We start from the raw sequence: 475539 nt of genomic DNA, 5'->3' as shown, positions 1-475539 counted from the left end.
TGAACTGTTTGATTTGAAGAAACTTTTATCGGTGTCTGGGGTGTTTTCTTCAACTTTAATGACATGCCTTGGGCCTTGTACACAATCCTTTCCCTCTATACGAAAATCCATATCAGGGTTTGCAGAGAATCTATAGGACTTGGTCCTGGAACTGAACAGGACCCCTGGTCTAAAAGGTGTACCCTGAAAAAGGGCTAAATTTGAGAAATATTATAAAATGACATTATTTTATGCAAATCATTTGTGTAATGTATCATTTTTAATTATTTTAATATAACATTTGTAGGATTTGGTGCTTCCTGGCTGTGAAAATGCACATTTTGAGCTTCTAAGTATAAGTAACTGTGTTAGTCTGAAGTAGCAAAAATGACAAAGAGGTTGGTGGAATCTTATATACTAATATTTATTTGGGTTTAAACTTTCAAAGACGAGAGATACAAACATAGGCATGATTCACTGAGCTTTTTTCTTGTAAACACAGAATGTGGGGGGGAAGGCTTATTAAAACAGTAATTTGTATGTTTGCTGCTAGAGACATTTTCCTATTTGGTCTGTAGATGGCAGGAAAAACTCCAGGGAAACCAGCTCTAGCTACAAAATATATGGTACTCTGCCACCAGGCCAGAAACATAATATGATCAGAGACAAAACAGAATAACAGCAGAACTTTGGAATGGTCCTTTTAATTTACTTTGTAATTATATTATTCCCCCCAATATTCAGCCTATGGCAGTCAATGGTTTTAAAGTCACTGACTGATGAGATGCATCTAACCTGGATATTCAGTGCCTGTGCACTGGCATTGAATAGTTAGCCATGGTCCTGGAAATTATTCAGTGCTGGCACTCATACAGCTAACTGGGCAAAGTTAATACTGCCTTTTGTGCAGTCCAACGAGCCTGGTTAGCTATGTGGGCATTGGCAGCTCCTCCATGACTCCACCTAAGTGCCTTCCCTGCCTGAGTGCCCTGCTAGAAAATTACCCTCTCATTGCATTACTTGGTCCACACGTGTCAGTCATGTTTTCTGAGTTTCAATAACTCATTTTTGGCATGGACAGCAACCTGGGAAGAGAGGAGATTGCCTTTGAAGCATTTAGTTATTGTATCTCTTATTTTTCTAATGACTGTGAACATCATTTCCTTAGAGCAGGAGTTTTCCACCCAGTCCTCGGGACACACGTAGCCAGTCGAGTTTTCAGGATACCCGCAATGAATATGCATGAGATACATTTGCATACGGTGGAGGTAGGACATGCAAATCTATCTCATGCATATTCATTGTGGGTATCCTGAAAGCCTGACTAGCTAGGGACTGGGTTGAGAACCCCTGCCTTAGAGTAATAGTCATAAAACTACCTTATTATTTGATGTCACCCTTTCTTCTTTGCAAATACACTACAAATAACTGCGGGAATACATAGGAAAAATAAAAGTCTACAGAAAACTGAGGGGCCCTTTTACTAAGCCACGTAAGCGTCTACACGTGCCCAACATGCACCAAAGTGGAGTTACCGCGTGGCTCTTGCGGTCATTTCATTTCTGGCACGTCCGAAAAATAATTTTTATTTTTGGGCATGCGCCAAGTGGCATTTCACTCGCGTAGGTCATTACCACCCAGCTACCGCCCCAGAAGCTGCCATCTTAGGTGAGTGCCTAGCTTGCCTAATGATTAAACTGGCCCCAAATGTGCCCTGTTTCGACCATCATGTTTGATCTGTGGTCTCCTGCAGCCCCAGTCCATACAACCTACACCAGGGCATCCTACTGTTTCTCATTGGTTAATACCTCCCCTCTTTTACCAGTGGTATCATTCATTCACATGCAAAATGTCTGGTACCACACTGTGCACACTGAGCAATGTTTGAAACTAAAGAAGGATCTCAATGTCAACAAAATTAAGCTGTGGTTGTTGAGAACAAGTCTAAAACATAATAAAACAGTCCATCTACAGCTTAGTTGCTGGCTCTGCTTATTCAATACAATTTGGACTAGGAGGAGGGAGAAACCTCTTGAAATATTTATACCAGTCCCATAAACTCCAAACCTTCTGATCTATGTAGCCTTTCATCACCTTTGCTAGCATTACAGGTCACATTGGGGTCAATATTCAAAGTAATTTAAATGACCAAACATGGCTCCTGGCTGTTTTAATCACTTGTCCAGGGCAAACCAGTACATTCAGCAGCGCTTAACTGCTTAGGGCCACTGAAAATGCCCGGTTAGAAACATAAGAGTAGCCATACCGGGTCAGACCAATGGTCCGTCTAGCCCAGTATCCTATTTTCCAAACAGTGGCCAAGCCAGGTCACAAGTACCTGGTGTGTAGCCAGGCCTTGCGGTGGGAGGGGGCCAGAGCCTGATGTAGGGGGGGAGGGTGGACTTGCGCCGCAGTAACCCAGTAGTAATCGGGCATCACTGTGTGCTGACTAGTTACTGCCAGGCTAGTGCGGGAGCCCTTATCGCCACCTCAGTGGATGGCGGTAAAGGCTCCCCACCGCATGGCCACGTGGTAAGAGTTCTCTCACTGTGTGGCCATTTTTTTTTGGGGGGGGGGGAGACTTTTACTGGCTGAAGAAAAAAAGGGCCCCCCGTTGCTACCACAGGGCCCTTTTTCCTGCAGCTTAGTAAAAGGACCCCAGAGTTTTCAAATTGTCTTTCTGCCTTGACAAAGGGTGCAACATACATTGAAAAATAAGTATTTTACAAACAAACCAACTATGATAAACATATTACTGTACACCGCCTTCAGTGAATTCCTTCAAAAATGTGGTAAATAAATCCTAATAAATAAAAATAAATATTTACCAGAGACATAGAGGCATATTTTCAAAGCACTTTGGGAGGCTAAGTTCCATAGGTTTCTATGGAACTTTGGGAGGCTAAGTGCTTTGAAAATGAGCTTGGTAGTCTATTATGATAAACATATTTTCTCCTTTACTTGTCACATGTGTCTGGAAGACAGTTGGGTGTGTTTTAATCGCCTGCTGTGCTATTGTGAATTTGGGCCAAATGTACTAATGCCCAATTTTGTGTCTATGGGAAAATGTTCTGTGCATCTGGGTCCATGTGTTGCCATTTCTTTATATGTCTTTTATAAATATCAGATGTGTACATCTTGTCCACATTCACTAGGCTGTGCTTCATGCTTTTATGTAAGTGCCAAAATGTCTCAATATGTCAGTTACAGCCTGGTCTAAGAGGACAATTCTCTGAGGTATATACAGTATACAGCAGTTAGAATAACCAACCAACACCAAATTTCCCAACAGGGTTGATCCACTTTGGGTTTTATCACATTGCATGCAAAGCCTTGTAGTTCTAATTCCCCAAATTGCATTCCCTAAGTCTAACAAAAAAAACCCAAAACTACAAGACCCTGCATGCAGGGGAATAAAACTCGGAGTGTATCTGGCAAATCTGGAGCAAGTTGGCAACTCTACCTACTTCTGTTTTATGTTGCATCTTTTGTTGTAGGAACCTTTGGGCTGAAAAAGAAAAGTAGACAATACATTATTGATTGATTGACAACCAGGAATCAGTTTATAACAGGTAGCATAAGCCCTTCTCCCTGTACTTTATAGCTTCTGGTCACCTTCATTTTCATATATTTTGCTTCAAACAAAATTTGTTTTTCCAGAATCAGAGTGATGGGACAATATGATTCCCAAACTACTCAAACAATTCTACAATCATGAACCTCAAGTATTCAAGGGTGGATGAAAACTAGGTGAAAAATAGTGGAGAAAAAAAAAGACCTCAGTGAATACCGGATACACCTCTTTTTCAAGGACAAGTCTTTTAGATTTATTTATTTATTTATTGCATTTGTATCCCACATTTTCCCACCTCTTTGCGGGCTCAGTGTGGCTTACAATAGGATATGAATAATGGAAATACATTTGTTATAACTTGGTTATGGGTTACATTGTACAAGTTATGTGAAACCATCGAAGTATCGTTAAGAATATAACAATGGGACATCAACATTGAAACGTTGGAAAGAGACAATGGGAAGCTTAAAGGGCAGTATTAAGACACAAAGACATATGGTGTACATATTCATGTGAGTAAAGGTATGAGTGATGTGGAATTACGGGGGATGAGGGTTAGAAGTGGATGTATGATGCATTGATGATCAGTGAGTGTGGACTCTATGTGTTTTGGCTCTTGCCATAAATTGTTTCAAACATGGGTCTTCAGTAATTTGCGGAAGGAGGCTTGTTCGTAAATCGTTCTTAAGTTGCGCGGCAGTGTATTCCAAAGCTGTGTGCTTGTGTGAGAAAAGGTTGACGCGTGTAGCGTCTTGTATTTCACGCCCTTGCAATTAGGGAAGTGGAGGTTGAGGTATGTTCTGGATGATCTTTTAGCATTTCTGGGTGGTAGGTCTATCAACTCGGACATATAGGCAGGGGCTTCACCATGAATGATCTTGTGGACTAGTGTGCATACCTTGAAAGTGACGCGTTCCTTAAGTGGAAGCCAGTGTAGTTTCTTTAGTAGTGGTGTTGCCCTTTCATATTTTGGTTTTCCGAAGATGAGTCTGGCTGCTGTGTTCTGGGCTGTTTGAAGTTTCCTCAGTATTTGTTCTTTGCAGCCTGCGTATAGTGAGTTGCAGTAATCCAGATGGCTGAGGACGAGGGATTGCACTAGGTTGCGGAAGACGAATCTTGGGAAGAATGGTTTTATCCTTTTCAATTTCCACATGCAGTGGAACATCTTCTTAGTTGTGTTATTTGCGTGAGTTTCGAGTGTTAAGTGGCGGTCGATAGTGACTCCAAGAATTTTTAGCGTTTCTGAGATTGGAAGATTTAGGTTTGGTGTGTTTATCGCGTTGAATTCATTTGTGTTGTATTGGGAGGTGAGTATGAGGCATTGAGTTTTTTCTGCATTTAGTTTCAGACGAAATGTATCTGCCCACGTGTTCATGATGTATAGACTTTGATTGATTTCGTTGAAGATTTCTTTGATGTCTTGTTTGAAAGGGATGTATATCGTCACATCATCGGCTTATATATATGGGTTGAGGTTATGGTTTGATAGGAGTTTTGCTAGAGGGATCATCATAAGGTTGAAGATAGTTGGTGAAAGAGGTGATCCTTGTGGAACTCCACATTCAGGTGTCCATGCCTTGGACGTGGTTGAATTTGATGTGACTTGATATGAACGCAGGGTTAGGAAACCCTGGAACCAGTTCAGGACATTTCCTCCAATGCCAAAGTATTCCAGTATGTGTAGTAGGATTCCGTGGTCGACCATGTCGAAGGCGCTTGACATGTCAAATTGTAGGAGGAGTATATTGTTGCCAGTTGCTATTATTTGTTTAAATTTAGTCATAAGGGTGACTAATACTGTTTCAGTGCTATGGTTCGATCGGAATCCTGATTGGGCATCATGCAGTATTGAATGTTTGTTTAGATAGTTTGTGAGTTGTTTGGTTACCATCCCTTCGAGGGGACCTCCTTAATCATCAGTCTTTGAAAAAAAACTCCACTTAAATTACTTTCATTTTCATTGTGCCATCACACCCTTGCAAACACTCATGGGGGCAGACACGTTGCTCTATGCAATATCACAAAATTTTCACTACTCATCTTGGATGGTGGCCTTCTTCTCTTTTTAACTCCTGACAGGGAAGCCTTGTTTCGCCACAATCTGGCTGCAACAGGGGAAATTGTTCAAACTTAACACCTCCAAGAAAATTAACTTGCCAGCATCCAGAGGACAGAATGCTGGCAAGTTAATTTTCTTGGAGGTGTTAAGTTTGAACAATTTCCCCTGTCGCAGCTAGATTGTGGCGAAACAGGGCTTCCCTGTCAGGAGGTTGGGAGGCGGGGATAGTGCGGGGCAGACTTATACGGTCTGTGCCAGAGCCAGTGGTGGGAGGCGGGACTGGAGGTTGGGAGGCAGGGATAGCGCTGGGCAGACTTATACAGTCTGTGCCAGAGCTGGTGGTGGGAGGCGGGGATAGTGCTGAGCAGACTTATACGATCTGTGCCAAAGCCGGTGGTTGGGAGGCGGGGCTGGTGGTTGGGAGGCGGGCTAGTGCTGGGCAGACTTATACAGCCTGTGCCAGAGCTGGTGGTGGGAGGCGGGACTGGTAGTTGGGAGGCGGGGATAGTGCTGGGCAGACTTATACAGTCTGTGCCAGAGCCGGTGGTTGGGAGGCGGGGCTGGTGGTTGGGAGGCGGGGCTAGTGCTGGGCAGACTTATACGGTCTGCCCTGAAGAGCACAGGTACAAATCAAAGTAGGGTATACACAAAAGTAGCACACATGAGTTGTCTTGTTGGGCAGACTGGATGGACCGTGCAGGTCTTTTTCTGCCGTCATCTACTATGTTACTATGTAAAAAGAGAAGAAGGCCACCATCCAAGATGAGTAGTGAAAATTTTGTGATATTGCATATAGCAACGTGTTTGCCCCCATGAGTGTTTGAAAGGGTGTGATGGCACAATGAAGATGAAAGTAATTTAAGTGGAGTTTTTTTTCCAAAGACTGATGATTAAGGAGGTCCCCTCTCTATCTAAAAGACGTGTCCTTGAAAAAGAGGTGTGTCCAGTATTCACTGAGGTCTTTTTTTTCTCCACTATTTTTCACCTAGTTTTCATCCACCCTTGAACACTCGAGGTTCATGATTGTAGAATTTTTTGAGTAGTTTGGTTATTGGATTCTACATATTCCAACATTGTATAGTGATACAATATGATTCCCCCCTTCCCCCAAATTTGTTTTTACATTTTAATTTGAGGGAGTTTTATTGTTTTGACTTGTAAAAGCATGAAAATGCTTCCAGTCTTTTAGCCAGAGCCACTAACATGCGCTACCTCATTACCGCACCTCAGTGCCAGAAACGTGTCATTTTGTTGCAGGTCAAATCCAAGAAAACAGGAGGAGCTTGCATGGAGAATCAAAGCAAAACAGCAAAGGATCCGACACTGTCCATGTTTCGGCGCAAAAGAACAAAGAAACAGCCAACCGATCAGCAAGCAACACCTTGTGACAGGAACAAGGTGTTGCTTGCTGATCGGTTGGCTGTTTCTTTGTTCTCTCTGTGGATTAACTTGTTTTTATAACCACACTAGTAAAAAAGGCCCGTTTCTGACACAAATGAAACGGGCGCTAGCAAGGTTTTCCTCGGAGTGTGTATGTTTGGGAGAGTGTATGTGAGAGTGAGTGTTTGAGAGTCGGAGTGAAAGTGTGATTGTGTGAGAGAGAGCGTGAGTCTGGGTGTGAGTGTGTTTGTGAGAGAGTGTGTGTGTGAGAATGAGAGTGTGTGCAAGTGTGTATGTGAGACACAGTGTGAGTGAGAGTGTGTGTGTGTGGGCGAGAGAGAGAGTGTGTGTGAGACACAGATTCTCTGTTTCAGTGAGTGTATGAGACCAAGCGAGTGTGTGAGTGACTGTGTGGCACATAGAGAGTGAATGTGATACAGTGTGAGACAGAGTGTGTGAGAGTGAGAAAGACATTGTATATGAGAGAGAGAGTGTGAGCCGTGCCCTCCCAATCCATGGCCATCTGTCCCCTGCCCCCTCCATTCATCCTTTTCCAGCAATTTCCCTCTGTCCGTGAGCCCTGCCCTCCTAATCCATGGCCATCCATGTTTGTCTGTCACCTGCCCCCTCCATTCATCCCTATCCAGCATTTCCCCTCTCTGCTTGAGGCCTGCCCTGCAATCCATATCCATCCATGCCCATCTGTCCCCTCCATTCATCCCTATGCAGCAATTCCCCTCTCCCTGAGTCCTGCCCTTCCAATCCATGCCCATCCATGCTCCTCTGTCACCTGGCCCCTCCATTTTTCCCTATCCAGCATTTCCCCTCTCTGCCTGAGGCCTGCCCTGCAATCCATATCCATCCATTGCCCATCTGTCCCCTCCATTCATCCCTATGCAGCAATTCCCCTCTCCCTGAGTCCTGCCCTTCCAATCCATGCCCATCCATGCTCCTCTGTCAACTGGCCCCTCCATTTTTCCCTATCCAGCATTTCCCCTCTCTGCCTGAGGCCTGCTCTGCAATCCATATCCATCCATGCCCATCTGTCCCCTCCATTCATCCCTATCCAGCAATTCCCCTCTCCCTGAGTCCTGCCCTTCCAATCCATGCCCATCCATGCTCCTCTGTCACCTGGCCCCTCCATTTTTCCCTATCCAGCATTTCCCCTCTCTGCCTGAGGCCTGCTCTGTAATCCATATCCATCCATGCCCATCTGTCCCCTCCATTCATCCCTATCCAGCAATTCCCCTCTCCCTGAGTCCTGCCCTTCCAATCCATGCCCATCCATGCTCATCTGTCACCTGGCCCCTCCATTTTTCCCTATCCAGCATTTCCCCTCTCTGCCTGAGGCCTGCTCTGTAATCCATGCTCCTCTGTCCCCTGCCGCCTCCATTCATCCTTTTCCAGCAAGTCCCCTCTCGCCCTTCCATGACCCCCCCCCCCCTCGCATCCATGCTACGCTCTCTCCCATGTCCCAGCCTGGCCCGCCCTCTTCTTCCCCCCCCCCTTCGCATCCATGCCCCCCCCTTCGCATCCATGCCTCGCATCCATGCCCCCCCCTCGCATCCATGCCCCCCCACCCCTTCGCATCCATGCTTCCTTTTTTTTTTTTTAATTCTTTTTAACTTTACCTCCGTGGCGGTTCGTGCAGCGAAGCGTCAGGGAAGGAGGCGGCGCTCCCGACGTCTAGCTTTCCCTTCGCTGTGTTCCGCCTTGTTTTGAAGGCGGAACACAGCGAAGGGAAGGCTAGACGTCGGGAGCGCCGCCTCCTTCCCTGACATTTCGCTTCCGGATTTGTTTGTTTTGTCGCGAGGGCGGGGCAGAGACGGCTGGCTGGCTTGAAGGCTTCACACCACGAATCCCCGAACCCTTCAGCCTCAGCCTGGGAGTGACGTCAGATGGCTTCAAGGCTTCAAGGCTTCAGGCTTCAGGCTTCAAGGCTTCAGACTTCCGGCTTCAAGCTTCCGGCTTCACAGAACGTTCACGGTGCGTTTTATTATATTAGATGTATACATAAAGGATTTATTCAAGCCAATCAGCTTCTTCTCAGAGAAAGTTGTTTGTGACCCCTGAGGCAGGCACTTTGGCTCGAAACACGGACCGTGTCGGGTCCTTGATATGAATATTCTGAATAAACTGTTTCTTGATATTATCTCCCTATTGGTTTGCACATTTGTCGGCCTCTACTTTTTATTTTGTTGCAGGTCCCATTTTATGCAATGCGTCCTAGTTACTAAAAACACACCTTAAGCAGCATCAGTAGTAGTTGCATGTTAGTAACTCTAGATATTGATTACCTATTTTGACTTCCAAAAGATAAAGGGGTAAATATTCCCCCAGCAGTGGTGAGTGGTTTTTATGGATATTCTGAAAACCTGACTGGATGGGTGTGCACCAAGGACTGGGATGAGAATCACTGTTCTAGAGCAGAGGTTCTCAACCCAGTCCTTGGGACACACCAAGCCAGTCAGGTTTTCAGGATAGCCACAATGAATATACATGAGATATATTTGCATACAATGGAGGCAATGCGTTTAAATGTGTTCATGCATATTTATTGTGGATATCCTGAAAATCTGACTAGCTGGATGTATCCCAAGGACTGGGTTGAGAACCCCTTTTCTACATCAGTAGGTCTAAGGTAGTGATTCCTAAACCTGTCCTGGGGGAATCCCAGCCAGTCAGGTTTTCAGGATATCCACAATGAATACTCATGAGATTGATTTGCATACTCTGCCTCTTTGGTATGTAAATATATCTCATGAGTATTCATTGTGGATATCCTGAAAACCTGACTGGCTGAGGTTCTTCCAGGACAGGTTTAGGAATTGCTGGTTTAAGGTTTAACCTCCATTGTGTGAGTGAGGGTGTATATGTATATCTACCAAAAGATAGAGATATATTCATATATATAGATATAGATGTGTCTCAAGTATTCATTAAGGAGAATCCTAAACACTAGTCTTCCTGACAGGGCTACCCCCACCAATGAGCACCTGTGTTTCTCACACATGGCCTCACTTTTTAGCCCCTTGGGTTTATGCAAATAAAGTCCTGCAGTGAGTTTCTACACATGGCCATGCATCCTTATCACGCCTCCCTGCTGGCCTAGGGAACACTTCTACCTCCAGGGCAGATTTGAGAACAGTACCTTAGAGTCTAGCACTAGGATGCCCAAACCCTGTCCTGGTGAATTTTCTGGATATTCAGAATAAAATGCATGAGATAAGTTTGCATGCATTAGAGGCTGGCTATATGCTAATTTATCTCTGCATGTCCTAAAACCTGGTTGGCTATAGGGCCACCAGGAAAGGTCTGGGGAGTCCTGATTTAGAATTATTAAATTACTAGCACTAAACCATATATATCTGTGATTCAGCCTTCAGGAATTTGCTTTCTTAATTTGTGTTTAGCATTAGTAACAAAACATTTAAGACCATACTTGAACCTGCCTGTTACATTCATCTCTAGTTCTGCAAAACAATGATCATGGGAATCACATTTTAGTCACATATACATTGTTCAAATTTTGATACCTCCAGGCAGAGAGACTATGGATAAACATCACAAAAGCCCAATGTTATCAGTTATCATTATTTGTTACATTTGTATCCCACATTTTCCCACCTTTTGCAGGCTCAATGTGGCTTACATATAACCGTTAACGGCATTACCAATTACAGTCTGAAAAAAGCTAATACAAAGCAAGTGCTACAGTGGAATGGAAAAAAAAAAAAAAAGAAACCATGGGGGATGACCAATCAAATGCCAACTCAAGGGTAACATTTAAAAGAAATTAAAAAAAAAAAGAAAACACAAATGTGCAATAAAGCTAAAATGTTCTTTCTTATTGACAATCAACTTGTTGAATTCAGTAGACTTGATGCAGTCCTGCGTGTCGACGCAGAAGGGAACTGCCTCAGGAGTCACAAGTAATTTGGTCTAGTTAATAATACAAGGATGTAAGTTTATGCAAGGACATCGACCAATACGTCCAAACAAAAAGAACAATTGTAGCAATGTAGAGAAATGTCTGTCTTCAAAACAATTTCAATCCTCTTCTGCTCTGCCACATGGGTGGCACTCCCTGCTAAGGCCACTCTTTTTCCTGGTACTTCAGTCCTGCTTGCCACACCCTTGGGGTTTCTCTACATTGCTGCCTTACAGACCAATTTCTGTGCACCAATGATGCTGCAATTGTTCTTTTTGTTTGGACCTATTGGTTGATGTCCTTGCATTGATTTACATCCTTGTATTATTAACTAGACCAAATTACTTGTGACTCCTGAGGCAGTTCCCTTCTGCGCCGAAACGCAGGACTGCATCAAGTCTACTGAATTCAACAAGAGTCTGTTGCGTTTAACAAGTTGATTGTCAATAAGAAAGAACATTTTAGCTTTATTGCACATTTTTGTATCTGTGTTTTTACACATTTTTTTTTTTTTAATAAATAAGTTACTCTTGAGTTGGAATTCGATTGGTCGTCCCCCAAGTTTTCTTTCTTTTTTTTCTCCCCTGTTGTTTTGCTTAGAGATTCCTTCTTCTTTTCGTATGTTACAGTGGAATGGAATAATCAAGTCAGGCACCATACTGGTACTGAGTGAGTTTTAACTGGGCAGTTCATGCTTCCTCACCTACAGCCCCAGTCACAGTGTGAGTAAGGCTCAATTAAGTATGAATTCTACTACCCAGTTCCTCATTGTATAGGAATGTGAAATCCTAAATAAACTTTTGCCAGGATAACAGTTCTTTCTTTGTAACTTATCAAAGAAAGCACATAGTCCATTAATTAAAATTAGTTATTAAATAATAAGTCAACTGAAAGTGAGCAAATTATTGACTATGCAGTACATAGCCTTGGACAGGTGACTTTTATTAACAGTTCCCAAGAGGATTAATAAAAATGAATGAATTACATTTGATGTGGGGGAGGGAGGCCAGAGCAGAAACGTTTGGGAAGCTTGCCAGGTGCCCTTGGCCTGGATTGGCCGCTGTCGTGGACAGGATGCTGGGCTCCATGGACCCTTGGTCTTTTCCCAGTGTGGCATTACTTATGTACTTAACTATTTTTTTTTATTATTATTATTTAAGCAGTCACACATTTGCATCCCCCATTATAATATAAATACATTTTAAAACACATCAAAACTGGGCTCCATGCAGTTCTGATAGCTGAAGAAATCCAACAGAGGAAACAGAGTGTTAGAAGCACTGCTGGATTCCTCTTTCAGACTGGAGGGCAATGAACAGGGGGTGGGAGAAGAACAGACAGATCTCTGGGAGGGTAGCAGTGAGTCTGCTTCCTCCAGCCCCTTCTCTTCTTTCTGCCAGCAGCTGATTTACCAGGACAAAAGTATGCCTTAGGAGTCACTCAATTAACACATCTGTGAGGGCCCCAGGCATGTGCCTAGTTTGCCTATGCCTTAATCCTGCCCTAGAAGGGACTGCTGTTTTCCTGCTGCTCCTTTGGGATTCCAGTTCATCTGTAAATGATATTGGGAATGATTGCTATGAGCCTTTATTCACAAGAAACTGGGGATTTTCCCTCTATTTTCCAGAGCTGCCAAGTTACTCAGTTCCAGAAGGGAGACATTTTGGCCAGTCCTGGTTTAAAATTTACATACTAAAGCAGTTTGGTAGTTGTAATCCCCGATTCTACCCATTCAAATCCAAGGAGGTTTGATAACAGGAGATGGTATGAGCCTATCTGGCCCATTATGTCAGCTGAAGCCAGTAGGCAGAGTTTGTCACCCTATCAGTTTAACTGTTTTGAGTCGACCTAGATGGTGGCGGATGCATTGGGAAGAATTAAAACCTCCTTGGGTGGAGTGGGTGGAGACCTGCTTCATCATGCCATCTCCTGTTATCAAATCTCCATGTTGACGTCAGTGCTGCAGGTCCCATGATGCATCAGGATGAAGTTGACAGAAATCCAGAACTGGCCTAAAACCTCCCTCCAGGAACTGGTAATTTGGGAGCTCTACTATTTTCTGTCTCTTCCCAACTTGATTTAATCCAGTGGTTTTTAACCCGGTCCTCAGGGACCACCTGGTCAGTCAGCAGAAGCGTAGCTAGGTGGGGCACCAGGGGAGCGACTGCTGCTCCCCCAAACAGACTTTCAACGGCACTGGTGCCTATTTTTCAGGTGGTCCATCGCACCTACACAGTGTGCATACATGCCTACGTAGTCTGCTCTCCTCTCGCCCTGGCATCACAACCTGGCTACACTTCTGCCAGTCAGGTTTTCAGGATATTCACAATGAATGTGCTTGAGAGATTTGCATGCACTGTCTTCTTAGTATGTAAGTCTCTCTCATGCACATTGTGGATATCCTGAAAACCCAACTGGCCAGGCAAACTGAGGACTATGTACTGGGGCTTCTTCTAGAACTGTACAACAGGGATGCCAAACTGCAAATCCTGGAGCTCCTCAAACCAGTTTGGTTTTCTGGCTATCTAATCTTTAATGAATATGCATGATCTATATGCATACAGTGATGGCAATATATACAATCATATCTCATGCATATTCATTATATAGGTAGGAAATTGTGGAGGCAGACAAGGTCAAAGTGGAAGGAATATAAAAAATATTTATTGAGGTAGATTACAATGCTGCCCAACATGACTGTTTCTCACCCTGTTTGGGCTGCTTCAGGGGCTTAACTTATACTGTACAATACTACAAAAACATGTCTCAGCCATTAATGACAATGTTTAAAATGCCTTTTTTACAGCTGTGATAAAAATGGCCTTAGCTCGCAGGAGACTCGTGTATGGGCATGCTAAGGCCAATTCTTACTGTAGTTTAGTAAAAGGAACCCTATATATTCCATTTGTCAGGGCTGCGTCTGGGGCAGATGGTACCCTGGGCAGGGTTGCCAATGATGTTGATGGAATTTCCCTTCTCCTCATGCTGAATACTGAACATGTAGGGCAATCACCCAGCACACCCACTTGGCACACATTTTGGATAAACAGGAAGGTGTGGGTAATGAGGGAGGGGCATGTGATGCTCCTTATCGGGGGCCGGCATTAAGTGTGGCACCCAAGGGTTCCCATGCCACAGGGGGCCCAGGACTTCCTCAAACTGAAGGGTGTAGGGGGGGGGGGACCTTGGGGCGAGCTCCCCACCTTCTACCCTGGGTCCCTGAATGTCTTCTACCAGCCCTGCTCCCTTTTTTTTTAGCAAGTGTAGAGTTCCCCATGGCACCCCTTGCAGGTGCCCAGGGTGACCATGACCTCACCCTATTCTGCCATTTGTGGTAAACGCTTCCACCCAGCTCCCTCATTTCCCTGGGAGCTGGAGAACATTATCGATTCTGAAACGTTCTTGGATCAGTCACATTTTCAATTGTTTGTTCTGTTTAAATGTGTGGGATGGGAGTGACAGCACTTCAGCTGGTATGTGAAGGAGCCTGCAGTTCACGTCTGGCTAAAGTTGTAATGTCTATTGCAGGTGTTACTTCATGGCCAGTGCCAAGTGAAAATAAGAGAGATTCTCTAGAGCCCTCCCTAAATGTTTGCAGAGGCAGAAACAAAGTTTGTGCATCAGAATTTGTCTGCAAAGGGATGAGGAAAAGTACTTTAGTTCCCAATTAACTTAGCATGGGGAGGGGAGGCAAGGGGGAACTAGCTGAATGGAAGATGTGTACCAGACGCTTATGAAACTATTTAAAACACACACAGGATAGAGAAATATTTCACACTTGCTTGTTTGCCAATGTCCAAACAGGTACCAGAATTTCCATAAGAAGGGTTAGTGCAGCGAAAACGAATTTTGGCAATTTTTAGAATTATTTTTAGGGGGGTGGGGGCTTGGAATAGTCGCCCTTTCCCAATCTGTACTATGAATTGTTCCACGAATGTTTTTGTTGTGGGTACGGGGGGGGGGGGGGGTTGTGGAGGCATTTATCTGCTGTCAAGGAAAAATGTACGTTCTTCAGGGGGAAAACACCTTGACGACTTGAAAGGGAAAGCCCGAAGGGCGGGGGGAGGTGATGGGATGAGCTGGTGACTCTCTGGTCTGCAGAAATGACTAGAGCAGTGCTGACTACCCTGTACCAGAGTCAGGAAGAGACTGGGTGGGTGCAGAGGGGGTTAATTAAGCATTTAATAGCTAAAGCTTTTTTGGAAGGAGCTGGGGGAGGGAGGCGAGTTACCTCCTGCATTCTCCTCCTCTTTTTCGTACGCTTGTATCTGCCTCTCTGGAGTGGGGGCGCTGCAGAACCCACGTGTGTCTTCGTGCGGGAGGCTGGAGTGGAGACGGGCTGCGGCAGCCCCCCTCCATCACAAGAGGAATAAGGATCTTCATGCCAGTGTACCTCCGGAGAAAAATACTGCATTAAACTCCGGGACTGAAAGCAACCTTTTATTTTGTTCTCTTGCCAAGAGTGGGAAGAAACGCCTTTGATGCTAATCAATGGATGCCCGTCTATGGAGTTTCAAAAGTCACTTTTTAATGATTTGTTTCGCTTATGTGCAGCAGGCGAAGGTGAAGCCCCCGGTCACTCAGCTCATCTCATTCAGGAATATTTGTCTTATTTAGTTTGCGTGTGTGCGTGCGCGCCTGCTGTCCTAGTCAAGAAAAGGCGAGGACTGGAGGGCAGCCGGAGACTTCGGCCAGTTAAACTTTCCTGAGTGTTTTTGAGCCACTTGTGCAACAATGGGATTACAAACCTGGGGCATCTCCTTACTGCTCCTGGCGCTGGATGTGTGCTCCCGGGCAAAAGGAGCGAAGCTTCAACCTCATATGTAAGTAGTATTAAAGCAACAAACGCATACTTACGACCGTCCGTTTGTTTTGCATCGGACGCTAAAGTGCTCGCTAAAGGCTCAAGGTAAATGTTGCGCTCTGCTTAAAAGTGTCCCGGCACCTTAACCAATGCCGCCCCCATCCCTGCCTTCTGTCATGGCTCTAGTTTTAGAATGATTGAACTGGACCGGTTCTACCCAGCACCATTGTCTGCTTGTAATTTGAACTGCTGTCAGTGATCCTCGCCTCCCCCCCCCCCCCCCCCCCTTATCCTTCTGTCAAGGGGCAGAGAAGCTGCCCATTCCTTGGAAAGGATGGCTGCAGATTGATAAAAGCAGCATCTTGCTTGTGAATTTAGTGAGAGAGGCGCTGTCACGACGAGGTCAGGTTTACTTGAATTATGAGGGACCTTTCGGCAAATATTTGCGGGGAAGATTAACAAGGCCTCCCCGCCCCCCACACGGATTTTTTTTTCTAACCCACGGTAAAGTGATAATAGCGGCAAATCATTGGGTGAGCGGTTCTCAGGTGGAGCTGAATATAAGTATTTAAACATAATTGTGTTGGCGAGTGAGCCCTACAGGACCACTGTGATCCGTCTGCACTGATCATATTTAATTCCTTACAAACGGCAGTTTTGAAAAGACTGGTGCCCCGGCGGATCCGGAGTTTACCTATTTCCGATTTTCATGCACCTCCTGCTGCTCTCTATTCTTTGTATTATGCACATAGGAGCCAAGTTAAAAAAAAATTATTGGGGGTGCTAAGCCCAGTGGAAATAACCCTTCCCTGGACACATACAAGGAAATTCTCAATATTGGGGGGGGGGGGGGGGGGTGCTCAAGTACCCACAGAGTCTGCTCCTATGATTATGCATGGACATAAGTGGCGATCCTTACTAGCATACCACGGGGCAGCAGCCCCTGCTTAGCACCGCAGCAATGTGGCTGGGTTAACTGATTAGCACAGACATGCTCACTCTCCATCCCCAGACATACCTCTTTAGCTACATAAGTACATAAGTGTTGCCATACTGGGGCAGACCGAAGGTCCATCAAGCCCAGTATTCTGTTTCCAGTAGTGGCCAATCCAGGTCACAAGTACCTGGCAAGATCCCAAAACAGTACAATACACTCTATGCTGCTTATCCCAGAAATAAGCAGTGGATTTTCCCAAGTCCATTTTAATAATGGCTTATGGGCTTTCAGGAAGCTATCCAAACTTTTTTTTAAACCCCGCTAAGCTAACTGCTTTTACCACATTGTCTGGCAACGAATTTCAGAGTTTAATTACATGTTGAGTGAAGAATTATTTTCTCCAATTTGTTTAAAATTTACTACTTTGTAGCTTCATTGCGTGCCCCCCAGTCCTAGAGAGTAAACGAGTGATTCATGTCTTCCCGTTCCACTCCACTCAGTATTTTATATACCTCTATCATGTCTCCCCTCAGCCGTCTTTTCTCCAAGCTGAAGAGCCCAAGCTGTTTCAGCCTTTCCTCATAAGGAAGTCGTCCCATCCCCTTTATCATTTTCGCCGCCCTTCTCTGTACCTTTTCTAATTCCACTATATATTTTTTACGATGCGGTGACCAGAATGATTTTTTAGTGTGTGGGTAGCACGTGCATACGTGCACCTTACTGTGGGACGCCTCAGCACATCCTGTGGTTTGCCATTTTAAGCTGCGGTAAGCACGTGTTAGTGCTTATTGCAGCTGTGTAAAAGGGGGCCCCTAAGTAAATGACATCCTTAGATTGTGAGCCCTTTGGGGGCAGGGAAGAGCTGTACCTGAATGCAACTCGCCTGGAGTTACCAATGAAAAGACATGAGCTAAATCCAAATACATTTTATTTCATGACTAAGTCAAACCAGGCAGACTGGATGAACCAATTGGACTTTCTCTGCTATGATGTACTGTATAGGCTATTTGGATAACACCACTCCTTAATCAAAAGAAAATGCAATAACCGCTGTATTCTACATATGGCGCACTGAGTAGCACGCATTAAATTGTGTACATGGCCAAAGAACCTGTTCAAAGAAACTTATCAAAAGGATCCTCCATAAAGGCTTGACATCAAATCCGTACCAGAATAAGTTAACATTGAACTGTTTTTATTTGGTTACTTTAAGCATATTGTCATTATTGAATGCTATTCATTACCCTTGATCTCAAATACCTGAAATGAATTATATAGCTATTTTCTTTTTATTTATTTTATACTAGTAAAAAAGGGCCGTTTATGAGACCAATGAAACGGGCGCTAGCAAGGTTTTCAGCGGAGTGTGTATGTTTGAGAGAGTGTGTGTGTGAGAGAGAGAGACGGAGTGAATGTGCGCGTGTGGGTGTGTGTGACATAGTTTGAGTCTGTCTGTGTGAGAGTGTGTGTGTGTGAGAAAGAATGAGAGTGTGCAGCAGGGGCCCCCCCCCTGTCAAGGTGTTTTGGAAAAGAAGCAGGAGATCCCAAGGGGTCACGTTGTGACGCGAGGGCGGGGCAGACACACATGGAGAAAAAGCGATCTACACCACGACACATTTAGAATGTTGGGAAACTTGAGGCTTCATTAGATTGTTGGAGGTGCGTTTTATATAGAGAGATTTTCTGTACTTTAAGTGCAATAATATTCTGTACTTCTCATTCCGGAAATGGCGATCGCCATTACAGTATATGGTAAGCCACATTGAGCCTGCAAAGAGGTGGGAAAATGTGGGATACAAATGCGGAAAATAAATAAATAAATGTGTGCTACTCAATTAGTTAACGTGCCTATTAATGTTGATATTTGGCCGATAACGACCATTTATCAACACTAATTGGCAATAATTGGAATTTACGTGAGTGTCTTTTGAGGCATATTCTAAAAAGAGGCGTGTGTAACTTCCAGCATGCACAACCAAAAAGGGGGCGTGGCAATTGAAGGAGTGTGGGTGTATCTGGGAAATCAATCAAATCTTATGCGCGCGGTTATAGAATTTTGGGGAGCGCACCTAGATTTAGGCGCAGGCATTTACATCACTGATGTAAATGGCTTTGCCTAAAATCTAGGCCCAGCCACCTGGCTTATGCGCTATTCTATAAACTGTGTCTGAATGTAGACGTGGCTTATAGAATACCGCTAGGTGTGTAAATCGGGTGCGCCTAAATTTTAGTCGCCGTATATAGAATCTAGTCCTAAATGCTTGCCTTAGTAACGCTGTGATTATAGTTTTTCATATTTTTATTAACACACGTAATATACATTCTTTCAACATCCAAATGATACCTACAATATCAATAACAGAAATGGGACTTGATATACTGCCTTTCTGTGGTATTTTGCAACTACAATCAAAGCAGTTTACATATATACAGGTACTTATTTTGTACCTGGGGCAATGGAGGGTTAAGTGACTTGCCCAGAGTCACAAGGAGCTGCAGTGGAAATTGAACTCAGTTCCCCAGGATCAAAGTCCACTGCACTAACCACTAGGCTACTTCACCACTAGCAGCAGTCCATGTAGAAGCCTGCCCTTGCAGATCAGCAACGCGGCCGCGCAGGCTTCTGTTTCTGTGAGTCTGATGTCCTGCACTAACCACCAGGCTACTCCTCCACTAGCAACATTCCATGTAGAAGCCTGCCCTTGCAGATCAGCAACGCGGCCGCGCAGGCTTCTGTTTCTGTGAGTCTGACATCCTGCACGTTCGTGCAGGATGTCAGACTCACAGAAACAGAAGCCTGCGCGGCCGCGTTGCTGATCTGCAAGGGCAGGTTTCTACATGGAATGTTGCTAGTGGAATAGCAACATTCCATGTAGAATCTTCAAATAGTAGCAACATTCCAGAATCTCAAATAGTAGCAACAGCAACATTCCATGTAGAATTTAGAATCTCAAATAGGGAAAGGGAAATGGGACTTGATATACCACCTTTCTGAGGTTTTTGCAACTACATTCAAAGCGGTTTACATATATACAGGTACTTATTTTGTACCTGGGGCAATGGAGGGTTAAGTGACTTGACCAGAGTCACAAGGAGCTGCAGTGAAAATTGAAATTGAACTCAGTTCCCCAGGATCAGAGTCCGCTGCAGTAACCACTAGGCTACTCCTCCGCTAGCAACATTCCATCTAGAACCTCCAACAGTAGCAACATTCCATGTAGAATCTGAAATAGGGAAAGGGAAATGGGACTTGATATACAGCCTTTCTGTGGTATTTTGCAACTAGTTTCAAAGCGGTTTACATATATACAGGTACTTATTCTGTACCTGAGGTAATGGAGGGTTAAGTGACTTGCCCATAGTCACAAGGAGCTGCAGTGGGAATCAAACCCAGTTCCCCAGGATCAAAGTCCGCTGCACTAACCACTAGACTACTCCTCAAGTCGGATAGAATGTACAGAAAAAAAGAAAAGGAAAAAGGAACAATCATCGTTGCGTTTTTAATTCCCCCCCCCCTCCTATCCCTCCCCCCCCCGTCATATCCCCCCCCCACCACAAATTGACTGACAAACCTCACTCCAAACCCTATCTAATGCTGTGATTATAAATTAGATAACGTACATTTTATTGTGCTTCAGAAAAGTGTTCTTAAACCAGCCACAGCTACAGACTCATCGGACACTCTGTAATTTTGGGATGTTGTCCAACGTGTTCTCTAGGGTTCCTATAACAGCAGCTCCAAAGTAGTCAACAGTGGAAACTAGGTTAGTCTGCTAGCTTTGCAGGCCATCTGTAGGAAAACATGTAATTAATTTGCAAAGCATTAACAGGATTATCTAACAGTAGTGCAAACCGAACATCATAAAGCGGTGAGATGCCAGTTGGACTGAAATCTTTCCTGTGTTATGGAAAAAGGCATTTTGAAAAGACTTTTGCATCCTCCAGTGAACTTTACAGAATAAGAGAGAAAAATATTGTAGTGAAGTGCACATTTCTGAAGATTTTTGACATCTAATTGTTCATCACACTCCTGAAGCAGGCCTTTTGGGCCGGAACACAGGGTTGTGTCGAGTCTTTGATCAACCTAACCGCTCGAGAAATATAAAATGCCCCAATCTATCCACCCTATCAGATTAACCGTTCACTCGTCCTCTAGATTGTTCACTTGTCTTTAGATTGTTCACTTGTCTTTAGATTGTTCTCTTGTCTTTTAGATTGTTCACTTGTCTTTTAGATTGTTCACTTGTCTTTTAGATTGTTCACTTGTCTTTGTTGGATTATTTGTAGTAAATAATTAGCAGATTTTAGTACACACAGCTTCAGCTTTAGAAATGTTAATTTCTTTCTTCATCTCTCTCTCATTCACCCCTGAATAAATCACTGCTGAGTCACTTTAAAGTTGAAGTAACAAAACATCTGTTTACTCACAGTTTGCAGTTAGATTATAATCAGACAGGCTTATATATACATATTACTATACATTTGTATTATCAGCTCCTTCCATGTGCTTAGATGGTAATGGATGCTCACACCACCATAGATCCTCTCAGGTTAGGAGAGATCATGAGCTCCATGTGCTCCATGTGCTGCATCTATCCCCCACAGGAAGTTGCATAGCTGTGTGACCTCTCTAAGTAATTCACATCAGAGGTCACAGAGTAATCACAGAGAAATAATAGGTGACAGGCAATGCATGTAAAATACAATTACATTCCAACAAACCCCTTCTCATGCATAACTGTCATGCAATTATTTATTCATACAAAGTCCAAGCTTTATACGCAGATTCACAAAATGTTCTCTGGGTAACGGTTTGGTCATGATGTCAGCTGTCATCTCACTTGTGTGACAATAGTGTAGACTGATGACCCCTTCTTTTGCCAACTCTCGCACGTTGTGGTATTTCGTTGCGATGTGCTTGGTGCGTGACTGAACCTTGTCATTCTGTGACAGTCGGATGCAGCTCTGATTATCTTCCATTATCTGGATTGGTCTCTGTTCAGCTATTCCAAAATCCAGCAAAAGTTTTTCAATCCACATCAGTTCTCTGCACGCTTCCGATACGGCCACATATTCAGCTTCTGTAGAAGACAAACTCACAATACTTTGTTTATGACTGGCCCATGAAATTTGTACATTTCCATACATAAACACATATCCACTTGTGGATTTATAGTCAGAATGATCCCCTGCCCAATCTGAATCACAGTAACATATTAGTTTTGGATTACTATTGGCTGAAATCTTTAATTTACAATCAATGGTACCCTTTAAATACCTTACCATCCTTTTAACTGCAGTCCAATCTGATTTGGTAGGTGAGCTGACCCTTCTGCTCAAAATTCCTACTGCATTTGCTATATCAGCCCTGTATGTGGTAGCTAGATATAAAAGCTTACCTATGGCTGATCTATATTGGATGTTATCTGGTAAAGGTTCTCTTACTGTTTCATCCTTCAGAAAATCAGTGATCATGGGAGTGCTTACAACTTGGGCATCTTGCATACCTAAACTTTCAATAAGCTCATTTATTTTCTGCTTCTGGCTTAGAAGATAAGAACCATCATTTTGTTTCTCAATTTCTATACCAAGATAGTATGACACATTACCCAGTTCTTTTATCTCAACATTCTGGTTTAAACACTTTACAATGTCCTTGTACTCTTGCTCACTTTTGCTTGCAATGAGCAGATCATCAACAAAAGCTAAAATGTATGCATATTGTCCATTTCTGCACCTAGTGTACAAGCATTTATCTGCTTCACCTTGCTTAAATCCTAAATTTGTCAATATTTCATGCAATTTTTCATTCCAACATTTTGCACTTTGCTTTAATCCATAAAGACCTTTGTTTAATTTACACACTAGCTGTCTTTGTTTTGTATTTATGAAACCTGTTGGTTGTTCCATGTACAAGTCTTCAGTTATATCTCCGTGAAGAAATGCTGTTTTCACATCAATGTGGTTGACTTGCATGCCTTTTGAGACTGCAATGCTCAGAAGTGTTCTGATTGTCGTGTGTTTCACTACAGGTGCAAACACTTCATCAAAATCTTCTCCATATTTTTGAAGATATCCCTTTGCCACTAATCTGGCTTTATACCTTTCCACTTTTCCTTGTGCATTCCTTTTTAACTTGAATACCCATTTGCATCCTATAGCTTTCTTGCCAGGAGGTAATTTTGTAAGAATCCAAGTATTATTTTTATCCAATGCATCAATTTCTTCTTGTGCAGCTTTATGCCATTCAGCAGCTTCTTCTGCTGGCATTTTCTCAATCTCATCCCATGTTAAGGGCTCTTGAGCTTCTGCTGACTTTGTTAGGTAAGACAGTCTTGGGGGTGGAACACCTTTGTTTTCCCTGGATGAGCGTCTGATAACAGGTTGGTCTGACCTTTCCGCATCCTCTAAATCTGAGAGTCCTTCTCCAATTGATTCCCCTTCTCCAACTGTACTGTCTTCTTCAATGATCCTTTCTGTGTCTGCTTCCTCTGCCTGTTCCTCGTTAGATACAGGTGAGTTGCTTTCAGACATCTGCCTTGGTATGGCATTTATATACACTGGCATGTCTATTATGGTTCTAGTTTCATATTCTGGATGATAAGGCTCATCTGGGATAATCCAGCCTTTATCAACCCTTTTGTTTTCATCAAAATATGTAACATGTTTTATGCCAACAATGCCAGTTTTCAGATTCAAAATTCTATATCCTTTGTGTCCTGGAGCATAGCCAACTAAAATGCCTCTTTCTGTTGTGGAATCCAGCTTATGCCTTCTTTGCTTTGGTACATGAGCATATGCTGTACTTCCAAATGTTCTTATGTGTGACAGGTTTGGCTTCCTACCATGCCATGTCTCATGTGGTGTGCGCTCAGCGCCTTTAGTTGGCATTCTGTTTTGTAGGTACACTGCTGTGAGAATGGCTTCCCCCCATAGTCTTTTAGGGAGATTGCTATCTGACAGCATACATCTGGTCATTTCCACAAGTGACCTAAATTTTCTCTCTGCAACAGAATTTTGCTCTGGTGTATAAGCTACTGTTGTGATATGTTGAATGCCTTCTTGTTCTAGAAATGTGCGCATGCTTTGTGAAGTGAACTCACCACCATTGTCGGTCTGAAGAACCTTTGGTTTTCTTTCAAATTTATTGCTCACCATGGCTACGTATTTCTTCAGCATGTCTGTGACTTGACTTTTCTCTTTCAGCAAATAGGCCACACAATATCTAGAGAAATCATCCAAGAATATTAGCACAAATCTGTTATTTCCCAATGATGGGATATTAAACGGTCCACATAAGTCACTGTGTATTAAGTCCAGTACTTTATTACTCCTATTTCCTGTGTATGCAGGAAATGAGGGTCTCACACCTTTTTGAGTAACACAGTCTATGCATTTCTCCATTTTACCAGCATCTGCACTTATCTGAATGCCAGTGGCCAGTTGCTTACTGTAAAGATCCTGGATCACCTTAGAATCACGATGTCCCAGGCGGCGGTGCCAGATTTCCAGACTACATTTTCCATCATTCTTCCTTACTTGCGCCAGATGTGAGGCTTCACCTGAAATGTTCAGCTTATAAACATCATTATGCATAAAAGCTTCAGCATACACTTCATCATTTTTAGAGATTGTGCACTTACTGTTTTCAAAATGAATCACAAATCCCTTCTTATCTAATGTAGATACACTAAGCATATTGCAACTGCTTGGGGAATATACAAGACATCACTTACAGGAATTTCTTTAACTTCATTAGACACTTTGCATTTTAAGAATCCAATACCTTTTGCTTGGATCTTAGCAGTCCCTGCGTTTGCAGTTTTAAGAATACCTTCCTCTGGACACATTTCCTGAAAGAAATCTTTACAATTGGTTAAATGGCATGTGCTCCCTGAATCCAAAATCCAAGTACTTTCATTTGAATTATTATTTACCATAGTCAAAGATTTTTCTGCCATTAGAAAGCCCTTGTGTTTATCTTTGTCCTTCATACATTTCCTGGTTTGAAAATTCTTTAGTTCCATTGGCTTAGGTGAGCTAGAGGGAGTGTTTTGTGTTTCCTTACACCATTTAGATACATGTCCCTCCTTTCCACATGAGTAGCAAATCAGCTTGCCCTTGGGTGGAGTTTTCCCATAGCTCCGCCTTCCTCTGTTCTTTGCCAAGAAATTTGTTTCATTTCTCTCTGACTTGCTTTGAGAACACATCTCCTCAGAATCATTTATTATGCATTCCTGCCTTAGTTTTGATGTTGCCTGTTCAAAAGATTGCCCTTCAATGGCCTCATTTACAGACCTAAAAACATCAAACTTCTTTGATAGTGAGGTAAAAAGAAATGCTCTTTTCAATGCATCACACATGGGAATTCCAGAAAGTTCTAGCTTTTGAAATGAAGACATAAGATGCATAATGTGATCATTACATTTACTTTTATCCCTTAATTTGGTTTCATTCAACTCTGCCAGCCAAATTGGTTGCTGCTTTGCATATGTAGTTGCATACATAGTTCTCAGTTTATATAAAATGTCCTTTGGTGTATCTTTTCCCTCCACTAATATGGCTTGTTTCTCTGAGAGAGCTTCCAAAGCATGCACTTCACATAATAGTTTGCATTGTCCCATTCAGCCATATTTTCAGCTGTTCTGTCTTGGTCTAAGCATATATCTAATCTTTTTGCTCGAAGGAGACATATGAATCTTAATTCCCACTGCCGATAATTAAACTCAGTTAATCTAGGCACCTTGAGAGAATAGAAAAATGGTGAATTTCTTCCCTCAGCCATTTTCTTAGCCTTCTGTCTGCTGTGTGGGGGGAGAGAGAGACAGACTGAATCTTTCCTTTAAAACTTAAGAGAAAAATGTGGCCTTTTTTTCTGCCTGGTAATATTTCTCTTCTTTTTCAATTCCTGGCCCCTGGGCCCATAACCCTTTTGTTGGATTATTTGTAGTAAATAATTAGCAGATTTTAGTACACACAGCTTCAGCTTTAGAAATGTTAATTTCTTTCTTCATCTCTCTCTCATTCACCCCTGAATAAATCACTGCTGAGTCACTTTAAAGTTGAAGTAACAAAACATCTGTTTACTCACAGTTTGCAGTTAGATTATAATCAGACAGGCTTATATATACATATTACTATACATTTGTATTATCAGCTCCTTCCATGTGCTTAGATGGTAATGGATGCTCACACCACCATAGATCCTCTCAGGTTAGGAGAGATCATGAGCTCCATGTGCTCCATGTGCTGCATCTATCCCCCACAGGAAGTTGCATAGCTGTGTGACCTCTCTAAGTAATTCACATCAGAGGTCACAGAGTAATCACAGAGAAATAATAGGTGACAGGCAATGCATGTAAAATACAATTACATTCCAACAGTCTTTAGATTGTTCTCTTGTCTTTTAGATGGTAAGCGCTTTGAGCAGGGACTGTCCTTCTATGTTTAAATTGTACAGCGCTGCGTAACCCTAGTAGCGCTTTAGAAATGTTCGTTAGTAGTAAATCTGTTTAAGCAACTGATTGTCCCTGTAGACTCTGGAGTCCGTGGTCCTATTCTCACTTTTTCCTTCTTCAATAATCGATAAAAGTCATCCATTTTCAAACTTGTGTGTTCAGTACTCATATTTTAAAGCCCACAACCTGGTTGACAAAAAAAACCAAATCTAAATATTGTGCATAACAACTATAAAATATATTCCTTTTTTTTAATTGAATTTTTAATATTTAACAAGAGTACACTTGTCATTAGAAATACAGCCGTATTTTTTAGGTACAACAATAAAGAAGATTCAAAAGATTTATGACTAGTCCTTAATTTCAATCCTTTTAGCATAATAATTTTTGCTTCCTTAGACCACTGTTAGATAGGGGGGGGGGGGGGGGGCGATATGAATTAAAGAAGATTACTAACAAAATTTTTAAATTTTAAAGTAACAAGGTAGCTTATTACTCCCATATGTATTTCTGAATATCATTATTGTTATTTCAGTTGTTTCAAATCTAGAAATGATTTAAGCTGGTCAGGAGAATAAAAAGTGTATTTTGTCTGTCCCAGTTTAGCAATGCATTTGCAAGGGTAGGCAAAAATCAAAAAACAAAAGACCCTCCTGTTTCAAATGTTCTTGATTTCATTGCCAAAAAGGCTTTCCTTCTTTGCTGGGTCAGCTTAGTTACTACTACTACTACTTAGCATTTCTATAGCGTTGCCAGGGTTACGCATCGCTGTACAAGTTTAGACAAGGGGAAGGACAGTCCCTGCTCAAGAGAGCTTACAATCTAAAGGTAATAAGCTATGTAGTCAGTGTATGTATCTGGAATGGGGAAGGTGGTTAGGCGCCAAAAGCAAGGGAGAAGAGATGGGCCTTGAGTAAGGACTTGAAAATGGGCAGGGAGGGCGCACGGCGTATGGGCTCAGGAAGTCTGTTCCAGGCATAAGGTGAGGCGAGGCAGAAGGGGCGGAGTCTGGAGTTAGCGGTGGTGGAGAAGGGTACAGATAGGAGTGATTTGTCCTGAGAGCGGAGGTTACGGGTGGGAACATATGGGGAGAGGAGGGTAGAGAGGTAGTGGGGGGCTGCAGATTGAGTGCACTTGAAGGTCAATAGGAGAAGCTTGAATTGTATACGGTAGTGGATCGGGAGCCAGTGAAGCGACTTGAGGAGAGGGGTGATATGAGAGTATCGGTTCACGCGGTAGATAAGACATGCGGCGGAGTTTTGGACAGATTGAAGGGGGGATAGCTTAGTTACATCAGGATAAATCCACACTTTAGCTCCTCCAAAACAGGTATTAGAATTTTTGAAGTAAAATCTCATAATATTATTTAAGTCTTGTTCAAATACTAAGCAGACAATCAAGGTGGACCTTTCTGTTGTTTCATCTAAAGATTGTTCCAAATTTGTATTTCCTGCACCTTCCATTTTTCCTTCCTCTCCTTTAGGTTTAGAGATGTAATATATTTTTTTTATAGGAGGAATCGCATCAAGGGGTATTTTCAATGCCTCATTTAGGTATCGCTTAAATAATTCAATCGGATTAACCCCAAGGAGTTTAGGGAAGTTCAAAAGGCGTAAGTTCAAACGTCTATTAAAATTTTCAATCTGTTCAATTCTCCTTTGAATATCAGTATTATCTTTAACCACCGTTTGTTTAAATTCTTGTAATTGCTCTACATCCTTCTGTAGGTTTGAAACTTTTTCAGCTATTTCATGCTTAACCGAGTCTACCATTGATTGTTAACTCTTGAAACTTAGCATTAAATGCATTAACTTCACCTGATGTTCGCTGAAGAGTCAAATCCATTTTATTCAGCTTCAGCCAAACCATTTCCAGACTTATCTCCGGCACTTTCTCTGAGGTATCTGCCTCGGGTCTCGGCGTTCTCTGCAGCGGCGCTAGACCTATGCTGGGAGCTACACCCGCAACACTTCCGATAAGGTGCTGGTCTCCCTGTAGAGCCACTGTCGACGCTGGGCACTGAGGTAACAATGATATTGATGGTGGAGAGAGGGATATTTCATCTCCCAGCAGGTTTTCCGCTTCCTCGGATGACCCCGCAGCGGAATCCGTATCCTTCGCAGTCTGGGAGGCAGCGGTGAAGAAATGTTCAAGACTCGGTTGAATTGGAGAGGAAGTCGAGGTAGGCGGGGGTACTAATCTCGTCAACTCCTTACATTTAGAATGTGGCATATTTCAGAAGTATAGATGTTTTCAGCCGAGTTCACAGGAGTGTTTCTCAAACCGTCTGGTTACGCCACCATCTTGTATAAAATATATTCCCATTTAATTTGGAAGAGCATCAGAAGTAAAAATGCTTTGTTGAGGTCATAGGGCTTCTTATGGGAATACATTCAATTTCAAGACCCGACCTTCATAATTTTCTTCAATTGGGTCTTGAAATGGGAAATGCAGGTGAAAAGTAGGGATGAAAAAAGGCAGGGCTGGATTTACAGCTCATGAATCCCTCACCAGTGAGGTGGAGGGGGTTCTGTGTCCAAAACACAGCCATCCTTCTGTCCACCGCACACTGTCCTACTATGGCATCCTGTCCAGTCCATAGAGTACCCTGAGGTTGCATACCCCCTAGGCATGTGTCTACTGTGTCCAAGTGAAAATCCATCACTACATAAAGGTCCACAAACAGGTCAACTAAAAATACCTGTAAATGAATTGGGTTGTTTAACCAAATGTATTCAGAAATATCATAAGTATTCACTGAGGCCTTCCTGCAAAGTAGATAGGTTCTTTCACCTTGAGAATCAGGCTTGTGCATCCCTATTCTCGAATGTGCCCTTCCAAAATCCTTCTGAATGTCTAAAAAGTATTGAATTTTCATTGTATAGAACAAAGCAATTATATATCAATTCCAATATCAACAATACCAATATATCTCCCATAACTCATCTTAATGTATCACAAATTTTGGAGCCAGTTCCATACAATTTCCCCTATCTCCCCTCGCCTCTCCTTGCACGTCAATAGCATTGATCAAAGTTTTAATTGGTAGAATGTCTTATATACATACAGGGGGGAATTCTATAAATAGCACTCAAAATTGAGTGCTGAAAAAAAAAATCGTCACTAAACGCTATTCTTTAAAGGGCACACGCCCTGTATGAATAACTCATAGTGCCCATTCCCATGCTTAATATTGGGCATCAGACTTACGACTGCTGAAACCTGGTATAAATGCTGACACCCAAGTTAGGTGCACTTATCCAGTATTCTGTAACTATGCGCATAACTGTTTTGGAATGCGCTTGACACGCTATGCCCCTCCCATAGCCACACCCCTTTTTGGAAATGCACTATGGGAGTTAGGCACCCTGCTTTATAGAATAGTGCACAGCCAGATGCACACACAAATTTTAATGAGTGCCAATTAACATTGATAATTGGTTGTTGATGGCTAAGAGCTTGTTAACTAATTAATTTGCACACACATCTCAGCAGCACACCAACATTTAAGCACCATGTATAGAATCCTGGGGACAATGTAAAAGGTGGGTTCCTTTCAAAAGGTTTGGATGTCTTTTGAACAATGGTGGTTAGCAGATTGGATGGGGATTGAAATGTTGAAGAATAATCTTACTAGAATGTACAGAATGGTACTGGAGGTTATGTATGCTGGAGTTGTTGAGGAGGTAGGGTGGGGAGAGTTATGGGGATGGGCTGAAAGTTTTAAGGTTTATGGGGAAGGGAGCTCCATCTCGCTCCTTTCATTTGAATAGTTTGGGTTCATCGTTCACTGGATCATAGGTGCCAGCTCTGTGGCTGCTGTGGATGTGTGAACACCCCCAATATTGAGCAGCTGAGGAAAACTTAGGGATTTTGGTAGGGAGTTTTCTGTTTTCTTTCTATAGGTACAAATACTTCTGCAACTGTATGGCTGGGAAACATTGTTTCACCAAAGCTGTTGCCCCAGTTACAGCTTCTGCCTCTGTGCTGACGGAAAATGTGATCCCAGGAGAGGAGCTAGTTCCATGTGCAAAAATGTCTTCAGCTTACATCCCTCATGAAAGAAGTGAAAGAACTGAGAGAGGAGGTGGCAAGGTTGAGAAGCATCCACGAAAATGAGAAATACATCGACGAAATGCTTCATGAAGCATCAAAGATTTCCAGCAATGAGGAACGTGCTGAAAGATGACAACTGGACTCAGATCATGAGACCCTGCAACAGGGGCATATCTGCGTGGGGCCACAGGGGCCTGGGCCCCCGCAGATTTTGCCCCGGACCCCCCTACCGCCGTTAACCCTCCCTCCCTCGCTTACCGCCGTCACCTACCCGAGGTCCGCTTCCTCTGGCTTTTTAAAATATTGCTTCAGCTGGCGGGAGACCCCAACCCCCCACCAGCCCAGCCACGATCTTTAACTTTTTCATCCTCGTCGTGCAGCGCGCTGTGAAAGCTGCATGCATCTTTAGTTCCAGTTGGATGGAGTCTGACGTCGCAGCATGTTGACATTACAACTGGAACTAAAGATGCATGCAGCTTTCAAAACGCGCTGCACGACGAGGATGAAAAAGTTAAAGATCGCGGCTGGGCTGGCGGGGGGTTGGGGGTCCCCCGCCAGCTGAAGCAATATTTTAAAAAGCCGGAGGAAGCGGACCTCGGGGTAGGTGACGGCGGTAGGCGGGGGAGGGAGGGAGTGTTAACGACGGTAGGGGTGGGGGTTGACGGCAGTAGGGGGGGACTATAATGTGCCCCCTCACTCTAGCCCCTGCCCCCCCTACCGCCGAACCTCAGATACGCCCCTGCCCTGCAAGATCGATACCATGATTCCACCTGCCCTCGAACTGAAGAACTGATATGCAGCCCTGGAAGGGGAGGCGGTGAGAGCATTCCAGAGAGAGGAGGAATTGGAGCTCGAAATCCCCAAAGTTGCTAGATCAGTACCACTAAGAGGAGAAAGGTAGTAGTGGTTGGCAATTCTCTTCTGAGGGATACAGCCAAGACATGATGTCCGGGGAGATGTGCTGTCTGCCAGATGCCAAAATTTAAGACAGCTTGCTGAGACTCATCAAGTCTAATGACTATTATCCAGTGCTGCTCATCCATGTTGTCACAAATGATGCTGGTAGGTACCCCTCCAAACATATCAAAAGTGACTTCATGGCTCTGGGATAGAGAGTGAAGCAGACAGGTGCGTAGGTGGTGTTCTCATCGATCCTCCCTCTTGAGGGTAAAAGTCAAGGCAGAGAAGCTCAAATCCTGGAGATGAATATGTGGCTGTGCAGATGGTATTATCAAGAGCATTTTGGCTTCTTCAACCATGAGATAGTGTTGTCAAGAGCATTTTGGCTTATTCGACCATGGGATGCTTTTCCAAGGGCTGCTGAGCAGAGATAGTGTCCATCTATCAAAGAAGGGAAGAGGGTTTGGTTCTTGGGCCGGTTCTTTTTAACATTTTTTAAGTGATATTGCTGAAGGGCTGTCTGTTAAGGTTTCCCTCTTTGCGGATGATACCAAAATCTGCAGTAGCTAGAGAGAAATGGTCTGGAATTTGGCAGCTTATATATAATGCTAAAAAAATGCAGGGTCATGCATTTGGCCGACAAAATCCCAAGGGAACGGTACAGTTTAGGGAGTGAAGAACTCAATGAGGAGCGTTACTTGGGTGTGATCATATGTGATTATCTTAAGGTGGCCAAACAGGTAGAAAAGGCGATGGCAAAAACTAGAAGGATGAAAAAGAGGTGATGATGACCCTGTATGAGACTCTGGTGAGACCTCATTTAGAATATTGTGTACAATTTTGGAGATCACACTTACAAAAAGATATAAACAGGATGGAGTCGGTCCAGAGGGTGGCTACTAGAATTGTCAGTGGTCTTCATTCGATTCCCACTGCAGCTCCTTGTGACTCTGGGCAAGTCACTTAACCCTCCATTGCCCCTGGTACAAAATAAGTACCTGAATATATGTAAACCGCTTTGAATGTAGTTGCAAAAACCTCAGAAAGGCAGTATATCAAGTCCCATTTCCCTTCCCCTATTGGAGATTCTAAATTCTACATGGAATATTGCTGTTGCTACTATTTGAGATTCTGGAATGTTGCTACTATTTGAAGATTGTACATGGAATGTTGCTATTCCACTAGCAGCATTCCATGTAGAAGCCTGCCCTTGCAGATCAGCAATGCGGCCGCACAGGCTTCTGTTTCTGTGAGTCTGACGACCTGCACGTACGTGCAGGACGTCAGACTCACAGAAACAGAAGCCTGCGCGGCCGCTTTGCTGATCTGCAAGGGCAGGCTTCTACATGGAATGTGGCTAGTGGAGGAGTAGCCTAGTGGTTAGTACAGTGGGAACTGAGTTCGATTCCCACTGTAGCTCCTTGTGACTCTGGGCAAGTCACTTAACCCTCCATTGCCCCTGGTACAAAATAAGTACCTGAATATATGTAAACCGCTTTGAATGTAGTTGCAAAAAACCTCAGAAAGGCGGTATATCAAGTCCCATTTCCCTTTCCCTAAAGTGTATGGGGACAGACTTAAAGATCTCAGTATGTATACTTTGGAAGAAAGACAGGAGAGGGGAGATATGATAGAGACATTTAAATACCTATGTGGCATAAATGCACAGGAGGGCGAGTCTCTTTCAATTGAAAGGAAGCTCTGGAATGAGGGGGCATAGGATGAAGGTGAAAGTAACCATGAGGAAATACTTCTTCATGGAAAGGGTGGTGAATGCATGGAATGGCCACTCAGTGGAAGTGGTGGAGGTGAAAACAATATCTGAATTCTAGAGAGCTTAGGAAAAGTACATAGAATCTCTAAGGGAGAGATCGGGAGAGTAGATGACATGGACGGACAAACTGGATAGGCCATATTGTCTTTATCTGCCTAAAGTTTTCCCTGTTTCTGAGTTTCTCCTTTGCCCAAGGAAGGGTGCTTTGTGATGTGTTGAGCACCCCCAATTATTCTGAAAAGTTGGCTCTTACTCACTGGATCCCGATCTGTTTTTCATTTTTCAGTAGCACAAGAAATCAGAAAGAATTAAAAAATCCAATTACAGTAAATAGGGACTTGACCATTGGTTTTCTTGTGGCCCAGCAAAGCACTTCATACAGGAAGCAAAGAAATCTGCTGCTTGCTAGCACTCCTCACACCCGCCTCAGATTAGTTGAGTTAGTCCTCTTAACTTAATCATTTATTCCTTTTCCTTCCTGCTCAGCTCGAGTGCTTTCATTGTGTGCTGTGGGCCTTGCCAAGACCTTTTGGAAAAATACAAAATAATTAAAAAAAAACCACCATCTCAGGCCTGAAGACTCAGAAGCAGATGAAAATCAGTCTTAACTAGAAAAGTTTAATGCATGCATTGTAAAGGAAACACCAGGATAATATCGCAGTAGGAAAGCTAAATATTTTCTTCTTAGGATAATTTGTTTGCACTGTGTGGAACAGGTATGTGCATCCATGTGAGCCTGTGGCTGTCTGCATCAGTGTTGTCCGTGCTCCGTTCCACAAACATAGGATAAATAAAGCCACAGAAAACCTTTCTGGAAAAAAAATTGAGCTGATTTTTATGAGTTCAGAGATTTTGAAGAAACCTGACCTTGGAGACAGCAGCAGAGGGAGAGGGGAGGGAGATTAGTTCTAAACCAGAGAGTCTATTCATTACATGCAATGTAAGCAGCACTTTCCCATGGAATTATTGATAATCCATGTAATCTTCTATAGGGACACCCTTATCTGCAAATCTGGTCAGCCAACTTTCAAATTCTCAGTTTTTGAGGGACATTCGAAGAGGTCAGTTCCAAAACCTGTTATGTCCAAAAAGCTGTTTTCTAGATAAATCAAGTTTTTATTTTGAAGAATTCTATCCAACATAAGAAAAAATTGTCACTGAATATAATATACCTTATGAATAAATGCCTTTTTGTGCAAATTTCACGAATCCTATGGCTATTTCTGGTATGAACGTGTTAAAAAAAATAATAAGGTACTTAACTGTTTTGGAACTTGCCTCTTCATTTGCCGCAATGCAAGACATGTGAATGAAATGCATGGAACTGTAGGAGTAGATATTCAAAGCTAATTAAGCAGCCAGAAATGGCGTTTGGCTGTTTTAAATCTCTTGTCCAAGGCTAGCCAGGTATATTTAGTGGCACTTAACTGGACAGTGCCTGGTTAGCACCTAAGCAGGACCGGTTATTTTCCTGGGACGGAGTCGGCACTTAGCTGGCTATGTTTTCGCTGTCTGCGTGCACCAAGAAATTCAGTGCCAGAACCCAGATATGACCCGGCATTGACTTGCTGGGGATAATGCTGGGGTGGATGGCTGTATATTTACCCTGTACTTTTTTTGTATGCTTGTTTGTTTTCGGGAGAGAGCAGATGTCCATTTTTTTAAAAGTAGGGGCCTGGCCTTCCAAGTGCTGGGGGGAGGGGAAGGGGATGGCCACGCTTTGCTTGTAAGAATGAGTTTGCTGTTGATTTTTTTTTAGTTCAAATCATTGTTATTGAACATTACTTTCTAACTCTTCTTACTCTCTAACCTATCTATATGTTCCATCTTTGCTTTACCCTTCACCAGTGCATTTTTTCTAGCGAAATAGGTGCCGGTACTCAAAATGCCGGGCCACCCTTCAGGGGTGGTGTGATCACTGGGGGGACCCACCCCATAATAGCCAGGCCCCCTGCAACCAGTCACAGAATCTATGACAAGGCAAAATTGTTGTGTAGAACCTGAGCTCTTTCATTAAAACTTGGGGACCATGGGTCAATTTTAGCAGACAATGGAAAAGGTGCCAGTACTCAGTACCCCCAAGTACCCCCTCAAAAAAAGCCCTGCCCTTCACTATCAATTAAAATGTTCTATTACGTATTGTGTTGACATTGTAAGTAGTATACCATGCCATACTTTGTATTGTTATTTGAATATTTTTACTGCTGTAATTGCCTATTACACATGTTTGATTTATTCTTACTGTACACCGCCTTGGGTGAATTCCTTCAAAAAGGTGGTAAATAAATCCTAATACTAAATAAATAAATTTTTGAATTGTAACAGATGAATAACTTCTGTACATAACAAAACAAATAAAGAACAATCCTGTCGTAACAATAAATGAATGGGTGTAGCCGCACACTGTTCTCTCTAATCTTAGCGAGAGTATTCTACCTATGGTCCTGCAGGGGTGGGGGTGGGGTGAGAGGGGAGGAGAGTGCTGTCTCACTATTACATTTTCAATAGTGAGTGATAGGCAAGCTCTGCAGGACTCCAGGGGACCTGCCTGTCCCTAGTGATTGAAAATACAATATTGAAACATCGCCACCTACTGGCAGCAATGCAACTGGAGGACTCCCACTCAGCTTAGAGAGAACAGTGGTGTAGCATCAGTACATTGATAAGTAAATAATTCTGACATTTACACATTGTTACAGAAAAACTTAACAGTATTTTTTAACGGCACGTGGTTCTTTTTCATAGGCATAATGTGTGTGCGGAGCAGGAGTTGGCCATAGTGGGACACCGCCAGCCATGTGTTCAGGCCTTCACGCGCATGGCCAAGGTGTGGAAACAGGGCTGTGAGGGACAGCTGTGGTGCATTGGCTTTGAACGGAGGTATGTACTCATTCATGCCCTGGCTCTTTGACTCGCTTATAAGGAGAAGAGCTTTCAAAGCTCTTTATTCTGGGGGGGGGGGGGGGGGGGGGGGGGGGGGGGGGGTGTTTGATGCAGAAAGCCTCACAGCTGAGCAGTGTGCTGAGTGTATGGCTTCAACTGTGAGGTTAACAAGAAAAAATATTCCACATCAATGTTATAAGTTGAAGAGACACAAATTGAACGTATACAGAGCTGTGCACTAATCAGGGAAAGCCTGCCTGGCACATGTGCACAGAAGTTTTGCAGTACAAGCGCCTTCAGTGTCCAAAAATGGAAGTGACAGCACATTACGGAGTGGAGGAGTGGCCTAGTGGTTAGAGCACCAGTCTTGGCATCCAGGGGTGCATGGTTCAAATCCCACTGCGGCTCCTTAACCCTTCATTTCCTCAGGTACAAAATCAGATTGTGAGCCTTCCAGAGACATGGAAATATCCAGTATACCTGAATGTAACTCACCTTGAGCTACTACAAAAAAAGGTGTGAGCAAAATCCATATTAAATAAATAAACTGTAACCTTGCATCACACTTAAGGCATTTATCTGGATCGTGAAAGGTGAGCCTGTCCCCACAGATGCAAAAACTAGCTGCCAGGTACAAATACCCCCGGTATTATGGGCTAAATTCTAAATATCACGCTTAAAAAATTGGCACTGAAAATTGTATTCTATAAAATCTGCCTAAATTTAGGCGCGGTTTATAGAATGCGCCTAGTGCCCATTCACTTGTCTAAACTTGGTCACAGGCAGTTACATCAAGTAAAATGTGGTGTAGATCAGGGGTGTAGCCAGACTTTGGCGGGAGGGGGGTCCAGAGCCCAAGGTGAGGGGGCACATTTTAGCCCCCGCCAGCACCGCCGACCCCCCTCCGCCATTGCCGACCCCCCACCCCTGTGCCGCCGCCACCAACTTTGATGAACCCATGCCGACGACCCTCTTGACTCCCCCCTCCCGCCACCAACCTGCCGTCGCTGTGGGTTACCTTTGCTGGCAGGGGACCCCAATCCCTGCCAGCTGAGGAGGTCCTCTTCTTCCCGCGAAGGCTTTGTTCTGTTTCTGACGTCCTGCACATTGTACGTGCAGGACGTCAGACTCACAGAAACAGAACGAAGCCTTACAGATCAGCTAGGCTTCGTTCTGTTTCTGGGAGTCTGACGTCCTGCACGTACAACGTGCAGGACATCAGAAACAGAACGAAGCCTTTGTGGGAAGAAGAGGATCTCCTCAGCTGGTGGGGATTGCAGTTCCCCCGCCAGCAAAGGTAGCCCAAGGCAACGGCGGAGGAGGGTTGGCAGCGGGAGAGGGTCGTCGGCAGGGGGTCCAGGGCCAAATCTACGGGGGCCCAGGCCCCACGTTCTACGCCACTGGTGTAGATGCCAGCGCTTAAATTAGGCATGGACCAGGTGTATTCTATAACCACACGCATAGTTTTTTAAAATGTCCACGACTACGCTTAGATAGATGTGCACGTAAATTCTAATTAATGCCAACTAGTGACAATAACTGTTGGCAATTATCGGCACTGATTGGCTTGTTAGCAATTCCAGAATACGACTGGATTTGCTTGCGCAACTTAACTCGCACTGTATAGAATCAGGAGGTATTGTGTTAAGTGCTGAAGTCACCAGATGGTCGACTGCTTCTCAACTCACTCCTGGTGGGGGGGGGGTCACCTTGCAACTCTTCTGTACAGGGTATGCATAATGAATATACACAGAGCTGATGCAGTGCATGCAAATATTTTATGTATAGCTGAAGAGCACACTTATTTTTTGTTACATTTGTACCCCGCGCTTTCCCACTCATGGCAGGCTCAATGCGGCAGGCAATGGAGGGTTATGTGACTTGCCCAGAGTCACAAGGAGCTGCCTATGCCTGAAGTGGGAATCGAACTCAGTTCCTCAGGACCAAAGTCCACCACCCTAACCACTAGGCCACTCCTCCACTGTTGCTACTATTTGAGATTCTACATGGAATGTTGCTATTCCACTAGCAACATTCCATGTAGAAGTCGGCCCTTGCAGATCACCAATGTGCAGGACGTCAGACTCACAGAAACAGAAGCCTGCGCAGCCTTCTACATGGAATGTTGCTAGTGGAATAGCAACATTCCATGTAGAATCTCCAATAGTAGCAACATTCCATGTAGAATCTCCAATAGTATCTATTTTATTTTTGTTACATTTGTACCCCGCGCTTTCCCACTCATGGCAGGCTCAATGCGGCTTACATGGGGCAATGGAGGGTTAAGTGACTTGCCCAGAGTCACAAGGAGCTGCCTGTGCCTGAAGTGGGAATTGAGCTCAGTTCCTCAGGACCAAAGTCCACCACCCTAACCACTAGGCCACTCCTCCACTTACTGATATACTTTTTTTTAATGTTCAGTAAAATCATGTGGGCTAAAAGAAAAAAACAAAACGATGGCTGGCCAGATTTGACCTGTAAGTCGCAGAACATTTCCACATGAGCTACCTGAATATCTCATTCTTTAATCACCAGAGGCCCCTTTTAATGCTTATCCTGTCATGTTATTGCCTACAAATGCCAGAACACGATCTCTGGTTCCCACCATTCATTCAGGGTTCAGTTTTCCTTCTGGTGTCTTAGAAATCGGAGCCCAGAGGTGATGCAGACAATATGTGCCATGTAAGCATTGATGTCTGAGAACGGGCCATGGCCTGCAATTTTGTGAAATGTTAGTCACCCAGCAGGGAGTGAAGTTCAAAAGCCTATCAAGCTGGCATCCTTGGGCTATCAGATTGGTTTTCTTCCTTAGTTGAATTTAGAAGGGTCCATTAGCTGGATGAACTAACTGATGACAGATAATCCACCATCCAGCCATCCTTGTGTTCCTGCTAAGGGTGACGTTGATTATTTATTTATTTGGATTTTGCTCACACCTTTGTCCGTAGTAGTTCAAGGTGAGTTACATTCAGGTACACTCCCAGGAGGGCTCACAATCATTAATAATGATCTCCCATTCTTTCAGTATCCAATCCTGGCCAGCACTGCTCCGAAAGCAGAGGTCTGTGACTCAGTGCAGGTGATAAAGTAGAAACAGTAAATTTTTTTCCCAAGTGAAAACATTTTCAGAAATGTTCTGAAATCATCCTTATGTTTGTTTTAATTTGTTTTATTTGTTTGTTTGGAATTCTAAAGATAATAAGTGGGGAAAGCATGTAGAGCATCGCTCATGGAATTCTTTCTAACCCCGCTGCAAGTAAAAGCATGTGTGTGTGTGTTCTGGGGGAGGGGGGTTGGGGATGCATGTGTACAGGGGTGTTTGTGTGTTGGTATGTGTGTGTGTGCTTTCTGTGTATCGATCAGGAGAGGATATGAGAGTAGAAAGCGGTTTTAAAGGGGCAATTTTGTAATCTCTATTTTACATTGATCGATGTATGATGCTGGAGCCGTTGGAACTGCTTCTCCTACAGAAATGTATCGAGGTGTATTTTGGAAGGGGGTTCAGTTCTCTCCCACCCCCCACCATATGCAGGACCCTTCACTTCTACAGCATAGAAAGGTCCTCTATATCGCCCCCTCCCTTCCTGTGACTAGAGCTGCCTTCCAGTCCTCCCCCTCCTGTCTTCCCATTGGTGGGATCCTACCTACAGTGTCTGCTGCCAGTTACAATGAGGCAGGGCAGACTCACACTGGGGTGAAAGGATGGGATGAAACAGAGAACTGCAAATAAAGGGGAAAGGGAAATGGGACTTGATATACTGCCTTTCTGAGGTTTTTGCAACTACATTCAAAGGAGTTTACATATATTCAGGTACTTATTTTGTACCAGGGGTAAATTTTTTTTTTTTTTACATTTGTACCCCGCACTTTTTCCCACTCATGACAGGCTCAATGCGGCAGGCAATGGAGGGTTAAGTGACTTGCCCAGAGTCACAAGGAGCTGGAGGGTTAAGTAGGGTTACCATATGTCCGGATTTACCCGGACGTCCTCTTTTTGAGGATGCATCCGGGGGGTCTGGAGGGTTTTGGCCGCCCGCCCGTTTGTCCGGATTTCTGGGCGGACGGGCGAGCGAGCGGCACCATGGGTCTCCCCTTCTCTTACTATCTGCCCCGCGCTGCCCTTGGGGGTTTAAATCTTTAATTCACCTCCGTCCCAGCGGCGGCCGCGTCATTTTAAAGTCTACCCTGCCCGTCTCTATTCTTCCCTCCCTTCGTGACATGAGTTCGTTCCGCAGAGTCCCGCCTTCTGACATCGTTTCCTCAATGGAATCCTCAATAGAGAAAACGCTGATGGTTTGCCGGCTTGACAGCGTCCGCTATTCAACTTTTTCTCTATTGAGGATTTCATAGAAGTTCCACAGCCAGGATTACGTTTTTACTCGAGTTAAGTTTTTCCTGCCATAACACAAGAGATACACTTGACCCCTGAGGCAGGCCTTTGTGCCGAAACACGGCTGTGTCGGGTTGATTTTATGCTGTTCATAATAAAGACTTCTTGGCATCCTCTTCGAGTTTACCTCACTTTTTTGTTCACCGTTTATGTTTACATGAGGTTTCTCCTCCTCTTTTTTCCTGTCTGACTCCACATCCCTCTGTGAAATGATATTGTGTTCCATGTAGTCCACTAACAAGATTCTGTACTTTTGCATTCCAGAACCACATATTATACAGTCTACAAGCAGCTCTATAGAATGGAGTATCAGACCATGTACAAGTGCTGTCCTGGCTGGTCTCAGCTCGGCGGCGAAGCTGGCTGTCTACACTGTAAGTCTTGCAATCTTTGAAAAACTCTCCTATTTTGCAAATGTTTCTTCTTTGAATTGTTGGTTGATTTATTTATATTGAGCTGTTCTTTTATTGAGCTTGACAAGAGTCGGTTGCCATCGTAGTCAACTGTAATTGTTTTCTGAAGCAATTCAGCACACATGGGCTTGGTGTACTATGATGCTGTACATACATTTAGGAGTGCTTTGACTTCAGAGGACACTCTCCAATAATGATTGTTTCACAAAGAAAAACAATGTGATAATATGGAAATCTGATAAACACATTGGTTCTGTAGAAAATTGGGTCCTTTACCGGGTGTGATAACTTGTACCACAGTGCTTCTCAACAGTCTCCTGGAGACACACCTAGCCAGTCAGTTTTTGGCATCACCCCAACGAATAAATCAGCAAAATTCAAATTTGAAAATCTTTTCAGTTCCAAAAATAATCAATAATTTATTATCTAAACATACAGGGGTAGATTAAATGGCGCCGAAAACCCCCACTTAAGCATCAAACATATAAACGGCGAGTGACCGTACTCACTCGCAAATGCGCAGTAGAGACCTTCTCTGCCCCGCCCCCACGTCAATACGTGATGACGGGGGGGGCGGAACACAGAGGGTCTGTACTGCGCATTGCTGAGGGAGGGACACTGCCGTCTAACGCTCCCCCCACCCGAGTCGCCGCCGCCACCCACCTTCTACCCGGTCGGGCCCTCGCTCCATTATTGAAACAGCGAGGGTCCGGGAACGCAGCACTGAGCTCTGCTGAGCTGCTGACATTGCCCTTCCTTCTTCTTCTCTGCCTCTGTCCCGCCCTCGACGACGTTACGTCACACGAGGGCGGGACAGGCAGAGAAGAAGAACGAAGGCCGACGTCGGCAGCTCAGCAGAGTTCAGTGCTGCGTTCCCGGACCCTCGCTGTTTCAATAGCGGAGCGAGGGCCCGGCCGGGAGGAAGGTGGGTGGTGATGGCTCGGTGGGGGGGGGGGGCGCGAACTCGGAGGGGGAGGGGCAGCGGCGAACTCGGTGGTGGGGGCGGGCCTTTCAACCCCCCCCCTTCCTATAATAGCCCGTTTTTACGGGCTCAAAGTCTAGTTATTCTATAAGCTGTGCCTAACGTTCAGCACTATTTAGGTGGTGTTAAGGGCTCCCGCATGATAGATGTGCTAATCAATTAGCCCAGTGGTAATGTGCACGTGCTAGTTGATTAGCGCCCATTCTCTGCCCCCACAAAAAATGCACAAAATAATTGCATGCGGTTAGAGTGTACAGATGAGAAAACACAGGTGCGTTAGTGCATCCCACTTAAAGGCTATTTTTGCTGTGTTAGGCGTGCATTAGCGCCTAACGCAGCATAGTGAAAGGGCCCCTTACGTGGTTAAGTGCTGAATATAGGGCACTTAACCACAAAAGTGCCACCTCCGCCTCGGACCACCTCCAAAACACCGGCTTCGTGTTTGGTTGTTAATGCCGATACTCAGCAGCACTATCCGGTTAAGTGCCGCAGATAACCCGGCAGAAGCGATTTAACCAGGCAAGCAGGGCCAGTCTTAGCAAGTGCGGGGCCCTATGCAGACCAATTTGGTGGGGCCCCATCCTAGCCCCGCCTACCCTAGCCCCGCCCCCTCCCTAGCTCCACCCCATTGATAAGATTATTCCATTTTTAGAACATTTTTTTATTTACGAAATTTCAAATAAAGACAAATGAAGCTAAACTTGTACAAAAAAACCCGATTGAAATAATAAGCACAATGCTATCATGAAACCTCCCCTCCCCAGAAATTATTCAGTTCAAGTCCACTACAATTAGTAGCGGGCCCAAGCCGGGGGTGGATGCCGCGCTGGGGGTGGCGGGAGCGGAGTGGCTGAGCCACGGGAATGGGGATCATCTCAGGCGACTAAGGCGAGCAGCGGCGGAGGTCGGAGCGGAGGCACAAGCGAGGCAGAGTTGAGGCGCTGCGCAGGGCCCCCTTAGGCGCGCCATGCGGGGCCCCCTTAGGCGCGGGGCCCTATGCGGTCACCTTGGTCGCCTCTGCAGGCAAGAGCAGACAAGGGGGGTGGGGAGGGGGGGAGAGAAATGTTCTCCTTTTCCTGTCTTTCTCCCTTTGTTTCGGGGATATTTCTGGGAGCTGTTATGATTCTGCTAAACAGGCAGGGGAATGGCTGGAACCCGTTCTGCTAAACAGGCAGGGGAATGGCTGCCAAGATCTACTTAACCTTACCTATCCCTACAGCCTTTGCTTTAGTGTTTGATTCCTGTCAGTTGAAGCCTGCTCCCCGTTCTCTCAGTCTGTGCTGTTGCACACTTTGTGTTTGTTGGAGTTTGCCTACTCTCCTTGTAGCTTGTATGTTCTGTGTTTGCTGGGTGTTCCCAGCGTGAGCTTGATTGTTTCATTCCCCTGCACCTGAGTCTGTTCCCTGATTCACTGGTGCAGTGTTGTCTGTGGTAAGCTTGTCTGTTGTATCGTTCCAGTCTGTTTGTTTAAGTTTCCCTTTCCTCTGTGTAACCCTTTATGTGCTAGGCTTAGTATTTGCCTGCCATTGTCCTGCTTCTGTTTACAGCCTCCCTGTCCTGTATTGCTCCTGTTTGTTTGTTTGTTTTGTTTTCCTTACCTTTGTCTGCTGTGTAAGCCCTGCTTCCTGCAGTTTGGTGTCTCAGAAGCAGTCTTCCCTTTAGCTTGTTTTTTCTCTTTGTTTGCTGAGTCTGTCTCCTGATTATGATGACCATTGCTCCTTATCTGATCTGTATATATTAAGGCAACTTTCTCTGTTAGCTTCCCTTTACCCTTGTGTGTTGTGGAGCCAGCCTTCTGCATTCCTGTGTATGGATTCCCTCTGCCCTTGAGCGCTGTGTGGCACAGCCTTGTGTATTTCTATAGCAGCTTCCATTTACCCTTGTGTGTTGTGGGGCCAGCCTTGTGCATTCTTGTGTATGGATTCCCTTTACCCTCATGCGCTGTGTGGCACAGCCTTGTGTATTCCTATAGGTGGCTTTCCTTACCTTTGAGTGCTGTACAGTACAGCCTAGAGTATTCCTTGGAGGGGTTCTCTTATCCTTGTCTGCCGTGTGGCACAGCCCTGTGTATTCCTATAGCAGCTTCTGTTTCTCGCTCTTTCCCTTGTGTCTCTAGCTATCGCTGTGTGCGTTGCTTGTGCTCCAGTCCCTTGGGGGACTCCTCATTGTTCTTTCTCCCATCCCAGTGTATGACTCGGTTCCTGTTCGGCCGTGAGGCATGCGTGCTTGGACTCTGTATGAGTGGGTTCCTGTTCGGCCGTGAGGCCCGCCTGACTGGGCTATCTCCCTTTTTCTGGCGGTGCTAGTTGTTTGTCCTGTGTGTGTGGGGCTTGGTGGCTGGGGTTGTGTGTAGCGTCTGTTTGGTCTACCCTAGGCTTTGGCCAAGATCCTTCCTAGGCCTCGGTCTGGGCTCAACAGCTCACGAACAGATTAACAGGAGCTCTTTTCCGCATACTTTTTGGAGAGGAGCCCCCATACCGCACACGCCTTGGATGTTTTTTTTGTCTATATATCTTTATTGGTAGTCTCTAGGATCTTTGAGGCACTGCTGGAAAGGATAAGAGCACACCCTTTCGTTTTGTGCCTCAGTAACAGATAATTAATTCTTATTATATTGCTGTTGTTTTTTTTGTGTATGTGTTCAGTTCACTCTTACTTATTATCTCACCTTCTCATTGAAGATAGGAAGGGGTTGGGTGGAGGGTAAGGAGATATGGATTGTTCAAAGTTTGATGACAGATATTATACTGCTGTTAAGATGTGCTTACTTTTTACTTAACCTATGTATGTTTCCAGAAGATGGTTGTATTTGTTATGTGTTGTCATCAGTAAAAATTGTTGTACCTTTAATTGGGCAGGAGCCTCTTCTGCTTGATTAAATCACTTTGAAAATCATTCCTATAGAAAAAAAAATTAAAAGTCCCACACCATTAGACTGCATCAGGGCACATAGGTAAGCTCAAAAAGATTTCACTGGATGCACATAAAAATTCTCCTCATGTAATAAAAACTAATCCTTCCAACAAACTTCTCAGAGAATCTTTTTATTGTCCAGTGGATCTTATGAGCCGTTAATACTGTACGTAAGCAGTTCCCAAACTGTGCACTGTGGCACCTCAGGGTGCCGCAGTAAACTCACAGGGGGGCTGTGGCATATTTTAATACCCCCTTCAACACTGTGGCACCCATGGAATGGCTAGCAGGAATGCCCAAGCCCTGCTTGCTGAAGCGGTCTGCTGCCCAAACCTGAGCTCCTTGCTGCCTGAGGAAGTCAGTGTCGTGCTTTAGCCACTGACGCCATCACTCCCATGCATACTCATAGTAACATAGTAGGTGACGGCAGAAAAAGACCTGTATCGTCCATCCAGTCTGCCCAACAAGATAAACTCATATGTGCTACTTTATATGTATTCCTGACCTTGATTTGTATCTGCCGTTTTCTGGGCACAGACCGTAGAAGTCTGCCCAGCACTAGCCCTGCCTCCCAACCACTAGCCCCGCCTCCTAACTGCCGGTGCTGCCACCCAATCTCTGCTAAGCTTCTGAGGATCCATTTCTTTTGAACAGGATTCCTTTATGTTTATCCAACGCTTTTTTGAATTCCATTACTGTTTTCATCTCCACCACCTCCCGTGGGAGGGATTCCAAGTATCCACCACCCTCTCTGTGAAAAAATACTTCCTGACATTTTTCTTGACATACTTCCTGACATTTCTCGGTTCAATTTGAAATGAGTATGCACAGGGGTGCTGGTGTCAGTGACTGAAGCATGCCACCAACTTCCTCAGGCAGCGTGGAGCTCGAGTCTTGGGCAGTGGACTACCTCAACTGGCAGGGCTGAGCATCCCCGCCAGCAAAGGTAAGACTCTACGCTGCCATTGTCACCATCATCATCATGCCAGGGGTGGGGTGGTGGAAAAGACCTGAGGGGAAATATGTGGCCTAGAGGTGCCACGAAAAAAATGACTTAACCACTAAGGGCACCATGAACTGAGAAAGTTTTGGAACCATGTTTTCAATTTAGCAGGTGGTAATCCTGAAAACCCAGCTGGCTAGGTGTGCCTCCAGGAAAGGCTGAGAAACACCGTATTTTTGGACCAGTATAAAAATTATCCACATGGGATGATGTAAGTGAGTTTACAAGGTCTGAGAGGTCTCGGAGGAAGACCATCTAAATAACAGAGGCGAGGTGACTTCTTAGGTTCACAGCCAACAAGTTTAGACACTTTTTAAATGCTGATTCAATACAAGAGATCACAGTCTGAAAAAAGAACATGCCAGAAAGTGACAAAATAGAAATGATAGAGGACAAAGTTATAAGAGGTTTATTTTTCAAATCAACTAGAGACTTTTGTTTTGGAGAAAACTCCCATGGGCTCCTCCTGCCAGAGGAAACTCTGAGCATATTTTAATAATGTGGCGGTTTCTGGTCATGTCCTTATTTGAACCTGGAGAGGTGAAAACTGTCATAATTTTCAGTGAAGATGGAAGGAATACAGTAATTAAATCCAGGAAGAAAGAAAGCCAGAGTAGTAGTGATAGGGTGAATCGGATTGGTGGAGGGGTAGCATTGTATATTAACGAGAGCCTTGAATCAAATAGATTGAAAATTCTGCAGGAAGCAAAACACTCCTTGGAATCACTGTGGATTGAAATTCCATGTGCAAAGGGGAAAAGGATAGTGATAGGAGTGTACTACCGTCCGCCTGGCCAGGACGAACAGACGGATGCGGAAATGTTAAAGGAAATCAGGGACGCAAACAAACTGGGCAACACAATAATAATGGGGGATTTCAATTACCCGCATATAGACTGGGGTAATGTAACATCTGTACACGCAAGGGACATAAGATTTCTTGATGAAATCAAGGACAGCTTCATGGAACAGCTAGTTCAGGAGCCGACAAGAGAAGGAAAAATACTAGACTTAGTCCTTAGTGGTGCTCATGATCTAGTGCAGGGGGTAACGATACGAGGGCCGCTTGATAACAGTGATCATAATATGATCGGTTTTGATATTGGCATTGAAGGAAGTGAAACTAGGAAATCAAGTACGCTAGCGTTTAACTATAGAAAAGGTGATTACGACAAAATGAGAAAAATGGTGAAAAAAAGACTGAAAGGAGCAGCTCGCAGAGTAAAAAACTTGCATCAGGCGTGGATGCTGTTTAAAAACGCCATCCTGGAGGTTCAGGACAAATATATTCCACGTATTAGAAAAAAGGGAAAAAAAGACTAAACGTCAGCTGGCGTGGCTAAACAGTAAGATAAAGGAAATCATTAGAGCCAAAAAACAATCCTTCAGAAAGTGGAGAAGAGAACCAACTGAAAGTAACAGGATAGATCATAAGGAATGCCAAGCCAAATGCAAAGCGGAGATAAGGAGGGCAAAAAAGGACTTTGAGAAGAAATTAGCGTTGGAAGCAAAAATACATAGTAAAAACTTTTTTAGATACATTAAAAGCAGGAAACCGGCCAAAGAGTCGGTTGGGCCGCTGGACGAAAATGGTGTTAAAGGGGCGATCAAGGAGGACAAAGCCGTAGCGGAGAAATTAAACGAATTCTTTGCTTCGGTCTTCACCGAGGAGGATTTGGGGGGGACACCGGTGCCGGAAAGAATATTTGAAGCGGGGGAATCGGAGAAACTAAACAAATTCTCTGTAACCTTGGAGGATGTAATGGGTCAGTTCAGCAAGCTGAAGAGTAGTAAATCACCGGGACCTGATGGTATTCATCCCAGAGTATTAATAGAACTAAAAAATGAACTTGCGGAGCTACTGTTAGAAATATGCAATCTGTCCCTAAAATCGAGTGTAATACCGGAAGACTGGAGGGTAGCCAATGTTACTCCGATTTTTAAGAAGGGTTCCAGAGGAGATCCGGGAAATTATAGACCGGTGAGTCTGACGTCGGTGCCGGGCAAGATGGTGGAGGCTATTATTAAGAATAAAATTGCAGAGCATATACAAAAACATGGACTGATGAGACAAAGTCAGCACGGATTTAGTGAAGGGAAGTCTTGCCTCACCAATCTAATGCATTTTTTTGAGGGGGTAAGCAAACATGTGGACAATGGGGAGCCGGTTGATATTGTATATCTGGATTTTCAGAAGGCGTTTGACAAAGTGCCGCACGAAAGACTCCTGAAGAAATTGCAGAGTCATGGAATCGGAGGTAGGGTATTATTATGGATTAAGAACTGGTTGAAAGATAGGAAGCAGAGAGTAGGATTGCGTGGCCAGTATTCTCAGTGGAGGAGGGTAGTTAGTGGGGTCCCGCAGGGGTCTGTGCTGGGTCCGTTGCTTTTTAATGTATTTATAAATGACCTAGAGATGGGAATAACTAGTGAGGTAATTAAATTCGCCGATGACACAAAATTATTCAGGGTCGTCAAGTCGCAGGAGGAATGTGAACGATTACAGGAGGACCTTGCGAGACTGGGAGAATGGGCGTGCAAGTGGCAGATGAAGTTCAATGTTGACAAGTGCAAAGTGATGCATGTGGGTAAGAGGAACCCGAATTATAGCTACGTCTTGCAAGGTTCCGCGTTAGGAGTTACGGATCAAGAAAGGGATCTGGGTGTCGTCGTCGATGATACGCTGAAACCTTCTGCTCAGTGTGCTGCTGCGGCTAGGAAAGCGAATAGAATGTTGGGTGTTATTAAGAAGGGTATGGAGTCCAGGTGTGCGGATGTTATAATGCCGTTGTATCGCTCCATGGTGCGACCGCACCTGGAGTATTGTGTTCAGTACTGGTCTCCGTATCTCAAAAAAGATATAGTAGAATTGGAAAAGGTACAGCGAAGGGCGACGAAAATGATAGTGGGGATGGGACGACTTTCCTATGAAGAGAGGCTGAGAAGGCTAGGGCTTTTCAGCTTGGAGAAGAGACGGCTGAGGGGAGATATGATAGAAGTGTATAAAATAATGAGTGGAATGGATCGGGTGGATGTGAAGCGACTGTTCACGCTATCCAAAAATACTAGGACTAGAGGGCATGAGTTGAAGCTACAGTGTGGTAAATTTAAAACGAATCGGAGAAAATTTTTCTTCACCCAACGTGTAATTAGACTCTGGAATTCATTGCCGGAGAACGTGGTATGGGCGGTTAGCTTGACGGAGTTTAAAAAGGGGTTAGATAGATTCCTAAAGGACAAGTCCATAGACCGCTATTAAATGGACTGGAAAAATTCCTCATTTTTAGGTACAACTTGTCTGGAATGTTTTTACGTTTGGGGAGCGTGCCAGGTGCCCTTGACCTGGATTGGCCACTGTCGGTGACAGGATGCTGGGCTAGATGGACCTTTGGTCTTTCCCAGTATGGCACTACTTATGTACAGAGAAGATATTCCTGGCTCAAAATATGTGACGTTTTGGCTGCTGGGGAAGCCTTGGCAGTCAAACATAGGGAAAGTTTATAGCTATACTGATTTGTTATTTACTGCCATGTAATAAGGAATATAGGACTAGATTCTATAAATGTCGCCGAAAAAATCAGCACCGAAAACACTTAGCACTGTTTTTTATTTCAACGTTTTTATTGATGACACTTCGAAATGAATAATCCAATAATACAAATACACCGAAGTTCAAAAAGTAACATGTACTCTTGAAGCACAAAATGATGCAGACCTTCATCGTACTTTTAACATGTTATCCCCCCTCCACCCCTCTATTGACATATTTAATTTATATATGTTTCCCACCTTCCCCCCCCCCTCGATGTTTCAACTTTTTTATTGGTGAATCAACCTTAGAGCTTCCAGTGAATGCAAATTACAAGTATTGAGAACAAATCAAAGCGTCGGAATCTAAACAGACTAATACTTTCATCATCAGCCATGTTTTAATTCCCCCCCCCCTTCCCCTTATCTAAACCCTTGCCTCCCCCTCCCTCCCCCCTCCTGTCACTTAGCGGTGTTTTATAAACAGTACTTTAAAGTTAGGCATGGTTTATAAAATACACTTACCTCCAGATTCTATATATGGCACTTTGAGTCGTGTGCACAAATTTGGATGTGTGTACAATTTGCGCAGGTACCTTAATTGGATAAAGAACCAAACGTAAGTACATAAGTATTACCACACTGGGACGGACCAAAGGTCCATCCAACACAGCATCCTGTTTCCAACAGTGGCCAATCCAGGTCACAAATACCTGGCAAAATCCCCAAAAAGTTCAGTACATTTTATGCTGCTTATCCCAGAAATAAGCAGTGGATTTTCCCCAAGTCAATTTAATAATGGTCTATGGACTTTTCCTTTAGGAAGCCGTCCAGACCTTTTGAAAACCCCGCTAAGCTAACTGCCTTTACCACATTCTCTGGCAACGAATTCCAGAGTTTAATTACACTTTGAGTGAAGAAAAAAGTTTCTCCGATTCGTTTTAAATTTACTACTTTGTAGCTTCATCGCATGCCCCCTAGTCCTAGTATTTTTGGAAAGAGTAAAGTCCACCACCCTAACCACTAGGCCACTCCTCCACTGTTGCTACTATTTGATATTCTACATGGAATGTTGCTATTCCACTTGCAACATTCCATGTAGAAGTCGGCCCTTGCAGATCACCAATGTGGCCGCGCAGGCTTCTGGTTCTGTGAGTCTGACGTCCTGCACGTGCAGGACGTCAGACTCACAGAAACAGAATCCTGTGCAGCCTTCTACATGGAATGTTGCTAGTGGAATAGCGAAGGCAAAAAAGGAGGTAAAAAATCCTCACGACACCGTGAAGATGAAACAAAAAAGTGAGGAGAATGGATGAGGATACCAACTGTTATGCACATGTAATTTTTTAAGTGAATAAATATAAAACAGTTGGTATCCTCATCCATTCTCCTCACTTTTTTGTTTCAGCTAGTGGAATAGCAACATTCCATGTAGAATCTCCAATAGTAGCAACATTCCATGTAGAATCTCCAATAGTATCTATTTTATTTTTGTTACATTTGTACCCTGCGCTTTCCCACTCATGGTAGGCTCAATGCGGCTTACATGGGGCAATGGAGGGTTAAGTGACTTGCCCAGAGTCACAAGGAGCTGCCTGTGCCTGAAGTGGGAATCGAACTCAGTTCCTCAGGACCAAAGTCCACCACCCTAACCACTAGGCCACTCCTCCACTCCATATTTGTTCTGCTGTTTAAGAAAACTATTCTTCCATCAACATGCTAATAAAAAAAAATCATCATTTTCAAGATCTTACCAACCTTATCCTATTTGGCAAAGATTATTAGAAAAAAAATGCAGTGCCATATTCTGGGCAGCCTGATCGGGCCCTTTTGTCGGGGGGGGGGGGGGGGGGGCAGGCCGTTTTGACAGTGGCTGTTATGGCGGGAGCTTTTTTTTTTTTGGATCTTTATTGTCGTGGCTGTTTTGTGTGGGGGCTTTTTTATCGGGGCCATTTTTCGGGGCTATTTTGACTGGGTACCCTGGCTCCGACGGCCATTATGGGGCACTGTCCTGTTTCAGCTGAGCAGGCATAATCTGCAAGCAGGCTGCTACCGAATTAGTTTGTGACACCTCCTTAGTTGAGTGTGAGATTGTTTTGCTGAATGGCTTTTGCTTTCCTTTGCGGCTTCCCTACAGCTTTAAGTGGTCCGAATAACCCCGGGTGCTTAGGGTATCTAATCATAATGGTCCTTGGGTCAGGATGGTCTCCTCCTATCTCCTTTTTGACAGCTTAAGGAGAAGGCTTGGCAGGCCCCTGCCCCCCCCCCCCCCCTTTGCAGGACACAATCAGCTGCGGGTGGGACTCAGATCAAAGAAGAGAAGCTGCACACTTCAAAAGTGTTAAACTGTCACTGAAGCCATGGAAAAGGATGTGCAACATGAGGAGGCAGGAGCCCTGTCAGCAACCTAACACCATGCTCTTCAAATATTTTAGTCCAGTCTGTTTTTTTTTTGGGGGGGGGGGGGGGGGGAAGGTAGGTTTTGTTTTGTGTATGTTTTCCTTGTGTTAAGCAAGGCGCAGTGCCCCGTAGGGTGCACGGAGCCAAAAATAACATGGCGCCGTGCCCCGACGGGCATGCGCTCCGAGGCCAGCCGGGAGCGAGCGAGGCGGGGGAAGGGGCAGGACCCTGACGCTCATGGCTCCCTGCTGGCCATAGGAGGGGCTACCCAAAAAGGGGTTAAAAGCCCCGGAAGAGGGCAGGAACGGCCTCTTCGGAGGTCAGGGCAGCGGACGGCACCCAGCCCGCCCTCCCCCACCCCCCAAAAAAAAAAAAAAAAAAAACCCAAAACCATGATGTACAAATGTTTCTCCGAGGACAAGCAGGCTGCTTGTTCTCACGACTGGGTTGACGTCCGCGGCAGCCCCCACCAACCGGAAGAAGCTTCGCGGGACGGTCGGCACGCAAGGCACGCCCACCGCGCATGCACGGCCGTCTTCCCGCCCGTGCGCGACCGCTCCCGCCAGTTACTTTTTTTCCGCGACTGGAGAGAGTTGTGCCATTGCCTCTCTCTCCGTTCAGCCGCCGGATTTTTCGACCGCGTTTACGCGGATCGTTGCTTTGGATTCCCGTTCGGTTCCTCTTTCTTTTCTTTCTTTGTATTGTTAACAAAAAAAAAAAAAAAAAAAAGATTTTCGCGCGTGTGGAGCACGCGCTCCCCCTTTCCCTCGCTTCCAGCGGGGACGCCTCGTTGCGGCCTAGTGGCCGCTCGGTCGGCTAATTTTTTCGTGGTGTGATTTTAGCCACCATTGCCGACTTTGACTTCGCCGACGCGATTTTTCCGTCGATGTCCTCGAAGGTCCCGAGTGGATTTAAAAAGTGTGGTCGCTGCGGCTGGCCGATCTCGCAGACCGACACCCACGCTTGGTGCCTCCAGTGCCTCGGGCCGGAGCACAATCTCAAGTCGTGCGCGCTGTGTCTCGGTCTCCGGAAACGGACTCAGGTTGCGAGGCAAGTTCTGCGGGACCGTCTTTTTGGAACTTGCGCCGGCCCCTCGACGTCGACCTCGATGGCATCGGTATCGAAGGCCGGGTCTTCGGTACCGGTATCGATGGCAGCGACCCCAGGAGAACAGGTCCCGTCGGCCCGCCGGTCCACCGGTGAGAGTGGGGTTGAGAGGCCGCGTGGGCAGTCGGCCCCGGTCACTCCCTCAGCTCGTGAGCCACGGGACCGAACCCTGTCGGACCCGGTACCTCGAGACCGAGGGGGATCGACCTCCTCCTCCTCCATGCCCTCCGGCGCCGGTGACGTGCACCGGAAAAAAAGATAAGAAGCGCCGTCACCGGGAGCCCTCGGTGCACCCTGAAGAGGAGTCGACGCCGAAGCGTCATCGCAGAGAGGAGAGATCTCCGTCGGTGGTGGAGGTACCGACGCGTCGGGGTTCCGGCACCTCGGTGCCGTCTCCTGGCCCCCAGCAGCTTCTGGCACCGACACCCTTACCGGCCCCACCGCCTTTCCCGGCAGCGGGCCTGGACGAGTGCCTCAGAGCCATCCTTCCGGGGATCCTGGAAGGGCTGATGCGCCAGGCTGTGCCGGCGTCGGGGGTGCTTGCGCCCCCGGCGCCGATGACTGTGGCGCCGGCGAGCTCTAGCCCGGCGCCGGGGCTGTCGACACCGCCGCCGCTTGCGGTGCCGGTCTCGACCGCCACGCAGGTGGAGTCCCCGTCGACGTCGATGGAGGGAGCTCCGTCCCCGCCGGCGCGGGAGTCCACCGCTCGACGACACCGAGACCTCGGTGCCTCGACGTCGAGCCGGGCCCGGTACCGGACTCAGCTACATGAGCTAATGTCCGATACCGAGGATGAGGACTCGTGGGGGGAAGAGGAGGACCCGAGATATTTCTCATTAGAGGAGTCTACGGGCCTTCCCTCGGACCCCACGCCGTCACCGGAGAGGAAGCTCTCACCTCCTGAGAGTCTCTCCTTTGCCTCCTTTGTGCGGGATATGTCTATAAGCATTCCCTTTCCCGTGGTCTCTGTGGAAGAGCCGAGGGCCGAGATGCTCGAGGTCCTCGACTATCCATCACCACCTAGAGAGTCCTCCACGGTACCGCTGCACAATGTCCTGAAGGAGACGCTGCTTCGGAACTGGGTGCGACCACTAACTAACCCCACCATTCCCAAGAAAGCAGAGTCCCAGTACAGGATCCACTCTGACCCAGAGCTCATGCGGCCCCAGTTGCCCCATGACTCAGCGGTCGTGGATTCTGCTCTCAAGAGGGCACGGAGTTCGAGGGATACCGCCTCGGCGCCCCCGGGGCGGGAGTCTCGCACTCTGGACTCATTTGGGAGGAAGGCCTACCAATCCTCCATGCTCGTGACCCGCATCCAATCTTACCTGCTCTATATGAGCATCCACATGCGGACCAATGTGCAACAGCTGGCGGACCTGGTCGATAAGCTCCCGCCGGAGCAGTCCAGGCCATATCAGGAGGTGGTCAGGCAGCTGAAGGCGTGCAGAAAGTTCCTGTCCAGGGGGATTTTTGACACCTGTGACGTGGCATCTCGTGCTGCGGCCCAAGGTATAGTGATGCGCAGGCTCTCATGGCTGCGTGCCTCTGACCTGGACAACCGCACCCAGCAGAGACTGGCTGACGTCCCTTGCCGGGGGGATAATATTTTTGGCGAGAAGGTTGAGCAGATGGTTGACCAACTGCATCAGCGGGAAACCGCTCTCGACAAGCTCTCCCACCGGGCGCCTTCAGCACTCGCCCCCGCGGGCGGGCGTTTTTCCCGGGCTCGGCAGGCTGCACCCTATTCTTTTGCGAAGCGTAGGTACAACCAGCCGGCCCGAAGGCCTCGTCAGGCACAGGGACAGCCCCAGCGCGCTCGTTCCCGTCAACAGCGTGCGCCTAAGCAGCCCCCTGCGCCTCCACAGCAAAAGCCGGGGACGGGCTTTTGACTGGATCCACGGGAACATAGCCGCCCTACAAGTGTCCGTACCGGACGACCTGCCGGTCGGAGGGAGGTTAAAATTCTTTCACCAAAGGTGGCCTCTCATAACCTCCGACCAGTGGGTTCTCCAAATAGTGCGGTGCGGATACGCCCTGAATTTGACCTCCCTGCCTCCAAATTGTCCTCCGGGAGCTCAGTCTTTCAGCTCCCATCACAAGCAGGTACTTGCAGAGGAACTCTCCGCCCTTCTCAGCGCCAATGCGGTCGAGCCCGTACCACCCGGGCAGGAAGGGCAGGGATTCTATTCCAGGTACTTCCTTGTGGAAAAGAAAACAGGGGGGATGCGTCCCATCCTAGACCTGAGAGGCCTGAACAAATTCCTGGTCAAAGAAAAGTTCAGGATGCTTTCCTTGGGCACCCTTCTGCCAATGATTCAGAAAAACGATTGGCTATGTTCCCTGGATTTAAAGGACGCATACACTCACATCCCGATACTGCCAGCTCACAGGCAGTATCTCAGATTCCGCCTGGGCGCACGGCACTTTCAGTATTGTGTGCTGCCCTTTGGGCTCGCCTCTGCCCCACGAGTGTTACAAAGTGCCTCGTGGTGGTAGCGGCCTACCTACGCAAGCTGGGAGTGCACGTGTTCCCATATCTCGACGATTGGCTGGTCAAGAACACCTCGGAGGCAGGAGCCCTCCGGTCCATGCAGTGCACTATTCAACTTCTGGAGCTGCTGGGGTTTGTGATAAATTACCCAAAGTCCCATCTCCAGCCAACTCAGTCTCTGGAATTCATAGGAGCGCTGCTGAATTCCCAGACGGTTCAGGCCTACCTTCCCGAAGCGAGGGCCACCAATCTCTTGGCCCTGGCTTCGCAGACCAGAGCGTCTCAGCAGATCACAGCTCGGCAGATGTTGAGACTTCTGGGTCATATGGCCTCCACAGTTCATGTGACTCCCATGGCTCGTCTTCACATGAGATCTGCTCAATGGACCCTAGCTTCCCAGTGGTTCCAAGCCACCGGGAATCTAGAGGATGTCATCCGCCTCTCCACCAGTTGCCGCACTTCACTGCTCTGGTGGACCATACGGACCAATTTGACCCTGGGACGTCCATTCCAAATTCCGCAGCCCACGAAAGTGCTGACGACGGATGCATCCCGCCTGGGGTGGGGAGCCCATGTCGATGGGCTTCACACCCAGGGTCTGTGGTCCCTCCAGGAAAAGGATCTACAGATCAACCTCCTGGAGCTCCGAGCGATCTGGAACGCACTGAAGGCTTTCAGAGATCGGCTGTCCTGCCAAATTATCCAAATTCGGACAGACAATCAGGTTGCAATGTATTACGTCAACAAGCAGGGGGCACCGGATCTCGCCCCCTGTGTCAGGAAGCCGTCGGTATGTGGCGTTGGGCGTGTCGGTTCGGCATGCTTCTCCAAGCCACGTACCTGGCAGGCGTAAACAACAGTCTGGCCGACAGACTGAGCAGAGTCATGCAACCGCACGAGTGGTCGCTCCATTCCAGAGTGGTACGCAAGATCTTCCGAGAGTGGGGCACCCCCTCGGTGGATCTTTTCGCCTCTCAGACCAACCACAAGCTGCCTCTGTTCTGTTCCAGGCTTCAGACACACGGCAGGCTAGCGTCAGATGCCTTTCTCCTTCATTGGGGGACCGGCCTCCTGTATGCTTATCCTCCCATACCTTTGGTGGGGAAGACCTTACTGAAGCTCAAGCAAGACCGCGGCACCATGATTCTGATAGCGCCCTTTTGGCCCCGTCAGATCTGGTTCCCTCTTCTTCTGGAGTTGTCCTCCGAAGAACCGTGGAGATTGGAGTGTTTTCCGACTCTCATTTCGCAGAACGACGGAGCGTTGCTGCACCCCAACCTTCAATCCCTGGCTCTCACGGCCTGGATGTTGAGGGCGTAGACTTCGCTGCGTTGGGTCTGTCTGAGGGTGTCTCCCGGGTCTTGCTTGCCTCTAGGAAGGATTCCACTAAAAAGAGTTACTTTTTCAAGTGGAGGAGGTTTGTCGTTTGGTGTGAGAGCAAGGCCCTAGAACCTCGTTCTTGCCCTGCACAGAACCTGCTTGAATACCTTCTGCACTTATCAGAGTCTGGCCTCAAGACCAACTCAGTAAGGAATCACCTTAGTGCGATTAGTGCTTACCATTATCGTGTGGAAGGTAAAGCCATCTCTGGAGAGCCTTTAGTCGTTCGATTCATGAGAGGTTTGCTTTTGTCAAAGCCCCCTATCAAGCCTCCTACTGTGTCATGGGATCTCAACGTCGTCCTCACCCAGCTGATGAAACCTCCTTTTGAGCCACTGAATACCTGCCATCTGAAGTACTTGACCTGGAAGGTCATTTTCTTGGTGGCAGTTACTTCAGCTCGTAGGGTCAGTGAGCTTCAAGCCCTGGTAGCTCATGCTCCATATACCAAATTTCATCACAACAGAGTAGTGCTCCGCACCCACCCAAAGTTCCTGCCGAAGGTGGTGTCGGAGTTCCATCTTAACCAGTCAATTGTCTTGCCAACATTCTTCCCCAGGCCGCATACCCGCCCTGCTGAACGTCAGTTGCACACATTGGACTGCAAGAGAGCATTGGCCTTCTACTTGGAGCGGACACAGCCCAACAGACAGTCCGCCCAATTGTTTATTTCTTTCGACCCTAACAGGCTAGGGGTCGCTGTCGGGAAACGCACCATCTCCAATTGGCTAGCAGACTGCATTTCCTTCACTTACGCCCAGGCTGGGCTGACTCTTGAGGGTCATGTCACGGCTCATAGTGTCAGAGCCATGGCAGCGTCGGTGGCCCACTTGAAGTCAGCCACTATTGAAGAGATCTGCAAGGCTGCGACGTGGTCATCTGTCCACACATTCACATCTCATTACTGCCTCCAGCAGGATACCCGACGCGACAGTCGGTTCGGGCAGTCGGTGCTGCAGAATCTGTTTGGGGTGTAAATCCAACTCCACCCTCCAGGACCCGAATTTATTCTGGTCAGGCTGCACTCTCAGTTAGTTGTTCTTCGTAGGTCAATTTCTGTTGTTCCCTCGCCGTTGCGAGGTTCAATTGACCTGGGTTCTTGTTTTGAGTGAGCCTGAGAGCTAGGGATACCCCAGTCGTGAGAACAAGCAGCCTGCTTGTCCTCGGAGAAAGGGTATGATACATACCTGTAGCAGTTGTTCTCCGAGGACAGCAGGCTGATTGTTCTCACCTACCCTCCCTCCTCCCCTTTGGAGTTGTGTGTTTCATCTTTTGCTAGTCATTCAACTGGCGGGAGCGGTCGCGCACGGGCGGGAAGATGGCCGCGCATGCGCGGTGGGCGTGCCCTGCGTGCCGACCGTCCCGCGAAGCTTCTTCCGGTTGGTGGGGGCTGCCGCGGACGTCAACCCAGTCGTGAGAACAATCAGCCTGCTGTCCTCGGAGAACAACTGCTACAGGTATGTATCATACCCTATAAATTGTCGCAGCTTTTGCGGGGTACCCAAGCCGGATGGGGTTAAATAGGCAGCTGGCAGCTGCGATTACGGTACGGCCCCCTTGCTGTGCGGCGGAGGGCTCTCTACAAGCTTAGCCAGTCTTGCTAGTGTGGCGGACTTGGCTTGGGGCTTATTGAGCCAGAGGCTGAAGCGGCTTGGGTCTGCCCAGGGTTAAGATATGGTTGTATTTGAAATAAAGCTGCGGCCCAGTTGTGCCACATAAAGAAATACCATGTGTGAAGTCTTTATTGGGGGTTATAGTGGTAAAGAGAAGAATGGTGGGCCCGAGGGGTCTCGGTTGCCTATGTTATTGGTCTGGCTGGTTCAAAGAGGCCCAGGTGCTCAAAACTCCGACACTGTATGAAACAGTGCCAGAAAATACTGCCACAACAGCGCTGAGGAATTACTTCCTAATGCTCAATGCTAATAGTATGCAAATGATATGCGCGCTATTAACTTTGATCATTAGAAGTAAAGGGGGTGGTTGGAACCTGGCTCATGCACTTAAGAGTTTTGCTTCAGCGCACTCCGAGCATACCAGAGAGGAGGAGGGAAGGAGGAGGAAGAGGTGCCAATCAGGGATGGAAGGAAATGAAACAGACCTGCAGGAGACAAGATGGTATGGCACTGTTTGTGTTTCTTGAGCATCGGGGCATAAAATAGACTGCCTGTCCCAGAACGATTCAGCATTAATTATTTCTATGCGCCTTCAAAAAGACGGTAAATAAATCCTAATAAATAAATAAAGATTTGGTTCAGGCACCTTATGCTGCCTTCCCTATTCCTCCCAGCAGACAGACCTTTCCGCTGACAACCCTAATGCCAGCTCCAAGCTGGCGTAGGGTTTTCAGCAGCAAGAGCACCCTCGTTGGGTGCGCAGTCTGCTGAACATTGGGGTGGAATAGGGAATCAGCTCATCTGCATGCTTGTTGCGCTGTCCTTCGGTGCGCTTGTTATTCCCCATGGTGGGGGCCTCTAAGCATGGTGCCTGAGCAAATGCGGGCGCTAGTCCAGCGCTGATGGCCTCTAGCACCTGCGTTTGCTTCTGAGCATCGGGTCCTAATTTGAATCTCATTACTATGTATTCTGCAGTAACTAATATCAATGTGTGTAACAATAATATAAATACCTTTTATTGCCATTTACATCTTAATTCTATATATAGTGCTCTAAATTGTGTGAAGAGTTTAATTGCTTAATGAGACAATTAGCGCCAATAATTGGGTGCTAACAATCAATTATTGGTGCTAATTGGCAATAATTGGAATTTAACTGCACTGGCTCCCAATCAAAGAAAGTATTGCTTTCAAAATCTGCACACTGGTTCATAAAATTATCTACGGCGAAGCCCCGGGATACATGACAGACCTCATAGACCTACCAACCAGAAACACAACAGGATCAACACAAACATACCTAAATCTCCACTACCCAAGCTGCAAAGGACTCAAATACAAATCAACCTATGCATCCAGCTTTTCCTATATAAGCACATAACTATAGAAGACATTACCAAAAGCTGTGAAAGCAACTTATGATCACCTAAACTTCCAGAAATCATTAAAAACTAACCTGTTCAAAAAGGCATACCCTACCGACCCAACTTAAACGCCTGTACCCTGCAACACAACGAAACCAAAGCTCGTAATGGACATATAATAACTTCCTCTCTACGATTCTCTAATATGTCTGTACACACGAACCTTATTCTACCACAACATTACTGTATTTGTTCATACTGGAATTGGCGAACGCCTTTATGGTACTATGTAAGCCACATTGAGCCTGCAAGTAGGTGGGAAAACGTGGGATACAAATGTAACAAATAAATAAAATAATTGTGCTTCTTTATAGTCTCTATTCTGTAAAGATGTCCATGTAAATATTTATGCACGGATCCAAAAAGGTGTGGGCATGGGAGGGGCATCGTTGGGTCAGGGGCAGTTCTAGGATTTCCACGCAGTGTTACAGAAGAGGATTCAAGCCTAGTCCAAATCCTCATGCCCAAAATTTGGTGCGGATCCCGGCTCTAAAGAGGGGATTCTTTATATGGCGCCTAAAAAAATTGGCGCTGAAATCATTTCTGACTAAGCGTATTCTATAATCGGTACTTAAATTTAGGCGTCGATTATAGAATATGCTTGGTTCATATTTCAGCACCGATATCTGTGCGCATCTATTTACACCAACAAAAACCTGGTGTAAATCTCGGCATGTAGATTTAGGTTCACTGGGCCATATTCTATAACTAGGCATCCAAATTTTAGAATTCCATGAAATGCCCATTTCCCTGCCCATAACCACACCCCTTTTGCCTCTGTGCATTAGAAGATCGGCACACATCGTTACAGAATATGCTTAGCGAGTTGTACGCCTGAATTCTAATCAGTGCCGATTAGTGCTCATTATTGCTTGTTAAGTGCTGTTATCAGTGCTCATTAGCTTGTTCAGCCAATTAAGTTACGCGCGGTATTATAGAATCCGTGCAAATGTCAGTGCCTAAATGTAAGTGCACTATATAGAATCTGGGGGTAAATGCTGTTTTATAAATGGTGCCCAACTTGGAGTGCTGTTTATTGAATTGCGCTTAGCGTGCATTTTTTTGGGTGCCGCTTACAGAATTGAGTCCTTAATGCTAAGTGGCAAATAGCACGCATTATGGCCGTAATGCACCTTAATAAGTACCACCTAAATATAAATTGTAGGATAAAACAAAAGTGAAATGTGATCACGTTTTCTGACATTATAAAATAATCAAACCATAGGATTTAGGTGATTTCAAATTTTATTTATAGTAGACTGTTGGCAACTAAGAGCGAGTTACAATAATCTAGGTTACATACAGCACTTCTAAAGCATGAACTAAAGTTTGCAGGTCAGGGTTATCTAAAAGATGGTGCACAACATACGTTTGCCATAAGGGAAGCAAAATTGAAGAACGGTGGCTATTTGGCCCTCAAAATTCAACTCATAATCAACATGACATCTGAAACAAGAATGCAGTGATAGTGAATGGTCAAGTAGAATGGGAGCTATGTCTGGCTGAACTTGCCCACCAGGAATCCACATAGCTTGGATTTTGACAGGATTTAGTTTTAATCTGTTATCAGTCAGTCACTGAACAACTGCAGTGACAGGAATTCATTTGGGATAGATCAAAGTCTAAAGGATCAATATTTACTACAAGCTGCCTGTCATATGCATAGTAAAAGTCATCAGTGCTATAGGACCAGGCAGCAATAGGATGAAGAAATATATTGAAAAGAAGTGGTGTGAGTATTGAACCTTGAGGAATCTAGGCTAGAAGGCAAGGAGGAGGATGTATTGGTAACAACACAATACGATCGGTCCTACTCAGTGCATGTTTTCTAGCAAAAAAGGTGCCGGTACTCAAATGCCAGGCCACCCTTCAGGGGTGGGGTGATCACTGAGGGACCCACCCCACAATAGCCAGGCCCCCTGCAACCAGTCACAGAATCTATGAAAAGGCAGAATTGGTGTGTAGACCCTGAGCTCCTTTACTATAACTTGGGGACCATGAGTCAATTTTAGCAGACAATGAAAAAGGTGCCGGTACTCAGTACCCCCAAGTACCCCCTCAAAAAAAGCCTACTTGACAAGAATGAAATAAATCATTATAATACCTTTCCACCAATTACGAATTGAGCTAGTCAATGAACCAGTAGTTGATACCAAGGTAAGATCCAAAGATACAAGAATGACATTACTCCTTTGGTCTAGAATACTGAGGGGCTGATGCATAAAACTTACCGTGCATTCAACGTTTGCTTTAAATCAGTTGTAACCAGTCTAAAGCAAACGTTATTTAGCATCTAATGCACAAAGGGGTTTTGCGTCTCTTATATCGTTCATCGTAGCAGCTACCGATAACCCTATGCAAACGTGTTACAACCAGTTCATCAGTATTAAAATGAGCATTCCGTGTGATGCATAAAAAGGAGCACTTTCTTTTAACATGCTAATTTTTCTGTCAGGTCTGGAACTGTCCTTGTGGGTTTCTGGAAACGAGGTGAAATAGTTACTGTAATCGCAGCCATATAGAAAATTGTGTTTCCTTCAATTCCTCCGTGCTGCCCTGGCCCTGTGTGAGAAAATGGCTTCCTGTCTCTTATAAATGAACACATAAGACTTTTCTGAGTGCGTAATAAGTTTTTTTCATCCACAGTCACTGTTTATGAAATCGGTAAGTTCAGCCACAGCTGCCATTTTTAACAGGGACCTTTGTGCATCGACCCCCTAAGTATGTCATCTAGCACAACTGAAAAAATTATCTTTATACTGTGACCTTGGCAAAATCCTGACTGCTTGGGATAAAGAATAAGATCTTGTCAACAAAATCAGTTAGCTGGGAAAAATCGATTTTCTTTGCAATTTTTGACAGAAAAGAAAGGGTTGAGACTGGACGATAACTAAAAACATCATCCAGGTTAGCAGAAAGCTTTTGGGGTACTGGTCAGATAACAGCCTGTTTTCAGACCTCCGGCTGATGTCAATTGTAGAGGAGATGAAAGGAAGTAAATTGGTTAGAAGGCGTCTCACAAATGCAGTGGGTTAAGGATCAAGGACAGACCTGGTATTATGCATAGATTGGATTTCTTTTTCAGATTGGAAGCTAGAGGGCAGATTGGAACAGGTCCAGACAGAAAGGTGCTCGTGAGACTGCAGCACTGAATCCTCATTAGAGGTGGACATTGCTGAACAAGAAGAGTATCACGGCTTGAGTAGTCAGTAGAGAAGGTTTCCTAATGTCATCAATTTTTTTTTCATAAATGCATTTTTTTTCATAAATGCTATAACTTTTTTTTTAGCCTCCTGGGCTTGTAATAGCCTTTCCAACTGAGAAGGATCCTCTTTCCCATGTAATTTCACTTGACACTGTCTAGGGAATCTCATCAAGAAGGTCATATCTAGGGACAAAGCCCTGGGTCTCACTTTTGTGAATTTCCACCTGTCATTGCTACTAATTGGGTTTCTGCCAGGTACTTGTGACCTGGATTGGCCACTGTTGGAAGCAGGATACTGGTCTAAATGGACCATTGGTTTGACCCAGTATGGCTATTTTTATGTTCTTATGTTCTTATTACCAAGTTATGTAGAGGACTAGATGTAGCAGGGGCTGGGCCCAAAGCTACACTAGATGGTTGAGGCGACGAGTGAGGGTTGGGGCTCAGAGATGGGGCCTCTGTACTATCATCGACTTCCAATGACGTAGCTTAAAAGGTCTTATATTTTTCTTCTAGTGATCCATGAGGCCTTGAACCCCTGAGGTCCATATAGGGCATGGACCTTTCATTCTTCCCTTCCTCTTGCCCATAATAAAAAGAGAAAATGAACATAGTATCTTTCCGATGAAATTCTCCAAGGTTTTCAGTCCAAACACTTATGCCCCTTTGGTCATGCCCCCTTTGGATATGTGTCCGTGGGCCACATTCTGTGGAGGTGGTGTGCTTTTGAAGAACTTCGGGACACCCAAAGATGGTGTCAGATTCCCAGAGGGAATCCAGCTGCAGCAAACCACCTCTTTCTCCCCCAAGATTCAGCTCAGCATAAAGCAGCACAGATCTCTCCTCCCAACCTTTTCGTAGTTTATTTATCTTATATAATAATTCTCACTTCCAACGTTCTAATGTGCCTGGGACCGTGGCTTCCTCGGAGGTGGTCTACTAGGCAACTTAGAACGCACTGACATCAGTGACGTCACTGACAGCTGATTCCAAGGCAAGGGGAGGAGTAGGGAAACACGCTCCCTACTCTTCCCCAGCCTGGGAAACAGCTGTCAGTGCGCTGCTCCCTGCCACTTTGGAGCAATTGGCAGGGAGCGGGGCAACACAGAACCCCCCCCCCTTGGCGCATCACACAAGCCCCTGCCCTGCCAAACCGTGAGCCAGGCAGGGGGAGGAGTAGGGAAACACGCGGAGCGGCTTTGGTGATGTGCCGAGGGGGGGGGGGGAGAGGAGGGTCGCTGGACATGGGTGGCTGCAGGGGGGCAGGGGGAGAGGAGGGTCGCTGGACATGGGTGGCTGCAGGGGGGGGCAGGGGAGAGAGGAGGACCACTGCACATGTGTGGCTGCAGGGGGAGAGGAGGATTGGTGGGGAGGGGGTCCTGAGACCAGATGGGTGGCTGCAGGGGGGCAGGGGGAGAGGAGGGTCGCTGGACATGGGTGACTGCAGGGGGGGGCAGGGGAGAGAGGAGGACCACTGCACATGTGTGGCTGCAGGGGGAGAGGAGGATTGGTGGGGAGGGGGTCCTGAGACCAGATGGGTGGCTGCAGGAGGGCAGGGGAGACAGGAGGGACGCTGCAGGGGGGGATTACCTTGCTAGCGCCCGTTTCATTGCCTACCGAAACGGGCCTTTTCTACTAGTTTATTTATAATCTTTCATTTTCCAAGGGTCACTTGCAAACAGTAATACAGAGATGACTGTAGTCTAATAGAATACATAAAAAAGAAAAAGAAGTAAAGGCAAGAATATGTTTTATCCACAGTCAATCGCTTTCTTAGACCAGAAAAAGAAGAAAAAACAGGTGGGGGGGGGGGGGGGGGGGGAGGAAAGCTTTATAAATGAGGAGATCTTTATATAATAACACCAATTTAAGGAAAATGGCCTGGGCCAGTTCACATACTTTTAATCTAATCAGAAATCTTATTCTCTAAACCTCTTGATTATCTGGAATCTTTTACTATCTAAAAAAACTTGAAGCTGATCTGGTTCAAAAAAGACAGATTTTATCCCTAAGAACTTTATCAGGCATTTACATGGATATACTAAAGAAAAGGTTGCCCCCAGATTTTTTTTGTTTCTTCTCTGAGCCAAAAATCTCTTTCTTCTGTCCCGTGTTGATTTCGTGACGTCATGGAAGAGCCAAATCCTCTGTCCACAAAATTTTTTTTAGAGAGTTTTTGAAGTATAATAACTTTTTAGTAGTTTAACAGGGAGTTTAATAGGGAGCTTTGGGTTCTTGGTATCAATGAACTACACACAGAGGGGCATAATCGAACGAAAACGTCTATCTCCATGGGCGTTTATCTCCGAGAACGGGTCCGTGAAGGGGCGGACCGAACCGTATTTTCGAAAAAAAATAGACGTCCATGTTTTATTCGACAATTTGTGAGCTGGGCGTTTTTGTTTGTCAGCGATAATGGAAAATGAAAGCGCCCGGCTCAAAAACGAATAAATCCAAGGCATTGGGTTGTGGGAGGGGCCAGGATTCGTAGTGCACTGGGCCCCCTCACATGCCAGGACACCAACCGGGCACCCTAGGGGGCACTTGTAAGAAAAAAAAAGGTTAAATACCTCCCAAGTCCATAGCTCCCATCCCTTGTGTGTTGAGCCCCCCAAATCCCACTCAAAACCCACTGCCCACAAGTCTACACCATTACTATAGCCCTAAGGGGTGAAGGGGGGCACCTACATGTGGGTACAGTGGGTTTGGGGGGGTTGGACGACTAATAAGCATTAAGCAGCACAATTGTAACAGGTAGGGGGGGGATGGGCCTGGGTCCACCTGCCTGAAGTCCACTGCACCCCCTAACAAACTGCTCCAGGGACCTGCATACTGCTGCCAGGGAGGTGGGTATGACATTTGAGGGTGAAAATAAAAAGTTGTGAAACATCATTTTTTTGTGGTGGGAGGGGGTTAGTGACCACTGGGGGAGTCAGGGGAGGTCATCCCCGATTCCCTCTGGTGGTAATCTGGTCATTTAGGGCACTTTTTGGGGCCTTATTCGTGGAAAAACAGGGTCCAGGAAAAGTGCCCTAAATTCTTGTTAAAAACGCATATTTTTTTTCCATTATCGGCGAAAGGCGCCTATCTCTGATCGGCCGATAACCATGCCCCAGTTCCGCCTTCACCACGCCTTCGACACGCCCCCATCAACTTTGTCCGCATCCGCGACGGAGTGCAGTTGAAAACGTCCAAATTTGGCTTTCGATTATACCGCTTTATTCGTTTTTGTGAGATAAACGTCTATCTCCCGATTTGGGTCACAATATAGGTGTTTTTCTATTTCGATTATAAGCTGGATAGGCATCCAAACCTTTTGAAATTTTTTTCTCATCGAGCCAGTTTACCTCCATAACCAAGTGTCAAAGATGCTATTTTTCCATTGCGTCAAATTTAGTGATACTCTAGATCTCCATAACTTTAATATACATGTCTTTGCCACTGTGAACTGTGTGAGAGTTTGTTTAACTGAGCAGAATGAGAGGCCACAATCATGGTCCCAGCAGCTTTTTAAACCTTGGGTCAAGCTCCAGAGCTTTCTGCTGGAAGTGGTTGTTTTCTTTAATAAGATGTCTTGGCTTGGAAGACCAGAGGGAAGGCTTGAGTTCTGAAGAGGATGATTTGATAACACAAGACTGTTTTGTAGTTGATTGTCTGGGATGATATTCTGGTTCAAAAAGCTGAATATTCACATCTGGAAATAGTTAACTTAGAGATGCACGTGGGGAGTTCCCATCCGGAAAAGACTTCATGATATCTGCTCTAAAACTGCCTCCACCTGAAACTTCTTGTTTATTTTATGCTGTTTTTGTAACCTCTATGAGCTATAAATATGAATGTGGTATCCGGCTGAGTTGGGAGCTTCTTATTAGCTTTCACAGTCAAAGCTACTGGAAGATACTTTGCAAGATGTCAATGTCTTTGGAGTATAAACACTAAAAATTAGATTTTTCAGATTAAAAAAGGAATGCAGAAGGTCTGTTATTTCTTAGCGTCCAGCATCTATAATTCTTCCTTTAACATGTCAGCATTACCCATAAATTAATATGTATATTACTATTAGCCTGGCTTTTCTTTTCATAGCAGTGCATCACTTTCCGACTAGAAAAGCAATTTCCCTGGAGGAATGGACTTCAAACCAGAAAGATCATGTCATAAACAGTAGCTTTTTAGTATAGCATTATTATTTATTCAGTGTTCCAATTTAAAAACAAATGTGTATTCTACCCAATCATATCAATTTATTTTTGCTGTTCTAATTTTATCCATTTACTTACCCGGTTAGCGGACTGAATATTGTCACCAACTGTCTAAATCCTAGTTTCACTCAACTCCCCTCCCAGACCACCCCGGCAGTGCCTGGACAGTTCTGTGCTGATCAGAGGAGATATTTATTTATTTATAGCATTTATATCCCACATTTTCCCACCCATGGGCAGGCTCAATGTGGCTTACATCAGTCTGCAAAAACATACATCAATACAGTAAGCAATCAAAGTCAATGAAGGAAAGAAATTAACGTCTAACAGCAAAGGAGAGGGAAAGGAGAAAGAGTAGTAAAGTTCAATATGTCGTAGCAACTGCAGCAGCTCAGAAGTTAGAGATGCTAGGCGGGTCTGTAGCGTAAGCTTTCCCAAATAATAGGGAGATTTTCTGAAGGCCAAATGATCGTGAATAGATTTTTACAGATTGTGGTAATCCATTCCACTAGTGAGCGCTAACGTAAGGAAAGGTGGATGCATAGGCGGTTTTATACTTAATGCCACAGCAGGCTGGGTAGTGAAGATTCAAGTACGTGCATGACGATCTGGAAGAGTTCCTTGGTGGTAAGCTGATAAGAGCATCCATATATCTATATAATATATCATATCTCTCTATATAAAACGCACCTCCAACGTTCTGAAGCCTCCACAAGTTCCAACATTCCAAATGCATGGTGGTGAAACCCAGAATTCGCCCAGCAGCGTTTGCCCCGCCCAACGTGTTAAACGTCATGACGTCAAGGGCGGACCAATGACAAACAACCAATCACATCGCGAACACGTTATTAAGCGACTGCACGAGACGAATGACGCATCGCGGAACAAAGAAAACCAGCAGCACACAGTTGCTAAGCAACAAGAGCAACGCTACAAGGACCAATCACGCAACAAGGCTACCGAACAAGGGAGCAGAAGGAAGAACACAAACCGGGAACTTCAAAAACAACAAGGAGACGACGAAACTCGCTGGAAGCCGATGTAAATTTGGAAAACCATGCTTAAGATCACGGAATGTGCTTTCCCCAGACAAAACGCCCTACCAAAACAAAAAAAAAACTAATCAACAACGGAAGTAAAAAAAAATCCAACTGCTAAGAAGTAGCATACAACAAAAACAAACAGTGCAGTCAATAATACGTCCTTAGCTTTCACATTGTGGGAAGAAATGCACCATATAGATCTCTGCTCTCCACACAAACAACGGACACGGAGGGCATAGGAAGGAAGAAAAAAATAGCACATACATACTCACCTCACACTCTTACCTGGCTATAATGAGCAAAGACCTGCCACTATCACAGGGACTGCTAGCACCTCTCTCTCTCTCACACACACACACACACGCGCGGGACACAAGGAAATGGAAGACAAGGAAAGAATCGTTGGGTATGGAGGGGGGTGGCAGGGGAGATAAGGCAAGAACTGCCACAAAAGTTTTTGCTGTGCTATGTACATCTAATGCAGACTCTTCATTTGACACTACCCTTTCACACTCTCTTTCACATAGACGCACAGGACACACACGTACACTGTCTGTAAATCACACACACACGCACCCACACACATATACACACTCTCTCACACAGACACACAAACACGCCTAAAATGGTTCAGCTGCCCTATGTACAATTTCACTGCTGACTCTTCATTTACACACTAGCCTTGCACACTGTCTTTCACTCACTCACCACACACACACACACACACACTTTCTCTGTGTCACACACATACAGACACACATACATATACACACTCTCACTCTCTCTAAACCTTGCTAGCGCCCGTTTCATTTGTTTACGAAACGGGCCTTTTTTACTAGTATCATATAATCTAGACTGCCCAATTTGACTGCCCTATTTGACTGACTGTACATTTGTCCTTTAGATTGTAAGCTCCTTTGAGCAGGGACTGTCCTGTGTTAAATTGTACAGCGCTGCGTAACCCTAGTAGCGCTTTAGAAATGTCAAGTAGTAGTAGTAGTAATATATGCTGGAGCTTCCCCATAGAGAATTTATGCACCAGGATGCAAACTTTAAAAGTAATATTCAGTCTGGTTAAACCTTTTGAATATTGGGGCCACTATCCGAACTGTACTCACCCGGCTACAGTCTGAATGTGGCTGGTGCCTGTTAACTGCTGGTTTAATAAGTAGTTTAGGGGCCCTATTACTAAGCCGTGTACTTGCGCCCAATGTGCGCCAAAATGGAGTTACCGCCCGGCTACCGCGTGGCTCTTGCGGTAATTTCATTTTTGGTGCGCGGTCCGAAAAATCATTTTTATTTTCGGACGCGCGCCAGGTGGCATTTGACGTGCGGTTACTGTGTGAGTCGTAACCGCTAGGTCGATGGCTGGCGGTAAGGTCTCAGACGCAAAATGGACACGCAGCAGTTTTGATTTTGCCGCACATCCATTTTCGGCAAAAATGTTTCAAAAGGCCTTTTTTACAGGCGCGCCTGAAAAATGGATTGGCGTGCACTCAAAACCCTGCGCCTACACTATTGCGAGACATTTTTCAGCGCACCTTAGTAAAAGGACCCATGATGTTGTTTTTTTTTTTTCTTTCTTGTATCTGGACTTATAGCTCTATGGGAACGCCCAGTTCGTTTCTTTTTGTAAGTCGCATGGAGCTCTAATGGGACTTTGCAGAATACAAGTGTCTAAATGTATGTACTGTATGTATGAATCTGGGCTTAACCCTGGGAATCTGGGCTTAAAAATTGCTGAGCACCACGGTTTTGTCTATGGCCATTTGTATTTGGAATGAGCCTGGATTCACCTCTTAAGTCTAATGACAATCTATTCGAAAGGAAAGTAGATAAGAAATAGAGCATTGTCTGATGCGTCAGCTGATATCATGGAGTGGATAAACAAAGCAGATGTGAGTGAGGTGACTTCAGTGGTCTCAAGGAAACATGAGGAGTTATGGCAGAAGCCAGTGGATGGCCTGTGTAAAAAGTGCGATGTGCAACAAGATTTTATATTGAATCCTGCAGAAAGTAGAAAGTCCATGATACTCAAATGACAATGGAGTACCAGAAAGTAACTTAGCACCTGCATTCTGAACTGTTTGAAGCTGCTTAGGTGGAGATGCTCAAAACTCTGGTGTTGTACTAAACAGCACCAGAAAAATACCGTCACAACTGTGTGGGGAAGGAACTCCATAATGCTTAATGCTAATGACATGCAAATTTAAGCGTGTTATTAACATTGAGCATTAAGGACCTAGGCCTGGGCAACACACTCAAAAGTTGTTAGTTAAGGACAGCTCTTAAGCGCTTGCCCAGAATGCTGAGGGAAGGAGAAGGAAGAGCTGCCTTGTTGACTCTTTGCCGCTTCCAGGGATTCACATGTGGATAATTTTTTTTCCTTTGCAGAGCAGGGCAGCCACAGGATCTGGGGGTCAGCAGATCAGCACAGCTTGCCTGTCAGTGTCAGGATTTTTTGCACATGGGGGGCCGAGGAGGGCAGCCACAGGATTGGGGGGTCAGCAAGCCAACCACAGCCTGGCCGACAGCGTCAACATCTTTTCCACACAGCTAAACCCACGGCTTCCAGCAACACGGTCTCTCTATTCCCCACAACGACCTTGACACAACCCTAACGCCAGCTCTGAGCTGGCATAGGGTTTGCCACATGAGGAACGCCCTTGTTTGGCGCCCTGCCTCCTGAGCATTGGGGAGGAATGCGGGAGGCCCTCTTATGCATGCTCATTGTACCAGAGCTGGCAAGCTCATTGTTTGAAGCACTCGTCGGCTCTGAGTATTTGGTCGGAGCAAATGAGGGCACTAGTTCAGCGCTAATGGCCTCTAGCACCCACATTTGCTTATGAGCATCGGGGCCTTAAGGTGTGAAGCCCTGACTCCAGCCAAAAGAGAATTGTAGTAATCTATATGATTAAGAAACGGTAGCATAAAATACGGTGAAGATCCTCCTTATTTGATGATTGGTCTAACGGTTCTGAGCTACTTAAAAATGCCGAAAGATGTCCATACAATAGACCTGTTTATCAAGTTCAAGTTCAATTTTATTTCGATATTATTACGAGATGTCTAAGCAGTTAACAATCAATATAATGGGGGAAAACAAACAAAAACATAAAAAAACAAGGAAGCATTAAGACAAAAAGGAAAATATACGAGGGGAAATTACAATTCATAAAATTTACATGAGCAAGGGGGGATGGAGGAGAACAGAAGGAGTTATGCCATCTGCTTATCTGCTTATCAAAAGACAGCTTAGAGTCCAGGCTGTAGCTTTACTCAGATTACATTTTCAAGCCATGTATTTCCAATTAATGTGTGAAACAAAATCTAAAAATCAGGAAAAATTCAGAACACAATGAAAATTAATACATTTTTTTTTGGCTGTGCCTAATGGAACTGGGTAAGGTTAGCACAGGTGTGGGCAACCTGCAGCCCGTCATTGAATTTTATGCAGCCCGTGAGACCGTAGGAAGTATACATCAAAAACGGCCCCACACAAATGTCGTTTACCAGAGTTTTTTTGTCCGTGAAATCGTGAAGGATTCAAGACTTGTGCACCTATCTAGAGGACTCCTCATTCTGAGATACCAAGTATCAAACATATAATGGCGAGTGACCGTACTCACCAGCACATGCGCAGTAGAGGACTTCCCTCTCTGCCCCGCTACCACTCCCCCCACCTGGAGTCACTGCCACCGCCCCCCCTCACCTGGCCCGAGCACTCTCTTTGGTATTGAACTTACATCGCCGACACGCAGCAGGCAGATCAGCTGAGCTCCCGTCGGCGTTCCTTCCCTGCCTGGTCCAGCCCTCGCCGACGTTACGTCACACGATGTGCGGGTCGGGACACAGGCAGAGAAGGAAGGCCGACGGGAGTCTTGCTGACTGCATGCTGTGTTTTGGCGACGTAAGTTCAATAGCGAAGAGAGGGCCCGAGCCAGGTGGAGGGGTGGCTGGCAGCAGCGGCGACTCCAGGGGGAGGGGCGGACCGGTAGCGGCGAGGGGAGGGGGGCCTTGGAAAAAACCACATACTAGCCGTTTTAACGGGCTCAACGGCTAGTTTAAAGCAGAAGGAGTGATTTTGGATTTACACCTTTGTCAGTTGAAGCCCAATGGGACATACATTCAGGAACTGTAGGTATTTCCCCGTCACCAGAGGACTTACAGTCTTAACAGGTCCTTTTACTAAGGTGTGCTAATGGATTTAGAGGAAGATGCACTAAAGTCATCGGTAATTCCCGTTCCCTACCGATTCCATAGCGAATCGGTAGGGAACGGGAATTCACTAAGGAAAGGGAATGCAAATGAGCTACTTGTTGTAGCTCCGTTGCATCACCATTACCTCGGTAGCCAGTCGGAGAATCGGGACGTCCCTTTTGGTTATGCTCCTCTTCTTGGGTCTCTTCAGCCAATCAAAGCGCATCTAACTTGCTGGTGTCAGCTACACGCACTCTGATTGGCTCGAAGAGACCTGGAAGAGGAGCATAATGGAAAGGGACGTTCCCGAACTCCGGATCGACTCGAGTCGCAGGTCCCCGATTCCCTAATCCCTTTCCTCGCTGCTACAGAAGGGAGCAGCGCAGGGAGACAAAACTAAAAAAAAAAAAAAAACGGTGTGAAAGACGTCCCTACAAGCGCAGGCAGAGTACGTCATAAAGCCGCCCTCACATGCGCTCGCTGCTTTTTTTTTCCTTCCTTTTTTAATTTTTTTGGGGCTCTTTTCCTTTCGATTCCCTCACAGGGCCCTAACGAGAGGTGCAGACCTCACGTTAGGGTTTCCACGGTAAGGGAATCGGAAAAAACGGTACTGCAGCTCATTATAATAGCCTTTGGGTAATTTGCATTCCGTTTTCGTTGCCTGCTACCGTGACAGGAAAAATGCCCTTGGTGCATGCCCCGGTAAACTACTTGGTTTTTAAACAGCCTGGAACCAGTTTAAAACGCAAGTTGCGGCTCGTTAGGTTTGTGCATCTGGCTCTTAGTGTGTGGTAACAATTAGCGTTGGTTCGCTTGCTCTCCTATCTGTGACTTGTGAGACCTCCTTTTTGCATGTCCTTGCATGTTGTATCTCTTGTTTGCTCGTTGGAATAAATTAAAAGCGAGCCTCTTTTAATTATACTTTTCTAGTGTTCATGTTCCTTTTTGTAAGTGCACCCTTACCACGAACGTTTCCGTTTATTTGGGGCCCTCCTGGATGTAATAAATGTACTCCGGTAGAAAAACCATTTTAATTAGACCTGGACAAGCAGTTTAAATTCCATGAAATTAATAGTTGCCGGTTTCTGTACTAAATTTAGTCGTCTTCTCAGATCCAAGGTAAGACCTTGCTATTTGTACGTTAACCCAAGATTTTAGATAGGAAAGGTGGATGGATTTTAAGAAGTTACATTTTCATCACCATTCATTCATGTAAGGACAGTGAATTACAGCGGCTACCTTTGATGGGAGGGGGAGGCAGAGAGTGCGGAAGCTGGTTTTCTTGAAAATGGTCTCAGAGCCTATAGTTGTAATTAACAAGTGCCAGTTCAGTGTCTTAATGTGCTGCAGCTTAGACTAGTGCTGCCCTAGTGTGGGCTGGGAAGTTCACCTGTTGGTCAAATTTGGTATCTGAGTTGGACTCAAGGTACCACCTGTTTTTTTTCTGTCTCATATTACCACTAGCCGTTGAGCCCGTGAAAACGGGCTACTTTTGGAATGGGGGGGGGGTCCGAGCCCCCCCCCCCGGAGTCGCCGCCGCCGCCCCTCCACCCGGCCCGAGCAGCACTGTAAACTTACATCAGCAGCAGCAGGCACATCAGCAAAGCTGCCGTGGGGTGGGCTTCCTTCTCTGCCTGTGTCCCGCCCTCGTGTGACGTAACGTCGGCGAGGGCGGGACAAAGGCAGAGAAGGAAGCCCGACGGCAGCTTTGCTGATGTGCCTGCTGCTGCGTGCTGATGTAAGTTTAGAGTGCTGCTCGGGCCGGGTGGAGGGGCGGTAGCAACTCCTGGGGAGGGGGAGCGGTTCCGACGTCTGCAGCATGCCAGTAGAGACTTCCCTCTCTGTCCCGCCCCTGTATTGAAGCGGGGGCGGGGCAGAGAGGGAAGTCTCTACTGCGCATTTGCGAGTGAGTACGGTCACTCGCCGTTTATATGTTTGATGTTGAGCATTGAGGGGACTCTTATGTGCCGAAGGAAGCAACCAATGATAGGTGTAATGGGCACCTTTTCTCTTTGGGCTTGATGTTCTGATGGAGTAAGGTGGATCTAGCATACTTAGCTGGGAACCCGATTCTTTTTCTTGCTAAGAAATGGTGAATGTATTTTCTATAGCTCTACACAGCATTAAAGGAGCAAAATACACGGGCTGCTAACCCAGAGATGGGTAACCTTTATACACAGAGAGCCTCAGGAATGTAAGTACTCTCCCTAGTAGCCACAGACAGAACGTTAACAAATGCACCATGTAATTCACTGCCAACAAAACTCAGTGTGATGACTGATTTGAACATAAATTATTACCAAAATGGTCTGTTAACATACTTCTGTCAAACAAGTCTTGTCCCGTTGTTGAATCCTTCAGCGATTTCACTGACAACAAAACTCTGGTTAAAATGGCGAGTCGCAGGTTGCCCACACCTGTACTAATCTTACCTAGTCCGATTGTGTGTTTTATGGTCGTAGGGACAGAGTGTTCCTAACCTTACCCAGTTCCATTAGGACTCCCATATGCAGTGAAAACAATACATGACCACCTAAACTTCAGGAAATCATTAAAAACCCACCTCTTCAAAAAAGCTTATCCCACCGATCCAACATAAATCCTCACACCCAGCAACACAACATAATCAATGTTCGTACTGGACAATTTACTTTCCTCTTTCCCCTCGACCCCAGGACGCCTGATTCACTTCTACCTCAAATGACCGCAACACAATCTTGTATTTGTTATCAACCGAAATGGCAAACGCCTTTACGGTACTTTGTAAGCCACATTGAGCCTGCAGATAGGTGGGAAAATGTGGGGTATAAATGTAACAAATAAATAAATAGGAACATAAAGGCTGGCCTGGTTTTCAGCTCACACCCCCAAGCAGTGGGATATTTATAGTCCCTGATTTTACCCATTGAAATCGGTGTGGCCAGTGCCATAATGCATCAGGATACTACTACTACTTATCATTTCTATAGCGCTACTAGGTGTACAGCATTGTACACTTGAGTGGAGGAGTGGCCTAGTGGTTAGGGTGGTGGACTTTGGTCCTGGGGAACTGAGTCCGATTCCCACTTCAGGCACAGGCAGCTCCTTGTGACTCTGGGCAAGTCACTTAACCCTCCATTGCCCCATGTAAGCCGCATTGAGCCTGCCATGAGTGGGAAAGCGCGGGGTACAAATGTAACAAAAAATAAAACATGAAGAGACAGTCCTTGCTCGACAGAGCTTACAATCTAATTAGGACAGACAAACAGGACAAATAAGGGAAAAGGACAAAGAGTAGCAAGATTCCGGAATCCCAAGAGTAGCAAGATTCTGTGTGGAATCCCAAAGAGTAGCAAGATTCCGGAATCCCAATGACTACTACTACTTATCATTCTAAAGCGCTACTAGACGTACGCAGCGCTGTACACTTGAACATGAAGGACAGCCCCTGCTCGACAGAGCAGGATAGGGTTGCCAGAAGTGCAGGACTGGCCTAATATGGCCCTACTAGAACTAGGAAGTTGGAGGTAGTTTTCTGCAGGCTTCCTCTTGTGTATGTGCCAGAGCTGTGCATAAAATGGCACTTATAGAATTACCCCCTCGTAATAGTATTTATGCTCTTTTATACAAATGTAAGCCCTGGCTAAAACAAGCACTTTTAAAAATCTGCGCATGCCTCTGAGCTGGCACAAAACTCGACAGGGAAAAAGTTTGTTATATACATATATCATCATTGTAAAATAGAAAATACAGCCGTATATTTTTGGCCCCCATTGCAAGCCCGCCCCCACCATGGCCTCTGAAAACTGCATGGTGTGGATGTCCACGTGCAAATAATGACGTTCTGAAATTTGCCATGCCAATAGAATGTTAGGCATATTAGGAAAGGAATGGAGAACAAACTGAGAATATTATAATATCGTTGTATCACTCCATGTGGCAACCACACCTCAAATATTATGTGCAGTTTTGGGCAGAACATCCAAAGAAGGTATCAGAAAAGGACCAGGTACAGAGAAGGGCAGAATCAGAAAAGACACAGAGCAGGGCGACGCAACCGATATAAAGGGGATGGGACAACTTCCCTACAAGGAAAGGCTAAAGAGGTTTAGGGTTCTTCAGCTTGGGAGAAGAGGTGGCTGAGGGGAAGATTTGATAGAAGTCTATAAAATTACTGAGTGGAGTGGAACATGTGGATCCACTGTTTACTAGGAGGCACGCAACGAAGCTACTAAGTAGTACATTTCAAGCAAATTGGAGAAAATATTTCTTCACTCAGGGGAAAACTATGGCATCCAAAAATGCACTATTCTATAAGCTACACTTAAAGTTAGGCATGGTTTATATAATACCGCTTAAGCGCAGGGGTTGCACATAAATGTAGGCGCCACCATTTGCAACAATAAAACGTGGTGCAATTACCAGGTGTATTGACTCAATTGGGCTCCTAACTCAAAACCACCAACCACGCTCCACCCCAAAATGCCCCATGACCCTTTCGGTTTCTGCACCTCCCCCCCCTTTTTTGGGGGCCACGTGTGAAATTTCGGCGTGGATCCCGTGCCTAAATTTATGCATGTAAATATCAATTATGGCACTAATTGGCTCATTATTCAATTAATTGCACGCACAATCCAGGTCACAAGTACCTGACAGAATCCCAAATAGTAGCAAGATTCCGGACATCCCAGAGAATAGCAACATTCCATGCTACGGATCCCAAGGCAAGCAGTGGCTTCCTCCATATCTATCTCGGTAGCAGACTATGGGACTTTTCCTCCAGAAAATTGTCCAACCTTTTTAAAACTCAGATATGCTAACCACTGTTACCACGTCCTCTAGCGCTTAACTATTCTTTGAGGTGAAAAAATATTTTCTCCTATTCGTTTTTAAAAGTATTTTTAAGTAAGTCTGTATTTATGCAACTAACTTTGGGCGTGAGTGGAGGAGTGGCCTAGTGGTTAGGGTGGTGGACTTTGGTTCCTGGGGAACTGAGTTTGATTCCCACTTCAGGCACAGGCAGCTCCTTGTGACCTCTGGGCAAGATCACTTAACCCTCCATTGCCCCATGTAAGCTGCATTGAGCCTGCCATGAGTGGGAAAGCGCGGGGTACAAATGTAACAAAAATAAATAATGCTAGCTCAATAGCTGGTGTAAACGCTTGCACCTAATGTAGGCGCATAAATGCTAGTATTCTAGTACCCGTACATGTAAGTGCTGAGTAAGCCCTGACCTGCTCAAGTCCCCCACCCCCACCCCCCCATGTCCATATCCCCTAGCAGTTGCCAGTGAGGAATTTTGCACATGCAATTTACAGATTCCTGACTAAGGTCAGTGTCCATACAACTGTTAATTAGTGCCAGTTAGCATTAACTGACACCAATTAGAGTCAATAATTGATTGTTAATGCCAATTGCTAATTATTAAATTAAGTTCCGTGTGCCATTGACAGTATTTAATGACTTATGAATGCAACTGTGCGTGCTAAGCGTAAAATTGGGTACACAACTTTATTGAGTTAGGGTGCTAGAGGATGTAATTAAACTCTGGAATTCGTTGCCAGAGAATGTGGTAAAGGCGGTTAGCTTAGCGGAGTTTTAAAAAAGGTTTGGACGGCTTCCTAAAGGAAAAGTCCATAGACCGTTATTAAACGGACTTGGGGAAAATCCACTGTTTCTGGATAAGCAGTATAGAATGTTTTGTACTTTTTTGGGATCTTGCCAGGTATTGTGACCTGGATTGGCCACTATTGGAAACAGGATGCTGGGCTTGATGGACCTTTGGTCTTTCCCAGTATGGCAATACTTATGTAGTATATAGAAAACTATACCAGATATATTTATTGTCACTACTTTAACCAGATATGTATCTTCACCAGCAGCGTACCGAGGTAGGCGGCTGTGGCTCCACCGGTTCCTGCTCCCTCTGATGGTTACTTCCTGTTCTGGGGCAGAGGGAGCAGGGAAACCGGCGGAGCTGACAGCCATACGGTTGCTCCCAGCACCCCAGGAGGTAAAAGCAGTGCACTCCGAGGGGGGGGGGGGGGGTTATGTTGAGGTGATGTGCTGTGAGTGGGGGAAGGACGCTGCACCTGGGGGAGGCGACGCTGCATCGGGGGGGGGGGGGGGGGGGGGTTTCGCTGTGGCAATCCTCCACAGGTGGCAGCCGCCAAAGAACACCACTGATCTTCGCTTTCCTTAGGGGAAATGAATCAGAAGGCTCAGATGTAGTTATTGCAGAGTACTGCTGCTAAAATGATCTTTCAGAGCAGTAGGTATGATAGGGTTAACCCCTTTGTTGATTGATTTACACTGGTTACCACTGAAAGCCAGCATAATTATAAAGTTTCATGTTTGATTTTTAAATCATTACATGGTTCAACGTCAGTTTATCTATATGATTTACTGCGTCCGTTCTTTTTCTCAGCTAACATTACACTTAAGGACAATAATATTCTTTCTGTTCCAGTACAGCATCTAACATCTAAAAGAAATCATGAATGATCCTACTCTTTTCAAGCTGCTTTTACTGGAATTCTTTACCAATGGATTTAACAGTTAAAACTTCTTATGCTTTATTTCATAAAAATCTTAAAACTTTTTTGTTTAAAGAATATTTACTTGTTCATTCTGTTTAATATTGGTTTTTTTATTATAGATTGGTGTGTTATGTGATTTGCATTGTATATTTGTATTATTATTATGGTATTACATATTTCTGATTCTGTACTTGCCTCGGACCTCTATAGGAGACTAGATTAGATATTCGGGAGTAGGGTATAAAACAAGACAGGGTTGGCCTGACGGTTTTGACTGTGGTGTGGCATTCTTTATTAAAGATGATCACTTAATATATTCCTGTTTGTTTTATACTTTAATCTTCATTAAAGCATGCTATACCAACAAAACTTATAGAGGGTCTTTTACTAAAGATTAGCATGAGTTATCTACAGCGGAGCCCATAGGAATATTATTATTATTATTATTAGCATTTGTATAGCGCTACCAGACGCACGCAGCGCTGAACCCCTGATAACAAAGAGACAGTCCCTGCTCAGAAGAGCTTACAATCTAAATAATACAGACAGACAAGACAGTTACGGGTGAGGGAAGTAATGGGTGAGAAGGAAGGAAGGGACAAGGGAGGGCAATTGAGTAGTGGCTAGGAGCTAAAAAGAAGCAGTGAAAAGGTGGGTTTTCAGGAATAAAATGGACCCTGCTGCAGATAATTGCCCCAGGTACAAATAAGTACCTGTATACAATATGTAAGCTGCATTGAGCCTGCCATGAGTGGGAAAGCGCGGGGTACAAATGTAACAAAATAAAATAGATACTATTGGAGATTCTACATGGAATGTTGCTACTATTGGAGATTCTACATGGAATGTTGCTATTCCACTAGCAACATTCCATGTAGAAGGCTGCGCAGGCTTCTGTTTCTGTGAGTCTGACGTCCTGCACGTACGTGCAGGACGTCAGACTCACAGAAGCAGAAGCCTGCGCGGCCACATTGGTGATCTGCAAGGGCTGAATTCTACATGGAATGTTGCTAGTGGAATAGCAACATTCCATGTAGAATCTCAAATTGTAGCAACAGTGGAGGAGTGGCCTAGTGGTTAGGGTGGTGGACTTTTGTCCTGGGGAACTGAGTTCAATTCCCACTTCAGGCACAGGCAGCTCCTTGTGACTCTGGGCAAGTCACTGAACCCTCCATTGCCCCATGTAAGCCGCATTGAGCCTGCCATGAGTGGGAAAGCGCAGGGTACAAATGTAACAAAAATAAAAGATACTATTGGAGATTCTACATGGAATGTTGCTACTAGGCTGCGCAGGCTTCTGTTTCTGTGAGTCTGACGTCCTGCACGTACGTGCAGGACGTCAGACTCACAGAAGCAGGAGCCTGCGCGGCCACATTGGTGATCTGCAAGGGCTGAATTCTACATGGAATGTTGCTAGTGGAATAGCAACATTCCATGTAGAATCTCAAATTGTAGCAACAGTGGAGGAGTGGCCTAGTGGTTAGGGTGGTGGACTTTTGTCCTGGGGAACTGAGTTCAATTCCCACTTCAGGCACAGGCAGCTCCTTGTGACTCTGGGCAAGTCACTGAACCCTCCATTGCCCCCATGTAAGCCGCATTGAGCCTGCCATGAGTGGGAAAGCGCAGGGTACAAATGTACAAAAATAAATAGATCCTATTGGAGATTCTACATGGAATGTTGCTACTATTGGAGATTCTACATGGACTGTTGCTATTCCACTAGCAACATTCCAGTAGAAGTCTGCGCGGCCACATTGGTGATCTGCAAGGGTCGACTTCCACATAGAATGTTGCTAGTGGAATAGCAACATTCCATGTAGAATCTCAAATAGTAGCAACAGGGTGGTGGACTTTGGTCCTGGGGACTGAAGAATTAGTTGAATTCCCACTTCAGGCACAGGCAGCTCCTTGTGACTCTGGGCAAGTCACTGAACCCTCCATTGCCCCATGTAAGCCGCAGTGAGCCTGCCTTGAGTGGGAAGCGCGGGGTACAAATGTAACAAAATAATAAAACTTGATCTATTATTTAGTAAAGACCCCCATAGATGGGAATAGATCATTCCCGTTTGTTTTTTTTTTCAGAGTACAAAAGGCAAAGGCATGGGTGCACTGATATATTGAGGGAAAGGCGAGTAATCAATGCTGGCAGGAGCTCTGGAGATCCGATTCCAAATGCAAGGCCTTTGCAGCAGAGCTAGCGTAGCAGCTCATGAAGCAGGAAAACCAGCGACAGCAAGTTATTTCCCTGTTTTAAGTTCAAATTGATGCCTGGGGAATTGTGGTTTATCCTTTTCTAGAGGCATTGCCTTTTCACAGCATCAATAACATTTGAAACTGCTGGGGGCCGACTGGGTAAGAGTAGAAAGCATCATTTTGTTGGCCACGAAGGGAAGATGATAAAATCTGCCCATTAACACATGAGGATGGCCACAGCGGAAGTCTAATAATTGTAGGAAGCATTGTGGCCGGGTAATTCTTGAGATTACATTTCAAACTGCATTTATGCCTGTGGGAAAAAATGTGAAGAAATCGCAGAACGCCATCATTTTTTAAACGCAGTTTGTTTATTTCGACATGGCTCCCACTCAAGGAACACATCACTTTTAAAGTATGCACCTTAGTCCACAAAATCATTCACGGTGAAGCCCCTGCATACATGTCTGACTTAATAGACCTGCCACCCAGAAACACTAAAAGATCATCCCGAACTCTCCTCAATCTCCACTTCCCTAAGTGCATAGGCATAAAATACAAAGTACTGCACGCATCAACCTTCTCTTATATGAGCACGCAATTCTGGAATGCACTACACGCAACCTGAAAACGATCTACGAACCAACCGACTTCCGCAAACTATTGAAGACTCATATCTTTGAGAAATCTATGGCAAGGATCAAAACACATGAAGTCCATACACACCAATAGAAGCGCATCAATACACTTTCTTCTGAGTTCTCTTCCCCTATATTTTCACCACACTTAAAACTCACCCACAGATAAAATTGTTACACCCTAATGTTCTCTTGCTATTGTTTATTGTCTTATCAACTCCCTATTGTTACATTCCATTGTTCTATTCCCCATATGATATTTGACTTTGTCTTCCCATAATTCCTCAAAATGTAACCCATAATCGTACTGCAACAAATTGTATTTCCATCATTTACAATGTATTGTAAGCCACACTGAGCCCGCAAATAGGTGGGAAAATGTGGGATACAAATGCAATAAATAAATAAATAAATAAATATCATCACACTGTATGGCACAATATACTAATACTGACATGCAAACAGCATCAAATCAGGAGGACGCAGCACAAACGAATGTAACATTTTAACAACACCGTAGAAAACACCCTCTCATTCCTCAGGTGGATCAAACTCCCCAGCGTATCAGGTGAAGTTCAGGGAAATAAATCATTCATGCTTTCCAAATCACAAGCTAGCTCTGGGTGACAAGAATCTATATGGAACTGAACTCCATCACTTTTAAGAAACTAAATGGACACGGGGGTTCAAAGCCTGATACATGCATAAACGGAGCCAAAAAAAAAAAATAGGCATTTCTCATGTTGTGCCGTAGCGAGGGCAGCTGACACCCGGGGCGGGTCGCCGCTGCGCACCCCCCCTCCGGAGTGCTTACTTACATGGGAAAGTGGCGAGGGACGGGCGGGAGGACCGAACCGCCTGAGTGCATGTCGCTGGGAGCTGCGTTGGCCTCCGCTGGTTCCCTGCTCTCAGAGGAAGCAGGGAACCACTGGAGCCGACACCCCCCCCCCCAGTGGCATGCACCCGGGGCGGACTGTCCCACCGCCCCCCCCTTCCTACGCCACTGGAGCTAACCCCAGATTCTGTATATTGTGCCAAGATTTCTGCGCAGAAATCAAAGCATATTCCGTAAGAATGCATGTAACTTAATTAGTTAATAAGCTAATCAGCGCTGTTAATTGGATGTTAAGCAATTATCAGCACTAATTGGCATTAATTGAGATTTGCGCGCATAACTTGCTAAGTGTATTTCTACCGTGGTGCACCTAAATTCTAAGTCGCATAGTTGAAAAGGGGGCATGGCCATGGGTGGGGCGGGGCTATTTCTACAATCTGTGCACATTATTAGAGAATACACCTGCTCCGTGCCTATTTTAGGCATCGGGATATACACCAAGTAAAGCATGGCCTAATTGGATGTGATTACATTTGGTTGCTTGGAGAGCTGCTCAGCATATTCTATAAACCATGTGGAAATTTAAACCGATTCTATAAAAATTAGGCTTACTATAGAGAATACGCCTAGGCATATTTCTTTTCCACATGGATTTTTTCAGGCGCATATACAGAATTAGCCCTAACTGGACATTGTGCACTGAAAATAACCAGTGAGCCCTGAACAAGCGATTTAAACCAGCCAGAGCTATTTCTGTCTGGTTTAAATCACTTGAATATCACCCTGACTGTGCTTTATTGTTTAATAATGCACATTGCTTATCAATAGGCACAGTAGGGCACACTATTTTTTTTTTTTTTGTTCAAAGGGGTTCAGTGATAACACAGCAAATCAGCATAGAATAATAATTATAGAATGGCGAAAGCATTGTAAAATCAAACTGATCTACTGAGTTCGATTCCCGGCACAGGCAGCTCCTTGTGACTCTGGGCAAGTCCACTTAACCCTCCATTGCCCCATGTAAGCCGCCATTGAGCCTGTCATGAGTGGGAAAGCGCAGGGTACAAATGTAACAAAAATAAAATAGATACTATTGGAGATTCTACATGGAATGTTGCTACTATTGGAGATTCTATATGGAATGTTGCTATTCCAGTAGCAACATTCCATGTAGAAGGTTGCGCAGGCTGCGCAGGCTTCTGTTTCTGTGAGTCTGACGTCGTGCAGGACGTCAGACTCACAGAAGCAGAAGCCTGCGCGGCACATGGGTGATCTGCAAGGGCCGACTTCTACATGAATGTTGCTAGTGGAATAGCAACATTCCATGTAGAATCTCAAATAGTAGCAACAGTGGAGGAGTGGCCTAGTGGTTAGGGTGGTGGACTTTGGTCCTGAGGAACTGAGTTCAATTCCCACTCAGGCACAGGCAGCTCCTTGTGACTCTGGGCAAGTCACTTAACCCTCCATTGCCCGCCGCATTGAGCCTGCCATGAGTGGGAAAGCGCGGGGTAACAAATGTAACAAAAATAAAGACCTATATTACAAAACTAAAGTAAAAAAAACCCACAGAACATAAATTGATAGCATTACCCTTCCCCCCCCCCCCCCCCCCCCAAAAAAAAAAGGAAAACCTAACCCAAATAAAAAAGCCTGTAAATCACATGGGAATTAAACAAAACAAACATTTTTGGTCTCCTCATCTCTAACATAGGCATACAGGATTCCTTCATCCGTTGTCCTGTACTGTATCAGGTAATGACCAGCCATAAAGATGCACCGAACAACTTGATTGGTTAGTGATGGCTGCAGCTTTATTTGCCACATTCAAAATAATAATAATAATAATAACTGAGCAACCCAAGCCTTGCTTCTACCCACCATTTCCGTTCACCAGGTCTGACCCTGCGTCTTCTGCAAGAGTACGACGCTTATGCCATTGCAGATACACAGGCAGCCCTCCTTGCTTGCCAAGGTAAGTTTCTGTTCTGCGTTTTGATTGATCCCTCACCCAGTGAGATGACGCTTTCCAAGCCACACAGCTAGGCACCCTATATGCTTGCTAGGCAGCTGGCTGTCCCACCTGGTGAATGGCGGTTTTGTCTTATTCAACTTGCCATCGTTAACACGTTCTAGTCGTTCAGGCTTGGGTGTTCTGCCAAGCTGTGACAAGATATATGGCAAAATATCAAATAACATGACTTAATGGCTGATGTCAGCACACGAACGGAGCAGACCAGCAAGTGTAGGAGTAGAAAGTTCATTAAGCATAAGCTTGTACTTAATAAACTTCAAACTCCTACACCTACTGGTCTGCTCTGGTGGTGTGCTGATTGCAGATCATTGCCTCTTTGTGCTTCTGCTGCTGTTACAGCACTTCATCAGAGTTAAGAGCGCTTTAGAGGCTGGATGACACAGTAGCCCCATAATGTCCTGTCTAAATACAATCTCATCCCCCATGTGCACTTGACTGATCTAGCTTATCTAATGAGGATTCTATCACTACGCCTACATCATTCAAAGTGAGTGGGAAGGTGGGTTGGGCAGCCTTTATTCCCTCAAGACCCCTCCCCTCCCCTTCCCAGGGCTACAGCCTGCACGTGGAAGCAATGCTGGTGGCTTTTTTTCTGGGCCACTAGCAGGCAGATGATCAAAAGCCCCGCGCTGTTCCAAACAGCGCTCTAAACTAGCGCTGGAACAGCGCGAGGCGCTATTAGACCTATGATCAGAGATAATGCATGCAAATTTAAGCAGCGCAATTATCTCTGATCATGGGGTAGAAGTGCTTGCGGAATTGTGCCCAGCATGCGCTCAGCACAATCCTCTCGCACATGTTTGACAGGTCTGGGACCACCAGGCCCTGACTACCCCTGCCCCGAGCAACGGGGGCTGGAGATCTGGCGGACCTCTGGTCCCCCCGACGCTCCCATCCCCCCAGGTTCAGGGAGGGCTGGCGATCCGGTGGGTTCCCAACCCCCCCAGAAAATGGTCCCTGGTGGTCCAGTGGCCGCCGGTCAAACCTCCCTCCCTCCCACCCTTGACGGGGGGGGGGGGGGCTGGAGGTCCGGCGGACCTCCAGCCCACCCCAACTCCTCCCCCCACAGCGTTCTCTGTAGAATCCCTGGCGGTCCAGCGTAAAAAAGAACCCTCTTCCGGCCACCCCTATCTTTTAGTTGGAGGAGGGAGGTAGCCTGCCTCCCTCCTCTTCCTTGGGTTGACGACACACAAAATGGCGGCGTCCAGCACCGCCCAGTGCATCCTAAGATGCGCTGGGCTGGGCTACAGACCATATAAAGGAGCCCTTAGGGTCTTTAACGTAAGATGAAGTTGAGAGGAAATAGGCTTAGGAAGAATCTAAGAAAATGCTCTTTCATGGAAAGAGTAGTGGATGCATGGAATGGCCTCCCAGTGGAGGTCGTGAAGACAAGGACTGTGTCAAGGGATCTCTTAGGAAAAGGAGGAGTTAGTGGTTACATTGTGTTTCTATGTTTTGGTGTTTCAAGGTGGAATTGCATTCTGTTGCACTAGGGTTTCTCTGGACTGTTGTGAGTGCTTGCACGTAAGCATTATGAGTGTAACTACCTAGTTACACTAGTATTCTACAAAGGAAAGTAGGTGCCTACAGTCCTTTCTAGAATGTGCGCCAATCGGGCCCCTTCTGGGTGCCTATATGTAGTCGTTCTGTTATAGAATTAGCCCCTTGTGTGTGGGTACCCTTTGTGGAGTCAGAGTTGGAGTCGGAAGCAATTTGTATGGAGTTGGAATTGGAGTCTGAGTTGGTAAAAATGGGCCAACTCTGACTCCAGCTTCAAAATAAAAACTTACAACATTATAATATATGGGAAATGTATCATGTATGCTTATCTATCCATCCAGTATTTGCTCTCTTTCTTCTCTCCACTTCCTTCTGGCATGTATTCCCTCTTCTCCCATCCAGTGTGTACCCCCTCTTCTCCCCACTTCCATCCAGTGTTTGTACCCCCCCCCCCCCCCCCCCACAATGATACTGCTGGCTTCCCCAGACTAGCAGCAGCAAAACAAAATGCAGTCATCGTGGGGCTGTACCGTACAAACCTGCGGCTGCCGGCTCTGCTCTGGAACAAGAAGTGACGTCGGAGGGGGGCGGGGACCAGCAGCCACGTTTGTACGGTGTGACCCTGAAATGGCTGTATTTCGTTTTGCCACTGCTGCTACTAGTCTGGGTAAGCAGCAGCAGCGGCAAGGGGTGGCGGCGGGAAGTAGATGGGACAGGTCTTAAGATATGTCACGGCTTCCCTGTGAGTTCACCACGATGCATAGTTTGGGAACCACTGCTATAATTATGTGCTTTGTGTGGTGCATTTTTATGTACCAGTTTACATCTGCCCATGAGCTGTTGCGTGAATTCTAGTTTATGTTAATATTCTTTAATGGTATCTTGGCGCTCAGCTGCAGTTATCAAGTTGGCTTCCGATCAGATACCGCATTCAATTCAAGCTTCTTCTCCTTCTTACCTACAAATGCACTCAGTCTGCTGCCCCTCACTATCTTTCTACCCTCATCTCCCCTTACGTTCCCGCCCGTAACCTCCGTTCACAGGATAAATCCCTCCTCTCAGTACCCTTCTCCACCACCGCCAACTCCAGGCTCCGCTCATTCTGCCTCGCCTCACCCTATGCTTGGAACAACCTTCCTGAACCCTGTATAATTACGCCAAGCTCCCTCCCTGCCCGTCTTCAAGTCTTTGCTTAAAGCCCACCTCTTCAATGCTGCGTTCGGCACCTAACCCTTACCGTTCAGTGAATCCAGACTGGGATAGATGGCTAAGTGGGAGGCCGGTGAGGAGTAAGTTGCAGTAGTCCAGGCGAGAGGTAATGGTACACCAAGTTATAGAATTGCCCCTTTTGTCATCAGTGATATCATGCGTGCATGGTCTGTGTTTGTGATGCTCTTTGCGGTTCCCTATAGCAGTGTTTCCCAAGTCCAGTCCTGGAGTACCCCTTGCCTGTCGGGTTTTCAGGATATCCACAATGAATATGCATGAAAGAGATTTGCATATAATGGAGGTAGTGTATGCAAATCAAGTTCATGCATATTCATTGTGGATATCCTGAAAACCTGACTGGCAAGGGGTACTCCAAGACGGGAAACACTGCCCTATGTAATTGGGCTGACTACTACTACTACTACTTGACATTTCTAGAGCGATACTAGGGTTGCGCTACGCTGTACAGTTTAACAAAAAAGGACAGTCAAGGACAGCTCAAAGGAGCTTACAATCTAAAGGACGAAATGGCAAGTTGGGGCAGTCTAGATTTCTTGAATACAGGTAAAGTTGGTTAGGTGCCAAAGGCAACATTGAAGAGGTGGGCTTTGAGCAAGGATTTGAAGATGGGTAGGGAGGGGGCCTGGCATATGGGCTCAGGGAGTTTATTCCAAGCATGGGGTGGGGTGAGGCGAGGCAGAAAGGGCGGAGCCTGGAGTTGGCGGTGGTGGAGAAGTGTACTGAAAGGAGGGATTTGTCTTGAGAGCGGAGGTTACGGGTAGGAACGTAAGGGGAGATGAGGGTAAAGAGGTAAGGAGGGGCTGCAGATCGAGTGCATTTGTAGGTTAGTAGGAGAAGCTTGAACTGTATGCGGTACCTGATCGGAAGCCAGTGAAGTGATTTGAGGAGAGGGGTGATGTGAGTATATCGGTCCAGTAATTTCCAAAACTTGCCATTTCTAGTGATCACAGCGTACACCTTGGGTACAATGTTATTTTAAAATTTTTGTCTCTTTTTGTGAAGAATTGACACATATTGAATGGAGAACACTGGGTGCCCTCGGGTTTTTTTTTGCTTTTCATCTCTAGCCCATTTTGAAATTTTAAACTGAAGGCAGCCGTTGTTGACAGCCCATGTCTGGTGGAATAGCATTCCTTTGTACGGAATGTATTTTTCTTCTTCAAGCGTTTATTAATTTAATCTTTCTAATCTTTGCTTTCAAGCAGAAAATTGCTTCCTTTTCTGCTTCTTTCCTGCCTGCTTCTAGCTGTGCGGCATATCGCTTTCATTCCAGTGGCTCTGACGGCATGCATTGTTTCTATTCTCTGTGACTTATCCCGTGTATTGGCAAGATATCAAGGCACTGGCACACCGACCACTGCAACAACTCAGGCAAAGCAGACAAGAAGATAGATAAGAGTGAACTCATGTTACACTCTCTTTGTCCCGCTCCTCATCCTGTCCCAAATGTGTACATTATTCATCTTATTTTGTCAGCACGTCTTGACAGTAAATCATTTCTGTAGCTGCAGCATAAGACGGTTTATCATTTGTAATCTTGCTGTCCTTGGGCTCTGATCCCATGAGACCTAAGAAATTAAACAGGGGTCAGGTTGGGTTGGAACTTGAATGAGTGATCCCTCCCCCCTTCAGCAATTACATAATTTGGAAAACTCAACAGAAGGTGCTCTTCTGTTGGAGTTCACATGAAATAATGTCCTCCCCCCCTCCCGCATGGCCCATCCCCAGTACTCACAATGCATCATTAATGCTCCAATATGTCCTACAGGGGTAGATGCTTTCTATGAGTAGGTACTGACCCAGTGGCTTGCTCAGTGGGAGAAGGCACCGTCTCCCCCCCACCCCATGCTTTTGCTGAAATGATGCCACAGCATGGAGTCAGAGGGCACTGCTGAATGTTTTGTGTTGTTTTGCTCTTACCACTGTACCCTCCTCCACACTTGGCCACCGGAACCACTCCACGTTTAAAGTTTGGTGTTACTTGCCTGTACCATCGATTTTTGCTGCCTTTGGCCTATTTTCCAGCCTTGTGGATTCCCCTCTGTAGCTGGGTCATCGGCTGCCGACTGCTTCGGGACATCTGCTAGCCCTTGCCCCTTAATTGAAGTCACTCATAGGCAGGGGGTGAAGAGGAGCAGGGCAGCACCAGAGGGAGAAGTTTGCTGTAGGGATACGGTGTGGGACAGCTTTTCGGGTTATTTTGTTGTTTTATGTCAGATTTTATTGTTGTGTATGTGAAAAGTTGTTATTAATGTTCTATTGTGATCCGCCTAGTATTTAAGTGGAATATAAATTAATAAAATATAAATAAATGAGATCAGGAGGTCCTGTCCTTGTATTTAAACCTGTGGTGGCGAGCGAGTAGCTGTGCAGAGAAGAGAACAAAGTGGTGAGAACCAAACACATTCCTACTACTGGGAAGGCTGAGCCAAAGAGGCAGGTTTTTGGCACCCTCAGCCAGCACCTCATTGGTCATATGCCCTGAGCCAGCCCTGGAGAGTGAGAGAGCCTTCAAACGTGTGTGACACACTCCTAATGAGTGAGAGGACACCTCTGTGGTGGGGATGATACTTTCTTTAGGGGATGGATTTAAGGATGGGGATAGAAATTATGTACAAGGATTGATGGGACAGGATTTGGGGGCACTAAGGGGGCAATCGGATGTTTAGCAGGGGTTAAGGGGGATTAGAGTTTTGCAGTAGGGATCGGTCTTTTGGAAGGATCAGGGGTATGTCTGGGAGATCTGTAGTTTACTGGGGAATCAGATCATGGGGAGAGTGGAGGAGTAGCCTAGTGGTTAGTGCAGCGGGACTTTGATCCTGGGGAACTGAGTTCAATTCCCACTGCAGCTCCTTGTGACTCTGGGCAAGTCACTTAACCCTCCATTGCCCCTGGTACAAAATAAGTACCTGACTATATGTAAACTGCTTTGAATGTGGTTGCAAAAACCTCAGAAAGGTGGTATAGTATATCAAGTCCCATTTTTCCTTTCCCTTTCCTCTGTCAATGTGTGGAATGAACTGAAAAGAAAAATTCTGAAAATCAGGGGGAGAAAAGCCAAACTACCAAACATTTTTTCCCTGTGCTCATCCCTGTTAGCCTTCACTGGTGCCCATTTGTGCTCTGGTTTGTCTCTGGTAGCAGTACTGGCTCTCCAAACTGTGGTTATCAGTTCATAGTTTATACTGAAGACGTGATGCCATTACCAGCTCGTAGTTCTGGTCTAGAGCCAGCACCCTTGGAGTTGATTATCCCTGAGTCTTTCTCTGGTTTCCGCCTATTAACATGTGTAACATTCCTGAAACGAAATGATGCTTATGCTGGAACGTAGAAGCATGAGAATATGAGAGCAGATAAGGCCTGCCCTGACTGCCTAGTTTACTTTCTGGTGTAATGCCATTGACCCTAGTTAAGCTCTGGCCTTCCCGTCACTTGCAGCTTGTGAGACAATGACAGTCTATTCCGATATTTACAGATTGTGTGATACTGGGCTAGAATGATTACTAAAGGGACCATTTTTCTAAACTGTAGTAGGATTTTTACTTACTGCACCTTAATAGCAAAGATTTAAGGCTGACCCCTAGCAGTAGTACCGTGAGACTACTGCCAGGGGTCATGACAGCCATTTTGAAGACTGGCCAAGCAGCAAGTAAAAAGCGCTCCTCGCTGACTCTTCTTGTTAACTAGAGGACAGTGCACAGAGAATGTGGAGAATAGACAGGCCTCTGGAGTTGCCGGTGGTTGTGGTCCACTTCTCACCTTGAACAAATAAACACTCTTTCTTCTGCAATAAACCAACTGTCCATGGCAAAAATGTATTTTGGGAGCCATAGAATTACACATTTGAGAGGGTCCTTCCTAAACTGTTGGACCCTATTCATTTGCCTAGTTGGCTTATTCGTTTATCCTTCTTGGGGACGTTGATGAATTCTGAATCACCAGCCCCTTGTGGGGTGGAGAGGTTTCACCGCTGTGTTGTTGCACATTGCAGGATGTTGCTCTTTCTTGGGCCAATTCTACAGCTGTGCGCTCCGTCCAATAAAAGACTGCTGAACTTAGCGCATGGAGCTTCCGTTTAGTTTCACTTCCCTCTGCAAATATTTAGATATTCACCCAGTCAGTACAAGTCTTTTTTTTTTTCTCCTCACCTCTTGGCACGCCAGTGCATGTATCTTTTTCATTTTTATATTCCTCTGATTCGTGGTTTGCTCATAAGACCACACATTTCTCAGCGTAGTTTTTAAAGCCCTTCTGTTGGTGGAGTCCTTTGTCTGTTACAATTGCAAACAGATGGGAATCCTTGAAATGTTGATCCTAGTTCATATTGATCATAGAACATATGTGCTGAAAATATGTATTTTTGTTTAAAAAAAAACCAAACTAGTGTGTAATTTCTTATAGTGGCTTTACTGTACTGACACAGAATTAAAGATTAATGATGGTAAGAAGAACTTGGAGTTTCTGACAGTAATCCTGGTAGTCGGTTGTGATTCACTTAGATGTTGTTTTCAAAGTGGAGGAGTGGCCTAGTGGTTAGGGTGGTGGACTTTGGTCCTGAGGAACTGAGTTTGATTCCCACTTCAGGCACAGGCAGCTCCTTGTGACTCTGGGCAAGTCACTTAACCCTCCATTGCCCCATGTAAGCCTGCCATGAGTGGGAAAGCGCAGGGTACAAATGTAACAAAAAAAAAACCCCCAAGAGAGAAACTTCACTGGCTCCTACTTAAGGAATGCATTGCGTTCAAGATCTGGACAATTGTACACAAAATCATTCACACAGATGCTATTTACATAATGTAATGTAAATCAGCTCTTACATGCTGAGATGAGTTGGACAGTCTATCATCAATTATTTTATCAGCTTGGTACTAGGAGGTAGAAGATATTGGAGAACAGAGGACATAGGAGAACACTGAAAGAAAGTGTGCTCACAGAATACAGGGAGATGTAATTGTATCTGGGAGACCCGAACTGATGGGAAGCACATAAGCATATAAGCACTGCCACGCTGGGAAAAGACCAAAGGTCCATCAAGCCCAGCACTCTGTACATAAGTACATAAGTAATGCCATACTGGGAAAAGACCAAGGGTCCATCGAGCCCAGCATCTTGTCCACGACAGCGGCCAATCCAGGCCAAGGGCACCTGGCAAGCTTCCCAAACGTACAAACATTCTATACATGTTATTCCTGGGATTTGGGATTTTTCCAAGTCCGTTTAGTAGCGGTTTATGGATTTGTCCTTTAGGAAACCGTCCAACCCCTTTTTAAACTCTGCTAAGCTAACCGCCTTCACCACATTTTCCGGCAATGAATTCCAGAGTTTAATTACACGTTGGGTGAAGAAATATTTTCTCCGATTTGTTTTAAATTTACTACACTGTAGTTTAATCGCATGCTCCCTAGTCCTAGTATTTTTGGTAAGCGTGAACAGACGCTTCACATCCACCTGTTCCACTCCACTCATTATTTTATATACCTCTATCATGTCTCCTCTCACCCGTCTCTTCTCCAAGCTGAATAGCCCTAGCCTCCTTAGTCTTTCTTCATAGGGAAGTCGTCCCATCCCCACTATCATTTTAGTCGCCCTTCGCTGCACCTTTTCCAATTCTACTATATCTTTCTTGAGATGCGGCGACCAGAATTGAACACAATACTCAAGGTGCGGTCGCACCATGGAGCGATACAACGGCATTATAACACCCTCACACCTGTTTTCCATACCTTTCCTAATAATACCCAACATTCTATTCGCTTTCCTAGCCGCAGCAGCACACTGAGCAGAAGGTTTCAGTGTGTTATCGACGATGACACCCAGATCCCTTTCTTGGTCCGTAACTCCTAACGTGGAACCTTGCATGACGTAGCTATAATTCGGGTTCTTTTTCCCACATGCATCACCTTGCACTTGCTCACATTAAACGTCATCTGCCATTTAGCCGCCCAGTCTCCCAGTCTCGTAAGGTCCTCTTGTAATTTTTCACAATCCTGTCGCGAGTTAACGACTTTGAATAACTTTGTGTCATCAGCAAATTTAATTACCTCGCTAGTTACTCCCATCTCTAAATCATTTATAAATATATTAAAAAGCAGTGGTCCTAGCACAGACCCCTGAGGAACCCCACTAACTACCCTTCTCCATTGTGAATACTGCCCATTTAACCCCACTCTCTGTTTCCTATCCTTCAACCAGTTTTTAATCCACAATAGGACATTTCCTCCTATCCCATGACCCTCCAATTTCCTCTGTAGCCTTTCATGAGGTACCTTGTCAAACGCCTTTTGAAAATCCAGATACACAATATCAACAGGTTCCCCTTTGTCCACATGTTTGTTTACTCCTTCAAAGAATTGAAGTAAATTGGTCAGGCAAGATTTCCCCACACAAAAGCCGTGCTGACTCGGTCTCAGTAATCCATGTCCTCGGATGTGCTCTGTAATTTTGTTTTTAATAATAGCCTCTACCATTTTCCCCGGCACCGACGTCAGACTCACCGGTCTATAATTTCCCGGATCTCCCCTGGAGCCTTTTTAAAAAATGGGCGTTACATTGGCCACCCTCCAATCTTCCGGTACCACGCTCGATTTTAAGGATAAGTTGCATATCACTAGCAGTAGCTCCGCAAGCTCATTTTTCAGTTCTATCAGTACTCTAGGATGAATACCATCCAGTCCAGGAGATTTGCTACTCTTTAGTTTGCCGAACTGCCCCATTACGTCCTCCAGGTTTACCGTGAAGTCAGTAAGTTTCTCCAACTCGTCTGCTTGAAATACCATTTCCGACACCGGTATTCCACCCAAATCTTCCTCGGTGAAGACCGAAGCAAAGAATTCATTCAGTCTCTCCGCTACGTCTTTGTCTTCCTTGATCGCCCCTTTACCCCTCAGTCATCCAGCGGCCCAACCGATTCTTTTGCCGGCTTCCTGCTTTTAATATACCGAAAAAAAATTTTTACTATGTTTTTTTTGCCTCTAATGCTATCTTTTTTTTGTAATCCCTCTTGGCCTTCTTTATCTGCGCCTTGCATTTGCTTTGACACTCCTTATGCTGCTTCTTGTTATTTTCAGACGGTTCCTTCTTCCATTTTCTGAAGGCGTTTCTTTTAGCCCTAATAGCTTTCTTCACCTCACTTTTCAACCAGGCCGGCTGTCTTTTGGAGTTCCGTCTTTCTTTTCTAATTCGCGGAATATGTATGGCCTGGGCCTCCAGGATGGTATTTTAAACAGCGTCCATGCCTGTTGTACAGTTTTTACTCTCTCAGTTGCCCCCCTAAGTTTTTTTTTACCGTTCTTCTCATTTTATCATAGTCTCCTTTTTTAAAGTTAAACGCTAACGTATTTGACTTTCTGTGTACAGTTACTTCAAGGTCGATATCAAAACTGATCATATTATGGTCACTGTTATCAAGCGGCCCCAGTACCATAACGTCCCTCACCAGATCATGCGCTCCACTAAGGACCAAGTCTAGAATTTTTCCTTCTCTCGTCGGCTCCTGCACCAGTTGCTCCATAAAGCTGTCCTTGATTTCATCAAGGAATTGTATCTCTGTAGCGTGTCCCGATGTTACATTTACCCAGTCTATATTTGGATAATTGAAGTCACCCATTATTATCACATTGCCCATTTTGTTCGCTTCTCTGATTTCTTTTATCATTTCTGTGTCTACCTGCTCATCCTGGCAAGGCGGACGGTAGTACACTCCTATCACCGTTTTTTTCCCTTTTATACATGGAATTTCAACCCACAATGATTCAAAGGTGTGATTTGTGTCCTGCTGAATTTGTAATCTATCTGAGTCAAGGCTCTCGTTAATATACAATGCTACCCCTCCACCAGTCCGGTCCACCCTATCACTACGATATACTTTGTACCCCGGTATGACAGTGTCCCACTGGTTATCCTCCTTCCACCAGGGCTCAGTAATGCCTATTATATCCAATTTTTCGTTTAGTGCAATATATTCCAACTCTCCCATCTTATTTCTTAGACTCCTAGCATTTGCATATAGACATTTCAGAGTATGTTTGTTGTTCTTATTTGCATGATGCTTAGTACCTGACACTATTGATTGGACATCTTTTGTCTGATCTTTAGTTGTATTTAAGGGCACCTGGTCTACCACGGTCTGTTGTGCAACCTCACTATCCAGAAACCCTATCTTCCCTGTTTGTGAGGTATCTTTGCAAGATACCTTTTCCCGAACCATGCGCTTTTGAGCGACTGTCGGCCTTCCCCCAGTTTCTAGTTTAAAATCTGCTCTATCTGCTTTTTAAACGCTGATGCCAGCAGCCTGGTCCCACCCTGGTTAAGGTGGAACCCATCCTTTCGGAATAGGCTTCCCCTTCCCCAGAATGTTGCCCAGTTCCTAACAAATCTAAAACCCTCCTCCCTGCACCATCGTCTCCAACAGCGGCCAATCCAGGCCCCAAGAACCTGGCAAAACACCCAAAATTTAATAACGATCAATGGACTTTTCCTTTAGAGACAGGTAGCCTAGGAGAAGTAAAAAGGAGCAGCAAGGCCTCAGAACAGAGGGGAAGGTAATTGAGCACCCGCACCCAGGCTGAAAAGTCAGACTGACGGTAAAGAAGAGCCCAGGACTGGTAAAGCTATAAAGCCAAAGGACAGTTTTGGGAGGGGGAATATAGAAGTGAGATGCTGTCTTAGTTATCAAGTCTTGAAATGAGGTAGGGACCTGAATACTGTTACAAATTGTGGAATAAGATCTTAAGGAGCTGTCGGGTTTTTGAGCAGTGACAGAACTACGTTTGTTGTTTGAAGGGTTCTGATTAGAAGGCAAAGGAAGCATTTGCCAGGTGTCGAAAGTGCTTGGGTAGACAGTTTGTGCATTAAAGCTGGCAGATGCTGGAGCAGGTAACTCCAGTGCCATTAGAAACACACCCTTGATTATTGTTTCCAAAGGGCTGCATGTGGGCTGTGATTGTTACCGACCAGGGACTCAATGGAAAATAAACCCCTGATTAGAATAACTTCAAGGCTAATGTCTGTGCCAGAGGATTCCAAATCTGACCTGTGGGGACCTCCAGGACAAGGCGACCAAAACCATAGGAAGTGGAAAGAACACAAATATCCCCACAAAGAGCCACTGGACAAGGCAAGGAGTGGGAACAGAATCAGGCTCTTCAAAACAGACCACAGATGCTGGATATGAATCAAAAGCTTTATTGGAGGATGACTCAACAGGGTACCATGTTTCGGCACATACGGCGCCTTCCTCAGGAGTCTACATAGATAAATAAATAAATGAATGCAAATACAAACAGATAAACGTCTATACCAAAAGGAATAAAAACTGTACATTGTATATAAAAAGCGAACAAAGTAAAAATAAACAAAGTAAATAAAAACAGTGGGACCTCCAGGCAGTTGAATTTTCAGGGTATCTATAATGAATATGCATGAGATAGATTTGCATGCAGTACTTCCACTGCATGCAGTCTCCATCTTGAATATTCTTTGTGGATATCCTGAAAAAACAAGTAGATAGGGATCCCCCAGGACAGGTTTGTGAGCCTCTGTCCAGTGTTATATTTTTATTTTGTTACATTTGTACCCTGCACTTTCCCACTCATGGCAGGCTCAATGCGGCTTACATGGGGCAATGGAGGGTTAAGTGACTTGCCTAGAGTCACAAGGAGCTGCCTGTGCCGGGAATCAAACTCAGTTCCTCAGGACCAAAGTCCACCACCCTAACCATAGGCCACTCCTCCACATATAAAGGCAGACAAGGCAGCTATGTTTTCTGTAGATGTTATTGTAAGTACATTGGCTAAAGCCCAGAGGCTGTAGTTTGGGCCATGAACAGCTTGGTCTAAAGCACGTTATTATTTGTAATTGTACTTTGGATCAAGTTGTGCAGGTGAGCTGTGTGTTAGATGTACAAGCCTATGCTGGACAAGGTAATAAGAGTGTGAATTAAACCTGTAAATAGTACACCGGTGTCCTGCCTCATTGATGATAAAAAAGGGGGTGGGGACTAGTGCTGGATTCCTGTCTCAGAGATCTAGGTTACAGGGGCCAATGCTTGACACATCCATATGAACAAATTCTGAATCACATCCTGCAAGAATTCTGTTTGCGTGTTCTTGAGCGATCTTGTAAGAAAGCTGTTATATATTTTGTTTCTCAAATTTATTTATTTACTGTATTTATATCCTGCCTTGATAACCATAATCACATACATAGTTTTCAACACGTAACAATCGCTAAGCAATTGAATGGTCCTAACCGAAAAAGAGAAGAAGAGTCGATCCAACTAAGTCATGTGGCCAAAAAGGCTTTCACAAACAGATGCGATTTTAGCAGCTGCTTGAATTGTTGGATGTCTTCACATGATCTCAGGTATCCGGGTAAAGCATTCCACAAGGATGGGTCAGCTATAGAGAAAGCCCGCAGTCTTGTCTCTACGTAATTATATGATTTAGCAGAAGGTAAACAGAGCCGATGGGACGTCTCGGATCTTAGTGCTCGTTTCGGTTTATATGATTGCAGGGTATTTCAAATATAGGCTGTAACACTCCAAATACTGTTGTATTTTTTAAAAAATGTTATTTAGATTTTGCTCACACCTTTTCAGTAGTAACTCAAGGTGAGTTATATTTAGGTACTTTAGGTATTTCCCTGACCCTGGAGGGCTCACAGTATAAGTTTGTATTGTGCCTATGGCTGCTTGCTACACATTGGCATTCAGAATCATCCTTGTCCCGCTGTCCCCCACCAGTCTTCTCCAAAGGTTGATGACATCATTGCTTAAACAAGGCACACTATCACTATCAAAGCTATATTTTTCTTCTACAATATAAGTACAATTTATTCAGTCTCGAGTAAAGTTTTGTTCCAGTAACTTCATGCCAGGTATTGTCGTCTTGCATGCAATCCAGATATTTTAACCTGGTACGCCAAACCATGACGTGGTACCCTAGTTGCTCAAGATCATGGTCCTAATTCGCTACGAATCTGAAAAGATCAGCTAAATACCAGTGGTTATGATCATTTTTTGAGATACGGTGCTATCTAATGCCATGCACTATAACCCATAAAATAATGCACACAGCCTTGTAGGATTTGCAGAAGAGTGATAGCCTTTCCAAAGGTTACTGCATCACCTGCTCGATTACGTTAACAGCTGGTAATATTTGCTTCTTAGTTAATGGTAATTTACTGTGAAGATTCACAGGCATTTCACGAACGGTGCCCTAGCAGAGAAGTGTGACACTTAATCCTCAGGAACAAGGATACAACCAAGCATCTAAGCATCTGCATATAATTGCTGTTTGCTTGTTGGCCATTTCTTTGACTTTGCTCTTCTACAAGCAAAGTAGACGACAGATGGAAATAATATGTTTTAATGCTTGAGACGTGACTATAGCAAGGAGTGTTGTGCCTAAGAGAGTTATTAGTGTTAAATTATAGCTACCTGCCTGTCAACCCAAACAGACTTTAAGTAAATGGCCCCAGAGCATGGACAGATTAATCAGTTGGGAGTAGGTGATGGATCTGCTTCAGAGATAGTTGCAATGGCCATGACTAATCGAAGACATGCCTTCCACAGGTGCGTTATAGCAGAACAGACCGCTGTTATGATTTTTTTACCCAACAGAATTTCTTTAACCTTTTCCCAGAATGAACTCATGGAATTTACAGATGAAGTGGATTTATATGCTCAAGACCTTAGCAAACTTCACGGTGTCCCAGGGGGAGCTCTCTGTATCTATGCTTGTCTACAATTTCAAGTTCTATTTTCAAATTACACTTAAGCCAGTAAAATATCTCTGAAATCAACTGCCCTCTTGTTCACAGAGTACAGGAAGTTTATGAAAGATAGTGAGAGTTGCATGCTGTCAACAGCATAATGAGACGGTTACTGTGCCAGCACACCCTGCCTTCTAGATGCTGGGGTCGGCGCCATCTGCATGTCCCCATGGGAGCTGCATCTATGTAAATAAATGACTGCCGAGAAAAAAGCAGAGCAGCTTCACTTCAACCAGTGGTGATGAACCCCAGAAAGTCATGTTTTGGAAGGCCTGCTATCCCTTTATTTGAGCCTGTATAAATAGTGAATGCTGTAATTTCCGTTTTAGCAGCTGTAGAAGTATTCGATTCTAGCTTATGTTACAGATATGGAATGTCTTTATTAAAATTTCTGATGTTAGCCTGTTGCCGGACCAGAGAAGTGGAGTTACAAATTTCTGTTAAATGATATAGGGCAGTTTAACCAGGAATCATCAATCTTAGGCCTACTTGAGAGGCACAATATTGTTTGATGAACAGGGGGGGCCCTAAGATCTCAGTATTCCTAGCTTTGGGCCTTCGTGTATTAAAGTGAATGACTGCTGTTGCATTCATTTGAGGTGAACCTCCTCCTCCCCCTCCCCCTCCCCCACCAGTAAATGAGAACATAAGAGTAGCCATACTTGGTCAGACCAATAGTCCATCTAGCCCGGTATCCTGTTTCCAATAGTGGCCAAGCCAGCATTAATCACAGGATTCTGTGATTTTGGAACCACCTGTTTTATATTAACGTAGTATCTGACGTCAGATAATGCCCTGCATGGTTCACCCAGTCAGCCCAATAAGGCAGCCAGAGTTGTACCTGCCACACTGTGCAGGTTACACTCTATAACGATCAAATATTGACACTGCAAATAGAACAGTCACACAATCATGGAAAAGTGGTTTTTACAATTTTGGTTGTAGCACAGAAACATTCATTGCCAATACCTGATTAAACCAGCAATCCAACAGTGTTGCAACCACTCCACTCCCTTGAAATTTGACCGTCCCTGTGGGGGGGGGGGGGGGGGGGGGGAGCAGTTCAGGACATCCAAAATGTTTGAAAGAAGGATGTCCACGCCTTTGCTATGCCTCCGCTGACACACACACACCTCCCCCCCCCCCCCCTCCCCAGGGACCTGCATACTGCTGCGATGGACCTGAGTATGATATTTGAGGCTGGCAAAAAAAGTTTTTAAAGTTGTTTTTTACAGGGTGGGAGGGGGTTAGTCACCACTGGGGGAGTCAGAGGAGGTCATCCCCGATTCCCTCCGGTCATCTGGTCAGTTCGGGCACCTTTTTGAGGCTTGGTTGTAAGAAAAAATGGACCAAGTAAAGTCGGCCAAGTGCTCGTCAGGGACGCCCTTCTTGTTTCCATTATAGCTCGAGGACTCCCATCTGTTAGGCGCGCCCCAGTCCCTCCTTCGCTACGCCTCTGACACGCCCCCGGGAACTTTGGTCAGCCCCACGACGGGAAGCAGTTGGGGACGCCCAAAATCAGCTTGCGATTATGCCGATTTGGGCGACCCTGAGAGAAGGACGCCCATCTCCCGATTTGTGTCGAAAGATGGGCGCCCTTCTCTTTCGAAAATAAGCCTGTTGGTATCTTTCTTTCAGATGTACGGATTATAGTTTTATCCTATGCAGATGATATCTTCCCATTATGCCCTGTTTTGGAAAAGTTTGAAGATACTTTAACATTGATAAATGACCACATTCTCTTATTGATAAATGGACGACTGAACATTTTCTAAAATGAAATAAGTCCTTTGAGCCTTGTATTTAGGAGCCAACCCCCCCCCCCCCCCCCCCCCCCGAAATAGTGCTTTTGCAGATATTGTGACAGCATTCCCCTTGGACATCTTATCAGCAAGAAGCTGCCAATTGCGATGACTTCAAGAAAGTATATTTAACTAAACATGCCCTCCCGCGGGAGGTGGTGGAGAGGAAAACGGTAACGGAATTCAAACATGCGTGGGATAAACATAAAGGAATCCTGCTCCGAAGGAAGGGATACCCAGAAGCTTAGCCGGTGGTGGGAGGCAGGGCTGGTGGGGATAGTGCTGGGCAGACTTATACGGTCTGTGCCAGAGCCGGTGGTGGGAGGCGGGGCTGGTGGTTGGGAGGTGGGGATAGTGCTGGGCAGACTTATACGGTCTGTGCCAGAGCCGGTGGTGGGAGGCGGGGCTGGTGGTTGGGAGGCGGGGATAGTGCTGGGCAGACTTATACGGTCTGTGCCCTGAAAAAGACAGGTACAAATCAAGATAGTGCTGGGCAGACTTATACGGTCTGTGCCAGAGCCGGTGGTGGGAGGCGGGGCTGGTGGTTGGGAGGCGGTGATAGTGCTGGGCAGACTTATACGGTCTGTGCCAGAGCCGGTGGTGGGAGGCGGGGCGAGTGGTTGGGAGGTGGGGATAGTGCTGGGCAGACTCATACGGTCTGTGCCACAGCCGGTGGTGGGAGGCGGGGCGAGTGGTTGGGAGGCGGGGATAGTGCTGGGCAGACTTATACGGTCTGTGCCCTGAAAAAGACAGGTACAAATCAAGGTAAGGTATACACAAAAAATGGCACATGCGAGTTTATCTTGTTGGGTAGACTGGATGGACTGTGCAGGTCTTTTTGTGCCGTCATCTACTATGTATTTATATGGGTATTTTAAGAAAAAGGTATCTTCTATATGGAGCACCTTAGGATGGATGGAGCAGGAGAGACTGTTGTCTTTTTCTACATCTTGATATATATGAATTTTCAGGCTACAAAAAAAGTCTCTCTTGAAAAAAAATCTTTTCAAGACGAGATCGTAATCTGTGTCCAGTTATAAAGGCAAAATTAAAGTGGATGGAATAGCTTGAAACTCAGTAGAAATCTCTAAAAACATTGTCAGTCTCATGCCTTTAGCCTCAGGAGCTTGCTCTAATGTGTCTGTAACACATGAATCTTATTCGACCATAACATCACTTTGTATTTGTTTCATCATCGGAGTTGACTAACACCTCCACGGTACTATGTGAGCCATATTGAGCCTGCAAATAGGTGGGAAAATGTGGGATACAAATGTAACAAATAAATTAATTAATTAACAAAAAAATCTTATGGTTTTGGAGATTTAGATAAAGGTCCAAGCAAGGAGCTGACACTAGCTTCAGTTGATAACTTAAAGACAGATGATCATTCAAAAGTATTAGGGATTATTTTGGATTCAAAACTGACCTTTGAAAAACAAATGAATGCATTAAGTAAAATGTTTTTCTTTAAACTTAAACTCAGGGCAGTTAGAACTTCACTGCATCTAAACAACTTTAGGATTCTAGGTCAGGCAGCCCTTTTAACCACAATTAGATTACTGTAATTTCTTATGTAGTAAAATTTCAAACTGCAGAGATGACTGCAAGATTGATTTTTAGTGGAGGGTGATTTGATAGCGTTATCCCTTCATGTTAGAATTCGTTGGCTGCTGGTCCAACAACTTATCAAATTTAAAATGGCATATTTAGTCTTTAAAGCACTTCATGGCCAGAATTCAGAGGATCTTGTGAATTTGCTTGAGATTCCTTTTGCTGGATGTAGTTCTTGTACTTTATGTTCTCCGAGGACAAGCAGGCTGCTTGTTCTCACGACTGGGTTGACGTCCACGGCAGCCCCCACCAACCGGAACAAAACTTTGCGGGCAGTCCCGCACGCAGGGCACGCCCACCGCGCATGCGCGGCCGTCTTCCCGCCCGTGCGCGACCGTTCCCGCTCAGTTTTTTCTTTTCCGCGCTGGAGAGAGCCGCGTTCGTCTCTCTCTCTCTGTCAGCCCCGGAAACCGGATCGCGCTTTCGCCGCGAGATTTTCTTCGTTCTGTTTTTCTTTGCTTCTCTGTCTTATTTTGTTAAAAAGAAAAACAAAAACGAGAAGAACTTGTTTTCCCTCGTCTTTTTAGCGGGGGCGTCTCATCACATCATAGGTGTGCTGCTACTGGGTTGGCCTGGCCCCACCCAGGCCCCCCACCCTTGGCTACGCCACTGTGTCACATGCTGGTAAACAATTTAAGCCTCACATGGGAGGACATTTGGTGCCTCTCTTTCAGCTCATTTGGATCTAAAGTGGCCCCGACTCAGAAATCTAGTGAAGACCACTGTCCTAAAAGATTGATGTCAGGAGCTACACCTGCTACCAAGCGCATTTAAGATTTGGTAAATTGAGCAGCACTGCGTTGGATTGAGGCTTAGGGTTAGGTTGCACCTTTAATCCCTCAGTGATTTTTGTGCCCCCAAATGCTAAACTGGCAAAAGAAACCAGACGCCGTGACAGCTTCGGGTTGTTAATAACCAGTTATGTTTCCAAGGTCGCAAAGATAACCGGTTATGTTACAACATAACCATTATGTGCTGGCTTTGGACCCATCAACATTATATACATTTACGTCCATTTCTCCTGTCTTTTAGAACAGCTTCTATGTTGGCAGATCCAGTTCTAAAATACTACAACCTGTCTGTAATGGGGCTGCATATGTCTTTATAAAACTGCGTCTGACTAAATTAAATAGGCACCTACTTGGCTTCCTGACCTATTTTAAGATTGCCTATATTTCTAAGACACGAGCCGTGTTTCGTCGTCAACAACGTTTGCCTCAGGGGTCGATGTACAGTTTTAAATCATGTAAATGACGATGAAATTCAAATCCTCGGAGAAAAATGCAATGTTAAAATAGCTTTGGCTTTTGCACGGCCGACGACGTTCACACAGGAGAGTTCTGACGGCGGCGTCTCTTTTGACAGCCGATGATGCTATTTTAAAATTGCATTTTTCTCTGAGGATTTGAATTTTATCGTCATTTACATAATTTAAAACTGTACATCCACCCCTGAGGCAGGCGTTGTTGACGGCGAAACACGGCCCGTGTCGGGTCATTCATTAATAAAGGACTCCTGTTGTCTTAGTCTTGAAGGCCCAGCTGTGCTTTTTTTGGTTTGTATACTTTTTGTGTATGCTGTTTTTCCCTCTCTGTTTGCTCTCTGTTTCTAAGAGACAGTTTCTACTGAAATGATACTTTGGTGTTACGACTGCAAGGAGCAGAAAGGTGGGGAAGAGGGTATGTCCTAAATCCTACACTATGAATACTGATGTACGTAAGAATGGATTTTTGGTGATCTGCTGTACTATCTCACTTTCAGCTACCTGCAATTATGGCATTTGCTTCAATGGAGGAAACTGCATTGACGGATCATCCCAAGCTTGCCATTGTCCTCCTGGCTTCCAGGGGCCCCGATGCCAGTACGGTGAGTAACCTATCTGAAATGCCAGTCTTTGAGGTAGTTTCCTTCTTAAGGGAAGGAGCATTAGAGCTTCAGGTGGACTCGATCCCAGTGGATACTCCAGTAACAGGAAGGGATCTAGCTAACACAGCTAGAGTCTTGGGAACCTACCTGTAGTACTCAGAAATGATGTAGAGGGAGATTTACCATATATACTCAAATATAAACCTATTCTATAAACTGAGATAACTGTCCCCCCCCTTCAATAAAAGGGAGAAAACTGTTAACTCAAATATAAACTGGGGGGAGGGTGTTTGTGTGTGTGTTTATATTCAAGTATATACAGTGCTTTTTTTGTGCCTGTACGCGCCAGTACGGCGTACCAGCACCTTTTTCCTGAGGTCCGGCTCACTTGCCCGCTCCCTTCCGTTCCTGCTCCCGCGCTCCAAAATCTTTTACCCAAAGTCGTGATTCTCCTTTCTCCCCTGCCCTCCCCTCCCTTCCATGTCCAGCATGTCGCCTCCCTCCCCTGCCCTCCCCTCTCCAAGTTGCGGCGAACTGGAAGTGAAGGCAGCGCAGCGGCAGCAGTGCTCACTGAGGCAGGCACGCAGGCAGGTTTGTCTCCTCTCGTGTTGCTTCCCTCTCAGCGCTTCCCACCTTCGAGGGCGGGACGCACTGAGAGGGAAGTGACGCGAGAGGAGACAAACCTGTCTGCGTGCCTGCCTCAGTGAGCACTGCTGGCCTGCCTTCACTTCCGGTTCGCCGCGACTTGGAGAGGGGAGGGCAGGAGAGGGAGGCGACGTGCTGGACATGGAGGGGAGGGGAGAGAAAATTGCTGGACATGGAGGGGAGGGCAGGGGAGAGAGGAGAATCGCTGGACATGGAGGGGAGGGCAGGGGGGAGAGGAGACATGCTGGACAGGGGAGGGCAGGGGAGAGAGGAGAATTGCTGGACATGGATGAGGGGAGGGTAGAAGATTAATGACTTCCTGAAGCCAGATCCCCGTTGGGTTGCTGTTAAATTTTGAGTTACAGTTACTTGACCATGTGCTTGTGAAGACAGAGCTCACCATCAAACATGGATCTGCCAGGGAGTCCCTACATGTTTGTGACAGATTGGGAATTTAATATTGTAAATTGGCCTGAATACGTCCAGGGTAGGCAAGTCAAGAATACATATGTAAACAAATAGGTGAATATCTTGTTCATATCACAAACTTAAACATAACTGCTTAATTTTATGCTTTTGCGTAATCTCTCAATGAAAATTTCAGCTCTAATTAGAACTGTTTTAAATGTTTCAGAAAATGTGAAAGTTCTTTCATTTCTAGTTGGCGCATTCGTAACGTGACTCTGATCCAATAGATGCATTTCCATTTTGGAGTGGAGGAGTGGCCTAGTGGTTAGGGTGGTGGACCTTGGTCCTGGGGAACTGAGGAACTGAGTTCGATTCCCGGCACAGGCAGCTCCTAGTGGTTAGGGAAAGCGCAGGGTACAAATGTAACAAAAATAAAATAGATACTACTGGAGATTCCACTAGCAACATTCCATGTAGAAGGTTGTGCAGGCTTCTGTTTCTGTGAGTCTGACGTCCTGCACGTATGTGCAGGACGTCAGACTCACAGAAGCAGAAGCCTGCGCGGCCACATTGGTGATCTGCAAGGGCCGACTTCTACATGGAATGTTGCTAGTGGAATAGCAACATTCCATGTAGAATCTCCAATAGTAGCAACAGTGGAGGAGTGGCCTAGTGGTTAGGGTGGTGGACTTTGATCCTGGGGAACTGAGGAACTGAGTTTGATTCCCACTTCAGGCACAGGCAGCTCCTTGTGACTCTGGGCAAGTCACTTAACTCTCCATTGCCCCATGTAAGCCGCATTGAGCCTGCCATGAGTGGGAAAGCGCAGGGTACAAATGTAACAAAAATAAAATAGATACTATTGGAGAGTCTACATGGAATGTTGCTACTATTGGAGATTCTACATGGAATGTTGCTACTAGCAACATTCCATGTAGAATCTCAAATAGTAGCAACAGTGGAGGAGTGGCCTAGTGGTTAGGGTGGTGGACTTTGGTCCTGAGGAACTGAGTTCAATTCCCTGCACAGGCAGCTCCTTGTGACTCTGGGCAAGTCACTTAACCCTCTATTGCCCGCCGCATTGAGCCTGCCATGAGTGGGAAAGCACAGGGTACAAATGTAACAAAAATAAAAAAAAATAAAGCTTGCAGCAGTGGTTTAGATTTTACTACTGTTCTTTTTCAAGAAGTGGGGTTTTTTAAACAACATTTGTGTATTGTCTCAAACACCCTTTTTTTGTATGGGAAAAAATGCTAAATTGGATCGAGGAATTAAAACCGCATTCCTAGCATCGCATTCTTGACTCCAAAGTCACTTTAGCTTCTTTATCATTAAAAAACAGTCATCTTTATCTGCAAAGCTGGAAATTTATTATGTACACGTGTTAACTTCCGTTGGGTTTTGCCTTGGAAATGAGAGGCCTGAGAAGGAAGCACTTGTTATGCCTTGCTGGAAATACCATTATGCTCCATCGCCAGCATCTGACACCACTTCACTAATGACCAGTGCAAGTGGTTTTTAAACCAGGGAAAGAAACTGATGAGAGGTGTAGGGGGCAGGGGTTACGTCCTGTGACCTCCGCACGGTAACCAGTGTACAAAAGCTGTAGTGACCACAGCAGCAGCGTCCACCTTTCAAACGAGGATTGCTTGATTTTTTTTTTTAAACAAGAGTTCCATGCAAGCTTTCACAAGTCAAGTCTTCCAGTAGGAAGGAAATCAGAAAGAAATGATTGGTAAGTTTAGTCTGTTTTGAGATTTGTTAAATGTTGCCATGACACATGCTAATGATATACAAAAGTAAAGGGGGAAAACAACTCCCAAATAGATAATAATGGGAAAATAAATACAGGAGCAATCACAAAGTGGCAATATCCTGAATCACACAAAACAATATCCTATTTTTTTTCTTACTATTTTTTTAGGACAAGAAGGCATTAGATGGTAATAACAGGAGCTATTAGATCTCCTATAGCGCAAAGCTATTCCAGATCCTGCAGCGTCCTTTTTACATAATAACATAGTAAATGACGGCAGATAAAGACCTGAACGGTCCATCCAGTCTGCCCAACAAGACAAACTCATTTTACATGGTATATGATACTTTATACCCGAGTTTGATTTGTCCTTGCCATTCTCAGGGCACAGACCGTAGAAGTCTGCCCAGCACTCTTCTTGTACTAAAATTTCTGAAGATTCTGGAATCCTACAAGATTCCGGAATCCCAAAGAGTTACAAGATTCCGGAATCCCAATTACCAGCAACATTCCATGTAGAACCCCAAAGAGTAACTTAGTAAATGACGGCAGATAAAGACCTGAACGGTCCATCCAGTCTGCCCAACAAGACAAACTCATTTTACATGGTATGTGATACTTTATATGTATACCCGAGTTTGATTTGTCCTTGCCATTCTCAGGGCACAGACCGTAGAAGTCTGCCCAGCACTCTTCTTGTACTAAAATTTCTGAAGATTCTGGAATCCTACAAGATTCCGGAATCCCAAAGAGTTACAAGATTCTGGAATCCCAATTACCAGCAACATTCCATGTAGAACCCCAAAGAGTAACACAGTAACATAGTAAATGACGACAGATAAAGACCTGAACAGTCCATCCAGTCTGCCCAACAAGATAAACTAATTTTACATGGTATGTGATACTTTATATGTATGCCCGAGTTTGATTTGTCCTTGCCTTTCTCAGGGCACAGACCGTAGAAGTCTGCTCAGCACCAGCTTTGCTTCCCAATTACCAGCGCCACCACCCAATCTCCGCTAAGATTCCGTAGATCCATTCCTTCTAAACAGGATTCCTTTGTGTTTATCCCACGCATGTTTGAATTCCATTAACATTTTTATCTCCACCACTTCCCGTGGGAGAGCATTCCATGTATCTACCACCCTTTCCGTGAAAAAAATACTTCCTGACATTACTCCTAAACTTACATATTAAAAGTGATAAATGCAGTTTACAATAATTGACAAAGCAACAATGTTGAATAAGAGAGCGCGCGCGGCTACTTAGGTTCAGCACTCAGTGCTAGCACGCTGGCAGATGACACCCGACACCCCCAGCAGATTGAATGGCATTTCAGTCAGAGACCTGCATCCGGGGGTCATAAAAAAGTAGTCGCTGAAGCAATCAAAAATTCCAGTGAACAAACACCATCTCCACAATTCCAGAAACGGGAATTTTCTATACCTTCTCAACCCGTAGCTCAGAATAGTTTACGAAACAAGGGGCCCTTTTACTAAGCTGTGTAGACGCCTATGCGCGCCCAGTGTGCGTCAGTTTTGAGTTACTGCTCAGCTACCGTGTGGCCCTTGCGGTAATTTTTTTTTTGATGCTCATCCGCTAGGCGCACCGGCAATTATTTTTATTTTCTTGCGCACGGGTGGTAATCGTCATTCTATGCGCGTAGACCATTACCGCCCGGTTATCGCGTGAGTCCTTACCGCTAGGTCAATGGCTGGCGGTAAGGTCTCAGACCCAAAATGGACGCGCAGCAATTTTCAGTTTGCCACACGTCCATTTTCGGCAAAAATTTTAAAAAGGCATTTTTTTTTACAGGTGCGCTGAAAAATGAGTCTGCATGCGCCCAAAACACGCATCTACAAAGCCGCAGGCCATTTTTCAGCGCGCCTTTGTAAAAGGATCCCCACGTCTTTTGGTAATTAACCTAAGTTAAAAATCTACTGAAGGTTCTTCAGTGAACAACCGAGTTTTTCAGGACTTCCAAAATGCCATGTAATTTAGCTCAGAAGGTAATAAATTCTATAAACCTGGAAAAAGTGAGCTAAAAAGTTTTGTTCAAGATGAAACCAATCAAGTAAAAGAGGCGGCAGGGAAAGTATCGGGTGGGGAGAGGGTATGGGAAGGTTCTGTGCAGAGAGAGTTCGTAACCTCTGGCAATCTGAGGCAGGGGTGGGAGAGAATTTGCACTTCTTCTAATTCATGCCAATCTGGGGGAGAGGGAAAGAATATTTGCTTCTTAACATCCCTCCACCCTCTCACAAATCCATGACAATCTGGTGGGGAAAGAGAACATTTGTGTGCACTCCTCCATTAATCCACACCAATTTCAGGCGGCCAGGGCTTTAATGTTGGCAGGTATGGTATTCTTGTTTTGATATGTACCTTATTTTAAATAAAATGTAATTAAACTGAAGCCATGTCCAAGTGTTCAGCTGAATCTTGTGATTTAAGCAAGGCGCAGTGCTCCCACGGGTGCCCGGAGCCGCCTATAATATGGCGCAGTGCCCCGATGGGCATGCGCACCGGGCCAGCGGGGTGCAAGCGAGGCGTGATGGGCACATTCCCGCCGCCCAAAGGGCACCCCACTGAAAAGGGGGAAGAGCTACAAAGGAGTTTAAAAGTCCCTCAGCGGAGCCCGGACAGCCTCTTCAGGCGTCCGGGCACCAGCATACACCCAGCCCCCCTCCCCAGTTTACTGTGAATTGTACCTGTATATATCTTGTCGCAGCTTTGGCGGGGTACCCAAGCCTGAGGGTATAAGCTAGGCAGCTAGGATAGCTGCGCTTACAGTTGAGCTCCCCTGCTGTGTGGCGGGGAGCAATGTTTACGATTGGTCAGTCTTGCTAATGCGGCGGACTCGGTTGGTTAATGAGCCAAAGGCTGAGTTCGGCTTGGGTATACCTAAGGTTTTAAGATGTGTTGTATCTAAATAAAGCTGCGGCCAAGTTGTGCCATATTTAAGAAAATACCATGTGTCGGGTGATTATTATTGTGTCATTACTGTAAATATCAGATAACCTATATGCCCGAGGGGTCTCGGTTGCCTGTATTATGAAAGAGGTGGTTTCAGACAGGATACCTAATTACTGCTTCTTGAGCAAGAATCTGGTGTGCTGGTGACAAGGCCAGGCCTACCATTTCTCACAAATAGCCCTGCTTTTCAGCTTCTACTGACTTACACAAATGAGATCCCACAGTGAGTTTTTGCACATGGGGCTTTCTATCTCTTCATGGCCCTCTCAGACCACCCCTGGCTGGTGACTTTGCAGGCCAGAGGCTGGTCTTCAAATCTGTTTGTTCAAACAGCTTTGTACAAATAAGCACAGGGTCCCACAATCTGATTCTCTTGTAGGTTAGAATTTAAAGTGGTTTAGTCCTAACGCATCCCACTGGGGTACAGGAAACTTCAGGCTTGTTCTTTTGTTGTCGTAGCTCCTGGGGTTGAGGGGAAGCAGGGGAGGTTGTTTTAGTGAACATAAAGCAACATGGTACTGGTAATGAAAAGCAGCAGGGGACACAGATGACAGGATTGAGATTCTATTGGCATAGTTTCGAAGTTTATCACCAGTCCACAGGCAGCCTAGTATTAAACAGGATTTTAGCACATGAAGTTACTTGTTTAACAGTATGCAGGTTAGCAAATACTGTAGACCCTTGTCCCATTGATGGCTTAGGATGCTTTGCAAAGGGACCTGCGTTTGACTCCCAGTTACGGACTTGTTTGCTACCCTTCCCAACTGTCTGAGCTGGGGATGTTGCTGAGTAGGGTTACCATATTTTGTCCTCTCAAAAAGGACACATGCCCTGCCCCCTACCCCGCCCACACCCCACCCCTTTCACATCTTTGCCCCGCCCCCTGTCACATATTCTCCTCCCCCGGGTCACATATTCCCCTTCCTTGCCCCCCTGTCACCTCCCCTCCCCTTCCTTGCTATCTACTGCCCTGGTGGTCTAGTGACCTCTTCGGGGCAGGAAAGAGCCTCCCTCCCTCTGTCTCCGTGGCCTCCGACAGCAAGGAGGACGTGTGCGGGTGCCCCAGCCCTTCGTACGTGGCAGCTGCTGTTTAAAAAGTTTTATCTCCTGCTCGGCCGCCAACACTGAAGTCCAGCAAGTATAGACGCCGCTTCAGGCAGGCTATGGTTTCGCTTCTGTTTCTGCAGTTCCTGTGGTCCCGCCATTCTGCAAACAGGAAATGAGGGCGGGACCAGAGGAACAGCTGAAACAAGCAGCGTCTGTACTTGCTGGACTTCAGTGTTGCCGGACGAGCAGGAGGTAAAACTTTTTAAACAGCAGCTGCCACGTACGAAGGGCTGGGGCACCCGCACACGTCCTACTTGCTGTCGGAGGCCACAGAAACAGAGAGAGGGAGGTGCTGGCTGGCGGAAATGAGAGGCAAGGGGGGGCGCGGACATCGAAGGAGAGGGGGGGGGCTGGATAGAGGGGGGGTCCTGAGACGAGGAGGGGTCCTGAGATGAGGGGGGTCCTGAGATGAGAGAGAGGGGGAGGGGGTACTTCGACGACAGGGGGGGAGGGGGTCCTGAGACAAGGGGGGAGTAGGGGGGGAGTAGGAGGGGGGAAGGGGCCTTGGAACCTTGCTAGCGCCCGTTTCCTTTCTGTTGGAAACGGGCCTCTTTTACTAGTAAAAATATAAAATCACAGTGCAATATAGGCAATAGGATAGAGACATATAAGGAACTTATAGAGGTCAGACCCTCTGCAAGTGAAAGGACAGTTTTTTTTGTTTTTTTTTTTGTTAATAGGATAGAATAAAAAGGGGGTGAAATAGAACAAAGGAGTCAATAGTTTATCAGGAAGATATTAAGAGCAGGACACAGGTAACTTCAGTTACCAATCAAACCAAGTCTGAAAATGCCCAGTGCAGCTCCCAGCTCGCAAGGTAAACTTAGGGTCTACTACCCAGCTCAAAACAAAATTGCCCCTCCTCCAGATCTATGAGTCGCCAGATGCTATGTAACCAAAATTGATTGAATTAAGTCTCTGGCAGTGTTGATTCAACGCACAATTCTAATGAAACCAGACACCAGATTCAAAGTCACCAGATTAAGAGCCAGATGCACTAGGGACTGTCCTTCTATGTTAAATTGTACAGCGCTGCGTAACCCTAGTAGCGCTTTAGAAATGTTAAATAGTAGTAGTAAAGTCGTCGTTAGAGCCGTTCCCTACTGAATTCCATAGCGAATCGGTAGGGAACGGCTATGCATCAAGGAAAGGGAATGCAGGGGGGGGGGGCAGGGGAGACGAGAATTGCTGGGTGGCTGGAGGGGGCAGGGGAGAGAGGACAATCACACACACTCTCTCTCACAGACACACTCGCACCCAGTCTCACTCTCTGTCTGTCACATACACCCACTCGCACGGTGCTGCCAACCACGCAGAGGGGGGGGGGGGAGGCAGGAGGTCCTGAGACCAGAGAGGAGGGGAGGGGAACGCAGAGGGGGGAGGGGGTCCTGAGAGGGGGGAGGGGATCCTACTACTACTATTTAGCATTTCTATAGCACTACAAGGCGTACGCAGCGAAGGGGAGGGGTCCTCATACCAGAGGGGGAGGGGAAGGGGATCCTGAGACCACAGAGAGAGGTATCTCTGTCACACACACTCTCTCTCTCTCACACACACACTCACAGTCAGTGTCTTTCTCTCTCTCACTCTCACACAGTCTCTCACACTATGTCTCACACTGTATCACACTGCTAATCTCTATGTGTCACACAGTCACTCTTACACACTCTCGATCTCACACGCTCTCTCGGTCTCACAGAGAGTGTGTGCATTGCACACATACTCTCTCACACTCTCTCTGTCTCACACACACTCTCTCACACACAGTGTATCTGTGTGAAACACACTCTCTATCTCACACTCACTGTGTCTCACATGTGCACTCGCACATTCCCATTCAAACACACACACTCTCATTCTCACAGACACACTCGCACCCAGACTCACTCTGTCTCTGTCACACACACACACTCGCACATTCACTCTCTCTCTCTCACACACAGTCACTCTCACACACACTCTCTCAAACATACACACTCCCAGGAAAACCTTGCTAGCGCCCATTTCATTTGTGTCAGAAACGGGCCTTATTCACTAGTTTTAATATATTTGCCTGCCAGTTTCTTTGCACTTCAGATCTCCTTTCCTTTGTTCTCCTATATTCTTGTGACTTTCCAGTTCAACTGCTTCCCTGTCCTTACCAGAGTGTTCATGTCTTGGCCGTGGTTTAAACCGACCATTATTGCTTGGAGCATGATACCATCTTTGGACATATATTTTTTCATTTACCAGCTTCAAAGAGATGAATGTCTAGTGAGAGATGAAAGCATGTGGGGGGGGGGGGGGGGGGGGGCTGGCGCTTGTATTTGAGTTTAATTTCCAAAGTTCTACATTGCCTGTCAACATCTTAGAAGTCTGCCTATGTTTCACTTATTGTATGGAAGGTCAAATACCTAGGGATATAATCTGTCAGTGCACGAGAGGAGTCTACCGCTATGATTTATATCCAGGAAGAAAGCAGTATGATTTCTTCCTGTTTTTGTTTTAATTTCCTTAGATCAGTATCTCTGTAGGGTGTTAGGACAAAATTATAAACATTTAGAATCCTTCTGAATTCTCTGACAAAGCTTCTCACCTGGAACCCGGTTTGCCTTCAGGAAATTAGATCTTCCAGTAGTAACTTAGGAGTTTAGTGCCACAGCGTTATCGACACTGTCCCCCAGGTTCTATATATGGCTGCCAAACTTAAGGGGTCTTTTACTAAGGCACGCTCACGTTTTTAGTGTGCGCTAAAATTGGGCACACGCTAAAGGTTAGAGGCGCCCATACGAATGCATCAATGCCAATTGGCATCTCTAACGTTTAGCGTGTGCCCAATTTTAGCGCACACTAAAAACATGAGCTCACCTTAGTAAAAGGGGGCCTTAATTGGCTCCACCCTGAAAATCGTTGGGTAGCCAGTTATATCAGGTGATATAACTGGCTATCTTTCAGCTGCTAATCCCCGGATTCTATTTAGCGTGTCTAGAGTTTTGCACAGTTCCGCGCGTAAATCTAGGAGTATTTAATACCTACAATTGTAGATTAATTGTTTTAACAAGCTGTTAAGCGTTGTTAACAGCTCTTGACAAGCAATAATGAGCACTAATTGGCAAAAATTAGAATTTACGCACTTACATTGCTAAGCATATTCTGTGATGTGCTACGCCTAAATTCTAACATGCATAGGCAAAAAGGTGCGTACTTAATGGGTGTAGAAATGGGCATTTTGTCAGTGTTCTAAAAACGACGTGTGTTCTTATAAAATATGGGCGTAAATCTACATGCAGGGATTTACACCAGCTTTTTGTTGGCGTAAATGGCTGTGCATAGATTCAGTCACATGAACTACGCGTAAGCATATTCTAAAGCATGGCATTTAGAATACACTTAGGCATAGTTGCCTAGCGCACTTTAATTTTAGGCGCCATATATAGAATCGGGCCCTAACCGGCAATATTCAGAGGGGCAAAGCTGGCTATCTGCCACTGAATAACACCTAAGTGCTGTTTAGGAGGTCATTTAGAAACATAGAAACTAGACAGCAGATAAGGGCCAAATTGCCCATCCAGTCTGCCCATCCTCAGTAACTACTAACTCTTCCTTTCCTAAGGGATCCCACATGGCTGTCCCATTCTTTCTTAAATTCTGACACAGTCCTCGTCTCCATGACCTTCACCGGGAGGCCATTCCACGCATCCACTACCCTTTCCTTGAAAGAGTATTTTCGTAAATTTCTCCTAAGCCTATTTCCTCTTAACTTCATTGTATGCCCCCTCATTCCAGAGTGTTCCTTCATTTGCAAAAGGCTCACCTCCTGTTCATTTCATTCTGAATATCAGGGGGAATGAGTTAACAATTAGCAACCTCTGAACAACAGAGCGAAAATCAGATGCCGGAATACAGTGTTTCAAGTGGCTCAAGAAATCTGGTTGAAAGAAGGAGCTTTTAAATGTGTGCTTTAAAAGAGAAATCTGAGTCCAGAGTAATATTTAAACTGATGCACTGTTTGAATTTCTTGCTCACAGAGATCAGTCTTCTGGAGTATAAACTACATCCACTGACATTACTTCTGTTTACACGACATAATAGCTTATTCTCTTTGAAACGATCTGCAGTGTCAAGAAAAATAGACTAAAGATATCTAATTCCTAAATCAATTGAAGTGTGAAATGCAAAGAAAAAACTGTATATCGTCAGCATAAACTCTGTAGTGTACATTAACCCCTGGATTTGATATAGGTCACCTAAATGTGGGCAGCCAACTTTGGGCACCCAGGGCAGCTGTGCGCATAAAGTAATTAGTTAGTGAGATGCCAACAATCAATAACTTACGTTAATTGGCAATAATTTTGAGTTACACACACACATCTGCCCTAGGTACACTTCTATAACATCCACGCCTAAATTTTATAGAGCACAACTCCAAAGGGGCGTGGCTATGGGAGGAGTATGAGCGGAGCAGGGAGTGTTCTCAGAAGTTAGGCACGATGTTATAGAATATTTGGATTTGCCTGTTCAACTGCCATACATTGGGCGCCATTATTTACACCAAGTATTGGCAGGCAGAAATGCTAGCGTCCTAAATTAGGTGCGAAATCTGCGCTGAACTAATATTCTACAAAGGGCACTCTGCGTGGAACTTAAGTACATAAGCATCACCATGCCGGGACAGTCCAAGGGTCCATCGAGCCCAGCACCCTGTCTCCGACAGCGGCCAAAAGAACAATTTGTCCCGCCCATCCCAGAAATAGTGGATTATTTCCACGTCCATTCAATAACATTCTATGGCCTTTTCCTCCAGGAAGCCGTCCAAACCTTTTTTAAAGTCCGCTAAGTCAACTGCCTTAACCACTTTTTCTGGCAACAAATTCCAGAGTCTAACTACGCATTGAGTGAAGAAAAATTTCCTCCGATTCGTTTTAAATTGACCACACTGCAGCTTCATGCACTAACAAATGCACATCCTTAATAGTCAATTCTGAATCCAAAATCAAACCTAAAACCTAATCCAAAGACCATTTGTTTTATTTGAGTTTCAACAAAAGCAGTTTTTACTCTCAACAAACAATTAACAAGCATGTCGGCAGTTGTTCTAAAATCTTTTCATAACCATTACTCAACCCCAAATAGTTCTAAATGCCATCTTCGTATCGAAGACAGTTGAAACTTTCATTCTTTATGAAGCTCATCAATGGTTGGATATAGAAGTTCAACGGTAGGAGGGATAGCAGAGACCCCTGTGAAATCCCACAGTCAAGAATCCAGGGATCAGACAGGCCTAGCTTAAGCAATGATTGATTGATTAGTCAATGGTGCGGTGCCCCATGATTAAATAAAACAGGCCTCACTTTCGTGGTTTTTGGAGTAAGGTCATGTTCTTGCTTTTTTGGACGCTCATGACCTCCTTCCCCCACAGACCTAGCTGGGGTTAGATTAAAGAGAGCAAAAAAGCCAAACAATTTCCGTTTTTCATTTCCTGTGCTGTGTTGTAGCTATTTTGTTTTCTGACAAACAAATGGTTAAAGTTACAAAAGACATTGTTCTGTCCTTATACCCTGCAGCACTTGGCTTACATATTTAATTTCAGAGACTGGTACCCATCATTCTATCTCCCGCAAGTCAATATGTTCATTAAAAACACATTCTCCTAATTTTGGCTATATGGTAGACCATAAAAGCCATCCGTTGTCATAGGGGGCCTCATTTAGTCATTCTGCCAGCTTTTCTCTTTTCCTAAGGCAAGCGTGGCACAGTCAAAACAGATGTTTCCCTATGGATTAATGATGGATGTGTGCCAAAGGGGGTACTCTGTGTGCAAAATCCCAGTTTTGTCTAGTGAAGCAGATTCCCCTTACGCAGTCAGCTGTCATGCATTCATGTTCGTTTTTTTTTTTGCACTATTAACAAAATAGACAGCCTTTGTTTATGAGGAGACCCTTCAACAGTTGGAAATATTTAGCAGTTTGCAACCATAATTTATTGCAGCTTTACAAATAGTGTACTTTTTAGTGGATCTCTTCCCTCCTCCCTCCCTCAAATGCTTTCATTTTCTAGACGTTAAATGAAGAAGAAAATGACTGGTTGATTTTGGCCACAGGAATGCATCTGTAAATTCCACAACCGGCTTCCCTGCGAGGCAGGGGCCTGAAGTCAGAACTCCAAGTCTTAGAGGGGTCAAGGCTCGGAGTTCTGGAGATTAGCTTTTATTTTTCTTTCCTCCAAAACCTTTTCACAGGAACAGCAAGGGACTGAAAGGGGAAAACAATAGTAGCTTGTGTTAAAGGCACGTTCAGCACCAGAGGCCGCATTCGGTCACTTTAATGGAGCTAGTAGGAATCCAGCAGCATATAGGATCAGTTACAGCCAGGGTCAGTTTAACCACTCATGGGGTCCTAAGCAAACTTCTAAGGATGGGCCCACTTTATTTTTTCCAGATTAACCCTGCTCTTTCCTTTACCCTCCTGTCCCTGTTTTTTTTTGTCCTTTATCCCCAATTTCCCACTCTCCCTGTCAATCCGCACTTCCCACTCACCCCTCATATCTCACTCTATCCCATTCCTGCCCCTTCCTTCCTGAGTATCTTTGAACCCCCCCCCCCATCACACCACCCTGCAGTGGCGTAGCAAGGAGGGGCGGTCCGCCCCAGTTGTCAGCTCGGGGGGGGGGGGGGGTGCTCCCTGCCAGCTCCCCCCCCCGGGTGCAGCACGATGACACCCCCCCCCCGACCCAGTGCCTACCCTCCTCCATCCAACCAGCTCCCTACCTTTAAAAAAATATCGGAATCCGAGGAGAGGCACAGCGCCTCGCACCTGCACGTAAAAGAAATGTGGACCGTCTCATCGGGCTTTCTCTCGCTCTATCTGTCCCGCCCTCCGCTGACGCAACTTCCTATTTCCGCAAGGGCAGGACAGACAGAGCGAGAGAAGGTGGTCCACATTTCTTTTACGTGCAGGCGCGAGGCACTGCGCCTCGCCTCGGATTCCGATACTTTTTTTTAAAGGTAGGGAGCTGGTTGCACAGAGGACGGTAGGCACTGGGGGGGGGGGGGGTCATCATGCTGCACCCAGGGAGGGGGGTGCAACGGCGAACTGCCCCACCCTGGGTGGCAGCCCCCCTTGTTACGCCACTGCCACCCTGTACTTGCTCATCTCCCCAACCAAATCCCCATCAGGTCTTTCTTTCACCCAACACTCTGCTGTCCCCAATGTCCCAAGCAAGCCCCGAGTCCCCTGCCAGCAGCCTGTCATGCAGACTTACAGCTGCAGGGGAGGGGGAAGAGGTTAAAAAAACAAACACCTTGTCCCTCTTCATCCTTCAGTCTGCAGCAGCCAGTAAGATGGAGGTTATTTGGAACCATGTTCTCTGTGCTCCACAATGTCCATACATTGCAGCAGAAACAAAGAAGAAGCAACACTGGGCCTTCAGGACTGAGATAATCAGTGTTCTTTTTATTATGAAATTGACCCGACACGGGCCGTGTTTCGGCATACAAACACTTGTCTCAGGGGTCTGACATAAAATAACATATAAATGTATTAGTCATACATAATCATAAATAAAAACATGCCCTCGTCTGATGTAACTTCCGGTTTCCGCGAGGGCGGGACACAGGGAGGGAAGGCCAGAAGAGAGGCGATCTGCGACTGCCGCTTTGAATGAAGGGGGCCCGGAGCCGTGGAGGCAGGCAGGTGAGACCGGGGACTGCAGCGCCGGCGGCCTGACCCTGGCGCCGGGCCCCCCTTGGAGGCCCAGCTTCGGGGAATTTTGCCCCCCCTGCCCCCCCTCTCGTTGCCGCTGCCCGTGGCCACGCCCTTTTTGAGTTACACGCTAGTACAGTTAGGCACCAGATGCACATGCAAATGTTAATGGATGTCAATTAACTTAAATAATTGGTTATTAGCATCCAGCTACTGACGTTAATTAGCTTATTAGCTAATCAATTTGTGTGTGTATCTCTGGATCATGTCCAAATGTTGGCAGACAAATCTAGGGGTTACGAGACAAGAAACAAGAAGTGATCTGCATCTCGGCCTAAACTGTGACTGTGGTAAAGGGTAACCCAAGTGGAAGGCTGCAGCTAGTACTTATCAACTGGAGCGTGTGCATCTAATTAATGTCAGCCTTTCCTCTATGGGCTGAGCGCCGTTTATAGAATACTGCTTAGAGCCCATTTCCGCACCCAAAGTTGGACATCGGTGTTTATGTCTGCTGAAACCAGGTGTAAATGCTGGCGCTCAACTTCAGGCAATGAGACTGCCACTTCCTTGGCTATGCCCCCTTTTGAGTTGCACAATAGGGGATTTAAGCACGTGGGGTTATAGACTAGGGCCGTTTACAGAATAGTACTTTGTTTTAACGAAATCTCAGCACCATTTCTAGAATGCCCTCCTTCGTCTCTAATTTAAGCTAATTTATGCCATGTATATTCATTGTGGTAATCCTGAAAACTTGACTGGTTTGGTGCGCCTCCAGAAGAGAGGGCTGAGATACACAGATTTAAGGAAACAAAAGTGTTCAGAGATTTCCCACAGCTAATTTTACATAACTGAGACCCATTATTTCACTACATTGATTCTACAGAAGGAATGCGTTTAGTAATATTCCCTCTAATTCTCTAAAAGTCGCCAAAAAATTGTGCATGCAAATTTGGTTGCGCACCCTATTTACATGTGCAAGTTAATTGACTAATGAACCAATTAATGCCTATAATTGACTTTTTAACAAATTATTGGCACTAATTAGATTTAATTGGAACTAAAGTTCATAAATTTAGGTATGAGATCCCTGCCTAAATTTTACACAAGTAAAAAAAAGGAGCAGAATGGAGGTGTTCCTAGCATTGACACGCATTGTTATAGAATATCGGGGGTATGCGCCTAATTTAGGTGCGCAGATTTGCACGTTTGGTGCAAATGGCTGCACCTAAAGTTAGAGATGAACTAAATATTAAATTAGAGGATGAGTTACCACTTAGGACAATACCAAAGTAAAAAAGAAAAACTCAGTTAGTAGTAAGCAAACTGTAGAGGAGGGAAGTAGATTAAACGTTGGCCATCGTTTCGCCAATGCTGCGTCAGAACCACCAGTCGATATATCAGAGTCAATTTGAACGGACTGTGATATATCGACTAGTGGTTCTGACGCAGCATTGGCAAAACGAAGGCCAATGTTTAATCTACTTCCCTCCTCTACAGGGTTTGTTTGCTACTAACTGAGTTTTCCTTTTTTACTTTGGTAATGCACCCAAAGTTAGGCATGAGTCCTGGTCATAAAAGCTATTTTATAAACCAAGCCCAACTTTAAGCGTGGCTTAGGGGTCCTTTTACAAAGGCACGCTAAAAATGGCTTGTGATAGTGTAGGCGTGAGTTTCGGGCGTCTGCTGATCCATTTTTTAGAGCGCCTGTAAAAGAAGGCCTTTTTAAAAAATTTTGCCAAAAATGGACATGTGGCAAAATGAAAATTGCCGCGCATCCATTTTGGGTCTGAGACCTTACTGCCAGCCATTGACCTAGTGGTAAAGACTCACGTGGCAAACGGGCAGTAATGACCTACATGCGCCAAATGACACTTGGTGCGTGTCCATTATGTGCACCTAAAAATAAAAAAATATTTTTCAGACATGCGTATCGGATGCGCACCAAAAATGAAATTACTGCAAGAGCCACGTGGTAGTCGAGGGTAACTCCATTTTGGTGTGCGTTGGGTGCGCTTAGACGCATTCGCTGCTTAGTAAAAGGGCCCTTTATAGAATAGCGCTTTTTTCAGCACCAATTCACCCCACTGTTGTCTTTTATTTCCATTTTGTGAGCATACAGTGGTGGAAATAAGTATTTGATCCCTTGCTGATTTTGTAAGTTTGCCCACTGACAAAGACATGAGCAGCCCATAATTGAAGGGTAGGTTATTGGTAACAGTGAGAGATAGCACATCACAAATTAAATCCGGAAAATCACATTGTGGAAAGTATATGAATTTATTTGCATTCTGCAGAGGGAAATAAGTATTTGATCCCCCACCAACCAGTAAGAGATCTGGCCCCTACAGACCAGGTAGATGCTCCAAATCAACTCGTTACCTGCATGACAGACAGCTGTCGGCAATGGTCACCTGTATGAAAGACACCTGTCCACAGACTCAGTGAATCAGTCAGACTCTAACCTCTACAAAATGGCCAAGAGCAAGGAGCTGTCTAAGGATGTCAGGGACAAGATCATACACCTGCACAAGGCTGGAATGGGCTACAAAACCATCAGTAAGACCCTGGGCGAGAAGGAGACAACTGTTGGTGCCATAGTAAGAAAATGGAAGAAGTACAAAATGACTGTCAATCGACAAAGATCTGGGGCTCCACGCAAAATCTCACCTCGTGGGGTATCCTTGATCATGAGGAAGGTTAGAAATCAGCCTACAACTACAAGGGGGGAACTTGTCAATGATCTCAAGGCAGCTGGGACCACTGTCACCACGAAAACCATTGGTAACACATTACGACATAATGGATTGCAATCCTGCAGTGCCCGCAAGGTCCCCCTGCTCCGGAAGGCACATGTGACGGCCCGTCTGAAGTTTGCCAGTGAACACCTGGATGATGCCGAGAGTGATTGGGAGAAGGTGCTGTGGTCAGATGAGACAAAAATTGAGCTCTTTGGCATGAACTCAACTCGCCGTGTTTGGAGGAAGAGAAATGCTGCCTATGACCCAAAGAACACCGTCCCCACTGTCAAGCATGGAGGTGGAAATGTTATGTTTTGGGGGTGTTTCTCTGCTAAGGGCACAGGACTACTTCACCGCATCAATGGGAGAATGGATGGGGCCATGTACCGTACAATTCTGAGTGACAACCTCCTTCCCTCCGCCAGGGCCTTAAAAATGGGTCGTGGCTGGGTCTTCCAGCACGACAATGACCCAAAACATACAGCCAAGGCAACAAAGGAGTGGCTCAGGAAGAAGCACATTAGGGTCATGGAGTGGCCTAGCCAGTCACCAGACCTTAATCCCATTGAAAACTTATGGAGGGAGCTGAAGCTGCGAGTTGCCAAGCGACAGCCCAGAACTCTTAATGATTTAGAGATGATCTGCAAAGAGGAGTGGACCAAAATTCCTCCTGACATGTGTGCAAACCTCATCATCAACTACAGAAGACGTCTGACCGCTGTGCTTGCCAACAAGGGTTTTGCCACCAAGTATTAGGTCTTGTTTGCCAGAGGGATTAAATACTTATTTCCCTCTGCAGAATGCAAATAAATTCATATACTTTCCACAATGTGATTTTCCGGATTTAATTTGTGATGTGCTATCTCTCACTGTTACCAATAACCTACCCTTCAATTATGGGCTGCTCATGTCTTTGTCAGTGGGCAAACTTACAAAATCAGCAAGGGATCAAATACTTATTTCCACCACTGTATGCAACATGAGTGATGATCAAAGAGTGACGGGGCAATTCCATTTATTGCCACCTCAGTCTAGGTGCCCCAATGCTGTGTACTTTTAAGAAGTAGGGCAAAACCTACTAATATTCCGCCAGTGTCGTTAAGCTCATATTAGCCCTCTCCTCAAGTCACTTCACTGGCTTCCTATCCGTTTCCGCATACAGTTCAAACTCCTTTTATTGACCTACAAGTGCATTCACTCTGCAGCTCCTCAGTACCTCTCCACTCTCATCTCTCCCTACATTCCTCCCAGGAAGCTCCGTTCACTGGGTAAATCTCTCTTATCTGCACCATTCTCCTCCAGACTCCGTTCCTTTTATCTTGCTGCACCATATGCCTGGAATAGACTTCCAGAGCCGGTACGTCAAGCTCCATCTCTGGCCGTCTTCAAATCTAAGCTAAAAGCCCACCTTTTTGATGCTGCTTTTAACTCCTAACCCTTAATCACTTGTTCAGAACCCTTATTTTATCATCCTCACTTTTAATATTCCCTTATCTCTTATTTGTCCTGTTTGTCTGTCCTAATTAGATTGTAAGCTCTGTCGAGCAGGGACTGTCTCTTCATGTTTAAGTGTACAGCACAGCGTACGTCTAGTAGCGCTTTAGAAATGATAAGTAGTAGTAATACTTAGCGCTAATTCAATTGTGGTGTCTTGATACCAACATTCCGCTATAGAATACTAATGTAAGGTTGGCATTGGTGTTGTCCATGTTTAGGTGTACCATCTTACACCATGTCAGTGGCAGGTGTAAGTTGGTGCACCTAGGTGGGCAAAGTGACATGCATAACTTATAGTAAACTATGCATATAACTGGGAGACACATACATCCCCACCCATGCTATGTCCAAGTGTATGTGCCCTCACAGTTAGGTGCTATGGCACTTAGGTACTACCCTATAGAATAGTGCCTAATGCACACTAGCGCCTAACTGCCCATTAATGGCACCTTTGATGTGCTTAAGTGGTACATACCTCTAGGCGCCAGTTTATAGAGTCGCCCCGATTGTTTTTGGTACAGGTTAGAAGTTTTTCCACCTTGTTTAAACCTATTAAATGCAAGACAGCACTGCAGCAGACTGGGAGTCTGGGTGGCCAGTCAGGAATGTAAATTATGTTGACTTCTATGAGGAAGGACTGAATGGGGCATATCTTCCTGGTGAACCCTAATCAGGGGTTAAAGAGTTTTTGAGAACTAATTAAATACTAAAAATGATGTCCAGTATTGGAATGGTCCTAAGTATCACTAAATAAATTTTCCTTCTTTGATCCTGTAGTAGTGTCCCAGGAGAAAACAGTTTTTTGCTAATTAGTAGGTAAATAAGGCATTATCTTTTCCATTTTTTTTTCGCTGAGTCAGATGACCCCTGGTCTAATTCTTTTATTATTCTTCGGTCAGTCTTTTAGTGAAACAGAAACATGATTTGTTAATTATATAGGTAACAGCTTTCCTAAAGCTCATGTTTTTAAAGCTGCAAGCTTTTGAGATTCCTAAAGTTGCTTCCTCGGGCGTTAAAGGGATGATCACCACCTAACAACTTTTGTTTGGTTTTCTCGTAACTATTTCCCTTTTTGACAAGCTAATCTGGCACTCCCTTTCCAGTACTAGGTTTCTTCCAACGTGATTGCTGGATCTGAATGTAATAATTGTATTCATTCCTTAAAAAAAAACCCCCAAAACTCCTCAGTAACAGAAACCAAATAAAACCTGGCCTACAGTAGCAGTGTCAAATCACTTTTGATTAGCCTTTAATTAATTGTTTTATTGGGGGTTTTTTGTCATCTATTTAGCATTTCTTCACTGGACCCTATCCTGGTGGTATTTTCAGTCAATAAAAATAAGCTTGCTGTTGAGTATGACCGTTAACTATATGACATTTTTCCCATAACTTCTAGGAAAAAAGTGGCTTAGAAATTACCAGTTAAATTTGGGATTTTCAAATACACATGCAGGAGAGTCCTGGATATTGTAGGGGTGTGTAAAGAAAAACTTTGCTTGATTTTTCTCTCTCTTTGGGCTCTGTTTACCAGCACTAAGCGCGCACTAGCGTTTTTAGCGTGCGCTAATGATTAGCATGCGCTAAACGCTAATGTCACCCACAGAAACATATGGGCAACTCTAGTGTTTAGCATGCGCTAATTTTAGCATGTGCTAAAAATACTAGTGCACCTTAGTAAACAGAGACCTTTATTTTTTTTTTTTTCATTTTTCTTTTTGGCTTGGTTTGTTTCAGTTCATAATGAATTAATTTTACTAGTGTAAAAAAGTTACAACGTAAAAGGAAATAGACCGAAACAAATGTACATTAATAGCAGATCATAAGTACATTCTAGAATGAAAGAAGTGCTAGAAATAACCTTTGTTAATCAAGTGTTTTTAAAGGTAGAAGGAGCTGGTGAAGATAGACGTATAACTGATTCACGCAACCCAGTTGCCATTGTGCTTTAGAAAATAAACCTTTTCAACAAGTCTGGCTGATTATGAAATGGTGCCCTGTTGAGACAAAGCACCTGCTTCCGAAAATAGAGGTGGGTTGAACTATAAAGCGAGGGAACATTAGCTGTTTGTGCCACTCTCTAAAGCTGATTGAAAAGTCCTGTCATTCCTTTAAAGCTAATTGAAAAGGTTTGTCTTTTCTCTCCTCAAGGTTCCCTCACTGTAACATGTCCTTAAGGTTACTTGATTAGCTAATGACCCTTTTCTTCCTACTAATCCTGTAAAACTGGTCACTTGGAAGTGCTTCTGATCTTGGTAGGGGCCAAAGCGGAGGAGGACTTCGTTGCATCAGCAGAAAACCTTAGTTATGAACTACTAGTGAGGTTTATTTTCAAAGTATTTCTGAGGGTACAGCAGTAATTTATATGCGGAAATAGACTTGAGGTATGAGGTAATCTTATGCTCGCACAGCCTGTTCCTATGCAACTTTACCAGAGATGCCAAGTTACCCAGTTCCAGACTGGAGACATTTTGACCGGTTCTGCTTTTGAGCTTACATCACAAAGCAGTGTGGGATTTGTAGTGCCTGATTCTGCCCATTGAAAGCAGTGCTGTAGGTCCCATAATGCACCAGGATAGGCTGGTCAGAAATCCAGGATCGGCCCAAAATCTCCAGCTTGAAGCTGGGTAACTTGGCATCTCTGCTTTCTCCAGACTAGATTGGAGGTATTCCAAAGGTGATTTGGGGGAGGGGGGTTTTGTATTTATGCATATACTTTTGAACACGTGCATGTAAATTAACCCATAAAATTTGTGTGTGATAAACAGGAGGCATATATGTAAACAGAGCTGCAAAGTTACCCATTCATTCCAGGAGAGATACTTTTTGACCGGTTCTGGTTTTAAACTTACATCCCGAAGCAGGGTAGAATTTGTAGTCCATGATTCTACCCACTTTAGTGCTACAGGTCCCATAATGCACCCGATGTTGGTAGAAATCCAGGACCAACCAAAAGGTCTCCCTCTTGGAATGGGTAACTTAGCAGCTCTGTGTAAGTGCATAAATTCTCTGGGCTAATTTTCAAAAATGGAAGTGATCTTCATACTTTTGTTCTGAAAATTTGCCAAAGTGCACCCAGGGAAAACGTCTGTGCACATGTTATATGGCGTGTGAAATATGTGATAAATAAGCCCATGTCCTTGCATCCCCCTTGCCTTCTCACTACAGGATTATCCCCAGGGGTGCTCTAGGGTTGGAACTGAAGGATCAGAGGAGAAACTTGTACTGGCTTCAGGAAGGGGGAGGTTTGTAACAATCAATAGGTTCAGATCAATGAGGTTTGATTGAGAACGGGAGTCGGAATGGTGTCAAAACGTTGAAGCCACTTAGGTTAGTCTATGTTTCCCCTTTCCTGCGCAGCCGTTGTTCTGTGTACACTCAAAACAAAGCGAACCAACCTGAGCTGTTGCATCCATTTTGCTGTTCTTTATTGTTGGTAGCATTTTTATTTAATTAATTTTTTATTTATTTTCAAACATGCCAGCAGCATACAGATGTACACAGAAGAAGTAATAATGGAATAACTTTTCATAGGTAGATTAGTAATCAAACATATAAACGGCGAGTGACCGACTCACTCGCAAATGCGCAGTAGAGACTTCCCTCTCTGTCCCGCCCCCGCGTCAATACGTGATGACAAGGGCGGAACAGAGAGGGAAACTGCGCCGCCGAGGTTGATACCGCTCCCCCCCACCCGCCCACCCGAGGTCGCCGCTACCGTTACCCCCCCCCCCCCCACACACACACACACACCCGGCCCGGGCCCTCTCTCTGCTACTAAACTTACACATCCATTCGCCGGAACGCAGCACGCACATCAGCTGAGCTGCCGTCGGCCTTCCTTCCCTGCCTGTGTCCCGCCCTCGCTGACGTTACGTCACAGGAGGGCGGGACACAGGCAGAGAAGGAAGGGCCGACGGCAGCTCAACTGATGTGCGTGCTGCGTTCCGGCGAATGGATGTGTAAGTTTAGTAGCGGAGAGAGAGAGAGGGCCCGGGCCGGGTGGAGGGATGGCGGTGGCGGCGACTCCAGGGGGGGGGGGGAACGGTAGCGGTGGCGACCTCACGGGGGGGGGGGGGGGGAGGGAGGGAGGGGGAAGGAAGGAAGGAAAACCCCAATACCAGCCCATTTTTACGGGCTCAACGGCTAGTTGTTTTATAAATTGTAATCGTTTACATAAGCACACAACTATGTAACGCATTACCAAGAGCCGTAAAAACAATGTATGACCATCTAAACTTCCGGAAGTCACTAAAAACTAACCTGTTCAAAAAGGCATACCCTACCGATCCAACTTAAATGCCTGAACCCTACAACACAATGAAACCAAATCTCGTAATGGACATAAAATAACTCTTCCTCTCTACCACAAAATCACTTTGTATTTGTTCATACCGGAATTGGTGAATACCTTACGGTACTATCTAAGCCACATTGAGCCTGCAAATAGGTGGGAAAATGTGGGATACAAATGTAACAAATAATAATAATTTGGAGGGGCTGGTTATAGGGACACCTTAGCATGTGTTATATTCATTTAGAGATTTTTTTCTCCTGGTAAAGGGACACTAAAACAGAAATCATGTTATGAGAATCAGCTGTCAAGCGTTCTAGTTTCTATTTATTTATTTACTTATTTATAGCAGTTTTATCTCACATTAAACATGAATTAGGTTAAAACCTGGGAGCATTTAAAATCTTTTTTTTTTCCTGTGCCTAGATAAAAGAGAAAGACGGTTTGTGGGAACTTGCTCCTTCTGTTTTGTGCAATAAAGTGGTGCATTATAAAAATGCACTTAATATTGTTTATTACTACTATTTAAAAGAAAGCTATTAAATAATGAGGGCAGAGCTACCTTCACGCAGAAGTCCAGAGTCAGTCTAAATGTGCCAACATTTTCCATTTCTGTGATATATATTTATTTCTTCTTCAATTCAATCTTCAACAGCATTTTCTCAGTTATTACCCAAATGCGAACACAATTATAATGCTAATTAATAAGTTTTGGATGTTACTGAATTCTATTATTCTGTCTCACTGTATTTCCAGTTTTTGCACAGTATAGTAACCACAAGGATAAAATATAAGAAAACCAATGGACTGCATTAGGGGCTCATAGCCCATTTAGTTATATTTAGACAAATGAGAGATCTGCATGAAAGAAAATATTTTTTATTTTTTTGACTTATGAAATCCACTTCTCCCTGAAAAATGTTCAAAACAGAATAATCCATTTGTACAAAAGAGATGAGGTGAAGATGTGATTCCATATGCCCCAATGAAAGGAGAGTTTAATTTTATTTCCAATTTTTATAACACCAGGCTTCCTAAGGCAGATTACAACAACAGTTAAGATGAACCCATCAGTACACAGGATATCCTCACTGAAATTTGGTCATGTTACTGTATTGTATAGAATAGTGTGGAAAAATGAGCACAAAATACAGCCTTTATTAGTGCTGTTTTCACCAGCTACAATAATTTTTGAAGCTGTTTTAGTGATATTCAGTTTTAATTTCATGATATTTATATCTACTTATGGGAAGCTGTCAAATAAGTAAAAAAAAAACCAAAAACAAAACTTTTGGCCTCTACCTTTTAAAGTACTGCCTATCCAACGGGAACAGCTGTTGACTTTTAACAGGTGGACCATGCATAGGCAGTCCATTATTTCTAAAAGTGTTTTACTATTGCTTTCAGTAGTGTTTGCTTTTGCTTTGAGTGTACTTGTGACTCCGCCTACTGGCTTCAACCTATGTAATGGGTTAGATAGCATCTTACCATCTCCTCCTGTTCTCAATCTAACCTCCTTGGTACACATAGCGGGTAGGGAAAAGAATAAAGGGGGAAGACAATGTCTTATTATGGAAACCAGGACTAGATAATAGGGAAAATACACCCACTTACCTGATAAAGTGGCATAAGTACATAAGTAATGCCATACTGGGAAAAGACCAAGGGTCCATCGAGCCCAGCATCTTGTCCACGACAGCGGCCAATCCAGGCCAAGGGCACCTGGCAAGCTTCCCAAACGTACAAACATTCTATACATGTTATTCCTGGAATTTTGGATTTTTCCAAGTCCGTTTAGTAGCGGTTTATGGACTTGTCCTTTAGGAAACCGTCCAACCCCTTTTTAAACTCTGCTAAGCTAACCGCCTTCACCACATTTTCCGGCAATGAATTCCAGAGTTTAATTGCACGTTGGGTGAAGAAAAATGTTCTCCGATTTGTTTTAAATTTACTACACTGTAGTTTAATCGCATGCCCCCTAGTCCTAGTATTTTTGGAAAGCGTGAACAGACACTTCACATCCACCTGTTCCACTCCACTCATTATTTTATATACCTCTATCATGTCTCCCCTCAGCCGTCTCTTCTCCAAGCTGAATAGCCCTAGCCTCCTTAGTCTTTCTTCATAGGGAAGTCGTCCCATCCCCACTATCATTTTAGTTGCCCTTCGCTGCACCTTTTCCAATTCTACTATATCTTTCTTGAGATGCGGCGACCAGAATTGAACACAATACTCAAGGTGCGGTCGCACCATGGACCGATACAACGGCATTATAACATCCTCACACCTGTTTTCCATACCTTTCCTAATAATACCCAACATTCTATTTGCTTTCCTAGCCGCAGCAGCACACTGAGCAGAAGGTTTCAGTGTGTTATCGACGATGACACCCAGATCTCTTTCTTGGTCCGCATCTGCCTGAGAATCCCATCCAGCAGCCAGGATTGGGAGAAAGGCTGCTGTGATCCTTGGGGGGGGGGGGGGGGGAAGGGGCAGTTGAAGTATAACCTCAGGAAGCAGATAGCTTGCACCTGGGAATGGGAAGGGAAGGAGCAGAGTTGGAGTGCACAGCCTGTCCCCAATCCAGGTGCAGAAAGGCTATGCCAATCAGTCAGGCTACAATGGAGCCCTGAAAGCCATGCCTGAGTTATAAAAAAAAAACACAAAAACCTAACCCTTCCTTAGAGAAGGAAATTGGCAGGAGGAATGAACTGCTAATGTCCAGGGCTGGAGAATCCTGTTTCCTGCTTGTCAGAAGCAGGTCTTGAGTTGAAATTCCTAGGGGGGGGGGGGGGGGGGGAAGGGGTAGGACCCCAAAGGTAAAGGAAGCAAGGGGCGATGGGGGTGTACCTCTTGGAAGGCTTCAGGTCTTTAAGCCCTAGAAGCTAAGAACCAGCGCTAAGGGTAAGCACCTTTGAAACCTTGCCCTGACTGGACTGCTGGTCTAATAAATATAAGGAAGTACCCTGGTTAAGCTGGAACCCCAGTTGGAGAAAAGAAAGGAAGACTCTTGATTAGAAATGTGTTTAATTTTGCAGCTAAGAAGCTTATACTTCATTTGGCTTTGAGACTGGCTGTGTTATTTTTGCCATCTCACTATGAATTTCTGACACTGAAGACTTTGTGTGGAAACACAATAATAATAAAAAAAAAAAAAGGTTAATTGGAAAACCTGGAGTGGCTCATTTTATTTCCATGGACTGAACTCTAGAAAAGATTCCAGTAGTGATTAACAGGAACAGGGGCTCCAGTGCAGTGCTCCTCACTATCGCCATCGCAAAGAATATGAGAAAACAAAGAGAATTTCACTGGGTCAGACCAAAGGTCCATCTAGTGCATCCTGTTTCTAACAAAGGCCAATCCAGTCACAAGTACCTGGCGGGATCCCAAGAAGTAGTAAGACTCCATGCAATTTACCCCCAGGGATAAGCAGTGGCTTTACTCAAGTCAACCTTAATACCGGTTTATGGACTTCCAGGAATTTTTCCATATGCTTTTTAAATCCAGCTACACTAACTGCTTTTACAAAATCCTCCATCAATGAGTTCCAAGGCTTTAACTATTGTTGAGTGAAAAATAGAAATATGCTCTCTGATTTGTTTTAAATCTACTACTTAATAAATTGTTTTCTTAGGTTTCCGTGGCTGGCGTCAGGGTTATTGTGGTTGTCTGGGTCTTGCTGTGTCCGAGTAAGTAGAACTATTTCAGCCATCGTGCTGAGGCTTTCTTCACGTCTTGCCACATCTAAGTAAATGGAACCAAAAATGTTGGTTCCACTTACTCAGACATGGCAAGACCAGGACAACCGCAACAATTGGTAACTTCATGGCATGTTGCCTAGTCTTAAATGTAAGCAACTAATTGGCACTTACTCGTCTTCAGTCACCAGAGGTGATGGAACAAGAGAAGCCTTACGAACATAGAGAGAAATGTCCAAGGGAGTAGGTTAAATGGATGGCTTCCCCCCCCCCCCCCCCCCCCCCAAAACACAGGAAATCAGAAGTCTGTTGCGCGCAGTATTTATTATTATAAAAACACTTTGGTGACTCAACATGGAGCCATGTTTTGGCATAGCTGCCTGTTTCAGGAGTCTGTAAAAGCGTAAAATGTGGTAAAAACAATGTGTGATGAGTAGTTAAAACACATGGAATCTTCAAAAGATCACTGGTGCTGACTGTAGAGATCACAAAAGATGTTGTTCTACCGGGAACACTTTTTGGGAACAACTATCCATTTATCCTCCTTCCTTGATAATCTCAATTTACTTGTCCTCTCCATTCAGGATTTTATAGGTCTCTGTCAGATCTCCACTCAGGTATCCCTTCTCTTTTCCAAAATGAAGAGCACCAACGTCCCTACCTTTTCCATATATGAGGGTGATTCTATCATTTTAATCATGTTGGTTGCCCTTCTCTATACCTTTTCTATATGAAGTACCGCAAGCTGCTGGGAGAGGTCTTGGCTGTCATTCTGCAAGTTCAGCTACAAGGGGCAGGAGAGAGGGGGCTCTGCTCCTGCCCCCATCGACCCTCCTAGGACCATCAAGGAGACAGGTAGGCCCAAGGGGCCTACTTCAGGGGGGGGGGGAGTTTGGGTGGAGAAGAAAGGGATATTGATGCTTACAGGCTGGAGGGGGGATATTTAGGTAGCTAGGAGGGGGTTCGGGAGGGCTTTTAAACTCTAAAATAGTTATGTAGGGGGGAGATGCTAAGCCTGGCAGAGGCAGGGACACACAGGGGAGTTGAATGATGGACATGGGCAGGGAAGAAATGCCAAATGAACCAGGAGACCCTGGCAAAAGAGTTAAGATAAGACAGAGGAAAGTGGAAACCAGAGACATGATTACAAATTAAAAGACTAGACAACAAAGATAGAAATATGAATGTTATTTTCTATTCATTGATAGTAGCCTTAAAGAACTGAATCGAATTGAAAAATTGATTCATATGAGCGAACTGAATCGAAAACATTTTAGCCGAATTGGACAGCACTGCTTTTCGCTGGCCGGTGACTCCTAATGTGGAACCTTGCATCTTGTATCTATAGATTGGGTTCCTTTTTTCTACATGCATTATTTTGCACTTGCTTACATTAAATGTCATCTATTTCCAAGCTTATCTTTACAGAGTTCTGCAAGATGACTGTTCAGATGTTTGACAAAAAAATATTTATGTGCATAGACATGGTCAGTAGGAAAAAGGTGATGAAGCTCCTGTATGAGACTCTGGCAAGACCTCATTTAGAGTATTGTGTACAGTTCTGGAGACCACACCTTCAAAAAGATATAAACAGGATGGAGTCAGTCCAGAGCGCAATTACTAAAATGGTTGGTGGTCTTCGTCATAAAGCGTATGGGCACAGACTTAAAGATCACAATACAGTGGGGGAAATAAGTATTTGATCCCTTGCTGATTTTGTAAGTTTGCCCACTGACAAAGACATGAGCAGCCCATAATTGAAGGGTAGGTTATTGGTAACAGTGAGAGATAGCACATCACAAATTAAATCCGGAAAATCACATTGTGGAAAGTATATGAATGTATTTGCATTCTGCAGAGGGAAATAAGTATTTGATCCCCCACCAACCAGTAAGAGATCTGGCCCCTACAGACCAGGTAGATGCTCCAAATCAACTCGTTACCTGCATGACAGACAGCTGTCGGCAATGGTCACCTGTATGAAAGACACCTGTCCACAGACTCAGTGAATCAGTCAGACTCTAACCTCTACAAAATGGCCAAGAGCAAGGAGCTGTCTAAGGATGTCAGGGACAAGATCATACACCTGCACAAGGCTGGAATGGGCTACAAAACCATCAGTAAGACGCTGGGCGAGAAGGAGACAACTGTTGGTGCCATAGTAAGAAAATGGAAGAAGTACAAAATGACTGTCAATCGACAAAGATCTGGGGCTCCACGCAAAATCTCACCTCTTGGGGTATCCTTGATCATGAGGAAGGTTAGAAATCAGCCTACAACTACAAGGGGGGAACTTGTCAATGATCTCAAGGCAGCTGGGACCACTGTCACCACGAAAACCATTGGTAACACATTACGACATAACGGATTGCAATCCTGCAGTGCCCGCAAGGTCCCCCTGCTCCGGAAGGCACATGTGACGGCCCGTCTGAAGTTTGCCAGTGAACACCTGGATGATGCCGAGAGTGATTGGGAGAAGGTGCTGTGGTCAGATGAGACAAAAATTGAGCTCTTTGGCATGAACTCAACTCGCCGTGTTTGGAGGAAGAGAAATGCTGCCTATGACCCAAAGAACACCGTCCCCACTGTCAAGCATGGAGGTGGAAATGTTATGTTTTGGGGGTGTTTCTCTGCTAAGGGCACAGGACTACTTCACCGCATCAATGGGAGAATGGATGGGGCCATGTACCGTACAATTCTGAGTGACAACCTCCTTCCCTCCGCCAGGGCCTTAAAAATGGGTCGTGGCTGGGTCTTCCAGCACGACAATGACCCAAAACATACAGCCAAGGCAACAAAGGAGTGGCTCAGGAAGAAGCACATTAGGGTCATGGAGTGGCCTAGCCAGTCACCAGACCTTAATCCCATTGAAAACTTATGGAGGGAGCTGAAGCTGCGAGTTGCCAAGCGACAGCCCAGAACTCTTAATGATTTAGAGATGATCTGCAAAGAGGAGTGGACCAAAATTCCTCCTGACATGTGTGCAAACCTCATCATCAACTACAGAAGACGTCTGACCGCTGTGCTTGCCAACAAGGGTTTTGCCACCAAGTATTAGGTCTTGTTTGCCAGAGGGATCAAATACTTATTTCCCTCTGCAGAATGCAAATAAATTCATATACTTTCCACAATGTGATTTTCCGGATTTAATTTGTGATGTGCTATCTCTCACTGTTACCAATAACCTACCCTTCAATTATGGGCTGCTCATGTCTTTGTCAGTGGGCAAACTTACAAAATCAGCAAGGGATCAAATACTTATTTCCACCACTGTATATATACTTCGAAAAAAGTGGGAGAGGGGAGATATGATAGAGATGTTTAAAAACTTACTTGGCATTAATGCACAGGAAGCGAGTTTCTTTCAACTGACTATCAATAGAAATCAAACAAAATAAAACATAGAAAAGAAAATAAGATGATACCTTTTTTATTGGACATAACTTAATACATTTCTTGATTAGCTTTCGAAGGTTGCCCTTCTTCATCAGATCGGAAATAAGCAAATGTGCTAGCTGACAGTGTATATAAGTGAAAACATTCAAGCATTACTATGACAGTCTGACAGGGTGGGAGGATGGGGGTGGGTAGGAGGTATGCATGGGGACATTAAAGCATATCATTGATATTCTAACAGGATGGGTGTGGATAGGTGGGGGGTGGGGTGATCAACAGAGACATACAGCTTTTATGGTTTATAATGGGCTAGGAACCCCAGATCCTTGTTAAGTCCTTTCTGTTGGGTGTTAAAATATTCAATCATTCTGACTTCAAAGGTCTTACGTTCTTGTATGGTTTTAAAGTTACCTTTCAGGATTCTCACTGTGAAGTCACTGGTACAGTGTCCTGGTCCTGTAAAATGCTGACCAACAGGGGTGGGAACCCTACTGGCACCAGTATTGTTCATGTGATGTCTATGTAAATTGAATCTTGTCTTAAGCATTTGACTGGAAGCTCTGGAATAAGGGGGCATAGGATGAAGTTGAAATGGGATAGACTCGGAAGTAACCCGAGGAAATACTTCTTCACAGAAAGGGTGGTGAATTCATGGAACGGCCTCCCGGTGAAGGTGGTGGAGAAAAAAACCCAGTATCTGAATTCAAGAAACTTGGGACAAGTACATAGGAGGAATAGTAGATGGCATGGATGGGCAGACTGGATAGGCCACATGGTCTTTATTTGCCTTCATTTTTCTCTGTTTCTGTGATACAATTTTCTGGCACCTGAAAGCAAACAGCTGCTGTGTACTCATGGGAATGAATAGAGACACTTTTCTGAAAGCTTCCAGAGTAGCCAGTGAATTCCATTCTTTACTAAACCATCATTTTATTCAAAAGTTCATTTCCTAGCCAGGAACTGATGGTACTTCTATTTTAAACTAACCCAAAATCCATATGCTGTGTGGTCACATTGATAGCTTTAATGATAGTGGAAAGAACATCAAGTCACAGCGGATGGCAGTCGATCAGTGCACAATTGTTGTATTTTGCCTTGGCATGTTGTAGTTTTAATATTTTAAGCTCGGCTGGGTACACTGAAGACCAAGCAGCGTTCCTTTTTTAATATTTGGACTTCCGCTTGCTTACTAGGGATAGTCTAGAAACATATTACTTGCTATTCAGAAACAGCTTAATGTTATGAGATGTAGCAGAAGTGCAGCTGTAGAAAGGCATGTGTTTTTTCTTCCCCAGTTAGAGACTGACTGTGGTAAATGGCCTCAGGCAAACATAAAAAATGTGCTGAAGTATCTGAAATAATTTTGGCCAGTGAGTCAGCCACCCACTTTACCCCTTTGTTTGCCCTAGTTATTTTAGTTCTCTCATGCCCAGATGATCGAAAGCCCCGCGTTGTTCCAAACAGTGCTCTAAAAATAGCGCTGGAACAGCGCGGGGCTTTACCGCCCCTATGATCAGAGATAATAGCATGCAAATTTATGCATACTATTATTTCTGATCATAGGGTAAAGTGCAGGAGGATTGTGCCTGAGTTTCTCCATTTTTGAGGTGGCGCTGCTGCAAGAGGGGAGGAAGTGTACTACCTCCCTCCTCCAACAAAGATACGAGGGAGGGCAGAGAAGAGGACCGTTAGACCACCAGGTTTGGGGGGGGGGGGGCTTGATTTGCTGCCCACTGGGCCACCAGAACTTTTTGGGGGGTAATGCTAGGGGGGTTAGGGGGGCTGGAGACCCACCGGATCTCCAGCCCCCCTGAACTTGTGTCGGGGAGGTTGGAGGGACTGGCGGTCGTTGGCTCGGGGTCGGGGGTCCTGCTCCTGCAGGGGGGAGCTGGAATGGGGGGCCTGCTAGCATGCAAATACATGCTGGACAGGGCTCACCATTCCTCCCCAATGGTCTATAAACCCTAACACCAGCTCCGAGCTGGCATAGGATTTGCTGTGGACAGCGTGCCAATGTTTGGCGCGCTGCTCGCTGGTCATTGAGGAGGAATATGTTTAGCATGCATTTGCATGCTACTTACGTTCAGAGCTCACAAGTGTGTTGTTTCACACACTCGGGGGCTCTGGTCAAGGGGAAACACAGGCGCTAGTATGGTGCTAATAGCCTCTAGCGCCTGTGTTTTTTTCTGATCATCGGCCCATGAGTTTCTATCCAGTTGGAAGCAGAGTTCATAAAAAGACTAATTTAAAACAAGTCTTTGCCGGTTACATTGCGATTTAGAGGTTTTTACCATTTTATGGTGTTGATTATTCAGCACCTAAATAGCACCTGTTACTGCAGTGAACAGACCACAGAACCCCTGAAGCAGGTGACTTCCCATCAAAACACAGTCCCTTGTTGGGTCTTTATATACAAGGTGCTTTGCTAATAAAGATTTGGTCATCCATATTTGGCTACTGGAGGTTCTTCGGTCCTACTTTTGTACTTGTTATTGTCCACGTAGGGTTTTCTTTCCCCCCTGTTTTTCTCTTTTCTGGCTATCCATTGTGTGTGCATAATTTAGACAAAAACTTGCAGTTTTTTAAGAATGGCTAGCTGACTGCCATAAACCCATCTAATCCTACTTATATTGAAGATAATTCTATAACAGGTTACTACCTATGTGGAAAGTCCAAAAAATTGCATTTATAAAATAAGCAACCAGAGCCAGCCCCTCTATGCCACATATGCCGACATGCTCAGTTACACTGCTCTGAAAATGGTGTAAACTCTACATGTGTACTTGGGTATTTTATCACATGTACACAAGCATTAAACTTCCGCTCAAATACACCCTCAGGAATCCTTATACACAGTTCCCCAGATTCTATACATGGCGCACAAATTTACATGTGCATAATTGTGTGCTATTCTGAGATAACGCATGCAACTAAATTGGCTAATGAGCCAATTAATGACAATAATTGGGCGCTAACAATTATCGGCATTAATTAGCAACAGTTTGGATTTGCATGCGCATCTTGCTGAGCACTGTTCCATATAAATCCACTGGCAAATCTTTTAGTGCACCACTCAAAATGGGCGTGGCTGCAGGAGGGGCATGGGCAGATCAGGGGCGTTCATTAAAGCTGCACGTAGTACTACTGAACACCAGGGATCCACGCTTAGCTTATAACTAGGATTTACTCCAGGTTTCACTTGATGTAAATCCTCATGCCCAAAGTTTGGCGTGGAAATTGGCTCTCAGCACTATTGTATATAAACAGCGTGCAGCTCAGAGCACCGTTTATTGAATAGCGATCTGCACAAAGATTTTTGGCACTCAAATTTGGACATCATTTACTGAATCTAGTCCAGTGACTGTACAAGTGCATGCACTGCTGTGAAATTGATAAAAGGCTTTTTCTGTACATAAAACCGGCTTTATAAAAGTACCCCCAAGATTACCTTCAATTGTACAGATGTCTTTATTGTGTGTCATCATTTATTTTGCTGAAGTTTTGTGTTTTGATTTAGCCTGATTATTCAAAGCAAGTAATGTGTTTGCCACCAGCTGGCAAAAGCATAAGGTGCTTATATGTATAGCTTCAAAATTTACATGGATATTATTAGGCCATTTAAATCATTAGGTAGCCATATAATGTGTGTATAGAGATTGGGCTAGGAGTGGAGAAAAGATGGAGTTAAAATTATGGGCTCAATATTCAAAAGGGTTTGCTGGGTAGGAGAGGCTCCTGCCTGAATAAACCACAGCGGTCTGGGAGAGGATATTCAGTGAACCTTCAGGAATGGGTTGGCATCACAGAGAGTGACCCAATACATGTTATAAAATATCTTTTAGTAAAGATCCAGTGGGAAAATATCTGATGGTGAGATGCCAAACCGGCTTACTAAAACGCTGTAGAGTATGTAGATCTTGTGTAACGCAGAACACTTTTCCAATGGTGAGGAACCAAACCATTTTGCCACAACACTTTGAAATATGGAGGTCTTGCTTGTCATCGTTGGAAAAAGCTTTCTGTGTTACGCAAGATTTGCATACTCTACAGCATTTTAGTAAGCTGGTTTGGCTTCTCCATCAGAGGGCAAAGAAATCCCTGGCACACTATAAATGCTGTCTCTACAAATATGGTAACAAAGGAGGACGGCTTCTGGTGCAATTGGTGCCTAGAAAAAAGGACCCCCATCATACAGAGTGCGAATGGTAGATTCCTACGTACTGGTCTGGAAAGTGGTGCTAGTTTCCAGGCCCATCTGGAACAGCTTTATGCCACTTAGATGGATAAAGGCTTATGTGGGGAGCAGCATTTGGAGGAGGTGGATCATCCCACTTTATCTCTGGGGGTGCAGGAGTCCCTGGAAACCCCCATTCATTCGGACGAGGTGGTTTGGGCCTTGTGTCAATGTTCGTTGCTCAAGGCGCCAGGGCCTGATGGCTTCAGTACAAAGTTTTTTTTATAGGCTCCTGGGGGATGAGGTAATTGACCCTCTGACTAACATGTTGAACACTGTCCTCAACTCTGACCATCTGCTGGGGGATCTGAACATGGTTCACATTGTGGTTCTGCTAAAACCCGGAAAGAGTTCATTGCTCCCTGATTCCTATAGGCCGATTTCACTTTTGAATGTGGAGACCAAGCTACTGGCAAAGGTCATGGTGAATTGGCAGACGAGAATCTTGTCTTCTTTGATCCAGGACGCACAAGTAGGATTTATTAAAGGTCGCTCTATAGTTAAGAACATTTGAAGAATTCTGGCTTCTTTGGAATATAGGGAGCGAACGGGTCAACATTTCCTATTGGTTAGCTTTGATGCAGAAAAAGCTTTTGATAGGGTTAGGTGGTATTTTCTGTTTTAAGTGGTATGGTTTTGGAGTCTGTTTTATACATGCCATTCATATTTTATACGCTAATCCCAAAGCTAGAGTATTGGTGAAAGCTGTTCAGATAGCTTTCCCTTTCCATATAGCTGTGATTTTGATTTCTAGAGACATTTCCTTTTTCTTTAATTAAGGGGTAAAGTTATTAATGTGGGCTACTGTTAAGGTATGTTATTTTACTATTAACCCCAGTTAGTAGTAACTAGCGGGCTTATTTTTGAAAGGGATCGCCAACAATCTTCTGACACAAATTGGGAGATCACTGGCGATCTCTCAATCCCGGCCAAATCGGTATTATCAAAAGCCGATTTTGGCCGGCCCCAATTGCTTTTTCGTTGCGGCGCCGGCCAACCTTCAAGGGGGCGTGTTGGTAGGGTAGCGAAGGCGGGAAGGGGGACGGAGCGGGGCGGGGTTACGAGATGGCCGGCTTCACCTTATTATGAAAAAAGAACCGCAGGCTCGAACGAGTATTTCGCCGGGCAGACTTGGTCCATGTATTTTTAGGACCAAGTCCCATAAAAGAGCCCCAACTGACCAGATGACCACTGGAGGGAAGCGGGGATCACCTCCCCTTACTCCCCAAGTGGTCACCAACCCCCTCCCACACACACACAAAAAAAATTAAAACATTTTTTACCAACCTGTATGCCAGCCTCTAATGTCATCCCCAGCTCCCTGTACCCACATGTAGGTGCCCCCCTTCACCCCTTAGGGCTATGGTAATGGTGTAGACTTGTGAGCAGTGGGTTTTGAGGGGGATTTGAGGGGCTCAGCACACAAGGGAAGGGTGCTATGCACCTGGAAGCTAATTTTGTTTTTTTTTTAAAGATTTTTTACGTGCCCCCTAGGGTGCCCGGTTGGTGTCCTGGCATGTCAGGGGGGCCAGTGCACTACAAATGCTGGCTCCTCCCACAGCGAAATGCCTTGCATTTTGCCGGGTTTGAGATGGCCGGATCCGGTTTTCGTTATGGCTGAAAATCGGACCCGGCAATCCGCTGGCGATCCTATTCTAAACCCGGCGAGCGATTTGGCCGGTGCCAAACATATTTCGAAAATATGCTTGGCTCCGCCCGCTTATGGCGCCGGCCCTGAAGATGGCCGGCCATCAATTTTGCCGGCGCCGTTCGATTATTCCCCTCTAGGTCTCATTGCATACAATGGGACATGTGCTAAAACAGCACGAGCTAGTGGTAAAATAACACATCTTATTGGTGGCGCACGGTGGCGCACACTGATAACTACACTCCAAAATGATACATTTTTTAAAAAAAGTATATCTCTCTCTGGATGATGCAAATGCCGAACAGAGCACTGTATATGCTGGAAGTTAAATGGGAAACTTCCATGGAGGAGGGTCAGGGAGGGAAAGAGCAAATTGCTATTTATTCATTTTGTTAATATTGCAAAGCAGTTAATTAAATTACAGAGAAACTAAATTACTATTGTTACTATTGTTTTTTCAAGCAGGGTTCAGGCATCCATTAACACTGCAAAGCCAGTTTACATGATGTATTATGAGCACTGAGGGTGGTTCTATTTGCAGGTTAGAATGGATTTGAGTTGGATTTATAAACTCATTAAGACCTTGTAATGTCTGGTCTTCACAGAGAGTCAAAATTATTCTGAAGTTTGCTGGATACTCTAGCAGGGCCAGTGCCAGACATGCAGGGATCCAGGGCAGAAACTATGAAAGCCCCCCCCCCCCCCCCCCCAAGCCTGTCTGCAAGCTATGTCTCCTTCAGATTGAGGGAGGTTGGGGCCCCGGGCAATTGCCACCCCCTAACGCTGGCCCTGTGCTCTTGAAGGGGAGGGTTTTGAAGAGAGCACAATGACCTTCAAAGGATGTTCAAAGTTAAGAGTAATTTGAGAAAGTTTTCTCATTGATGTAGGAGCATAGGATTGAGTCTTTTGATACTCTCACTGAGACCTAGCAATATTGCATTCCGTAGAGTAAACGGTGCAAATGGCTAAAAATGATTCTGTAAGGATACTCTTCTGTTGTCATAACAAAAAAATAACCTGTACATTTCCCATCCTTCTGAATGTGAAAATCGTGGGAAGGAAAACCCCTGTGGCTGATGGATATCCTTTTTGACGCGGATGCTATAATGAGCAGGAAAATTTCTTGTTTCCTGACACTTTCACTGATTTTGTTCATTCCCATCACCCTGCATGGTGCTTTATCCCATATATAAGTGCTCAGCTGGGACTTGAGTTCCAGGCTGTGTTAGCAGCACGGTAGTGCCAGGTGAACTATAATGACCTTCTAGAAAGGTCAGATTCCTGAATCTCTTTATTGTAAACACATGTAACAGTGTGCAGCATACATGGGACCTAAGCTAACTGCTTTCGCCACATTCTCCGGCAACAAATTCCACAGTTTTTAATTACACATTCAATGAAAAAATATTTTTTTCAATTTCTTTTAAATGTATTACTTAGTACCTTAATGGCCCCTAGTCTTTGTATTTTTGGAAAGAGTAAACAAGCGATTCATGTCTACCCGTTCCACTCCATTCAGTATTTTATAGACCTCTATCATATTTCCCCTCAGCCGTCTCTGTCCAATTAAGTGCCATTGAACATCAGCGGATGGCCAACTCAGAAAGCTTTAAGCAGGTAGGACCCTATCATTTGCACTTAAACCACACCGAATACTGATCTTCTGTTATCAAATGTGAGGTGCAATTTGATTTTAACATCCAAAATGGTAACCATAACCTTAATGGTTAAGGAATAATTCTGAAGTCTAGACGCCAAGGTATACTTCAAAGCCCTGTGAGAGAGCCAAACTTGCATATATCCTTGAACCTGTAAGCTAATTTTCAAAGACACATTCCCCACAGAGCTTGCGGGGACCAGTGACATTGGCAAACACTCTTGTATCTGTGAATTTTGCTCCTGTTTTATATCAGGGGCAAAATACATGGGGTAAAGTATGGGCCGAGATTTCCTATTTTCCAAATTGTGTTGCAGTCTGCAGTGGAGTTTTGTATGGTGATTCCTCACTCGTCCAAAGCCCATTGGGTAGTAAGTCAGGAATCAGCCCTTTTTTTGGCTCGCCTCTCATCTTTGGAATCGGCTCCCACCCTCGATCTGTGCAGATGCAAGTTATAAAACATTTAAGGCCCTGTTTACTAAGGCGCATTAGTGTTTTTAATGCATCTACAATTAGTGTAGGTGCCTATAGGGATATTGTAGGTGCGTAGACAGTTAACGCGCGTACATGGTTAACGCGTGTTAAAAACGCTAATGCACCTATAACACAGCTTAGTAAACCGGGCCCTTAAGGTCTGTTAAAAACCCACTTTTTTCAATTGGCTTTTGGAGAATCCGTTGCTTAAATCTGAAAACACCTTCTTAGCAGCATATGGATGTTTGTATAACAGTTTTTATTTTTGTTCTGTGTGCTTGTGAGTTAGTGGTATAAACTTCCCTATTATTTAATGGTGTTCTTTTCTCCCTATGGATTGGATATTGCTTTTATTGTACAGTGCTGTTATCCTAATGGGCTGAACAGTATATCAAATCTTTATAAACATAAAGATTAAATCTCTGCTTATACTTTACGTTCTCAAATGTACCCTCTCTTTGGCAACATGAAACTATCAGGCTTATTTTCGAAACAAAAGGGCGCCCATCTTTCGACACAAATCGGAAGATGGGCGTCTTTCTCACAGGGTCACCCAAATTGGCATAATCGAAAGCCGATTTTGGGCATCCACAACTGCTTTCCGTCGCGGGGATGACCAAAGTTCACGGGGGCGTGTCGGAAGCATAGCGAAGTCGGGACTGGGGTTTGCTTAATACATGGGTGTCCTTGGCCAATAATGGAAAAAAGAAGGGCGTCCCTGACGAACACTTGGACGACTTTACTTGGTCCTATTTTTTTTTTTTTACAACCAAGCCACAAAAATGTGCTCTAAATGACCAGATGACTACTGGAGGGAATCGGGGATGACCTCCCCTTACTCCCCCAGCGGTCACTAACCCCCTCTCACCCTCAAAAAACTTTTTTAAAATATTTTTTCCAGCCTCTATGCCAGCCTCAAATATCATACCAAGCTCCATGCCAGCAGTATGCAGATCCCTGGAGCAGTTCTAGTGGGTACTGCAGTGCACTTCAGGCAGTCGGACCCAGGCTCATCCCCCCCCTACCTGTTACACTTGTGGTGGTAAATGTGAGCCCTCCAAAACTCACTGTACCCACATGTAGGTGCCCCCCTTCATCCCTAAGGGCTATGGTAGTGGTGTACAGTTGTGGGGAGTGGGTTTTGGGGGGGTTGGGGGGCTCAGCACACAAGATAAGGGAGCTATGCACCTGGATGGAGCAGTTTTAGTGGGTACTGCAGTGCACTTCAGGCAGGTGGACCAGGCCCATCCCCCCCCCCCCCCCCACCTGTTACACTTGTGGTGGTAAATGTGAGCCCTCCGAAACCTACCCGAAACCCACTGTACCCACATGTAGGTGCCCCTCTTCATCACTAAGGGCTATGGAAGTGGTGTACAGTTGTGGGGAGTGGGTTTTGGGGGGGGGGTTGAGGGGCTCAGCACCGAAGGTAAGGGAGCTATGCAGCTGGGAAGTCCACTGCAGTGCCCCCTAGGGTGCCCGGTTGGTGTCCTGGCATGTCAGGGGGACCAGTGCACTACGAATGCTGGCTCCTCCCATGACCAAATGGCTTGGATATGGTCGTTTCTGAGATGGGCGTCCTCGGTTTCCATTATTGCCGAAAATCAGGGACGACCATCTCTCAGGATGACCATCTCTAAGGTCGACCTAAATGTTGAGATTTGGCCGTCCCCGACCGTATTATCGAAAAGATGGATGCCCATCTTCTTTCGATAATATGCCCCTTCACGGGGACGTCCTGCAAGGACGTCCGCAGGAAAACTTGGGCGCCCTGTTCGATTATGCCCCTCCACGTGTACTTTTGGCCCTCTCAAAATTATTACTTAATATCTTTGTTATTTGATAAATTGCATTTGATTTTCTTTTAGTTGTTCAGTAATTGTAATTCCCAGTTCTATTCTGGTAAATCTTTTGTAAACCACTCGGGGTCTATAATTGATTAGATAAGATTAAAATTCTATTTGATTCCAGTCTTACCTGAATGCTAAAATGACTGTTCTATGGAGAATATATATATTTTTTTAAATTATATTTGTACCCCGCGCTTTCCCACTCATGGCAGGCTCAATGCGGCTTACATGGGGCAATGGAGGGTTAAGTGACTTGCCCAGAGTCACAAGGAGCTGCCTATGCTGGGAATCGACCTCAGTTCCTCAGTTCCCCAGGACCAAAGTCCATCACCCTAACCACTAGGCCACTCCTCTGTGAACCTTATTGTCCTTCATCAGCACAAAAATGATTTTTGAACGACAGTTTCCAGCTCTGTCTACCTACATCTGGATTCCCTTAGAACAGCAGCTGTTGAAACTCAGTACTCTTTATACCTCACAGGGTTAATGTAAATGGCAATGCTGCAGAGGGAGTTTTCACTGTAAAACTGGTGCAGTTCATTGTCCATTCCTCTGTCCAAAAGCCAGTTTCAGCTCACTACCATAGAAGCCAGCTCTGTGGGTGCTTGAGCACCCCTAATATTGAGCAAACTCTTTGACTGTATCCAGGGAGGGGTAATTTCCATTAAGTTGAACTGTGGCCGGTAGGGGGCCCTATACTCTGCCAGCTGAAGAGTTCCTCTTCCTCGGGAAGCCATCGCTCTTCCAAATGGTAGCCAGCAGCAGTCTCTAGCTGACGCTGATACCAGCCCTTCTGCACATGCTCAGTCTTCATGTTTGTGCAAGCACTGAGCATGCATGGTTTACCGGTGGTGTCGTGGGCTCGAAGCAAGTGCTGCCAGCTGGCTTCCCAAGGAGGAGAAAATAGTCAGCTGACAGGCTTTGAGGATTCCCACCAGCTTCGATAGTTAATATTTTGGGTTGGTGGGCAGAGAGCAGAGGCAGGGAGGGGGTTGCCAGTTATCATAGTAACATAGTAGATAATGGCAGATAAAAACCATCCAGGCTGCCCAACAAGATAAGCTCATTGCATAAGGTATGATGTGATCTTGATTTTGTCCTTGCCATTTTCAGGGAATAGGCAATAGAAGTCTGCCAGGCACTGTCCTAGTTCTAAAACTTCTGAAGTTGTTATCAGAGTCCCTGAAAAGCTCCACTCGAGACCATCCAAATCTGTTCAGCCACGATCAGGGCACAAGCATAGAAGGTCTGTCCAGCATTGGCTTTGCTTCCCAATTACTGGTTTTGTCACCCAATTACCGTTAAGCTTCTTGGAATCCACTCCTTCTAAACAAGATTCTTTTATGTTTATCCCATTAGTGATTTCACCTCCACCACCTCCTGCAGGAGGGCATTCCAAGTATCTACCACCCTCTCAGTGAAAAAATACCTCCTGACATTATTCCTGAGTCAGCCCCCCCCCCCACCCCTTCAACCTCGATTCCTTTTCTTCTAGTTCTACCACCTTCCAGTCTCTGGAAAAGATTTGTTTGGAGATTAATACCTTTCAAATATTTGAACATCTGTATCATATCACTCCTGTTTCTCCTTTCCTCCAGGGTATACATGTCAAGTCCTCAAGTCTCTGCTCATATATTTTGCTACACAAACCCTATATACCACGTTCGTCACTTTTCTTTGAACCGTTTTAAGTCTTTTTACATCCTTAGCAAGATATGGCCTCCAAAACTGAACACAGTGCTCCAAGTGGGGCCTCACCAATGACTTATTCGTGGGCATCAACACCTCCTTTCTTCTACTGGTTATACCCCTCTGTATGCAGTCCAGCATCCTTCTGGCTATGGCCACTGCCGGTTGCATTGTTTCTTCACCTTGCCATCCTCAGACACCAACACCCCAAGGCCCTTCTCCTGAACAAAACTTATCAATCTGTCCCCTTCTATCTGGTACATCTTCTTTGGATTTCTGCATCCCAAGTGCATCACTCTGCACTTCTTTGCATTAAATTTTAAGTGCCAGACACCTGACCATTCTTTCAATGTTTGGAGATCTCTTCTTATTTTTTTTACTCCCTCCGGGGTATCCACTCTATTAGCTATCTTTGTGTCATCCACAAAAAGGCAAACTTTCCTTCTAACCGTTCAGCAATGTCTCTCACAAATATATTAACCAGAATCAGCCCCACAACAACCGACCCCTGAGGCATTCCACTACTTACCTTCCTTTCCTCCGAGCGGATTCCATTTACCACCACCCTCAACCAGTTTCAAATCCAGTTCACCACTTTGGCTCCTAAGTTCAGTCTTCTCAGCTTATTCATGAGTCTTCTGTGAGGGACCCTATCAAAGGCTTTGCTGACATCCAAGTAGGTTACATCTAGCGCATGTCCTTTATCCAGTTCTTTGGTCACCCAGTGAATAGTGCTAATTATTGATTACTGATGCCTCAGCTCATTAATTTGTGTCTGCATCTACCATAGGCACCCAAGTTTGGGTGCCAAACTTAATGTGACTGTGGACATGCTAGTATTCTATTGCGCAATTGCCAATATAAAATTTGTGCTTAGCGTACTTCATCCCAGCATCTAACTGTAGGCGACCTGTAGAGAATTACCCCCATTGGGCATATCTCCAGTCTTTTTGATATAAGACACCGAAAATAATTATGATACATTTTGGGGTTCCATTCTTGCTCATGCTCTAATGTTTGTATGTACTGGGGAAAGGGGGTGGTCAAATGAAGGTCCTAGACCTAGAAGTAGAATTCAAAGCATATGTCCTTTTGGGAAGTTCTGCTTGAATTTCACATGCATTGTAAAGTGAAAGTGAAAACTTGTCTCCTGTCTCGCAGGTTGATGCTCAGAACTAATGCGGGTGCTAGAGGTGATTAGCGCCGTTGTTCAACTGCACACAATGCTCAGAGGGCTTTAGTGCCAGAAACAACCCACCTGCCAAACATTTGCACAGACATTTATTTATTTATTTGTTACATTTGTATCCCACATTTTCCCACCTATTTGCAGGCTCAATGTGGCTTACATAGTACCGGAGAGGCATTCGCCAGTCCGGTAAAGAAACAAATACAGGTGGTATTATGGTTGAGTAAGGAACATATGTTTCAGTTACAATGGGAATCAAGGAGAGGAAAGATTATTTAGTGTCCAGTATAAGCTTTGGTTGTGTTGTGTTGCAGAGTGCAGGCATTTATGTTAGGTCGACGGGGTATGCCTTTTTGAACAGGTAGGTCTTTAATGATTTCCTGAAGCTTAGGTGGTAGTAGGTTGTCTTCACAACTTTTGGCAGTGCATTCCATAATTGTGTGCTTGTATAGGAGAAGCTGGACTCGTAGGTTGTTTTGTATTTAATTTTTTTGCAGTTTGGATAGCGGAGGTTTAGGTATGTTCGAGATGATCTGGTTATGTTTCTGAGTGGTAGGTCTATAAGTTCTGTCATGTATCCTGGGACTTGGCCATAGATAATTTTGTGGACCAGGGTGCAGACTTTGAAGGTAATACATTCTTTGATTGGCAGCCAATGCAGTTTTTCACGGAGGGGCTTGGCACTGTCGAATCACGATTTGCCAAATATTAGTCTGGCTGCTGTATTCTGAGCGGTCTGGAGTTTCTTTGTAAGTTGTTCTTTGCATCCAGCGTAAATTTCGTTGCTATAGTCTGCGTGACTTAGCACCATTGATTGTATTAGGTTACGAAATATTTTCCTCGGGAAGAAAGGTTTTAAGCGTTTAAAGTTTCCACATCGAGTGGAACATTTTCTATGTTGTAGAGTTCACTTGGCTCTCGAGAGTGAGGTTGCAGTCGATTGTCAGGCCGAGTATTTTCAGGCTGTTCGAAATAGGGAGGGTGTGTTCTGGGGTGATTTAGGTTGTTGGTTTGTATGTAGTGGCATACCAAGGGGGGGCGGTCCGCCCCGGGTGCACGCCGCTGGGGGGGTGCCGCAGCGTGTGCCTGTTTGCTCCAAGTTCGCTACGCTCGCTAAATTCTCTCGTTCGCTGCAGCAGTGAACGAGAGAATTTAGTGAGCGTAGCGAACTGGGAGCAGACAGGCGCGCGCTGCGGCACCCCCCCTCCCAGCGGTGTGCACCCGGGGGGGGTCATTTTGCGGGGGGGGGGGGGGGGCGCTGCCCCCGGGGGGGGGGGCGCCGTCGAGGGTAGGAATGCCACTGTTTGTATGTATTGTGTTGAGATGAGAGGATGAGGCAATGTGTTTTTTCAGTATTCAGTTTCAATTGAAAGGAGTTTGCCCATGAATCCATGGTATTCAAGCCGAGTTTAATTTCGTTGTTGATTTAAATGTATGCAAACAGATGTTACAAAGGGTATTATTCCCTCTTATGCTGAGAGAATAGCACAGAAAAGAACGCTGCCCCTAACGCTGGAAACCTACTGCCAGCTCGGAGCTGTACTTGAAGGGTTTTCATTTTAAAATCTACCTCTTTTGCCCGTACAAGCCTCTAAGTGCTGGTACTGAGCCAGGAGGGGCAAAACCTGAAGCCTGTTTGAGCTATAATCAAAATCCTGCTGCCAGGAAAATTCACAGGATCTTTGCAGGGGAGTAAGAAAATTTGAAAGCGCAACGATAATAAAGCGCACGATCTCACAAAGCTCAGCACAGGCTCCCTGCTTCCCAGTTTGACTGGGCATGCACGCAAGAGCTGTGCTTACCACACAGCTCTTGTGCGCATGTGCCAGGCACGTTCCTCCCCCTTTCGCAGTGCGCATATGATTTGCATAACATTAGAGCTGTGCATTGGGGAGCTGATTTACCGTGCTGTTCTGCAGTACTCTTCAGGTGCTGATTGCTGCAACTTGGGAGCGCTGAGAATCAGCCCATCAGAGAGGCTCTGGTTTCAGCTGAGATGGGATACATTTACGGAGATAAAGTTTCACATATGTCAACAATGAGTGCTTCATGGTGAATGGCATCTATCCTATACATTTCACAGCAGTGGGGGTCTTCCCCTCCCAGCTGCATGTTGTATACCCTTTTGATTGTATGCACTTGGAATAGGCTGTCCTGTTCTTCCTGGCAAAATAACAAGACCACATAAGCATCCAGGAAACAGAGAAGCCCAGGAGAATGCATTTTTAGGCAGTATAAAGACAATTTAAGGGTAATTTGCTAATAAGTAACAGCATGTGTTAACTGTTAACAAATGATCACTTTTGAATAACTAATGACAGAACCAATAAAGACCCCTATGCATTTGACTCTCATTTACTTAAGTAATCACACCACTGTGGCCTAGTCTGAGATTATTTATAAGATTGACATAATTGGATTGACTTGCATTTATATATACATTTACATATTTGAGGATAATATGAATGAGTACTTTGAATGTGTGATCATGCTCAAACAGGGTCAAGAAGATCTGACTTGAATAAATATGGAGCAAAGTTTGGATAAACCTTGACCATGCAGTTTTCCTCAAACTGATTTTGTGATCTGCCCCATTTTGAGACTCTCTGATTTAAGAGAAAACATAAAATATTTTTTATTTATTTATTTATTGCATTTGTATCCCACATTTTCCCACCTCTTTGCAGGCTCAATGTGGCTTACAATACATCATGAATAATGGAAATATGTAAGAAAATATACAATTAGTATAACAGAAGGATTTTGGGTAACATAATAATGATGAAACAAGATAGTAGTTTGACAAGCATATTTTGTAAGGCAGTTCTGGATATATGTGTAGGAGTTCATGTTTGTTGATCTTTGTGGTAAGCCTTGTTTGCGGAAGTTGGTTAGTTCATAGTTCGTTTTTAAGTTCCGTGGCAGTGCGTTCCAGATAAAGACCCAATGTCCTATCCAGGCAGCCCATCTACTTCAACTACTGAGCTCTACAAACCCTTCGTCTCCCAGGGCCATCAACAGATCAGGTTTTCAGGATATCTCTAATAAACATGTACGAGGAAGATTTGGTTATAATGGAGGTAGTATGCATATTCATTAAGGGTATCCTGAAAACCTAAATTGTTGGTAGCTTTCAAGAACTGGGAGAGCCACATTCTTCTCAAGAGTTTAGGATATAGGTAGATCCTTGTGTTGCTTATTCAAGTTCTCTTTTTATAGTTTGCACTTCCAGCGCCCAAGAATATTAAGGGGTCCTTTTACTAAGACGCGTAAGTGTCTACGCGCGCCAAAATGGAGTTACTGCCCGACTACCGCGTGGCTCTTGCGGTAATTTCATTTTTGGCACGCGTCCCATATGCGTGTCTGAAAAATATTTTTTATTTTCGGATGCACGGAACGGATTTCTGCCAAGTGGCATTTGACACACGTAGGTCATTACCGCCCGGTTACCACATGAAACTTTACCACTAGGTCAATGGCTGGCGGTAAGGTCTCAGACCCAAAATGGATGGGCGACAATTTTGATTTTGCCGCTTATCCATTTTCGGCCCCCCCCAAAAAAGGCCTTTTTCACAGACACGCTGAAAAATGGATTGGCACGCGCCCAAAACCTGCACCTACACTACCAAAAGCCATTTTTCTACGCGCCTTTGTAAAAGGACTCCTAAATAGGTAGGAATAATGGAGTCTGTTGTCATACTCCTTGAAATAATCCATCATAAGTTATGTACAGTATTTCTGCCCTTCTGTCATGAAGGTAAAGCAGGACCTTATCTATGTGATATTCCTTTTACAGTGTCTCATATATGAATTTCCTGAAAGGGCGATCCTTCTAAGTGGCCCAATTCAAAGCTAAGGTCAGAGATTTGGGTAGCATGGTGCCATCTAGCATAGCAAATTGTTAAAAAGTGAAATGGTCCCTCATGGAAATTGGCAGAGCTGCCACATGAGTGCCGTGTGGATGCTGGCCTCCTATGCAATCATGAAAACAACGCATGATCTACCAAAATTTCAGAAAACACTAAAAACAAACCTATTCAAAAAGGCATACCCCAATGACCCAGCCTAAATGCCTCGATCCTGAAACACAAGGAAACTACTACTCGACCTGGACATAACTTAACCCTTCCTCCCTATTCCCTAATGTGCCTTATCACACATGAACCTTCTACAATATCACTCTGTATCTGATATAGCGGAACTGGTGATCACCACCACGGTATTATGTAAGCCACATTGAGCCTGCAAATAGGTGGGAAAATGTGGGATACAAATGCAATAAATAAATAACTAAAATATATTCAAAATTCCAGAAAAAGAGCCATTAATAAACATCCTTTCTTAGGGGCCCTTTTAGTAAACAGTAGGGATGGTCAATCATTACAATTTTTAATCTTTTTGAATCTGTGGGCATCACAACTCCTGAATTTCTGCAAAAGAAGCCTTCTGAGGTAACGGACTCTTTGTGGTATTTAATTTCAGACCTAGGTAAAACTCTCTTTTCACAACCTGGTGTTCTTACACAGAAGCTCTCTAAAGTAGAGATGAGAGTAGAAAAAACTGAAACAGAAGCGAAGGAGTTACTCTCTTGAGTAAATCAAATTGATAAAGATCTTTCTACTGTTCAACATTTACAGACCTCATTGGCTATAGATTTGACTAACCTAAGAACTAAATGTGAGACTTTTGAAAACTTTGCAAGGAGTAATAACTTCCGCTTTTTGAACTTTCTAAGGGTTCCTATAGTTAGGCCCCTTGAAATGTTGAAGTGATAGCTTAGCGGAGTTTAAAAAAGGTTTGGACGGATTCCTAAAAGAAAAGTCCATAGACCGTTATTAAATGGACTTGGGGAAAATCCACTAATTCTGGGATAAGCAGTATAAAATGTTTTGTACTTTTGGGATCTTGCCAGGTATTTGTGATCTGGATTGGCCACTGTTGGAAACAGGATGCTGGGCTCGATGGACCTTTGGTCTTTCCCAGTATGGCAATACTTATGCACTTATGAAAGAAATTTTGGGTTTAATGGATGACAAATTTCCGCTTTTTTTTCACAAGTTTACTATTTGCCGAGGAAAGCAGTGGAGCACCAACAAGAACTTTTGGACGTTTCTGCAATATTAGAAATTTCTGATTCAGAAATAGCCACCGCAGCGACATTGGTTGCCACGGTGGCATTATCTCCTGATATACAATGGTTACTGAGGATGTTCTTTAAAAGTAGAGAGAAATTATTCCTAGGTTTTAAGATTCAATTATTTCCTGATGTATCAAGAGATACCCAGCGTAGACGTAAGCAGTTTCTTTTGCTGAAACCTGGGGTTTTACAAATAGGTGGAACTTTTTTTTAAGATACCCATGTAAAGATGTAAAATATGTTTTCTTTGAATCATCTCATTTGTCAGCATTTTTGGCAACTAAGAGAACACCAGGAGAACAAATAGGCTCTTCATAAATTAAATATCTAGCTCGTGTACTTCAGGTAAAATATGCCTTTAATTTTTTGCCTATTTTTCCCTCTTTACTAAGTTTTGGCTCCAATATTGTAGACTTGAGTGTAATTATATGTTTCTTTTCTCTTTTTTTTTTAGAATTTCTTTGTAAAAGATTATCACGCTTATTTTCAAAAGTGTTCGCCGGCGATCTTCTGACATAAATCGGGAGATGGCCGGCGATCTCGTAAAAGTGGCGAAATCGGTGTAATCGAAAGTGGCGTTTTTGACACTATCGCCGCTTTCCCGTCGCCGTGCCGGTGAAAGTTCAAGGGGCGTGTCAATGGCGTGGCGAAGGCGGGACATGGGCAGGCGTGGCTACCAGATGGTCGGCTTTCGCGGATAATGGAAAAAAAAGTGGCGTTAAGCAGTATTTCACCGGGTTTACTTGGTCCTTTTGTTTTCACGACCAAGCCTCAAAAAGGTGCCCCAACTCACAGATGACCACCGGAGTCCCCCAGTGGTCACCAACTCCCTCCCACACTAAAAAAAAAACAAATAAAAAAACTTTTTTGACCAGCCTGAATGCCAGCCTCAAATGTCATTCCCAGCTCCCTGACAGCAGTATGCAGGTCCCTGGAGCAGTTTTTAATGGGTGCAGTGCACTTCAGGCAGGCAGACCCAGGTCCATCCTCCCCCTACCTGTTACACTTGTGGTGCTAAGTGTTGAGCCTTCCAAACCCCCCCCCAAAACCCACTGTACCCACATGTATGTGCCCCCCTTCACCCATAAGGGCTATTGTAATGGTGTAGAGTTGTGGGGAGTAGGTTTGGGGGGGGATTTGGGGGGCTCAGCACCCAAGGTAAGGGAGCTATGCACCTGGGAGCTATTTGTGTATTTTTAAAACATTTTTAGAAGTGCCCCCTAGGGTGCCCGGTTAGTGTCCTGGCATGTCAGGGGGACCAGTGCACTACAAATGCTGGCTCCTTCCATGACCAAATGCCTTGGATTTCGCCAGGTTTGAGATGGCTGGCATTTTTTTCCATTATCGCTGAAAAACAAAACCGGTGATCTCAAACCCGGCGAACTCTGGCATTTGGCTGGCCATCTTTTTCGATAATAATGTTCCGGCCAGCTGTTGCACCATCGCCAAAATAGATCGCCGGCGACGTTCGATTATGCCCCTTCACGTTACCTTTAGATACACTTTTCTGTAGAAGTGAAATTGCTTGGACTTAATTTGTTAAAATTTCATAAATAAAAAAATAAATAAAAAGTTTTAATTGCAACCAAATAAACAATAAAAAATTTTAATGCGCAATTAATCACACTTAATCTTGCCATGCATTTTGGGCACATGCTTTTCAATTTTTTTTTAACGTTGACCCAAACATCCTTTTGAACAAATGCTTAGCGTGGCTGATTTTCCTTCATAACATGTTATTACAGTGGTAAAAAGTAGCCTTATTCAGGTCTTTCCTGCGCTACCCATTTTCACTGCTGGGTTAAAATGGCCGATTTCCTGTTTCTTGTATTAGCCACAAACTAATTTTGTCATCAGCACAGGGCCATTAAAACAAAGTGTTTGAGCCCTTACTGCCGCCCATTTCTTAGACGGTAAGGGCTCATATGTTAATCATTCTTATTTGTTAACTTGCAGCAATGTTGCTGTGCTGACTGTTTAGTGCAGAACATGCCTACTCTCTGCCCCAGACACGCCTCCTGCGCCAAAATATACATTTTTTTTTTAATAAATCTGTTTATTGGCACAACATTGAGCATACATAAATATCAAAGCCAACAGACTGATTACAGAACTCAAACATTCACAGTTCTAGGATAAAGGAATGCCAAACATACATATTTTAATTTTAACCCCCCCCCCCCCCCATATCCTCCCCGCTCCCCATTAACCCTAATCTCCTCTCCCCCCTCCCTCAACAATTCAATATTCTACTTTTTGCAATGGGAGTGAGCTTGTCCCAGAACGGCGACCAGATGCGTTAGTACTTACCACAGCTTTGTAAAAGGGCTCCTTAGTTTTGTATAATTTAGTAATCTGGGGTAGAAATAAGTTTTTTAAAGTACTTTAAGCAGAATAACATTGAATTGCAAATCGATATCTCGTTGGTTATCTTTAGCAGTCATGATAACTAGGGAAATTATTTATACCGGAACTGTAATGAACAACTGATATGAAAAGTGATGTGAGACCTGGGGGGTAGGGGGTTAATAAAATAATATAACCCTGCCTAACCCTTTTTTTTTCCAGTATATACTCTATTTTTAAACCAACCATTCTTTTTATAACTGTCACACAGTCAAGGCCTGCAGCACTGAATCTGCCTGGCTTTCCCTTGGCATGTTAACTGTAAGGTTTTGTTGGTCCCCCCCCCCCCCCTCCCTTTTCTTGGCATTGTATTGCAATCTTTCTATTTAATGCTCTGATGCCAAGCAAAGGACCAGATGATACTTGGCTTGGTACTCAAGTGCTTGAGAGCCCTCCAGCTGGAACTGTGTGCAGGAACTGCCAGGAATATTTTGCACTCAGCTGCCAAATGGCAAGGTACATGAATATTTTTCTATAAACCTACATCTTAGAAACATACCTGTGCATTTTGCCTCAGCCCTTCTAGTGGGTGAAGGAACAAGGGCAAACCAGCACCCATAGATATGAAAATAATAATACTAATGATGACAGTATTTATATACCACTGTAACCATAAGGCTAGATTCTATACACGACACCAAAAAATCGGCACAGAAAAAAAAAGCACTATTCTATTAACCGCGCTTAATTAGGCACGATTTATAGAATAGTGCTTACGCCGGGGAATCGTACGTAACTTTAGGCATGGCCATTTGCACCAACTGAAATGTAGTCCAAATGTTCGTGGCTAATTTAGGCACATTTCACTGTTTTATAACAATGCGTGTTAATTTTAGGAATGCCTCCCTTATGCCCATGACCCTCCCATTTCCACACTCCTTTTTTCAGATCGTTCATAAATGTTAGGCATGAGATTCGCACCTAAAAAATGTACACATATAAATGCTAATTAAATCTAATTAGTGCCAATAATTGCTTTGTTAAAAGCCAGTTATTGGCACTAATTAGCTCATTATTCAGTTGCACACTCAAATTGGGTGCACACCCAAATTTGCTTGCATAATTTGTGGTGACTTTTATGGAATTAGGGAGATAGTCCTAAGCAGTTCACATAATCAAAGGAAAGCCAAGAAAGTCACTTGGGAATTACAACCAATTAAAATAGAAAAGGCATTTAAAAAGCCAAAACAAAACAATATTAAAACGATTCTTATTCTTAAGAGAAAAGCTAGGAAATAATTAATATGAAAAATATTTCTTAAATAAAGTTTTTAAGCTTTTTTTTTACTCTTTTTATACCTTTCAATGAAGGGTAATCTCCCTGTAAGACTTTATAGATAACACAGGCAAACGTAAATCAAATTCTGGTGAGACCGGTGGGGGGTGAGTGGCAAGATGGCGGACTGAACTACTTGGTGGTCACCACTGCCGAGTGATTCTGCTGGCAATTTGTTCCTTGTTGCCTATGCACCATACCAAACACAAAGAGGTTGTGAAGGTGCAGCTGCCGCCCGCCAACCCGAACATCTTCCCCAGCTCAACAGACTCTCAGCGGTACACCGAGAAACCTCCACTGCTTAGAACTGGAGGTTTGGGCTCTGCTGAGAGGAGAGATGAAAGAGTACAGCCTGCACTGCTTGGACCCAGCATTGGACCCTCTGGGGGCCATTCCTCCACCGTGTCTGGCAGATACATGGGCTGCAGTAGAGACCTCCTTGAAAGTGGAAGCCACTGGAATGGAGATCCAAGGTGGCGGTGCTAGACTTGAAGTGTTGACTGCTGAGCAAACTGATGACGCAACAGCTCAGAATTCAACAAGTCTTGCAGTGGTTACTCTGGACAATATCTGGAAGGCTGTTCAAGGGCTTAATGCTACGGTAGCAAAATCTGCCCAGGAAACATCATTGCTTGTAAGTAAAGTGGACATGCTTTCTCTGTTGGAATGTAATTGTATTTTACATGCATTGCCTGTCACCTATTATTTCTCTGTGATTACTCTGTGACCTCTGATGTGAATTGTTTAGAGAGGTCACATAGCTATGCAACTTCCTGTGGGGGTTAGATGCAGCACATGCAGCACATGGAGCACATGGAGCTCATGATCTCTCCTAACCTGAGAGGATCTATGGTGGTGTGAGCATCCATTACCATCTAAGCACATGGAAGGAGCTGATAATACAAATGTATAGTAATATGTATATATATAAGCCTGTCTGATTATAATCTAACTACAAACTGTGAGTAAACAGATGTTTTGTTACTTCAACTTTAAAGTGACTCAGCAGTGAATTATTCAGGGGTGAATGAGAGAGAGATGAAGAAAGAAATTAACATTTCTAAAGCTGAAGCTGTGTGTACTAAAATCTGCTAATTATTTACTACAAATAATCCAACAAAAGGGTTATGGGCCCAGGGCTCAGGAATTGAAAAAGAAGAGAAATATTACCAGGCAGAAAAAAAGGCCACATTTTTCTCTTAAGTTTTAAAGGAAAGATTCAGTCTGTCTCTCTCTCCCCCCACACAGCAGACAGAAGGCTAAGAAAATGGCTGAGGGAAGAAATTCACCATTTTTCTATTCTCTCAAGGTGCCTAAATTAACTGAGTTTAATTATCGGCAGTGGGAACTAAGATTCATATGTCTCCTTCGAGCAAAAAGATTAAATATATGCTTAGACCAAGACAGAACAGCTGAAAATATGGCTGAATGGGACAATGCAAACTATTATGTGAAGTGCATGCTTTTGGAAGCTCTCTCAGAGAAACAAGCCATATTAGTGGAGGGAAAAGATACACCAAAGGACATTTTATATAAACTGAGAACTATGTATGCAACTACATATGCAAAGCAGCAACCAATTTGGCTGGCAGAGTTGAATGAAACCAAATTAAGGGATAAAAGTAAATGTAATGATCACATTATGCATCTTATGTCTTCATTTCAAAAGTTAGAACTTTCTGGAATTCCCATGTGTGATGCATTGAAAAGAGCATTTCTTTTTACCTCACTATCAAAGAAGTTTGATGTTTTTAGGTCTGTAAATGAGGCCATTGAAGGGCAATCTTTTGAACAGGCAACATCAAAACTAAGGCAGGAATGCATAATAAATGATTCTGAGGAGATGTGTTCTCAAAGTCAGTCAGAGAGAAATGAAACAAATTTCTTGGCAAAGAACAGAGGAAGGCGGAGCTATGGGAAAACTCCACCCAAGGGCAAGCTGATTTGCTACTCATGTGGAAAGGAGGGACATGTATCTAAATGGTGTAAGGAAACACAAAACACTCCCTCTAGCTCACCTAAGCCAATGGAACTAAAGAATTTTCAAACCAGGAAATGTATGAAGGACAAAGATAAACACAAGGGCTTTCTAATGGCAGAAAAATCTTTGACTATGGTAAATAATAATTCAAATGAAAGTACTTGGATTTTGGATTCAGGGAGCACATGCCATTTAACCAATTGTAAAGATTTCTTTCAGGAAATGTGTCCAGAGGAAGGTATTCTTAAAACTGCAAACGCAGGGACTGCTAAGATCCAAGCAAAAGGTATTGGATTCTTAAAATGCAAAGTGTCTAATGAAGTTAAAGAAATTCCTGTAAGTGATGTCTTGTATATTCCCCAAGCAGTTTGCAATATGCTTAGTGTATCTACATTAGATAAGAAGGGATTTGCGATTCATTTTGAAAACAGTAAGTGCACAATCTCTAAAAATGATGAAGTGTATGCTGAAGCTTTTATGCATAATGATGTTTATAAGCTGAACATTTCAGGTGAAGCCTCACATATGGCGCAAGTAAGGAAGAATGCTGGTAAAATGGAGAAATGCATAGACTGTGTTACTCAAAAAGGTGTGAGACCCTCATTTCCTGCATACACAGGAAATAGGAGTAATAAAGTACTGGACTTAATACACAGTGACTTATGTGGACCGTTTAATATCCCATCATTGGGAAATAACAGATTTGTGCTAATATTCTTGGATGATTTCTCTAGATATTGTGTGGCCTATTTGCTGAAAGAAAAAAGTCAAGTCACAGACATGCTGAAGAAATACGTAGCCATGGTGAGCAATAAATTTGAAAGAAAACCAAAGGTTCTTCAGACCGACAATGGTGGTGAGTTCACTTCACAAAGCATGCGCACATTTCTAGAACAAGAAGGCATTCAGCTTATCACAACAGTAGCTTATACACCAGAGCAAAATTCTGTTGCAGAGAGAAAATTTAGGTCAATTGTGGAAATGACCAGATGTATGCTGTCAGATAGCAATCTCCCTAAAAGACTATGGGGGGAAGCCATTCTCACAGCAGTGTACCTACAAAACAGAATGCCAACTAAAGGCGCGGAGCGCACACCACATGAGACATGGCATGGTAGGAAGCCAAACCTGTCACACATAAGAACATTTGGAAGTACAGCATATGCTCATATACCAAAGCAAAGAAGGCATAAGCTGGATTCCACAACAGAAAGGGGCATTTTAGTTGGCTATGCTCCAGGACACAAAGGATATAGAATTTTGAATCTGAAAACTGGCATTGTTGGCATAAGACATGTTACATATTTTGATGAAAACAAAAGGGTTGATAAAGGCTGGATTATCCCAGATGAGCCTTATCATCCAGAATATGAAACTAGAACCATAATAGACATGCCAGTGTATATAAATGCCATACCAAGGCAGATGTCTGAAAGCAACTCACCTGTATCTAACGAGGAACAGGCAGAGGAAACAGACACAGAAAGGATCATTGAAGAAGACAGTACAGTTGGAGAAGGGGAATCAATTGGAGAAGGACTCTCAGATTTAGAGGATGCAGAAAGGTCAGACCAACCTGTTGTCAGACGCTCATCCAGGGAAAACAAAGGTGTTCCACCCCCAAGACTGTCTTACCTAACAAAGTCAGCAGAAGCTCAAGAGCCCTTAACATGGGATGAGATTGAGAAAATGCCAGCAGAAGAAGCTGCTGAATGGCGTAAAGCTGCACAAGAAGAAATTGATGCATTGGATAAAAATAATACTTGGATTCTTACAAAATTACCTCCTGGCAAGAAAGCTATAGGATGCAAATGGGTATTCAAGTTAAAAAGGAATGCACAAGGAAAAGTGGAAAGGTATAAAGCAAGATTAGTGGCAAAGGGATATCTTCAAAAATATGGAGAAGATTTTGATGAAGTGTTTGCACCTGTAGTGAAACACACGACTATAAGAACACTTCTGAGCATTGCAGTCTCAAAAGGCATGCAAGTCAACCACATTGATGTGAAAACAGCGTTTCTTCATGGAGAAATAACTGAAGACTTGTACATGGAACAGCCAACAGGTTTCATAAATACAAAACAAAGACAGCTAGTGTGTAAATTAAACAAAGGTCTTTATGGATTAAAGCAAAGTGCAAAATGTTGGAATGAAAAATTGCATGAAATATTGACAAATTTAGGATTTAAGCAAGGTGAAGCAGATAAATGTTTGTACACTAGGTGCACAAATGGACAATATGCATACATTTTAGCTTTTGTTGATGATCTGCTCATTGCAAGCAAAAGTGAGCAAGAGTACAAGGACATTGTAAAGTGTTTAAACCAGAATGTTGAGATAAAAGAACTTGGTAATGTGTCATACTATCTTGGTATAGAAATTGAGAAACAAAATGATGGTTCTTATCTTCTAAGCCAGAAGCAGAAAATAAATGAGCTTATTGAAAGTTTAGGTATGCAAGATGCCCAAGTTGTAAGCACTCCCATGATCACTGATTTTCTGAAGGATGAAACAGTAAGAGAACCTTTACCAGATAACATCCAATATAGATCAGCCATAGGTAAGCTTTTATATCTAGCTACCACATACAGGGCTGATATAGCAAATGCAGTAGGAATTTTGAGCAGAAGGGTCAGCTCACCTACCAAATCAGATTGGACTGCAGTTAAAAGGATGGTAAGGTATTTAAAGGGTACCATTGATTGTAAATTAAAGATTTCAGCCAATAGTAATCCAAAACTAATATGTTACTGTGATTCAGATTGGGCAGGGGATCATTCTAATTATAAATCCACAAGTGGATATGTGTTTATGTATGGAAATGTACAAATTTCATGGGCCAGTCATAAACAAAGTATTGTGAGTTTGTCTTCTACAGAAGCTGAATATGTGGCAGTATCGGAAGCGTGCAGAGAACTGATGTGGATTGAAAAACTTATGCTGGATTTTGGAATAGCTGAAAAGAGACCAATCCAGATAATGGAAGATAATCAGAGCTGCATCCGACTGTCACAGAATGACAAGGTTCAGTCACGCACCAAGCACATCGCAACGAAATACCACAACGTGCGAGAGTTGGCAAAAGAAGGGGTCATCAGTCTACACTATTGTCACACCAGTGAGATGACAGCTGACATCATGACCAAACCGTTACCCAGAGAACATTTTGTGAATCTGCGTATAAAGCTTGGACTTTGTATGAATAAATAATTGCATGACAGTTATGCATGAGAAGGGGTTTGTTGGAATGTAATTGTATTTTACATGCATTGCCTGTCACCTATTATTTCTCTGTGATTACTCTGTGACCTCTGATGTGAATTGTTTAGAGAGGTCACATAGCTATGCAACTTCCTGTGGGGGTTAGATGCAGCACATGCAGCACATGGAGCACATGGAGCTCATGATCTCTCCTAACCTGAGAGGATCTATGGTGGTGTGAGCATCCATTACCATCTAAGCACATGGAAGGAGCTGATAATACAAATGTATAGTAATATGTATATATATAAGCCTGTCTGATTATAATCTAACTACAAACTGTGAGTAAACAGATGTTTTGTTACTTCAACTTTAAAGTGACTCAGCAGTGAATTATTCAGGGGTGAATGAGAGAGAGATGAAGAAAGAAATTAACATTTCTAAAGCTGAAGCTGTGTGTACTAAAATCTGCTAATTATTTACTACAAATAATCCAACATTCTCAAACTGTGAAAAATATTAGACAAGAATATGTACCATACTTGGAACAAATGAAAGCAGACATTAAAGGAGTGGAGGAGTGGCCTAGTGGTTAGGGTGGTGGACTTTGGTCCTAGGGAACTGAGGAACTGAGTTCGATTCCCACTTCAGGCACAGGCAGCTCCTTGTGACTCTGGGCAAGTCACTTAACCCTCCATTGCCCCATGTAAGCCGCATTGAGCCTGCCATGAGTGGGAACGCGCAGGGTACAAATGTAACAAAAATAAAATAGATACTATTGGAGATTCTACATGGAATGTTGCTACTATTGGAGATTCTACATGGAATGTTGCTATTCCACTAGCAACATTCCATGTAGAAGGCTGTGCAGGACGTCAGACTCACAGAAGCAGAAGCCTGCGCAGCCACATTGGTGATCTGCAAGGGCCGACTTCTACATGGAATGTTGCTAGTGGAATAGCAACATTCCATGTAGAATCTCAAATAGTAGCAACAGTGGAGGAGTGGCCTAGTGGTTAGGGTGGTGGACTTTGGTCCTGAGGAACTGAGTTCGATTCCCACTTCAGACACAGGCAGCTCCTTGTGACTCTGGGCAAGTCACTTAACCCTCCATTGCCCCATGTAAGCCGCATTGAGCCTGCCATGAGTGGGAAAGCGCGGGGTACAAATGTAGAAACCCACGAGAGACGTATGTGTTAGGCGGGGAGAGTCTGATAGGTACTGAGGGGGAGAGGGATCTTGGGGTGATAGTATCCGAGGATCTGAAGGCGACGAAACAGTGTGACAAAGCAGTGGCTGTAGCGAGAAGGTTGCTAGGCTGTATAGAGAGAGGTGTGATCAGCAGAAGAAAGGAAGTGTTGATGCCCCTGTACAAGTCATTGGTGAGGCCCCACCTGGAGTATTGTGTTCAGTTTTGGAGGCTGTACGTTGCGAAGGATGTTAAAAAAATGGAAGCGGTGCAAAGAAAAGCTACGAGAATGGTATGGGATTTGCGTTCCAAGTCATATGACCAAAGACTTGCTGACCTGAACATGTATACCCTGGAGGAACGGAGGAACAGGGGTGATATGATACAGACGTTCAAATACTTGAAAGGTATTAATCCGCAAAAAAAATTTTTCCGGAGATGGGAAGGCGGTAGAACGAGAGGACATGAAATGAGATTGAAGGGGGGCAGACTCAAAAAAGATGTCAGGAAGTATTTTTTCACGGAGAGGGTGGTGGATGCTTGGAATGCCCTCCCGCGGGAGGTGGTGGAGATGAAAACGGTAACGGAATTCAAACATGCGTGGGATATGCATAAAGGAATCCTGTGCAGCAGGAATGGATCCTCAGAAGCTTAGCTGAAATTGGGTGGCGGAGCAGGTGGGGGGAAGAGGGGTTGGTGGTTGGGAGGCGAGGATAGGGGAGGGCAGACTTATACGGTCTGTACCAGAGCCGGTGATGGGAGGCGGGACTGGTGGTTGGGAGGCGGGAAATACTGCTGGGCAGACTTATACGTTCTGTGCCCTGAAAAAGACAGGTACAAATTCAAGATATGAGTTTATCTTGGGCAGACTAGATGGACCATGCAGGGCTTTTTCTGCCGTCATCTACTATGTTACTATGTAACAAAAAAAAAAAAGGAACTGTGGCTACTATTATTCCCCCTTTAAATAAGGTATATTACTTACTAGCTTCCACAAGTTCTGCAGGGGCACCTCCAGTAAGTGGAGTTCAGGCTCAAGAAGGGGGGCAATGACTTGCATGATTTGTCTGACGAATAGACAAATGGGGTTCACACTCTCCATAAAGACAGAACACAGCAGTAAGAGGGCGGAAAGGAACCAATTTCAAGTGATCAGTCACCACACCAGGATAAGATGCTCCAATGAAAATTTAATTTGGACCCAACACGGCCCGTGTTTCGGCTATAGCAGCCTTCCTCAGGGGTCTAAAAAAATTACAAATATATAAAAAACATTTATAAAAACATATTAAAAAACATTGCATGATTTGTCTGCCATATTGGAAGATTCATTATCAGAAGTGACTGATCGAACAATGCTCCTTGTGTCATTTGTCTTTCAGCAAGACCTTAATGCTGTTATTAGATTGTTTGTTTGCTTGTTTGTTTGTTTTATTTAATTCTCAAAGTTTATTTTATGGCCAAAAAATATGGATGTATCCTGATTCAACCATGCAGGATAGAAGAAAAGTATTCTTGCTTTTGAGGGAAGAATCTTGGGCTTCAGTTGCTTCCTTTTTATTAGCGTATCCATGTAAATGTTTAGTGCCATATTTGGGTTTAAAGTATGTTTTCTTTGATCCAGAGTGCCTGAAGGCCTTTACAGATATGAAGAAAACCTGCAGTGGGACTGTAACATCAAGTGATTAATGACCTTAGAACGATATACAGTGGAGTGTGGTCAGATTAGGGCTTTTGCTTGACATTATTTCCACCTGATCCTCCTTATTGTTTTTGAATCCACTCCCCCTTTTAATTGTGGTCTAGGAGTTCTGAGTTTTCTTCTTGAGTATTTCCTGTCTTCATATTTTCATCTGAGTAACATAGAGGGGCATAATTGAACGAAAACGCCTATCTCCATGGGCGTTTATCTCCAAGAACGGGTCCGTGAAGGGGCGGACCGAACCGTATTTTGGGAAAAAATAGACGCCCATGTTTTATTCAACAATGTGTGAGCTGGGCGTTTTTGTTTTTCAGCGATAATGGAAAATAAAAGCGCCCAGCTCAAAAACGAATAAATCCAAGGCATTTGTTCGTGGGAGGGGCCAGGATTCGTAGTGCACTGGTCCCCCTCACATGCCAGGACATCAACCGGGCACCCTAGGGGGCACTTTTACAAAACCAAACAAAAAGGTAAAAGAGCTCCCAGGTGCATAACACCCTTCCCTTGTGTGTTGAGCCCCCCAAATCCCCCTCAAAACCCACTGCCCACAAGTCTACACCATTACTATAGCCCTAAGGGGTGAAGGGGGGCACCTACATGTGGGTACAGTGGGTTTGGGGGGGTTGGACGACTAATAAGCATTAAGCAGCACAATTGTAACAGGTAGGGGGGATGGGCCTGGGTCCACCTGCCTGAAGTCCACTGCACCCCCTAACAACTCCTCCAGTGACCTGCATACTGCTGTCAGGGAGCTGGGTATGACATTTGAGGGTGAAAATAAAAGTTGAGAAACTTCATTTTTTTGTGGTGGGAGGGGGTTAGTGACCACTGGGGGAGTCAGGGGAGGTCATCCCCGATTCCCTCCAGTGGTCATCTGGTCATTTAGGGCACTTTTTGGGGCCTTATTCGTGAAAAAAACAGGGTCCAGGAAAAGTGTCCTAAATTCTAGCTAAAAACGCATACTTTTTTTCCCATTATCGGTGAAATGCGCCCATCTCTGTTCGGCAGATAACCACGCCCCAGTTCCGCCTTCGCCACACCTCTGACACGCCCCCATCAACTTTGTCCGCATCCGCGACGGATTGCAGTTGAAAACGTCCAAAAATTGGCTTTCGATTATACCGCTTTATTCATTTTTGTGAGATAAACGTCCATCTCCCGATTTAGGTCGGAACTTGGGCGTTTTTCTCATTCGATTATAAGCAGGATAGTAACATAGTAGATGACGGCAGAAAAAGACCTGCATGGTCCATCCAGTCTGCCCAAGACAAACTCATATGTGTATACCTTACCTTGAATTTGTACCTGTCCTTTTCAGGGCACAGACCGTATAAGTCTGCCCAGCAGTATTTCCCGCCTCCCAACCACCAGTCCCGCCTCCCATCACCGGCTCTGGTACAGACCGTATAAGTCTGCCCTCCCCTATCCTAGCCTCCCAACCACAAACCCCTCTTCCCCCCACCTGCTCCGCCACCCAATTTCAGCTAAGCTTCTGAGGATCCATTTCTTCTGCACAGGATTCCTTTATGCATATCCCACGCATGTTTGAACTCCGTTACCGTTTTCATCTCCACCACCTCCCGTGGGAGGGCATTCCAAGCGTCCACCACCCTCTCCGTGAAAAAATACTTCCTGACTTCCTGACTTGTATTATGCTTGAGTGTATTGATAAACAATTAAAAATAAATTCCTGGCTTCTATAGGGAGCCAGTGACCCTCAGTATAGTATCCTGAAATGCTTTCGTTTTTGTTTAATGAGTAAATCATGCATACCACAGGTGTTCTGCATTGTCTGCAATTTTTGTAATATCTGTTTGGAAATCCCAATGTAACTACGGTTACAATAATCTAATTTTGACAGTAGTAACGATTGACCTATAAGACTAATATAAATTGAAGTACTTCCTGATACGTCTTAATTTTCTCATCAGAAAAAAAAGAGCTTTTCACTGTAGCATTCACATGAACATTAAGAGATAGTGTTTGATCAATTTGCACTCCTAAAATCTCAATTACAGGAGAGAGCACATATCTAGTCTGATCATGCTCAGAGCAGGAAGGAAGCAGCATGAGGAGGGGAGTGGCTATTCTGTATTTATTTGTCTGACGGAGCCTCGGCATTCCCGCAGCAAAGGTAAATGGGTGCTGCAATTCTGGAGGTGGCACGAGCCCAAAATGGGGAGGCCCACGCCCCCCATGGCTATGTCACTGTGAGAAGGGGAAGGAGGAACTTACTGAATTATGAGTGGAATGGAGGGAAGAGAGTGAAAGAAGAGATGCTGGTCTGTGGGCGGGAGAGGGGGAGAGGGTAAAGTGGAGATGAGGTGGGGGATTCTGACATGAAGTGGGAAAGAACGGGGAAATGCCGACTATGGGAGGAAGGGGAGAAAGATGGGGAGATGCTGACTATAGGAGGAAGAAGGAATAGAGATTGGGAGATGCTGACCATGATGAGGAGAGGAAGGAAAGTGGGAGATTCTGCACTGTTGGGGAAGGGGGAATGGGGAGGAGCTGCATTGTTTGGGGAGCAGAAGGGAGAGGGGACACAGATGCTAAGCTACAAATGTGTGGGAAGAGAGAGAGAGAGAGCGGGAGAGATGCCGGCCCTAGTCATAAATGTTATAAATACAGATTTTTAAAATATTTTTAAAAATATTAATGGGGAAATAGTAAGTGGGGGTTCACTGTGAGGGGGCATATAATAGAGGGGTCACCATGAGGTGGTGTACAGTAGGGGGGGAACAAACAGCATGGTGAAGGTTCACCTAGGGCATCAGATAATTAGTCCATCCTTGTTCCAAATCAACCTCTCAAGAATATTACAAAAGATTCTGAATTGCTAGAGCGATGGTGTAATCTTTACTGGGAGATATTCTTTTTTTTTTTGTCTTCATATTTTTATTAGAAGTTTTGTGTCAAACATAAAACAGACAATAAAACAAACAATAACAACAATCCATGGCATATACAATAAAAGATCAGAGCATTATCAGCGTTCCAACTCTAGATACCAGCAGAAATATACAAGATTAGGTAGTGACAGGAGATTCTTGACAAAATAAATCCAAGCGGGCCCAGGTCTTTAATACTGACTTAACTCTATGATGTTTGCAAGCCAAAATCATGTCATACTTTCTGATCACACAAACATAGCTCCACCATTCATTGTAATTTAAATGTACATTATTTTTCCAATTGGAGACAATTAAATGCAAGGCAACAGCTAACAGGATGTTGAACAATTTCTTATCTGATAGGGAGATATTCTTAAGAACAGGCAAGGCAAGAGTATGTCTTTAGGGTGCAATTGATGTTGTCTGGAGGCAGAGGATGCAATAGGTGATAGGTTCCTTTTAATTTTTTTAAAATTTCTTTATATGTAAAATAAATATAACTAGAGAAATTTCCATGTTATCTCCTCAGTTCTTGAAAAGCAGTAACCTCTTTCTGTGAGCAAATGCTCTGATTACAGGGAGAGTTTGGTAGAGCTGTTTTCAGCACCTCTCTGGTTGACTTGCATAGATTTTGATCTGTGAGTCACCTATTTTGGAGCTGTCCATCTCTGCTTCCTGTCCAAATAACTGTTGCTTCCCAATTGCGCACAGACAAATCTGCTCCAGGAGAAGTCAGCTACCCTTCCTCTGGCCATCTGGTAGGACTCTTTCCTCTTTTGCCCTTTAGTAGCTGTTTTCATTGCTAAGAGACTTTTCCTGACAGTTTCCAACAATCTTTGGGAGAAAATTAAACCTTTATTCCAGCAGTCAAGCATTCATGGTTACAGGCATTTTGTGTCCCTTTGAAAATGACTTAAAAGGGAGCGCTAGCAATTTCACCCCATGCTCTATTTTGAAATTGACAACATACCTCTTACTGGTCCTATTCATTTTGGAGAAAACTGAGTTCCGTTTAAGTTATATCTTTTATTGATTTTTGAGTCCGCATAGGTTCTTCCTTCTGAAGTTTGTTCCATATATATTTCCAGAGACACTCTGCATAGCTTCTGCGCTATTCCAGTCCAGCCCTATCTAGGAGTATCATGTCTCCCCTTGTTCCTGCTTTCCCCAGTATTCTGCTTCCAGTAGTCCTGAAACTCTTCCTTCTAAGCTCTGTTGAGCAGGGACTGTCTGTTCATGTTCAAGCGTCCAGCGCTGCGTACGTCTAGTAGCGCTTTAGAAATGATAAGTAGTAGTAAGCTACCTACCTGTACCTGTATCTGCAATCAGTGACCACTTGAGGATCCATGGCCATTTGTGTTCCACGTCCAGTATTGTGAAGGTGTGCCGTGAAGCCGATAGCCAGTAGTGTACTACATAGGTTTCTGGTGCTTGGGGGTACATGCTGGCATTGTGTCCCTAGTTCCTGTTTTACCCTTCTGCTCCTTGTAGTGCTGTTGTCTCTCCTGCCCCTCCCCCAACTCATTGCCACTTCCCAGGTCCTTCTCTTCCAACCTTTTTTCTTTACTTTTACTTTATTTGATGGCACGCCAAACCAAAATAGTTTGAAGTGAGTTACAGAATAAAAATTAAAACATACAATACAATTATTACAAAGTAAAACATTTATATTTATATACAACTTCAGCAGCTAATCCTGAGTCCTGCTCTTCCTCCAGCCCCTCTCCATCTCACTTCCTGTGTCCTCCTCTCCTTTCTCTTCGTCTAGTTCACTTCCTCGGTCCTTTGACTTAACAATTAAATTCAGCAATTTAAGACTGACATTAAAATAGAGAGCCATCTTATTTTTGTGCTGTCACAAAAATTAATGTCTTTAATTTGGGTAGAGGAGTGTGGTAGCCGTGTTAGTCCACTCTTAAGGTTATCAATAGAAATCAAACAAAATAAAACATGGAAAAGAAAATAAGATGATACCTTTTTTATTGGACATAACTTAATACATTTCTTGATTAGCTTTCGAAGGTTGCCCTTCTTCGTCAGATCGGAAATAAGCAAATGTGCTAGCTGACAGTATATATAAGTGAAAACATTCAAGCATTACTATGACAGTCTGACAGGGTGGGAGGAGGGGGGTGGGTAGGAGGTATGCATGGGGACATCAAAGCATATCATTGATATTCTAACAGGATAATTTGGGTGTATGTATTTTGTGAGCATTTTGCAAATAGCCTGCATAATTGCAAGGTCCTTGGGTACTTTTACCATGCATGTTTATAGCTGGTTTTCATATATCAAGTACCCGGTAGTTCCAATTGGAAATTAGCATGCACATGAAAAGCATCCATGTACTTTGCATCTGCTATTTTTACAGGTAGCCAAGATTAAATAAAATAGAGACCTTCCTTTAGGAAATCGCATATACGTGAATTTTTATGAATTTTATGTCTATAAACATGATTACCAATTGCACCAATAGACTGTAGTCCACTGAGTCAAAAGTGACTGTTAGGTGAAGGTCAATCAACAATCCAGTTTGACCGTGAAGATTTACCAGCCATTGCACAAGATTGGTAAGGGACAACAAAACACCCCCTATGGAATCCAGTTCAGAAACCCAACTTGGCTCACTGAAAGCATTCACAGATTTAAAAAAAGCCTACAGTTGAGCTGTAATTATTGTTTCCAGGGCCTTACCAAAACCAAAAGTACAGCACACAAGGGGGTCAATCTTTTAATAACAGCTTCCAGGGGGTTTCTAGATAAAAAAAAGGTGGTGGTACTCACATGTGGGGTGTGAGGTTCTTCTGTCAGTATGCAGGGGGCTCATCTCCTTAGAGAGGTTTGTTGAGGGGAACTTCTGTCCTCCTACCAGTTGGTGTCAGTGTGTTTCATCAGGCAGGGTGGCCATCTCTTACTCTAGGCCGACTTATTCTCATCTGGATTCCTGTATAAACCCAGTCACTATTTGGTTTCCTTTGCCAGAGCTTGGTCTGCACTGCTTGGTGTCATCTTGTTCTTGGTTGCCTTCTTCAAACTGGCAGCCAAGAACAGGATGCTCATCTCACCAGATGCTTCCAGATCCTGCCATTTATGCACTAAAATGGTTATAAAATTACTCTGCTTGTGGGTAATTCTCTAGAAGGTGCTAATGTTTATGTGGCAAATACACAAAGTAAATGACTAAAATACTGACATAAACACATGTAAGTTTGCACATATGTGTGAATTTCAAAACGCCGGCTATGTGCTGTTCTGTAGATACATGACTATTTTCGAGAGTGCACATTTTACAGGCAGGTATTCACATGGACAAAGTCTGGGCAGACCATATACGGGACTCACACTTATATGGCTTCAGCAGATGATGGATACAATACAGCAATAAGTCTGCTTGTATTATATTTGATGTGTTTTATTTTGTATTGTTTAATATGTGTGTTTAATTTGTACACAGTTCTGGATAAGGGTGTTATATAAATAGTAATAAATAAAGGGAAAGGGAAATGGGACTTGATATACTGCCTTTCTGAGGTTTTTGCAACTACATTCAAAGCGGTTTACATATATTCAGGTACTTATTTTGTACCAGGGGCAATGGAGGGTTAAGTGACTTGCCCACAGTCACAAGGAGCTGCAGTGGGAATTGAACTCAGTTCCCCAGGATCAAAGTCCACTGCACTAACCACTAGGCTACTCCTCCACCAATAACAGCCAACCTCATCAGTGATGTCACAATGGCTTGATTGCCCAATACTTGGCTCACTTCTGATATTGTGATGTCATAAGGGAGAGGGGGAAAGGGAAATGGGATTTGATATACCACCTTTCTGAGGTTTTTGCAACTACATTCAAAGCGGTTTACATATATTCAGGTACTTATTTTGTACCAGGGGCAATGGAGGGTTAAGTGACTTGCCCAGAGTCACAAGGAGCTGCAGTGGGAATTGAACTCAGTTCCCCAGGATCAAAGTCCACTGCACTAACCACTAGACTACTCCTCCATATGCATAACTGTTAGAATACTGAATCTAGGTGCAAGCATTTACACCAGCTCCATGGCTGGCATGCTCATATGCACACATATACCCAGCTACATTAGCATTCTAGAATGGAAAGTACCTGTCTACTTTTCTTTATAGAATAGGCTTCATATAGGTGCCCTTTTAAAGAGGGCAATTCTCTAAAGGGCATTCAAAGTTAGGTTACCAAAAATCTGAGTGCTAAGCCAGTATTCTATGATACTAAATTTGTGTGCCACATGCGTTATAGAATACTACTGTGTCAGTAATGACACGTTTAAATTTAGGCGCAAATGTTTAGATCTGCTCTATGGTAGTCATAGATATGCACAGCTAAATGTGGCACCGTGTGTGCGCAACTGACAGTATTGTGTAAAGCATGTACCAGAATGGTTGGAACGCTCATGATCTACCCATGTCCCCCCCCCCCCCCCCACCAAGTGAATGCCCTCTTGTATTTACATGCAAGGGCACTTAGGCACCAAATTACAGAATAGTGCTCAAGTGCACTTGTATACCTACTGTTTCACCACCTTTTGGTGTGTAACTGCCATTGTAGCATGGAAGTCGTGTGCCAAATTGGCGTCTAACTTTCAGTGCACTATATAGAATTAGAGGGTTTGTGTTAGGGAGGGTGACTCACGTTGCACACTGCAGCACTGGACTGTGATTCAGAAGACCTGGATTATGAGTCAAGCCTCGCTTCTGCTACTATCTAGCTTATTTTCAAAAGGGAAGGACGCCCATCTTCCGACACAAATCGGGAGATGGGTATCCTTCTCCCGAGGTCGCCCAAATCAGCATAATCGAAAGCCGATTTTTTGCGTCCTCAACTGCTTTCCGTCGCGGGGACGACCAAAGTTCACGGGGGGGGGGGGGGGGGTGTTGGCAGTGTACTGAAGGCGGGACAGGGGCGTGGTTAAGAGATGGGCATCCTTGGCCGATAATGGAAAAAAGAAGGGCGTCCCTCATGAGCATTTGGCCGACTTTACTTTGTCCATTTTTTTTCACAACCAAGCCTCGAAAAGGTGCCCGAACTGACCAGATGACCACCGGAGGGAATCGGGGATGACCTCCCCTTACTCCCCCAGTGGTCACCAACCCCCTCCCACCCAAAAAAAGGTTCAAAAACATTTTTTACTAGCCTCTATGCCAGTCTCAAATGTCATACCCAGCTCTATCACAGCAGTATGCAGATCCCTGGAGCAGTTTTTAGTGGGTGCAGTGAACCTCAGGCAGGCGGACCCAGGCCCATCCCCCCCCCCCCACCTGTTACACTTGTGGTGGTAAATTTGAGCCCTCCAAAACCCACCCGAAACCCACTGTACCCACATGTAGGTGCCCCCCTTCATCCCTATGGGCTATGGTAGTGGTGTACAGTTGTGGGGAGTGGATTTTTTGAGGGGGGTTTGGGGGGCTCAGCACCGAAGGTAAGGGAGCTATGCACCTGGGAGCAATTTGTGAAGTCCACTGCAGTGCCCCCTAGGGTGCCCGGTTGGTGTCCTGGCATGTGAGGAGGACCAGTGCACTATGAATGTTGGCTCCTCCCATGACCAAATGGCTTGGATTTGGTCATTTCTGAGATGGGCGTCCTTGGTTTCCATTATGGCCGAAAACCGGGAACGACCATCTCTAAGGTCGACCTAAATGTTGAGATTTGGGTGTCCCCGACTGTATTATGGAAACGAAAGATGGACGTCCATCTTGTTTCGATAATACGGGTTTCCACACCCCTTCGTCGGAACGTCCTTAGAGATGGACGCCCTTAGGGATGGGCGTCCCCGTTCGATTATACCCCTCCACGTGGTTTGGAAGAAACACATAGGGAAACTAGTAGAAAGCAAGACATTTGTCTTAATCTGGCCTTCAATACAATTTAATTAAATGAACGATACCTTTGCTAACTGATTTGTCTGTACTTTCTCTGCATATTATGCAACAAAAAATGTGACTTTAGGACTCAGCTGAAGCACTGTCACTTCAGGCCACTCTCAGCTGCTTTGACCTACCCATGCAAACTTCCCAGGACCTTACTGCAAGTTTCTAAGCCAGCCCCAGTGAGAAAAGCATTAGAACTTGATAAAGGGCTTAGAAACGGTATGACCATGAGTTCACTGAACCTTGAGGCTTTCATAAATTGTACACAGAAGACTCATTTTCTTCATCTGAAGAATTTTTCTCCTTTGTTTTTTAGCTTTCACTTCATCCACTGTGTGGAGGAGTGGCCTAGTGGTTAGGGTGGTGGACTTTGGTCCTGAGGAACTGAGTTCAGTTCCCAGCATAGGCAGCTCCTTGTGACTCTGGGCAAGTCACTTAACCCTCCATTGCCCCATGTAAGCCGCATTGAGCCTGCCATGAGTGGGAAAGTGCAGGGTACAAATGTAACAAAAATAAAATAGATACTATTGGAGATTCTACATGGAATGTTGCTATTCCACTAGCAACATTCCATGTAGAAGGCTGCGCAGGCTTCTGTTTCTGTGAGTCTGACGTCCTGCACGTATGTGCAGGACGTCAGACTCACAGAAGCAGAAGCCTGCGCGGCCACATTGGTGATCTGCAAGGGCCGACTTCTACATGGAATGTTGCTAGTGGAATAGCAACATTCCATGTAGAATCTCAAATAGTAGTAACAGTGGAGGAGTGGCCTAGTGGTGGACTTTGGTCCTGGGGAACTGAGTTCGATTCCCACTTCAGGCACAGGCAGCTCCTTGTGACTCTGGGCAAGTCACTTAACCCTCCATTGCCCCAGGTACAAATAAGTACCTGTATATGTAAGCTGCATTGAGCCTGCCATGAGTGGGAAAGTGCAGGGTACAAATGTAACAAAAAAAAAAAAATCCCAAAACACACAAGCCTCCAGTCTTCCTTAGAAGATGTCCTTAATTTATGGTATATAATAATAACTTATGTTGGTTTAGCCAGTGGGAATTTGGTTTTTAACCTATCATGGTAGATAAAGAGAGAGAGATTCCATCTGGGCAGACTGGGAGGATTAAGTGGCTTCTATCTGCCATCATTTACAATGTTACATTGGTATTCACTCTATTGATGAACCCCAGTCATCTTTGTTTCAAACAGAAGCATGCAATTCTGTTTTCCAGAATTTGAAAGACATCACAGTGTGTTTGTTTATTTATATAAACATTTGTTATACTGCCAAATCATCAAAGATATCAAGGCGGTTTACAAAAACCTCTGAGAGCAACGGAACAATAATAGACAAACAAAAAGTCCTCAAAAAGTAGGGTAAGTATAGCACAGCAGAGTACAAACCCCCCCCCCCCCCCAAAAAAAAAACAAAAAAACGACAGAATGGCAACATAGGACACAAGAGAATGAATAAAGATTTGATTTTAATAATTTGATATACCACTTATTACAGTTCTTTAAAAGCAGTTTACAATAAAAATAAGGTAAAATAATAAAATGTATTTATTTATTTATTTGTTGCATTTGTACCCCACATTTTCCCACCTATTTGCAGGCTCAATGTGCTTACATAGTACCGTAAGAGGCGTTTGCCTAGTCGGTTGATAACAGATACCAGGTTGTATAGTGATCGTATGAGGTATAAGTGGAGGGTCGGAAGGGATGAAGATTGCGAGTTGTCCAGTACGATTATAGTCTTGCTATGTTGCTGGGTGAAGAAGTTTACGTGGGGTCGTTATGAAGGCGTTGGTAAAGTTGATTGGATCATCTTTGCTGTGCAGTCCTTTGGTGTGCCTCTTGGGCTTACATAATGGGAGGAGCGTAAATGGCTGGGCTGGGGTTGGCAGCAGCTAAGTGTTTCATAGCACAGCGGACTATGCAATAACAAACATCATTCAAATATCAAATCATAAGCTAAAACAAAAATCCTAAAAACAGCTACCAAAAGTATTCTCAAAAATCAAAGTTTTCAGAACTTGACAAAAGCCAAGGTAGCTGGACCCACTGCTGGAATTAACTGGCAAAGAGTTCTACAAGGAAATGAAAAGTTAATAAAAATCATAGAACAACTGCAATCAATGATCTTCAAAATCACATCAAGAAACAAATTATTCAAAAGTGGCGGTATGTGGTGGCATCGGCACGCAGGTTTGCCGCACACTGAGGCCCTCTTTTACTGTTGCCATAGGTAGGTGCAGAAATGTTAATATTGTAGAGATTATGCATGTGAAGAGTGTGTAAATGTGAACACACCATTTTAAATTTGCCTTTAAAGTATCTTTTCACAGGGCTTTAGGTGGGGATCATGGGAAGGACTCCCTGTAGAGGAGTGTGGTTTTGCAAAATTTCTCTGGAGCTTCACTGCTGTATTTAAAGGAAGAAAGTGTCTCTTACCACTGGTCCGTTTCCAGGATTTGCAGGTACTAACCAGGAGACAAAGGAGGGTCCCAGTGCCATGGATAGTGCCTCAGAAGATAGGCTGAAGAAGGAAGAAACCTCTAGGGCAGGGGTCCTCAAATCCAATCTTTGAGGTCCATAACCCTGAGTGGTTTTCAGGATTTCCACAATGAATATGTATAAACTCTACTTGGTTTCACTGCTTCTATTGCATGCAAATACATATTCATTGTGGAAATCCTGAAAATTAGGCTGGCTTGTTTGTGCAGCGCTGCGTATGCCCTGTAGCGCTATAGAAATGCTAAATAGTAGTAAATAGTAGTAGTAGTAGCTTGTGGGCCTCGAGGACTGGATTTGAGGACTCCTGCTCTAGAGTCCGTTTATTTTGATATTTGAGGACTGTGATTTCTAATTTGGACTTCTGGACTGTGTATCTTGTTTGTATTTATACTGGAAGTGTACCAGGATTAAGAACACTGCTTACATTGATTTTTCCATTTACATCAAGTTGCCCAGGGGAGGTTTTATTTTTGAAACAATTCCAAGCCTGGTGTGTTCCCTCATTTTCTTTACATGCATATGTGATGACACCCTCATAAAGCTAGGGGCCTGAAAGACTGTCTCTCTCCCCATTCACAAAGAAACTTACTCTCCCCTCCCTTTTTTTCACAAAATTAATGGGCTGTGTCCGCATTGCTGCAGAGCAGCTGGTAGTGCGGCTTTGTGAAAGGGGGGGGGGGGGTTAGGGAGCTGGGAGTCCAACTTTCTCTGTATCTTAGTGGTTCCCAAACCTGGTCCTGGAGGCACCCCAGCCAGTCAGGTTTTCAGGATATCCACAATGAATATTCATGAGATAGATTTGCGTGCAGTAGAGGCAGTGCATGCAAATCTCGCTCATAAATATTCATTGTGGGTATCCTGAAAACCTGACTGGCTGGGGTATCTCCAGGACCAGGATTGGGAACCATTGCCATATATCATATCCCAAATGTGCCCTTCAAACAGAACAGTTGCCCTGGGCCTCCACGCTACAGGGAGGTGCAAGCCTATCTGAATAAGATACAGCCTGCTGGTGCATTTTGGGCCCCCTCCCAAATTTCTGCCCTCGGCTCCAGCATGTTTTAACACCATCCCTGCCCTCAATTTTGCAAGCCACGTGAAAAGGGGCTACAGAAAAAAAGACTTTCAGATGCCAAATTACCAGAAATGTAGTTAACTTTAATACATTTTTTAATATAACTATCTGAGAGGGCCACAATGCAGATTTAGATGGCGTGGAGGGCATAATTGAACGGGGACGACCATCTCTAAGGGCACCCATCTCTAAGGACGTCCCAGCAAAGGGGCGGGGAAACCCGTATTATCGAAACAAGATGGGCGCCCATCTTTCGTTTCGATAATACGGTCGGGGACGCCCAAATCTTAACATTTAGGTCAACCTTACAGATGGTCAACCTAAATGTTGAGATGGTGGACCTTAGAGTTGATCGTTCCCAGTTTTCGGCGATAATGGAAACCAAGGACGCCCATTTCAAAAATGACCAAATCCAAGGCATTTGGTTGTGGGAGGAGCCAGCATTCATAGTGCACTGGTCCTCCTCATATGCCAGGACACCAACCGGGCACCCTAGGGGGAGTAAGGGGAGGTCATCCCCAATTCCCTCCGGTGGTCATCTGGTCAGTTTGGGCAGCTTTTTGAGGCTTGGTTGTGAAAAAAAATGGACCAAGTAAAGTCAACCAAATGCTCGTCAGTAATAGGATTGGCATTTAAGCCTCTGGTTTGCAATGGGAAGAAAAAGTATCACCAGGGTATTCAATCTTCCAGCTTCATACTGAGAACTCCCTGAAGCAGCCTGATCGAAAAGCACCAGCTGCCCATCCCAAAGACAGATTACATGACTTTAATTTCCTAATAATTTCCCCGTTCTTACATCAGACTTCCATTGCTAAGTTAAGCAATGAAATTCCTTTCATTTTTAGTGTATAGAGCAGAAAGGCACAGACTTGCCTCAAATGATCTGTTTTGATGTTTCTAGGTCTTTTGTAGATTTTCAATTACTCAACCCCTCTAGAAACTCTTGTGACTTGTTAGAGCCGTTCAGGGCTTAACTTTTCTTGTGCCCGTTGAATTTTGTTACTTCATCTCCTTTTTTCGTGTATTGTTGCTTTGTGACAAAATATTTCACCCCTCCCTGTCCCCTAGGCTTTCTGTTATTCCCCAGTTCCCTTGACTCTTCTTCCCCACCTAGTATTTACCCGTCTGTGGTACAGAAAGGGTGTGGGAGTGATCCCCAGTTGCTCCTGGCCCACCATGTCGGTGCCAACACATTTCACATAGTCATTCACACGGGAAAAAAATTCAGCACAAGGAGATCCTTCACATGCTCATCTTCAAATGTGGTATGTATCATTCAATGCAAAAGGGGTTAAGAAGGGTGCTGTATTGTATGAACAAGCCAGATACTAAAGACGAAAATTTGTTTACATAGACATAATATTAAATATTCCAATGTCAACCAAAGATGTCACCTCTGTAGGACGGTACTTTACAAAACCAGAACACTGCATCAACGATCTTATGGTGAGAATACTAATATGAAATTTTAAGACAATCCAGGAATGTAAGACCTTTGACAGGACTTCAAGATCTGGGTTTTCTATCCCACTATAAACCATAAAATTCTACTGCTTTGTCACCCTCTTGTCAGCCAGCCATCTCTCCCTGTCTCTTACCTAACCCACCACACCCCACAGGAGCTAACTTTTCTAAATGATTGGGGGTCCTTACAGGGCCGTGCCTAGGGTCTCTGGCGCCCCCCTGCAGACTATCAGTTGGCGCCCCCCCCCCCCCCCCCCGTGAAAATGATCACGCCCCCCCCCCCCCCCCCGGTGAAAATGATCGCTCACCACTTGCCACACTGACAGGAACTGTCAGCAATATTCTTAGAAACAAATTGCTATACATTGCAAAATAAGATAGCAGATGTAAATTCTCAAAGTGGACATATTCCAAACGCTAAAATGAAAATAAAATGATTTTTTTTTTACCTTTGTTGTCTAGTGACTTTCTTTTTCCGATCATGCTGGCCCAGTATCTGAGTCTGCTGCTATCTGTCCTCTTAACTCCATTTCCAGGGCTTCCTTTCCATTTATTTCTTTACTTTCCTCCTTTCTTCTTCATTTCTTGCTCTATATCCATTTCCAGCAATTTCTTCTCTCTCCCTGGGTCCTGCCCTCCCATCCATGTCCATTCTTGTCCCTCTCTGCCCTTCCCTCCTCCATCCATAGCCAGCAATCCTCCTCTCTCCCCTCCCCTCCATTTCCAGCAATTTGTCCTCTCCCTGGGCCCCCATGTCCATCCTTGTCCCTCTCTGCCCTTCCCTCCTCCATCCATAGCCAGCAATCCTCCTCTCTCCCCTCCCCTCCATTTCCAGCAATTTGTCCTCTCCCTGGGCCCCCATGTCCATCCTTGTCCCTCTCTGCGCTTCCCTCCTCCTCCATCCATAGCCAGCAATCCGTCCTCTCCCTGGGCCCCCATGTCCATCCTTGTCCCTCTCTGCCCTTCCCTCCTCCATCCATAGCCAGCAATCCTCCTCTCTCCCCTCCCCTCCATTTCCAGCAATTTGTCCTCTCCCTGGGCCCCCATGTCCATCCTTGTCCCTCTCTGCGCTTCCCTCCTCCTCCATCCATAGCCAGCAATCCGTCCTCTCCCTGGGCCCCCATGTCCATCCTTGTCCCTCTCTGCCCTTCCCTCCTCCATCCATAGCCAGCAATCCTCCTCTCTCCCCCCCCTCCATTTCCAGCAATTTGTCCTCTCCCTGGGCCCCCATGTCCATCCTTGTCCCTCTCTGCGCTTCCCTCCTCCTCCATCCATAGCCAGCAATCCGTCCTCTCCCTGGGCCCCCATGTCCATCCTTGTCCCTCTCTGCCCTTCCCTCCTCCATCCATAGCCAGCAATCCTCCTCTCTCCCCCCCCTCCATTTCCAGCAATTTGTCCTCTCCCTGGGCCCCCATGTCCATCCTTGTCCCTCTCTGCGCTTCCCTCCTCCTCCATCCATAGCCAGCAATCCGTCCTCTCCCTGGGCCCCCATGTCCATCCTTGTCCCTCTCTGCCCTTCCCTCCTCCATCCATAGCCAGCAATCCTCCTCTCTCCCCCCCCTCCATTTCCAGCAATTTGTCCTCTCCCTGGGCCCCCATGTCCATCCTTGTCCCTCTCTGCGCTTCCCTCCTCCTCCATCCATAGCCAGCAATCCGTCCTCTCCCTGGGCCCCCATGTCCATCCTTGTCCCTCTCTGCCCTTCCCTCCTCCATCCATAGCCAGCAATCCTCCTCTCTCCCCCCCCTCCATTTCCAGCAATTTGTCCTCTCCCTGGGCCCCCATGTCCATCCTTGTCCCTCTCTGCGCTTCCCTCCTCCTCCATCCATAGCCAGCAATCCGTCCTCTCCCTGGGCCCCCATGTCCATCCTTGTCCCTCTCTGCCCTTCCCTGCTGCATCCATAGCCAGCAATCCTCCTCTCTCCCCTCCCTTTCCAGCAATTTGTCCTCTCCCTGGGCCCTGCTGCTGCCCTCCCATCCATGCCTCTCTGCCCTCCCATCCATGCCCTCCCATCCATGCCTGTCAGCAATTCTCTCCCCTGCTCTGCCCTCTCCCCTCCTGTCCAGTGATTTCTTCTCTCTCCCTGCCCTGCATCCATACATGGCCAACAATTCTCCTCTCCCCTGCCCTCCCCCCTACATGTGGCAGGCTGCAGCGTTTTTGCGAGGCAGCTCTGGCTCTCCCTCCTTCCTTCCTTGGTTCCCGCTCTGGCTCCCCGATCAGCAGCCCCCCCCCCCCCCCCCCGCGTGTTTTAAACTTTACGCGATGTCAATCAATGAAGAACGCACACCAGACTTGTTTCCAGCTTCTCTCTTCACACAGTGTCCCGCCCTCGCGGGAACAGGAAATGCATCATCGCTGACGCTGAAGGCGGGACACTGTGTGAAGAGAGAAGCTGGAAATGAATCTGGTGTGCGTTCTTCATTGATTGACATCGCGTAAAGGTTAAAACACGCGGGGGGGGGGGGGGCTGCTGATCGGGGAGCCAGAGCGGGAACTAAGGAAGGAAGGAGGGAGAGCCCGAGCTGCCTCGCAAAAGCGCTACGCTTGTGAGGGCAGCAGGGACATCCGAAGTCGACGATTGGGCTGGGGCGCCGGGGCGAGGGTAAGCACCGCGGCGGCGCCCTCCAGAGGTGGGCGCCCCCCTGTGGCGCTTACCTCGCTTACCGCATCGGCACGGCCCTGGGTCCTTAATTCGGCACAAATTACCAGCAGGTGGTGCACACAGGGAGGACTTGTGGGTAAAAGAAATGCTAGGGGTAAGTCTCACCGGTTTCTCTTCCTCCCCAACCAGTGGCGTAGCCAAGGGTGGGCCCGGGTGGGCCCAGGCCCATCCACTTTGGGCTCAGGCACACCCAGTAGCAGCACACCTATGATGTGGCTGGCAGGGATCCCCAAGCCCCACCAGCCAAGAACTCCCAACAACTGCCCTTCCTTTTGCCTGCAGTGACTAGTACATACTGCTTGCACCGGCCCCACAGCCCTCTGATGTATTCCCACTTATGAGGAAACAGGAAGTTGCATCAGAGGGAAGGCTGTGGGACCAACATGAGCAGGTGTATTAGTTACTGCTCACTGCTGGTGAAAACCTATTTAAAAGGTATGTCGGGGGGGGGGGGAGGATGTTTGAGAGATCATATGGCATGCAGGCGAGAGAGGGCGAGACCAAATCACTTTTGGGACAAGGCGGAGTTGTTCTGCCCACCCATCTTGGGCCCGGACCCACCCAAAATTGGGTGTCTGGCTACGCCCCTGTCCCCAACCCCAACTCATCGCTACAGTTTACCATCCTACTGTCAACCCATCTACACCACACTCATGCTATGCCTTCCAGTCCACCCTGGCCCATCTATACAACCCACATTCTCTCCCTCCCAGCCAATCCTCAGTAGTCCCTCTTTCCTACCTAATTTATGCATACCATACTTTCTTTCTTTCTCAGACTATCCCCGCCTTAATATCTACTTCTTCTTCGCATCTTATTCTGTTTTTCCCTCATTTCTTTCTCCCAATTGAAGAGTTATGCTAGCCCTTGCTCTCAGTAAAATACAGGCCAATGGCTCATAATAAGAGCTAGGCTTCTTAAAATCAGAATCATCTCTGATATAAAAGAGAGCTAGCTTGTAAAAATCAGAGATCACCTTTGACACAGTTACATTTCACTGTGGCAAGTGCTGAACTGGCAAGGGTGGGGGCAATCTACTCTATAAACAATCCTGAGATTGGCACCTGCAAGACGTCATAAGCAAGAGTTGCTATGGTTACGTAGAGATGGTGCTGGGTCAGCTGCACCCCGGGTGAGAACATCCAAAGGGGGGGCTACAGGAAGGTTTGGGAACATGTGAAGTCATTCTGATCAACTGATAAGGACTAGGAGCCCTGTTGAGACAGCTGGGGTCCATTGAAATGAATAGAGCCAAAATTGTATATAAGCAGCAGTTTGAGGAGTATTAGTTCAGACGAGACGAGACGAGAAGAAGAAGGAGACGAGAGGAGAAGACGAACAGAGAAGGGAGACTCCAGAAGGCTAGAGAGAGAGGACGTGCCATGATATGCGGTTCCATTATGTGAATGCTTAACCTACCTGTATTACCATTGGTAAGATTGTAATAAACTATCTTATTATATCTACTACATACTGGGTTCCTTTCTAATTACAAGAGTCCATACTGCCTGACGGTGTAAGCCTGTCATGAGCAGATTCAAGGTTGGGAAAGCTAGATATTTGAAGGGCATATGTAACTTTGCCCAGAGAGAGATGAGACGGGCCACTGCTTCCGCTGCTTGATTAGCAAAGGCAGATTCAGAGAAAATAAACACAATGCAGTTTGACTTTTGTTTTGGGATAGGGTGATTCATACACTCCCCCCCCCCCCCACCCGTACCTACCCCACTCCCCCATTCTACATTTCTCTGTTCTTCTGACCTGACCTGCCTTGCCCCTTACTAATTCCTCCCCCATTATGTTCCCTCTCACTCTACCTTGGCCATAGCCCCTCCCCTGCAGGCTAGGCTCACCCATCCCTCAACCCTCCTAAGCAGGTTCATTGCACATTTCACATTTTTTTTTAAATCCCCACCCTTCCTGGCAAGTTTTGTGTTCAAATAGGTGGGAAAATGTGGGGTACAAATGTAACAAATAAATAAAATAAATAAATAAATAAATACTGCTCCTTCTCAGAGCCCCAGACAGTAGACACCATTCATATCTAGAACTCAGACTGAAATATAATTTTATTTTTATTTATTTTATTTGTTGCCTTTGTATCCCACATTTTCCCACCTATTTGCACGCTCAACGTGGCTTACATTATGGCGTAGTGGCGATCCCATTTCCCGAGTGAGAAATACAAAGTTCATACATGATAGAGTAAATTATAGAGTAAGTTAAACGATCAAATCTAGAAAGTTCATTTTAGCATGAGAAATAGAGTGGTAGTGCGTTAACGTCCATTAGTGACAGAGTGGCTGAAGCAATCGTGTAGAGAGTTCGGTTTTGTCAAGTTTTGGTAGAGTTTCGTTGTCTAGTATTTAGGATGGATCTTTGTGGTATGCCTTTTTGAACAGGTTGGTTTTCAGTAGTTTTCGGAAGATTGTTAAGTCTTGTATTGTTTTTATGACCCTTGGTAGTGCGTTCCATAGTTGCGCGCTTATGTAGGAGAAGCTAGATGCATATGTTGATTTATATTTAAGTCCTTTGCAACTGGGGTAGTGGAGATTCAGGAATGTGCGTGCTGACCTTTTTGTGTTCCTGGTTGGTACGTCTATAAGGTCTGACATATAGGCCGGGGCCTCGCCGTGAATGATGTTATGGACCAGGGTGCAGATTTTGAATGCAATTCGTTCTTTTACTGGGAGCCAGTATAATTTTTCTCTTATGAACTGCTCCTCCACCTGCATGCACAAACCCTGGAAGCTCCGCAATCAGCTACTCCACAGCCCCTAGGGCCACATTTGCTTGTGGGGTGCTTCCTGCCCTCAGACTGAAAATTCCAAAGATCACATGCTAAGCACGAAATCAGTGAACCCAAAGGCATGCATTCATATCAACCCACTGCATGCCAGTCCACCTGCTAAAGCTCTAGTGGTCGCAGAGTAAGTGGTTGGCTTGCGTTGGCGAGTTAGCACTGACTCTAGCGTGTTCTTCAGAAATGAAAACTGCCACCTCATTTGGTGGTAACAGCTTTGGCACCCTAGGCTTGGAATCAACTTCCTGAGCCCTTACGCCAAGCCCCCTCCCTACTCATCTTCAAATCCTTGCTCAAAGCCCACCTCTTCAATGTTGCTTTTGGCACCTAACCTTTATACCTTTCAGGAAATCTAGACTGCCCCTATTTGACTGACTGTACATTTGTCCTTTAGATTGTAAGCTCCTTTGAGCAGGGACTGTCCTTCTATGTTGAAATTGTACAGCGCTGCGTAACCCTAGTAGCGCTTTAGAAATGTCAAGTAGTAGTAGTAGTAGTAGTAATCATGACTCCAGCACAACATAACTCTCTTACTCTGTCCCTTTTTTTTTTTTACCAAACATCCCCTTCTTTCTTCTCCATTCTTTGCCCAGCACCATCATCCCCCCACTCCCTTTTTTCCGAAACCCACATCATATGGGGGTGGCACTATAGCAGTACCCTTCATGTATGGTGCCCTGCACCAGGGGCGTAGCTACGTGGTTTGGCCCTGGACCTCCCTGCCGACAACCCTCTCGACCCCCCCCCCCTCCTGCCGTCAATCCGCCGTCTGCTACCTTTGCTGGTGGGGGACCCCAACCCCCGCCAGCCGAGGTCCTCTTCTTCGCAGGACGTCAGACTCAGAACGAAGGAAGGACCTCGGCTGGCGGGGGTTGGGGTCCCCCGCCAGCAAAGGTAGGCGACGGCAGGGGAGGGTTGGTGGCGGGAGGGGGGGTCAAGAGGGTTGTCGGCAGGAGGGGGGGTCAAGGTTGGTGGTGGTGGTGGCAGTGATGGCGGGGGGGGGGGGGGGTCGGCGGCGCCGGGGGGGGGGGCTAAAATGTGCCCCCTCACCTCGGGCTCTGGACCCCCCCCTCCCGCCGAAGTCTGGCTACGCCCCTGCCGGCCTGCACAGCTACATAAGTCACATACCCCAAAAGCTAGCCTGTAGAAGAGCTGTGCTGGGAGTGAGAATGGAAAGCCAGGGCTTAGTAACTGAGCCAAGAGGAAAGCCAAACCAAGAACCCCTTACCCCTTTTCAAACTCCATCTACACCTCTCATGTAAGTGCTGCTGCCATGCTGTTTCTTTGGGATGGTACAGCATAATGAGCCCACTTAGTCCAACACCACTGTCTCTGATAAGACATTTTTATGAAAAAAGAGAGTACTGTTTATTCCCCTTTCAAGTTGAGACTCAGTCAAGAGGTCTCTGCATTTCAGAGCTGCCAAACGGAAGCAATTTTAAAGATATTTTTCAGACTATGCCATCAATACCGGCAGAATTCTCTCCTGCTCCCCCACGTCCTTCCAGTAAACTAACATATTAATTCTGGTGGCTACAGGGCAGGAGGAGAAGGGCAAAATATAGCTATTGCCTACCCTTGATCCAACCCAGCTGGCACAGAAATCTTTACTAAAAAATGTTTTCAACCTTTGTGTCTGTAGTTTAACTTCAGTCCTCTGTCTCTACTTGTTCTTGGTTTTCTCTCTGGCCTCATGTTCCTTCTTTTAAGGATTCTCTTCCAGTCTTCCTCCCATGTAATCATCATTCTTCTTTCTTTCCATGTAATTTGTCTCTCCATAGTTTCTCTTTACAGCTTCTCTCATCTCACTTTTCTTCTAGTCTTACTCCTTCCTCCAGTTCCCCTTTTCTCACCTTCATGTCTCTTCTCTCCACCATGACTCCCCTTTCCCTCAGGCACTCTTTTCCCAGCCTCACACAGCTACTCTCCATCTCTTTCAGCTCCTCTTCTGTCTGCAGCATGTGGCCCCTCTGCTTGTCTTGTCTTTTCTTCCTCTCTCTCTCATATCATGTCTCCTCCTGCCAACAACCTTCCTCCACACAGCTCATGCTCCTTGAGTTCCTCTGACCCTCATAGTCCGTCTACTTCTGACCCACAGTTTCAGTATCGGTCCCTGCCCCCATCACGCAGCCTCTCTTCCCTTTACAGCTGCTTTCAGCCTCTTCCGGCATGTCAGAGCAGCATGGTCTCTCTTAACCAGTAACCCCTTTCCATTCCTTTCATCGCTTTCTTGCCCCCTTTATTTCTCTCCCAGTACTTTTCTGTCTTTTTTTTTAACCTTAACTGCTATAGGTATTATCTTGGCAACATACATTGGAAAAATTGTCATGCCAATAAAGTTACTGAATCTGTCTATTCCTTTTGTCAATGTGTCTATCTGCTACACTTACCTTCCCCATTGGCAGCTGCTAGGCTACAGCAAGTTGCAACTCCCTCCTCCCCTGCAGTATTGGATACACACCTCCAGCCAATAATCTCTAGTGGGGGAGGCGGGAGCAGTAGCTAGGATACAGAAGCCCTTCCTTCCTTCTTTGCTGTGCATTGTGGACTTTGCAGCCTCAGATGTTCAGACTTGCATGGAAAAATATTGGGGGTGCATGCCCCACCCGTCTTTCTGTGTCATTGGAATGATTTTGTGTTTCACTTATGTATTCTGATATTTGTCAACATTTGCTTATTTCTGATCTGAGGAAGGGTTACCTTTGAAAGCCAATCGAAAAATATATTAAGTTGGCTCAATTAAAAAAAAAGTATCCTCATATTTTCTTTTCTAAATTTTGATTTATTTCTACTTATTACCTTTAAAGAAAATGCAAGCACTTCCTTGTCAGATGTACTGCCAGCCTGAACTTTATTTTTCTCATTTTGCTCCTTGTCATTCCCTTGTGATGTCATTGACCCTACATGACCTCTGTAAGCTATCAGTGTGGGAAGGAAACAATAGTGACCTGACCACTAGTAAAGCACAACAGATGTATAATAATGGGAAAGGGGACGTGATATACTGCCTTTCTGAGGTTTTTGCAACTACATTCAAAGCGGTTTACATATATTCAGGTACTTATTTTGTACCAGGGGCAATGGAGGGTTAAGTGACTTGCCCAGAGTCACAAGGAGCTGCAGTGGGAATCAAACTGAGTTCCCCAGGATCAAAGTCCACTGCACTAACCACTAGGCAACTTCTTGCAACTTGACTTTTGACATCTATTGTCAAAAAGGTACTGTGTTTTGGACTGCAATCCTTTGTGATGTCATCTGTGCTTCAGTGCCCACCGGAGACCCTAGCGCAGTGGCATAGCCAGCTAAGGAGAGTGAAGAGAAGTAGGGTTATCAATGAGTCTTCCAATGCAAACTCAAAAAGTCACAGATGTATAATAATGGGAAAGAATGCTCCATATAATACCTTAGTAAGGACCAGACTGCTGAGTACAAAACCTCACTGCTTTATTGTACGGTATAAAGAAGCTGAGCCTCTGGATTGGGCCCAAATGTGGAAGAGTGATGGTAACACAGAATACTGGAGATAGATAGGTATAGGGGAGAGGAGGACTATTTTCCTTGGTCTACATGCAAAAGGAGGCCTCATGCATGCCTGAAACTGAAGGAGATACAGCCCTCTGTGTGTGTGTTGTGGGGGAGGGGGCCATAATTCAGGAGATTAATGTAGGAGGATGGAGTTTTGGAGAGCAGGTTTGTGTGCACCTGTGTGATTACCCTAATCTCTTGTCGGATGATACCTTTGCTGAGGAATACCATGATGTAAATAACGGAGGAGCAAGCTGCAGCTCAAAGGCTGTTACTGTTTCGGGATTACTCTGTCACATCATAAGCCGCCTTTTCTCTAGTACAACCATCAGACAAGGCTTTAATTCAGAGAAGAGTAAACCCATGTGATTGGCATCCAAAATTGCTCAGCTATATTTATTTTGGTTTTTGTGGCTGGTAATTTAAGTTTCACTAATTTGTAGGCAAAATCACTGAATGCTGTTCTCATATGAGTCTGCATATTTGCACAGAGCCTAGTAGTTTAAGAGAAGACACACTAGAGGGAAACTTTTATTTTTATCTTTCCGGTCTCATTGATTTCAAAGAGAGCAGAGTTACAGTGTCAGCCAGGTCCTGTCATGGATCATGCACCAAACTCTTAAAAATGCTGTTATTACATCATTCTCTTACAGCAAAGAGGAGGCCAAATTATATATGTTTCAGTTGTTTTCCAGCATAGTCTCACACACAGACTTCCTTTTATTTCATTTCATAATTTTGATCAGTTCCAAAAAGTGTAACAAATCTGCAGCTCCTAATTTTAAGTACTGTTTGCACATGAAGGCAGTTCAGAAGAACACCTTTTCTCTAGCCTGTTCAAAATTCTGCTACACAACTAATATTCTGCAAGTGTCGTTATGCTCATATTAGCCCACTTCACTGGCTTCCTATCCGTTTCCGCATACAGTTCAAACTCCTCTTATTGACCTATAAGTGCATTCACTCTGCAGCTCCTCAGTACCTCTCCACTCTCATCTCTCCCTACATTCCTCCCCGGGAACTCCGTTCACTGGGTAAATCTCTCTTATCTGCACCCTTCTCCTCCACTGCTAACTCCAGACTCCGTTTCTTTTATCTTGCTGCACCATATGCCTGGAATAGACTTCCTGAGCCGGTACGTCAAGCTCCATCTCTGGCTGTCTTCAAATCTAAGCTAAAAGCCCACCTTTTTGATGCTGCTTTTAACTCCTAACCCTTATTTTATCATCCTCACTTTAATATTCCCTTATCTCTTGTTTGTCCTGTTTGTCTGTCCTAATTAGATTGTAAGCTCTGTGGAGCAGGGACTGTCTCTTCATGTTCAAGTGTACAGTACTGCATACGTCTAGTAGCGCTATAGAAATGATAAGTAGTAGTAGTAGTAGCCAAACCAGTCTTAGACACCAGCCTGAACAGAACTTGCCTCTGATAACTAGCACAATTTGGAAATAGTATGGCCCACAAAGAGGGTGCTCTGTCTACTGGGCCCTCTTCCCCCCCCCCCCCTCCCACCAATAACAGGCCTCCACCTCTACCTCTGGTCAAGCCACCAACCCTCCTAGTGGCTCCTTCCCCTTTTACCAAACACCAGACTCAGGACTACACACGTGCTATAAATTATTCCATTTATTGAATGCGCCAAACTCCCCCCCCCCCCCCCCCCCCCCCCCGTTCCACTCGGTAGACTAATTACAATATCTAAGGTCTTCACTTTTACTACTCTAACCATAAACAGGCTAATCATAGAACTTTGTCCATTGCAGCAGATGGTGCATGTTTATGCTTAAAGCTGTTACAGAGGACTTACTTCTCTTTCTTTTATTTGGCACAGAGATAATAGGAAGTGCCTGTAGTGATGTAACTAGTTTTTATTTGAAACTTGTTCATTGGGCTCTGATTGGCATGGAGTTTTGAAATTACCCAGCAGATGCTGGCAGTTGCTTCAGTCTTAGCCTGGAAGAAGAGGGAGACAGATTTCTTTGCTAAGGCTCTGTGAACAATTATATGCCCTGATCTTCCCAGGTCCTGTTTAGCAAGTATGCAAATGTTTAATTAGTGTTATAATTGATACATTTTTTAGTTACTTGTTACTGTTTGCACATTTTTGTCCACTGTTCAATATTTATTTGAGAATAAACACAATTGTTTGTTTGTTTTGCCTGTCTGGACTGATAAAGAATCCTGGTGGTTTGTGTATTGGGTTTGTGAGTGCTTTCTGGGAACTGTGGGACCACTGAGAGTGTGGCTCCATAACCTAGAAATCACTGGGGATAATTGGAGAGCGGAAGATTCACCTAGAGGTGGTTGTGACCCAGTCAGTGGGAGGAGGGTGCTAATGTAGAGCACAAGTGGCAGGTGCAGGCGGACCTGAGCTGTACTGGGGATCTTCTAAGTGGCTGTGGGGTAACACCAGGCGGGTGGCTAGGTGTTTCATGACAAGGAGCAATCACTAAAGTGCACCTTCATATGGCTTCCTTTCATTCCAGTTTAATAGCAAACTTTTCGAGGGTAGTTGCCATCCCTTTACAGCTTACTTCTCCCTCTGTGCCCCCTGTACACCTTCCCAGAGTTAGTTTCACACTCCTCCCACTGCACTAAACCTTTTCCCTCCCAACCCTTTACCTTATCTTTCCCACTGTCTTTTTCCTGTGCCACTGAACAGCCTCCCAGGATAGCTTTACACCAAGCCTTTCTCCCTTCCTGCAGACAGAGAACCTCTTAAAGAACATCCTAATCCCCCCCCCCCCCAGCCCTTGCCTGGCTCTCCAGGGCTAGTTTCTCTCCTTCCAACTGAACTTTGCTTCAGATCTCCTGGACCCCTCTCCCTTTTGTGCCTGCAGAGCCTATTAATATGCTACTTGTCTGCTGCATCCAGAGGGCCATATCCTCCTCCTCAGATGGACGGTAGGAACCAACTAATTGCTTCCCCTGCAGTGAACGCACTACAGCTCCCAGAATGCCTGTCTGCCTTTCTCACTCTGCTTGCTGGGTAGTTCAGGAATCCACTGCTCACTTGCAGAGAACTACAATTCCCAGAGACCTCTGTGTTCCCCCAAGCTGTGTGCCTGGCCAGTTTCCTGGGCCTTGCTTCCTGCCTGTTCCTCCTCCCAGGACCTCTGTCTGTTCCAGTAACCGGGTTTTCCAGGAATCTGCTAGCTTAGGTAAAGACAATTTTCTCCCTTTTCCCTTTATTGGAGAATAGGAGAAATTGCAATACTTTTCCTGCCTACCAATCTTTTCCTTCCTTGTCTCCTCAGACTGTATATACACATACAATATGGAACACTTGATGCTAACAAATAATTGGACCACAGTTTAGTTCTCTTACACAAGGAACTTTCAGCACAGAAACATGGGCCCGTAGAATCTGATGCAGCTGAGAACCATGTGGTCCGTCCAAGTCAATCTGCCCGGTTTACTTCCTGGTGCAATTCCGTAGAATTCAGTTGATCTGTCTTTTCAATTCGCTTTGTCACAACTAGGGATCTTCTGTGCTTATTCCAGGATTTCTGGCATTCTGTTACTTGTTTTGCCTCCACCCTCTCTCCCAGGAGGCCATTTCGTGCATTCACCACACTTTCCTTAAAGAAATGTTTTCTAATGTTACTCCCACGTTTACTGTATGCCCTCAGATCCTCAGTCTACAGTCTCTTCTTTGTCTCCTCCACTGAAAAAGGTTTGTAGTTTTTTTTTAATTTCTTGTCTGATCAACTAATGAGATCCAAAGAATCAAAACAGGATGCGACGGAGAAGACAACACCAAACGGAGTGCCTTGCAGACAGCTTATATTTAGTAGCACGCCTTCTCTATAGAATAATGGACAGAGCCATTCTGCAACCGGTAGGAAATTGGGCCTGGGTGAAGACAATTGCAGGCTGTAGACACTGATGGATGGTCTTCAGCTGTGTTTTTCTAGAGGACTGTGGTTTCTTGTAGAAATTTCCTGCTGGGAGCGTCACAGACATTTATATAACCTCTTTTGTCTGCAGTTGAGTGGGAGGTTGTATCTTCTAAGGTTTTGATGCCTGGCAGGACAGTTAAGATTTCAAACAGAAGACTCAGAGTAGGGAGGTTTCAACGGATATGATTATTTCAGATGATAAGGAAGCACAAGACTGATTCACTGTACAAGAGAAATGGATCTGGTTTATAACTACAAGAAATCCAGGTTGCCATTTACGATATACCTTAGATCACTGGTCCTCAACCCAGGCCTTAAGGCATGTCCAGCCAGTTGGGTTTTCAGGATATCCAGAATGAATATACATGAGATAGATCTTCAAGCACTGCCTTCATTGTATGTAGACATATCCCAAGCATATTCATTTTGGTTGGGTGTGCCCAATGACTGGTTGAGGACATAAGTACATAAGTATTGCCATACTGGGAAAGACCAAAGGTCCATCAAGCCCAGCATCCTGTTTCCAACAGTGGCCAATTCAGGTCACAAATACCCGACAAGATCCCCAAAATGTACAAAACATTTTATACTTCTTATCCCAGAAATAGTGGATTTTCCCCAAGTTCATTTAATAACGGTCTATGGACTTTTCCTTTAGGAAGCCGTCCAAACCTTTTTAAAGTCCGCTAAGCTAACCGCCTTTACCACATTCTCTGGCAACGAATTCCAGAGTTTAATTACACGTTGAGTGAAGAAAAATTCTCTCTGATCTGTTTTAAATTTACTACATTGTAGCTTCATCGCATGCCCCCTAGTCCTAGTATTTTTGGAAAGCGTGAACAGATGCTTCACATCTACCCGTTCAACTCTACTCATTATTTTATAGACCTCTATCAAATCTCCCCTCAGCTGCCTTTTCTCCAAGCTGAAGAGCCCAAGCCGATTTAGCCTTTCCTCGTAGGGAAGTCGTCCCATCCCCTTTATCATTTTCGTCGCCCTTCTGTTCACCTTTTCTAATTCCACCATATCTTTTTTGAGATGCGGCGACCAGAACTGAACACAATATTCGAGGTACGGACGCACCATGGAGCGATACAAAGGCATTATAACATCCTCATTTTTGTTTTCCATTCCTTTCCTAATAATACCTAACACTGCGTATATCTAGCATTTAGGCATGAGAACTTACTCCAACTCAATGGCTGGTATAAGTGCTGACACCTAAGCACATACATGCGTAGCCAGCCCTCCAATTTTGGGGAGGCGCAAGGATGGACTGGGGGGATGGCAAAGCATTTCCTTCTCTTCTTCCCCCCCCCCCCCCCCGTGCATGTTAAAAATACTTTAGCTGGCAGGGAAACTGAAGCCCCTGCTAGTCAAATAAATTTGGTACCCAAGCTGCTCCCCTCCTCCTTGTGTCGCTGTCGTAATATGGAAGTCAGACTCTCTGTATATGTTGTTTTTGCATGAACTGAGCATGTGTGAGGAGAAGCCCCGGTATTGGTGACTGAAGGCACACCGCTGACTTCCGCATTATAGCAGCAGCACAAGGAGGAGGGGAGTGGCTCGGACACTGAATTTCTTTGGCTGGTGGGGCCTTGGCAGCCCATATAGCAGGGTGCTGCAGGCTTAGAAGGGGCCTGAACCCAAGGGGGGGCCTAGATCCCCAAGACTCCCCTCCCCGTGGCTACGCCACTGGTATATACCTTGTTACAGTAGTATTCTATATAGGAAAGCAGGGGCCTTCTTTCCTTTATAGAATGTGCTCTAATCAGGTGCCCTGTATGAGGGCAATTCTGCAAACTAGGCACTAACATTTCTGTGTGTGTTATGTGCATAAATTTATTTTTCAGTAGTAGCTCAAGGTGAGTTGCATTCAGGTATACTGGGTATTTCCCTGTCCCTGGAGGGCTCACAGACTGATGTGCCTGAGGCAATGGAGGGTTAAGTGACTTGCCCAAGATCACAAGGAACAGTAGTGGGATTTGAACCGGGTACCTCTGGATGTTGACAGTGCTCTAACCACTAGGCTACTCCTCTACTCCGTAAGTGTTTAGAGTATTAGCATATACATGTGTATGTGCACACTTCCAGGCTATTTGCCAGCATGCCACCTAAGCAGATAGTGCGTATTTGGCATTTGCAAGGGGGTGTACACAGGGATGTAGCGTGGGTGGGACATAGTCAAGGCTCCAACATACATAACGTACAGAATACTGTAAGTTACACATGTCCCTGCTACACTTAGGCAGTCACAGCTGATATGTGGCAGTACCAAAATGTCAGATGCATTATAGAATACACTGGCATTCTATAACAGAACCTTGGCACCTCAGTTCCTTAATAGAACAGACCCCTATTACATACTCTCGGAGCACCCAAATGGAGGCACCCAGTTATAGAATTGTCATCTGTGGGGGAAATTCAATAAAGGTCATCCATAGAATACTAAGGTGTCTTCATTTTTGCATGAGCACTTATGCCAGTTAGGAGCATAACTGACAATATTTATAGCATAGCTCCGAATTGTTTGGCATGTCCCTGACCCGGCCGTGCCTCTCCTAGGTCAACACCCCCACACCATAGAAATTAGGTGCTTGGTTTATGAATAGGGGCGTAAGTCAGTTTTGCATATAACAACAAATTCCATTATGTAGATTCCCACTATTCCAGAACCTGTAGGATAGTTGTGTCCATCAACCAGCAGGTGGAGATAGAAAACTAAACTGAGACATATCTATCTTGGCATCCAGTCCAGCAACTTAGTATTTTCTATCTCCCGCAGGTGGATGGACACACTTTTCAGCCTCTGGTTCTGAGTGATTTGCTCTTGGTCCAGTTGGTCAACTGGTCCCCCAGTTGAGCTTTGTGGGTGGCTTGAGTCTGCAGAGTTATATCTGGAGGTCTTCAGAGCTTTGCCTCTGGGGCCCTGCAAATTTACTACTTCTCTTCCTTCATCTCTCCCCTGTTTGCTGTGGAGCTCTCTTTTTCCAGCACAATAACCTCATTAAAAAAAAAAAAAAGGAAGGAGAAGGAAAAAGGTTTATTATATTTATTTATTTTTTGTTACATTTGTACCCCGCGCTTTCCCACTCATGGCAGGCTCAATGCGGCAGGCAATGGAGGGTTAAGTGACTTGCCCAGTTTACTGGAGAACGTAGGACAGAGTATCAGTCCTGATCCTTTCTGTTCTGTGGTGAGACTTGTGGAGACTGAGCTTGGAGGGAGCAGCCAGCAGTGGTAAATCCGATTAAAGTTTGACTCAGAACCACTTGGAGAGCTGCAAGTTCTACTTGGTGCAGGGGAAGGATCCCGACTCACTGCTTGAGACCGCATTGTGCTGCGCTTGTGACTGTTGGGTGAACGGTAACTCCTGCGGAGGCAGTTAAATGGTGTTTCTGCTGTTGGACCCATCAGCCAGTGTCAGGACGTTGCAGTGTGTGCAATCCAGGAATTCTAGGGGATGCAGACGGCAGCGCATCTTTAGATTTGGTGCAGCATCCGAATATGCCGGGGACTTCGGGCTCTCCAGCAGGGCCAGTGCATAGTTTGATGCAGGAGAGAGCGGGAACAGGCACCATTTTGTCAGGGCTGACTGGCAGTGAGGAACAGCCTCTGTCTGATGACACGCAAGAACCAGTCTCAATGAGGATTGATGCCCTACTGCAGCCCTGGCCGGATACACATCTACTATATGTCTTCCCTCCTTGGCTCATGGTAGGCCTCATGTTGAAAAGGATCAGATTGCACCAGGGTCGAATAATTCTTGTTGCCCTGGGTTGGCCTCTGAGACTGTGGTAGGCGGACCTGATTTGACTGCTGGACAGGGATCCTCTCCGTGTTCCATTGATACACAGCCTGCTGAAACAAGATCTGGTGCTCATGTAGGATCAGTGTCCCTTTAGTCTTTTGGCTTGGCCATTGAAAGGGCTCGGTTGAGACAAAAAGGTTATTCTGATTCGGTCATTGCTACCTTGCTTCAGGCTTGGAAATGCTCTACGTCCGTGGTGTACGTGTGGATGTGGAGGACGTTTGAGGGCTGGTCTTCTGAGCACAAATTTTCTCCCTTTTCTACCCTCATCTCCCCTTATGTTCCTGCCCGTAACCTCCGTTCACAGGACAAATCCCTCCTCTCTGTACCCTTCTCCAACACCACCAACTCCAGGCTCTGCTCATTCTGCCTTGCCTCACCCTATGCTTGGAACAACCTTCCTGAGCCCTTACACCAAGCCCCCTCCCTGCCCATCTTCAAGTCTTTGCTTAAAGCCCACCTCTTCAATGCTGCGTTCGGCACCTAACTCTGACCGTTCAGGAAATCCAGACTGCCCCAATTTGACCACCCCTATCGGACTGTCCATTCACTTGTCTTTTAGATTGTAAGCTCCTTGAGTAGGGACCGTCCCTCTATGTTAATTTGTACAGCGCTGCGTAACCCTAGTAGCGCTTTAGAAATGTTAAGTAGTAGTAGTAGTAAAGTCTTCAGTAAGGATTGGCGTTGGGTTCTCTAAAAGTTCAGGTTGCGGCTTTGGCCTGTTTCAGGGGCCAAGTACAGAAGATGTCTCTTGCGGCTTACCTAGGTATCGTTCATTTCTTTCGGGAAGTGAGCTGCTTGCGGCCTTTTTTTGTATGCCATATTCAGAGTGGAACCTTAATAAGCTTCCTTCTGAGCCACTCCAGAAGGCTTCCTTGAAAGATCATACATTAAAGACATCGTTCTTGGTGGCTATTATGTCAGCTTGTAAGATTTCAGAGTTTCAGGCTCTCGTCTGGATCCCTTTCTCCACTTTTCGGAAGCAGGGGTCTTCCTGCGCATGATTCTTCCTTTCTTCCAAAAGTGTTATATCAGGATTTCATCTCTGCCAATCTTTGGAGCTTCTGTTCTTTTGCAGAAAGGTAGAGGAGGCTCAGTGTTCTTCCTTGAAGCTTCTCAATGTGCGTAGAGTCCTCATTAGGTATCTGGGAGTCACAAACAAGTTTCGCAAATCGGATAAACTGTACTTATTGGTAAACAGAGGCCTTGCCTCATAGCTTCCAAACCTACAATTACTAAATGACTGAAGGAGACCATTGCGTCAGCATATTTGTTTGCAGGGAAGCAAACTCCTCATGTCTTTCTGGCTTAGTAGAGGCATACAGTGACATTCTGGGTGGAGACTACCTTACTGTCGCCACTGGATATTTGGAAGGTGGTGACGCGGTCGATGCTGCATACCTTTGCCAAGCATTACAGGGTGGATGTTGTGGCATGCTCAGAAGCCAGTTATGGTACATCGGTCCTCAGTGTGACGGCGCCAGGATCTCACCCACTCCAGGGATTGCTTTTAAATGTCCCACAGATTTTGGAATTGTGGGAAGGTACATAATGGAAGGAGAAAGTACCGTATTTTTCGGACTATAAGACGCACTGGACCATAAGACGCACCTAGGTTTTAGAGGAGGGAAATAGGAAAAAAAAATTTTTCCTTTTTCCCTCCTCTAAAACCTAGGTGCTCCGGTGCGTCTTGTCCGAGTTTTGGATCGCCGTCCCGTACTTACGCGATGCCATGTTCTGTGGTGGTCTAGTGACGTCGGGGCAGGAAAGAGCCCCCTCTTTCCTGCCCATCGCGCTGCTCTCCGTGCTCCTCACTGCTTCCTGACGGTCTCGGCGATATTCAAAATGGCCGCCGAGATTCTCGGCGGCCATTTTGAATCTCGCCGAGACCGTCAGGAAGCAGTGAGGAGCACGGAGAGCAGCGCGATGGGCAGGAAAGAGGGGGCTCTTTCCTGCCCCGACGTCACTAGACCACCACGGAACATGGCATCGCATAAGTACGGGACGGCGATCCAAAACTCGCTACCTTCGGACTATAAGACGCACCCCCCATTTTCCTCCCAAATTTTGGGGGAAAAAAGTGCGTCTTATAGTCCGAAAAATACGGTATGTCTTACCTGATAATTTTCATTCCATTAGTCCTTCCCACTATTCCAGAGGCACATCTGAGGTTTCTGAGATGTTTAGTCGGTGCGAAGTAATGGGTCAAATAGAGACTGTCACCTTGCATGGTGGTTATCTCTTGTTCTCCAAAAAAAAAAAAACAACAACAACAGGGCAGCCGATCCGCAAGATCCAACATGGTGCAAAAAAAAGCAGATCAAAAGAACTGGTGCTCATACAAATATTTATTCGTAACAACAATTAAAATAAACAGTAGCCCGACACGGCCATGTTTTGCCCCATCTGGGGCTGGTTCAGGGGCTATTAAAACCACTAGGTGTATGACTAAATGTCACCTAGATAGTAAAGGCAAACTTCTGTGCAGCAACAGCATGCAGTACTTTGTTGTGGTGTTCTCTCCAAGTTTTCCAGAGATGAGAGAGTTTCACACATGTTTGCTCCTCTGGTTAGTGTTAGGTTCGCAAGTTGTTTAAGGCTGTTGTGTTTATTCTGAGTTTATTCTCTGTTATGTTTATACTTGTCTATGTAAATACTGAGGAGCTGATGCCAAGAGAGATGTCTCAGCTTCGTTTTTCTGTTCTCTGTCGCCACCTGCTGGTTGATGGACACAACTGTCCCACAGGGTCTGGAACAGTGGGAAGGACTAATAGAAAGGCAATTAACAGGTAAGACCTAATTTCTCCTTATTGCCAATTAGTGCTTGTTAAGTTGGCCAATTATTAGTGCTTATCAATTAAGTACAAGTTTTGTACCAATTAGCAAATTAAGATATGTGTGTAACCAATCCTATTCTATTACTGCACACCCAATGACATTTTATTTGTTCCTTTTCTAAATAAAATAAAAGGAAAAGCCAGACACAGCCAACCACAGGGCTGCTGTTGCTGTAAAAATAAAAGAAGAAAAAAGAAGCCCTCTGTCCCAGTGGCGTACCAAGGGGGGGGGGGCGGTCCGCCCCGGGTGCACGCCGCTGGGGGGGGGGGGTGCCGTGGCGCGCACCTGCTGCCAGAGAGAGTTCACTAACTTCTCTCGTTCGCTGCAGCTCCCTCTGCCCCGGAACAGGTTACTTCCTGTTCCGGGGCAGAGGGAGCTGCAGCAAACGAGCAAAGTTAGTAAACTCGCAGCAGGCGGGCGCTGCGGCACCCCCCCCCCCCCCAGCGGCATGCACCCGGGGGGGCTCTTTCACGGGGGGGGTGTCTTTTGCTGGGGGGTCCGCGCTGCATCTGGACGGGGGGGCGCTGCACCCAGGGGGCGGGGCGCCGCCCCGGGTGTCCGCCCCCCCTAGGAACGCCACTGCTCTGTCCCGAAGCTCTGACCCAGACTCCACTCCACCTTTTACCCATCCATAGTACAAAGAATTCTCTGAGCTGGTGCAATCCCTACTCATTTCTGCTCCTCCGTTGCAGTGTTTCAAAATGGCACTGGCCAGTCTGAGGCTGCCACCATTCGTATGTACAGTTGCCATTTTTGAAAATTGCTCCAGTGGGGCATAAGTGATTGAGGATTGCTCTTGCCCGGTGAAGACTCCGCATGGTATGAGAAGTGGAATGGTGGGCCCAGGGAGAGATGGAGGGATGGCCTGGAGTCTTGGGCTGCTGCTTTTTGTTTGTTTTGTTGTTAGCTGTCAAAGCTTTGGCAGTGGGGTGAACCTGACACTTTTTCTCTTTCATTCTTTGTCTGTATTAAATAAACAAATAACCTGAAGAAAAAAAATGAAGTCAAAAGAATAAAAAAGAAAACGAATTTTAAAAACTTTCTAGCGCACAAATACCTATTGTGGTTCCGCTGGTTTAGTGGCATTGCCATCTAGTGTCCTTTCAGTATAATTACATCAATAGCATTTTACTGTCAAGTTACTAGAGATAGACACACCACACACACACATACACACACACACACACTCAAATTCTAATAGCTGTTTATTTGGGGAAATAGGCTGTGTGAAAATTTCCCACTGTACCTCTGGGTAAACCTACACACTGATGGTTCTTTGCATATTTGAACGCAGCTGCTCTTTGCTACCCCTCCCCCAGAAGCTGTCACTGAAGAGAACTGCTTGATTTGCTTAATGGTCAAGTAGTATGCTAAAAGGTTTGTTGGTATTTCCTTGCATTTATTTTAGTCTTATTTCTTTTATTGGTCCCTCACATTGAAGTGGAGTACAGGTGACCAATGGACTATGATTCTTAAATTATATTTGCTTTGCTTTTCATTGTTTTATTGCTCATTTTTCTTAACGTGTTATGAGAAGCTGTCTTTTTGAAATTTCAATGAAAAATAAATAAGTAAATGAGTTTTTGGCCTAGTGACTGAATAATATTCTTTTCTGAGAACCCCTATAGGGTTCATCCTGTTCTATGAGGCAGGGTATTAAAAGGGGGGAAAAAGGCAGAACACACAAGAATAATACACTATAAGCTCTGTGTTTCAAACATAACTGTACAAAGCTTGTTTTCTGCATAACTGTCAAAACTTGACCAATTTCAATAAAAGTTGGGTTATATCATCTTGAATAAATTGCAAGAAGCCTACATCAAATGTTGAAAATGGCCCCTGTCGGCATGCATATATGCTTGGAATCATTTTCTCCAGTAATGAACTGCAGCATTAGTGACACCCTGATTCAAGTTGGTCCACACCTCAGCCAGATACTGCTTGAGGTCCTCATGAATCGACCTTTCATAAACACACTTACCTTATTCCACCTCTTTTCTGGAAACTCTTGCACCAGTCTATGAGAACCATAACCTTTCTCCGGATACAAATCCTATATATAATAAAACTCACCCTCAACGTTCTGAAGACAGACACTGACGTCACTTCCGTCACTTCCAACAAGACGGGTTCGAAGGGTTCGTGGTGGTGAAGCCACCGAAATCGCCGTCTCGGGGCCCCGCCCTCGCGTCAAACGTGATGACGTCGAGGGCGGAGCAATGGCGTCACACAACGAGGGCGGAGCAATGGCGTACGGTGCGTTCTGGAGGTGCGGAGCAATGGGCATCAGAACGACGAAGGGGTCGGTAGGTAGGTACGGAGGGAGGGAGAAGGGGGGGGCTGTTCGGGAGGAAAACCTTGCTAGCGCCCGTTTCATTTGCTCCAGAAACAGGCCTCTTTTACTAGTTTTTAATAAAGATCAGATCCTTCTGACCGAAAACTGTAGTAAATGTTTTTCCCGCACTATCTGACAATTCTAGGTGGGTTACAATTTAACTGTACATAATCTCATAGTAACAAATTCTATATGAACATACACATCGATGTCAAAACAAACTAAAAAAAAAAAAAATTCAGTGGCCTGTACAGAGAGCACACCTTCATTAGCTACACTGCAGAAGCAATTTGGATTTTGCAATAAAAGTGTAAACTCCATAAGATGTCAAAAAGCCTCAACAAAAGAATGTGTCTTCAAACATTTTCTAAATTGAACAATGGAAGTGATTTGTTTAGTTTCTGCTGGAAGTGAATTCCACAACGTCTCATCGGTTATATAGAAAATCAGAGAGTGATAAATATTCAATCTGACAATTCTAAATGAAGGAACATCTAGCAACAATGTATCAGTTGAGTGCAATGCAAGCGATGGTCAATATACCCTTCAGCAGGTCACCAAGCTGATGGGTGCCTCATTATTCAAAGCATTATGAATTAGTGTAAGAACTTTAAATTTCACCCGCCACAAAATTGGAAGCCAGTGAAAATCCTTCAATAAAGGAGAAATGTGTGACCCTTTTGGCAACCCAAACAGCATTGCGAGCTGCAGTATTTTGGGCAATTTAAAGGATCCTAAACATATAATTCGGACGTTCCAGATATAAAGAATTACAGTAATCAAACAGGGGCATCCTATTGTCCTGAAATTAGCAAAAGACAATTTATCATTCAGTGTTCTCAATAATCTGTGTTTGAAGAAAAAGTGCTTTCATGACAATGAAGAATCAATAATGACTCCCAGATATTTTACTTCAGTAGCGATAGGAATTTTGATGTCATCTGCAATTAGTTCTGATGGAACAACAGTGTTAAAAGCGATAACCACAACATCTGAGTTTTTGTCATGTTCAATTTAAATCTGTTTTGCTTGCATCTAAGCCTGGATTAATTTCAAAGACATCGATAAATGCTGAACTGCATCTTCAAGGGAGGTCTTAATAGGGATGTAAAACTAAGTATCATCAGCATAAAATTTTAATGGAAGATCTAAACAAGATAATAAGTGACAGATTGGAACTAGATAGATATTAAAATGAATTGTTAATAATGCAGAGCCCTGAGGAACTCCAGTTGACAGCTGTCTCCAATCTGTTTGATCAAGACCTTGATGAACACTAAAACAATGCTGTTCTAAACGAAGTGAACCATGCCAAAACTTTACCAGAGACCTCAAACGATTTTAAGCGATCCCGTAGTATACCATGATGCATTGTATCAAAAGCTGCTGTAATATATAAACAAACTATGAAAATTTGAGTACCGTGATCGAAACTAGCCTGCCTCTTTAACGCTGCTTTTGACTTCTAATCACTACTCACTTGCCCTGTACCCCTTTTATCCCCACCTCTTTAATTCCCTTACCTCTTAGTTGTTCTGTTTGTCTGTCCTATTTAGATTGTGAGCTCTTTGAGCAGGGACTGTCTTTTCATGTATGGTGTACAGCGCTGCGTATGCCTTGTAGCGCTATAGAAGTGATAAGTAGTAGTAGTAGTAATGTAGAAGCCTGCCCTTGCAGATCAGCAACGTGGCCGCGCAGGCTTCTGTTTCTGTGAGTCTGACATCAGACTCACAGAAACAGAAGCCTGCGCGGCCGCATTGCTGATCTGCAGGGGCAGGCTTCTAGATGGAATGTTGCTAGTGAAGGAGTAGCCTAGTGGTTAGTGCAGTGGAACATGGAATGTTGCTACTATTTGAGATTCTGGAATGTTGCTATTACTTGAGATTCTACATGGAATGTTGCTACTATTGGAGATTCTGTTGCTACTATTTGAGATTCTACATGGAATGTTGCTATTCCACTAGCAACATTCCATTTTTAGATTGTGAGCTCTTTGAGCAGGGACTGTCTTTTCATGTATGGTGTACAGCGCTGCGTATGCCTTGTAGCACTATAGAAGTGATAAGTAGTAGTAGTAGTAGTACTGAATTAAATAGGGGTATCAACAGAGTCTCTGTAGAATGTTTTGGTTGAAAACAAAACTGCGCAGGGTCAAAAATGTTATTGGAATCTAAAAAAAAATCCTGTAGTTGTAGCAAAACCTGCGCCAAAAATCTTAGTGAAGAAATTAGACAGTAGTTTTCGACCAGAGAAGGATCCAATTTATCATTTTTCAAAAGTGGATGAATAGCAGCACATTTTAATATGTTAGTAACACAAATGCCATCTAAAGATTTGTTTACCAAAACAGAAATACTTTTGAGAAATATACTACTACTACTTATCATTTTTATAGCGCTACTAGACGTACGCAGCGCTGTACACTTGAACATGAAGAGACAGTCCCTGCTCCACAGCTTACAATCTAATTAGGATAGACAAACAGGACAAACAAGAGATAAGGGAACATATAAAGGAATCCTGTTCAGAAGGAATGGATCCTAAGGAGCTTAGCCGAGATTGGGTGGCAGAGCCGGTGGCGGGAGGCGGGGATGGTGCTGGGCAGACTTATATGGTCTGTGCCAGAGCCGGTGGTGGGAGGCGAGGCTGGTGGTTGGGAGGCGGGGATAGTGCTGGGCAGACATACAGTCTGTGCCCTGAAAAGGACAGGTACAAAACAAGGTAAGGTATACACAAAAAGTAGCACATGTGAGTTTATCTTGTTGGGCAGACTGGATGGACCGTGCAGGTCTTTTTCTGCCGTCATCTACTATGTTATGTTACTATTAAAGTGAGGGTGATAAAATAAGGGTTCTGAACAAGTGAATAAGGGTTAGGAGTTAAAAGCAGCATCAAAAAGGTGGGCTTTTAGCTTAGATTTGAAGACGGTCAGAGATGGAGCTTGACGTACCGGCTCAGGAAGTCTATTGCAGGCATATGGTGCAGCAACATAAAAGGAACGGAATCTGGAGTTAGCAGTGGAGGAGAAGGGTGAAGATAAGAGAGATTTACCCAGTGAACGGAGTTCCCGGGGAGGAATGTAGGGAGAGATGAGAGTGGAGAGGTACTGAGGAGCTGCAGAGTGAATGCGCTTATATCGCCCAAGCTTTTAAGAACTACTGGAGAACAGTCATGTAGCACTGTGTTTTCCAAGTCCAGTACTGGAGTACTTCTTGCCACTTAGGGCTCAGGCCCACCCAACAGTAGCACACGTTTAGTGGTAGCTGGTGGGGATCCCAAACTCCGCCAGCTGAAGACTTCCCCCTGATGGTAACGAAAACGCTACTCTCCCCGATAACGGAACCTGCGCATGCTCAGTTTTCAGTGCATGCCTGCTGCAGACTGCCAAGATGGAAAGAAGCGTTTTCTCACCAGCTGAGATATTTTTTGGGAGGCGGTTGAGGGGAGGGGGAGAGAACACTTTGTGCCCACCCACTTCTTGCCTAGGCCCACCCAAAATCTGTTGTCTGGCAACGCCCCTGCCTCTTGCCAGTCAGGTTTTCAGGATATCCACAGTGAATATGCAAGACTTGATTTGCATACACTGCCTCCATGATCAGAGCTGCCAAGTTACCCATTCCAGGAGGGAGTCTTTTTGGCTGGTCCTGGGTTTAAACTTACAGCCCAAAGCAGTGCAGTATTTGTAGTCCACGATTCTACCCATTGAAATCAGTGCACAGGTCCCATAATGCAGCAGGATGAGGTTGGTAAAAATCCAGCACTGGCCAAAATGTCTCCCTCCTGGAATGGGAAACTTGACAGCCCTGCATTATATGCAAATCTCTTTTATGCACATTCATTGTGGATACCCAGAAAACTTGACTGGCAAGGGGTCTGCCAGGACCGCACTTGGGGAAACAGTGATCTTAGCACACATGGAGCAGAATTCAAACTTTTTACAATGTTCGCTACTTGGCACGAAGAAACAAGTTATTTCATTACACAACTGCTCAACAATAGGTAATTCGACATTGTTTTCTTTTCTTTACAAAAACCAACAGCAAACTGTTCACCAAAAATGGATACAATAGAACTTCTACCAGGGGGAACCATACATCTATTCACAATTTGAAACCATTCTTTTGATGCAGAAAGTGCTTTAACAATTTTTAAAATTTTAAAGCAAAATGGTATTTACAGGTATCATGGTATTATCTCCATTATCTTTTACACATTGTTGTTTAAATGATGTTTACTGTCTTACTTTTACACTGTTTAATTGTACTTTCTGTACTGTAGCCTTCTTACAGATTCATGTAAACCACATTGAGCCTGAATCTAGGGAAAATGCGGGGTATAAATGTATTAAATAAATAAATGATAATAATTGCTAGGTGGTGACGACATTGTATAAGTAAGGTGGCCGGTGTAGTGTAGGCTTATTGCAAATTTGTTCAGGATAATATATCCAAAATTTTAAGCTTAGTGTGTATATGTGTGTGTGTGTGTGTGTGTGTGTGTGTGTGTGTGTGTGTGTATATATATATATATATATCCTCTTTGTATAGGCACTCATAAATCTCAGTGCCTTTGCTGCTTTGATTTTCGTTTACTCTTTCCAAAAATACTAGGACTAGAGAACATGAGATGAAGCTACAAAGTAGTAAATTTAAAATGAATCTGAGAAAATATTTCTTCACACAAAATGTAATTAAACTCTGGAATTTGTTGCCAGAGAATGTAGTAATAGCAGTTAGCTTAGCGGGGTTTAAAAAAGGTTTGGCTGGCTTCCTAAAGGAAAAGTCCATAGACCATTATTAAAATGGACTTGGGGAAAATCCACTGCTTATTTCTAGAATACATAAATAGACAAAAAAGGAGAGCTAGTTGACACAACAGAATAAAGGGGCGTCTCATACGGTCACATAGACACTTGTGCGTGTCTGGCTTGTATTGGGCCAATATGTTCGTGACGAGATGTAATCATGGACTGCCCCCAACCACCTGTGATGCACAGAAATTGCGTTTTGTGAATTACCTTATAATCAATACTAAGTGAGTATACTTAAATATTTTGTTGTGATCATCACTCTTTTTTAGTGTGATTTTTTCTTCTGTGCATTCACGGGGTTTAAAGTCTTCTATTTAAAAAAACTTATAATACTGTTGTAGTCCAACAAGGCAATATAAGGACAAGTATATATTCAACTTATCTCTTTATCTTTGGAAGCTACGAGTTGCTGTGTTGCCTTCACTCAGGCGATTATTCTATCTCTCGCGCTTCACTTGTAGAAACTTGTAGAAACTTGATCAGATCTCCAAAAACAGTGCCCGTCAGTGATCACAACAAAATATTTAAGTATACTCACTTAGTATTGATTATAAGGTAATTCACAAAACGCAATTTCTGTGCATCACAGGTGGTTGTGGGCAGTCCATGATTACATCTCGTCACGAACATATTGGCCCAATACAAGCCAGACACGCACAAGTGTCTATGTGACCGTATGAGACGCCCCTTTATTCTGTTGTGTCAACTAGCTCTCCTTTTTTGTCTATTTATGTATGCCACAACTATATGAAGGTAGAGCTTAGCCATTATACTTCTTTTTTGTATTTCTAGAATAGCCAGCATAAAATGTATTGTACTGTTTTGACATCTTGCCAGGTACTTGTGGCCTGGTTTGGCCACTGTTGGAAACAGGATGTTGGGCTTGATGGACCTTTGGTCACTCCCAGTATGGCAATGCTTATGTACTTATTTGCATCCATCACTTAGAGCAGGGCACCAAAAGCTGCTTCTTCCAGGAGTGTGGCATGGGACTGGATAGTACAGGATTCCGCTAACTGTAGGAAAATAGCGCTCCCCCCCCTTTTTTTTTTGTTCCGGCTGTCTTTCTGTTTCATAATCATTGTACAAACTCATGTCAACGGTTAACTATTACTTTCATTTTTATATTGCACTTGGAATGTTGAACATACATTAAGATACCTTCAATTTTGGGGTGTCTGGCAGAGTACTTAAGTCTTCTGGTATCTAGGAAATGTAGTATTGTGTAGAGGTGTGCATGGCCAAAAAAGGTTTATTAGGCTTCATTTTAAACAAAGTTTATGCAATTTTTGTGTATGTTTCCCCACATATTCACCTTTTCTGTGCACATTGTATATGGGCAAACTATCTATCTATCTATCTATCTATCTATCTATCTATCTATCTACACGTACAGATGTTTTCTGCGCACTTTAAGGAGTCGATATTCAAGGCAATTTAAGCGGCCAGAAGAGGCTCCGATTAGTACCACTGAATATTAGCATTGAGCGCTAAACTGAAAGCTGGCTAATTTTTGGGTGGCACTTATGAGGTTAAGTGCCGATATTGAGCACTTAACCACGTTACTTAAGTGGACAAATCAGACCATATAAAACACAGTCATATCTTTATGCGGTACCACTTAGGTGGTTAAGTGCTAAGTATCACACTTAATTGCGCAAGAGACAGCTGACCGCATAAACCCGGATATTCAATGCCAGTGCCTCCTCTCTGCCTCCGGTAGCCCAGCTTTCTGAATGTGGGTGTTGTGCACATGAAATCTGCCCTGTTGGGATTCCCCAGCTCCCTGTACCCCCTTTCTTCGTGCCTTCCCGGATCCTCTTTCACCTGCACTCTCACAACGGTTTGGACGGACCAAATGCCATGGATTTGGTCCTTTCTGAGATGGGCGTTTTTTGTTTTTTTTTTTAAGTGATAATGGAAACTAAAAACACCCAGCTCAGAAACGTCCTAATCCAAGCCGTTTGGTCGTGGGAGGGACAAATGTACAACACTGCCATAACTCTTAGGGGTGAAGGGGGCAACTACATGTGGGTACAGTGGGTTTTAGAGGCCGCCCATTTACCACCACAAGTGTTACGGGTGGGGGGGGGGGGGGGGGGAGATGGGCCTGGGTCTGCCTGCCTGAAGTGCACTGCAGTACCCACTAAAAGTGCTCCAGGGACAGGACTTGTTGCTGGTGTATAACCTTGGCACAGCAGTTCACACCTGAAGACTAATCTCGCTGAAAACGTCCTTTATTTGAATAAGCACGTTTACTCACAGTTAACTGCAGATCAGAGGTTGTGCCCCACTGGCAACAAGTCTCGCTGGTACTGAGATTAGCAGTGGGTCCGAGCTGGCAGAATGGTGTACAATTGTCATGGAGGTGGGTACGGCATTTGACGCTGGCATACAGGCTGGGAAAAAAAGTTTGTAAAGTGGGTTTTTTTGGTGGGAGGGGGTTAGTGACCACTGGGGGAGTCAGGAGGTGATCCCCGATTCCCTCCGGTGGTCATCTGGTCAGTTGGGGCACTTTTTTGGGACTTGGACCTGAAAAAAAGGGTCCAAATAAAGCGGACCAAATTCGCGTCAAAAACGCCCTTCTTGTTTCGATTATCAGCTAAAGACGCCCATCTCTCCTCGGCCGATAACCACACCCCAGCCCCGCCTTCGCCACGCCTCCGACATGCATCCGTGATCTTTGTTCGTCTCCGTGACGGACTGCAGTTGAGGACGCCAAAAATCAGGTTTCGATTATACCGATTTGGGCGCCCACGGGAAATGGACGCCCATCTCCCGATTTGGGTCGAAATATGGGCGTCTTTCTCTTTCGAAAATAAGCTGGATTGTGTATTTTTTGTGTTGAGGCATAGGGCCAGATATATTAAAAGAGAATTCCACAATTAGTGTCTATGGGAAAAAATAGTTTGGCCCCCTAACAAGCAGTCAAAATCAGCTTTGGAAATATCTTTCTCAGTCACAAGAGGTCACTGCAGTATCAGACCAGCAGTCGTTGGAAGGGATGTTGGAGGAAAGCAAAAGTGTTCTGGGGATGAATCTAAACTGTCATGTCCAGTTCCCACATTAGTACCAGTGAAGATCGCTCCTTCATGTACAAACTGGGAGTGATATTTAAAGGGCCAGTTTGTTAGAAAAACAACTTTACAACCAACAGAGTGGAGGAGTGGCCTAGTGGTTAGGGTGGTGGACTTTGGTCCTGGGGAACTGAGGAACTGAGTTCGATTCCCGGCACAGGCAGCTTCTTGTGACTCTGGGCAAGTCACTTACCCCTCCAATGCCTGCCACATAGAGCCTGCCATGAGTGGGAAAGTGTGGGGTACAAATGTAACAAAAATAAATAAAATTGTGACATCACTGATGAGGTTCCTCTTAGGCATTAGTGGAATGAGGTATTATGACATCATAATATTTTGGTCTGGTTACCAGAGACTGAAATTCTTCTCACTAAGGCAGGAAGTTATCGATGTGGGCTATCATTAAAATGAGTTATTTTAGCACAGGACCCATTTTATGCAGTGAGACCCAGTTACTAATAACTGTGGTTAACTGTAAAATAACTCGTCTTAATGGTAGCTCACATTGATAGCTTCTCCCCTAAATTTTGGTTGGTTAATTGATAGTATGAAAATGGCAGCTACTTTCTGGATTCTCTAGCAGGTAGAATTGTCAAGGGAGGTATGATTGGAATAATGAACTTGATTAGGAGTGTATTCATGTCCCAGATTACAATCCCTGAAAAGAGCTCAGCCTCCCGAGAGAAAATATTCGTCTACCTCAAAGCAACCGTTTTTGAAATTGGATCTCAGAAAGAGTAAGAATCTGTAAACCTCTATTACATCTGAGGGTCAACTAACATCTGTGAAAGTAACTATAAGAGTTAGATACCATTTTGTGGCCACCTCAGGAAAGAAACTTTACCTTGGATCCTGTGTGTGACTGTAAATAATTTCTCAATATTTTATTGAACAGACCCGGCAAAACCGCCTGCATCAGGAATCTTATCAGTACTGGTGATGCTCAAATATGGTGACTGAATCATAAAACCTCTGTCAGAGGTGAAAGTCTCAGAGCATTGAAAAGATGCCAAACACAACGCCGGTACATCAAAGAGCTTCGTGAGCATGAACCTGCACAGGTAAAAACTGCCAGGAACCAAACGCTACTCTGCCGGTTCCTGACAGTTTTTAGTTGTGCAGCTTCATGCTCTCAAAGCTCCTTGTTGTACCCGCTTTGCTTTTGGCGTCTTTTCAATGCTCTGAGACTACCGCCTCTGACATAGAGGTTTTTTGATTCAGTTGACATATTTGAACATAATCAATATTGCTAGACCCCTGATGCAGGCAGTTTCGCCGAAACATGGCCCTTGTCGGGTCTGTTCAATAAAATATTAAGACGGCCCCACTCTTGAAGGCTCCTTGTGCTTGTGTTTTCGCTGTTGTGTGAGTGTACTTCAGATTCCCTCTCTTGTGTTCCTGTAAATAGTTTCTGACAGAAGTTCTTTGTTGATATTTACATCACCCAAGTTGAGTAACTAGTTGATTGGAATTCATAAATTCTGGCCTGGGCTACAATATTGGCTGAGAGAAATGTGGAGTGTATGTGGATTTAATGTGTCATCCGGCCTTCCAGCTTTGCTGGCCCTGGTCCTGACCCCTAAAAAACTACTGTCAGTAACCCACCTGATGCTCACTGGGCAAACAAGGATTACACTGGCAAGTCACTGGAGCAGTACTATATGACCCATGGATTGAGTGCTTGTGAGGTAGATTGAGGGGTAGAGGGCCCAGGGTGGAGCAGAAGCCTAGAGAGCTCAGGGCAGGCTGGAGGTGTCAACAAGGTTTCTCCATGCCTGCCTTAGGGGAGTTTTGGAAAAAGGCCATTTTAATGCTTTGATGGGGGAGGAGCTTAGTTTAATTGAAGTTGATATACTGCTGAACTTAGATAATCTCAGTGGTTTATTTTTTGTTATATTTGTACTCCGCGCTTTCCCACTCATGGCAGGCTCAATGCAGCTTACATGGGGCAATGGAGGGTTAAGTGACTTGCCCAGAGTCACAAGGAGCTGCCTGTGTCTGAAGTGGGAATCGAACTCAGTTCCTCAGGACCAATGTCCACCACCCTAACCACTAGGCCACTCCTCCACTGTTGCTACTATTTGAGATTCTACATGGAATGTTGCTATTCCATTAGCAACATTCCATGTAGAAGTTGGCCCTTGCAGATCACCAATGTGGCCGCGCAGGACGTCAGACTCACAGAAACAGAAGCCTGCGCAGCCTTCTACATGGAATTTTGCTAGTGGAATAGCAACTTTCCATGTAGAATCTCCAATAGTAGCAACATTCCATGTAGAATCTCCAATAGTATCTATTTTATTTTTGTTACATTTGTACCCCGCGCTTTCCCACTCATGGCAGGCTCAATGCGGCTTACATGGGGCAATGGTTTACAATATATAAAACTAATACCATACAAAACACAATAAAAGAACTCCATAATCATATAGGAAAATACATATCAATCACAAGGAACGCACATACAACACATGAATCAGGCGGAGGGGACTTCCTCAAGAGAGCTACACCCTTAGAGAGGGAAGGCTGGCATGACAGTTCCTACACACAAAGGGAGAGGGAGAAAAGATGCATTTGTTGGTGGGGAGGGAGTGTGTAAAAACACCCAGGACCCTACCTCATCTAACATAAGGAAAACATCTCTTTCAAGCTTTCTGGACGGATTGATGTTTTTCTGTATTTTATTCTGCCTGGGAAGAGAGGGGGAACTTTTTTTTTTTTTGTGCTGGGATCCTGGAATCTTAATCTATCCATGATAATGAGTGTTCTGGAAGTTCCTCACTTTTTCCCTTTTGGAAGTTATTATATAATTTCTGAGCTGGCTATGAAAAAGGAGAGTTGGACGTCTGCCCATGGAGGTGACTGCAGATGTATTTGTAGCCTACAATAATCAGAGAACTCTTTACTCTTATTCTAAAGGGCTGTCGTAGCAGCCATCACTGTTGCTTAAATAGTATTGAGTCGTTCTTTTGTTAGGAATGACAATAACGTTGTACTTAACATTTTTTATCTCGCACATCCAGGTCAGCTTTATTCCCGCACAACACACTAATACTGCTTTCTGGTGAAAAACATTCCCGACTGTTATCCTAGGCCTCATCCCCTGGGTCATTTTCCTTGTAGCTAATCGCCACAAAGCAACGGTGGTGCCAGATTATTTGTCAACTCCAACAGAAGGTAACTTCTCCACTGACGATCAAAGCCATGCAAATAAGTGAAGAAAAACAACCTCTCTCAGATGGTGTTCTTAGAAAGCTCTTTATTCAAAAACAGTAGGCAAAATAACGACCCAACATGAGTCATGTTTTGACCCTACCGGCCTGCATCAGGGGTCTACAAACAAATACACAAATAAAACCATCAACACAAATCATTAAAATATAGAAGTATAAAAATATTTTAAAAATCATAAATCGTAGTAAAACAATCCAAAAAATATACATATTAATAAAAATAAAAAACATATATAACTGAGAAAGTCATACCTAGAAATGATGTAAAGAAATATACTTTCGAAGAGCGGTCGAATTTGCAGTCAAACTCCTATGTGGTAAGAAGCTGTCCAAACCTTTTTAAACCCCGCTAAGCTAACCACCTTTACCACATTCTCTGGCAATGAATTCCAGAGTTTAATTACACATTGAGTAAAGAAACATTTTCTCCGATTCATTTTAAATTTACTACTTTATAGCTTCATCGCATGCCCCCTAGTCCTAGTGTTTTTGGAAAGAGTAAACAAATTATTCACGTCTACCCGTTCCACTCCACTCATTACTTTATAGACCTCTGGCGTATCTTCCCTCCCTCAGCCGTCTCTTCTCCAAGCTGAAGAGCCCTAGACGCTTCAGCCTTTCCTCATAGGGAAGTCGTCCCATCCCCTTTATCATTTTTGTCGCCCTTCTCTGTACCTTTTCTAATTCCACTATATCTTTTTTGAGATGTGGTGACCAGAATTGAACACAATATTTGAGGTGCGGTCGCACCATGGACCGCTACAAAGGCGTTATAATGTCCTCACTTTTGTTTTCCATTTCTTTCCTAATAATACCTAACATTCTATTTGGTTTTTTAGCCACCGCAGCTCACTGAGCAGAGGGTTTCAACGTATCATCAACGATGCCGCCTAGATCCCTTTCTTGGTCGGTGATTCCTAACGTGGAACCTTGCATTACGTAGCTATAATTTGGGCTCCTCTTTCCCACATGCATCACTTTGCACTTGCTCACATTAAACATCATCTGAGGAGTATTAAGGTCATTATCCCTATAGAACTCTACGTTGTATTAAATAGACATTGGAACACAAACACCTCCCCGGTCGTGAAGAACGAGAGGAGTTTGCCAAACACATCGTGCAGTTTGGAGCTGGCTGTATCTTTTTTTTTTTCCCATCTCTCATCACCTTTTTTTTTATCAGTCTGTTTTCCACTGTATAAAATTCCTTTTTAGCTACGTCCTTTCTAAGGAGACCTTTTAGTTTATGTAAACTGATTCTATGTACCCCAAGGAATCATTCTTTACACGCTTCCTAACATTTCAGCCATCAATTTTATGACTAAGAAAGACAGAAATGGTAGATACTTTCTAAGTAGAAGGCAGTGCAATCACCAAATGTTTTCAAGTACTTGGTGAAGGTCTTATTTTAAATGGATGCCTATAATTCAAGGGAAATAAAGATGTTAGTGATCTGAATTGTGCCGAGAAATCTGCAGCTTTGCTATGCAGGTGGCTTGGGTTTCATTCCCCTGCCGCAGGTTCTGATTCTTGGACTGGCCAGGGGCTGAGGCTGCTGCGGAAGCAATGTTTACAGAGCCATGTAGCCTGGCCATATGCTAGAAGGCTTGAAATGTATATGTGCTGGGTTCTGCATGGAATGGTAGAGCGGCTGGTTGAGAATTAAGGAAAAATCTACCATCCACAGAGGAAGCAGGGCAAACTACCATACAATCAAAAATAAAATTCCCTGCTCAACTTGCTGGCATATATGTGACCTATACACAAACTCAAATATAGTACACGGAAGAAAAAAGCAAGAAAAAAAAAGACAGGATGTACAGCCTCAAAGCTAAAAGCCCCTCCAAGCAGGGCCGCCGGAGCCGGGCCCGGGACAAGGCCGCCCCCGGGCCCCCCCAACCCGAGGTCGCCACCCACCCAAGATCACCGGGCCCCGCCCATCCAAGGTCACCACCCACCTGAGATCGCCGGGCCCCCCCCCCCCCCCCCGCCACACACCCGAGGTCGCCGGGCCCCCCTCCACCCGCTATCGGGCCGGGCCCTCGGAACTAACCTTAAGCCTCCTTTCACTTCGCAGCAAGCAGTGGCAGGGCAGACCTCTCCTCCTTTCTTCTGTGCCTCGCCCTCGCGGACGTTACGTCAGGTGAGGGCGGGACATGGAATGAAGGAGTGGCCTGACCTGCTGCTGCTTGCTGCGAAGTGAAAGGAGGCTTAAGGTTAGTTCCGGGAGTGACGGAGGGCGGGCCAGGCGGCGACAGAGGGCGGGCCAGGCAGCGGCAGCGCTGGGCCCCCCCCTCTAGGCGGCCCTGCCTCCAAGACAAAGCCTCAACAGCAGGCAAACTAGCTGTCATCACCAAACAATACAATACAGGTGGAGAAAAAAGGCAAACAACATTAAAAAGCTCCACCATAAAAGTGTGAACGATCACAGTATGTCAAACAAAAAAAGTCACTACAAGCCAGTGTGCATGCAAAAGCCAACGGTACCAGGAGAGTGGTCTGAAACACAAAAAAAACCACATGCTATCCAAAAAGCAAACAAGTCCGAAGTCTTCAGTGCATACATGCATGCAGTCCAGCTGGTAGTGGATAAAATACCCAAGTGGCCTCTTGTTTCGCTGAAGCTGCGTCAGGTTGCACTTAACTGCACATGCCCATTATAGACACTTCCTTTTAGATCATAAGCTCTTCAGGGACAGGAAAATCACTGCACCTGAATGTAACTTGTCTTGAGCTACTACTGAAAAGGCCTGAGATAAATACATTAAAAACAGCACCACGGGCCTTTAAAAATGGAACACAGTTCTTTAATGAATGAGCCTTGACAAAAAGACCCGACACGGGCCGTGTTTCGGTGACTAGCACCTGTGTCAGGGGTCCCCACATCTCATATAGTAAAAGCTACAAAGCACCAAGGCACTTTCACTTTCTGTAAGCTAGGAATAGTTTGTGATAATATCACTCTCCGATATTTCTGTTCCCTCTTGTATTGAGGACTAAGAGGCTTTAATATATGGAATAATCTTTATTTATGATTTGTATTTTGTTTTGCAGATCTATTTTCTTTGTATTTTTATATTTTTTGTAATGCTTTTTTTCTTTTCAAGTAAAAGATTGTATTTTTGTTCGATGGATATTTGAAATGTAAAGTAAAAAAAAAAAATCATGGTTCATTTCTCTCAGCCCCTGAAGTCTATTGCTGCAGTGACTATCTACCCAGGTGGGGGAATCCTGGGTAGCTGTGAATGAAGAGGTACTGGACAAAGGTAGTTTCAGATTGAGAAAGAAGCCCAGACAGAGCAGGAGGAAACTTTGGGGCAATATTCAGATGGCGGCAGTCAGCATTTTAAAAAAATGTTGGCTGCCACTGGCTGATTTGAACGATGTTCAGTGGTGGCTCCTAAGTACATAAGTACATTAGTGTTGCCATAATGGGACAGACCGAAGGTCCACCAAGCAGCCCAGTATCCTGTTTCCAACAGTGGGCAATCCTGGTCACAAGTACCTGGCAAGATCCCAAAACAGTACAATACATTTTATGGTGCTTATCCCAGAAATACGCAGTGGATTTTCCCAAGTCCATTTTAATAATGGCTTATGGATTTTTAATTTAGGAAGCTATCCAAAGCTTTTTTAAAACCCCGCTAAGCTAACTGCTTGTGCCACATTCTCTGCCAACGATTCCAGAGTTTAATTACATGCTGAGTGAAGAAAACATTTCTCCGATTCATTTTAAATTTACTACTTTATAGCTTCATTGTGTGCCCCCTAGTCCCAGTATTTTTGGAAAGAGTAAACAAGTGATTCACGTCTACCCGTTCCACTCCACTCAGTATTTTATATACCTCTATCATATGTCCCCTGAGCCGTCTTTTCTCCAAGCTGAAGAGCCCTAGCCGTTTCAGCTTTTCCTCATAGGGAAGTCGTTCCATCCCCTTTATCATAGAGCAGCCATCGGGAGTTACTGGGTCATTTTGCTGTCCATAGTTAACCAAGTAGCTTCCTGAGTACCACCCCTGAATATTGGCAGTGGCTGGATAAGTCCCAGGCCCGCCCTGACATTAACCAGAACTCTGCATCCAGAGCAGATATTCAGCAGCATTCTCTAGTTAAGGGCTGCTGAATATCTGTTCCTGGCACAGTCGGTGTGGTTTAACCGGGCAGAAACCTTTCCTGAATTTCAAACCCCCTTGTTTGTTTGTTTGTTTAAGTTTTCACCAATCAGTGTTTTTCACTTGACATGAAAAAAAGAATTAAGTGGACTTCAGGAATTACAAACATTTCAAGCTGTCATGACCTGAGAGATTTGTTGCTATTTTGGTTGTAGCACAGAGAAAATGTTTTGGAGATTATGATATCATTCCCATTGAACTGATTCCAAGAAATTAGACACAGATAAAAATTTTACATCCGCTTCCAGGGCCTCAAAAGTGGATCTAAGGAAGGGGCCAAGGAGGTCAGCAAATTTTGTGTACAATAACGCCTGCCATCTGGGCCCTGAAAGTTATCACAGCGTCTAAACTCTCATTGAAAATCTGTTGGAGGGCGTCTGCGATTATATTGGCAACAAATTGTTTGAAGGAAGGAGAGCTGGCATCTAGTCTGGCATTTTAGAAAAATACTAGAGATGTGTGTGAGAGTCCTAGTTCTGATTTCTTGTGGATTTTTATGTGGCGTTTATCAGAATTATAGTCTGCATGCCCATTTTGTGAATTCCTGAATCAGTTCCAGCACCCAGTGTTTGACAAGGTTGTTCTCTGTTCAGTAGCAATTAGGGAAAGTACAGACAGCCACCTCCTGCTGCCAGCTATCCTCTTGTGATGGATTAATGGCAACAGAGATGTCTGTATGTTTGCTCTCAAATAGGTAATTGGACACCTTCCCATTTAACTCCTTGTGGTCATGGGCATTCCTTAGAATGAGGGATCCACTGGATACCAGGGCTGAGCCTGAACTCTTACCTCTTAACCCTGACTGGCCTGTCTGAGGGACGAGGAAGAAAGGACTTTTCCTTCAGAGCTCAAGGCACTAGGTGCTAGTTTACATGGTTATGATATTTCATACATAATCACATTTTTTATGAAACTTCTTCAGCACCAAGGGTTTGGCATATGCTACATTTATTTTGGTATCTATAGTATACAGTTTTCCATTGATGAGCCTGTGGCATAGTTGTGTCCATCAACCAGCAGGTGGAGATAGAGAACTGAAAACTTAGCTGAGACATATCACTCTTGGCATCCAGCTCCTCAGTATTTTCTATCTCCAGCAGGTGGATGGGCACACTTTTCAGCCTCTGATTCTGAGTGTTTTGCTCCTGGTCCAATTGGTCAACTAGTCCTCAATTGAGCTTTGCAGGTGGCTTGAGTCTGCAGAATCATATCTGGAGATCTTCAGATCCTGATCTCTGGTGCCCTGCAAATTTACTTCTTCCCTCCCCACCTCTCATCTGGGGTAAGACTTGTGGAGACTGTGAGCTGACTAAAGTTGACTCAGAACCACGTGGAAGGCTGCAAGTTCTACATGGTGCAGGGAAGGGATCCTGACTCACTGCTTGGGACTGCATTGTGTTGTGGTTGTGCCAGCTGGGGTGAATGGTGACTCCTGTGGAGGCAGTTAAGCGGTGTTCCTGCTGTGGGACCCATAGGCTGGTATCAGGACATTGCAGTTTGTAAACCTGGAATCTCACGGAATGTGGGGGAAGTGGTCGGTGGCAGCATATCTTCAGATTTGGCGCAGCATCTGAATATGCTGGGGACTTTGGGCTCTCCAGCAGGGCCAATGTACAGTTTCATGCAGGAGAGCGCAGAACGGGTGCCATTTTGTCAGGCTGACTGGCAGTGAGGAACATCCTCTGTCTGATCATGTGTGGAGTGAAGCTGCCACTTTACAACCTCAGGGCCCAACAGAGCGTTCAGCTGCATTAGGATCTTTGTTGTCTTCGGAGTTTATATGTCTCTTACACCAGGTCTATTTACTGAAGCTGGGACAGTCAGAGTTGCTGCAAGGTGCTTCAGTTTCTCACCCAGCTGTCCCTCCAACTCCTAAGAGATCTCGTTAGGCTCATCTGTCCACTCCTGGAGGTCTATCTCTGCTTCTTCCTCCTTATCTGATGTGGCTTTGGTCTATTCAAAGGAGTTATCATTGAAGGGAACCATTAGAGGAGTGAGAGCTCCCTCCTGTGGAGGGGGATGACCCGAAAAGTACTGAGGTTTCATAAAGAGGAGCTCAGTACTCTTATTTCTGAGGCATTGGAAATACTTTCCATTGAGTAGCCTTCTGCTTCGATATCAGGAGTTCCATCTTATTCAATCTTGAATGGGCTTTAGGGGTCCTTCTAAGGCCTTCCCGATGCATCCAGACATTCAAGACCTGATTACAGCAGAATGGATCTCACTGGACGTGGGGCTGAGAGTGAGAAGAGCCATGGCTCGCTTCTACCCGTTGGTTTTGGAGGAGAAAGAGAAATTGCAGCTTCTCAGGGTGGACTTCTTGTTATGGCGGTGACTAAGAAGACCATCTTGCCATTGGAAGGGGGCAATGCCCTAAATGATCTACAGGATAGGAAGCTAGAAGGCTTTTCAAGTGGCCTTTTTGGGTCTTCAAGTGACAGTGTGCAGCTTATTTGTGGTTAGACCTGCCTGAAGTGGCATCAGCAATCTTCAATACAAGACGGGTGCCACAACACCCAACTGGAAGTGGGGTTCACCTTCTTAACGGGTGCTGTTTGGCATGTTACGGGTTATGACCTGCAGTATATCTTTGGCTGTCAATGGCACGTCGGCAACTCTGGTTGCAGCATTGGGCAACGGATGCAGTGTCAAAGTCGCATATAGTTAAACTGTCCTTTCAGGGCAAGTGGCTATCTGGAGAAGATCACAGTAACTTGGTAAAAGCCACAGCAGTTGCCGGAGGATAAGCTGAAAGCCTCTGGTCATCTGTCTTCAGGAGGCTCTCAATCTCAATTTTGAGACAGAAGACGGTTCTGGCCTGGTCGTCAGCAATATGGTCAGAAGTCCCACCTTCAGGCACACCAATCTTCCTTTTGTGTGGGCAGGAAGTCCTCCTCTCATTGAGTTAGAGTGCCCAATGCCTTCCGAGCATCGCAATGATGCAAGACTGGTCCACCTCTTCCTCTGGTGGGAGGACGTCTTCAGGCATTTCAGGAGGTGTGGGCCAAAATCATGTTAGGCCATTGGATTCTGGATATTCTTACAGAAGTTTACAAGTTTGAGTTCTCCTGTCCAGTCGCTCCTCTGTCCTTGAAGTCTCCTTGTTGAAAGGGAACCAAGTCAGCCGACGTTCAAGCCATTATAGATTCCTTGCTGGTGCTTTGGGTCATTGTCGAGTTCCCTCCATGGAGACCAGAGTATGTGGACCTAATTTAATTGCTGAACAGGAATCCTCTACATCTTCCACAGGTACATGGCCTACTGAAGCAAGGTCTGGCGCTCATGGATGATCCTTTCCCCTTTGGCCTTATGGCTTGGCCATTGAAAGGGCTCAGTTGAGACAAAAAGGTTATTCTGATTCAGTCATTGTTACCTTGCTTCAGGCTCAGAAATGCACTACATCCATTGTGTATGCTAGGGTGTGGAGGATGTTTGAGGGCTGGTGTTATGAGCATGGACTTTCTTCTTTCTTTGCTCATATCAAGCACATCGTACCGTTTCCCTGGGCAGGACTTCAGAAAGGATTGGCGTTGGGCTCCCTAAAAGTTCAGGTTGCAGTTTTGGCCTGTTTTAGGGGCCGACTACAGAAGAATCTCTTGCTGCTCAGCCAGATATTGTTCACTTGCAGCCTCTTTTTCGTAAGCTGTATCCAGAGTGGAACCTTAATTTAGTCCTTCAGGCTCTTTAGAAGCCTCTTTTTGAGCCACTCCAGAAGGCCTTCTTGAAAGATCTTACATTAAAGACAGCATGTAGGGTTTCGGAGCTTCAGGCTCTCTTGTTGGGATCCCTTTCTCTGCTTTTCAGAAGCGTGGGTTTCCCGTGCATGGTTCCTTCCTTTCTTCCAAAAGTTGTATCAGCATTTTATCTCAACCAATCTGTTGAACTTCCATCCTTTGGCAGAGAGGACAAAGAGGCTCAGTATTCTCGATCTGCGTAGAGTCCTCATTAGATATATGGAAGTTGAGAATGAGTTTCTCAAATCAGACAGACTGTTTGTTGTTTTTGGTAAGCAGAGTCTTGGCCACATGGCTTCCAAGCCAACAATTGCTAGGTGGCCAGAAGAGACTATCGCGTAAGCTTATTTGCATGCGGGGAAGCAGTTTCCTCAGGCCTTGCAGGCTCATTCTATGATGCGTACAGTGACATCCTGGGCAGAGACTATCTTACTGTCTCCAGAGATATTTGCAATCAGCGATGTGTTCGATGTTGCATACCTGTGCCAAGCACTACAGGGTGAATGTTGTGGTGCACTAGGAAACCAGTTTTGGGGCTTTTGTCCTCAGGGCAGTGGTGCCAGGATCCCACCCACTCTAGGGATTGCTTTTAAACATCCCACAGGTTCTGGAATAGTGGGAAGCTACAGAATGGAAGGAGAAATTAGGTCTTACCTGATAATTTTCTTTTCAACAGTCCTTCCCACTATTTCAGAGGCATGCCTGAGGTTTCTGAGATGTTTAGTCTGTGCGAAGTAATAGGTCAGATAACGACTGCCACCTTTTGTGGGGCTTTCTATATATCTCTTGTTCTGTACAAGTTGTCCAGAGATGAAAGAGGTCCACACACGTTTGCTCGTCTGGTTAGTGTTATGTTATAGAGTTGTTGAAGGCTGTTGTGTTTATTCTGAATTTATCCTTACTGCTCGTCTACGTGAATACTGAGGAACTGGACTGGATACCAAGAGAGATATGTCTCAGCTCAGTTTTCAGTTCTCTACCTCCACCTGCTGGTTGATGGACACAACTATCCCACAGGTTCTGGAATAGTGGGAAATACTAATGGAAACAGGTAAGACCTACTTTCTCCTTACGTGTGCAACACATTCTCTATAAAATTACCCCCAAAATGGCTGTAAGTAAAACATAAAATCACTACCCAGTTCAAAGAGGCCAAGTATTACAAATATCAGAACAAGAATAGAGAGTAAATCAATTGATTAAAACACTAAATAACATAGTAACATAGTAGATGACGGCAGAAAAAGACCTGCACGGTCCATCCAGTCTGCCCAACAAGATAAACTTTTTTATATATATATATAAATAGATTAGACAGTGAGGCTTGATCTGGCCATATTTCTACTGGCACTGCCTTGGAGGTAAAATATAGAGCTGGTGAACCAGAAAAGGTCTTAAAATGACCACATCCATCAAAGAAGCTTTCATTGCTACTTTTATTCTCTCTCATCTCCCAATATGTGAAATAAACAGAAAGAGAATCTTTTTTTTTCTCATCACCACAAATCGAAATCATTGTATACTCCACTCAAAGATCAAACACAATTAGCATCAAAGCATAAGACACTTCCTTCAAAGATCAGATACTTAATAGTATTACTGTTAGAACCGTTTTGTCCTGATCACTCGGTCATGTGATGATGAGAACGCAACTCTTGCTTCATGGGTTTGGTGTGCGAAAAGAGCAGCTCTGGAGTAATGATTTGTTTTCCAAGCTGTACGACCCAGGCCTGCCCCCAAAGTCTTGTTAAGCAGCAGAACGCAGGGAATCTCATGAATGTAAACTCAAAAGGCTAGACTAAGGCCTGTAGCTGTGTCTGTTTTGCTTTGCCTTTCACGACTTTTATATTTAACCTGTATCTGTTGACCCTGGAGCTGGCTGGCTTAAACTAGCAAAATGCTAGGTCTGGTTTAATTAAGGTTCTTGCTTAATTTGACACGCTGTTATGAGAGTTGAAAAAGTTGGGAAAGAATGCATTACACTAAATACTGTACCCTTCAGACAGACTCCATGTGACATGTGTCCCTCCCCCTCCCCTTGGTAAATAAGGTGTGTTTTCAAGAGGAGATACTTAGGGCTCAGTGCAGTAGGGGTTCTACATAACTGACTGCTTACACAGAACTTCATTGTGCTCAGATCTCACAGCTGAAATTGGCTTCTCTACCTATGTGGATTTTGCAATCATCTAGCCATTATTCCCTGATGACTGTATGTAAGTGACATTCCCCCAAATACTATAAACAGTGCTTAAAATTGTGCATGCAATTTATTGACTAACTATAGAATTAGCACCAATAATTGGGTGCTAATAATCAATTATCAGCACTAATTGGCATGAATTGAAATTTACACAAGCATTTTTAGTCATGGGGATCCGCACATAAATTTTATGCATGGCTCTAAAAAGGGGGTGTGGCCATGGGAGAGTCATGGGCGGATCAGGAGCGTTCCTACAATTTATGCACGCTGTTATAGAATAAGGGGGATCCACACCTAATTTAGACACAAAGATTTACAAAGGGTGTACTTGGTTTAAATCCTCACGTCTAATGTTAGGTGCCGACCCCAGTACTAAGCGTATTCTATCAACGGCGCCTAACTTTCCATGCCATTTATAGCATAATGCTTAGCACACTTTTTTTGGTGCTGATTTTTCAGAGTTATTTATAGAGTTTAGTCCATTGTGTATTGATTTAGGGGAAAAAGTGGGCCATCAAGGCAAGTCTGGTGCTTTTGCACTGCTCAGACAAATTATTTGTTACATTTGTATCCGTAAGGATCATGTATGGTAGAAGTAGGGGGACTTAGGAAGGAAGGAAGAAGTTGGGTTGAGTCCATTACGATCTTGACACTTGGGTGCTGTATAAGTATAATTGTGTTTTTTCCCAAGCTGGTTCAAAGCCTGAGATACTGACACACGAATTGTGTGCTCCATACAAGAGACTATGAGTCGATATTCAAAATGATTTAAATGGGCAGGAGAGCCTCCAGCCCGTTTAAATTGCCAGCGCCTGCCTAGCCACTGATACTCAGCGGTACTTAAGCAGACAGTGGTGCTGAATATCAGCGCTCGTGGGCCATGTTGGAAGTGGGCAGGTGAGGAGTGGTATAGGGGACGGAGCTGGGGATAAGCCAGGAGTTGTATGGGTATCAGCAATATTCAGTCCTAACTTTTCTTGGTTAGCTACCTAAAACCAGCCCTGACTTTTTTTCGGTTAGCTATGCAGGTGCCAGCATTTAACCGGATATCAGCTGGTATGTAGAGCTCCTTCCTCCTGCTCCCTCTCCAATCAAAGGCTGACTCCTGTCCTGGCCCTCCCCCCTAGCAAAGACTGGCCCTTCTCCCAAGTCATAGCAGGTCTTCCCCCGGGCCTACCTGAATAGACCTGGTTTAGTGGTGGTTGGGGCAGATATGAGCCCCACTTGCTCCTGCCCCTTGTGGCTTCTGTTAAAAATGCCCCCTGCAACCTCTAGCTCTTCTCATCTGGAAGGCCTCGTCACAACCTGTAGCAATATCTCTCCCTTCCTACTAATATGATGCATTATTACAGTTCGAAGTCGTGCATTATAGTATAACTCTTTTCCAGATCTGCAAAAACATACAAATTCAACCACATTCCCCAAGATTCTCCGGAAATGAGGATCCCATTATTACTAGGCATCTCAAAGGAGCTCTTACAGGAGTATAGATTATCTCCAGATGGGCTTGCTAACCCAGAATCCCAAGGTTTTAAATAATAAAACAAAACAAAACAAGCAAACAGACAAACTTCACTAGAGAAAAACAAATAAGAAAGAAACAGAAAACATAACCATCTTTATAAACCCAACTCCCCGTGTCCATGCAACACTCCTGAGCCCTTGAAAAGCATAGCTGAATGAAAAGACAGATGAATGCCACAGGATATATTTGGCTACTCCGACCTGCATGCATATTGGATCAACTGAGTTCATTAAAGTTTCCAAACCGACAGCCCTGGACGTTGAAGCCAGAGCACGACAAATCTTGCAGAGCAGTTAAAAACGAGGCATCACAAGCTCTTGAGAGTCTGCACAAGACTGTCAGTATTATCCGCATTAATTTTTCTCAAGTTGTTTAGACAGCTGTAAGTTTCATAAACACCTTAAAAACATTTGTGACTAGAGGGTTTGATTTGTTTTGTATTGAAGTATTTGGCTCCCCCTGCTGGCTGAGGTTTTCTTTATTTTTGTGAAAGAACATGTTGCCAGAATACTTTTCAAATTGTGTTAATTTTTTGTAAGCCTATTAAGTGATTCTCAAGCTATTCAGCAGCCAGATATAATGGTAAAAACTAAGATATGGTATATGCACTTTTTTTTTTGCTTACAGTAATATTCATTTGAATTCTTAAAAAAAAATTTACAGCACTTGTTATATTTACTGTTTTACCTACCTATGTGCTATTTTGTAATGGTTCGGGCTCTGGTATGGCAGATTATAAGAGATGATCAGTCTGCTTTAAATGATACTATGTAATAATGGCTGAACAAAATTGAACATTGTGATGTCAGAAAGCATTCTGTGACACTAACCAATAGCAAGAGAGTTTTTAGTAGAACAAGATGACCATCTCCTGAAATCTATAGACCTTTCTGTTCTTCTTTCATATGGCTGGGCTGGCAACCCCAGAAAAGCTACAAAACTATACATAGCCAGCTGTGTGGACCGACTCAGTGGGTTGCTTCTGTCCCTTTGTGGGGAAGAAAATGACAAACTGCCCCCCAGTTTTCCCTGCTATGAGTGAGAAGACTATCCTGCTTATAATCGAACGAGAAAAACGCCCAAGTTCCGACCTAAATCGGGAGATGGACGTTTATCTCACAAAAACGAATAACACGGTTTAATCGAAAGCCGAACTTGGACGTTTTCAACTGCACTCCATCGCGGAAGCGTAGAAAGTTGACGGGGGCGTGTCGGAGGCGTGGTGAAGGCGGGACTGGGGCATGGTTATCACCCGAACAGAGATGGGCACCTTTCGCCGATAATGGGAAAAAAGTATGTGTTTGTAGCTAGAATTTAGGGCACTTTTCCTGGACCCTGTTTTTTCACGAATAAGGCCCCAAAAAGTGCCCTAAATGACCAGATTACCACTAGAGGGAATCGGGGATGACCTCCCCTGACTCCCCCAGTGGTCACTAACCCCCTCCCACCACAAAAATGATGTTTCAAAACTTTTTATTTTCACCCTCAAATGTCATACCCACCTCCCTGGCAGCAGTATGCAGGTCCCTGGAGCAGTTGTTAGGGGGTGCAGTGGACTTCAGGCAGGTGGACCCAGGCCCATCCCCCCCTACCTGTTACAATTGTGCTGCTTAACGCTTAGTCGTCCAACCCCCCAAACCCACTGTACCCACATGTAGGTGCCCCCTTCACCCCTTAGGGCTATAGTAATGGTGTAGACTTGTGGGCAGTGGGTTTTGAGGGGGATTTGGGGGGCTCAACGCACAAGGGAAGGGTGCTATGCACCTGGGAGCTCTTTTACCTTTTTTTTTGTTTTTGTAAAAGTGCCCCCTAGGGTGCCCGGTTGGTGTCCTGGAATGTTAGGGGGACCAGTGCACTATGAATCCTGGCCCCTCCCACGAACAAATGCCTTGGATTTATTCGTTTTTGAGCTGGGCGCTTTCATTTTCCATTATCACTGAAAAACAAAAACGCCCAGCTCACAAATTGTCGAATAAAACATGGACGTCTATTTTTTTCGAAAATACAGTTCGGTCCGCCTCTTCACGGACCCGTTCTCGGAGATAAACGCCCATGGAGATAGACGTTTTCGTTCGATTATGCCTCTCCACGTCATCTTCCTGGCAGCTAACATCAGTCTTCAAACTCAAGGCCATTAAAGCAGCAATATGTTGTTTATTGAATAGCCAGAAAAAAAACATTGAATTGAGTTAGTGTTAAAACTTTGGGAAGGACGGTGGATTCAGAATCTAGGTATTTTCTAAGGGGATCTTTTACTGAGCTGCAGTAAACCCTTTTGCGGGTTTTTCCCATGCACAACAGCCATTTTTACTGCAGCTGGAAAATGGTCAGTGTTCTATTTTTTTCTAGTAATGGCTATGTGCTCATATTAAAATCATTCAATCAACCCCGCTCAACTTGCTAACATACATGTGACTACTAGAGAAAACCAAATAGAGTGCAAAAAAAAAAAAAAAAGCTCAAACGAGAGAAAAAGAAAAATACGAGTGAAACCTCGAAGCTAAACGCCCCCTCCAAGACAAAGTCCCAAAAACAGGGACTACAGCAGAAACTATAACCTGCCAGTAGAAATTGAAAGTGAGGGAATAACGGACTTGTGAGGACCTATTGTTGCTGAAATAAATCTGTGAATAATTTTGCAATATAATTTTTTTAAATTTTATTTACATTTGTACCCCACGCTTTCCCACTCATGGCAGGCTCAATGCGGCTTACATATTGTATACAGGTACTTATTTGTACCTGGGGCAATGGAGGGTTAAGTGACTTGCCCAGAGTCACAAGGAGCTGCCTGTGCTTAAAGTGGGACTCAAACTCAGTTCCCCAGGACCAAAGTTCACCACTCTAACCACTAGGCCACTCCTCCAATTAATTTGTGCAGTCCCCTTTTGAATAGTTGGCCTTCATTATTCATTCTGCTTCTGCTTTGTGACAGGTCGGCCACCAGATTCTTATTGTAGATTTACACCTATGAGCCCTTACTGCTAAGTTATTGACTGGTGGGAAGGGCTCAGGCCGTAAATAAGCGTGTGCTAGTTTTAATTTTTGCGCACGCCTATTTCCCGGCCCATTAAAAAATGGCCTTTTTCCCAGCTGCGGTAAAAAGCGGCTGAGCGCGTACCCAAAAGACACGCCCACACTAACGCAGGCCACCCGTGTTTTGTAAACGGATCCCTAGGTGAGGTGTAGCCAGACCTTGACTTCGGAGGGGGAGCGCATTTTTGCCCCGCCTCCCTGCCACTCTCCAGCCCCGCAGCAACCCCACATACCTGGGCTGGTGGGGGTCCCCAAGCCCCACCAGCAGTAGCCGTCCTGTGGCTATACTTGGCATCATGCTGTCTGCCCTGCTTTCCCGCCCCGGTGTGAATGCTCGATTTTAGTGAAATTGAGGATGAGCAAAGCTTGCGCATGCTCAATTTAATTCAAACCAAGCTTGTATGTGGGAGGGAGGGGGGAGGGAAGGAAGGGAAAGGGGTGGAGGAAGGGGGGGGGGGGGGAGATTTAAAAAGTTTGACAATGAAAGAAGTTTGGCAAAGATACCATGATTTTAATGTGTTAAGTTTATTACATTCTGTAAGTTTGATACTTGAAATATATGCATGGTTGGGTATCATGTTCTGCAAATAAATAAAACCAAGCATGCATGCAAGGGAAGGAGAAGCAGGACAGGCAGCACAGCAGCAAATATCACCGCAGGAAAGCTGCTGGTGGGGCCAGCCAAACCAGCAGACTTTGGGGGCCTGAAACCAAATTGGGGGGACCAAGCCCCCAAGAACCCCTATAGCTACGCCACGGGTAAGAAGGTAGCATCAACAATATCAGATGACAATATAAGAAATAAACAAATAAAATAAATGAAATCATAGTATGACCACTAGAAACCACAGGAATAAAAGATGCAGAAAACAATGACCCAAAGCTTCGGAAAGGTGTAAAAAAAAAAAAAGGAAAAAAGAAAAGAAAAGGATGTTATAGATTTATTAGTCTTTCAGAAAATGTAAATAACCTTTGGGGCTCTTATTGGGTGTTTACTGAGTGTGAAATTTGTATGTTCTGGTTAATTGAGTTTGTTAATTGAGTGTTTGTAATCTGAACTCAAAATTCTGGCCCAGTTATTGAATCTTGATCAACAGTAAACGAGAGCTTGATGAATCACCAAATCTAACAAAACTATGGAGGACCAAGAAGACCGCATTGAATGAGAATGTATCTACTGAGAGAGGTACTCTGTCTGACCTTGGAAATCAAACATGGGTCGAGCCTGTTAAAGTGAGTGTGGGCGACCCATGCTTGGTTTCAAAGGTTAGCAGGAAACTGCATACTATTGAGGTATTTTAAATGATCTTTCCGTCGTTTGTTAAATTGTAAAACACTAGTAAAAAAGGCCCGTTTCCAAAACCAATGAAACGGGCGCTAGCATGTGTTTTTTTTTTGTGTGTATGTGTCACAGAGTTATTTTGTGTGTGTGTGTGAGTGTGTGAGGGTGCGGTGTGTGTGCAGGTTGTTGACGGCTGCAGGGGAATGCTGGACCATTTATGCGCTGCAGGAATCAGCGCCGTCTTTTTCCGGGTACTCGGGGAATCCCCGAGGTGGGAGACAGCTTGCCTGAGGCTGGGGATGGTTGGGCACGTCCTTGGCCGCTTCGGCAAAAGGGGAAGATGAAGGGGGTGGGGAGTTACCTGCAGCCGCCTGAGAAACCATGTATTCTTTGTTTGTTTTGTATTATTAGTTTGCATTTCTGTTGAAGAAAGAGTGGATGCCTTTCGAATGATGGAGGTGGTGCGTCGGTGTGCGGTTGTTTCATTAGTTTGGCAGCCAGTCTCCAGCGATTCCTAGGCAGGGAAGGAGTACTCCTCCCCCTTCCTTGGTCACTGTTTCCTGCTGGCTGGGTCACGGGTAATCCTTCCAGCTGGGCTGCAGCTTGTCCTGTTCGCCCACGTCCCAGATGGTGACGGGCACGTTGTTTTCTGGCTCCTCTGACTCCATGTCAAGCGATCCCAAATATAGTCTGTGCTATAGGCCCTCTGGCACTCTTCATTACTGGCATTAGGCATTTAAAATTTCTCCCCCCCCCTCCCCCGGTCTATTTTTGCACATACCCACAGCAGGAATATTCTTCTCTCGTTCCAGCGGTGGTTCTGTGCTCTCCGTGCTGCACAGATAATGAGCCATTCTGCTGGGGAATGCTCCTCCCTTATTGTCACGTAGTTTCCTCTGATTGGTCCGTCTTACGTTGCCTAGTGTTGCCTGGGAACGGTGTTGTGATGGTCCTTTGTGTTTCAGAATGTTGAGGGTGTTTTTTCTGATTGGTCCGTCATGCGAGGGCGGGGCAGAGAGACATGGTCAGTGTTCTGGCTTCACCACCATGAATCCATGAACCCTTCAGTGAGTGACTGAGTGACTTCAGAACGTTGTCTTCAGAACGTTGAGGGTGAGTTTTATTATAGTAGATATGCCATAGGAATTAAAACATAATGGTTGATACGATGAAATGTGAAGTAAAACATAGAATCATAATTGAGATGATCAGTTAGGTTGAGGCAATCCTGGTTTTAACCTTTTGCAGGAATGGATTTCCAATTTGTTTTCATAACAGCAGACCTGTAAGTCAATGGATGGAAATAATATAAAACTGAGGAGAAGCCTAATAGTTAGAGCAGTGGTCTGAGAACGAGGGGAACCAGATTTGATTCCTGCTGTGGCTCCTTATGACCTTAGGCAAGTCACTTAACCCTCTATTGCCCGAGGTACCAAGTTAGGGATCCTTTTACTAAGGTGCGCTGAAAATGGCGCGGATTTTGGGCGCACCCCAATCTATTTTTCATCGTGCCCGTAAAAAAGGTCTTTTTTAAATTTTTGCCAAAAATGGACGTGTGACAAAATGAAAATTGCTGCGTGTCCATTTTGGGTCTGAGACCTTACCGTCAGCCATTGACCTAGTGGTAATGTCTCATGCGGTAACCGGGCAGTAATGCCCTACGCATGCCAAATGCCGTGACTTGGCGCACGTCAAAATAAAAAATATTTTGCGGATGTGCGCCAAAAATGAAATTACCACAAGGGCCATGCGGTAGCTGTGCGGTAACTCCATTTTGGCACATATTGGGCGCACATAGATGCTTATGCGGCTTAGTAAAAGGGCCCCTTAGACTGTGAGCCCACTAGGTACAGAGAAGGTACCTGAATATAATACGTAAACCAATTTGGTTGTACCATAGAAAAGCAGTATATCAGATGCATGACCCGTATCCTTTTTACTTAGTTTGAAAGATGCACAGACTCCTTGTATCACCATTCTACGGCCATGTTTTGGTAGCTGCATCAGTGTCCATGGAACACAAGTTCACCCCATTCCTTGGCTGTTGAACTCCGCTCTTCAGTAAAAAGTTTGTTTGGACTATAATTAAAAATTTGGGAGGTTTTTTTTAGCCCACGATGACAGAGAGAACTCCTATGAGCAATTGGCTTTTTTGTTAAGAAGGAGTCTGTTGAGGCTTTTCCTCCCTATTTTTAGGAAAATTGATAAACAGAAAACTTTTTATAAAATATAAAAATTAAGAAGTACTCAGTTTAAGAGGATTATTATTAAGTTGTTTGTGATATAAGTTATACTCGTGTGTTCCCTATACATTTTCTGTAGTGGTTTATAAAGTACATTCATACTTTATGACTTTCGATCAAGGTACGATTCTGCCGCTTTGCTTCTAGTGTTTGATAAGGTAGCTAAGGGGTCCTTTTACTAAGGTGTGCTGAAAAATGGCCTGTAGTAGCATAGGCGTGGGTTTTGGGCACGCGCAGAATCATTTTACAGCGCACCTGTAAAAAAGGCCTTTTTAAAACTTTTGCCGAAAATGGACATGTGGCAAAATTAAAATTGCCGCCTGTCCATTTTAGGTCTGAGACCTTACCGCAAGCCATTGACCTAGCGGTAAATTCTCATGTGGTAATTGGGCGGTAATGACCTACGTGCGCCAAATGCTACTTGACGCGCGTCCAATATGTGCGGCAGACAGTAAAAATTATTTTTTTGAAATTACCGCTAGAGGCACGCATAGACGCTTACACGACTTAGTAAAAGGGCCCCTTAGTGTATTTATATAGTAGGCTTAAAACCAGGGGCATAGCCAGACTTCGGCGGGAGGGGGGTCCAGAGCCGAGGTGAGGGGGCACATTATAGCCCCCCGGCGCCGCCGACCCCCCTGCCGCCACCCCCGCCCCTCCCCACCATTGCTGACAACTTTGACCCTCCCCCCCGCCGACGACCCTGTCACCCCCCCTCCTGCCACCAACCCACCGTCGCCGTCTGCTACCTTTGCTGGCGGGGGACCCCAACCCCCGCCAGCCGAAGTCTTCTTCCTTCGTTTTGTTTCTGAGTCTGTGCAGGATGTCAGACTCAGAAACCAAACGAAGGAAGAAGACTTTGGCTGGCGGGGGTTGGGGGTCCCCCGCCAGCAAAGGTAGCAGACGGCGATGGCGGGTTGGCGGCGGGAGGGGGGTTGAGATGGTCGTAGGCAGGGGGGTCCAGGGCCAAATCTATGGGGGCCCAGGCTCCCGTGGCCCCATAGTAGCTACGCCCCTGCTTAAGACAGGAGCCTGTTGGCCTTCACACAGGCAGCATGTTATAAAAGTACCCTCCACGTGCTACAATGTAGACTTTAAATAAATGCAAAAACAAGTCATGTCCAAAACTGTGATTATATATACCCAAATCACACGTCATTTTTTTTCGTTTTCGGTCATAAGCCCACCAACAACATATTTATTGCCATTTGGGCAAATTTTAATGGGGGCATTGGGAACTCCTACACCTTTAGTAAACTATTAACTAGATTTTTAAACACAGATGTTAGTCTCCTGGGGGTCATATGAGTTTCACATTCAACCTTCCATCATCTGTTAAGGATGCATTCCAACACAGCTGGGTCTCCAGTTCGCTCCATTTCAGTGTGTTTAGCTTTGATTTAGAGTCCTGTCCCATTCTTTTCTTCCTCGCGGTATGCGACTGGTGGTGACAGGTGACTCATGCTAGTGAACTGAGAAAAATAAATCTCTGCATGGCAGTACCAATTAGAATTTTATAGCCTTCTAGATTTGGAGATTTCAAGTCTAAAACTGGGCCAAGATTAATACAGGAAATTCGGTGGAAAGTAAGACCTGCTTGTGAGGGAGTGGATGGTATAGTGAAGAACACTCTCTCACTGGTGCAGTTCAGCCATTTTACAGCAAGTGGCGCTAGTCTGCTGAGGCTGTCAGAGGGGCGGGGCTCAGACCAGGCTGGAGTAAAATGCCCTGATCCTGAACAGATCAGGGAGGCCCAGAGTGCAGAGGACTGTAAGGGTGTGGCAAGCAGGGCGGCAGTACCTGGGACGACTCTGGGGAAGAAGAGTGGCCTTAGCAAGAAGTGCTACCCCGTAAGTGACGGAGCAGAAGTGGATTTGAGGTAGTTTACAACCTGGTTGTTGGTGTGACTTGGGAAGTCAGGGCCAAGTGGTGCCCAGTGTGGAACATTGAAACTGGACAGTGGGAATGAGAGAGAGAGAGAGACGTTCATTTATCTCTGACCTGTGGAGAGAACAGGTTACTCAGTTCTCTACATGTAAATAAATATTTTCCTTTCACCTTTAACCTCTATGTGGTATATTATCTATATTGTTCCAAGAACTCTGCAATTCATCATGCAGATGCTGTTCCGTATTATACACAATGCCTTTGATAAATCTTCATGTTAATGGTTTGCAATCCACCTCTTATATTTTTCTTGCTAAAGGGTCAGGCTTCCATGATCCTTGACCGCCACTCCTCATTGTATTTCCTGTGGACAGTGCCGGTCAAACTTCTACGGTCTGTGCCTTGAAAATGGCAAGGACAAATCAAGATCAGGTATACATACGAAGTATCACATCATTCCTTATGTCACTGGTTCCCAAACCTGGTCATGGAGGCATCCCAGCCAGTCAGGTTTTCAGGATACCCACAATGAATATTCATGAGAGAGATTTGCATGCAGTAGAGGCAGCGCATACAAATCTCTCTCATGAATATTCGTTGTGGGTATCCTGAAAACCTGACTGGCTGGGGTGCCTCCAGGACCAGGTTTGGGAACCATCTCGTTAAGTAATCAGTTTATCTTGTTGGGCAGACTGGCTGGACCATACAGGTCTTTATCTGCTGTCATCTACTATGTTACTATGTATTTATCAAGGGCTCAGGCCTATCCACTAGTCACATTACCACACTGCTATACAGTAGTCCCTGGATTCTATATAGGTTGCCCAAAGTTGGCAGGCAAATTTGGACGCAGATTGCAGATCCACACGTAAACTAATTAATGAACCTTTAACAATCAAAAATTGGTGTTAATTGGCAGTGATTTGGGTTTATGTTTGGATCTGACCTGCACCCTGTTCTTTAAAATGTGCGCCTAAACTTTATAGTGTGCAGTTGAAAAGGGGGGTGTGGCCATGGGAGGGGCATAGGTGAGTTAGAGGTGTTCCCAGAAATTAGGTACGACGTTATCACAAGTACATGGCGCAGTCCCAAAAAGTAGCAAGATTCCATGCTACTTAACCTCATGGATAAGCTGTGGCTTCCCCAGGTCAACCTTTGTAATGATTTATGGACTTTTCCTCCAGGAATTTGTCCAAACTTTTTTCAAAACCCAGCTACTTAACTGCTTTTACCACAGCTCTGCCTTTATGTAACTTCATGGAACTCAATGTCGAAATTCTGGCTGGGTTTAGAGCACCTTTATACCATTTCCAGTCAGAACCTTCTGCCTCCTAATCAAAGAACTGTTGCTACAATGGCTGGATTAAATGTGTGGAGAAAAAAAAACAACAAAAAAAAGGGCAAACCCTTGGTAGTTATGAATGAAGGTCAATGACACTGTAGTCCCGGTTGGGCCACTTGCAGGCTTATTTTCGAAAGAGAAGGGCGCCCATGTTTCGACACAAATCGGGAGATGGGCGTCCTTCTCTCAGGGTCGCTCAAATCGGCATAATCGAAAGCTGATTTTGGGCGTCCACAACTGCTTCCCGTCGCGGGGACAACCAAAGGTCCCGGGGGTATGTCGGAGGCATAGCGAAGGCGGGACTGGGGCGTGCCTAACAGAAGGGCGTCCCTGACGAGCACTTGACCGACTTTACTTGGTCCATTTTTTGTTACGACCAAGCCTCAAAAAGGTACCCGAACTGACCTGATGACCACTGGAGGGAAATGGGGATGACCTCCCCTGACTCCCCCAGTGGTGACTAACCCCCCTGTCACCCTGAAAAAAACAACTTTAAAAACTTTTTTTTGCCAGCCTCAAATATCATACACAGGTCCATCACAGCAGTATGCAGGTCCCTGGGGGGGAGGTGTGTGTGGAGTGGAGGAGTGGCCTAGTGGTTGGAGCACTGGTCTTGCAATCCAGAGGTGGCTGGTTCAAATCCTACTGCTGCTACTTGTGATCCAAAATCCAAATAAATAAATGAAGGGGGTGTTGGAGGCATGGACATCCATTTCACAGAAACATCCACATTTTGGACATCTTCAACTGCCCATCGCAGGGACGGAGGCATAGCGAAGGCGCCTAACACTTGGACGTTCTTCACCCATACTAAAAAAAAAAAAAAAAGAAGACGTCCCTGACGAGCACTTGGACATTTTCACCTGGACTTGTGTTTTTTTAAGGTTGTAGATGGCTATTATACACCTAGCTTGTCTGCGTGTATGAAACCGTCTTGAGCATGCGTTATGCGTGGCTGCTCTGCACTGACTTCCCCTCCTTAGGCAGGAAATCGTGTGCAAATGAGCTAACAGCGAGCAGTTCGTTTGCATGTGATTTCCTTCATGCATGCCCGTTCCTTTCCGAATCGCTAAGGGATCGGTAAGGGAAGGGCTTTTTCCGTTCAGTTAGTCCACTGCAGTGCCCCCTACGGTGCCCAATTGCTGTCCTGGTATGTCAGGGGGACCAGTGCACTACGAATGCTGGCTCCTCCCACGACCAAATGAGTTGGATTTGGTCATTTTTGAGATGGGCGTCCTCGGTTTCCATTGTCGACGAAAACCGGGGACGACCATCTCTAAGGTCGACCGTCTCAACATTTATGTCGACTCTCTCTAAGGTCGACCTAAATGTTGAGATTTGGGCGTCTCCGACCGTATTATCGAAACGAAAGATGGCTGCCCATCTCGTTTCGATAATACGGGTTTCCCCGCCCCTTCGCGGGGACGTCCTGCGAGGACGCCCTCATGAAAACTTGGGCGCCTGGTTCGATTATGCCCCTCTTGGCCTACTGCCCTTGCTGCTTAGGCCAAGTGTAACATTTCAGATCATGATGCAGATGGGTTTTAAACATTCCTGTTGAAATAAATGTTGATTTAAAAGATTGACTTCTTGAATGTGATGTGAAATGTTGCAGTGGAACGGTGATGAACGGTTGCTCTGGAATGCCTCTGAAAGCTTTGTAGTCACTGCCTAGCAACCTTCTGGTAGACAATGTGAATTGGGAGCCGGCTGAGGTACTTGGGGGGCTAAGGAAAGGGGGGGGGGGTGTTCATTGAAGCAAGAAGATTTCTAGGATGAGAAGATTAAATAAATTGAAAGCTTTGAGCTTTTGCTAAGCTCTGAAAGAGCTTTGGATTGGGAGCCAGGAGAATTTTAAAAAGGCTCACCACCTGATGATTTAGAACTTAAAAGACTATCTCCATTCACAGGAGATGTAGATGTGGACTAGAGGTGTGGAAGATATTATTAATTAAAAAGTAATTATGCGATTCTATAAGAGAAAAATAGGACAGATGCTAATCCTATGGGAAATGATGTTTATTAGAGGAAGCGTTGAACTGTTATGGTGCATCCACGTGTTTACTTTTCAAAAATAAAGGCATGGTAGGAGATATATATATATCCTATATAATAATTCTCACCTCCAACAGGATGTGCCTGGGACCGTGCCTGCCGGAAGTGGTCTGCTAGGCAGGCACGCACTGACCTCAGTGACATCAGTGATAGACAATTTGGCAAAGCAAAACAATCTGAGTTCTGGCCATTAGGACACAGGGTTGATAGGAGAGTTTTAAAAGACTGAAGGAACCGAAAGTGTTAAATGGGGGGAGGGGGGAGTTCTGAACCATTGAAAGACATGAACATTTGGGAACAATCTGAATGCTGGCCATTAGCACACAGGGTACATAGGAGAGTTTTAAAAGACTGAAGGAACCAAAAGTGTTCGGGGGGGGGGGGGGGGGGGCAAGTTCTGAATGAATGAATGAAAGAAATGAAAATTTACGAGAGGAACACAGGGTAGATAGGACACTTTTTTTTTTTAAATGAAGGACGTGAAAGTATTAAATCTTGGGGGAGGGGTGAGGAGGAAAGCGGTGGGGTATCCGGATACTGGGCGTTAGGGCCACGGGGGTACATAGACTTTTGAAAGCCTTAAGGAACCCAAAGTGTGGGAAGGAGGAGGAAAAGGAGGGGAGGGAACGGGGTGAGGGGCATTAGGAACAGGGGAGGGGGCCCTGTCACACACTCTCATTCTCACACACACACTGTCACAGACAGTCTCACTCTGTCACACACCCGCACATTCACTCTGGCTCTCTCTCTCTCAAACATACACACTCCCAGGAAAACCTTGCTAGCGCCCGTTTCATTCCTTCCAGAAACGGGCCTTTTTTACTAGTATATATATATATATATGGCAGTCTATGTTGCTAAGGAGCTATGAATGAATGTTGAAAGAGTGAAAGCTGGGAAGCGCCTTAGAATAGGTTGAGATAAATTAATATTAAACTGCAATGGATTTCCATTCAAATTACATCTGAAGCTGTTTTTATTTCAAATGAAAATTTTGGGTGCTGTAATAGATGTCATGGGAATGAATATGTCTTAGACCTAGACAAGCATCTAATTGTATGAATTTCTTTCGGTTCAGTGGAGTTACAGTTGCTATGAACTCAGGGGGATCTTGTACTTAGGCGCGCTGGCGTTTGTAGTGAGCGTTAAAAATAGGTTAATGCTAAACACTAAAGACGCCCATAGGAATACATTGGTATCTTTATCGTTTAGGATGCGCTAAAAATGGCAGCGTGCCTTAGTAAAAGACCCCCTCAGAGAGTAGTTTGATGGAGACAGTTTCAGGCATTTGACGCACATAGGTAATTACCGTCTGGTTACCATGTGAGTCTTTACCGCTAGGTCAATGGCTGGCGGTAAGGTCTCAGACCCAAAATGGATGCGCGCCAATTTTGATTTTGCCGTACTTCCATTTGCAGCAAAAATTTTAAAAAGGCATTGTTTTGCAGGCACGCTGAAAAATGGATCTGTGCGCACCCAAAACACGCACCTACATTACCCCTAAGTAACTTGCCTTTACTACATAAAAAAAGTAGAATAAGCAACATGAAATGGCAGATATAGAAATGCTCTCATTTGTCTTTGGTGCCACTGACCTGATTAAAAAGGGAAAGAGAGAGAGGATGGGACTTGATATACTGCCTTTCTGTGGTAAACCAGTTTCCATATTCTATACAGGTACTTATTTTGTACCTGGGGCAATGGAGGGTTAAATGATTTGCCCAGAGTTTCAAGGAGCTGCAGAGGGAATTGAACCCAGTGCCCCTGGTTCTCAGGCCACTGCAATAACCATTAGGCTGCTTCTTCCACGTGCACCTCGATATTTTACCTATTTGCAGGGCTTTTTTTGAGGTGGTACTTGGGGGTACTGAGTACCGGCACCTTTTCCATTGTCTGCTAAAATTGGCCAATGATCCCCAAGTTTTAATGAAAGAGCTCAGGCTCTACACATCAATTCTGCCTTGTCATAGATTCTGTGACTGGTTGCAGGGGGCCTGGCTATTGTAGGGTGGGTCCCTCAAGGATCACCTCTCCCATGAAGGGTGTCCTGGCATTTGAGTACCGGCACCTTTTTTGCTAGAAAAACCGCACTGCCTATTTGTATTCCTCTAGATTTACTAAAGTGTGCAACCATGTTACCGTGTGCTAGCATACATTCATACATGCATTTTTTAAATGTATTCATTCGGATTTATTTGTCGCTTTTTTTGAATAGATTCAGTCGAGATGGTGTACAGCAAGTATAGCAACCGTAAAAAAAGGTCCAAAATTTCCACAAAAGTTCAACACAAAAGAGAAACAGGTGGAAACACAACTTCAAGAGATCTCTTGAAGTTGTGTTTCCACCTGTTTCTCTTTTGTGCAAGTATAACCTGGACATAGGTAATAGACAATTAAGCAGTAAAAAAAAAACACAGAACACGTTATAGTGTAGTATGCTACCTATGATGTCAACACAGCAGTGGTGTAGCTAGGTGGGCCCACGGGGGCCTGGGCACCCCCAAATTTGCTCTGGGCCCCGGTTGGCTGGTGGGGTCCCAACCCCTGCCAGCTGAAGACTTTATCCAGCACTGGTCTGCAGCAGCGGTGCTGCATTGCCTGCCCTGCTCTCTCTTCCCCTAAAAGGAGCATGCCGGACATGAGAGGAAGAGCGAGCAGAGAAGGCAGTGCGGTGGCGCTAAAGACCAGCGCTGGACAAAGTCTTCAGCTGGTGGGGTTTGGTAATCCCCACCAGCCAAGGTATTTGTGGCGGTGGTGCTTCAGCTGGTGGGGTTTGGGGACCCCCACCAGCCAAGATGTTACAGCAGCGGCAGTGGGCGGCCAAAATGTGCCCCCCCCCCACCTGCAACACAGTACACCTTAAAATATCTTAATAAACAACACAAATGGACACCACTACTACTACTATGTCCATATCAGCCCTCTTCTGAAATCACTTCACTGACTCCCTATCCATTTCCGTATACAATTCAAGCTCCTCTTATTGACCTACTAGTAAAAGAGGCCCGTTTCAGAGCAAATGAAACGGGCGCTAGCAAGGTTTTCGTCGCCAACACCCCCTCCCTCCCTGGCCAACCCCTTCGTTGTTCTGCCATTGCTCCGCCCCCAACGTCATGACGTTTGATGCGAGGGCGGGGCCCGGAGCGATTTCCCCCCCACCCCACCCTTGCCTCCCTCCCTGCCAACCCCTTCGTTGTTCTGCCATTGCTTCGCCGTCGAGGGCGGGGCCCGGAGCGATTTTGGTGGCTTCACCACCACAATCCTTCGAACCTTTTTGAAGGAAGTCAGGGCTTGGCTTCACTGACATCAGTGTCCTCAGAACGTTGAGGGTGAGTTTTATTATAGTAGATAAGTGCATTCACTCTGCAGCCCCTCACTACCTCTCCACCCTCATCTCTCCGTATACTCCTTCCCAGGAACTCCGTTCACTAGGCAAATCTCTTCTAATTGCACCCTTCACCTCCATCGCTAACTCCAGACTCCGTTCCTTTTATCTCGCCGCACCTTATGCCTGGAATAGACTTCCTAAGGCATTACGTCAAGCTCCATCCATGGCCGCCTTCAAATCCGGGCTAAAGGCCTACCTGTTTGATGCTGCTTTTGATTCCTAACTTGTCACTTCCTCGTAACCTTTATCTTGTCTTCCTCTCTTCAATAATCCCCTTATCCCTATGTGTCCTTTCTGTCTGTCCTACCCTTTCCCTTATTTGCCTTGTCTGTCTGTCCTGATTTAGATTGTAAGCTCTTTTGGGCAGGGACTGTCTTTCTTCATGTTCAATTGTGTGAAGCGCTGCGTACGACTGGTAGCGCTGTACAAATGATTTGTAGTAGTAGTAGTAGTATTATCAACCCCATTCTTGTGCTCTTTTCCGATATCACAATGTCTGATTTTCTTGAATCAAGCTGGTGTGTGGAGATGGCAGTTTTAAATAGAGCAAATATTTTGGAAAACACTCAAATATTCATCCATTAACTTGAACCTAAAATGATTTCCAGGCCCATTTTCTCTGCCATCACGTGTACATTTTTCCATTTGAAAACGGGTTCACTTAGCCAAACAATTATTCTTCTGTGCTGAGCTGATGCATTCAGAGAATGACAACACTAAGTGCCCAGAAATCTATTTCTGAGCGAAATTGTTGCATGCTCATCTTTCAAAATAAATAGTTTTAATGTAGGCATTAGTTTTTGGAATGTTCGCCAACTGGCTAGGAGCTTCTGTTCATTTCATTAAGTCATACTGTCTGTGAGAGTGATTAGAGGGAGGCAAGAAGGGTCCTGCTGATTGAGCAATAGTGGAACGATGAAGATGGCAGATAACTAATTACAATGAAAAAATCAACCCCAGATGATGGCGGCCAGTGTCTTTGCACAAGGCTCTAAGTTTTTCATCTTTATTAGTTTACTCACATTTGAGTTTCCACTCTATTAATATAAGCTTGGGGTAGATTATACACTGTAATAAAACAGAAATGCTACAATAAATAAAACGGATAGCAAACATCATCCATATATATTTATTTTTTTTATTTTGTTGCACTTGTATCCCATATTTTCCTACCTATTTGCAGGCTCAATGTGGCTTACAATGTTCCGTTATGGCGTTTGCCATTCCAGAGTAAAAGATAACAATTGGAGTTACATAGAGAACATGGATGATATAATAGGATTAAGCAAACAGATATAGGAAGGAAACAATTCAGAATATAAGGTAGAGTGGTGATGTGTTACATTACAGTTATTGGTCGTTGTGGTATGCCTTGTTGAAGAGATAGGTCTTCAGAGATTTACGAAAGTTAGTTAGTTCGTAAATCATTTTTAGGTTAAGTGGCAATTCATTCCACAACTGTGTACCCATGTAGGAAAAGCTAGACGCATGTGTTAATCTGTATTTTAGTCCTTTACAGCTGGGGAAGTGGAGATTAAGGAATGTGCGGGATGATCTTTTAGCATTCCTGGGTGGCAAGTCGACCAGGTCTGACATGTAGGTCGGGGCATCTCCGTGAATGATTTTATGGACTAGAGTACAGGTCTTGAACGCAATGTGTTCCTTAAGTGGAAGCCAGTATAGCTTTATCTCTTAGGGGTTTTGCACTTTCATATTTTGTTTTTCCAAATATGAGTCTGGCTGCAGTGTTCTGGGCTGTTTGAAGTTTCTTGATGAGTTGCTCTTTACAACCAGCGTAGAGTGCATTGCAGTAATCTAGGTGACTTAGCAGCATTGATTGTACCAGGTTGCGAAAGATGATCCTTGGGAAGAAAGGTCTTACTCTTTTCAATTTCCACATTGAATGGAACATCTTCTTAGTTGTAATCTTTACATGACTCTCAAGTGTAAGATTTCAATCAATTGTAATTCCAAGAATTTTCAGGGTGTCTGAAACGGGAAGAGACAAGGTTGGTGTCGTTATGGTGGTGAATTTGTTTGTGTTATGTTCTGAAGTAAGTATAAGACATTGTGTTTTTTCTGCATTAAGTTTCAACTGGAATGCATCCGCCCATGAGTGCATGATCTGGAAGCTTTGGTTGATGTCCTTGGTGATTTCCTTTAAATCATGTTTGAACGGGATGTAGATCATGACGTCATCTGCGTATATGTGTGGGTTGAGGTTTTGATTGGATAGTAATTTGGCCAAGGGTGTCATCATATACATTAATCAAGGGGTCCTTTTACTAAGGTGCGCTGAAAAATGGGCTGTGCTAGTGTAGGCGCGTGTTTTGGGCGCACGCAGATCCATTTTTCAGCGTACCTTAGTAAAAGGACCCCTTGATTAATATATATATGGATGATGTTTGTTATCTGCTTTATTTATTGTAGCATTTCTGTTTTATTATAGTATATAATCTACCCCAACTTATATTAATAGGGTGGAAACTCAAAACTGTAAAAAAAGGCCTTTTTTATATTTTTCCGAAAATGAACGGGCAGCAAAATAAAAATTGCTGCACGTCTGTTTTGGGTCTGAGACCTTACCGCCAGCCATTGACTTAGCAGTAAGGTCTCACGCGTTAACTGTGCAGTAATTGTCTACGCATGTAGAATGACGATTACCGCCCGGTTTCTGCCGTGTGCCAGAAAATAAAAATTATTTTTCCGGCATGTGTAGTGGACGTGCGTAAAAAATGAAATTACCGCAAGGGCCATGTGGTAGCTGGGCGGTAAATCCAAATCGAAGTGCGTTGGTCGTGCATAGGCGCCTACGTGGCTTAGTAAAAGGGCCTCCAAGATATTAAGTACAATACAACTACTTAACATTTATTTACTTTTAAAATACTATTAGGATTAAGAGGTCAGATGTGAAACTAATAACCTGGTCATAGAACTCTCTAAACATCCAAGTTCTACTGTGCTATAGGCAAACTCTAAATGAGTCCTGTGAGGAATCTAGTTTCAAAATTTATGAAACAGGAAGTTACATCAGAGAGGTGGCCGCAGTAAAGGGAAGAGGCGGGTGTCAGCGGCAGGGCAGTGTATGGGAATCACTGCCGCTGCTAGGTTTAGAACACGACAAAACAGGTAAATGCCACGAATGGGGTGGCCACTCCTGAAGAGTGGGGAGATGCTGCTCCTGGTGGCACCTCAGGTGCTGCCCCTGGTGCCGCCTCAGGTAGCCTAATGGTCGGGCTGCTCCTGGGTCTAAGTGACAGTTTATAGAAAATAATCCCATTGGCTCCCAATAAAACAACACAAGATTTGTGTCCTTGTCCCTTATTTTTAAACCATTAAATCAGAAGGGACCAAAATACAAGGAACATCTTGTGACAAGGCATGAGCCAATTAGAAACACTATCCAAATACTACATAAGTACATAAGTATTGCCATACTGGGAAAGACCAAAGGTCCATCAAGCCCAGCATCCTGTTTTCAACAGTAGCCAATCCAGGCCAGAAAATACCTGGCAAGATCCCAAAAAAGTACAAAACATTCTATACTGCTTATCCCAGAAATAGTGGATTTTCCCCAAGTCCATTTAATAATGGTCTATGGACTTTTTCTTTAGGAAGCCATCCAAACCTTTTTTAAACTCCGCTAAGATATCCACCTTTACCACATTCTCTGGCAACGAATTCCAGAGTTTAATTACATGTTAAGTGAGGAAAAAATTTCTCCGATTCATTTTAAATTTACTACATTGTAGCTTCATCGCATGCCCCCTAGTCCTAGTATTTTTAGAAAGCGTAAACAGACGCTTCACATCTACCCGTTTAACTCCACTCATTATTTTATAGACTTCTGTCATATCTCCCCTCAGACACCTTTTCTCCAAGCTGAAGAGCCCCAGCCGCTTTAGCCTTTCCTCATAGGGAAGTCGTCCCATCCCCTTTATCATTTTCGTCGCCCTTCTCTGCATCTTTTCTAATTCCACTATATCTTTTTAGAGATGCGGCAACCAGAATTGAACACAGTATTCGAGGTGCGGTCGCACCATGGAGTGATACAAAGGCATTATAATATCTTCATTTTTGTTTTCCATTCCTTTTCTAATAATACCCAACATTCTATTTTCTTTCTTAGCTACAGCAGCACACTGAGCAGAAGGTTTCAATGTATCATCAACAACGACACCTAGATCCCTTTCTTGGTCTGTGACGCCTAACGTGGAACCTTGCATGACGTAGCTATAATTCGGGTTCCTCTTTCCCACATGTATCACTTTGCACTTGCTCACATTAAACGTCATCTGCCGTTTAGACACCCAGTCTCCCAGTCTCATAAGTTCCTCTTGTAATTTTTCACAATCCTCCCGCGATTTAATGACTCTGAATAACTTTCAGGGGCATTTTTGAAAGAGAAGGGCGCCCATCTTCCGACACAAATTGGGAGATGTGCATCCTTCTCTCATGGTCGCCCAAATCGGCATAATTGAAAGCCGATTTTGGGCGTCCTCAATTGCTTTCCATTGTGGGGATGACCAAAGTTCCAGGGGGCGTGTTGGCAGTGTACCGAAGGCAGGACGGGGGAGTGCTTAACAGATGGGCGACCTCGGCCGTTAATGGAAAAAAGAAGGTCGTCCCTGACGAGCATTTGGCCGACTTTACTTGGTCCCTTTTTTTTCAGGACCAAGTCTCGAAAAGGTGCCCGAACTGACCAGATGACCACCGAAGGGAATCGGGGATAGCCTCCCCTTACTCCCCCAGTGGTCACGAATCCCCTACCCCCCCCCCAAAAAAAAAAAAAAAAAACATTTTTTCCAGCCTCTATGCCAGCCTCAAATGTCATACCCAACTCCATGACAGCAGTATGCAGGTTCCTTGAGCAGTTTTTAGTGGGTGCAGTGCACTTCAGGCAGGCGGACCCAGGCCCATCCACCCCCCCACCTGTTACAATTGTGGTGGTAAATGTGAGCCCTCCAAAACCCACCCGAATTCCACTGTACCCACATGTAGGTGCCCCCATTCATCCCTAAGGGCTATGGTAGTGGTGTACAGTTGTGGGCAGTGGGTTTTGGGGGGCTCAGCACTGAAGGTAAGGGAGCTATGCACCTGGGAGCAATTTCTGAAGACCACTGCAGTGTCCCCTAGGTATCCTGGCATGTGAGGGGGACCAGTGCACTACGAATGCTGGCTCCTCCCAAGACCAAAGGGCTTAGATTTGGTCGTTTTTGAGATGGGCGTCCTCGGCTTCCATCATGGCCGAAAACCGGAGGCGACCACCTCAACATTTAGTTCGACCATCTCTTAGGTCGACCTAAATGTTGAGATTTGGGCATCCCCGACCGTATTATCGAAACGAAAGATAGACACCCGTCTTGTTTCGATAATACGGGTTTCTCCGCCCCTTCGCGGAGCCGACGCCCTCATGAAAACTTGGGCGCCTCGTTCGATTATGCCCCTCCAGGTGTCCCAATTGATCCAGGCTGGTAGCAGTAACTCCCCAAAGCCTGGTGTTTAATACAATATTGTGCATCTGACCGTTGGCAAGAGAGATGCATACAAGTTGATTTTCTTTGAACTTGCTGAAGGACTTTCCTCGCATGCCAGCATGTGAGGCATTCATGGATTTCAAAAATAAACCCAGCTTCAATTTCATCTTTGTTTAAGATGCAGCTTCCAAAATTCGTTCTGGTTTTTCATGCCCAGATGCCTCGCCTTGGGATGCGCTGCAGCTGTAACAAGCATCAAACCTCTCTATTTTACTGCAGTCTGTTTCTGATGCCTGCTCTCTGCCAAAGGTTTCTGTTTTTTTTATTGGACTCTTTTATGTATTTATTTATAAAGCTGTTAAAATGCACGGCATAGCGTGGGAAAACAACCACAATTTACAATTGCAATGTATTTCTATATCGCTAAAACCACCAGGTTTACAATAAGTAACCAGAACCATCTAAATTTCAGGAAATGATTGAAGACATCCTTATTCCAGAAGGTTTATCCTCCAGACTCCTATGAATCATTTATCCTGCTTTTTTTTGTCACAGCAAAAATTTTGGACCTTATTGATCTTTTATTATCTTTGTTGTTTTATACGATACCTATACGATCACTACCTTACTTTACATTGTTTAACTGTATTTTACTGAACTGTAGTCTGCCCTATGGTATTGTGTAAGCCACATTGAGCCTGCGACTAGTGGGAAAATGTGGGGTATAAATGTGTTAAATAAATAAATAAGTAAAAAAAAAAACAAGGCAATATTTTGGGAAGAATAATATAAACCCAAATAACTGACATCGAACTAATTCTAAACAAATCTCTTAAAAAGATGGGTTTTCACATTTTTCTTAAACTGAGAGTAAGATGACTGTACGGTAAAACAAATATAAAAATCACTCCAAAGCCTGAATGCTTGAACTGCTAAAAGTCTATCAAATATAGTAAGTCTCTTTACACCCTTAATAAAAAGTAAATTGTGGCATGTTCTTCTGTCTCTAGTTTTGGAGATAAAATTTACATGCTCTTTCAAAATAGCTTGAACATTCACCATTCGGAATTTTGTATAAAAAGCAGAAGAATTGAATCTAATCCTCGCCTCAGCAGGCAACCAGTGCAATTCAATGAAGTATAAAGAGATTTTCTCCAGCTTCTGTAAAGAAAAAAAATCAATGTTACTGCAATGTTCTGAATTGTTTGCATACACCGGATAACTTGTTTAGATGCGCCCAAGTGGATAAGGGAAAGGGAAATGGGACTTGATAGACCGCTTTTCTGAGGTTTTTGCAACTACATTCAAAGCGGTTTACATATATTCAGGTACTTGTTTTATACCGGGGCAATGGAGGGTTAAGTGACTTTCCCAGAGTCACAAGGAGCTGCAGTGGGAATTGAACTCAGTTCCCCATGGTCCATCCAGTCTGCCCAACAAGATAAATTCATATGTGTATACCTTACCTTGATTTGTACCTGTCTTTTTCAGGGCACAGACCGTATAAGTCTGCTCAGCAGGATTCCCCGCCTTCCATCACCGGCTCTGGCACAGAAAGTATAAGTCTGCCCTCCACTATCCTCGCCTCCCAACCACCAACCCCTCTAAGCTTCTGAGGATCCATTCCTTCTGCACAGGATTCCTTTATGCATATCCCACGCATGTTTGAATTCCGTTACCGTTTTCATCTCCACCACCTCCCGCGGGAGGGCATTCCAAGCATCCACCACCCTCTCTGTGAAAAAATACTTCCTGACATCTTTCCTGAGTCTGCCCCCCTTCAATCTCATTTCATGTCCTCTCGTTCTACCGCCTTCCCATCTCCGGAAAAGATTTGTTTGCAGATTAATACCTTTCATTGAGTGGAGGAGTAGCCTAATGGTTAGTGCAGCAGGCTTTGATCCTGGCAACCTGGGTTTGATTTCCACTGTGGATCCTTGTGACCTTGGGCAAGTCACTTAACCCTCCATTGCCCGAGGTCCATGGCTTGATCACTGCTGGTAGCAATACTGGCAGTGATTAAAACAGGCTGCTTTGGGGCTTCGGAGCCCTTACCTCTGACCTGCCCTCTGATGCCACTTCCTGTTTCCGCGTAGGTGGGGCATGTCAGAGGGAAAACTCTGAAGCAGCCTGGTTTAATCACTGTGGTATTGCTACCGGCAGCTTTTGAGGCATTGATCGTGGGGAGGGGGAGTGAAGGGGAGAGGGGAAAATGCCAGCATCTGGACTGACCTATGTGTTGCCATTTTTCATTTGAGATTGGGCTTGGGGCTGTGGAGGCTTAACCTCCCCGAGCCTCTTATATGGGGCACCTATTTTTACCTGCTTAGCAGATTGAATATCCCCACTAACTAAGTTAATGCTCCACCCATGCTTGTCCCCCCACCTGCCCCTAGCATGGATATTCAGGGGCTCTAATCAGTTAAGTGCTGCTGTATATCCGGGATTGGGTAGCTCAGCAGGATTTAACTGGGCAGGAGACTCTCCTGCCCGGTTAAATCCATTTGAATATTGACCCCCTTGGGCCCAATATTCAGTGCGGGGCTATCCATTGATATTCAGCGGCAGTCAACATCAGCACTAACCATTAAAAGCCATAGCTGGTGATTTTGTGGGTGGTCTGGGGGCGGAGTTAGCACTAATGCAGTTAAGTTTCGATATTCAGCACTTAACCATGTAAGTTAACCAGACAAATCAAGCTGCATAAAACGTAGTTCTATTTTTGTCTGGTTTCACTTAGGTGGTTAAGTGCTGAATATCACACTTAAGGGCCCTTTACTAAAGGCCTAACATGGTCGCCGGCAGTAGTTCCGCCTTGAGCGTGCACCATTTCCGGCACTGCGGAAAATAGTTCCATAATTTCTAGCGCGGCACTAACTCAGCGGTAATCGGGCAGCTCTGCAAGCTTCCTGTTTACCACTGGGTTACCACGGGAGCTCTTTACCACCACCTCAATGGGTGGCGGTTTCTTACTGCATGGCCATGTCTTTTTTTTAGGGGCTTTTTACCCTGGTGCCTGGCAAAATTGGCCCCAACACTACCGCAGGGGCCTTTTTACATAGACTACCCAACTTGACATTTCGTCCTTTAGATTGTAAGCTCTTCTGAGCAGGGACCGTCCTTAGTTATTAATTTGTACAGCGCTGCGTAACCCTAGTAGCGCTCTAGAAATGTTAAGTAGTAGTAGTAGTAGCTTGGTGAAAGGGAAAGGGAATGGGACTTGATATACTGCCTTTTTGTGGTTTTTGCAACTACATTCAAAGAGGTTTACGTAGTATATACAGGCACTTGTTTGTACCTGAGGTAATGGAGGGTTAAGTGACTTGCCCAGAGTCAGAAGGAGCTACAGTGGGAATCGAAACCAGTTCCCCAAGATCAAAGTCCACTGCACTAACCACTAGGCTACTCCTCCACTTTCAAATAGGGAAAGAGAAATGGGACTTGATATACTGCCTTTCGCAACTACATTCAAAGAGGTTTACATAGTATATACAGGGACTTAATTGTACCTGGGGCAATGGAGGGTTAAGTGACTTGCCCACAGTCACAAGGAGCTACAGTGGGAATCGAACCCAGTTCCCCAGGATCAACGTCCACTACACTAACCACTGCGCTACTCTTCCATGCCCCTTAACCAGCTAAGAGCTAGGCAGTGGCAGTTCAGGGACATGGCCCGGCATTGCATAACCCCAGCAGCGTCCAAAAACATGCTGACCATCACTGGCTGAATATTTGCCCTCTTGGTTTGTGACATAAAAAAAAAGTCTCAGATTTTTCTGCTACAAGCCACAGCAGACACAGCAACATTTCACGAAAGTGAACCAGTTCATTGAACCCCATTTGTATCTACTGTAGCTGGCCTTTTCATCAAGAGGAGAGGTGCTGAAAGCAAGACCACAGAGGTTTTAGTGGCTTGATTCAGTCATTAGCAGACCATTGGCCCTGCTATGTGGTGTCTGCCAGCACTTTGCGCAGGTACAATTATTCCGAACTAATTAGTAAACGGATCACTAAGCGAGAAATCAAAATCTACTGTATCCTTGATGAATGCAATTAAAAAGAGGAAGTTTCACAAAGTTTAGTGAGACACATGTTAGCAGCAGGGACGAAATCCAAACCTTGAACTTAAAAACCACAAAAACAGGATAAATGATTCATAGGAGAAACATCTATCTTTCAGAACATAACACAGCGCAGAGCCTCTGACTGATTAATTCAGCCAGTCAAATCACAGCGTTTGCTAACTCTCCCCAGCCCTCTCCCCACTTAACATATTTTAGGACAGCTCTGTCCCATACTGCGGAATGGAAGTTGAACCATTCCATGTGGGATGTATGAATGATGCTTTTTTTTTCCTTCCCCCTGGGGACTTTGTTTTTTTATGAATCAGTTTGAAACAATCTTCCTTTGAACATGAGGCTTTAATCTTCTTGTGCCAGACACAGCTACCTTAGAGAAGCTATTACTTTATCCCACGCCTTCGTTCTGAGGAAGTGGAAGATGAGCGGACACCAGTGTTTGCTCTTGTGTCGCTCGAGAATGGATCTTTTTCAGCACCAGTGGGGTAATCTATCTCAGGGGTGTAGCCAGACCTCGCAATGGGAGGGGGCTAGAGCCCGAGGTGGGGGGGGGGAGGGGCACATTTTAGGCTGCTGCCCCACTACTGCCTCGCCACTCCCCACCCTCTGCTGCAGCAAAATACCTTGGCCGGCAGGAGTCCCCAACCCCTGTCAACTGAAGCCTTTTCCAGCACCGGTCTCTGGCGCCGCATTGTTGCCTGCCCTCTCTCTTCCTCCTCACGTCCTGCAAACTCCTTTAAGTGAAACTGAGCATGCTCAATTTCACTAAAAGGAGCATGCAGGATGTGAGGGGAAAGAGAGTGCAGGGCAGGCAACACGACGGCGCCGGAGACCGGTGCTGGACAAGGCTTCAGTTGACAGGGGTGGGGGACCCCCGCCAGCAAAACCAGGGACCTGGAGGCAATTTGGAGGGGGCCCAGGCCCCCGTGGCCCCACATAGCTACGCCATTGATCTATCTATCTCATAAATCAAACGTAAATGCGGGCACTAGAGGCCACTGGCACCACAGTAGCTCCCACATTTACCTGTGTACAGTGATCAGAGGGCTCTAGCACAGCAAACAAGGAGCATACCTGGGAATACCTCTCATTGGTATTCCCCCCCCCCCCCCCCCCCATGATCAGAGAACTGCGTTCTGATGCTCCCGCACTCTTACTGCCTTAACCCTATGCCAGCTCAGAGCTCCAAATGGGAGGGATGGTGGCATTGGCAGCCCAAGTGGGGGTGGATGGGGGCGGTGTCAAACCTGCCAAGTCCCGGATCTGTCTCTCGGCAGCCCTGTATAGCTATAAGTGGCCTGCAGTTAGATGCCGAGATGATTTCTGCTAAATTTAAATTTTATAACTTCAATTGTGTGTGTAATTGCTATTATAGAATAAGCCTATGTCCACATTTATACCCCTAACTTTAGGCGCGAGCATATATGCTTTCTCAATGGTTGCGGTAAATGCTTTCGCCTAATTGTAGTCAGTTAGGTGTGTAATACTAGTATTCTATAACCTTAGCATGTAAGTGCTGGCACTCCTCTGACACGCATGCTAAGCGTAAGATTGGAAGGGCAAGTTTCTAGAAACAGGGGGTTACTGTCCAGTTAGACAGGCACGCCACCTAGTGGGGCAATAAGAGTTTCCACATGGTAGTTCATCCTCTAGCTTAAATGAAGCATCTTCTGCAGAGGGTTCGTTCAGTAATGGGGAGGCAATTCCACTGTGACTGTTTTGGATTTTAAGTTTATTTTTTAAGTGTATTCAATTACTTTCTGGCTAGCTGCTGTTTTATGTTTATTCATAAACTTGATGCAACTCCTTATTGAATTTGGTCAAAGCAGTTTACATTTATAAAATTCAAAAAATCACCAGAAAAGAACACCATTAAAATTGATAGGAAAGTTGACACACGCAAACTTAGGATACAGAAGAAAGGGAAAGGGTAAAATATGAAGAAAGGGGGTAAGGGGGGAGAGAAATTGTTCACAAATCCTTCAGACATAGCAGAACCAAAGAGAACAATAAAAAGCAATCGGGAACTTGGAGATCCATAAGCTAGATCAAAGAAATAGGTTTTCAAGTAGGATTTAAATTTTGAAAAGGAGAGTTCTGATCTGATATAAGTTGGTAGGTTGGTCCATAGTTTGGGAGCTTGCAGATGTTCTAGCACTCTCATAGGACGCCTCCTTTGGAGTGAGAAGACAGTGACCATCAAGAAAATGTAAAGAACGTGATGGGGTATAGGGAATAACCTTGCTTGACAAGTAGGAAGGAGTAGCCAGATGGTAGGCCTTAAAGATCAAACACAAGATTATATATTGGGTGAGAAAATTAATTGGTAACCAATGTAAGGACTATAATAAGGGAGTAACATGATTTTTATTTTTTAGTACAACACCGGAAACGAGCAGCAGCATTTTGTAAGGTTTGTAAATGTCATAATTGTTTGGCAATACCTACATAAGCCGAGTTACAGTAGTCCAATTATGAAATTAAGAATGCCTGTATAACAATCTGCATAGTAGAGAAGTTTGAGAGACTACGTAAAGAATAAAGATGGTGAAGTGTCAAAAAACCAGGTTGCACCAGTCAAGAAATTTGTGGTTCGAAGGTGGGACGGGAGTCGAAAAATACCCCTAGGTAACGAAATGACTGTACAGGTGATACGACCATGTCAAATAAATGCGGAACCAAAGACGGTTGTGAATGATAGCCAGGCATTTGTTTCTGGATTTAAGACTAATTTATGCGAGTGTAACCAGTGCGATAAGGCTGACAGGTAGTCTTGCAGTGGTTTAAGATCTAGTGGAAGAGGCGAGGTTGAGTAATGTAAAAGGATGTCATCAGCATAATAAAAAGCTCAAATATTATAGTCCTTGACTAATGTTGCCAGCGGACTGAGGAAAATGTTGAATAGCAATGGAGAGAGAAGTAAGCCTTGGGGAACACCACAGGTGAATTGGTGGGAGGTAGATGATTGTGTAGCGGTATGAACCGAGAAAAAGTGATTAGACAAATAAGATATAAGCCAATCTAAAACCGTGCCCCCCAAAGTCAATATTGGAGAGCTGTGATAGTAGTAAACAGTGTTCCATGAGATCGTCAAAAGCAGCAGACAAATCAAGTGACATCACAAGAGCCAAATTACCTGACTCGAGAATAGAATGAATATTACTGAGAAAGGCAGTGATGACAGTTTCTGTGCTAATGATTTGATTGGAATCCAGATTGGCGAGGATGAAGAACAGAATAGTGTTCGACATATGTAAGAAGTTCCACATTTTTGGTTCTTGAAGTCAAGCATTTCCCGCTCAGAGGTTTTACAAAGATAGAGCAGCCTACTCTTTACAAAGAGCCCTGTTTGAGAGAGAGGGAGAGAGAGAGAGAGAGAGACCGAGACCTCAGACTGACCTTTACACAGCAGAACATTCCATAAATTAACACAATTGGTTTCATATAATTATTGTACTGCTCATATGCCAGAGAGCTGGGAATGGATCCCATTGTCCTTCAACTTATGTATTAATTGTTCACAGATGGCTTAATTTAGCTGTGTGGTGCTCTGAGGTTGGCGGGAAGGAGGGAGAAATATGCTGACCGGTACGCTTTCAGGGACCTGGTTTCTGAATCTATTTCTTTCTGTGAAGGTTGGTTTGGCAATCTAACCACAGGAATCCATCCATGCTTGCAAATTTCTCTGGAACCTGGAATTAGTGAGAGTTTACATATGTCATGGTGTGTTTTATTTCTGAGCAAAAATGAAAGTAGGGGAGGATCGATACAATTCCAACGTAAAAAGCAATTTATTAGTCGGACTTGACGCAAATCTGCATTTCAGGAGTCCACAAATCAATCCAGATGGATGTGGATTGATGGGAGTGTACACAAACTCATACATACACTTTATAAGGTATGTGAAAAAAAAACTAAAAACACAGTGTCCCCATGGTAATGCAAATATCAACAGAGTAAAATATTGTGTGTGGCAACTAAATTCAAAACACGTGGTCGCAAGGAACAGCATTAATCCTGCTGGCTTCTGCAGATATCGGAAGCTGTGTAAGTAGATGCTCACTATAGGCGCTGGTTATGGAACCTATTTTAAGTCTATTCTAGAAAGTACAATAGGTGTCTATTTTTCTTTATAGAATACTAGCATAAGTGACTGAAAACACACATACAATCACTTATACCCACATCTAGCTTTGAGCAGTATGCATTTCCTTTAGCGTCATTGTCCTCTCACTCTCTGGAATGCCCTTTTCCTCTTCATCAAGATGGTCTCTCCCACAAAATGTTTAAGAGCACCCTTAAGGCTCACCTGTTCAGTCAGGCTCTCCAGCAGATATGATTTTATATTTTGGCCCTACCTGATGCTCATCTGTGCAGTCGTCATCTTTTGTTCTTTTTCTCCCTTTTGTTTCCTGGTCCCCTGATGACAGCCTTCTGTCTCCTTCTGCCTTGTTGTTTTATTATCAATTCCCCTCATTTTATTATTAATATTATTAGCATTTGTATAGCGCTACCAGAAGCACGCAGCGCTGAACACCTGACACAGAGAGACAGTCCCTGCTCAATAGAGCTTACAATCTAAAAATACAGACAGACAAGACAATTAAGGGCGAGAGAAGTACTGGGTGAGAAGGAAGAAGGGGGGGGCAATTGAGTAGTGGCTAGGAACCAAAAGCAGTGATGAAAAGGTGGGTTTTCAGCATAGATTTGAAAACAAGTAGATTCAGTACATGGTGCTGAAAAGAATTGGCGCTCAATGCTTTTCTATAATGGGCACTCAAAGATGAAGAGCACCGCGTGCCGATTTTGGCACCCAAATTTGGGTCCCAGGACTTAACGCTTATTAAGCCTTATTTCCCTAGAGATGTTTTTCGCAATCTAGTTCAAACACTAGTATTAAACCACCTTGATTATTGCAATGGAATCTATGCAGGGTGCAAAGAAATGCTTCAAAACAAATTACAAACTGCCCAGAATACAGCTGCAAGGCTGATCTATGGAAAATCGAGGTTCGAAAGTTCAAGGCTACTACGTGAGAAACTACACTGGCTTCCCGTCAAAGACCGGATAACTTTTATTTGCACCCTGGTGCATAAAATCCTCTACGGTGAAGCTCCAGCTTACATGGATAACCTTATCAACTTACCACCTAGGATCTCTCACAGATCATCTCGTTCGTACTTAACTCTCCATTACCCTACGTGTTCTGGCCTCAAGTATAAAGTCACTTACGCATCCACCTTTCCCTATGTTGGTGCTCATTTGTGGAATGGATTACCTAAATCTGTAAAAACTACTCCCGATCACCTGACCTTCAGAAAAACCCTCAAGACCACCTTATTTGGAATAGCTTATGCAAAAGTCCCGCCATTGCATCCATAACTACTGAACTGTAACTATCTTAACGACATCATCAACTCTATTACCCCTTCCCCTTCTACTCACTGATCTCTCCTACTTCCATGTACTTGATTGTTTATGCCGGATTGATGTATGCCTTTTTCAGACTAATGTAAACCACATTGGGTCTGCCCGTGGGTGGGAAAATGTGGGATATAAATGCTATAAATAAATAAATAAAACTAGCTGTAATTCCTAGGGCCCCAGTTTGAGCATACATTCTCGGTATTCTGTAACACTGCATACAAATTTTAGGAGTGCCCCTGAGCTGCCCATGCACCTCCCATATTATAGAATAGCATGTAGCAAGATGTCAACGCAAATTGAAATTAGTGCCAATTAGCACCTAATTATTGGCACTAATTGGTTCGTTTGCCAGTTTAGTTGGGCATTCATCTTGGATTGGTGCCCAAAGATCTGCGCCCAAGTTTGGGCACTGTATATAGAGTCTGGGGGTTTATGACTTGGTAGACTGCTTAGATGTCCAGTATATCAAAAGTAAAATTGAACTGGAATTTGAACTTGTACTTTGTGTGTGTAACTGTTTGCGCTGTCTAAACTCTGTCCGTTTGCAAATCATGCATCATCAAATCCACGGTGCACAATTTTACGCTAGTCACTATTGTATAAGTGGCCAATCATGATCCTAAATAAGAACTTTTCCACTTATAAGCTTTTCTACTGCCTAAAATTAGGTGACTCCTTATAGAATCACCCCCAAAGAGTTTTCTGCTGGTGGCATAAAAATATATGATTGCTCCCTTATGGCAAGAGGTGATACTCTTCTTTGGAGATTTACTCCTGTGTGTTAGTGACATAGAATGGCATTTTAGAAAGGACATCCAACTCCGAATAGGATCTGGTGATGTACAGCCTGTTCTAAAATATGGGAGAAATGTACGTTCAATTGCTGGCTGCGCCCAATGTGAATGCCCAATTTATTTATTTACTTATATTTATTAGGATTTATTTACCGCCTTTTTGAAGGCATTCACTCAAGGCGGTGTACAGTAAGAATAAATCAAACATGAGCAATAAACAATTACAGCAGTAAAAATATTCAAATAGCAGTACAAAGTATGGCATAGTACACTAGTTACAATGTCAATTTACCAACTGAAAGGTCCAAACAATGAACAGGGAAAAACAAGAGACATGAGCGTCATTGTGGCAGCAAAGGAACATCCATGTTCTAAAATAGCCACATACATGTCCATGTAAAGTGGAGGAGAAGCTTAAAGTCTGAGCAGCAGGCTGAGAACCAAAGGATCCCAGTTCAAATCTTACAGCAGCTCTTTGACATTTTTTTTAGGGTGGGAGGGGGTTAGTGACCACTGGGGGAGCAGGGGAAGGTCATCCCCCATTCCCTCCGGTGGTCATCTGGTCAGTTCGGGCACCTTTTTGAGGCTTGGTCGCCAGAAAAAATGGACCAAGTAAAGTCGGCCAAGTGCTCGTCAGGGACGCCCTTCTTTTTTCCATTATCGGCCGAGGACACCCATGTGTTAAGCACGGCCCAGTCCCACCTTCGCTATGCTTCAGACACCCTCCCGTGAACTTTGGTCGTCCCCGCGACAGAAAGCAATCGAGGAAGCCCAAAATCGGCTTTCGATTATACCGATTTGGGCGACCCTGGGAGAAGGACGCCCATCGCCCGATTTGTGTCGAAAGACGGGCACCCTTCTTTTTCAAAAATAAGCCTGATAATGGCCTGCACGTGGACCCTGTGAGAGACACAAGTTACTGGTGACTTTCAGACTCTACCAGCTTTTGTAGGCAGCAGAGTTTGAGTAGCCTAGTGGTTAGTGCAGTGGATTTTGATCCTGGGTTCGATTCCCACTGCAGCTCCTTGTGACCCTGGGCAATTCACTTAACCCTCCATTGCCCCTGCTACAAAATAAGTACCTGAATATATGTAAACCGCTTTGAATGTAGTTGCAAAAACCTCAGAAAGGCGGTATATCAAGTCCCATTTCCCTTTCACCCTTTCCCTTATGACATCACAATATCAGAAGTGAGCCAAGTATCGGGCAATCAAGCCATTGTGACATCACTGATGAGGTTGGCTCTTATTGGTGGAATGAGTGGAGGAGTAGCCTAGTGGTTAGTGCAGTGGACTTTGATCCTGGGGAACTGAGTTCGATTCCCACTGCAGCTCCTTGTGACTCTGGGCAAGTCACTTAACCCTCTGTTGCCCCTGGTACAAAATAAGTATCTGAATATATGTAAACCACTTTTAAAGCAGCTGCCAGGTCTTTGATTTTTTTATTTTCAATCCAAACTTGTTAAAAAACAGACTATTAAGTGCATGCATACAGTGGGGCAGAACCAGGACTCGTTCTGCTAGTCCCTTGTAAGGTGTTTGCTTGCAGCTTAAATCAGAGATTATCAAACTTTCTGTGGCTCTGACTCCATTAGTGAATCACAGGAAGCATATGACCTCTGGTGGCCTTTTATCTGAGCTGCTGCTTCTGGCTGACCTACAGCATTGCATCTGACCTTGCTGTCATCCCCTGCCTTCCCTGGAGCCTGTGAAGGCCTAATTATAGCAGAGGCTCATCGGAAGGCACACTAGCTATTCATGGTCACAACAAACAGCCCCGACTTAAGTGCTACAAAGTAATTTAGAGCGTCCTGGTTTTAAAAGTGGCTGCCACTGCCTAGCTTCTGCAGCAGCAAAGAGTCCATGAATCTCTTCACGCAGATTGGTATCAAATATCTGATTCCTTCTCTTTTCAGATGTCAATGAATGCGAAGAGGGCAACGGTGGCTGTCAGGCCCACTGCTGCAATACCATCGGTAGTTTCTATTGCAAGTGTCCTAATGGGCTGAGTCTGGTGGAGGACAGGAAGACTTGTGAAGGTAAGAGGAACTGAAAGAATCCACCATAGGCACCAGTTGTATGAATGCTCCGGATGCCAAAGCACCACCAGGATCAGATCTACTTCACGTATCGGCTCTTAAATCTCCCCAACCTGAGACGGCTGAGAGGAGAGACTGAAGATGTGATACGGGAGGCAGATCTGATACTGGAGATGCTGAAGGATCTAGAGCACCCACAGACCTCTCCTGGTACTCTCCAAATCTAGTGATCATGAAGGTAAAGAGAAAAAGGTATATAACATTTGTATCCCACATTTTCCCACCTATTTGCAGGCTCAATGTGGCTTACATAGATCCGTAAATGGTGAATACCAGTTCCGGAGCAGAGAAATACATAGTTAAGGTAGAGGATACCATTGATATTTTCAAAGCACTTAGCCTTCCAAAGTTCCATAGAAACCTACGGAACTTTGGAAGGTTAATTGCTTTGAAAATATGCTGAATTTGGTTACAGGAAGGAAAGGTTTGTCTTATAATAAGAATTGAAAAGTATTAGGTTAACTTTGTTTGTGAAAGATTAACTTGAACAATTAGGAATATTAAAACTACAAATCAAGATACTTTAGCAAAAAGCAATTAAGGCTTAATGAATCCATAAAATACATAAAATGAACATGCTAGAATCCCTTTTTTAAATGAAAGCTTTTTTGTGTCCTTTGTCTACCTTGCTGGGCTTTAGGATGGACTTCCTCAAAATGAGCACTCCAATCGTGTGGCAAGGTCTCAGCAGGGGGGTGGAGCAATGTTACCTTACCGTGTTTTGGAGGCGTACCTGACAAGTCTAGTTTTCTGGATTTCTGCAGTGAATATGCATGAGATAGATTGGTATACACTGAATCTCCAATATATGAACTTCGGTCTCATGGGTAATTACAGATATCCTAAAACCAGTGGCGTAGCCAAGGGTGGGCTGGGGTGGGCCCAGGCCCACCCACTTTAGGTTCAGGCCCACCAAGTAGCAGCACACCTATAATGTGGCTTGCAGGGACCCCAAGCCCCACCAGCCAAAAACTCCCAACAACTGTTTGCTGCCAGTGAAAATCTGCTATTTAAAAGATATACGGGGGAGAGGTGATGTTTGAAAGACTATATGGCATGCAGGCAAGAGAGGGAGAAACCAAATCACTTGTAAGACAAGGTGGAGTTCTGCCCACCCACCTTGGGTCCAGGCCCACCCAAACTTGGGTATCTGGCTACGCCCCTGGCCCACCCACTTCTTGGCCAGGCCCACCCAAAATCTGTTGTCTGGCTTCGCCCCTGCCTAAAACCTGTACTAGTTGGATATACTTCCTGGATTAGCAACACTGGGTAAGAGAACCACTAAATCGCTTTCAATAGGGCATTGCTTTATTCTGTATCAAAAACTGCATTTTGCGTGTAGAATTTTTCATATGCAAGAATCTTCACCAAACTATTACTGCACATGAGAATTTTATTTTTATTTATTTTTATATCATTTGTACCCCACATTTTCCCACCATTGGCTGGCTCAATGTGGCTTACAACATTTAGGAAACAAACAGTAAAGTACAATAAAGTGAAAGTGATATGGATGGCGTAAAGTTACAGGGGTAAGATAAAGTAATTGAGTTCACAAGATCTTTATAGGATTTGTAGTCCAGGATGCAGGACTGGATCTTTAGGGTAAGCTTGCCCAAATAAGTAGGTCTTGAGAGACTTCCTGAAAGTCAGATGATCTTGAACCGTTTTTACAGATTTAGGCAATGCATTCCACAAATGAGTGCTGATGTAAGAAAAGGTGGAAGCGTATGTGGTTTTATACTTGAGGCCAGAACATGCAGGGTAATGGAGGTTTAAGTTTGAACGAGAAGATGGAAGCGAATTCCTTGGTGGTAAGTTGACAAGGACATCCATATAAGCTGGAGCTTCTCCGTAGAGGGTCTTATGGACTAGGGTGCTGTTGGTGGGGTATTTTAGTTTTTATAGTGGCTGTGAATGGTGCTTGTTTGGCAGATTGATACTGGAGGAGTGAACTGCAAGGACGTTGAACTTGACTTAGTATTATGTGGTTACTCAAGTTATCAGGTCTCCTCTTTTCCATTTAGCATGTGATTCTTGTTATCTAAACTTTAGAGATTTGGGATTTCTACTGTTCCTTACTCTAGAGAGAGGAAGAGATGTAAGTTCAGATAAAGATGAACTGAGACACCTTCCCTGCTTTACGTGGTCATTGGGTAAAAGAAGGCCTTGAGAACTGTGATCTGCTCAGGATTTTCAAGAGTTAAGGCCAAGCCCAAAGAGTTCAAGCAGGGCTCTTCCCAAATCTGACCCACTGATTTTATAGGCAGTTGGGTTTTTAGGCTTTTCATAGTGGACGTCCACGGAGCTGCCAAGTTACCTACTTCAGAGAGGAGGGGGAGAATTTGCCAGGACACCAACTGGGCACCCTAGGGGGCACTGCAGTGGACTTCACAAATTGCTCCCAGGTGCATAGCTCCCTTACCTTAGGTGCTGATGCGCCTCTGGCCGCAGCTTGGTAAACAGGGCCCTTAGTGATGTATAAAAATCTAGGTCAAGGTATTATTCACTCATTTTTAATTTTATGTATTTTTAAATATTTGCAGCTAGCTTGATTTCACAAGATTGTATTTGCTGTTACAAATTGTATTTTATGCACATTTATATGTTTTTACATGTTTGTAAATGATGTATCTTATATGTTTTACTATATCATAATATGTATTGCTGCATTGTGAGTTTTCGGCATGTTTTATTTTTCATGTGTGAGCCCATTTGGTGATTTGGGATGCATGTGTATGTGTTGTTTTCGTGTTGTCTTTTTGTCATTCGCGTGGGACACACCTTTAAGTTATCTTAAAAACTTATCTGTTCAAAAAGGCGTACCCTATCAACCAGGGGCGTATCTGCGTGGGGCCACAGGGGCCTGGGCCCCCGCAGATTTCGCCCTGGACCCCCCTACCACCGACCCTCTCCACCTCTCCCTCCCTCCCGCCCGCCACCAACCCGTCGCCGATCTTTGCTGGCGGGGGGACCCCAAGCCCCCGCCAGCCGAAGTCCTCTCTTCCGTGCAGGATGCAAGTTGCAACGCTTCCTGTTCTTCTGAGTCTGACGTCCTGCACGTACAATGTGCAGGACGTCAGACTCAGAATTTGGAACTCAGCCTGACGTCCTGCGCGTTGTACGTGCAGGACGTCAGACTCAGAAGAACAGGAAACATTGCAACTTGCAGCCTGCATGGAAGAGAGGACCTCGGCTGGCGGGGGGGTGGGGTCCCCCGCCAGCAAAGGTAAGTGACAGCAGCGGGGGAGGGTTGGCGGCGGCGGGAGGGGGTGGAGAGTGTCATTGGTGGCGAGGGGGGGGGGGTCTGGCAGTGGCGAAGGGGTCCAGAAATGGCGGGGAGGGGGGGGGGGATCGGTGGCACCGGGGGGGGGGGCTAAAATGTGCCCCCTCCCTCTGGCTGTGGCCCCCCCTACCGCCAGAGTCCGGATACGCCCCTGCTATCAACCCAACATCAAAACCTGACTGATACAACACAACAAAACCATAATACAGTATGGACACAACAAAACCAAATCACAGCATGGACACAATAATAACAAAATGCATCATGGACACAACACAATTCTCCCGAGTACGACACCCCTATGTGGCTATACCACATGAACCTATCTTATATCTACATTGAGCCCTCAAATAGGTGGGAAAATGTGGGATACAAATGTAACAAATAATAAATAATAATAATAATGTATGTACACATTGTATAATGACGAAATGTTTAGCTAATCTGGAGCATTTCTTATTGTGTAATATTGCTAGAAGAGAAAATACACTAGATTAGTGGTACCCAAACTTTTTCAGTTCACGGCACCCTTCATGTCCCAGCAATTTTTTGCGGCCCCCCTCCTAACCTCCTCCTCCCTGGCCACATGGTTCTCCCCCCCCCCCCCCCCCCCCCCACAGGTCTCCCATCTTTTTATCTGCACAAATATATCAGTGCTAGGGTTGTTCCTATAACCAGCCCCTCCAAATGACACACTGACTACGATTTATAACAAATTACTATTCTACCTAAGAAAAGTTATTCCGTTATTATACTTCCTCTTTGTACATCTGTATGCTGCACAAGCCAGCATGTTTAAAAATATAAGTGAGATTAAATGGGAATGGAAACAGAAACTACTCACCTACTGGCTTCAATTTTTTGACTTCATCCCGTCTCCTGTTTTCATCCAACCTCCTTAGCAGTTGCCTCTGAGTCCTGAATGCCGTCTACTCCCTGTCCCCATTGGCCGCGGGAAAAAAACCCCACGTGTGCGGGGCTGCAGCAGCCTTCAGGCATGCGCTGTCGGCTCTGCTGGTTTTCTGCCCCCGCTGTCGTCAGCTTCCAGTTCCGGGGGGCAGAGGACCGGCAGAACTGACGGCACATGCTTTGAAGGCTGCTGCAGTCCTGCGCTTGCTTTTTTTGTTGTTGTTTTTCTGTCGCTGCTGCGCTGCTGTTTGCAGTAGCGGTTCGGACAGTCGGGATTTGCCGCGCACCCCAGAGAGGTCGCTGCGGTGCACAGTTTGGGAAACGTTGCCCTAGAGTGTAGGACTGACCCTGCGTGGAAGATCGGCATCATCACTCAGTCTGTAGAGTTTTCCCTCTACATAGGAACTTTACCATATGTTTATGTAATATGTGGTTAAACATGGTACTGAGTAAGCAAGAGCACTTTTGACTAATGTGTTCAAATCCCACCCTTCTCCGTGATACTCTCTGACTTGCGGTAAATCACTGTATATCAGCTTTCTGCCTCAGGTGTAGTTCTCGCTCTGACACGAGCTCTCTATGTAATTTTGCATGGATCACTTATTCTCCCAAGTGGTTGTTTATTCAGTTGTGGCTGAATAAGGATAACCTAGTTAACCTCTCTTTGGAAGCCATCATAAAGGCTAAATCTATTGCCAGATTCTTCTGCCTCCAGATGTGATATTCATCTTTTTGGAACTGTGATATTTGTAAAGCACTCTAGAGTTATGAAAGATGCCATCTAAGGTCAGCCATTAATGGGTTTCTGCTTGCTACTCTTAGGTAATTTTGCATTCTCAAAAAACAGCCTTAGAGAAGATTTTCGATGGAGTGATTTTCTTTCATCAGAAGCCATCTGGAATATTTCTTTGGTTAACACAACATGCTATTATCTCGCAAACAATGCAACTTTTATTAAATTTTTTTTTTCATTCCTGAAGTGGAATCCTGTAATGTTCTTTTTTCAGGAATGCGGCAGCTCTGTTACTGCGAGTTAACAGCTGTGGTCCGTCTGCTGAGGTGAAGCAATTGCCATAGTTGTGGTTTGGGAGCAAACTAACGTGACAGCTTGATGTTTTGGTAGAAAGCTGTGCAGAAATGCTACATAGAGAAATGTGGTGTTTTGATCTTGAGACTGTGAAGTCAAGGACGATAATGGTTGCTAATTGCTTCAAACAACCCAAATCTATTTTAAAGGTTTGGGGAGCTTCTGCAAATTCAAAATGGTTTTAGTGCTTTGGGGTAATTTTTCCGACAATTCCTTACAAGTTGTTTATGAAAGTGGAAGGCACAGGGTTTTATTTTAAGTGAATTAGTGTTGTGAAAGGTGTCAGGTTACATGTGGTAGCAGAGGCCTCAGAAGTGTCCTCTCTCTATATCAAAGGATGAACATTCTGGAGTCCTAGCTCCAAAGTAGAGCTCTGGACCTGGAAAGGATGATATAATGGAGAGGCCTCTTCTCGATCATAAGACATGAAGAGCTACCGTTGCAATTTTGGAAGGAAGTGTTAATGGCCTAAAAAGTCAGTGTCTGGGTGTCTTCACAGGAATTCAGAGGACAAAGAGGTCTTCCATCACACAAGTCTAAGGGAGCAAGAGATAAGGAAGAAGGGGAGTAAGGAGAGAATGTCTGAACTAATTCTGGAGTCCAGTGTAGCCCAGGGGCTCCATCTATGTGACTAACTCAGCCACTACTGCAATTCATTCATAAGCCACACAGGCTTGAGCAAGCAGCTTGCTGCGGCACTAAGAAGTACACAGACAAAGGAGGTCTGTGGTGAAGAGAAGCCTAGAAGCACAGGAGCCAATGTACTGGGGAAAAGAAAACGGTCTGCCTGTCTGTGAGATAAGTGAGAAGAGAATTGAACTCAAGGTGGAAGTGACGAGATACCCAAGCGCACTTCTGGTCTACTCTTGAGAACTCAAGTATTGTGTGTGAAAGGGACCTGACTCCCAAATGCATCCCTTGCTTTCCAGTCAGAGAGCAATTATTGTATTTGTAGAGATGGCTAAAGTTCTTCCTGTACAGCAGTACCAGAACTTTCATCACTGTGCTGGAAAGAGAAACAGTTTTGCCCTTTTTACCAACCCTTGTAACTTCTAGAACATGGGAAGTACCTCTTCGCTTGGCTGACAGTGTAGGACAGTGTTCTTCAATGCAAGGCCCGGGGGCAGCCTCCATCATTATTCTGTTTTTTTTCCCCCCTACTCTCAGCCTCTCTACCCAAGCTTGTGGTAGAAAGAGGGAAGTGGATGATTACTTTGATAACGTAGTAGTGAATTGTGGTCAGTTTCCTTAGTATATACAGTACTTCTGTTATAAATTGTTGTCGATCTTGCCTTACCATGACATCTAAGAAATTAATTTGCTCTTTGGAATATTGTAAAGCAAATTGCTTATTCTTATCACGTTGATTTAACCATCTATGTTGTTCCTGTCCTGACCACAGTACAAATATGTTATCAATATATCTATACCAAGCATAAATACAGGGCCGCTGACAGACTGAATTGGGGCAGGGCTGCTGTCCCCCCGGATTGCGTCTGCCACCACCTCCAATGGTCACCGCTGCCCCCCCTAGATCGCTGCCCAATTGAAATACCTTGTTGGCTGGCAGGGATCCCGAGGCCCCGCCAGCAGAAGACGTCTTCCTCCTGCGCTGCTCTTCTGTTGATTGCCTGCCCCTGTGGCTGCTTTTCCTCTCAGGGCATGCTTGGTTTCAAAACAAAGCATGTGCGCCTGAGAGGAAAAGCAGCTGCTCAGCTGGGCAGAAGAGCAGCACTGGAGGTGATCCTCTAGGTCTTTCCCAGCTTCTAAGGGGGGGCCCAGCCGCAGCACCGGAGTTTTCTCTTTGTTGCTCCTGTCAGGATGCAATCACTCAGGTCTCGTCCGGAGCAAGAGAGAGAGACCCCAGTGCCGGGCCCTCTTTAGGCCCAGGCCCGGGGGAATTTTGCCCCCCCCCCCCCCCCCCCCCCCCCCCCCGGCAGCCCTGCATAAATATACTGGGACCGTCGGTTGTTGTCAATCCACGTTTTCTCAAAATGTGTCATATCTATTCAAGAGCCAGAAGAAATCTGAAGGGGAAGTGCTCATCTCCAAGAAGAGAAAGAGAGAGTGTGAAGAAGGGACCGACCTGGGAACCATTCAGGGGAGCAGAACAAGGAGAATGACTGTGGAGGAGACTCAGATCTACAGGCTGAATGCTTTCTTGATTATTGTTGCCTCAGGAAAGGACTGTGGTTTTCTTTCATTTTGGGGGATCTCTAAATAAAGATGCTTGTGCTTAAAAATAATCCCCTTGGGTCAAAAACTTCCACAGCATTGATATTCAAACCAATTTAACCGGCCAGAAATGGCTCCTGGCTGGCTAACTGGTCATTTTCAGCAGCACTTAACTAGATAGTATCACTGAAAATATCCAGTTAGCACCCAGTGCAAAACTGCCCATTTGGGGAGTGTTCTGGGGGCATCGTCAGCACTTGGTCAGTTCAGTCCGATATTCAGCACTGAACTGGAGAAGGTAACTACATAAATAGGACCGCATAAAAGTCAGTCCTATCTTTATACATTTGGAATGGAGGAGTAGCCTAGTGGTTATTGCAGTAGGACATGGAATGTTGCTAGTGGAGGAGTAGTCTAGTGGTTAGTGCAGCAGACTTTGGTCCTGGGGAACTAGGTTCAATTCCCAATGCAGCTCTGTGTGATTCTGGGCAAGTCACTTAACCCTCCATTGCCCTAGGTATAAATAAGTACCTGTATGTTTTAGAAATAGCCCCCAGAGAACCTATACAAAAGAACTTATAAAAGCAGATTGGTGAAACAAGTCTTAATTAATTTACTGTTAAAAAGAAAAAAAAACACTCTTGCAAGAATGGGTGTCTCTGAAAGCAAGCAGACACACCCTTCCTTAATGTTTACAGATTATATATTCTTTCTTTTTGGTTACATTAGGTATCTGCCCTTTAGTTTCTCATTGGATATTGATCACATTTACCCCCTATTATGTCAGTACTGATTATCATATGACAGTCTCTTCTGAAAATTTTCCATAGACAGTGCCTTTGTTAGTTCTTCTGCTTGTTTTACATTTTCTTATCTTACTACTACACGGTATGTTTTACCTTCCCTCCAACCCCCCTTTCTCCTGTTCCCTTATGTTAGAAATAGCTTCACAGTTTCATGGTCTCATGCCTGGCCCAACCTCCATTTCAGCTTTAAGGCCTGTCATTGAAGTTTTCATGCATCTCAGCAGTTTGGGCTTCTTACCCCCCTTTCTCTCCCCTCAGCAGTTCTTATCACATCTCTTTAAACTAACGTTTCTTTTGTTAGTAATTTAGAAAGCCATCATGTGGTGATCTCTGTTAGAAAGGGCCTACACGAATATAGTTATACTTTTATCCCCAAAGAGTTCCTTTCTACGAGGGCATAAGCTATATATTCTATATTTGCAATTATGTTAAGTGAAAAAGCAATATATTTACACATGTCTCACAGTATATACTATGTAAATCACCTTGAATGTAGTTGCAAAAACCACAGAAAGGCAGTATATCAAGTCACATTTCCCTTTCCCTATTTGAGATTCTATATGGCTGTTGCTACTATCTGAGATTCTACATGGAATGCTCTGAATATTGCACTTAACTGACTGTGTTTTTGCTGGTTCTGTATACCCAGAAATGCAATGCCGGAGCCTGGACGCTAATCACAGCCAGCTGAATATCAGGCCTCAGATATTCAGTGGCAGTATCCAGAAAGTGACTGCCACAGAATATCCGGATAAAGTGTTGAGCTGGCTGCACTGTCTAGATAGTGCTTAGCTCTGCTAAATATACCTCACAGAATGACCCGTCTGTCCGTGTGTGGGCAGCCAGTGTCTCTCCAGTATGCCTCTGCCTTTTTCTTTTTTAATTTGAAGGACTGTCTTGGCCTAAGTTATAGAATGGGTGCGGTGAGAAGTCCAAGGTGGGACCCTTCATGTCCAGCTATAGGCGATTTCCCATCATAATCACATGACTTTCTGCAGCTGGGAGCAGGTTGTAAGTAGCTCTAGAGCAAACTCTAAATTTCAGCTGTAGCATTTGAGTTCATGCAGCTGGCATCTGGCAAGATGCCTCCTTTTATTGTTAACGACAGCTGGAATCCCGTGCTTTGGCACATTTAGAACTTGTTGGATATAGTAACTTTATGTAGTAATGCCAATCCAGCCTTTTTGCGTTACTCACAATAGCTAGCATGCTGTATGAGACAGGGCTATGTACAGGAACTCTAGTAAAGTAATGAAATCAAAATATCCAAGATTCCCATGGGTGTTTAATTGCCAAATCTTCTTTTCTAAGAAAGGCTTTTCATCTTCCTCCCTGCTTCTAACCCCATTTTCCACCCTTAACACTATTTATTGTCCAGCAGGAAGTACCATCGCCACTTCCTCCCAGTCCCTACCAATCTTAGCAAATGGGGGGATCTGAACAGTGCAACGCAAGAGCCATGGAGCCATCCTGCAAGAGAGTAGTTAATGAAATAGCATATTCTTTATCTAGTTTGCATGTTGTGATAAACCCTGAGTTTTTTCTGAAGAGTAATTGGGATGGGTCCTGTTAATGGACCCAAGCTCAAACAAGCAAATAATAAGATTCTGATTTACATGTCTTCTAATTTAAATGTCTTCTAGAAATTTGTCCAAAATGGTTTGGACAAGTTTCTAGAAGAAAAGTCCATAAACCGTTATTGAGGTGGACTTGGGAAAACCCTCCACTTATTCCTAGGATAAGCAGTATGGAATCAATTTACTCTTTTGAGATCCTGCCAGGTACTTGTGACCTGGCTTGGCCTCTGTTGAAAGCAGGATACTGGGAAACTGGACTTGATGGACCTTTGATCTGTCCCTGTATGGCAGCTCTTTTAATGAAAAGAAGGCTTTGAAAAGAAGATTGTATTGGAAGAAAAAACATATAGTAAACACTTTTTTTTAGGTAAATTAAAAGCAAGAAGCCAGTAAAAGAATCAGTTAGACTGCTAGATGACTGAGGGGTAAAATGGGCATTCAGGGAAGACAAGGCCATACCGGAGAGCTTAAATGAACTCTTTGATTCAGTCTTCACAAAGGAAGATGTAGGAGAGATACCAGTGCCAGAAATGTATTCAGTGCTGATTAATCAGAGAAGCTGAAACAAATTTCTGTAAACCTTTAAGATGTAGTGGGACAATTTGAGAGTAGCAAATTGCCTGGACCAGATGGTATACATTCCAGAGTCCTGATACAAATTAAAAAATGAACTTGCTTTGTTAGTAATATGCAATGTAGCTTTAAAATCAAGCATGGTACAAGGGTTCCAGAACTGATCCAGGAAATTATAGGTCAGTGAACCTGATGGCGATGCTGGGCCAAATGGTAGAGACTATTATAAACAACAAAATTACAAAGTACCTCATGAAAGACTCCTGGGGGGGGGGAGGTGGAGAAGTAATGGGATAGGAATTGCACCTAGCTGGTTAAATGGTACTTAATCGGCTATTTGCTGGCTGTCTCCCACTGAATATCCCCAGTTAGCGCTTAGCAGATAGCCGGTTATTTCGCGTGATATAACCAGCTGTCCACCAATTTTCAGCACATCATGTGCTAAGTTTGGCAGCCAAATCTGGCCATGTCAATAGCAGGTCTGTCTGAGTTGGCCAGTGCTGAATATCGTCTTGGGCGGCTATGTTTGAAGTTCCCCAAAATAGACCGGATATTCAATGCTGGTCACCGGAAACGGCCCAGCATTGAGTATCCAGGCTCAGTGCTGACCGCGGGAGGTAGCCCGGCTACCTCCTGCAGTCTGAATATCGGGCCCTTTGTGCCCTGGAAATTGATACCCCTTTTTGGAGTGAAAAAGTGCAGGTTAACCCTGCTTGGGCAGTTGGTTCCTTGTCTGAGATTTATAACTATCTTCTTGTTGTGGTTCTGTTGTAATATTTTTGACCACATGTACTGTTCCCTCTAAGCTGAGCAGGAGTCCTCCACCTACAGTCCTGCCAGTGGGGGGGGGGGTGCTGTTTCACTATCAATAGGCGCCCGGTATAAGAGGCTTGGGGAGGTTAAGCCTCCCCTGCTGCAGCAGGATGGATCAGCTGTGGAGTCCCGCTGCTCTGGGGGGGTTTATATTGTTGATTTACCTCCATCCTCACAGCAGGAGCTGTCTCTAGCCTTGTGTAACCAGTTGTAGAAATTGGTTTATGGTTTAATTTGTTTACCTTACTGCTGGGAGAGCAGGGGGGTTGGCTGGAGGTGTCCTGGGTTGCCAGAGAGATATTTAACGAGAGTGACTTCCTGACCGGCACATGAGCAGTTCATACCAAAGAGACTTGCACTGACACCTGAGGACAGATAGCAGCAGAATTGGATACTGGGCCAGACAACAAAGGTAGAAAAGATCATTTTATTTTCATTATAGTGTTTGGAATATGTCCACTTTGAGAATCAGGTGCTCAACATTAAAAGTTTATATTTATTTACTTATTTATGGCATTTTATCCCACATTAAACATCAATTAGGGTGTTTTGTGGCTGTACATGAGAATTGTGATATTATGATCCCTTGTTTCATATTGTTGACGGTCTGCATTTTCCGTGTGGGTGATATATTGGTGTATTATGTTCTGCCCAGTGTAATATTTATGGTACAGTAAGGTTCTGAGTGTGTTTTTGCACAAAGTTGTGCATAGTGTTTTGCAGTTGAGCGATTGTGGTTAGTATATTTATTTATTTATTTATTGAATTTGTATCCCACATTTTCCCACCTCTTTGCAGGCTCAATATGGCTTACAATACATCATGAGCGATGGAATTGTATAAGAACAGTTGGGCCACCGACCGCCTATGTCACGATCACATGTTCAATAGTGAGGAACAGGCAAGCTCTGAAGAACTTCAGGGAACCTTCCTGTCCCTACCAATTGAAAACACAATATTGAAGCAGCACCCCCCCCCCCCCCCCAACTGACAGCAGTACAGTTGGAGGACTCCCAGTCATCTTAGAGGGAACAGTGGCCACATTTACCCCTGTTTTCTAGGAAGTGAATAGAGGTCTAAAGCTCAGTCTGTAAAATCCTTGGAGAAGGGACTTTTGCTCTTATGTTTCTGTTCAGCACTGCGTATAGCTGGGGGGGGGGGGGGGGGGAGGGTTGGCCAGATGTTAGCATATATTGCTTCCCCTTCCAAAATGCACTTATTTGTCCCTTGGAGAATACAGATGTTGGATTCCTCGTGGAAAATGAAGAAGCCACATCTAAATTTTAGGCCTATCTTTCTACAATACTTCTTCTCACCACACCCCCTTGCTCCACATCCCCTTGACTTCTGCACATAATAAGCAAATAGCCCCTGTTGTGAAATGCCTTTTACATGTGTAGACCTCTCTACATGTATAAATTCTGCCATTTACATCTGGGGATCCTGCTAAAATAAGGGTTATTATGTAGTTGCTGGCTCCTTATGGGTCATTTCATTAACAGAATTTGGCCACAAACTCCCATATTGTCACATATTTTATATAATTCTCCTAGATTTTAGACATGCTGGTAGGCTGTGCATATGGATTTCATGATACGCAGTGTTGTGTGTGTGTGTTTTTTTTAACATAGTTTTCTTCCTCTTGAAAATAAAGAGAACGTTTCCAAACTAGACATGATGTTATTAGAGTGCTATTGTATATATTTAAGAAGGAGGCCGTGTGACTGGTTACATCCAGAGTCCCTGGCTCTGGGATGGATCATAAGCTCCCTCTAACTTTGTAACCTTCTCTGCATTTCGTCAACGAAGCCATCTACTATCCAGTGGTAAAGCAAAAGCTTTCTTCATCTGCAAACATGAAGGTCAGCCACTCTGACCCTGTTCTTGCTTGTCATTGGAAGCATATTCAGAGTAGAACTGGAATGTTTCTTTGTTTAGAATATGTTGAGAGCATAAGACATGTTCAAAGGCCGTTGCTTTTCTTCCCCTGTCATGTAATTTGATGAAACGATTCTTCTCATATTTTGGATGACAGAAAACCACACATTTCATCAGTCTTCTCCTTTTGATGTATCTATTAAATAAACAAAGAAAGGCAATAAAACTGAGGCTGATTCATGTAGCAAACAGAAAGAAAAGGCCTCAGATCCTTGGCTATCGGGTAGATAGGTTTTCAAGGGATCTTCGGACTGCTCCCATGGGCCATTGTATACTAGTATCCTTAGAACAGTAGTTTAAGATAGCTTTGCAGGCTGCATCATAGGAACTCAGTTTTTTTTTCCTCACCTGGATTACTAAATAAAAATGTAGGGCAATCAGAAGAAGGTTGGAACTCTGTGGGCCTCTCTTCAGTCCTTGAAGATTTTGGAGGAGCAGGAGAAGGAATCCGCACCTGAAAATGATCTGATCCTTACAAGGATTGAGAACCTCCTTTCAACCTTCTCTCTGTACCAACCATACAGGACTTGATTACAGTGGCACGGGAGACCCTAGTTGTGCCTCTCAAAAACAGAGGGGAGGCTGCATTCTCTTCAGCAAGCAGAGAAGAATAGACTGTACCAAGTGCCCAGGATGGATGCCCTGAGTAACTCATAAAACTATCATTCCTATGGAAGGGGGATCAGTTCAAAAGGATCCAGCTGATTCCCTACTGAAGCAATTGTTTAAGATTCCTAACCTTCCTCTACAGGCAGCAGTGTAGCCAGAGTGTTTTCATGTTGTATTCAACAGTCTCTGCTGAAGCCTGGAAAGGAGGAGTCAGTCAGCTTGAGGAGAGTGGCTTAGATTGGGACTGGAGTGTCCGTCTTAAAGGATACCCTTTATGATCAAATTTGCGCCATCTGTAAGCAAGTGGCAATGTCTGTTACCATGAGGACAGCTGTTATAGGTATGCCATTGGTTAGCAAACTCTGCTTCTTTAATAATGAAGTTGCAGAGAGTACGAAATGTTACAGTTACATTGGTTGCCAGTGGAGGCTAGATTGCAATTTAAAGTTCTGGTTTTGACCGTCAAGGCTTTTCACAGGGATTCCCTGGGTTATTTAATTGATCACTTTGGTTTTCTTTAATAGGAACCACGGAAGAATTACTAGAAAAAAATTTTTTTCTTAGATTTTCCCACTGTTAGTAAAATAAAGGCTTGGCATCCTTTAAAGTCTTCTCCGACTTACCAAGCAGCTTCTAGCTGGAATTCTCTTCCATCTTTCTTAAGACATATAGAACATTATTCTGAGTTTCGGAAATTATTAGACTTTTCTTTTTAGAAAATATGTTTCATAATCTATAGATGCTGTATTCTGGCTTTAAAGATTGTGATTATTTTGTATAATTGTCTGAAGTATGCTCTTTTTCTTGATTTTATCCACTTAGAACTTGGTTGTAGCGGGCTATAAGACCTTAATGTAATGTAATATAATGCAACTATACAGCATATTTTCGAAAGAGATCGCCGGCCATCTTCCGGCTCAAATCGGAAGATGGCCGGCGATCTCCTGAATCCGGCCAAATCGGTATAATCGAAAGCTGATTTTGGCCGTTGCCAACTGCTTTTCGTCGCGGAGCCGGACAAACTTCAAGGGGACGTGTCAGCAGGGTACAGAAGGCAGGACGGGAGTGGGACGAGGGTGTGGTTACGAGATGGCTGACTTCGCCCGATAATGGAAAAAAGATGGCCGGCTCTGACGAGCATTTCGCCGGCTTCACTTGGTCCATTTATTTTTACGACCAAGCCTCAAAAAAGTGCCCCAATTGACCAGATGACCACCGGAGGGAATCGGGGATGACCTCCCCTTACTCCCCCAGTGGTCATCAATCCCCTCCCACCCAAAAAAAAATATTTAAACATTTTTTGCCAGCCTGTATGCCAGCCTCAAATGTCATACCCAGCTCCATGACAGCAGTATGCAGGTCCCTGGAGCAGTTTTTTGTGGGTGCAGTGCATTTCAGGCAGGCAGACCCAGACCCATCCCCCCCCACCTGTTACACTTGTGGTGGTAAATGTGAGCCCTCCAAACCGCCCCCAAAACCCACTGTACCCACTGAGTCCGCAAATAGGTGGGACAATGTGGGATACAAATGCAAAAAAAAAAATAAATAAATAAATGTAGGTGCCCCCCTTCACCTCTTAGGGCTATGGTAGTGGTGTAGAGTTTTGGGTATTGGGTTTTGGGTGGGATTTGGGGGGCTCAGCACCCAAGGTAAGGGAGCTATGCACCTGGGACCAATTTTTGAAGTCCACTGCAGTGCCCCCTAGGGTGTCCGGTTGGTGCCCTGGCAGGTAAGGGGGACCAGTGCACTACAAATGCTGGCTCCTCCCACAACCAAATACCTTGCATTTCGCCGGATTTGAAATGGCCGGGCCCAGTTTCCATTATGGCCAAAAACCGAAGCCGGCTATCTCTAAACCCGGCGATCTCAACATTTGACCTAAATGTTGAGATTTAAGCGGCCCCAACCGTATTAGCAAAAGAAAAGATGGCCGGCCATCTTTTATCGAAAATACAGTTGGCTCCGCCCACTTGCGGAGTCGGCCCCGGAGATGGCCGCCCATGGAGATGGCTGATGCCGTTCGATTATGCCCCTCTATGCAAACTACTTGCAAAAGAACTGGAAAACACCAAAATGGCAATTCAATAACTGGTCACCCATATTTACATGCCCCTTGTGTGCGTACATGTACAAAATAGTAGAACTTACTTGCATAAATTTACACTTACCACAAAAATGATAGCAGGATGCCTAAGCGCTATTCTATAATAGTGTGCAGGAGAGGCATAGCGGTAAATGCAAAGGGGTATGCAGATCTCTGTTCTCTAAAGATCAGGTCTCATGGTCCTACTCATTTTGTCTGAAGTGGTCTTTCAGTTTAATCTGAGCCAGGCTGTGTCTCTACCATCATTCAATGCCTTGGGAGCTTGAGAGACTGAATAAATATCTACACTGTTTGGATGTTCACAGGACATTGTTGGCCCATGAAGATCACCAATTTCTTCAGGAGGTCTGACAATTGTTTGTACTCTTTGGTGATGTCTCTGGCTTTTGTTGCCAGGTGGATAAAGAGGGGTGATCACCTAAGCCTATTTAGGAGAAGGATTACAGATGGAGGGGTATCAGATAGACTAGAGCTCAGCTTTTTCTTGAGTGGACTGCAGATTGATCCCACCAGACATCATTTGCAAGGATTTCCCTGCACTCTGATCATCCACTACTGGTTGGATGTATAAGTGAAAGGGGACATGTCTTGTAGGGAAGGTGTTCTGAAAGTAGTTTTGGCTTTCTCCTGCCCAGTCTAATTATTGCATGGGTATGTCCCATCTATATGGACTAATCTAGTATGACAATAAGGAAGGAGAAATTTAAACTTACTGGTTAATTTTCTTTCCTTGAGGGTTGCCAGACTAGTCCACAACCCACCCAGAAGGTGGGAAAGCTCTCATGGATCTGCTAAATGATATGACAGGGCAAAGTGTGAGAAGGCTTATTGGTTCTTATTGCTCCTATGGGCCCACTCTCCGTTTCCAGGTAGTTTTTCCTCAGGTGTGGATGCTTGCCCAAGTGGAAGAAAGGGCAACCAGCCCGTGAACTGGACAACTGGGGAAGATCAGTTGAAGGTTAAATTAAAATGGGTTAAGATTTTCCAGGTTAGATGTTTAGCTTTTACAGGAGTGTATTGACAAAATTCATTTCCCAGGCTACATAGTGAGGATGATGTCAGCATAAAGACGGTTCTTTGTCTCCATCTACTGGTAGTGGAGAGTACCTGTTGTGTCTGAAGTGGTCTAGCAGCTTTCTAAAATTTAAATTATGTATCATCATATTTTGACTGATAAGCACTATCCCCCTAATTCTATAAAAATTACCAAAAATTGCGTATGCCTGAAGAGGAGAGTCAGTCAGTTTGAGGAGAGTGGCTTAGATTGGGATTGGAGTGTATAATGTAACTGAATAATGAGACAATTAGTGCCAATAATTAGCTTTTTAACAAGCAATTATTGGCACTAATTGGAATCAGTTAAGATGTGTGCGTATCGCAAAAAAGGGGGCGTGGAAATGGAAGGGTCATTGGCGGTTTGGGGCAGATCGTGGGCATGGTTTTTGGTTACGCGCGCAATTATAGAATAAGGGTTTCTGCTGGGGCATGTGCACCATGTTTTCGTTGGTGCAAATGGACATGCCTAAATTTACACATGACCCCCCGGGACTTGAGCGCTATTCTATAAACTGCACCTAATTTTAGACATGGCTTATAGTGTTTTTTTCAGCACCAATTTTTTAGGCACAGTTTGTAAAATTTAGTTCTATTTGTTTTATTTTATTGCTTTTGTAATGTTATTATTTTATTGTGAATCACTTTGTATAGTTGTTCAGGAAAATGATATTTAAGTATTTTATAAATTTATTTATTTGTTTGTTACATTTGTATCCCACATTTTCCCAACTATTTGCAGGCTCAATGTGGCTTACATAATACCATAAAGGCGATCGCCAAGTCCGGTATGGAAACAAATACAATTTGATATTAGGGTCAGGTCGGGTAAGGTTGGTATATTCAGGTACATAGGGATCGAAGATAGGAAGGAATTTATAATGTCCAATACAATCTATGGGTTTGCTGTGTTGCAGAGTTGAGGCATCTAAGTTAGGTTGGTGGGGAATGCTTTTCTGAATAAGAAGGTCTTTAATGATCACACTAAGGATACCCTTCCAGCTGGTAGTCATACAAGCATGATTACTTGCAGGAAATTACTCCTTCTCCATTTGTTCTTAGTTGGGAACTGTATCCAAGTCAGTCTGGAGCCCATGCTAGGAAGCCTGCCATCACCCTCTCTATCTGAGTGGTATATGAAAACCTTCCTGCTATTTTCTGTTGGTTGATTTTGCTTCCTCTTCTTGTGAGCTTAATATGTCGCCAATGAAATCCGTCATCTCCTTTGAGAACACTCAGAACCACCTGCAGGTAGCTGACTTTTTTCCTAAAGTAATATTAAAGTTCAAAACCTGTTTGCCAGTGAATGGCCCTGTATGTTAACATGTTTATCTCATCATTGTTGCGCCATGTTCTGTAGGATTGGGTAATAGGGGGTATGACTGGGAAAATCTATCATTTTTGTTTTGCATTTTGTTTCTTTTCAGTATTTGCTAAATCGATTTAGCACATTAAACCATTTAGTTCATTCTAAAATGATTTAGCAGGCGCCAAAGCACTGGAGCACAATGAAATGGTTTCTTTTGAGTTGTTTGAGTGGGAACTGGCTGAATAAAACATCTCGTCACGGTTTCCTGTCATTTACAGATGATAGCACATGCCTAGTAGGTAAGGCAGAAGGAACGAGAGAGAAAAATAGACTGGATGGATTTTTTAAAATTATTATGTGAAATCCTGCAAATCCCAGTTTAATGTTGAATACTTGTGAAGTGCGAAATAACGAATAGAAACATACAAACCATGGAGGAGGAATGCATTTATTTTGGAAAAAGATAATACCTTGCAGGAAAAAAAATGCATCTCCCCATATAGTAAAGTCTGGCTAAAATCTGAATTTCAGCCTGTCCAACCTTATTTTAGCTTTCAATGCCCATCTCGTCTGAACGAGGGCCCAGGACTGGTCTTAGGCAGGGGTGACATGGGCAGTTGCACAGGGCCTTGGGCACCTAAGGGCCCCACATCTCTGGCACGTCTGTCCTCCTGTCTCGGAACACCTCCCTGCTCCGTACCTTAATGTGCATCCACATTTCAGTAGAGAGCATCGGGCAGCGGCAGTGATTTTCATATCCTGTCAGCTGCCGAGCCCACAGCCTCCTTGCTGCTGCATCCTTCCCCCTTTTAATGTCACTTCCTACTTCCGCAAGGGCAGGATGCAGCAACAGGGAGGCTCTAGGCTCGACAGCTGACAGGATATGAAAGTCACTGCCGCTGTCTGCCGCTCTCTACTGGATGCATAACAAGGTGTGGGGTTCCGAGGGCTCTAAACCTCCTTTTAAACTGATAAATTATATGTTATGGTGGTGGGCGCGGGTGGAGGGGGGCGGCCCACTGAACTGATCTGCACAGGACCCCGTAATTGCTAAGGCCGGCCCTTCGAGGGCCACAAAGTTAATCTGCACAGCACAATGGATTTCTGTTCAAATGTTTGCAGAGCTTCTTTCTGAGCACTTGGTTAAATGGTGCACTTAGTCCTGCAAAGTACTGAACTTAAAGATCCAAACAGGGAACTTAGATCAACAGAATTGTGCCCTATCCAAAAATAAGTGCACAGATAGCCAAGATAAGTTTACTGTTTGGCCGCCCAAGTGAATATTTGGCCTGCTCTCTTATGAAAATAAACCCCATGATCTTGATGGCCAAAAAATATCTGGATTGTACATATGGATCCAAGTGGCTCAGTTCTTAGAAATATGTTTTGTTGGCTCCATTTGCCAAGTTCATTTTTAGCTGATCTGTTTCACAGACATGGTGCCAGCACCGACAAATAAAAGTGTGACATTATATAGCCTTGTTCAGCCCCCACCCCTTCAATGTATTTCTTTTGGAAAAGTGCTGACTTTGCCTTCTCCTGTGCTAGCGCCAGCCTGCCCCCCCCCCCCGCCACTCCCCTCCCACTGGATTACTCACAAACCTTGATACGTGGAAATCTCTGATGCCACCCCAAGGACTTAATGCCATTCAGTCTGGTAGAGCTAGGTCTGGTCATGCGAAAGTTAGTGGGGGAGAGGCTTAGTAGGCACAACCTTCAGTACATACATTTAGTATGATCACGTAAACCTTTCAGCTCCATTGCAACAAGAATAAGAACACAGGAGAAGCGATACTGAATCAGACCAAGGTCCATCAAGCCCAACATCCTGTCTCTCACAGTGGCCAGTCCAGGTCACAAGTACGCAGTGCGTTTTTTCTAACAAAAAAGGTGCCGGTACTGAAACGCTAGGCTACCCTTCAGGGGCGAGGTGATCACTGAGGAACCCACACCACAATAACCAGGACCCTGCAACCAGTCACAGGATCTATGACAAGGCAGAATTGGTGTGTAGGGCCTGAGCTCTTTCATTAAAACTTGGGGCCCATAAGTCAATTTTGGCAGACAATGGAAAAGGTGCCGGTACTCAGTACCCCCATGTACCCCCTCAAAAAAAGCCCTGCAAGTACGTGGTTGAAAAAGTAGATCTCTTTCTGATAGTTAATTTCTAGGGATAAGAAAGGGCTCTCCCAAATCTACCCAACTAATAATTTTTTATTCACTTCTTTCCAGAAAGTTGACCAGTCTTCTTTTGAATCTTGACCCCCCCCCCCCCTCCCCCGGCAACAGATTCTACAGCTTAATTATGCATAGCATGAAAAAAAATCATTCTAGCATTCATTTTCAATCTGTCAGCTGTTAGTTTCATGCAGTGTTGTTCCCTATGTAACCATTCTACATCACTCTTAAAAACAAGCCCCTTCTTGGAGTTGCTGAAGAAATCTATATGATGTAAGGAGAATGTGCAGAAAGATTATAGTTTATTATCTTTGGAAGTGTCTGAAATGTTTTTCTAGGGCTGTTCTCATTGAAGTACTTTGTACTCCTGTGCAAGAGATCCTGTTTTGGTTCCTGAAGTCTAGCTTATGTTTTTTGGGATAGTCGGGACTGGGGATACTGTAGCTTCTTGGAGGTGATGTTGGGGAACAGATGTTGGCAGTCTCAGCTATCAAGCAACAGTGACACCTATTGGTCAGACCCAGAATGGACGTGTACCTGGTTTTTGAAAGAGAGAGAGAGAGAGAGAGAGAGACAGACAATCACTAAACAAGTCTGTGAAATATATTTTGAAAAAAGCAATTGGCAATGCAATGAATTCAATTATCAATAAGGTGGAGAAAAAGTCCTCAGTAACCAAAGAGTTTTCTTTATGCAGTAAAGCACTGACCACAATTAGCCCAATATAATCATTGGTCTTAAAATACTCCACCTTAATTTAAAAATGTCTCCCAAAACATTTGTATATCTCAAAATGTCCGACATGCTCTTGTAGAACTCACAGTATCATCAAAATTCACAAATCCCCTTCTCCTTTTCAGTCAAATGACATAATGACCATGTCCAAGATTATCCAACAAAAAAAACACTTATCTATACTGAAACTCTTTCAGAAGTGTTGTAGAGACAGGGCACTCGGTCTTCTTCCCTGTCGAGGATATTTTGGACATGGTCATTTTGTCATTTGATTGCCTAATTTATCAATTAAGTTGCAAACATAACTGGCACTATTCTGTAACCTGCATGCACAAGATCTACGTTAAGAGCCAGATTCTATATATGGTGCCCAAAAAAAAATCAGCAGTGAAGAAACTTGCAATTAGCAGTTTTCTATAAACCTCACCTAAAGTTAGGCACAGTTTATAGAATATGCATAGTGGCTGTCCCATGACTAAAATTTAGTTGCATCCATTTACACCAACTAAAAGCTAGTGTAAATGCCCATGAGGGGCATAATCGAACAGGGATGACCATCTGTAAGGACGTCCTGGCGAAGGGGCGGGGAAACCCGTATTATGGAAACAAGATGGGCGTCCATCTTTCGTTTCGATAATACGGTCGGGGACGTCCAAATCTGAACATTTAGGTCGATCTTAGAGATGGTCGACCTAAATGTTGAGATGGTCGACCTTAGAGATGGTCATCCCTGGTTTTCGGCGATAATGGAAACTGAGGACGCCCATCTCAAAAACAACCAAATCCAAGGCATTTGGTCATGGGAGGAGCCAGCATTCGTAGTGCACTGGTCCCTCTCACATGCCAGGACACCAACCAGGCACCCTAGGGGGCACTGCAGTGGACTTCACAAATTGCTCCCAGGTGCATAGCTCCCTTACCTTCGGTGCTGAGCCCCCAACCCCCTCCCCAAATCCACTCCCCACAACTGCACACCACTACCATAACCCTAAGGGGTGAAGGGGGGCAACTACATGTGGGTACAGTGGGTTTCATGTGGGTTTTGAAGTGCTCACATTTACCAGCACAAGTGTAACAGGTAGGGGGGGATGGGCCTGGGTCCGCACTGCATCCACTAAAACTGCTGTCATGGAGCTGGGTATGACATTTGAGGCCAGCAAAAAAAAAAATTTGATTTTTTTTTTAGGGTGGGAGGGGGTTGGTGACCACTGGGGGAGTAAGGGGAGGTCATCTGGTCAGTTTGGGCACCTTTTTGAGGCTTGGTCGTGAAAACAAATGGACCAAGTAAAGTTGACCAAATGCTCGTCAGGGACGCACTTCTTTTTTCCATTATTAGCCGAGAACGTCCATCTCTTAAGCACGCCCCAGTCCCACCTTCGCCCCCGTGAAATTTGGTCGTCCCCGCAACGGACTGCAGTTGAGGGTGCCCAAAATCGACTTTCGATTATGCCGATTTGAGCGACCCTGAGAGAAGGACGCCCATCTCCCGATTTGTGTCAGAAGATGGGCGCCCTTCGCTTTCGGAAATGCTCCTGCATGGCTTATTTAGGCGAGGACCGGACATATTCTATGACAGTGTGTGTAATTTTCAGAAATGCCCACAGCCCGCCCGTGTCCCTCCCATGGCCATGCATTAGATTTTATGCAGATCACTTAGAAATTTGCATGCATAGATTCTAATTTGTGCCAATTAGTGCCAGTATTTGTTATTGGCCAATTATTGGTGCTGATTAGCTTGTTAAACAATTAAGTTGCGCGAATAAATCAGCTATGCGTGCAGATCTGCATGTGCAACTTTAGTTGCTGTTTATAGAATCTGGGTTAATCACAAAAATTTGCATGTAAGACTATAGAATGAAGGGGGATAGTGTGTTATGCAGTGTTCTTAGTAACATGACAACTTGTTAGAATGGAGGAGTAGTCTAATGTTTAGAGCAACAGGCTGATAACAAGGGAGCCTGGTTCAAATCCTACTCCAGCTTCTTGTGATCTTGGGTAAGTCACCTAACCCTCCATTGCCCCAGGTCCAAATTCACTTTAATAACTTTTGGGCTCGCAGGCAGTTTATACAAAATAATTGTACAACACCATAGCTTTGCATTCTTTGTCCTTCCCATCTCTTGTCACTTTTTCCACTACAGTCCAGCAAAGCCGATCCTTACCGTGGGGATTATATTTTGACTCTCAATTCTTCTTTAGCAGAAATAAAATCCAAAAGCCCTTCAGTCAAAAAAATAATTCTTAGACTCAAACCCATTGACATGGAAATCTCAACAAAAAAATCCATGCTCGGAGCCAATGCCCTGCGCCTCAACATCAGGAATTCCTGGCGTCTCTTTTGTGTGTCTCTAGATAAATCTGGAAATACAGTGGAACCCCATTATAATGCGATGTTTGGGATCCATAAAATATCATTGCATTAAATGCGGAATCGCATTATATTGGGATCAATGGAACATTAGCACAAATGAACCAAAAATTGATCTGCTGCAAGAGTCTTAGTTGCTACAAACCAAGGCATTCACACAGCATTGAGTATTATGGCTGAACAATATTATTGAAACATACAATACAGTACTGTACTACTAGTATAGGAACTTAGATATTGACTGGAGTGGCTTTCATGTAGGGAAGGGGGTGGGCTGCATCTCGGCATAGCTAGACATTGGCTGGAGTGGCTTTCACTTAGGTAAGGAGGTGGGCTTCCTTCTGGCATAGATAGACATTGGCTGGAGTGGCTTTCATGTAGGTAAGGGGGTGGGCTTCCTTCTGGCATAGCAAGACATTGGCTAGTGGTTTTCATGTAGAGAACTGTATATAAAAAAGGGGAGCCAAGACATGATTGCGTTATTAGTGGGTTTGTTTTATTGTGTGGTGCGTTATAACGGGGTTTCACTGTACACAAATTTTAGACCTGAAAAACAGGTCATTCATATAACAAAAATATAAACAAAGTATATTATTTCAATCTGGTTCTAGTGTAGAAGTCACCAGTACTGTGGTCCTTTGGGTATTGACCTCTAATCCGGGCTTTTTTTGAGGGGGTACTTGAGGGTACTGAAGTATCGGCACCTTTTCTGTCATCTGCTAAAATTGACCCATGGTCCCCAAGTTTTAATGAAAGAGCTCAGGCTCTACACACCAATTATGCCTTATCATAGGTTCCGTGACTGGTTGCAGGGGGGCTGGCTATTGTGGGTTGAGGCCCTCAATGATCACCCCTCCTCTGAAGGGTGGCCTGGAATTTGAGTACCGACACCTTTTTCGCTAGAAAAAACACACTGCCTCTAATGAACTCCAATAAGTTCATTGGATCTGTCTGATGTTTCCCAATTCCTTTTCCCTGATTTCCCAATTCTAGGTTTTGAGCTTTAACAAGCGGTGGTAAGGCTTATCCTTAAGATATCTAAAAAATATTTCTGCATCATATCTAAAGGTGAGATTAATGGCGATTTGGGAAAATTCAAAAATCGAAGGTCACCTACTCTTTTTTTTAAATTCTACCTCCTGTTCTCTTGAGTTCAATTAGATGTGTGGAAATAAAGGTCAACAAAACCAAAAATAATATAAGGTGATACCTTTTGACCAGACTTACTTAATGCATTTCTTAACTTTTGGGAGTTAATAATCCCTTCCTCTAGTCCAAAACAGCACGAGCAAAAGACGGCAGTGCCAGAAAATGCAAGTGAATGAGAGGTAGAGTAATTTAGGGCGACTGTGAGCCTTGAAATTCTACACTGCAGATGTAGACAGAGGCACTAGGCACTAAGTCAAAGCATGTGGTGGATCTGAAGTTGTTCCCTGTTCACGTGTCGAGCATGTAACAGCTTCAAGTTTTTAAGTCCAGGATTAAGTCAGATTTGTTTTCACTGGCTTTCTGAACAGAAGAAAACCTTAGTGGCTCATCTTTCTTTTCTTGCCTGGTTCCTTATGACTGTGTGAAAAGTGTTAAGTGGAAGGAACAATGCTGGAAGTGTTTATATTGAGATACCCATGACCACAGGTATGAAGAAATCAAAACCTCATGCTGAGAGACAAATTTTGGGTTCTTGCAGTTTTAAAGTCGCATGCTAACTTATGAGTGTGTTTTTTGCCCTCACTTTTGTTCCTCTCTCCAAGTTGTTCTTTTTCATTATCAGTTTTTGTCTCCCCAGGCTTCCTCCTGTTCTACAGCTTTTATCCCCTTAGTTGTCTTCCCTCTCTTTTCAGTTGCTTTCCCCCATCGCCTTCCCTCTCGCCAGCCTATCTGTAATGGTTTGGCTGCCATTGGCCTGGGCCTAGCTGCACATTAGACTCTTTTCTGCTATTGGTCCAGAAACAGATGCACCAATGGTGGCTTTGGGCCAACTCACCCTGATTGGTAATGGGGTTAGGTTGGCTCGTTGAAAAGTGGTTCCCTGACTCACTCTGCCTCACCTAGTACTGAGGTCTTGTTCTCCCCTTCTCACGATCCTGGATTTAGATAGTCATGTTCAAGAGCCTCTACCCATACTGCCTGATCCTAGCACTCTTACTGCAGGGACAACATCTGCCCACTTCTCCCCTCCTTTGTGATGTTTGTTGGGAGGAGGAGTTGAAAATGAAAGGTTGATGCTGGACTGTGGGGGTGGGGTGAGGGTGACTGACAGTTCACCTACTGCATCATGGGAGAGATGAAAAACCAAAAGGGGAAATAGGTAAGGTATGGATGGAAAGTGAACTTACGAAAGGAAAGAGTGGCAAAAGGCAGAACTTTTAACTAAGTTCTTTTCATAGATATTTAAAGAAGGGGAAGTTGCTTGAAGGCGAAAGACAAACTACCAGCAGGTCAAGCCATGGAAAATTTGGATGTATTTGCTCTACTTGAGCAATCACAGGAAGAAATTGAATTTAGGTCTACTCTACTGGTATCTTTTGTCTTTCTTGTGGATAAAGAGGCTTTATTGAGACAATATTTAAGACAAATTTCCTCAGTTATATTTATGGGGGAGAGAGTTCAAATATTCCCGGATGTATCAAGATCCATTTTTGCTTATGAGACAAGAGACAGTACAAATGGGGGCTAAATTTCAACTCAGATTTCCCTGTAAATGTGTAGTATATTGTGAGAATAAGACATACCATTTTTTTGATCCTTTGCAACTTCGATCTTTCCTTAATGCAAGAGTTCCTAAACCTCCATAGGAATCTATAGAAGGACTTTTAATTTGGTAAAGATGTAACATACCCAACATCTTCATCTTTAAAATTTTTGTTGCTTTAATAATATCCTTATTCTCTATATAAGGTTTAAATATATCAGTCTCCCTATTCTTGAGGACCATGAAAATGTATATTTAACTTACTTTGAGGGGCATAATTGAACGAAAACGCCTATCTCCATGGGCGTTTATCTCCGAGAACGGGTCCGTGAAGGGGCGGACCGAACCGTATTTTGGGAAAAAATAGACGCCCATGTTTTATTCAACAATGTGTGAGCTGGGCGTTTTTGTTTTTCAGCGATAATGGAAAATGAAAGCGCCCAGCTCAAAAACGAATAAATCCAAGACATTTATTCGTGGGAGGGGCCAGGATTCGTAGTGCACTGGTCCCCCTCACATGCCAGGACATCAACCGGGCACCCTAGGGGGCACTTTTACAAAACCAAAAAAACAGGTAAAAGAGCTCCCAGGTGCATAGCACCCTTCCCTTGTGTGTTGAGCCCCCCAAATCCCCCTCAAAACCCACTGCCCACAAGTCTACACCATTACTATAGCCCTAAGGGGTGAAGGGGGGCACCTACATGTGGGTACAGTGGGTTTGGGGGGGTTGGACGACTAATAAGCATTAAGCAGCACAGTTGTAACAGGTAGGGGGGATGGGCCTGGGTCCACCTGCCTGAAGTCCACTGCACCCCCTAACAATTCCTCCAGTGACCTGCATACTGCTGCCAGGGAGCTGGGTATGACATTTGAGGGTGAAAAAAAGTTGTGAAACATCATTTTTTTGTGGTGGGAGGGGGTTAGTGACCACTGGGGGAGTCAGGGGAGGTCATCCCCGATTCCCTCCAGTGGTCATCTGGTCATTTAGGGCACTTTTTGGGGCCTTATTTGTGAAAAAACAGGGTCCAGGAAAAGTGTCCTAAATTCTAGCTAAAAACGCATACTTTTTTCCCATTATCAGTGAAATGCGCCCATCTTTGTTCGGCAGATAACCACGCCCCAGTTCCGCCTTCGCCACACCTCTGACACGCCCCCATCAACTTTGTCCGCATCCGCGACGGAGTGCAGTTGAAAACGTCCAAAAATCGGCTTTCGATTATACCGCTTTATTCGTTTTTGTGAGATAAACGTCCATCTCCCGATTTAGGTCGGAACTTGGGCGTTTTTCTCGTTCGATTATAAGCAGGTTTATGGGGATTATTCCTCATTATGCTTATTTCTTTTTTCTTTGTATATTTCTTGACAAAGCTTTGCTTTGGAATGTAATACTAAAAAGTGCATAAATAAAAAAAATAAAATAAAAAAAAAAGAAGGGGAAGTTGATAGATCTAAGGTGAGAAATGGCATTAATACAGGAGGAGAACTTGAAACATGTATACAAATGGGAATTGAGAAGGCCCCCTCCACAGCACAGAAACAGTACTACTCACTCTCCTAGCCAAATTCAAGCAGGAAATAGCAACAGGCAAAAACATCCTCCTCCTCCAATTCGACATGTCTAGTGCATTCGACATGGTAAACCATAATATATTAATAAGATTACTAGATAAGTTCGGGATTGGTGGAAACATACGTAGCTGGATCAAGGGTTTCCTAACCACAAGAACATATCAAGTAAAATCAAACTCAAGCATATCATCACCGTGGAAAGCAGACTTTTGGAGTACCACAAGGATCACCGCTATCACCGATCCTCTTCAACCTAATGATGACCCCACTAGCCAAGTCCTTATCCAACCAAGGCCTTAACCCTTTCATCTATGCAGACAATGTCACAATATTCATTCCTTACAAATCTAAACTGACAGAAATCACCAACGAAATCAAGATCAGCTTGAACATCATGGACTCTTGGGCAAATGCATTTCAACTAAAACTAAACAAAGAAAAAACACACTGTCTCATCCTCTCATCCCTACACAGCAAGGATAACCTCACAATTATCAACACCCCAGATTACACCCTCCCTATCTCAGACAGCCTGAAAATCCTCGGCGTTACAATGGACCACAACTTAACACTAGAGAGCTAAGTGACATCCACAACAAAGAAAATGTTCCACTCAATGTGGAAACTCAAACGCATGAAACAATTCTTCCCGAGGGGAACATTTCCCAACCTGATACAATCAATGGTACTAAGCCATGTAGACTACTGCAATGGAATTTATGCGGGATACAAAGAACAAACCTTAAAGAAACTTCAGACCGCTCAAAACACGGCAGCTAGGCTTATCTTCAGAAAAACGCGATTTGAAAGTGCAAGACCCCTTCGTGAAAAACTACACTGGCTCCCAATCAAAGAATGCATTGCTTTCAAAATCTGCTCTCTGGTTCACAAAATTATCTACAGTGAAGCTCCGGATTACATGACAGACTTGATCAACCTACCAACTAGAAACACATCCGAATCAACACGAACGTACCTAAATCTGCACTACCCAAGCTGCAAAGAACTCAATATACAAATCAACTTACGCGTCCAGTTTTTCCTACATAAGCACACAACTGTGGAACGCATTACCAAAAGCCTTGAAAACTACGAACGACCACCTAAACTTCAGGAAAACACTAAAAACTAACCTGTTTAAAAAGGCATACCCTACCGAGCCAACATAAATGCCTGATCTCTGCAACACAACAAAACTAAAGAACGTAATGGACATAACACAACTCTTCCGTTGTACGATTCCCTAGGGTGGCTGTGCCACATGAACGTTACCTTACCACAACATCACTTTGTATTTGTTTACACTGGAGTCTGTAACGCCTCTCTGGTACTATGTAAGCCACATTGAGCCTACAAATAGGTGGGAAAATGTGGGATATAAATGTAACAAATAAAATAAATTAAAAAAATAAATAAATTTAGGCATGAGATCTGTGCCTAAAATTTAAACGCGATCTGAAAAAGAGGACACGGAAATGGGAGGGACATGGGAGGAATGGAGGTGGTCCTAAACTTAACCTGCATTATTATAGAATAACGGGATGTTCACCTAATTTGCACCATATTTCAGTTGGTGCAAATGGCTACACCTAAAGTTACATCCAATAAACAGGACCAAATATAGATGTGGAGATATTTAATACAAAACAAAGTCAATTCTTCCAGCAAACATTCTTAAAGTATCAATTTTTAAATACCATCAAACTTGCAAGTGTATTCATGTTCACACTAAAACATTTTTTTAGTAAGGGGATCCTCAGGTATCACAATGCAAGTGCTATCAACGATCACTTTCTGCTACATTAAGAAACACTTGCAGGTTTGATGGTATTTAAAAATTGATAGTTTAAGAATGTTTGCCACGTGGCCATTTGGGGGGGGGGGGATGCCCTTACCACCACCCATTGAGGAGGTGGTAAGGGCTCCCATGTTAACCCAGCACTGCCAGATTACTGCTGGGTACACTCTGGTTCTACAAAAATAAAATCCACTAGATAAGATAACACCGATAAGTGTTGGTATTTTTTTTCTCGGGTACACAGCTTATCGCTGTAGTTGGCTGATTGCAGTTTTGTTGGCTTGAACCAGTACTATAGTAGCTTGCTTGCTTATTTATTTATTTTTATTTTATTTATTGCATTTGTATCCCACATTTTCCCACCTATTTGCAGGCTCAATGTGGCTTACATAGTTTTGTTAACATTGTCATTCCGGGATATTAGATACAGTTAGTGTTGTGCAGAGATTAAGTGAAGGAAGGGAGTGATTAGGATAGCACCACTAGTACGCATAACCGATGCAAAACAATTTTTTTTGAATTAAACTAGATTTTTGTTACGGCCATACTATTGGAAGCAATCGTGGAAGGTTTTTTGGTGGCCAATGATGAAGAGTCGATCGTAACGATCTATTTAACTCTATAGGATTTGCTATATCCTGGAGCTCTTTGAGGCCTTTTTCCTTCCTAGTCCAAAGTGAGTTTGTGATGACTACTGCTTTATGCTAAGTATATTCTTTTGCTTTTTTGATTGTGGAAATTCTTTTTTGTGATATTTTAAGCTACAAAAATAAATACATGTTTGTAACGACGGAAATGACGGTGCACTAGGGGTGGGAAGTACCGCTGGGCTGCTGCGATAGCCCAGTGGTACTTCCTGTTTAGCCAGTGGTAAGGCAGCGTTAGGCTTACTGCCACTTAGTAAAAGGAGCCCTAAATTTGCATCCGTATCTCGGAAGCGCGCTCAAATTTGGCTGTGTAAATCTGTGTGCCATATATAGAATCCGGGGGTATATGCACTATTAACAACACTCGTTTCGAAATGAAGAATTGAAACAAAAAATATCTGGCTGCTCATTCCTTATAAATCACAGTAAACACCTACGAGAACCACCAACCTCCACCCCAGTTTCCCAGCACAAATGTTTCCCATGATCTCACAGTGAAGTTTATCATTTTCATGAGTGTACTCTAATTATGTTTTTTTTAAACAATTTGCTTTGATCTTATTATGTTCTAATTTGGGTAAGTTTGTGTTTGTTTGTATTTTTACATTCCGTAATCACAGCTGGAAAACAGCAACTTTTGATTGGGCCCTATTAGGAATGCAGCCTTTCTTTGTGAAGAAATGTCGACTGTGGAAATGTACCATTTTTGCCCAACCAAAGGGAACCCTAGAACCTTTCAAAGATCAAGATGGAAGAAACCTCAACCAGTCCCTTCTTGCAGCTGTTCTCAGCCCAGTCGTTAGGGCTACCGAGCCAGTCAAGTTTTCAGGATATCCAAAATGAATATGCTTAAATTCTATTTGTCTACTCTACCTCCATTTTTTGCACGTTTCACCCATATTCACTGTGGGTATCCTGAGAATAAACGTTGACTGGGTGGTCCCCCAGGTCTGAGTTGAGAATCACGGCTTTACCCCCAGCCTCCAAGCCGGATCGATCAAAGCTCAACCGTCCTAGAAATAACAGAGTGGCATAAATGGGAACTGGCTTATGTGAGGAAGTGGCAACTAAAGATGACGTTTACTCTGTAGTATTCTTTTCTAATTTTTTATTTGCTGAATTGTCAGTTCTTTCTTTTCAAGAGCAAACCCTGCAATTTTTGCCCCTGCATTGCTCATAAGTACATAAGTATATAAGTATTGCCACACTGGGACAGACCAAAGGTCCATCAAGCCCAGCATCCTGTTTTCAACAGTGGCCAATCCAGGTCAGAAATACCTGGCAAGATCCCGAAAAAGTTCAATACATTTTATGCTGCTTATTCCAGAAATAAGCAGTGGATTTTCCCCAAGTCAATTTAATAATGGTCTATGGATTTTTCCTTTAGGAAGCCGTCCAGACCTTTTTTAAACCGTGCTAAGCTAACTGCCTTTACCACATTCTCTGGCAATGAATTCCAGAGTTTAATTACACATTGAGTGATGAAACATTTTCTCCGATTCGTATTAAATCTACTACTTTGTGGCTTCATCACATGCCCCTAGTATTTTTGGAAAGAGTAAACAAACGATTCACGTCTACCCATTCCACTCCACTCATTATTTTGTAGACCTCTATCATATCTCCCCTCAGCTGTCTTTTCTCCAAGCTGAAGAGCCCTAGACGCTTCAGCTTATTTCCCCATGATTTTCATCTTTAACTTCAATACCCTCTCAACATGTTGTAGCAAAGGTGACCACTTAACCACTTTCAGATGCTGCTATTTATTGTGCAGTAGGGGACCTAGAAGGCTTGAGAGATAATTTAAAGGAAAGCAGTACCTCCCCTGGGTTCTCAAAAAATGCATCCCTCTTGTGGTGGTATCATTTTCTTCTCATCCATTGGTGTTTCAAGATGGTAGTCTTGTTTTAGCTATTACTAATTGGAACAATCCACTTAACCAAAATAGGAACTTTGCAAACAATGAAAGTGGAAACCAATCTCTCATGCTATCACCAATAGTGAATTTCTCTTTTTTTTCTTTTTCCTTTTTGCACTATTTACTATGACTTTTGAAATAAGATGGAGGAAAAAGACCTCAATAATCTGCTGTGATCTATCATTAAAGCACTGTGCGGATAACAAAAAAAAAAAGGCATCATTGATCAAAAGACCTCCACTCTTTACACACGTTAAAAACTTTATGCAATGTTCATCAAAACATGTCAACTAAAGGCACACTTACCTTTGAACCCAACGGGGTCCCGTTTCACCCATGACTTTTCCAGGCTTCTTTAGGGGAAATGTGTATCCAAGTTTTTTACTCTGGCAGCATTCTCTTCTCTCCGACGATTAAAGTAAGATGGCGCCAGAGTTAAAACTTGGGTACACATTTCCCCTGAGGAAGTCTGGAGAAATCATGGGTGAAATGGAGCCCCGTTGGGTTCAAAGATAAGTGTACCTTTAGTTGACGTTTTGATGAACATTGCATAAAGTGTTTTAAAGTGTGTGGTGGAGGTTTTTTGACCAATGATGACTTTTTGATCTGCACAGTGCTTTAATGACGAAAGGACAGAGCGCACAGCAGATTATTGAGACCTTTTTCCTCTATTTTATTTCAAAATTCTTGCTTTAGCCACGAGTGCTGAGAATACACAAAGCCCTGCATAGAAATTTCAGTGCCTATACAGCTTAAAATGTTATCAGCTATTCTCCATATTTCAAGAAGATATGGGTCCTTGGTTAATGACATTGATATGGGAAGCTTGTATAGTACTGCAGTATGCCTGAGCTTTACACACTGGTGCCTGTATCAGCAGGCAGTTTCTTCCGTTTTCATGATTAACCACTAAAAAAATAAAAAAATTAATGTAAAAAATAAATAAATAAAATAAATACATAAATAAAAATGATAAAAAATGCTGTACTGCCAGTGTTTTTTCTTTCCCCATATGCTTGATAGTTGTCTATGCTTCTGCCATCTGGAATCACAGTCATGTCTTTGCCTGAAGTGTGCTATTATTAATTAATTAAATGAGTGAATGAATAAATTAGTTAATAAAATAGTTAATTAACTTTTTATTATAAAACATTTATGTAGCACCACTTGCCAATAGTTTTCGGCAGTTTAGAATTTAACAGCTGAAAGCATATCGGTTTACACAGACTTTCTCTTAACCGATTTGTTAATGTTTATTTTGTTTGTATGTGCTGTAGACCTCTGTTTTTAGAATAGAAACAGAGAAGCATAATGGCAGATAAGAGCCAAATGGCCCATCCAGTCTGCCCATCCACAGCAACCACTATCTCCTTCTTTCCCTAAGAGATCCCACGTGCTTTTCCCACGCTTTCTTAAATTCTGACACAGTCCTCGTCTCCACCATCCAAACGTCCATCACCCTTTCCATGAAAAAGTATTTCCTTAGATTACTCCTGAGCCTATAAATTCTTAACTTCATCCTATGCCTTCTCATTCCAGAGTTTTCCTTCATCTGGAAGAGGCTCACCTTCTGTACATTACTGCCACAGAGGTATTTAAGCGTCTGTGTCATATCCTCTCTCTCCTGTCTCTCTTCCAGAGTAATGTTTGTGCCTGTGCCCTCTCTTTGTTGGTATTCTGCAATATATATGTAATTTATATGTTTTTAATTTTTAGTGTTTAATTTATAATGTAGAGGTTTTTGATATATTTATATATATTTTATGTACATCTACATGCATTTCTATGTTATATTTTTAAATAATAGTTAATGTTTAATGTAGTTTTATATGTTCATTTTAACATATTTTTAAATGTTTATATCATTTTTGAATCAAAAGAGACTCTCAATGTTTATAATTCATGTCTATGTGTTACATGTACACTATCATTCATACTGATGTTTTTTTAATATATTTTTCTATACAATTTATAGAGATACATATATAGTTTTACAATTTTTTATGTTTTATTATTTGTGATGTTTGTTGTTCATTATAGCCCCTGACGCAGCCCTATTGTTGGGCGAAACACGGCCTGTGTCGGGCAACTGTCTTACATACGGTATCTTCAATAAAGTTTTTTGGATATTATACTGATCTGCTAGTTTGTTTTCCACTCTCTTCCAGAGTATACATATAGAGGTCCTTAAGTCTGTCCCCATATGCCACTGACCAATTTTGTTACTGCCCTCTGGACCAACTCCATCCTGTTTATGTCTTTTTGACGATGTGTCTCCAGAATTGCATACAATATTCTAAATGGGGCCTAACCAGAGACTTATAAAAGGACACTATCACCTCTTTTTTTTCCCTGCTGGCCATTCCTCTCCCTACGCACCCAAGCATCCTTCTGGCTTTGCCTTTTCTACCTGTTTGGCCACCTTGAGATCATCACACACAATTGCCCCCAAGTCCCGCTCTTTTTTCGTATACAGAAGTACTTCATCCCTTATACTATACCATTCCCTTAGATTTTTGCAACCTAAGTGTATGACCATGTATTTTTTTTCTGTTTAATCTGAGTTGCCAGTTGCTGGACCATTCTTCAAGTTTCGCCAGATTCCTCCACGTGCTAGCCACACCCTCTGGGGTGTCCATCCTATTATAGAGTTTGGGATCCTCCACAGTGGCGTTCCGACGCTGGCTGACACCCGGGGCGGATCACCAAGTGGGGGGCGGTCCACCCCGGGTGCACGCCGCTGGAGGGGTGCCGCGGCGCACGCCTGTCGGCTCCGAGGTCGCATTTGTTCACTGCTCCCTCTGCCCCGGAACAGGAAGTAACCTGTTCCGGGGCAGAGGGAGCAGTGAACACATGCAAACTCGGAGACAGGGCGACAGGCGTGCGCCACGGCACCCCTCCAGCGGCGTGCACCCGGGGTGGACCGCCCCCCACTTGGTACACCACTGATCCTCCACAAAAAGACAAACTTTTCCAGACAGTCCTTCTGCATTATCACTCACAAATATGTTAAAAAGAGCCAGCCCAAGGTCTAATCCCTACAGTACACCACTGATAGCATCCTTTCCCTCAAAGCAGACTCCATTTACCATTACCCTCTGTCTCCTACCACTTAACCAGTTTTTAAACCCAGTCACTTTATTGCCCATACTGGGGGCACTCAGTTTATTTATCAGTCGCCTGTGCAAAACCGTGTGAAAGGCTTTGTTAAAATCCAAGTACACCACATTGATGGATTATATATGTATTATTGTAATCTGTTTAGGAATACAGACAGAAATGTATTAAATAAATAAATAAATTTATGTATCACAATAACACTTAGTGGTGTGTAGACTCAATAGAACTTCAGAATTCTAGGAAATCAAAATGGCTGCCCTCATCCTCCCGTTACCATTTCTTGGTCCTTTCAATAATTTTTAGTAACAGAAGACACCAAAAGATTAGCAAAATACTTGAGGATATTTATCAATATTTATATTTATACTTTATGATGGACGAGAATTATTTTCTAGGGGTTAGAATGGTGGGGTGCTTCGTATGTAGTGATGCAGCTCTGTAAGATGTGTCACAGGCATGCCATATCCGATTCAGAGAGAAGTCTACGTTGGAGACTAATGTCTGTCTTGCATGCAGAAGCCTCATGGGTTTCCAGAAGCTCCTTAAGATACTTGTGCAGATTTGGCTGAGAAATTAGAATGCATCCTGATAAGTAGGTGTTTGGGTGAGTCATTCTGGCCTACCGTAGCTTGTATGGGTCTCAGTTCTCAGTTCATGCATTTCCTCTTCAGCTGGAAAGAATTGCTGAAATAGCACTTGTCACAGCAGTATGTGGTTGTCGGCATAGTTCGAACCACATGTCTATAGTCCTGTGTCATTAATGAAGAAACACACTTGTATTCTAATGTAAACAGGTAGAGCAATGAGGGAAAATGTTGGAGCTTATCGGCAAAGTAACATAGTAGATGACGGCAGAAAAAGACCTGCACGGTCCATCCAGTCTGCCCAACAAGATAAACTCATATGTGCTACTTTTTGTATATACCTTACCTTGATTTGTATCTGTCATTTTCAGGGCACAGACCGTATAAGTCTGCCCAGCGCTATCCCCGCCTCCCAACCAGCCCCCCCTCCCACCACCGGCTCTGCCACCCAATCTTGGCTAAGCTTCTGAGGATCCATTCCCTGGGAACAGGATTCCTTTATGTTTATCCCACGCATGTTTGAATTCTGTTACCGTTTTCATTCCCACCACCTCCCGCGGGAGGGCATTCCAAGCTTCCACCACTCTCTCCGTGAAAAAATGCTTCCTGACATTTTTCTTGAGTCTTCCCCCCTTCAATCTCCTTTCATGTCCTCTAGTTCTACCGCCTTCCCATCTACGGAAAAGGTTCGTTTGCGGATTAATACCTTTCAGATATTTGAACGGCTGTATCATATCACCCCTGTTTTGTCCTTTCCTCCAGGGTATACATGTTCAGGTCAGCAAGTCTGGTGTGGTGGAGTGCATTAGGGAGAAAGAAACCTGTACACCTCGATATTACTGAATCATATAATTTAGAGTTGAACTCATTAACCTGTCATCTTTTATGCATAGTATTGCATGCCTAGCTTTCCTAACCTTTCTCTCAGTCATTGTATCCTTCTTAGGTTTTCAACAAGGCTAGGCCTTGATTTCAGATCCACTGTAATAGGATATAAACTGATCAGGCTAGATAAAAATGGCCAACTTTTACCGCAGCTTGGTAAAAGGACTCCCCGTGTATTTTACACAATGGTTAAAGTATTCTTTTATGTTTGACTATTTATTTATGTTTTTCAGTATTTTATTTATCCTCCCGCAGAAGGCCCCCCCCCCCCCATGATCAGAACTAATAGCATACATAAATTTCCATACTATTAGTTTTGATCATCGGGGCTTTAATTCCCTGTGCTGTTTTGGTGATAATTTTTCAGCGCTGTTCAGATCAGGGCAGGGCTGCCGAGAGACTGGGCCAGGCCCGGGGCAAGGTCGCGCCTGGGGCCCCGCCCTCGCCACCACGCCCCCCTGAGGTCACCACCGCTCCCCCTCCACACCCCCCCCCGAGGTCACCGCATACACTGCTACCCCTCCACCCTCCCCGAGGTCGCCACAGCCACTGCTCCCCCCCTCCGTCCGCCACCGGGCCGGGCCCCCTGCATTGAAATTGCAGTCTTACCTCCATGAAAGCAGCGCTGCAGGCAGCAGAACGCCTCCCTTCGGCCCTCCTTCCCTCCTTGTGTCCCGCCCTCGCGGAAGTTACATCAGATGAGGGCGGGACACAGGGAGGGAAGGAGGCCCGAAGGGAGGCATTTTGTTGCCTGCAACGCTGCTTTCACGGAGGTGAGACTGCGCAGGGGGCAGACTTTCCACGACGGAGGGCGGGTAGGACTGCGGCGCCGGGCCCCCCTTGGAGGCCCGGGGAATTTTGTCCCCCCTGCCCCCTCCTCTCGGCGGCTATGGATCAGCGCGGGGCATTTGATCATCGGCCCCAAAATTAGGACAGCAAAAAGGCTGCTTTGTATCATAGAGGGTCATTTACTGACAGCGAGCGCTAAACATGTTAGCACATACTTTTAGGGGCCCTTTTTACAAAGGTGTGTAAGGGCCTATGCGTGTCTAGTGTGTGCCAAATCGGCATTCCTGCCTGGCTACCACATGCCCCAGGTGGTAGTTGGCACGTGCTGAAAACACACGGTAGAAAATATTTTCTATTTTCTACTGTGAGGCACCTACTGGCGGTAAACGGCAGTTTGTGTACGTGGCATGCTTACTGCCCGGGTAGCGCATGAGACCTTACCGCTAAGTCAATGGTGGCGGTAAGGTCTCAGGCCGAAAATGGACATGCACTGGTTTTCATTTTGTCGCATAACCATTTTTCGGCCCATTAAAAAAATCCCTTTCTTCCATACATGGTACAATAAAGGTCCGGCACACACCAAATACACACATCCATACTGCCGCAGGCCGTTTTTTTTGGCACGCCTTTTTAAAAGGGCCCCTTAATGAATGACCCTGATAGTTAATAATTCTTGCACAGTGACTTTAGAAACTCTTTTTGGAATCAGACTTTTTCACTTTATAGTATAATTACAGTGCTTTTTTTTAATTGACCCACACTCATTCTTTTGCATTCAGAAATTGTAAAATCGAGTGGACTTGATTGAGTGGGTCTGTGCTGAGCTTTGAGCCCAGTCTCTATCTTATAGTGGATAATTAGGACTAATTCCCTGGCAGCCATGAAGCAACTCTGACATCTCATCCTCCCCACCCCCCCCCCCCCAAGATTGCATTTTTGTTTAGACCAATAGATCATGATTTCGTAATATTTAATCTTTCCCTGTGTTTGTTGTGCTCCTCCAAGAAAACAACAACAACAAAAAAAAAGTAGTCTGTGCCTGTCCCGTCCTCGCTTTCGGCTCCAAAGGATATGGCTTCCTATTAGTATCCCAGTTGAATGTTCCAAAATGTGGTTTTGATTTAAAGGGTTTTTCCCTCCCACCACCTCCTCCGCCTTTTTTTTTTTTTCATTCTTTTGTTAACGGGGCCAATTATAGAAATCCAGCTTGGCTGCAGTTTGGCTTCCAGAGAGGTGCTCTGAGGGCTCTCGGCCAGGAATTTCTCATGTGGTTCTTTTTTGTTTGTGTCTTTTAAGGAATGTGATGTCACACACGAGTTTTTCTGGCAGTGGAGGGATGTGGGGAGGGAAAAGGGTGCTGTGGGCGTGGCCTTTACCTGCAGGGGGCGGGCCGAAAACTGAGAACTTAAAGGGGAGGCGTGCAATAACTCTCTGAAGAAAGCTATGCGTTTCTAGTACTACATGTGCTTCCCCTCCCATAGCAGCGTGTGCTCCACCTAATGTAGATCTCCAAAAAACCGGCTTTGTCATTCAGCTGGAAGAGAGCAGTTTCAGATTGCTACTGTTCTGCAATGGGATTCGTGAAAGGTTCCGCCGCGATAGTGCTGTGGTACGCTGTGGTCTCTGTGGGTGTCACGATTGGCTCTGGCTCACGATACCACCACCCCTGGAGAAACTGTTACAGGTGTTATTTTGGACGTCCAGTGGGCCGTACGGACACAAGGACAGGTACAGTGCGATAGTTGTTTCAGAACCGTTGTTGTGTAGACCATCCCTGCAGTTGTCCAGACGTTCTGCAAGTGAAGATCTGGTACTTAGTGGTAGTTGATTTTATTACATAATTGGCATGGTTTATTTGATCAGGTACATAGAGGGTCATTCAACATTTTCTGATATTGTGACAAATATCTTAACAATTGTTTTATAAGAAGTTATTGGTAGTATTTGTTTGGCAAAGGATTTGCCGAGTTAAAAGTGTTTGGAAAAAATTGGTTGAGTTTTAATGGTAATTTATTGATTAATTGGTCTATTTCTTGGTATTAAGTGTAAATATCAGAGAAAAAAAACTGCAAATCATACAGAATACAGCTGCAAGACTAATATACAGATTGGATAGATATACTAGTGTTTCAATTCGTCTAAACAAACTTGCACTGGCTTCCCATAGCAGAAAGACTCAGGTTCAAAGCTGCTTGTTTAGTTTTTCAAATCTTACAGGGATTCACCTCTGAACTGCTTGGCTGCTTCGCTATGTCTGGTCCAGTGTAACAGACCGAAACAACTGATGCTAGCATCACCCTTCCAAAAGACAATTAGAATTCAGAAGATTTTCAGCTTTCAGTTCCCCGTTCTTGGAGTCAAAATACGAAACTCTCTACCTATTCCCATCAGAACAGAAAACAGCTACCTTAGCTTCAGGAAGAGGCGAAAAACCTCTCTCTTCCGAAAGACTGCTTCATAACAATCTGTTGACTTCTACCTCCTAGCATCATCCATTATCCTTTCCTTAATGTTTTTAGTCTCATGCATTAATCCAGTGGTCTCTAATGTTTCTCATACCTCACACTGACACTGTTTGCGTTTGTCTCACCTAGAATGTAAAGTGCACTGAACCCTGGAAAGGGGATATTAGCGGTATACAAGAATTGATTTGATTTTATTGATTTTATATTAGATTTTGCTCACACCTTTTTCAGTAATAGCTCAAGGCAGGGGTGTAGCCAGACCGACGGGAGGGGGGTCCAGAGCCCGAGGTGAGGGGGCACATTTTAGCCCCCCCCCCGTGCCGCTGACCCCCCACCTGCCCCTGCCACCGCAGCCCTCTCAACCCCCCCTTCCCGCTGCCAACCCTCTCCCGCCGCTGCGTGGCTGAGGAGAGAACTTTGGCTGGCAGGGGTTGGGGTCCCCCGCCAGCAAAGGTACGCGGCAGCAGCAGGGAAAGGATGGTGGGAAGGGGGGGGGGGGGGAGGTCGCAGCAGGGGGATCCAGGCCAAATCTACGGGGGCCCAGGCCCCCATGGCCCCATAGTAGCTACACCCCTGGCTCAAGGTGAATTACATTCAGATACTCTGTGTAATAGGGGAAATTCAATAAAGGTTGTCGGGTAGCGGGATGATACATGCTAAGTGCGAATTCTGTGAAGGCAGTTCCATGCAGAACTGTCTTTATAGTATACAAGTTTAGCATAAATTTTGTACCTGTCTTTGGGCGCAAGCACTGGTGTAAACGCTTGCACCCAACTGCTGTCTGTTAGGCGCACAAATATAAGTATCCTATAACCATGTACCTAAATCCTGGGAAAACCTCGGGCCACACCCCCTTTGGAATTGCATGCAAGATAAATTGGGCATGCAGGTTATAGAATAGGCGCATAAGGCAGATCCGCATGTAACTGCTAATGGCTGCCAATTAGCCCTTGTTAATGTCAATAATTGATTATCACCTATTTTGCCAATTAGTTTACATTCAGATCAGTGATCCCTGTCCAGAACTGCACGGCCAACTTTGGACAACCTATACAGAATCCGTCGGAATGAGCTTAGAATGGGGATTTGGATTATCGCACGTCAGCTTTTTACTTTCTATCCCTAGCACTATGGAATTCGTTGCCTCAGCCAATTAGATTGGAGAAATCTTATTCTTGTTTTCAAGTAGCACTCAAAACCCACAACTACCAATCAATTTTCGTCACTTGCTGAATTTTTGGGTTGGTCAATTAATTACGCAGATTTCCTGAAGCTGTTGAGATGTTTTTGATTTTTGTGTTCTTGTTATGATGTATGATTGTTGTACAAGCTGATTGTTTTTATTTTATTGTTTTCTCTATTATAAAAACATTTGTCTGTCTTCTTTCCTTTTTTTAAATGGAGTTCCTAAATAATTTGTCATGCTGCATCCGGGGGGGGGGTGCGCATGGCAATCTGCCGCAGGTTGCAGTGGACCAAGGAATACCACGTGTATGTTAAATATATATATATATACACACATAGGTGTGTGTCGTGATTTATTCTGGATGATATGAAATTTGCACATAGATTTCATTTTATACCAGCATTTTTTTACTTACATTTGTACCCCGCGCTTTCCCACTCATGGCAGGCTCAATGCGGCTTACATGGGGCAATGGAGGGTTAAGTGACTTGCCCAGAGTCACAAGGAGCTGCCTGTGCCTGAAGTGGGAATCGAACTCAGTTCCTCAGGACCAAAGTCCACCACCCTAACCACTAGGCCACTCCTCCACTGTTGCTACTATTTGCGATTCTACATGGAATGTTGCTATTCCACTAGCAACATTCCAAGAAGTCGGCCCTTGCAGATCACCAATGTGGCCGCGCATGCTTCTGTGAGTCTGACGTCCTGCACGTATGTGCAGGACGTCAGACTCACAGAAACAGAAGCCTGCGCAGCCTTCTACATGGAATGTTGCTAGTGGAATAGCAACATTCCATGTAGAATCTCCAATAGTATCTATTTTGTTTTTGTTACATTTGTACCCTGCGCTTTCCCACTCATGGCAGGCTCAATGCGGCTTACATGGGGCAATGGAGGGTTAAGTGACTTGCCCAGAGTCACAAGGAGCTGCCTGTGCCTTAAGTGGAAAAATAATGAGAAATCCATTCTGTAGCATAGACACAATTGCTTTCTGCCATCTGCCATTATTTAGGGAACTGAAATAACTTCAAAAGTGTGCTTTGTCCATTAAGGGTAAAATTTACTAAAAAGATGTCATTGTGTTACCACATTAACATGCATTAATGTCCATTGTTTACCACAGATCCCATTTTATTAATAATGTACTTTAATGGTATTAGCGCATATGCAGTGGCGTAGCAAGGGCGGGGCGGTGGGGGCGTTCCGCCCCGGGTGTCATCGGGTGGGGGGGGGTGCTCCGCTCCCGCTGCTCCGCCTTTCTTTTTTTTCGAAGCGCCGGAGAGTGGCAGGCAGCGCGCCTCGCGTCTGCCCTGCTAGTAAAGAAGATCTCACTGATGTCGTCGCCCTTCCCACATTGAGTCCCGTCCCCCTCTGAGGCAACTTCCTATTACCGCGAGGGCGGGCGGGACTCAGTGTGGGAAGGACGACGACATCAGCGAGATCTTCTTTACTAGCAGGGCAGACGCGAGGCGCGCTGCCTGCCACTCTCCGGCGCTTCGAAAAATTTTTTTTTAAGGCAGGACAGGGTAGGAGCAGCAGGAGAATGGATCTCAGCTGTCGGGTTGGGGGGGGGGACTCAGAGGGGAGAAGGGGATTGGGGAGGGGTGGGGGAGCTCAGAGGGGTGTTTAAAGGGGATTAGGGAGGGTGGGGGAGCTCAGAGAGGGGAGAAGGGGATTGGGGAAGGGTGGGGGAGCTCAGAGGGGTGCTTAAAGGGGATTAGGGAGGGTGGGGGAGCTCAGATGGGTGCTCAGAGAGGGAAGAAGGGGAGGGGGGAGGGGTGGGGGAGCTCAGAGGGGAGAAGGGGATTGGGGAAGGGTGGGGGAACTTAGAGGGGTGCTTAAAGGGGATTAGGGAGGGTGGGAGAGCATCAAGGAGGGGAGAAGGGGATTGGGGAAGGGTGGGGAGCTTAGAGGGGTGCTTAAAGGGGATTAGGGAGGGTGGGGGAGCTCAGATGGGTGCTCAGAGAGGGAAGAAGGGGAGGGGGGAGGGGAGTGCTCAGATGGGAGAAGGGGTCTGAAGCTGGAACTGAGGTCTGACAAGGGGGCAGGAGGGAAAATGGGTCCATGCCTGGGGCAGGTGGGAGAATAAGTCTGGGGCTGAAAAGGGGGGATGCAAGGCATGTGGTGGATGAAGGGGGCTGAAACTGTGGGGACTAGGGGCTTTAAAGGGGACAGGGAGAACTGGCTGGGGCTGAAGCTCAGGACTGGTGAGAGAAAAGGGCTGGGGTTGAAACTAGGGGCTGAAAAGAGGACAAGGAGAAGTGGCTGGGGGCTGAAGCTCGGGACTGATGGGAGAAAAGGGCTGGGGACTGGTGGGATAGTGGGGCTGAAAAGGGGGGCAGGTGGGCTGGGGCTGGAACTAGGGGCAGGTGGAATAAGGGGGCTGGAACTGGGGGCTAAAAAGAGGGGGCAGAGAGAGAGGGGATAGAAGGGGGGAGCGTGAGGGAGGGCAGACCCTGGATGGATGGTAGAGGGAGGGCAGACGGATTGAAGGGGCAGAGAGAAAGGGCAGATGGTGGGTGGAAGGGGAGAGAGAAAGAGGGCAGACTGGGGCAAATGGTGGATGGAAGGGGCAGAGATAGAGGGCAGATGTTGATGGAAGGGGGAGAGAGATATGGCAGACTGGGGCAGATGGTGCATGGAAGGGGCAGAAGTGGATGGAAGGGAGAGAGGGCAGACAGTGGATGGAAGGGGCAGAGAGAGAGGGCAGACACTGGATGGCAGAGAGAGAGAGCAAAGACAGATGCTGGATAGAAGGAAGACAGTGAAAAGATGAGGAAAGCAGAAACCAGAGACAACGAACTGTAAATATATATTTTTATTTTTTTGCTTTAGGATAAAGTAGTATTGTAGCTGTGTTAATAAATGTTTATAATAGAACATGTAAATAAGGTAATCTTTTTATTGGACTAATTTTAATACATTTTACTTTCGGAGAACAAAACCCCCTTCCTCAGGTCAGGATAGGACACTGTAACAGTACTATACTGAATTGACCTGAGGAAGGAGGTTTTGGCCTCTGAAAGCTAAATGTATTAGTCCAATAAAATGATATTATTTGTTTTATTTCTATTTGTTAATTTGTAAAGTGATGATTGGTATGTGTTAGTTTTTTCAAATTTACATCTGCTGTCTTTATATTTTGCACAGTACTAGGGAACAGTTTCTGTTTCTGTGGTGTTGCATTGTAAGCAGAGTCTGGCATTGGGGGTTCAGTTTAATTTTTGTCTAAATAGAAAGTTTATGATTACTTATTCTATAGTGGATTAGGGTTTATCTGTATTTGTGAAAAAGACATGGCTTTCGGTTGGCATTGACTGTGCAGGATCGACGATCTGTACTAATCTGTCTGTTTTCGTTTTACAATAGGTGAATTGATGTTCTAGTGCTCACTGTAGTGTTTAAGATGCTTTCCTTTTCCTTGTGTGACTTGTACAAATTACTGTTTATGGTATGGTAGAATTGCTCTATAGGTCCTGAGTGTTTTGTATTCTCGGTATGCCTAGTACTGGATTTCGGGGGGGGTGGGGTGTTAAAAAATGACCGGCCCCGGGTGTCAACTACCCTAGCTACACCACTGCGCATATGTGCATTTTGTTAAATCTAGTCCGAAAGTTTGAGATGAAATATGGAGACAACAGCAGGTAGAAATTGTCCATCCCTGTCTTCTGTTCAGCTTTATTATCCCTAAAGTGAGAAACTAAAATCGAGAGAGACTGGATTTTTCCTTTGCAGTTGTGGCACAGGGGTGATTACTTTTCCTTTTTTTCCTAAGTCAGCTTTTTCCTCCAGGTGTTGGTTAATATAAAAGCTAAGAGTTTTTGAAAATGTAGATTATGAAGGGGGATATGTCCAGTCCCACCAAGGCTCGAAACCATTTATTTTGCTTCACAAGCTGGATAAATAACAAGTGGCATGAAATATGATGTAGAGGAGCTTTGCTAAAATGCAGTCTTGTACTTACCCCATGCTGGGAGCAACAACTAATGTGTGGTAATTGTAAAAGCTGTGTGGTAAGTGTTGGGGGCATGTCCAATATTCCCTCTGCAGTTACTGCATAGACGTGGAGGGGCATAATCAAAGATGGCCGGCGCCGCAAAAAGCGGTCCCGAACCGTATTATCAAAAAAGATGGCCGGCCATCTTTTGTTTCGATAATACGGTTGGGGCCGGCCAAATGCCAAAGATGACTGGGTTTGAGATGGCCGGCATCGGTTTTTGCCCATAATGGAAACTAATGCCGGCGATCTCAAACCCGGTCAAATCCAAGGCATTTGGTCGTGGGAGGAGCCAGCATTTGTAGTGCACTGGTCCCCCTGACATGCCAGGACATCAACCGGGCGCCCTAGGGGGGCACTTCTAAAAATTAAAAAAAAATTTTTTTATAGCTTCCAGGTGCATAGCTCCCTTCCCTTGGGTGCTGAGCCCCCCAAATCCCCCCTAAACCCACTCCCCACAACTCTACACCATTACCATAGCCCTTATGGGTGAAGAGGGGCACCTAGATGTGGGTACAGTGGGTTTTGGGGGGGGGGAGGGTTGGAGGGCTTTCATTTACCACCACAAGTGTAACAGGTAGGGGGGGATGGACCTGGGTCCACCTGCCTGAAGTGCACTGCACCCATTAAAAACTGCTCCAGGGACTTGCATACTGCTGTCAGGGAGCTGGGTATGACATTTCAGGCTGGCATAGAGGCTGGCAAAAAAGTTTTTTTTTTTTGGGGGGGGGGGTTGGGTGGGAGGGGGGAGGTGATCCTCGATTCACTCCGGTGGTCATCTGGTCAATTGGGGCACTTTTTTGAGACTTGGTCCTGAAAATAAATGGACCAAGTGAAGCCGGCGAAATGCTTGTCAGAGCCGGCCATCTTTTTTCCATTATCAGACGAAGCCAGCCATCTCGAAAACCACGCCCCGTTCCGCCCCCGTCCCACCTTCGCTACCCTGCCGAAACGCCCCCCTGAAGTTTGGCCGGCCCCGCGACGGAACACAGTTGAAGCCGGCCAAAATCGGCTTTCGATTATACCGATTTGGCCGGGTTCAGGAGATGGCCGGCCATCTCCCGATTTGTGTTGGCCGGCAATCTCTTTCGAAAATAAGCTGGATAGTAACATAGTAAATGACAGTAGATAAAGATCTGTACAGTCCATCCAGTTTACCCAACAAGATAAACTCATTTTATATTGTTTGTGATAAACTCATTAACCATGTTAATTTCGAGCACAATTAGCCCTGATACACCCACCCCTGGATTCTATAGATGGCAACTAAATTTGTGTGTGCAATTTGTCCGTGTGGCCAATTTTTGCGTGCAAATTAATTGTTTAACAAGTCAGTCAGCTCTGATAATTGGCCACCAACAAGCAATTATCGGCAGTAATTAGAATTTGCGTGCGCGACTTTCTAAGCATACTAGGAATAAATGCCCGTTTCTGAGGGCAATGAAACGGGCGCTAGCAAGGGGCCCCCTCCCTCCGAGCTACTTGCCTTGTTTGGTGTTGGCGTCGCTGTGTGTGGGTAGGGTTTTGTTTTGTTTTTGTTTGCTGCGCCTCCGTGGCCGTGCCTGAGGCGTTTAAGGCCTCGAGTGTTATAGCTCCGCCCTCGACATCATGACGTTTTGACGCGAGGGCGGTGCAGACACTCCAGGGCACACTGGATATCTCGGGCGCCTCAACTTCCGTGGAGGCTTCAGAACGTTGGGGTTGCCTTATATATATACAGTGGTGGAAATAAGTATTTGATCCCTTGCTGATTTTGTAAGTTTGCCCACTGACAAAGACATGAGCAGCCCATAATTGAAGGGTAGGTTATTGGTAACAGTGAGAGATAGCACATCACAAATTAAATCCGGAAAATCACATTGTGGAAAGTATATGAATTTATTTGCATTCTGCAGAGGGAAATAAGTATTTAATCCCTCTGGCAAACAAGACCTAATACTTGGTGGCAAAACCCTTGTTGGCAAGCACAGCGGTCAGACGTCTTCTGTAGTTGATGATGAGGTTTGCACACATGTCAGGAGGAATTTTGGTCCACTCCTCTTTGCAGATCATCTCTAAATCATTAAGAGTTCTGGGCTGTCGCTTGGCAACTCGCAGCTTCAGCTCCCTCCATAAGTTTTCAATGGGATTAAGGTCTGGTGACTGGCTAGGCCACTCCATGACCCTAATGTGCTTCTTCCTGAGCCACTCCTTTGTTGCCTTGGCTGTATGTTTTGGGTCATTGTCGTGCTGGAAGACCCAGCCACGACCCATTTTTAAGGCCCTGGCGGAGGGAAGGAGGTTGTCACTCAGAATTGTACGGTACATGGCCCCATCCATTCTCCCATTGATGCGGTGAAGTAGTCCTGTGCCCTTAGCAGAGAAACACCCCCAAAACATAACATTTCCACCTCCATGCTTGACAGTGGGGACGGTGTTCTTTGGGTCATAGGCAGCATTTCTCTTCCTCCAAACACGGCGAGTTGAGTTCATGCCAAAGAGCTCAATTTTTGTCTCATCTGACCACAGCACCTTCTCCCAATCACTCTCGGCATCATCCAGGTGTTCACTGGCAAACTTCAGACGGGCCGTCACATGTGCCTTCCGGAGCAGGGGGACCTTGCGGGCACTGCAGGATTGCAATCCGTTATGTCGTAATGTGTTACCAATGGTTTTCGTGGTGACAGTGGTCCCAGCTGCCTTGAGATCATTGACAAGTTCCCCCCTTGTAGTTGTAGGCTGATTTCTAACCTTCCTCATGATCAAGGATACCCCACGAGGTGAGATTTTGCGTGGAGCCCCAGATCTTTGTCGATTGACAGTCATTTTGTACTTCTTCCATTTTCTTACTATGGCACCAACAGTTGTCTCCTTCTCGCCCAGCGTCTTACTGATGGTTTTGTAGCCCATTCCAGCCTTGTGCAGGTGTATGATCTTGTCCCTGACATCCTTAGACAGCTCCTTGCTCTTGGCCATTTTGTAGAGGTTAGAGTCTGACTGATTCACTGAGTCTGTGGACAGGTGTCTTTCATACAGGTGACCATTGCCGACAGCTGTCTGTCATGCAGGTAACGAGTTGATTTGGAGCATCTACCTGGTCTGTAGGGGCCAGATCTCTTACTGGTTGGTGGGGGATCAAATACTTATTTCCCTCTGCAGAATGCAAATAAATTCATATACTTTCCACAATGTGATTTTCCGGATTTAATTTGTGATGTGCTATCTCTCACTGTTACCAATAACCTACCCTTCAATTATGGGCTGCTCATGTCTTTGTCAGTGGGCAAACTTACAAAATCAGCAAGGGATCAAATACTTATTTCCACCACTGTATATAGATTCTGTAAAGTGGTGCATGTAAATTCTATTGTGCAGATCTCAGAAGGGGACGTGGTCATGGGAGGGGTACGGGTGGGTTGCGGTCATTCCTAGAAATTACACGCACTGTTACAGAATATGCCTGACCCATGCCTAAGTTAGACCTGGGAATTTATGCTGCGCTTTAGTTGGTGTAAATGGATGCACCTAAATTTTAGTCACAGGGACAGGCACTACGCATCCTGTATAATAATTTGCACCTCCAACGTTCCATGTCTGACTGCCTGGGTTCGTAACATCTCCTGACGTCAGCCAGCCTCTAGCATTCCATTTCCCCCTCACTGTCCCGCCCTCGCGTCAAGACATAATGACGTCAGAGGGCGGAACATTGAGAGGGAAGGGAACGCTGGAGCCTGCAAATAGGTGGGAAAATGTGGGATACAAATGCAATAAATAAATAAATAGCAACTGTCTTAACAGAGTCTATTTGGGAGATATTGAGGATGGATCAAAAATATCAGACATTGAATCCAGAAAATATTAGCATGGAGGTGCAGCCACCATAAATTCATCTTTTATACATATAGTGGGCCCAATATTCAGTGCTATTAACTGGTCAGGAACGGTCCTGGCCGGTTAAATAGTGCTTAGCCGGCTAAATGCTAATATTCAGCACGAGAATCAAACCCAGGGTGCTGGGATCAAAGTTCACTGCACTAACCATTAGGCCACTCCTCCACTCCATGGCAGGTATTATTTTTACAAACCTATTAAATCAAGCCGTCATTCCTTTTGCAAAACACCTGTTGCAGTGGAGGCTACAGTATTGCAGTCTCTTACTCCATATAGAAAACCAGCGAAATATTCAGGTTGGCATGAGTGGTTAAAAACAATGGTTTGCAGGAGGGATCTGTATAGTTTGGAAAGCTCATCCATTCACTGCAGTATTTTTGGCTAGCACTTCTGTCACAGAGCCAGCTCTGTGGGTGTGAGTGGGAGCTGAGCCCCCCCTCCCTCCAGACCGCCCAAAATACAGCAGCCAGGCTGATATTCAGCAAAACCCGCTTCGAAAGTGCCAAACCCCTCCGAGAAGAGTTACATTGGCTCCCAATCAAAGAACGGATCGTCTTCAAAATCTGCACCTTAGTCCACAAAATCATATACAGCGTAGTCCCAGGATACATGACAGACCTTATAGACTTACCAATAAGAAACAAAGTCAGATCGTCAAGATCCTACCTAAACTTACACTACCCAAATTGCAAAGGACTGAAATACAAAACAACTTACGCAGCCAGCTTCTCCTACTTAAGCGCACAACTATGGAATGGGCTCCCAAAAGCCGTGAAAACAATCTACGACCACTTGAACGTCAGGAAATCACTAAAAACCAACCTCTTCAAAAAGGCCTACCCCAATGACCCCATGTAACCCTCTTCACCTACCAACACAGCATGACTATGATCGAACAGGACATCATGCAATCTTCATCCATTCCGACCCTCCACTAATACTTCATACGATCACTATACAACTTTGTATTTGTTAACCACCGACTGGGCAAACGCCTTTGATGGTACTATGTTAGACACATTGAGCCTGCAAATCGGTGGGAAAATGTGGGGTACAAATGCAACAAATAAATAAAACTAAAATTCCTTTTTTGGAGTCCCTTCTCCTCATATGACTTATTTTTCTCTTTCTACTGTCTTCAGAACATAAATTCTGTGAAACGTTTCTGTTGTCCTAATGCCCCTATTGTGACTAGGTTTATTAGGATAGGCAGTTTAGAAATGTAGGTGTTTATTTCAGAAGCCCTATGTGTGTTTTACATGCATAACCTGGCGTTTAGACATAATATGTTGCACAAATGTCTAAATCCCCAATTTTACAATGCTAGGGTTATACACTTCTAAATCTCAAAAACATGCATATGCAAGGGGGCGTGGTCTCAGTGTGTTTAAGGCGGGGCCAACTAATACATGTAACATTTCTGATTTCAGAAGGGGAATGCATTTCAGTACCCAAAAAGAAGGGTGTTGGGATCTACACCTGCTCCCCGGAATAACTAGGTTTCAGACGAGTGCCTATTTGGGTCCAATGGGGCGATATCCCCATTGTGTTATCCCGGTGTTTCTTTTCCTCTCCAAAAGCATACTGATCAAGGATAGTGGGATCTGTGACAGGGTTGGAAAACATAGACATGTATGTTTCTAAAATGGCTAACATGTATATGCTGACATATAACATAGTAACATAGTAGATGACGGCAGAAAAAACCTGCATGGTCCATCCAGTCTGCCCAACAAGATAAACTCATATGTGTATACCTGCCTTGATTTGTACAAGTCTGCCCAGCAGTATTTCCCGCCTCCCAACCACCAGTCCCGCCTGCCATCACCGGCTCTGGCACAGACCGTATAAGTCTGCCCTCCACTATCCTCGCCTCCCAACCACCAACCTCTCTTCCCCCACCTGCTCCGCCACCCAATTTCAGCTAAGCTTCTGAGGATCCATTCCTACTGCATAGGATTCCTTTATGCATATCCCACACATGTTTGAATTCCGTTACCGTTTTCATCTCCACCACCTCCCGCGGGAGGGCATTCCAAGCATCCACCACCCTCTCTGTGAAAAAATACTTCCTGACATCTTTTTTGAGTCTTCCCCCCTTCAATCTCATATAAATGTGCATCTTCTCAAATACCAGCAAATACACATTTATATGGCCATGTTTTGCCCCTTGATATTTAAGCTGTTTATGTTTCTCAAATGGATGCTCCTGCTGTATGTAACCATTATGTAAACAACATCCATTTCACCATCAGGCTTATTTTCGAAAGCGAAAGACGCCCATATTTCGACCCAAATCGAGAGATGGGCGCCTTTCTCCCATGGGTGCCTAAATCGGTATAATCGAAAGCCGATTTTGGGCGCCTCCAACTGCAGTCTGTCGCGGGAACAAACAAAGTTGACGGGGGCGTGTTGGAGGCGTGGTGAAGGCGGGACAGGAGCGTGTTTATCGGCTGAGGAGAGATGGGCGTGCTCGGCCGATAATGGAAAAAAGAAGGGCGGCAGAAGCGAGAATTTGGGCCGCTTTTTTTTTTACCCTTTTTTTTTCACGAACAAGTGCACAAAAAGTGCCCCAACTGCTCAGATGACCACCCGAGGGAATTGGGGATGACCCCCCCCCCCACACACACACAAAAAAAAAGAACTTTAAAACCTTTTTTTTTCCAGCCTGTATTCCAGCCTCAAATGTCATAACCAGCTCCATCACAGCAGTATGCAGGTCCATGGAGCAGTTGTTAGTGGGTGCAGTGGACTTCAGGCAGGTGGACCCAGGACCATCCTCCCCCTTCCTGTTACACTTGTGGTGGTAAATGGGAGCCCTCCAAACCCCCCCCCTCCCCAAACCCACTGTACCCACATCTAGGTGCTCCCCTTCACCCATAAGTGCTATGGTAAGGATGTAGAGCTATGGACTTGGGAGGTATTTTAATTTTTAATTTTACTTTTTACAAGTGCCCCCTAGGGTGCCCGGTTGGTGTCCTGGCATGTGAGGGGGACCAGTGTACTACAAATCCTGGCCCCTTCCATGAGTAAATGCCTTGGATGTGTTCGTTTTTGAACTGGGCGCCTTTGGTTTCCATTATCGCTGAAAACCGATACCGCTCAGCTCAAATCCGCCCAAATACAATGCATTTGCCCGGCACCAACCGTATTATCGAAACGAAAGGTGGACGCCTATATTTTTTGAAAATATGGTCTGTTCCGCCCCTTCGCATACCCGTCCTCGGAGATAGTCACCCATGGAGATGGGCGTTCGTGTTCGATTATGCCCCTCCATGTTTCTTAGAGCAGGCTCTATGTCACCAGAGCTGGTGCCAAAATACTTGTATTTGAGACATCCCAACCTGAATGTCTCAATTCCAGTTTGTACAGCCTTTTAATAGTCAGCTGGCAGTGGTCAGCATTTTTTTTAAATTCTGGTTGCTGACAGCTAAATTATGCCTGGATATTCAATAGTTTCCGCAGATTGTGAATCAGATTATGGATCTCTCCAGAATTCAGTGTTCAGATTGTTTTTGTTCCCTGCGCTTTAGCATGGGACCATCATCTACATTTCTCACGATCCCATCATTCCCTTATCTTCTGCTCACTTTTAGGTTGCAAATTAACACACACTCTTGTCTTTATAATGTTTGCTGTACTTAGAAATAAAGGTCAACACGGCAGCTGAGGCATGAGCTTTTTTTAGGATTAATTTATTACATTTCTTGACCGGCTTTCAAGAGCTGTACTTCGATTCATCACGTCAAAGCAGGGTGAAAATCTCCATGGAGGACATTTCTGTGCTGGCAGTAATATCCTTGGAAAGTGTATTGCTCACTCAAATGTCGTTATGCCTTGGCCGTGCCAAGATTCTGCGTTTGATTTCAGAATTCCTTATGCATATATTTAATCCAGCGTTGGCCACCCTCTGAAATCTGCAAATGGTATGTATGTAAATGTATGAATCGTATGCAGGTTCTTTGAGGGTATTCTGGAAACTGAATCACTAGTGTCCATCAAATTGTCAGGCGTTTATTCCTGGGTAAGGACTGTATGGGGACTGTAATGTAAACATTAGTGCTTGTAAGACTGGATTGTAAAAATCTGTGGGTAGTGAAATAGCAAAAATACTTACACTGTCTCCAACTGGCCCAGAATAGCATAACACAGATGATTTCTGGCCCAAAATACGTGGATGATGTATTCCCTGTACTGTAGAAACTACGTAGTCCGTATTCAACTTTTAAAATTGCCCGCCTTGTTCTTAAATTGCTTCACGTAGTACCTTCAGAGTGCTTAAGCAACCTCCTTACCTGGTACAGACAGAGCCGGCAGCTTCACTCCACACGAGCTTCTTTATTCACTGTTCCTACGATAAAAAGTTGCTACGATCCACGAGACATCTTGTGCAGGCTCAGCAGTTTGGAATGAGCTGCCTTTCAGGGCGAAGGGATGCAGCGATGACTTGTCCTTCCATAAAGTTCTAATGACTTGGCTTGTCAGGAAGACATTTTGGTTAAACTGGTATAAATATTGTTTCTGGCTTGGCACAGATTTTACGAAGAGGGATACGGTTTACTGTTACTGATCCGAGAGAGCCAGGCGGTGTATAAAATTTTTTATTTTAATTGCTTCTGACTGTAGAGCAGTTACTGCTTTCTGTGTTGTGTTTTTGAAATCGATGCTGCTAGCGGTTTACAAACACGTAAAGCAGAAGAAAGAAAAGAGAAGGGGGAAGGAGATGAAGGCAGGTCATGTCGTTACGAAGGCAGGAGAGGAGAGCAATGAATAAGAGTGTGAAAAGCAATACATTTGCAGGAAAAGCCGGGTCTTGATCAATGTTTTTGAATTAGGGATATGACGGTTCAAGTCTGAAGGCAAGCGCTAGTGAATTCCAATGTTTAGCCCCAGTATAGCTAAAGCACAATCACGGGAGGTGTGCAAGAAGGTGAGGGTGAACAGAGAAGGACCTGTTGAGAGAAATGAAATGAGTGTGAAGGACTATAAGTAATCTGAAGGTTATTAAGATATTTGAGGGCAGTGGGAGCACGACCAATGTAAGCTAAACTAAATCCCCATAATTCTATACATAGCACTCAAAATTGTGTGCGCAATTTAAATGATTAACAAGCCAATTAGCGCCAATAATTGGGTGCTAACAATTTTTGATGCAAATTGGCAATAATTGGAATTTATATGCCTAAAGTCACTAGAAGGAATGTGCGCGTAAATGTTTCTGCATGATCTGAAAAGGGGGGCGTAGCCATGGGAGAGGGGCAGGAGAGGGTCAGAGGTGTTTCTACGATTTCGCACAGTGTTATAGATTTCGGGGGATCTGCAACGAACTTAGGTACAGGGATTTACACCAGAGTTCAGTTGGTATAAATCCTCACGCCCCAAACTGGGTACTTTATAGGTAAGCGTGTAGGTGGACGAGAAAGATTGGTTATAGGCAATTTGAAAAGTGTGATTTGAAAGCATATATCTAAACTAAGACGGAACAGTTCTGCCGATTCCGAGGACCCATTGCCAGATGATTATGACCCAAATGATTAAAAGCGGAGAAATGATCCAGTGAGATGACAACTACGGAAGTGTGCTGATCTAATGACATCTGTATTTCATTGTATAAAGCTGTGAGAAGAGTCTGTACTGTGGCTGTACTATTACAAAATGCCCCCTGTTATCACCTCATATGTTCGTGCATTCCCGTCCTATTCCTTGGTCTGACCATTGTCTCATTTCTTTCTCATGGTCTCTCGCATCTGTACGCTCTCATTCCGCCTTAAGAGGTTCAGGAAATGAACAGGGTTTACTGTCGACACTTCTGTATCTCACTGTGATCCTTTCTTTGATGACTTTGACTCCTTTCCAGTATTGGCTCAGATGCACACATGGCATCCTATCCTACATTCTGTCCTAGATAGAACAGCTCCTTTACAAGGCTGTTTCTTGCCGTCCAGAGAGTCCCACCCCTGATATCATTTGGGCTTGCAATTACAGAAAAAGCAATAAAACTCACTCAGAGGGGCATAATCGAACGGGGATAACCATCTCTAAAGGCGCCCATCTCTAAGGACGGCGCCGCAAAGGGGCAGGGAAACCCGTATTATCGAAACAAGATGGCCGTCCATCTTTTCGTTTTGATAATACGGCCGGGGACGCCCAAATCTTAACATTTAGGTCGACTTTAGAGATGGTCGCCGATAATGGAAACCGAGGACGTCCTTCTCAAAAACGACCAAATCCAAGGCATTTGGTTGTGGGAAGAGCCAGCATTCGTAGTGCACTGATCCCCCTTACATGCCAGGACACCAACCGGGCACCTTAGGGGGCACTACAGTGGACTTCCTAAATTGCTCCCAAGTCCATAGCTCCCTTTCCTTCTGTGCTGAGCCCCCCCCCCCCCCAAAACCCACTCCCCACAACTGTACACCACTACCATAGCCTTTATGGGTGAAGGGGGACACCTACATGTGGGTACAGTGGGTTTTTGGGGGGGGGGGTTGGAGGGCTCAACATTTACCACCACAAGTGTAAGAGGTGGGGGGGGGGGGGGGAAATGGGCCTGGGTCTGCCTGCCTGAAGTGCACTGCACCCACTAAAAACTGCTCCAGGGACCTGCATACTGCTGTGATGGACCTGGGTATGACATTTGAGGCTGGCAAAAAATGTTTTTAAATTTTTTTTGGGGTGGGAGGGGGTTGGTGACCACTGGGGGAATAAGGGGAGGTCATCCCCGATTCCCTCCGGTGGTCATCTGGTCAGTTCAGGCACCTTTTCGAGGCTTGGTTGTGAAAAAAAGGGGACCAAGTAAAGTCGACCAAATGCTCGTCAGGGACGCCCTTCTTTTTTCCATTACTGGCTGAGGACGCCCATCTCTTAATCACGCCCCAGTCCCGCCTTCGGTACGGTGCCAACACGCCCCCTTGAACTTTGGTCGTCCCCGCGACGGAAATCAGTTAAGGACGCCCAAAATCGGCTTTCGATTATGCCGATTTGGGCGACCCTGATAGAAGGACGCCCGTCTCGCGATTTGCGCCCTTCTCTTTCGAAAATTCCCCTGTCAGATTCTTGTTTACTTCGCTTCATAGATCTTGCTAGATCATATAAAACTACTGTCACGCAGTCCCAATAGGAGTGTTTTTCCTTTCTCTTGCAAAGGGATCCCAACCCATCTGGATTATTTATTTCTTCCAGTCATGGTCTCACTCTTTGGCATATATCACACGTTCGACAATAATCAGTTACGGCTCGAGATACTCCTGGCCAGTAGAAGTTCTGGGTCAGTCTAGCGCCTGTGCATGGCACCGCCTGATGTCCTGCTAGTGAAATGTCATGTGCAATCTGTAGGAATATAATGGTTGCACCAGGCACGGACTGAGCACATCTTGATATACAAAAATTTTTTGTGTAGAATTGTTTTTAAATTGCATTACGAGAACATTAAAAAAAATATTATTTGTTTGAGCCTAAGGAGTTGTATGAGTTGATTTGTTAGACTTGGGGTATTTACGTGTGTGCTTCCATCTATATAGGTCCATTAAAATCCAGCCTGACCTTGGGTTATTTACTGAGCAAATATCTAGTTTCCTGTACTTTGACAAAACTTACATAGTAACATAGTAGATGACGGCAGAAAAAGACCTGCATGGTCCATCCAGTCTGCCCAAGACAAACTCATGTGTATACCTTACCTTGATTTGCACCTGTCTCTCCCAGGGCACAGACCGTACAAGTCTGCCCAGCAGTTTTTCCCGCCTCCCAACCACCTGTCCCGCCTCCCATCACCGGCTCTGGCACAGACCATACAAACTTATTTTGAGGTTTTCCCCAATGCTTGCACTTCTAAAAGGAAACACCAGAAAAGTGGTTCAGTGAGGTAATGATTTGAATAGATCATGAACCTAGAAGTGTCTTAATATTTTATATCAGTAGGAAGCTATAAAATCTTTTAAATCGCGATGACACTTCTATGATGGGAAGCTCTCTTTTGATCTTTCACCTTGTAGATCTAGAAACATAGGAACACAAGCCGCCTGATGCTGAATATCCCGGTCAACGACTAGCCTGATCAGCGACTACGTTGTGTGACAAAGCCAGTCACCGCTGATTTTCAGCAGCTGACCGGTTAAGTTTAGCGGAGATTGTAAGCTCTTTGAGCAGGGACTGTCTTTCTTCTATGTTTGTACAGCGCTGCGTATGCCTTGTAGCGCTATAGAAATGCTAAATAGTAGTAGTAGCAGATAGACATAAGTACATAAGTACATAAGTACATAAGTACATAAGTAGTGCCATACTGGGAAAGACCAAAGGTCCATCTAGCCCAGCATCCTGTCACCGACAGTGGCCAATCCAGGTCAAGGGCACCTGGCACGCTCCCCAAACGTAAAAACATTCCAGACAAGTTATACCTAAAAATGCGGAATTTTTCCAAGTCCATTTAATAGCGGTCTATGGACTTGTCCTTTAGGAATCTATCTAACCCCTTTTTAAACTCCGTCAAGCTAACTGCCCGTACCACGTTCTTAGCAGGTACCGCGTAATTAGCAGGTTTATCTTGGGCCGCTAGAACCTAACCTATCAGCCGATGAATATCGGCTTAACTGGCTGTGTTTGGTGCACCAAAACACCCCCCCTGGATTTTCAGTGCTGGTGGCCGGATATGGACCAGAAAATTGAATTTCCGAGTTCACTGGAGACAGCGGGAGTTACTTGGTATAACTCCCACTGTCTCGGGGCCAAGATGTCTGCTGAGAAAGGAAAGGAGATGGGATTTTATGTAACGCCTTTCTGGGATTACAATCGAGGTGGTTTACAAATTATATACAGGTACTTATTTTGTACCTGGGGCAGTGGAGGGTTAGGTGGCTCGCCCAGAGTCACTGGGAGCTGCAGTGGGAATTGGACTGCACTAACTATTAGACCATTAGGCTACTCATCACTTGGTGTGTGTCCCCCCCTCCCCCCAAGTACTTGATGGTGATAATAGGGATGTTGTAGACATTCTGAGTCTCTGAGTGAATAGAATTCATTTTCTTGTGAGGGTCTATGAGTGAATAAAATTCATTTTTTATGAAACTCCCATGGCGTCTTAGTCTCTTTTGGCCTTCTCTGCTCTTGCCTTGTTTCTTGACAATGTGTGGATTGTTTTTTTTTTTTTTTTTTTTTTTCTTTCTTCTGGTAGACATTCTATTCCCTATTGCACTTCTAGACTAGGATGATTCTAGAGTCTCATAATCACGTTTCATTATAACTCATGATCCCAAAGGAAGATAACAGGATTCTCACTGGCAGACCCCTTAGGATTTGACTTGGACATGGCAAATGCCGTATAGCATTCTGCTTAATTATTTGCTTTTATCTTTTCAAAAAAAGGGGAAAACTACATTCGAATCATATTTCTAGAATACTGTATAGCTGTTTTGGTACTATTGGGACTAATTAACTCAGTTTTGCAATAAGATGAGCTGGTATTCTATAAATGGCTTGTAGCTATGAAGCCATTTAGTAATTCCAAGATTACAGCTGTGTTATTTGGCTTCAGTTAGCCTTCAGCAGCTTTGCATCTGTAAGCTCCTGGGAAAGGTATTTTCTCTGAGAACTTGGAGTATTGCAGCTCTTATAATAATCAAGCCTAATTATACATGATCCAGGCTGAAGCACACAAGAGAATAATGTTTTGAATCCAAATCTTTTGTGTCTGTCATGATGTTTTACGTTTTTGGAGAGGATGCGACTCGTTAACAGGAAATGACCGATAGGTTGACATTTGAACTTTGGCTTGTGGCGTAAATGGAGGAGAGCGGGGAGAAGGGCCATATGATTGGCAAAGTAGAATAAGAAAAGTAAGACTCTGCATGGTCAAATACATAGGGGAAAATGTTAAACTTCATGATTTAAAAATAAGACTTGTATCAGAATACAAAGATGATGGAAATACGTTATTACTTATTTTATTGACTTTGCGTCTCACATATTCTCTTCATTTTTGAAAATATGAGGTAATACTATAGTATGAAAGCATTGACCTGTTAAAGGTTGGAAACAGTGGCGTAGCTAGGGGTGGGCCTGGGTGGGCACAGGCCCACCTAATCTTGCCTCAGGCCCACCCAGTCAGTAGCCCATGAGGCCCCCAAAACTCTTCAGTGGCGGCGCCTCACTGCTCTCTCTCCCTCTTCTCCACTCGTGGCCTGGCATCTGCCAGTCTCTCTCTGGAACCCGTGTCCCCCCCCCCCCCCGGCCTACCTGAGAGTTATGGCCAGCGACAATTCCTTTAGGCATCTTGCGCTGGCCCTGCAAGCTTCTCTCTATCATGTCCTACCTTTAATGATGTCACTTCTTGTTTCTGTGGCAGGAATGTGGTAGAGAGAAGCCTGCAGGGCCGGCGCAGGTTGCCTATAGGAATTGCGACAGGCAACGGCTCTGAGGTAGTACTGGAGGAAGGGGGTTCAGAGAGAAACAGGCAGACGTCGAGTCATTTAAAAAAACACTATATTGAATGTATGTACAGGGGTGTAGGGGTGGGGGTGTGCACGGCCCACCCAGGTTAACTCTGGGCACACCCAAAATGGCAGGTCGGAAATTGATCTTAGGTGAAACGACCCGGAGGAAGTGTTTGATGTTTGGTTTACTCACTGATGTTGTCAGACTGAGCTAGTGCCAGCTTTACCACTGGCATCTGTATCCGAAGAGCAGTGCTTGTGCTTAGCTCCAGTCTGGTGCTTGGAGAGGACATGTCATGCCACTTGAAGATTATGACAGCCCTGGTTTTCTTGGCCACTGGAAGCTTCCAGACATCTCTAGGGGGCTACAGCAGGGATAAGGCAGTCAGCTATATCATTTTGCATCACTCAGTTTCTGAGTATTATTTTTCAGGAAAGCCATCAATATGCAACAAATTCATGGATGCACCTGCGGTGAAACATGGACTGGATCAGTCTGTCTATACAAATTGGAATAGTTGGATAGACTTATCTGATGTACAGTGATGGTTGTTCCTAATTAGGTAATGAAATACTTAAGGTGGCCTAGGGCTCTAAAAACCAGGCCAGTGGTTGTTAGTGGCAATATTTGCTTTTACAGATTTAAAGGACTCAAGTTCATGGACTCTGAACCTGGTCACTAGGGGGCCCTTTTACTAAGCTGCGTAAGCGTCTACGCGTGCTCGATGCGTGCCAAAATGGAGTTACCGCACGGCTGGCTCTTGCGGTAATTTCATTTTTGCTGTGCCTCCGATACATTCGGCCGAAAAAAATCATTTTTATTTTCTGCCGTGCGTATCGGATGTGCCAAGTGGCATTTGGCACGCGTAGGTCATTTACCGCCTGGTTTCTGCGTGAGACTTTATCGCTATGTCAGTGGCTGGCAGTAAGGTCTCAGACCCAAAACGGACGGGTGGCAATTTTCATTTTGCCACACATCCATTTTCAGCAAAAATTAAAAAATAAAAGGCCTTTTTTACAGGTTCGCTGAAAAATGATTCTGCGTGCGCCCAAAACCGGCGCCTACACTACTGCAGGCCATTTTTTAGTGTACCTTATTAAAAGGACCCCTAGGTGCCACCCTTAAGCAAGGACCACACCATACTTCCTTCCCCTCCCGCCCCCCCACCCCCCGCAGCACCCCACCCATTCCAATTTGGGGATCTTCCTCATGGCAGACCACAGAACTTACTAGTTGAGGCACTGGACCTGTTCTTTTATAACTACTGTTGTGACTTTGTTTTTGTACATTATTATATAGTTTTCTTATGCCCTCCTCTCACCCCCTCCCACAACACCCCATAAAAGGTTTCCTGCAGATACTTGTGTACTGATTAGCCAAATGCCTCTTTGAAATTTTTCATGACAGGTAACCTTCAGCTGGTGAAGTAAGTACAGTCATAGTATAGACAAATGTGCTCTTCAATGTGATTTTACAGAACAGTTCACTAAATGGTATTTGTGGCCGTTTTCGCTTGTATGCTGGAGAAAAAAACAATTAAAAGCGCTATAATTTTTAAGTATGCGTCTTATCCTAGACCTAAGGGCCCTGAACAAATTCCTAGTCCAAGAAAAGTTCAGGATGGTTTCCCTGGACTTTCTTCTCCCAATGATTCAGGAAAACAATTGGCTATGCTCTCTGGACATAAAAGATGCATGTACTTGCATCCTGATACTTCCAGCCCACCGGAAGTATCTTCGATTTTGGCAGGGAACACATCACTTTCAGTACCGTGTACTTCAGCCTTGTGTCAGCTCCCAGGGTCTTCATCAAATGTCTAGCGGTAGTTGCAGCATCGCTACGCAGAAGAGCACCTCAGGGGAGGGTGCTTGGGAGTCCATGTGGATGACTGTTCAGGTGCACCAGCTACAGTTTATGGGTTACACAGCAAACCATGAACTGTACTGGACACTATATATTACTTCCTATCTTCGATCCGTAGGAACCTGAATATACTAACTTTAGCCTGAAAATGGCAGAAAGAAATCAAGGTCAGGTATACAGAAAAAGTAGCACATATGAATTTATCTTGTTGGGCAGACTGGATGGACCGTGCAGGTCTTTTTCTGCCGTCATCTACTATGTTACCCGACCCTAACATCAAATTGTATCTGTTTCCATACCGGTCTAGGCGATAAGCTGTAAGCCACATTGAGCCTGCAAATAGGCGGGAAAATGTGAGATACAAATGTAACAAATAAAATAAATTAATTAATTCTGTGTGCTAGCTTTCGTTCAGCTGCATTCTGCTGCTTTTGTGCCCACTTGGTGAAATTTCCTTCTGTTCTCTCTTCCTACCTTTCCCCCTAGATGTTGACGAATGCCTGGTTCACAATGGGGGCTGCCAGCACAGATGTGTGAACACTCAGGGATCTTATTACTGTGAATGCAAGCCAGGCTTCAGACTGCACATGGATGGCAGGACCTGCATTAGTAAGTATATTTCTTGCTTTATTGAGCATGAGGGCTTGGGTACAACTCTTGTCTGTGTTGTAAATTTGAACTATTTAACTAGTAGCATGTGAACCGGGTAGAGGACATCTGAACTGTGCAAATACGGAGAACTGAGTCGAGTTGCCCCATAGCCTGGATATGTCTGTGTTGAACTGGAAATAACCCTAAGCATTCAAAGTGCCCACTCCTGCCCTGCCTTGTTTTGGATTGCAGCTCAGATTTTCTTCCAACTTGGATTCGCAAGACTTGTGAACAAGCACCGATGGTGTGTATGAATGGACTTTCTTTTCTGGTAGTCTCAGTGCTGCTCTGTCGACTTGTGTGTTGCTGAAAGAGCAGGCAGGAATAAAAGCATAAGCGAACTAGGTGTCTGCCTAGGGCCCAAAGTTTAGGAGGTGCCCACTCTAGGGTTACCATATTTTGTCCCCCAAAAAGAAGGACACATGCCCCACCCCCTTTCATGGCCTCGCTCCGCCCCCTGACACATTTCTCCCTCCCCCCTGTCACACACCCCGTCACCCCCCTCCCCTTACCTTACTACTGCCCTGGTGGTCTAGTGAGGTCATGTCCACTCTCAGCGGCCATTTTGAATCGGCACCGAAATCACCAACAGGAAGGATGCATGCAGGGCAGCGCTCCGGGCAGGAACGAGGGGGCTCTTTCCTGGCCCGAAGGCGGAAGAGGTCACTAGATCACCAGGGCAGTAGTAAGTAAGGGGAGGGGAGCTAGCAATCTGCCCATTTGTCCGGATTTCTAGACAAACGGGCAGGCTGGTGGGCAGGACAGCCCACCCACCAGCCTGCCTGTTTGTTCAGAAATCCGGACAAACGGGCAGATTGGCAAAACCCGCCCGGTTGCCCAGACATGTCCGGGTAAATCTGGACATATGGTAACCCTAGCCCACTCAGATGTGCTTATTCAAGGACTGCTGAGCCAGATTTTGGCAGAAAGAACAGTGGACAATCAGAGCAACTCTTGACCGCAGAAAATGTCCTCCCCCATGCCCTGAGTATTGTCCTCCAGTCACAAGGAGGATCTGGCGAGCAGTACTTATCTTCTGCTTCCCAGTATTGCCAACCTATCTTTTTTCCTGCGAGTTTGGGCTTGTTATTTTTTGAAGTTGGCGTTTGTTTTTTTCTGAACTGACGGGTAGCTTGTTTTTGGGCTTGTTCTTTTTTTTTCTTTTATTTGAGTTGATAGACCGCCGATTGCCCGCAGTTGTCGCCGCGATAACATTGCAAATAAGCGTGTCAGTTGACACTGAGTCCCGCCTTTTCCTGTCCTCTTTCGTTTCCTCATTGGCTATGGGAGGAGTTAATCACAACATGCACCGCCCCTGTATTAGGGACATACTTTATAAGAAACATAAGAAATTGGGCTTATTTTTAGGAACTGATATCACTTGTTTTGTGCGTGTTTTTTAAGCAAAATATGCTTATTTTTCCACGACTACCTGGCAACACTGCTGCTTCCTCCTCTGACACTTCTCCTCTGCAGTCAGATTGTATTGTAACATTTATACCCCGCACTTTCCCACTTATTAGCAGGCTCAGTGCGGCTTACATAATATATAATAGGTTTACAAGAAAACACAAAAAGGATAAAACAGCTAAATATAGTAAATAAAGAGGTGAACAATAAAAGTGGGTAAGTAAGATGGTGATAGAGGAGGAAGTGGGAAAGAGTGTGTAAATTGGGATCCATATAGGTCCCCTTTTGTGGGAGTTTTAAAATGTATTTTTATCATAATTGAGGGGGGAGGGGTGCTGAATGCACTTGTTTGTTTAGGGCCAAGCAAAGGGATAATTCTACCCAGAGGAAAAGCAGTTTGTGATCTGCTTTTGTCAGTTGTTATACCACATTTCCGTTTCTCTTCGTTCTGTGTTGCTCGCGCGCGCACAAACTTCCGTATGGCTACCTGAAGGTTTTCTAGCTTCCCCTCTTCATCCTCTTTCATGGGAATGACTGTCCATGCATTTTATATTCTGTACCAAACGTAAGACACAATAAGAGGGTAATTCTGAAAAAGGGGCACTGACGTTTACATGCCAGTTACGTTCATAAATGTTGGGAATAGTAGTATATCTACTATAATAATTTGCACCTCCAACGTTCTGAAGCTGACTGCCAGGAAGTTGAAGCCCGGTTCGTAATGTCTGAAGCCTTCCGGGGACGTCACCGTGTTGCCTGGGAAACCGCGACACGTCTCAAGCACGGGCGCTACGAGTTCGCAGTACTCAGAGTACATGCTGGGTCAACAGGAAGACAGCAGGCACAAAGAGTAGTCAGAGAGAGCCAGGCAGAGTTCAGCAACGAGGAATCAAGCAGATAGAAAGCAAGTAACAGGGCAAAACAAACACCTACCGAGGTAGAAGCAGAGTGCAGGAGGAGAGATCCGTAGATAAAGTGCTGAAGGAAGAACAGCCATAGGGCGCAAGGAAAGAGAGGAACTCATCTGGGCCAATAGAAAAGGATCAGAGGGAGGCTATGAAAGGAAAAGAGACACCAGATTGGCCAGCAGAGGGGGGAGGAGCTGCGAAGACAGGAGTGGCGAATTCGGACGAGTCAGGGCCGAGCCAGCGTGAGGCCAGCTGTGACGCGGAGCGCCAAAGAAAATAGCAAAACAGCCCAGCCTGCGTGTGCCGGAGGTGCACGCCGCGTGGCTACGGCAGCCCAAGCTCCGTGTTCCCCAATGATGCCGCCTGGACAGGGGTAGGACGGAGGGGGCCCTGGAACCTTGCTAGCACCCGTTTCCTTTCTGTTGGAAACGGGCCTCTTTTACTAGCGTTCACATAAGAACATAAGAATAGCCGTACTGGGTCAAACCAATGGTCCATCTAGCCCAGTATCCTGCTTCCATCAGTGGCCAATCCAGGTCACAAGTACCTGGCAGAAAAACAAAGAATAGCAACATTCCATGTAGAACCCCAAAGAGTAGCAACATTCTAGAATTCTAAAGAATAACAAGATTCCATGCAGAATTTCAAAGTGTAGCAACATTCCATGTAGAACCTCAAAGAGTAACAAGATTCCATTCAGAATCCCAAGTACATAAGTATTGCCATACTGGGTCAAACCAATGGTCCATCTAGCAGTATCCTGCTTCCATCAATGGCCAATCCAGGTCACAAGTACCTGGCAGAAATCCAAACAGCCTAGCCACTGATTAACTTCTGATGTTTCCATGCTCCTTTTTCCCAGTTTTTTTGAACAATAATACTGTTTGAGGTACTGAATGTCACGATAGGCAGAGCTCCTGTTTTCTGTATATACTAGTAAAAGAGGCCCGTTTCAAAGCAAATGAAACGGGCGCTAGCAAGGTTTTCGTCGCCAACACCCCCCCCTCCATCCCTGGCCAACCCGTTCGTTGTTCTGCCATTGCTCCGCCCCCAACGTCATGACGTTTGACGCGAGGGCGGGGCCCGGAGCGATTTCCCACCCTCCCCCCCCCCACCGCCTCCCTGCCTCCCTCCCTGCCAACCCCTTCGTTGTTCTGCCATTGCTCCGCCCTCGAGGGCGGGGCCCGGAGCGCTTTTGGTGGCTTCACCACCACGAACCTTCGAACCTTTTTGAAGGAAGTCAGGGCTTGGCTTCACTGACGTCAGTGTCCTCAGAACGTTGAGGGCAGTGGTGTGCTGGAGGGGGCTCTCGCAGTCTCGCAAGAGCCGTTTAAGTTTTAAAGAATTTGGGAGCCGGTTGTTAAAGTAGGCCCCCCCATGGCTACTTTAACAACCAAAATGCTGGCAGGGATGCTGAGCCCTGCAAACCAAGTAAATAGACTGCTGCTACTCCCCGCTCCTTGTTAACAGCTCTGAGCAGCAGGCTGGAACTTCTCGTGCATGCGAGTCAAGTCCCAGTGTGCTGCTCAGAGCCAGAAACAAGCAGTGGGGAGTGGTAGCAGTCCATTTATTGGCTGGTGGGGCTCGGCCTCCCTTTCAGCAAAAGTATGCCTAGCAAGCCCGCACGAGGGAGGAGAATTGAGGCATACATTGCCCCCACCAGTCCACCCCTGGACCCCCCAAATTGCAGGGCTGGCTACGCCCGGAGAGAGAACCCATTGTTAAAAATCCAGAGGCGGCTGGTTCAAAACCCACTGCTGCTCATTGTGATCTTGGGCAAGCCTTCCTGAGCTTGTACGTCTAGCCATGTCTTTGGCCGTTTTCAAATCCAGGCTAAAAGCCCACCTCTTTAACGCTGCTTTTGACTCCTAACCACTACTCACTTGCCCTGTACCCTTTTATCCCCACCTCTTTAATTCCCTTACCTCTTAGTTGTTCTGTCTGTTTGTCTGTCCTATTTAGATTGTGAGCTCTTTGAGCAGGGACTGTCTTTTCATGTATGGTGTACAGCGTTGCGTATGCCTTGTAGCGCTATAGAAGTGATTAGTAGTAGTAGTAGTAGTAGTAGTAATAGTAATGTAGAAGCCTGCCCTTGCAGATCAGCAACGCGGCCACACAGGCCACACAGGCCACACAGGCCACACAGGCTTCTGTTTCTGTGAGTCTGACGTCCTGCAGGACGTCAGACTCACAGAAACAGAAGCCTGCGCTGCTGCGTTGCTGATCTGCAAGGGCAAGCTTCTAGATGGAATATTGCTAGTGGAGGAGTAGCCTAGTGGTTAGTGCAGTGGAACATGGAATGTTGCTACTATTTGAGATTCTGGAATGTTGCTATTACTTGAGATTCTACATGGAATGTTGCTACTATTCGAGATTCTGTTGCTACTATTTGAGATTCTACATGGAATGTTGCTATTCCACTAGCAACATTCCATCTTTAGATTGTGAGCTCTTTGAGCAGGGACTGTCTTTTCATGTATGGTGTACAGCACTGCATATGCCTTGTAGCGCTATAGAAATGATAAGTAGTAGTCATTTAACCCTCCATTGCCTCAGGTATCAACTTAGATTGGAAGCCCTCCAGGGACAGGGAAATACCCAGTGCACCTGACTGTAACTCACCTTGACCTAGTACCGAAATGGTGTAAACAAAATCCAAATAAATAAAATGAATAGACACTGACATCCCGCTTATGCCACGACAGAGGCGCCAAAATTGGCAGATGTGCACTGGGTAACATTCTATAACATTGCACCCAAATACTGTAGCGCAGTGGTTCCCAAACCTGGTCCTAGAAGCACCTCAGCCAGTCAGGTTTTTAAGATATCTACAATGAATATTCATGAGGGAGATTTGCATGCACTGCCTCTACTAAAACGAGCATGCACGAGACATGAGGGGAAGAGCAGGGCAGGCAATGCGGCCGGAGACCAGTGCTGGAGAAACGCTTCAGCTGGTGGGGGTCCCCAACCCCCCAAATGGGGCTCCAGAACCAATTGGGGGGGGCCCAGGTCCCCGTGGTTCCCCATAGCTACGCCACTGCCTGGGCTTCTGCCTAATGGGGTGATTAGTGTCTCAGCATTCTTCAAGCTCAGAATGTATTTTTGAAGGACAGAAAACTGGCATTGCAAACCTCTGTTTAGTTTAAAAAATTGGAAACCTAGCCTGGCATTTTATACTCTTACTTTCAAGTCAAGGTAAGATTAATTGTAGTTTATTATGCTTTTGGAAGGGAAATACCCACAGAGGAAATTGTGCAGGCAAAATCTCCTTCAAAAGCAATGGAGTAGTTGTGCCCAAATGTATTACATTTACTCGAAAGATTTGAGCCAAAGGCTGCAGAAGGGGTTGTTTGCCCAGATCTGTTTTCCTGTGGAATCTTTTCCCTTCCAGAAATTGCAAGAAAGTTCAAGCTTTGGGTAAGTGTGTGCTAGCTGAAATCTGTGCAAGGAAACTGACTTATAGGCTGTTGCTGCTTTTACTAAAATGCGGTAAAGTTTTGCATATGAATTGACCGACTTCCGCAAACTATTGAAAACTCATCTCTTTGAGGAAATTTATTGCAAGGATCAAAACACATGAAGTCCATACACACTAACAGAAATGCACCAATACACTCTCTTCTGAATTCTCTTCCCCCATATTTTCACCACACTTATAACTCTACCCACAGATAAAATTGTTATACCCTATTGTTCTCTTGTGATTGTTCTATCGCCCTATCATTTCCCCATTGTTCTATTCCCCAAATGATGTTTTGACTTTGACTTTGTCTTCCCATACTCTTCACAATGTAACCCATAATCGCACTGTAACAAATTGTATTTCCATCATTCACAATGTATTGTAAGCCACACTGAACCCGCAAATAGGTGGGAAAATGTGGGATACAAATGCAATAAAATAAATCTACCATGCATTAGGTGCAAGAAATGAATGCACGGTACATGCAGAGGCTGTGTGCTAACTGTTGGGGGTTCTCAGTATATTCCCCCAGTTTCTACTCAGAAAGGCTGTCACCACCTCTTCTTTAAGTGCATCCAAACTACATGTCACAGTCGCAGCAAAAGCATTCAGAGTAATGCGAAGGTTAAAAAGAATCAAATATCTCTTCCCTAATGATATCTTCAGAATAACCTTGGTACAATCATTAGTACTATCGCACTTTGATTGCTGCAAAGAATTGATCTTAAAAAGATTACAAACAGCCAGTGGTGTGCTGGAGCAGGCTCTCACAGGCTCTCGAGAGCCGTTTGTTAAGTTTTTAAGAATTTTGGGAGCCGGTTCTCCATGGCTACTTTAACAAATGGATCCCAAAATGTGGGCTTGGGCCCCTCCTGAATTCTCTTTTACTTTGCTGGCGAGAGAGAGCCCCCTGTTAACAATTTACCAGCACACCCCTGCAAACAGCCCAAAACACCGCAGCCAGACTTGTTTACAAGGTCACACGTTTTGAGAAAGCATCTCCTCTGCTCAAGAAATTACCATCTCCCTATAAAGTCCAGAACAGCCTTTAAACTTTGCGTATTCATTTTCAAAACTCTATATGGGCTAACCCCAGATTATATGCAACCCTTATGTAACGCTCTTCCTGGTTCCAGAGACTATTTAGCTCTCCATTATCCTAGTTGCAAGAAAAGTGGTATATAGATCAGTTTTCACGGCAGGGTTCCTTTACCAATGTACCAAATGGTGAAACTCCCTCCCGAAACTAGTCAGATGGGAGCATAATTATTAGACATTCCGGAAATCCTTAAACAAACTTTCTTTTCAAAGACGTTTTTCACTGATGTACCCCCCTCTGTAAGGAAGAATCGTAACGCAAAGTCTCCATTTCCATTCTTTTTCACTTCATAATGTTATTCTTTCAAATTAATTATCACATTCTATTTAATCATTGTTTGATTCAACCCTGCAAGTCTTTTATACTGATGTATTCACTGACTACTTTGTTTTGTTAGTTTAATGGTATGTTAGATACATTGAACCTGCTTTGATTGGGAAAATGTGGGATATAAATCAAATAAAATAGATGCAACGGTGACAGAGTGCGGTAAACTACTGTGCGTTAGCTGCAGTGCGCAGTCTATAGCTAGTCTGTTTCTTGCCAAAACGTGGCCTTTTCCCTTCTATGCAATTAATATACACTTAATTCGTGCATTGTCTTGCCACTGTGGTAACGGTTATCACGCTCATGCGATAAAAGCACACTTGAATAAAAAGGCCCTTTAATTTTCTTATCCTGCTTTTGTCGAAGGATGATGCTGATCCTAAACAGGTTTATGTGTAAGGGAAAGCTTAAAAATGCAGAGACAAGAAGAGTAAGGAACGCAACAAGGTCTGCTTAGGAAGCCAAAGTATACAATACTTACCTGGCAGGGGGAGATACCATGATCAGGAAGGTGATCCTCCCAGGGTGAGGCTCATCCATTGCACTTCGGTTGGGTTGACCCCTGCGATTTCCCCAAATGCGGGAAATTCGACTGCATAATTTCTGGTAGTGGGGGACTGCGTTCGCGCTTTCCCCTGATACACTGGTTGAAAGAGAGAACGTATTTTTCCCGCGGGAGGTGGTGGAGATGAAAACGGTAATGGAATTCAAACATGCGTGGGATAAACAGAAAGGAATCCTGTTTAGAAGGAATGGTTCCGTGGAATCTTAGCGAAGATTGGGTGGCGACGCCGGTAATTGGAAACAAAACGGGAACTGGACAGACTTCTACGGTCTACGCCCTGATCGTGACTGAATAGATAAGGGATGGGCTGGAGTGTAAATTTAAGGGGCTTCGATGTTAGCTTCAGAACTTAGTACAAGAACAGTACTGGGCAGACTTCTACGGTCTGTGCCCTGAGAAAGGCAAGGACAAATCAAACTCGGGTATAAAGTATCACATACCATGTAAAATGAGTTTATCTTGTTGAGCAGACTGGATGGGGCCGTACAGGTCTATCTGCTGTCATTTACTATGTTACTATGTATGTTACAATGGGAAAAGTATTTAATGTGTTATTTTATGCCACTTAAGAGCTGACATGTGTTTCTTGTTTGCGATCACGTAGGTGACATTTAAACATGAAAGCAAACTTTTAAATTGGATGATATCAAATTCTACTTTGCTAAAAAGTAATCACTTTTATTCCAGTATTACTTTGTTTTTCCCAGGCTTTGTGAGCCACTGCTAATGCAAGTTCAGACTTTTCTTTACACAAGTCACGAGAAAACATTATCAGCACAGCTATAAGGAAAGCGTTTTTAGCTTGGAAGCAGAGAGAGATGCTGTGGAATGACCAGATGAACCCTTGGGGGTCCCCTCTGTGTTTTTGCACCCCAGTAGCAGGCACTGACATGGATTTGCCACACTGCTGCGACCTTGTGTTTTTATTGTGGTCTCCATGAATGAGCTCCTTTTAATTTTGCTGCACTTAAAATTCCAGCGATGAGGCCATGTATTGGGCAAGTCTGACTGTTGTGCCGAGACTGGCAGATGCCATGCTCTGGAATGCAGGCGCTCAGTGGGGGAATTCAGTGGTTTTGTTGGGTTCTAGCCCGATCTTTTGTTTTGTTTATGTTCCTCATTTTCATCCCCTAGTGGCGGCTGTGGTTGCCAAGCTACACGTTAATGGTTGCCTGGATGGTGTAAGACTAGTTCTGTATTAGATTTCTGGCTACTACACTGTAATCTGAACTAGTTGTCTTATAAATTTCTTTTTTTTTTGTGGGAGGCTGGATGCAATATTAGGTTCTGGGGTTTCTTATTTTTTAAATCATGGTACTGGAGCAAATTAGATTCTTTTGCAAGGAAGAACTATCCAAGTCTAATTCTGAGTATTATTATAAACTAGTAAAAGAGGCCCGTTTCCAACAGAAAGGAAACGGGCGCTAGCAAGGTTCCAGGACCCCCTCTCGTCTCAGGACCTCCACCCTCTCCCCCTCTCTCTCATCTCAGGACCCCCCTCTCTGATTTCCGCTGCCCAGCGCCTCCCTCCGTCTGTCTCTGTGGCCTCCATATCCTGTTTGCGGAAGGACGGGACCAGAGGAACAGCGAACCACAGCCTGTCTGAAGCGGCGTCTGTACTTGGTGGACTTGAGTGTTGCCGGCCGAGCAGGAGGTAAAACTTTTTAAACAGCAGCTGCCACGTACGAAGGGCTGGGGCACTCGCACACGTCCTCCTTGCACTGGGAGGCCACAGAGAGAGAGGGAGGGGGGGTGACGTACGGAGGTGGGGGGCGGACTGCTGAACTGGGAGGGGATGGAGATGGTGGTGCGAACTCGTAGCGCTCGTGCTTGAGTGACGTCACGGTTTCCCAGGCAACACGGTGACATCACCGAAAGGCTTCAGACATTACGAACCGGGCTTCAGCTTCCTGGTAGTCATCTTCAGAACGTTGGAGTTGCAAATTATACATATAGTTTTGTTCTAGCTTTTCTGGAACTGTTGGATTTCAATTGCCTGTTGGCAGCCATTTGTTTAAGCCATTATGCTAATGACAAACACAACAGATTTATCATAACTATGTTTCGAGTTTAGATGGTCTTAATAGATGTGATTTATGCAAGTTCATTTTGGTGAAATAACTCAGTATGATTATATCAAGGCCTTTCTCCTCTCCCCCCCCCCCCCCCCCCCACTCCACATGCTCTTGGTTTTTGATTGGTGATCTGATGACAAGTCTCATGATCAAACTTCTGGAGATGTTCTTGGATGTTTTGTGGATTCTCAGTTCACTGGCTGTCTGTGGTAGACACGGCCATCTTGGCAAAATTCTTAGGTGTTCATTGATTCCATCTTTTAGAAAATGAGAATTGTTAGTCTTGATGTGGTAAGAAGAAGCCTGTTTCCAGGTACACTCCTCCTGTCTACAATTATAGCACAAAACATCTACCCTTGCATTTTTGTGTGATGCAGCTTTTTTTACAATGGTTGTCTACATTTATTTGGTTAGATTTACTACAGCATTTCAGAAAGAACAGATAAACTGGAAGTTTCTGCCGATGTAGCTCCTTTTCTAAGACACCTACTGGACTAAATGTCTGCTTTGACTACACACGGCAAGAGATCCCATTTTAGCATAGATGGCAAACTCTGTGTCAGATAGATGTTTCAGGTTTGGTACTTCAACATCAGTGTGGGGAGTGTAGACCAAACACCTCTGTAAAGATGGTGCCAACATTCAGGGGCCAAGAGTATGCATAAATGACAAGAATATGAGCATAGATGTGTATAGTTGTGCAACACACTTGTGTCAATGTCAATATTCTGGGCCATCCCCTATTTAGTTGGAACTTGCAGGGTAGGATCCAGGGCCGTGCCTAGGGTCTCTGGTGCCCCCCTGCAGACTATCAGTTGGCGCCCCCCCCCCCCCCCCCCCCGGTCTAGTATAAAATGCCATAAATAAATAAATAAATATAAACTTTTAACGTTGAGAACCTGATTATCAAAGTGCACATATTCCAAACACTATAATGAAAATAAAATGATTTTTTCTACCTTTGTTGTCTGGTGACTTTGTTTTTCTGATCATGCTGGCCCAGTACCTGATTCTGCTGCTATCTGTCCTCTTAATTCCATTTCCAGGTCTTCCTTTCCATTTATTTCTTTACTTTCCTCCTTTCTTGTCTTACCTTGGTAAGTAAAAGCTGGGTCCTCTGCAGACTTGATTGTCCAGTGGATCCAGCTTCTGCCTATTTTCTCCATCCATGTGCAGGTTTTCTCCATTTCCCCTCATCTCATCTGCTTCCTCTCTCTTCCCTCCCCTCCATCCATGTCGATCATTTCTTCTCTCTCCCTTCCCCTCCATCCATCTGCATCACCTTCCTCTGTCTTCCTTCCCCTCCATCCATGTTCAGAATTTATCCCCTTCATCCATGTGCATCTCCTTCCTGTCTTCCCTCCCCTCCATCCATGTCCAGCAACCCTCCTCTCCCACTTGCCTTCCCCTCCATCCACCCATGTCCAGCACCTTCCCTCTTTCTCTCCTACCCTTCCATCCAGTGTCATCCCTCTTTCTCTCTCCATCCTTCCACCCATTACCCTCTCTCAATCCTTCCGTCCATTGTCTCCCTCTATCTCCCCTTCCTTCTAGACAGTTCTCTTTCTCGACCCTTTTCCATTCAGCATGTCCTCTCTCTCCCCATCCTTCCAGTGTCTTTCCTCTTTCCCTCCCTACCAGCATCTTCCCTCATTCTGACCCCTCCTTCCAGCATTTTTCCTTTCTCCCTCCTTTCATCCAGCCTTTCTCAGTCTGACAGCTAGGGTCTCCCCCAGTTTCTCCCCAGCAGCTTCTCTCTCTCTCCTACCCATGTCCCCTCTTTCCACTCATCTCTCTCTCTCTCTCTCTGTACCCCTTCCATCCAGCATCTTCTCTCTAGCTCTCCCCTGCTCTTTTCTATGTCCCTGGCTCTCCCCTGTTCTTTTCCATGCCCCCTCTTTCTCTCCCCATCTCTTTCTGGCTCTCCCCTGCTTTTTTCCATGTCCCTGGCTCTTCCCTGCTCTTTTCCATGGCCCTCTTTCTCTCCCCATCTCTTTCTGGCTCTCCCCTGCTTTTTTTCCATGTCCCTGGCTCTCCCCTGCTTTTTTCCATGTCCCTGGCTCTCCCCTGCTCTTTTCCATGGCCCCTCTTTCTCTCCCAATCTCTTTCTGGCTCTCCCCTGCTCTTTTCCATGTCCATGGCTCTCTGCTGCTCTTTTCCATGTCCCCTCTTTCTCTCCCTCTCTCTCTCCTCCTACCGTTTCCAGCCATGTTCTCTTCTCTCCCTCCGGGCCTCTTTACAGTTCCAGTTACCCAGTTCCTGGCTGGAAATTTTGGGACAGTCCTGCATTTCTGCCCATTCTATGCTGTTGCATTATGGGACTCGAAGCACTCAATGGGCACTACAAATCCCACACTGTTTTGGGATATAAGTTCAAAACCAGGATTGCCCCAAAATCTCCAGCCTGGAACTGAATAGCTTGGCATCTCTGCAGCTCTGCCCTTCCCTACCCTTCATGCCCCAACGTCTGCGCTGCCCTTGCCAACCCCTTTCCCCATCCTTCCTTGTAACTCAACATCAGTCCTGTCCTTCCCTTCCCCCATAGCTCAGCATCAGCTCTCCTACCTACTCATAGTTGGGAACAGTCCTGCCCTTCCCTCCCCCATAGTCTAACATCTCCTCTTCCCTTCTTACAGATGGACCCACACATCGGCGGTCCCTTATTTCTAATCTTTTTGCTATTGTTTTCAATAGCATTTACTATCATTGTGGGTTAAGTCTAGATAGCCTCCCCCCCCCCCCCCCAGTCCAGCACCGCTGTTTTCCCTCTCTCCAACCCCCCCCCCCCCGAGCACCGCTGTTTCCCCCCCTCTCTCCAACGCTTTGTTTTCCCCTTTTTCTCTCCCCCAAGTCCAGCGCCATTTTGTTCCCCCCCTCCTCTCTCTCCCCGTGTCCAGCGCCCCTTTTGTCACTCCTCCCTCCACGGACCGTCAAACCTTACCCTAGCAACGACGAAAGCACACTGCCCACATCCTTCCCTCGCTCCTCCGAGTCCTGCTCTCGCTCACACACTTCCTGTTTGTGCGAGGGTGGGACTCGTGAGTGACGAAAGCAGAGGGAAGGATCCGACGCCGGCTGGGCTCAAATCAGCTTCTTATTGCTGCAACAAAGTAAGAGAAAACTTGATAGTCGGGGCCCCGGGGGTGGGAGGATGAGAGGGAGAACGGAACGTGGTTGGTGGTAGGCTTGGGAAGGGGCTGGGTCTCAGGGGGCGTGTTGCGGAACGGTAGGTGGGAGGAAAGGGAGGGGAGGAAGCACAAATTTTAAAAAATGTGCCTGCCTGCATTTTTTTTAAAAATCCGTTTTTAGCTACGCCACTGCCCGGGGGAGGATATGCGAGGGGATGTTGGGTGGGCGGGCTCCAGCGCTGCTGTCGTGGTCCGGGAGCTGAGGTAGGTGGCGGCGGTAAGCATGGCGCGGTGGCGCCCTCCAGAGGTCGGCGCCCCCCTGCCATGCTTACCTCGCTTACCGGGTTGGCACGGCCCTGGTAGGACCTTAGTTACAAAGGTACAATTGTCTTATACTCTTCATTAACCTCTAAAAAAAAAAAAAAAAATTCCGATACACCCAATTCATCCCCACTCCTCTTCCCAGACCCCCGACCCTCTTTGCACTATCTAGTCGGTTAACATTATAAAGATGAAAACAAAAAGAAAAATGTGATATACACAGACAGACAGTGAGGGCCACAGGTAGAACTGCAATAACGGACAGAAAAGATGGGGAAGGGTACCCACAAGAGGAACGCTCTATCTCAGCAACCAACCAAAAAAGGGAATCCTAAACACCTCCCCCTGCAATTTTCATCGTCTCTTCTACCCAGCAGCCAGTATCCACCATCAGTCTCTCTCCCTGCCCCCAGCAGTCAGATCCCACCAACGTCAGTCTTTCTCCCTCCCCCCCCCCCCCCAGGAGTTCTATCTAGTCTCTTCCATCTAGCAGCCTCTCTCTTCATCTAACTAGTCCCTACCAGTCAGTCTTTCTGCCTAGCTAATTATCATCATTAGTATCCCTCCCCTTCTGCCACCTCACCATTAGTATCTCTCCCGCTCCTCAACTATTTAAGGCATGCGACAGTCCTATTGATCAACTTGCGTTACTCTTCCATTGTCCTGAATGTTGGTTTGTTATTACCTAGGACCGAATGGAACAATGCTTTCACACCGTGTTCATATGCGCAAATGGAAGATGAGAGGAAAAGACTTAGATAGAAAAAAAAATGACAGAATGGTTTTATTAAATAATAAAACTAAAAAATGAGATTCTTAGCAAAAAGTCATGTGTTAACACTCAGAAATGTAAATCTCCTCTTGAATTAAATCCTGCAACCAGGGATGAAAGGGCTGTCGGTTTTTTTAAGAAAGTAATTAACTTGGGAAGCTTCTTCAGCATTTTTGAAAATTAATAGAAGATGCAGCTCCCTTTTGTAAGGACGCCTTTCCAAAACAAAGGATTAATCTTTGCAAGTACACTTGGTGGATTTCTGAGGGTCAGGAAGAGGCTATGAAGGGCATATCTTTCAATGGTTGTGCAGTCTCTTGCTCGGCAGAAGAGAAGGGCACCCTTTATTCATGGCCAAGTCAGCTACACTGACTGAGGGGTTGATTTTCAACATATAGGCAACCAATGCACAAAAGTCCCTGTAAAAAACAAGTGTGTTTAGATCCTCGGTAGAAATTACCGATTTCTAAATAGCGAGCGATGCTCAAAGGAAATTGCATGCGAATGAGCTGCACGCAATTTCAACAAGCAGCTCAGTAGGGGAAGCGCCAAGCGCATGCGTAGAACAATCAGTCGCTAAGGAGGAGATTCTATATATGGCGTCTAAAAAAGCGGCACTGAAATCCGTGCCGACTATGCTAGACCTTGTTGACCTACCTCCTAGAAATGCTAAAAGATCTGCCCGCACATTTCTTAATCTACACTTCCCTAGCTGCAAAGGATTAAAATACATACTAACACATGCTACCAGCTTTTCCTACATGAGCACGCAGCTGTGGAATGCACTACCAACAAATTTGAAAACAATTAACGAAATCACTAACTTTCGCAAATCTCTGAAAACCTATCTCTTTAACAAAGCCTACCACGAGAATACATAGCTTAACTATAACACCTCACCACTCCACCCTTACTTTGAATGACGCCTTTCTATAACTGTCTGCTTAGTTCTTCTCTAGCATCCTTGATCTCTTTGCAACACCAACTGTACCTTTTACCCTGGAATGGCGATGCCATAACAGGTCTTTGTAAGCCACATTGAGCCTGCAAATAGGTGGGAAAATGTGGGATACAAGTGCAATAAATAAAATAATATTTTATAATCAGCAACTAGATTTAGGCGCTGATTATAGAATATGTTTAGTTGATATTTCAGTGCCAATATCTGCGCGCATCCATTTATGCCAACAAAAACCTGGTGTAAATCTCAGCGCGTAGATGTAGGTGCACTGGGTCATATTCTATAACTAGGCACCTAAATTTTGGAATGTCCATGAAATGCCCATTTCCTCGCCCATAACCATGCCCCCTTTTGCCTCTGTGTGTTACATGTTTGGTGCACATAGTTACAAAATCGTTAGCAAGTTGTGCGCCTAAATTCCAATCAGTGCCAGTTAGTTCTCATTATTGCTTAAGTGCTATTATCAGCGCTCATTAGCTTGTGAAGCCAATTAAGTTTTGTGTGGTGTTATAGAATCCACAGAAGCAAAAAGTAGGGAGATTAGGCTCTTCTCAAACATTGGAGGAGACATATTAATTGATAAAGAATCTTTCTTGCAAGATACCAGAATCGACTCGACACAGCAGCCGTGTTTCGGCACCCAAAGCGCCTGCCTCAGGAGTCTACAAAATATACAATTATCAAAATATACAATAATCATAAAAGAAGAAAATAAATACAATAAACATTAAAAAATATATATATACATAAAAATATGCACATATATATAAAAGATGTCATAAGGAATACACATTTAAATAATCAGTAAATTTATGTGTATGTGTGATACAAAAATATATGGCATGTATAATCAATATGGTAACATAAAAAACCAAATAATATATATAATGCAAACATATAAAAGATACATGAATATATAAGTATAAAAAGTATATAAATATAAAAATATGTACAAACTTGAAACATATATAAACAATGTTGTATCTTAAAAAAGATTAATTAAATAAATCAATGTAGCATATTTCAAAGTGTTGTAGATAGAAAACCCAATAATAAACAGTATCTACTGACCTTAGATTACAATTTCAGCAGGACACAAATCACACCTTTGAATCACTGTGGGTTGAAATTCCATGTATAAAGGGAAAAAAATGGTGATAGGAGTGTACTACCGTCCACCTCGCCAGGATGAGCAGGTAGACACAGAAATGATAAAAGAAATCAGAGATGCGAACAAAATGGGCAATGTGATAATAATGGGTGACTTCAATTATCCAAATATAGACTGGGTAAATGTAACATCGGGACACGCTACAGAGATACAATTCCTTGATGAAATCAAGGACAGCTTTATGGAGCAACTGGTGCAGGAGCCGACGAGAGAAGGAAAAATTCTAGACTTGGTCCTTAGTGGAGCGCATGATCTGGTGAGGGACGTTATGGTACTGGGGCCGCTTGATAACAGTGACCATAATATGATCAGTTTTGACATCAACCTTGAAGTAAATGTACACAGAAAGTCAAATACATTAGCGTTTAACTTTAAAAAAGGAGACTATGATAAAATGAGAAGAACGGTAAAAAAAAACTTAGGGGGGCAACTGAGAGAGTAAAAACTGTACAACAGGCGTGGACGCTGTTCAAAAATACCATCCTGGAGGCCCAGGCCATACATATTCCGCGAATTAGAAAAGAAAGACGGAAGTCCAAAGACACCCGGCCTGGTTGAAAAGTGAGGTGAAGGAAGCTATTAGGGCTAAAAGAAACGCCTTCAGAAAATGGAAGAAGGAACCGTCTGAAAATAACAAGAAACAGCATAAGGAGTGTCAAAGCAAATGCAAGGCGCAGATTAAGAAGGCCAAGAGGGAGTATGAAAAAAAGATAGCATTAGAGGCAAAAAAACATAGTAAAAAAATTTTTCGGTATATTAAAAGCAGGAAGCCGGCAAAAGAATCGGTTGGGCCGCTGGATGATCGAGGGGTAAAAGGGGCGATCAAGGAAGACAAAGACATAGCGGAGAGACTGAATGAATTCTTTGCTTCGGTCTTCACCGAGGAAGATTTGGGTGGGATACCGGTGTCGGAAATGGTATTTCAAGCGGACGAGTCGGAGAAACTTACTGACTTCACGGTAAACCTGGAGGACGTAATGGGGCAGTTCGGCAAACTGAAGAGTAGCAAATCTCCTGGACCGGATGGTATTCATCCTAGAGTACTGATAGAACTGAAAAACGAGCTTGCGGAGCTACTGCTAGTGATATGCAACTTATCCTTAAAATCGAGCGTGGTACCGGAAGATTGGAGGGTGGCCAATGTAACGCCCATTTTTTAAAAAGGCTCCAGGGGGAGATCCGGGAAATTATAGACCGGTAAGTCTGACGTCGGTGCCGGGGAAAATGGTAGAGGCTATTATCAAAAACAAAATTACAGAGCACATCCGAGGACATGGATTACTGAGACCAAGTCAGCATGGCTTTTGTGTGGGGAAATCTTGCCTGACCAATTTACTTCAATTCTTTGAAGGAGTGAACAAACATGTGGACAAAGGGGAGTCTGTTGATATTGTGTATCTGGATTTTCAAAAGGCGTTTGACAAGGTACCTCATGAAAGGCTACAGAGGAAATTGGAGGGTCATGGGATAGGAGGAAATGTCCTATTGTGGATTAAAAACTGGTTGAAGGATAGGAAACAGAGAGTGGGGTTAAATGGGCAGTATTCACAATGGAGAAGGGTAGTTAGTGGGGTTCCTCAGGGGTCCGTGCTAGGACCGCTGCTTTTTAATATATTTATGAATGATTTAGAGATGGGAGTAACTAGCGAGGTAATTAAATTTGCTGATGACACAAAGTTATTCAAAGTCGTTAAATCACGACAGGATTGTGAAAAATTACAAGAGGACCTTACGAGACTGGGAGACTGGGCGGCTAAATGGCAGATGATGTTTAATGTGAGCAAGTGCAAGGTGATGCATGTGGGAAAAAAGAACCCGAATTATAGCTACGTCATGCAAGGTTCCACGTTAGGAGTTACGGACCAAGAAAGGGATCTGGGTGTCGTCATCGATAACACACTGAAACCTTCTGCTCAGTGTGCTGCTGCGGCTAAGAAAGCGAATAGAATGTTGGGTATTATCAGGAAAGGTATGGAAAACAGGTGTGAGGATGTTATAATGCCATTGTATCGCTCCATGGTGCGACCGCACCTTGAGTATTGTGTTCAATTCTGGTCGCCGCATCTCAAGAAAGATATAGTAGAATTGGAAAAGGTGCAGCGAAGGGCGACTAAAATGATAGCGGGGATGGGACGACTTCCCTATGAAGAAAGACTAAGGAGGCTAGGGCTATACAGCTTGGAGAAGAGACGGCTGAGGGGAGACATGATAGAGGTATATAAAATAATGAGTGGAGTGGAACAGGTGGATGTGAAGCGTCTGTTCACGCTTTCCAAAAATACTAGGACTAGGGGGCATGCGATGAAACTACAGTGTAGTAAATTTAAAACAAATTGGAGAAACTTTTTCTTCACCCAACGTGTAATTAAACTCTGGAATTCGTTGCCGGAGAAAGTGGTGAAGGCGGTTAGCTTAGCAGAGTTTAAAAAGGGTCTGGACGGTTTCCTAAAGGACAAGTCCATAAACCACTACTAAACGGACTTGGAAAACTCCAAAATTCCAGGAATAACATGTATAGAATGTTTGTACGTTTGGGAAGCTTGCCAGGTGCCCTTGGCCTGGATTGGCCGCTGTCGTGGACAGGATGCTGGGCTCGATGGATGCCAGTATGGCATTACTTATGTACTTATGTACTTATGATGTATGGCTGATTATGAAAAGAGATAACCTTATCAAATCACTATACAAAAAAATATATCAATCTAACCCTATAAATGAAACACATTGTTGTAAATATGAATCCACACCAATTTCGGTGCCTAAATCTAAGCGCACTATATAGAATCCGGGCGTAAGCGTTGATGCTATACGCGTCATAAGCATACATCCTAGGTGATTGGATGCGCCTCCACAACGTGCTTTTCAGCCTTTTTTTAGTCCCATGACAACTGTTTTACAGTTCCTTTTTGTAGGGTTCCACGACAACTTTTGTGCCCTGGAAGGGGTTTTTTTGTTTACATGTGCACTTATGAAAGCTGTATGTAGCCTTTTTTCCAGCTGCAGGTGCCAGCAGGTGTCATGGATGCACCTCAGCAATGTGCTTTCAGCCTTTTTTTTTGTTTGTTACATTTGTACCCCACGCTTTCCCACTCATGGCAGGCTCAATGCAGCTTACATGGGGCAATGGAGGGTTAAGTGACTTGCCCAGAGTCACAAGGAGCTGCCTGTGCCTGAAGTGGGAATTGAACTCAGTTCCTCAGTCCCCCAGGACCAAAGTCCACCACCCTAACCACTAGGCCACTCTTTCAGCCTTTTTTGTTCAATGACAACTTTTTCACAGTTATGTTACGTACGGGACACATTCACATGGCATATTTAACACGCACATGCAAATACTATTAAAATTTAAATGCAGACTGGGTTCTGGACTTTTCTTTTAGGAAGTTATCCAAACCTTTTTTTTTTTAAACCCTGCTAAGCTAACTGCTTCTACCACATTCTCTGGCAATGAGTTACGGAGTTTAATTAAATGTTGAGTGAAGAAATATTTGTTTTAAATTTACTACTTAGTAGCTTCATTGTGCACCCCCTAGTCCTTATATCTTTGGAAAGAGTGAACAAGCAATTTGCTACCCATTCCACTCCACTCAATATTTTATAGACCTCTGTCATATCCCCCCTCATCTGTCTCTTCTCCAAGCTGAAGAGCCCTAGCCTCTTTAGCCTTTCCTCATAAGGAAGTCATCCCAACCCCTTTATTTTCATCACCCTTCTCTGTGCCTTTTCTAATTCTACTGTATATTTTATGAAATGCCGTGACCAGAATTGGTCACAGTATTTGAGGTGTGGTCGCACCATGGGGTGATACAAAGGCATTACAATATTCTCATTTTTGTTTTCTATTCCTTTCCTAATAATTCCTAACATTCCATTTCCTTCTTAGCTGCCACTGCACACTGAGCAGTATCATCAACGATAACACCTAGATCCTTTTCCTAAGTGGTGATTCCTAATGTGGAACCTTGCATCATACAGCTATAATTTGGGTTCCTCTTTCCTACTTGCATCACAGTGCACTTGCTCAGATTTATTTAGATTTTGCTCACACCTTTTTCAGTAGTAGCTCAAGGTGAGTTCCATTCAGGTACTCTGGATATTCCTCTGTCCCAGGAGGGCTCACAATCTAAGTTTGTACCTGAGGCAATGGAGGGTTCAGTGACTTGCCCAAGATCACAAGGTGCAGCAGTGGGATTTGGAACTGGCCACCTCCGGATTGCAAGACTGGTGCTTTAACCACTAGGTCACTCCTCCACGAGCAACATTCCATCTAGAATCTCAAATAGTAGCAACATTCCAGAATCTCAAAAAGTGGCAACATTCCATGTAGAATCTTCAATAATAGCAACATTCCATATATTTATTTAGATTTTGCTCACACCTTTTTCAGTAGTAGCTCAAGGTGAGTTCCATTCAGGTACTCTGGATATTTCTCTGTCCCAGGAGGGCTCACAATCTAAGTTTGTACCTGAGGCAATGGAGGGTTATGTGTCTTGCCCAAGATCACAAGGAGCAGCAGCGGGATTTGAACCTGCCACCTCTGGATTACAAGAGTGGTGCTCTAACCACTAGGCCACTCCTCCACATCATCTACTAGTTGAGATCTCAAGGAATCATCTGTCCCTGATCCAAGGCAAGGTCCATTTCATCTTTACCGTCCAACACATACATGCCGAATCCATGCTTTAGAATTTTCCGATGATGGAAATTTGACCACCTCCTTAGGCGACTAATGATTCTCAAGGCTTTTGTCTGAAGGGCAAGAACTGTGACACATCTGAACTGTTTTGGAATTATGGTTTCACTCAGACATTTACGTGATTAAGATAAGGCGTAGCATTGTGTTATTCACTTCCCATGACTTGACTCAGCTCTAGAGAATTTCAGAATGGAAACACATTGTTGCAAATATGGAAAAAAAACCCCAATTAAACAGACACCTGTAGCTGATTACCCTGACCTAGTGGCTCTGCAGTTCTATTTCTTATTTCTTCCTGGTAAACAGGATACATGGGTTTTGCTTCTCGTGTTTTCTTCCTTATTTAGGTAATACCAATAGTGTTGGCACAGAATGATTATTTTGAATTTTGCTCATATCTTTTTCAGTAGTAGCTCAAAGTGAGTTATGTATTTTCCCGTCCCAGGAGGGCTCACAATCTGTTCTTAGTACTTGAGGCAATGGAGGGTTAAGTGACTTACCAAGATCAGAAGGAGCAGCCTTGGCATTTGAACCGGAGACTCCTGGAGGTTAAGTGCTACGTTCTAACCACTAGACTACTCTTCCACTCTTTAAACCTAGTGGCATAGGATCAGATAAATATAATGGAGACAGTTCTATAAATTGGCACCCACAATAGGGTGCACTTGGTACCAGTTCTATAATGGCACTTAGATGTGCCTAAATCGGTGTAGAATACTAGCCCAATATTTAGGCGGGATCAGGGCTGACTTTACCATTGGCTCTGGCCCAGGGCGTTGGCGATTAAGGGCACCAAAATACCTAGTCTCGTGAGCTCACCTGTTCTACAGGCAAAGCCCAGTCCAGTCTCTCTCCTTCTCTCTTCCCTCCTCCTCCCCTCCCCCGTGGGTCTGGCACTGCTCCCTCAACTCTCCCCCACGGTCCTGTAACGTTTACATCGGTCACCAGCAGCAGCATGACAGGCTGCTTTTGGCCAGGCACTGGGTCTTCTCTCTGCCGCATCCTGCCACCTCTGATGTAATTTCCTGCAGGATGTGGCAGAGGGAAGACCCAGAGGCTGGCCAAAGGCAGCCTATCATACTGCTGCTGTACAGGACCGCGGGGAGGTGAGAGAGGTGAGGGAGCAGTGCCGGACCTACGGGGAGAGGAACAGAGGAGGGGGAAAGAGAGACTGGATCGGGGAGAGAGATGCCAGCCTTAGAGAGGGAGAGATGTCAAACCCCCGGGAGGGGGAAAGGAGGAGAGGAGGGAGGTGTTGCTGGAAGTGATGGGGGGGGGGAGGGGTGTCGGGTCACCAATGCAAGTTGGTTCAGGGTGCCACTATCCATTGAGCCAGCCCTGTGCAAGTCTATGGCTGGTGTTAGATGGTTGTTCCTAAGGGCCTTTTTTATTATAATTATTTATTACATTTGTATCCCACGCTTTCCCACTCAAAGCAGGCTCAATGCGGCTTACATAGTAATGGGAAGAACAATATAACAATATAATATAACAAATATAACAGTAATAAAAGAGATAAGTAGGTAAAGATAGATAATGTGGAAGGGAGGAAGGTGGGAGATTTAGTCTGGAGCAATGTCATTGTCTTCTGGGTATATATTGGGTAGATGGGTTCATAAGATTAGTCTGGGTCATTTGGATAAGCTTGTCAAACCGCACTAGGGGTCCTTGGTATAGTAATGCCACGAAGCCCATTCACTTTGAATGGGCTTCGTTGGCATTGCTGTATGGGAACTGCTAGCGCAGGGGCGTAGCCAGACAACAAATTTTGGGTGGGCCTAGGCAAGAAGTGGGTAGCCACCAAGTGTTCTCTCTCTTCCCCTCCCCCCACCCAAAATATATCTCAGCTGGCAGGAAAATGCTTCTTTCCACCTTGGCAGTCTGCAGCAGGCATGCACAGGTGCCAGTATCATTTTCGTTAGCATCAGGGGGAAGTCTTCAGCTGACAGAGCTTGGGATCCCCACTAGCTACCACTAAACGTGTGCTACTGCTGGGTGGGCCTTAGCTCTAAGCGGGTTTGATAAAAGAGGCCCTAAATGTACCAAACAGTCACAAAAGAGAGGGAAAACAGCATATAAATACAAATAGGCAAACAAACAAAAAAAACAAACAAAAGCAAACACTGGGCCTTCAGGATTGAGAAAAATGTAGTCCTTTAATTTCACAAAGACCCGACACGGGCCGTGTTTTGGCGTACAACCGCCTGCATCAGGGGTCAATAAACTCCTATCGGTCAACTTGCAAACTATGGCGCAAGAAGTAAGTGAAACAATCGGGGTAGAACTCCCGTTGTTTGAACAGCTCGTCTGTATTCAGAAAGACGCCTCCAATACTGAAAACCGCCACATTTTCCCACCTATTTGTAGGCTCAACATGGCTTACATAGTACCGGAAAGGCGTTACAGACTCCGGTGTAAACAAATACAAAGTGATGTTGTGGTAAGATCAAGTTCATGTGGCACAGCCACACTAGGGAATCGTACAATGGAAGAGTTGTGTTATGACCATTACAGTCTTTAGTTTTGTTGTGTTGCAGAGATCAGGCATTTATGTTGGATCGGTAGGGTATGCCTTTTTAAACAGGTTAGTTTTGAGTGTTTTCCGGAAGTTTAGGTGGTCGTTCGTAGTTTTCAAGGCTTTTGGTAATGCGTTCCACAGTTGTGTGCTTATGTAGGAGAAACTGGACGCGTAAGTTGATTTGTATTTGAGTCCTTTGCAGCTTGGGTAGTGCAGATTTAGGTACGTTCGTGTTGAGTCGGATGTGTTTGTAGTTGACTTGCCCATTAGCTGCTCCTTCTCGACCCCTGTGTGACCGCTTGACAGTTACATATTAAGGGATCCTGTTAATAAGATGTGATAAAAGGGGGCATGCGCTAGCAGCACGTGTTTTTGACGTGCGCTGAGGTCCCCTTTTACCACAGTGGGTAAAGGCTGGCCATTTTGGGGGGAAAAGAAATGGCTGTGTGGTAAGTCAACCACTTGCCGAGCAGCCATTTCGGGGGAGGGGAGGGGCACTTACCGCCATCCATTGACTGGCTAACCTGGGGGTAACTGAGCAGTTTGCGGCGCTGCTTGACTGCTGCTGGGTAAGCACTGGCGCTAGGAAAATAGAAAATATTTTTGTAGCGCTGGAAATGGCGAGTATGATAGCCCAGTGGTAGTTTCAGATTTGGCGCGTGACAACCCTTTAGTAAAAGTGCCTCTCAGTGATAGTAGCGCTCATTTTGTAGAAGAGCACCTGTGCACATAAACGCCAATTCTCGCCTCTGACACATGTAAACGCTAGTATTTTATGTATTTGCCCCAAAATTCTGTAAGCTTGTGTGCACAAATTTATGCATACTCCCTAATTCTAAAAAGGTTGCTAAAATTTGCACCTGGAATTTAATGAAATAACCAGCTAATTAGCACCAATAATTGGCTTTTTAACCAGCAATTATTGGCACTAATTAGATTTAATTAGAATATACATGCATAAATTTAGGCACAGGATCCTAATTTAGGCGCATAGATTTGCACTGTGTTTCAGTTGGTGCAAATGACCATGCCTAAAGCTAGGCGCAATTCACAGACATAAGCACTATTCTATAAACTGCACCTAACTTTAAGCGTGGCTTATAGAATAGCGCTTTTTTCAGTGCTGATTTTTTTTGGCGCCATATATAGAATTCACCCTTTAGCGCGCAAAGTTGTGCACGGAAGTTATAGAATAAGGTCCGTTGCAGACATATCAATATAATAACGAGCTGATAATTGATGTTAACTAGTAATAATTGGCACTAAGTATTGTTAATTGGTATTAATTGGCACCAATTAGCAGTTACATGTGCAGCTAACCTTAATTGCTGTTCTATAACATGTGCGGGCAAAATCCGTAGCATGCAAGGTCAAGGGAGTGTGGACTGGGGAGGAGCATGAGCAGGTCAGGGGTGTGCCCGGTTTATAAAATGCGTACAGTTAAATAGAAGAGAACCAAGTGCCATAATTAGAGTGACAAGAATTTATGCAGCTGGGGACGTGATTGCGCCTAAAGTTAGGCCTGTCAATATGGACTTATGCTAGTATTCTGTATTGCCAGTTCCACGTGGAGCTGACATTAGAGAATTGATCAGTGCATTTTTTCTAGTGAAAAAGGTGCCAGTACTCAAATGACAGGGCATCTTTCAGGGGTGGGGTGATCACTGAGGGATCCACCCCACAATAGCCAAGTCCCCTGCAACCGGTCACAGAATCTATGACAAGGCAGAATTGATGTGTAGAGCCTGAGCTCTTTCACTAAAACTTGGGGACCATGGGTCAATTTTAGCAGACAATGGAAAAGGTGCCGGTACTCAGTAACCCCAAGTACCCCCTCAAAAAAAGCCCCTGGAATTGATGCTTAGCAGGGGTGGCCCAAGGCAAGATGCCACCTCTCCCCTCCCCCAGGCCGAGATGCCTCCTCCTTGGCCAAGTTCTGCCATATACCCCCTTCCTTCCTTCACCTTGTTCCCCAAGTTTTCCTTCTTTCTTCGTGTTCCAAAAGCCAGTGGTGCCAGTGATTCCCGTACGCTGCCCTGACACTGGCACGTCGGCCCTCCTCTCTACCGTGGCTGCTTCTGAGGAAACAGAAGTTACATCAGAGAGGCGGCCGCAGTAAAGGGAAGAGGCGGGTGACAATCACACCTGCCACTGCCGAGCTTTTAGAACATGAAGAAAGAAGGTAAACTCGGGGAACAGGGTGGAGGAAGGAAGGGGGGGGGGGTTGCTGCTCCGGACAGAGTGCCACCTCATGGTCTGGCCCACCCCTGATGCTTAACACTGGAATGTTTGATGCCTTTCTTGAATTTACCCATTGGAATCTAATAGTAGGAGCTAGGCCCCTGATGGCGAACCTATGACACGCGTGTCAGCACTGACACGCGTAGCCATTTTCGATGACACGCGGCGCCGCCGCAGTGTGGTCCGCCCTCCCTCCTCGCTCCCGGAAACTAACCTTAAAGCCTCCTTTCATGTCGCAGCAAGCAGCAGCAGGGCAGGCCATTCCTTCCTTCCGTGTCCCGCCCTCGCCTGACGTAACGTCCGCGAGGGCGGAGCACAGAAGGAAGGAGGAGAGGTCTGCCCTGCTGCTGCTTGCTGCGACATGAAAGGAGGCTTTAAGGTTAGTTCTGGGCCCGGTAGCAGGTGGAGGGGGGGGGGGGCCCAGCGACCTCGGGTGGGCAGCGATCTCGGGTAGGGGGGGCCCGGGGGCGGTCCTAGTAGATTTTTCTCGAAGTGACACACCACCCGAGTTATGCTTGGTTTTTTCGCGAATTTTGACACACCAAGCTCAAAAGGTTGCCCATCACTGAGCTAGGCTGTAGAATGAGGTCAGGACAGTAAGCAAGGGGATAGCATGGGGTAGATTAGGATGAGGGGCTGCAGCTTTGGCTTTAATTCTTCCTTGCAAATGGTTCATAGCCTGCATGGTGTAGGGTAGCATGTGGACCCAGCCGTGCCTGCCTTGCATGATTACTGACAATGCTTATTGCTTGCCAAAGAATGACTTCTGGTTCACATTATTTCTCCTTCTCTGGAACGTGTCCTATATGGTTAATGTAAATAAGCAGAACATTATAACTTTATAATCAGCTAGTCCAGCAATAGACCTTAAGTGAGCTCTGGTGAGAGGACGGATGAGTCTTCATTTACAAATTGATTGTTAATGTTAAATTCACATGAGGAGAACAGATACAGTCTTGGGTGTCCCAATCTGAGCATTTCAGCTTTGGAATTTCTTTCCCCTGGTGGATTATGGTTGTTTATGTACATCTGCTATTTTTCCATATGTGAAAAAGTCACTAAATATTCCTTTTATTTGTATATCATCAGGCTTATTATTGGCTCAGTAGCTTCAGAAACTAAATTGACCTCTGCTAGCAGTGAGTTGGGGTGTGTGTGTGTGTGTATTGAAATAACCTGCCCTATGAGGGAGGAGAGTAAGTGATGTAATTGGTGAGAATTAAATCCTGTATATAGCAGGAGGGTTTTTATCCTTCCTTATCCAACTTTCCTTGGAGGTTTTGGGTCTCAAGGAGATGCCTGGACTAAAGAAGAATGTCCTGTGTGTTATGACCCGGTAGTAGTGAGCCCCTGTGCCCCGACTGAGCACAGCAGAGATGGAGTGACACCGCACTTGGTCAGGCAGCCAGACAACCCCCAGCATCACCTGGGAAGCGACCACCGTTCAACGGGAGTTGAGCCCCCAGCTGCAGGCGGCCACCAGGACTTCAGGAACCGGTGGTGGGAGGCGGGGCTGGTGGTTGGGAGGCAGGGATAGTGCTGGGCAGACTTATATGGTCTGTGCCAGAGCCGGTGGTGGGAGGCGGGGCTGGTGGTTGAGAGGCGGGGATAGTGCTGGGTAGACTTATGCGGTCTGTGCCCTGAAGAACACAGGTACAAATCAAAGTAGGGTATACACAAAAATTAGCACATATGAGTTATCTTGTTGGGCAGACTGGATGGACCGTGCAGGTCTTTTTCTGCTGTCATCTACTATGTTACTATGGAAGCGTGGAATGGTCTCCCAGTGGAGGTTGTGGAGTTGAGGACTGTGTCAGAAGGCATGGGATAAGTACGTGGGATTGCTTAGGATAAGGAAGGGTTATGGGTTTCAGAGGATGGGTAGACTGGATGGACCATTTGGCCTTTATCTGCCGTCATGTTTCTATGAATTCCTTTGTTTTTGGCTCCTGCTTCCCTGACCATTGCACCACATAGTAAAGGGAAGAGGGTCTCTGGCAAGGAATGGAAAGTACCAGAGCTGTTGAGGCCTGCTGCACCAGCGGTAGGTGTAATCTGGAATGGGGAGCCAGCTTAGCACCACTTCCTCCAAAGAAGAAGTGAAGATCCATTACTGATGAGCAGGAGGGGACCAGAGGATAGTCCCTGAAGATCAGAAATGATAACGAAACATACCAAAGAATTCCATTTGGGTTCAAACTCAACTTTGTAACAAAAGAGTTTCTTAGGAGCCTCCAGAAACCAAAGAGCCCTAAAGAAGCTGATCAGAGACTGTGTAAGGGTTGGAGGCTAATTTTGCTTTACATCTGCCTGTGAAATAGTTGTCCCTGATTCTTAAAACCTGAAGTTTTAGTAAACCCTTGTGGTTCAAAACATACAGTCTGGCCTGAACTGAGATTTTGCATGCCAGAGGAATGCACAGTGAGTGGGTTTTGTGTGCCAGGAGCCTCCCAGTGAAAGTTAGTCACGGCCCTGATCTCCCTACAAATCTTGCATTTTTCACTAACTCGCCCCAGTTATCCCCAGGGAAAGCAAGGGCTGCAGGTGCAAGTTACCCTCAGGTTGTAACTGCTCAGGCAATTCATTCCATAACCAAAGAGTAAAACAGCAGAATTTCTAGCAACAGAAAAGCCCCACTTCTCCTCCCCCTGGTAAGAGAGATGAATTTTTATACAGAACATTCTAATAGAACCTAATTTACAGTCTGAAGAACAAGGTAACAACAAAAGGGTCCAATATTTTCCCATGCCAGCCAGTGATTTTAATGGGGCTGACCATCATGGGTCCATTTAGTGCTGGGTGTAATCCGGGCACAAGCGTTGAGTATTCAAGTAGTGCCTGGGTGCAGGAAGTTATCTCGTTGCTGGCCAATTTTCAGCCTGGTACTTGGAGAACAGCCCGGATAAAGTTAGGGCAGCCATTTTGCTGTCCTGTCTGGGTACTTGGTTAGCAGACTGAAGCTCCCTGGATGCTTTGGCACTAACAAGTTCCGTTCCACTGAAAATCCGGGGATCACCTGGTTAGTGAGAGATTCAATTTATGCAGGTATTAAGCGGAGACTCCTAAGAAAACTACAAACTGCACAAAACACAGCTGCCCGCCTTATATATAGATCATCAACCAGCTCATTTTCGAAAGAGAAGGGCGCCCATCTTCTAACACAAATCGGAAAATGGCCGGCCTTCTCCTAAGGCCGGCCAAATCGGCATAATCAAAAGCCAATTTTGGCCACCCTCAACTGCTTTCCGTCGGGATGGCCAAAGTTCAAGGGGGCTTGTCACCACTGTAGCGAAGGTGGGACAGGGGCTTGGTTAAGAGATGGTCGTCCTTGGCCGATAATAGAAAAAAGAAGGGCGTCCCTGACGAGCATTTGGCTGACTTTACTTGGTCCCTTTTGTTTCACGACCAAGCCTTGAAAAGGTGCCCGAACTGACCAGATGACCGCCAGAGGGAATCAGGGATCACCTCCCCTTACTCCCCCAGTGGTCATCAACCCCCTCCCACAAAAAAAAAAAAAACAATTTAAAAAACATTTTTTGCCAGCCTCTATGCCAGCCTCAAATGTCATACCCAGCTCCATGACAGCAGTATGCAGGTCCTTGGAGCAGTTTTTAGTGGGTGCAGTGCACTTCAGACAGGCAGACCCAGGCCCACCCCCACCCCTACCTGTTACACTTATGGTGGTAAATGTGAGCCCTCCAAAACCCACCCGAAACCCAGTGTACCCACATGTAGGTGGCCCCCTTCATCTCTAAGGGCTACGGTAGTGGTGTAGAGTTGTGGGTAGTGGGTTTTGGGGGGCTCAGCACACAAGGTAGGAGAGCTACGCAGCTGGGAGCAATTTGTGATGTCCACTGTAGTGTCCCCTAGGGTGTCCGGTTGGTGTCCTGGCATGTGAGGGGGACCAGTGCCCTACGAGTGCTGGCTCCTCCCACGACCAAAAGCCTTGAATTTGGTCATTTTTGAGATGGGCGTCCTCGGTTTGCATTATAGGCGAAAACTGAGGCCGCCCATCTCTAAGGTCGGCGATCTCAACATTTCGGTCGAACTAAATGTTGAGATTTGAGCGTCGCCGACCGTATTATCGAAACGAAAGATGGACGCCCATCTTGTTTCGATAATACGGGATGCCCCGCCCCATCGCCGGGGCACCCATAAAGATGGGCGCCCAGTTCGATTATGCCCCTCCACGTTACGTTAAAGCATTTCCTCTTCTTAAGGATTTACATTGGTTACCTGTCAATGAAAGAATTTCATTTAAGCTCTGTGTTCTTATTCATCAGATTCGTTACGGTATCTTACCATCTTATGTGATAGATCTCATTAAGTTATCACAAGGAAATTCCACCTCATCATCTATAGAATATCTCGTATCACATTTCCCAAGTTGTAAAAACCTCAAAACTATCCATAATGCAAATTTTTCTTACCAAAGTACAAAACTCTGGAACTCATTATCCAAGTATATCAGACACTCAGGGGTCCTTTTACTAAGCTGCAGGAAAAAGGGCCCTGCGCTGGCAGTGGGAGCCGTTTTTCCCTCGCACCAGGGCCCTTTTTCCCCGCAGCCAGTAAAACCTGGAAAAAAAATGACCACATGGTGCGATAACTGTCACCACATGGCCATGCAGTGGGGAGCCCTTACCCCCACCCATTGAGGTGATGATAAGGGCTCTGGCGCTAACCCAGCGGTAACCAGGCAGTGCACGGCGATACCTGATTACTGCCGCACTAGCCATTTCTGGGGGTTTTCTTTTCCTCCAGAAATGGAGTGCGTGCGCTCATGTTGGGCTAGCGGTAGTCCTGGTTATATGTCATTTAGAAGTTTACGTAAAGCCCACTGCTTTAGATCTGTATTCAGCTAATATAAAAAGAGTTTTTTTAAATAATTGTATTCTTGTATTTATTTTATTCTTGTATTTATTTTATTTATTACATTTGTACCCCGCGCTTTCCCACACATGGCAGGCTCAATGTGACTTACATAGTAACAATATAAAGAATTACAAAGTCGTAAGAAGAATGTACAATTTGTGGTAAACGCAATATTAATGGGGTTAACGGATAAGTAAATTGAACATGGGAGGAATAGGGTGCAGAAGGAAATGAGCGTTGGGAGGGAGGCAGGCATAGGAAGATGGAGAGGAATGGATATGGGGTAGCAATAAGGATAATGGGAAACACGGTCAATGTATAACTTTTGTCAAAGAATCATGTGGGCAAGTTTTGGTTAGGTTGGATCAGTAGGGTAGGCTGTCTTGAAGAGATGGGTCTTCAGTGCTTTTCTGAAGGGCAAAAGGCCGTTGATGGTATGGATAGGTCTTGGTAGAGCATTCCAAAGCTGGCTACCTGAAAAGGAAAAATTGGATGCGTAGAAGGATTTGTACTTAATACCTTTGCAGTTGGGGAGGTGTAGATTAAGGTAGGGTACGGGAAGACATATTAATATTAATTGTCTTGTAATGCTTCTTAATTTGTTATGTGAGCTGCGCTGAACCTTTCTTGGGGAAATGAGGGGTAGAAATGTCATAATAAATAAGCTAAATAAATATCCACATAGAAACATTTTCTACCCCGTTATCTCAATCTGAATACAGAACCGCCAAGTCTCCAGCATTCAGCGGGAGACTCCCATTTTCGCAATTTGTCTCCCAGACTCCCGCTGAACATTAGAATTTAGGCGCAGTGCATTACAGAATATGCTGAACAAGTTGTGCGTGTACATTTTTAATTATTGCCAATTAGTGCTCATTGCTCGTTAAGACCGGTTATCAATACTGATTAGCTTGTTAAGCCAATTAAGTTACACGTGTTGTTATAGAATATGCTGGACTTTTGGCGCAGAACAATAGGCATATATATAGAATCCAGGGGAGTATCCGCACTAAGCGCCATTTTATTTAAGGTAAGCACCCTGTATAGAATAGTGCTTAGCACTGAATTTTTTTGGTACTCAAGTTTAGGCACCATTTATAGAATTTCATCCAATTTGGAAACTCGCCAAAAATATATTCCTGAAACTCTGAGTAACTATTTGGTGGCTTCCTTGTGTCTGTACATAAGTATTGCCACACTTGCAGGCCAAAGGTCCATCAAGCCCAGCATCCTGTTTCCAACAGTGGCCAATCCAGGTCACAAATACCTGGCAAGATCCCAAAAACGTTCAATACATTTTATGCTGCTTATCCCAGAAATAAGCAGTGGATTTTCCCAAGTTAATTTAATAATGGTCTATGGACTTTTCCTTTAGGAAGCTGGCCAGACCTTTTTTTAAAGCCCGCTAAGCTAACCGCTTTTACCACATTCTCTGGCAACAAATTCCAGAGTTTAATTACACATTGGGTGAAGAAACATTTTCTCCGATTTGTTTTAAATTTACTACTTTGTAGCTTCAATGCATGCCCCCTATGTCTAGTATTTTTGTAAAGAGTAAACAAACGTTTCACATTCTACCCATTCTACTCCACTCATTATTTTATAGACCTCTATCATATCTCCCCTCAGCCGTCTTTTCTCCAAGCTGAAGAGCCGTAGCTGCTTCAGCCTTTCCTCATAGGGAAGTCGTCCCATCCCCTTTATCATTTTCGTCGCCCTTTTCTAATTCCACTATTTCTTTTTTGAGATGCGGTGACCAGAATTGAACACAATATTCAAAGTGCAGTCCATGGAGCGATACAAAGGCATTATAATGTCCTCACTTTTGTTTTCCATTCCTTTCCTAATAATACCTAACATTCAATATTTGTTTCTTAGCCGCTGCAGCAGCACACTGAGCAGAGGGTTTCAACGTATCATCAACAATGACGCCGAGATCCCTTTCTTGGTTGGTGACTCCTAACGTGGAACCTTGCATTACTTAGCTATAGTTCGGGTTCCTTTTTCCCACATGCATCACTTTGCACTTGCTCACATTAAACGTCATCTGCCATTTAGACGCCCAGTCTCTCAGTCTCTTAAGGTCTTGTTGTAATTTTTCACAGTCCTCTTGCTGGTAGGTAACCGGTCCATGGCAAACCGTCCAGCTGTGTTAGTGACTGGTACATGCCTCTGGCTTCGCGTTGTGCACAAGCAAATGCTTTAGAAACCGCAGAAGAATAAGTTTCAGGATAGTTAGCATTCCCGGATAAATACTGATCACATTTGCGATGTGTGTTTACGTATGAGAGAAGCAGTATCCCCAGATGAGATTGTGCAGAACCACGTCTGAAACTGGTTAAGTCGGGCCTTCACAGCAGCTGCAGTTGATTCTCCGGCAGCATGGACGCTGGCTGTAGGGGGCTGTCAGTCTGCATTGTGAAGTTTAATTAAGATGAGAATGCAAAGAGAAAATCATTATGGAAGTGATTTTATATTGGGCACCCACATTTCATAAACATGCTGACCGTCACTGGCTGAATATTGGCTGGTTGGTTGTTAAAGCCAATTAGCTGATAATTATTTAAGTTTCGCATTGTAACCGACACTGTTCTAAAACTGGTGCGCACAACTGTGAGTTAAGCATTAGACTGTGCATTCAAGTTGAGGGACCCTTTTACAAAGCAGTGGTAAGCAGGGCTGCCAAGAGTGGAGGGCAGGGGGGGCCCGGCGATGGGGTCAGGCCGCTGGCGCTGCAGTTCCCGGTCTCACCTGCCTGCCTCCTTGGCTCCGGGCCCCCAGCATTCGAAGCGGCAGTCGCAGATCTCCTCTCTTCTGGCTTTCCCTCCCTGTGTCCCGCCCTTGTCTGATATAACTTCCAGTTTCCGCGAGGGCGGGACACAGGGAGGGAAGGCCAGAAGCGAGGAGATCTGTGACTGCCGCTTCGAATGCAGGGGGCCCGGAGCCAAGGAGACAGGCAGGTGAGACCGGGGACTGCAGCGGCGGGGGGAGCGACAGAGGGCGGCAGCGGTGGGGGTAGCAACAGGGGGCGGCAGCAGCGAGGGGGCGGAGGTGGGGTGCCCTTGCCCCGGGCCTGGCCTAGTCTCTTGGCGGCCCTGGTGGTAAGCCCAATGCAGGCGTACCGTGCATCAATTTGGAGCTACTGCTGGCCCAACGCAGGCGCCGACAGTAGTTCCAGCCCCCGCACGCGCTGTTTCCGCACTGGGGAAAATAGGGCTCAATTCTTTTTTTTGCTCAGCAGTTACCAGACGGTAATTGGGCAGTGTTGCGCGCTACCCAGTTACCACCAGGTTAGCATAGGAGCCTTTAGCACCACCTCAATGGATGACGGTAAGTGCTCCCCTCCGCATGGCCATGCTGTACGAGCGATCTTACTGCATGGCCATGTATTTTTGCAGCCTTTTTACCTGCTGCGGTAAAAAGAGCCTCAGCGCGCTGCAAAAATGGCCGCTGTCACTACCACATGACCTTTTTACTGCAGCTTAGCCAGTAATTGATGATGAACAATTATCAGCACTAATTGGCCCTAATTAGGATTTATAAACATATCTTTATTATATAATGATCTGCACATCCTATATAATAATTCTCACCTCCAACGTTCTGACTTGCTGCCTGGGACCGTGGCTCATTCCAAGTTGGTCTGCTAGGCTCCGTAGATCAGGCTGACATCACCGTAGCCATTATGATGTCAACTTCAGAACCCGGGGGGGGGGGGGTGGAAACATGCCTCACAGCTGATCCATGTCCAGAGGAGGGTCGCTGGACATGGGTGCCTGGAGGGGAGGCAGGGGAGAGAGGAGGGTCGCTGGACATGGGTGGCTGCAGGGGGAGAGGAGGGTCGCTGGACATGGGTGGCTGCAGGGGAGCCGAGGAAAACCTTGCTAGCGTCTGTTTCATTTGTGTCAGAAACGGGCCTTTTTTACTAGTAAATCATAATGCGTGTAACTATTTGGAGGCATGGCTAGGGACATTTTTGAGACATTCCAAAATTTTACTCGTGTACCTATAGAATCGTGCCTAATTGTAGGCGCCTACAGTTAAGTGCAGTTATACGTTAAAGCCCGATTTATAGAATCAAGCTAAGCACGTTACATTTTCATTTCCATACTCTGTAAGCCACATTGAGCCTGCAAAAAGGTGGGAAAATGTGGGGTACAAATACAATAAATAAATTTTCAGCGTCGATTTGTAGGCGTTACTTATAGTATATAGCCCTTAGTGGATAGTGCTATAAACTGCTTTGATCATCAGTTGTAAGGGTGGGCTAAAAATCTATATTGCTGTTGTTTTCAATAAAACTAGAGACATGAAATATGTATATACACTGGGGGACACTGCGCATCAGTTGCCCTTTCTCACTGACCTGGAGTCTGCGAATGGTGCTGCAATCTGAGAGCAAGTCATTGTGACAAGACAGAGAGTGGCGCGAACGTACTGTTCTGCATTGGTTTTCCATCCTTATTGCCTTCAGGTCAAAGCTCTTCTTGGATACCTGCTTTATACTTAAATGTAAAAAAAATATGGAAACCTCATTACATGCCTTGACTTTTAAGAACATACAGACGTAGGCCATCTGAAGAAGTGGTTATTTAATCTTAGCTAGTCATGTAAAACAGCCTTGACTATGTCTTAGGCTCTGTTAGACCTTGACTATGTCTTAGGCTTTCTTAGGTCTTGTCTAAGTCTTAGGGTCTCTTAGGCTTTGGCTAAACCTTCGACTTTCTTAGGCTTCCACACAGCCGGTGTCATAATCATTGTGGCTGTCCGGGTTGTGCTGTATCCAGGTAAATGAAACCAATGTTTCAGCCATTGTGGTGTGGCTTTCTAAGGTTTGGTTTCTTTGGTTGGTTACAATGAAATACACCACATCCTGCAAAGAAGTCAGAATTCTCCAGCATTAGCAGGATTGCTAAAATGTTCCATTCCACTTTATTCTTTTCAGCATGAAATCTTAGATTGGCTTGGGGATCGTTTCATAAAGCTGGATCTTGTTAACTCCAGTTGCCCTGTTCCCCCTAGACTGTTAGAGGCTTCTTGGGGTACTTGAAGAATGGAGTGTGCTTGCTGAGGGCTGCTTTGCATTACATCTGTATTTTTTCCCTGCTATTATAAACCTGATCCAAAATAACACATACTTCTATGTTTCTCTCATTTGGTCTGTCTTCTCTCATCTACAGAAAATTTTGTTTCAATTTCTTTTCCAAAATTGCTTTTCAATAACTGACAGCTCACAGAAAACATTTCACTGTTGGGTAAACCTGTGGTTCCATGTATAAATACTAGAATTTCCATATGGAAATTGCAAATAAGGCTGCTGAAATATCCCTCTTTTTCTGAGTAAGGACAGTTTGAACATTTTTAAAAATATAAACAGATATCCTAATAATCAAAAGAAATCATAAAAAATGAGACAACACAAATGTAAAAAATATTAAAAACAAACATAAAATAAATAAATAGTTAAAAACAAACATAAAATATTAAAATCAGCTTTAAGCTGCAAACAAATAACCCTTTTATATTTATTTATTATTTAAGGTACTTTCACAGTTTATATACCATGCTTTCTACTGTACTTGGCAGTTTATAATATAACATACATAACCATAATTAAAAAGACTTACAATACAAACTAAAATGGATAAAATCATTTAAAAAATATTGCCAAATTTTCTAACAAATTAGAGCAGTCTATTATTATTTATACCCTCAAAAAAGCTCAAAACAACAAATCTCTGTGAAACGTTACTAAGATACCTCCCCTGCAAATGCCCGAGTACAATAATAAGCCTTAACCAGTGATGTTCAAGGTATTTAAGTAAAAGTAAAAATAAATGTATATTTGAATACTAAAGTAAAAGTACAGTAAAGAACATTTAAACATTTTTTACTTGAGTTTAAGTAAAAAAAAGTTATTGCCTAATATAATACTTTTTGAGTAAAAAGTAAAAGTACCACAACTTCAATGAGTGCAACTATTGTTAACATATTTATCCCAACAACTTTATTGCTTTACAATTCAATCCAGTATGATTTTTGGTAAAACTAAATTTTGAAAATGACTGTTACTTATGCGAGTGTGCTGTGACTCATTAATCCAGCACAGCTAAGGAAGGTGTTCAACTGCACTAACAGGAAGTGAATTATTCAGTCTGATAAAACAGTTCCTTCAAGTCAGGCCAGGCTTCAATATCACTGATGCCTTTTGACTGGGTCTGCAGGTAATGGAACTTGATATACCGCCTTTCTGAGGTTTTTGCATCTACATTCAAAGTGGTTTACATATATTCAGGTACTTATTTTGTACCAGGGGCAATGGAGGGTTAAGTGACTTGCCCACAGTCACAAGGAGCTACAGTAGGAATCGAACTCAGTTCCCACTGCACTAACCACTAGGCTACTCCTCCACTAGCAACATTCCATGTAGAAGCCTGCCCTTGCAGATCAGCAACACGTAGGTGCAGGACGTCAGACTCACAGAAACAGAAGCCTCTGCGACCGTGTTGCTGATCTGCAAGGCCAGGCTTCTACATGGAATGGAATGTTGCTAGTGGAATAACAACATTCCATGTAGAATCTTCAAATAGTAGCAACATTCCAGAATCTCAAATAGTAGCAACATTCCATGTAGAATTTAGAATCTCAAATAGGGAAAGGGAACTGGGACTTGACATACCGCCTTTCTGAGGTTTTTGCAACTACATTCAAAGCAGTTTACATATATTCAGGTACTTATTTTGTACCAGGGGCAATGGAGGGTTAAGTGACTTGCCCAGAGTCACAAGGGGCTGCAGTGGGAATCAAACCCAGTTCCCCAGGATCAAAGTCCACTGCACTAACCACTAGGCTACTCCTCCACTCATTCCACCAATAAGAACCAACCTCATCAGTGATGTCACAGTGGCTTGATTGCCTGATACTTGGCTCACTTCTGATATTGTGATGTCATAAGGGACAGAGAGAAAGGGAAATGGGACTTGACATACCGCCTTTCTGAGGTTTTTGCAACTACATTCAAAGCAGTTTACATATATTCAGGTACTTATTTTGTACCAGGGGCAATGGAGGGTTAAGTGACTTGCCCAGAGTCACAAGGGCTGCAGTGGGAATCAAACCCAGTTCCCCAGGATCAAAGTCCACTGCACTAACCACTAGGCTACTCCTCCACTCATTCCACCAATAAGAACCAACCTCATCAGTGATGTCACAGTGGCTTGATTGCCCGATACTTGGCTCACTTCTGATATTGTGATGTCATAAGGGACAGAGAGAAAGGGAAATGGGACTTGATGTACCGCCTTTCTGAGGTTTTTGCAACTACATTCAAAGCAGTTTACATATATTCAGGTACTTATTTTGTACCAGGGGCAATGGAGGGTTAAGTGACTTGCCCAGAGTCACAAGGAGCTGCAGTGGGAATTGAACTCAGTTCCCCAGGATCAAAGTCCACTACACTAACCACTAGGCCACTCCTCCACTCTATGTCTGACTTTCATATAGCAAAGGATGCTTAATCATTATCATCTGCTTTAGAAATGGTCTTGTCTAATTCATCACTTGTATCTTCATCTCTGTCACCGTTATCATGCTATCCCGTTACAGAGAAGACTTTCACAAAGTTGGAATTATTGTGTTGTTCTAACAATTTTTTGCCTGGTGACAAACTGTTTGAATCTCTCTGATTCAAGAATGTCAAATGTGTGGGAACCATTCAGTTTTAAGGCCAGGCAAGCAGACTTTCTCTCTAAAGATTATAATCAATCCAGTGAACAGTCAGCCGTATGTAAATTTTCCATGGGATGACCAGCAGTTTGTGATAGTAGAGCCTAATGGTTTGTGCAGCGGACTTTGATCCTGGTGGCCTGTGTTTCAATTCCCACTGCAGCTCATTGTGACCTTGGTCAAGTCACTTAACCCTCCATTGCCCCAGGTACAAAAACGTAAATTGTGAGCCCTCTAGAAACAGAGAAAGTAGCTGCATATAATGTGTACAACGCTGCGTACGTCTAGTAGCGCTATAGAAATGATTAATAGTAGTAAGAACTGCAACCGGCTTCAGCTTCATCTCCGCTTCAAAGTGACCCAACTCATCACTGTTCTGTTTGGCTGGAGACTAGTAACCAACAAACACAGGCAACTCCAATGTTCTCCCAGGCTGTATTCACTGTACAGCAAAGTTTGAGATGAGCTGATCCACTACGTGATGAGGCTTGAAATAGTAAAACCCTTTTCCGTTTTTTGCTGCTTCATTTGGTTTACCAAGGCATCATCATTTACGTCTTGCTTCCGCTTTTACTTTTAACTGCAAGCATCAGATGTAACTGAGTAAAAGTAGTAAATATTGGTGAAATTATTACTTTGGTAAAAGTAACACATTTTTCCTGTACTTCTTTAAGTGACAAAACCTTTACTTAATGTACTCCTGTCTTTGCCTCTGAGACAGGAGTACCCTTCTGAAGGTCTCCTGGAGGGTGGACCCTCGAGAAATCTTTTCCCTCAGGCAGAACCCCAGGCAAGAAAAACTCTGGCTACTAAATAAGTATTAAACATAATAAATGTTTATTCAAATAGTCAAAGAAGCCAATCAGTTATTATTGAAATATCCTATATAATAAAACGTGCCTCCAACATTCTGAAGCTGACTACATGGCCAAGGCATTCCTGCTCTCTGTATCCATCTCCTGAATTGACATCACATACTTCCGGGTTCGTCACAAGCAGAAGTGACCAACCATACGAGGTTTCTCGGCTTCAGAATGTTGGAGGTGCATTCTATTAAATAGGATTGGTCAGTTCCTTGAAGCACAGCCAGAGCTCAGCGTCCTGCACAGTAACACTCAGACACCAGAGAGTGGGGGGGGGGGGGGCTGACACCAGATTGGGGGGAGGTATCTCTGTCACACACACACACTCTCTCTCTCTCTCTCACAGTCAATGTCTTTCTTTCTCTCTCTCACTCTCACACACTGTCTCTCACACATTCTATGTCTCATACTGTATCACATTCACTCTCCACGTGTCACACAGTCACTCACACACTCTTTTGGTCTCATACACTCAGTCTCACAGGGAGTCTGTGTCTCACACACACTCTCTCTCTCGCACACACTGTATCTGTGTGAAACATACTCTCTCTCTCTCACACTGTGTCTCACATACGCACTTGCACACACACTCATTCTCACACACACACTCTCACACAGACACACTTGCACTCAGACTCACTCTCTCTCTCACACACACACACTCGCACATTCACTCTCTCTCTCACACACAGTCACTCTCACATACACTCTCTCAAACATACACACTCCGAGGAAAACCTTGCTAGCGTCCATTTCATTTGTGTCAGAAACGGGCCTTTTTTACTAGTCTACAAATAAAATCCCAATAAAGTATAATATGTAGCAAATAAAAACAGAGTTTTCCCTGGGAGCGGTCCACCGGCAAATCCACCGGCAAATGTAGACACATACCTCAGTTATATTTCCTCTTAAATACTTTTTTCTTTAGTATATTAATTACCCTTCCTACCTAATGAATATGCATCTTTCCAGAATATTCTATTTCCTTTTTTTTTATAACTCATTTTTATTGGCACAATATCACAACATTAGAACATTACTATAAGCATAAAACAGCTGCACAAACATATCAACAGTTCTGTGAATCCTGTTCCAGCACTTTCTATCATCTCATTAGTTCCCTTATTGCATGGATAGTTTAAGGCCTGCCCTATAAGCATAAGTTTTCATTAGATAATGGTTTGACCTAAATCTTTGTTATGCATAGTCATTATGCTAGTCCTCCCACACTCTTGCTGAAGTTACAATTTCACCCACACCCACTTACTTTTCTTTGAGTTTGTACCTGAGGCAATGAAGGTTTAAGAACCAGGCTCCCCCCACCCCCATTTTCAGCTCTAACCATTAGGCTACTCCATGTCGTGAATCATCAGAAGTGCTTCATGAGGATGTATCTGTGTGGTACCTGAATTAGGGATCTAATGATGATCAGCACAGAAGCACCCTCATTGATTTTAGCTGCACAATGGTGGTAACAATTGAGCAAGAATTTTTGAAAAGTAAATAGTGTGGATAAGAAGGAAAAGTTAGTTCTAATTTATACGACTGCCAACCGAATAATCCAGGTAACCTGCTAGTGTAAATGGTACAGTTAACAAGTCTGTGTTCATTTTCCTTGTTAACAATGTCTCCCTTTATTTTTCCTAGCTGTGAACTCCTGCTCTGTTGGAAATGGGGGCTGTGAGCACGAGTGTGTACAGCTTACTGCCTCTCATTATCAGTGCCGATGCCAGCAGAGCTACCAGCTCAAGGAAGACGGCAAGCACTGTGAGCGTAAGTGTTCCCTGTCCAGTTTCTCCCACAAGAATATTGTGGCAGCTCACTGGGGTTGAAAGCCATTTCTTCCAATTCCAGTGAGCTGCCCTTTTGCATAGAAGAGTTCTGACTATGGATTACAACTTAGATTGTTAAAAATGCCCATCCTGTGGAGGCTGGCTCAGAGGCAGTGCTGTGCACGACTATGTGGATGATCTGGGTTTGCTTCATGGCTCAGTCTCTCTCAGGATGCTGTGGAGGCAATGTTCTCAGCCTTTGGCATCAAGGTTTTTTTTTTTTTTGTTACATTTGTACCCCGCGCTTTTTCCCACTCATGGCAGGCTCAATGCGGCTTACATGGGGCAATGGAGGGTTAAGTGACTTGCCCAGAGTCACAAGGAGCTGCCTGTGCCTGAAGTGGGAATCGAACTCAGTTCCAGGACCAAAGTCCACCACCCTAACCCACTAGGCCACTCCTCCACTGTTGCTACTATTTGAGATTCTACATGGAATGTTGCTATTCCACTAGCAACATTCCATGTAGAAGTCGGCCCTTGCAGATCACCAATGTGGCTGCACAGGCTTCTGCTTCTGTGAGTCTGACGTGCAGGACGTCAGACTCACAGAAACAGAAGCCTGCGCAGCCTTCTACATGGAATGTTGCTAGTGGAATAGCAACATTCCATGTAGAATCTCCAATAGTAGCAACATTCCATGTAGAATCTCCAATAGTATCTATTTTATTTTTGTTACATTTGTACCCCGCGCTTTCCCACTCAGGCTCAATGCGGCTTACATGGGGCAATGGAGGGTTAAGTGACTTGCCCAGAGTCACAAGGAGCTGCCTGTGCCTGAAGTGGGAATCAAACTCAGTTCCTCAGTTCCCCAGGACCAAAGTCCACCACCCTAACCACTAGGCCACTCCTCCACTCCCCCACTGGGTTCAAGCCCCTTTCAGGACTACAGCACTCCTTTACCTTTGCTGGTGGGGATGCCGAAGCCCTGCTAGCCAAATAAATACAGTGTTGAAGTTACGCAGCTGACTTCTGCATTAAGGAAGCAGCGTAAGGAGAAGGGGAGAGGCTTGGGCACTATATTTGGCTGGCGGGCCTTGGCATCCCCACCAGCAAAGGTAACATAACATAACATAACATAGCAACATAGTAGATGACGGCAGATAAAGACGTGTACGGTCCACCCAGATAAACTCATTACATATGGTATGTGATACTTCATGTGTATACCTGATCTTGATTTATCCTTGCCATTTTTAGGGCATAGACCGTAGAAGTCTGCCCGTCACTGGCCTTGTTCTAAAATCTCTGAAGTTATTGTCAAAGTCCCTGAAAAGCTCCATTCCAACCCATCCAAATCTATTCAGCCTCAATCACGGCACAGACCGTAGAAATCTGCCCAGCACCGGCTTTCCTACCTAATCTCCGCTATGCTTCTTGGGATCCATTCCTTCTAAACAGGATTCCTTTGTGTTTGTCCCATGCATTTTTGAATTCCATTACCGTTTGCATCTCCACCACATGCAGGAGGGCATTCCAGTTATCTAGTACCCTCTCGGTAAAAAAATATGTTTACTGGTTGTGCCGGGAGGGGGGAGAGGAGGAAGGAGTAATGCATTGCCCCCCAGGGCACCCCCAAAATTGAAGGGCTGGCTATGCCCTTGATTTACATCTATAACATAGAATGCTGTAAGTTATGCACTGAAATGCAAAATTGTGGTGCATGCATTTACACGCTGGCATGTAAATACTGACCTACACTCTGTTCGATAGCAACATCTGGATACCCAGATTCTGTTATAGATTACCGCTTGCCCCTGGATTCTGTATATGGCGCCCAAATTTAGGTGTGGAGGAGTGGCCTAGTGGTTAGAGCACTGGTCTTGCAATCCAGAGGTGGCCAGTTCAAATCCCACTGCTGCTCCTTGTGATCTTGGGCAAGTCACTTAACCCTCCATTGCCTCAGGTACAAACTCAGATTGTGAGCCCTCCTGGGACAGAGAAATAGCCATTGTACCTGAATGTAACTCCCCTTGAGCTACTACTGAAAAAGGTATGAGCAAAATCTAAATAAATATTGAAGATTCTTCATGGAGTGTTGCTATTATTGGAGCTTCAACACAGTGGCGGGTGTCAGCTCAGGGGTGGGTGCTCCCTGCCAGCTCCCCCCCCCTTGGCGCATCAACACCCCCCGACCAGCTCCCACACCCTACCTTTTAAAAAGAATATCGGAATCCGAGGCGAGGCGCAGCGCCTCGCGCCTGCCCTGCACGTAAAAAAAATGTCGGGCCTTCCCTCGCTCTATCTGTCCCGCCCTCCGCTAACGCAACTTCCTATTTCCGCAAGGGCGGGACAAACAGAGCGAGAGAAGGCCCGACGGTCCACATTTCTTTTACGTGCAGGACAGGCGCGAGGCGCTGCGCCTCGCCTCGGATTTCGATATTCTTTTTAAAGGTAGGGTGCGGGAGCTGGTCGGGGGGGGAGGGGGGTGTCGATGCACCGAGGGGGGGGGGGATGTCATCTTGCTGCACCGGGGGGGGGGGTGCAACGGCGAACCGCCCCGGGTGGCAGCCCCCCCTGCTACGCCACTGCTTCAACATTGAATGTTGCTATTATTGGTGATTCTACATGGAATGTTGCTGAGTGGAGGAGTGGCCTAGTGGTTAGAGCACCAGTCTTGCAATCCAGAGGTGGCCGGTTCAAATCCCGCTGCTGCTCCTTGTGATCTTGGTTAAGTCACTTAACCCTCCATTGCCTCAGGTACAAAGTTAGATTGTGAGCCCTCCTGGGACAGAGAAATATCCAGTGTACCTGAATGTAACTCACCTTAAGCTACTGCTGAAAAAGGTGCACCGCCAAGATGTTCACTGAAATTAATTGGCTAACAAGCTCTTCACCATCAGTAAGTGGATGCCAACAGCCAATTGCTGATGTTAATTGGCACTCATTAAAATTTGTATGCAAGTCTGGCTGTGCGTTATTCTATAAAGCAGGGCATCTAACTCCCATAGTGCTTATGCCATTTGGGGTGTGGAATGGGAGGGGCATGGGCATGGGCATGGTGGGGGGGGGGGGGGGGGGGGGGTTAGTGCCAGTACTTACACCAGCGGGCTTTGATCCTGGTGAAGTGGGTTTAATTCCCTCTGCAGCTCCTTGTGACTGTGAGCAAGTCACTTAACCCTCCATTGCCCCAAATACAAACTAAGTACTTTTATATAATACATAAACCACTTTGATCGTAACCACAGAAAGGCAGTATATCAAGTCTCATTCCCTTTCCCTTTTCTCGCTTCAGCAGGTGTAACTCTGGTGCCCAAAGTTTGGCGCAGGAATCAGTGATACGTGCATGCACAAGTGCCCTTTATCGACTAACAGTTAACGCTGATTTTTTTTTTTCGGCACCCATTTTTGAGCACTGTTTATAGAATTTCCCCCCTTAGGGGCCCTTTTACTAAAGCTGCAGTAAAAGGGGACCCTGTGTCAGCAGAGGCGGCCATTTTTGCCGCACGCCAGGGCCCCTTTTACCACAGCAGGTATAAGGCCGAAGAAAGAAATGGCTGTGCATTAAGTTCGCCCTTGCCGCATGGCCATTTCAGGAGGGAGCATGAAACCGGCACCTATTGAGGTGGAGGTAAGGGCTCCCGCGCTAACTCGGCGGTAACCCCCTGCAGAAATATATATTTTTAATATTTCCACTAGTGCCAGAAATGGTGTGCTGGGGGTGGTACTACCACCGGCACCTGCGTTGGGCTGGCAGTAGTTCTGGGTTGCTTCACGGTAAACCAGTAAAAGGGCCCCTTATTGACCAGCATTTCGTATGCCTTTTTGCTAACTATACTGAATTGCCGCCAATGTAGCTAGCAGTGTGTGACAAATCGATCTATTCATTTATTTAATTATTTATTAGGATTTATTTAGTACATAAGTAATGCCACACTGGGAAAAGACCAAGGGTCCATCGAGCCCAGCATCCTGTCCACAACAGCGGCCAATCCAGGCCAAGGGCACCTGACAAGCTTCCCAAACGTACAAACATTCTATACATGTTATTCCTGGAATTGTGGATTTTGACCGCCTTTTTGAAGGAATTCACTCAAGGCTGCATACAGCAAGAATAAGTCAAACATAAGCAATAGACAATTACAGCAGCAAAATTATTCAAACAGGGATGTGCATTTGTTTGAAGGGAAAGGGAAATGGGACTTGATGTACCGCCTTTCTGAGGTTTTTGCAACTACATTCAAAGCAGTTTACATATATTCAGGTACTTATTTTGTACCAGGGGCAATGGAGGGTTAAGTGACTTGCCCAGAGTCACAAGGAGCTGCAGTGGGAATTGAACTCAGTTCCCCAGGATCAAAGTCCACTGCACTAACCACTAGGCTACTCCTCCACTCATTCCACCAATAAGAACCAACCTCATCAGTGATGTCACAGTGGCTTGATTGCCCGATACTTGGCTCACTTCTGATATTGTGATGTCATAAGGGACAGAGAGAAAGGGAAATGGGACTTGATGTACCGCCTTTCTAAGGTTTTTGCAACTACATTCAAAGTGGTTTACATACATTCAGGTACTTAGGGGCAATGGAGGGTTAAGTGACTGGCCCAGAGTCACAAGGAGCTGCAGTGGGAATTGAACTCAGTTCCCCAGGATCAAAGTCCACTGCACTAACCACTAGGTAAAATATGTTAATGACATCCATGTCGATTTATGCCTTTTTTTTTTGCCCCAAACTGCAGGTAATAACCTGAAATTGGGATTTTGACTTGGGGACTTAGGAATAATGAGGACATTAATGGGAGCTGTCCTCCACCACACCTCTGCCCTCTTGTCGGAACTTAACTCACTCGGTTGTTGTGCAGGCAGAATGGAAAGCTGGCAAGGAGGAAATATTCCAAATGTTACCTTGGTTTTGGGGGAGAGGGAGTTATCTTGAGGAGCACAAACAATTTTGGCATGGATAAACTGTCTCAAGATCCCTGGGCATTCATGTCTTGTGGCGATGGCCATCGAGCAGACCATGGAATGTGGATTTGAAAATCATTGCTGGTAGTCACAAGCCTTCCAGCTGTAACGAATGTGGCATCTTCCTGTCTCAAATCCTTTCAAAAGTATGTTTCAGCAAGCTCCAGAGAAAGAACAGGGATTTCCCGAGACAGTCATAAACATACACACTAGTCATAGCTGGTTTCAGTAATTCTGAAGTGGGTTTCCCATAGTGTTTTCATTATTACTGTTAAGGCTGCAGTCATTTCATTACCTATTTGTTCTACACCTAGGGGTTGACGTTCAGTGCTGGTTTACTGGCTGAGGGAAGCGCCTATCCAATTAACTAATGCTGACCAGGTCCAGTCAGGATATCCAGTGGCACATACCCAAATAATAAGGTAGAATAAGCAAGAGGCCCAAATGCTTCAGTCCAATCATATCAAAAACACAGACCAGCAAGTACTGAGTCAGTAGCTGTTCAAAAAAAAAAATAAATAAATTCTGTCATTAATTAAAAGCGGAAATATTAAGTCCAAAACACTTTATAATAGTCCATATGCCCAACATGTTTTTGACACATGGCGTCTGCTTCAGAGGCAGATTTTAAAAGTGTGAACTGTAGATGTAGGAGAGGGAAACCGAAGTACAATCCCACTGGAGCAAAGAGCAAAAGCTCAAGGAGCCTTCAAGACAAGGGGCGTCAACTCAAATTTATTGAACAGAGTCGACACGGTCCATGTTTCAGAAAAAATTGCCTGTGTCAGGGATCTTAAAATAGTATGCAACATCCAGAAATTGCATAAAGTAGAGATCTCTTGGCGTTACTCTGCCCGTTTAAGGCTGTGCCCCATAGCGGTTTGGTTCGAAGTTTATTATCCAGGTGTTTTCCTCGGTATTCATTTGGCGTCTTCAGATAATGCATTGTCTCTGTGCTATTGTTTTGCAATTTCTGGACATTGCGTACTATTTTAAGACCCCCAACGCAGGTAATTTTGCTGAAACACGGACCGTGTCAGGTCTGTTCAATAAATTTGAGTTGGCGCCCCTTGTCTTGAAGGCTCCTTGTGCTTTTGTTCTTTACCCAAAAGTGTGAACTGGACAGACAATCCACTCAGGCAGTCGCCCAAAGTAGTTATAAGGTTTCACTTAAAGGAATATCCAGCCCCTAACATAAAATGTAAAAGAAGTCCCGGGGGGGGGGGGGGGGAACAGACTGCTGCAGCACTATCCGGTTAGTGCCAGGGTGGTCTGGAGGTAGAGTCAGGTTGGAACCAGGAGTTACCAGGCCACGCAGATATTCAGTGGCAGTAACTGTATAATGTTTCATTAACTTAGAGCAGCGAAAAGGCCATCCTAAGTTAACCAGGTAGCTATCTGGTTATTGCCTCTGAATATTAATGGCACTTGGGGAACTCCTGGCAGCCACCCCAATTCTGGAAATGTAGTGCCAGTACCTGGATAGAGGCTGGCACTGAATATCTGGGTTTAATTTAGACAGTGGTGGTCAGTGTTTAAAGAAATACTGACCACCGCTGGGTGAATATTTCCCCCTTATTATTATTAAGTTGCCTACTTTACACACCAATAATTTAAATTTGGAATTTCTCTAGCACCTTTCATCCAAACACTGTTCCAAAACACTTATAATATGTGTCAGAGTCATGCATTTGGCCACTTCTGCTCTGATTATTGGCACATATTATAGGCCTGGCAGTTTTCTTTGGCTCCATCAGGCTTCCTTTTGAGCTCTGGTTCCATGTGCCTTCATTTACAACTACCTAGGGACTTTTGTCCTCATTTTGCACCTCCTTCCAACTTAGCCAGGGGTCATGAACCAGAGGTCCTTCTGGAACCCTGCAATCCTCGGCAGGGCCGGTTTTAGGTATGCTGGGGCCCAGGGCAGAAATTAAGAAGGGGGCCTCCGATCCTCTTTTCTCCCTGACCCCTCTCCATGATCTCCCCACCTGCATGGCTACTACACGGTCAGGGCATCTTACCCTTCTCCCCACAATGGTTCGTCTCCTCTTCTCTTCCCCCTCACCTTGCAATCTTCTTTAGTTCCTCTGAATATTTCTCCTCCATACATCATGTCATGGGCCTGTCTTTTATTGTTCTGTGATTAATGCAAATGTGAAAGAAAAGAACTTCACAAAATGAACCACTGCCTTTTACTTTTTCCCTTTCTTTCTATGGATTCCAGTCAGGGACCCCTGTACTGAGAGGAATGGAGGTTGCTCCCAGGTCTGCAAGAATGACCGAGGTGTTGCACGCTGTGAGTGCCACAATGGATTCATCCTGGCACCTGACTTGAAGACTTGCGAAGGTACCCGAGAAACATGTGCTTCTGTACCAGAAATCTGTTTTTGGAGGCTGTGTATGTGTGTATCAGGAGTGTAGCCACAGGTGGGCCCAGGCCCACCCACTTTGGGCTCAGACCCACCTAGTAGCAGTAGCATACCTATGATGTGGCTGGCAGGGATCGCCTGCGGGCAGGTAAGGAAGAGACTAGATCACCTGTGGGGTTCTTCTGCCCAGGAGAGGAAGAGACGGGATTGCCTTGGGATGGGGCCAGAGTTCTTCAGCCCACCCACCATTGGCCTAGTTTCACTATGACACTGGCATGGATGTGTGCTTAATTCTATATTTTATTTCCCAATATTCAAAAGGATTTAACAAGCTCCTGCCCAGTTAAACCCTGTGGAATGACTGAATATCACCGCTGACTGGTCATCTCTTAACTGGTTAGGTTAGAGGCAGGCCAGGGGGCGGAGTGTGGGTGGAGCAACTACTCAGCAATGGCTGTCTTAACTTTATGTGTCAAAGTTAACCAGACACCGGTCTGAATATCAGCCAGTGCCCGGTTAACTTCTGGGTGACTACTGATACTTGGATATTCAATATTCGGGGCCGCACATGTCCCGACATTGAATATCCGGGATCAGTTCAGCCCGTAGCTGCGAGCGGCACTGAGGCCACGTACCGCCATGGGCTGAATCTTGGCCCTATGATTTTACTGGCAGAAGTCTACAAGCGCAACAAAGTTAAAAAAGGAGACCCTGTCAAAAGGATTTTTTTTAAGCTAGCAAATCTCTTGATTTTTTTGTTGTTGTTGTGTGTGTGTGTCTTAGAACGGACATGGCCTTTAACAGTGATCTCCTTCAATTTCTCTACCAAGTTGGGGATTTAAAAAAATCTGACCCTCACATTGGATTGTTCTGTTATGCCTATAATCAGTTTGTGTCATATGATTGATTGACATCTAGGACAGATCGTCACGTGACTCATTACGAGTCTGATTTACAAAACCGTGTTAGCACTTTAACCTGAAAAATGGGCCTTAATTACTGCAGCTCCCATTTTTATCAGTGGGACCTAGTCTCTAATCGTGCATTAAAATGCCATTGTGCGTTTGTGAATGTGATATTCCTAGTGGGCATGGCAGAAGCGAAGCGGATGGACGGATAGGTGTAATTCCTCAGGCCGATCGTTTTGGACATGGACGTCCATTCCCCTTCTGAAATACAGAAGGCACGTTTATTTCTTAGGCCTGCTGTACTCCCGTCCAGACCCACAAATGCACATTTTTCAGTTTTAAACCAAGCCGTAATAACCCTGCACCATGTAAGCAATCTTAAACATACCAACAGACCTCAGACGTGACTGTTTTCACACAAGGCAGTCAGTCTCCTTGTGACTCACTCCCACGTGGGAGCGTTCAGCTAAACAACTAGATAAGCTAATTGCTTTTTCTGTTTAAATCTTGTTTATTAAGGCTCAGTAACAACCAGAACTCCAACTTCTCCTTCTTCACCCCCCACCCCTGGCTCCCCCTGAAATCAAACAGATCTCCTATTATTATTAAAAATTTTAAAAACAACTTCTAGCCCTGGAAGACAAAGAGGCTCATTTTCAAAGCACTTTGGGAGGCTAAGAGGCATATTTTCAAAGCACTTAGCCTCCCAAAGTTCCATAGAAACCTATGGAACTTAGCCTCCCAAAGTGCTTTGAAAATATGCCTCAAAGTCAACCAAAACAGGTTCCCAAATCTCTTGAAACTGAGGCCCGGAACAACTGTCCAGAGATGAAATCCCTTGTCGTTCCAGCCGCATTTGAAGAAGAAGCAGTGAACTCCAATGTTGAAGAGTGGGACCTTTGGCCAGAGGCGATCCTAGGTCAGCTGCCACCCGGGGCGGATCGCCGCCGCCGCACGACGTCCCCCCCCCCAGGGTGCAGCACGACACCCCCCCCCCCAGCACAATGACACACCCCTCCAGGGCGCATCAAGCCCCCCCCCCCCCAGGGTGCATTCTTGACTGCTGGAGGGTGCAGAGAGCAGCCGCGCGTCTGTCTGCTCCACTGGCTCCGTGCTCCCCTCTGCCCCGGAACAGGAAGTAACCTGTTCCGGGGCAGAGGGAGCAGGGAACCAGCGGAGCCGACAGACGCACGGCTGCTCTCTGCACCCTCCAGCAGCGTGCACCCGGGGTGGACCGCCCCCACCAACCCGCCCTTCCTACGCCACTGCCTTTGACCTTCAACCAAGTCAACAAAATCGGCTGATTGCTTTTTATATAAAAATGAAAAATCAGATAGAGTTTATAAATAATAAAGGAATGCAGACTTGTGTTGATTGGAGTGAAAAAAGTCACTTCTGAGGTCTGTTGATATGTTTATAGTTGCTTAAGTAATATGGTGCAGGGTTATCATGGATAGGTTTAAATTTCACCCACACCTTTGAGGTATAGGACTGCTAAAATTCATTTTTCAGTTTTAGCCATGCAGATCCCAGTTTTGTAAAGTTGGGATTTAGACATTCATGCTTTATGCAGTCTAAAATGCAAATAGCACTTCTAAAATAAGCACTATAGAAAGGCAGTGTATCAAGTGTGGAATAAACATAAACTTAAGCCTTTAATTGGGCTTTACAAGTGTATTTTTTACCCTTTCAGCATTCCTTTCTTTTATGTTTTTTTGTAATGTTTTTTTTGTATTGTACATCGCTTTGTTATCTCTGAGGAAAGATGGTATATTAAGGGGTCCTTTTACTAAGGTGCGCTGAAAAATGGCCTGTGGTAGTGTAGGCGCGGGTTTTGGGCGTGCGCAGAATCATTTTTCAGTGCACCTGTAAAAAAGGCCTTTTTAAAAATTTTTGCCGAAAATGGACGTGCAGCAAAATGAAAATTGCCGCATGTCCATCTTGGGTCTGAGACCTTACCGCCAGCCATTGACCTAGCGGTAAAGACTCGCGTGGTAACCGGGCGGTATTGACCTAGGCGCATCAAATGCCACTTGGCGCGCATAGCTGACGCGCGCCAGAAAATAAAAAGTATTTTTTGGATGCGTGTAGCGGACGCATGCCAAAAATGAAATTGCCACAAGGGCCACACGGTTGCCGGGCGGTAACTCAGAATTGTCACACATTGGGCACGCGTAGGCGCTTACGCGGTTTAGTGAAAGGGCCCCTGAATAAATAAAGCCATAAGCCATATCTATAGCAAAGTAGATGCACTTTGGTCCAAGTTCTATCACCTTACAAAATATGAGACTGTAGTGTGGAAGTATTTGCACTGGAGTGTGTTCAGGGTGCATCAGTGGCATTCCTAGGGGGGCGGGCACCCGGGGCGGCACCCCCCCCCCCTCCCGATGCAGCGCGGACAACCCCCCCCCCCCCCCCCGGCGAAAGACCTCCCCACCCCGCGAAAGAGCCCCCCCCCCCCCCGGGTGCATGCTGCTGGGGGGGGGGGGGGTGCCGCAGCACGCGCCTGCTGCGAGTTTATTAACTTTGCTCGTTCGCTGCAGCTCCCTCTGCCCCGGAACAGGAAGTAACCTGTTCCGGGGCAGAGGGAGCTGCAGCGAACGAGAGAAGTTAGCGAACTCTCGCAGCAGGCGTGCGCCGCGGCACCCCCCAGCGGCGTGCACCCGGGGCGGACCACCCCCACCGCCCCCCCCCTTGGTACGCCACTGGGGCACATTACAACTGGAGAAAGGAAATGGTCATTTAACATCTCTGCATGTTCTGGGTGTAGTCTCTGAGCTGCTCACTGCGCTGTGGTGCAGGGATGAAAAGATCCAACATTTCTTCAACCCACCCCTGAAGAATAGGACATTTTTTGAAGAATCCATGCTTAAAACAGGATTAACGGTCTTAGTAAATGTCAAAAAAAGAGAAGAGGGAGTAGACTGCATGCTCTGTCTTTTAATTTGTTAATCTGTCTGTATAATTGATATTTACTTTTCCTTGCAGACATAAATGAATGCGTGACGGGCTTGGCCATGTGTTCGCACAGCTGTCTGAATACTAGAGGTTCTTTCCAGTGTGCCTGTAACCTTGGGTATGAGCTGGGGGCTGATGGAAAGCAGTGTTACAGTAAGTATCAAGGCGGGGAACTTTGATTCAGAATGCATGAAAGTCAACATGGATTAAAGAAATAGCCAACAAATTAGTCAAGCTGATGTTAGACATTCAGGGACCCAGGGCAGAAACTGGGGAAGGGGGGGGGGGGCAAAATCTGGCTTCAGCCTATGCCTCCTTTAGCTTGAGGCAAGTTTGGGGCCCCCTATGGTATGGGGGCCCAGGGCAATTGCCCTGTTTGCCACCCCCTAACGCCATCCCTGAAATTAGTTGAATTAAGATGATACCAATAGATTAAGATGCAAAATTCAAACAGTTCTAATGTACCTATGTAAACATGTAATGAAATTACACAGAGGCCAAAATTCTATACATGGCGCCGATAAATAGGTTCCGGAATCTGCGAACAATTTTAGGTGCGACGAGTTACACCAAGTAAAACCTGGTGCAAATTCTCACGCCTAAATTAGACGCAGATCTCCCTTATTCTGTAAAACTGCATGTAAATTCCAGGAACACCCCCAATCTGCCCATGCCACAGCCCTTTTGAGCCCAGTTTGCGGCGAGACTCCCCAATCTCAGCCCGCAGTTCGGCTCCACTGTTGGCTAAGGAGATTAACAGCAATGACCCCGATCCTGCTCGTTTGTCAGGGTTGGCTCAGCAGGTACCCCTCTTTTCTCTTTCCACCGGGTCACTTGGCGGGGGGGTATAGAAATTCTCTAACACAGGCTACCAAGGACAAATTCTACAATATTGACCTCCCTTATATAATAATTACCAGCTCCACCCCACACTGAGATTCCACAAATCAGGGCACTCTCAAGTGCTAGATGGACTCATGACTTTTCCCTGCTGGGCTCCTCCCACCCAGGGCTCCATTCATAGATCCCAATATCAGAAGTGGAGCCAGGATGAGGCAAGATGACAGTGCAGGGGGAGCGAGAGCGGACTTCCGCTGGCGCACATTTTCACTGCAACAGGACAAAAAAAATAGGCCGGCAGAACTCCGTTTGGGGGAGCGGCCTCTCCCCTGGCACCCCACCTAGCTACGCCACTGCCCAATATAACAAGGGGTTACACTCCCACCTTACACATTGAATATAGTGCTGGGCAGACTTCTACGGTCTGTACCGGGAGGATGGCAGATACTAATCAAGGTCGGGTATACACAAAAGGTAGCACATATGAGTTTATCTTGTGGGGCAGGCTGGGTGGACCGTGCAGGTCTTTCTCTGCCGTTATCTACTTTGTTACTATGAATTATCAGCACGGAAAAGCATTCAGATGGATGCAAGGTGCCGAAATAGGGCAGAAATGGCAGATCCACACGCATGTGCCCATTGATAGAATAGCGTGTGTTTCCGTGTGGGTCTGCAAAAGGGACATGGCCACGGGAGGAGCACGGGTGGGTCAGGGACCTTCCCTTATAGTGTGGGATCTGCACTCAACTTGTGCGCTGGGATTTACACCTGGTTTCAGTTGGTGGAACGTTTCACGTCTAAAGTTGCGTGTGACTCCTGTGCTACACGCTGGTCTATATAAAGGGTGCCGATCCCAGAACATAGTAACATAGTAGATGATGGCAGAAAAAGACCTGCACAGTCCATCCAGTCTGCCCAACAAGATAAACTCATATGTGCTACTTTTTGTGTATACCCTACCTTGATTTGTACCTGTGCTCTTCAGGGCACAGACCGTATAAGTCTGCCCAGCACTATCCCCACCTCCCAACCATCAGCCCCGCCTCCCACCACCGGCTCTGCCACCCAATCTCGTTAGAGAATATTGTTCAGCACCAATTTTTTTTTCGGTGCAAAATTTTGAACGCCATTTACAGAGTTCCCCCCATAATGCGGGCATGGCCACTTACATCAGGCATAGAGCTGGGGCAGATGCTCATGCCTAGACTGTTAAAATTGTGTGCAAACTTTATAGTTAAGCTGTATGTCCCACCCACGCTCTACCAAGACTTTGCCCATGTGTTTGCCCACTTTCAAACTATGCACCATCGCATTTAGCCACCATTTTTTAGTATGTGTAGCCGGAATATTGACATTTACATCCATATGTATAAACATATGTCGACATATGTTGGTATTGGGGTCATTTAGGCACATGCTTGGTGCCTATATACTTGGCTATAAGCTGAGATTTTGTCCCCCCCCCCAAAAAAAAAAAAAAAAGCCCATAAATTGGGGTTTTGGCTTTTAGTCGAGTCAGAAAAAATTTCTGTGCTTTCCCCCTCCCCCCTGCGGTGACTGGTACTTCTCTCTTCTCCCCTCTCCCTCCCAACGTTAACTGGCATTGCTTACCGTTCCCTCCCAGCTTCTGCTGCTGTCGCTGGCATGGAAGTGCGGCCTTGATCATCTGCACATGCTCAAGGCCCCACTTCCTTGTCAGCGACAGACAGCAACAGAAGCCAGGAAGAACAGTATGCAACGCCAGTCAGTGCGGCGGGGGGGGGGGGGGGGGGGGGGGGGTGCGGTAAGCAAGAGAAAAATGCTGGTCATTACGAGGTGGGAGGGGTTAAAGCTAGAGAAAAATGCAAGTCATGCGGGGAAGGGGGATAAAAGAGGGAGAGAATTGGCAGTCACTGGTGGGAGGGAGCAGTAAGAGGGCAAAAATGCTTCACCCCAAGGGAGAAAGGGAAAGGGAGAAATGCAGGACACTACAGGGGAGGACAGATTACCGGTATACTTGAATATAACCTCTCCCCAGCCTATACTCGAGTTAACAGGTTCCCGCCTTTTTCAGGGGAAAACTGTTAGCTCCAGTTTTATTCGGATAGGCTTATATTTGAGTATCTCCGGTAAGTGTTGGTGCCCTCTTTATAGTAGTGGTTATCAACTCAGTCCTTGGGACATGCTCACCCAGCCAGGTTTTCAGGATATGCACAATGAATATGCATGAGAGAGATTTGCAAGCACTGCCTCCTTGATATGTAACTCTACCTCATTCATATTCCTTGTGGATATCCTGAAAACCCAACTGGATGGGTGTGGCCCAAGGTCTGGGTTGAAAACCAGGTTTATAGAATTACCCCCATTGAGTCTGTTTGCGGTTTAGGTTTTAGTAACCACATAGATCGGGGCTCTTCAGCTCTGGTCCTTAAGGACCACAAATAAATTGGGTTTTCAGTGTGACCTCATTACACAAATTAACTGGGTTCTTATCAAACATAGCCACAGTATCTGATCTGTGAATCTCCTGAAAACTAGGCCTGTGTGTGGCCTTCGAGGACCTCAGCCTAATGGCTCAGATATGAAAGAACCTTAAGTTCCCTTTTCATGGTGCAAAATTCTTAAGAAAGTTGCAACACTTCTTTTGGGGGCGGTAAGGAATGACAAAAAGTAAGTGTTTTTGCCAGCTCTACAGGCTTTGAAAGCAGACTCTTGTCTGGCGAGGGCCCTGCCAGATTCATTTATCTTTTAAAGTGTTTGCAGTTTCTCTGTTAACAAACTAAAAAAAAAAAGAGTTTTTATCTGAGTCCTGCACTGACAAAAGATATATTTTTAATGTACGTTTTGTGCCTCTAGTGCTAACTCACAAACATAATATTTCAGCATGGTTTTGAAATCACAGAACTTACATTTGATAGTAAAAGAAGCTCTCTCATGTATACCTAATATTCATTTGAGCACCTCTCCCTTCCTTAACATTCAAGATTTCTCCTTCCATCAGACATATGGGGAAGAGGGTCTAAGACTGAGGTGCCTCTGGGTTATCATTTGCAGTTTTAGGGAGTTTCACTTCATAGCCTTCCTCACTACCTCATCCTTGGGATTTGCATTACAAGACGTATGAGGAGAGACTTACAAGCTCATTTTCAAAGCACTTAGCCTCCCAAAGTTCCATAGAAACCTATGGAACTTAGCCTCCCAAAGTGCTTTGAAAATATGCCTCTTACTGAACTAAACATGTATACTCTGGAGGAAAGGAGAAACAGGGGTGATATAATATAGACGTTCAAATATTTGAAAGGTATTAATCCGCAAACGAACCTTTTCCGGAGATGGGAAGGTGGTAGAACGAGAGGACATGAAATGAGATTGAAGGGGGGCAGACTCAAGAAAAATGTTAGGAAGTATTTTTTCACGGAGAGAGTAGTGGATGCTTGGAATGCCCTCCTGCGGGAGGTGGTGGAGATGAAAACGGTAACGGAATTCAAAAATGCGTGGGATAAACATAAAGGAATCCTGTTTAGAAGGAATTGATCCTCAGAAGCTTAGTGGAGATTGGGTGGCAGCGCTGGTGGTTGGGAGGCGGGGATAGTGCTGGGCAGACTTATACGGTCTGTGCCCTGAAGAGCACAGGTACAAATCAAAGTAGGGTATACACAAAAAGTAGCACATATGAGTTATCTTGTTGGGCAGACTGGATGGACCGTGCAGGTCTTTTTCTGCCGTCATCTACTATGTTACTATGTTACCTCATCCTTGCTGTAGACTGCTGATGGGATCCAGTAGTTCATGTAGCAACACCATTCGGTTGCATGTCGTCATGGACAGGTTGAACCAGTCCTGGTTGAATACAGTAAAGCTAAGACCGGTTCAGCTTGTCGGCTGATGACTTGGAATACCTAATAATCGTACTTCAAGTGCTGCTCTCCACTGTACAGCAGAGCTAGAGCAACCCTTCAGTAGAGGAGATGGCCGAAGGTGCAGGCCAAAGAGGAAATGTGATGGATTTCAGGATAGTGACACCATAAATATGTTTATACAGGAAACAGAATATCTGTTACGACAGTTGAGAACAGAAATAGGTATCAATTAATCTGTCTTATCTCTGAACTTTGCTTTAATTTGAAAACGTGTATGTGTACAGTCCATCTATTTAGGGCAGTAGTTCTCAACCCCAGTCTTCAGGACAATGAATATGCACGAGATGCACTTGCATGCCCCAGGGGCGTAGCCAGACTTCGGCGGGAGGGGGGTCCAGAGCCCGAGGTAAGGGTGCACATTTTAGAGCCCCCCCCCCCAGCGCCGCCGACCCCCCCCCCCCCCCGCCATTGCTGAACCCCCCCCCCCCCGCCACCAACTTTGACCGCCCCCCGCCATTGCCGGACCCCCCCTGCCACCAACTTTGACCTGCCCCGCCGCAGGACGTCAGACTAGAACGAAGCCTTGCGCGGGATTGGAAAGAAGAGGACCTCAGCTCGGCTTTCCGGGGTTGGGGTCCCCTGCCAGCAAAGGTAGGTGACGGTGGGAGGCGGGTTTGGGCGGGGCAGCGGCAGGGGGGTCCAGGGACAAATCTACGGGGGCACAGGCTCCCGTGGCCCCAAAGTGGCTACACCACTGGCATGCCCTACCTCCATTGTATGTAAATCTATCTCATGCATATTCATTATGGATATCCTGAAAACCTGAGTGACTAGGTGGGTCCACAGGACTAGGTTGAGAACCGGCAGTTATAGCAGCTTCATGTAAGCAATATAACCACAGCATAGATCCATAATACAAATAAAGAAATATAAATGTCAGCACCATGCTGTATGAGGGTAATACTGTAGCCAGGCACCCATAGACAGGTGCTGAGAGGGTATCTTGTAGGAGCATGTTCTATAAAGGAATGGAGTTGTCTACTTTCCTGTATAGAAAACTAGCAATCGCAGACTTGAAATCAGACAGAAGACAGCGAAGGTGACTCAAAAAAATATGTTGACAATTCTCTTAGAGTCTAAAAGTTGATAATCCAACAGCAAAGACTTGACACGGCCGTGTTTCGGCCAACCAGCCTTCCTCAGGAGTCTCCCAAATGTAGTCTCTATGATCAGAAAAATGCTGCTAGAGGATACGCTGTGGAATCAATCCGTAATCAGTTTTAAACTTGACGGGAAGAAATACACGCCGCCAAACTATGGTAAACCACTCAAGCACATCTCTAAACTATCAACAGTGCTGGCTGGTTAAGTTTATAGCCGCCAAAGATAGGACCTGCTATTTAGACCAGTGTTTCCCAAGTCCGGTCCTGGAGTACCCCTTGCCAGTCAGGTTTTCAGGATATCCACAATGAACGTGCATGAACTTGATTTGCATACACTGCCTCCATTATTTACAAATCTCTTATATTCCTTTATAGAACAGGCTCCTACATGATACCCTCTCAGCACCTATCCATGGGTGCCTGGCTATAGTATAACCCAGGGGCGTAGCCAGACTTTGGCGGCAGGGGGGTCCAGAGCCCGAGGCACATTTTGCCCACCCCCCGCCATTGCTGTGACCCCCCCCCCCCCCGCCGCCTCCACCACCACCAACTTTGACCCCCCCCCCCCATGACGACAACCCTCTCGACTCCCCCTCCTGCCGGCAACCCTCCCCCGCCGCCGCTGTTGCCTACCTTTGCTGGCGGGGGACCCCAACCCCCACCAGCCGAGGTCCTCTTCTTCCGGCGCAGGGCTTCGTTCTGTTTCTGAGTCTGACATGCAGGACGTCAGACTCAGAAACAGAACGAAGCCTTGCGCCGGAAGAAGAGGACCTCGGCTGACGGGGGTTGGGGTCCCCCGCCAGCAAAGGTAGGCGACGGCAGGTTGGCAGCAGGAGCGGGGGTCGAGAGGGTCATTGGCAGGGGGGTCCAGGGCCAAATCTATGGGGGCCCAGGCCCCCATGGCCCCACGTAGCTACACCACTGGTATTACCCTCATGCAGCATGGTGCTGACATTTATATTTCTTTATTTGTATTATGGATCTCTGCTGTGGTTATATGCTTACTTGAAGCTGCTACAACTGCTGGTTCTCAACCTAGTCCTATGGACCCACCTAGCCACTCAGGTTTTCAGGATATCCATAATGAATATGCATGAGATACATTTAGACGATCCAATTTAGTTGCTGAACTTAGCCGGTCAGTGTTTGAATATTCGCGGATATCCGGTTAGCTGCTAAGTGCTAAAATCCAGCGGAGATAACCAGCTAACTCATGCTAAATATTAGTGCTTAGCTGCCTAAGTGCTGTTTGACCGGCCAGGAACCGTTTCTGGTCAGTTAAATAGCACCGAATATTGGCCAGACACTCCGTAGATACATGCATATTTACAGAATAGTGCTTAGGTGGAATTTTGGCATTTATGTGTGTATGTACACACACAAGACAATAGAAAAAAGTAGGGTGGACCAAGGAATCTCATCAGCCGATGGCAAGTTGAAGTAACTTTTTCGGCACCAAATGGTAATGGTAAACTCTATAACATAAATGGCATATAAAAGTAAGCACAAGCCACTTATGTTATTGATGTTACCATTACCATTTCATTATTGTTATTTTTATCATTGTTGTTATTATTATTTTGATTCTTATTCTTATTGTTATTTTTATGTTTTTATATGCAAATTGAAGGAGTTCTTGTTTTTAACCTTATTTATCTATTTATTAGGATTTATTTACCGCCTTTTTGAAGGAATTCACTCAAGGCGGTGTACAGTAAGAATAGGTCAAACATGAGCAATGTAAGGAGAGGCAGCGTAGCTGTCGTAGATAGTAGAAGCAGCTCTTGAAGGTTACTTGGATTTGGGGAATCAGAGTAATTGTTGAATCTAACTGTATTCCAAGGTTCCTGACTTGTGATTTGAGGGGGAGTTCGTACTTCCCACAAGGGATTTTGATGACTCTGGGCAAGTCACTTAACCCTCCATTGCCCCATGTAAGCCGCATTGAGCCTGCCATGAGTGGGAAAGCGCGGGGTACAAATGTAACAATCAGGTATGTATCCACTTGTGTTATGGACCCAGAGAAGCTCGGTTTTACTTGGGTTCAGGCAAAGTTTGTTGTGTTTAGCCCATTCTTGAATTGATGTTAGACAAGTGATCAGTTTATTCAACCTTGTCATGTATGTATTTACTTTATATGTAGTGTTTGACCCCTGAAGCAGATGGTAGATCTGTCGAAACACGGTCCCGTGTCGGATCACATATACATCTGGTGCTGAATAAAGTTACTTCAACTTACCATCGGCTGATGAGATTCCTTGGTCCACCCCTACTCTTTTATATTGATTTTTGCACTACGCGTGGGGATTTTCTTACCCTAACCTGTTGGTTGCTGTTTTGATGTATGCACACACATGCACACGTGTATCTCATTATTTAAATACATTATGTGTGAAAAAGGTGTGTAACTGTTAGCGCCTACTTTATAGAATTGCTCTGTATATGTCCTTCCAGGGCATGGCCATCTTCTCAGAAAATGTTCTATCCCCTTCACTGAGTCATTCTGCACCACAGGGCCCGTGACGCTTTTTCCAGTTTTGGGCTGTCACAGTTCTAGGCATTAGAAGCAGCTGCAGCACACGCTTTTCATTGTCCATAAAGCTTTGGTGTCACTGCTGTAGGCTAGTAGTGCAGAAAGGCTCATGTGGATCAGCAGAGACTAAGAATAAGCTTCTCTCTGAGGTGCTGACATGCGTGTGTCTTCCTGCCAGGAATCGAGATGGAGATTGTGAACAGCTGTGAATCGAACAATGGTGGCTGCTCCCACCAGTGTCACCACACCAGCTCAGGCCCGCTCTGCTCCTGCAACTATGGACACCAGCTGCAAGAAGACCAGAAGACCTGTATAGGTAAACAAGAGGAGACAGGACTGCATATGTTATAATGTCATGACATGATATTCTGAAATAACTGATATGCACTAGAAGTATACTGAGTGCGTATTGCGGAGAGCAAAGTGAAATTGTGGAAATTGTAATCGCATCCTGTTGACAATGTCAAACTGTAAGTCCCAGACAAGCCAATATTGAGCCTGTGGCGGTCAGCAATTACAGAGGAGCTGACTGCCACTGATAGAAAAATGACACAGATTGTCATTGCTGGGCCTAATCCGGGCACCGGCATTGCATATGTAACATGGGTCTTACCCCGTTCTAGCTCTGGACCCAGATAGTGTAGTGGAGGAGTGGCCTAGTGGTTAGGGTGGTGGACTTTGGTCCTGGGGAACTGAGGAACTGAGTTCAGTTCCCACTTCAGGCATAGGCAGCTCCTTGTGACTCTGGGCAAGTCACTTAACCCTCCATTGCCCCAGGTACAAATAAGTACCTATATACAATATGTAAGCAGCATTGAGCCTGCCATGAGTGGGAAAGTGCGGGGTACAAATGTAACAACAATCAAAAAAAAGATACATAAAACAGTCGCTGCTCATTCAGACCAAGCTTACCACACTCGGACTTTCAGTCAAACTCCAGTCGAGCTGGGAGTGGGTCAGTGGTCCGGAATAGTGATCCGAGGGTTTGGGAGACTTTACCAGGCAGGGTTCTACTCTGTTCTTCAGTCTAGGAACCACACCACATCTCAGAAGGTTTTATAAACAAACTTAACTTTTATTGAACTTGGCTGCAACAGGCAGTTAGCAGCTTGAACTTCCCTTTAATACAATCCAGATGTTCCAAATCTCAAACATCTTTGGTACCAAGTCTATTGATGTCCGGGAACCTCCATGGACCCCGGCCCTTTCTCACAGGTATATGTACAGGGATTCTTAACGCGGGGCTATTTACATATAGACAAATCTGCCTATCCTGGTAGCCAGATGTCGTTTCTAAGGCTATATTTCTTCTACTCCCAATTTCTCCTCTTCCACCAGGCACAGACCCCTTTAGGGCTGTCCTTCTTCCACGGGTGTACCTCACAAGATCACACCCCGGCCTTCAGCAGGCACCTCTCTGCTCTAGACTCTGCTCATGGGCAGGACTCCCCAATCCTCCCAATGCTCTGGTTCCTTCTCCAGTTACTGTCACCAGGGCAATAACTGGTCTTTTTCTCTAGCCCCAACTCTAATTAGCAATTCAGGATTCCCCTTCTCCTCCCTAGTCAATGGCAGGGGATAATGTAGGTAGCTTGGACCTGTAGGCAACCAAAGACACCTCAAGCAACCAAAGACCCCTCGTGCTTTCACATGCAACCACTTTTATTCCACTTTAACTTCCCCCCCCCCCACCCCCCCGCCGTCCCTCTTCAGTCCTAGGGCATTTTCTCTCTCTGCATCTTATTTCCAAAGTACTTCCCTTAGGCTGGGCTTCCTCCCACCCAGGGACCTCCCAGTCACTCCCCTACTTTCCTTAGTAGTCCCAATTTAATAGGGAATTATGTAGATGATAATAATAATATTTATTTCTATTCTACGTTATCTTAAAAATTCTAAGCAGATATGTACAAAGCATAAAAATCAACAATAAAATACAAACATCATATAAATACATTGCCCCCCCCCCCCCCCCCCCGATTTTCTAAACCATTTAACTGACCAGAAACGGCACCTGGCCAGTTAAATGATACACAGCCGGTCGATATTCAGCGGAGTATAACTGGCTAACTCCCGCTGAATAAGGCCAGTTAGTGGCTAGATAATTTTAAAAACCGGTTTAGTGGCCATATTTGGCCGCGTGAAAACCTGGTATATATTTGGCCGGTTTAAAGATAACCGGCTACGTCTGAATGTTGACTTAGCTGATCATCTTTAAACTGGCCCAAAATAAACCAGATATTCAATACTGGTCAGCGGAAATGGCCCAGCATTGAATATCCGGGCTGTACGTTGACCATGGGAGTTAGCTGGGCTAATGTCCACAGTCTGAATACCGGCCCCATTGTGTTTACAAATTAGGTCTGGACTAAAAATTACACACTCTTTACTCAAGCTGTCCATATTCCTGGGACAGTTCAACATTGCAGCTGGTTTATAGGTTTATAAACTTATCAAAAGGTGAGGTCATTGCTCATCTGGTCCAAGTGCCTTATGAAAATAGGTTTTCAGTTCTTTCTTAAATTGATTTATGATTTAAATTGCACGAGGTTCAGCAAGCAGTGCATTCCAAAGGTTAGCACCTATGATGTAGAAGATCGAAGGTCTGTACTCCTCTAACCAGACTGGCAATTATCTGGGTGCCGGACTATATTTGGACCGATGCCTGGATAACTGCCCAGATAAAGTTAGGACAGCCTTTTTCAGGGGGGATAAGAATTGGGGAGGGGAGGGTGAGGAGCATGGGCGTAGCCAGACCTCACAGTGGGAGGGGCCAGAGCCCGAGGTTGGGGGCACATTTTGAGTGCCGCCCCCCCACTGCCACGCCTTATCTCCTCGCCCCCCACTGCCTTGCTTCTCCTCGCCTCCTTGCCCCCCCCCACCACCACCACCTCACCTCTTTGCCGCTTCTCCTCACAAACAAATACCTTTGCTGGCGGGGGTCCCCAACCCTCGCCAGCCGAAGCCTTCTTTAGTGCCGGTCTCCGGCGCAGCCACATTCGCTGCCCTGCTCTTCTTTCTTCTTGCTCCTCTTGTGCACGCTGATGCTCCTTTACATGAAACTGCTCAATTTCACATAAAGGAGCGTCAGCGTGCACAGGAGGAGCAAGAAGAAAGAAGAGCAGGGCAGCAAATGCGGCTGCGCCAGAGACCGGTGCTGAAAAAGGCTTTGGCTGGCAGGGGTTGGGGACCCCCCCAGCCAAACCAGGGGCCTGGATGAAATTTGGGGGGGGGGCAGGCCCCCGTGGCCCCCCATAGCTACGCCCCTGGTGAAGAGCCTGACCAGATAACCCTTATGTGAGTACCCAGTTGAATATTGGCCAGGATGCGCAAGTATGGGCAGCCAGGAGAGGTCCAGTCATACCCCAATATTCAATACCGGCCCAGCATTGAATGTTTGCATCTAATTTAGCTTGCGATGGTCAGCACATAAAAAAATGCTGACCGCTGGTGGCTGAATATTGACCAGAAAGTTTCCAATGGATGAGCCTTTCTGTATAGAAATGTTCTACCATCAGCACTTCACAGCCAGCCTTGAGGTGAATGGCTTTTCCCATCTCTTTCATACAGATTCAGTTTGTCTCTTTTGCCAGTTTTTCTATGTCAACTGTAAACCATCCACTATCCTGGGCTACAAATATCAATCTCGTTTCAGTTCACCTCTCCTTACTCATTCCTGTGTCTGTTTTTGATCCGTGTATAATTCTTGAAGTAATACTTTGTATTTCTCACTGTATTAATCCGCAAACGAACCTTTTCCGGAGATACGAAGGCGGTAGAACGAGAGGACATGAAATGAGATTGAAGGGGGGGCAGACTCAAGAAAAATGTCAGGAAGTATTTCTTCACGGAGAGAATGGTGGACGCTTGGAATGCCCTCCCGCGGGAGGTGGTGGAGATGAAAACGGTAACGGAATTCAAACATGCGTGGGATAAATATAAAGTAATCCTGTTCAGAAGGAAAGGATCCTCAGGAGCTTAACCGAGATTGGATAGCAGAGCCGGTAGTGGGAGGCGGGGCTGGAGGTTGGGAGGCAGGGATAGTGCGGGGCAGACTTATACGGTCTGTGCCAGAGCCAGTGGTGGGAGGCGGGACTGGAGGTTGGGAGGCAGGGATAGTGCTGGGCAGACTTATACGGTCTGTGCCAGAGCCGGTGGTGGGAGACAGGGATAGTGCTGGGCAGACTTATACGGTCTGTGCCAGAGCCGGTGGTTGGGAGGCAGGGCTGGTGGTTGGGAGGCGGGGATAGTGCTGGGCAGACTTATACGGTCTGTGCCCTGAAGAGCACAGGTACAAATCAAAGTAGGGTATACACAAAAAGTAGCACATATGAGTTATCTTGTTGGGCAGACTGGATGGACCGTCATCTTCTATGTTACTATGTATCTGTGCATTTACCACTTGTCTTTCCTTGTTTGTTCATCTAATTCTTTAAAGATTTGTTTTCTCACGCTTTATGAAGTCTGTTGCTTTCTTTCTGTACAACAAAACAGAAGAAACTGATCCTCGCAAAAAAAACAAACGAACAACAACAGCGAAGATGATACAAAAAAAATGAAAAAACAAGACGACGCTTCAAATACAGAAATTTTTTTAAAAACGTTGAACAGCAGTGTTTCGGCCCAACTGGCCTGCGTCAGGAGTCTATTTAAAACAAATAAAACTAACACAATGTCAATAAAGTAAAAATAATAGTGAAAATAATAAACTCAACCATAAAACCCAAAATATGAACATATCTATCTGAAATAACATTTTTAACCAATCAAAGTAGAGCACATCAATATATACACAATAAAAGACAGCAAGTAAAAACCTGTTATCAGTCAAAATGATTAGTATAATCATATTAAACTAATGTTTAATTATACAGAATATAATATAAATAATTCTAATGTAACTTCAATGAACATCATTCTAAGTAAATGAAAAGTTAAAAAATACAAGATAAAAATAAGTTAAGTTCACGCATATCAATGTTGACTTTCCTTACTGTATATAACTCAAGAAAACTACAGCTATACAAAGCACTTTCTATACACTAAATAAAAATAAATTCCATCATTAAAATGTACAAAAAATTTTTTTAAACTTCATTGTCAATGATTTCAAACAAAATATTATCCTATTTATGAATTGTCATCATTATATGAATCACACGGACAGCGCACCAATATTAAAAAATATGATGCTCTCTATCTCGTGCACTGTTTTTGAAAAAATCTGCTAACTAAAAATGAAACCAAAATTTTGGAATTAAATTGGACTGTTAAACAAACTTTACGTTTTCTTATATACGCATAGTCTAAAATATATACGGAATAAAATCACCACTCTCTGAACTTATCTATGTATTCCAACGATACACTCCGTTAGTATTTTGATAATATGTCTGGTGTGACTCATGAGGCAATTTCTGTGAAATTCGAAAATGCCCTCTAATCCTGGTGATCAGCCACTTTTCTGTGTACTTTCTTTCTGTGTACTGGTGTTTTCAGACGCTTTCTTTCTGCCTGTTAGAATGTTTATCCAAGTTTAATGATAGAGACTGCTATATGCAAATTTACCCAATGCATATTCAGGGGTTGTTTTACTGAGGCACTCCGAAAAGTGGCCTGCGCTGGTGTAGACGCGTGTATTGGTTGTGCGCAGGTCCATTTTTCAGCGAACCTGCAAAAAAAGGCCCTTTTTTTTGCTGAAAATGGACGCACGGCAAAATAAAAATTGGCACGCGTCCATTTTGGCCCTGAGACCTTACCGCCACCTATTGACTTAGCAGTAAGGTCTCACTCATTAACCAGGTGGTAATCGGCAGCGCGTGGACAATGCCAATTACTGCCTAGTTAGTGCCGTGTGCCGGAAAATAAAAGATATTTTCTGGCACACGTAGTGGACGAGCATTAAAAAAATAAAATTACCGCCGGGCCCACGTGGTAGTTCCAAATTGGCATGCATTGGGTATGCGTAGGTGCCTTTGTGGCTTAGTAAAAGGGCCCCTCATTGCGGTAGTTCTGAAAACCCAACTAAGTGTGTGTTCAGGAGAGAGATAAGAAACATTCCTCTAGACTTTTGTCATAACCAGGGCCAGCTCAAGGGACTGTGGTGCCTGAGGTAACTTCTTCATTGACTCCTCTACACGAGATATTGTAGTTCCCGTTCTCTCTGAAATTCCCCCCCCCCCCCCCCACTGTGATAAAAGGTGCCAAAGTCTTTAGCAGGGAGAAAGGAAGAGAAAGAGAGAGAGAGATACCGGACCAAAATTTTGGCACCCTTTATCACTGGTGCCCTGAGCCAGTACCTCACCTGGTCCATAGGTTAAGCCAGCCCTACTCATACTGTTTTCCTCTCTCTATCCTGAAGACGCTGATTCTCGCTCACTATGTGTGTGTCACGCTCATTTTGAAGGTTCTCTTACCTTTTTGAGCACTGTCTCTCACTCATTAGAGCTTCAGGCCTAAGCACTGATCCTGATCACTGCTTTCATGAGTGGCAAGCCTAAGAGAAGAAAGACCAAGTGGACCTAGCGGTGGGAGGAAGTCTGAGCACACCTTCCTGAGTATGTTGGGCCACCGAGAGACACAACCAGGCCCAGGACAGGACCGCCAACCGCCCACCCCCTCACCTACCTGGGCTGGTGTGCCACACACCCCTTACTCGGGCCACCCTTCACGCCCGCCTCCTTACCTTTCCTGTGCCTGACTGCTCCTCTCTCAGTCTGTTGTCTTCCGCTCCTATCTGCCGGACCCGGATGATTGCATTAACACGAGATAACGTGGCACACAGGAGCAGGAGACAGACAGATCCGGAAGCAGGCAGGCAGGAAGAAGCTTGCCGGTGCCTGGAGGCTGGGCCCAGGGAATTTTGCTCCTCCTGCCCCCCCCCCCCCCTTCTCAAAGTCCTTGCCTCTATGCATATATGCTGAGAAACTCTACTGCATGCTTTTAGCTACAGAGTGGAGGGCAGCTTTTAACCTGGAGGATTTATCCAGTTCCTTCGATCTTTCTTTTACTCCATCTATATCCTATTTTGCACCAAAGCAAAATAGATATTTTATGCTGCCTTTTTTTTTAATTTCATTTGGAAAGCAGTATGACACTTAAATCTTTCTAGATTTATACCGCAGACATACAGTCTGAAAAATCTCACTTTCTGGCCTTCAATATCCCTCTCTGAGGCGGTAAGTCTTACTCTTTGGCATGGTCCACCCTTGGCATCCCTTCTGTCCTGTGAAATAACTCTGGCTTCACACACTCTCCAATCCAGAGAATAGTTCCTTTAAGTACTTCTTACTAGTGGCCTCATAGGTCTTACTGGTGTACCAAACTGGTGGCCACCTCTTTAGAAGTCTCTAGTCCTTGTATAATCCCCAGTCCCCCAGCTTGAAAGGCTCATGTAAAGAGAACTCTTCAGGGGGGCACTAGAATGCATCACTCCTTATTTTAAGGAATGACTTTTGTGTTTAAGTAAGTCAAAGGAGGCCCTGAAAAATAAAAAGGATACTGGATTATCATCCATTGAAATTGCGGGGCCGATATTCAGGGGAAGATAACTGGGTATAAGATGCTTCTACCTAGTTATCTTCCATTGACCGAGTGATCCCCAGATTTTTAGCATCACATAACTGGTGTATAGCAACCCTCTTGCCTCTAAAGGGAAGTTAAACAAATTAGGAAGAGACTAAAAGAAAGCCCTTGATAGTGCCACTGAAAATTCAGGGAGACCTCCACACGGCACTATCCGGGTAATGCCAGAGTTATTCGCAGTGCAGTTTTTCTAGCAAAAAAGGTGCCGGTACTCAAATGCCAGGCCACCCTTCAGGGATGAAGTGATCACTGAGGGACTCACCCCACAATAGCCAGGCCCCCTGCAACCAGTCATAGAATCTATGACAAGGCAGAATTGGTGTGTTGAGCCTGAGCTCTTTCATTAAAACTTGTGGTCCATGGGTCAATTTTAGCAGACAATGGAAAAGGTGCCGGTACTCAGTACCCCCAAGTACCCCCTCAAAAAAAGCCCTGGTTATTCGGGGGCAGAATGAGGGCGGAGCATGGACTTACCTGGTTAGTAGCCATTTTCTGGAGGAGTAGCCTAGCGGTTAGTGCAGTGGACTTTGATCCTGGGGAACTGAGTTCGATTCCCACTGCAGCTGCTTGTGACTTTAGGCAAGTCAGTTAACCCTCCATTGCCCCTGGCACAAAAATAAGTACCTGAATATCTGTAAACCGCTTTGAACGTAGTTGCAAAAACCTCAGAAAGGCAGTGTATCAAGTCCCATTTCCCTTTCCCTATTTGAGATTCTACATGGAATGTTGCTACTATTGGAGATTCTAGATGGAATGTTGCTACTATTGAGATTCTGTTGCTACTATTGGAGATTCTACATGGAATGTTGCTATTACACTAGCAACATTCCATGTAGAAGCCTGCCCTTGCAGATCAGCAACGCGGCTGCGCAGGTTTCTGTTTCTGTGAGTCTGACGTCCTGCACATACGTGCAGGACGTCAGACTCACAGAAACAGAAACCTGCGCAGCCGCATTGCTGACCTGCAAGGGCAGGCTTCTACATGGAATGTTGCTAGTGGAGGAGTAGCCTAGTGGTTAGTGCAGTGGACTTTGATCCTGGAGAACTGAGTTCAATTCCCACTGCAGCTCCTTGTGACTCTGGGCAAGTCACTTAACCCTCCATTGCCCCTGGCACAAAAATAAGTACCTGAATATCTGTAAACCGCTTTGAACGTAGTTGCAAAAACCTCAGAAAGGCGGTGTATCAAGTCCCATTTCCCTTTCCAGACCAATAACCAGATAACTATCCGGATAAAGTTAGGAGGGCAGAAAGGCTGTCCTGACTTTATCCGGGTAGTTTTACAAGTACCAGTCTGTACAGGGTGAGGCAAAAAAAAAAAAAAGTAACCCCCTACAGGTTCTTTCAGTTTTCTCAGCAGCCGCTTTGAATTTCAGTGAGAAATTATACATACTTATTTAGTCATCATACTCACGTATTAGTATTAAACAACATTTGCTACTCCTTTTACAAAGCTGTGGTAGAAGTAGTGTCGGCAGATGGATTTGCCATGCACCGAGGCCCCTTTTATTTGTTACATTTGTATCCCACATTTCCCCACCTTTTTGCAGGCTCAATGTGGCTTATATAGTACCGTAAATGGCGTTAGCCGATTCCGGTATGAACAAGGTGATATTGAGGTACGTGTATGGTAAAGACCATTGTGGGGAACAGAGAGGGAGAGGAAGGATTAAGATATGTCCAGTTACGGTTTTTGGTTACGTTATGTCGCTGGTATCCCTTGCCAGTCAGGATTTCAGGACATCCAAAATGGAGTATGCGTGAAAGAGATCGGCATATAATAGAGGCAGTGTATGCAAATCAAGATCATGCATATTCACTGTGGATATCCTGACATCATTAACATAAGCATTGCTATACTGGTCCAGACGGAAGGTCCATCAAGCCCAGTGTCCTGTTTCCAAGAGTGGCCAATCCAGGTCACAAGTACCTGGCAAGATCCCAGAACAGTAGAACTGATTTGATGCTGCGTATTTTAGCAATAAGCAGTGCACTTTCCCAAGTTCACCTTGCTTTATTTTTTGTCTATTAGATTGTAAGCTCTTTGAGCAGGGACTGTCTTTCTTCTATGTTTGTGAAGCGCTGCGTGCGCTTTGTAGCGCTATAGAAATGCTAAATAGTAGTAATAGTAGTAGTAGTAATAATGGCTTATGGATTTTTCTTAGCACAGCGGGTTTAAAAAAACAAAACAAAAGGAAATGGCTGTGCGGTAAGTACAAATTTGCTGCACAGCCATTTCCTGGGGGAGCCCTTAGAAGGTGGTAAGGGCTCCCACGCTAACCTGGCAGTAAAAATAAAAAGAATATTTCTGGTTGTGCAGGAAATGGCAACATGCTTGGGTCAGCACTGCTGTCAGCTCCCGTGAGTGGGCTGGAGGTAGTGCCGGATTGGCATGCGCCTGCACCGCGGTAACTCTGCCGTGGCGTTGTAAAAGGGCCCCTTAATTATCTTAAGCTGTGTTGGTGTTGCTGACATTTTAGCATTACTATCAAGCGATTTTTGCGCGTTAAAGTGTTCAAGGTAAAACACAGTAAAATAATGTCTTTCAAATGATACCCGCCCTAGAGTGGTATATCAAAATGTTAATAAACTTGGAAACAGTGTGTCAGAATTTTGCAGTTATTGTGAATGCTCAGAGTGTCCACCTGCAGCTTTAACACAGGCCTTCAGTCGCTTTGGGACGTTCTTAACAGCCTTGTCGATCGGTCCCTGTGTCAGGCTATCACAGATCATCTGCCAGCACCTTGCCCATGATTACCGTTCCAGTTTCTTGCTTTTAAAGAAATTATTTGTAAATTATCACATTATTGTTTACAGAAGTCTGTCACTGTGACATCATTAACATAAGAACATAAGCATTGCTATACTGGGACAGACGGAAGGTCCATCAAGCCCAGTATCCTGTTTCCAACAGTGGCCAATCCAGGCCACAAGTACCTGGCAAGATCCCAGAACAGTAGAACTGATTTTATGCGGCGTTTCTTAGGAATAAGCAGTGGACTTTCCCAAGTTCATCTTAATAATGGCTTATGGATTTTTCTTTTAGAAAATATCCAGACTTTTTTTAAAACCCGCTAAGCTAACATCCTGTTTTTTTTTTTTTCAAATAATGGTAGTTTTACAGTGCAAACACCTTTGAATGCATGAAAATTGCTGGGTGATCATTCAAAAAAGTCTGTAACTTTGCCGTATTTAAAGATAATCTCATTCCACTTGGCACGTAAATGTAGATAGTGACAACATATAAAGTTGTAAAATTTCACTTTGAAATTCCAAGCATTTGCTGACAAAACAGCAAAACATTTTAGGAGTTTACTTTTTTTTTCTGCCTGACCCTGTATATCGGCCAGCATATTGGTGGCCATTCAAGACCCGGATCTTTGGTGCTGTGCTTGGATTAGAACGTCGCTCATATTAATTTCCTAGGCCTTTTTTCCTTCTTAATCACAGAACGGTGCTATGGTTGAATATCTTTAATTCTTTAAGTAGTGGAAATTAATATGAGCGACATTATCTAAAGATTATACATTTCCACATCCTATATTTATATACATCTTCTTGGATTAGGATGGCCATTGAATATCCAGCTCAATTTCAGCGCTCGGCGGTCATCACCTTAAAAATTACTGACCACCGGTGGCAGAGTATTGAGGCCCATATTGATAAACTTTGTAAGCACACTTTATTAACACCGCTTTAACTGCCCCTGCCTCAGTCCTCGTACATAAGTTATATTTGTTCCATAAAATGGCAACTGATTTCTTGTAGCTTTTGAACACACACTTTACTTGTGGTGGGCAGGTGTGTTGTTCTGAATGGACCAAGAGACCCAGCTGTGGACACGGTTCAAGCCTCGCAGAGATGAAATGGCCATTCACCATCTGGCTGCTCATCAGTCAATAGGAAGTGTGTGTTGAGGTTTCCGTGTGACTGTCATAATCCTGATGTATGTGCTGCCCAGCGATAAATGTGCTGCATCTCATTCGGCAGTTCATATAATCCAAAACGCTTTGTGATGCTCACCACACAGGCATTTCCTGTAACCGCATAGGCCCTGCTGAGTGTTTTAAATCTTTTACAAGATCTAAACGCCATTCCTGGATATTGGGGCAGGTCTAAAAAAACACAAATTTCAACAATCTGAAAAAGCAGCTGATCATTCAGTTGATTAATTCTGGTAAACTAAACATCTGTAAAGATTTGTTTTGTTTCTTGTTTGAGGGAGACACATGAAAGAAATGGTGTTCAATTTGCCATCTATCTGAAGTCCTTTTCTTTAAGAAGATATTACCCCCGATATTTTTCCATGCACACCCCGAACAACCTTTGATCCAGCCTGCTTTGATAATTCTTATTTTCATATTCTGCTGATTCATTTTACTGACAGTTCCGTTGCACTGGCTGATTTCTCTCTTGTTCTTTTCAGATATTGATGAATGTTCATCTGGAGTCGCCTGCTGTGAGCAGGATTGTTATAATTATCCTTCGGGATACGAATGCGCTTGCCAAGCTGGCTACAGGTTAAACGTGAATGGCTGTGGATGTGATGGTGAGTGTCTGTCTTGCCTCCTTTGGGAATAAATAGATGTCTTTGAAATAAGCTGACACCCAAGCTGGCAAGCGTAAACAGGAATAAAACGTTCCAGTGCGGTTCTGAAGCTCAACCGGAGCTGTCCGTCTTATACCTTAGAAGAAACATCTGGTCCCACTGAAAGGGATGGAGAGTATGCTGGAGATGTGCTTTGGGAAATGAAATGAAAGAAAAACAAAAGTTTCGTTCTCGTTTTCATTTTCCTAGCAACAGCCATCGTCCCTTAACCCGGCCCCTGTGTTGCCACAAATTCCAGCACCACTAAATTAATAAAAATTCAAGCCCCTCAAAGGTCTGTCTGCATCCCTCCACCTTCCCAGTACATTTTCTTTTATGTTTACCTTTTTTTGATGGTGTGAATTTCAAATATATGAAAGAAAACTTTGACAAAGAGTACGGAACAAAAATAGTACGTAAATAATGACTCAACGATGCAAAAGTATTCTTTAATAGTTCCATAATATAATCCACATTTAGAGGGGACCAAGAAACCAAATACCAGAGTAAGATGGTTACCAAACACAAATAAAAGAATAAGCAGGATGTAACCTACAATTTTAAATAGCACAGCTTTCCAGAAGTAACATTGGACTCCTTAACACAAGGTTCCTTTACCTTCCAAGAAAAATATCAATTCACGTGGTTTACAAAGCAAATATGAATAATTATCAAGCAAAATTAAACATTTACAAGGATGACAACTGAAGTTTTACACCTGTGTTTAACTCTTGTTGTCGTAAAGTATGGAACTGCTTCTATCTTCTCTGTGGCCATCTTGAAATATCTGGAAATAAAGAATTTTTTTCTCCTAGAACCAGCACCATTTTAAGATAGGGATCTGACAGGGTAGGAGTGACTGGAGATTATTCCAGCCTTACTTGGACTGTGGTAACCTCCATGGATGGGGTAAGAGGTCTCTTGTGGGCAGGGAGGTGAGGCAGGCCCTTGAGGGGCCTGAAGTTTTTAAAAACATTTACTGTGCTGTGGTGTTTTGCTGGGGTAGGAGGAGATCTGAATGTAATGTTTTGCTTATTCTTGTGGTGTGTTTTTTTTTTCTATTTTGTTTTGTGGTGTATTTTGTTTCAGATAAATGAAACAAAACAAAATAAACCACAGGCAAAATAACAAAATGAAATGAAAAAAATGTAAGTGCACAGCCTCAGGGTAAAAGCCTATTCTTATGGTCTTTGTTTAGAATGCCTTCTTATTTTCTGTAATTTGCCCTTCAAATAAAAGGGTAATTTTACGAACCTTTTTTTTTTTTTGTTATTTAAGGAGGTCATTATTTAAACACTCAAACTAACTGACAATCGATATTGACATCATCAACTTGCTACAAAAAAATGCTTGATCCACTGTGTGTCCCAAAATTCAAACAACATACAATATGTAAAAACCACTTAGCTCTATGGGCGGCGACGCCGGTAATTGGGAAACAAAACGGGAGCTGGGCAGACTTCTATGGTCTATGCCCTGATCGTGACTGAATAGATAGGGATGGGCTGGAGTGTAAATTTTAAGGGGATTCAACGTTAGCTTCAGAACTTAGTAGAAGAACAGTACTAGGCAGACTTCTACGGTCTGTGCCCTAAGAAAGGCAAGGACAAATCAAACTTGGGTATACATATAAAGTATCATATACCATGTCAAATGAGTTTATCTTGTTGGGCAGACTGAATGGACCGTACATGTCTTTATCTGCCGTCATTTACTATGTTACTATCAGGGGCATTTTTGAAAGAGAAGGGCGCCCATCTTCCGACACAAATCGGGAGATGGGTGTCCTCCTCTCAGGGTCGCCCAAATCGGCATAATTGAAAGCCGATTTTAGGCACCCTCAACTGCAGTCCGTTACGGGGATGACCAAAGTTGACGGGGCCGTGTTGGAGGCGTAGCGAAGGCGGAACTGGGGCGTGCTTAAGAGATGGGCGTCCTCGGCCAATAATGGAAAAAAGAAGGGCGTCCCTGACGAGCATTTGGTCGACTTTATTTGGTCCATTTTATTTCACGACCAAGCCTCAAAAGGTGCCCAAACTGACCAGATGACCACCAGAGGGAATCGGGGATGACCTCCCCTTACTCCCCAAGTGGTCACCAAACCCCTCCCACCCTAAAAAAAAGAATTAAAAAATGTTTTGCCAGCCTCTATGCCAGCCTCAAATGTCATACCCAGCTCCATGACAGCAGTATGCAGGTTCCTGGAGTAGGTTTAGTGGGTGCAGTGCACTTCAGGCAGGCAGACCCAGGCCCAACCCCCCTACCTGTTACACTTGTGCTGGTAAATGTGAGCCCTTCAAAACCCACCCGAAACCCACTGTACCGACATGTAGGTGCCCCCCTTCACCCCTTAGGGCTATGGTAGTGGTGTACAGTTGTAGGTAGTGGGTTTTGGGGGGGGGGGGGGGTTGGAGGGCTCAGCACCGAAGGTAAGGGAGCTATGCACCTGGGAGCAATTTGTGAAGTCCACTACAGTGCCCCCTAGGGTGCCCAGTTGGTGTCCTGGCATGTCAGGGGGACCAGTGCATTACGAATGCTGGCTCCTTCCATGAGCAAATGGCTTGGATTTGGTCGTTTTTGAGATGGGCGTCCTCGGTTTCCATTATCACCGAAAACCGGGGACGACCATCTCTAAGGTTGACCATCTGAACATTTAGGTCGACCATCTCTAAGGTCGACCTAAATGTTGAGATTTGGGCGTCCCCAACCAAATTATCGAAATGAAAGATGGACGCCCATCTTGTTTTGATAATAGCGGTTTCCCCGCCCCTTCACGGGATGTCCTGCGGGGACGCCCTCAGGAAAACTTGGGCGCCCCGTTCGATTATGTCCCTCCACGTTAACTTCAGATGTATTCAGGGGACTACTGTGGGAAGAGTTGCATGTTATGTACACACTTTACATGGGATAGCACTCAAATTTGCTCCCAAGCAGACTTAAATATTTATATCTTTAACCTAGGCACACTTTCTTCAGGATTTGTGCTAATATTTTTAAAAAATGCAGATCCTTCTTTAATTTTCATGCAGATGTGGATGAATGTTCTTTGAACAATGGGGGATGTGAACATATTTGCCAGAACTCGGTGGGTTCTTTTCATTGCAGCTGCCAGACTGGCTATCAGTTGGAAGACGAAAGGAGTTGCATACGTAAGTACATTGTACCACTTCACTCAGGTTTGCTTTTGACCAGTTCCTTCTTTATTTTCAAATTTTTATAGAATATTAATAATTTTCTTGAACTGTCGTCAAAGAAGTAAACATTTGTTTTCAGAGGTTTTTGATTTTCTACTTTCATGTTGTTTCTGGGTAAATCTGGGAGGAGTAACCTAATAGTGCAGTGGGCTTTGATCCTGGCAACCTGGGTTCAATTCCCACTGTAGCTCCTTGTGACCTTGGGCGAGTCACTTCACCCTCCATTGCCCCAGGTACAAAAAGATTGTGAGCCCTCTAGAGGCAGAAAAAGTACCTGCAGATAGGGGTCCTTTTACAAAGGCGCGCTGAAAAATGGCTTGCAGTAGTGTAGGTGCGGGTTTTGGGCACGCTCTGATCCATTTTTTAGCGCGCCTGTAAAAAATTGCCACTCGTCCATTTTGAGTCTGAGACCTTACCGCCAGCCGTAGACCTAGCGGTAAACAATCCGGGCGGTAATGACCTACGTGCATCAAATACCGCTTGGCACATGTCTGTTACGCGTGCCAGAAAATAAAACATATTTTTCAGACGCACATAGCAGACCCGCACCAAAATTGAAATTACTGCAAGAGCCTCACGGTAACTAGGCGATAACTCCAATTTGGCGAGCGTTCGGTGCGCGTAGGTGCCTACGCAGCTTAGTAAAAGGGACTCATAATGTGTACAGCACTTCATACATCTAATAGCACTGTAGTAGTACTTCCTGATTTTCTTAGAGAAACACCTTCGAACTGCTAAAATGCATCTTGTTTAGTCTTTAGAAAACGTTACGTGTAATACAAAGGTCTAAAGAAACATTACTACCTTGAAAAAAAGTGTCCCATATTCAGTATCAACCAAATGTTAATTTTTCACGTTTATTTTTTATTTTTTTTTCATTTTATTTCTTTTAATTTTTCTTTGTTTATTTCTTGTCTTGTAAAATGTGATCCTGATATTTCTGCTGACTGTTTACTTTTCTGCTTTTGACCGCTAAGCTCTTGAAGACCCTGTGTTTGTCCTGAATGCACACCATCATCTCCGTCCTACTCCACAAGTCCAGTTTGTGAAGGATGAGTTGATGAGGTTCTTTGATGAGGACTATGAGGAGGAAGAGGCTGAAGCAAGAGGAGAGCATACACTTAGTGAGAAATTTGGTAAGAACTCATAGCCATAGGCTGTGATGCAGAGTAGATATTGGATTCTCTGCGTGTAACGATATGTCATTGAAACAATGAAAGAATTATTCAAAGATGATCGTAACGAGCTTTAAAGATATCATACAGTAAGTCCTTTTTACTAATTGTAGATATTTGTAAAAGACCTTTTGGTTCATCAAACACAAATTCGACTGTTCCATCTTGTATTTAGTGTACGTTCAATTTTTCATGGAGAAAATCTACTCCAGCAGGTTAATCTTCCATGGGAAAGGTCATTGTACAAAACCCCGTTCTTTGAAGACCATCCTAAGCCAGTGGTTCCCAAACCTGGTCCTGAAGGCATCCCAACCAGTCAGGTTTTCAGGATATCCACAATGAATATTCATGAGAGATTTGCATGCAGTGCAGTGGAGGCAGTGCATGCAAATCTCTCTCTTGAATATTCGTTGTGGGTGTCCTGAAAACCTGACTGGTTGGGGTGCCTCCAGGACCAGGTTTGGGAACCATTGTCCTAAGCAGTCTTCATCAGTGAGATGACAATCTGTTCATCTCTAGTACAAACCAACATTCAGATGTTCTTCAAACCAGATAAGAGTTCATAAGTTCAGCATCTCTTGACCTTCCTAGGAGAGAAGAAACTGGACCTCTCTGAATGCTTTATTCCTGTGTGGGTTTATAAGTTCATTAGAAAAGGGAACCTGCTCCCAAGGCTTCCCTTGAAAATCTGGGGCCTGACAGAGAATTCAAATGCTTTTCTTTTATACCTGTGAACGTTGTGCTAAAGTATGTATAGTGAAATAAGCATAGGGTTTTCTGAAGTAAATATCCTTGTGTATTTTACTCTTCCCACCCCATTCCATCCTTCTTTTCAGTACTGTTAAAAGTATGTGTGCTTTTGTACAGTCCAGATTGGGGGGGGGGGGGGGAGGTAAACATTGGTAAACATATGCTTAGAAACTTTGGAAAATTGATCTGCCCATTCCAGATGTTTCTCTCAGAGATGATTTGCCAGTGGCATAGTCAAAGGATCAACCATAAAATTGACTTAAATCAAAAACAGGGGTTCTCATTGATGCAGTTCTATAAACATCTTCAAAAGTATTTTGTCAGCTTTTCAGTTTCTAAACAGAATGAAAATGTTGAAAAGCAGACTGCAGCCTTCCTACATTCCTTTCTTATTTTACTTTTCTTTTCATGGTTCCAGTTGTGTGCTCAAAGTATTATTTAATCTGTTGAGTGCCATCTTGTATGACTCATGGTCACAAATTGCTGTGTTCTTTTTGATCTGCTGATGCTTTTTTTCATTAGTTGTTAGGTTTTTTTTCAACCAGGGTTGAAATAACTGTATGTTATGTTATATTACATTTCTGTACCACTTCGTTGGACACAGACCAACCCAAATTGGTTTACAAGACTAAAAAGGAGGACACTAAAGCCCTTATTTGAAGAAGGGTCCTCCACATGTAAATAGTAGCTTATATGTATGTAGATTATCATATACGTGTAATAGGATTTTAGAACGTCATTGTTTACACATGGGATTCATGTCTAGATATTAAAGGGGCGTGGTGTGGGCAGGCTTAAACTACCAACCTGTATTTCCTGTTATACAGGAGAAATACACATCATCTGCAAAAATTTTAGATGTCAGCATCTACACCTACCTCAAGGCAGGTACAAGTGCTTATGTGAAAGGGCAGGTGTAAAGATCGAGGCCATCTCCCCCTCCTGATCACTCTTCCCACCCATCTTATTGACCATATTTCCCCTCTCCTCAAATCACATCACTGGCTTCCAATAGAACAATGCATAATTTTAGAAGTTCTTACCTTTAAAGCCTTCAGGATTGGTCTCCCACTCTACCTGTCATCCCTCACTATCCCTTACTCTCCTGCCCCCACTTCCTCTGTTCCCTAAATGATCAGAGCCTTGTTTTTTGCTGGCCCAACTCTCTGGAACACACTTCTTTAAAAAACTTAAATCATTCCTCAAGACCTGGCTCTTTCAATAAGCCTTCCCTTCCCCTTTAAGCTGAGTGCACTCGACTCTTTCACTGTGATCAGGCCTATTTTTATCCCAGTTTTCCCTCTCTTCCCTCCCCCTCATTTATTTTTGTCCTGCTTCTCTTTCTTTTGAATGTACGGTTGTCTTTATCTGTCCTATCAGTCATTGTAGTTCCTTTTCTATCTGCTTTTAAGTCTACTTGTTTTGCTTTTACCATTGCACACAGCTTTGAACTGCTGGTTAGGAAAAGTGGTATGTCAAATCCAAATACATAAATAAAATAAATAAAGGCCCTAACCTGACATCCTCTTGACATCAAAGACCCCAATCTGAACACTCCCCATCATCAAAAGACCCCAATTCGATCACACCCGACCTAGGTAACCCAACCCTCCTGGTGGAAGTAGTGGAGACAAACTGTATCTGAATTCAAGAAAGCTTGGGACAAGTACATAGGATCTTTAAAGGCGTGGAAGGGACAGTAGATAGCATGGATGGACAGACTGGACAAGCCATATGGTCTTTATCTGCCTTCATTTTTCTGTTATGTTTCTATGTAACCCGATCATTTCCTGATACCAAAGACCCCCCCATTACAACTCCCACTGAAATCTATACCCCTCTGTCGTGACCACCCTCCTAGCAGACCTCCTCCTCCCACCTTCCTGATTCTCTGGGGTCTCTGGTAGCCTAGCAAGAACAGGGACAATTACCAGTTACTCCTGTTCTTGAGAATCTTGTATTCAAAATGGCTTCTGAGACCCCTAGCAGTAATCTCAAGATACTACAGCTAGGGTCAGGATGCAAAATAAGGGGAGGGGTGGGAGGGTGTGCCGGAAGGGGAGTCATGAGGGTGTATGGATTTCAGGAGGACTGTAATGAATGGGGGGGGGTCTTTGATGGTGGGGGAGAGTGATTGGGTTGGACTGTGGTTGCCAGAGACTGATTGGATTGGAGTATGGTTGCCAGCAGGTGATCAGGATAGGGTCTTTGATGTCATGGGGGAAGGGTATTCAGATTGCACTCTTTGATGTTGATGGGTGCCGGGTTGGGGTCTTTGATGTCAGGGGTATTCAGATTGTGGTGTTTAATGTTGAATGGTGTTGGGTTGGGGTCTTTGATATCGGGGGGGGGGGGGGGTAATCAGTGGGTCAGGAGGTCTTATGCTTCTGGTAGGAGTGGATCCTGGGTATGCGATATTGGGAGCTGCTGTCATACATTTGGGGTAAAGCTGCATGTTTTTACATGTGTGTAGCTTTTTAAAATCGCAGCTCCTGCTGGACATTTTGAGGCATTAACATGCACTTCTGCATACCCTTATATGTATTTTACAAGAGGCTCGGAATTTGGCAGTTCATATCTCTACTTCCTATTAAATAACTCTACCCTATTCAGGCTGTCCTACTCTTGTATTATGGATGCCAGACTGTACTCAATGGTTTTGATATGCATATGACATTAACATGACAAAGAGTTGAATTTTTTCAAGTGTTTTACCTAATCCGTAGACACGTTTTTGAAGCAATACTATTGAAAAAGTTCAATTTATAGTCTAGCAGTGATTCAGTCTGTCTGTCTGTATCTGAGTTCCTGATAACTTCCGCAAACATTCACTGATCATGTCCAGAACTGGGGGTGAGGAGAAGGTGGCACATGATTCTAACAATGAAGTCAGTCTAATAAGGGTGAAATAATTTTCAATAAGGGTGAAGATGTGCTGGAAATAATTCTGTTTTATCAAGCAGCGGTGGTGGTGGGTGATTTTTATTGGCTCTTTAAAATTGCACAGCTCATGCTTAAAGAAAGAAGAACATCCCTGGGTTCGATTCCCACTTCAGGCACAGGCAGCTCCTTGTGACTCTGGGCAAGTCACTTAACCCTCCATTGCCCCATGTAAGCCGCATTGAGCCTGCCATGAGTGGGAAAGCGCAGGGTACGAATGTAACAAAAATAAAATAGATACTATTGGAGATTCTACATGGAATGTTGCTACTATTGGAGATTCTACATGGAATGTTGCTATTCCACTAGCAACATTTCCATGTAGAAGGCTGCGCAGGCTTCTGTTTCTGTGAGTCTGACGTCCTGCACATACGTGCAGGACATCAGACTCACAGAAACAGAAGCCTGCGCGGCCACATTGGTGATCTGCAAGGGCTGACTTCTACATGGAATGTTGCTAGTGGGACTCTGGGCAAGTCACTTAACCCTCCATTGCCCCATGTAAGCCGCATTGAGCCTGCCATGAGTGGGAAAGCGCAGGGTACAAATGTAACAAAAATAAAATAGATACTATTGGAGATTCTACATGGAATGTTGCTATTCCACTAGCAACATTCCATATAGAAGCCTGCGCAGCCACATTGGTGATCTGCAAGGGCCGACTTCTACATGGAATGTTGCTAGTGGAATAGCAATATTCCATGTAGAATCTTCAAATAGTAGCAACAGTAGAGGAGTGGCCTAGTGGTTAGGGTGGTGGACTTTGGTCCTGAGGAACTGAGTTTGATTCCCACTTCAGGCACAGGCAGCTCCTTGTGACTCTGGGCAAGTCACTTAACCCTCCATTGCCCCATGTAAGCCGCACTGAGCCTGCCATGAGTGGGAAAGCGCAGGGTACAAATGTAACAAAAAAAAAAAAAAGGGTCAGAGAGAGAAAACACTGGAAGACTTATGAATAAGAATATATTTCTCTTATCTCATTTTCTTCCTTTCTGCAGTGTGTTTGGATGGTACCTTTGGTCACGACTGCACCCTAACCTGTGATGATTGCCGAAATGGGGGAACATGCACGACTGAGCAGGATGCTTGTGAATGCCCAGAAGGCTGGACGGGAATTATATGCAATCAGAGTAAGTAGCATGGCGTGGGATGATTTACTCTATATTTTTGTTATTTTAAATATGTAATAAAATAAAACATCCTATTTAAGATCTAGTCGCACCATAGAATATCAGTTTTAAACTGTAGCTAAAATAAAACAAACACTTTATGTCCCTTGACATTGTTTTTTTGGGATATAATTGGGATATATTTTTTTTTTATAAAGGTTGCCTAAGTTGGCACACACCAAGCTAGACTGTGGTGTCAGAGTTCCATCTGAACCAGTCAATTGTCTTGCCAGCATTCTTTCCCCGTCCCCATTCCCGCCCTGCTGAACGTCAACTGCATACATTGGACTGCAAGAGAGCATTGGCCTTCTATCTGGAGCGGACACAGCCCCACAGAGAGTCCGCCCAAATGTTTGTTTCTTTTGATCCCAACAAGAGGGGAGTGGCTGTAGGGAAACGCACCATATCCAAACGCACCATATCTCTTTTTACCTTCCCGTTCAAAACAAAGCAAGCAAACCTATGAGCTGCTGCATCCAAGTTGTCATTCTTTATTGTTGGTAGCATTTTTTCATTTAATCTCACTTATATTTTTAAACATGCTGGCTTGTGCAGCATACAGATGTACAAAGAGGAAGTATAATAACGGAATAACTTTTCTTAGGTAGAATAGTAATTTGTTATAAATCGTAATCAGTGTGTCATTTGGAGTGGCTGGTTATAGGGACACCCTGACACTGTTATATTTGTGCAGAGAAAAAGTTGGAGACCTGTGTGGTTGGGTGGCGAAGATCTGCCTGGGGTGGGGGGGGGGGGGATGAAGATCGGTGTGGCCAGGAGGAGTGGGGGTGCTGCGAAAACTTGCTCGGACACGAAGGGTGCCGTGAACTGAAAAAGGTTGGGAACCACTGTTCTAGTAGGCCATTCTAAGAAATATATTGGGAAAATTCAAGAAGCACCACTCCCTCAGGAAACTGCATGAAAAGTGAGGACATTGGCATGTAATGTGTGAAGTTCTTGTGCCAGAAATGCAGAGAATGCCCTACCCTCTAACTTGTCTTATTGCAGCCTGCCCAGAGGGAACCTTCGGTAGGAACTGTACTTCTCTGTGCAGCTGTCAGAACGGAGGCAGCTGTGATCCGATAATGGGGAAGTGCCGCTGTCCACCAGGAGTCTTTGGAGAATTCTGTGAGGATGGTAGGTAAATGCCGTCAGGCCCATATTCAAAGAGGTTATGTTACCAGCGGTAGGTGCATATATAACTTCTCGCTCCATGTATTTACAGAACTCATGTGTGTGGTATTGGGCTAAAAAGATGACTGAATGGCCCAATATTATTTGTGTAATAAAGGACTGGGTTTGGGGTGGGGAAGAGTGGCCCAAAACCTTTTCCTAACAGAGATATTCCACTGCTACCCAGATAAACTTGTGCTTTTAGTTTAGGCCTGAACACGCATATTAATTTAAACACCAGCCATTATTGCAGTCCCCTCGTTGGCTGAAAATCTGTCCCTTTGTACGTAACAGAAAACAGACGGGAAAACAATGTACAAAATCCAAGGTAGATAACAAAACAGCAGATTGATAGTGTAAAAAAAGGGTCACCACGTAAAAAGCACAAATAAATAATTAAAAGCTTGACACAGCCGCATTTCTCCCTTTCCGAGGGTTCCATCAGAGGCTATAAAAACCAAGTGTATTTCAAAAGTATCAATAGCTGTGGTTTTGTAGTTAAGCTTTTACCATTAAGTGATACTTTCAATTATTTATTTGCTAGTAAAAAAGGCCCGTTTCTGACACACATGAAACGGGCGCTAGCAAGGTTATCATGTAATGGCGATTATGTTTTTAAGGGAACTGTTGAAGGTGAGTTGTGGTGCAAGTTCTGCGCTCGCCCGCTTCCCGCCACCCTGCTGGTTACGATGGAGTTTGAGCGGCGCAGGAGTCTGGACGTCAACGGCCAGTTGTGGCGCGAGTTTCTGCCTCGTGGCCATTCTGAGTTTGACACGGCGCTCATTAACGCGTACGGTGTACGGGCTTCAAGTTCCATGCCCCCCTCTCCTCTGAGTTCCAGGCCCCCCGCCTCCCTCCCTCCCTCTCTCTCCCTCTCCGAGCGGCAGTCCAACCTGCGCTGCCCGCCCTCTTCTACCAGTCCTCCGCCTGCCCCTCACCTTCCTGCGTGCCGCCCAGAATTTAAAAGTTCTTACCTCGGGGTCCGGCAGCAGCAGTGAAAGGCCATTTTTCAGCGCACCTTAGTAAAAGGACCCCTTATTGATTTCCGGTTGTCATAGAAATTCCAATGTACTGTTGTAGAGCATATCGCAATGCTATGGAGAGGAAAGAATTATTCAGGGTCCTTTTTACTAAGTTGTGGTAAGCATTAGCGCATGCTTACCTCAGCTTAAAATATTTTACTGCGGGGACGCACTCAGGTGTCCTGTGGTAAGTTTCAACTCAGGCCATGCTAACTACATGCAAAATGTTTTTTTTTAATTTTTTGTTGGGGGGCGGAGAGCAGGCATTCCTGTGCTAATCAGTTAGCACACCCGCATTACCACGCGCTAACTGGTTAGCGCAGGATTACCATGGGAGCTGTTACTGCCTACAAAATAAATCTCAGTTAAGTGCTGATGCGGTAATTCTTTTCAATGGCCACGCGCTATTAACAACATTAGCACCTGGCCATTAATAGGAAAAATAGAAAATCAGCAATTTTCCGGCTGCTGAAAAATGGCTTTAGCTTATAGGAAAACCCACATAAAGGCATGCTAAGGCCACTTTTTTCCTCAGCTTAGTAAAAGGATCCCTTAGAGTTATTTACATTTGAGCGCAATGGAATTAACAATAACGCTTCCAAAATGTATTGGTGGTGTGCATGTAAAAAAAGATGCATTTTTAAAAATTTCATCTTTTTCTGTTACGTTTCTGTCATTCTGGTACACGTTTGATGGTTTTGGAGACAATTTAAGACACCCTAAAATGACAGCATCACGTGTCATTATTTTCCAGTTTCGTTTTTTTTTTAACGATAGTGCATACCTTTGATAGCTTTTCTGGTCTTCCGTGTGTTGTCTGCTGCATTCACTGTCTCAATGGTGCTTGAGATTACGGCCTGCTTAGAAGTGGTCATATGATATCAAATCTTCTTCTGTCTTAGGTTGTCCAAAAGGATTTTTTGGGAAACACTGCAAAAAGAAGTGCAACTGTGCCAACAGAGGGCGATGCCACCGGATCTACGGCGCCTGCTTATGTGATCATGGCCTCTACGGGCGTTACTGTCACTTAGGTGAGTTCATATCGCACAACAGTGAACTTTTTGCACTGAAATGCCGTAGCAGTAAGCTATAGTATTTTTCCCTAATTTCCATGAGACTGTTAGGTGATCACTCAACATGTAATTGAACTCTGCAATTCGTTGCCAGAGAATGTAGTAAAGGTGGTTAGCACAGTGGGGTTTAAACAAGGAAAAGTCTATAAACCATTATTAAAATGGACTTGGGGAAACTCCACTTCTTATTTCCGGGATAAGCAGCATAAAATGTTTTGTGCTTTTTGGGGATCTTGCCAGGTATTTGTGACCTGGATTGGCCACCGTTGGAAACAGGATGCTGGACTTGAAGGACCTTTGGTCTGTCCCAGTATGGCAATACTTACGTAGGACAAAACAGTTCTGAGCCTTGCTTGCCTTACTGGTGTGGGATGCTTCTTCTTCCTTTTACTCTTTGGCCCAGATGCATTAAAGTCGTCGGTAATTCCCGTTCCCTACCGATTCCATAGCAAATCGGTTGGGAACGGGAATTCCCTAAGGAAAGGGAATGCAAATGAGCTACTCATTGTAGCTCCGTTGCATTCACCATTACCTCGGTAGCCAGTCTGAGAATCGGGACGTCCCATTCGATTATGCTCCTCTTCCAGGTCTCTTCAGCCAATCAAGCGCGTCTAGCTTGCTGGTGTCAGCTAAACACACTCTGATTGGCTGAAGAGACCTGGAAGAGGAGCATAATCGAAAGGGACGTCCCGATCAACTCGCATGTCCCCGATTCCCTTCTCCTCGCACAGCTACAGAAGGAGAGCAGCGCCGGGGAGACAAAACTAAAAAAAAAAAAAAAGGCGAAAAGACAAATAAAAGACGTCCCTCACAAGCGCAGGCAGAGTACGTCCATAAAGGACACCCCTCGCGTACGCTCGCTGCTTTTTTTGTTTCTTTTTTTACCTTTTTTGGGGGCCCTTTTCCTTTCCGATTCCCTCACAGAAGCCCCAACGAGAGGTGCAGACTCCCGTTAGGGTTCCCACGGTAGTGCAGCTCATTATAATAGCCTTTGGATAATTTGCATTCCGTTTCCGTTGCCTGCTACCGTGACAGGGAAAATGCCCTTAGTGCATGCCCCCGGTAAACTACTTGCGTTTTAAACTGGCTGGAACCAGTTTAAAACGCAAGTTGTGGGCTCGTTAGGTTTAATGCATCTGGCCCTTTGTTCCTCAGTTTGAATTGCAGATGTCTTGTAGCCAGTGATAATGGTCCTTGGAGAAAACCGAACTCTGCATCAAGTCAAGCAATGCTTCTATTTTGACCAACTTAAGAATTAACCAAAGATGCTGTGCTTGAGGTTTTTTTTTACAGGGATGTGCATTCAATAGTGCTCATTCGGTTCATTTACATAAGAACATAAGAATAGCCATACTGGGTCAGACCAATGGTCCATCTAGCCCAGTATCCTGCTTCCAACAGTGACCAATTCAGGTCACAAGTACCCGGCAGAAACCCAATTAGTAGCAACATTCCATGTAGAATCTCAAAGAATAGCAAGATTCCAAAATCCTAAAGAGTAACAAGATTCCGGAACCCCAAATAGTAGCAAGATTCAATGCTATTAATCCCAGGGTAAGCAATGTATGCCTGAAAGAAAGTGCACACAAACTCAGTTGGATATGCACAAACCTATAAATCCACATGCCAACAACATTTCTAACATATTGGTTTGTTTGTGTTTTTTGTTTTAATAAAAATAAATGTGTGAAATGAACTAGAAAAAGAAACCTGAAAACTGTGAAAGAAAGTGCACACAAACTCAGTTGGATATGCATAAACCTATTAATCCACATGCCAACAAAATTTCTAACATATTGTTTTTATTTTAAATAAAAATAAATGTGTGAAATGAACTAGAAAACGAAACCTGAAAACTGACTGAAAATTCAGGAAAATCTGAATGAATGGAAACCTTTTTGGATGTGCATATCCCTAGTATTCTACCTCTGATGGAAGATCTCTAAAACTGGTGCACCATGTCATCTTTAGATAATTCTTAGGGTGATCCTAATTTTTATTGTTTTGGGGGGGTTTTTTTGTCTTCTCTCTGACCTTTCCTCTTTGTCACTATTTAGCATGCCCAAAGTGGGCATTTGGCCCTGGATGCTCTGAAGAATGCCAGTGTGTACAACAAAACACCCTAGAGTGTGACAAAAAAGATGGCACATGCACATGCAAACCGGGCTACTATGGCAAACGATGTCAGACAAGTGAGTAATCCCAAAATATTATGGTTTAAAACAATTATGCAATCGGGTAAGGAGACAGTGAAGAGGCTGGAATTGTAGAGAGACAGCCATTATGCAATTGTGACCCCTACAGGTGAGGCTCAGGAAGTACTCTCTTCAGGTTTCAGAGGGAGCTATCAGCAAGCCTATGACATTTGGCAAAATAGCTGGGATGAAAAGGGAGGGGTGTGAAAACAAAGTAGGAGAAGTGAAAATTAACTGAGTGCAGGAGATTTCATTTATTAATTCTGCTATATCACTTTTACAAAAAAGCATAAAGCTGTGATGATAACGCAGAGAAAGTAAATAGATGTTTTGCAATAAAGAGAGAGATTTTAGGGGCAAAGTTCTCACAAAGGTTTCTTAGTATTTGAAATGAGGTGAAAGCAGGACTGGCTTGCAGGTTTCTTATGCTGAATCTGAAGAGCCCCGGGCTCTCCCTTGTTTAATAAAGATAGATTATCCACAGCTAGGATGATTTGATTAGTTAGACTGACCAACCAAGATGGAGACTCCCAGATAGCTGGTGCCTAATAGGAGGAACTGAACCTTGAGCCCTGAACCACCAGGAAGCACCTGATTGGAGGTTAATATTATGCCACAAACCCTGTATTTGATTGCAGATGGCATGCAGAGAGGGCTTGCTATACATGCATTACATCTTAGGAACCACAGAAGGAAATACGTTTGCCAAAATGCAAGTACTATGGTGAGAGTTAGCTGTAAATTTCAGAGACTTACTACTACTACTACTACTTAACATTTCTAGAGCACTACTAGGGTTACGCAGCGCTGTACAATTTAACAGAGAAGGACAGTTCCTGCTCAAAGGAGCTTACAACCTAAAGGACAAAATGTCAAGTTGGGGCAGTCTAGATTTCCTGAATAGAGGTATGGTGGTTAGGTGCTGAGATCAAACTCCACATCCTCTGTCTCAGGAGGAAGGTTCATTACTATCATGGTGTGCACAAAATAATTAGGATATTTTCCCCAGGAGAGACCCTTATTCTTACTATGAGCCATGCGTTTAACAAATTTATAAACCGCTGTCCTGGTTCATCACAGATCACCTAAGTTGATGTAGGAGTATGCAGGGGGAGAATGCCATTTCTTTATTCAGCTTCTTTCTCCTTTTACTTGGTCTTCATTTTGAGTCATTATTTAGTGCATATAAATGCATGTTTTACATACATAATGCACAGAATCAACTTATGTGTGTAAAAAAAATTAACATGCAAAAACAGATGAAGTGGAAACAATTGTGTGTCCTTACTGAAATATGAAACGAAAGATCAGTGGCTTAGCAAGGGCGGAGCGGTCCGCCCTGGGTGCACGCTGCTGGAAGGTGCAGAGAGCAGCCGCGTGCCTGTCGGCTCCGCTGGTTCCCTGCTCCCTCTGCCCCGGAACAGGTTACTTCCTGTTCCAGGGCAGAGGGAGCAGGGAGCCAGTGGAGCCGACAGGCGCGCGGCTGCTCTCTGCACCCTCCAGCAGCCAAGCATGCACCCGGGGGGGGGGGCTTGATGCGCCAGGGAGGGGGGTGTCATTGCACTGGGGGGGGGGGGGACATTGCGCCGGGGGGGAGACTTGATGCGCCGGGGAGGGGGGTGTCATTGCGCTGGGGTGGGGTGGGGTGTTGTGCTGCACCCTGGGGGGACGGACACCACTGCACCTGGGGGGGGGGGGGTGCAGCGGTGATCCGCCCCGCGTGGCAGCCGATCTAGGATCACCACTGCGAAAGATCTAAAATTACAGGAACTGTTTTTGCTTATTTGTTATCAAGAAATTTCTTGTTTGTCCAATGTCGGCTGTTACTTTCTGATGGTAAATGCCCTGTTCTGGGAGGCCAGTCTGCCCATTGGTTTAGAATTTCTGTTGATCTGTTATGCTTTGTTTTCTTCTGTTTTCTGGGGGAGGTAGAATGCAGTGCTGGCTACTATGGTGTTGGCTGCAGGAATAAATGTGTCTGCCAGCTGGGGGTGTCATGTGATCACGTGAGCGGACAGTGCCTGAAGCAGTGCTCAGAAGGCTTCCATGGAGTGAACTGTGATCAAGGTACTGTAAATCCTCTGAACAGATTTACACAGTGTGGGCTGGATTCTATATAAGGCATATTTTCTATTTTCTACCTTGGGATCCTTACCCGGCGGTAATTGGCAGTTGGCGCTGCACGCTTACCACTCAGTTAGCATGTGAGACCTTACTGCTAAGTCAATGGGTGACATTAAGGTCTCAGGCCAAAAATGGACGCGCGCTGGTTTTCATTTTGCCGCACGTCCATTTTCCGGCACATTGAAAAATCCCCTTTTTTTCCAGGCGCGCTCAGGAAATGGACCAGCACAGGCCACTTTTGGTTGTGCCTCAGTAAAAGGGTTCCCCAATGAATTAAAAATTCTGTTGGAAAATATTTAGAAAATGAGCTGCACATATAACAAAAAATCTAACAAAAATATAGGCATAAGATCAATAAATATATAAAAACAATAAAATATTAAAAAATTATAAATATCAATAGACCATTCGAAATTACCGAGATAAAAAATATATCGGTGACAGGTGTGTGCAGTATGTCAGTTAAAACATTGCATCATGAAAATACATCATGGAGTTCATAGATCCACTACGATAACTAAAGTGATCAAAGTAGGATCATCTTAGATGATGATAACTAATAAAAGAAATTCAAAGGGGGCAAGTAAAAAAGGGGAGAAAAGACAAATAAGTAAATAACTGAGAGGCCCTTTTACAAAGTCATGGGAGGGCTAACGCGCAGGTAGCAAGCACCAAATCGGCACTACCACCAGGGTAGCGCATGCGCCCGACGGTAATTACAAGTTTGGTGTGTGCTGAATCCCATACTAGAAAATAATTTTCTAATTTCTACTGCGGGGGGGGGGGGGGGGGGGGGGGGGGGGGGCGTTCCCAGCGGTAATTGGCAGTGCGGTCACCTCAGGTGCTACATGATTACCGAGAAAGTAGCACATGAGCCCTTACTGCTAGGTCAATTGATGGCGGTAAGGGCTCAGGCTGAAAATAGGCATGCGCTAATTTTAATTTTACCGACGCCCATTTCCCAGCCACTGTAAAAAAAAATATATATATGGTCCAGCATGCGCCAAAAAGACATGCCCACATTACCACTTTTTACCACGGCTTTGTAAAAGAAACCCTCGATGAGTAAATCAATGAAATCCACCGTATAGTGTCCAATGTTCCCGTAATAAGCCATATGGGAACAGATTGATGGGAACATTGGACACTAAAGGGTTAAAACAGCAAAGCCTATGTTAAGTGCCTGGAGTAAAACAGCTCCTGTGGTGACTTAGACAAAACTATTCAGCTATAAAAGTGAAAAGGATATCCACATTAGTAACAGCATAAAGTCTCAGGGAGTTTCAGCAGTACCATCTGAACAGTGTATGAACCAGTGGCATAGCCGTTGGGGGTCTGGGCCCCAGTTTGGATTGAGGGCCTCCCAAGGTCTGCTGGTTTGGCTGGCAGGGGTCCCTAAGCCCCACCAGCAGCGGCATAGCAAGGGTGGGGCGGTGGGGGCGGTCCGCCCCGGGTGCACGCTGCTGGAGGGTGCAGAAAGCAGCCGCACGCCTGTCGGTTCCACTGGTTCCCTGCTCCCTCTGCCCCGGAACAGGTTACTTCCTGTTCCGGGGCAGAGGGAGCAGGGAGCCAGTGGAGCCAACAGGCGCGCGGCTGCTCTCTGTACCCTCCAGCAGCCAAGAATGCACCTGGGGGGGGGGGGGCTTGATGCGCCGGGGGGGGGGGAGTCATTGCGCCGGGGGTGCGGGGTGTCGTGTTGCACCCTGGGGGGACAGACGCCGCTGCACCCGGGGGGGGGGGGGTGCGCAGCGGGTGGCAGCTGACCTAGGATCCCCACTGCCCACCAGCAGAAGCTTTCCTACGGCGATTTTTGCTGCTGTGCTGCCTGGGCTTCTTTCCCCCTCCCGCGTGTGCATGCTCACTTTTATTGTCTAAATTTCGGTACTCTTAACTGCAGAGGCAGTCTGTAAGGATATTCGCAGGTACTATCCGGATAGTGCCTCTGAATATCCTAGTCGGTGGCACATCCAGACAGCAGGTACTGTTATCCGCATAAATGCTTTTGAGTATTGACCAGTTGATTTTCCTTGCCAATGACTATGAGCAAGGACAAGTGTTAAGCCTGAGCAATTCTCAGCATGCAAGCTAGTGTTCTGACGCCGTGACTTGTCTGCTCACTTGGGTTCAATGGCCGGACCCAGATCCTTTCATATCGCATATTGCTGGACATTTTCTTGGCTTTGCTTACTTTACATAGATAATGTATTTTTTAAAGGAGAAAGGAAGCTGGTGGGAGCTCTTAATTGTCCAAAGAAAACAAGAGGCAAACTTACCAGTTTCAGTAGAAACAAGTAGAACAGATGAGCAGCGAACAAGGCAGTTTGGCCTAAATCATGTTATTTAAATTGTCATTACAAAAGGTGATAAAGATACAAAGGTCCAGATTTCATCACATGACCATGAACCCAGAACGGCCGATATTCAGAAGCATTTAGGGACTCTTTTACTAACCTTTGGTAAAAAGTGCGCTAGTGTGGGCGCATGAAATTGGCAAGCGCTGGGCCGTTTTAAAAAGGCCTTTTTTAAACGGGGCAGTAAAAATGGCTGTGCGCTAATATTAAAAGTAGCGTGTGGCTATTTACTGCCTGAGCCCTTACCACCACCTATTTACTTGGCGGTAAGGGCTCACGCGCTACTCGTGCAGTAATCAGGCAGCGCACAGCAGTGTGGCTGCACTGCCGATTGCCGCCGGGAACACCCCCCACGGTAGAAAATAGAAAATTATTTTCTACCGCGGACTGGGCGCCCACGCTACCCCAGCGGTAGTGTTGATTTGGCTCATGCTACCCACGCGCTAGCCCTACTCCTAAACTACACCAGACACAATTTTGTATTGAAACTCTTTTATTTTGCCTGTTTTATTTACACCCTAATTACTGATAATCATACCCTGTCCTGATACCATTATGTTATGTTGTTATCCACTTACCCACTTCTTAATCAACATAATTTTCGTATGAACCTTAATAGCAATAATTCTGAACTTCTTCTCCGTTAATATGATTGCCATAATATTCCTATGCACCTTATCTGTTATATATACTCTGATTCTCTATTCCATCAATGTGATTGTAGTAGTTGTATTATATTGTAAGCCACGTTGAGCCTGCAAATGGGTGGGGAAATGTGGGATTACCGCATTACCGCTCAATTTAAAAACAATATACAAACTAACTTTCGCAAGTCTCTGAAGACCCACCTCTTCAACAAGGCATACCACAAAGATCAACAATTATAAATGAAACACATCTCCACACTACCTATAATCAGAACTGTTTCTATTTTTCTTATACCTGCTTGTTAATTACTATTAAGTCATCCATGTTCTCCATGTAACACAAATTGTTATCTTCCAATATATTATCTACCAAAAACGATACATTGTAAGCCACGTTGAGCCTGCAAATAGGTGGGAAAATGTGGGATACAAATGCAATAAATAAATAAATAAATATAAATACAGCAAAATAAATAAATACCGCAGTTAAATGCCCTCAAGCAGGCTGTCCGTCAATGTTCAGCAGGGGATAACCAGGTACCTCCTGCTGAATATCACCATCTAGTGGTTAGCCGGTTGTATTTCACGTTATAACCAGCTGTCTCCCAGTTTTTAGCCGTGGGTTTGGCGGCCATCTTTGGCCACATGTATAGGTGTATAGGTTTAAACTTAACAGGCCAAGCCAATATTCAGTGCTGGCCAGTTAGGTTTATAATGGCCAAAAATAGGCCTGCTATTTGGGTGGCCCGATTTGGCCGCCAAACTTAGCTGCTGACGCGCTGAATATTCACGGCTAGCTAGCTGTATCACGCATAGTGGCAATGCTTTCACTGACGCTGCTGCGACCGTCAGAGCCTTGGAGGTAAAAGGTTTAAAGGCCTCGGCGCGGAGCTCAGGTAAGCGGTGCGATGGTAAGCACCGCGGCGGTGCCCTTCAGAGGTCAGCGCCCCCCTGCGGTGCTTACCCCGCTTACCATATTGGCACGGCCCTGCAGGAGCCGTTCCTGGCTGGTTAAATAGCGTTGAATACCGGGGGCATAGAACATTGTAAGCTGTGCATTTAAGTATTAACATTTACACTTGCATTTTACATGGCATAAGTGAAAATACCTAAATGCTGGCATGAATATTCCAATTTGGAGTGGAGGAGTGGCCTAGTTTTGCATGTGTGAAATTGACACGGCTGGGAAAAAAAGGCTTTTTTATTGGGACAGTAAATGGCCGTTTGCTAAAAGTAAATGTAGTGTGTGGCTGTATACTGCCTGAGCCCTTACCGCCACCCATTGATCTAGGGGTAAGGGCTCATGCACTACTCGCATGGTAATTGTACAGCACGTGCCCATGTGGCCAGTAACTGGTTAGCACACAGATAACGATTGAGTCCTTACCGCCTCATCGTGGTGGCGGTTAAGTGCACATGCATTAATTTTTTTTTTAATGGCCACGTGCTAATGAAAACATTGGCACAAGACCATTAATGCGAAAAATGGAAAGTCGGCCATTTTACAGCTACGGTAAAAATGGCTTTAGCACACAAAAAGCCCATGTAAGGGTAGACTAAGACCATTTTTTACTGCAGCATAGTAAAGGGACTGCTCAAGTAGCCTCCTAGGCATGTAACAGCCTGTATGGTTCATTGATACCCAGAAGTATGAAATACGCAAATATACTTTCGAATATGGTAGTGCAAATGCTTAAATGGTACCTACAGACATTTCATTTTTAAATATTTCGAGCTAAGCTACATCTTTTACAGCACATTTTAATTTGAAAGCTTAAAATTGCGTGCACAATTTAATTACATAATGAGCCAATTAGTGCCAGTAATTGGCTTTTTAACAAGCAATTATTGGCACTAATTAGATTTAATTAGAACGTTACATATGTAAATTTAGGTGCGGCCCAAAAAAGGGGGTGTGGAAATGGGGAGGGTCATGGGCATTTTGGGGCGTGTGGTTTTGTGTTACGCGTGTAATTATAGAATATGAGGGCACCGTGTGCAAATTTAGATGCAGGCATTTACACCATCTTAATTTATGTGTGACCTCTGGGCTTATTCTAACTTTAAGCATGGTTTATAGAATAATGCTTTTACAGCACTGATATTTTAGGGGCCATATATTTTGTTTTTTTATTTAGATTTTGCTCACACCTTTTTTTTAGTAGTAGCTCAAGGTGAGTTACATTCAGGTACACTGGATATTTTTCTGTCCCAATCTAAGTACCTGAGGCAATGGAGGGTTAAGTGACTTGCCCAAGATCACAAGGAGCAGCAGTGGGATTTGAACCAGCCACCTCTGGATTGCAAGACCGGTTCTTTAACCACTAGGCCACTCCTCCATTAGCAACATTCTGTGTAGAATCTCAAATAGTAGCAACATTCCATGTAGAATCTCAAATATTTATTTAGATTTTGTTCACACCTTTTTCAGTAGTAGCTCAAGGTGAGTTACATTCAGGTACACTGGATATTTCTCTGTCCCAGGAGGGCTCTGATAAGATATAATAAGATACAATCTAAGTTTGTACCTGAGGCAGTGGAGGGTTGTGATTTGCCCAGGATCACAAGAAGCTGCAGTGGGATTTGAACCGGCCACCTCTGGATTCTAGACCTTATAATATAGATTGATGTAGATCTATTTAATGTGACATTTTTACTCACCTTTTACCTGGGGAAAAATGTAATATCACTATATTCCAGCTGCCCCATGAGTCAATCTTTTTGTCTGTACAATATCTGAACGTCCTTGTGTGCGTATAGTAAAATAATACTATATATCACATCTGTTAAAGAAATAATTTTGGTCCCAATGTTTCCTCTTATTTTTCTGTAGAGTGCCCTGATGGAACATTTGGGATGAACTGTTCAAAATCTTGTTCCTGTGAAGGGGCTCCCTGTGACCGGATCACTGGTCTGTGCCTGTGTGCTGCTGGTAAAACGGGAGCGAACTGTGACAGAGGTAAGACATTGGGCAGTTTCAGGAATACATTGCTAGGAGAAATTTTCAAAATAGTGGTTAAATCACAGATCTATTGGTTGGGAAGATTTATTTACTATCAAGAATTCCCACTCTGCCCCTGATTTTAACTCTATTTTCATAGAAGGATATTGGCTCCCTGTATCATATCTAATCCCGTTTAAAGTTCTCATGATTGCGCGCCAGGCCTTCTACTGAGGCTTCCCTTCATTCCTGAACAGTTTGCTCATTTCGTATATCCCCTACCCTTAGACTTTTCTCATCTCAGTGTAACCTTGTTACCATTCCCCCCACACTTGATTTTCTGCCTTGACCAAACCCACCGGATTTGACGAAGATCTGAATTTCCTATCACATTACAACACACGTGTACAAATAAAAACAGAAGAAAGTCTGCTAGAGACATTAACACAGAGAGGCAGAAGTCTTATACTAAATACTTTATGATTTGAATATTAAACGGCTTTTATCAGGGACAACTACACAGGGGGGTATATATATATATATGGAAACATGCACACACACTAAAATGAACATGGTCCTGAGGTGGGGAGGGTGGGAGGTGGAATGGGGGGGGAGGGTAGGGGAACCAGGGGGGGGGAGGAATTGTAAAAAAATAAACAAGTGAACGTTTATTGCTATGGGATACTACTAATAAATGGTTGTATTATGCTCTATGTACCATGTGAGACATGTTAGCCGTTAAATACTTTTGTATGGCTGTGTTTATTTGTTAATAAAAAACTTTTATAAACTAAAAACAGAAGAAAACTATCTTCACAAAAATCAACAATACACAAAACAGCGAAGGTGACTGTAAAAAATGAGGTAAACAAAAATGATGAAAAATGAAGACGGTACTCCGATGGTGAAGATTTAAAAAAATGTATTAATCGTAAAATATATACAAAATAGGGGAGAACAGGACTCGACACAGCCGTGTTTCGGCCAGCAAGGCTTGCGTCAGGAGTCTTCTCACCACATCGGTTATCTTTCCCTGTTTTTACATCGGATATATTAAACCTTATTAAAACGTAGGGTAGAGTTTATGTGTTAGATTAAATTGAACGCGTCTTTAAAAGCAAGACTCCGGTTGTCTCTCCAGAGAACTAGTCGTATTAGAAAATGCTTAAAGCATTATAAACCCGAGAGGCTACAATAAGCGTCTCGCATCTGTGAAATCACATATTTGCATGTCATTAACATGTTTATGTACTGTAGTACATTGGCTTCGGTGCCCGTGGGATCCATCCCCTCTGTTCTCACACAAATTACCAATGTGTGGCCAAAGATTTCTCAATCAAGAGCAATTAAAATAGAAATCAAGCCACAGAAAATGTCTGCCCAGTTATACTCCAGAGGTTAATGAGCCCTTTCCTAATTCCCAGAGAGTTATCAGAGCCAGTCCCCGGGTCATTAGCAGACAACTGGAATCTCAGCAAATCCAGACTTCAAAGTCATCCAACTTATCTTAGCTGGTTTCTGCTAAGAGTTATTAAATATATTTTTCACTATGCGTTCTGGGTAGAAGGACTGTGCTCCCACATTTATCTATCCTGATGGCTGATGGTTGTGCTTCTGTAAAATGCAGTGCGCTTCCATTTGCTGAAACTTGCTGCTGTGTTTTAATCCAGTGACTTATTGTGGCTTTCAAGGAAATGCATGGTCCTGACAGTTGAATTTGGCTGATCTGAATGTCATCTTCGCTCAGTGTAGATATATGTTGGGTTTATGTGCTTGAACAACAAGATGTTCTGTGTATCATTTGCTATGGTTCTTGGGCCTGAATTTAGGCGTAGGCGTTAGGCAACTTTTTGACCGGTAAAATTTCATAGACGCCAGTCGTCACCACTGCCGTGCCTCCATTATTGCCCAATGGTGCTTGTCCTAGTGAGTGGCCTGGGCCTATCCCTGAAATAGGAACACCAAAAAGAAAACTTTATCTTGGGATCTGTGAAGCTTTCCTGTTTCCATGGAAACCCACAAAGGACAGGACTGCTGTGCTTGCAGGGCCTACTACTACTACTAATAGTAGTCATTCCTGTAGCGTTACTAGATGTAGGGTCGCTACTAGATGTAGGGTCCAAGAAAACAGCAAGGCAGCCGATCCGCAAACTCCAAGATGGAAACAAACAAAGCAGATCAGTGGAAGTAGGGTCCAAGAAAACAGCAAGGCAGCCGATCCGCAAACTCCAAGATGGAAACAAACAAAGCAGATCAGTGGAAATACAAACGAACTTTATTGTCTATCAGTAAAGTTTGTTTGTATTTCCACTGATCTGCTTTGTTTGTTTCCATCCGCGTTACTAGATGTATGCAGCGCTGTACATATTATTTGTAGGTACTTTCTCTGTTCCTAGAGGGCTCACAGTCTAAGTTTTTGTGCCTGTGAGTGTGTGAGGTCTTGTAGGCCTGTCCGCCAAAATTTTTTTGATGTTGCTACAGCAGGGCTGGGCCTAACAGCTCTTGTGAACAAATTGGAGAGGGGAGGCTCTGGGTCTGGCAAAGGCTTTGGGCAAGGAGAGGTGTTCATTCTTGGAAAGACCTTATTCACACGTACTCCTCTCCCAGTTGCCTGTGGCCACCAAAAAATCCATCCCTGATGGTTGTGAGTCAGTGACATTAGTCCTTTAGTTGCAGAACCACTAGAATAAAATCATGGCAACTAAAAAGCCAAAAAAGCAAACTAATATTTTATAGTTAAAAAATGTCATCTAGAGGCAAATCATTTAGGAGGTAAGTATAAAGCCCCTTACTCTCCCGCATCTGGAGTACCTCAGGGTTCTATATTGTCTCCCATTTTATTTAACATTTTCCTTTCTCTATTGCTTACTCTAGCTCAGTCTCTAGGATTTACTTTCTATGTTTATGCAGATGATATCCAACTTCTTACAGTAGTGGATCACTTTAGCTCTACAATTGTTTCAATTATCAGTGACAATCTCTGCAAAATGACAGATTGGTTACAGGAAAACCACCTTATTCTTAATCCTGACAAGCCTCAAGTTCTATTTTTCACCAACTACATGTCCAATAATTCTCAATTACCCATTTATCTTTGCAACACTCCCATTCTGCAACATTCGATTACCCGTATTCGTAGTGTACTTATAGATCCTCAACTTTCATTTCGTCCACAAATAGGACAAACAGAAAAACGTTCTTTGTTCAGACTACGTCTCATCCATTCGGTTCAATCGCTCTTTCACCCTTTGGCATTGACCATTCTGGTACACTCACTTGTTATCTCACAGGTCAACTACTGTACTTTATAAAGGTCTTAGGCTTAAAGATCTACATCCAGGGCCGGTCTTAGGTAGGGGCGACAGGGGCGGTCACACAGGGCCTCATGCTTCCAGGGGCCCTGCGGTGCTCCCTCCCGCTCCCTGCTATTGCCGTGATCTCTTTTCCTCTCCTCCCCTGAGCCACAGGTTGCCCTCCTGGCACATGCCTGAAGCAACCCTGGTGGTCTAGTGGAGTCTTTGAGACAGGAAAGATCCCCAGTCTTTCCTGCCGGCGCTGACCCTCTTACTGCTGTATCGCTCTTTAAAAGTGGTTGCCAAGACTTCCAGCAGCTGTCTCTGCAGAATATTACCACTTAGTGGCTAGTCCAGTCACTGGCTATGTTTGTTGTGCTAATATTCATTGGCTGACCGGCTAAGTTTAGCAGCCAGAAAGACCCGTGTAAATAACAGGTGTATCTTTGGCTGCTATAACTTAGCCGGTCAGCCAATGAATGATGGGTTAACCAACTATGTTTTTAGTGGCCAAACAAACCCTGGAAATTCAATGATACGGCCAAAGCATTGAATTTCAGGGTTTGCCGGAGACCGCAGGAATTAGCCGGGCTCCGTCCCGCAGTCTCAATATCTGCCCCTGTGTATTCTTCAGTGGCACAACTGTATTCTCCTGTAGAAACGGACAGTCAATTGGGTATTTAAAAGAGCATAGCTTACTTACTTTTCACCAAAAGAAAGGAGTGAGGCGAATCCATGTACGAGTTGTTTATGTATCGTTAATTGATTCAAATTTAGACAAATGATGTCACAAATTTGTTTATGTATATCTGTATTATTCTTACTACCTAGATGTGTTTGACCCCTGAGGTAGGCCTTTGTGCCGAAACATGGTTGTGTCGGGTCGTTTTTATGACTTTTGCAATAAAGACTTTCACATTTTGACATCCTCTTTGGATTTGCCTCACTCCTTTCTTTTGTTGCGCACATTTGTGTAGGTTTTTTCTTCCTTATTTGTTCCATTACTTTTACCTTTTATCATTAAATCAACACTCTAATAACAAAAGAAATCTTATTTACAGTGGTATTGTGTAGCTGTGCAGTATTCAGCTGCCAAATCAAATGAATATGTTGATTAATGCATTGTATCTCATTCGCTTGTTGTAAGCCAGGATTTGAATTCCTTGCAATCCTAAGTTTACTTCACCTTCCGTTGCCTCAGGTACAGATTTGCAGCTAGTTATTAATGTGTGCTCTTAGTAACTAGGCCCCACTGCATAAACTGGGATCTACATTAAAATAACACACATTCTTTTCCTGACAGAGACACTGACTCTGGGAGATGAGGAGGACTGTGATTTCATCCACTTAATGGCTGTAATTCTTGCATGTCGCCAATTTCAGATTGCCCAATAGGACACTGGGGAGTTGGCTGTCAGGAGATCTGTCCCATATGCGAAAACAATGCGAGCTGCGACCCCCTGACTGGAGCTTGCCTGTGTCCCCCAGGTTTTGTGGGTAATCTCTGCCAAACAGGTAAGTATTCGATGTACAGCTTGTTGTGAGAAGGAGGGGAGGGGGCTGGCAAGCCATTAGCCTGAGCTGGTTGAAACTGCTTTGTATGCAAAACCAAAACACAAGGGAGTAACCCTGCACATCAGTTGCACAGTAAAACATTTTCCACATGATACACCTTTACCAGCATCTTAAGAATGACTGGCTAATGTTTTTGCAAGGTTCATCACCCGTTTCATGTTCATTCCTGAAAGATTTCCCCATTAGTTGCCGTTGCTCTGTGACTTTTGCCCTTTTAAGAGATCATTTATTGTTAGTAAATGACATTCTCAGTGGAGTAATTTTATGACTGACAGCACATGTCAACTGCATGCACATAATATTTTTTTTTCTGTGAGGGTTTGAATGTTCAAAATGAACTTCTGGTTTCAAAATTACCCTGAAGAAATTATGTACTTATATTTCCATCTGTTCTTGACCATGCACACATTTTCTCTTCGCTTACATGTATTTGCCTGAATTTTCAGGAACATGCCTGCCCATAAATGGAAATCCCTTCCTAACATCGCCCCCTGGAGCCTCTGCTTAGTCCAAGTAAAAACTAAGCACATATAAACTGTATGGACATAATTGTACAAAGGGGGTAGTTCTACGGTTTAACAGGACACCTCTAGTTAGGTGCCCTGATAACACATGATACGAGCATATACCCCCGATATTCAGCGCTATTTAACTGGCCAGAATGGCTGCTGACTAGTTAAATAGGGCTTAACCAGCTATCCACTGACAGGGCCGCCAAGGGGGGGGGGCAGGGGGGACAAAATTCCCCGGGCCCAGGCCTCCAAGGGGGGCATGGTGCCAGGGTCAGGCTGCCAGCGCTGCAGTTCCTGGTCTCACCTTCCTGGCTCTGGGCCCCCTGCATTCGAACCGGCAGTCACAGATCGCCTCCCTTTGGGCCTTCCCTCCCTGTGTCCCGCCCTCGCGGAAACCGGAAGTTTCATCAGACGAGGGCGGGACACAAAGAGGGAAGACCAGAAGAGAGGCGATCTGCGTCTGGCGCCTTGAATGCAGGGGTCCCTGAGCCGTGGAGGCAGGCAGGTGAGACCGCGGACTGCAGCAGGGGGGGGGGGGGGGAAGTAACGGGGGGCGGCAGTGGGGGGGGGGGGGGGAGCGACGGGGGATGGCAGGAGGTGGGGCGGCCTTGCCCCGGGCTCGGCCAAATCTCTCAGCGGCCCTGTCTACTGATATTCAGTGGGGGATAACCGGCTATCCCATGCTAAATATCCCCGGTTAACGGCTAGACTATAGCCAGTTATATCGCCTGATATAACTGACTATCCGCCAATTTTTAAAGCCGGTTTAGCAACCATATTTGATTGTGTGAAAATGTGGGATATCTTTGGCAGGATATTGGGCTAGATGGACCATCAGTATGGCTGTTCTTATGTATATCATACGGTGTCCAACTGGGAACAGGATCTTTCCCGGTTTATTGCCTGCTTCACATCTGAAAATTCCTGGAGAAACAGCATCTGTCTAGGGGGAGCTAAGGAGTCCTACCCACCCAGGTAACGTGGATTTCTTCTCTCTCCCCCAGTGTGTCCAGCTGGCTGGTTTGGGGAAGGCTGCCTGCTCAAATGTGCTTGCCAGAACGATGGACACTGTGATCCAGTGACTGGGAAATGTAACTGCTCCCCGGGATGGACTGGATATAATTGCAGAAGAGGTAGTGATATTGGGCTCATTGTAACAATTTTTCACTATGTTGATAGTTTTCATCTCTGTATTTAAGTCATAGATCCTGCGCATTCACACACCGTACATTCATTTAATTCATCTATGAGGCACTCCCAGACTGATTTATTTATTACTACACGTCTAACAAAATGCTAATCAAAGCAGTTTACACATGTGGATCAGCACATAAAATAGACAAGTAGGGTAAAATCCAAAAGAATCGTCAAACATGTAACAATAAAGAGAAAAATCTCTGAAGACATATCTCTTCAACAAGGCCTACAAAGAGAACCTATAGCCTCACTAATCCACCTCACCAACCCATCCAGTTAGGAAAGTCCACCTTCTATACTTACCCACCTAATCACTTCCTTCTTCCTCCCCTTACTTTTTCTCTGCACATTACTAATTGTATCTGATATCCTGGAATGACAATGTCATAACTAAACTATGTAAGCCACATTGAGCCTGCAAAGAGGTGGGAAAATGTGGGATACAAATGCAATAAATAAATAAATAAAAATCACTAATATAAAAAACTCTAAGCCTATAAAATGACATGAGATAGTCAGGTCTCTGTAACAGTTTCCTTTGCTCCCTTCCTGTACGTTAATGGTTTTGTTCTGCTCCTCTCCTGTTATCCTCCCGATATGGCCACTTACAATAGCCAGATATGAATTGAATATTTGGGGATAGCTGGCTATTTCGCGCAATATAGCCAATTATCTCCTAGGTGCTAACCGGTAATATTCAGCGGGGAATAACCAGCTATCTCCCGCTGAATTTCGCTGGATACTTGGTTTAGTGCCATTTAACTGGCCAGCTGCCGTTCCTATACTGACAGTATTGCATGGCAAGTCTAATCAGTTTACACTGTACAATATTTATTTATTTGTTGCATTTGTATCCCACATTTTCCCACATATTTGTAGGCTCAATGTGGCTTACATAGTACCGGGAGGCGTTTGCTGGCTCCGGTGAGAACATATACAGAGTGATTGTGGTAGGATAAAGTTCTTGTGGTGCAGTCACATTTAGGGAAATGTGCAGCGGAGGAGTTGAATTATGTCCATTACGTACTTTAATTTTGATGTGTCGCTGAGGTCAGTCATTTAGGTTGGATCGGCAGAGTATGCCTTTTTGAATAGGTTAGTTTTTAGTGATTTCCGGACGGTTAATATAAAAATTAATTAAAAACAGAAAACAAGCAACATAAAAGAACTCCATTAAAATAAAGGAAAAGACAATAAATACAAAATTACGAAAAGTGAGCCCAAGACCAACATAAAACAAAATCATACACTTACTTACACAGCATTCACGACTTTGTAGGGTAATAAGACTCAAATATTCTGATGCAAGAGGGATACAAGACGGGAGATAGTGCAGCAACCATTCTCATGTAACGTTCTCATCCAAATGAGGACGGACTCCTGGATTCCTCCTTCTGTAGTTGCCTCTCCAAATCCTCTTTCTCCCTCTAAACTGTGGTGTACTTGCAGCCTGTGATGTAGGTCACTGGGGACCAGACTGCGTCAACACCTGCAGCTGCATTAACAGCGATGGAAGCTGCGATCCAGTAACAGGACAGTGCGTCTGTGAGGCGGGTTACATTGGAGCACGCTGTGATCAGAGTGAGTACATCGCTTGGCATGGTTCCACAGTTGATATCCCAACTGAGACCAGAATTCTCTTTCATTTTCAAATTTCTTGTCATAACCTACGCATGTTATGAAAACCGGTGGACATGTGAAGGCAGGTTTTAGAAAAAAAATGTACCAAATTGAGATAGCTAGGTTGGGACGCATCAAATTCCAGTAGTATTTTAGAAAATGAGCTGTCAACACAGAGCCTTTTCTAAAACATATGCAAGAATGAACACTCATTTCGCAGTTATCAATGTCTAAAATAGCAACGGGTTCAATAGTGCAACATACACATGTATGTTCCAGCTCAGACGTGTGTTCAGGGGAAGACTGACAGTGATCTGCCCTCTCCCCCCCTCCCTGTTTTTTTCCCATGGGCAGAAATCACTTTGAAATTACCCCCCTTAGCATCTCTTTGACTTTTCACAGAGGCTTATTTTGCTATTTAATGGACCATTACTAGAAAGTAATTGCCCACGTGAAGAAAACTGTACTGAAACTGTACTGATCGGGGGTGCCGACTGGTTCCAGTTTTCAGGACTGGTGGATCCATCCCTGGTTTTACCCCCATTGCATGCATGGACTTTTGTGGTTCTTCCTTTTGCTGAGGCAAATGAAGAGAAGAATCATAACTACAAGTCCATGCTTGCAATGGGGGTAAACCGATGCCCACCTCAAACTCTCCTGAAAACATGCAGCCAGTTGGCGACCCTAAGACCGATGTCCTCTTGCAGCCAGGCTTTCCACATAACTAACCGCTCTGTGTTTGCTGCCTTGGTTTTGTTGCAGAGTGTCCTGCAGGACAGTATGGGCCCAGCTGTCGACACCGGTGTCGGTGTGCTAACGGAGCCACATGTGACCACGTCAGTGGCGCCTGCACTTGCACAGCTGGCTGGAGAGGCACGTTTTGTGAACGCTGTGAGTACACTGCTTTTGCATATACCTTGAAGGTACTTAAACACGAGTGAACCTATCAGCTGAAGGTTATTATTGGCCCAATCTTGTGGTCCTAGTGTTTGTTGCTTGAGTGGTTCTAAATGATGTCCAATTTTCATGGCATCTAAAGTAAATATGCAAATATGGGTCTAAGAGAGTGAAGTATACATATCATGAATATTTATTTTGGTTAGAAAGATCTGGAGGTCCAGATCTGAGACAATAATGTGGATTTTCGTTCCTCAGCCCGCACTCCTGGAATGCTTTGCCGAGACTACTGAAAGCGAGAACGGATCACCCGACGTTTAAAAAATTACTAAAAACTTCTTTGTTTAGTAAAGCTTATCCCAAAGACCTCCATACTCTTTAAACCCCTATTTCCATTTTGTTTGATTTCCCACTTTTTGCCTTATGTCTGCTTTCCTTTTGTTGCTCCTGTTTTCCCACCCGTATTCTCTTATTTAGCTGCTTTCGTTACTGCATTTGTTAATTTTTATATAACTATTATATCCTGCTGTATTATGTAATTCTCTTGTAACTTTGTTAGCCACATTGAGCCCGCACTGGGAAAATGTGGGATACAAGTGAACCAAATAAATATAAAAAGTAAATAAATATGGTTGCACCAGGTCTTAGATAAGTGACTCTTGGCCCTGTCATCAGGAGTACCCTAATCAGTGGATTTTTCAACGCCTTTTGGAGGCACCCCTGGTCGTTCAGGCTATACGTAGTGAATATGCTTGAGATAGAATTATGTACATCAGCCTGATTTTTAGACCCAAATTGTGCAGTGTTTTCCCATGCATATTTATAATGTGTAGCTAGAAAATCCAACCAAATAGGGGAACCGGAGTGCCCTCAATGTACAGTAGGACCAGTGTTTTTTTTTTTGTAAGAAAAGTGCTGGTACTCATACAGGGCAACCTTAGGGGTGGGGCTACTACAAATACTCCGCCCCTGCATATAGCTCTGCCCCTACAGTAGCCACACCCCCTTCACCAGCCATAGAGCATATAAAAAAGCATCTTTGAGAATATTACACCAGTCCCTAGAATATCATCACATCTCTTACTGGTAAAACATAACAAACAGGATGTTCCACACAGAAACTACAAATCAGAAGAACACTGCACCTCAGTCATATATGCACAGAACATGGATTAGTGACCACAGATTATTTTATGCTGCTGTTATCATTATGGATGCATAGGTCAATACATCCCATCGTATAGAGCAGGCATAAAAGGGGAAACATGGAACTGAAATGACTACATATAAATCCAGAGTAATTTTGAATACACATACCTTTTGGTCATGTTTCACAAGAAGCTCTAGCGGAGATTGGGTGGCAACACTGGTAATTGGGAAGCAAAACCACTGCTGGACAGACTTCTACGGTCTGTGCCCTGATCGTGACTGAATAGATATGGATGGGCTGGAGTGTAAATTTTAAGGGGCTTTGACGTTAGCTTCAGAACTTTTAGTACGAGAAGAGTGCTGGGCAGACTTCTACGGTCTGTGCCCTGAGAAAGGCAAGGACAAATCAAACTCGGGTATACATATAAAGTATCACATACCATGTAAAATGAGTTTATCTTGTTGGGAAGACTGGATGGACCGTTCAGGTCTATCTGTTGTCATTTACTATGTTACTTTTTGGGGTTCTACATGGAATATTGCTGGTAATTTGAATTCCGGAATCTTGTAACTCTTTAGGATTCCAGAATCTTCAGAACTTTTAGTACAAGAAGAGTGCTGGGCAGACTTCTACGGTCTGTGCCCTGAGAATGGCAAGGACAAATCAAACTCGGGTATACATATAAAGTATCACATACCAAGTAAAATGAGTTTATCTTGTTGGGCAGACTGGATGGACCGTACAGGTCTTTATCTGCCATCATTTACTATGTTACTCTTTGGGGTTCTACGTGGAATGTTGCTACTAATTGAGATTCCAGAATCTTGTAACTCTTTAGGATTCCAGAACCTTCAGAACTTTTAGTACAAAAAGAGTGCTGGGCAGACTTCTACGGTCTGTGCCCAGAGAAAGGCAAGGACAAATCAAACTCGGGTATACATATAAAGTATCACATACCAAGTAAATGAGTTTATCTAGTTGGGCAGACTGGATGGACCATACAGGTCTTTATCTCCCGTCGTTTACTATGTTACTACGGATGAAGCGCACTGAGAGCTAATTCATAATGGCATCTGGGTATCCAAATTCCGTTATAGAATACTAGTGAAAGTTGGCATCTAGGAGTCTACATTTAGATGCACCCAAATGCAGCACTTTTAGTGCCTCACTTACAGGCAGATGATCAAACAGCGCTCTAAAATAGTGCTGGAACAGTGCGGGGCGCTATTAGATCTATGATGAGAGATAATGCATGCAAATTTAAGCAGCGCAATTATCTCTGCTCATGGAATAGAAGTGTGGGAGGATTGTGCCTGAGCATGCGCTCAGCACAATCCTCCCACACTTGTTTGACAGGTCTGGGCTGGAGACCAACAAAAAGAGAAGGACGCCCATCTTTAAATCGGAAGATGGACGTCCTCAACTGCCCTGTGGCAGGGATGGCCAAATTTCAAGGGGGTGTCGGAGGTATAGCGACGGGGCAGTTGAGGACGTCCAAAATTTGGCCGTTTCTGCAATGGGCAATTAAGGACGTCCAAAATTGGATGTTTCTATGAGAAAGACGTCTTTCTCATAGAAACATCCAGTTTTGGACGTCCTTAACTGCCCATTGCAGAAACGTCCAAATTTTGGATGTCCTCAATTGCCCTGTCACAGAAACGGCCAAATTTTGGACGTCCTCAACTGCCCTCGCTGGCAGGTTTGCTATAGGGGGGAATGGGGGCCTGCCAGCATGCAAATTCATGCTGGACAGGGCTCACCATTCCTCCCCAATGATCTGCAAACCCTAACGCCAGCTCGGAGCTGGCGTAGGGTTTGTCGCGGCCAGCGACCCAATCTTTGGCGCGCTTGATGCTGATCATTGGGGATGAATGTGTTAAGCGCTGATTAGCATTTGCATGCTACTTGCGCTAAGAGCCCTCGAGTGCGTTGTTTCACGGGCTCGAGGGCTCTGATCAAGAGGTGGTAGCAAACGTCGGCTCTAGTATGGCGCTAACAACCTCTAGCGCCGGCGTTTGCTTTTTATCATGTGCCTGTTAAAGTATAAGATGCGCACATAAATGCTGGACATGCCCATGCCCCACCCATGCGCCTCTCCCTGAACACATCCTCTTGCATTTCTGTGCTAAGCAAGCTGCGTGCTGAAGTTATAGAAAACCACTTAGCACCCAAGTAGTACTTACATACTTAATGGTAGCAGTTGAGTGTGTAGGTTCTAAATCTATCTGCGCACTCAGGGCTAGATTCTGTATATAGCACTTAAAAATTTTGTGCAGAAAAATACCCGTATAAGCGGTAGTCTGAAAGCCGTGCCTAAAGTTTGGCATGGTTTATAGAATAACTGCTTAAAGCAGAGAGGTTGTGTGTAAATTTAGGTACTGCTGTTTGCGCCAACGAAAACATGACACAAATGCCCGTGCCTAAATTTACATGCGGAGCACCCATATTCTGTAATTACTCAAGTGACTGAAAAACACACCTGAAATACCCATGACTCTTCCATTTCCATGCCCCCTTTTTTGTATCACATGAAAAGTTTAGGTGTGGATTGTGCACCTAACTTTATGCGAGTTAGTCCCAATTAAATCTAATTAGTGCTAATTTCCTGTTAAAAAGCCAATTATTGGCACTAATTGGTTCATTATTCTATTAAATGCCATGCGCAAATCGGAAACGCGCATAAATTTGCACGTGCAAGTTTTGGCAACCTTTATAGAATCAGGAGCTGAACGTGTAAATATAGGTGCCAAGTTATAGAATGAGAGGAGGCGGGGATAATGCTGGGCAGACTTATACGGTCTGTGCCAGAGCCGGTGGTGGGAGGCGGGGATAGTGCTGGGCAGACTTATACGGTCTGTGCCAGAGCCGGTGGTTGGGAGGCGGGGCTGGTGGTTGGGAGGCGGGGATAGTGCTGGGCAAAGGACAGATAGAAATCAAGGTATACACAAAAAGTAGCACATATGAGTTTATCTTGTTGGGCAGACTGGATGGACCGTGCAGGTCTTTTTCTGCCGTCATCTACTATGTTACTATGTTCTTCAGAAGCACTTTTCAAAAGATGGGTTTCTCCCTGATTGTACCTTGTGGGTTTCTCTCTGCAGCCTGTCCTGATGGATTCCATGGCATCGAGTGCTCACTGGCCTGTAATTGCCTGAATGGTGCACGTTGCAATCATGTAAGTGGAGTCTGCATCTGTCCTGCTGGCTGGACCGGCCTTAGCTGTAACCAAAGTAAGTGTTGATTTGCAGACTTCTGTTTTGAATTCCCTCATTTTCTTTATTTCATTACCCGGCAGCAGGCTCAGGTGTCTGTTGGTTTTTGCTGGCAGAGGGCTGGAAGGGAAGTCTCCTTTGAGAGTGAAACCCTCACCCTGGAATCTTTTTCAAGCATGGGTCAGCAGAGTAGCAGACTGTTGCGTTCCCTCACCCCCTGGAGCTTTGAAATGTACTCCATCCCCTAATAGCACTGATGGGGCAGTGAAGAAACCCCGGAGTCATCTGTGCTGTCCTGCTTTAGCAGAGCCACAGGGCTAAATTGTCATTTTCACACTTATTTTTCTTTGACTCTCCCACTGGTGCTAGCTTGAAAGCATGATGCCTTTTCTGCCAAGGTGATTAATGAAATTCTTCGGGCAGGCTGCTGTTGACCATCTCGCCCTTTTTACTGGGCAGTGGCATAGCTACGTGGGGCTTGAGGGGGCCTGGGCCCCCGTAGATTTGGCCCTGGCCCCCTGGCGACGATCCCCTTGAACCCCCCTCCCGCCACCAACCCTCCCCTGCCGCCGTCGCCACCTGCCCCGCCGCCGCATCAGATACCTCGTTTGCAGCAGCCAAAGAGTCTTCTTTAGTTCAGCGCCGGAGTAGCGCCTTCGTTCAAGGAAGTTCCTGCTGTGATCAGCTGTTTCTGATGCCTTACGTCCTGCACGTAAGGCGTCAGAAACAGCTGATCACAGCAGGAACTTCCTTGAACAAAGGCGCTACTCCGGCGCTGAACTAAAGCGCCGAAGACTCTCTTCGACTGCAGCAAACGAGGTATCTGATGTGGCGGCGGGGGAGGGTTGGTGGCGGGAGGGGGGTCCAATGTGGTGGCGGCTGGGGGGGGCGATGACGGGGGGGGGGGTTGGTGGCGGGAGGGGGGTCCAATGTGGCAGCTGCGGCGGCTGGGGGGGGCGACGGCGGGGGGGTGGCTAATCAGTGCCTCCCCTCCTCGGGCTCTGGCCCCCCCCTCCCAGCGAGGTCTGGCTACGCCCCTGTTACTGGGTAAGGAAAATAGAACAATAATTTAACCAGATACTGTAGTAATTAAGGCCCTGGGAAACTGGGAGTTTCTTAAAAATCACCAGGGCTTCTGTGAGTGCACTTATAGGCCTGCTTAGCTGTAAGAAATACCGTCTTTCCCCGAAAATAAGACACTGTCTTATATTAATTTTTGCCCCCCAAAATGCGCTAGGTCTTATTTTCAGGGGCTGTCTTATTTTTCGGGGAAACATCGGGGTTGGATTGGGGTTGGCCCGCCCGCCCTCCGTCGCTCCCGGAACTAACCTTAAACGCCTCCTTTCACCTTCGCAGCAAGCAGCAGCAGGGCAGGCCACTCCTTCCTTCCATGTCCTGCCCTTGCCTGACGTAATGTCCGCGAGGGCGGGGCACGGAAGGAAGGAGAGATCTGCACTGCTGCTGCTTGCTGCGAAGGTGAAAGGAAGCGTTTAAGGTTAGTTCCGGGAGCGACGGAGGGTGGATGGAGGGGGGGGGGGCCCGGCGACCTCGGGTGGGGGGGGGGGGCGGCCCGGGGGCGGCCTTGTCCGGCTCTCGGCGGCCCTGCTTTCAAACAAAAATTTGCTAGGTCTTACTTTCGGGGGAGGCCTTATATCTACCAATTCAGGAAAACCTCTACTAGGTCTTACTTTCGGGGAAACAGGGTAGTTCTTTCAAAAGTGATTTTTTTTTCACTCTCTGTCTCTCTATTTCTCTTCCTCTCTCTCTCCTTTCTACTAGAATGTTAGGAATTAGGAAAGGAATTAGAGAATAAAATTAAGAATATTAAATTGCCTCTGTATCACTCCATGGTGTGACCTCACCTTGAGTATTATCTGCAATTCTGATCGCTGCATCTCAAAGAAAATATAACAGAATTAGAAAAGGTACAAAGAGGGACCAAAATGATTAAGGAATGGAGTGACTTTCAAATGAGGAAAAGGTAAAGACAGTGGTTCCCAAACCTGATCCTTGAGGCACCCCAGCCAGTCAGGTTTTCAGGATACCCACAATGGATATTCATGAGAGAGATTTGCATGCAGTGGAGGCAGTGCATGCAAATCTCGCTCATAAATATTCATGAGTACAAAATGTCCAAAACTTTAGTACCTGTATATACCCCCAAATTCTATAAATGGCGCTCCAAATTGCATGCACAAACTAATTCAGTAACGAGCTAATTAGCGCCAACAATTGGGCGCTAACAATTGATTATTGGTGCTAATTGGCAACAGTTTGGATTTACGTGCGCATCTTGCTAGGCACTATTTTTTAAAGATGCTGTGGCGAAATGGTGAATTTTCCAGCATGTGAATTATAAGAATACTGTGCCAGAGCCAATGGTGGGAGGCGGGGATAGTGCTGGGCAGACTTGTACGGTTTGTGCCCTGAAAAAGACGAGTACAAATCAAGGTAAGGTATACACAAAAAAGTGGCACATTTCTTGGGCAGACTGGATGGACCGTGCAGGTCTTTTTCTGCCGTCATCTCCTATGTTACTAGTAAAAAAGGCCCGTTTCTGACACAAATGAAACGGGCGCTAGCAAGGTTTTCCTCGGAGTGTGTGTGTTTTACAGAGTGTGTGTGAGAGTGAGACTGGGTGCAAGAGTGTGTGTGTGAGAATGAGAGTGTGTGCCAGGAGCCCCCCTCCCTCCCTCCCTCCCAGTTCCAGGGTGGCCCCGCCTCCCTCCCTCCCAGTTGCAGGGTCACTCCACCCTCCGTCCCAGTTGCAAGGTCTGCCCGCCCCCCCCTCCAAGTTCCAGGGTCGGCCCCCCTCCCAGTTCCAGGGTCGTTGCCCCCCTCTCTCCCTCCCTCCCAGTTCCAGGGTCGTTGCCCCCCTCTCTCCCCGTAAGGTTCGTCAGATTCGTCAGTCTGACACCATCTCTCTCGGCCCGCCCTCACGCCTCTGATAGGTTCGGCGCCCTCAACGTCATCACGTTTTGACGCGAGGGCGGGGCTGAGAGAGATAGTGACAGAGTGATGAATCTCGCGAACCTTACGAACCCTTCACTTCAGTGAAGCCACGGAGTCAGCTTCAGAACGTTGGAGGTGCGTTTTATTATAGTAGAGATTTCCTGAAGTGTATTTTGTCTAGTTTGGCCAGCAGGTGGTGCATGTTTTATGTTTAAAGCTGTTACAGAGAAATGACTGTTTCTTATATAGTTTAACCCAAAGAGAAAGTAACCCGCAGTGACATGGCCAACTACATTAAAAAATGTTGTTCTGGGCTCTGATTGGCCCAGGAGCTCAAATTGAGTCTGGAAATACTGGATTTTTCTCCAGTCTCAGTTTGGAAGTAGAGAGAGAAAGGCCTCTTTACTGAGACTCTGTGAGCAGTAATATTCTGTAACCTGAGAGCAGCTATATTTCCTGTACTTCCCAGGCACTATCTAGGTAGTGATAAAATGTTTAGCTAGTTTTATAATTGATCCTTATTCAGTTACCTGTTGTCTGTTATTTTCCATCTGTTTTTATAGTTCACTGTTCAATATTTTTATGACAGTAAGCCTTCTTTAGTTTATTGACTTTGCTTGTCTGGACTAAGAATTCTGGTGGTTTGTGTTTTTTGGTCTGTGGGTGCTTTCTAGGAACTATGGGACCACTGGGAGTGTGGCCCCAGTGTCCTAGAAATCACTGGGGAATACCTTGAGGGCGGGAGACTCACCCAGAAGTGGTTGGGACCCAGTCGGTGGGAGGAGGGTGCTAGTGTAGAGCATAAGCGGCAGGTGCAGGCGGACCTGAGCTGTGCTGGGGATAGACCCTCTAAGAGGCCGCAGGGTTAGCCCAGGCGAGAGGTTAAAGCGTTTCGTGCCAGGTGCACATGTAAATGTTTTAGCGTGCAACTGAAAAGGAGGCGTGGCCATAAGAGGGCATGGGTGAGTCAGGGGTGTTCCCTAAAGATGCATGCAGTATTGTAGATTTTGGCGGATCCACACCTAATTTAGGCGCGAGGATTTTCAGTAAATCCTCATGCCCAAAATTGGGCATGGATCCCGGCATTAAGCGCTATTCAATAAACAGCACCCAACTCGGAACGCCGTTTATAGAATAAGCCTCAGCACTCAGTTTTTTGGCGCTCAAATTTGGTTGCCATTTACTGAATCTAGTTCATAATGTGTACAGCGCTGCGTATGTCTAGTAGCACTATAAAAATGATAAGTAGTAGTATTGCTTTCTCTCTTGCCTGAATCCAGATTTGTCTAATTTACCTCTATATCTCTCACAGCATGTCAAGGCAATACATTCGGGGAGGACTGCCTGGAGTTGTGTAACTGCTTCAGTGGGGCTTCATGTGATCATATCACTGGACAATGCATTTGTGCCCCTGGGTGGAGAGGAGCCTCCTGCCAGCAAGGTACTGCAAAGTCACATTACAAAGCATCTTCTTCCTGATGGGATGGGCTAACATCTGAAACCAGAAGTAGCATTTCTGCATTTGTAGGTCACATTTGGAGTATGAACTCTGTTTTGAGTATCTGCCTTCTGAAATGACCCTGGTACAGAAAAGGCCTCTGAATAAAGGGGATGTGAGGATGTGGGGTTCTGAAAGGTTGTACCACCTAAAGGATGTGGAAGTTGCTCTCATGTTAGGTTGTTCTAATTACAAACTACAAAATATAGAGCAACTATCTCAGGTTAAGGGCTTTTTATATTATTACCTTCAGAGCAGGGGCGTAGCCAGACCTCGCCAGGAGGGGGGGCCAGAGCCCGAGGTGGGGGGGCACTGTTTAGCCGCCCCCCCCGAGCCGCCGCCGCCACCACCCACATCGGACCTCCCCCCCTTGCCTGCCTGCCCACGATCCCCTTCAACCCCCCTCCCGCCACCAACTCTCCCTCGCCGTCGCCGCCCGCCCCGTCGCCGTAAATGATACCTTTTTTTGAAGAGAGACTTCCTTCCGCGCTTGAGTAGCGCCTTTCTTCAACGAAGTTCCGGCGATCAGCTGTTTCGATGCCGGCGGGGGAGAGTTGGTGGTGGGAGGGGGGTTGAAGGGGATCGTGGGGCAGGGGGCCAGGGCCAAATATACGGGGGCCCAGGCCCCTCAGGCCCCACGTAGCTACGCCACTGCTTCAGAGGAATGGATTTCTCACTTTAGAGCCATAAAATGGTGAATATTTCAACAATGAAGCTCACCAGGTCTACAACAGTAGTTAACATGAAAACGAAATGATTGACTTCTCTTTGTGGCAATGGGTTGATTTTAGACCTTGGTGAAGCTCAAGTCATCACACTGTGCTCTCTTCTACCCCTTCTGTTTAACTACCTTATGAAACACCACGAAAACCCCAACAAAGATGAGGATTATGGAAAATGAAGAGGTTATGATCACCTGGGACATTCCTATTCAGATCGACAAAACAACTCAATGCAAGAAAGAACCAGGAAATGCAGTCAGAGACCAAGAAAATGTGGCAGAAAGATGGAGAAGTATTTCCCATCCTATTGGGTGCCACAGGCTTGATTAAAAAGAGTTTTCGTGCACTGTTGCCTACACTTGTTACATCTTACAAACGCCAAAAGGAAGCTCTTATTTGCATGGTGCAAGTACTATGTCGAGTGTTAGTGATACATTTGAGACACTGAGGCCCAGATGCATCAAGCAAACATAAAAAAATCAGGAACGTTAAAGCCCTTACCGAATTTCAAAAAATGAAGCATGCTCCAAAAACACAGCCCCAAAAAGTTTGGTGCGGTATTGCAAACCCTGATTCCCGAAAGTTTCGCTAATGTGCCGTAGCGGTGTACGTACTGCATGCGCACAGGTCCATTCGGAAAGCGTGCGTTATGGGCGTGGCTATCGCACGCATGTGATCTCATAGGCGTGCGTCGACAACGTAAAAGAATTGCGTCGCTGCACTGCTTTTTTTTTTTCATCGCAGGTTCCTGCCAAGTACTACCGGAGCTGATTTCGCGCAGCTTTTTCTGACTGCGATTTTGTGGGAAATGTTATTTGCAAAAATTCTGCTTTTGCTGCCATTTAACTGTTTTTAACATCTCTTTCACACGCGCGTACCAACGCTTATATATTGCGTCTGTCTGCAGTGCATGCGCTGCATTAACGTGGTTATGACACGTTTTCTATAAGCTTTATTAAAAACAAAACAGGCTCCGATACAGCTACAACGTGCTTTTGTCCAATCACAACGCGTCTCGCGTATCTGCTTCGCTGCAATTGGTTCGTTTTTGAGTTTGACATTAGAGTTTTTAGCCGGAGAGCCCTAACGAGAGGTACAGACCTCTCGTTAGATTTCTCGGCATTTTCCTTCGTTAAACCAATCGGAAAAGGTTAGTGCATGTCATTTCAAAAGGGTTTCTACACAAATTGCTCATCTGCATTCCATTTTCGTTAGCTGCTACGGTCCTCGAAAAATGGGCTTTAGTACATGCAACGGTTGGCGATTTCTTCGATAAAGGGTCGTTAAAGGGTCGTTAATGTTTTGTGCATCTGAGCCTGAGTTCATACTCATAAGAACATAAAAATAGCCATACTGGGTCTGATCAATGGTCTATCCAGCCCAGTATCCTGTTTCCAATCCAGGTCACAAGTACCTGGCAGAAACCCAAATAGTAGCACCATTCCAGAATCCCAAAGAATAACAAGATTCTAGAATCCCAAATAGTAGCAACATTCCATGCTACCAATCCCAGAGCAAACAGTAGCTTCCCCATGTCTGTCTCAATAGCAGACTATGGACTTTTCCTCCAGGAACTTGTCCAAAACTTTTTAAACCCAAATACACTAACCACTGTTACTACGTCCTCTGGCAAAGAGTTGCAGAGCTTAAGTTGAGTGAAAGAATATTTCCTCCTATTTGTTTTAAAAGTACTTCTGTATAACTTCCTTGAGTGTCCCCTAGTCTGTTTATAGCATGAGATTTCCTCAAAAAGCCCTTGAAAGACTGAGGCTGATTTCCAGAGATAATGAACATGAATTTATTTATAAAATTTGCTTAACCGCCCTTTGACAATATTACTTAACCAAAGTGGTTTGCAAGAAAAAAATAATATTAATAAAACAAAATTGACATGCTCACCTGGTAAAGATAGTATAGAATCTTAAGTACATAAGTATTGCCATACTGGGAAAGACCAAAGGTCCATCGAGCCCAGCATCCTGTTTCCAACAGTGGCCAATCCAGATCACAAATACCTGGCAAGATCCGAAAAATGTATAAAACATTTTATACTGCTTATCCCAGAAATAGTGGATTTTCCCCAAGTTCATTTAATAACGGTCTATGGACTTTTCCTTTAAGAAGCTGTCCAAACCTTTTTTAAAGTCCGCTAAGCTAACCACCTTTACCACATTCTCTGGCAACAGATTCCAGAGTTTAATTACACGTTGAGTGAAGAAAAATTTTCTCCGATTTTTAATTTTAATACATTGTAGCTTCATCGCATGCCCCCTAGTCCTAGTATTTTTGGAAAGCGTGAACAGACGGTTCAGAGATCTATAAAGCAATTCCCCTTCTCAGTAGGAGGAAAGCTTTGATACTCCATTTAATGCCTTTCCTTAATAATCTCTCCTCTTTCATAAGCAGCTCTCTAAAAGATTAAAACATCTCTCAAAAGCAGTCTGCTATTGCATTGTGTGGTAATGACTCCCGGACATTATAAGCATATTGCACACAGTTTACTAAAGACTTATTTGCTTGTTGCTAGGAACAGATTAGCTCAGGGTTCATTTGCAGATGTTTGCCCAAAAGTATTTTGGGGATTCTTGTCCGTTTGAAAGGAAAAAAAAAATCTGAATTATAGACCCCTGAATGCTTTGGGGTGAATTTTAAAATGGAAAAAGGCCACACCAGCTGGTCCCTTGTAAATGTTTAGCATGTTCTGTTAAAAGTATATGGTAATACCACTCACCTTTTCTGCTGCGGAAACATCAAGAGAAATCATATTTTAACACAATTTTATTTTTTCCTCTTCTCAGCGTGTCAGCTTGGCTTTTATGGGGTAGACTGCCATCAGCCATGCCTCTGCAGAAATGGTGGGACATGTGACCACATAACAGGTCGCTGCACATGCCCAGACGGGTGGACGGGATTGGCCTGTGAACTCGGTAAGCAGGGCTTATTTATAGTGCATCCAGTGGCGTACCAAGGGGGGGGGGGGGGGGCGGTCCGCCCCGGGTGCACGCCTGTCGGCTCTTCGTTTTCATGCTCCCTTTGCCCCGGAACAGGTTACTTCCTGTTCTGGGGTAGAGGGAGCATGAAAACGAAGAGATGGCAGGCGCGCCCCCCCCCCCCCCAGCGGCGTGCATCCGGAGGGGGGTCTTTCGCCAGGGGATCGGGGGTTCTTTCGCCGGGGGGGGGGTGTCGCGCTGTTCCGGGGGGGGGGGGGGGGGCGCTGGACCCGGGAGGCAGGGCGCATCGGCGATCCGCCCCGGGTGTCAGCCCCCCTAGGAATGCCACTGAGTGCATCAGCATCATCTGAAGACTTTCAGAGATTCACAGGATCTGAATCTACATAAAAGCAACAGTTCTTTGCCACTGGAAATGTTGTTTTTTTGCAGTCTTATCTTGACTTCAAGTCAAAAGTAACATCACACACCAGTACATGTTTTAATCCAGGAGTTCTCAACCCAGTCCTCGGGACATACCCAGCCAGTCTGGTTTTCATGATACCCATAATGAATATGCATGAGATGAATTTGCATGCACTACTTCCATTGTGTGCAAATGTATCTCATATATATTCATTGTGGGTATCCTGAAAACTTGACTGGCTAGGTGTTTCCTGAGGACTGGGTTGAGAACCATTGTCTGATAGCATTACAAAACACTTTATTAGGCTATGTTATACGGTTTTATCTGCCTGGAGGAATGGGCTGTTGCTTGACGTACATCAAGAACGATAACTTAAAAATAGAATTTTATTGCTGCTAGAGGCCAACCAAATTTGGGTTTCGGTTTCAGCTTCAGCACCGAAACCGGCCTGAAATGCCAATTCAGCCATTTTTCAGTTTTGGCCAAAAATACTGCTGCTACTGACCAAAACCAGTGCCCACTCTCTGCCTGTCACCTGACCAACACCCTCCCAGTACCCCTAGGCCCTTCCCGGGTCTAAATTAGTAGCCCTGGTGGTCTAGTGGCAGGAGTGATCCCTAGTTGCTCCTGCCCCTACTGTTTCCACAATCAAAATGGCGCTCCCCAGGCCTCCAGGCTCACAAGACTGCCCTTGTAGGTCTTGGCAGCCATTTTGATGGCAGAGACAGCAGCTCCTGCCCAGTTAGGCCATAAACCACCAGGGTTTATGGTAGGGTCAGGGGAGGGGCAGCTGACAGGTGGATCTGGGAGGGGGATTCTATCTGGTCGAGGGAAGGGAATGGGTGATGCTTGGGGATGGGGCCTGGCTGAATTCAGCTGAAACCAAGCGGTGAATTTCGGCTACAGATTTTTGTTTCAGCTAGAAACAAAAAGCCTTGTTTCGGCTGGCCCCTAATTTCTACTTAACATAAGCCTAGTCAAACCCCCAAATTTTGGCCATGCTGAGTACATTACCTGGCAAAGAAAAGCACAGCATCAGTGCAGTCGGCACACTTGAGAATATAAAGAATTAAACTCTCTTGAGATTTTGAATTCCATATTTGTGCAGATTTATTGGTTTTTAAAATCTACTTTTACAGTAAGTGATCAAAGTGGTGTACGTGACGAGGTAGTAGCTTTATTGCAGAACCATACTGTCGATGTTGGGTTTACAGGACTTCTAACCTTTTTCTATACTGGTGTAGATACTCTAGCGATCCCTCATCAGCCTTCACTCTCTATCTCAGTTGATGGCACCCTCATCCTCCCCGTTTCATCTGCCCGCAACCTCGGAGTCATCTTCGACTCCTCCCTCTCCTTCTCTGCGCATATCCAGCAGATAGCCAACACCTGTCACTTCTTTCTCTTTAACATCAGCAAAATTCGCCCTTTCCTCTCTGAGCCTTTCCTCTCTGAGCACACCACCCGTACTCTCGTCCACGCTCTCATTACCTCTCGCCTTGACTACTGCAACCTACTCCTTACTGGCCTCCCACTTAGTCGTCTATCCCCCCTTCAATCTGTTCAGAACTCTGCTGCACGTCTTATATTCCGCCTGAACCGATATACTCATATCACCCCTCTTCTCAGGTCACTTCACTGGCTTCCAATCAGATACCGCATACAGTTCAAGCTTCTCCTTCTTACCTACAAATGCACTCAGTCTGCAGCCCCTCATTACCTCTCTACCCTCATTTCCCCTTACGTTCCCGCCCGTAACCTCCGCTCACAGGACAAATCCCTCCTCTCAGTACCCTTCTCCACCAGGCTCCGCTCATTCTGTCTCGCCTCACCCTATGCTTGGAATAAACTTCCTGAGCCCTTACGCCAAGCCCCCTCCCTACCCATCTTCAAATCCTTGCTCAAAGCCCACCTCTTCAGTGTTGCTTTCGGCACCTAACCTTTATACATTTCAGGAAATCTAGACTGCTCCTATTTGACTGACTGTACATTTGTCCTTTAGATTGTAAGCTCCTTTGAGCAGGGACTGTCCTTCTATGTTAAATTGTACAGCACTGCGTAACCCTAGTAGCGCTTTAGAAATGTCAAGTAGTAGTAGTAGCCTCTTGATTTTGAGCCACGGTATGTTTGGTAAAATTGATTGTTCTATGATATAACTCTTTTCCAGAATGTACCCAGGGGACCTATGGTGCTGATTGCCTGCAGAGTTGCATCTGCTTGAATGGAGGCCTCTGTGATCATAAGACAGGACAGTGTCTCTGCCGTGCAGGCTGGATGGGCCAGAACTGTCAAACACGTACGTACAGGTGCAGAAAGCTCCAAAATATGGCTTGTTTAATGATTCCTTTTGACACATCTAGTCTGAGATATGTAGCATTGATATTCAAAGTGATTTAACCAAGCAGAAGAGGCTTCTGCTTAGTTTAATCATCTTGAGAGATAGACACCGCAAAGCCCAGATTTCTGACTTTGGTGATATTATCTTCCTCAATTTAAAGGAAACAATTAGTGACCCCTGTAAAGCAAATAGACTTCACAATTTTGACTGAGGCCAGATATCTTTCGTGGTCTGGCCTCCTGCTCCTGGCTTCCTGAAATACTTCTAGATAGCTTTACTGCATAGACTTAGAGGTCCTTTTACTAAGGTACACTAATGCGGAATTAGAAAAGGTTCAAAGAGCGACCAAAATGATAAAGAGGATGGAACTCCTCTCGTTTGAGGAAAGGCTAAAGAGGTTAGGGCTCTTCAGCTTGGAAAAGAGACAGATGACGGGAGGTATGATTGAGGTCTACACCTGAGTGGTGCAGTGGCGTAGCCAGAAGACAATTTTTGGGTGGGCCAGCGGGTTGGATGGGTGGGCACTACAACCCCCCCCCCCCCCCCCGCACACACACACAGCGCGCAGCACATTAAAAGTTATCGGCGCTGCCTCCACTCACCTTCTCCCACCGTGGCGCTGCCTCCTCTCCTGCACTTCATGGTCTCCGTCTCCCACCCCCGCAGCAGCGCTCTATCGGCGCTGCCTGCTTGACAGCTGACAGACGCGGCGCGACGATGTCCTGCTCCGGGACCTTCCCTCTGCCGCGTGCAATCCACCCTGCGTAAACAGGAAGTTGAATCAACGCGGCAGAGGGAAGGTCCCGGAGCAGGAGGACGTCGCGCAGTGTCTTGTCAGCTGTCAGGCAGGCAGCGCTGATAGCAAATTGAAAGCGCTGCCGTGAGGTTGGAAGACAGAGACCGCGAAGTGCAGGAGAGGAGGCAGCGCTACGGCGGGGGTGGGAGAAGGTGAGGATGGGCCTGAGACGAAACTGGGTGGGCCTGGGCCCATCCAGGCCCACCCGTAGCTATGCCCCTGGAGTGGTGTAGAACGAGTAGAAGTAAATCAATTTTTTTACTTGTTCCAAAAGTACAAAGACTAGGGAAGTTACATAGAAATACTTTTAAAATAAATAGGAGGAAATATTTTTTCTTTTAACAAACAGTTAAGCTCTGGAACTCTTTGCCGGAGGAGGTGGTAACAGCGTTTAGTGTATCTGGGTTTAAAAAAGGTTTGGATAAGTTCCTGGAGGAAAAGTCCATAATCTGCTGTTGAGACAGACATGGGGGAAACAACTCCAAAGCCCCCTCCCCCCATTGCTAAGCCACTGGAGCATGGAAAGAATCCCCACACTGAACATTGCCAGCTGAATTAGCACCCAATATTCAGTGCTGGACCATTTCCGGGTACCGGCACTGAATATTGGAGGCTAAATGTGGGTAACAGGATGCCTGAGCTTATTTGGGCCTGGCCGATATTCAGCTGGGGCCCACGTAAGAGAGCTTCTGAAGGAAAGATTGATGCAGGCTGTTCAAACAAAATCATTCTCATGATATCTCTTTCTTCATTTTGGTGCTGTAGCTTGTCCAGCAGGGACCTTTGGAGAGCGCTGTGAGGAGAGGTGCAATTGTAAGCAAGGAGCCACTTGTCATCATGCCACTGGGATCTGTATTTGTCCTAGAGGCTGGAGGGGTGACCGCTGTGAAAAAGGTATGAGCATCAACCTTCTTGTGGAAAATTCTAACAGTGGCTCAATCAAAGGCATCGCACGTCTTGCAGAGAATCCAAGTAACTGGAACTCCGAGTTAACATTGTACTGACTGTGTAACTTTAATTTACAGGTGTTCATTATTCAAAGCAAGTTATCCACCAGGTTCTATAAAGGTCGCCCAAAGTTGGATGCAGGTCCCAGATGCGCGCGGAAGCTAATTAGTCAATTAGATGCCAACAATCAATTATTGGAGTTAATTGGCACTAATTATAAGTTATATGTACATCTGTCCTACCCCCCTATTAAGCAACATGGGTGGCTAAATTTCATAGTGTGTACCTCCAAAAGGGGTGTGGCTATGGGAGGGGCATGCTCAGAAATTAGATGCCATATTATAGAATACTTGGATTTCCGTGTCCAACTGCCATCAGTTAGGCGCAAACATTTACACCAGGTTTCAGCAGGCATAAGTCCTCATGCCCAAAGTTGGGCGCGGGAATCTGCTCTAAGCACTATTCTATAAGTGTCGCTTAGCGCTAAGCGGGCTTTATAGACTTGGGCGCTCAGTGCTGATCAGAACAGTACCTAACTTTCAGCGCCATTTACTGCATCTGGCCGTGTATATTCACTGGCCTCCGGTAAACACAGAACTTGCTTCTCCGTATATTTGTTAAAAAAACACGGGGTCCGGATAAACCCTTTGAATATTGGTTTCATTGTACCAAGGTGGTTTACAACCAAACGTACATAAAACAATAATAGCTACTGCTGATCAATAACAACTAACAATGCATTATTGATTGATAGTGTGCACAGTTGATGATATTTCTCCCTGAAATGGAAAACAATAAAAAAAAAAAACAACTTAAATAAGCAAAACTAATTTCATAAATGAACATTTTTGGCCTGCACGCTCCCGATAGCTACCAGATCGAAGGTCTGTCTTTTCCATAAGGGCTCATTTAAAGAATGATCCGGTTGATATACGAAGTGATATAAGCGGGCAGGGAAGGCCTTTTTTTCTCTTTAATAAGCACTTAGCAGGCCAGGCGCCTTTATTCTGCAGCACTTCACTGCGCTGCCATGCTGAGCAGATTGGGAGAAGGAATAGCCTAGTGGTCACTGATAACTAGGGGAAGCCCAGTTCAAATCCTGCTGCTGCTTCTTGGGATCTTGGTCAAGTCACTTAACCCTCCATTGTCTCAGGTACAAACTTATATTGTTAATCACCTGCAGACGAAGAAATACCTAATGTATCTTAAAGTAAATCACATTGAGCTACTACTCAAAAAAAAAAGGTGCAATCTAAATCCAGAAAAAGGGTCAATGTTTAAAAGGGTTTAACCGGGCAGGGGAGGCTCCTGCCTGGTTAAACCTCATGAGCTAGCCAGCTGCAGATATTCAGTGGCGCTTAACCGGTTACTACCACTAAAATTGTCCAGTAACCAGCCATTCCCTAATTGGCTAGGTTAGAGGCGGTCTGGAGCCAGGGCTTGGGTGGAGCCAACACCTAGCCAATGAATAGTCTGCTAACTGGCTCATAAATGGGCCGATGATCTGAAGACCCACGCTGTTCCAAAGAGTGCTTTAAAATTAGTGCAGGAACAGCGCGGGGGCTTTAACGTCCCTATGATCAGAGCTAATAGCATGCAAATATAGGCATTCTATTATTTATTTAGATTTTGTTCACATCTTTTTCAGTAGTAGCTCAAGGTGAGTTACATTCAGGTACACTGGATATTTCTCTGTCCCAGGTGAGCTCACAATCTAAGTTTGTACCTGAGGCAATGGAGGGTTAAGTGACTTGCCCAAGATCACAAGGAGCAGCAGTGGGATTTGAACCAGCCACCTCTGGATTGCAAGACCAGTTCTCTAACCATTAGGCCACTCCTCCACTATAGCAGCATTCCATGTAGAATCTCAAATAGTAGCAACAGAATTTCAAATAGTAGCAACATTCCATGTAGACCAACATTCCATGTAAAATCTCAGATAGTAGCAACATAATCTCAAATAATTTATTTGGATTTTGCTCACACGTTTTTCAGTAGTAGCTCAAGGTGAGTTACATTCAGGTACACTGGATATTTCTCTGTCCCAGGGGAGCTCACAATCTAAGTTTGTACCTGAGGCAATGGAGGGTTAAGTGACTTGCCCAAGATCACAAGGAGCAGCAGTGGGATTTGAACCAGCCACCTCTGGATTGCAAGACCGGTGCTCTAACCACTAGGCCACTCCTCCACTCCAGAATCTTGCTATTCTTTGGGTTCTACATGGAATGTCGCTACTCTTTGAGATTCTGCATGGAATCTTGTCACTCTTTAAGATTCCAGAATCTTATTTATTTAGATTTTGCTCACACCTTTTTCAGTAGTAGCTCAAGGTGAGTTACATTCAGGTACACTGGATATTTCTCTGTCCCAGGGGAGCTCACAATCTAGGTTTGTACCTGAGGCAAAGGAGGGTTAAGTGACTTGCCCAAGATCACAAGGAGCAGCAGTGGGATTTGAACCGGCCACCTCTGAATTGCAAGACCGGTGCTCTAACCACCAGGCCACTCCTCCATTCCGCTTAGTTCTGTTCATAGGGGTACTTCTTCAGGAGGATTGTGTTCCTGGGCATGCGTCCAAGGCAGAATCCTCCCGCAAAAGAGGTTTGACAGGTCCGGGATTTTGAGCTGTATAGGAGAGACAGGTGATAATACAATTTGATTAAAGAGTTTTGAGATTTTTGTACAAGAGAGTGTATAAAAGTAATTAATATTAGTACATGCAGGAGGGAGTTTGCAGAGGTTCCGTACAATGGTTCAGGCTAGAAAAGGAGTACTTATTTCTTTCTGCTAAAGTCTGATGAGAGCCTTCAGGTGAAGAACTATCTGCTTCCTCTTTGTAGCATGCCTGCCTGGCTCCTATGGAAAGGACTGTGCAGGAAAGTGCCACTGTCCCCCAGGAAGCGCCTGCAATCACATCACTGGGAGCTGCAACTGCCCTCCGGGATTCACAGGCAGTGGATGCGAACAAGGTAAGCCTGAATGACTGATTCCAACCGATCAGTATTCTCATAATATTATCCAAGCTTCTGCAAACCCTCACGCTGACAATAAGCCAGTGAGATTCATTCATGCCGCAAAACCTAGAAATGCCTTAAGAATGCAAAACAAAGAATCTAGTTGGCGAGCTGGAGGCCAGACCCAAGTGCATAGGCCATTAATTGTTGTCTTAGATTGTCTACATTGTCTGTCCATCGGAATTACGGAGCTCGTGCCATATTTTTTCTCATATTGCAAGCAAGAGATTTGGGCAGGCTCTAGCTATATTCTACTGCATTCACTGGAAGTTATCCACTATGTAGAATCTAAATGCTGAATCTTGGAGAACTGAGGCCTTCTTAAATTGTAGAGTATGACCTTTACCAACCTTGAAATTCATGCCGATACTAACTCCCACAGAGTGTTCACAGCAAGTTAGCTTAGGTCATAGTACTGCATACTACAGTGCTGGAGGCTCGATTTTGAGTGCCCTGTACAAAGGGGCTGGTGAAACTTAGGGAGGGAGGAAAGATGGCCTGCCGCTGCTATAGTGACCCCTCAGGTGAGAATGGTGCTGACTGTTCATTTCAAGAACAGCCCAGGCATGTCGTTTGCAGTGAGGGTGTTATAAAAAGGGAAATATGCACTGGGGAGAAAATAAATTGTAAATGTGTATTTTTTTCTGCCTCTCACATGGCGGGAATGTCATGTTTTCTTAGCATAACCCTCTCCCATAGCTGATACCATGAACTGATTTCTTGTGCTGAATTTTATTTATTTAAATTGATATTTAAATCAATGCAGGAACAAGAAAATTCAAAAGAAAAAAAGCTCACAGGGATACAGAGACTCCCCTCTCCCCCCCCCCCCCCCAATTAATTAATTAATTAAATACATAAAAAGAAATAAAAAAAATCACGAAAATCAATTTCTACTTGGTATAAGCAATAGGCATTATTTCATTATTTAACTTCTCTCTCAATCAATAAATGTTCTGACTGTTCTGGATCATGAAAAACATAATTAGAACTTGAAAATTTAATTAAACACTTGCAGGGGAACATCAAAAAGAAGTTAGCTGTATCTGCAAACACTTACGGTTTCAGGAAAAATGTTCATTTTATCACCACAAAAATGGACATCTTTCTTTTTAAAGTAAGCTTTCAGTATAGCTATTTTATCTTTCGCCCTAATTTGTGCATAACGAGCTAATTAGCACTGATAATTGGCTTAACAATTATTGACACTAATTACATTTAATTGGAATTTACACACGGAAATTTAGGTGTGGGATCTGAGCCTAAATTTTACACGCGAGTTCAAAAAGGGGGCATGGAAATGGGAGGGTTATGAATGGGACGGAGGGTTTCCTAAAATTAATGCATGAAGTTATAGAATAAGGGGGAAATGCGCCTAATTCAGTTGGTGCAAACAGCCCTGCATAAAGTTAAGCACGATTCCCGGGCGTAAGTTCTATTCTATAAACAGTATGACTTATAGAATAGCACTTTTTTCAGCGCTAATATTTAAGCACCATATATAGAATTCACGCCTTGATGGTCTTCTCAAACTGATGAATTTACAGCCATATGGGGAGCAAGGGCGTAGCTATGGGGGGCTGGCCCCCACAAATTTCATCCGGGCCCCTGGTTTGGCTGGCGGGGTCCCCAACCCCCGCCAGCTGAAGCCTTCTTCAGCGCTGGTCTGTCCGGCGCAGCCACGTTCGATGCCCTGCTCTTTCTTCTTGCTCTGCGTCAGCGTGCACAGGAGGAGCAAGAAGAAAGAAGAGCAGGGCAGCAAATGCGGCTGCGCTGGAGAGACCGGCGCTGAAGAAGGCTTCGGCTGGTGGGGGTTGGAGACCCCCACCAGCAAAGGTATTTGTTGGCGAGGCGGGCGGGCAGGCGAGGTGGGTGGGGGATGAGGAGGCGCAGGCAGGTGGGGGGGGCGGGCGGGCGGCAGGGCAGCCCTCAAAATGTGCCCCCAACCTCGGGCTCTGGCCCCCTCCCATCGTATAGTCTGGCTACGCCCCTGTTTGGGAGAGAAGGGTTAAGCTTTTGGAAACATGGTTAGAGTGAAACTGAGACCATTTAGGGGGAAATTCAAGTTTGCCCAAAGTTAGATGTCAGGATGATGTGAGCTAAGTGCAAATTCTATAACAACAGTTCCACACGGAACTGCCTTTATAGAATAGTCCGCATTCTTGTGAGGCGTAGTAATGATCGTATTCTTTTACCATGTGCCTAATCTCCTATGGCTCCACCCACTTTGGAGTAAAACACGATAGAAATTAAGCATGTGGCTTATAGAATAGGGTATAAGACATTTCCACACGTAACTACTAGTAGGCTACAGTTAACACGTGCTAAGTTTAGTTGATTGATCCTTAGCGCCAATTAATCTGTTAAGTTGTGATGGAAATGGAAACCATGCATGGAATTCCACGCCTGACTTTGGGTGCTTATATATAGAATTTGAGGGTTAATGTTCTGGTTTGTTGCTTTCTTTTTCTACAGTGTGTTTGCCTGGTACTTTTGGTGTGAACTGCGGTCAGTTCTGTCAATGTTCTGGGAAGAACCAAAACTGTCACCCCATCACTGGAGAGTGCATTTGTGCACCGGGGTTCCACGGCCAGGACTGTCAGCTAGGTGAATTTCATCTTCTGATTTCTCTCTTCTAGAAGGGCACATCTCTGTGACTTGTTCAGAATGTGATTTGTGACCACACACAGCACGGTTCACTGAGGGGTGACATGTGCTTGCAATCACAGCACCAAGGGCCTTCAAGGTTGGGATAAACACTGTCTGAGGTACGGCGTTCATCAGAGTTACAAGACAGAGCATTCTTGGTTTTTCCTTGACAAAGTTTGGGATACTCTTCTTTTTTTTGGCATTTAAAAGTCTAGTCTGATCGAGATTGAAGGGGGGCAGACTGAAGAAAAATGTCAGGAAGTATTTTTTCACGGAGAGAGTGGTGGATACTTGGAGAACTCTTTTATTGATAAAAATGGAAAACAAGAACAATAACAGTAATATCAAAAATACAGCAAGAGAGTATCAACATATGTACAAATTCAAAAACCACCCAATCCCTTCCCCCCCCACCCCAAACCCAAATAAAACCAAACCCCACGAAAACAAATTATTTGGAATGCCCTCCCGCAGGAGGTGGTGGAGATGAAAACGGTAACGGAATTCAAACATGTGTGGGATAAACATAAAGGAATCCTGTGCAGAAGGAATGGATCCTCAAAAGCTTAGCTGAGATTGGGTGGCAGAGCTGTTGGGGGGGGGGGGGGGGGAGGCGGGGCTGGTGGTTGGGAGGCGGGGCTAGTGTTGGGCAAGACTTCTACGGTCTATGCCCAGAAAATGGCAGATACAAATCAAGGTGAGGTATAAACAAAAAGTAGCACATATGAGTTTATCTTGTTGGGCAGACTGGATGGACCGTGCAGGTCTTTTTCTGCCGTCATCTACTATGTTACTATTTCTTTGACCCCTGATATAGGTGTTTAGTGCCAAAACACGGCCCGTGTTGAGTCAGTGAATAAAGGACTAATGTTTATCCCAGCCTTGAAAGCTCTTGGTGTGTTTTTTCTGTGCTTCTGTATTGTGTGCTTTGACCCTCTCCGTGTTGATGTGCTTGCTATCATTAATCTTGCATTAAGAAATGTCTTTGTATCTCTCTGGTAGCTGCATTGAATTCTATGTCCCATAGGTCTTCCATGTTGGAAGCTGTGTGCCATATTTGCATGCACACTGAGTACTGCAGAATTCATGTGCTGAGCCATATGTTCTGGGTGTCTTGGGACTGTGTCTCCAAACAGATTACTTTTATATATAGAGTGACATTAATGAACCTCATTCCTAAGTCAAGTTATGTTGGTGTGTTCACAATCCCAGAGTCTCTTGTACTGACCTGTGTAAAACTGAGACTAAAAGGACAAGAGGATAGGGTTAAATGGCCATTTTTCTCAATGGAGGAGGGTGAATAGTGGAGTGCCGCAGGGGTCTGTTCTGGGACCGGTGCTATTTAATATATTTATACATGATACGTAAATCAGAACGACGAGTGAGGTGATTAAATTTGCAGATGAGACAAAACTATTCAAAGTTATCAAAACAATCGGTTTGTGAAAAATTGCAAGAAGACCTTAGGAATTTAATGTAGATAAATGCAAAGTGATACACATTGGGAAGAATAATCCGAATCATAGTTACCTGATGCTAGGGTCCACATTAGGAGTCAGCACTCAAGAAAAGGATCTAGGTGTCATTGTAGAATGTAGACAATACGCTGAAATATTCTGCCCAGTTTGCGGCAGTGGCCAAAAAAAAAGCAAACAGGATGTTAGGAATTATTAGGAAAGGGATGCAAAATAAGACCAAGAATATTTTAATGCCTCTGTATCACTCCATGGTGCACCCTCACCTTAAGTATTGCGTTCAATTCTGGTCACTGTATCTTAAAAAAGATATAAAATTCGAAAAGGTTCAAAGAAGAGTGACCAAAATGATAAAGAGGATGAACTCCTCCCATATGAGGAAAGCCTAAAGAGGTTAGGGCTCTACAGCTTGGAAAAGAGATGGCTGAGGGGGGATATGATTGAGGTCTCTGCAAAATCCTGAGTGGTGTAGAACAAGTAAAACTGAATTGATTTTTCACTCTTTCAGAAACTACAAAGACCAGGGGACACTCAAAGAAATTACATGGAAATATTTTTTCACTCAAAGAATAGTTAAGCTCAGGAACTTGCCGCTGGAGGATGTGGTAACAGCGGTTAGCATGTCTGGGTTTAAAAAAGGTTTTTACAAGTTCCTGGAGGAAACGTCCATAGTCTGTTATTGAGATGGACAAGGGGGAAGCCACTGCTTGCCCCGAGATTGGTAGCATGAAATGTTGCTACTAATTGGGTTTCTAACAGATACTTGTGACCTGGATTGGCCACTGCTGGAAGCATGATACTGGGCTAGATGGACCATTTGTCTGAATCATTGTGGCTATTCTTATGTTTTTACATTCTTATGACATGATGGGGAAAATCTTTTAAATGTCTTTTCACATGCATATGCCTTTATAATGCATACAAGGTCTCTTCTCAAGTTACTCCATATGTACAAAAACACCCAATAACAAGTTCAGCAGGTGCGTCCCTTGTACATGACCCAGGTGCTGCAACTTTGGTTGAGGACTTGGGTGGTTGTGGGGAGGATTCATGAAGTGAATACATTGGTTATAAAATGTACACCCGTATGAGACTTCAGCCTTATACATGTACACCTGCTCCTAAGTTGTCGCAATTTTTATAGGTACTTCTGTGGTTTTTTTTAAATTTTTTAAAAATCATTTTACTTAATTACATTCACATTTATCACGTAAATGTAAGGAAAAAACAGAAATTAATGTAAGGAAAAAGAAAAAACATTTTCTCTCAACAATATATATATAATTCACAATTGGGGGAATCCAAGATCAGGAAAACAATCTCAAAGAAAATAAGAAAAACACCAAGTGGTTAATCTTACAAATTCATATTTTCCTAGGGAGGAAGGTTAATCGGTATTTGCAGCCGATACAGTGGTAACTAAAGGAAGTTGCTGCAGAGGGTTCTTCATCTGTTCTTTTAACTCCACAAACTCTTGTAATTTCTTGGGTTCAACAAATAAGTAATAAGGAAATAAAACACTTACAAAGGAATCGCTCTAGGAAGGTCCCAGCTAGGGCAATGATTCTTGGCTTACTTCTGTGTTTTTATAAAATATTCTTCAAAAAGCAGCTTGGTGATCTGTTATAAAATTACTGTTCATGAGTCAATCCTACAGCGTTAAATGGTGGTCTGCTTCATCTTTTAATGCTAGTTTCTAACATACGTAATAAAAATACACAATAAATCGAAATAAAATAAAGCAAAACAAAGAAAATAAGATGATACTGTTATATTCCACTAACTAAATACGTTTTTTTTGACTAGCTTTCAAAGGGCAGAACCTTCTCCCTCAGGTAAGGGATGAGCAAAAGATGACAATATCAGAATATTTATCAGAATTTAGACACTGGTATTTCATTTCTTATGGCTATGCACAAAATAGCTTTGAAGGAATTTATCTGGGCCCCTAGCTAGGTAGCTCGATAAATCCCTGGGGATGAAAATTTAGCTCCCCTCCACTCACACTGGCTAACTGTTGCCAGTGAGTTTCTAAGCATAGCCACATAAGAAAAGAATGGATCCAAGAAAAGGAAATTATGCACAGAGATTTGGGTGAACTGTGCCCCCAGGTAATGCAGATGTAAAATCCACAGGTCATCCTCTTAATTTTAATTGATCTGGGGATGTGCAGAGATATTCTTGCTAGGACATTGTTTTGTATATCTTTGACATTTTTACTTTTTCAGAATGCTCTCCTGGTCTCTATGGACCCAACTGTGAGAGAACCTGTAAGTGCAAGAATGGTGGACTGTGCGACACCACCACAGGGACGTGTCAGTGCCCAGCTGGATACCTTGGAGCAGACTGTAGTAATGGTGAGTGTGTGCAGATTTGCACATGGACTTCCAGGGGTTAAAGTAGGCCACTTAAGCTTATGCGGGTGTCAGCTGAATATCTGTGGCACCCACATAAGCCCCGGCTCCTCCCCAACATGGCCCCTGGCCTGCTCCTGACCAGCCTACTTGTTTGGAGGCCAGTCAGAGGCGATATTCAGGGGCACTGCCCAGTTTAGTGCCACTGAATATTGGCGGTTAGACAGGGACGGGCAATTTAAGCAGGCCAGAGCCTCTCCAGCCCGCTTAAATCACTCTGAATATTGGCCTCAGAGTTTATTGAACAGTCAGACTCGACATGGCCGTATTTCGGCCAACGGACCTACCTCAGGAGTCCTCTCAATGGAACTGTACAGTGTACTTGTTAAGGTGGCATATGCCTGAACTCAGGAAAGGATTGTGGAATCCTGTGGAGCATAGCACAGAAGTAGTTGACCTAAAAAAAACCCCAGCATATATTGATGCCGTTGAGTTTCCAGATAGTGGCATGGTGGTGACAACGGATATTCAGCGGCACTATTTGCTTACTGCTGAGTGGTTAAATCCCGCTGAATATCGACTCCTCTAATTATTTACATTTATAAATTTTGCTTAGGATATAGAAATAGTTTTGAACTGTGTTCTATTTTGTTCCTTAGAGGCCGGCATCCTGCAGTTGTCATGCAGTTTTGTTAGCATGTATTCCTGGAATAGACTTCCTGAGTCAGTACATCATGCTCTCTGGCCCTATTCAAATTTAGGCTAAAAGCCCACCTTTTTGAGGCTGCTTTTAACTCTTAACACCCTATTCCCATTTTTTAATCATTCCCATAATAAATAACCCCTAATCCCTTATTTGACCTGTTTGTCTTGAATAGATTTTGTCTGTTGAACAGGGATTGTCTTGTGTTTAAATCTAGACTGAAAGCCCACCTCTTTAACATTGCTTTTGACTCGTAACCACTTGTAACCACTCGCCTCCACCTACCCTCCTCTCCTCCTTCCTGTACACATTAATTGATTTGATTTGCTTACTTTATTTTTTGTCTGTTAGATTGTAAGCTCTTTGAGCAGGGACTGTCTTTCTTCTATGTTTGTGCAGCGCTGCGTATGCCTTGTAGCGCTATAGAAATGCTAAATAGTAGTAGTAGTAGTTGTCTCTTTCACAGAAGCTCTTCCATATTTTTTTTTTCAGCATGTCCTGTTGGTCACTTTGGCGAGGATTGTGCCCAAGCCTGTTCCTGTGGAGAGGGAGCTACCTGCAACCCTGTGACTGGTATTTGCATTTGTGCAGCCGGAAGGACTGGGCCTAACTGCGAGCAGGGTGAGATCTAAATGCTAATGTAAACTATGATATGTATCGCAAAAATAAGTTGCAAACAATGCAAAAAAAAAAAAAAAAGCATTTTAAACTTACTTATCTTCAAAGGCTACACACAGGTGATGTATGACTAAACCAGGAGCTGTTTGGGTTTCTGTCAGGTACTTTTGACCTGGATTGACCACTGTTGGAAGCAGGATGTTGGGCTAGATGGACCACTGGTCTGACCCAGTGGCCATTCTTCAGTTTTTACGTTCTAGTAGCAAGTGAAAGCATAATTTGACACCCAAGTCCTATAGTTAAGATCCCCATTGACATTCCTAGGGGAGGGCGGTGGGTGCGGTCCGCCCCAGGTGCACGCCGCTGGGGGGGTTGGAGGGTGCCACACGTGCCTGTCCTTCGTTCGTTCCATGCTCCCTCTGCCTCGGAACAGGTTACTTCCTGTTCCGGGGCAGAGGGAGCATGGAACGAAGGACAGGCGTGCGCGGCACCCCCCCCCCAGCAGCGTGCACCCGGGGGGGGGGTTCTTTCGCGGGGGGGGGGGGGTGTCGCGCTGCATCCGGGGGGGGGCACTGCACCTGGGGGGGCGGGGCACATCGGCGATCCGCCCCGGGTGTCAGCCCCCCTAGGAACGCAACTGAAGATCCCCAAACAAATCTTGTTTTTCAGGCACATGACGAAGGTCCATAGGTGATGTGTAAAACCAGGATTGGCTCAGGCTTTGTTCTTATGATTTGTTGCTGTCAGGTCACCTTAGATCTACAACGTAGTTTATGAAAAACAATCCTAAATTAACTTCTATCTTTTTCAAGGAACGCATGCTGATAGATATTTACTTGATCCTTTCCAACCCTACCTTTCTCCTACAGGCTGCCAGAAAGATCATTATGGGCCAGACTGCAAACTGTCATGTTCCTGCAGGAATGGGGGACTTTGCAATCCAGTCAACGGATCCTGCTCTTGTGGCCTCGGCTGGACGGGAAGTTCCTGTGAACACGGTAGAACCGTTTTGTCCATCCTTTTGATGTTCCTGAAATTAGCCATTTAGGGCTGGATTCTATATAAGGCAACTTAAATGTAGGCGTGTTGAAATAACGTGCATAGCACTATTCTATAAACCGCATCTACAGTAAGACGTGGTTTATAGAATAGCGCATTGGCGGGGGGGAACACATGTACATTTAGGCGTGGCCATTTACGCCACGCCTAAATGTAAATGGCCATGCCTAGATATATGCACATTCCCCCGAATTCTATAACAATGAGTGTAAATGTGATAGACATCCCCAACACACCTACACTCCTCCCATGGCTGAGCCCCCTTTTCAGCTATGCACGTTGGAATTTATACGCGCGCCTCTTTTTAGAATATGCTTAAAAAGAAGCGTGCTTAAATTCCAATTATTGTCAGTTAGTGATGATAATTGGTTGTTATCAGCAAATTATCATGACTAATTGGCTCATTACTCAATTGAGTAGCACACATAAATTGGCCACGCGCACAATTTAACACGAGCTACTTGTTGCCAGGGCCCCCGTAGGTTTGGCCCTGCCCCCCCCCCCCCCCCCCCCCGCTGCCAACCCCTTCGACCCCCCCCTCCCGCTGCCAATCCTCCCCCTCAGACTCACAGAAACAGAAGCCTGCCCTTGCAGATCAGCAACGCGGCCGCGCCGGAGAAGAGGACTTTCGGCTGGTGGGGGTTGGGGACCCCCACCAGCAAAGGTACCCAACGGTGGCAGTGGCGGGAAGAGGGGGTCGAAAGGGTTGGCGCCGGGGGGGTCAAAGGTGGTGGCGGAGGGGGAGTAAAAAATGGCGTGGGGGATCGGCGGCACCGGGGGGGGGGCTAAAATGTGCCCTTTCACCTTGGGCTCTGGACCTCCCTCCTGCCGATGTCTGGCTGCACCCCTGTTTGTCGTGCCTTATTGTCTGACGAGGATTTTATGCTTTTTGACCATACGTTAAGGGGTTAATTCTATAAAGTGGGCGCTAACATGTAATTGTTTCGAATACTGGCGTTTACTCACATATGTGTAAATATACATGTGCAAATACCAAGATTTTGCTGAAGTGCTTTTCTGTAAATATGTGCATATCTTATATAGTGTGTATTTAACAGATGGGTGTCCATATAGGCAGAGTATGGGCAGGGCTTAAATTTATACATATAGCGTACAGAATATTGTAAATTATGGGCCTGATATTCAGCTGGCGCCAGTCAGTGTTTTGCTGACCGTCACTGGCGTTAAACCCAGGGCCGTGTCCAGGCACCAGCATTGGATTTCCCGGTTTGCGGAGCCAGCTAGTCCGTAGCCAGTTAACTTGCTATGGGCCACTGCATAAAGATAGGCCTGACTTTTATGTGGTCTTATTTATGTACCACCTTTTTGAAGGAATTCACTCAAGTCGGTGTGCAGCATACAGATAACCTGGCCAGTTAAGTGCATTGCTCTTAACCAGCAGAGTGCCAACTCCATCCCCGGAACGCCCCCAAAATAGCCGGTATGCATTTCAGTGCTAACTGGTTATTTTCAGCAGCATTAATCAGTTAAGTGCCACTGAGGATTAGCGGTTAGCCCCGAACAGGTGATTTAACTTCCAGGAGCCATTTCTGGCTGCTTATTGACCCATATGTGTTTAGGAGAATCAAAAAGCAAGGGATGTGTTCGGGGGGGGGGGGGGGGGATCAGAAGGGGAGATGTGTGCGGGAGGATCAAAAGATGAAGTATGTGTTGGGGGGGGGGGGGGATGGAAAGGTGAAGGGATGAGTGTGGGTGGGGAGACTGAAAGGGAATGGAGTGGAGGAGTGGCCTAGTGGTTAGGGTGGTGGACTTTGGTCCTGAGGAACTGAGTTTGATTCCCACTTCAGGCACAGGCAGCTCCTTGTGACTCTGGGCAAGTCACTTAACCCTCCATTGCCCCATGTAAGCCGCATTGAGCCTGCCATGAGTGGGAAAGCATGGGGTACAAATGTAACAAAATTAAAATAGATACTATTGGAGATTCTACATGGAATGTTGCTATTCCACTAGCAACATTCCATGTAGAAGCCTGCGCGGCCACATTGGTGATCTGCAAGGGCCAACTTCTACATGGAATGTAGCAACAGTGGAGGAGTGGCCTAGTGGTTAGGGTGGTGGACTCTGGTCCTGAGGAACTGAGTTCGATTCCCACTTCAGGCACAGGCAGCTCCTTGTGACTCTGGGCAAGTCACTTAACCCTCCATTGCCCCATGTAAGCTGCATTGAGCCTGCCATGAGTGGGAAAGTGCAGGGTACAAATGTAACAAAAAATAAATGTGTGTGTTGAGGGGCTGGGGATTGGAAGGCATGTGATATGTTGAGAGGATGTGCGGTCTTTCTTTCTTGCACATGTAACATGGTTCCCAGTAGCACTATAGCAATATATGGCAGTCCAGGTCATACATTAGCATTTTTCAATACTATAATAGATGTTACTGTAGAAATGTTAATAATGTGTATAGAAGATGAAATGCATTATGCTCTTGTTTTTAGTATTAATTATTTTTTTTTTACAGAGTGTCCTGCTGGCAAATATGGGCCTAACTGCCAACTGGACTGTGCCTGTCAGCATAATGGAACTTGCAGTGGAATGACCGGGACTTGTCACTGCTTAAGGGGGTATTTTGGGCATTCCTGTGAACACTGTAAGTTTGTATAATACTGTTCCACTTTTGTCACTTCACAATATTACCCTGAGTACAGACGTCTCTTGCACTGCTCGCTCTGTTTCTAAGTGGGTGGTAGAAAACATGATGCAGTACGGATGCAAAGTGATGAAGGGACTGTGATAATTTCACACCAAATTCTATAAATGGCACCCAAAGTTAGGCACACAATTTGGTACGCAGTCATAGAATAGGGTTGGTTATGTCCATAACTTAATTAGCTAATTGGCGCTAAATTGGCGGCTCATTGGCATAAAGTAACCAATAATTGGCCTTAACAAACATTCATTCACATTAATTTGTAGTTATGTGTGTAACTGCCATTAGTCACAATTCTGTAAGCTGCGCATGCAAAATCTATCACATGCAATTGCACAGCGGCGTGGTCCTGGGAGGGGCATGGGCGGCTCAGAGGCATACGTCAAAACAGAAGAACACAAGCCCTCGCAGTCTCAAAAGCACAAAACACAGTGAAGGTGACTTGGAAACAATGAAAAGACGATAAACTAACTTTATTAGACAATCATCCGAGACTTGACACGAGTCGTGTTTCAGCCAAAATAGAGCTTGCATCAAGAGGCTTCGAAAGGATGCTCACTGTTGAGCAACTGGTAGCTATCAGTGTGGCGTTCTTAAATACATACAAGTCTATCTCGCCAATATCCCACAATTTATGGGTCTCAAAGCAATTCTAGTAACACTTCACGTAGTCTTGCTTTGGCTAAACCTCGTACATTGTGGGACATTGGCGAGATAGACTTGTGCATATTTAAGAACCCTCTAAATAGACACTATAGGTGGTGGTAGGAGTAGGTTTTATAAAGTTATCAACAATTAATAACTCCCACTACTATATATAGAAGAAAAGAAATGATAACTAAACCACGGTGGTTGTAAGTTATACTAACCACCCCAGTGATATTGAAATTTGGGGGGAAAAAAGCCTCAAGGTGCTACAGGATCAAAATATGACCTCACTAGCAACACATGATCCCGTTGACCAATCGCTGGTCATAAGGGGATTAGTACCTCATCATGGGCAAAAAGAAAACACCCCAAAATTCTCATACATTCATTTAAACTCAATGGAGCGCATATCCTACTTTCATATCTCAATGTAAATTATAACTTCTTAACTGCCACTAGACCAATCATCATAAAATGTTCATAGAAAAAACTTAGCTTCTTGGTTAGCGTTCTGTTCTGATGGTTGCCTCATCCTCCACTTCCTTGGCCATATTTAAGAACGCCATACTGATAGCTACCAGTTGCTCAATAGTGAACATCCTTTTCATGCAGGCCACTTTGGCCGAGACACGACTTGTGTCGAGTCTTGGGTGATTATCTAATAAAGTTGTTGATCGTTGGCATATCATCTTTTCATTGTTTCCAAGTCACCTTTGCTGTGTTTTGAGTGGCTTAGAAGCATGTCAGGCAGTTACACGCACTGGTTATAGAATACTAGCATTTACGCACCTGCCTACAGTTAACTGTGAGCATTTACACCAGCCATTGAGCTAGCATAAGTGCTCGCACCTAAAGTTAGGCACGTAAATATGAACAATTGCACATAGAATTTGCGCTTAGCTTGCATCACCCCAACCTAACTGTAGGTGGCCTTTATTGAATTTCCCTTTTATTGTATATCGTATGTTGGTCTATGTATTGGATGATGTGTGTGTTGTTGGAAGTCACCTAGAATATGTTGTGTGCAGGTGTATAACAAGGTTTATAAATAGATGGATAGGTAGGTAAAAAGGTACCAGATTGGGGCCAGTGGAGAGTTTCCACCTTCCACTGCAGCTAAAATGAGGAAGAGGGAGCAAGTCGCAAAAGGTTCTGGTTTAGCGACCAGTCAGAAAATCATTGGGTAAACCCCCGCTTAAGGCTGGTCACTTGGAACTACTCGACGTATAATGAGGATCGCTGTAGGAAGCAACTCAGGATGTATTTCCTCGTCTTCTGTAGAACATAAATCCAACCCTTAGAATGAGAATCCAAAGTGTTGAACGCTCATCTAACCAGTCTTCAAATGCATCCCTTCCCAGCATGCCCTCCTGGCTTCCATGGTGACAACTGTCGGGAAGTGTGTGATTGTGAGAACGACGCCTCCTGTGACCATGTAACTGGCCAGTGCCTGTGCCCTGCTGGTTTCCACGGAGTCTATTGCGAAGAAGGTAAATGTAAACATTTATCCTCAACCCCAACTTTTCGAAACCGAGAATCCTGTGTTAATGTATACGTATAAAAAGGGACTAATAGCAGTATATTTTGACATTACTCCTTTTGGAGGAGGAGCAAAACAGACACTGGGGCTTCATTTGTTTTCAGAGAACACCTTTTTGATTGGTTGCAGTTGGGAAATCAAAAATCTCTAAAAAGATGAGTACATAGTCCCTAGATTGTGTCACACTGAAGTACTGATGTTTGTTTATAGCTGTGATGTAGCTGCAAAGATGAATCCTTAGAACTTGTAATGAGATTTCTTGAATGGATTGCCGAGGCCTACCATGAATCACCACTACGGTGATGTGGTCTTATCAGGTTCAAAACTGGATGGCAACTCCGTTATAGAAATGTAGGTGAGTCATGGGCCATTATGTATTGGCACCAAGGCTCAGAACATCTCTAGACCTTGACAGCTAGAAAGTGGGAGGCCATGCATGTGTCGTCTTCTTCATTCATAACTAGCCAGTGCCTCTCTGGAAAGTGAATGTAGCATCAGAATATTGGCTCAAACAAACTACAGCAGTGCACTGGCGTAGGAAGGGGGGGCGGTCCGCCCCGGGTGCACGCCGCTGGGGGGGGTGTCGGCTCCATGCTGGTGCACTGCCCTCTCTGCCCCGGAACAGGTTACTTCCTGTTCCGGGACACAGAGAGCAGTGAATTAGCGCGGAGCCGCCACACCCCAGCAACGTGCAGTCGGGGCGGATCGGCCCTCCCGCCCGTCCTTCGCTGCAGGTATGCGCTCCGGGGGGGGGGGGAGGTATGCGCTCCGGGGGGGGGGGGGGTGCGCCGTGGCGACCCGCCCCGGGTGTCATCTCCCCTCGCTACGGCTCTGCAGCAGTGTATATAGATTATATGCAGCGTAATTCAGGCCTTGACAAATTTCCTTTGGACCTAGGAGCCAGCGCATGCAGGTGGGAGAGGAGGAATGCCCCTCTGAATGTTTGCTGCTTATCTTTAGGACCTGATTTACAAAGTCTCTTTTTTTTCCCTACTCTGTGTTTATAGTGCAAAAAATCCCTTCAGTATATCAGGCTCTTAAATATAATATCAAGTCCACACCAATCCCCAGTGCATGTTTTCTCTCATTCCTTCCTCATTCCTACTAGTCTTTTCCTCTCACACACATATCTCCGCTTCTGCCCTCAGAACTCTCTCTCAATGACCCCCCCCCCCCCCCACCAATATTCTGCTGACACTCTATCTAATGCACCGTCTTGCCCCAACCTCTTTGCTGTCTTTCTTTTCAGCTCATGTCCCAGGCTCAATTTTATTCAATGCAGTTTGACTGGGATTTTGCCTTCACCTTTTGGTCACATGGATCCCGTTAACGCGCGGCCATTAAAAGAAATGACCGCGTGAGCATGTAACAGCACCGATTTTATAGTCGGTAAGCGCTCACGGGGTAATCCTACGCTAGCCAGTTAGCGCACAGTAATGTACCACACTAATTAGTGCAGGAATGCCCACTCTCTGCATCCCTGACACACTCCATCCCCCAAAAATAACGATTTGGCAGTTACCACTGGATGCCTGAGTGTAGTAAGTGCGTGATGAAAGGGCCCTTTTACTATTTTCACTTTGTTATTTATCCTGGTACCAGAATGTGATGAAGGGACATTTGGACACAACTGCCAGCAGTCATGTGACTGTGAAGGGACTACACCTTGTGACCCAACTTCTGGACTATGTCTGTGTCCATCAGGCAAATCGGGGACCAGATGTGACATTGGTGAGTATAAAGAACAGCACCCTTTAGTACATAATTCTTGTACAGCCGAATTCACATTACAGTGCAGCCTCTTCGTTTTGGTCAACAGAATTTGGGGCCCTTTTACAAAGGTGCGCTGAAAAATGGCTTGCGGTAGTGTAGACGCGTGTTTTGGGCGCGCACAGAATCGTTTTTCAGTGCACCTGTAAAAAATGCCTTTTTAAAATTTATGCAGAAAACGGACGTGTGGCAAAATGTGGACGAGCGGTAAAATCTCGCACGTTAGCCAGGCGGTAATGACCTATGTGCGTCAAATGCCACTTGGTGTGCATCCGATATGCGCGTCCAAAAATAATTTTTCGGACGCACGCCAAAAATGAAATTACCGCAAGAGCCACGCGGTAGCCGGGTGGTAACTCCATTTTGGAGTGCGTTGGCCGAACGTAACATAATAGCATAGTAAATGACTGCAGATAAAGACCTGTACGGTCCATCCAGTGTGCCCAACAAGATAAACTCATTTTACATGGTATGTGATACTTTATATGTATACCCGAGTTTGATTTGTCCTTGCCTTTCTCAGGGCACAGACCGTAGAAGTCTGCCCAGCACTCTTTTTGTACTAAAAGTTCTGAAGATTCTAGAATCCTAAAGAGTTACAAGATTCCGGAATCCCAAAGAGTTATAAGATTCCGGAATTCCAATTACCAACAACATTCCATGTAGAACCCCAAAGAGTAACATAGTAAATGATGGCAGATAAAGACCTGAACGGTCCATCCAGTCTTCCCAACAAGATAAACTCATTTTACATGGTATGCGATACTTTATATGTATACCCGAGTTTGATTTGTGCTTGACACTGAAGATGCGGCGTAGACGCTTACACGGCTTAGTTAAAGGGCCCCTTTATTTGGAAAATTGTTTTGCTCTCTAAACACTGAAAGATGCCCTTCTGTAACTTGGCCATGTTGGCGGAGGTTCTCCTGCGGCTTAAGTGTTGCCTTTACTAAAGATAAGTGCTGCTTTTGAGTTACTTCAAGCAGTTAAAGTGCAGTTAAGATATATCTTCTTGAATTATGAAGCAATATAAAAAACAGAAAAAAATGTTTAAAAAAAGCAAAAATCAAGCTTTCTAGAGAATAATTGGGTTGATCTATGAGGATTTGGGCCTCAGCCATTTTGTTGGATGAACATTGCAATATTACGTTCGTATGGTGAGAGCAGCATTAATATCTGAGGATCCCCAAAAGAATGTAGATAGTAGATCAAAGTGACTATTTTAAAATGTGATGACTACTACTACTACTATATAGCATTTCTATAGCACTACAAAGCATACGCAGCGCTGCACAAACATAGAAGAAAGACAGTCCCTGCTCAAAGATCTTACAATCTAGTAAACAAAAAATAAAGCAAACAAATCAATTAATGTGTAGAGGAAAGAGGAGGGTAGGTGGAGGCAAGTGGATACAAGTGGTTACGAGTCAAAAGCAATGTTAAAGGGGTGGGCTTTCAATCTAGATTTAAAGATGGTCAAGGATGGGGCAAGACGTAGGGGCTCAGGAAGTCTATTCCAGGCATAGGGCGCAGCGTGACAGAAGGAGCGAAGTCTGGAGTTGGCAGTAGCGGAGAAGGGAACAGATAAGAAGGATTTATCCAGGGAACGGAGTGCACGGGAAGGGGTGTAGGGAAGGACGAGTGTGGAGAGATACTGGGGAGCAGCAGAGTGAGTACATTTATAGATTATTAGAAGAAGTTTGAACAGGATGCGAAAATGGATAGGGAGCCAGTGAAGCGACTTGAGGAGAGGGTAGTATGAGTAAAGCGACCCTGGCGGAAGAAGAGACGGGCAGCAGAGTTTTGAACCGACTGGAGAGGGGAGAGGTGACTAAGTGGGAGGCCAGCAAGAAGCAGATTGCAGTAGTCTAAACGAGAGGTGACAAGGGTGTGGATGAGGGTTTTGGTAGAGTGCTCGGAAAGAAAGGGGCGGATTTTACGGATGTTGGAAAGAAAGAAACAACAGGTCTTGGCAATCTGCTGGATATGAGCAGAGAAGGAGAGAGAAGAGTCAAAGATGACCCCAAGGTTTCGAGCTGAGGAGACAGGGAGAATGAGAGAGCCAACAACAGAAATAGAAAACGGGGGGAGCGGGGAGGTGGGTTTGGGGGGGAAAATGAGAAGCTCGGTTTTGGTCATATTTAATTTCAGGTGGCATTGAGACATCCAGACAGCAATGTCAGACAAGCACGCTGAATCTTTTTGGTTTGGATGCAAGGTGAGATATCAGGGGTAGAAAGGTAGATTTGGGAGTCATCAGCATAGAGATGGTAGGAAAAGCCATGGGATGAGATTAATGAACCAAGGGAAGAAGTGTAGATAGAAAAGAGGAGGGGACCAAGAACGGAACCCTGAGGTACGCCAGCAGGCAGAGGGATAGAAGTAGAAGAGGATCCACCAGAGTGAACACTAAAGGTGCGGAAGGAGAGGTAGGAAGAGATGAGATGAGTAATGGTTAAAGGAATTAAAATTAATTGATTGGCAGAATACATTGTTGTTTGGGACAAAATATATGTGATATTGGTACACAAAAAATATTGGTCTACTAAATTTAAGTACTTCTGTAAGTGTAGCAGGGCTAACCCAGCTAACCATGAAGACTGTCCTGAATCCTCTTGCATCCCAAGATTTTGTAACGCCTACCAATTAGGGTGATGCATGAAGAACTGATTTAAAGTTTCATCTGATAGGTTAACTCTGCTCTCTTTTTTTTTTGTCCAGAGTAACTTGATGGCCCACTCATTACTACAAATGTTGTGGGAAACATGCTAGATTAAACTCCTAAGGATCTTACATTTTGAGATTGAAAAACAATACTTGTGGTTGGTAACTGCGCATTAATAGTGTCTGCAGGAGCTGAACCGATCAGAGCCTGTGGTTTCCATCATTTGGTTAGAAAAGACGTATGGATGGATGACATTTAAATAGAATATATTTTTTTGCATGCCAGTTAGTAAAAGGAAAGGACAACATTTTACTTGGATTCCTGTCCTGCTTTTTTTGCTACCACAAGCAAAACACAGTGTCTCTGTGGGTAAACTGTTCATAAAGTTATATATTCACTGCTAATTCTATATCATAATAAGGGCCAGAATTATTAAAAGGGTTTCTTTCAATAAGGGGAAGGGAGTTATCAATATGGGCTTCTTTTATTCTATCACAGGGTTACATTTTATGCAATGGAACAGTAGCCCACGTTGATAACTCCTCCCCCACCCCTTAGTGTTTCTGGAGAAAATGCTTAGTACTTCTGAGTTTTAATTTTAACAAATTACTAAGCAAGGTCTGTCTGTCAAAGTGCCTCCGACTGCAGTGGGTATTTATTTTATTTATTTATTTTTTATTTATAGCATTTATACCCCACTCTTTCCCGCTCGATAGCAGGCTCAGTGCGGCTTACAATGTCTAGGTACATAGTATCACAGGGATAACACAATTTAAGGGTACGAAGTATCACAGAGGTACTACAATGTATGGGTAAAAAATGTAATTAAGATAATACAGTTGTATAGAGAAGGATAAAAGGAAGAGATGTGGGGGAAGGATTAAGGCATGTTTAATGTTATTGGTGTAGGTTAGAACAAAAAAACAGCACCACGGGCCTTTAAAATGGAACAAAGTTCTTTAATGAATGAGCCTTGACCCGACACGGGCCGTGTTTCGGCGACTAGCACCTGCGTCAGGGGTCACAGTGATGACGTGGAAAACTTGGGGAATAACTCGAATATTTTCATCTACAATATTCCTTACCCCACGTCTCACGTAGCAAAAGTTATAAAGCACCAAGGCACCTTCACTTTCAAATGGATAGGCTTGTTTGAAGAGGTATGTTTTCAGCATCTTTCGGAAGCGTAGATGTTCGTTTGTTGTTCAGATGAGTCTTGGTATGGTGTTCCAAAGTTGGCTGCCTATAACTGAGAAGTTGGATACATAGTAGGTTTTGTATTTGAGACCTTTGCAATTAGGCAGGTGAAGATTGAGATATGTTCGAGAGGATTTGGACCTGTTCCTGGCTGGAAGGTCGATTAAATTGGTCATGTAACTTGGAGATTCTCTGTGGAGGATCTTGTGGATCAGTGTGTGGACTTTGAAGTTTATTCGTTCTTTAATGGGGAGCCAGTGGAGTTTTTCACGGAGAGGTGTTGCACTTTCGAACCGAGATTTACCAAAAATGAGTCTGGCTGCCGTGTTTTGGGTGGTTTGGAGTTTTTTTAGAATGTGGGCTTTGCATCCAATGAAGATACTGTTGCAGTAGTCAGCGTGGGTGAGTACTGTTGATTGGACCAGATTGTGGAACATTTTTGGGGGGAGGAATGGTTTTACTCTTTTCAATACCCACATCATGTTGAACATCTTCTTTGTTATGGCTTTTGCGTGAGTTTCTAGAGTTAGATGGTTGTTTAACGTTACTCCTAGGATTTTCAAGTTGTCGGATATTGGAATTGTAACGTCGGGGATGATTAGGGTGGTTGGGAGTAGATTGGAGTGTCTTGAAGAGAGGATTAAGCATTGAGTTTTTTCTTTGTTCAGTTTCATTTTGAAGGCATTGGCCCAGGAGGCTAAGATGTTCATTCCAGTGGATACTTTATCAGAGATTTATGCAAGGTTGGATTTAAAAGGTATGAATATGGTGACGTCATCAGCATAAATGAAAAGGTTTAGGCCAGCTTTGGATAGGGACTTAGCCAGAGGGATCATCAGAATGTTGAAAAGGATCGGGGATAGAGGCGATCCTTGAGGAACTCCGCATTGTGAGGTCCACGCAGATGATATCGATGAGGTTGATTTGACTTGGTATGTTCTGGTAGTGATGAAACTTTTTATCCATTTAATGATGTTTCCGCCTAACCCTAGTTTGTCCAGAAGTTTTGTAAGAATATCGTGGTCTACCATGTCAAATACGCTGGATAGATCGAACTGCAGAAGAAGTATATTGTTGCCAATTGAAATTTCTTGTTTGAACTTGGATATTAGGGTGAGTAGTACTGTTTCAGTGCTGTGTGCAGGTCGAAAACCCGATTGAGATTCATGAAGTATGGAGAATTTTTGTATGAATTCGTTGAGTTGGTAGGTCACTCGATTTTCCATTAGTTTGGTTAGGAGAGGGATGGAGGCCACAGGTCGATAATTAGTGATGTCTTTCGCTGGTTTTCTGGGGTTTTTTGGTATTGGTGTGAGTAGAATATTGCCGTGTTTGGAGGGGAAGGAGCCTTGGTGAAGTAGGAAATGTAGGTGGGTACCAGTCAGTGGACAGACTTGCAGTGCTGGATACTCTCTGGTCCCACTACAAGTGAAAATGAGTGAGAGCCACCTTCATTTATTGTATACTGGACACTGTTACACTAGACGTCCTTTGTTTTTAAGCCAAGATTGTCGAGAGATATTTAGCAACCTTACACAATGTGAAGGAAGAGCATGCCATAATCTTCCTTTGGGATTTCTGGAAGGGATGTTTTAAATGAATTTAAATTTGACTCCAACACTCTTTCTGTTTCCTCTTGTCATAGTCAGCCTACAGTATAGAGTACTGAATGCACAAAATGCTATTTTAAGACCCTTTTTGCAGGGGATCTTATCGAATGGAGGAGTGGCTGCAGTGGGCTGCAAACCAGGGAGGCCGGGGGTACTGGCACTGTAATGGAGTTAAAGGGTCATGGATTTGATATACCGCTTTTCTGTGGTACAGCCAAAGTGGTTTACATATATTATATGCTGGTACTTTCTCTGTCCCTAGTAGGTTCACAATCTAAGTTTTTGCACCTGGGGCAGTGGAGAGTTAAGTGACTTGCCCAGGGTCACAAGGAGCTGCAGTGGGAATTGAACCCAGTTCCCCAGACTCTCCGGCCACTGCACTAACTATTAAACTGCTCCTCCACAAATACATCTCCCACTGATTTTCCTTATGACCTTGGGCAAGTCACTTGACCTTCTACTATTTCAAGTGCAAACTTAGGGCTGCTTTGATTCACATTAACATGTATTCATATAGCTCCGATTAGGAGTCTGTTAGTGGGATTCCCTGTATTTGAGTGGACTGGTTATTGACCTCTTTGGCTGTCATGCCAGCCTCTTGATTTTTTTTTTTTGGGGGGGGGGATTGGTTTTATGCCTGTTTTGGCACATGTTTCTGACTGTTTGTATTTTCATTAATACTCAATAAAAACAAAGTTTACTTCCGAAGGTTATGAGTACGGTCAGGAATGGAGGAGATTACTTGTGGAGACAGATTGGATTTCCAGCGGGGACAGGTTGGATTTCGGCGGAGACGGGTGGGGATGGGTTAGATTTCTGTCTCTGTGCAACTCTTTACTTTAGAGCGCAAATGACAGTATTCTACAACATGTGAGATGTCCATGCCTCGCTCACGTGAAAGCCCCATTGGCATTTCTACGCTACGCAGATTGCACAGCGAGAGGGCAGGGAAGCGAAGGACGGAGTCAAGCCTGCCTGCTTGCTGCTTTTACTACCGCCGCCTGCCAGTTCGCCGCTGCAACTTCGGTACTAGAGAGTGGAGTGGAAGTGAGCCAGCCTATCTAGTCCACTACGACACAGAGACGCTGCATCGCTTGCAACATTTCATTCTAGAAGTCTTTATCAAGACTATACGAATTATATCCACTCATTCATACCACTTGAATCATTCAAGACTCCTGAGGCAGGCCTGTGGCTGAAACACAGTACTGTGTCGAGTCTGTGAATAAAGCTGTTTCCTTTTATCACCGTAGTCCCGTTTCCCTGGAGGCATTGGTCCACTTCCCACTTCCTATTTTGATAGTTTGTGTTCGTGGGAGTTTGTGTTCATCCACCCCGGTGGATAGCTTTCTCCTTGACCAGCGAGAATCTGGAACATCTCTGTGCGTACTAGTATTTGATAATCTGAACGTGCATATAGTTCTTAATTTAGACCCTCATGTTGTAGAATGAGGCAGGGTGGACTGATCATTGGCACAGTAGGGCAGTGGGGGCCCAATCTCCCCTAGCCTCCATTTAGTTTTGATAGGTGGTTAGGATCTGATGACCCTTATTGCCCGGGGGCCCAGATCACTGTCAGTCCGCTCTTGGAATGAGGGGATTACAGCCCTAATGAAAATAGCACCCAAATTTAGACGCTCAGCTCTGGTGAAGGAATAGATTTGGCTGCAAAGTTAAACTGTTTGAAAATCAACCCCACAGTTCTTGCAGTCACTTACCAATTGATAGTCAGCTGGTGACAGCCAGGGGCAGGTTTAAGCGCAGATATTTAATGCCGGAGCCAGGTCTGGCACCAGCGTTGAATATCTGAGTCAGCTGCGTTACTGAAAGTTATGCAGGTGCCGGTTGATATTCAGCGCCGGCATCGGCGATGCTAAGCGGACAAAAGATAGGACTGCCTGCTTAGCTAAGTTGGCCTCAGCACTAAACATGGGTGGAGCCTGCTTAACTGCTGGCTCCTCCCTAACTCCGCCCCTGGACCGCCCAGGCACTACCCGGGCAGTGGCACAGTGATCAGAACTGATATTCAGCAGCACTGCCCAGCTAAGTACCACTGAATATCAGCAGCCAGCCCACTCAGAGTGGTTTAAGCGGGCACAAGCCTCTCCTGCCTGCTTAAGCCGTGCTGGATATCGACCCCCCCCCCCTTTTTTTTTTATCTGGGTGTTAATTCATGAGCTCACATTCAATTCATTAGAAGTTCATGCATTTCATAGGTATGCATATTGTGAAGGGGTCCTCCACTTCCGTTCTGGGGTTGTAACTGGAAGTCCAGTTCAGGGCACAGGGTTCCGGTGCAGCACCACACTTTAATCCAGACTTAGTTCAAACAAAAAAGTTTTAATTCAGACCCAGTTCCACAAAACACAATCAAACCCCCATTCAGTTCAAAAGTTCAATTAAAGTTCAGCTCAAAAACTTAAGTAAAGTTCAGTTCAAAAGCTCAAGTAAAAAAAAACAAAAAACAATGAGCACATCACCTTTCCACCTGCTGGCACTCCAGCAGCCCTGCAGCAAGCAGGGCTGGCAGTTCACCACCCACTTCACAGTAACAAACTTCTGTGGCCTCCCACAACTGCCTTTTAAGTGCTGGAAAGGTTGGCTTTTGTACCCATTCCATACTGGCTTGCTCCTCTAAGCAAGGAAGTTCTGGAGGCAGGTCCTTTCCCTCCTCCGCAAACTCCATAGACTCAGTTAGCTCTCCACACACTTTCTCCTCTCCCGGACTTCTGAGAGCTTTCAGGAGATCTGCCCTTTCCACCTCACAGCTGGGCAGAATTATATATTGATTTCACAACCACGGAAATTGGGCTTCTTGACAGCTGCTCCCTCTGCTGGTAGCTGGAGTAACTGGCCCCCGTTTCCTGGAGTTACTTCCATTCCTGCTAATGTTAGAGGTCCCCTCCATGTTTTTGGGTCCATCCCGCTCTTTCCTCCTCCCAAGGGATTCTGGGTATGATAGTTCTGGGGTTGGCTGCTTCTGTCTATGGTCATGTTTACCTGCCTTATCACAACATATACCCAGGGCTGCCGAGAGACTGGGCCGGGCCCAGAACAAGGCCGCCCCCCTCCCTCCACCACCGGGCCGGGCCCCCATGAATTCAAATCATAGCGCCTCACCTCGACCTCGCTCCGTGTGAAAGAAGCACAGCAGCAGCAGTCTGCAGATCGCCTCCCTTCAGGCCTTCCCTCCCTGTGTCCCACCCTCACGCAAGTTACGTCAGACGAGGGCGGGACACAGGGTGGGAAGGCCCGAAGGGAGGCGATCTGCAGACTGCCGCTGCTACGCTTCTTTCACACGGAGCAAGATCAAGGTGAGGCGCTATGATTTGAATTCAGGGGGGCCCGGCCTGGTTGTGGATGGAGGGGGCGGGTGGAGGGGACTGTGGCGCCGGGCCCGGGGAATTTTGTCCTCCCTGCCCCCCCCCCTCTCAGCAGCCCTGCATATACCTACAAATTAACAAGCCTACAATCAATTTGCATATTTGAAAAACTTCTCGCATCCTCATGCAAAGAACAAATAAATGCCTGAAAATCAGGAAGAATTGATTTGAAACAAGCACAAGCTGAATTTATTTTTTTTTACTTTTTTGGCCATGCACCCCTAGTATTTTACCCGCTAAATGTAAACATTCTTAGTTTTGTGTTACAGTCTTCAAATACTAGAAGCCAATTGGAAATGCTGTTAGAAGTAGTAACTGGATGTGTTCTCATCCCAGACTGCCGCGAGGATCGCTACGGCCCTAACTGTACTCTGCATTGTGACTGTTCCGTGAATGCGCACTGCAATCCTCACAGTGGACAATGTGTTTGTATCGATGGATGGATCGGGCCTACCTGTGAAGAAGGTAATTTGAGGTGTAAGTGTGGGCACTGTAGACGATCGCGAACTATGACTACAGCAGGAACTTGGGTTTATTAGGAGTTGGGGGGGGGGGGGGATGGGATGGGGGATGAGTTTGTAGCTCGTTTTGTAGAACTTTAAAGATGTCCAGTTTTACCCACCCATTAAGCTTTATCTCTGCTCTTGTGGAAAAACAAAAGAGGTTACCGGTCATAAAACTGCAGTTGGCAAAGAAATTATAGAAGAAGTACAATGGAAAGTGCTTAATCTCTCTTGTGTATGAGTGTGGCCACTAAGAAAGAAGAAACAGCACAGTCTGGAGCAGTGGCGTTCCTAGGGGGGCTGACACCTGGGGCGGATCGCCGATGCGCCCTGCCCCCTCCTCGACTGCAGCGCAACCCCCCCCCCCCCCACCCCGGCGAAAGGACACCCCCAGTGAAAGAACCCCCCCCCCGGGTGCACGCCGCTGGGGAGGGGGGGTGCCGCGCGCCTGTCCGCTTCGTTCGTTTCCATGCTCCCTCTGCCCCGGAACAGGAAGTAACCTGTTCCGGGGCAGAGGGAGCACAGAACGAACGTAGCGGACAGACGCGCGACCCCCCCCCCCCCCCCAGTGGCGTGCACCAGGGGCGGACCACCCCCACCCCCCCTTGGTACGCCACTGGTCTGCAGTCCTAATGGCTATGAAGGAATCCATGACGCACCCAAGTTGCCACATTAGAATAATATGTAAGGCAGACTGTTCCAGTTGTATATATCAGTGACAGAGAGAGACGGTTAGAAGAGTGCAGAGTTATCTATGAAATACTGAGTCCAGTTTCATAGCAGAAGAGGGAACTAAGCCATAGAGTGAGCTTTTTTAAGAAGATACAAATGTTCTATAAGACATTGGGAGACTAAAATAAGGTTCAAAGATGACAGGCTAAAAATCAGGTGTTCCCCCACCCTCAACCGGCCATCTTTGTTTTGTTTTTTTTTTCTTTTACCAGGGTCATTTGCTTTTCAATTTTAGCGCATGCTGTCTGCAATGAATGCGTGGAACCTGCAAATTGCACATGCTAACAACAAAGCAAATGAACATGTGTGAATTTTATTGTGATTTTTTTTTGTTTTGTTTTGAAACAAAACAAACCTGTTTTCCCTACGACTTTCATTTCAAGACAAATGCACATCCCTCGTCTTCTTTGCTTGGGTTTGGTTTGAATTCACATTTCATGGCTTTTGTCGTGATTTTTCGGCACAAAGCCTTTTACTACTAGTAGTAGTTAAGTAGAGCAGAGCATCAGTGGTGCATGCTTTAGGGTGACTTGGTTCACTTCTGTCCCTCTCTTTTCAGGAGGACCTCCTCAGTTATCGTCAGCTGATTTCCAAGCCTATGAGCCAAGTGAGTGGGCGTCATCTTCTCGGCCTCTTTTTCATGATCTAATTTGGAGACCGGCTACAAACTTGTGTAGAAAAAACATTTGTTTCACTCTCGTAGAGTGAGAATTCAATTTATGGACAGGGCTGGTGCGAGGTATTATTAGGTGCCCTTAGCAAACCTTCAGTCTTGTGCCCTCTCCCCAATTCACTTTTAGGCTCCTTGCCCACCCCCCACCCCCAATACTAGCCTTCTTAGAATAATATGGGAATATAGTCTATTTGAAAACAGAAACAACCGCAAAGAAGGTAACTTAACTGAAAAATGGGGAGAGAATTTGTTTATTTATTTTTGTTACATTTGTACCCCGCACTTTCCCACTCATGGCAGGCTCAATGCGGCTTACATATTGTATACAGGTACTTATTTGTACCTGGGGCAATGGAGGGTTAAGTGACTTGCCCAGAGTCACAAGGAGCTGCCTGTGCCTGAAGTGGGAATCGAACTCAGTTCCTCAGGACCAAAGTCCACCACCCTAACCACTAGGCCACTCCTCCACTGTTGCTACTATTTGAGATTCTACATGGAATGTTGCTATTCCACTAGCAACATTCCATGTAGAAGTCGGCCCTTGCAGATCACCAATGTGGCCGCGCAGGCTTCTGCTTCTGTGAGTCTCACGTCCTGCACGTACGTGCAGGACGTCAGACTCACAGAAACAGAAGCCTGCGCAGCCTTCTACATGGAATGTTGCTAGTGGAATAGCAACATTCCATGTAGAATCTCCAATAGTAGCAACATTCCATGTAGAATCTCCAGTAGTAGCAACATTCCATGTAGACTCTCCAATAGTAGCAACATTCCATGTAGAATCTCCAGTAGTAGCAACATTCCATGTAGAATCTCCAATAGTATCTATTTTATTTTTGTTACATTTGTACCCTGCGCTTTCCCACTCATGGCAGGCTCAATGCGGCATGGGGCAATGGAGGGTTAAGTGACTTGCCCAGAGTCACAAGGAGCTGCCTGTGCCTGAAGTGGGAATACAACTCAGTTCCTCAGTTCCCCAGGACCAAAGTCCACCACCTTAACCACTAGGCCACTCCTCCACTCCCTCAGAAGTCCATGGCAACACTTGAATTTCTCATCATGTTGTACCAGAACTCCACTCTCACTCATTGCTCTAAAAAACTTCCTTAATCAAGTGCAATTAGTGTTCAATGTGATTAATATTTTATCTATTTTTTATCAAACTATTTTTATTACAAAAATTTTTTTTAGCAATACTATTCTCCATGAATGTATCAATCAAAAATGTGCACTTATCTTAGATTATTCAAAAAAGTCCCAACAGGGCCTCTGTTTCACCCATCAGGCTTCTTCAAGGGATATCTTTATGTGCTCAGTACTGAAAAGTGAAAATACAAATTACAGAATAGAACAGTTCATATTAATAACAAAATCAGTTACATAAACTTACATACTCATGGCATCTGCGCCAAACTTCTATGTGCTGTTCACGCTCATAAAATGGCACTCAACTGACTAAAGACACCAACAGTACTTAAATCCCAGTTAAATTTAATCTGATCAAAAAACACCCAGATATTCAATGCTGGTAACAGGAAATGGCCTGGCATTGAATATCCGAGCTGACTGCCAACTGAAGGAGAACTAGGCTCCCCCCCCCCCCCCCCATGGTCTGAATATTGGGCCCTAATTGCATTTTAATAAGGAAGTTTTTTTAGACCAATGAGTGAGAGCGAGTCTAATTATTTTTGTCACGAAACACCTAGCCACACCCCATGGCCACTTTAGAGGGTCTGTCCTCAGCACAGCTCAGGTCCACCTGCACCTGCTGCTTGTGCTCCACACTAGCACTCTCCTCCCACCGACTGGGTCGCAACCGCCTCTGGGCAAGTCTCCCACTCTCAAATTATCCCCAGTGATTTCTAGGTTACCGGGGTCACACTCCTATTGATCCCACAGTTTCCAGAAAGCATTCACAATCCCAACACACAAACCACCAGGATTCTTTATCAGTCCAGACAGAGAGGCAATAAACTAAATTGTTTATTGTCTTCAGCAAAGAACAACAGGCAACTAAAATAAAGATCGCCTACAACGTTAACCAGACATCTGTACAGCTCCTAAAAAGCACCTGGAGATATCAGGACACACAACTGTTCACAGAGCCTTAGCAAAGAGATCTGTCCCTCTCTTCTCCCGGGCTAAGACTGAACTCAAAACCAGTTAACCACTCAAAACCGAACTCTTTATACTCGACTGCTTCATATACTCTGCCACTACATACATAGTAACATAGTAGATGACGGCAGAAAAAGACCTGCACAGTCCATCCAGTCTGCCCAACAAGGTAAACTCATATATGCTACGTTTTGTGTATACGTTTTGAGCCCGCAAAAAGGTGAGAAAATGTGGGATACAAATGCAATAAATACCTTACCTTGATTTGTATCTGCCATTTTCAGGACACAGACCGTATAAGTCTGCCCAGCACTAGCTCTGCCTCCCAACCACCAGCCCCGCCTCCCCCCACCGGCTCTACTACTACTACTCAACATTTCCAAGGCGCTACCAGACTCACGCAGCGCTATACTGCCACCCAATCTCAGCTAAGCTTCTGAGAATCCCTTCCTTCTGAACAGGATTCCTTTATGTTTATCCCGCGCATGTTTGAATTCCATTAGCATTTGTAACCTAGTGGTTAGTGCAGTGGACTTTGATCCTGGGGAACTGAGTTTGATTCCCAACTTTAACGCAATACCACTTTATTTCTCATGCCGGAATGAACTGTCTATACTTGACTGCTTAATTTACTCTGTCACTTATGAACTTTAAAGCAATACCACTTTGTATTTCTCATCCTGGAAATAGCGATCGCCACTATAGCAGAACGTAAGCCACATTGAGCCTGCAAATAGGTGGGAAAATGTGGGATACAAATGCAACAAATAAATAAAGTCCAAATGAGATAAGCTCCTGGGCCAATCAGAGCCTAGTCAACAAGATTTCAAATATATACTGCTTCTTGCTTCTTGTTTGTGTCAAACTAAAGAAAAAACACTCAGGGCCCCATTTACCAATCTGTGGCAAAAGGGGGCCTGCGCTGGTGTTTTTCATGCACGCCGAAGCCCCCTTTTACCGCAGTGGGTAAAAGGGAAGTCTCTCTTTCCTGCAGGAAATGGCCATGCGGCAAGTAAAGTACTTGCCGCACAGCCATTTCGAGGGGAAGCCCTTACCGGGGGGTCCCGCACTAACCCAGCAGATATGACAGCGCGCTAGGGGTGGGAAGTACTGCCAGTCTGCTCTGGTAGCCTGTCAGTATTTCCTGTTTAGCCGCTTAGTAAAAGGGGCCCTCAGTTCTCTGTAACAGCTTTACATCAAAGAAACACCACCTGTTGGCCAAATAGGAGAAATACACTTCAGAACGTAATGCAGGAAAATATCCAACACATTTTACAGGCTTAAAACACACTGTTTCTTCACAATTATTATTTATTTGGATTTTGCTCACACCCTTTTAGTAGTAGCTCAAGGTGAGTTACATTCAGGTACACTGGGATTATGATAACAACATGGTGAGAAAATCAGAAGTGTTGCCATAGATTTCTGAGGTCTTTCTCTCCCTATTTTTCAGTTCTTACCTTCTTTGCGGTTGTTTGTCAGTGTTGACATTTTAAGAAGGGTTTTATTTTCCTCCTTTTTTTGGCTGTTTGAAAACTGTCCACCTTGCTGCTAGTAAAAAAAAAATAAAACCCTCCCCTCACCTGTATTGTTTCTCTGAGTTTGTATTCATTAAGAGTGATTGTGTAACTTTGTCTGATGTAGCGCTTCCAGAGGGGGCGGCAGGCCCAGATCACCCTCACTGCCTGGGGGCCGAGATCACTGTCAGTCCACCCCTGATTGGCAGTGAGCTGACTGAATGTGATATAACTGAGGAGGAGATAAATCATTATCAGTATCAATCTCACTGTTGATAAATGAGATTGAAAGAGTGATTTAGAGAAGAGAATTTGCTAGATAGTTTACCTTTCAAAGCCCTGATATGGAATTGAGTGTTTTCTAAGGAAGGCGTGAGACTTACTAGCATAATGTTTTTCTTTCTTTCACTAGTTGCAGCACCTCGAACACCGTACAGATCTTCTCCTAGGTTCATCTTGCATTCTGCCCAACATAGAGCATACTCTCCATGACCTCAGAAACATTTATCTTCTGTGAGTGACTGCAAAACAAAAAGGTCATCCAGCCAGCAATCGAGTTTCCAAAAACTGTTTCCGAAGAATGATTTTTAAATGTTGATCAAAGATGAACCAACCAGGACAGTAAAAATGGTGCCTAAGGAACATGGTGCACTTTTTGATACATGCGGCGTTGAGAGCGGAAAGATTAGAAGACCAGGATGACAGAGGCAAGGAGAGACAAACTTCTCATTGTCTTTGCACACCAGCAGAGAATGTTCAGGTCGCTCTGCCTCTCTGGGAGCAAGTGGGGAGGCTTGAAGATATTGAAGAAATACAGGCCTCATCTGTGTTCCATTTGCAGAAAATAACGTGCCTTAGCCTCACGTTACAGGAAACGGTGGCGTTTTGTTTGTTTGTTTTGCTTTTTTCTACTAAAAAAAGACTCGCTCTAATATCGAGGCAATTTGCTCAGTGGACTATTGGACCTCTGAAAGAAGAAATTCTTCTTGCATTTGCTTGTGCCAATGTTTGCCTGGAATTATAAGCAAAGTATCTATTTATGTAAAGTATCTATTTATATCATCTTCATTACTGATTTAAAATCTCACATACTGTATCTGGAAACCATATGTGGTGTGTCCTGGAGTGGACAATACTGTATCAGTTGCGGTTTTGGACTTGGGTAGGTCTCTCTTTCATGTTGATAGAGCTCTGTTGATACCACACACAGTGAAATGTTCTTATTTTCCATGGTGGAAACACTCAGCTGTACCGTCAACAGGGTACTTTTTTTTGGGGCCTAGCAGTTTCATCCAGCTCAGTTGGAACTGATCTCTGTTCAAGAACATTTCCCTATCCCCTTCCAATTTTAAATAACCTTTCTCAACTTGGCCAAGTTATTGCAGTATCAGTGCTCAGCCAGGGGCTACAGACTGAAGCTCCTTCTGGAGCCCAGCTAACATGGACCCTGAGTCTTAGATGTCACTATTGAGCAATGGTTTGGACTGTTTCCCTACAGGGATTTTTTTGAATGCTGCTTCACAGCATCCAAGGCCAGGCCAAAAAGCAGTGTTCTGGTCTAGGTAAGAAGCAAACCCAAACCCTCTACATGGCGATATGTAGAAATACCAGTGATCATTGGCCCGGCCCTATATTATTATACATCAACAGGTGCAAGAGTAGATCTGTTCCTATATAAATGGTTGAATTAGGGGTATAGTTATAATGTGACTTTCATAACAGTTAAGGTATCCTCTGGTGAAATCCACAATTTGGTTCTGTCTTTTAGAAGTTTGTGGAAATAATGGTAAAAGCCATATAACATGGAATTAAACGGGACGTGATAACATGGTGCTTATTCCAAGGCAGATGGAAGTTGGGTGACTGGTAACCAGACCCAAATGAACCATCTAGAGGAAGCAATAAATACTCAGTGAATACTGAATAACACATTTTTCCAGATTTGCTACAGAGGGGATTCTATCATCTCAAGAAAGGTGGGGCCCATCGAAGGCCCTAAGTATATATATATAGACGCATAAATCAGCACGCCAAGATGGGGATAATACACTGTAATAGTGTAGATGGCCTCTGTTCCTGTTAAAAGAGCAGAGGGTAATGGGAAAGAAACCAGGGTTCAAATCCTGCATCTCCCACTGATGCTTCTTGTGACCTCGAGCATATCAGTTCACTCTCCATTGCCTCGGTTTCCAACTCAGATTGTAGGGCAGGGAAATATTTAGTGCACCTGAGTGGAAACGTGCTTGAGTGTGGATTTGGAAAAGGTGAGAAGCTGCCTCTGAAATCAAGTCCCACGAAAGAGTCTTGTAGCGGGGATGGGACGACTTCCCTATGAAGAAAGACTAAGGAGGCTAGGGCTTTTCAGCTTGGAGAAAAGACGGCTGAGGGGAGACATGATAGAGGTCTATAAAATAATGAGTGGAGTTGAACGGGTAGATGGGAAGCGTCTGTTCACGCTTTCCAAAAATACTAGGACAAGGGGGCATGCGATGAAGCTGGAGTGCAGGAAGTTTAAAACAAATAAGAGAACATTTTTCTTTATTCAGTGCGTAATTCGACTCTGGAATTCGTTGCCGGAGAATGTGGTTAAGGCGGTTAGCTTAGCAGAGTTTAAGAAAGGTTTGGACGGCTTCCTGAAGGAAAAAGCCATAGAATGTTATTAAAGGAACGTAGGGAAAAATCCACTATTCCTGGGACAAGCAGTACAAAACGCTTTGCTCCGTGGATCTTGTTGGATGATTGTGACCTGGATTGGCCACTGTCAGAGACAGGGTGCTGGGCTAGATGGACCTTTTGTCTGTCCCAGTGTGGCGATGCTTATGTCTTATGTCTTACATAGTAACACAGTATATGACGGCAGATAGAGACCTGTACGGTCCATCCAGTCTGCCCAACAACATAAGCTCATTGTATGTGCTACTTTGTATGTATACCTGACCTTGATTTGTCCTTGCCATTTTCAGGGCACAGACCATAGAAGTCTTGCCCAGCACTAGCCCCGCCTCCCAACCACCAGCTCCCGCCTCCCCCCACCGGCTCTGCCACCTAATCTTGGCTGAGCTTCTAAGGATTCATTCCTTCTGAACAGGATTCCTTTATGTTTATCCCACGCATGTTTGAATTCCATTACCGTTTTCATCTCCACCACCTCCCGCGGGAGGGCATTCCAAGCATCCGCCACTCTCTCTGTGAAAAAATACTTCCTGACATTTTTCTTGAGTCTGCCCCCTTCCAACCTCATTTCATGTCCTCTAGTTCTACCACCTTCCCGTCTCCGGAACATGTTCGTTTGCGGATCAATACCTTTCAAATATTTGAACATCTGTATCATATCACCCCTGTTTCTCCTTTCCTCCAGGGGGTATACATGTTCAGGTCAGCAGGTCTCTCCTTATATGTCTTGTAACGCAAATCCCATACCATTTTTATAGCTTTTCTTTGCACCGCTTCAATTCTTTTTACATCCTTAGCAAGATATGGCCTCCAAAACTGAACACAATACTCTAGGTGGGACCTCACCAACAACTCGTACAGGGGCATCAACACCTCCTTTCTTTGGGTGTCCTGATGAAAAAACAAAGTGGTGGTGGGGTCAGGCTCCCCGAATATCCTCCTGATTCCTCAGGTATCCTTAGTCCTGATGGCTTATTCTGTCATGCAAGAGAAGTCTCAGCAAATTCTCAAATATACCCTCTGAAACACAGTCTACTAGCAAAGGGTAGATGAGATAATACCATTGTGCTGGGTTAGGGTAGTGGATTTTATCAAGGCAAAGGGGGCATTA

The 475539-nt window shown here is 44.8% G+C and overlaps 1 protein-coding gene and 1 non-coding gene across 3 annotated transcripts; both read left to right on the top strand.

Moving 5' to 3' along the window:
• Positions 1-15263: 15263 nt before the first annotated feature.
• Positions 15264-474134, top strand: MEGF6 (multiple EGF like domains 6). Of its 2 annotated transcripts, XM_030185804.1 has the most exons (39): positions 15264-15746; positions 35598-35732; positions 40390-40499; positions 103924-104028; positions 255242-255364; positions 317242-317364; positions 358175-358300; positions 365490-365612; positions 369531-369653; positions 378054-378191; positions 389883-390005; positions 393074-393193; positions 394216-394374; positions 399102-399233; positions 400281-400409; positions 402370-402498; positions 404598-404732; positions 406668-406802; positions 412691-412816; positions 417475-417606; positions 419183-419311; positions 420825-420956; positions 421758-421886; positions 426144-426272; positions 430519-430647; positions 434225-434353; positions 436948-437076; positions 438680-438808; positions 441702-441830; positions 444351-444482; positions 448228-448356; positions 449549-449677; positions 450544-450672; positions 453211-453339; positions 455409-455537; positions 457190-457318; positions 466549-466677; positions 468007-468054; positions 472168-474134. In XM_030185804.1, the coding sequence occupies exons 1-39, from the start codon at positions 15658-15660 to the stop codon at positions 472245-472247; spliced, it is 4842 nt and encodes a 1613-aa protein (XP_030041664.1). In that variant the 5' UTR covers positions 15264-15657; the 3' UTR covers positions 472248-474134. The 2 variants fall into 2 exon arrangements, with proteins under 2 accessions (XP_030041664.1, XP_030041665.1); XM_030185805.1 differs by lacking the exons at positions 15264-15746; positions 35598-35732; positions 40390-40499; positions 103924-104028; positions 255242-255364 and adding an exon at positions 294433-294674.
• Positions 325090-325254, top strand: LOC115456914. The gene has a single exon (XR_003939941.1). It is a non-coding gene; the product is annotated as a U1 spliceosomal RNA (small nuclear RNA).
• Positions 474135-475539: the final 1405 nt, after the last annotated feature.

This window comes from Microcaecilia unicolor, chromosome 13, assembly GCF_901765095.1.
Source record: "Microcaecilia unicolor chromosome 13, aMicUni1.1, whole genome shotgun sequence".
In the NCBI taxonomy this organism is placed as follows: domain Eukaryota; kingdom Metazoa; phylum Chordata; class Amphibia; order Gymnophiona; family Siphonopidae; genus Microcaecilia; species Microcaecilia unicolor.
The sequence above is the reverse complement of the archived record's forward strand: the minus strand, read 5'-3'. Positions and strand labels throughout refer to the sequence as shown.

What these genes read in the sequence shown, in the direction of transcription:
- MEGF6 (XM_030185804.1), top strand. Translation starts at nt 15,658, where the DNA reads ATGGGATTACAAACCTGGGGCATCTCCTTACTGCTCCTGGCGCTGGAT. An exon ending in GAATGGCTGTGGATGTGATG is followed by an intron (nt 390,006 to 393,073) that starts GTGAGTGTCTGT and finishes ATTTTCATGCAG; the next exon opens with ATGTGGATGAATGTTCTTTG. An exon ending in TGGGCCTAACTGCGAGCAGG is followed by an intron (nt 449,678 to 450,543) that starts GTGAGATCTAAA and finishes TTTCTCCTACAG; the next exon opens with GCTGCCAGAAAGATCATTAT.